This window comes from Narcine bancroftii, chromosome 4 (assembly GCF_036971445.1).
Source record: "Narcine bancroftii isolate sNarBan1 chromosome 4, sNarBan1.hap1, whole genome shotgun sequence".
Lineage (NCBI taxonomy): Eukaryota > Metazoa > Chordata > Chondrichthyes > Torpediniformes > Narcinidae > Narcine > Narcine bancroftii.
This window is the reverse complement of record NC_091472.1, coordinates 193,732,832-194,309,547: the sequence shown is the minus strand read 5'-3', so window position 1 is coordinate 194,309,547 and position 576,716 is coordinate 193,732,832. Positions and strand designations below refer to the sequence as shown.

The following is a 576,716-nucleotide window of genomic DNA, read 5'->3' as shown; positions in this document are numbered from 1 at the left end:
GATATGGAAAGGTTAGAGGGTTATGGGCCAACTGTGGGGAGGTGGGATTCATATGGTTGGGACATCTCAGTAAGTTGGGCCAAAGGGCCTGCCTCCCAGCTAGATGACTCGATGACACTGAGCTGCAGAACCCAATCATTTGAATTACAGAAGGGGGCCAGAGGAGAGTTAAATGAGTGGCCCGTCACTTACACCAAACCACCAACTGGCATTTTATTGGCGTTGTTTGATTAGCAGCTTTCTTCCTTCCATTATCCAGGCACTTAGGGATCAATAGACTCTTTGTAGTGTTAAAGATCCCAGCAGAAGGTGGAAATGTGTGTGAGATTGTCGCCTAATGAGTGCCTGGGGCCTATTTACTCTGAAATGTTTGAAAGCATTGCCCTTGCAAGTGCTTGAGACAGTTTAGTGTCCCAGAGGGTGGGTCTGCAGGCTTTAAATGATCAACAGCTGCTTCATCTAATGGACTCTGCAACCTGCCACTTCCTCAGCAGCTCCCCATGATCCTAGGCAGTTGTTTATCACAAGATATAGGAGCAGAAGTAGGCCCATTGAGTCTGCTCTGCCCTTCTAATCACAAGCTGACCCATCCTCCCACTCAGCCCCATTGCCCAGCCTTCTCCCTATAACCTTTGATGCCCTTACTGATCAAATACCTCCCAATCTGCCTTAAATACACCCGATGACCTCCCTTCCGCAGCTGCCTGTGGCAAAGTTCCACAAACTCACGACCCTCTGACTAAAGAAAGTTTTCCACATCTCTGTTTTAAATTGACGCCTTTTTATCCCAAAGTTATGCCCTCTTGTTGTCAAATCCCCTACCATGGGAAACATCCTTGACACATCTGCTCTGACCGGGCCTTGCAGCATTTGAAGTGCCTCTGTGAGGTGTGTGAACAGTCCTGAGCTCAGCTGCCCTGACGTCGAGTGGGTCCTTTGTCCCGATCTCTGAACGCCGTGGTCCCCCTGCCTCTGTGTGGAGCTCTTGGGGAGACAGAAACCCCACCTACCAGGGCCTGGGAGTTGAACCCTGTCCAGAACCCTTGGTGAGACCTCATGGAGCATTGTGAGCAGTTTTAGGCTCCTCATTTGAAGAAGGATGTGCTGATGTTGGAGATGGTTCAAAGGAGGTTCACTAGCACGATTCTGGGAATTAAAGGGTTATATGAGGAGCGTTTGACGGCTCTTGGCCTGTACTCATTGGAATTTAGGAGAATGGGTGGGGGGGGGGGGGAAATCTCATTGAAACATTTTGAATGTTGAAAGGCATGGACAGAGTAGATGTAGAAAGGTTGTTTCTACAACAACTTCAGGAATGAAGGGTGTCTACTTAGAACAGAGATGTGGAGGAATTTCTTTAGCCAGAGGGTAGTGAATTGGTGGAATTTGTTGCCACAGCCTGGCTGTGCAAGCCAAGTCATTGGGTGTATTTAAGACAGAGATTGACAGTTCTTGATTAGCCATGGGATTAAGGGTTATGTGGAGAAGCCCGGACAGTGGGGCTGTGAGAAAATGGATCAGCTTGTGATTGAATGGTGGGGCAGAATTGATGGGCTGAATAGCCTGTTTCTGCTCTTGTATCTTATGGTTATAGTCTTATGAAGTCACAAGAGGCGCGCCTTCCCAGAGAGCAGCCTGTTCACCCAAAATCAGCAAGGGGAAGAGCCAACATATATTACAAACTCCCACAACTACCTGGACTACCCTTCCTCATGCCCTGTCCCCTGCAAGGATTCCATTCCCTTCTCCGTCTCTGCCTTATCTGTTCTCGAGATGAGGTCTTCCAGTCCAGATCTTCCGAAATGTCTGCCTTCTTCCACAAACATGGCTTCCCCTCCACCACCAGCGACTCAGCCCTCACCTGCATCTCCTCCATCTCCCGCTCATCTGCCCTGGGCCCCTCTGCCCCCAGATGCAACAAACACAGAATCCCCCTTGTCCTCACCTATCACCCCACCAGCCTCCGCTTCCAATACATTATCCTCTGGAATTTCTGGCACTTACAACAGGATCCCACCACCAGATGCATATTCAGAGGCTCCAATAGCTCAGTGATTAGAGCACTGCCCGGGTAAACTAGGGGTTGTGAGTTTCCCCCCCACTGGGGCCTCATTTCAGTGAGGGGCACTGGACAAAGTGGCGACTCTCTGTCTTCCTTATGGTAGAAAAAGTTGAAGAATACATTCTAAATGTAGCGACAGTAACGGAACTTTACCTTTGCCCTCTTTGCCTTCTGTAGGGACCGCTCCCTCCGTGATTCCCTCACGCACTCATCCCTCCCCACCAATCGCCTTCCCCAGTGCCCACAGGAGGTGCAACACTTGCTCCCATACCCCCTCCTCGCCACCGTCCGGGGCCACAAACAGGCCTTTCAAGTGAAGCAGCACCACTTGTACATCCACAGGACTGATTTACTGCTCCCTTTGTGGCCTTCTCTACATTGGAGAGACTGGGAGATCGCTACGCGGAGCACCTTCACTGTCCGCACCAGTGTCAGAGACTTCCAAGTATCCAACCATTTTACGTTCTGTGTCCCACTCCCATACTCACACGTCTGTCCATGGCCTCATGCACTATCCTGCCAAGACCACCTGTGAATTGGAGGAACAACAGCTGATTTTACATCAGGGCACCCTCCAGCCGGATGGCATTAACATCAGGTTTCTGCTAACCTGCTCTCCTTCCCCTCCCACCCCCTTCCCTCCCCCTTCCCCCTCCCTTCACCGAGCCATTCCTCATCCCCTTGATCGCAGCTGTCCCCTCCATAGACGACACTTTCCAAGTTCTAATATTTCCCAATTTCAAAACGTCATCTTCACAGAAACATGAGCGACGATATTTCGAATTAATCCAATAAACCAAACTTTGTAGCTGCAGCTATAAGTAGCTTTAATTTGTTGATAAAACAAATAAAGCTTTTGCATAACTTCCCAATGAGGTTTTCGTAATGATGAGTAAACAAAGCATCCTGATAACGATATTCAACTTTAAACAGATATAAGAGAAATAAACAAATTAAGATGAATTCAAAGAAAAGTATCTCGAGCTTACATCTTTTGTCATGATTCTTCAAAGAATGAGATGCAAATTCACTCATATGATACCATTGTCACTATGGTAACACTACAAACAATACTTCCTTAAAGGGTTAGGCACAAAATTAACAAAAGAATCAAGGTTTTAACCTTTACACCCTCCCTCCCTTCTACATCTATCACCTCCGGCTTTTGCGACCACCCCTCCCCCCCTACTCTTTTGTTCGGATGCCTGCCGACATTTTTCCACACCTTTCAAGCCCGAAACTTTGGGTTACGTATTTGAACCTTTGCTATATATTTGTTATATGGCGAGCTCTCCACTGGCCACCGTGACAGAGGTGCACCAAAGAAAAGGTACAAGGACTGCCTAAAGAAATCTCTTGGTGCCTGCCACATTGACCACCGCCAGTGGGCTGATATCGCCTCAAACCGTGCATCTTGGCACCTCACAGTTTGGCGGGGAGCAACCTCCTTTGAAGAAGACCGCAGAGCCCACCTCACTGACAAAAGGCAAAGGAGAAAAAACCCAACACCCAACCCCAACCAACCAATTTTCCCCTGCAACCGCTGCAACCGTGTCTGCCTGTCCCGCATCGAACTTGTCAGCCACAAACGAGCCTGCAGCTGACGTGGACATTTACCCCCTCCATAAATCTTCGTCCGCGAAGCCAAGCCAAAGAAGATATAAAGGACATAGTTTGACCTGCTGAGTTCCTCCAGCTTTGTGTTTTTACATCAATGCAATCGGAAACCTTATCTAATCCCATTCTAAAGGCAGCTTGCATTCACCCAGCTCATCTTTTCTTTTACAATCTTTTTATGAAGTTTCAGATTAATAAACATAAGAATGATACAAAGAGACGGGGATTGCATTAATGACGGTTAACATCTACAACACAGAGATCGAGTAACACATGGAAACTGGGCCTCCCAATCTGAAAATGTGAAAAGGAATCAAATTTTATTACAAAAATATCCCCCTAACTAAGAAACAAAAAAGAAAACAAAAAGCTGGGCGACCATGTGTCAGCGGTTAAACAATTATTTTGTGGTTAATTCCGCTCCTCTACACTCACAAAAACATTGCTGAAAAGGATTTGGAAACCATCAACTTACATCAGATGAAAACGTTGAATAAATGGTCTCTATGTTTCTTCAAATTTAACCGAAGGGACAGCAGCACCACTTGTAATTTTTTCTAAATTGAAACACACTATAGTTTGCGAAAACTAGTTGGTGGTTTAGGGTCTTTCCATTTGAGTAGAAAGGATCTCCTAGCTTTTAAAGTAACAAATGCAATCACACGACAAGCTGAAGCAGATCAGTGGCCAGAGTCCAAAACGTGCAGTCATAGGATGAGGTTGTAGATCATGGAGTAAAACTGCTGAAATAACATCAATAATATCTTTCTAATATTTTTTCAGGGAAGGGCAGGGCCAAAACATGTGTCAGAGAAGCCACCTCAGAGTGACATCTGTCACAGATAGGGTTTATATCGGAGAAAAAAATGAGCTAGCTTGTCCTTGGACATATGGGCCTGATGAACCACCTTAAACTGTATCAGAGAGTGTCATGCACATATTGAAGAAGTGTTAACTAATTGGAGAATTTCTCCCATGGCTCTATCGATAAAGGCATCTGAAGTTCTCTTTCCCATTCATTCTTAATGTCGTCAGAAATCATTGGACGTACTTTCAGGATCAAATCACAAATTATTGCTGTTAAACTCTTCTGAAAAAGGTTCAAACATAACATTTTACCAGTAATTTCAGTCTCACGTGGTATTGGAAAAGTAGATAAAGTAACATTTTAAAAGTTCCTAATCTGTGGATATCTGAAAAAAAAAAGTGATCTGGGCAAATTCTATTTTATTAGACAACTGCTCAAAAGTCGTGAGACAGTTATCCATAAATAAATCGCAAAAACCTTAGTGTTCCGTAAAAGAAAAGCTTGATCAATTCCAGATGGTTGGAAGAAAAAAATTAGATAGAATAGGACTTGACGAGATAAATCTGTTCAATCCAAAACATTTAGGAAATTGAAACCATATTCGTATTGAATGTTCAATTATTGGATTCGTCATTGGTTTATTCAATACAGTGAGTGAGAAGGACATAGTTTGACCTACTGGGTTTCTCCAGCATTGAGTTTTTACATCAATGTCATCTGAGAGGTGAGCATTCTAAAGGCAGTGCATCTAACGAGATTTCACAGCAAGCCACTTAAGGAGCAGATGGGATTGTTATTTATTACTGGGGAACCGGATTGAAAAGTGAGAAGTTATGCTCATGAGATTGTGAGTATTGGTGAACACTCCCTGCATTATTGATCTCCTTGTTTAAGGAAGGGCCTTAATGCATTGGGAGAAGGTTTATGAGACTAACAGGGGAACAGGCAGACTGCCTGTTGAGTCAAGGTTGGACAGGCTGCAGGACCGAAGGGGGAGAGGGAACTTGATTGGAACATGGCCAGTCCTGAGGAGTCTTGGCAGGGTGGATGTGAAGAGGATGCCTGCTCGGTGGGATCATCTAAAACTCGGGGTGACCCGATCAGATCCTATACAGTTTATTGTCATATAATAAAACAGAAATGTAATATTACATGACATTGCCTTTATTCTCCCATAAAATAGACAAAGATTCACCATTAGCATAGCTGGGCGCTGCTTACAGTCCTTCAAAAGAGAGTCTCCCCAAAGTCACTGAGTGTCCATCGATTTACCTCCAGCGCTCCCGCAGCCTCTGCAGCCACACAGACTCCTGTTTGATCCACCGGTGACCCGAGCTCCAGATCCGAACCTCTGACATGATCAGGAAGCCTTCAGTGCCCGAGGCCCTTCAGGAGTCCTCCTTGCCCTCAGCACCCTCTGAAGCCCGGTTCCAATACATGGTTCCCACGAGCCAGTCTCCAGCAACCTGGTGCGAGTCCTATAGCCTCGAGTTGCCAGCAGCCCATGGCCTGTGTGTGTCCTTCGTTGGCCCGCCACTGTATTCACTGGGGGTGTCTCCTTTGCTTCTCCTTCTTAATGGTGGGGTGGGGGAGGGTGTTTTTCCCTGTTACTGGTGCCCTGTGCTAGTCCTCTGAATCCCCCAACATCTTGTTGCTGCTGCCAAACACAGGCATCACCATCATGGGCCCAGACCCTGCGGTCGCAGGATTTTAACAGGCGGTTTAAAACCTGAACAGAGTCGTCAGACTGGGTTGTAGGACCCTTCGGGGGAATGCTTTGTCTCCACTCCCCACTCTCCCCAGGTCCGGACCAGCAGCAGTGCCACCATTTTATTGTGACAATAGCAGTTACAGCGTCAATGGCCTGGGTTCCAATCCACCGCTCTCTGGAAGGGGTTTATACCTTCTCCCCGTGTCTGCATGGGTTTCCTCTGGGTGCTCTGGTTTTAGAACATAGAACACTACAGCACAGTATAGGCCCTTCAACCCTCGATATTGTGCCGACCCATATATTCCTTAAAAAGAGTACTAAACCCTCCTTACCCCATAACCCTCTATTTTTCTTCCATCCATGTGCCTGTCTAAGAGTCTCTTAAGTGCCCCCAATGTTTCAGCCTCCACCACCATCCCTGCCTAGCAAGGCATTCCAGCCACACACAGCTCTCTACATTAAAATGTATAAGGGGCTATGAGTTAATCGGGGTATTTAGGTGGCACAGGCTCTTAATCCAGAAAGGCCTGTTAACATTTAAATGTTACATTTATATTCTTAAATATAAAAAGGTGGCAGTATGAGATGGAAATTGGATGTCATTTCTTCCTTTGAAGGATTTGAGGTTGTATCTCTCCCTCAAAGGGTGAGCAAGGTCCTTGATTCTGGATTAGTGAGGAGGTGAAAGGTAGTGGAGAGGAAATATTGTAGAGAGGTATAGTGGAGGGAAGAGCCCTTTTAACCCATCAAGCATATGCTGACCATCACCTTCCATCCACACCAATCCTGCACTGATCCCATTTCATTCTCCTCCCAATCCTGTCATGACCTAATAGGTTATGATGGGCTCAGTCAGCGTGGGCAGCCAGCACCTTTTTCCAGAGGAGACAACTGGAGGACATCAGTTTAAAGTGAGTGGAGGAAAGTTGAGGGTAGATATCAGATGTTGGATGTTTTTTACACAGAGAACAGTGGCCAGGGACGGTGGTAGAGGCATTCAAAAGTGGAGTGGGTTTACATAGGTCAACACGACATTGTAGACTGAAGGGCCTGCATTGTTGCAATGTTCTCTTTCCCCGCCAGGTTCTAAATCTCACCCCACACATTCAGGCCAATTAACCCACCGATCCAGCATGACTTTAGGATGGGGGGGGGAAATCAGAGCACCCAGGTTGGGGGTGGGGGGGAGGGGAGGTTGGTTGAGTGGAACTCATGTGGTTATAGGGAGAAGGTACAAACCCTATACCAACTGCATTTGAGGTCAGAATTGAACCTGGGTCTCTGGAGTTGTGAGGCGGATCAGCCCTTGTTGGATGGGCCAGTGGCCGGGGTTGGGGGAATGGCGTGCCCTCCTGTTAGTGAAAGTCAGACCAAAAATATCGGATTCTCTGTGAATGTCAAAGTAGGGGTTGGTGGGGGGGGGGTAGGAGGGGTGGGAATGGGGGAAGTGTTGGAACAGAGGAGACTTTCAAGGAAGGTTTCCACCTGGGACCACAGAGAGTCGAGGATTGTCTCTCAGACTGGAGGCCTGTGACTCGGGGTCTCCATAGGGATCAGTGCAGGGTCCATTGTTGCTTGTCATCAACAATCTGGATGGTAATGTGGTAAATTGGATCAGGAGATTTGCAGATGACAAAAGGGGGTGTTTTGGACAGTGAGGAAGGCTTTCAAAGCTTGCACAGTAATCTGGGCCAGCTGGAAAAATGGCAGATGGAATTTAATGCAGACAAGTGTGAGGTATTGCATTTTGGAAGGACAAACCAAGGTGGGACATTCACGGTAAACTGTAGGATACTGAGCACTGAAGAGTGCGGTAGAACAGAGGGATCTGGGAATAGAGATATTTAATTCCCTAAAAGTGGAGTCGCAGGTGGATAGAGTCGTAAAGAGAGCTTTTGGCACACTGGTCTTTCTTTTTCAATTAAAGTGCTGAGTATAGGAGTTGGGATGTTGAATCAGACATGGGTGAGGCCAAATTTGGAGTTTTGTGTGCAGTTTTGGTCACCTAACTACAGGAAAGATATCAATAAGAAAGAAAGAGTGCAGAGAAGCTTTACAAGGATGTTACAGGACTTGAGAAACTGAGTTACAGGGAAAGGTTAAACAGGTTAGGAATTTATTCCCTGGATTGTCAGAGACTGAGGGGAGATTTGATAGAGGTTTACAAAATTATGACGGGTATAGATTGAGTAAATGCAAATAGGCTTTTTCCACTGAGGTTGGGTGAGACAAGAATGAGAGGACATGGGTTAAGGGTGAAAGGTGAAATCCTCTCACTCAGAGGATAGAGTGAGTGTGGAATGGGCTACCAGCAGAGGTGGTGATACATCCTCAACTTTGACATTGAAGGGAAGATTGAACAGGTAAATATATGGGAGGGGTATGGAAGGTTATGGTGCAGGTGCAGGTCAGTGGGACATGGTGAGGTAAGAGATCAGTATGGTGCCACAGGACCTGTTACTGAGCTGAAAAGTTCCATGGTTTTAAGGAGCTGAAGGCCTGGTTCAGGGATGAGCAGGAGGGTTGATCCTCAGAGGGTTTAGGAGCTGCTGGAGGACGAAGATTGGTTGGGAGGAAGCCACGGGGCAGCTTGGAAATGATGATGAGGAAATGGAAATGTCCTGGGGAGGGACATGGTGCAGAAGCTCGTGAATACAAAGGGTCTTAATCTTGGGGTGTGAAGTGGCTCAGAGTGGGGGAGGAGTATGGGGACAAACCACTGTCCAGGCTGTACCTACAGCTAGCATAGAGGGCGGCATGCTTAGCACAGCGGTTAAAGCAACGCTATTACAGCGCCAGCGACCCGGGTTTGAATCCCACGTTGTCTGTAAGGAGTTTGTACGTTCTGCCCTTGTCTGCATGAGTGTAGAAGAATGAGGGGAGATTTGATAAAGGCGCACAAAATTATGAGAGGTACAGACAGAGTAAATGCAAGTCGGCTTTTTCCACTATGGGTGGGCGAGGTACAAACCAGAGAACATGGGTTAAGAGTGAAAGGGGAGAAGTTTAGGGGGACATGAGGGGGAACGTCTTCAGACAGAGAGAGCGGTTGGGGTGTGGAACAAGCTGCCAGCTGAAACAGTGAATGCGGGCTCAATTTTAACATTTGAGAAGAATTTGAGAGAAGTTTAGGGGAACATGAGGGGGAACGTCTTCAGACAGAGAGAGCGGTTGAGGTGTGGAACAAGCTGTCAGCTGAAACAGTGAATGCGGGCTCAATTTTAACATTTGAGAAGAATTTGGACGGGTACATGGATGGATAGGAGAGGTATGGAGGGCTATGGACTGGGTGCAGGGCAGGGGTACTAAGCATAAAAATAGTTCACCACAGACTAGAAGGGCCGAAGGGGCTTGTTTCTGTGGTGTAGTGTTCTATGGGCAAAGGAATGGAGGGATATCAGGCAGACTCGAGCAAATGGGGCAGGCTTAGGTTAACAACTTGAGAAATTGGGCTGCTTTGGACCTGAGCCCTTCTTCAGGTTCGGGAGCCCTCATCTCCATCCTCCCCCTCCCCACCCACCCCCCCACCACCACTTTCTATTCAGGCCTCTATCTGTATTTCCAGATTCCTGACGAAGAGCTCCAACTGGGTGCTGCGTGGCCTGAGTTTCTCCAGCACTTTTTCTGCGCGGCACTGGATCCCAGGACCTGCGGACTTTCTCGATGCCCCCAGCGAGACTCTCAAGGCATTTTATACTTCCATTAAAATCAAGAAGACGACCAAGGGGAAGATAGGATCACTCAAGGACAAAGGAGGGAATTAGCGCCCGGTGTCAGTAGGTTAATGAGGTGTACGCAGAGGGAAGTAGGTGTGTGGAACAGGCTGCCAGAGGAGATGGCTGAGGCAGGAATTAGTGTAATGTCGAAGAAACATTTGAGTGGATAGGATGGGTTTAGAGGGATAGGGGCCAAATGCGGACATGTGGGACTAGCGTGGGTGGGATATTTTGGGGAAGTTGGGCTGAAGGGCCTACCTCCACATGGTGTGACAGTGACTCCAGGCACTGCATCAAAGAGAAGAATATGGAGAAAGCTCATGAACCAGGGCATTTTTAGATCAGGTGTTCGGCCTTTTCAGGAGGACGAGACCCCTGGGCCTAAAAGGCTATACCCCCAGCTAATGAAAGAGGCAAGCTGAGGCCTTGTTAAAGATCTCAGCATTCTTACTAGTGACCACAAGGCCATCCGGCAATGGCCAGCACAGAACATCCTGCAAGGATTGACAGACGAGGACTTGATGGACATGGTGGGATGGCTCCTGGAGCTGACTGTCCAGGTCGTTTGGCAGAATGCCTCATCGCCAGTGCTCATGAACAAGCACCAGGACTTGGCCCGGCTGGCGGCAAGAGGAGCTCTCCCACTCAGATCCTTCTTATACCATTGGAACATCGCCCACAAAGCACGTTGACCTTGAAGTGACTGCGGTGGAGTGGAGACAGTCACTCATCTCTTTGGGGAATGCAGATTCACTAAGACTCAAGGATGCAAGAGACCTTGTCACAGTTCATCCTCAGCAGCAGGCAGCAGGACAGAGAATTCTCATCTACAGGCTGTTCCCGGGGACGAACATGAAGTCAGACATCCAGAACTGCTGGAAGATCATTGGCTCAGTGAAAGATGCCCTTCGGTCTGCTTGAAACCTGTGGGTCTCACAGCACACGTAGATATCGGTGTGGGAATGGCACTTTCCAAGCTGCAGGAGTACGTGCTGAGGGATTCGCTGAGCCTTGGTACAGCCAATATGGGAGGGCTGTGGGGAAGGACCACATTCTCGAGTCCTCCCATTACTGGGTACTAGGGGCTGACACCAAGGGAAGGCCCCTCAAATAACAAGGTGGGGGGGGGGGATAAATGACAAGGTGACCATGGTGTAAATAGAGATGAATGTAACAATTTTCAGTGATGGAAATGTCTCGATACAACACGAAGGGGAGGAAGAGACTTTGACCGGTTTTCCTTTTGTAAATAATTTATTGTGAATGAAGAGATGTCCCCGAGTGGCATCAGTTGTACCATTGTTTGAGAAGGGAAAAGAAAATAATCCAGGATATTATAGGCCAGTAAATCTCACAAGAGTGATAGGAAAACTATCAGAAAAGATAGCTAGAAATAGGATTTAGGAAGTAATGGTCAGATTAGGGACAGTCAGCATAGTTCTGTGGGGGTGATATCTCTTCTTACCAATTTGCCGGAGTCTTTGTTTGAGGTGATGACGAAGGTGGTTGATGAGGGTAAGGCAGTGGATGTTGTAAACATAGACTTTGGTGACCTGTGTGACAAGGTCCCTCACGGTAGGCTGATTGACAAGGTATAGATATGTCCATAAGACCATAAGACACAGGAGAAGAAACAGGCTATTCAGCCCACCGAATCGGCCCGGCCATTCAATCATGAGCTGATCCATTTTCCCATTCAGCCCCACTGCCCGGCCTTTTCCCCATAACCTTTGATGCCCTGGCTAATCAAGAATCTATCAATGTCTGCCTTAAATGCACTCAATGATCTGGCCTCCACAAGCACCTGCAGCAACACATTGCACTGATTCACCAACCTCTGGCGAAAGAAATTCCTCTGCTTCTCTGTTCTAAGCAGACGCCCTTCAATCCCGAAGTTGTGCCCTCTTGTCCTTGACTCTCCCACCATTCAGCATTCAGAATGTTTCAATGTGATTCCCCCCACCCCCCTCCCATTCTCCTAAATTTCAGCCAGTTCAGGTCAAGAGCTGTTAAATGCTCCTCATATGATAACCCTTTCATTCCTGGAATCATCCCGTGAACCTCCTTTGAACGTCCCCAATGCTTTTACAGCACCAGCGATTGGAACCGAGGTTCAAATCCCGCGCTGTCTGTAAGTTCTCTCATGTCTGCGTGGGTTTTCCCTGGGGACTCCGGTTTCTTCTCAGTTTCAAATGTACCAGGGGTGTATGTTAATTGGGTGCAAATTGGGCGGCATGGGCTTATGGGGCAAAATGGCCTGTTACCATGATGTTTGTCTAAATTTAAAAAAGATCCTTGAGCCCAAAACCGCTCACAGCACTCCAAGTGAGGTCTCACCAGTGCCGTATAAAACCTCATCACCACATTCTTGCTCTTATATTTTATTTCTTTTGAAATGAATATATGAGACAGTTTGGATGCAGGCAGAGAGCTGTCATTCATTCTGGAGATCCGTGACCAGTAGAGTTCCGCACAGACTGGTGTCGGGAAACCTGTTGTTTCCAGTGTACTGTATATATAAATAGGTGAACATGTCAGTGGGTGGCTTAGTAAATAGGCAGATGATAGAAAAATTGGTGGAGTTGTAGACAGAGTTGAGGTCTAGCAAAGAATGCAACAGGCCACAGACATTATTCCATGCTGATGAAATCACGAAGACTCACCAGTGGCTAAATTCGTAAGGAGTTTGAGATTTGGTACGTCACCAAACACTTCTGCCAATGTCTACAGGTTGTAGTATGGAGAGCGTTCTGACAGGTTGCATCACTATCTGGTGAGGAGGGGCCAATGCACAGGACAGGAAAAGGCTACAGAGAGTTGTGAAATCGGCCAGCGCCATCAGTCTCCACTCCATAGAGAACATCTACAAAAGGCGGTGTCTCAAGAAAGCAGCCTCTATCCTCCCCACACAGGCTGTGGTGCGCTGTTAGACAAAATCAGACACACATAAGGTAAAGATTGAATAACAGGCTTTAATCCACAAAAACCTCCACAGAACCAGGCTGGCTGTGGCTGCAGCAACTCAGTGTGAGGCCTCAGGAGGCCAGCACAGGCTTATATCCCAGAGGGTGATTGACACCCGACCGGGTGGGGCTTGATCCATTTATGCTGACTGATTGGCAGCCGGCCAGGTGTTGTCCTGTCCCCTTACTCACCTGCAGGTACAGAGGTTGCCCCCTGCAGTAGGCCAGTGGTGTACCACCACAAAGGCCATGCCCTCTTCTCACTTGGAAGGAGGTGGAGGAGCCTGAAGACGAACTCCCAGCGGAACAACGACAGCTTCTTCCCCTCCGCCATCAGATTTCTGAATGGACACTTCCTCACTCTCTCTTCTTTTGCACTCATTTATTTATTTTTAAATTTAATTTAGAGCAATATTTGCACTGTAATGCTGTCACAAAACAACAAATTTCAGGTCATGTTCATGTCTACATTCTGATTCTGACAGTTGGGTTGTGTTGTCTGGTGAGTAGGCGGCTGAGGGGAGACCAGATCGAGGATTATCAAATCACAAGAGCCATCGATAGGGTGGACAGGTAAAATCCAGCAATTGTACAGGGTTCATCTCCAGAAGGTCCACACTGCATAGGATGAGTGAGGAGAGTGGGGGGAGGTTGGGACAGTGGTGGGTTCAGAGGAGGGTGGGGCAGTAACAGGGAGAGGGGAAGGAGGAGAGAGTGGGACAGGAGTGAGGAGAAAGAAGGGAAAATGGAGTAGGAGTAGGGAAGGAAAAGAGTGGGGTAGGAGTAGGGAGAGAGGGAGGTGGAGAGTGGGGTAGGAGTAGGGAGGGGGTGGAGAGAGTGGGGTAGGAGTAGGGAGAGAGGGAGGTGGAGAGAGTGGGGTAGGAGTAGGGAGAGAGGGAGGTAGAGAGAGTGGGACAGGGGTAAGGGAGAGAGGGAGGTGGTGGAGAGAGTGGGGTAGGTGGTAGAGAGAATGGGGTAGGAGTAGGGAGGGAAGAGTGGGGTAGGAGGGAAGAGTGGGGTAGGAGTAGGGAGAAAGGGAGGAGTGGAGAGAGTGGGTTAGGGGTAGGGGAGAGGGAGGGGAGAGTGGGAGGGGGTGGATAGAGTGTGGTAGGGGTAGGGAGAGAGGGAGGGAGTAGGGAGAGAGGGAGGGGATGGGGAGTGAGGTAGCAATAGGGAGAGAGGGAGGGGGTGGAGAGAGTGCAGTAGGAATAGGAAGAGGGGGAGGAGTGGGGAGGGGGAGGGGATGTAGAGAGGGGGGTAGGAGTAGGGAGAGAGGGAGGGGGTGGAAAGAGTAGGGCAAGAGTGGGGAGGTGAGGGAGTGGAGAGAGTGGGGCGGGGTGGGGAGAAATGAGGGGGTGGACAGAGCGAAGCAAGAGTGGGGAGAAGGGAGGGGTGGAGAGAATGGGACAGCAGTGGGGGGAGGGGAGAGAGTGGAGTCCCTTTGTACAGTTGCTCTCTGTGCGTGGGACATGGGTGTTAGCTATTTACCCACAGACTCGTAGGTCAGGAGTTCCATGCCGGTGTGGGGGGACAGACACTCAGATTAGCGGGTGGGTAGGACACGCTGCTGTGGCTGTGTTGCAGTGGTGGGCCTGACTGAGGTTATATGAGGAGGCTGTGGTCTGGCCATGATGCGTGATGGAGACACCACACAAAGACCAAGACGGAGGTTTAAATGTATTTTTTAAAAATTTAGACATACAGCACAGTAACAGGCCCTTCTGGCCTATGAGTCCGTGCCGCCCCAATACCCCAGTTTAACTCACAATCCCTGGTGTGTTTTGAAGGGTGGGAGGAAACTAGAGCACCCAGACTAAACCCACACAGACACAGGGAGGACGTACAAACTCCTTACAGACAGCGCCGGATTCGAACACGAGTCGCTGGCCCTGCAACAGTGTTGCACTAACTGTGCCGCCCCTGAATTTGAAGTTTAGATGGTTACACAGGCGAGTGGTCCCCACCCACTCACCCACCGTGCACACTGCATCCCCCTAGAGGAAGGGATTGCACTTGAAGTGAGCAAGGCCTGAAGGGGGAGTGACGGGAAGGAGGTTGGTCAGGGGATCTGACAGAGCACTTCCCTCGTGAAGATGGGAAACATCCCAACCAGCTCACAGGCGAGCTGAAGGGTTAATTTTAAATCATAAACTAGCCAGAGGCTATCCTGGGATGCTCAGCTGGGCCAGGTTGAGTTCACACCTCAGCTTTATTGCATCATTCCCTTAGCTTCCCGCTCTCCCCCACCCTCCCCCACCTCCACCCCACCTCACAGTTTCATGCGAATTGTAAATCCTGTCCACAAAACCCTTCTACTTCTACTTAAGACACAGAATCCCATTAAACACTCTGGCTTCAGTGCTTTTAGATTGAGATTTAAATTTAGACATACTGCACGGTAACAGGGCATTTCGTCCCCCGATTCTGTGTCACCCAATTTACAACCCCGGTACGTTTCAAACAGTGGGAGGAAACCGGAGCCCCCGAGGAAAACCCACGCAGACATGGGGAGAACGTACACACTCCTTACAGACAGCGCAGGATTTGAACCCCGGTCTGGTCCCGATCGCTGGCGCTGTAAATGCATTGCACTAACCGCTATGCCAACCGTGCCTCGATCAATGTCAGGAAGCAAGCAGCTGGCGTCCGTGAGTGAGTTACGGAGAGCTGCTGGAGGACCAGAGGTCTGGAGGACAGCAGAGATGAACCCCCTTACATAACTGAGAAGCTGTCCATCAGGGAGTGAGGGCTGGAGAATCCTGCTCTCTGATGACACTCAACCACCACTCAGCTGAGAGTTGGAGATGGCTGGTGGAGAGAATGCACAAGGTTAGGGTAAGGGGGGACAGAAGTTCAGCAGGTCGCGCAGCGTCACTAGGAAGCAAAAGACTGTCGATATTTCGGAAAAGAGCCTTTTGCCTTTTACTTTCATGGGTTTCTCCAGCACTTTGTCTGCTGAGCTTGACCCCAGTATCTGGAGACTTCTGGTTTACCTCCAAGATTTTTTTTATTGTCATGTTGTAATAAAACAGAAAATGTGATCATTATACGAAATTTCCTTTGGTCTACCGTAAGGCAGATAAAAATCTGCTATCAGCAGAAATTACCTGGCGCCCCTTTTAGCCAGAGAAAGAGAAGCCAAAGAGAGTCCCCCAGAGTTACTGAGTGTCCATGGATACGCCACCCGCAGCCTTCAATCCAAACCATCAGAGCTTCAGATGCACACCTCTGACATGGCCAGGAAGCCGCTGGTGCCCTCTCACACCACGGTTCCGATACTTGGTACCTCTTCAGCCAGTCTCGAGCCAGCCGCCAGCAGTCCGCAGCCTGGTGTAAGTCCCCTGACTGCAATTGTTAGTAGCTCACATTCTACGTGGGTACCTCGCCTCGAATCACCAATAGCCCATCGCCTATGTGTTCGACAGCCTTAAAGCCCATTTCTGGTCTGCCACTGTGATCACAGTCCCGTGAATCATCTCCTCCAATAGGGATTGGCCTCCTCATTTTCTGGTGCCCTGCGCCAGCCCACCACTACCCCACAGTCTGCAACTCCTCGAGGATGCTGCCGAACATCTTGGGACCAGACCCCGCAGTCGTGGGATTTTAAAATAAACCTGTCAGCTCCTTTAATGGGTTGTTTAAAGCCTGTACCGAACAGACGGGGGGTTGGACCCCGCAGGGGAAGCACTGCACTCCCCGATCTCCACCAGGAAAGATAGTGGCAAGGCAGCGGGACGTTGGGATAGTGGGGGAGTGGACAGCAGGGGACAGGCTGGCATCAGGGTGAGGGGGGGTCATGATCAATGTCGACTGAATAGATGGGGGGGTGGGGAAGATGCAGGGGTGGTCTCCTGGAAGGAGGCTCTGGAGCCAGGAGCCTTGGAATTTTCCTGCCATCCAGGATGGCGATAAGGAAGAATTTTCCCTCAAGGAAAAATTTTCCCTCGAGGAGGGTGGGGAACCTTGGAAAGTTGCAGAGTATATTCAACGGGAACTAAATGGATTCTGGATGTGAAGGAAATGGAGGTAATTCGGATAACGACAAGGTGCAAGACCTACTGAGAGCAGACGGCACGCCATAGCCACACTATCCTCTCCAGTGGTGATGGGGGAGGGCACTCCTCCCTGCTACATATCGTGAAGTACAATGGTCCCATCGATACGCTGATGTATGGAAGGTTTCTGGGCTTGCCATGGGGTGAGAGCCCAAGAAAAGTCAGAGAGTTGGGGGTGGTAAATCATTCTGTGGCTGGGATGGCAGAAGGCTAGAAGAGCTGGAGATGGGGTGAATGTCATGCTCACACTGCGAAAGGTTAGCGGAGGATAGCTGTATATGTTCTGGGAGGAACGTTTAGCCAAATGGGAAGTCAGCTCGGGAGATGGCAGAATGTTGAGCAACAAAAGATTGGCGGAGGAATTCAGCGAGTTGAGCAGTGTCTGTGGGGGGAGGAGTGGGGGGGGGAGGACAGTAGAAGTTTCAGGTCAAAGACCTCTCCCCAGCCCACTGGGCTCTTGCTGCTCCAGTTAAATTCTCTCTGCAGTCTGCATCATAAGAGAGATGACCATGGACATACAAAGAAATTTGTAGACCAGACACACTCCCAACAAGACACACATTCCCGACCAGACACACACTCAATGACCAGACACACTCCCAACCAGACACACATTCCCGACTGGACATACATTCCCTGACCAGACACACACTCAATGACCAGACACACTCCCGACCAGCCACACAATCCCTGACCAGACACACATTCCCTAACCAGACACATATTCCCTGACCAGAGACACATTCCCGACCAGACATACATTCCCTGACCAGACACACACTTCCTGACCAGACACACACTCCCTGACCAGACACACATTCTCGACCAGACACATTCCCTGACCAGACACACACTCAATGACCAGACACACATTCTCGACCAGACACATTCCCTGACCAGACACACACTCAATGACCAGACACATATTCCCTGACCAGACACACATTCCCAACCAGACACACATTCCCTGACCAGACACACTCCCAACCAGAAACACATTCCCTAACCAGACACACGCTCCCTGACCAGAACACACTCAATTACCAGACACACACTCCCTGACCAGACACATACTCCCGACCAGACACACACTCCCGACCAGACACACATTCCCGACCAGACACACACAGCCGACCAGACACACACACCCTGACCAGACACACACTCCCGTCCAGACACACACTGCCGACAAGAAACACAATCCCTGACCAGACATACACTCCCTTACCAGAAACACACTCCCGACCAGACACACATTCCCTGACCAGAACACACTCCCTGACCAGACTCACACACCCAACCAGACACACACTCCCTGACCAGACACACACTCCCTGACCAGACACACACTCCCTGACCAGACACACCCTCCCGACCAGACACACCCTCCCGACCAGACACACACTTCCTGTTCAGACACATACTCCCAACCAGAGAAACACTCCCTGACAAGACACACACTCTCTGACCAGACAAACACTCCCTGACCAGATAAACACTCCCTGACTAGACACACATTTCCAACTAGACACACACTCCCGACAAGACACACATTCCCAACCAGACACTTTGATGAATCTCTGTCATGCTGTCAATCTTTTGCTGTGCTTAGTCTGCTCTACTGACATTGGACATGTATTATCTCTACCACTAAAGACACTCCCCTTGGCCATAACTGTGTATGCACCAATATCATTCATTATTGTACTACTTAGTTTCTACTAATAAAAGTCATGATTCCTGGTTAACTACACTGCCTTCGATTTCTTTATTAACTGGCACTTCAGACACCCATTCCCAACCAGACACACACTCCCTGACCAGTTGCAGACTGACAGACACACTCCTAGACCAGACCCACACTCTCATACCATAACAGAGACCATGTTTGGGTGAAGACTGCATTAGGGAAAGGTTTAATTCTGTTCCAACAGTTGCATCACAGTGATGAGTGGAATGAATTGTATAACATCAGCTCCTGCCCCTGCCTGACACATGCTGATAAAGATTAAATAACATTCCGTGTGTGCAAGGGGCCTTGAACGTCAATCATCACCCCCCCACCCCCCCACCCACCTCTCCAGAAAGCCACAGCACTGACCGAGCTTATACTCAGTGGGTCAGTCACAGGGCCAGGGGCTGGAGGTCAGGACCAACATGCCTAGAGAGGGACTAAATTGCAGTACCCGAGGATGGGACAGGGTGGGAGCAGTCCGTGTGGGGATGGTGGGTGGGAAAGGATACGGGCAGTTTGTGGGGTGGTGGGTGGGGTAGGGGAGAATGGAGGAAGATAGGGGAAATCCATAAGGGAGGGGGGAGGGGAATGGCAATTCATGGGGTCTGAGGGAGAAAGGCATAGTCCTTGAGTAGGGTGGAGGAGGGTAGATGCAGACTGTGGTGGAGGGTGGGGGGATAGTCCAGTTGGAAAGAGTAGTCAGTGAGAGGGCCTAGCCAAGTCCCTGGTGGTGTGTGGGTGGGAATCTGCGTCTCCCTCTCACCGAGTTTGGGGTGAGGGGTCCTAGGGGAACTGGAGCCGCTGGAGCAGCCCCTCTGGGTGGGGCCGGGGATGTCAGCCAGGCCAGGCTGCAAGCCATCCGAGACATGGGGTCTGTTAACTCAGGACCTCCCGCACTCAGCATGGTGGGGGGGTGGGGGGAGCAAATGAGTCAGATGGCCAGCAGGCTGGGGAATTGGTGTGTCAGTCAGGGCAGGTGGGGGAAGGACCCCAGACCACCCTCCTCACCAACAGGGGTATGGGAACAAGGGGTAGGGGCTCCATTCCACCATGCCAGCACTAGTGGGATAGCTCTGAACCCTGTGGGAGCCCACGTCAGTGCCCAGGGCTGAGGAGTGGCCAGTGGGGGCCAGCTCATTGTACTGCTGCCTGGGAACATTCCAGGAAGTGGAAGAGGTCGCAGGGTGGCTGTAAATGCAGCCAACCGCCCCCACCTTGGTGGCAGAACTGACCGCCACGTTGAAGACCCCAGAATAGTCCTGGGCCAGGCGACAGGTGGGCAGCGAACTGCCGGGAGCCTCTATTGCCAGGCTGGCCTTGGGTTCCAGGCTGGGTGATGAACCCAAGAGTGGGTGAGGCTCTGTTCCAGGGCACCCTCTGTACTCCGCGCCTGCAGTGGACCAAGGGTCGTTGCTGTGGAGAGAAGGGAAACAGGAGATATGAGGCCGGGGCCAACGGACGATTCCCTCCTCACCAGACCTTGATACCAGTAGCTCACCAGCAGCACCACAAAGATCATCACAACCCACCCCCCCCCGATCCCAACAATATATATGCTTAGGTTCCACGAGTCAAAAGGTTGCTTTCATGGTGGGAGGGTCCAGGACATAAATTCTCTGTTGGGGCATGTGAATATTTTGGTGGGGCATGGGGCTTAAGAATATTTTAGTGGGACGTAGGAATATTTTGGGAAATAATTAAAAAGTTGGTTTGAAAAAATAAACTCATAATGTTGGTGTGAAAGATGTGACTTGGCAACATTGTCAGTACAACACAATCATGGTAACTTCCACGTAAAATCACTTTGTTCTTTTTATTTTCATAACAAGTTTTTGCTTCTTGGATGTTTCTCCATTGTTTCTCTTATTTTAACTTTTGTTATCCTTGGTTAACATTATAATTATATTTTTTTCTGAACGGTCTGAGTATTATTCATTCCAAATGATCTCAACTATCATGTCTCCGTCCACAACCCTTTACTTTCTCAGGTCAGTACTGAGTGAGACCTGTATCTGGATGTATCTTTGTGCACTAACGTATTGATGGGGGGGTGGGGGGGGTGGGAAAGGGGGACGCAACATTGGAAAAGAATAGGGAACCCAGAGAGTAAAGCACGAGGCTGGCGCAGTTTTGATGTACTCTCTGCAAGAAAAAAATGTCAGAAACCGCGCTAGTGTTTTTTTTCACGTTTTCTTATGGTCAGTATTCTTCCTTTGACCCAATCATTACTTTTATTACATTTTTCCAATTCTAAGACATAATAAAATATTGATTAATCGGTTTCAGGGAGTTCGCGCTGTTGTACTAATCTGTTTCAGAGAGTTCGAGCTGTTGTACTAATCTGTTTCAGGGAGCTTGCGCTGTTGTATTAATCTGTTTCAGGGAGCTCGCGCTGTTGTATTAATCTGTTTCAGTAGCTCGCGCTGTTGTATTAATCTGTTTCAGTAGCTCGCGCTGTTGTATTAATCTGTTTCAGTAGCTCGCGCTGTTGTATATTCAAAATGAGCAGACCAAGCAAGCAAAAGGTTCATTTCAGGTCATTTCTGAATGCCGCATTCAGTGGAGTTTTTGAAGTTTGGGTTTATTTCTGCTGTACATGATGAATGTGTACCTTTTTGCCTATTATGCCAACAGACTTTGACAAACGAATCAATGAAAGCAGGCCATCTTGAAGTTCATTTGAGGGTAAAACATCTTAACCATATTTAATTCAAAATTGGAATATTTTAAATTACTGAAAGAGAAGTTTGAAAATAGATCAAAAATTCCTTCATTATTCGCTGCCCAAACTACAGCCCTAAATCATACCCTTGAAGCTAGCTATGAAATTTCTCTGCTGACAGCAAAACATAGGAAGTATCATACGATTATGGAGGAACTGATTAAACTTGCAATATCATTGTTTCTCAAAACAGTTCTGCAAAAGGATGACAAACATGTCTGATCAATGCCATTGAGTAATAGGACTGTCTGCAACAGAATAGATCACATGGGTCAAGATGTTGAAAAACAGTTAATTGAGAAGTTGAAATCACAAAAGTTTTCAATACAACTGGATGAATCTACCGTATGGGACAGTGAAGCTCTGCTATCGGCATACGTGAGGTACGTTGATCAGGAAGGGTTTCAAGAAGAGATGTTTTGTGAATCATTGGAAACAACCACTACCGCAGTTGATATCTTCAAAATGCTCAAAAATTATTTGGATGAAAATGAAATACCAAAAGGAAACATTATATCTTGTGCTGCAGATGGTGCACCTGCTCTAATGGGTAAAAAAAAATAGGGTGTTTAAAATTAATGAAGGATGAAAATCCAAACATGTTGGTTGTGCATTGTGTTATCTACTGAGAAAACGTAGTTGCCAAGTAAGTTTTCCCCGTTCTACATGAGATGCCGCATTCTGTGATCGTGTATCAATGCCATCAAAGCTAATGCCAAATGTGAACGTCTGTTTAAGCAGTTTTGGGTCAATAAAAATGCATAACATATGAGATTATTGCTTCACACTGAAGTAAGGTGGTTGTCAAAGGGAAACTGCTTCAAAAGGTTTATGGAACTGTTTGATCTCCTCAGCGAGTTTTTGAAGGACAAACCTGAAATGAAGCTCTTGGCAAAGCTTATGTGAGTTACCTGATGGACATTTTTGAGAAATTTAAGTACATTGAACAAGCCACTCCAAGTAGCAAATATGATGCTTGTTGATGCAAAAACAAAGATATTTGGATTCCTAACTCTTCTAGAATTATGCCAAAGGAATATTTCTGCAAGAAATTTCAGTCAATTCTATTGGTTGAATAAGTTTGAGGTAACTGATTTGAAAATGTTGGTTACCGACTTCAATGATAGATTTTGTGATTTAAAGGCAATGGATTTTCCTTCTTGGTTAACTCAGCCATTGATGGTAGACTTAACTAAAGTTCCAGTGCAATACCAAGAGGAGTTATCTGAGTTGCAACATGATGAATCTGCAAAAATTCTGATCAAAGTGAAAGGAACTATGATGTGGCCGTTTAATGAGATCGAAAATAAACAATTGATACATTTTCCATTGTCTTATTTAGTAGAATTTAGCTTCAGTGCTGTTAGTGATTTGCTACAAGCTAAGAGAAACCAACTGGAAATTACAAAACGTGGAGATTTAAGGTTAAAACTAACAAAAAATGGTCCCTCGAATCAAAAATCTGCAGCCAGCATCAGGGGCAAAGGTTCCACTGAAGTGACAACAATTATTGAATGTGTGTTTTAGATGGTTGATATATTGGAGTAGTAGTTGAATATGAAATATGTGTTCCAGTAAATGATTTAATTAAAACTTCTTTTGAATATCTAAATTTTTTTCCGCTAATGGTGGGGTGTACGTTTTTTTGGGGAAAAAATGGTTGAGAACCACTGGTCTAGGACAAGTATTGAAATTGAGGAGAATGAGAGGGATCTCATTGAAATATTTTGAATATTCAAAGATATGGACAGAGTACTGGAAGAGTCTAGGACAAGAGGGGACAGGATTGAAGGGCATCCACTTAGAACAGGAATGTGTGGGTATTTCTTCAGCCAGGGGTTGTGAATCTGTGGTATGTGTGGCCGAAGGCAGTTGAGGAGAACAGATCATTTGGTTTATTTAAGGTAGAAATTAATAAGTTCTTGATTCGCCGGTCATCAAATGTTTTGGGGAGCAGGCCAGGAAGTGGGGCTGATGTGAGAACACAGTGGAATCCAGATGTGGGGACACTGGGGAATGCAGATGTGTGGATAAATGGAAGGCAGATTTGTGGACAAATGGAATGTAGATGTGGGGACAGGAGAATGAAGATGTACGGACACTGGGGAATGCAGATGTGGGGACACAGTGGAATCCAGATGTGGGGACACAGGAGAATGCAGATGTGTGGACACATGGAATGCAGATACGGGGACACAGGAGAATACAGATGTGGGGACACAGGGGAATGCGGATGTGGGGACTCAGGGGACTACATTCCTCCAGCAAATGATTTGTTGAGGCAAATGCAGTGTGTCCGATCCTACTGTCAAATGGGCTTGTTGAACATCCTGCTGCTGTAGTAGAATCCAACCCCAGCCCTGCATTCAGATGATTACATGAGACTCCCTGCTGATCTTGGTGCAGTCAGTGATGAACATGGTGAAAGGTTTCATCAGGACATTGCAACCATGGAAAAGTTGTATCAAGGCAACTGGAATCCATCATTACTGGCTATTTTTGGGCACTGACACACAGGCATCAGATGCAGAGTTCAAACGAAAATCAGTGGCAAAACATTTTTAGATCAGTTGAACTCATAACGTGTCAGCATCATTATGCAATTAAACATGCTAAATTCAATAAAAGTCAATTTAAAGATTCTCCAATTTCCTACTTGACACAGCAAATGCTAACTATAAATTTGCCAATGACACCATGGTTGACGGCAGAATCACAGACAGCAATGAGGAAGCGTACAGAAGGGAGATAGATCAGCTCGTTGAGTGGTGTTACAACAACGACCTTGCACTTAACTTTAGCAAATCCAAGAAGATGATTGTGGACTTCAGTTCTTTTAGCTTGTTCTGTTTTAAGTTGCCAGGCTAATATTTTGTGTGTTTTTTCTTCTAGCTTGTAATACTTCTGCTTTATTTTCATTATGTTCTTCTCCACCTTATACATTTGTAGTGTTTCGTATTTTATATTTTTGTCCGCCAATTTTCTTCTTTTTGTTGTATCTTCCCTTGTTGCTAGTTCTTTTTCTGTACTTACTATTTCCCTTTCCAAGCTGTTCTATTTCCTGACTGTAGTCCTTTTTCATCTTAGTTACATAACTTATTATCTGCCCTCTGATGAAGGCTTTCATTGCATCCCATAATTTAAATTTGTCTTTCACTGATTCCGTATTTATTTCAAAGTACATTTTAATTTGGCGTTCAATAAATTCTCTAAATTCCTGTCTTTTAAGTAGCATGGAGTTTAATCTCCATCTATATGTTCTTGGTGGGATGTCCTCCAGTTCTATTGCTAATAACAGAGGTGAGTGATCTGATAACAATCTAGCTTTATATTCCGTTTTCCTAACTCTCCCTTGGATATGGGGTGACAACAGGAACAGGCCAATCCTTGAGTATGTTTTATGCCTACTCGAATAATATGAGTATTCCTCCTCCATATATCCAAAAGTTTCATTTCCTTCATTGATTTAACCATAAATTTGGCTACTTTGTTCTTTTTGCTAGTCTTTTGTCCAGTTTTATCCACCTTTGGGTCCAAATTAAGGTTAAAGTTCCCTCCTATCAATATATTCCCCTACAATCTTCAAAAAGATATCTTGCATAAACTTTTGATCCTCTTCATTAGGTGCATATATATTGAGCAAATTCCAAAATTCTGAATATATCTGACACTTTATCATTACATACCTCCCTGCTGGAGGTATTATTTCCTCCTCTATTTTGACTGGTACATTTTTATTCATTAATATAGCTAAACCTCTAGCTTTTGAATTATGTGATGCTGCTGCTACGTGCCCTACCCAGTATCTCTTTAATTTATTATGTTCCACTTCAGATTGTGGGCTTCAGGAGGAAATCGGGGGAACACGACGCAGTTCTCATCAAAGGGTCAACAGTGGAGAGGATCAAGAACTTCAAATTCCTGGGTGCCAATATTGTGAGGATCTGTCCTGGAGCCTCCATGTTGATGCAATGCCAGCAGCTATACTTTGTGAGGTGTTTGAGGAGGTTCAGTATGTCACTGAAGACTCTCAAAATCCTCTACAGATGAACCGTGGAGAGCATTCTGACTGGTTGCATCACTGCCTGGTATGGAGGTGCCAACTCTTAGGACAAGAATAAACCCTAGAGGGTTGTGAACTCGGCCTGCGACATCACAGGCACCAGACTTCACTCCATCGAGGACATCGACACGAGGCAGGGTCTTAAAAAAGCAGCCTCTCTCCTCAAAGACCCCCACCCCCCAGGCTATGCCTTCTTCACTCTGCTCCCATCGGGGAAAATGTACAGGAGTCTAAAGACGAGCACCCAGCGGCACAAGGACAGCTTCTTCCCCGCTGCCATCAGATTCCCAAATAATCAATGAACCAAAGACACGGCCTCACTTTGACTTTTTCTTTTCCTTGCACTATTTTTATTTATTTTGTAAGGTGATTATATAAATGTTTACATTGTGATTCTGCCACAAAATAACGAATTTCATGACTGGTTCATAACAATAAATTCCGATTCTGAAATCTGAAATTATCTTTGTGTTCATCTTAAAGTTATCTATCATAATCTCCAATTTTTTCTAAACAGGAAGCAAACCTTTTGAAAAAAAAATTGTTGTCCAGTGTCAGTGGCTGGCAGACGCCCCACCTGAACACCAGGTCCATGGGCCACAAGGTTGGAGTGACAGCTTCCCCTCTTAACCCTCCAGGGCTGATCTTTGACCCCCAACACTGCAGCACCCCAGCATGAGCAGTGCCTGCCAGAGTTTCTCCTTACCCGTGGAGCAGGAACGGGAGAGTGGTGGCTGCATGAGGCTGCCCAGCGGCACCGCTGCCTTCCTCTCTGGGGCGAGGGGCATTGGGGGGTACCGGGCACTCCTGCTTTTCCTCTTCCCGCTGGAAGTACCAGCGCACCGGGTTCTCCGTGTGAATGACGTTCTCCTTCTGTCTGCACACTCCCACTTTGCTTGCTTCTCCGAGAGGCTTTCCAGTATCTGTAGGGAGGATTGGTGACACGAAGGCACCGTGAGATGGAAGGAATAGCAGGTTGGTGATCCCACAGTAAACCACCATCAGGCAGGGTATCAGCCAATGGTAGAGGACTGGACCCAAAATCCCAACAGCTGGCTTCCTCCAGTTCCCTTCCTATCCTCAAATTACACCCTCACCTGCTATCTCAGCAGCACATCACCCCCTCCCCTGAGTCTTCCCGGTCTGTCTTTACCCTTGCTCTACCTCCCACCTCTCATGTCCTCCCTGCAGCCGGCCCTCTGTCACATGGTCACACATCTCACCTCATCCCATCCCGAGGCACTAATTGGAACTTGTCCGGTTGCCCTGTCTGAATCTGTCAAAAACTCACCCAAATTTCCCCTCTTTGCCTTAGCCCAGCACACACTAATGCTCCCTACAATGTCACTCTCCCAGTATTACCTCCCCAACCCCGACAACCCCTTCATCCTCCCAGCATTCCCCGTGGTCCCAGTTACCCACATTTCAACACATCCCTCCCTGTGCAGTCTTGCTAGCAGAATTGTGCTGTGCTTATGAAGGCCATTCTATCCATCGAGCCTCTGCCGGATCTCATAGCTCCTATATCCATTTGTGGACCCTTACCCTCTGCACCCCAATTTACCACTCCCCCACACATGAGAGGCAACTTACAGCAGCCAATTCACCTGGTTCTGCATGAGAACATGCAAACTTCACACAGATAGCATTGAACTGGCATCCTTGTGAGCAAGCACCTCCTCATTCCCCCATGCGCTGGGCCTGCTTAACCCCCGGCCCTCTGATATTGCCCCCTCGTAGACTTCCCACGAGGGAAACCTCCCTGCACCCACCCTCTGGCCAAGCCCCCGGATTAGGCAGAAACCCTCATGCTCCCCTCCCTGTCGTCCATCCTCCCCTCCCCCCACCCCTTCAGGCCCAATTCTGAACTTAGGCCCCTTTACTCACCGGCCTGGCCCTGCTCCAGAGCCACCGCCATGTCGGTGTTGCCCGTCTCCATCCTTGGCCGCTTCTCAATGGGGGTCTGACACAACTGGTTCCTCACTGTCCGCTGCCTGATGAAGGAGTGGTTGCAGTCAGCAGGGGGGTCAGGCCCGTTCGTCACCATCTCCCAACCAATGTTCCCTCTAATTGTCAGTAGTCAGTGTGTTCAAAAATCTTATGTTGTGCAAATTTTTCCCTGTGACAAAAGTATGTGGGCACTGAATGGTTGTGCAAATGTTAACTTGAAATTGTTTCAAGGAAATTTTGGCACAGTCCATCTCTTGTGGCTAATAAAACTTTATTGGCATGTTTTAATGTAATACAACTACTTGTTTAACTCGTTCTTAGCTAAGAGGTTATTTTCAGTAAGTATAATTATTAATTGCTAAATTATTTTAGGTAACTAACCTTTTGTGCACACATTAATTTCCTTTGTGCACTGGCCACAAAACATATATGCGTGTGCACACGTGTACAGATTAGAGGGAACAGTGCTCCCAACTGTGACCCACTGCCTGCACAGAATCCCCTGGCAACAGGTCCCACTGCCCACCTCCAACCCCAGCCCAATCACTGGCACCCATGCCAGAACACAGCTGGGGAAACTCTCCTACGATCATCCCCTTTTTTGGAGGAATCTGCACAGTCCCCAAGCTCCTCCCCGGGGTCCCTTTGCACTTGCCAGGTCCTCAAACCTGATCAATTGCCCTTCTCTCAGGGTATGCCTTCCTCAGCCCTCTGCCTCTTCCTCCCATCTCCTCCTAGCTTCTGTTTCTCACTCCCCACCATGTCCCCCTCCCATGTTCATTGAGTTGGAGAGGGTGCAAAGACAACTTACAACAGTGTGAACAGGACTAGGGGACCTGAGCTTTAGGAAGAGGTGAGAAGGCTAGGGCTTTCTTCCTTGGAAGAAGAGGGGTGATCTCAGAGAAGGGGTACACTATCTCAGGGGGGAATAGATTGGGTGAACGCAGGGCATCTTTTGCCCAGAGTAAGGGGATCGGTAACTAGAGGACAGAGGTTTAAGTGAGGGGGAGAGACTTAACAGGAACCTGAGGGGTAATGTTTTCACACAGTGAGTGGTGGGCATAGGGAGAGAGTGCAGAGACGACTTATGACAGTGTGCCCAGGACTCGGGGAAGAGGTTGAGAAGGCTAGCGGAGGAGATGGTTGAGGCAGGGACTATTGCAATGTTTCTAGAAAAAGATTGGATGGATTAATGGGCAGGATATGTTTAGAGGGATATGGGCCACACGCAAGCAGGTGGGACTAGTATGGGTGGGACATTTTGGTCAGTGTGGGCAAGTTGGGCCGATTCTGACCACATTACATGGTATCAGGCACCTATGTGATTATTTTTCTCTCTATAATGCACAGGCAGTTTGTTTGCCTTTATTTGTTTACATCTATACGTCAATTACATTTTTTCTTGCACTACCAACAAGTGGAATTCTGCCTGGCCCACAGGAAACAGGATCTCAGGGTTGTATGCAATCTGACTTGCACTAACACGGCCTATGCAGTCCAAGGACATCCAACACCTGATGTATGAACCTCAGTGCACACATAACGAGTCAGATTGTACCTTCTATTATTGTAGCCAACCTCCCGAAACCCTTTGGCGAATGGATTGTGATCAATCTTCAGTTTGGTGATCTGCAATGAATTTGAGATTTAAAATTAATTTTAATTTCAAGATACAACTTGGTAACAAGCCCTACCGGCCCACGAACCCATGTCACCCAAATACACCATAATCTATTCTCCTCATACGTCTTTGGAACGTCATAGGGAACATGGGTGCCCGGTGGAAACCCTCGCAGGTCACGGGGAGAATGTACAAAGTCCTTGCAGACAGCAGTGGATTTGAACGTGGGTGGCTGGTGTTGAAATAGTGTCACGCTAACCGATATGCTGACCGTACAGCCCTATCGACGATCGCAGGTCAACAGTGCCTGTGCCCCCACGTCCAGCATCTCTACTTCTCATACATCCAGGGAACCCATTCTGCCCATCAAATCTATGCTGTCCATCAGGGAAATCCCATCAAATAGGACCATAAGACATAGGCGCAGAATTAGGCTGTTCAGGCCATTGTGTTGGCTCTGCCATTTAATCAGGAGCTGACCCACTTCCCCACTCAGCCCCACTGCCCGGTCTTCACCCCATAACTTTTGATGCCCTGGCTAATCAAGAACCTATCAATCTCTGTCTTAAATACATCTAATAGTCCATCTACCTTTACGATGTGGGAGAACAGACGGGCTGCACTTGAACTGGAGGAGGACCAATGTCCTGGCAGGCTGGTTTGCTAGATCTGATGGGGAGGGTTTAAACTAGTTTGGCAGGGGGGGTGGGAATCTGAATGAGAATGAGGGGATTAGGGTAGAAGAACACCTACATTTGAAGTGAGAGACAAACAAGAATGTTAAAGTTAATAGTGGTGGGGGGGGGGTTGCTGGCTGGTAATAGTAGATGGTAATCAAAGGAGTTTATATGGGGGACATTCTCTCAAGTCTATCTATTTCACAGCAAGAAACATTGTAAGAAAGGTGGATTAGTTTAGAGCATGGATTAACAAATGGAAACATGATATTGTAGCCATCAGTGAAACTTGGTTGCAGGAGGGGGATGATTGGCAGCTAAATATTCCAGAGTTTCGTCGCTTGAGGCGTGATAGAACAGGGGGCATAAAAAGTGGAGGAGTCACACTGCTTGTTAGAGAAAACATTATAGCGGTTCTATGGCAGGGTAGATCGGAGGGCTCATCTAGTGAGGCTATTTGGGTGGAATTGAGGAATGGGAAAGGCATGAAAACACTAATGGACAGAGGGAATTAGAGGAGAACATTTCTAAGGAGATAGCATATATGTGTTATAAACATAAGGTGATGATTGGAGGAGATTTTTAACTTTCCACCCATACTGTAAAAGGGCTGGATGGGTTGGAGTTTGTCATATGTGTTCAGGAAAGTTTTCTAAATCAATACACGAAGAACAAACTCAGAGGGGCCAGTATTGGATCTCCTATTCGGGAACGAGATAGGTCGGGTGACAAAGGTTTGTGTTGGGGAACACTGAGTCTAATGATCATAATACTATTAGTTTTAGGTTAATTCTGGAGAAGGATAGGGCTGGGCTGAGATTCTTGATTGGAACAAGGCTAATTTCAATAAGATGTTAAAGGATTTAGAGGGTGTGGATTGGGATCATTTATTTTCTGGGAAGGATGTAACAGATAAATGGAGGATATTCAAAGGGGAAAGTTTGAGAGTACAGGGTCGGTATGTCCCTGTGAGGATTAAAGGAAAGGTTAGGAATTATAGGGAGCCTTGGCTTTGAAAAGATATTGGGAATGAGGTTTGGAGGAAGCGGGACATGTACAACAGGTCTAGACAACAGAGAATAGATGAGGTGCTTGAGGAGTACAAGGAGTATAAGATTTGTTAAACATGATCTACCTTGCACAAAACCATGTTGACCTCTCCTAATCAGTCCCTGTCTATCCAAATAATTGCATCTCCAAGAACACTCTCCATTCATTTACCCACCACCGACGTCAGAGTCACAGACCTAGCTTTATTTTTTTTAAACAGTGGAACAACATGAGCTAACCCTCCAATCCTCTGGCACCACCCCCATGGCCAGCGGCATTTTAAATACTTCTGTCAGAGCCCCCACTATTTGTACACTAACCTCCTTCAGGATCCTGAGTAATATCTTGTCAGGACCCAGAGATTTGTCCACCTTTATTCTCTTTAAAATAGCCAGTACTTCCTCCTCATTAATCTGTATATCTTCCATGGCCTCATTACTAATTTTCCTTACTTCACCCAACTCAGTATTCTTTTCCTTCGTGAATATGGAAGAAAAAAATAATTTAAAATTTCCCCCATCTCTTCTGACTTTCCCCCTCCATCCTCAAGGGGCCCAATTTTATCCCTCACTTTTTTTTGCATTTAAGAATTTATTGGATTTATTTTTACTTCGCCTGCCAAAGCAGCCTCATATCTCCTTTTAGCCTTTCTAATGTCTTTGACACTCCTTGTAACCTCTTATGTGGTTATGAAGTAAGGAAAACTAGTAATGAGGCCATGGAAGATATACAGATTAATGAGGAGGAAGTACTGGCTATTTTAAAGAGAATAAAGGTGGACAAATCTCTGGGTCCTGACAAGATATTACTTAGGAACCTGAGGGAGGTTAGTGTACAAATAGTGGGGGATCTGACAGAAATATTTAAAATGCCGCTGGCCATAGGGGTGGTGCCGGAGGATTGGAGGGTTAGCTTATGTTGTTCCACTATTTAAAAAAAGTAAACCTAGGTCTGTGAGTCTGGCGTCAGTGATGGGTAAATGAATGGAGAGTGTTCTCAGAGGTGCAATTATTTGGATAGACAGGGACTGATTAGGAGAGGTCAACATGGTTTTGTGCGTGGTAGATCATGTTTAACAAAGCTTATACAATTTTTTGAGGAGGTTACTAAGAAGAGGAAGGGTGTGGATGTTGTCTATATGGACTTTAGTAAGGCCTTTGACAAGGTTCCACATAAGAGGTTAGTTAGGAAAATTCAAGCATTAGATATTAATGATGATGCAGTGAAATGGATTCAACAATGGTTGGATAGGCGATGCCAGAGAGTAGTGGTGGAAAATTGTTTGTCAAATTGGAGGCCAGTGACTAGTGGAGTGTCTCAAGGATCAGTACTGGGTCCATTGTCGTCTGTCCTATATATTAATGATCTGGATGATTGGATGTTAAATTGGATTAGCTAGTATGCAGATGATATGAAGTTTGGTGGTGTTGTGGGCAGCAAAGAAAGTTATCAAAGTTTGCAGTGGGATATAGGACAGCTAGAAGAGTGGGCTGAAAGATGGCAGATGGAGTTTAATACTGAGAAGTGTTAGGTGGTACATTCTGGTAGGACTAATCAGCAAAGGTCATACATGGTAAATGGTAGACAATTGAGGAGTGCAGTAGAACAAAGGGATTTAGGAATTCTGGTACACAATTCCCTGAAAGTGGAGTCACATGAAGATTGGGTGGTGAAAACAGTTGGTATGTTGTTGGCCTTCATAAATCAGAGTATTGAGTACAGGAGTTGGGATGTCATGTTGAGGCCAAATTTGGAATATTGTGTGCAGTTTTGGTCGCTCAATTATAGGAAGGATATAAACAGAATAGAGAGAGTGCAGAGGAGATGTACAAGAATGTTGTCTGGATTTTAGGGTTTGAGTTACAGGGAAAGGTTAAACAGGTTGGACTTTATTCCCTGGAAAATAGAAGATAGAGGGGTTATTTGATAGGTTTTTAAAATTATGAGGGGGACACATAGAGTAAATGTGGACAGGCTTTTTCCATTGAGACTGGGGGAGATTCAAATAAGGGGACATGAATTGAGATTGAAGGGGGAAAAGTTTAGGGGAAACATGAGGGGGACTTTCTTCACTCAGAGGGTGTTGGCTTCCGGCCAAAGTAGTAGATGTGGGGTTGATTTTAATATTGAAGGAAAAGTTGGAAAGGTATATGGACAAGAGAGGTGTGGAAGGTTATGGGGTGGGTATGGGTCAATGGGACTAGGTGGGTGAAGATGCTTGGCATGGACTAGAAGGGCCAAACTGGCCTGTTTCTGTGCTGTATATGGGTTATATGGTTATATGGTTAATGGGGGGGGGGGGGGGGGGGGTAAACCACACAGTATACCTGCAAATTCTGCAGACAGCAGCCGAGGGTGGGATTGAAGCCAGATCTCTAGAGCAGTGAGGTGTGCCGAGCGGTCGGTGTGGGAGACGCTCCAGGGTGGTCCAGAGTAAGAGCATCCAGGAGCGTCACACCCACCAGAGCACTCACCTTGCCTCACACTGAACCTTGCAAACCCTTCCCTGTCGCTGTAACCTGAGACAAGCCCCAGTCAACTCACACGCACACGTGACTTGTTACTACTGACTCCCCATTCTCCCTCCCTTCCCCATCCCTAATATTACGTCTGGGCACTCTCCAACCAGATGGCATAAAGCGATTTCTCCAGTTTCTGCTGGCCCATTCCCTGTTCTGCCTCCCTTCCCCATCCCTTGTCTCCTTTCCATTGACTTGCTGAGTTTCTCCAGCATTGTGGTTTAACTCAAAACCTGTCTGGTTGTACAGTCATTACCTGCTGTCCCCACCGGTCTGTCTGTGACCCTGACTAAACCCAGCTGGTTGTAAATGCACTCCCTCCTGTCCCCACTGGTCAGTGACCCTGGACTAGCTGGTCCACCAGGTACAGTGGGATGAGCTGGGTGGGATGCGGAGCTTCACCTTCTCGTTCTGGTACGCCGTGACTGCCATAAAGACGGTCTCTGGGAAGGCAAAGGTCTGGGAGATGCTCCATCGTACGCCGAAGGGATTCTCCTCCTGCACAATGTGGAAACGTGGTTGGTAACGGTGCATGGAGTGCAGCATAATCTGAAACACAGCACCGTATAGGGTCAGGGTCTGTCTATGGAGGGCAGCATAATCTGACACACAGCACCGTATAGGGTAAGGGTCTATGTATAGAATGCAGGGTGATTTGAAAGACAGGGTCAGGTACAAGGAGAACTGAGGAACGAGGAGGACTGGGGAATGAGAGACTAGGAATGAGGAACTGTGGAACATGAGGGATTGGGGAACAAGGGGGACTTGGGAATGGGGGAATGGGGATGATAGGGACTGGGAAATGGGGGACTTGGCAAATGGGAGGACTGGGGAATGGGGGGACTGGGGAATGAGGGGAACTGGGGGAAAGAGGGGGACCAGGGAAAGAGGGGGACTGGGGAACAAGGGGAACTGGGGAATGAGGGGAACTGGGGGAAAGAGGGGGACCAGGGAAAGAGGGGGACTGGGGAACAAGGGGAACTGGGGAAAGAGGGGGACTGGGGAAAGAGGTGGACGGGGAAAGAGGGGGATTGGAGAACAAAGGGGATTGGGGAAATAAGGGGATTGGGGAACGAGGGAGATTAGGGAACGAGGACTTGGGAATGAGGGACTGGAGAACAAAGGTCTGGGTTATGAAGGGGACTGGGGAACGAGGGACTGGGGAACAAAGGATGGGAATGAAGGACTGGGGAATGAGGGGGACTGAGAATGGGGGAATGGGGAATGGTGAGGCTGGGGACTGGGGAATGATGTGGACTTGGGTACGAGGGATTGGGGAATGAGGGGGATGGGAATGAGGGACTGGGGAACAGGGGCAGTGGGGAATGAGGGGCTGTAAATGAGGAACTGGGGAATGAGGGGGAGTGGGGAATGAGGGACTGGGGAACAGGGGCAGTGGGGAATGAGGGGCTGTAAATGAGGAACTGGGGAATGAGGGGGAGTGGGGAATGAGGATCTGGGGAATGAGGGAACGAGGGACTGGGGAATCAAGGACTGGCGAATGAGGAACTGGGGAATGAGGGGGATTGGGGAATGGCATGGGAAATGGGGACTGGTGAACAAGGGGGACTGGAGAATGAGGGGGATTAGGGAAATGAGGGGACTGACCTACAGGAGGGACAGAATGGCCTGGGTAATTTAGGGTCTGGGCACTGAAAGGAAGGATTGTTCCAAAATGTCTGGACAGGATGAGACCAGGGTGGGTTGCAGGGTTTGGCAATCGGCACATTCAGAGTGCCCACATCCAGTGACTGGGGGTTTAGGTCCGCACGGAGAGCCCTCGGGGAGCAGGCAAAGGCCACGTACATGTCCGGACTGATCCAGTGTGTTGTTGGTGAGCTTCAGCTTGCGGAAATGAACCGGCTGCTTCATCCAATGACTGCCCAAGGCTGGGGAGTCTGGGTGGATGTAGGTGACACATGGAGGCTGGGGCTCTGCCTTGCCCGCCACTCCCCACTGATCCTTGTACCACTGCAGTGGGGGGGAGGGGAAGAGAGGGTGAGAGAAAGACAGAGAGTGAGATACACAGAGCCCAGGCACACGGCTCGATGGCGGTGCGGCAGAGGTCTCTGTGTGTGTGGGCATCCTCCTCCCAGGTTCCCTCACGGAGATGTTCACCAGCAGTGACACAGATCCGTATTCCCGGTGGCCGGCCCTCTGGTCTCACCTTGTACCGCATGCCATCAGCAGGAACCAGGTCCACCATGATCATGTACCGGGAGAAAGGCGCCAGGCCCGAAACACTGACCTTGCACTGGGGGAACATCCTCCTGTGGGAAAGAGTGCGGGCCGCTGATGAGCAAGTCCTGTCCGCCCCTCCCAATGTTCTCTCCACCCCCACCACCCCCCCCCCCACTCTCCCTGAAACCCAAGCGACTGGCCTGTAGTGTGGTGGTGGGATCCTGTTGTAGGTGGTGGAAATCCCAGAGGATAATGTGTTGGATGCAGAGGCTGGTGGGGTGGTGGGTGAGGATAAGGAGGATTCTATGCTTCTCGAGTCTGGGGGGAGAGGGGACCAGGGCAGATGAGCGGGAAATGGAAGGGATGCGGGTGAGCGCAGAGTTGATTGTGGTGGAGGGGGCTGCCTGGTTTAGAGGCTGTGAACTATTAGAAGAGGTTGGACAAAGTGTTGTTTTCTCTGTGGGAGGAGGAATAGAGGTGACTACCCTAGAACTTGAGGTAATGTCCCCTAGTTCAAGTCTCCCTTGCCAATGGAAACAACTTCCCTACCTCTATCTTACCTATGCCTGTCATAGGCCTGTGAGGCATTGATAGGGCGGATAGTCGGTTTCTTTTCCCCAGGGCAAAAGTGTCACCCACTGGAGGTGGTGGGTTTAAGGTGAGGGAGAGGAAGTTTAAGGTAGACGTGCTATTTTACATAAGGGGCAGTGGGTGACTGGAATGAGCTGTGTGAAGTAGTTGTGCAGGCTGCTACAATAGAAGTGTTAAAGAGGCTTCTAGATAAGCACATGTATGAAGGGGGTGGAGGGATATCTATCAGGGAAAAGCAGCAGCGTTTTAATTTGATTTGGACATCATGTCCAGCATAGACACGTGGGCTTAAGGGCCTGTTCCTACTATTTAAATTTTAAATGTTTTATTTGAAATTTTTTAAAATGTAAGTTTAGACATACAGCACAGTAACAGGCCCTTTCGGCCCACAAGCTCGTGCTGCCAAATTTACACCCAATTGACCTACAACCCCCCGGTACATTTTGAACGGCGGGAGGAAACTGGAGCCCCTGGGGAGAACGTACAAACTTCTTAAAGACAGTGCTGGATTTGAACCGTGGTCCCGATCACTAGCGCTGTAAAGGCGTTGTGCTGTCCGCTACGCCAACCATGCCACCCTGTTCTGTTCTAGGTTGTAAGCCCACTGGAGTAATTTGTGGTGCCTACGCCCCCAGTTATGAGAAGGGAGGGTGTTGGGTCCGGATCTTGTTCCTCTGAGGTGACTGTGGGGAGATTTACCTGAAGCAGCACAAGGCACAGGGAGATGAGGCAGAGAAGGACCGGAGAGGGTTGGCAGATGCAGGAAGAATGCTCCCGGGTGGCACAGCTGGTGCAGCAGTTAACGCAACGCCTTTACAGTGCTAGCGATCGGGACTGGGGTTCGAATCCTGTGCTGTCTGTAAGGAGTTTGCACATTCTCCCCATGACTGCGTGCGTTTTCCCGGGGGTTCCGGTTTCCTCCCACCACTGGAAACATACCCGGGAGTGTATGTTAATCAGGTCTAAATTAGGTGGCACAATCTTGTGGGCCAAAATGGCCTGTTACTGTCTAAATTTAAAAATAAAAATTTTAAATTTAAATTAAAAAAAAAGTTGGGCATTACTTGAAGAAGGGGTCACAGTCTAAGGACCAGGGGGAAGCCATTTATGACTGAGATGGGGAAAGCTCTTCACTCAGAGTGTTGTGAACTTGTGGAACTCCCTGCCGTACAGAGTTGTTGAGGCTGGTTTATTGGATTTATTCAGAAGGGAGTTAGATGTGGCCCTTATGGCTGACAGGTGATTGAAGTCACATGATCAGCAATGATGTTATTGGCAGGCTCAAAGTGCTGAATGGCCTTCTGCTATTGACTCTGATCCACGGCAAGGGCTTGGAGCAGAGCATGCAGTCACTACTCCCCAGACAGCTGTCCCAGGGAGGCAGAGAACTTTGCTCTGTGCAGGGGACAGCTCGAGGCCCTCTGGCAGGCTGCATTTCACTGTCCATCAGGTCCTGGCCTGAGGAGGGACACCAGGCTGCATCTTCCCACGACAGAGGATCACAAAGGCCACCAGCATCCCTCTCCTCCTTGTGATTCCCTCCCTCTTCCATTCCGCCCTTCTCCCTCTCCCCTCGCCGCCCCACCCAGGTGGCCGCCGGTCGTCGAGGGAGACGTGCCTGCCAGCCTTGGTGATGATCATCTCGGTGCCGATCTGGTGAAACTTCTGCCAAAGTGGCTGGTCCTCCAGGGTCACCCTGATGTTACTCCAAGGGTCGGTCTGAGCACTGACCCCCCTTGAGGCCAGTGCTGGCTCGTGCTCCAGCTGCGTCTTGGCCACTGGAGAGAGAGAGAGAGAGAGAGAGAGAGAGAGAGATAGGGGTAGATAGAAATAGATAGAGAGAGAGGGAGAGAGAGAAAGAGAGTGAGATAGAGAAAGAGAGTGAGATAAAGAGACAGATAGAGATAGAGAGAGAGTTATGCCTCGAGTAAACCTCACCATGTGTAGAACCACTGAGCTCACTGTGGTGGGAGAACCTGTGATGAGAAATGGGGGGCTCAGCGCCTTGGTTAAAATGGGTTCCCACTTTGGACCTTTCCAACAACTCCCTTCAGAGCCCTACTCAGCCCCTGACCCAAAAGAGTCTTGTTAATGCCCACAAGACAGGGGCCGTCCCACCAGGGTGTTTCTTTAATAACACCACACCCATGACAATGTGAGTCTCAAAGTCGAAAAAATGTAGAAAAGCAAGTTAAAGCTGGAGAACAACAACAACTCCATATTTGGCAAAGATGGTAGAAAACTGTGCACTTATGTGGAAAAGTCTGTTTGAATACTCTGGAAAACTGGAAATTTGTCTGTATAGGTACATGATCCTTTATCCGGAACCCTTGGGGGACAGTGTGTTCCGAATTTCGGATTTTTCTGGATTTTGGAAAGCCCACCCGAATTGTGCTGCTGTATCCAACCCCACTCCCTTCCGGTCGCCTGGCCACATCCCACAAGCGCCGGCCGCCCAGCCCCCTCTCTCCCCTTTTACGGGATTTTGGAGCTTTCTGGATTTTAGATGTCAGGATAAAGGATCATGTACCTGTATAAATATGCATTTTATGAGCCAGGCTCCCTTGGGGTGAGATTAGCTGCAGGTGGCAATGCCTCTTGCTAGAGTTCTCAAGCTTTGCAAAGAAAGCAACAATAATGCACTTGGCAGCTAGATTTGTGTTCATTTTTCAGGAATTCACAGGTCCACTTTAACATTTGGAATAGTCGGCAGGATTCGAACCTGCGCTGAGAAACCCCAATGCCCATAGCCACAACTTATGGCTTCTCCCTAGTAGGGAGAAGAAGGCGCATCCTGAAGTCAACTGGAATCGGTGCCACTGCGGGAACGGGGGCTGAGAAAAGCCAAGCCGCCAAGTTTCAACAGACAATGGATCCTACTGGATCAGATGGGCTTGGGAGGGGTGATCAGCCTGTGCATTGGTTCAGAGCATATAAGGCTGTGTCCAAAGCACGGAGAAGGGGAAGGGGGGGTTGGTGTTCAGTAACAGAGACAACTGCCATAGCATTTGGTTCAAAGAGCTGGTTGAAGCTCATCTCCAAATGAAAGCAGCTCAGCCTCTGTTCGTTTGCAAAGGAATCCTATACAAGGGGAATCCATGCGCCCTGTCTGGCTGCATCAGTGTGTGGTACAGTAGCTGCACAGCATCGGACCAGGAGTTGATCGAAAGGATCACCAAAACAGCCAAGATGATCACTGCCCCTTTCTCTGTCAAATAATTAGTGAGGACCATTTCCATCCAGCACACTTTGACCCACTACCATCAAGGAGGAGGTCCAGACGCATCAAAGTCAGGACTGCCAGGCTTCTTCCCACAGGCTATGAGATGGATGAAGAGTGTTCTGTAACCGAGTACATTTCCCCCAAATATTTACAGCCATGTATTTTATTACACTATGCCTTTGTGTATTTGTAATAATTCTCTGCTGTGTTACGTATGTATACTGAGGTTCAGAGAAACACTCCTTCTGGTTGTATATGTACAGATGATAATGAACTTCAAGGTCACAACAAGGAACTGGAGGAACGTAGCCCCCCCAGACGCCATCTGTGGGTACAAATGGACAGTCCCCGTCACCCAACCCGACCTGAAACACCGACTGACCACTTCTCTACATGGATGGTGCCCGACGCGCCGTGCCCCTCCCAGCTAGTAATGTTATTTACAATCTGGTAGACGGCCCTTGAAACGCATATCAACCAATCACACCCGATTAATCTCCAAACCCATCCACTTTTGGAAGGTGGGAGGAAACCCGTGCAGACAGACACAGGGCGCATGTTCAAACTCCTTACAGTCACCAGCCGATTTGAACCATAAAACCAAAAGAAGGATGGCATGGTTGGCGTAGCGGTTGGCACAACGCTTTTGCAGCACCATCGATCAGGATGGGGGTTCGAATCCCACGCCGCCTGTAAGGAGTTTGCACGTTCTCCCCGTGCCTGCGTGGTTTTTCTCTGGGAGCTCCAGTTTCCTCCCACTGTTGGAAACTTACAGGGGCGGGGGGGAGTAGGTTAATTGAGCGGCACAGATTCATGGCCGAAAAGGCCTGTTACCATGCTGAATGTCGAAATCTAAGTGTAATTAATTTAATATAGGAGCAGAGGTAGGGCATTCAACCCACTGAATCCGCTCCGCCATTCCACCATGAGCTCCCATTCCCCTTCCCTCTCCCCGTAACCTTTGATACCCTGAATATTCAGATATCTATCAATCTCTACCTTGAATACACCCAACGACCTGGCCTCTACAGCCGCCCACGGTAGCAAATTCCAGAGGTTCACAACTCTCTGGCGCAAGAAATTTCTCTGGAACACTGTTTTAAAAGGGTGTCCTTCAATCCTGAAAGTTGTGCCCTCTTGTCCTAGACCCTCTACCATGGGAAACAACTTTGTCTCTGTCCAGGACCTTCAAACATTCAAAAAGATTTTATGCAGTCCCCCATCATTCTTCTTTACTCCCAGGAGTACAGTCCAGGAGACCGAGGTTACTGGCGCTGTAATAGCGTGGTGCTCTCTGCTACGCTAACCATTCCAGCTTTTGAACTGTGTGCTCAAGATTCCAGCCTCTGCAAATTTTGCTCAGCTTTCTTTAAGCCCCAATGCATTCAAGTCTTTTTAAGAAACTCAGCATCTCCAGGATGTATTAATTTGGCAGCAATAGTTCTCGGGAACAGCCTGGCTTCCTGCCATTCAACTGGGTTTTGAAAGCGGTCTCCCTCTCTCCAACAAGCCCCTCCTTTCTCACACACCCCGGTGTCAGTCCCCACAGAGAGAGATCAAAGGGAGATGATGAACTGGGCAAAGTGTGCCAACTGTTCTCACTCACTCTGCAACTATGTGAACGTTTGGTGTCTCTGAAGTTTCAGAGGAACCGGAACGGATGTGGGCTTTCTGCTTTTGAGGGGCTGGAGCGGGGAGTGTTGCACAGATTCAAAAGACTGCAGGGTAAACAAGAAATCTGCAGACGGTTGAAAAGTGGAGCAATGCGCACCACCCGATAGACCACCATGGCATCATTATCAACGGCTCTAATTTCTGGTAATCCCAGCCCCCCACATCTCTCTGATCCCATTCCTCCTCTTCTTTGCCCTCACCCGCCTTCCCACCTCTCTTCTCCCAGCTCCTAATCCTTTATCTTCCTTCCTCCCATCAGAAAGAAGCCTTCTCTGCACCCAGCCACCTCCCTGGTCACCTCTGAGCTCCTTAAACCCCCTCCCCCTCCCACCTGTATCCACCTCTCTTTCCCCACCCCCTCTCTCCCCCACCCTTTTCTGCCCGCTTTGGCAATTCTTGATGAAGGGGTCTTTGCCCCACACTTTGTCTGTCTACTCCCCTCCATGGATTCTGTCTGTCCCGCTGAGCTCCCCCAGCACTGTGTGGGGCTGCGAAAGACTGAACAGAATTGACCGCATTGAACTTACACACCTTCAAATACTCTCAAGATGTTTTATAAAATTACACAACAAAGCCACCACATCTTGTGAAGCCTTGGAACTATCGAACACCAATGTCATAGAAACAGGGCCTTCAGCCCTTGTCCCATTGACCTGCATCCAGTCCATATCCCTCCCATCCACGTGCTTATCTACATTTTTCATATATGTTTAAATCAAGCCCTTATTCACCACTTCAGCTGACAGCTCGTTCTATACTCCCACCACTCTCTGGGTGAAGAAGTTCCCCCTAAACATTCTGCCTTTCACCCTTAACGCACATTCTCTAGTTCTTGTCCCACCTAACTGCAGGGGAAAAAGCTCGATTGCCTTTATCTCTACCCCTCACAATTCTATGTACTTCCAACATATCTCCCTTCATTGACACTCCATGGAATAAAGTCCCAACCAGTTTAACCTTTCCCTGCAACTCAGCTCAAGTTCCGGCAACATCCTTCAAACCATTGAATATTACAGGCCTTTTGGCCCTTCTAGTCTGTGGCAAACTATTATTCTGCCTCGTCCCACTGACCTGCACCCAGTCCACAGCCCTCCATACCCCTCCCATCCATGTACCTGTCCAACTTCTTCTTAAATGTTAAAATTGAGCCTGTTTTCACCACTTCAGCTGGCAGCTCGTTTCACAGGCTCACCACTCTCTGTGTGAAGAAGTTCCCCCTAAGCTATTCCCCTTTCACCCGTAACCCATGTCCTCTGGTTTGAGTCTCACCCTCCCTCAGTGGAAAGAAACCTACTTGCATTTAGTCTACTATACCCATCATAGTTTTGTATATCACAATCAAATCTCCCCTCGTTCTACACACCAGGGAATAAAGTCATAAACTGTTTAACCTTTTCCTTCATCTAATCCCACCACACCCTGGTAAACCTTCTCTGCACTCTTTCTATCTTATTGAGATCTTTCTTATAGTTAGGGAATGAAAACTGCACACAATTCCCCAAAGGTGGTCTCACCAACATCTTATCTCTGCGCACCTTTACACAGCAGCTGAAGAGGCCAACATTTCAGGACATTTTCTGCTCCGGTGGCAGTGTAAAAATGTCCAGACAGAATTTATTATGTAAATTCCATCCTGTAATTTTTCCACTGGGACCCCTACACATTTTTTTAAGGAGCGGCCACAGGGTAAAATGACGGCAGCCTCTCCTTAAGAAACAGGTATAATGAATGCGACGTTTCCCCCCCCCCCCCCCCCGACAAACTCCCCAACACAGGAAGGCTGCGTAAAAGTGCCCCTGTGTAAGTGATCACTTTCGGGACACTCTGGAGGTAGGTATGGTAATTTTTTTTCAGAATAATTCCAAAGTTTCTGTGTAAAAATGCCACTTGTTACCTTCATGAAGGGCTCAAGCTTGAAACGTTGGTTATGCATCGTTAACTTTGCTATATAAAGTACAATGTTTGGCCTGCTGAGTTTCTCCAGTGTTGTGTTTTTATTGTGAAACCAGCTGGGTTCCTCCAGCATTTATTGAGTGTGTTTTAACCCTCTCTGCACTCCTACAATCAGATACTGGTTCACATTCCCCAGACTTTACTGATAAAGCCCAGCACTGACACACCAAGAACCTCACAGTGGGTGCCTAAAGTCTATGTTATTGGGAGAGGTTTCACAGGAGCATTTTTAGCAAAGGAGCGAGATGTTTAGGGAGAGAATTACTGAGCTCGTGGAGTTTTACCTGCTGCAAACCCAGTAAACATGGAAGCTGGGGAGGGGCTAGTGTCAGAATTAGCAAGGGTTACAGTGCATGAACACTTGGCCAGGAGTATCAGCCAGACAGTGAGAGCAGAAATACTTCCATACCAGTGCCAGCAAACCACACTAGCTGTCAGACTGACTGGGCTCAGTGAGAGAGAATCAGAATGTAGTCATGAACACGTCACAAAATTCACCATTTTGTGGCAGCATTTCAGTGCAAATATTGCTGTAAAATTACAAGAGAAAGTGAGATAGTGCCTGTGGTTCATTGTCCATTTGGAAATCTGATGGCAGAGGGGAAGAAGCTATCCTTGTGTCGCTGGGAGTTTATGGGGTCTGAGAGACAGACTGGGCCCTGTGAGACAGACTGGGGTCTGTGAGACACACTAGGGCCTGTGAATTACTTGGGGCCTGTGAATCACCTGGGACCTGTGAATCACCTGGGACCTGTGAGACAGTCAGGGATCTGTGAGACAGATTGGGGCCTGTGAGACAGGTTGGGCCCCGTGAAACAGGTTGGGCCCTGTGAAACAGGCTGGGGCCTGTGAGTCAGGTTGGGGCCTGTGAGTCAGGCTGGGGTCCGTGAGACAGGCTGGTGTCCGTGAGTCAGGCTAGGGCCTGTGAGTCAGGCTGGGGTTTGTGAGACAGTTTGGGATTGGTGAGTCAGACTGGGACCAGAAGACCAGCACTTTGAAACCCTCTGCTCTGCATTCGAGGGGAATGATCCAGGTTTTGTTTAGATAAGCATGCAAGCCTTGGCTGTAAGTACCCTAGGCAGAGCCCTAACTGCAGGCGTTCTCAGTACAACCAAACCCCTGGACGGAATGAGGAAACCTTCAGTCCCATTGATGACACCCCAATCCTAACCCTGCTACCAGAAAGACTCAGCTCATGAACGTGGTTTCTTCACTTTATAAATATTCCTCCAATTTGTATCGAAAGAACCTAGTCCTTTCACTCCATGCTACTGAATTACACATTATCCTGAATACCCTCTCCTCTCCCTGCTCCTCTCACGGATGGATTTAGTCCAGGTTAGTCTCTCCTTTCCCTGCTTCTCTCACAGATGGATTTAGCCCAGGTTAGTCTCTCCTCTCACCAATGGATTTAGACTGGGTTAGCCTCTCCTCTCCCTGACCCTCTCATAGATGGATTTAGACTGGGTTAGTCTCTCCTCTCCCTGCTTCTCTCACAGATGGATTTAGCCCAGGTTAGTCTCTCCTCTCACCAATGGATTTAGACTGGGTTAGTCTCTCCTCTCCCAGCCCCTCTCACAGATGGATTTAGACCGGGTTAGTCCCTCCTCTCCCAGCTCCTCTCACAGATGGATTTAGACTGGGTTAGTCTCTCATCTCCCTGACCCTCTCACAGATGGATTTAGACTGGGTTAGTCTCTCATCTCCCTGACCCTCTCACAGATGGATTTAGACTGGGTTAGTTTCTCCTCTCTCTGCCCCTCTCACAGATGGATTTAGACTGGGTTAGTTTCTCCTCTCTCTGCCCCTCTCACAGATGGATTTAGACTGGGTTAGTCTCTCCTCTCCCTCCCCCTCTCACAGATGGATTTAGACTGGGTTAGTCTCTCTACTCCTTCCTCTCACAGATGGATTTAGACTGGGTTAGTCTCTCCTCTCCCTGACCCTCTCACAGATGGATTTAGACCGGGTTAGTCTCTCCTCTCCCTGCCCCTCTCACAGATGGATTTAGACTGGGTTAGTCTCTCCTCTCCTTGCCCCTCTCACAGATGGATTTAGACTGGGTTAGTCTCTCTTCTCCTTCCTCTCACAGATGGATTTAGACCAGGTTAGTTTCTCCTCTCCTTGTCCCTTCACAGATGGATTTAGACCGGGTTAGTCTCTCCTCTCACCAATGGATTTAGACTGGGTTAGTCTCTCCTCTCCCTGACCCTCTCACAGATGGATTTAGACTGGGTTAGTCTCTCCTCTCCCTCCCCCTCTCACAGATGGATTTAGACTGGGTTAGTCTCTCTTCTCCTTCCTCTCACAGATGGATTTAGACCGGTTTAGTCTCTCCTCTCCCTCCCCCTCTTACAGATGGATTTAGACTGCGTTAGTCTCTCTTCTCCTTCCTCTCACAGATGGATTTAGACCGGTTTAGTCTCTCCTCTCCCTGCCCCTCTCACAGATGGATTTAGACTGGGTTAGTCTCTCCTCTCTCTGCCCCTCTCACAGATGGATTTAGACCAGATTGTCTCTCCTTTCTCTGCTCCTCTCACAGATGGATTTAGACTGGGTTAATCTCTCCTCTCCCTGCTCCTCTCACGGATAGATTTAGACCATATTAGTCTCTCCTTTCCCTGCCCCTCTCATGGATGAGCTGCCCAAGACACTGTGTATGATTTATCCCCTCAGTGTCCAGTTAAGCTGCTCGTGGGTGGGCAACGGGGACGGGGGTGGACGGACAAAATATCGATGACCCGGAGGATGTCCCTGGCTCTGCATGGGACTAGGTGCAGGGAACAGGAGTGGCTCGAACACACAGTGCAGGCTGACAAAACATGGACTCACCCTGAGACACCTGCGCCATCCTTCCCGATGAAGTCAATCCGGGAGAAGAAACCTGCAGGATTAGTAGGAGCAGGGAAAGGAACTGACTGCCGTGTACCCTCAGCACAGGAACTTGGTCCCACTAAGAGTGAGGGGCTGGTGGTGTGGCAGAGGGACGGAGCCAGCAGCTGTGTCGCACAGTGACTATATCCTGGAGCACAGGGAGAACGAGGTGTCTGCTGTTCCCTTTGAAGTGACCCTCCTGCCCAGACGGTGGGAGGGCACATCCTCTGAGGAGCTTGGGGGATATCAAAGAAAATTAGCATGACCAAACCAGCGCTCTGCAGGAAGTGGGAGAGCACCACTGAAGGAGGATGTCCCTGAGATGTATATTGGGCAGCAGTGTCGGACTGAATAGACAGAGGTGAAGCTGGGAGTGCGACTCTGGGTAACCAGGAGAGGGAGGCGATTCCCCCTGCCCACTCATCGGGCGAGAGATAAGGTCCCCCACTCCCCAGGGGAGAAAGAGAAAGAAAGTCCCCACTCCCTCAGATAGAGAGAGAGAGAGAGAGAGAGAGAGAGAGAGAGAGAGAGAGAGGGAGAGAGAGAGAGAGGGAGAGAGAGGACCCCCTCATTCCCTGGGAGAGAGATGTACTACCACTCCCTGAGAAAATCCCCCTCCTTCCTCCTCCCCTCCCCACTCTGAACTCCACCCTCTCCAGAAAACTCCCCCCTGCCCCCTGCTTGGAAAAATATGCACTCCTCAAAATCATAATCAGAATTTATTGTCATGAATAAGTCATGAAATTCAGTGCTTTGCAGTAATATGGTGCTCTCTCCATCTTCCCTCAACCTAGGACCAATCTCTCCCCAACTTCCCTCAACCTGGGACCCATCTCTCCCTGTCTCCCCTCTTCCTGGGTCCCACCTCCCCATTTTCCCTCTCCCTGGGTTCCATCTCTCCCCATCTATCTTGCTCTGACTGGGTCCCATTTCTCCCCGTCTCCCCTCTGCCTGGGTTCCATCTCTCCCCATCTCCCTCTGCCTGAGTCCCATCTCTCCCCGTCTCTCCTCTACCCGGGTTCCATCTCTCCCCATCTCCCTCTGCCTGAGTCCCATCTCTCCCCGTCTCTCCTCTACCCGGGTTCCATCTCTCCCCATCTCCCTCTGCCTGAGTCCCATCTCTCCCCGTCTCTCCTCTACCCGGGTTCCATCTCTCCCCATCTCCCTCTGCCTGAGTCCCATCTCTCCCCGTCTCTCCTCTACCCGGGTTCCATCTCTCCCCATCTCCCCTCTTCCTGGAACCCACCACTCCCCGTCTCCTCTCAGAATCAGAATTTATTTTCATGAACAAGTGATAAAATTTGGTGTTTGCAGCAGCGTCAAAGTGTAAACGTTCATATTATAAACAATCTTAAGACATTACTATAAATAAAAAATAAAAATGAAAGTGGTTCATTGATTATTCAGGAATTTGATGGCAGCGGTGAAGAAGCTGTCCTTGTGCCGCTGAGTGCTCCTCTTTAGGCTCCTGTAACTTTTCCCCAATGGTAGCAGAGTGAAGAGGGCATGGGCTGGGTGGTGAGGATCTTTGAGGATAGAGGCTGCTTTTTTAAGACACCACCTCATGTAGATGTCCTCGATTAAGTGAAGTCTGGTGCCTGTGATGTCGCAGGTTGAGTTAACAACCCTCTGGAGTTTATTATTCTCCTGAGAGTTGGCACCTCCATACTGGACTGTGATGCAACCAACCAGAATGTTCTCCATGGTGCACCTGTAGAGGTTTATGAGAGTTTTCAGTGACGTACCAAATCTCCTCAGGCACCTCACCAAGTATAGCCGCTGGCGAGCTTTCTTTATGATTGCATCAACATGGAGGCTCCAGGACAGGTCCTCGGAGATGTTGACATCCAGCAATTTGATGTTCTTCACCCTCTCCACTACTGAGCTCTCAATGAGGACTGGGACGTGTTCCCCTGACTTCTTCCTGAAGTCAACAATTATTTCCACGTCTCCTCTCCACTTCTCCTCCATACTTCCCTGGAAAACTCCCCCCTTCCCCTTCCTGAGTCCCCACAACACTGGTTCCTTCCTGGAAAACTCCCCCTCCCTCTCCCTCGGAAACTCTCCCTTCCCCAGGGAATCTCCTCCTCCCCCCCTTGTCAGGAAACTCTTCTTCCTCCTTCCCCTCCCCCAAACACTTACCCTTCCCCTGTCCCTGGAAAAGCCCTCCCTCCCCCCCCTCACCCTGTAACTCTCCTGTCCCCCCTCATAGTCCTCAGGACACTCCCCCCATCCCAATCCCCCAACCCAGAAAACTCCCCCCTCCCTCCTCACCCCTCAGCTGTAGGTGATTAGGATACAGGGGCCTAGGGAAGTGGGTGATCAGGGTACATGGACCCAGGGCAGTGAGTGATCAGTGACCCATAAATCTGTACCCTGATCACCTACCATTCTGGGACCCTGTATCTCTGTTCTAAGCAGACACCCTTCAAACCTGAAGTTGTGCCCTCTTGTCCTAGACTCTCCCACCTTGGGAAACAAAATATTGACCTAATATGACGGGCTGGTTACGCCAAGTAACCTTAAAAGGTATATAGACTTAAAGGTTTTAGTGTTGTGTTGGCCTTGGTGCAGGTCTGCATTCTACCCTTTCATTCAAAATGAGGTGTGTGCCAAAATATTTTTTTTTGAATTTGAGAAAGATAATCAAAGATTGATGTGTTACCTATTCTTGCAATTTAATATAAATGTAGCAGTTTCAAGTTTTGTGCCTTTCATTTTTTTCTGCACAACATCTCTTTTTGAAAATTGAAGTTGGCAATTTTTTTTGGGGGCGGGGGCGAGGGGATGCAAGAACAGTAAAATTTCGTTAGAATGCAGTAGTTGGGGTCCAAGATTTCATACCACTTTACAGCCAAGTTGTGGAACAGATGCATATGCATTCAGGAAGCAGGAAAACAGAAAACTGTGACTCAAACCCTATAATAAGACCTTTAAGACCTTAAACTCCACATATTAACATACACATCTTGTAAATGAGTTATAAGAATCCATTTTTGAGTTTGTGACTGTTCGCGACTGTTAGCCTGACATCCTAAAATCAATGTTTGGGGTCCACATACACCCGCGCTATAAGCGATTCCGCTGATTAACGAATCGCGTTCTAACCAAGTTTCACTCTAGTTGGCCTTGCCTGGGGAGCAAAGTAGCCTGGCACCGGGTCTGAAGATGATTAGGAAGCCTTCAATGCCCGAGGCCCCTTGGAAGCCCATCCCACACCCTCTCCCATCCTGGTTTGGATGCCTCCATTCCCCTTCAGCCATTGTCGAGCAGCCCGCAGCCTTGATATGATCCTTTGGCCGCACCAGCCCTATAATGCAGTATACTGAATTGTACAGAGATATGGGATAAATACTGAACCGGCAGGTCACGACACATTACCATGCTCCAGTTCCACGTTGTATCCACAAAAAATAAAAGTTCAAAGAAAAGAATAATAACATTTAATCAAGACAATGGTCCTTTAAGATAATGGTATTCATAAGAGCAAATTGTTACTAATATTCATTTTATTCTATTAAAAGTTTTAAAGGTACTGACATAAAATACAAGCAGAAAATGCTGAACGCAGTAGGTGACTAGCATCTGGGGAACAATAAATGATTGAGAGGAGTGCAACACAGAAGTCTGTAAATGCTGTGATTGTAGAGAAACAGAGAAAACCGGGAGGAACTCAAGTTAGTCTCATAGCGTCCACAGGAGGGAAAGATACAGTTCTGGGCTCTTGCTTAGGAAAGGATGTGCTGTTATTGGAGAGAGTTCAGGGGAGGTTCACAAGGATGATTCCGGGAATGAAAGGGTGATCACATGAGGAGCGTTTGACTGCTCTTGGCCTGTACTCGTTAGAATTTAGGAGAATGGGATCTCACTTTAAACATTTTGAATGTTGAAAGGCATAGACAGAGTAATGTAGAAAAGTTGTTTCTCGCAGTGGGAGAGTCAAGGACAAGAGGCTCAACTTGTAGGATGCCCGCTTAGAACTGAGATGAAGAAAAATTTCTTTGGACAGGAGTGTGGTGAATCTGGGGAATTTGTTCCCACAGGCAGTTGGAGGCCGAGTCATTGGGTGTATTTAAGGCAGGGATTGAGAGGTTCTTGATCAGCCAGGGCATCAAAGGTTATGGGGAGAAGGCCGGGCAGGGCACTGGGGCTGAGGGGGGATAATGGATCAGCTCATGATTGAATGGCAGGGCAGTCTCGGTGGGCTGAATGGGGCCTATGGTATAACTGAGCCCTTCTTCATGTTTGAAATCTTCAATTCAGGCACTTGCCTGCTGCTTACTTACACCTTGAAGGAGGTCTGAGGCCCGAAATATCACATATTTGTAGCTCTACCTCCATTGGATGCTGCAAAACCTGCTGGATTCCACCAGAACTTCTGTGCTTTAACAATAAACTATTAATGTTTTAAAGTTGAACGGCCTCGGTCACAACTGGCACCGTCACATGAAGCAGATAAAAGGTTTTTTAAAAATTAAGTTGAATTTCTTTTTGATGATACAATCTCATCATCAAAGCAGCTCCAATGGAGTTACAAAATGTGGATGAAACTGCCTGCCACCAGGGGGGTTGGTGGAACAAGTTCAGCAGAGATTATCGTGCACAGTTAAGGCCGCCATCTGACCTGAGGCAAACAATGCCACCTGCATGTCAAGGTTTCCAAAGGTTTAACATCTGTATGTTGTTGATGAAACCTCCCACTGCTGCTCTTGTTAATCTGCCCCTGAAGTTCCGAGCTCGAAATTCCCTCTCAATCTCCACGAAGGACTTGTTTTTAGTTTCAGGCATGACGATGTAGATGAACAGCGCGATGAGGAGGCAATTGGAGAGGAAGATGAGGAAAAAAAAGTGGTGCAGGTTCTCCTAGTGAAAAGGGGGGCAAGGTGGCACAGAGCCAAGGTTAAACACCACAAGGATGGGCACAAACCAGTCCTCGTCGAGGGGATGGCAGTGGAGAGGGTAAAGAACTTAAAATTCCTAGGTGCCAACATCCCTAGTCCCAGGGCCTCTGTGTCGATGCAATGACATAGAAGGCTCACCAGCGGCTATACTTAGTGTTGAGTTTGCGGAGATTTAGTACGTCACCAAAGACTCTTCCAAATGTCTCCAGGTCATACCATGGAGAGCATTCTAACTGGTTGCATCACTGTCAGGTGTGGAGGGGCCAACACACAGGACAGGAAAAGGCTACAATTGTGAACACCATGAGCACCATCATGGGCATCAGCCTTCATTCCATCGAGGACATCTAGAAGAGGTGGTGTCTCAAGAAAGCAGCTTCTATCCTCAAGGATCCCCACCACCCAGACCATGCCCTCTTTACTCTGCTACCATCAGGAAGGAGGGACAGGAGTCTGAAAACAAACACCCAACGATGCAGAAACAGCTTCCGCCCCTCCGCCATCTGATTTCTGAATGGACAATGAACCAGACTCACTACCTCACTTTTTTCTTCTTTTTACACTGATTTATTTATTTTAAAAAAATGTAATTTATAGAAAAAATTGCACCTGTAATGCTTATGCAAAACAATGAATCTCGTGAGACATGCTCATGACAATAAATTCTGATTCTTACCTCAACCCCAGCATGAGGTGTATGTGTTTAAATGGAAGGTGCTTCACTGATACAGGTACACAATCCTTTATCCGGACATCTAAAATCCGGAAAGCACCAAAAACCTGCATTTATTTCCTGGTGCTGGTACAATGGAGGGGGGGAGAGAGAGAGAAAAAGAGAGACAGCAGCGCGACTCGGGTGGGCGGGGGTGGGGGAGAAAGACGGCAGAGCGACTTGGGCGGGTGGGGGGAGAGAGACTGCAGCGCGACTTGGGTGGGCCGGGGAGAGGGACAGCAGCGCGACTTGGGCAGGCGAGGGGGAGAGAGAAGGCAAAGCGATTAGAGCTTGGGGGGATGGAGAGACGGCAGCACGACTCAGGTAGGTGAGGGGGAGAGAGACGGCAGTGGGATTGGAAGGCGGTGGATACAGGTCCAAAAGAGAGGAATGTAAAGAAGAAGGAACTGTGCAAATACAGAAAATAAATATTCAATAATAAATAAGGTGCAAACTCAGAGTCCTGAAATGAGTCCCTGATTGAGTTTGTCGTTGAGGAGTCTGATGGTGGAGGGGGTAGCAACTGTTCCTGAACCTGTCTTGTGGCATCTGTACCTTTTTCCTGACGCCAGCACTGAGAACAGAGTGTATGCTTTGTGGTGCAAGCCTTGAAGATTGCTGTTGCTCTCCGATGGCAGCATTCCCTGTAGATGTTCTCGATGGTGGGTGGTGGTGGTGGGGGGGGGGGGTGGGGTAGTTTTGTCTGTGATGTCCTGGGCTGTGTCCACTACCAGTTGCAGGGGTTTCTGCTCAATGGTAATGGTGCCCACTTACCAGGCCATGATGCAGCCGGCCAGCACACTTTCCACCACATATCGGTAAACGTTTGCCAAGGTTTTCGAAGCCAATAACAAACCTCCGCAAACTCGCGAGAAAGTAGCCTCATTAAAAGTATTCAAGATAATTTTCTGGTCGTGTACATGAAACTATCTAAATTAGCTTCCCTGTAAAGACATACCCACAGAGGCACATTTTTGCACAGTAGAGGAAGTCTGAAAGTTATGGGGAACAGACAGGAAAGTGGGGATGTGTCCACGGCCAGATGAGCCAAGATGTTGCATGGCAGAACAGGCTCGACGGGCCTGATGGCGGACCCCTGCTCCTGTTCAAATCTTTCCTTTTTTGACTCTGCCTCTAGACAGGTCTTGAGTGATGAGGGAGGAAGCGGTTGGAGTGGAGTGGAATATGGGTGGGGCATGGGACGATCTCACCGAAGAAAAATCTGGCACTTACCACAATAAAAGGGAATGTGAGACTGATAATAAAGAAGCTAAGCCAGTTCACAGAGCCACAAACCATGTAGGCAGGCAGGCGTGCAGTCTGCGTGAACATCTCCCCTGTCACCGTGCTGGTTACACCTCCTGGCCAAAGACAAGCAAACTCATTGGACGAACATAGCCTCGTATCCCATCTCCTGCCCTGCACCCCCCCCCCCCCGCAACCACTCCCATTTTTTTGATTCTGACGCACACCGGCACTTTCTCGTACTTTGATGAGGGGCTCAAGCCCAAAACGTCAGCTCTGCATCTCTGCCTTTGCTACATAAAGGATGCTGTTTGACCCGCTGAGTCTCTCCAGCGTTTTGTGTTTTTACTGTGAATCTAGGAGATGATCGTGGACCTCAGGAGGACCAAGGGCGACCACCCTGCACTACACGTTAACAGCTGAGAGTGGAGAGTGCCAAGTTCCTTGGAGCCCACTTAACTAGGGACCTGTCGTAAACACACATCTCCTCACTTGTCAGGAAGGTGCAACTGCACTTCCTGAGAAGACTTGAGGCGGGCAACTTAATACTTAATTCTACACTTAACAGTGTGGAGGAGCAGGGGACCTTGGGGTGCAAATCCACAGATCTCTCAAGGTTGCTGTACAGATAGATAGCATAGTTAAGAAGGCTTATGGCGTGTTTGCCTTCTTTAGTTGAGGACTTAAATTCAAGACTTGAGAAGTCATCTGTATAAGGTGACAGTAGCAAAGTTCAGGGGAGATGTCAGGGGAAGATTTTGACACCGAGAGGAGTGGGGGTCTGGAATGCAAAACATTGCGGGCCAAAGGCTGTAATGTTCTATGTATATTAGTTCATATTTAATCTGAATTAGCATCTCTACATTGGAGAGACTGGAAGGTCATTTCATCGAGCACCGTTGCGGCAATGGTGGGGACCTCCCAGGGGCCACACATTTCAATTCTGTGCCCCACTCCCATGCCGACATGTCTGTCCATGGCCTTGTGCGCTGCCAAACCAAGACCACACACAAATTGGAGGAACCACACCTCATATTCTGTCTGGGCCGTCTCCAACCGGACGGCATCAACATCAACTTCTCTGGTTTCTGCTGGCCCGCTCCCCATTCTCTCTCTTCCCCATCCCTCTGTCTCCTCTCCTCCAGCTCTCCACCCCTTCCCTCTCCATTCACAGAGCCAGCCTCCTCCCCCTATCACCTCAACTTTTTTCTACTCTACCCGCCCACCCATTGCAGTGAACTGGGATTTACTGCAAGAGTGCTGTATTGATGACTGGCCCCACCTCCCGCCTCCACCCCCGTTTACCCATATATAACCCTGGTTTCCCGCCTAAACTCAGAACCCCTCTGAAACCTACTTTTGAACCCTACCCATTGTTAAAGCTAATAAAAGCGTTTGTTCTCCCTCCAGTCGAGTGTGAACTTTTATCTGCGCTATAATTTTATTAACTTACAAACAAGGATGGAGGTGTTGCTCAAGCCTGGTATACTGTTAATAGAGCCCCCAGTCCCCTGACATGGCTGAGGAGTTCGCATATTGGCTAGACTGCTTCCAGGCCTACCTGAACGCGACCACGGACGTCTTCCATACAGATGAACTCCGGAGGTCGGCACTCATCTTCAGGGTAGGAACGAAGGGGTATACAGTCGTCAGAGACTGCCCAACATACGAGGCCGCCATTGAGGCGCTGAAGACTCGCTGCATGAAGGGCCCGAACAAGGTCCTAGTGAGGCACTGGCTCACTCTACGTCACCAATGGCCCAGAGAGTCAATCGACGACTACCTGCTGGATTTGTGGACGCTTGCTAAGAAGTGCAGATATGAAGCAGCTTCGGGCCGTGTCCAAGAAGACGAGCAGATCTGGGACACTCTGGTCGCAGGAGTCCGCTCGAGGTACATGAGGCAATGACTACTCAAGTCAGAAAAGAAGGACCTTGCTAGTCATGTCGAGCTGGCCAAATCACTGTAAAAGGCCAGGCTTGAAAATGACGATCTTGAAGCCAGTGAACTCGTGCTCTCAGGTGAGCACCTCCAAGGACTGGCTACTCCTGCTACGGCTGCCCCTGCTCTAACTGCTGCCACTTCTCACGCTAGGGAGTGCTTTTTTTGCGGAAAAGATCTGCACCCCCGAGCCCATTGCCCCACTAAAGACTTGGGGTGCTCCAGCTGTGGAAAGAAGGGACATTGGTCGAGGGTCTTCCGCACGAAGGGAGGTCCAGGGAAGTCCTCAGCCTGCACCGCTCCTGGATCTGATTCCAGCCCCAAGCCGTCTGTCCTGGACTCGCCTGAGATCGCCTGCTGCGCAACCCGCCGCCTTTGGAAACAGCGCAAAAAAGGCTCAGTGGCCATCTTGCCGCAGCCAGAATTCAAATTCAGCGCCATCATAATCAAAGGAGGAAGGAGGGTGGCCATGAGGTCGGCGCCATCTTATCTGCACAGGTTGACTCAGGACAGAGGGGGGCACTCAAATGAGGAACACGGCATCTCTGGCGAACTGGCATCATTGGTCCTCAACCAGAACAGACCTCACCAGCTCAGTAACTCTATGGTAACGATGAAGGTAAACGGACATTCTACCAACTGCATAATTGATACGGGTCCATGGAAAGTTTTATAGACTCATGGAGTGTATGAAAGTATAACTTAAAATTGTATCCTTCCAATTATTGAATCTTCCTTGCTTCTCGGTTTCATTCGGTGCGTGTACAAAAACATTGTATAATTCAATTATCGTTCAAGGGGGGGGAATTTTGTAAATTTCATCTGTATATTTTGGATGAATTGTGTGCTCTAGTACTGTTGGGTCTGGACTTTCTGTGTCACCTTAAAAGCATGACCTTGGAGTTTTCTAGTCCCCTTCCCTCGGTAACAGTTCAGAACGGAGGGACCTCAAAACCAGGACCCACTTGCAACCTCTCCATGCTGAACATTGGCCCCCCCCCATTTCCCAAACTTGTCTGCCGACTGTAAGCCCATCACCACCAAGAGCAGGAGGTACAGCGTGGCAGACAGGGAATTCATAAAGACGGAGACCCAGCACCTGCTGGAGGAGGGGATCATCAAGCCCAGCACCAGCCCATGGAGAATGCAAATGGTGGTTGTAAAGGGGGAAAACAAGTACAGGCTAGTAATTGACTAAAGCCAAACCATTAATTGATACATGCTCCTGGACACCTATCCCCTCCCTCGCATTTCGGTCATGGTGAATGATATCTATTTGACCATTGACCTGAAAGCTGCCTATCACCAGCTGCCAATCCGTTCCAAGGACCACCTGTACATGGTATTTGAGGCTAATGGTCGACCCTTATCAGTTCCAGTGGGTCCCTTTCGGCATTAACAATGACGTGTCTATCTTCCAGCGGCAGATGGACCGAATGGTGGATGAGTATGGGTTGAAGGCTATCTTCTCCTACTTCGACAATGTCACCATCTGTGGCCACACCGTGGAAGACGATGATGCCAATCTCCAGAGTTTTCTCCATGCGGCGAGAGCCCGGAATCTCAATTATAATTCTGACAAGTGTGTGTTCAGGACTACACGAGTGCCTATCCTTGGCTACGTGGCGGAGAATGACATCATTGGCCCCGACCCCGATAGGATCCGCCCCCTATTAGATCTCCCCATCCCCAGGAGCACAAAGGCTTTGAGGAGATGCCTGGGGTTTTTCTCATATTACGCCCAGTGGGTCCCTCAATACACTGACAAGGTTCGTCCCCTCTTAAAGGCCACCACTTTTCCCCTCTCGGCTGAAGCCCAGACGGCTTTCAATTACCTCCAAAGCCACATTGCGAAAGCTGCCTTGCACGCGGTGGATGAGAATGTACTTTTCCAAGTGGAAAGCGACACTTTGAATGTAGCCCTGGCTACTACCCTCAATCAGGAGGGCAGGCTGATTGCATTTTTTTCATGGACATTACAAGGTCGCGAGCTCCCATCTGTGAAAAAGGAGGCTCAAGACATTGTAGAAGCCATGAGGCACTGGAGACACTACGTGGCTGGTAGGAATTTTATGCCCCTCACTGACCAGCGCTCGTTCGCATTCATGATTCAAGAGGGGCAAAATCAAGAATGACAAGATTGCTTGGTGGAGGATTGAACTCTCCACCTACAGCTTTGACCACCTACCGGCCAGGGGCCCTTAATGACCCTCCAGATGCCTTGTCCAGGGGATGCTGTGCCTCCGCACACAGTGGCCAACTTTGGACCATACACAATGAGCTCTGCCAACCAGGGGTAACCCGTATGGCTCATTTTGTCAAGTCCCGCAATTTTCCCTATTCCAAGGAAGATGTCAGGGAAATGACCTGGTCATGCCAGGTCTGTGCAGAATGCAAGCCGCATTTTTATCACCCCATAAAGGCGCACCTGATTAAACCATCCAAGTCCTTCAGGCAGTTCAGTGTCGGTTTTAAGGGACCTCTCCCCTCCACAAACGGGAACATCCTCGTTCTATCAATCATCGATAAGTACTACTGCTTCCCGTTCACCATTCCGTGCTCAGACACGTCCGCCTCGTCAGTTATGAAGGCCCTAGTCTCCATTTTCACCCTGTTTGGGTATCCCGGCTATATTCATAGCAACCGGGGCTCAGCCTTCATGAGTGATGATCTACATCAGTTCCTGCTGGTGAGGGGCATCGCATCCAGCAGAACTACCAGCTACAACCCCTGGGGAACGGGCAGGTTGAAAAAGAAAATGCCACGATCTGGAAGGCTGTCAAACTTGCCCTGAAGCAAAAAGACTCGTGCTGGCAGGATGTCTTCCCCATCGCGCTCCACTCCATTCGGTTGCTACTCTGCACTGCGACCAATGTTACTCCTCATGAGCTACTGTTCATGTTCGACAGAAGGTCGGAATCAGGGATTACACTCCCAACCTGGCTCACCAGTCCTGGTCCAGTCCTCCTTAAGAAGGACGTGAGGAGAAGCAAGACTGATCCCCTGGTGGAAAGGGTGAAACTGCTTCATGCCAATCCCACGTACGCTTAGGTGGAGTACCTGGATGGCAGGGAGGCCCCAAACAAGGTCCTAGCGAGACACTGGCTCACTCTACATCACCAACGGTCTGGAGAACCGTTGCCTCAGGTTCCCCACGAGCTACCGAGCTCTTTCTCTCCACCCCCATCCAGGGCCTCAGGGGATCCGGTTCAGTAGGAGAGTGAACCCCACCCCTCTATCGTCAAGCTGGAGCCCCAGCCCACTACTACTCCATCACAGGGGGACCAGGAGACTCAAGGAGCCCAAGGCCCCCCGGTGTTAAGGCGCTCCACCAGGATCTCCAGACCCCCGGACTGCCTAAATTTGTAAATAGTATATGCAGTGTATATATATTTTTTCTGTCTTCTGCTGGCTTTTGATCCCATCTTCTCTTCATCCACGGACCCTTAATTCTCCAGGATGGGGTGAATGCAGTGAACCGGGATTCACCAGGAGAATGCTGTATTGATGACTGGCCCCGCCTCCTGACTCTACCCCCGTTTACCCATATATAACCCTAGTTTCCAGCCTAAACCCAGAATCCCTCTGAAACCTGTTCATGAACTCCACCCGTGGTTGTAAGCAAATAAAAGCATTTGTTCCTCCTCCAGTCGAATGTGAGCTTTTATCTACGCTACACACATATTACCTCTTGCCTGTGCCCCTCTCCCTGCCTCTTCTCCCACCATTTTATTCAGTCGCAGGCCTGGTTTTTGCACACACCTTGAAGAAGGGCTCAAGCCCGAAATGTTAGTGATGTACCTTTATCTCCGCTATATAAAGGACACTGTTTGACCTGCTGAGTTTCTCTAGTGTTGTGTTTTTACTTCAAAGACTGTGTCTGCAGAGTTTTGTGTTTTACTCTTTGGGAGGTGAATCATTTCCAGTGTTATTTAACATATAGGAAAATGTAGAAGTGAGAACTGTAATTTCCAAAATGCAAAGTAGATCTGGAAGCAAGTGTGTGATATTTTGGGATGTGGAAAGCCCAACTTTTATAGTCCGTCCAGAAATGCCTCTGAGCTGAATGGCATCTTGTGTCACATGGGGGTGGAGTTTACATGTAAACTCGGCCTTGTGAAGAGCTTTTAAATTGAATCATTTACGATGAGGTGTTTTCAATGCCAGATTATTTAGTCAAATAATCATCAAAATATTTAACTGAGCACTTGAAGCACCAAGGCATAGATATGATATTGAGGCTTTAGAAGACATTGGTCGGATTGCACTTGGAATTTTGTGAGCAGTTTTGGGCTCCTTAACTAAGGAAGGGTGTGTTGGCATTGAAGAGGGTCCAGAGAAGGTTCACAAGGATGATTCATTGGAATACCTTGATGAAGGGCTCAAGTCTGAAACATTGGTGATGTAACTTTATCTTTGCTATATAAAGAACACAGTTTGACCTGCTGAGTTTCTCCAGTGTTGTGTTTTAACTTTTCACTGGAATGAAAAGGTTTTTATATGAGGACGGTTTGAAGGCTTTGGGATTGTACTCACTGGTGTTTAGAATAATGGGGGTGGGGGGGGGGGAAATCTCATTGAAACCTATTGAATACTGAAAGGCCTGGATAGTGTGGACGTGGAGAGAATGTTTCCTATGGTGGGGATGTCTGGGACCAGAGGGCACAGCCTCGGAATACAAAAACATCCCTTTAGAACAGAGATGAGGAGGAATTTCTTTACCCAATAGGGTGGTGCCTCTGTGGAATTTGTTGCCAGGGACAGCTGTGGAGGCCAAGCCATTGATGATAATTAAGATAGAGGAAAATTGGGAAGTGTTACCCAGAGAAGACAGGAGAATGGGATTAAAAAGGTCAGTAAATTAACCATGGCTTGCCTGACTTGATGGGCCAAATGGCCTGATTCCGCTCCAATGTCTTATGGTCTGGCAGAAGCTGCAGACAAATTGCTGGTCATGGGATTCGAATGGATGGGTCAGCATAGACATGATGAGCAGAATGGCCCATTGCTGTACTGTATGACTTAGTCATTGCCACAGTTAAACTGAAGTCTCTGTATTGCTGTACAGTAATGTGACCATTATAACACCGTCATACTCCAATGGGGGCAGCTGAAACTTTTAGGGGTTTATATGGGAAGCAGTTCCATAACATGGAGGCCTGTGGCTTGGCATTCCTCTAGCATGTTGGTGCCCTCCAAGAAGGAAGGGGAAGGGGAAGGGAACAAGGTGGATGAATTGGCACTCAAGGAGTTGTTCATCGGTGGAATGCAATAGTGCTGCAGAAGGCACAATAGAGAGGTGTGTGAGAAAGAGGGGGGAGGGCTGAGCAAAAGAGTTGAAAGAGAGGGTAAGAAAGAGAGGGGGTAAAAGAGAGGATGAGTGAGATAAATAGAGAGAGAGAGAGAGAGAGAGAGAGAGAGAGAGAGGTGTAATAGCACATTATTACAGCGCCAGCAACCTGGATTTGAATCTGGCACTGCCTGAAAGGAGTCTGCACGTTCCCTCAGTGTCTGTGTGGTTTCCTCTGGGTGCCCAGTTTCCTCCCACCCTTCAAAGCGTACGAGGCCTGTAAGTTATACATTTAAATTTAGACATGCCGCACAGTAACAGGTCCTTCTGGCCCATGACTTGGGCTCCCCTAATACCCCAATTAACCTACAATTGGTACGTTTTGGCAGCATGGGCTCGTGGGCCAGTATGGCCTGTTACTGAGCGGCATGTCTAAATTTAAAATGAAATTAATTTTAAACAGCGCATACTGAAAGAATAAAAGCATGCTGACCCCAAGTTCTCAAAAAGGAATGCAGCTGTTTCTGGTCACTGCAGGGTTAATGTAAACATACTTACCTGGTCCCAGGGCAAAGCTCAGAATGAAGGCAAACAACAAGGCCATGGTCATATAGGGCATCCAGAAATAGGAAGCCTGCAAACACAAGAGTGAAACCGCAGCAGGTGTTGACTGGACATTCGGGGCGAGCATTTTGATCTGTAATGGCGATTGAGTTTCTGTTGGCTGGTTGTGAGAAGAGCAGAAGGGATGGCATGGGTGGGTGGGTGGAGGTGCAGTGACTTGATATTTACCTTTGGAGATACAGAGGTAAAGGGGGAAGATAGTGAGTGGAGCAGGATGCACAGACTGTGCGGAGTGACCTTTACATTTCCTGTCATCTATCCGAACGCAATGATGGCATTAGTTTCTCCAGGAACAATGTATAAGAGTGGGGATGTGATGCTGAGGCTTTATAAGGCCCTGGTGTGGCCTCTCTTGGAGTATGGGGTACAGGTTTGGGCTCCTCATTTTGAGAAAGGATGTGCTGGTGTTGGAGAGGGTTCAGAAGAGATTCACAAGAAGGATTCTTGGAATGAAGGGATCAGCATATTTGACAATTCTTGGACTGTACTCCTTGGAGTTCAGAAGAAGGGGGGAGGGAACATTTATTTTGAATGGTGAAAGGCCTGGACAGGGTAGATGTGACAAATTTGTTTCCCATGGTGGGGGAGTGAAGGACAAGAGGGCACAACTTCAGGATTGAAGGGTGCCTGTTTAAAACAGAGGAATTTCTTTAGCCAGAGGGTGGTGAACCTCTAGAGTTTGTTACCACGGGCGTCTGAAGAAGCAGAGTTTGACAGGTATCTGAATAGTCAGGGTATCAGAGGTTAGGAGGAGAAGGCAGGGGAGTGGGGCTGAGTAGGAGAATGAATCAGCTCATGATGGAATGGACTCAATGGGCTGAATGGCCTACACCTACTCTATACCATAGTCTTATAGTTCACTTTGGCCTTATGATACAACACTGAATATGTTCAAAGGTAAAGAAGTAATTTCCCTGAAATCAAACCCTGAACTCTATGTCAAGTTCAAGTTTAATGCCATCTGATTGCACTGTTACAGGTTATATTAAGTTTTATATATAAATATGTCTTTAAAAGAGATAGATTTTGGAGGGGGGGTGGGGTGGGTTCAGTGCAGGTCACTTCACAAACAGATGCTCACACTTAACAACTCATTTAAAATGCAAGAGCTTTGCTGAAGCCAGATATTTGGATGGACCCTGTGAGTTTACAGAGACAATGGAACTCCTTTGGAAAGAATTTCAAAGTCAGGTGCAAATGGAGAAGTCGGGACTCAAGTCCTGATAAAGACCTTTCAAGATTTGGGTTTGGAGCCTTGATTTTTACAAGCAGTGGGCCATTTCATGTCGGGTCCCTGCCTTGAGACCAGCTACGGAGCGGATAGAAAAATGGGAATTCACCTTTCAGACGGCAGCCCTAAAAGGCTGCCCCAGCGTCCAATTCATATTGAGAGACGCCTCGAGGTGGGGGTGACTGGTGCCACAGCGCCACCTGTCATCAATACGCGGCAGAGCAATGGCCATCTTCCCTACCCATAATCCCCCACGCAGCTGAAACTGGGTAGGGAAGAGGGCCATTTTGAGCTGCAGAGAGCCGCCCCGAAGGCTGAAGCAGCCTGGTGTGGCTGTCCCAGCCCACACTGGCCGCCCCCTGATGGCCCCACTGGTCCCCACTACCCCGCTGGTCCCTGCTGCCCCGATGGTCCTCGCTAATAGCTCCCACTGACTCGATGGCTCCCCACCACCTCTGACTTGGAGGGAGAGGAGTGAATGGGGAGATGGGTCATGGGCTGACCATATTATCAGCCCACCCCCAAACAGCCGCCTAGCGCAGTTGCCAATTCAGATTGATTGGCGGAGGGCTGCACTGCGGAGATCAACCCTCTCAGAGAGGGGTTGGAATATGTGGCTCGGAGACCACCTCTGCACATTCAGAGCGGTAGGTAATTATGCATTTTTGCCGAGTTTCTCCACCTTTACATCTCAACTTTTGGGCTCGCTGAAATGGCCTAGAGAGAGAGGAAAGAAAAAAAAACAGGATTTCTCAGAAAGAGAGAGGTCAGATCTGCAGATGTTTTTGGAGGCTGCAATATGGCAAGCTGGCAGGCTTGTTGAAAACCCCATTTTGAAGACAGAACTCACAACCCTTTTGGTCCTTACAAGAGGAAGTGACTGGCTAGAATGTTTCTCCTGAACTAAGGGAAACAAGAGGAACTCTGTGGTGACCTGGAAGAAGAAGTTATCATCTGGAAAACCCTGATGGGGCAAGTTTCCTCGGCAAGACACTAAAATGGCTGATCAGAGGGGATCAGTTTGTGTCCAACAAGCAACATATCTCTCTCTGAAAACTGACAAGAACCTTCCTGAGCGGTAACGATTTACCTTTCAAGCACCAAAGGCTGGTGAAAATTCATAAATGTTAAATTTTGTGCACAATGTAAGAATTGCCTACAACCAGTGAACTTGGAGGAATGAGAAGAGAGATTGGACTGTGAATCAAAGAACTTTTCTGAACTTACACTCACATTACATACATGTGCACTTAGAATTAGAAGTGGATAAAGTTAGATTAAGTAAGTTAATATTATAAGTTAAAGTTTGATCCTGTTTCATGTTTAAATATAATTAAAAGCAACTTTTGTTTAAATAACCATTTGTCTTGGTGAATTTCTATTGCTGCTGGGTTTTGGGGTAATCTGGGCCTGTAACTGTACATAAACATGTCTTTTTAGCTTGGCTTTGCGGACGAAGATTTATGGAGGGGGTAAAAGTCCACGTCAGCTGCAGGCTCGATTGTGGCTGACAAGTCCGATGCGGGACAGGCAGACACGGTTGCAGCGGCTGCAGGGGAAAATTGGTTGGTTGGGGTTGGGTGTTGGGTTTTTCCTCCTTTGTCTTTTGTCAGTGAGGTGGGCTCTGCGGTCTTCTTCAAAGGAGGTTGCTGCCCGCCGAACTGTGAGGCGCCAAGATGCACGGTTTGAGGCGATATCAGCCCACTGGCGGTGGTCAATGTGGCAGGCACGAAGAGATTTCTTTAGGCAGTCCTTGTACCTCTTCTTTGGTGCACCTCTGTCACGGTGGCAAGTGGAGATCTCGCCAAATAACACAATCTTGGGAAGGCGATGGTCCTCCATTCTGGAGACGTGACCAACCCAGCGCAGCTGGATCTTCAGCAGCGTGGACTCGATGCTGTCGGCCTCTGCCATCTCGAGTACTTCGATGTTGGAGATGAAGTCGCTCCAATGAATTTTGAGGATGGAGCGGAGACAACGCTGGTGGAAGCGTTCTAGGAGCCATAGGTGATGCCGGTAGAGGACCCATGATTCGGAGCCGAACATGAGTGTGGGTATGACAACGGCTCTGTATACGCTAATCTTTGTGAGGTTTTTCAGTTGGTTGTTTTTCCAGATTCTTTTGTGTAGTCTTCCAAAGGCGCTATTTGCCTTGGAGAGTCTGTTGTCTATCTCGTTGTCGATCCTAGCATCTGATGAAATGGTGCAGCCGAGATAGGTAAACTGGTAAATGTTTGGCCTGGAAGTCAGCCTGAAGAAAACGGAGGTCCTCCATCAGCCAGCTCCCCACCATGACTACCAGCCCCCCCACATCTCCATCGGGCACACAAAACTCAAAACGGTCAACCAGTTTACCCATCTCGGCTGCACCACATAAACATGTACAACCCAACAAAAGCATGTCTCCAGACTATAGTGCAAACACACAGACACACAGTGCACTTACATACAAACCACATATATACATATGATCCAAATAAATTAATAAACACACATACATATATACATAATATGATTTAAGAAGCTTGTAGGGTTGGTCAACAGTCCGCTGCCTGCAGGAAGAAGCTGTTTCCCAGCCTGGCAGCCTGCTGTTTATGCTCCTGCACCTCTTTCTTGAAGGTGGTGTCTCTGAGGTACTACGGCTGGATCCTCAGCCGTAGACCCTCATTGAGGGTCCTCAATGATTCTCTGAACCTTCTTTAAGCACTACTCCCAGTAGATATCGTCGATAGAGGGAAGGGAAGGGAAGGGAAACCCCAGTGATCTTCTCAGCAGTTTGAATCACCCTCTGTACTGACCTCCAATCTGATGCTTTGAGCTTCCAGATCACATTATGATGCAGCCAGTCAGAATCCTCTCTGTTAGGATGGTGGCCAGTAGCCAGTAGCCTTACCCTCCTCATCCTCCTGATTAATGAGGAGGTGTTGTGGGTCCAGGATAGGTTGTCCTTTAAATGGACACCAAGGAACTTTGTGCTCCCCACTTTCTCCCTCTCTCTACAATGGAATATGACATGAATATGAATATTTCATTATTCATGACAAATCGTGCATTAGTCATTGAACACAATGTTTATTTTCCCCACAAAATGTTTGAGAGCATGTTATGCCCATGCTATTCATTCAAACCCTTTCAGAATGTTGGTAAGACTGAAGTATTGCTGAATTACTCTTGTTAGAGCAATTTATTCACTTTATATAAGGTTTAAAATCAATTCTTACAGGATGGTCTCCACTCTCATTGACTAAGATCCAGTTAAATGAATATTCTACCAAAATGTTCACACCTCTTTCAATCACTGCCAATATTTATTCCTGTCCTTCTTTGACAATTTTGAATCAATTATTATGTCCTATATATAGCAAAACAAGAAACCTAGATTAAATAAGAGTATCTTCAGAACACTAGAAATAATGGGGGAATTAGCCCTACCTAATTTCCGTTTTTACTACTGGCCGATAAACACAAGAAATACCGTAAATATTTGTGTATAATGCAAAATTCTTTCCCCCCTTTTTCCCCTCAAAATGTGGGGGGGGGGGGGGAGGGGTTGCATTATACTCAGGTTGCATTATATATGAATATTTACAGTAAGTTACTATTGCTGCAATGTGAAAAAAAACAGATGACTATCCTAATTGGATTGGATGGAGTTGAAGTCCCTCAAAAATACCTCCCTATGGGCAGTATTGGGGACTTCTTTACCTCACTCTATTCAAAAAGTGACAAAGAACTTAATAATGACACATAGATTGAAGATCTGGAATCAAGTCAGAAAATCTTTTGGATTTACAGGGATTTATAGTTCCAAGTCCTACAAAATATCTCATTATTTATTTCAACCAGCTATTTTGGATGCCGGTTTTCAAGAATGGAATTTTTTTTAGGTATTAATAGTTTTAAAGATTTTTTATACAACAATATTTTATATCTGTTCAACAACTGGGGATAATATTCAACTGATCAAATAGATATTATTTCAGATACTATCAAATTCAACATTTTGTTTGCTCTAGGCTTTTAACATTTTCTACTCTTCCTGACCCAAATTTTATCGACAAACTCTTCGTGTTACAATTTACTCATAAAGGCATGGTATCTGCTTTATATTGTGAAGTATTGAATATGAAAGCCATTTCTTTAAGTGGAATAAAACTGAATGGGAGAATGATCTGAACATCTCTTCCTCAGAAGAAGGGACTTCAATCTTAGGCCTGATTTACGATTCATCATTGTGTGCTGGACAGTCTTATTCAATTCAAAGTGCTACATCGTGTACATCTCTCCAAAGTCAAACGTGCTCAAATTTATTATGGTATTACTTCACTTTGTGACAAATCTAAAATATTCGACGCCTCTTTGTTACACACGTTTTGGACTTACCCCAATTTGCAAAAATATTGGACCAACATTTGCAATTATTGCAGTATTATTTTACCTTCTAATCAAAGGCAGGTTGGAGTATTCTTCACTTTATTAGCAAGATGAGCAATTCTGTTGAAATGGAAAGATGAGCTCCCACCTACACATCATCACTGGCTGGTAGATATTATCTCCTTCTTAAATCTGGAGAAAATTAGGCATAATGTCACGAAAATCAAGATTTCCTTTGATGAGACTTGGGGCCATTTCTAGCTCACTTCCATCATTTGACTAATTAGGGGCGACGATGAACGTCCCTGGGCGAACCTGCTTGGATCCCCTGAGGCCGCTTGTTCTGATTTAACACTACACACAGTATGAATTTTAACCTTGATTGTTGTGGGTTTGAATTTTTTTTCTTTTTTCTTACTTACCTCTTACAATACTGTATGTATTACCATTTATTTGATTTAGAATAGAGTCGTATTGTTACTGCACCCTCTGTTATTATTTGTAAATCTGCAAAGGTTTCATTGCAATTGATTTATTGCTTTTTTTTGTTTGTTTTTCTGCTAAAACTCAATAAAAATAAAATTAAAATTAAAATGTGAATGATGCTTTCTTTATGAGATAAAAGGAAGTATTTGTTTTTATGGAGAAAACCATTTGCTACTTCTAGTCAGTGTTTTACTCAATGCTCTTCCCGACTCCGTGTTCTCCCCACTTACATGAACCCAGTTCACTCATAAAATAGGAACATAAGTTACGCAGATGACACTAAGATTGGAGGCGTTGTGGACGGTGAGGAAGGTTTTCAAAGTTTGCAGAGGGATCTGGACCAGCTGGAAAAAAGGGCTGCAAAATGACAGATGGCATTTAATGCAGACAAGGGTGAGGTGTTGCACTTTGGAAGGACGAACCAAGGTAGGACATGCACGGCAAATGAGGAGTGCAGTCGAACAGAGGGATCTGGGAACATAGATATATAATACCCTGAAAGTGGTGTCACAGGTTGAGAGGGTTGTAAAGAGAGCTTTTGGAACATTGGCCTTCATAAATCAAAGTATTGAGTACAGGAGTTGGAATGTTATATTAAAGTTGTACAAGAAATTGATGAGGGCAAATTTGGAGGATTGTGTGCTGTTTTGGTCACCAAACTACAGGGAGGATTATCAATAAGATGGAAAGATCTCTGTAATAGCTTTTCAAATTTATATGTTTGTCACAAATTATAGTGTAATTTCAAATTTACTAATCGTATTTTTTTTTAATTTTCAGTAGAATTACATTGTAAGTCTTTTTCCAAAATCTCTATCTCCTTTTCCAATGTATTAAGTTCAGACATTTGTTGTTTCTTAACTTTAAGAGTATAGATAATAATTTGTCCTTGCAAATAAGCCTGCAAAGCTTCCCACAAAACAAATTTACTATCAAATGATCCTATATTTGTTTTAAAAAAAAAATTGAATTTGGTCTCTTATAAATTTACAAAATTCAGGAATCTTTCAACAAATAAATAATTAAATCATCAATGATGGACATTCTATCCTCTTTCTGAAGCAGTACAGGTGATTAATAACAAGGAATGATCAGACAAAGTCCTAGACTTAAAAACTCAGCCTTGTAATTGTGCTGATACTAAAAGCAAATCTATTCTAGAATAAGAATCGTGGCAAAATGAATAAAATGAATACCTTTTTCCTTATGATTTAATTTCCTCCATATATCTACTAAATTCATATCTTTAATTACCACCATTAACTGCATAGCCATTTTAGTTCTAATTACCGATTTTGGAGATTTGTCCAGTAGTGGATCTAAACAACAATTAAAATAATCTCCTACCATAATTTTGTCATAAGCTTGACTTAAATTAAGAAAAGAATCCACCATAAATTGTTCATCGTCAATGTTCAGAGCATAAACATTCATTAGAGTCCAACATTCAGAAAAAAATTGTCCAATTTACAATTAAAAGTCTACCAGCCACTTCAAAGACTCCATTTTAAAAGCTAACTTCTTATTAATCAAAATAACAACCCCCCCTTGCTTTAGAATTAAAAGAAAATACTATAACTTGTCCAACCCAATCTCTTTTTAACTTTTGATGCTCTTTGTCGGTCAAATGGGTCTCCTGCAAAAAAGGCCACATCAACCTTCAATTTTTAAATATAAGCCAATACTTTCTCTTAATCGAGTTATTCAGCCCATTAACATTAAAAGTAGCAAAATTTAAATTAGCCATAAAATATCTCCATAACCATCCCACCATAAATGGAGAAGCACCTCCTCCTGGCATCAATTCACAAAAAACCTTAAAGATCTCCTCCAGAAGGAAAAAAGAAAAAGTCCCATTAATATAAAACCCAACACAAAAAAATACTCAATAGTATTACCTCCCTCAATTATGCAGGAGTTTAAAATGCCACAAGGTGGCTGATGACTTCGGAAAGGTCAGCAGTTGGAACCCCCCACCCCCCAAACAATTATGACAAGATTTGATAGAGGTATTTACAATTATGAGAGGTATGGATTGAATAAATTTAAGTCGGCTTTTCCCACAAACCAGAGGACATGGGTTAAGGGTAAAACAGGAGAAGTTTAGGGGAACATGAGGGGGATCCACACAGAAAGCGGTGGGGGTGTGCCAGCTGAAACGGTGAATGAAGCTCACTTTTAACACTAGAAGAATTTGTACTGGTAGATGGATGAGAGGGGTATGGAGGGCTATGGATTGGGTGCAGGTCAGTGGGACTAGGCAGAATAATAGTTTGACACAGACTAGAAGGGCTGAAGGGCCTGATTTCTGTGGTGTAATATTTTATGGTTAAATGAGTATTCATCGACAACTCTATACAGCAGATGTAAAAGAGTTAGAGGAACCTTATTATCGAACAAATGGATACTGTTCAACAACAGGGACAATTTTATTGTAACAGCAGCTTCCAGATCCCAATTCTACGAGAATTGCTTTCATGGTTTCATGCGTGAGTCATTGACTGAAATTGTACACATCTCCTGCATTAGTATCAATAACAAAGGTTTCTTCCAAGTATGAGTGAGCACGTGGACAGCAGACGTATAGTGGTGTTCCACATTATTGAAGAGGGAATAAAACAGAATGTTGGCTCAGGGTTCAGACGAACCAAAATGTACCGTCAGCATCGTTCCCCCATCCCTGTCCCACCCATCCCCCATCTGCAACCCCCCCACCGTCTGCAGTCCCCCGCATCCCCTCACCTCCCCTCCGCAGTCCACACACATCCCACCACCTCCCCTCACCACCACAGCCCCCCACCTCCCCCACTGTCCACAGCTCCCCCAACCATCCGCAGCACCCCCACATCCTGTCCACATCCTCTCCACCGTCCAAGTCCCCCCACATCCCCCCACTGTCCGTGTCCCCCCATCGTCCACAGCCCCCTCGACATCCCCCCACAGTACACGTCCCCCACCACTGTTCGCATCCCCCACACCAGCGAATTCTTAAAAGTTCAGCAGAAACAAGTCTGTGAATCTTGGATCAAGATGCTTTCATCTCTGTGTAATTATATTGCTGAATAAATACAGTGGAAAATTTAACTCTGAATTAAGCTCATCCACATCTGTTTATGAGTAAAATATTAAACAATTTTCACTGCATTATTTTTGTGCGTTTTCTCTGGACAGGAGCAAGATGGTTTCAACACATAGTTATGCTGCTCCTTGATGCACCATCTGGCATTTGTAACTCAGATATTTAACATGCTTTAAATGCCTATCAAACCTTCTAGCACAATGTCTGCTTCAAGCCTACAACCCTGCCTTCCCTTGCTCCATTTTATTCGCATGTGTATGGACTGACTTACAAAAGGCAGTTTCAAATGTATTGATTTCACCTCCCTTTGCCATGAGAAACTGTCGCTGCCTGAATCCTATTTCTGGCCTTATGTTGCAGTGCTCCCTCCTGGCCACATGACATCATTCAACACACAACTGTACTGGAAAAACTCAGCAGGTCACACAGCATACATAGGGTATCCAACGTTTTGGGCCTGGTCCCTTCCTCCGCTAACACCTTAACCTGAAATATTGATTACCATAAGGCATCAGACCAGAAACAGGCCATTCAGCCCATCAAGTCTGCCCCACCATTTAATCCTGAGCTTGTAGCGGCTACTACGGTAGATGTTACTAAATAAAGGCAAACACACACAAAGGTAGTAAACTCAAGACTGGTTTATTGCAGACATACACAGACCTTAACCAAATTAATTTTTGAAAATATGCGGCAATGATGCAGATGGGTGGGTGAAATCCTGTATGTGTGGAATTGGGTATCTGTCAGGTGTAGTGACATCATTAAACCTACGGTAGTCACCGCAGGGTCTCCATCTACCTGTCTTCTTGGGTACCATATGCAAAGGTGAGTCCCAAGGGTTGTTTGAGCGTCGGATGATACCCAATTCTTCCATTTCTTTAAATTCTGCCTTTGCTTGCCGCAATTTATCAGGCGCCAGACAACGAGTGCTGGCATGGACCGGTGGGCCTGATATGTCTATGTAATGAGACACACCATGGGCTGTTCTTGAGGCAATGAAGTTAGGGGAGAGAATATGGGGAAATACATTGAGTAGAGCAGTATATGCATCTTTGTGTAACGTATGTACACTGAGCTGTGAAACTCTCCCCTTGATGCACGCCAGTGGATATGTCTGAAAGGTGCTGGCATAAACTAATTTTCTGCATTTTACATATACCAATAAGTTGTGGGAACCTAAAAAATCTGCACTCAAAATGGGTTGAGCGACAGAAGTGAGGACACAATTCCAATGGAACCTATTCTGGTTGTGACTTGTCTAGTGCCGAAACTTGGAATGGCAGTTCTATTTGCCACTCGCAGGGTCAACTGGTGTTTTATATGCATCCTTTCAAAATTGGTTGGCGGGAGCAAACTAAGTTCAGCACCTGTGTCTACAAGGAATTAGAGCTTTCCCGCATCATCCTGAAGATACAATAGGCCTATATGTCCACCAACTTCCGAGGCCACTACTGGGAGCTGGCTCTCTCGTTACCCGACTTCTTTTTGTAGTAGGTACATGGCTGAATGCACTTATGGGCATTTTTTTCCCCAGCGGCGATGGTAAAAACACCACTCTCGATGTACATCAGCACGTTCCTCTTTCTTGGATTGAACTGCAGATACAGGAGGCTGGTAGGATGCGGGAGATGCTTCTGCTGTAAAAACGGGATGTATTCGGGCAGACTCTTGTGTAGGATACGATAGAGCCTGTCAGCCTCACGAGCCATGTCATGGGGATGGCAGAAATCCATGTTACCAATGGGTATGGCAACGTGAGCTGCAAGTTTTGTGAGAAATAAGGTTTCAAAAAGCAGACAATGGGAATGACCATCTGTCAATGCCAGCGTCTCATTCACCAGGTCTGATGGATTCTTGTCATCTAGGCCTTCCATGTTCAAAAGACGCATGCCAAGCTCATGCCTAGTAAGTTCCAATGTGTCAAGAAGAAACTGGCGGAACCAGGTGTACTGGTCTTCTGCCGGAGGATGAGCAATAAATTTGCTTACTTGCGATGCAGTGGCCACGTCCAATGAATTCACGACATGCCAAAATTTTGTGTCTTCCGCTGTTATACCCTAAAGACGAAACTGGGATTCAGCTTGAAGAAACCAAATTCGAGGGTGATGTGTCCAGAAAGGAGGCAAATGAAGCCCAACTGTATTAACTGTCATGGCGGCGCCTGCAGATTTTGCTGTTGTTGAAATGTCCTCCTTTTCCATAATGATTCAAATTCATTGAATCTTAACTTTGGGGTCACCAATCTTTAGCGGCAACTATGGTAGATGCTACTAAATAAAGGCAAACACACACAAAGGTCGTCAACTCAAGACTGGTTTATTGCAGACATATACAGACCTTTTATTCCCTGCCTGTCAATGAGCTCGTTAGTGAACAGTGGACCAGCAGGTTAAAGCTATGAGCCATTAGCACCCAGCCCCTTCAGGCAGGGGCTTCATCTGATCCACTCGCTGTACTTTGGCACCCAGCACTGCTAGCCCGCGATGTGAACTGACGGTGGCGGTTCGCAATACCGCATGATGCGCCCGCTACATCACCCCCCAGAATCGTCACCTTAACACCCCTTTCACAACCAAACTTTCTCAGCTGAACTTGTGGTTCAAGTTTGGTTTCACAGGACGTTCCTGTGGTGCCCCTCTGGGTGCGACAGCAGGTCACTCTCCAGGAACCTGAAGCAGAGGAACCTGAAGCAGGGGACACCAACGTTGGGATGGGGGACCCTTGAACAATGCCTTTTTTCCCCAAAAGGTTTGCTTCCTGACAACTTCAAGCCAAACTGAAAGATAACTTCAGACATGCTGCATCATGTAGAAAGTTGGAGAAACATTAAATTAACTTTTGTTGAATTTAGCCTTAAGCGTATACTTGCCATAACTGTAACAGGATGTATCGCACCTGTTGTGACATTGAGGAGACATTTCCGCTGTATTGAATCTTCCTGAAGACAATAAATGCTATTGTTAAGTACACTCACTCTGCTATTGCCTGAAGAACATCAGCATCAACATGCGTTCAATCTATAATCAATGTAATGCTCAGCATCTGTACATAGGAGCTGCTTTTATAGCCTGTCTGCATCTATCCTGTCTCAGCATATCCAGGCTTAAGACAACAAATTTGCATAGCACTTGCACTGAGTGTATGTCCAGGCATGCTTGGACTGACCAAAACAGTTTGTTGGTGGGCCATATACTAGTAGACTTAAAATATGACAAGAAATCACAAAAATAGATTATATCTAAAGTATGGTCCACGATAGGAAATGTTTTGGTGATTTTCATGATCAACAACCCAAAATCCATAAAATATGCCCCAAAATGTTTAGGAAGCAAAATCTTCACTGTCCAGTGTAACCCTTTCATTCCCTTCCTTTGAATCCTCTCCATGTTATCCTTTACGTCATACGCGATGAAGGACACAGGCCCAAAATGTTGGTTCCCCTTCATATCCTCTGGACGCTGCATGACCTGCTGAGTTTCTCCAGCACTTTGGTGCATTGCACCAGACCCCAAAATCTGCAGATTTTTTGTTTAACAACACTGCATCATGAACGTCATTGGTAAGAAGCAGTGATCTGCCCTGAAGGCAGGGTGAGTCCTCCTCTACATCTCAACGTCACAACTCAGAAATGGAGTTGACACTACCAATGGAATTTCATCTGGATTGGAGCATTGCAGTTCTAATAGGTTGGGTCTATTGATGGAATAATGTGTTGGAGCTCTGTATGACCAAGAGAGCACTGGTTCACGTGAAAGGTGTGAGGGAATCTGAGGGGAAAGTTTTTTTTAAAACACTTCGGGAGGTCAGAGACTGGAACAAGCTGCCTGAGAAGGTAGTGGAGGCAGACACTATCACAACAGTTGAGAGGCATCTCGACCAGTACTTGAATCACTCAGGAGCAAAAGGCTTCCGAGTCTAACGCATGGACGTGCTGGGCCAAAGGAACTCTTTCGGAGGGCATGCGGCTCCAGGAGGTGAATATCAGCCATGTTGCTATGTGGGAGCTGCCCATCTTTTATTGGGTGCTGCTGCAGGTCTGGGGCGTGGTGTATTCCGGAGGGGCTGGTTCCCGTCCTGTAGCGATGGGTGTTAGGGGGGCTTTGAGTGGGGGGGGGGGGGGGGGGGTTGGTGGGGGTGTGGAGCAATCCTGGCTGTGCAGACCCTCGATCAGCCGGGATTGTATGTTGGATTCAAGATCTAAAGTCTCTTTCAGGAGCCGGTCCAACACAATGCGAGCCGACTCACGGTGATTTGTGCTGAAGCGGTTCCTGTACAGGCTGCTCCTGCACACTTTCCACTTCCTGGCCCTTGTCAGCCGTCTGGTCACACTGTGGCAGTCCATTTTACCACCCAATGGTGAGAGGGGCCCCAGTGGTGGTCTCTATATGAGGGAGTTCTCCCCCTTTACATCGGGGAACTGTGGCCGGGAGCAGCCGGTGTACCATGTGTATGCGGAGTGTGAGAGGTTGCATCCCTCTTCGCCTTCCTGAAGGGGCTGTTCCTCAAGTTCTGCCTGCACCTTTCCCCGAGCTTCTAATCTATGGCCGCCCAGTGCAGAGGGGAGTTCGGGAGCTCAGAGGATCTCCTTGTGGGGTTGTTGTTGGGCTTGGCCGAGCTGGTTATTCACAGGTCAGGGTGGAGGGTGGTCAAGGGTTCAGAGCGAGTTGACGGCCTACCCTTTTTCAGGGTTATGTCTGGGCCCGTGCAGCATTGGGTGGGAGTTTGCGGTATCCAAGGGCACGGTAGGAGAGTTCTTGGAACAGTGAGCCCCCAAGGGAATCGAGTGTGCTGTCAGTAGTGCTAACCGGATTTTAATAAAATGTATGTAACAGAGGGGTGGTATTAATTTACTGCTTATCACAAATGTTCTACAATGTAAGTAGCACATTTAGATGTCGTTCTGTGTATAGTTTGTGTTGTTTTGTCATGTTGATGTTCATTTGAATAAACATTTATGATAAAAGGGCCTGTTTCTATTGCTGTCTGACATGATGAATCTCTGACAATTCTGCATTCACAAATATGACCCAAGTCTGCAGAGTGGGAAAAGGTCTGGGTATATCCAAAAGGATCGTATCCTTCAAAGGGTATGTGGCGAAGGTCAGGCAAGTGGGAAAATGGATCATCTCGTGATGGAATGGTGAGGCAGACTCGATGGGCTGAATGGCCTATTTCTGCTCCTATGCCTCATGGCCTTGTGGAATCCTTGTGAGTGACTATCCCCCGTGGTCTACAAGTTCCTTCCCCCGTCAGCTAAACAGCAGGGTTCAAGTGTTCATCTGAATATCCATCTTCGATCTTCCTGCCATTTCTTGTTGTTCACAAAATTGCCAGAGTTGCTTATCGTACAGTGCCAATTCGACAGAATATTCAGTAACTACTGGATCTGGCTCCTTGCCATGCAGCCTGGAGGATCCATGGGATCCCACCACCTCGAACAAGCAAATTCTCACGATGGAATGGACAGAGAGTACTGTACATCACTTATCAGTCTGCTAGAAATGGCGGAAATGTTTAGACTTTTCTCATCCAAAGAGGCAACTTGAATTCATTTTCAGTAACAAACAAATGATCTTTTGTATCTCAAGATATTGAAAGGCTGTACAAAGTTTAAATGATATTTAGTGGCTTGGAAACCTCAAAAGGTCATATCATAACACCATAAGACATTGGAGTCCAAATTCAGCCCATGAGTCTGCTCTGCTATTCATTTATAAGCTGTCCTCAAAAAGGCGTGAACACTGGAAAGGGTGAACGACTTCAAATTCCTGGGTGCCAATCATAAGGCTCGCTGGCAGGTTTATTCGGTGAAAAGTTTGAGGAGATTTGGTACGTCACCAAAGACTCTTGCAAGTGTCTACAAGTGTACTGTGGAGAGCATTCTGACCCATTGCATCACTGGTGATGGTGTCAGGGTCTCAATGCACAGGACAGGAAAAGGCTACAGAGAGTTGTGAACTCAGCCAGCGCCATCATGGGCATCAGATTTCACTCAAATAAGGTCATCTACAAGACGCGGTGTCTCAAGAAAGCAGCCTCTATCATTAAGGACCCTCCCCACCCAGGCCATGCCCTCTTCACACTGCTACCATCGGGAAGGAGATACAGGAGCCTGAAGATGAACTCCCAGCGGTACAAAAACAGCTTCTTCCCCTCTGCCATCAGACAATGAACCACAGACACTACCTCACTTTTTCTTATTTGCACTAATTTATTTGTTTAAAAATGTAATTAATAGCAATTTTCATCTGTAATGCTGTGGCATGTTCAGGACAATAAATCTGATTCTGATTCTGACCTGTTTCCCCACTCAGCCCCACTGCCTGGCCTTCTCCCTTCGATGCCCTGCCTAATCAGGAACATACCAATCCCTTCCTTAAATACACCCAATGACCTCGTCTTCATGACTGCTTGTGGCAACAAATTCCACAGATTAATCACCGTCTGGCTGAAGAAATTCCTCCGCATCTCTGTTCTAAGCAGGCGCCCTTCAATCCTGAAGTTGTGCCCTCCTGCCCTCGACTATCCCACTGTGGGAAACAGCCTTTCTACATCTACCCTGTCCGTGCCTTGCAACATTCAAAATGTTTCAGTGAGATCCCCCCTCATTTTCCTAAATTCCAATGAGTACAGGCCAAACACTCCTCATAATGATAACCCTTTCATTCCAGAATCATCCAAGTGAACTCCCCCCCCACCACCCCGTTGAACCCTGCCCAACATCAACACATCCTTTCTTAAGCAAGGAGCCCAAAACTGCTCCAAGTGAGGTCTCACCAGTGCCTTATAAACCCCCAACATCACATCCTTGCTCTGATATTCTATTCCCCTTGAAATTAATGCCAGCATTGTACTTGCATATATGATTTGCTGACCGAATATTGCATTGTTAAACAGACAATACTTAAGGCAGAGATAAACTAAAATCAGTTCCAAAGCATAAGGGTTATCCCTAATGCTCAAATAGAATTTCGAGTATAGAACTCTACAACCACAGTACAGGCCCTTCGGCCCTTGATGTTGTGCAGATTCATATATTCCTAAAAACAAACCATTAACAATGGTTAACAACCCTAACCCTACCCTGAAACCCTCTATTTTTCCTCCTTCCACGTGCCTGTCTCTTCTTTGGCTTGGCTTCGCGGACGAAGATTAATGGAGGGGTAATGTCCACGTCAGCTGCAGGCTCGTTTGTGGCTGACAAGTCCGATGCGGGACAGGCAGACATGGTTGCTGCGGTTGCAAGGGAAAATTGATTGGTTGGGGTTGGGTGTTGGGTTTTTCCTCCTTTGTCTTTTGTCAGTGAGGTGGGCTCTGCGGTCTTCTTCAAAGGAGGTTGCTGCCCGCCGAACTGTGAGGCGCCAAGATGCACGGTTTGAGGCGATATCAGCCCACTGGCGGTGGTCAATGTGGCAGGCACCAAGAGATTTCTTTAGGCAGTCCTTGTACCTCTTCTTTGGTGCACCTCTGTCTCGGTGGCCAGTGGAGAGCTCGCCATATAACACGATCTTGGGAAGGCGATGGTCCTCCATTCTGGAGACGTGACCTACCCAGCGCAGTTTGATCTTCATCAGCGTGGATTCGATGCTGTTGGCCTCTGCCATCTCGAGAACTTCGATGTTGGTGATGAAGTCGCTCCAGTGAATATTGAGGATGGAGCGGAGACAACGCTGGTGGAAACGTTCTAGGAGCCGTAGGTGATGCCGGTAGAGGACCCATGATTCGGAGCCGAACAGGAGTGTGGGTATGACAACGGCTCTGTATACGCTAATCTTTGTGAGGTTGTTCAGTTGGTTGTTTTTCCAGACTCTTTTGTGTAGTCTTCCAAAGGCGCTATTTGCCTTGGCGAGTCTGTTGTCTATCTCGTTGTCGATCCTAGCATCCGATGAAATGGTGCAGCCGAGATAGGTAAACTGGTTGACCGTTTTGAATTTTGTGTGCCCGATGGAGATGTGGGGGGGCTGGTAGTCATGGTGGGGAGCTGGCTGATGGAGGACCTCAGTTTTCTTCAGGCTGACTTCCAGGCCAAACATTTTGGCAGTTTCCGCAAAACAGAACGTCAAGCGCTGAAGAGCTTGCTCTGAATGGGCAACTAAAGCAGCATCGTCTGCAAAGAGTAGTTCACGGACAAGTTGCTCTTGTGTCTTGGTGTGAGCTTGCAGGCGTCTCAGACTGAAGAGACTGCCATCCGTGCGGTACCGGATGTAAACAGCGTCTTCATTGTTGAGGTCATTCATGGCTTGTTTCAACATCATGCTGAAGAAGATTGAAAAGAGGGTTGGTGCGAGAACGCAGCCTTGCTTCATGCCATTGTTAATGGAGAAGGGTTCAGACAGCTCATTGCTGTATCTGTCCCGACCTTGTTGGTTTTCATGCAGTTGGATAACCATGTTGAGGAACTTTGGGGGGCATCCGAAGCGGTCTAGTATTTGCCAAAGCCCTTTCCTACTCACGGTGTCGAAGGCTTTGGTGAGGTCAACAAAGGTGATGTAGAGTCCTTTGTTTTGTTCTCTGCACTTTTCTTGGAGCTGTCTGAGGGCAAAGACCATGTCAGTAGTTCCTCTGTTTGCGCGAAAGCCGCACTGAGATTCTGGGAGAACATTTTCGGCGACACTAGGTATTATTCTATTTAGGAGAATCCTAGCGAAGATTTTGCCTGCAATGGAGGGCAGTGTGATCCCCCTGTAGTTTGAGCAGTCTGATTTCTCGCCTTTGTTTTTGTACAGGGTGATGATGATGGCATCACGAAGGTCCTGAGGCAGCTTTCCTTGGTCCCAGCAGAGCTTGAAAAACTCATGCAGTTTGGCATGCAGAGTTTTGCTGCCAGCCTTCCAGACCTCTGGGGGGATTCCATCCATACCTGCTGCTCTGCCACTTTTCAGTTGTTCAATTGCCTTATATGTCTCTTCCCGGGTGAGGACCTCATCCAGCTGTAGCCTTAAGGGCTGTTGAGGGAGCTGGAGCAGGGCGGATTCTTGGACTGAGCGGTTGGCACTGAAAAGAGATTGGAAGTGTTCTGACCGGTTGAGGATGAAGATCTTGTCGCTGAGGAGGACTTTTCCGTCTGAGCTGCGCAGCGGGCTTTGGACTTGGGGTGAGGGGCCGTAGACAGCCTTTAGAGCCTCGTAAAAACCCGTGAAGTCGCCAATGTCCGCGCTGAGCTGGGTTCGTTTGGCGAGGCTAGTTCACCACTCATTTTGGATCTCCCGGAGTTTGCGCTGAAGATGGCTGCATGCACGACGGAAGCCTCGTTTCTTCTCTGGCCAGGACGGCTTTGCAAGGTGAGCCTGGTGGGCAGCTTGCTTCTTTGCCAGCAGCTCCTGGATTTCCTGGTTGTTTTCGTAGAACCAGTCCTTGTTTTTCCTGGAGGAGAAGCCCAGTACCGCTTCAGTGGATTGCAGTATGGCAGTCTTCAGCTGATCCCAGAGGGTTTCAGGGGACGAGTCTGTGAGGCGGATTGCATCCTCGTGCTTTGCTTTGAGGTTTGCCTGGAAGTTTCCTCTCACTTCGTCTGACTGCAAGTTTCCAACATTGAACCTCTTTCTGGGGGCTTTACTGTTCTTGGACTTTGGCTTGAAGTGAAGGTTGAGCTTGCAGCGAACCAGCCGGTGGTCAGTGTGGCATTCCGCGCTGGGCATGACCCTGGTGTGGAGCACATCTCATTTGTCTCTTTCTCGCACCAGGACGTAATTCAGGAGGTGCCAGTGTTTGGATCGGGGATGCATCCAGGTAGTCTTCAGGCTGTCCCTCTGCTGAAAAAGGGTGTTTGTAATGACAAGCCACTGTTCTGCGCAGAGCTCCAACAGGAGGTGCCTGTTGTCATTGCACTTGCCGACACCATGCTTGCCCAGGATTCCTAGCCAGGTTTCTGAGTCTTTGCCGACGCGAGCGTTGAAGTCGCCAAAGAGTCTAAGAGTCTCTTAAATGCCCCCAATGTTTCAGCCTCCACCACCATCCCTGGCAATTCAAAAAAAACCTCATTCTTTTTGCTAACCAATCTGATGCATGGTTAGAACCACTGTCTCGGGTTTAAAATACTGATACTTGGCACAGGTACCTTTGTGACATTTCCAGTATTGGGCACCTTTGAAAAGACACTGCTAAGTGTGGGATAAAAGCGGATATCAGAACAAATCTGCACTCCTGGAGCTGACGTTCTACCCACTGGGGTGACTGATGCACAGACTGCACCAGTTGAAGGGTGGGGAGGGTTTACTCCCCAAGTTCTTGCTGCATTTCAGACCCATGCTCCTGATCTTTGGGTGCCCAGTACGAAGGAGTGAGGGCCGGTCGAGAGTTTTCATCGTCAGTCTGCTACTGAGCCTGGCCAAGACGGCCATCCATTCATCCAGGCAGTCGAGGGCTCAGCTTGGGCTGATTGCTTGCCCCTCCTCTGAGGATACCTGTATGCCTGGGTATTCCTCGACGAGGGGCACAATGCACACGGGCAGTTTGGAAGGTCTCTTGGAATGGTTCCAACGAGAATAGGCCAAGAGCCATCAAACACTCTTCAGATGATCACCCTTTCATTCCCAGAATCATTTTTGTGAACCTCCTAACTTTAGCACATCTTTTCTTAAATGAGGAGCCCAAAACTGCTCACAATACTCCAAGTGGGGTCTCAGCAGTGCCCCATAAAGCCTCAACATCTCTCCCCTTGTATTTCACTCCTCTTGAAATGAATGCCAGCATTGCATTTGCCTCTTCACCACTGACTCAGCATTCAGGCTCTCCTGCACGAAGACTCCCAGGCCCATTAGAACTTAAATAGGTAAATAGAGTCACTGAAATACCGTAATCTTGTATTAAAGTGATTTTTTTTCTAATCAGATAAACCACCTCTGAAAAAGAAAAAAAGATTGCACCTGTACAATCGAGTGTATAGATGTCTCAGAGTGGCCGAGTAGGATTTGCATCATCATGTTTGAAACCGTATGTATTTAAGAGAATTATGTCTGCTGATGACAAGACATGAGCCTTCTTCTTTGGCTTGGCTTCGCGGACAAAGATTTATGGAGGGGGTAAATGTCCACGTCAGGTGAAGGCTCGTTTGTGGCTGACAAGTCCGATGCGGGACAGGCAGACACGGTTGCAGTGGTTGCAGGGGAAAATTGGTTGGTTGGGGTTGGGTTTTTCCTCCTTTGCCTTTTGTCAGTGAGGTGGGCTCTGCGGTCTTCTTCAAAGGAGGTTGCTGCCCGCCAAACTGTGAGGCGCCAAGATGCACGGTTTGAGGTGATATCAGCCCACTGGCGGTGGTCAATGTGGCAGGCACCAAGAGATTTCTTTAGGTATCAGCAGAAAACAAAATGTTTCAATTTGTAATTTAGGTTTGTGTGAATAGTCCGAATTCTAGACTGATGTAGTGTTTGTAGCTTTTAGATTAAGGATAATAAAGTGGGGGGGGGAGTGTTTATTTGCCTCCAAATCCTGGTTGATTTGGTCCTGGGTCTAAACCTGCTGGCCCAGGCAGCGGGCAGTCGAGGGTTTGGCCCCTGGGCCTAACTGCCTGCCCCTTCTCCCGGGGTTACATCAGATGGGAGATTTCTGGGACCAGTGGGCGCCACGGAGGCTTAAGTGCATTCTGGGCGGCGATAAGACCCTAGGAGCAGAAACAGACCATTCAGCCCATCTGCCATCAGATTTCCGAATGAACAATAAACCACAGACATTACCTTCCTGTATCTTGTGCTTTCTCTTGCACTATTTTAATTTATTTTTAAATGCGGGTTCATTGAAATGCTTGCACTGTGATGTTGCTGCAAAACAACAATTTTGTGACATGTTTGCGACAATAAATTCTGATTCTGAAGTCTGCCCCACCATTCAAACGTGAACTGATTCATCTTCCCCGCTCAGCCCGGTCTTTCCTCCATAACCTTTGGAGCCCTGACTAATCAAGAGCCTATCAATCACTGCCTTAAATCCATCCAATAAATTGGCCTTCACAACTGCCTGTTCCACAGATTCACCACCCTCTGGAAAAGAGATTCCTCCATATCGCTGTTCTAAGCGGTCACCCCTTCATTTCCCACCATGGGAAACAACCTTTTAAAAATATTTTTATTGAGTTTAACATAAAAATCCTACATACAGAATCATGTAATATAGCAAACAACAGGTCATATCGTATACATATCACACATTAAACATATAATGTAAATCAAAAACCTATCCATCACTGTTTATTTGACTTGTTTCTTTAAGAAATCAAATTCTATCAATATGGTAATTCACAGTTTATCCCTTTCTCGTAATAATATCCCAGTATAGTTCCGGATAGAAAATAGATAGGACTAAATTAAATAATCCCTTTATATAGACAAGACATTCTATCTTAATATGATCCACGATAAACCACATTTAAACCCATATTTAACTAATTAATCTATATAAAAAAATAGAAAAAAAGAGAACCAAAATCTTCAGACTAATCTAACCCCCTCCCTCAAACCAAGGTTAACTTGTAGAATTGTGAAAATATGGCTCGAATAGCGACCTTCAGACACCAAACAGAGAGTCTCTGGCACATCCAGACCGTCTTAAATCTTTCAAACATGATAACAATCTATGTCAGATCTTGTCAAATTGAAACTTTCTATCTTTAATGATGAATCTAATTTTATCCAAGCTTAAACAGGACATTATATCATGTTACCACTGGGAATGTGTAGGTGGAGAGTCATCCTTCCATTTCATTAAAATTGCTCATCTAACTATCAACGAGGTAAAAGCTAAAACTTCCTCATGGGTTGAAATCAAAAGTATATCCTCTTCTCAAGAAAAACCAAACCAAGCAATGAGAGGGTTTGGTTCTAATTTGATCTTTAGAATCAAATTTGATCTTTAGAATCAAGTCTGAAAATTATCTTTCCAAATTTTTTTCTAAATTAGGGCACTCCCAGAACATACAAATCAACGAAGCTTCAAAGATTTTACAGTTATGGCAGAGTGGATCGACCTCCGAGTAGAAATGAGATAATTTGACTTTGGACATGTGAATCCCATGCACCACCTTAAATTGTAACAAACAGTGTCATGCACAAAATGAGGATCCATTAATCAAATTAAGAACAGAAAACCAATCTTGGTCTGAAAGAGATATGTTCAGATCATGTTCCCAAACATTCTTAATCCCAGTCATCGAGTCTGCTCTTAAATCTAATGTCATTATAAATAATTGATATTAATCCTCACTGGAAGAACTGCAAATCAAAGAGTATATCAACCTTTCTACATCTACTCTGTCCATGCCTCTCAATATTCAAAATATTTCAATGAGATTCCCCTTCATGCTCCTAAATTCCAACAAAGACAGGCCAAGAGCTGTCAAACACTCCTCATATGATCACCCTTTCATTCCTGGAATCATCCTTGTGAACCCCCTCTGTACCCTCTCCAACATCAGCTCATCCTTTCTTAAATGAGGAGCCCCAAACTGCTCACAATGCTCCAAGTGAGGACTCACCAGGGCCTTATAAAGCCTCAACAACACATCCCTGCTCTAATATCCCATTCCTCTTGAAATTAATGCCAGCCTTGCATTTGCCTTCTTCACTACAGGCTTAACATGTAAGTTTACCTTCTGGCTATCCTGCACGACGACTCCCTGGTCCATTATAGCTTAAATATGTAAATAGTGTGTCACTAAAACATTGTAATGTCGTATTAATGTGATTTTTTTCTAATTACTGGATTGTTGTGAGTGAGGAAACAGGTTTGGTAGGTCTCAAAGGCAAGGACTCTGAACACAGTTTTGGTAGGGAAGGATCTTATTTACAGAAGGCAAGTGTGGGAAATGATAACTGATGTGCACACACATGCGCGCACGCGCGCATTTTACAGCAGCCATGAGAAAGAAATAGCAAACAATTAATAACAAACATGGGGAAAATAGCATGGGAAGAAAATACACACACACACACACACACACACACACACACACACACACACACACACACACACAAGGAACTGCTACATACAATGATCATGGAAAAATCATTATGATGCCCCACCCCCCCTTGACTCAGTGCAGGCACGACTCTATGCTACAAGGGACACTAATTAAATGCTCCCAAACCTTATAACAGTGCGCACCTTACCAACAGTTTCTCCAGCAGCCTCCCACATTTCTAGGCCTGGAGTGAAGCAGGGTGGTCCAAAGCTGGCAAAGAGGGAGAACAAAGAACACATAGCACCTTTATAGCGCTGGAGGGTCCAGCCCAGGTTGTTAGCAGGGATATAAAAAGATGGCTCGGTGCCAGGAGGGTTAATCCAATTACAACAGCCAATGGCCAAAGGCCAAGTACAGGCAGGCTGGAGAGTCCAGTCCAGGTCATTTACATGAAAGCAACAGTGAGATGTGCACTAATGGGTAGGGTGAAACCAAACCTTGATTGATGTGTCCTCTGACTAGGAAGGGGGGCAGTGCTGTCACGTGACAGCCACAACCCTTCCCAATACATGGTCTTTGTAGAAGGAAAAAAAAATTGCACCTGTGAATGTGCAATCCAGTGTAAAGATGTCTCAGAGGGGTTGAGTAGAATTTGCATTGTCATGTTTTGAAACTTAGGTATTTAAGAGAATGACAATACATGAGCCTTCTTACCTGATAGGTTAGTGAGATGGTGATTGCAGCACACGAAAAAGCCATGAGTAAGTATCCGGCAAGCATTAGTGTCCGTCTGCCCAGGCATTCAATCAAAAGGCTCTGGGAAGGAATGACACCATTAGTATCTTGCAGATAGAAAAAGAAAAAGACGAAGAGTCAACACTTAATGTCTACATTGCATTGTGAGCAGTTTTGGGCTCCTCATTTAGGAAAGGATGTGCTGACATTGGAGAGGGTTCAGAAAGATGATTCTGGGAATGAAAGCATTTGACAGCTCTTGGCCTGTACTCGTTGGAATTCAGGAGAATGGAAGGAATCTTATTGAAACATTTCAGATGCTGTAAGGAGTGGTCAGAGCAGATGTAGAAAGGTTGCCTCCCATGTTGGCAGTGTCTGGGACAAGAATTCGCATTGTGTCAAATTTATGTCACATCTCATCAAATTCACATCATGTCAAATTCATGTCATGTCGTGTCAAATTTCCGTTGCATTAAATTCGCCTTGCACCAACTTCAGGATTGAAGGGTGTTCACTTAGAACTGAGATGCAGAGGAATCTCTTTAGTCAGAGGGTGATGAATCTGTGGAACGTTGCCATAGGCGGCTGCGCATCGGGGTCACCAATGTAAGTTGTGGACAACTGCCATCAAGTTGAAATAAGATGAATAACGATACCACACCTCAGGTTTCAGCCAGAGAAGAGTAAAAGAATAATTTATTTTCAATCAGCCAACCATGATGATCTTGCATTGCCTAGAATACACCTCTATTCAGTAGCAATAAATGCAGTATAGGCATACTCTGGCTCGGTTTAATGTCTCTGTAATGGACACATCTTTATTTAATGCAATCCTGGGATATGTGTGCAGTTGGCAATGTGAGAATTTAATGCCCCATCCAACTGCCTGTGAAAAGCTGGGAGTTATTCTGAATTGGTGTTGTCTGTCTGACTCTGTCCAACAGACTCATCAAGTTTACAGATGACACGACAGGAGTCGGCCTCATCAGCAACAGCGACGAGTCACACGACAGGGACGAGGTGGAAAATCTCGTGAAATGGTGTGAGAGGAACAATCCGAGTCTCAACGTGGACAAGATAAAGGAGACAGATGATTGTGGACTTCAGGAGAACCAGGAACGGCCACCCTCCTTTGCACATTCATTGCTGGGCAGTGAAGAGATTGGGAGGCATCAAGTTCCTCGGAGTCCACTTAACAAGTGACCAATCCCGGATACATCACAAATCCTCCCTTGTCAGGAAGGCACAACAGCGACTGTACTTCCTGAAAAGACTGAAGTGGGCAGGTTTACTGGCCACCATCCTCTCAACTTTCTACAGGAGCTCTATTGAGCCCTTCCTGACCGGCTGCATCAAAGACATCTGCGTACTCTTCTATGAGTATTGTGTGATCATCTTCAGTCTGTGAAGCCACTATGAAAACTCTTTTCACCAGGATGAGCTCTTCACATGCACACAGACCTAATATTAGCTGTAGCTGTGACTTTAGATGCTGTCTTTTGTGTTTGAAGATCCCCTTTTACTGGAACGTTCTCTCCAGTGTAGCCTGTCACTTTTAATTTCACTGGATAAATCTTGCTCTTTATGGTGAGAGTCTTGTAATCGTCCATAGATAACAGATTCACCTGGGCTCTGGTGTTCAGCTTAAATGGAATTACTGTCTCATTCACAGTCACTGGAACGATTCATTCTGTTTTACCAGCAGCCGTCTGTAGTGAATCCACGAAGAATTCTTCAATTTCTTCATTCACTGTGTTCACCTTCCTCTTGGTAGCCCCTGCTTTGCAGTACTTTTCAAAATGATCCTTCTTCCCACATTTATTGCAGGACTTTCCACATCTTTGGAATATGTATACCTCAGTACCTGCTGCATTTGCTGCTTGAGCCGACTGCTTTGCTTTGGGCCACTCCTGGTTCTCTATTTTCACCACATGCACTGTTGTATCTTTCCTGTGCAGCTCCTTTGCTTGTGTTCGTGTGGTCTCTGCAGCCTGGCACATCTTCACAGCCTTTTCCAGTGTCAAATCGTTTTCACGACTCGGATTCCAGAAACTACTCTGTCACTAATGAGTGAGTTTTTCAAATCTCCAAATTCATAGGACTCACTCAGTGTGTGAAGCTTGGCGAGGTATTGTTCGAAGCTCATACCTTGTTTCTGGTCACAGGATAAAAACTTCAATCTCTCAAAGGTGACGTTTTTACTTGGAGCAAAATTCTCGTCAAATTTTGTCATCGGAGTGTCCAATGTGAAAGCTGTCTCATCAATTTGAAAACTGTTATAGACGTCCAAGGCGTCTTCACCCATCACATGTAGAAATATAGACGCTTTCGGTTTTCCATCAGTCTCTCCCGCTCCACCAGCCTCTAAATAAATGTTGAATCACTCTTTGTAGTGTTTCCAATTATCAGTTAGATTGCCAATAAACTGTATTGGTGTGGGAGGACTTATCCATGCTTACGAATTATTGTTTTCTCTAACTCAAGGTACTTCTGATGCATGTTAAGCCTATTCTTTCAAGAAGAACGACTTTACATGTGTTTAACACTTAACTAACTTTACTTCCCTTAAGCTGCTTCAATGACATCCCCCATTAAACGTCACCTCTGGGTTCTGCCACCATGCAGACTGCATGCTGGGAAATGTAGTTCTTATTTGCACGCATAATAGCACACCCTGCACCAGACAGGCCGTACTTCATAGTTGGAGTAGATTTGTGTGACTGTAATGGGAAGAGTCATGTAGTAGTAACAGACTATTTTGCCAATTATCCAGAGGTAGTAACATTGCAATCAACATCCAGCAAAGCAGTTATCACTTTCATGAAAAATGTGTTTGCGAGACATGGAGTTCCTTGTGAAGCCGTGTCAGACATTTTGGACTTGTGGGCCTAAATGGCCTGTTACCATGCTGTAAATTAAGTTGGTTATGTTTGTGTTTTACTCCTGACTGTGAACATACTCTTAGTGGTTGCCGCTCAATTTCTTAGTGTTGATGGGTTTGAAATGATCTCGTACTTACACAACACAAGGCTGAGATACACTCGCAGAATCCTGTACCAATGGTAGCATATGGGATCAAGGCCTGTGCAATTCCAGCTTTAGTGAATATGTACGTGGCATAGAAGTAGATCTGAAACATAGAAATCAATGCAGATGTTAAAACAGTCAACTATCTGGGAACAAAAGGCACCTAGTTCTTGCCAAATCAGGTTCCATTCACCTGAATGGAAGCTCTCTCTTCACACCAGACACAACCACTCGCTTATGGTTAGATACAAATAGAGGCTTTGCCACCGTCGCCATTGATCACATCATTCACAGATCTAGTCACACACGAAAATGTAAAAACACAAATTCTGGAGCAACTCAGCCGGTCTCGCAGCGCTCAAAGGAGGTAAATCTATATTACCAACGTATCGGGCCTGAGTCCTTCCTCAATACCTTGTGAGACCAGCTGAGATCCTCCAGCATTTCTGTATTTTTGACTACAATGGCAGCATCTGCAGACTTTTGTGTTTCACTCAGCACAGAAATGTAGCTGTCCGGGATATCCAGAGATGCACTGAAGAGCTCTGGCCTTCTTTGACCTGATTTCTCTCCCCACCCTGCACCGCAACTCCCACCCCCACACCCCCAACCTCTACCTTATCCTTTTTCTGATAATTGATAAGGAAACCTCCGCCACTTCATGGTTACAGGGGCGAGAGGAATATCCTGGGATTTATATCCATTGAGAGAGGGGCGATGCCAGGAAGCTCAGGCTGTTTTGTAGATGGACTGCAGCCACCCTCCCATACCGCTTAGTCCTTGGCACTCTGTGTTGCTTTAAAGTCAGCTATCCCAGTGAATCGGCTGGCAGTGTGACTTGGCAGCGCTACCCTCAGATCCTTGCTGAAATGAGTATTGACAAAGCGCCCAGCTCAAACCATGTGCTTCTGACGAATGTGGCACTGGGCACGCCAATCTGGGCAGCACAGTGGCACCGCTGGTAGAGCTTTCACCTCCCTGCTCCAGTAACCCAGGTTCAAATCTGTAGAGAGCACATAGAGACTTATGGCACAGGCCCTTCGACCCTCATTTCCTGGCATTGCCCCTCTCAATGGATATAAATCCTGGGAATATTCCTACCAAAAATAAAACTAAACCCTCCCTACCCCATAACCCTCTATTTTTCTTCCATCCATGTGCCTGTCTAAGAGTCTCTTAAATGCCCCCAATGTTTCAGCCTCCACCACTACATCCCTGGCAAGGTATTCCAGGCACCCACATCTCTTTGTGTGAAAACGTACCCCTGATGTCCCCTAAACTTCCCTTTCTTCACTTTGTAGAGATGTCTGCTAGTGTTTGCAATTCCTGCTCTGGATTAAAGGCACTGGCTGTCCACTTTATCCATGCCTCTCAGAAACATGTAGACCGCTATTAAGAATTCTCTCATCATTCTACACTCCAGAGAGAAAAGTCCCAGCTCTGCTAGCCTTGTCTCTTAAGACTTGTTTTCCAATCCAGACCACATCCTGGTAAATCTCCTCTGCACCCTCTCCATAGCTTCCACATCCTTCCTGTAATGAGGTGACCAGAACTGAACACAATCCTCTAAGTGTGGTCTGACTAGAGATTTGTAGAGTTGCAACATGACCTCTCAATTCTTGAACTCGATCCCCTATTTATGAAGGCCAGTATCCCATAAGCCTTCTTAACTATCCTATCAATCTTGAGGGATGCACGGATTTGGACCCAAAGGTCCCTCTGTTCCTCCACACTATTAAAACCATTAACCCTGTACTCAACCTTCTGGTTTGTCCTTCCAAAATGCATCACCTCACACTTAACTGAATTCAACTCTATCTGCTACTTTCCCGCCCAACTCTGTATCCTGTCTACATTCTTTTGTAACTGACGACAACCTTCAGCACCAAACACAACTCTCTCCAACCTTCGTGTCATCTACAAACTTACTGACCCATCCTTCCGCCTCTTCATCCAGGTCATTTATAAAATTCACGAAGAGCAGGGGTCCCAGAACAGATTCCTGCGGAAGTCCACTAGTCACTCTGGGCAAAATACTTTCCTTCCACTTTTGAATCCATACTGCCAAGTTCCATGGATCCAATACGTCCTGATTTTCTGCACAAGTCTCTCATGGTGTCCTTGTCAAATGCCTTACTAAAATCCACTCATCAATATCTTTTGTTACCTCCTCAATTAGACTCGTGAGGCACAATCCCTTCACAAAACCATGCTGACTATCCTTGAGTAGACTGTACTTACCCAAATGCTCATGGATCCTATCTTTAAGAATCCTCTCTAATAGTCTGCACACCACTGACATAAAGGTTCCATTATTGTCATGTAATATATGATTTAGAATGTAACATACATGAAATTTTTCAACTTTTGTCTACCGTAAGGCAGACAAGAGAGTTGCCACTTTGTCCAATGCCCCTTACAGAAACCTACAGCACCTGGTGTTCCTGGGCGGTCTCCCCGCCAAGAACTGACCAGGCCGGAGCCTGCTTAGCCTTCAAGATCAGACAATTTTAGGCATATTCAGACTATTAGGTATTACCAATTTATGATTCCCAGGATTCTCCTATTACCTTTCATTAAAAAGGATTTATAGAACATAGAATCTACAGCATAGTACAGGCCCTTCAGCCCACATTGTGTCAACCTAATAACCTACTCTCACATAAACGGCCTAGAATTTCCTGACTACGTAAGCCTCCATTTTTCTCAGCTCCATGTACCTCGTTTACTGTCTCTTAAAAGATCCTTCCGTACCTGCCTCCACCACTGTTGCTGGCAGCGCATTACCCGCCAATTCCCGTGTGCAAAAACCTTCAGTGCCAACAACCCGGTTTTGAATATGGCGCTGTCTGTGAGGAGTTTGTACAACCTCCCCGTATCTGCATCAGTTTCCTCTGGATATTCTGGTTTCTGCCTACAGTTCAAAAGGTATTTGGGTGGCACGGGCTTGTGGGCCAGAAGGGGCTGTTACCGTGCTGTATGTCTAGATTAAATTAATCTCCCTCTGTACTTACTCCCAAGGACCTTAAAACTATGTCCCCTCGTGTTAGCCATTTCTGTGCTGGGAAAAGGCCTTTGGCCATCCACACAATCAATGCCTCTCGGGATCTTTTTTTTTCAAAACTTTATTTATTCGTTCAACAAAGTTATTACATACAATAAGAAAAAAACATATTATGAATGATAAAAATTTTTCTTTATATATAAAAAAAGAAAAAAAAGAAAAAAGAACACATATCCCTTTCCCATTTAATCTTAGATCTATCCCATCCCCTTTTTTCCATAGTTTCCTGTAATATTTGATACATCAATGAAACATATCCCTTCTTTGGTGCAATCACAAGAAAAGATTCAAATTTAGTCAATTTAGGTAAAATCATATCTCTACCAAATATTTGTTTTACTAAAGATCGAAGTTGATAATAAACAAATAAAGAATTCTCATTAATACCAAAATCTTCCTTCATTTGATTAAATTATAAAAATTGACCTTCTTTAAAACAATCTCCCAAGTTTTTTATACCTTTAGATTTCCAATATAATAAACATTGATTATACATTGAAAAAGGAATAAGTTGGTTATTATATAACGGTGTTAAAGTCAATAATTTACCCTTAGAACCAATCATTCTATTTTTCCCCATCCATAACTTCATTAAATGTTATAGTATAGGCACATTCCACCGAAACAAAAATTGATGTATTTCAAATTCAGAAATATTCACCACCTCAATTTTAGCCCAACTAGGGGACTGTTCCAAATCCATTAATAAACTAATAAATTTAAATTGAGCTGCCTCATAATAATTTTTAAAATGTGGTAAACGTAATCCCCCTAATGCATATTTCCAGGTTAATTTATTCAAAGCTACTCTCGGAAATTTACCCTTCCATAAAAATTCCCTAACCATTTTATTTAAATCTCGAAAAAAAATCTTATTAAGTAAACACGGACTGAAACAAATATTGTATACATGGAAAGATATTCATTTTGATTGTATTTATTCTTCCAATTAAATTTATAGGAAGATCCTTCCACTTAATAAAATCAGCTTTAATCTTTTTTCATTAATGGTACACAATTTAACTTATATAAAGATTGATAATCAACATCCACATTTATACCCAAATATTTAATTCGATCAGTCCACTTCAAATTAATAATATTCTTATAAACTGAATAATCTCTTTCACCTATCGGTAAAATTTCACTTTTTTCCCAGTTAACTTTATATCCAGATAAAGATCCATTTTGTGTTAAACATTCCTTCAAGTGTAAAAGTAACTGAGCTGGGTTTGTTAAATACACCAATACATCATCAGCAAATAAATTAATTTTATACTCTTCGTCTAAAACTCTCATACCTTGTATCTGTGTATTTTGTTGTATCAACTGTGCTAAAGGTTCAATTACTAACGCAAACAAAGCTGGAGACAAAGGACAACCTTGTCGAGTTGAATGAGTAAATTTAAAAGGTTCCGAGACCTGACCATTTGTCAATACCCTGGCTATTGGTTTATTATATAAAGCTTTAATCCAACCAATAAAAGACTTTAAATAAAAAGTTCCATTCAACTCTGTCAAAAGCCTTTCCTGCATCAAGAGATACCACCATCGGATGGTCAGGGCACTGTCGATGTTTATTAATCAAACTAATCACTCTAAGAATATTATCTGAAGCATACCTCTTCTTTATGAAACCTGTTTGATCAACATGTATCAACTTAGGTAAAAATTTAGCCAATCGATTCGTTAATACTTTAGCTATTATTTTATTGTCTACATTCAACAAAGAAATTGGTCTATATGAAGACACCTTTAATGGATCTCTATCCTTCTTAGGAATTACAGTAATTAAGGCACTAGAGCATGATTCAGGTAGATCATAATGTTCATTAATCTGTCGTAACACATCTCCAAACACAGTAGATAAATCATCATAAAATACCTTATAAAATTCAACCGAAAACCTGTCATCACCAGGTGATTTTCCATTCAGCATTTCCAACATAGCCGATTTAATTTCTAAATCAGTAAAAGGATTCTCCAGCTTCAAGATATCTTCCTCTCCTAATACCGGTAATTTCAACACTGATAAAAAGGAGTCAATCAAACCGCTCTCCTGTTTTTCCTCAGAAGTATATAATTTCTTATAAAATGAGTAAAACTCATCATTAATCTCATGAGGTTTGTAAGTAATAGTTGAATTCTGTCTAACTGCATTAATATCCCTTGATACCTGTTCTTTCTTTAACTGCCATGCAAGTACCTTATGCGCTTTCTCACCCCATTCATAATACCGTTGTTTAGATCTATTAATCAAACATTCAAATTGATAAGATTGCAATATATTATATTTCAATTTCAATCTAGACAACTCTATCTTCTGATTTTCTGTCGCATCTCTCTGTAATTCCTTTTCTAATTCATCAATCTGTTTCTCTAATTCAAGACTCTTGATCAAATAATTCTTTTTAACCTTAGAGGTATAACTAATTATTTGACCTCTCAAGTAAGCTTTCATAGCATCCCACAATATAAATTTATTCTGAACAGAGTTAACATTTTCTTCCAGAAAAAGATTGATTTGTTTTTCACAAAATTCAATAAATTCCACTTTTTTAACAACATCGTATTGAATCTCCAACGAGAAGCTGCATGAACTTTTTCAGAACTCTCGTAAGTAAAATACAACAAAGAATGATCTGAAATTACCCTACTTTTATAATCTGCTTGTAGTATTTTCCCCTGTAAATGTGCCAATACTAAAAAAACATCTATTCTGGAAAAAGATTCATGTCTAAATGAATAAAAAGAGAAATCCTTCTCTGTGGGTTAAGATGTCGCCAAATGTCCTCTAAATTAAAATTTTTCATCAAAGCTCGAATTTGAATTGCCATTTTACATTTTTTAACATTTTTTGAGATTTATCTAATAAAGGTTCCAAAACAGTTAAAATCTCCTCCAACCAGAACATTTTCATTAGCTTGTCCCAGAAGCAAAAATGCATCCGAAATAAATGCTTCATCATCCACATTCGGTGCATAAATGTTAAGTAAAGTCCAAAATTCATTAAAAATCTTACAATTCATTTTAAGAATACATCCTGCATTAATTTCCATTGATTGTAATTCAAAAGATAAAATTTTATGTATCAAAATTGCCTCTCCCTTAGCTTTGGAATTAAATGAAGAAGAAAAAACATGTCCAACCCAGTCCCTTTTCAATTTCATACTTTCTTTTTCATTCAAGTGTGTCTCCTGTAAAAAAGCAATATCAATCTTCATCTTTTTAAATGTAAGCCAAAACTCCTTATGCTTGATCGTACTATTTAATCCCTGAACATTAAAGGTAGCAAATTTCAAATTCGACATATTTAATACAATTACTAAATACCAAAAATAATCACAAATTTTTTTTATATATATAGAACCCTCAAATTAAAATATATAGGCCCTCCAAATAAAAATAATATTCATTAATAAGAGAGAAAAAAACAAAAAACTACCAAAAGGTAGTAACTCCCTAAAAAAACTGGGTGTGGATTACCCACTAATGACTGATGACTAACAAAGAAGTTAGTGCAATGCCCTCCTCCCCAGCCAGCCAGTCAGTCAGAAATATTAACATATTAAAAAACAAATTCAGCCTTGAGATTCCAGTCCAGATGGTGAACTCATTTCAAGAGTAGATGAACTCTTTCCATTCCCGTTCTTTCCATTTCTGCCATTTTGTCCATTTCCAAGTCTATCTTTCATGAGGACTCTTTCTTTGTCCTCTGACATCCGGTACCGAATTAGCAAAAACCACTGCCTCATGCTCACTCTCAAATAATTGAAACTGATAATTTCCATAAAACACTTTCAACACAGCAGGATAATGTAAAGCAAATTTGTAACCTTTACGCCATAAAACATCTTTAACTGGATTAAATTCACGTCGGCGTCTGATGATATCTTGACTCAAATCAGGGTAGAAGAAAACTCTACTATTCTGAACCATCATTGGAGCTTGCCTTTGTCTTGCATTTTGAACTGCAAGTCGAAGAATTGTCTCTCTATCCAAACAATTCAAACAATGAACTATCACAGCTCTTGGCAGCTGACCAGATAAAGGTGGTCTTCTTAAAGCTCTATGTGCTCTTTCCAATACCAGTCCGTCAAGTAAAGACTCTTCCCCCAACATCTGGGGAATCTAATTAAAAAAAAAATTGACAGGATCTTGACCTTCTGGCAAACCCACAATTTTCCCATTATTTCTTCTATTTGATTTTCCAAATAGTCCATTTTTTAATTAACTAAATCTTTAACTGAATTTTCCACCTTTACTATTGTTTCTGTATTGGATTGTACCTGTTATTTACATTCAGAAAGAGAAGCTTCAAATTTTTTGAAGTTTTCCTGGTTTTCTTTAACTTCTGCCTTAGCCACATTTAAGTCTGAAATTATATCAGTATTCATTTGAACTACCTGGTTCAATTGACCAGTAATAACATCCAAATAGGAAACAATACCTTCAAACATCATGTAAACAGGCTGAAGTGCAGTTTGAATTACAGGATCCAGTTCCATAATTAGTAACTCACTTTCTTCCAGCTCTTCTTCCATTTCCTGTACAGCAGTAGAGTAAGGTAAGTCTTCTTCTTGTTGCTCTTCAAAAGGTAGCATTCTAGTTGTTTTACTGTGAGTTTGGACACCCAATGACGACCCCCCGACTTCCTCAGGGGGTCGTCGCTGCTGTCCCCCCGCAGACCATTTTTTAATAAAATTATGGAATTCTCTGTAATTAACAGCGCCACCCAAGCACACAGTCACTGCAGACTGCATGTCTGCCATCAGAATCTTCTTCCTCCGCGCTCCCGTCTCTTCCAAAGGGAGAGTTCTTTGTAGCAAGCCTCCAGGCTCGTGCTGACATCTCAAGAGTGCGCTTCTTCCTCTGCAGAACGGGTCGATCCAGTGCCATCTTGCGACTGGTGAGTAACTGTTACCTTTGCTTTTGTCCCCACTGGCAATCGTTGAAGCTTGGGGATAGCTGAAAACGGATCTGAGGCTGTTCCAAGTTGTTTTGGCCCAAATTCTTCTGCACTTCGAAACTGTATTTTCTTTTGTAACTGAGAGTCTTTTTTTACATTAGTAGCCATGATGGCTCACCAAAATATCAAACTAAAAATTTAAGTTTTAAAATTAAAAATAAAGGGTTAAAAAACGGGCCTCTCAGCATCTTGTGCATCTCCATCAGCTCACCCCTCAACCTCCATCACTCCAAGGGAAAAGACCAAGTTCACACCACCTATCCTCTCCAATCCAGGCAGCTTCCTTGTAATTCTCCTCTTCTCCCCCTCAATAAAATCTACATTCTTCCTCCCATCAGGTGACCAGAAGTGAGGTAACTAAGGACTTCGTAGGGTCTAACCAACTTGTATAGCTGCAGCATTACCTCGTGGCTCTTGGCCAGGATCTGTGTGGAGTTTGCATGTACTCCCACAGATGTACCCTATTCCTCCCTAAAATGTAGGTGAGTGGGTGAGGATGGGAGTTGATGGGAATGCGGGGAAAATAAAATAAGGACATAAGAAGCCTTTCCCACCATTCAATGAGATCATGACTGATCTTGCTCATATCCACCTAACTGCCTTTTCCCCATCTCTCCAAATTCTCCTACTATGGAAAAATCTATATTTACTGAGGTCACTGCCACTGCTTCAATGGGCAGTGAATTCCACAGATTCACTACCCTCTGGGAAAGCAGTTCCTCCTCATCTCCGTCCTAAATCCACTATCCTGAATCTTGATGCTATGCCCTCTGGTTCTAGTCTCCCCCCACAAATGGAAACAACTTATCTACCTCCCAGAATTTTATACATTTCTATAAGATCCCCTCTCATTCTTGCCCACTCACTTAACCTATCCATATCTCTCTGCAGACTCTCCGTAGCCTCTGCACAATTTGCTTTTCCACTCAGCTTGGTATCATCAGAAAACTTAGATACACCACACTGCTTCCTCTTCCAGATCATTAATGCACATCATGAACAGTTGGGGGCCCAGCACTGCCCCCTTCAGTATCCCACTCACCACTGATTGATCGTGAACAGTTGGGGGTCCAGGACTGCTCCCTTCAGTACCCGGCTCACAACTGATTGATTGTGAACAGTTGGGGTCCAGAACTGACTCCTTCAGTGCCCCACTCACAACTGATTGATCGTGAACAGTTGGGGGTCCAGGACTGCTCCCTTCAGTACCCGGCTCACAACTGATTGATTGTGAACAGTTGGGGCCCAGAACTGCCTCCTTCAGTGCCCCACTCACAACTGATTGATCGTGAACAGTTGGGGGCCCGGAACTGCCACCTCCAGAACCAAGCTCACCACTGATTGTCAACCAGAAAAACACCCCAACTCTCTGCTTTCCATTGGTTAACTAGTCCTCTATCCATGCTAATGCATCACCCCAACTCTATGCGTCCTTATCTTACGTATGCCTTTTATACAGCATCTTATCGAACACCTTCTTGAAATCCAAGTTAATAAGGTCCAACTGCTCCCCTCTATCTGCCGTACTCATTATATCCTCAAAAAACTCCAGTAAGTTTGTCAAACAGGACCTTTACATATGTATGAAAATGGCGGTACTGTTGCTGGTGCAGACCTGGGAGAGTGGAGACACCACACTCTCCATCAAGGTCCTACCGCCCAGTGCAACTGCCGACCGTTCTGTGCAGGCTATACATGGTCTATTAAAGGAGCCAATGGGGCTTTAAAGCTAAAATCCTGCAATCACGGGTCTCCACCATTATGGGGTCATCAGTGCTGGGCTGGGTACCAGATTCCAGGGCGGGGCACCAGAAACAGGGAGAATACCCCCGTTGAGAAGGAGAAGCAGAGGAGATGACCCTACAGGATGGTGAGCATGGCGGTGGACCACCGAGGGGCTCAGTGGCTGAAGGACCGACACAGGCTGGCGGCCTCTTCAGAGTCCCAGATTATCCGTGGATTTGGCTCCAGCGCTCCTGCCACCTCTGCAGCTACACAGACTCCCCCCACTATTTGATCTATCGGGGACCCGAGTTCCAGATCCAAACCTCCGATATGATCAGGAGGCTTTCAGCCCCCAAGGCCCCACAGGAGCCCTTCTTGTCCTCAACCTCCTCTCGCATCTCATTTCCGATACCAGGTTGCCATGGGCCAGTCTCTAGCAGCCCACAGCCTCTGTGGGTCCCGCTGACTGCAAGACACCAGCAGCCTGCAGCACTTCAGTAACTGACCCCCTCGCTGGTCTGCTGCCCCGTTCATCTTTCCTGTTGTGTCTCCTTCTCAACAGGGGGCAGCCTCCCCGATCTTGGTGCCCAGCCTGCTGCTCTCCCAGAATTTGCAACCCCTCGTGGTATGCTGCCCAGAGTGGGCACCACCATCTTGGGCACAGACCTCCGCGGTTGAAGGATGACAATTAGATGTCGACATCAGGACTGGGCAGTAGGACCCTGCAGAGTCGTGTTTCCCGCTCAGCCGGGTCCATATCTGTGGCAGCACTGCCATAACAGCTGTACCAGCAGTGCCACCATTTTTGTTCTGGGGAATGGAGTTAAAATTGGGGCAGATGTAAAACTAGCCGCCCACTTCCCATCTCTCATTCTGTACAACAACGTGAAGCCAAAACTAAAGGTTTCACTTCTGAATCTGCCGACACCCCTTAAGGTCAAGTGTAAGCTGCCTCTCTCTTCTATTAAGAGACCCTGACTGAACTCTTAAAAAAAAAAATTAAAGGGCTTGTTTATTTGTTTCATTGCATCACAATCCAAGAGATTGACATCATACTGAGCACTGAGACAACCCAGAAATTCATGGAGTACAGAAAAAGCCTCCTGAGTCACGACTGCTACAGCCAAGTGCAAGCACAAGCTTCTGCAGTGCCTGAGAAGCGTACAGTCTCCAGCACATGCTTCAAAACCGCGAGTACGTGCTGCTTGCTCAGTGACAAATGGCTGGCATCACTGTACTCAAATGCACTGGACCGCCGCAGGGCACCAGCAAAGGGGAGAACACATCTCCCCCCACCCAACCCCATCCACACCCAACCCGTATGGGTTGCAAGCTGCCAGAGACTGGCTCACGGGAAACCAGGAATCGGAGCCGGGATTGAAGAGGGTGCCGAGGCCAAGAAGGGGCCTTGGGCACTGAAGGCTTCCTGACTGAGTCGGAGGTTTGGATCTTGAGCTCGGTTCGCCGATGGATCGAGCAGGGGTCTGTGTGGCTGCAGAGGCTGCGGGAGCGCTGGAGGTAAATCGACAACCGCTCAGTGCCTCTGAAGGGACTATTTTGCTTCTCTTGCTCTCTTACAGTAAGGGTGTCGGGCGACACTGATGGCGACTCTTTGTCTGCCTTAAGGCAGCAGAAGGCAATTTTGTGTAATATTACATGTTCTGTTCTGTTACATGACAATAAAGGAATCCTGAAAAATGAATGTAAAGTTATCCACTGCTAAAATGCCATGTGCCTTCAGCCTATACAATAACACTCTGCATGTGATCCATTTGGCACACTTCTGGAGTCCAACTTCATCATTTGCCACAGGAACAATCGATGACTTTTGTTAAGTAGAATGCACCTATAAAAACCTTAAACATTTAGTACCTTCAGGGTGAACAGCAGCATTTGTAGGATTACGGACAGCATGGTCAACACACACTATTACAGCACCAGAGACCTGGGTTTGCACGCTCTCCCCATGTCTGCGTGGGCTTCCCCCAGGTGCTCCGGTTTCCTCCCACCCTTCAAAACATACAGGGGACATTGGTTAATTGGGATATTTGGGCAGCATGGGCTCTTGGGCCAGAAGGGCCTGTTACTAGGTCTAAGTTACAATGAAGGTGTTGCCAGTTACTCTGAACTAGCCCAGCCTTCTCACTTACAGCATTGATGCCACTAAGTTGCTGACCAATATTGATCATGGCCACAGTGATTATCTGCCATCGGGTCGAGTGGTCTGTGAGAAGCTGCCAGGGTCCCTTTGCGTGTTGCAACTGAATGGTCACCCGCTCCTCTTCCATATCCTCCAATTCACTCCTGTAAGAATTAGCTCTGTGCAACTGTCTGAGGCCTGAGAGAAGGAAAGAGTTGTCATATTTCCAATAGACCTGACACAATAGGTTAAAGATTCCAGGGGCCAAGAACTCTGCTCTCCCAGTATATGGCAGGCCAGAGATCCGACTGAGGGGACGCAGAGGTGAAATTAAACCATTATCAAACCAAGTTTACAGATGACACAAAGATTGGAGGTGTAGTGGACAGCGAATAAAATTTTCAAAGCTTGCAGAGGGATCTGGACTAGCTGGGAAAATGGGCTGCAAAATGGCAGATGGAATTTAGTGCAGACAAGTGTGAGGTGAAGGACCAACCAAGATAGGACATACACAGTAAATGGTAAGGCACTGAGGAGAGTGGTAGAACAGAGGGTTCTGGAATACAGATACATAATTCCCTGAAAGTGGCATCACACGTGAATAGGGTTGTAAAGAGAGCTTTTGGCATATTGGCCTTCATACATCAAAGTATTGAGTATAAGAGTTGGGATGTTATGGTAAAGTTGTATAAAACATTGGTGAGACTGATTTTGGAGTATTGTGTGCAGTTTTGGTCACCTAACTACAGGAAGGATATCAGTAAGATTGAAAGAGTACAGAGAAAATTTACTAGGCTGTTTGTTGGACTTCAGGAACTGAGTTACAGGGAAAGGTTAAACAGATTAGGACACAAGGGGGAACTTCTTCACACCAAGAGTGGTGGGAGTGTGGAATGTGGATGGGGACACAGAAAAGAGGAAAGGTGAGAATTGACTGAGGGAGGGGGTTGGTTGTGTGGTGGAACACGGTAATGCAGGCGGGAACCTCTCTGGACTGCTCTGGCTGGCTTGCCTCCGACCTGGTAACTCCTCCCCATATTTTCCCAATAAAGGCTGAGAGCCCTAGTCTCCTCCCTCAGTACCAGCCTTGGATCCGGGACAGAAGCACATCGTTGTGAGCTGGAGGTTTCAGGACATTAAAGCCTTTGGCCACACGCTTCGTGTCTGTGGTCATTGATCAAGCTACAATTTAATGTCCTGATTATTTTGCCATGGACAAGGCAATACGAGTGGAGAAGGTGGAAACTGATCCCAAGGAACCAGAGGCCTCAGTGAAATTCAATATGTTACTACACAAACTAAAGGCCTTCATGAGGCGCCATAAGATCTCAGCCGACTGTGATAAGGATAATCTGTTTTTTGAATCAATGGGCCACTGAGCCAACCAGATGATACGGGGCTGTGAGAACTACAGCGACGCGATGGCCCTCCTGCGACAGCAATATGGGGCCCCCATGAACTTGATGTATGCCCGGTATTTCGATGATTTTGTGAGGGCCATGAGAGAGCTGGGATGATCCTGTGGCTGCAAGGATGTAATGGCCGCTACCTACCAAGAAGATCTTGACCATGATGGGTTAGTGACCGGTTTCTGTTCCAACCACATCCACAAGTGACTCCTGGAGAAGGGCGATGGGACCCTCTAGGAAGTCATACGGCCGGCTCGATCGTTAAAAACAGCCCAAAAGAATGCTGAAACGTACTCAGCAAACCACGCGGTTGTCAGATGGGGTGCACAGGTGCTGTCAACTTGGGACTTGGGGACCCTGACCATCGTTGCAGCTGCTGAGCACATGTGTTTGGCCGCAGTAATTGCACTCCAACACCTGAGCAAATATTGCCTGGCCTGTAGTGCAACCTGCTTGAAGAGCTGGAGTATGCTGCTCTAAAATCCTTTCCAGCAGCGCCATGTGCAGGCCATAACCCATGTCGCCATCTTGGCTTGACCCTCTTCTGGTAGCCAAGAACTGAATGGTGGGAACGGGAAACCGACGACACAGGATGTCACATCCGGCTTCCTTTCCGGACCCCTCCACACGCGATCTATGGGGGTGGCCATCTTCGAATCCCCTGTGTGGCCATCTTGGAGGCAGCCGTCCCAACGTTGCAGCAACTCTGACAACAAGTTGACACTAGCCTCCATCGTGCTGGATCAGAACTGGCGAGATCAATGATGGACATCAAGGTAAATGACCACACCACGGGATCCTTGTTCGACACAGAAAGTACTGAGAGCTTTCTTTATACAGCCGGCCACAGTCCACGGCTGAGCCCTGCCAAGTACAAGGCAGCATTGGTGGCCAAGTCCCTCTCCAGGGAAATCCACGGGTGCTGCACCGTGCCCCTAACAGTTAGGGGCACGAAGTATAAAAACTTCAAATTGCTAGTAATGCCCTATCTCTGTGCACCAGTCATACTGGGGCTGGATTTCCAGTGTCAGCTTGAGAGCAGCTCATGCAGGTTGATGGGTCCCAGCCCCAATCACGTTCAGAAATAATCGATTCCCGGAGACCCCACCCCCCCCCCCTTTCTGAGTATGGCCAATCACACACTGGAAAACCATCGAGGGCAACTGACCTGTCGGCAGGCCACCCTTTGGGTCCCTCCACTCCCCCTTTTCCAGAAACTCACCCCCAACTGCAAACCTGTCGCCACGAAAAGCAGGTGATGCAGCCTCAGGGACAGGGAATTCGTAAAAGCAGAAGTGGGGCGGCTATTAGCGGAGGGTATCATAGAACCCGGTAACAGCCCCTGGAGGGCATGGGTGGTGGTGGTTAAGAATGGGGAGCAGCACCAGATGGTTATCGATTAGAGCCAGACCATCAAGAGGTTCACCTTATTGGATGCCTACCCCTTCCACCGCGTAGCCGACATGGTGAATGAGATCGCCCAGTTCTGGGTCATCACCACCATAGATCTCAAGTTGGCATTCTACCAGATCCCGATCTGCCCAGAAGACCGTCCCTACACGGCGTTGAGGCCAAGGGCCACTCTATCACTTTCTGCAGCCTCATGAATGGAGTGGCAGTGTTCCAAAGGGAAATGAACCACATGGTGGATGACAATAAACTAAAAGTCACATATCCTATCTGGATAACGTCACCATCTGTGGCTGTAGCCAAGAGGAATACGATGAGAACCTGCAAAAGTTTCTGGGCTCTGCAAGAACCCTGAACTTAACATCAAATCAGAAAAAGTGCGTGTTCAGTACCACGCGGTTGGCCATATTGAGGTACGTGGTGGAGCATGGTGTCATTGCCCCTGACTCTATGCACCCCCTGGAACCTCTACTGCCCCAGAACCCCCAAGGCATTAAAAAGGTGGGTGCCTGGGGTTATTCTCAAACTGTGCCCAGTGGATTCCCAACTACACAGACAAAGCCTACCCTCTGGTAAAAACAACTGCCTTTCCTCCATCAGCGGAGGCCCATGGACATTAAAAGGGGACTGCCAAGATGGCCATGCACACCATTGGTGAATCCATCCCTTTTCAAATAGAGAGCGGTGCCTCTGACTTCGTCCTGGCTGTCACATTGAAACAAGCAGGCCGGCCCGTAGCATTCTCTCGGACCTTGATCTCTGGCACTCGGACATTGAGAAGGAGGCACAAGCTGTAGTGGAGGTGGTACGCCACTGGAGGCACTATGCGGTGGGCAGACCCTTCACCCTGATGACGGACTAGAGAGCCATTCCTTTTATGTTTAACAGTAAACAATAAATCAAAAATGACAAGATCATGAGGTGGAGAATTGAGCCATCCACCTAAAATTACAAGATTTTGCTTCATCCGGGGAAGCGCAGTGAGCCACCTGATGGTCTGTCCAGGGTAACCTGTGCCAGGTCCAAGTAGATCACCTCCAAGCCCTCCACGATAGCCTCTGCCACCTCAGGGTCACCAGGCTCTACCACTTCATGAGGGTCATCAACCTCCCCTATTCGGTGGAGGAGATCGGGGAGCTGACCCATAACTGCTCGGTCTGAGATCAAGGTCACTCGCCCCTTTGAACGTCTCAGTATGGACTTCAAAGACCCCCTTCCGTCCATGAATAGGAACGTGTACTTCCTGAATATTGTGAACGAGTACTCACGCTTCTGATATGAACTGGGATTCCCTAGGAGTTCGGCTTTGGGATCCACGCTGCTGGTCTGGCTGATGACCCCTAGGCCGGTGCTTCTCTGCAGACACGCTGGGACTCAAGGCAGACCCGCTGATTGTGGAGGTGCATCTCTTTCATGCTAACCCCCAGTACGCCCATGTTCAATATCCAGACGGGTGAGAGGACACTGTGTTTGTCTGGGACCTGGCTCAAGCAGGGACCCCGGCATGAGAGGTGCACCCAGAAGCCCTCATCAGTGACCAGCCGGTCCCAGTATCATCCAGGTAAATGATCTCTTACAACTACCACCAAGACCCCTAAGGCCCCCATCCCCAACACCCCTGCAACTCCTAGCGGAACAACCGACGTTCCTACCCCACTCAGAACCGGTTCACAATGCCACAGCTCAGCCTGTTAGACAGGTCACCACACCACAGAAGCCAATGACCACACTGCAGTGATCACAGCGGCAGATAAAGCTATGGGACCGGCTATGAACTGGTATAGCCTGCATGGCCAGAGACAATGACAATGGACATTGTGCCACCTCACCCCACAGTTTATCGAAAAGGGAGGGGTGTATGTGGTGGAACACTAATGCAGGTGGGGACCTCTCTGGACTGCTCTGGCTGGCCCACCTCCGACCTGGTAACTCCTCCCTGTAATGCCCCAATAAAAGCTGAGAATCCTAGTCTCCTCCCTCAATCCCAGCCTTGGATTCGGGCCAAAAGTACATCATTGTGAGCTGGAGGTTTCAGGACATTAAACCCTTTGGCCATGCGCTTCGTGTCTGTGTGTGGTCATTGATCGAGCTACAGGTTATTTGGGGAGCCCTGTTTGAGGAAAGGAGGCAGGGAAAGGGCACAAGGTTCGCAGACCCTGTCACCTGCCTACTTTTTACTCATTCATTGAAGAAGGGCTCGGGCCTGCAACGTTGGTGAGATATCTTTACCTCCTATGGATGTTGCAAGACCTGCTGAGTTCCTCAGCTTTTCAGTATTTGCAGACCAATAAAATTCTTTAACGACTCTTGCTCCTGATGAAACTTGTGTCACACAGCGACTTCATTAAGAACGAGCATATTTGCAGTGAACCAATCACTCTGACAATTACAGGCCATGCTAAAAATCACTGAGGTACATTTGAACAATGGTTGGTTGTTATGTGGGAAATGCTGTAGCCAGTTTGCATGCTACAAGACTCTCCAACAACCATTGACTAAGACAAATATTAATTGAGGAACACATCGGACCGCTGGTAAAGTCTCTTCCCTTGATCCAAATTAAATTTGGGTTTGAATCCGGCGCTCTCTGTAAGGAGTTCTCCCCGTGTCTGTGTGGGTTTCCTCAGAGGGCTCTGGTTTCCACCCACCCTTCAAAAATGTACCGGGGGTTGTTGGTCAATTGGGTGTCATTGGGCAGCACAGGCTCGTGGGCCGAAAGGACCGGTGACTGAGCTGTGCATCTAAATGTAAACTATCTTGAGCTTAGGCTGCATCAATGGAGATTGGTCCCATTGTTTGGACTTTAAAAAAGAGACTGGATTTTAATAGAGTTCAAGTTTACTTGAACTAGGGGGAAAAGAATGGCAGTGCTGCCGGAAACTGTTGCCACGGCAGCGCTGCTACTGATGCGGACCAGGGGAGAGCGGGGACACAGCACTTCCCCATGGGATCCAACTGCCCAGTCCTCCTACCGACAGCTCCGTACAAACTTTAGATTGGCCTGTTAAGGAGCCAATGGCGTTTTATTTAAAATTCTCCAACTTCGGGGTCTGGGCCCAAGAGGCGGCGCCTGTGTTCGGTAATGGCCTCGAGGGGTTGCAGACTTCAAGGGAGCAGTGGACTGGTGCAGGGCACCATTAATGGGGAGAAGGAGCCTGGGAGATGAGCCCAAGGACAGTGACTGTACTGACAATAACCACACCAGCAGTGCGAGTATAAGAAGACAGCTTTAATAAACTAATATGTACACTGAGAGGTCTTATCTCTCTGCAAGAGAAACCTGGAAGGCTAGACTGTAGCTTTGGACTGCTTTATAGACAAGGTCACCGGGGTGACCCCTGGTGACCTAGTGGTGTAATTACATATTACCACAGTGACCACGATGGCGGGCCAGTGAGAGGCTCTATGGCTGAAGGACACACACAGGCGGTGGGCTGTTGGCAGCTTGCGGGTGAGTAACCCACACGGGCTGCTGGCGGCTTGAGGTGAAAGGACTCCCACCAGGCTGCGGGCAGCTGGAGACTGGCTCATGAGAACCAGGTGTCGGAACTGGGATTTGATAGGGTGCTGAGGGCAAGGAGGGCTCCCGAAGGTCCCTGGGCACTGAAGGCTTCCTCACTGTGTTGGAGGTTTGGAGCTGGGCTCAGGTTACCGATGGTTTAAACTGAACAGGAGTTTGTGCAGCCGCAGAGGCAACAGGGTCCATGGACAGATAGTGTGTCTGCAGGGGACTCCCTTTTGCTTCTCTTTCGCTGACTGTAAGGGGCACTGAGCAATGCTAATGGCGAATCTTTGTCAGGCTAAAGGCAATTTCTGTTTTATTACAAGACCAGAAATAGTATGAGATCGGATTTATCATGTTATTGTGTGGTGATATGACCACCAGCCTACTGCAGGGAGTGATCTCTCTACCTGCAGGAAGACCCCCTAAAGGGCGGACTCCACCTGGCCAGCTGTCAATCAGCCGACCTGAATAGAAACCTGAGCTGGCCCCTCCCGAGCCAATCACACGGGGAACCAACAAGGCATGAACTTTTACTGGAATAAAGCCTGTTGTACTGTCTTTCGAGTTTTGTGCTTGCTGGCTGCTACCTCAGCTCACCACAAATTGTACCAGTGCAACCTGGCGAAACAGTATTTTCTGATCCTCGGTGCAAAACAATGCAAGCACTCATACAGACATAACCTGCATCTGGACAGACATGCACAGTACTGTGGTGATATAACCACCACTATAGCCCTACTCCTACCAGCCTACTGCAGGGGGCAACCACTGTACCTGCAGGTAGGTAACCTGGGAGGCTGGCCCCACCTTGCCAACTGCCAATCACCGGCCCGTGGAAAGACGAGCGGTTGCTTTCCTAAACCAGTCGGGCACATGGAACACATATATTTGGTGCTTTCTGCTTTAAGCTGATTAAAGCCTGTTGCGCAGTCTTTCGAGTTTTGTCTGATTTGATGCACAAGTACATATGTACATATATTAAAATAAATGTGACTAATAAATAGTCAATTCTCAGAGAGTTGTTTCAGCGATTCAAGTCATTCAGCAATCTCACTATTGAAGGTAAACAGGAAAATCGACAGAGGTCAAGTGCGATACACGAAAGTTCTGTACAAACTCAGCAGCTCACTCAGCATCCACGGGGAGTAAAAGTCAGTCGATGTTTAATGGCTGAGGCCTTCATCAGAAATACTGAAAATTGGGCATACACTTGATTAAAAAAGGTTGTGGGAGGGGAGAAGCTAGCAGGTACAGTGTCAGGTGGATACGGGTAGGAGGGGAGAAGAGAAAGAGGCAGAGGTGTGATGGGGGGAGAGGGCAGAGGGCCATGAAGGGGGAAGAAAGGGAGGTAGAGAGGTGAGGGAAAGAGAGAGATGATTCTATGGTAGAAAACTGGGCTGAGCTGATTGAGGTTGGGATGCTGTGTGGTGCTAGGAATTTTGTGTTGCCTGTCTGTATTTTTTATTTGCACAGAAGCAGGATCAGAATTTATTGTCCTGATCATGTGTCGCAACTTTGTTGTTTTGCGGCAGAATTCTGGTTCAAATATTGCTACAAATTACAATAAAAAAAAAATCCTGGGGCTATCATTCCAATGCAACCATGAAGAAGGCTTGCCAGCAGTTATATTTTGTAAGGAGTTTGAGGAGATTTGGTCGGTCACCAAAGACTCTTCCAAATGTCTACAGGTTGTACCGTGGAGAGCATTCTGTCTGGTTGCATCACTGTCTGGTGTGGAGGTTCCAACGCACAGGACAGGAAAAGGCTACAGAGGATGGTAAACTGAGCCAGCGCCATCATGGGCACCAGTCTCCACTCCATCATGGAAATTCACAAGAGGTGGTGACTCAAGAAAGCAGCCTCTATCTTCAAGGACCCTCCCCACCCAGGCCAGGCCCTCTTCTCACTGCTACCCTCGGGATGGAGGTACAGGAGCCTGAAGACAAGCACCCAACATTACAGATACAGCTTCTTCCCCTCTGCCATCAGATTTCTGTATGGACAATGAACCCCAGGCACGACCTCACTTTCTCTTCTTTGGTGCTAGTTATTTATATTTAAGTAATATATTTACAGAAATGTAATTTATAGCAATTTCTCTCCCTGAAATGAACATTAAATGCTGTCGCAAAACAAAGAACTTCGTGACATATGTTCATGACAATGAGCCTGATTTGGATTCTGAGTCGATTTATACTATGCTAGTGGAAACCACACCAAACTTTCAAAGAATTCTACAAGCAAACAAAAGACGTACTCTGGAGGGCTTTTGCTTCCAGCCCTTTGTCAAGGAAGAGATACCTTGGGCTCTCGGGAAACCATGGCAACAGGAGAATCTGCAGCAGGGCTGGAATGCTGACGGTGGAAAGCAGGATGTGCCAATATTGCTTACTGCCCAGCAGCTCCCTGCATTTAAAAATAAAATCATATCACAGGAGTGTTATTCATGAAGTCAAATGACTTTAAAAGTTCCATCTTCAAAGATTGGGAACCCAGAAGAGAAGCGAGTGGAGACACAGCGCTGCTCCACGGTCTTGATGCCAACAGCTCTGTTCAGGCTTTAAACAACCTTTTTTTTTAAAAAGCAACAATGCCGTTCTGTTTTAAAATTCTCCAACCACTGAAATCTGTACCCAAGATGACGGCGCCTGTGCTCAGCAGCATGCCTCGAGGGGTTGCAGACTCCAGGCTCAGGGCACCAGAAATGGGGAGAACACCCCCCCCTCCCATTGAGAAGAAGGGAGGCAACTCTACAGGAAAGTGACCTCGGCAGCGGACCAGCGAGGGGCTCAGCAGCTGAAGGAGCTGTGGGCGCCTTATGGTTGAAGGAGCCACACAGGCTGTGGGCTGTTGGAGATAGGCTCATGGGAACAAGGTATCAGAGAAGGTGCTGAGAACAAGAAAGGGCCCCCGACAGACAGCCTCAGATGCTGAGGGTTTTGTAGGTTTGGATCTGGAGCTTGGGTAGTCAATGGTTTGAACAGGAGTCTGTGCAGCTGACGAAGTGCTGGTGGCGAATCCACGGACACTTGGTGATCCGGAAGGGTCTCACTTTTGCTTCCGTTTCTCCTATTGTTAGGAGACAAAAAGTTGAAGTGTATCATGTATATTGACATTTTTATGTATTATTACATGACTATAAAAGGAAACTTGAGCCTTGAAAGAGTCTCATTCAGGCTCAACATCATTCACGATAATTTGGGGTCTTTACACCAGATAGATTTTACTTGTATTCTGCATCAGAGTTAATCTCATTTCTCCTACAAATCATACTCCTTTGCAAGCCATATCTGGAACCTTATGATAGAGTTAGTCTCATTTCTCCTACAAATCATTCTCCTTTGCAAGCCATATCTGGAACCTTACGATAGAGTTAGTCTCATTTCTCCTACAAATCATACTCCTTTGCAAGCCATATCTGGAACCTTACGATAGAGTTAATCTCATTTCTCCTACAAATCATATTCCTTTGCAAGCCATATCTGGAACCTTACGATAGAGTTAATCTCATTTCTCCTACAAATCATACTCCTTTGCAAGCCATATCTGGAATCTTACGAAAGAGTTAATCTCATTTCTACTACAAATCATACTCCTTTGCAAGCCATATCTGGAACCTTACGATAGAGTTAATCTCTTTCTCTTACAAATCATACTCCTTTGCAAGCCATATCTGGAACCTTACGATAGAGTTAATCTCATTTCTCTTACAAATCATACTCCTTTGCAAGCCATATCTGGAACCTTATGATACCTTTCCACTCCAGCACCAACACGTTTATCCATGGCCTCGTGCACGGCCAGACCAAATTGGAGGAGCAACACCTAATTTTCTGACTGGGCCCTCTCCAACTGGATACCATTAACATCGACTTCTCTGGTTTCTGCCGGCCCACTCCCCTTTCTCTCTCTCTCTTCCCCATCCCTCTGTCTTCTTTCCTCCAGCTTTCCACCCCTTCCCTCTCCATTCAGAGTCAACCCCCCTCCCCCTGTTTGCTGGTGTGCCTTCCCTCATCCATTACCTCCTGCCTGTGGGCCTGTGCTCCTCCCCCTCCCCATCCTTCCCCCACCATTTTGTTCAGGCACCTGTCTACATTTTTTCATACCTTGATAAAATGCTCAAGAAAGAAGCGTTGGTTATGTGTCTTTACCTCTGCGATACAAAGAACGCTGTGTGACCTGCTGAGTTTCTCCAGCATTCTGTTTTTACTATACGCGTGCAATTGTTGAATTTTGTGGACGTATTTTTAGGGTATAATTTAGGGTTTCAACTATTACACTTTTGATGCCGGTAAGTACCTCTGTCGTTCAGGGCATTGGGAACTCAGATGGGCAGGCAGTTGGGGCCTAGGTGATAGTCCGTGGTTGGGGCAATGAGATCTCAGATGGGCAGGCAGCTGGGGCTTCAGGAGCTTTGACGGCCGGCAGTCTGTGTCTAGGCAAGTCTGCGGTTGGGGCATCGGGAGCTCAGATGGGCAGGAGGCCGGGCCATTGGGAGCTTGGATGGGCGGGTGGCCTGGGCAAGAGTCCATAGACGGCGGTCAGGGTGTCGGGAGCTCATTTGGGTGGGTGGCTGGGGCTTTGGGAGCTTGGATGGGCGGGTGGACGGCCTAGGCGAGAGGATGGATAGACCCCCAGGGCCTGGCAAGGTATTTCCTCGGACCGTGAGGGATGCTTGTGCAGAAATTACAGGGGCCCTAGCAGAGGTATTTAAAATGTCCTTAACTACAGGTGTGGTGGTGGAGGTTTGGAGGATAGCTAATGTAGTTCCATTGTTTAAGAAAGGCTCTAAGAATAATACAGGAAATTAGAGGACAGTGAGGCTGACGTCAGTAATGGGTAAATTGTTGGAAGATGTTCTAAGAGACCAGATATAGAAATACTTGGATAGACAGAGACTGATTAGGGATAGACAACATGGATTAGCAGAGTAAGTCATATCTAACCAATCTTTTAAATTTTTTTAAGGAGTTTATCAGGAAAATTGTTGAAGGAAAAGTAAAGCCTTTGCCAAGGTCCCACATGGGAGGTTAGTCAGGACGGTTCAGTCATTCAGTGTTCATGGTGAGTATCTAGTAAACATTGGCTTTATCGGAGAAGCCAGAGAGTGGTGGTGGATGATTGCCTATCTGACTGGAGCCCTGTGACTAGTGGTGTGCCTCAGGGATCAGGGCTGGGGCCATTGTTGTTTGTCATCTTTATCAATGATCTGGACGATATTGTGATGAATTGGATCAGCTGGTTTGCAGATGAGACTAAGGTTGGGAGTGCAGTGAACCATGAAGAAGGATTTCAAAGCTCACAATGGGAATACGGACCAGCTGGAAAAATGGGCTGCAAAATAGCAGATGGGGCTTAATGCAGATAAGTAGGAGGGGCTGCACTTTGGGAGGACCAATCAAGGTATGACATGCACAGTAAATGGTCAGGCACCGAGGAGTGTGGTAGAACAGAGGGATCTGGGAATTCAGCTACATAATTCCCTGAAAGGTGGAGAGGGTAGTAAAGAGAGCTTTTGGCCTTCATTAATCAATGTAATAAGGAACAGGAGTTGGGATGTTATGGTGAAGTTGTACATGAAGACAATAATGAAGCCAAATTTGGTGTATTGTGTGCAGTTTTGGTCATTACCAACCTACAGGAAAGATATCAATAAGATTTGAAAGTTCGCTGGTTATTGTTGGGAATTGAGGAGCTGAATTACAGGGAAAGGTTGAAGATCATAAGACTTTATTCCCTAGAGCGTTGAGGAATGAGGGGAGATTTGGCATATAATTATGATGGGTGTAAATACAGTAAAAGCAAGCAGGCATTTTCCACTGAGATTGGGTGAGTCAAAAACCAGAGGACATGGGTTATGGGTGAGAGATGAAATGTGAGTAGTCCCCTAAAACATTTGTGTGGAATAAGCTGATGTGGTGGATACATTTTTGATTTCAAAATTTTAGAAAAGCTTGGACAGATACATGGAGGAGAAGGTTCTAGAAGCCTATGATGCAGGTACAGGTCGGTGGGACTCGGCAACAAAATAGTTCTGCACAGACGCAAATGGCCGAGGGGCCCATTTCTGTGCTGTAGTGCACTATGGTTCTTTGGACAGAAGCCTTTGGGCAGCACGGTCAGTGCAATGCTATTACAGCACCAGGGACCTGGGTTCAAATCCGGCGCTGTCTGTAAGGAGTTTGTACGGTCTCACCGTGTCTGCGTGGGTTTCCTTCATATTCTCCAGTTTCCTCCCATCCTCTAAAACGTATGGGGGTTGTAGGTCAATTTGGGAGTAATTGGGTTTAAATGGGCAGATTCAGCTTCTACCTTGCTGTAAATAAAATTCTTAAAATGTAAGATTATGAAAGGTTTCACTAAATTGAAATTAGAAGGGTATTTAAAGTTACAGCAAAGCTGAAGGCCCATTAATTTAAGAATGTGACCATGGAATCACACAGAGAATTCAAGCATAGACATATCGTCGAACTGATGTCCACCTGATTATCTGCAGGACATCAACAGCAGTGGGCCAGAATAAAAGCAATAAGAGATTCAGAAATAATAACAGAAATACCTGTCAGGTCTGGCAGAATCTGTCTGGAGAAAAACGGAGGGAATATTTCAGGTCCAGGAACCTCCATCAGAGTTTAGTTTAATGTTATTTTTAATAATACAGCATGGTAGAAGAGAATTCTGGACCATGATCATGTGTGCCCAATTACACCCCTACAATCCCCCATATGTTTTGGAGGGTGGGAGGAAACCAGAGCACCCGGAGGAAACCCACACAGTGAGAAGAGGGTATGGCCTGGGTGGGGAGGGCCCTTGAGAATAGAGGCTGTTTTCTGGAAATACCACCTCATGTAGAGATTCTTAATGGAGTGAAGTCTGATGCCCATGAGGGCAATGGCCGAGTTTACAACTCTCTGTAGCCTTTTCCTGGCCTGTGCATTGGCCCCTCCTCACCAGACAGCGATGCCACCAGTCAGAATGCTCTCCATTGTACAACCTGTAGACATTTACAAGAGTCATTTGGTGATGTACCAGAATGTACAAACTCCTCATAGACAGCACGGGATTTGAATCCTGGTCTCAATTGCTGGTGCTGTAAGGGCTTTGCGCTAACAAATTATTTAAGGGGAATTATTTAAGGGTAAGCCAAATACAAAGAGACTCATGGGGATCGTATAATAAGATTTAGATGGGGAAAATGGAAGGACATTCAAGGGGTATGTAAACATTGTATATGCTATGAAAAATGGAGCGTAATACAACAGGCACATTATCTGGAAAATAAATTACTACAGAACATAGCGAGAAGAGATTCTAGTGAAGAAACAGCAAATGAATATATAGCACAGTTAGAAACCTCACTTGAGATTTGCTGGTTCATGGCCCAAAAATGACTATCCCATAATAATTAATGATGAGGGGGTCAAAAAAATGTACGGGGGCTGTAGGTTTTTGGGGTACTTTGGTGGCATGGGCTCATGGGCCAGAAGGGCCTGTCACCCTGTTACCATGCAGTATGTCTCAATTTAAATTATATCTAAGATTTACTGGTGAGCTAATAAAACCCTCTGTTCTTACAGTTGCATAAAGTCCTGAGTTTGAACCTGATTCCACGACAGGGCGGTGCGGTCAGCCTAATGCTGTAAAAGCGTCAGCAACCTAGGCTTGAATCTGGTGCTGTCTGTAGGAGTTTGTACGTTCTCCCCGTGCCTGTGTGGGTTTCCTTTGGGCGCTCCGGTTTCCTCCCACCCTTCAAAACGTATGGGGGCTAATTGCGGTATTTGGGCTTGTAGGATGGAAGGGCCGGTCTAAATTTGAATTTGAAATGTTTTCCGCCTTACCTCTGTCCCGCGATCTGGCCGATCAGAATCCCTAACGTAAGGAAGATCGAGTTTCCCATCGAAACAGCTCCTCGCCAAGCCTTGGGTGCGATTTCTGCCAGATACATGGGCTGTACACACAGGCTAACTCCTGCAAAGAGTTGATGAGAAAGTAATTCTTCATTTTTCACCAATCGGCCTTCCTCAGTTTGGGCAGTGCGCATTTCTCCCAGTGCTCGCTGGGACGTCCACCACCTGGGCAGTTTGCATTTCATCTTTCTAAGACTACTTGCTGCCTCATGTACCCACGATGAGCTTGCTGACTTCATCCACTTTGCTGACAACTTCCACCCGACCTCAAATTCACTTTGTCCATCTCTAGCAACACTCTCCCATTCTCCTTCAAACATGGCTTTCCCTCTACCACCATCAACTTAGCACTCACACGCATGTCCTCCATTACCTTGCCCTGGCCTCCTCTGCCACCACAGGTAACAAGGACAGGATTCCTCTTGTCCTCACCTACCACCCCACCAGCCTCCGCATCCAACACATCCTCCTCTACCATTCCCGCCACTTACTACATGATCCCACCATTAGACACACATTCCCCTCTCCCCTTTCTGCAGAGACTGCTCTTTCCATGACTTCTTTGTCCACTTCTCCCTCCCTACCAATCGTCCCCTTGGGACCTACCTGTGACCTCAGGAGATGTTCCATTTGCACCCACACCTCCTCCCTCAGTGCCATTCGGGGCCCCAAAAAGTCCTTCCAAGTGAAGCAACATTCAACTTGTAAATCTGCAAGGATCAACTACTGCATCCAGTGCTCCCCGCTGTGGTCTCCTCTACATTAGAGAGGCTGGACGCAGACTGTGAGATCACTTTGTGGAGCACCTTGGCTCCATCAGCCCCAATAATGTGGATCTCCCAGTGGTCACCTATTTCAATTCTCCATCCCATTCCCTTGCTGACAGGTCTGACCTTGCTCTTGCGTACGGCCAGACTGAGACCACCCGTAAATTGGAGGAATGACACCTCATCTTGCGACTGGGCACCCTCCAACTGGATGGCATTAATATCGACTTCTCTGGCTTTCATTAAACCTCCACCCCAACCCCCTCATTTCCCTTGTCGTCTTTCCATTCCTAGTCTCCTCTCGCACAGAACGTGATAAATTCTACCTTGTCCAATAACACCTTTTGTTGCTCTGGATTCCTCCCCCATTGTTTGAATTCTGAGACTTTCTGATATTTCCTCCTGCCTTTTCTGAATTTTCCTTGAAGAAGGGCTCAGGCCCGAAATGTTGACAATATATCTTTGTCTCACATGGATGTTAAATAGACCAGCTGAATTCCTGCAGCGTTTCAGTGACACCTCAGCACAGTCATCTGATCTGTTGAGTTCAATGGGTGGAGTTCTTGTTCAAGAAAGAATGTTACACTCACCAAGGTTTTGATAGCCATCTAATTGTCAGGAGTGGAATCCACAAAGAGATAGGTCACATAAGTACAAGAAGGGAGCTTGGGGACCTGAACTTACCTGGGCCTTGTGTTGACATTGGTTGCTAATGTACAGATCATCTGTGTGAACACCTTGGCATTGAGGGTGATTTTCCTTCCACTGGGGTCCTGTGAACTTTGATGTGGGAGCCACCAATTCGTGCACTGATGAGGTAGGACATGCCTGGTAGGGCAGGGAGTGGCCTTTTCTCTAGCTTACACAGAGCCTCTGTCTGCCCCCAGTGAAAAGCACTAAGATTTTCAAGACTATTCCAAAAGCTCCTTTGTGTAGACGACCAGCCAGAGGGTCCCAGGAGAGAGTGGGCATGTTACACTTCAAGCAGATCCTTCAATCCTCCTGGCAATCTCTTCCCATGAAGAGATCCAAGGTTGGGACTTTATTCCCTGGAGCGTAGAAGAATGAGGGGAGATTTGATAGAGGTTTACAAAATTATGAGGGGGGTAGATCACCCTCTTTTTCCCCACTCACATACCACCTTAAGTAATCCCTTACTAACCATTCTATGCCATAGGTGCTCTGTGGTTAGTAAGAGATTACTTAAGGTGGTATGTGAGAGGGAAAAAAAAGGTTGAGAAGCACTGGTATAGAGAGAGGAAATGTAGGTGGGCGTTTTCCACTGAGGGTGGGTGAGTTGCAACTCAAAGGTGAAAGGGGAAAAGTTTAGGGGGAACTTCTTCATACAGAGAACATGGGAGTTGGAATGAGCTGCCAGCTGAAGTGGTGAATGTGGGCTCAATTTTGACACTTCAAATGTTTTTAGACATACAGCACTGTATCAGGCCAATTCGGCTCTATGAATCCGTATGTATCAGGCCAATTTACACCCATTAACCTACAACCTGGAATGTTTTTGAATGGTGGGAGGAAATCAGAGAAAACCCACACAGACACAGGGAGAACGAACAAACTCCTGAAAGATAGCACGGGATTCGAACCCAGGCCCAGACTGATTGCTGGCACTGTAAAGGCGTTGCACTAATTGCTACGCCAACTGTGCGGACAGGTACATCAGTAGGAGAGGTATGGAGAGATATGGAATGGGTGTAGGTCAGTGAGACTGGGCAAAATAATAGTTCAGCACAAATTATTTTAATTTAATTTAATTAATTTAGATTTAGACATACAGCACGATAACAGGCCATTTTGGTCCACGAGTCCATGCCGCCCAATTTATACCAAATTAACCTACACCCCCGGTACGTTTCGAACAGTGGGAAAAAAATCGGAGCCCCCAAGGAAGAGTCACGCAGACACGGGGAGAACAGTGCAAAGATTCGAACCCCGGTCCCAATCACTGGGGCTGTAAAGGCATTGTAAACTGTGCTGCCGCAAACTAGAAGGGCTGAAGGGTCTGTTTACTGTGCTGAGCTGTTATGGTCTAAGGAGAACTGAACATCCCAAGTGGGACGAATGTAGGTGGGACTCTGTGTTCAAGTTGAGCTGAAGGGCCTGTTTCCATGCTGTGGGGGGGGGGGGGGGTGGGGGAGGTGGAGAGTGGTCTGGTGCCAGATGAGTGGAACAGACTGCGTGAGTAGGTCCTCAATGTAAGGGGTGCTGGTCTGACAGAGGACACGGATCACTGCTTCCTGGCCAGACCATCTTCAACTCAGCCCAGGGACTTCCAATAAAGTCCCATCCCAACCACCCTCACACTTAGCAACAGTTACACAGGAAGGCACCCCAAAAAGGAAGTGGACAAGGCAGAGACAGTAAAAGAACCATGGCTCATCCATCTGCCCAGAGAAACGACAGGGAAACCTTTCTTCTGTAGACACTCAAAACAAATCTGATGGAGAACAAAGTCTGCACATGGGAGTGGATAATATTGCAAAGCCTTGGACTGGATCATTAAAAAGGGCCGAGAAGATCACTGGGGTCTTCCTTCCCTCTATTGACGATATTTACTGGGAGCTTTGCTTAATTAGGGCTCAAAGAATTATCGAGGACCCTTTCCATTCAGCCCACATGATCACTGACCCACTACCATCAGGAAGGAGGTACAGGAGCATCAAAATCAGGGCTGCCAGGCTGGGGAAGAGCTTCTACTCGCAGGGGTGTGAGATCGATGAACAGTACCTTATAACCGAGTAAATCATCCCAAAATTTATATATATATATTTGTGCTGTGTATTCTATGTGTAGGAGGGTTCGAAGAAACACTTTTCATCTGGTTGTCTGTGTGTAGCGTAGATAAAAGCTCACACTCAACTGGAGAGAGAACCAATGTTTTTATTAGCTTACAACACAGGTGGAGTTCATGAACAGCCTTCAGAGGGGTTCTGGAGTTTAGGCGGGAAACCAGAGATATATATGGGCTCCTGGGGGAGGAGCCGGGAGGCGGGACCAGTTGTCAGTACAGCACACTTCTAGTGAATCCACTGTGTATAGTCAGATGACAATATACATGAATTGGTTTCACCCATAATGCATTAAATAAGTGAAAAATCTTAAAATCGCTAAGCCGGTGAATTTGCCAACAGCAGAGAATTTTATATTTTGCAAAGCGATAACTACTTTCAAACGGCTTTCCATTACCTGAGTGCAGTCCCACAAGAAACCTGCCGACTATGATCAGTTCAAAAATCCCAGCACATTTACTTGCTCCCATTAGAGCCGCTCCAGTCAATGAAAGAATGTTGACAAGCAAGAGGGTCCCTTTCCTGAAAGGTAGAAACAAATAGCACCAAGGTGAACAAGAAAATCTGCGGCTGCCAGTGTCAAGTGCAGTACCCAGAGGTGCTGGAGAAGTCAGGGGATTTGAGCCCTGAGGTCACGTTGCAGCTCTATAAAACTCTGGTGAGACCACACTTAAGAGTAATTGTGTTTGGTTCTGGTCTCATGGCAGGAGAGATGTAGAAACGATGGAGAGGGTATAGATGAGATTTACCAGGAAGCTGTCTGGATTGGAAAACATGTCTTAGGAGGGTGAGGTTAGCAGAGCAAGAGCTTTTCTCCTTTGAGCAGGGGTGTCAAACTCAAATTCACGGAGGGCCAAAATTAAAAACTTGGACTAAGTCGAGGGCCGAACTAAATATTTATTGAAAATTTTCAACAACATCTGCATGTTTTCTCTTCTTTCAACATATGTAATGTTAAACTTTAGAATATAACTTTAGGAGGATAATGTTACAGGTCAGGAGTAGGTAGCTCAAGTTCACCCTTTGCTTGACCTGAGGGAAACCTATTTGGTCCCTGTGAAGATGTAGTCAGCATTCACAGGCTGTGTCCATTTTGGCCTGCATCAGGACTCAGCATTTCCTGCTCACTCCTCAGGCTCTAGGCCTCTATTCACCCTCGACCCACCATCCCTCTACCTAACCAGTCCTTTACCCAACCTCTACTCACCCCTCACTCCACTCGCTCTGCCTCTACTCACCCCATCCTATACACACCCCTCTACTGCCTCTCCCCTCAACCTGTTCCTCCATCTACCCGACTCTCACCCTCTAATCACCCCTCCCCTACTCACCCTGCCCCTCCCCTTTTACCTCTTCCCTATCCACCCCTCCTTCTACTCATCCCTCCCTCTAACTCCCCCTTGCACCACCATAACTTCCCCTGCCCATTACTCCTCACCTACACCCTCTGCCCACCCCTGCTTGCCCACCCCTGCTTACCCACCCACTCAGGCCCAGCGCGCTGCCGATCAGCCTTTGCGGACAGCCACCATCTCTCTCTTCACGTGCAGGGCCGAACCAGCCATCCCTGGGGTCCACGCGGGTGCAAACGCTGAAGGCCGTGGCGACCAGGAGAAGTGCGCTCGCGCTGTGGAAGGGCCGTCCGGTGCCAGTCGCGCGGGGCTCACACTGCCCGGGGGCCGTGCTCAGCCTGCCATGCCCGTTGCGCCGACAGGAAATCACAGGCGCTCGCCAATCCGCCGCACCGCTCGACAGATGGGAGAAGTGACTGGATGTGCGGGGAGCCTTCCAACTGGCTTGCCGGCTGATGACATCGACAGACTTCTCGTGTTACAATTTCTCGTGTTACAATGGGGAAGGATGTGCAATGAAGGAGGAGGATGGTGGGGGTGACATTACCAAAAAACAGCATCAGCTCTCGCTGCAGGGCGGGCCACCTCTAATACATTTTTTAAATGATCTTGTGGGTCAAATATAATTATATCGCGGGCCAGAGTTTGACATGTGTGCCTTAGAGCAATGAAAGATGAGAGGTCACGAAGGGTTCAGACAGGATGGAGAGAAGGAACGTTTTACCTGGGGAAACTAACCATTCACCTAAAGTAAAAGGGGATGTCTTTTACTCAGAGAGTAGTGGGCGCATGGAATGCACTGCAGGGGGTGGTGGTAAAGGCTGGTACTCGGAGACAGGCACATGGATGTAAGAAAAATAGAGGGTGAGGGGTGTGAGGCAGGGAAAACTTTGATTGTTGTGGAGTAGGTTTACAACATTGTGGGTTGAAATGTCCTATGGTCTATGAAGCTCAGCAGGTCACGAGGGATCCATAAGAAGTGAAAGGCATCAAAAACCTTGATTGCCTTTTACTCACTATGGATACTGCACGACCTGTTGAGTTTCTCTAGCACTGCTTTTGTGCAACGAATTACATGGGACGGAACACATACTATAGGCTAGTCTTTCATCAGCGACCAGTCAACTTATTCCATCCCACAACGAGCCCCAGGCAACAAAAAATGCACAGATGGAATTTAATTGGTGGTGGCAAATGATAGAAAAATAACGGGAATGGCAGCGCTGCTGCTAATGCAGACCTGGGAGTGGACACACTGCACTGCTCCGAAAGGTCCAACCATCCAGTTCTACTGCCAAAGGTGCCATATGTGCTTTAAACAGCTTGTAAGTAAAATCCTGCAACCGTGGGGCCTGTGCCCAAGATGGCAGCACCTGTGCTTGGCAGCATCCTTGAGGCATTGCAGACCCCCCCCCCCCCCCCCAGGGGAGCAGCAAACTGGCGCAGGACACCAGAAATGACAAGAACACCCCATGTTGAGAAGGGGAAGCAGAGGAGATGACCCAACAGGATGGCGACCACGGTAGCGGACCAGCGAGGGGCTCTGCAGCTGAGGGACCCACGCAGGCTCCAGGCAACTTGCGGTTGGGGCACCAGCACGGGCTGTTGGAGACAGGATCGTGGGAACCAGGTATTGGAGATTTGAAAAAGGGCCGGGGACAAGCAGTGCTCCAGAAGGGCCTTAGGCGCTGAAGGCTTCATCATCATGTTGGAGGTTTGGATCTGGAGCTCAGATTGGCAATGAATCAAACAGGGGTCTGTGTGGACTCATAGGCTGAAGGCAAAACCATGGACACTCGGTGACTCAGAGGGACTCTTTTGCTTCTCTTTCTCTCATACTGTAAGGGGCACCAGGTGACACTAATGGCAACTCTTTTGCCCGTATTACGGATGTCAGAAGGTAATTTCATGTAATATTACATATTCTGTATGTTTATATGACAATAAAGGAATCCTGAATCTTGAATCTGCTGCTTCCACTGTGTTGGATGTCCCTGTTCCTATTTGTAATGATAGAGAGTTAGCGACACTCCAGACTACTTGAGGGAGTCGGAGACTAGTTCATTGCAGCTCAGGAATTCAAGATGGATGCCTCCACATGGTCACGAGCGAGTTCTATAGCTCAAAAATTATAGTTGTTTTAAAAGAACCCAAGTTTCTTTATTACAATAAAATATCACATGGCACCAGGAGTGGAAGAAGCACCAGGGGTGAGCAGAGTGAGATTCAGTTGATAGCAGCAGAAAACTGAGAAAGGGTAAAGACTCCTGATGCTGTAAATTGGACTGGAAATGTTGACAATGAGTGAAGGTTGTTCAAATAATGATTTATGCTGTCCTTGCAAATCTATTGGACTCGATAGCAAACTTGATGCATGGAAGATTGCACTGCTACTTACCATAGTGGGGCTTCAAGCACTAGAAGTTTTCCACACATTTGTTTTTGCCAAGTCAGCTGCCCAGGGAAAGTTCGACAAGTTTATCGAAATGTTTAATGAACACTGTTCACTAAAGAAAAGTGAAACATTCGAAAGGTATGTTTCGCTCATGCACGCAGCTGAAGGAAGAGAACTTTGATACTTTAAAAAAAAAAGCAGACGAAATTAAAAGAACATGCAATTTTGGATCGCTGCAAGATTCAATGATCCGCAATCAAATTGCGTTAGGAATTGATAAGAAGAAGAAGTGAGAGAGAGATTGCTGTGAGAGACAGAACTTACCTTAGCAGGAGCTATGAAGTTATGCCACGCCAGTGAATTAGCCCTGCAGCATGTGAAAAAATTCAGAGAGCGTGCAAAGGGCAGTGAAAACGTAGCCACAGTGTGTGTGTCCACATGCAAAAACTAAAAATGAGATATAGGAAACCACAAGAAAATTGGAGGCCAGTAGCATATGCATCAAGGACGACAACATCTGAATGTCAATTATGCACAGATTGAGAAAGAGTGTCTAGGTTTGGTCTATGGACTGGAGAAATTCCACAGTTTTGTGTATGGACTACCAACGTTCATGGCAGAGCCAGACCACAAGCCATTAATAGCAATAATTAAGATAAATCTCAGTGAAATGTCGCTGCGAATCCAAAGACTGATGATGAAGCTACAACATTATGACTTTGAATTGGTGCATACACCAGGGAAATTTATTGCGTTAGCTGATGTGTTGTCCAGGGCAATGATGCAGAGTGAAGCATGCAATGAGAGTTCCACAGAGACAGATGTGAATCTCCACATGAATCTGGTCACTGAATCTCTTCCCATATCTGACATGAAATCCGAACAGATCACAACTGAAATGGAAAAGGACACAGTTTTACAGAAGGTCATCAAGAATCTGAATGAAGGATGGCCTACAGGTGAATGTCGGCCATATTACAACATCAGAGCAGAGCCAAGCATTGTCAATGGGCTTCTACTCACACAGAGCAGAATTGTCATTCCTCAATCACTGCAAAAAGAGATGGTGTAAAGGGTGCACGAGGAACATCTTGGAATGGAAGGCAGAAAATTTGCAAAAAGGCAGAACTAGATGGCACAAAGGGAGAAATGGACAGCAGACAAGCACAGTAGCTGATCTGGGTGAAAGGTATTGGAGAGAGAGGCGCAACAGAAGTACAAAGCAAGATGGTAGAGACACCACCACAAAGTCCTGAACCAGACCCTAAACCATGGTCATCCAGGTTAGATGAATGCATAGGTCCATGAGACTATAATTATATTGAGTAACTGTTTAGTAACTTGTAGGGAGATTGAGAAAAGTGTGGTTCTTTGATTGTTAGGATTGGCAAGATGACAGTAACTGAACGGTTTCTTCCAAGGTTTTGTGTCTTAAAGGTACACTCTGTAGCAGCAGCTACACTGCTCCTAAAGAACACTCACAACCAGATGGGTTGAGCTCAGTGAGCAGGCTAGTTTAATGCAGGCTGCTGGGCTGTACTTATACTCCCAGCTCGGACCTGGCTGAGAACCGCACTGGAGGGCACTGACGTCACCCGGGTGTCACATGGTCCCCCAGTGCGGGCTTCTGAGCCTCGTGCTGGGAAGAAGGGAACACCCCTGACGGCGCCGTTTTGGCCAGCTGACCCGCCACGTGGCTTACAAGCGGGGCCAGTTCGCCTGCCTAGTGGTGAGCTGCCAGAATTCCATAATTCATGCATGTTTTGTTTACACATCTTAATTAAAGGTGCACCATGTAACTTTTTTTAGTAACAATTTTGGTTAATATCCTATATTCAGACAAAGGAGATCAGGACAAAGACAAATAAAACGGGAGAACTCCAAATTATACAGAGAAATTAAAGATTTTGCTGAAAAAGAAATTGATTGCTGTCTGAAAATATATTCATTGGACAGTGGTGTGTCATTAAATATGATGATGAAATTTGTCCTGGGACCATTGTTGAGGTTCAAACAGTTTAACGATAACAGAGTTGACAATGCGTAACAGAGTCACATGTTCCCAATCGCATTAAAACATTTTGCATCATTTTACATTTATTATGGATTCTGCAGGGTCATTTTACCATAAAGGGTATATTTATGCCATTCCAGATTAAGGAATTTGAATCATTTCAGTTCTAGGTCGAATTTGTCATCAGCGGAAAGGCAACAGCGAGATGCAATCAGGATATCATCCAAGTAGATGAAGACGAAATCCAAGCCATGCCCCACTGAGTCCATGAGCTGCTGGAACATTTGTGCTGAGTCTGAAAGGCATCCATGGAAACTCAAATAGGCCAAACGGAGTAACGAGGACCGTTATGGGGACATCTCTTGGTTGGACAGGAACCTGGTGACCAGGTCAACCTTGGAGAAGATGCATGCCCCAAGCAGATTGGCTGCAAAGTCCTGAATGTGGGACACGGGGTAGCTGTGGTGGCGTTGTTGAGCCTTCTGTAGTTGTTGCATGCCCTCCATCCTCCAGCCGACTTGGGGACCATGTGCAGTAGGGAGGCTCACAGGCTGTCTGAGTGCCAGACATCTCCTCCATTTTCCTGAACTCCTCCTTGCTGAGCTGGAGTTTGTTGGGCGGGAGCCTGCGTGCCTTGGCTTGCAGCAGTGGACCTTGAGTGAGAACATGGTGCTGTACACCATGCTTAGGGGTGATAGTGAAGAACTGCGGCATAATAATGGTCGGGAAGTCCACTAGTACTGTGGAAAATTCGTTGCCTGACGAAGTCACAGAATCCAGGTGTGGGGCCAGTAACTTGGCTTCGCCGAGCGAGAAGGTCTGGATGCTATCCCTTGAGGTCCACTAGGAGGCAGTGCACCCAGAGGAAATCTGCACCCAATAAAGGCTGCGACTCTGCTGTCAGTGTAAACAACCAGATGAAACAGCTGGACCCAAACTGTAGTGGGATGGTTCGTGTGCCATATGTGGAAATACTGCTATTGTTGGCAGTGGTGACCACCAGTCCTGACTTGTGTTGCAGGTGTCATGGCTCAAGGGGGGGGGGGGGAAAGATGCTAAACTTCACCCAGAGTGTCGGTGCCATAAGTAAAGGAGGCTATCACAGTGGCCAGTTGTCATAGCCATTAGCAATGGCCAGCTCCAGTGTTTCCTGGAAAAGAACAGTATGGGCGCCAATGGTGAGCTCCTGAACCCCACTTTCGGTGGTAAAAACACCAACGGTCTGAACTGGGTCATTCCCTGCTGCAGGCCTCACCAGCTTCGTTGGTGGTGTGGGGAAGGCCCAGGCCTTGGGACATGACGCAGCAACTTAGTCGATGGAGACCTCGCCATTCTGCTTGGTGTGCCACAGGATATCTGCGCGGCCCTCTACTTTGCACGGGTCACTGAAATCATCATCATCGATGAGGAGGCGGATATCTTCTGGCATCTGCTCAAGAAAGATTCGCTCAAACAGTAAACATGGCTTATGGCTATCTGCTAGTACCAGCATCTCGTTCATTAAGGCTGCTGGTGCGAGGTTGTCTAGGTTGTCCTTGTTGAGCAACCATGGTGTGCACCTACGGCGGGAGAGGCCAAAAGTATGCATCAAGAGTGCCTTGATTGTTTCATACCTGTCCTCAACCGCTGGCTGGTGTAGGAAGTCGATGATGCGGCCTGCTGTTTCCTGGTCAAGTGAACCGACCACATAGTAGTACTTTGTAGTGTCTGAGACAATTTGCCTGACCTGGAATTTGGCTTTGGCCTGCGGCTGCAAGGTCCAGAAAGTCAGCATTTTCAGTGAAACTACATTCTGCAAGCTTGGCTCTGTCATCGTTGGGTCCAGATGCCAGTTGGATTGTCGGGGTCACCAATGTAGTCACACTTGGCATGCAGCGAGTGAAAGAACCATGCAGAGTTGAAAATAAGTTTAACCAACTGATTTTAATAGAACTTTCACGTGCACTTAAATCCCTCAGAACCTGATGACGCTGCAATTCCGGGGACCTTTATGACAGGCTGTAGTCTTGCCCTGCACCCGGAGCTCTCACAGTCAGTCTGCCACGGACTTGCCCGCGACTCCATGAGCCGGTCCATCAGCTGCACGGAGGAGCTGCCACACTATACAGTAGATATTTGACCCAATTTGTCTTTAACAGAATTGACCAATTTTTCTGTTAGTTCAGAATAAATATCTCAAATCTTACAGGTTTAAGGTCAGGAAATACTGAAAATGTTAAATTTAAAGTGTGTTCTATGAGAATAAAAAATGTTTAATGGAAAAAAATCATTCCTATTTTAGGCTTTCTTTTTACACTTGAAATGTATCCAGAATTCTGGAATGGGCTATAAGTTGGGGCACTATTTACAGGTAAAGACATCAAGTTCTTGCTACCTATAGAACATCAGTGAAATGTTGTGACCAGTCTACTTGGTTGAGAAGGAAGTGATGAAAAGCCTCACACAGATGCAGAGAGCAGAATGCCTAAAGGTACATTATACACTCTTCCCCTTTTACAGAGCCATTGCCCAATACAAACAACTCTTGATCTTCTCACAAATGTTCAAGATTCTTTTATTGTCACGTCATAAAACAGGTGCAACATTGCCCAAAATTCCCTTTAGTCTGCCATAAGGAAAAGATTGGCCATCAGCAGAAATTGCTCGGGGCCCCTGACAGTCAGAGAAAGAGAACCAAAGGGACTCCCTTCAGAGTGTCCGTGGATTCGCCTCCAGTGTCTGAGGCTGCACAGACTCTATTGTTTTCTTACTGAATCTTCACTTTAACCACATGGAGCTACACAAATACACGTAGACTGTATGTATGATATTGTAATCCCAAGGTGTAATTTTAATTTTGCTAGTTGTTTATCTCACTACTATTGCCATTACTTTCAGTGATATACAGGAATTAGCATTTACAAGTAACATTGGTACAAAAAGCATTACTAAGGATTTAGTTTAATGGATTTGTGTTTTAGATGTGGAGAAAAGACAGGTACTTTTATGCATTGTGTATGGTCATGTAAGAAAGTTAAATCCTTTTGGGAAAAAGTTATTACATTTTTGAGAGATTTATTTATAATCGATTTGCAAATGGATCCAATGATGTGTTCATTGGGTTACATGAATGCTGTTATTTTGGGATTAGCTGATAAGTCACAATTGGCATTTTTGCGGTTAGGGTTAACGGTTGCAAGAAAATGTATAGCGATAACTTGGAAAGATGATGTGGAATTGAATATACAAAGATGGCATCATGAACTGCAATCGTGTTCATATTTGGAAAAAATAACATAATTTGTGAAATAATTATTCTTTTTTTGTTAAAATGTGGAGTTTATATTTGGATTGTATGGCTACTGATCTTAAGTAAAAGTTACGTAAATTAATTAATTTTAAATGTATAATTTTTTGTAAGGCTCTGAGGGCTGGGGGAGAGTTAAGATAGTGTAGCTAGTAGAGGAAGGGAGGGGGATATTTCCATTATTTTTCATATTTTGTATTTTTTCTTTTCTTTTTTATATATCTGTATTTTTGTTTCTTTGTATTTTCTTTTTTTGTAATATTTTATAAAATTCTTAAATAAAATTTTCAAAAAAAAAAGCATTACTAAGGATTCTGTCTGGTCTGGTACGGGATGAGGTCCATGGGTGACACCATGAGTTACCGCACTGGGTGGCACCAATCCTAGTGACCCAACAGATGAGGATGCTTTAGAGAGGGTGTAGAGGAGATGTACAAGGATGTTGCCTGGATTGGAGACCACACCTTAGGAGACAAAGTGGAGGGAACTTGGTCTTGTAGCCACAGAGGATGAGGGATGACCTGATGGAGGTATAGAATATGAGAGACATTGATTGCATAGATGATCCGAGGCTTTTTCCCAGGGCTGAAACGGCTCACGTGAGAGGCAGAGATTTAAGGTGCTTGAGAGTAAGTTTAGGGGGATGTAAGAGGTCGGTTTTTCCACACAGAGTGGAGCGTGCACAGCCACCAACCATGGTGGAGACAGATAGAATGGGGTCTTTTAAGAAACAAACAGGTACATGGAACTGAGAAAAATGAGGGTTTTACAGCAGAGAAATTCTAGGCAGTTGGATGGCATGGTTAGCATAGTGGTTAACACAATGCTTTTGCAGCGCCAGTGAGCCAGATTCAAATCCAGTGCTGTCTGTAAGGAGTTTGTATATTCTCCCCATTTCTGTATGGGTTTTCTCCCTTCAAAACGTATGGGGGTTGTAGGTTAATTGGGGTATTTGGGCGGCACAGCCTCATGGACTAGAAAGGCCCGTTACCGTGCTGTGTGTCTAATGTAAATTTGAAATTTGTCAGAGAAGGTTATTGGTTTTGTCACAACACCGTGGGGCGAAGGGCCTGCACTGAGCTGTAGATTTCTATGCTCTAATTTTAATGTGTCTTAAATCTGTGGAATTTATTGCCTTAGGCAGTTGTGGAGGACAAGTCATTTGGTGTATTTAAGACAGAGACTGATGTAGGTTCTTGATTAGCCAGGGCATTAAAGGTTATAAGGAGTGGGGCTGAGTGGGAAAATGGATCAGCTTGTAATTAAATGGTGGGGCAGAATTGATGGACTCAATGGCCTGTTTCTGCCCCTATGTCTTGTGGTCCTGTGGATTGTGAGATGGGTGGTTTTAAATTTTGGCTCTCATCTGTGTTGTTCTGACTCTTAACTGCATCACCAGATCATTCGACAACAGACACCAAGTTTAGACCAAGGGCTCCCCAGCACAGGAGGTGTTGCTGCACCAAGAATGACAGACTTACCGACCAAATTTGATGGCCAGGTGTCCTCCCAACAATGTGCCGACAAATCCACCAAGGGTAAAAATTGAAATGATTATATACCAGAGAAGTTGCAGAAGATCAGGATCCAGTTGAGTGCCGACCCGAATGAACCAGGTTTCATTGATGAACGCTTGCACGTCCTGCAGAAAGGGTATGAAGCAACCAATGAGAACAAGATTGCACTGGCATCCAACATTCTCAACCCATTGATGGCATCCTTAGATTACGCGGAAGGTTTATTGTGAGGAGTGAAACATGAAAGTCTGCAGATGCTGTAATCAAGGTAAAAATACAGAAGTACTGGAGGAACTCAGCCGGTCTCGCAGCATACACAGGAGGTAAAGACAAATCACCCATGTTTCGGGCCTGAGCCCTTCCTCAAGGTGTGAGCAAAAAGGAGGCAGGCGCCTGAAGCAAAAGGCTGGAGAGGAAAGAGCAGGTAGGGAGAGGTGTGCAGACCGGCAGACAAAAAGGTGTTAATTGGATATGAGTGAGGCACAGGAGAGAGGGAAGGTGAGCCTTGACTGGGGGACGGTGGTGTTGTTTGGGGCTCTGTGGAAGCAGAGCTGGGGGAAAGGAGACAGAGAGGAATGGGAAGAGAGAGAGGGAGAGAGAGAGAGCGAGAGTAAAGAAGGCATAAAGAAAGATGGGGCTAATGGGTGGGTGGGGCTAATGGAAACCGGAGAAATCGACATTAATGCTCACAGGTGCTGTTCCTCTAACTGTGGGTGGTCTCAGTCTGGACAGACATGTCGGCAAGGGAAAGGGGTGGGGAATTGAAATGAGTGGCCACTGGGAGATCCACGCTACTGCAGCAGACAGAACGAATGTGATGAACATTGTTGGATACCAGCAGAATGCACCAGGTGAGGGAATTGGATAAGATGGTAATCATAATTATAGAAGATTCTTTTATTGTCATATAATAAAACAGATGTAATATTATATGAAATTCTATTTAGTCTGCTGTAAGACAGACAGAGATTTACTGTCATAAATTGCCCATCACCCCTTACAGTCAGAGAAATCCCCCCCAGAGTCACCTCCATCTCTCGTGCAGTCACACAAAACTCCAGTTCAGCTCAGACCATTGGCAACCTGAGCTCTGAGTTTGGTCAGGTCTGCCTTCATTGGGAGACCCTCCTGCCCCCAGCATCCTCTCGTATCCCAGTTCCGGTACCTGGTTCCTATGACTGTGGCTCGACATGACAATAGTACCTACTATAAATTGGCTGACATTACCACGGTAGTGGGCTGTATAAAAAGGGGGTGGTAGTCAGCGTACAGGAGAGAGACTGACAACTTGGCCGAATGGTGCACCAACAACAACCTCGAACTCAATGTCACCGAAACCAAGGGGCTGATTGCGGACTTCAGGAAGGGAAAACCAGGAATGTACAATCCAGTGGTCATTGAGGGATCAGAGATGGAGAGGATGAGCAACGTCAAATTCCTGGGGGGGGGGGTCACTACCTCGGAGGATCTTTCCTGGAGCCAACACACTAATGTCATCATGAGGAAAGCACTTTCTCAGAAGTTTGCAAAGGTTTCATATAACATCAAAAAATGGCAAACTTCAGAGGTGTGGTGGAAAGTGCGCTGATCAGCTGCATCACGGTCCGGGATGGGATGGGGAGCAGAAAGCCCTCCAAAAGGTAGTGGACACAGCCCAGGACATCACAGGCAAAACCTTCCCCACCTTCGAGGACATTTACAGGGAACGACGCAGTCGGAGAGCAGCACCAATCATCAGAGACCCTCACCACCCAGCACTTGCTCTGTTCTTGCTGCTGCCATCAGGAAAGAAGTGCAGGTGCCACAAGACTCTCACCACCAGGTTCAGGAACAGCTGCTACCCCTCCACCATCAGACTCCTCAACAACAAACTCAATCATGGACTCATTTGAGAACTCTGACTTTGCCCATTATTTATTGCTGAATATTTATTTTCTGAATAGCACAGTCAGTTTGTTTGCATTTCCCTCTTGTTTACATTTCTCTCTTTTCTTTTCTGAAGTACAGATTTTTGCACAACTGATAAGCAGAAATTCTGACATGCCCGCAGGAAAAAAGGAAGCTCAGGGTTGTACGTGATGCCAAGAACGTACCCTGACAATAAATCTGAACTTTGAATAATCTTTGGCAATTTAATAATCAAAATATGAATTTAAGCCACCCTGCCTGACAGTGGTATCAATGAAGGCAGACCTGACCAAACTCAAACACCCAGGGAACAGCTACTGGGCTTCTCCTGCTGCCTGTGATCTGGTCTTTCAGAACAAGGAGGTGTCGCTCAGAGAATGCTGCCAACTGGTAGATTCCAGGCTGACGGATGCATTATGGCTTGGTGCAGGCCACACGAGGGCACAGTGGGGAGGACCATAGTCTCCTTCTTCCACAAACGTGGCTTCCCCTCCACCACCATCAACTCACCCCTCACCCACATCTCGTCCATTTCTGCCCTGGCCCCCTCTACCCCCAAATGCAACAAACACAGGAACCCCCTTGTCCTCACCTACCACCCACCAGGCTCCACATCCAACACATTATCCTCCTTAATTTCTGTCTCCTACAGCAATGATCCCACCACCAGATACACCATCCCCTCCCCTCTCCTTCCATCGGGACCATTCCCTCCATGACTCCCTCATCCCTTCTCTTTAATTGCCCACCTCCAGAGCCTTCCTCTGCAGCCACAGGAGGTCCCACACCTTCTCCCTCACCACCCTTCAGGGCCCCGGACAATCCTTTCAAGCGAAGCAACACTTCTCTTGTGTATCTGCAGGAGGCATCTACTGCATCCAGTCCCCCGGCGTGGTGTCCTCTACATCGGAGTGAATGGACGCAGACTGGGAGAGGGGTTCGCTTTGCTCTGTCCTCATCAGTGACGGGGGATCTCCCAGTCATCAATCGTTTCAGTTCTGTGGCCCACTCCCACGTCTGTCCATGGCCTAGTGCACAGCCAAACCAGGGCCACTTGTAAATTGGAGGAGTAACACCTAATTGTTTGACTGGGCCCTCTCCAACTGGATGGCATTAACTTCGACTTCTCCGGTTTCTGCTGGACCACTCCCTTCATCCACCCTCTCTCTTCCCCAAACCTCTGTCTTCTTTCCTCCAGATCTCCACCCCCTTCTCTCTCCTTACACAGAGCCATTGTCCCTCCCTCCCTTATCCAACTATTACCTCCTGCCTGTGGGACCATGCTTCTCCCCCCCCCCACCATTTTGTTTGGGTGCCCATCTACACTTTGCTCACACCCTGATGAAGGACTCAAGCCGAAACGTTGGTTATGCACCTTTACCTCTGCTCTATAAAGGACACTGTTTGACCTGCTAAGTTTCTCCAGCGCTGTTTTTACTTCAATTATGGCATCTGCAGACTTTCGTGTTTTACTACAGGCTGGAGTCCTTCCATTACTGGGTATTGAGGGGCTGAGATTGAGGGGAAGTCCCTCAAACTATAGAGGGGAGAGTAACAACAAGGTGCCACAGGGGTAACCATGGTGTGAAATGAATGTAACAAAGTACAGTGATGGAAATGACACTAAGTGGGGAGGGGGGAAGAGACTTTGAACACGTTTCCTTTTGTAAATATTTTATTGTGAATAGTCTATTTTTGCTTAAAATAAAATCTTGATCCAGTATTTATTGCTGACAATAACTTGAGCAACAGTGACTTCACACTGATTTTAACTATATTTAAAATTTAATTTAGATCCTGTACAGGCCCTTCTGACCCATGAGCCCGTGCCGCACAATTACACCCAACTAACCTACAACCCCTGTATGTTTTGGAGGGTGGGAGGAAACTGGAGCACCTGGCAGAAACCCACACAGACACGGGAGAACATACAAACTCTTTGCAGACAGCGCTGGATTCGAACCCAGTTGCTGGGGCTTTAATAGTAGCGCGCTGACCGCTACCCTAACCGTACCATCTGGGGACAGCTTTAACACCTCGAGATAAAGAGAAATAGGAGGAGGACTCACCATAGTGGGGGCATTAATGATGGAAAGGTTGTATCCATACTGAAAAGTCCCTCCAATGCCCGCGGAAAACATGACCAAAGCAACGGTCGGGGTCGGAAGCTGCGAACAAACAACACACAGATGAGGGGGGGGTTAACCAATCACTTCTGAGAACCTTTCCAGGTCACTGTGTCACAGTGAATCACTGGCCCAGATTCTGGGCACCTTTACGGATTGCGACCCACAAGTTTGACAGTCGCGTTTATATTTAAATTCTGCAGGATTCTTGGTCAAATCCTTAATCAAAATTGAAGGAGATTAAAATAAAATGATTCTCATTCAAATTCAGTCAGTTTCCCTGCTTTATACTTTGCCACGGTGCAACATATGGTTATCGAAACCCATGCCTATTTAAAGTCATATTTAAAAACTCTTCAACATCCATCTTTCACATGGATGTGTGGGAAAAAAAAAGGGTCATGGGTGTGAGGAAGGAAAGGCAGATTGTTGGGTAGGTTGGCATTCATTTCAAGAGGAATAGAATATAAGAGCAGGGATGTGATGTTGAGGCTTTATAGGGCACTGATGAGATCTCAGTGTGAGCAGTTTTGGGCTCCTCATTTAAGAAAGGATGTGCTGAGGAGGTTCACAAGGATGATTCCGGAATGAAAGGGTGATCATGCGAGGAGTATTTGACAGCTCTTGAGCTGTATTCATTGGAATTTAGGAGAATGAGAGGGGATCTCATTGAAACATTTTGAATGTTGAAAGGCATGAACAGAATAGATCAGAAAGGTTGTTTCTCATGGTAGGAAAGTCTCAGACAAGAGGGAATAACTTCAGGATTGAAGGGCGTCCGCTTACAACAGAGGAACTTCTTCAGCTAGAGGGTGGTGAATCTGTGGAATTTCTTTGCTCCAGTCAGTTGTCACTGGGTGTATTTAAGGGAGGTTCTTTATTAGCCAGGTTATCATGAGTTATGGGAAGAAGGCTGGGCAGTGGACTGAGTGGGAAAATAGATCAGCTCAGGATTGAATGGTGGGGCAGACTCAATGAGCTGAATGGCCTGTTTCTGCTCCTATGTATTTTGATCTTGTATCAGTCGGCACAGCATTGTTGGCTGAAAGGCCTATACAGGTGCTGTAATGCTCGATGTTCTATGTTTAATTTTAAACTACCAGCTCCAGGAAAATGTCACCAATGATTTGAAAGAGAAGGTATGTTCAATCACAGCAATGATCCTCAACTCCAAACATTGCCATAAATCTGTCGTAATAAATAAAACCACAATCAATATGGCCCTTCTTGTCTGTTTTTGTGCATTAAATTGAACAGTCCTTTCACATTCTGAAGAGCATTCAGTATAGTCACCATGTGAGAGGCCGTTCGAACCTCACAAACCTAAGAGCTTTTTGAGGTGATAAAGGAAATTGACGAAGGCAAAGCAGTGGATGTGGTGCATGTGGATCTAAGGCATTTGATAAGGTCTTCCATGAGACACCGGAGCAGAAATGGGCCATTCAGCCCATCAGCTCTTCCCCATCAGGAGCTGATCCATCTCCCCACTCAGCCCCACTGTCCGGCCTTCTCCCCATAACCTTTAATGCCCTAGCTAATCAAGAACCTATCAAGCTCTGCCTTAAATACACCCAATGACTTGGCCTCCACAACCACCCATGGCAACAAATTCCACAGATTCACCATCCTATGGCAAAAGAAACTCTTCCGTTCCAAGTGTCTGACCTTCAATCCTGAATCTTGTCCTAGACCATCCCACCATGGGAAACAACCTTTCAATATCTCCTCTGTCCATGCCTTTCAACAATCCACAAGTACAGGCCAAGAGTTGTTAAATGCTCCTCATCTGATAACCCTTTCATTCCCAGAATCATCCTTGTGAAGCCTGTGGTAAACACTGTTAATTATAATTATCTGGTCAAGCATTGCCTAGTGGCACCTGTGGCCCCTCCCCACAGGCTCCTGTATAAAAATGGCTGTTCCACAGCCCCCTGCAACCAAGTGCAGGACGGCCAAACAGTCGGGATATGCTATGTTCTCAAGTGAATTAAAGCCTTTTGGTTTCTCCACAATAGTCTCCTGAGTGATGGATGGTGCATCACCCTCTCCAACGTCAAAACATCCTTTCTTAAACAAGGAGCCCAAAACTGCTCAAATGCTCCAAGTGAGGCCTCACCATTGCTTTTTAAAACCTCAACCTCACACGATATGCTCATTCAGAAAGTCATGAAGTATGGGATGTATGGAGAGGAGTTACGTGATGGAGTAGTGGCCGATCGAGTGAAACAGCCCTCTCCAGAGAAAAGAGAAAAAAAGATTGAAAAAAAAAACAGATCCAGACAAACACAAAACACAGGAAAAAGATAAAGTAACAAGGAAGAGTCAGGAGATGGTGCCGAAAAGAGAAAAAGTTAGAATGACAGAGAAAAGAGAAGAAAGAAAATCCCCGGAAAAGAAAGAAGATGGCCTTACCCGCACATGGGAGCAGGAAGCCACCATGAAGAGGATCGACTGACCCCCGAAGCTGGTTGGCGCCCAGAGGAGCAGCGACCTCCTGACCGGCAGACTACAAAAATGGCTCATGGAGCCAGACAAAGGTGCACAGTGCGCAAACAAAAGAAAAAGAAGATGCCGGTGGGAGGGGGCCCAACTGAGGGACAGACAGCAGTGGGGCGCTCAGCTGAGGGACGCCCAGAATTGGGAAGAAGAGGAGAGGGGTGAACAAAGATACGAGGAGCAGGAAGGGGGTGATCGGCGGCAGACGTCCAGCAGCGGGATGACCTGCAGCAGGGGGCCCAACAAAGAGACAGAAGTGGCTCACCAGAAAGGGCTGAAGAGACCCAGACACAAAGAGAGGAAGAAGACCCAGACACAGAGAGGAGAGGAAGAAGACCCAGACACAGAAAAAGAGAAGGAAGAAGACCCAGACACAGAAAAAGAGAAGGAAGAAGACCCAGACACAGAAAAAGAGAAGGAAGAAGACCCAGACACAGAAAAAGAGAAGGAAGAAGACCCAGACACAGAAAAAGAGAAGGAAGAAGACCCAGACACAGAAAAAGAGAAGGAAGAAGACCCAGACACAGAAAAAGAGATGGAAGAAGACCCAGGCACAGAGAGGAGAGGAAGAAGACCCAGGCACAGAGAGGAGAGGAAGAAGACCCAGACACAGAAAAAGAGAAGGAAGAAGACCCAGACACAGAAAAAGAGAAGGAAGACCCAGACACAGAAAAAGAGAAGGAAGACCCAGACACAGAAAAAGAGAAGGAAGACCCAGACACAGAAAAAGAGAAGGAAGACCCAGACACAGAAAAAGAGAAGGAAGAAGACCCAGACACAGAAAAATAGAAGGAAGAAGACCCAGACACAGAAAAAGAGAAGGAAGAAGACCCAGACACAGAGAGGAGAGGAAGAAGACCCAGACACAGAGAGGAGAGGAAGAAGACCCAGACACAGAAAAAGAGAAGGAAGAAGACCCAGACACAGAGAGAAGTGGAAGAAGACCCAGACACAGAGAGGAGAGGAAGAAGACCCAGACACAGAGAGGAGAGGAAGAAGACCCAGACACAGAAAAAGAGATAGAAGACCCAGACACAGAAAAAGAGATGGAAGAAGATCCAGACACAGAAAAAGAGATGGAAGAAGACCCAGACACAGAAAAAGAGATGGAAGAAGACCCAGACACAGAAAAAGAGATGGAAGAAGACCCAGACACAGAAAAAGAGATGGAAGAAGACCCAGACACAGAAAAAGAGAGGGAAGAAGACCCAGACACAGAAAAAGAGAAGGAAGAAGACCCAGACACAGAAAAAGAGAAGAAAGAAGACCCAGACACAGAAAAAGAGAAGAAAGAAGACCCAGACACAGAAAAAGAGAAGAAAGACCCAGACAGAGAAAAAGAGAAGGAAGAAGACCCAGACACAGAAAAAGAGAAGGAAGAAGACCCAGACACAGAAAACGAGAAGAAAGAAGACCCAGACACAGAAAAAGAGAAGGAAGAAGACCCAGACACAGAAAAAGAGAAGGAAGAAGACCCAGACACAGAAAAAGAGAAGGAAGAAGACCCAGACACAGAAAAAGAGAAGGAAGAAGACCCAGACACAGAAAAAGAGAAGGCGCAATAACATAAAAATAGTGGGCCTAAAAGAGGGCAAAGAAGGGACAGACATGAAGGAATTTATAAAAAGGTGGATCCCAAAGGTGTTGGGAGCAACAGACCTACAAGAAGAAATACAAAAGGCACACAGAGCACTTGTACCGAAGCCGCAACCACACCAAAAGCCGAGATCCATTTTAATAAAACTTCTAAGATACACAACAAGAGAGAACATACTGGAGCGGGCAAGGAATAAAGTAAGAGAAAACAAACAGCTGTTGGAATATAAGGGACAAAAAATAATTTTTTACCCAGACATAAGTGTTGAACTTTTAAAGAGGAAAGAGTTTAATAAGGTGAAAACTATTTTATAGAAGAAACCATCTTTTTTTCTGTGCTGCGATACCCAGCAGTACTTAAAGTATTTATCCCTGGGGAACAGAATAGAATGTTCTCGGATCCAAAGGAAGCCCAAGGATTCGCAGAACGTTTGCAGGACAAGAGACGAGATGAAGAGGAGTAACACAAAAAAAGACTGGCAAGAAAATGTATAAAAATATGTAGCAATATAAAAGAGAGGTTTAAAGTTGAAAAAGAGAAGGGAAAGGAAGGAAAAAAGAAAAAAAAAGCTTTGTTATATGTACAGAAAATGAATAGTGTTTCTCTGGGGGGAGGGGGGCGGCTGGGTAGGGGGGGAACCATCACTGCGAAATTAGTTGACGCTTGCGAGTATCATCGCAAACCAAATGGAAAGGGGAGTTGTGGTTGCCCGGCAAGGGATTAGGGGCAACTCAAATTGGGGGTGTTTAATGTCATTTGGGGTAAAAGTGTTATTGGTTGTGGGGATTGTTGGGGTATTTTATGTTTTAAGTGCATTGTCATATATTGAGATAAATAAGGAAAACTTAAAAAAGCAATAATGGAAGAAAGGGGATAGGGGTCCGAGGAGGCAAAAAAAGTGAAAACAAAGATATAAGATGGCTACATTGAATTATATCACCATAAACATTAATGGAATACATAACCAAATTAAAAGGAAGAGGTTACTAACACAATTCAAAAAGGGAAAAAATAGATATTGCATTTGTACAGGAAATGCATCTAACCGAGGTGGAACAAATTGAAGAGAGACTGGGTAGGACACCTAATGGCAGCATCATATAATTCAAAAGCCAGGGGTGTAGCCATACTAGTTAACAAAAATGTACCAATCAAGATAAAGGAGGAAATAGCAGACCCAGCGGGAAGGTATGTAATGATAAAGTGCCAGATATAATCAGAATTTTGGAATTTGCTCAATATCTACTCACCTAATGAAGAAGATCAAGAGTTTATGCAAGATATCTTTTTGAAGATAGCAGACACGTAGGGAAACATTCTGATGGGGGGGGGGAGGAAGATTTAACCTTAATTTAGATCCAGTGTTGGATAAAACTGGGGAGATAACAAACAAAAAGAATAAAGTAGTCAAATTCATGCTTAAATCGATGCAAGAAATGAAACTAATGGATATATGGAGGAGGCAACATCCAAAAGAGAGGGAATATTCATACTACTCGAGTAGGCACAAGACATACTCAAGAATTGATATGTTTTTGTTGTCGGCCCAAATTCAAGGGAGAGTCAGGAAAACTGAGAATAAAGCTAGACTACTTTCTGATCATTCACTCCTGCTATTACGAATAAAACTGGAGGACAACCCACCAAGAACATATAGATGGAAGTTAAACTCCATGCTACTTAAAAGACAGGAATTTAGAGAGTTTATTGAACACCAAATTAAAACTTTGAGATAAACACAGAGTCCATAAAAGATGTTTATACTATGGAATGCAAAGAAAGCCTTCATTAGAGGACAGACGATAAGCTATGTAACGAAGATGAAAAAGGAATACAATCGGGAAATAGAACAGTTGGAAAGGGAGATAGCAATTACAGAAATGGAATTAGTGAAAAGGGAGGATATAAAGAAAAAGAGAGAGTTGGCAGACAAAAAAATAAAATATGAAATATTACAAACATTCAAGGTGGAGAAGAACATAATGAAAACAAAACAAAAGGTATTACGAATTGGGAGAAAAAACACATAAAATATTGGCCTGGCAACTTAAAACAGAGCAAGCTAATTGTATTGGCGACAAGGAAAAATGATAAACAAATCACACACAACCCAATAGAGATCAATGAAAACTTTAAAGAATTTTATAAGCAACTACACCAAAGTGAGAATGAGGGTAAAAACGATAAAATAGACAAGGTTTTAGCTAAATAAAATTGAATTGCCGCAACTGCAAGTAGAGGATCAAAGTAAAATGATAAAACCGTTTGAAATAGAGGAAGTACAGGACATATTAAGAAAGCTGCCAAACAATAAAACACCAGGGGAGGATGGATTTCCAATAGAATTTTATAAAACATTTAAAGAGTTATTAATCCCGCCGCTCCTGTAAGTAATGAAGCAGGTGGAAGAAACACAAAACTTACCAGAATCATGTAAAGCAGCAATAATCACAGTAATACCAAAAACGGGGAAGGACCCATTAACACCAGCATCATACAGACCAATATCCTTACTAAACGCAGATTATAAGAGAATTAGCAAACAGAATAACCGACTGTGTACCAAAATTAGTAAAACAAGACCAAACTGGATTTGTCAAGAAAAGACGAACAGCAGACAATGTTTGTAAATTTATTAATTTAATTCATGCAGCTCAAGGGAATAAAAGACCAATGGTGGCAGTTACGTTAAATGCAGAAAAAGCCTTTGACTGGGTAGAGTGGAACCACTTATTTAAAGTGTTACAGAAATGTAATCTTCTGGAAAAATATATTAATTGGATTAGGGGATTATATAATGGACCGTTGGCAAAGGTAGTGGTAAATGGATATGTATCGAGACAGTTCAAACTGAGCAGATCAATTAGGCAGGGATGCCCATTGTCCCCCTCATTGTTTGCCTTGGCAATAGAACCATTGATGGAGCTGATAAAGGAAAATAAAATAAAAGGGATAAAAATAAAGGAGAATGAGTATAAAATTAGTCTATTCACAGACAACATCATAGTATACCTAACAGAACCAGAGAGATCAATAAAAGAGCTATACAAGAAATTGAAGGAGTATGGAGAAATATCTGGGTATAAGGTCATCACAAACAAAATCGAAGTGATGCCAATGAGTATTGTGGACTATACAGAACTCAAAAAAGAATCTCCATTTAAATGGCAATCACAAGCGATACGATATCTTGGTATCAGGATAGACAATAACCTAAGCCACTTGTACAAACTAAATTAACATAACATAACAATTACAGCACGGAAACAGGCCATTAGGCCCTTCTAGTCCGCACCGAACCAAACACCCCTTTCTAATCCCACCTCCCTGCACAATGCCCAAAACCCTCCATCTTCTTCTCATCCATATACCTGTCCAACCTTTTCTTAAATAATACAATTGACTCCGCCGCCACTATTTCTCCCGGAAGATCATTCCACACAGCTACCACTCTCTGAGTAAAGAAGTTCCCCCTCATGTTACCTCTAAACCTCTGCCCCTTAATTCTTAACTCATGTCCTCTTGTTTTAAACTTTCCTCCTCTTAACGGAAATAGTCTATCCACATCCATTCTGTCTATCCCTTTCATAATCTTAAATACTTCTATCAAATCCCCTCTCAACCTTCTACGCTCCAAAGATTAAAGACCCAATCTGTCCAATCTCTCCCCATACTCCAGATGCTTAAACCCAGGCAACATTCTGGTAAACCTTCTCTGCACTCTCTCCACTCTGTTTATATCCTTCCTATAATTAGGCGACCAGAACTGCACACAGAACTCCAAATTAGGCCGCACCAACGTCTTATACAATCTCAACATCACCTCCCAACTCCTATATTCCATGCAATGATTGATAAAGGCCAGCATACTAAAAGCCTTCTTCACCACCCTATTCACGTGAGTTTCTACCTTCAGGGAACGATGTACCGTCACTTCTAAATCTTTCTGCTCTTCTGTATTCCTCAATGCTCTCCCATTTACCACATATGTCCTATTCTGATTCTTCTTACCAAAATGAAGCACCTCACACTTATCAGCATTAAATTCCATCTGCCATTTTTCAGCCCACTTTTCTAAGCAGCCCAAATCCCTCTGCAATCCTTGAAAACCTTCTTCATTATCCACTATTCCACCTATCTTAGTATCGTCTGCATATTTACTAATCCAATTCACCACCCCATCATCTAGATCATTAATGTATATAACGAACAACAATGGGCCCAATACAGATCCTTGAGGCACACCACTGGTCACCGGCCTCCAACCTGACAGACAATTATCCACTACCACTCTCTGGCCTCTCCCTTTCAGCCAATGTTCAATCCATTTGACTATCTCAAAATTTATACCTAAAGACTGCACCTTCCTAACTAACCTTCCATGTGTTACCTTATCGAAGGCCTTACTGAAGTCCATATAGACAACATCCACTGCGCTACCCTCATCCACATTCCTAGTCACCTCTTCAAAAAATTCAATCAGATTGGTCAAACATGACCTTCCTCCCACAAATCCATGTTGAGTGCTCCTGATCAGACCCTGTCTATCCAGATGTTTATAAGTACTATCTCTAAGAATTTTCTCCATTAATTTACCTACCACAGACGTCAAACTTACAGGCCGATAGTTGCCAGGCTTCCTCCTTGAACCCTTTTTAAATAACGGAACCACATGCGCAATGCGCCAATCCTCCGGCACTATCCCCATATCTAATGACATTTGAAAAATTACCGCCAGAGCCTCTGCTATTTCCTCCTTCACTTCTCTCAATGTCCTGGGGAAGATCCCGTCTGGTCCCGGAGACTTATCCACCTTTATATTCTTCAAAAGCCTTAAAACTACACCTTTTGTAATCTCTATATTCCCCATATTTACCCAATTTGCTTTTTTTATCCCACACCTCCCAATATCCTTCTCCTTAGTGAATACCGAAGAAAAGAAACTGTTCAATATCTCCCCCATTTCTCTAGGTTCCACACACAGTTTTCCACTCTGATTTTCTAAGGGACCAATTTTGTCTCTAGATTTCCTCTTACCATTAACATATTTGTAGAACTCTTTTGGATTAATTTTCACCCTGCTTGCCATAGTTTTCTCGTACCTTCTTTTAGCTTTCCTAATTCCTCTCTTAAGATTCCTCTTACATTCAATGTATCTTTCAAACATCTCCTTAACTCCATGCTTCTTATATCTAATGTACGCCTCCCTTTTTCTTCGAACCAAGTTTCCAATATTCCTTGAAAACCACGGCTCTCTCAAACCTTTTGCCCCTCCTTTTAACCTAACAGGAACATAAAGCTTTTGCACTCTCAAAATCTGATCTTTAAAAGACTTCCATCTCTCTACTACATCCTGCCCATAAAACAAATTGTCCCAATGCACACCCTGCAAGTCCTTTCGCATCTCCTCAAATCTAGCTTTTCCCCAATCAAAAACCTCAATCCTTGGCCCTGATTTCTCTCTTTCCATAATGACATTGAAGCTGATGGCATTATGATCACTGGACCCGAAGTGCTCGCCAACACTAACCTCCGTCACTTGACCCATCCCATTTGCCAACAGTAGATCTAACACTGCTCCTTCTCTGGTCGGCACCTCTACATATTGTTGTAAAAAACTATCTTGCACACATTTCACAAACTCTAACCCATCCAGTCCTTTCACAGAATGTGTTTCCCAATCTATATGTGGAAAATTAAAATCTCCCATAATTACAACCCTGTGCTTATCACAAATATCTACTATCTCCCTACAGATTTGCTCCTCTAGGTCTCGGTCCCCTCCGGGTGGTCTATAATACACCCCTACAAGTGTAACCTCTCCTTTCCTACTCCTCAGTTCCACCCAAATAGCCTCCGTGGATGTGCCCTCTAATCTATCCTTCCTAGGCACCGCTGTAATATTTTCCCTGACAAGCAATGCAACCCCACCTCCTCTTGCCCCTCCGACTCTATCACACCTAAAACAGCCATTAATAAGGAAAATACAGGAAGACTTGGAAAGTTGGAAAGAATTACCACTAACGTTGATAGGGAGGATGAACTGATTTAAAATGAACATATTCCCACAGGTACAATACTTATTTCAAATGTTACCAATTCCCTTAACAGAGAAATTCTTTGTAGAACTAAGGAGAGTAACAAGGAAGTTCTTATGGAGGGGGGGGGGGAAGAGGGTAGCACTGGACAAATTAACAGAGAGATATAAACAAGGTGGATTGCAGTTACCAAACTTCAAAAGCTATTACAAAGCTGCGCAATTAAGGTACTTGTCATATTTTTACCAGACGGGAGAAAAACTGGATTGGACTAGGATAGAACTAGATAAAATAGAAGAAAAGGTACCAGAGCCTATACTTTATAAATGGGATGAAAAACTGGTGCAATATAACAACTCACCAGGACTGCATCATGTACTTAAAATATGGAAAAAGATACACGTAGAAAGAAAAAAGATAAATTACCAAATATCAAAAATGCTATTGACGCAAAATCCACTAATCCCTTTTACAATAGATAACCTTTCCTTTAGAGAATGGGAGAGAAAAGGAATCAAGAGAATAGAAAATTGTTTTTTGGGAAATAATTTTTTAACATTTGAATAGTTGAAGGACAAATATGGAATAACTCATGGTACAATGTTTGCATATCATCAATTGAAAGCTTATTTAAAGGAAAAATCGGGAAGCAGACTGAGATTACCAAAAGGAAGCAATTGTAATTGTAATTACAGACACAATGATAATTAAAAGATTTATAACAAACATGTACATTAAGCTGCAATGCAAGGAAAAAGAGAAATAAGGTACCAACCTAAACAAAGCTGGGAACAAGACTTAAACATAGAGATAAAGAATGAAGCATGGGAAGAGCTATGTACTGGAATAAACACAAGGCTACGTATGATACAATATAATTGGTTACACAGGCTATATATATATCACCCCTCAGAAATTAAAAGAATGGGACCCAACAATATCAGACAGATGCTTTCGCTGTAAACAAGAAATTGGAACAACAATACATGCAATTTGGGCATGTACGAAAGTGAATAAATTTTGGGAAGAGCTAAATCAGATATTAAGCAAAATCACAGAAAAAATCCAGAAATTTTTCTTTTAAATAAGAGGTAAAGAATTGGTCTTAAATTGGATAGAGGCCAAAAAATATTCATTATGATAGCCCTAGCAGTAGCAAAAAAATGTATAATGTCAACCTGGAAAATGGAGGAGAGCCTGAGAATACAGCAATGGTACATGGAAATGAATAAGTGGAAAAAATTGGAAAAAATTACATATAATTTAAAAGACAAATATACATTGTTTGAACAAATTTGGGAACCATACATGAAATATGACAGATGGCCGATGGATGGTCATGTCAGCAAGGGAATGGGCCGGGGAATTGAAATGAGTGGTCTTTGGGACATCCTGCTATTGCGGCCGACAGAGCTGAGCTGCTGAACAAAGCAATCCCACAGTCTTTGTAGAGTCTCCACTAGAGGCCATTTTCATTTATATTTCAGCAGTCGTTCATTATTCCAGCCAGAGCAGGAGAGAAGAGAGCCTGTATTTATATAGATAGACCATTACAGCACAGTCCCTTCAGCCCACCATGTTATGCTGGCCACTGTATGCAAATACCTATAATCCTCTATTTTTCTTACATCCATGTGTCTTTCGAATGTCTGTTTGAATATCTCCTTTTATAACCTCTGGACCTCCCAGCACACATTTGAGAAACAATATAGTTTTGCCATTCAGTCATTAATGCATCATATGTGAAAGTCAGACCGCGTTGTAATGAAACAAACAGCAAAACCAATGAGGCATACAAGTTTCTCTATTCAGCCTTGATAATGCTAGCAGGAGCGAGGGGGACAAAGAAAGAGTTCAGTAACTCGTTCTCTACACTGAGCCCCACTCAGGGCATACGGAGTGTTTACCCCATTTTTATACACCTTTGGGCAGGGGTCTGCACGAGACCCTACAAGTTTTACACAGTTGGTGCTTTCTTGTGTTTTTTTTTTAAAAACACATGTTACAAGACAATTATTTTCTCACCCAACTCATTAACCCTTGGTTAAGCATATTCATTAAACTTATTCTTTCACACATGGGCTACTTGACAGTCGCCTTGAGTCCTGCAGCCTGCAGTACGATGATAACAAGGTCAGATTTGAGCTGTGCTATCTCTTTCTGCAGCAGCTTTGGCAATGATGCCACTGGTGTGTACCTGCTGGGAGTGAGGAGAGGAGACACAGCACTCCTCCGCAGGGTCCTACAACTCACTCCAACTACTGAAAGGTCCGTACAGGCTTTAAACAGCCTGCTTCAGAAGCTAATGGTGGTCTATTTAAAAACTTTGTGACCATGGGGCCTGAGCCCAAGACGGCAGCGTCTATGATCAGCAACCGTCACATGGGTTTGCTGACTCCAGGGAAGCCTGTAAGAGGGCCAGAAAACTGGGACACACCCATTTGAGAAAGAGAATCTAAGATGACCCATGGGATGTGACCACAGCAGCAGACCAGTGATGGACTGTGCGCTTGAAGAACACACAGGCAGTGGGTGGGCTGTCGGTGATTTGAGATGAGGAAATCATGCGGGTTACAGGCAGCTGCAGTCAAAGGACTTGCACCAGGTCGCAGATGATCGAGACTGGCTGAAGGGGCACCAGGTATCGGACCTGGGATGCAAAAGGGTGACGAGGCCACTGAAGGCTTCCTGATCGTGACGGAGGTTTGGATCCGGAGCTTGGGTTGCCAATGGATCGAATAGGAGTCTGTGCGACTGGAGGGGCTGCGGTGGGGGAGGGGGGAGGAATCCAAGGACACTCTGTGACTCAGGAGGGTCTTTCTTTTGCTTCTCTTTCTCTGACTGTAAGAGGTGCCTGACCATTTCTGCTGTTGGCGAAATTGCCTAACTAAAGCAAACTTTGTGCAATATTCCACCTGTTTTATTACAGGTCAGTCAAGGTATCTTTAATAGATGACACTCATCCTGTTCTCTAGAGCAACTAGCATCAGTGATCCTGAGGTAGAACAAGCTGGAGTGTTGAGGAGTGATGATCCAGGTGCATAACAGACCTAGATGGGCTGTTTCTGTGCTGTGGTCAATAGTTGGAATATGGCTGAACATCAGCAGTTTCCAATCACTATTCACTCTCAACATGAACCTCTTCTGCTCTTCAGTACAACCACACTGCTCTCCACAAGAGCAAATCTTTGTTCCATTAGCAATAGTATCTCATCCTCAGTTGTGGAAAAATGTCAAATGTAGACACACCGTAAACTTTAAACAGGCACAGGATTGAAAGAAGCAATTGTACCATCGCGGGATTTGCCTAAGGGAGACCTTATGATCGTGGCATGACCACTTGATGGAATTTTTCCAGCTCCAATAATATGTCAATCACTCTGCCTTCAACACAAGATTTGAAGCAAAGCACAATCCTTCCATTCTGAATGACATGGTTAGAGGCAACTGTGAGCATTGGGAAGACCATCTGACAGATAAAGAGTTAATTGCACATCTACAAGAACAACACACAACATGAATGAAACGTGTCACAGATTTACAGCTTAAAAAGATATTGAATATTCTCCCGGATGTACTGAATTGAATAATCAAAGCAGCCAGTTCAATTATTTGAACTTGTGATGTGGTGATATGATTTAGAACTTCATAAAAGAACTGGGCAGATACATATACAATGGGTACAGTGTTCCTCTCTCCCCAGCTTCCCTCAGGGCTCCCACTTTCTTCCCTTTCATCTCCCCCTCTCACCCAGTTCCCCTCCTGGCCCCTGCCCTCCATCTTCCCCTCTCTGACGTCCCTTGCCTGCCACCTCTGATCTCCCCTACCTGCGACCTCCACCCTATGACTTCCCCAACCCTCCATTCCACCTCCCCCACCCCCGGCAACTCCCCTCCCACCCTCTCCAATCAGAGAACTATCCCTCCTCCATCACTTCAGCTTTTCTCTCCTGCCCTCCCTCCCTCCCTTGTCCACCTTTTGTCTGTGGACCTGTGCTCCACCCCCTGCCCCATCCCCACCATTTATTCAGGCACCTGGCTGCTTTTCATCTCATATCTTGAGGAAGGGCTCAAGCCTGAAAAGTTGGTTATGCATCTTCATCTGCTTGTTATAGAAACCTTACAGCATAATACAGGCCCTTCAGCCCACAAAGTTGTGCCAAACATGTCCATTCCTTAGGCTTTCCCATAGCCTTCCATTTTTCCAAGCTCCATGTACCTATCCAAAAGTCTGTTAAAAGATCGTATCCTCCTCCATCATTGTTACCTGCGGCCCATTCCACACACCCACCACTCTCTGCACAAAAAACTTACCCCTGACATCTCCTCTGTACCTACTCCCCAGCACCTTAAACCCATGTCCTCTTGTGGCCACCATTTCAACCCTGGGAAAAAGCCTCTTACTATTTACAATCTATGCCTCTCATCATCTTAATCAGGTCACCTCTCATCCTCCGCTGCTCCAAGGAGAAAAGGCCAAGTTCATTCAACCTGCTTTCATAAGGCATGCTCCCTAAACCAGGCAACATCCTTGTAAATCTCCTCTGGATCTTTTCTACGGCTTCTACATCCTTCTGATAGTGAGGGGACCAGAAAAGAGCACATTACTCCAAGTGGGGTCTGACCAGGGTCCTATATAGTTGCAACATGATCTCTTGGCTCCTAAATTCAAATCCATGATTAATGAAGGCCAATACACCATATGCCTTCTTAACCACGGAATCAACCTGCACAGCTGCTTTGAGCATCCTATGGACTCGGACCCCAAGATCCCTCTGATCCTCCACATTGCCTGTAGTCTTACCATTAATACTATATTCTTCCATCATATTTGACCTACCAAAATGAACCACTTCACATTTACCCGGCTTGAACTCCATCTGCTACTTCTCAGCCCAGTTTTGCATTCTATCAATGTCCACTGTAACCTCTGACAGCCCTCCACACTATCCACAACACCCCCAACCTTTGTGTCATCTGCAAAATTACTAACCTATCCCTCCACTTCCTCATTCAGGTCATTTATAAAAATCACAAAGAATAAGAGTCCCTGAACAGATCCCTGAGATCACCACTAGTCACCGACCTCCATACAGAATATGACCCATCTACAACCACTCTTAGCCTTCTGTGGGCAAGACAGTTCTGGATCCACAAAGCAATGTCCCCTTGGATCCCATGCCTCCTTACTTTTTCAATAAGCCTTGCATGGGGAACCTTATCAAATGTCTTGCTGAAATCCATATACACTACATCTACTGCTCTTCCTTCATCAACGTGTTTAGTCACATCCCCAAAAACTTCAATCAGGTTTAAAAGGCACAACCTGCCCTTGACAAAGCCATGTTAACTATTCCTAATCATATTACACCTTTCCAAATGTTCATAAACCCTGCCTCTCAGAATCTGCTCCATCAACTTATCAACCACTGAAGTAAGACTCATTGGGTAATCTCTACCCCCTTTATTGAATAAAGGAACATCCACAACCCTCCAGAACCGCTCCTGTCCCCACTGATGATTCAAAGATCATCGCTGGAGGTTCAGCAACCTCCTCTCTCACCTCCCACATTAGCCTGGGGTACATCTCATCTGGTCCCGGCAACTTATCCAACTTGATGTGTTCCATAAGCTCCAGCACAACATCTACAGGCTCAAGCTTTTAATTCTGCTGCGAGTCATTACTACCATCACCAAGATCCTTTTCCATAGAGAATACTGAAGTATTCATTAAGTAGCTCTGTGATTTCCTCCGGTTCCATACACACTTTCCACGACCACACTTGATAGCTCCTATTCTTTCACAAATTATCCTCTGGCTCTTCATATACTTGTAGAATGCCTTGGGGTTTTCCTTAATCCTGCCCACCGAGGCCTTCTCATGGCCCTTCCGGCTCTCCTAATTTCCTTTTGAAGCTGCTTCCTGTTGGTCTTATAATCTTCTCGATCTCTAACATTACCCAGCTCTCTGCACCTTTTGTAAGCTTTTCTTTTTTTTAAATTTTTTTTTATTTTTCACACTATGAACCATATTGACCAAAATACACATAAACCTTTCCCTCTTGAATATACACAGTGTCATTTTTCTCCCCTTTTCCCCCCCTCCCTTCCCTCCCTCCTTCCCACCCCTCTCCCCACCCATTCAACGTTCAACATATATGATACATTAAACAATGTCATCACACAATGAAAATAAACAAGAAAATTGTGTCATCTACTTTTACACACTGGGTCAGTTCATTTCATCTTCTTCTCATTCTGTCATTTCAGGTGGTGGAGGTCCATGGTAGGACTTCTCTGTTGTGTTCCATGTATGGTTCCCAAATTTGTTTGAATACTGTGATGTTATTTCTTAAATTATATGTTATTTTTTCCAATGGAATACATTTATTCATTTCTATGTACCATTGCTGTATTGTCAGGCTATCTTCTGATTTCCAGGTTGACATTATACATTTTTTTGCTACAGCTAAGGCTATCATAATAAATCTTTTTTGCTCCATCCAAATCAAGTCCAAGTTCTTTACTTCTTATATTACTTAGAAGAAAGATCTCTGGATTTTTTGGTATGTTGCTTTTTGTGATTTTATTTAATACCTGGTTTAGATCTTCCCAAAACTTTTCCACTTTCTCAATAAAAGAATTACATAAGAAATTGAAGGAATATGGAGAAGTGTCAGGGTACAAGATCAACGCAAATAAAAGTGAAGCGATGCCAATGAATAATGCGGATTTCACAAAATTTAAGAAAGAATCACCATTTAAATGGCAAACACAAGCAATCCGATACCGAGGTATTCAACTAGATAATAATCTAGGCCATCTATACAAATTAAATTATCAGGCATTAATGAGGAAATTACAAGATGACTTAGAACATTGGAAAGATTTACCACTAACACTGATAGGAAGGGTAAACTGCATTAAAATGAATATCTTCCCAAGGATACAATACCTATTTCAATCATTACCAATTCACCTAACAGAGAAATTCTTCAAGGAGCTAAAGAAAATAATAAGGAAATTCTTATGGAAAGGGGGGGAACCGAGGATAGTGCAAGATAAATTAACAGAATGGTACAAACAAGGGGGCTTACAGCTACCAAACTTTAAGAATTATTATAGAGCAGCACAATTAAGATACCTATCAGATTTTTATCAAAAAAGGGAAAAAAACAGATTGGACCAGATTAGAGCTAGATAAAATAGGGGAGAAGGTACCTGAACATATACTATTTAAGTGGGATGAAAAGCTGGTGCAACAGGGGAATTCCCTGTACCATGATGACTGTACCATCTGCTCAACATTTGGAAGAAGATTCACGTAGAAAGGAAAAAAACAAATTATCAACTACCAAAATTAATATTGATGCAAAATCAACTAATCCCTTTCACAATAGATAACTTTTCCTTTACAGAATGGGAGAGAAAAGGGATCAAAAGAATAGAAAATTGTTTTTCAGGAAATAATCTATTATCTTTTCTTCTTGACTAGATTTTTTACAGCCCTTGTACACCACGGTTCTGTCCCCTACCATAACTTCCCTGTCTCAATGGATCGTACCTCTGAAGACTTCCACACAAATATCCCCTCAACATTCGCTTCATTTCTTCTGTACTTTTCCCTGAGAACATCTGTTCCCAATTTAAGCATCCAGTTTCCTGCCTGATTACCTCCTAATGCCCCTTACTCTAATTAAACGCTTTTCTAACTCGTCTGTTCCTATCTCTCTCCAAAGGTGTGACAGAATATAGATAGGTTTTTGGATGATAAATTGGGGCAGGTTTTTTAGTGAAGGTCACATACAAACACTTTAAAACAAATCTTATTTAAAATACTGGAGCTCTGCTCATGCTAGACATGTCGGGGCCAACAGCCTTTGGAGAAGCTTTGGAGAGTGCCCAAGAGACTTCTCTAATGGATTGTTGTTTACAAAAAGGCAACAGATGAAAGAATTCATCAGAGCCACATTCTGTCTGGAGGGGAACTTGCTGTTCTAAGAGGGTCATGTGGTTTTGCAAGCAGAGAGAGTAAAACAGGAGTTGGCCCCGACATGTCTCGCATGAGCAGAGCTCCAGTAAAGTTATTGATCCCCTTCTTATTCCTAACCTCCACCCACAGAGACACCGTAGACAATCCCTCCATGACGTCCTGCTGAGTTTACCCATCATTTTTGAGTGAACTGATATAGGTATCAACTACTTGCCCACCCTTTCCTGAGAGGAGGCTGAATGCAGGCCTTTGTCTGGACACAGCTCAAACGGAGCCAAAAGGTTACAAGCATTAGGCCCTTTCATGCTAAGGTCTCCACCTGGAGACCGGCTACAAGCGCAGAGGGAAAATATAAACTTTTCATGGATCAGCCCTGAAAGGCTGCTCTTGCATCACATTCATGTTGAGTGGCACCTCCAGAGTTGATGAAGGCGGGGTAACTGTTGCTGTGGCACCGCCTCCCCCACACAGCTGGATCGGCTGTGTTTCCCAAAACAGTTCCAGTTGTGTGAGGGATTATAGGTAGGGAAGATGGCCTTTGCTTTGCTGCACTTTGAGCCGTTGATGAGGGGCCCTGAAGCTCAAAGCAGCCTGGTGAGGTCACAGCCCGCATTGGCCACCCCCAATGGCTCCCGCCGCCCCCTCCTCCCCGTCCTGACAGATCCTTCTGGCCACTCCTGCCCTGCTGGCTCCCCTGCCCTGAGGGTGTCATGGAGGGAGAGGGTTGAGTGGGTGGGAGAGAGAAGGGAGATGGGTGGCGGGCTGACAGGGTCATTGCGACATCATCAGCCCACCCACATTTGCTTTCTGCAAATGTATTTGTGTATGCTTTCTTAAAGAGGACCCCCTATTAGGTGCGTGCCAAGGGTTGAGATCAGTGAAGTGTTTCTCTCAAGGTACAGAAGTGAGTTTCCTAAATATGCTCACAGGACATAGACAGTCCACAGGACCCATGTTCGCTTGGATGCGGCTCTCCTTCAGCCAGCACGTTCAGGTGACAGAAAGGTGTCTTCTCCATGGCCACCTGAATGTCCCAGCTGCACTCCCCCAGCCACGTCTCCCGGCACATTATCTGCATCCGAGCACCTGAAAGTGGCTAGAGATGGCCATGGCAGAGGAAGAGTGGGGCCCAGTGGCTGAGGGACCCACACGGGCCGCGGGCAACTTGCCATCAAAGGACCCACACGGGCTGCACAAGACTGGCTCATGGGAACCAGGCATCGGAGCTGGGATTTGAGAGGGTGCGGAGGGCCTCGGGCGATGAAAGCTTGCATATGGTTTGGATCTGGAGCTCGGCTGACTGATGGATTGAGTCTGTGCTGTGGGAGGGCTGGAGGCAAATCCACGGACACTCAGTGACTTTGAAGGGACACTCTCTCTCTCTTTCCTATTGTGAGATGTGTCAGCTCATGGCGACGACTGTAGGCAGAAGTTAACGTTACATTTTTAGTGTATTATTATGTGACATATATAAAGGGAATCATCCACCTTTAGAAGCTGGAAATGGTGGGAGATTAGTCACTCGCCACAGAATAATGACCTTCAGATTTGTTGCTGCAGCTACAGCTAAAATCTGCACCTGGTTCTGCTGAGGTTTTGACATCCAAGATGACGGGGACCTGGTTAGACCCTGTCTTGTTGCAAATAATCATTCATGGAACTTGGTGCTGCACCCCTTTCTGCGCACTGACAGATGATACAAGTGAGGCAGCAAGGATACCCACACCACCCATTCCACAGTGTAGTTATTCTTAGATGGTTCGTTTACCCTGTTACATCCGTCAAACTGGTTCCAGAAACACTGGTGCAAGAATAGTACTTCTCAGCGGGAACCCCATCCCCCACCCCGGTTACAACTACTCTGGAATCACACCAGGACCCCCACCCCCCCCCCCCCCGGTTACAATTACTCCAGAATCTCATCTGGACCCTGGTTACAATTACTCCGGAATCACATTGGACCCCACCCCCTGGTTTCAACTACTCCGGAATCACACTGGACCCCCCCCCCCGGGTTACAATTACTCCGGAATCACACCAGGACACCGGTTACAACTACTCCGGAATCTCACCAGGATCCCGGTTACAACTATTCCGGAATCTCACCGAGACCCTGGTTACAACTACTCCGGAATCACACCAGGATCCCGCCCCCCAGTTACAACTACTCCGGAATCACACTGGATCCCCCCGGTTACAACTACTCCGGAATCTCACCAGGATCCCGGTTACAACTACTCCGGAATCTCACCGAGACCCTGGTTACAACTACTCCGGAATCACACCAGGATCCCGCCCCCCAGTTACAACTACTCTGGAATCACACTGGATCCCCCCAGTTACAACTACTCTGGAATCACACTGGACCCTCCCTCCGGTTACAATTACTCCGGAATCACACCAGGACCCCGATTACAACTACTCCGGAATCTCACCGGGACCCTGGTTACAACTATTGTGGAATCTCACCGGGACCCTGGTTACAATTACTCCGGAATCACACCGGGACTCCGGTTACAACTACTCCGGAATCTCACCAGGATCCTAGTTACAACTACTCCGGAATCTCACTGAGACCCTGGTTACAACTACTCCGGAATCACACCAGGACCCCCCCCGGTTACAACTACTCCGGAATCACACTGGATCCCCCCCGGTTACAACTACTCTAGAATCACACTGGAGCCCCCCCCCGGTTTCAACTACTCTGGAATCACACTGGACCCTCCCTCCGGTTACAATTACTCCGGAATCACACCAGGACCCCGATTACAACTACTCCGGAATCTCACCGGGACCCTGGTTACAACTATTGCGGAATCTCACCGGGACCCTGGTTACAACTATTGCGGAATCTCACCGGGACCCTGGTTACAACTATTGCGGAATCTCACCGGGACCCTGGTTACAATTACTCCGGAATCACACCGGGACTCCGGTTACAACTACTCCGGAATCTCACCAGGATCCTGGTTACAACTACTCCGGAATCTCACTGAGACCCTGGTTACAACTACTCCGGAATCACACCAGGACCCCCCCCCCCCGGTTACAACTACTCTGGAATCACACTGGACCCTCCCTCCGGTTACAATTACTCCGGAATCACACCAGGACCCCGATTACAACTACTCCGGAATCTCACTGGGACCCTGGTTACAATTACTCCGGAATCACACCGGGACTCCGGTTACAACTACTCTGGAATCTCACCAGGATCCTAGTTACAACTACTCCGGAATCTCACTGAGACCCTGGTTACAACTACTCCGGAATCACACTGGATCCCGCCCCCCGGTTACAACTACTCCGGAATCACACTGGAACCCCCCCCCCCCCAATTTAAACTACTCCGGAATCACACTGGAACCGCCCCCCTCCCCCGGTTACAACTACTCCGGAATCACACCAGGACCCTGGTTACTCCCACCCCCCACCACCCAGAGTCTGTCTGTGGAGTACACCACTCTCCTCTGAAACTTCCTGGTAGCGTGGGGGCTCAGGAAAATTTATTCTAAATTAATATAACAGCTTTGTAAAAAATGATTTAGACGTGTATTATTAGGAATAGCACGAGAAGTCCAGAACAGGACTAAAGCCTGCAACAGCTGGATTTTCGGTGTTTCCTGTACATGACCTTCTTTAACCCATTGATTCCAAATTTAGTTGCCCGCAATAAAATCGTCTTTGTGTTATCACAAATATACAGTGTCCTCCATAATGTTTGGGACAAAGACATTTTTTCCGTATTTGCCCCTGTGCTACCCAGTGTTAAATTTGTAATCAACCAATTTATGTGATTAAAGTGCACATTCCAGATTTTATTCAAAGTTATTTGTATACAATTTGGTTTGACCATGTAAAAATGACAGCACTTTTTACACATAGTCCTGTAGCCACTGAGGTCGCAGTGGGTAATTCCAGAGGAGAGACTAATGAGTCCCAGTTGAGAGGAAATTCCAACAAAACGGTTTACAGATGTGCGCACCCTTTTTAAAAACCCCACGGCTTGCGCCTCGATGACATCACCGCGTCATGACGTTCGGCAGCCAGTTTGCTGGAACTTGTGGTGCCGCTACCTGCCTCCCTCCTCCGCCCAGAAAGGTCCAGTTCACTTGTCCTTGGCGTCCCAGGAATTCGACGGTCGATTGTCCGAACTGGCACTTTGCTGGAGTAACCGTGAGCCCGAACTCTCGCAAGTGGCTACAGAGTAAACGCAGGTGTTTTGAATGTTCTGGGTGTGGCTGATGATGAGAATGTAATCTAAATAGATGAACACGAACCCCATCCCACGCCCCACTGTGTCGATCAGACACTGAAAAGTGTGCGCAGCATTTTTGAGCCAAAGGGTTTCGACAAAAATTCAAATAAGCCAATAAATTTGCTGTCTTAGCCATGTCTTCTGGGTGAACAGGTATTTGGTGGCTCACACCACGTTTTGTAATCGCAGTGGAGATGATGTCAGCAAAGTCTTTGAGGATTCTGACAAATTCGTTCTTCAAGGGGGTGGAAGTGCGGGGTGGTCCCCTTGAACCTCTGAGGCAGAAGGTTTGGGAAATTGTGCTGTCCACCGAGCGTCGTCCATTGATATCCACCATTAGGGATTCAGCGCAGAGGAAGTCTGCTCCCGGCAACAGGCGGGACACGGCAGGAAGAGTGAACCTCCCACGTAAACTTGCTGCTGTCCAATTTCACAGCCCATACATAGAGAGGGCTGTTATTTACAGCTCCTCTGGAACGAGTGTCAAACGCTGAAGGAAGAAGGACACTAACCTCCGAACCAGTGTCCACGAGGAATTTTCGCCCCGAGAGCTCGTCCCGGACATAAAGCAGGCTGTTTCAGTGGCCAGCTGACATAGCCATTATCAACAGCTGGCCTGAGCGTTTTCACAAGGAGCACAGCACTTACGGGCACCAGCACCCCAGCGTTGGGTGATAGAAACACCAGTTGCTAGTCTCTGAGTCACATCTGTCCAGTGGAGAGTGTTCTCATTGTTAGAAAACTTAGGGCGTGACGCAGCGTTTATTTCAATGGGCGCACCACAGGATGTCCGCCAGTGCAGCCACTGCTCGAGGGTCACTGAAACCCTCGTTGGATAACGCGAGGCAGATGTGTACTGGAAATTGCTCTAGAAATAGCTGTTCAAAGAGCAAACACTGCTTGTGGTCATCCGCCAGTGCCAATACGTCACCCACGAACTCAGAAGGGGCACGTCAATGTGGAGGAGCCGCGCAGCTCACTCACATCGGGAGAGCCTGTACATATGCAGGAGGAGGTGCTTTCAGCACCTCATACTGTGTGGTGGTAGTTCCCAAAGGAAACCCACAACGCGGCCGGCTGTGTCCTGGTCCAAGGAGCTCACCACGTGGCGAGACTTGTTGGTGTCCACCTTTATTTTTTTTGATGTGGATTTGTGCCTCTGCCTGTCTGAATCAGACTTCAGGCTACAACATCCAGAAGACGGGCAGTTGTAGGGGTACTGCTGCACTGTCCATCGTTGGTCCAAAATTTTGTTTTGGCCCCATTGGGGTCACCAATTGTAGCCACCGCGGTGGAGAGGAAGTTCAAACAAAACTGTTTACTGACGGGCACATCCTTTTCAAAAATCTTGTGTCACGCCCCGATGCGTGGTGACATTCGGCATCTGGTTTGCTGGAACTTGTAGGGCCGCGACAGTCCCCTCATTTCAGGGAACCATAATCTTTGGGACATTTGGCTTCCCAAGTGTTTGTGAGAACTCAGGTATGTTTCATTGATTAATTGGTGCAGGTATAAGAGAGCTAGGCTTGGTTCTAAGCTTTGATCACCTTTGGAGCCTGTGCCATTTTTCAACAGGAGGACCAGAGTCGTGCCACTGAAAGTCAAAGAAGCCACTATGAGGCTGAAAAACAAGAATAAAACAGGAAGAGACAGCACCCAAAGAGGGAAGAGGTGGAAAATCTTGTGAAATGGTACGAGAGTTACAAATTGTGACTCAACATGGACAAGACAAAGGAGATGATCGTGGACTACAGGAGGGCCAGGAATGACCACCCTCCTCTACACATCAATAACTCTGTAGTGGAGAGTACCAAGTGCCTTGGAGTTCACTTAACTACTGATCTATCGTGGGCACTCAACATCTCCTCACTTTTCAGAACAGCAACTGCACTTCCTGAGAAGACTGAAGTGGGTAAGGCTACCGGCCACTGTTAGGTCAACCTTCTACAGGAGCTCTGTCGAGATCGTCTTGTCCAGCGGCATCACAGTGCGGTACGGCTGTTGCAGAGGTCAATCCACAGGACCATAAGTGTGACAGGGAGGGTCACTAGCATCTCCCTCCTCCCCATCAACGTGATCTACGTTGTCTGAAGAAGGCATGCAAAATCATTGAGGACCCCTTCTAGCTGCTCCCGTTGGTGAAGAGATACAAGAGTATCAGAGCCAGCACCACCAGGCTGAGGAGCAGCTTCCTCCCCGGGCAGTGAGAATGCTGAATGACCAAAGGAACTGACTGTCCTATTTATGTTGCAATATTTATTTATAGGAATATTTGTCCTGCATATGCATTGCCTGTCTGTACACGTGTTAAGTCTGGCTGTGTTTTACACCGAGGACCCGCGAACACTGTTGCGTTTGGGTGTACTTGTACAATCGGATGACAATAAACTTAACAAATGACATCACTCCAGAACCAAGGTATTCCCATGTCCTCTGCACATGTGCACATTATTATTCCAAGCTCTAGGTTTCTGTCTTCTCATTCACGGAAGCATTTAAAGTAATGGGGTAACAAGATCACCACAGTGTCTGCACCTCTCCCCTCCCTCAGACTCCACCAGCTGTGACCAGGGCATGCTTTACTGGGTGTTCAGCGACGTTTAGCTCCTGTCTATATAAATAGACCCATAGATATGCCCTGGAGGACATGGCAAAGGGGGCAAGCAGACTTTCAATATTTGTGGAAATACTCCTGTGTGTCAGGTTTCCAGGGACTGATCCACACCAGCCTACAACCCATGCCAGTGAAAATGTACAGGTATACTCCATTTTACAAATATCTGAAAAATTTGCTTTTACAAAATGATTTGAATGAGGTTTCACTTTTACAAAAATAACCTCCAATAGTAGTGAATGGGTCTTGGCTTTATGCCATTTCAACTTACAAAATGTTTTATAGGAACTCTCTAATTTCGTAAAGTGGGATTATACCTGTGTCTCCTTTTGAACTGAGAGCCTCCCGACGGAAATATGGCAAGGATGCTGGAATTGGGAGGACTCTGATGGCTCCACTAACTTTCCCATTTGAATATTTGGACATCTTCACCATCTCTGCCACCCTAATCTACAGCGGCGGTGGGGGGGGTGGAAATCTCATTGAAACATTTTAAAATGTTGAAAGGCATGGACAGAGTAGATGTCAAAAGGTTGTTACCCACAGTGGGAGAGTCTAGGACAAGAGGGCAAAATTTCGGGATTGAAGGGCACCCGCTCAGAAAAGAAATGTGGAGGAATTTCTTCAGCCAGAGGGTGGTGAATCTGTAGAAATTGTTGCCACAGCTGCTTGTGGAGGTCAGGTCATTAGGTGTATTTGAGGCCCTTGATTAGCCAGGGCATCAAAGGTTATGGGGGTGAAGGCCGCGGAGTGGGTCTGAGTGGATCAGCTCATGATTAAATGGTGGGCCAGACTCGATGGGCTGAATAGCCTATTTCTGCTCCAATGTCTTATGCTTTTTACCAGTGGGTTACCCCACACGTGACTGTGTTCTATGGCTCCTTGAATTTCCTCGGCAGACATCCCAGCCACCCTTGTGCAACCCCACACACCAGTTCTCTGCACTGGTCTTGACTCTGCACCACATCCACAGAGCAAGCGGGTGCACCTGGTGACGTGCCTCCAAGGCCACAGGACCAGACTCTTCCCAACCCCGATCTGACTGTCCTACCGATTTAAGTGTCCAAGCAGGTCTGTTCAGTAGAATTTGAGCTCTCGTCAGGAAAGGGCCAGGCCATTCATTCTGCTACCATTCTATCAGGATTTGGACTTCCAACAAAGTCAGCTTCCACTGCCCACCATCCCGCCGAGAATGCAATAACCACAGCATTTAGCCACCCCCCCCACACTCCTCACTCCCCCCCCACACTCCTCACTCCCCCCCCACACTCCTCACTCCCCCCCCACACTCCTCACTCCCCCCCCACACTCCTCACTCCCCCCCCACACTCCTCACTCCCCCCCCACACTCCTCACTCCCCCCCCACACTCCTCACTCCCCCCCCACACTCCTCACTCCCCCCCCACACTCCTCACTCCCCCCCCCACACTCCTCACTCCCCCCCCACACTCCTCACTCCACCCCCACACTCCTCACTCCCCCCCCACACTCCTCACTCCCCCCCCACACTCCTCACTCCCCCCCCACACTCCTCACTCCCCCCCCACACTCCTCACTCCCCCCCCACACTCCTCACTCCCCCCCCACACTCCTCACTCCCCCCCCACACTCCTCACTCCCCCCCCACACTCCTCACTCCCCCCCCACACTCCTCACTCCCCCCCCACACTCCTCACTCCCCCCCCACACTCCTCACTCCCCCCCACACTCCTCACTCCCCCCCCACACTCCTCACTCCCCCCCCACACTCCTCACTCCCCCCCCCACACTCCTCACTCCCCCCCCACACTCCTCACTCCCCCCCCACACTCCTCACTCCCCCCCCACACTCCTCACTCCCCCCCCACACTCCTCACTCCCCCCCCACACTCCTCACTCCCCCCCCACACTCCTCACTCCCCCCCCACACTCCTCACTCCCCCCCCACACTCCTCACTCCCCCCCCACACTCCTCACTCCCCCCCCACACTCCTCACTCCCCCCCACACTCCTCACTCCCCCCCCACACTCCTCACTCCCCCCCCACACTCCTCACTCCCCCCCCACACTCCTCACTCCCCCCCCACACTCCTCACTCCCCCCCCACACTCCTCACTCCCCCCCACACTCCTCACTCCCCCCCCACACTCCTCACTCCCCCCCCACACTCCTCACTCCCCCCCACACTCCTCACTCCCCCCCACACTCCTCACTCCCCCCACACTCCTCACTCCCCCCCCACACTCCTCACTCCCCCCCCACACTCCTCACTCCTCCCCACACTCCTCTCTCCCACACACAGCCCTCTCCCACACACAGCCCTCTCCCACACACAGCCCTCTCCCACACACAGCCCTCTCCACACACAGCCCTCTCCCACACACAGCCCTCTCCCACACACAGCCCTCTCCCACACACAGCCCTCTCCCACACACAGCCCTCTCCCACACACAGCCCTCTCCCACACACAGCCCTCTCCCACACACAGCCCTCTCCCACACACACCCCCCCCTCTCCCACACACACACCCCCCTCTCCCACACACACCCCCCTCTCCCACACACACACCCCCCTCTCCCACACACACACCCCCCTCTCCCACACACACACCCCCCTCTCACACACACACCCCCCTCTCCCACACACACCTCTCTCTCCCACACACACCTCTCTCTCCCACACACACCTCTCTCTCCCACACACACCTCTCTCTCCCACACACATACCCCCCTCTCCCACACACATACCCCCCTCTCCCACACACCCCCGCCCAGTCCTTCATACCCACGTTCACTCCCCCCCACACTCCTCACTCCCCCCCACACTCCTCACTCCCCCCCCCACACTCCTCACTCCCCCCCACACTCCTCACTCCCCCCCACACTCCTCACTCCCCCCCACACTCCTCACTCCCCCCCCCCCACACTCCTCACTTCCCCCACACTGCGATATCCGGACCGCTACCTTCCTCTTGCTGCTATCCTCGACCCCTGGTGCAGAATCCATGGCCGAAGGGATGGCTTTGTACATGAAGCCGGTTCATGCAATGACGTCCGCGAACATCTCTTCACCAACTTTTCAATGGTTGGCATCTGGGGGCGGGGGGTTTGAAATGTCCACTGATTGGCCTTTGCCCAAACTGCCTTCGGTGACATGGGTGAGCGCCTGACTGACCGGGTTGAAGAGTTGTCTCTGCTCACTTCGCAGGATGAAGCCCTCCCATCCCAGCTTCAACCCCCGCCCCTCCCCTCCCAGCCTCAACCCCCACCCCTCCCGTCCCAACTCTCAACCCCCCTCCTCTCCCAGCTTCAACCCGCCTCCCCTCCCCTCCCAACTTCAAACACCCTCCACTCCCCCTCCCAGCTTCAACACCCGCCCCTCCCCACCCCTCCCCTCCCAGCCTCAACCCCCACCCCTCCCGTCCCAACTTCAACCCCCCCTCCCCTCCCAACTTCAAACACCCTCCACTCCCCTCCCAGCTTCAACACCACCCGCCTTTCCCTTCCCAGCTTCGACTCCCCCTCCCTCCGCGGCAGGGTCGGTACCTCTACATTGAAATTAATGCAAGTAAACGTCCAACCATGGTGACTGCCACCAACCATCCGGGAGTGCTTGAGGGACTGTGGGTGGCCAGGACGGAGGAGAACACTTCAAGCGCTGCCCAGGGTCTTCCTTCCACCCTCCACTGAGCCTTTTGTTCACTGAGCAGGAGAGAGGGGAAGGCTCTCTTTGCCCTGGTGTAAGAGGGGATATTTGAAATTCCTTATTGTCATGTAATAATACAGGACATGTAATATTACATGAAATTGCCTTCTGCCTGCTGTAATGTCGGCAAAGAGTTGCCCAGCGCAGACCCAGAAGCGAAGCAAAAGGGAGTCCTTTGGGTGCCTCTGAATGTCTCTGCACCTGGCTGCCGGTGACCATGAAAAATAAATCTAACATTAATTTGCACATCTTTACATAGGAACTGTTGTTTTATATTTTATTCTCAGTGATAAAACCCTAGCAAACCCAATCTGTTTCTGCGCTCCAAATGTATGGGCCCCCTTCCTGTGAAGCAGTCAAGTTCACTTGGTTTCTTCCATACTTTAGTGACTGTATAAACTGTTATGATTTCAGTCCACAGCCCTACCCCACCACCCCCCCACAAAAAAAAAAGTGCTGCAGCCAGGGTCACCATTTGTGAAAGTTGACCTGAGATTACTTGACAAATGAATGCAAATGTGGTTTTTAATTTTACCGCACTTTATTGATCACTTTGCAAAGCATGAGAACTCCATTACAGCAAGAGGCGCTGTCACCTGCTGCTAATCTCACCACAAATAAGTCTGCCATGTGGGCTCACAAGTTGCCTTCTTTGTTCAGGGCGCTCTTTCCAGAACATTTGAACAAACTTTTCCATTTTAGTACGTTTCATAGGATGTTTCTGAGGATTCATTGTACCAGATTGTGTCCCTTACTCAATGGTTAATAGTCTTTTACTTTTCTTTGGCAAAGAAAGTTAAAAGACTATAACCATTGGGTAAGGGTTGTTCTTCACAATCAGCTTTAGCCTTGCTGAATCATCAACATATGGATGGAATGCTCTTGACCTCTCTACTTTTGTCACTACTTAAGACTCACGTTGCATGTTGAGAATGGCTGGGCTAGAATGATCTCCATAGAAATGAGCACTGGTGGATATTAGTATTATTTATGTGAAGTGAGGTGAAAAAAAACACGGCTTTTATTTAAATGTGCTGCTCGACCACCATTTAATTATAATAAAAAGGTGACTTTGCCCTTTTTTTGCTCAAACCTTGGGTCCAGATCCAACTCAAACCAGTGGCCCATTATGATGAATCTTTCTCTGAAATAAAAGCATGATGTTACCACATAATTAACATCATCTGACTGCATGGATCGATGTGTGCCAAATACCGCAGGAAATATTAACTGAGGGTGGATTTTGAACAACTACTAGACTGACCGTTACAATGTTACTGATAATCACAAAATTCTGTGTGGTTGAAGTAAAAACACAAAATGCCGGAGAAGCTCAGCAGGTCAAACAGTATCATTTAGTAGCAAAGGGAAAGATACAGAACCGACCTTTCTGGCTTGAGCCCTTCATCAAAGTATGAGAAAGTACTGGCAAGTCTCTGAACAAAAGAGTGGGGTGGGGAGGTGGCAAAGGCAGGAGTTAGAGAATGAAGGGAGGGGTCCGCAGAAATGAGGGGGAGGGATGGTAGGCTGTGTGGGTAAAAGAACTGGAAGGACAGGAAAGGGGGGGGGGGGGGGGAGAGGGAAAGAAAATGTTACGAGCCCAGAGGATCTCAAACCCAGCAGCAATAGATATTCACCAAGACAAATGGTTACTTAAACAAAAGTTGCTTTTAAATATCTTTAAACATGAAAACAGGATCAAACTTTAACTTATTACTATTAACTTAACATTACCTAACTTAACCCCCTTCTAATTCTAAGTGCACCGTGTATGTAATGTGTGTGTGTGTGTGTGTGTGTGTGTGTGTGCGTGTGTGTGTGTGTAAGTTCAGAAAAGTTCTTTGATTCACAGTCCAATCTCACTTCTCACTCCTCCAAGTTCACTGGTTGCAAGCAATTCTTATACTGTGCACAGAATTTAACATTTATGAATCTTCACCAGGCTTTGTGCTTGAAAGGTAAATGGTTACCATTCAGGAAGGTTCTTGTCAATTTTCAGAGAGATTTGTTGTTCCTGGACACAAACTGATCCTTTTTAATCAGCCACTTCAGTGTCTTGCCGAAGGAAACTTGCTCCATCAGGGTTTTCCAGATGATAACCTCTTTCTTTCAGGTCACCACAGAGTTCCTTTTTGTTTTACTTATTTCAAGTGAAACATTAGGCAGCCAGTCCTCTTCCTCTTGCATGAACCACAAGGGCTTTGACCAGGCTGAACTAATCATTCACAACCTGTCTTCAAAATGGGGTTTTTTTCCACAAGTTTGCCAGATTGTCCTGTTCCAGTCCCAGCTGCTGCTGTTGAACGTCTAGCACACCACAGAACTGAATTCTCTCTTTCCTCAGAGAAAAGCCTGTTTGACTCTCTCTGCTTGCAAAAACACATGACCCACTTAGAACAGCAAACCGCCGTCAGACAGACCTTTGGCTCAGAACCAAAATCCTCTGAGTTCTTTCATCTGTTGCATTTTTGTAAACAAACACATCCATTAGTGAAGTCTCATCAAAGTTTCTGCAAAGGCTCTCAGAGCCGGACTGTTTGGCTTGAGCAGAGCTCCAGTATTTTAATTGAGATCTGTTTTGAAGTGTTTGCATGCGACCTACATTAAAAAATCTGCCACAATTTATCTCCCAAAAATCTATCTTCCAAACACAACATATTCTTTCACAAAAGGCAAGCAGGTTTAATTGAAAGCAGTGAAGTCAATGTTCATATCATGTAGCTGGAGGGTGCCCAAATGGAAAATAAGGTGTTATTCCTCTAATCTGTGGGTGGTCAGGGTGGGATAGTACATAAGGCCATGGACAGATGTGTGAGCGGGAGTGTGACCTGGAGTTGAAATGGTTGGCCATTGGGAGGTTGCTGAGGTTGAGAACAGTGGAGGTGCTGAGCGAAGTGATCTCCCAGTCTGCGACCGGTCTCTCTGATGTAGAAAAGGTGCACCGGACGTAGTAAATCAGTCCTCTGGATGTATAGGTGAAGTGTTACTTCACGTGAATGGTCTGTTTGGGGATCTGGACCATGATGAGGGAGGTGTGGGTGCAAGTGCTGCACCGTCTGCAGACACAGGGGCAGGTGTCAAGGTGATTGGTGGGGAGAGAATGAGTGCACGAGGGAATCGCGGAGGGAGCGGTCCCTGCGAAAGGCAGAGAGGGTAGGAGAAAGAAAATTTTGTCTGGTAGTGGGATTGTGTAGTAAGTTCTGGAAATTCTGAAGGATTATGTTTTGGTTTCAGAGGCCAGTGGGGTGGTAGTGAGAACAAGGGGGTTCCTGTGTTTGTTGCATCTGGGGGCAGAGGGGGCCAGGGCAAATGAGCAGGAAATGGAGGAGATGCAGGTGAGGGCTGAGTTGATAGTGGTGGAGGGGAAGCCATGTTTGTGGAAGAAAGCAGACATTTCAGAAGATCTGGACTGTAAAACCTCATCTTGGGAACAGATGCAGCAGAGATGGAGACATGAGAGAACAGGATGGAATCCTTGCAGGAGCAGGATGGGAGGAAGTGTAGACCAGGTAGTTGTGGGAGTTGGAGGATTTGTAATGTATGTTGCTGGAAAGCTTGTCTCCTGAGACGGAGACAGATCCAGGAAGGGGAGAGTGTTGTCAGAGATGGACCAGCTGAGTTTGGGAAGTTGGATGCAAAGTGGATGAAGCTGACAAGCTCATTGCGGGTATATGAGGCAGCCCCGATGTGGTTGTCGATATACCGGAGGAAGAGTTGGGGTTCTAGCCTGTGTAGGCTTGCAGCATGGATTGCTCCACAAAGCCCACAAACAGGCAGGCATAGCTGGGACCCATGCAGGTACCCATGGCTATTCCTTTAATTTGGAGGAAGTGGGATGAGTTGAAGGAGAAGTTGTTTAGAGTGAGGACAGGTTCTGCCAGGCTGAGGAGGATGGTGGTAGAGGGTGACTGGTTGGATCTCTGATCCAGGAAGAAGAGAAGTGCTTTAAGACCTTCTGTGTGGGGAATGAAGGTATAAAGGGATTGGACATCCATCATGAAGATGAGGCGGTCCGGTTCTGGAAATCTGAAGTCATTGAGGAGATGAGGGGCATGTGAGGTATCGTGGATGTAGGTGGGGAGGGATTGGACTGGGGAGAAAGGATAGAGCCAAGGTAGGATGAAATGAGTTTGGTGGGGCAAGAGCAGGCAGAAATAATGGTTGGTGATGAAGTTGGTGGTGGTGGCCTCCTGTGGGAGGGGTCAATAGGAGGTATCTGAGAGCTGTTGACTGGCCTCGGCAAGAGGTCAGTGCGCCAGACCACAACTGCACCCTCCTTGTCTGCGGTTTGATGGTGAGTTGGGATTGTTGTGGAGTGGAGGGCAGAGTGTTCTGAGGAGGTGAGGTTGGAATACAAGATGGTGGTACAGTTGAGACGGTTGATGTCTTGGCAGCAGTTGGAAATCAAAAGGTCCAGGAAGATGCAGAAGTGTCCAAGAAGAGGAAGAAGGCTTGAAGTGGGAGAAAGGGTCTAGGGTGGGGATGGAGAGTCATGGAAGTAAGCCCAGAGGTGGAGGTGGAGTTTGGTATCATGGTGTGCACAGAACTCATTGAGGGGGACGAAGGTGAGACCTTTACTGAGGGCTGTCAGAGGGGATAGTGAAAACCAAGCTGGGGCCAGAGTGGGGAGGGTGTTGAGGAGAGGGGAGGAGGAGGATTGGGCAGGTCCGAGGGTGGAGATGGAAGAGGTTGGGGGAGGGGGGTGTTGGTGGGAGAGGGTTGAGAAAGGCAGAGGAGGGGGGCTGGGAGAGGTCAAAGAGGGGAGGTGGGAGAGGTCAGGAGGGGAGTTGGGAGTGGTCAGGGGAGGTCAACAAGGGGAGAGGAAATTACAGTTACTCATTGATGGAAATATTAACCTAATTTTTAAAAAAATGACTGCAATTGATTAAACATGGTGGAACAGAAAAGACGGAAACTAACAAGGGAGTGCTGGAAATGTCAGACACAGTGGGAAGATGAATACTATTTTACAGAAGGGGAAGTGAGTTGGTTTGATTTGCAATGAATCTGTTAACTTTAATAGCCTATCTACAGATTCACACATTGCATCAACATCATTAAGGTGGACACTTAGGCCTTGAACTGTATTCACTGAAGGTTGTGGAGGAATGCTGGAGACGGCCTTGTCTGTTCCTTGATCTTTTCTCCTGTTCTTATTTTCCACCCGGCTCTTTATATTGCGCTGCTTTTTGAATGAGAGTTTTATTGCATTCATTCAAATTAAAGAGCAGCAGATACAGAATTGCCTTCTGTAATATGCGAGCACATCAGTAAACTACTGTGATGCGCTATCGAACAAAAGCAAACACACAAAACAAAGTCTGTTCTACAGGCTTTATTCAACATAAACTTCCACAGAGCTGTCCGTGAGGAATGCTGTTGCAAGCTCTGAGACTGTCTTTGAAGGGCCGGATCTGGCTTATATCTCACTGGGTGATTGACAGCTGACCCGGTGGGGCTTGGTCCATTCAGGTCAGCTGATTGACAGCCTGCCAGGTGTTGCCTTGTCCACCATGCTCTTCTGCAGGTTCAGAGGTCGCCCCCTGCGGTAGGCCGGTGGTGTACCACCACAACTACTGTAACGTCAACAGTTAGACTGTTCAGTAGTCGTTCAGTAGTTTTGATAGAAAATGAATTTTTGACGGCACAGGGGTTTTCTGGTCTAAAAGCACCATTTTCCTTGAGGTGGAATTGGTTGAAAACTGCCAGCCTTAATGTTGTTTGGCCTGCGGCTCATATTTTTCTGTAGGCAGCCCATGACCAAAAGGTTTGGCCATCCCTACTATAGGATAAATTTAGATTAATCTTGCTGCGTGGCCAGCAGTCAACATAGAATGGTGATTTATTTGCACATTGTATAACTTTAGAGAGATCGTCTAACCTTGAGTTACAGGGATAGATTAAACAGGTTAGGATTTTATTCCTTAGAACGTAGAGGGGATATTTGATAGAGGTTTACAAAATTATGAGGGGAATAGACAGAGTAAATGTGAGTAGGCTCTTTCCACTTAGATTGGGAGAGATAAATATGAGAGGGCATGGCTTTAGGGTGAAAGGGGAAATTAGGGGGAACTTCTTCACTCACAGAGTGGTGGGTGTGGAACAAGCTGCCAAGTGGGACCAGCAGAATGTTTCAGCACAGACTAGAAGGGCCAAACGGCCTGTTTTCTGTACTATAGTTTTCTATGGTTTGAAATCAAACGAATTACAGTTTATGCCTCAAACACAGGATTTCAATTCCCCACCCCATCCCCTTGCTGACATGTCTGTCCATGATTTCATGCACTGCCAGACTGAGACTACCTGCAAATTGGAAGAACGACACGCCATCTTCCATTCGGGCACCCTCCAACCAGATGGCATTAACATCGACATTAAACCCCTCCCCCATCCTTCTTCCCTCTGTTGTCTTTCCCCCAGCTCTCTCTTTCTTGCCCTTTCCTTCTGTCTCCTTTCACAGGGCCAAAATCAATTCTCATCTTTCCTCATCATATGCAATTAACAGCTGTTCCTGGTCTGGACTCCTCTCCCTGCTACTCTTTAGTCTTTATTCTGATGCCTTCCTGTTCGTTGCTTACACCTTGAAGAGCTCAGGCTCAAAAGGTCAGTAATATATCTTAATCTCCTATGAACGCTGTGAGACCGGCTGAGTTCCTCTTGCATTTCTGTGTGTTTTTAAACACAGAATTTTATCAGGCTGGGAATTCTATTACTTTTATATTTGATGTTTAAAAATCTCAGACTTGGAAGTGATGCAGACATTCCACTTGAGCAATAAAGCCAATCTTTCTTCGTAAGTTGGGCAAATCGTGAATGTGCCGTGACCATACTTATGTGATATCAAGTAGATTACCAGAGTGCATCAAACCAGCAAGCAGCTGAGGCTTTGCTGAACTTTCTTCTGCAATAGGCACCCACTTTTGTCTCAAGAAAGGAGCCTCTATCCTCAAGGACCCTTCCCACCCAGGCCGGGCCCTCTTCTCACTGCTACCATCAGGAAGGAGGTACAGGAGCCTGAAGACGAACACGCAATGATACAGAAACAGCTTCTTCCCCTCCGCCATCGGATTTCTGAATGGACAATGAGCCACAGACACAAACTCACTTTTAAAAAAATTTGCACTAATTTGTTTTAAATAGTGCATTTATAGAAATGTAATTTATAGGAATGTTTGCACCTGTAATTCACAATATTGCTGCTTCAAAACCACACATTTTGTGACACGTGTTTATGACAATGAATCTGATTTTGATTCTTTTGCTCATTGTTAATTCAATAAGGAATTAGAATCCGTATCTATTATCATGAACAAGTCACAAATTCATTGTTCTGCAGCAGCGTCACAGAGCAAACATTCATATCAACCATCGAACAAAAATAAATTAAAAAATGCACGAAAAATCAGTCAGGCAGTGTCTGTGGTTCATTGGTTATTCAGGAATCTGATGGCAGCGGGGAAGGTGTCCTTGTGCCCCTGATGGTAGTAGAGTGAAGAGGGAATGGCCTGGGTGGTGGGGTCTTTGAGGATAGAGGCTGCTTTCTTAAGACTTTGTCTCTTGTAGATGTCCTCGATGGAGTGGTCTGGTTCCTATGATGTCACAGGCCAAGTTAAGACAGTTATGCAACCAGCCAGAATTCTCTTGGCGGTACACCTGTAGAATCTTCAGTGACATATCAAATCTTCTCAAACACCTCACAAAGTATAGCCACTGGTGAGCCTTCTTCATGATTACATCAACATGGAGGCTCCCAGGACAGATCCTCAAAGATATTGACACCCAGGAATTTGAAGTTCTCCACTACTGAGCCCCCAATGAGGACTGGGTCATGTTCCCCTGACTTCCTCCTAAAGTCCACAATCATCTCCTTGGTTTTGCTGATGTTGATCGTAAGGTTGTTGGTGTGACACCACTCAAAGAGCTGATCTCTCTCCCTCCTGTACACTTCCTCATTGCCATTTGTGATTCTGCCAACAACTGTGGTGTCATCAACAAATTTATAGATAGCATTGGAATTGTGCCTGGCCACACAGTCATGGGTGTTTAATGAGTAGAGCAGTGGGCTAAGTATGCATCCTTGGGGTGCGCTTGTGTTGATCGTTAGTGAGGAAATGTTGTTTCCAATTCATACCGACTGCGGTCTTCCGATGATGAAGTCAAGGATTCAGTTACAGAGGACCAAGGTTTGGAGCTTCTTGACCAGCACTGAGGGGATGATATTGAAGACTGTGGAGATCAAGCTTATGTACGAGTTGCTGTTTTCAAGGTGATCATGGTTCTATAAATAAAAGTGCAGGCAGTGAAGACATTTTCAAGTTTGTTGCTGAAGAATGTGAGATGGATTTTAAGAGATTCCCACACATGTGCAGTAGATGAAAATCCATTGATGACCACTGAAGTCACAACTATATTAGAAGAACTACCCAAGAATGAATTCCAAGGGCTTCAGATCTGAACTGGCTGCATGTGCAGAGGGTCTCTCTCTGTCACTTCCTGTGGCTAACTTTTCCTTCTAACACCTGGTCTACCTCTTCTTCCTCCTCCCCCCTCAACCTCCTCACCTATGCCTTGCTGTTTTTGCATAAGGTCCTCCTGATCAAGAGCTGGAAGATGACAAAAGGTCCCTCTACTTGTCTGCCTTGATGTTGCAGTCCACTGATAATTGGAATGATCAGGAAATGAGAAGCTTCAGGCCCCACTGAGACAATTCCACTCTCCCAATCTGTAAAACCCCTGGTATCTGGAATTCAAGCAACTGGCAAAAAAAAGAGGAAACTAAATTAAAAAAAATTAAAATAAATGAGGTAAAAAAAATACACAAGTTTAAAATGGTACAAGTAAATGTTCTCTGAAGTAATACATCAACGTTTGTTGAAGACGGGAGTAGCTATCCAGCCAGCGGAGGGCTTTGGTTGTAGCAGCTGTTTGAATAAAGTTGTGTGAAACAGCAATGGCGTCGCCCAGGATAGAGATCTGGTTTATGTCGCTCGCTGTTGGGGTGACTCTCTTAAAGTGTCTCCTTATGCCTGCTTAGTAAGAGTCACCCCAGTCAGAGGCTTTATCTGTAAAGTTGGAGGAGGGAGACTAATTATCTATATTGTTACTGTTCGTCTTTCAGTCAGCTCCATGGAGGGGAGGAACCTTCAGGTGCAGTGACGGTTAAATGTTTTCAAAAGATATACTGAAAATAAAGTAAAACACTTTGAGGCTTATATATTCATGTTAGTGAAAGTTTCTTGAGTTTAAGTACAGTACAGTATTTTTGTCCTTTAACCTGTTTATTCTTAATGTAGGCGTAAAAGTTAGGCATTGTAAGAGAAAGTCTGAAGCAATCCCCAAGATTCACTTTATTGAAAACAGTATATTACATGAAATCACCTTTTGCCTGCTGTAAGGCAGACAGATTTGCCATTGGCAGAAATTGCCCGAAGTGCCTCTTCCAGTCAGAGAAAGAGAGGCAAAAGAGAGTTCCCCCAGAGTCACCCATTGTCCATGGATTTGCTTCCAGTGCTCCCACAGCCACACGTTTTAGTCCCAACAATCGGCAACCCGAGCTCACGATCCCAACCCCTGACACGATTAGGAACCCTTCTGTGTCCTCAGCACTCTCTTGCAACCCGGTTTTTATACCTGGTACCCTTCAGCCAGTCTTGAGCTAGTCTCCAGCAGTCCACTGCCTGGTGCGAGCCTATTGACTGCAGTCGCCAGCATCCGGCAGGGAGTGGGTTCCTCTCTCCGAGACACCAACAGCCTGCCGCCTGTGTGTTCTTCAGCTGCAGAAGAACTCCTCACTGGTTACCATCCCGTGGGTGGTTTCCTCTGCTTCTGAGACAGGGAGGGGATGATCCCAATCACTGGCGCTGCCATCTTTGGCATGGACCATGTGGTCTTCATTAACAGACAATTTAAAGCCTGTACAAGGGTGACGGCAGTAGGACCCTGCGGGAGCACAGTGTCTCTGCTCCCCGCTATCTGCGGGTCTGCACCAGCAGCAGCTTTGCTGTTACAGCAGTTGTGTTTTTAAACGATACCCATAGGTGCCGGATACTGGGGACTTTACTGTAGTAGGCATGGCTGCAGTAAATTAAAACGTGATTCTTTTGAGTGGCCAAGGATTTGGCTAAAACAGAGAATTGTGACCTTCTTTTGTACACTTTTTCATTTCAGCTGCTGAAATCTGAATGAATGCTTTTCAATGGACACAAGATCTGATACATTCCACCACTGATTGACAGAAAGATCTTGCTTTCAAGATTAATCACATCAACGTTCAATTGCATGGCACTGTAAAACACAGTGCTAAAATGGTGGTGCTGCCACAGACCCGGGAAAGTGGTGAGCAGGAACACAGCTCTGTAGACTTCAACCACCCAGTCCGAATGTGTGTGGCTCCATACAGGTTTTAAACAGCCTGTTAAAGGAACCAACAGTATTTTTATTTAAAGTCCTGCAACTGTGGAGGTCTGTGACCAAGATGGCAGCAGCCTCAAGAAGTTGTAGGCTCTGGGCGAAGCAGCGTACCAGAGCGGAGAAATTTCCCCCTTTGAGAAGGAGAAGCAGAGGAGTCAAACCTTCAGGATGGTGACCTCCACGACAGACCAGTGAGGGGCTTAGCACCTGAGGGACTCTCACAGGCTGCGGGCAACTTGCGGTCGGGGGGCCCACCCAAGCTGTGAGCTGTTGGAGACTGGCTCATGGGAACTAGGTATCGTAATAGTTATTTGAGAGGGTGCTGAGGGCAAGGAAGTAGAGTCTCAGGCACTGAAGGCTTCCTGATCATGTGGGAGCTTTGTATATGGAGCTCGGATTGCTGATGGATCGAACAGGAGGCTGTGTGGCTGCAGGAGCACTGGAGGAAAATCCTTGAACACTCAGTGCCTCTCCCTCTCGGTTCTCTTTCTCTCATTGTAAGGGGTGCTGGGCATCTCTTTGCCTGCTTTACAGAAGCCAATTTCATGTAATATTACATAGTAATAAAGAAACCTTGAATAAAAGCCAGGTTCTTGAGCAGCAGTCTTCCAGCATTCACTGGGCAGGAGCTTAGCATTGTGAATGTATTAATACTGGGAAAAGCACCTCAGTTAATATTTCCTGCGGTATTTGGCACACATCGATCCATGCAGTCAGATGATGCTAATTATGTGGTAACATCATGCTTTTATTTCAGAGAAAGATTCGTCATAATGGGCCACTTGGTTTGAGTTGGATCTGGACCCAAGGTTTTGAGCAAAAAAGTCACCTTTTTATTATAATTAAATGGTGGTCGAGCAGCACATTTAAATAAAAGCCGTGTTTTTTTTGACCTCGTCACATAAATATTACTAATATCCACCAGAGCTCATTCTATGGAGATCATTCTAGCCCAGCCATTCTCAACGTGCAACGTGAGTCTTAAAGTAGTGACAAAAGTAGAGAGGTCAAGAGCATTTCATCCATATGTTGATGATTCAGCAAGGTTAAAGCTGATTGTGAAGAACAACAACCCTTACCCAATGGTTAATAGATTTTTATTTTTCTTTGGCAAAGAAAGTAAAAGACTATTAACCACTGAGTAAGGGACACAACCTGGTACAATGAATCCTCAGAAACATCCTATGAAACTTACTAAAATGGAAAAGTTTGTTCGAATGTTCTGGAAAGAGCGCCTGAACAAAGAAGCAACTTGTGAGCCCACATGGCAGACTCCTTTGTGGTGAGATTAGCAGCAGGTGACAGTGTCTCTTGCTGTAATGGAGTTCTCACACTGCAAAACGATCAATAAAGTGCGGTAAAATTTGAAACCACATTTGCGTTCATTTGTCAAGTAATCTCAGGTCAACTTTCACAAATGATGGCCCTGGCTGCAGCACGTTTTTTTGGGGGGAGGGGGTGGGGTAGGGCTGTGGACTGAAATCATAACATGTTTTATACAGTCAGTAAAGTATGGAAAAACCCAACACCCAACCCCAACCAACCAATTTTCCCCTGCAACCGTGTCTGCCTGTCCCGCATCGGACTTGTCAGCCACAAACGATCCTGCAGTTGACGTGGACTTTTTACCCCCTCCATAAATCTTCGTCCGCAAAGCCAAGCCAAAGAAGAAGAAGAAAGTATGGAAGAAACCAAGTGAACTTCACTGCTTCACAGGGAAGGGGGCCCATAAATTTGGAGCGCAGAAACAGATTGAGAATGGGTTTGTTAGGGTTTTATCACTGATGCAATTTGAAGGCTAGCTCTGAGAATAAAATATAAAATGACAGTTCCTATGTAAAGATGTGCAAATTAACGTTAGATTTATTTTCATGGAAAATGAGTCACCAGAAACCCGACTCAAATTTTATTCTCGCGAGTCACATATTAAGAGAAAGCAGGTACAAAGAGAAAAATACGGTAATATCACAAAAGTAGGAACACTTCAGAACTGGCAAGTTTTGACACAAATCTGTGAAACAAAATACAAAAATCTGCAGTAAATTGTATCTGTCACCCAGGACAAAGCGGCAGTGCAAGACAGCAGAGAATAAAGATTAAATAGCCGAGGGCTGTGGATTATCACAAAATATATATTGTTCTACTGCAGTTCCTTGATCAGGTTTCTCTTCATGGCCTTTGTATAAAATTCAAGAATTCAAGTAATGAACTGTGTACAGTTTATGACTGCTTCAACCCTGCAGGCTATTTCTATCGGCACAATCTTCCCTGGAAGAGGTTAAAAGGACTGGTTACCAAAATCTTGCAAAATATAGTGAATTTTCTCTAGTTTTGTCCATTTAATTTTGCATCTCCTTTCCCCACAATTGAACAAAGCCCGCATACTTCCAGTGGCCAATCTTAAATTGGGGAGCGAGCAGAGCGTAGATTGAAATAATACCCCACACCCCCGTTTGCCTGGCGATCAAAGCAAATGAATGAACACAGTTTTAATTTGTTCCGTGCATTGCCTTAGCCTGAGGGCTAGTCTATCTCTGTTGGAAAAGTGGAATGCATGTGATCAGCATGTGCCTCTTCATCTGTTAGACAGTAGTGGACTCAAACAGAAGACTGATCCCACGGCTGTAAACACAAATAGATTGGTGTTAATTCCAATTGCTATTTAGATCTGTGCGACTGAAAAGAGTTAATGTATGCAGATAAAGCACAGAAATGCTGGAGGAACTCAGGAGGTCTCATAGTGACCACAGCAGGTAAAAATATATAACTAACGTTTTGGGCCTGAGCCCTCTTCAAGCTATGAGCAAAAAGCAGGCAGGTATCTGAATTAAAAGGAGAAGGGGCTATGGGGAAGAGCACAAACCCACAGACAAAGGGTGTTAATTGAATGTGGATGACGCATTGGAGAGAGGAAAGGTGAGAAGTGACTGGGAAGGGGGATTGTTAGGGGCTCTGTGGAAGCAGAGTGAGGGGAAAGGAGACAGGGAAAAAGGAAGAGGAAAGGAGACAGGGTATGATGGAGGGGGAGTCTAATAGAAAGCAGAGAAGTCGATGTTAATACCATCCAGTTGGTGAGTTCCTGCACGGAATATGAAGTGTTGTTCCTCCACTTTGCAGGTGGTCTCAGTTTGGCAGTGCATGATATCATGGACAGATATGTCGGCATGGAAATAGGGCAGGGAAATGGAATGGTTGGTAAGCGGATGATTACAATCAATTATCTACCTTTGCAATTGGACCTCTGGTCGATCCAGCAGGCAACCGCATGCCACCTCCTCTGTTTTCATCCAACATCCTTCCTGGTGATCTCTCCCTGCTGGTGTCCAAAGGCCTGCCGGGCGATTTCTCCCTGTCCAAGCCTCGCCGTGGTGATTTGTCCCTTCTTGCCTCTTGTCTCCCTTCTCTGTACCTCACTGATCTGTTCAAATCCTGAGGGGAATTTTCTCTTGGGCAAGGCGCCAATTTCTTTGACATGTGCTCATTATACGAGGGAAGTCCTCGCTTGTTTGGACTGCTGTGGGTCATATGAAAAGACAAAGTGATTTGCTCAGGTGTTTAAACTGGTTAGATTGAAACACACGAAATCTATTAAATTAAGACTCTGCATCATTGGATAATTTTTCAGCTGAATGCTACACAGCACTTGGAAGGAAAGATGATCAAATCCCAAATCAATATTAGTAGAGCTGTCACTTATGTTCTCTTTCGTGTTCCGTTATCAATGGGAGAGACATCAGGTTCCACATGTAAAAAACTCTTGGCTACATCTCTCTTCACCATACTGTCTTAGAGCTGTCAAACCGCTGAACCAATACCCAAATGGAACGAACAGAAATTTTCATAGATGAGTTTGGAGGAGTCTGCACCTTTGTGTCTGATCCCTGCCACAACCTGTGGGTGCTTTGCCACCATTTGAGGTGGTGACATGTTTAAGTTTATTTATTTATCCATCTGATTGTACCAGTACAAGATGAAGCAGAGTTCTCTGGTCCACAGTACAAAAACAGTGCAAACACATACAGACATGCCGTGGTATAGGACAACCCCTGGAATTTCCACCTAAAATGTTAATGTTGAGCAACACCCTTTGTATAAGACAGGCAGCACCCCCCCCCCCACCCCAAATCTGGCACTTACCGCTGGCTAGTCGATGCTGTTAAAAGCAAAATCACAATATTTTAATAACAAATGATAATTTAAAGGTTTAAGTTTTATTCGGATATATCCTGTAAAAGGCCATTTAAAGCTTGTTCAGAGCCAATAGCAGTCGGATCGGGCGTATGGACCCAGCGGAGGAGAACTGAGGCTTTGCAAATAATTGATGGGGGCAAGTGCGAGATTGTGTCAGAGCTGGGAAGAAGAAAGTAACGACGTTGAGACTTCGTCTTCAAAAAGAATTTTATACTCTTTGTATAGGACAACCCCGATTTTAAGGTGAAATTTTTAAGTTTTGAGGATCGTCTTATACAATGTCATATACAGTAATGCACATACAGACAAATGGTATATATACTCAGAAACTATTAAAAATAAATATTAATAATAAGTAGTAGAGTAATGGAGAGTTGTTTTAACAGATTAGCAGCCATTCAGCAGTCTCACTGCCCTTGGGAAGAAGCTGTTCTTCTGTGTCTCTTTACCATTGGGAGTAGCTGAAAGATACTTTTTGCAGGATGATAGAGGTCCTACTTTATCTTACATGTCCTCTTCAGTCAACGATCCCAGTAGATCCCATTGATTGGCAGGGGGTGGGGGGGTGATCCTCTCTGCCACATTTATGGCCCTGTGGATTGACCTCCAATTTGATGTTTTACTACAACCGTACAAGGTGATGCTCTCGATAAAGTTCCTGTTGAAAGGTGGCAGGATGGTGGCTGGTAGCCTTGCCCGCCTCAGCCTTCTAAGGTTAGTGCAGTCTCTGTTGTGTCTTCCTGATAAGTGAGGGGGTGTTGTGTGTCCAGGATAGATCACTTCTTAAGTGGTCTTTGAGGAATTTGATGTTCTTTACTCTCTTCACGACCAAACTATTAATGTGCAGTGGAGGTTTAATATTTGGCTATTAATATGTGCCACAGAGCTGGGTCAGACATGATCAGACTGTCAATTCCCACTCCTCTGACATCGCTTGGTCCTCCACTGTCACATATCACCTGTTGCTGCAACCCTCAGTCATGTCTCTGTTTCCTCAAGGGTCAACTGCTCCCAGGTTTCCCTGGCTGCATACATGCCCTCTCCAAACTGCTGGCTGCAACTTAAATTGGTCTAATTCAATTCAGTAAATCAGGAATGGCATGGTTAGTGTAGCGGTTAGCACCACGTTATTATAGCACAGTGTCCTGGGCTCAAATCCCTTGCTGTCTGTCCCAGCCTCCAAAACATACAGGGTTGTAGATTAATTTGTGTGTAATTGGGTGGCTTGGGTTTAAATGGATGGAATCTACTGTGCTGTAAATAAAATTTTAATTAAAACATTTTTAGAACAAGAGATAGCCATGCAAAGGAAAGGCCAACAATCAATAGTGACCTTAGCCTAGAATTTGATGGTGGAGCAGACTTCAGGGGGCTGAGTACCCTGCTTCTGCTTCATATGTTTGCCTGTTGATTGAGGGATTGCAGAGATGTAAATATCTATCTTCAGTCATCAACAAAGCCATTTCAACTCAATCATAATAAAATGACAAGCACAGCAACAACCGTGACCATCATCAGGAAAAAGTCAGCACACTGGAATCGCACTTGATTTTACACCAAATTAACAGCTCTTTTTTTGTTCCTCATCGGAAACACAAGAGCGAAACTTGGAATGAGAAGAGGAGGGTTTAAAAAGCACTGGGAAAGATAGGTGCTTATTTAAATTTTTCCATTTCTTATTAGCTGTAGCCAATAAAGGGAAAGGGAGCTAAAGAGGAGTAACCAGTGTGGGAGGGGCTAGTATAAGAGTGAGGAGTTGAGGCTTTGGCTCCAGATGTGAGGTGGTGAATGAGTTGACACAAGGACAGAACAACCCTGTCGAGGAATAGAAAGATTCAGCAAGAATCTTTTTTTAACCTTTTTTCTATTTCATAGACAGTAGGAATAGTATCCCTGATGAGTTCATCTGTCTGAAGTTCATCCAACTTCAGTTCCTTACAAACCGTGTTAGGCAATTGGAGCTGGAGTTGGATGATCTCCTGATTTTTCGGGAGGCAAAAGAGGTGATAGACAGGAGGTACAGGGACACAATCACACTGATAGGAAGGTAGCTGGGTAACAGTCAAGAGAGGGAGAAGAGAACAGGCAGAGAATGGTACTCCTGTGACTGTTCCCCCCAATAACTGCAACCCTCAGTCATGACTCTGTTTCCTCATGGGTCAACTGCTCTCAGGTTTCCATGGCTGCATACATGCCCTCTCCAAACTGCTGGCTGCAACTTAAATTGGTCTAATTCAATTCAGTAAATCAGGAATGGCATGGTTAGTGTAGCGGTTAGCACCACGTTATTACAGCACAGCGTCCTGGGCTCAAATCCCTTGCTGTCTGTCCCAGCCTCCAAAACATACAGTCACGGTGGTCAGATTTCTGGCACAGAGTCTGGCCCTGTGGCTCAGAAAGGGAGGGAGGAGATAAGGCAAGCTGTAGTTATGCGGGATTCAACAGTGAGGCAAAAAGATGAGAGGTTCTGTGGAAGAGACTGAGAATCTTGAATGGTACGTTGCCTCCCAGGTACCAGGATATCTCAGATTGAGTTCAAGGGGAGAGAGAGCAGTCAGATGTCGTGGTCCATGTAGGGACCTAAGACATGGGTAAAAAAGGTGACAAGGTCCTGCAAAGAGAGTTTAGAGAGTTAGGGGTAAAGATGAAGGACAGGACCTCCCGGGTTGTGATCTCAGGATTGCTATCGGGCCACATGCTCTCAAGGTCAGAAAAGGAGGATAATGCAGCTTAACATGTAGCTAAAGAGATGGTGCAGGAGGGAAGGCTTCAGATTTCTGGATCATTGGACTTGCTTTCAGGGAAGGAGGGACTTGTTCTGATGGGACAGTTTGCGTCTGAACTGGAGGGGGACTAATATCCTTGCTGGTAGGTTTGCTAATGCTGCTCTGGGGGTGCGGGGGGTGAGGGTTTAAACTAGATTTGTAGGGGTATGGGAACCAGAGTGCCAAGAGCAGATAGGAAAAATATGTTAGGACTGCATATAGAGACAGGAATGTAAGGGTTATGTTCTCAGGTGCATTTGTAGGAAAGACACATGAGCTTAGAGCGTGGATTAGCACGTGGAATTATGACATTGTGGACATTAGTGAAACATGATCGCAGGAGGGGCAGGACTGGCAGCTCAATGTTCCAGGCTTCCGTTGATTTGAGACATGATAAAGTGGGAGAGATGAAGGAGTGGCATTGGACAAATGAGAGGGCTCATCTACTGAGGCTATATCGGTGGACCTGAGGAATGGGAAAGGTATGACCACATTCATGGGGTTGTATGACAGACCATCCAATTGTCAGCGAAGATTGGAGGAGCAAATTTGCAGAGAGATAGCAGACAGCTGCAGGAAACAAACTTATGATAGTAGGAGATTTTAACTTTCCACATATTGACTGGGTCTCCCATACTGTAAAAGGTCTGGATGGCTTGGAGTTTGTAAAATGTGTTCAGGAAAGGTTTCCAAACCAGTATATAGAGGTACCAACGAGAGAGCATGCAATACTAGATCTTCTATTAGAGAATGAGACTGGACAGGTGACAGAAGTATGTGTAGAGGAACACTTTGAGTCCAGTGATCATAATACCATTAGTTTCAAGATAATTATAGATACGGATAAGTCTGGACCTTGGGTTGAGATTCTAAATCAGGGAAAGGCCAATTTTGAGGAGGAAATGAGAAAAGATCTAAAAAGTGTGGATTGGGCTGGGTTGTTTTCTGGCAAGGATGTGCCGCGAGGCAAGTGGAAGGCCATTAAAGGTGACTGTTTGTATGTTCAAGATCTGGTTAAGGGAGAGGTGTACAGCAGATATAGACAACAAGGAGCAAACCAGGTACTTGAGTTTAAAAATGTGAAAAAAAAAAGAGTAAGAAATCAGGAGAGCAAAAAGAAGACACGAGGTTGCTTTGGCAGACAAGGTGAAGGAAAATACTCAGGACTTCTCCAGGTATATTAAGAGCAAAAGGATAGTAAGGGACAAATTTGGCCCTCTTGAAGATCAGAGTGGTCAGCTATTTATGGAGCCAGACAAGATGGGGAGATCTTAAATGGTTTTTTTTATATCTATATTTACTGAGGAAACTGGCACAGAGACTAAGGAAGTGAGGTGAACAAAAGGTGAAGGACATGAAACCTGCACAGATTAAAGAGGAGGAGCTGCTTGCTATCTTAAAACAAGTAAAGACGGATAAATTCCCAGGGCTTGACAAGGTATTCCCTTGGACTTTGAGGGAGGCTTGTGCAGAAATTTCAGGGCCCTGGCAGATATATTTAAGCTTCTTGGCCACAAGTGAGGTAGTGAGGTGCTGGAGTTTGTGCAGGGGGGGTGGGGTGGTGTGGTGCAGCTCATGTAGTTTGATTAATTAAAAAATGCTCTAAAAATAACCCAGGAAATAGACTGGTGAGCTTGACATCAGTAGTAGGTAAGTTATTGGAAGGTGCTCTGAGAGATCGATGTACAAATATTCGGATCGTCAGGGACTGATTAGTTATGGCAAACATGGCTTTGTGCATGGTAGGTTGTGTTTAACCAATCTCTTGAAGATTTTCAAGGAGGTTATCAGCAAAGTTGAAGGAAAGGCCATGGATGTTGTATACATGGACTTTAGTACAGCCTTTGACAAGGTTCCATGTGGGAGGCTAGACAGGAAGGTTCAGTTGCTCGGTATTCATGGTGAGGTTATAAACTGGATTTGACATTAGCTTTATGGGAGAAGCTAGAAAGTGGTAGTGGAGGATTGCTTCTCTGACTGGACAGTTGGAAAGGCTGGACTGGATTAATCAAACTCCTGGCTCAGTGATAGGGTAAATTGCTGGGCCTTATCTTTGCTTCTGGTAGAAGAATGGCTGCTTGCCAATTACCAGGATGATAAGTACAGCCTCCTGTCAGGTTGCTGGGGTAATGCAGTCACTCAACTTTATATGTTGGTGGATGGCATCCCTCATTTTGCAACCCAGCTCTGCTGATATTTGGTGAAATTAAACAGATGAATGGTGGGAGGTCTCTGGGGGTGTGAGAGCAGGTAGGTCCCAAAGTCCTGGGCTCAGTCTGAGATTCCTGAGGTAGGCATGCAACAGGAAATGAATTTTCTTCACATTCCACAAACAATCCCTTACCCACAACATCAGCAAAGGAGACAAAAGTATTTCGGACAAATAGTTAAATGAAGGTAGGGGCTGAAAAATATGGTAATTTTTCTGACTTCTGCTTCCTCCCAAGTGATTGGTGTGGATCCCCTGATGACATTGCTCGGCCTGGGATGGTGGGATGAGGGTTTAGGGAAGAAACCACTCAATACTAGGAAAGGAATAGTTGAGAAACGTCACCAATGATTTCCATATCAAGCCAGTCAGAACCGAAGTCATATACTTGGTGCATGCAAGATTTGCTCATGTCACTTCACTCAAGCACCCGCCAACATCGTGTACCTTAGTGTGCCAAGGGGTCAGCCTACCCTGCTGTCAGGAGTTTGGCAGGCTTAAAAGAAAATACAATGGAGTGCATTGCATTCATAACTCGCTGGTAAACAGTAGTGAGGCTTTGTTTGTTATTCTTCCTGCCAATATATCTAACCTTGTACCTTGCCACCCTGTACCTTTTGCCACTTTCTTCAGCTCTCGCCTCACCTACTGTCTTTCTTTGGCTTGGCTTCGCGGACGAAGATTTATGGAGGGGGTAAAAAGTCCACGTCAGCTGCAGACTCGTTTGTGGCTGACAAGTCCGATGCGGGACAGGCAGACACGATTGCAGCGGTTGCAGGGGAAAATTGGTTGGTTGGGGATGGGTGTTGGGTTTTTCCTCCTTTGCCTTTTGTCAGTGAGGTAGGCTCTGCGGTCTTCTTCAAAGGAGGTTGCTGCCCGCCAAACTGTGAGGCGCCAAGATGCACGGTTTGAGGCGATATCAGCCCACTGGCGGTGGTCAATGTGGCAGGCACCAAGAGATTCTTTAGGCAGTCCTTGTACCTTTTCTTTGGTGCACCTCTGTCACGGTGGCCAGTGGAGAGCTCGCCATATAACACGATCTTGGGAAGGCGATGGTCCTCCATTCTGGAGACGTGACCCATCCAGCGCAGCTGGATCTTCAGCAGCGTGGACTCGATGCTGTCGACCTCTGCCATCTCGAGTACTTCGACGTTAGGGATGTAAGCGCTCCAATGGATGTTGAGCATGGAGCGGAGACAACGCTGGTGGAAGCGTTCTAGGAGCCGTAGGTGGTGCCGGTAGAGGACCCATGATTCAGAGCCGAACAGGAGTGTGGGTATGACAACGGCTCTGTATACGCTTATCTTTGTGAGGTTTTTCAGTTGGTTGTTTTTCCAGACTCTTTTGTGTAGTCTTCCAAAGGCGCTATTTGCCTTGGCGAGTCTGTTGTCTATCTCATTGTCGATCCTTGCATCTGATGAAATGGTGCAGCCGAGATAGGTAAACTGGTTGACCGTTTTGAGTTTTGTGTGCCCGATGGAGATGTGGGGGGGCTGGTAATCATGGAGGGGAGCTGGCTGATGGAGGACCTCAGTTTTCTTCAGGCTGACTTCCAGGCCAAACATTTTGGCAGTTTCCGCAAAGCAGGACGTCAAGCGCTGAAGAGCTGGCTCTGAATGGGCAACTAAAGCGGCATCGTCTGCAAAGAGTAGTTCACGGACAAGTTTCTCTTGTGTCTTGGTGTGAACTTGCAGGCACCTCAGATTGAAGAGACTGCCATCTGTGCGGTACCGGATGTAAACAGCGTCTTCATTGTTGGGGTCTTTCATGGCTTGGTTCAGCATCATGCTGAAGAAGATTGAAAAGAGGGTTGGTGCCAGAACACAGCCTTGCTTCACGCCATTGTTAATGGAGAAGGGTTCAGAGAGCTCATTGCTGTATCTGACCCGACCTTGTTGGTTTTCGTGCAATTGGATAATCATGTTGAGGAACTTTGGGGGACATCCGATGCGCTCTAGTATTTGCCAAAGCCCTTTCCTGCTCACGGTGTCGAAGGCTTTGGTGAGGTCAACAAAGGTGATGTAGAGTCCTTTGTTTTGTTCTCTGCATTTTTCTTGGAGCTGTCTGAGGGCAAAGACCATGTCAATAGTTCCTCTGTTTGCGCGAAAGCCGCACTGTGATTCTGGGAGAATATTCTCGGCGACACTAGGTATTATTCTATTTAGTAGAATCCTAGCGAAGATTTTGCCTGCAATGGAGAGCAACGTGATTCCCCTGTAGTTTGAGCAGTCTCCCTCATCAGTGTCTATGCTCCAACCCTCCAGGCGGAACCAGCAGAAAAGGACAAGTTCTACACCGACCTGCGCAACCTCATCCAACGCACCCCTACAGCCGACAAGGTTGTCATCCTGGGCGACTTCAACGCTCGTGTCGGCAAAGACTCAGAAACCTGGCCAGGAATCCTGGGCAAGCATGGCGTCGGCAAGTGCAACGACAATGGGCGCCTCCTGTTGGAGCTCTGCGCAGAACAGCGGCTTGTCATTACAAACACCCTTTTTCAGCAGAGGGACAGCCTTAAGACCACCTGGATGCATCCCCGATCCAAGCACTGGCACCTCCTGGACTACATCCTGGTGCGAGAAAGTGACAAACGAGATGTGCTCCACACCAGGGTCATGCCTAGCGCGGAATGCCACACTGACCACCGGCTGGTTCGCTGCAAGCTCAACCTTCACTTCAAACCAAAGCCCAGGAACAATAAAGCCCCCAGAAAGAGGTTCAATGTTGGAAACCTGCAGTCAGACGAAGCGAGAGGAAACTTCCAGGCAAACCTCAAAGCAAAGCTCGACGATGCAACCCGCCTCACGGACCCGTCCCCTGAAACCCTCTGGGATCAGTTGAAGACTACCATACTGCAATCCACTGAAGAGGTACTGGGCTTCTCCTCCAGGAAAAACAAGGACTGGTTTGACGAAAACAGCCAGGAAATCCAGGAGCTGCTGGCAAAGAAGCGAGCTGCCCACCAGGCTCACCTTACAAAGCCGTCCTGTCCAGAGAAGAAACAAGCCTTCCGTCGCGCATGCAGCCATCTTCAGCGCAAACTCCGGGAGATCCAAAATGAGTGGTGGACTAGCCTCGCCAAACGAACCCAGCTCAGCGCGGACATTGGCGACTTCAGGGGTTTCTACGAGGCTCTAAAGGCTGTGTACGGCCCCTCACCCCAAGTCCAAAGCCCGCTGCGCAGCTCAGACGGCAAAGTCCTCCTCAGCGACAAGATCTCCATCCTCAACCGATGGTCAGAACACTTCCAATCTCTTTTCAGTGCCAACCGCTCAGTCCAAGATTCCGCCCTGCTCCAGCTCCCTCAACAGCCCCTAAGGCTAGAGCTGGATGAGGTTCCCACCCTGGATGAGACATATAAGGCAATCGAACAACTGAAAAGTGGCAAAGCAGCAGGTATGGATGGAATCCCCCCAGAAGTCTGGAAGGCTGGCGGCAAAACTCTGCATGCCAAACTGCATGAGTTTTTCAAGCTTTGTTGGGACCAAGGTAAACTGCCTCAGGATCTTCGTGATGCCACCATCATCACCCTCACCTACTGTATATAGAAGTATAATGATAGAATTTTGTGGACAATTGTTAGGGTAAAATTTAGTGGGTTGACTAATACACGATATTACCTGTGTTGTTTGGGTCTTTGGGAGCTCAGATAGCCAGGTGCTTGGGACTGGGTAGCAAGTCCAAGTTCGGGGTGTCAGGAACTCAAAGGGAACAAGCGGTTGGGGCGTCTGGAGTTTTGATGGGAGGGCAGTCAGGGCATCGAGAGCTCTGGTGGACAGCCGGTAGGGGTGAGGGGGTTATTGACTTTTACACACGATATATGGAAAATAACAGATTTTTGGGCCAAAAATAAGGGGGAGGACATGCATATATATATATGGAATCTAGATTTGTTCACAGGAATATCTGCAGTTGCTGAGGTCCACCAGAGAATGCTGTTTTGTCGAGGTGTACTGGTACAACCAGATGATAAATAAACTTTAAAATAAACCACAGCATTACATTTGTCAGACTTAATTTTCCCATTTGTGTTTAATCATTTTATATATTCTAATATTATATTTTAAATATATAATTTAAAAATTAGTGATGGATTTCAAGATTTTGACAACAATCAATGCCAAGTCAACAAGTTTCTTACTATCTTTTTTTCCCACCCCCTTTCGTAAATAGTTATGTTTTATTTGTTATGGTTAAAGCTATTGGGACTATTCCAGAACATAGAAATCTACCCTCTGCCCCACAGTGTTGGACTGACCTAATAATCTACTCTAACAATTGCCTGGAATTTCCTGACTGCATAAACCTTCATTGTTTTCAGTTCCATGTACCTGTCTAATCATAAAAGATCACGTGGTGCTTGCTTCTGCCACCATTGCCGGCAGCGCTTTTCATACACCAACCACTCACAGTGTGAAGATTGACTCTTACATCCCCCCTCCCTGTACTTACTCCAAAGGACCTTAAAACTATACCCCCTTGTGCTAGCCATTTGAGCCCTGGGAAAAGCCTCATCCACATGTTGAATGCCTCTCTTCAGCTTGTACACCTCTATCAGGTCACCTCGCATCCTCCGTCACTTCAAGGAGAGAAGACCAAGTTCATTCAACCTATCCTCACGAGGCAAGCTTTCCAATCTGGGCAGCATCCTTGTAAATCTCCTCTACACCCATGATACATTTTAAAGATAATCTTGAATGCATCTTTGGATTTAGAATGCTGGGATTCAGATTATTTAGTCAATGAGATTCATTTGATTTTGTTTCTTTTAATTCCTGCATTACTTCTCAAAGCTGATAGGGGTAACCAAGTTTCTGACTGCCTTTAGTTCCCTCCATTTCTGCTATATTTATTGAGTAAACCCAGCGAGGACACGTACAAAGTCGTTGTACTACTTGAATTATTCTTCAAAACACCTTCACAACAAAATTAGAATGAATTTGATCTTTTATATTGCTCCATTTCATTGTCTTTTATCATGTTGGTTGGAGCAATAAAGTGTGAGTCATAGTTGATGATTTTCTGTTGACCACAAGATTTCAAGTTCATTATCATCTGATTGTAAAGTACAACCTGACGAAACAGCTAAACTATGCAGACACATGTACAGAGAAATGATACGCATGAGTATATAAAAATAAATATTGTTAATTAAATAGTCGCGTCTCGGAGGGTTTGTATGAGCAGCTCATCAGTCGTTCAGCTGGGACTGCTACTGAATCTGCCATGAAAAAACATGAAGATTTGATCCTAAATTTCAGGATGTGCTCCATTTCAGGTATAGAGTATCCCTCTGGTGGTGTACAGAATGGATTTGTTACAGAGCCAGGTTCCCTCAGCATTAGCCCATCATGCATTCCAGGCTCAGACAGTACAGATTGGAGACATAACATAGCTCTTTCTAGTTAGTGTTCTGAACTGCACCGTCAGGGAATCTAGCATACAAGTTAATATCAAGTGCCTAAACTTTTAACTGCAATCACCTCACTAAGACTCAGTACCCCTCTCTGCAACTGGATTGAGACTTCTTGACTGAAAGACCACAGTCTATCTGGGTTGGCAGAAAAGCCCCATCACACTGAGCTCTGGCATGCTCAGCTTGCTACTAACTCATGATTGTACTGCTGGGTTCAGCTCCAACAGAATCATCAAGTTTGTGTACAAGTTGGCCTCATCGACAACAGTGATGAGTTTGTCCTACAGTGCAGAGGTTGAAAGGTTTGAACAGTGGTGCGAGAGTAACAACCTGAGTCTCAATGTGGACAAGACGAAGGAGATGACTGTGGACTTCAGGAGGATGAAGGACCACTCCCCATTACATATCAATGGCTCCATCGTAGAGAGAGTAGGGAGCGCAAAGTTCCTTGATGTCCGTTTAAAGGACCACCTATCTTGGACCCACAACATCATGTCATTAGTCAAGAAGGAGCAACATTTACACTTCCTAAGGAGGCCGAGGAGGGTAAGGCTACTGGCCACCATCCTAACAATGTTCTACAGGAGCACTGCAGAGAGGATTCTGACTGGCTGCATCATAATGTGATATGGAAGCTCAAAGCATCAGATTGGAGGTCAGTACAGAGGGTGATTAAAACTGCTGAGAAGATCACTGGGGCTTCCCTTCCCTCTATCGACGATATCTACTGGGAGTAGTGCTTAAAGAAGGTTCAGAGAATCATTGAGGACCCTTACCATCCAGCCGTAGTACCTCAGAGACACCACCTTCAAGAAAGAGGTGCAGGAGCATAAACAGCAGGCTGCCAGGCTGGGAAACAGCTTCTTCCTGCAGGCAGTGGACTGTTGAACAACCCTACAAACCTCTTAAATCATATATCTAGATATTTATCTTGGATCTCTATGTATATACAGCATGTCATTTGTGTGCAGGGTGTTCTACGTGTATGCACTATGGTCCAGAAATAGGTTGTTTCATCATGGATACATACAATTAGATGTCAATAAACTTGAACTTATTGTGCAATCATTGTATCTGACTAACTCAAAAGCTGATTTTATGAACAGAAATAGGCTCAACATCATCTGATTTATGTAAAAACGCATTATTGGAGAAACTCAGCAGGTCAAACAGTGTCCTTTATATAGCAACTGTAGAAATGCATGACTGACGTTTCGGGCTTGAGCCCTTTATCAAGTATGGAAAAATGTCAGCAGATGTCTGAATAAAAGAGTGGGGCTGGGGTGTGGCTAGCCCAAAACATCAGTCGTGTATTTGTATCTTTGCTATATAAAGGACTCTGTTTGACCTGCTGAGTTTCTCCAGCTTCGTGCTTTTACTTCAACCACGGTGTCCACAGACTTCCGTATTTTACTTCTCATCTGATTTATGTTTGCTGTTACAGTACCTTCTTTCTAGCTGTACAATTTATTTTATATATTTCTTCCTAAATTATTTTCACAGTCCATCTTCATCTCCTTGCATTTTGTGGTACCCTATATCTTCCCTAACCTCTTCCTCTTCTTACTCACTTTGCCAGCCAGAACCTCCATGTTATCCACATTTCTTCAACAAAATGTGCAGTGAAAATATTCTTTCATGTCAGCTGTTACTCATCTATCATCAAATCTTTAAACTATTCTTCCAATATACTTAGCTAATTAGCTTCATTTTAAGTATCTTACCCGAAATGCATACAATGTTCTAAATACAGTGACAGTTGTTCTCCAGAGGAACTCTTGTCATGCATTTGAAAAGGATCCATCTCAATGTTTTACTCAAAAAATAAGACTTTATATTAAAATAAACTTGCCTTTACTGTGGATGTAAGAACACTCTGAAACAAGAAACGCTTTGGTTTATTGGTGAGAGATGCAAGACCAGTAGACCTCACTTGGAGTATTGTGAGCAGTTTTGGGCTCCTTATTTAAGAAAGGATGTGCTGTCATTGGAGAGGGTTCACAGGGGGTTTCTGGGAATGAAAGGGTTATCATGTGAAGAACGTTTGATGGATCTTGGCCTGTACTCATTGGAATTTAGAAGAATGGGGTGGGGGGGGGTCCTCATTGAAACATTTTGAATGTTGAAAGGCGCGGACAGAGTAGATGTCAAAAGGTTGGGAGAGTCTAGGACAAAAGGGCACAACTTCAGGATTGACAGACATTCACTTAGATCAGGAGAAATTTCTTAAGCCAGAGGGTGGAATTTGTTGCCACAGATGGTTGTGGAGGCCAAGTCATTGGGCAGAGAATTAAACATTCTTGGTCAGCCAGGACATCAAAGGTTATGGGGAGAAGGCTGATCAGTGGAGCTGAGAGGGAAAATGCATCAGCTCATGATTAAATGGCAGGACAGACTCCTTTGTCTTTTGGTCTTATGGTGCCAGCATTCCTGCCATACAATTAAAGGTGCAGTTTAAACCCCATTCCAGAGAGACTTAGCAAATGAAGCTTCATTTCTGCATTCATCATTGACATTATGCAGTTAACTAAAATCTGGTACGCGTGGGTGACAACTGACCTATATCAGATGGATTGTGGGAGTACAGAAAACCCATGCATGCAATGACCTCTGGTGATATTAGATTAACACATTTAAAGAAATTCACTCTCTGCTTGCTAGACTATTAATCAGCCTTAATTCTTCCACAATCCATTAAAGGAAGAGCATGGTGTCACAAAACAATCAACAAAAAATACACTTTGTTGCTGCCAGCACTGAAGAGATATTATCTATATAATATATAGATACGATATGTATTATGTATCTCTCACACCCTCAGAGTTTCCCAAAGAACTTCACAGTGAATTAATTACTCGAACCATTTTTAATCAATATTTACAGCCAATTCATTTGTAGCATGCCACAAATAACTGATCTTTTGTGGCTACCAGAAAACTAACACAACAGTGCAGCACCCCCTAAATGACAGAATTTAGTGGACATTTGACTGAATTTAGTTCTCCACAGTATGGCTTGCATTTTTCACACATTTTGACTCAGGATATCTTATCTTGAATGTGGCCTATGGTGTGAACAAATTAAAGTGAGCAATGAAAAGTTTTACTGAGAAATCACCTTTCAGAACTTGTACTTTGCGAACAAATATACTAACTAGAGTACAATGAAGAAAACAGTGCCAAAACAGGAGAATCAGTACTAATGTACACAATATGATGATAGATGGTGCGAGACAACTGCAGGCACATACATGGCAAGTACAGCACGTTTTTACATAAAGAAGCAGTTACTGTCTGCACACTCACGTTGCCTTTGCTGTTGGTTGAACAGGATCCATGTTGTGAGAAGGAGATCTAAAATAGAAAGAGAAGATGCACTGCACATATCTCACCTACTCCTGTGGTCATTGGAGATGGAGAACATAGTCTGTGTATATTTGCAGAAATTTGCTCACCCCATCAAAATGAAGTCTAACAGAGAAACTGATCACACAGCCCAGGTCAGAATGATTACATAAAAAAAGCAGAAGTGGACCATAAATCATGGGTTAAATGGCAGGGCAGACTTGATGGGCTGAAGAGCCTATTTCTGCTCCAATGTTTTCTGGTCTTTTTATTCCAGAGGCAGCGGGTTTCCTTTCCTTCCCTTCAATAAAGTGGCATTTCCTTCTCTAATTTAGGTTCTGAAGCAAATTATAAAATGGCCAATTATGGCTGGCAATCCAGGTTCACATTGATCTAGTGGGAATACAATTGAGAGATTTTCCTAGAGAAACAAAAAAAGCTATGGCACTGTTAGTGCACCTGCCTGTGCCACGCTATTATAACGCAGCGACCTGGGTTCGAATCTGGCGCTGTCTGTAAGGAGTTTGCACATGGGTTTCTCCCAGGCGCTCTGGTTTCCTCCCACCTTCAAAATTTATGGGGGTTGTAGGTTAATAGGTGTATTTGGGGCTATGCAGAATTGTGGGTTGGAAGATCCTGTTACTGGACTGTACACCTTCATTTAAAAAAAAATAAAGTAGATGCTGTAACGTTGCACAGACAGAGTATTGTGTGGGTTATTTAGCAGGTCAGATGGCATCCTTATGTAGAAATGGTTGTGATAGGACAGATTCTATCACCAATGTGTATATGTACAGATGGGAGTGTAGGATGACTGTGATTGGCTGAGAGTGTAGCCACACCTACTGGCAGGTCTTAAAGGATTGCTCCTATCCAGACCAGGTCATTCTGGACTGGTCGACCTATTTGTGATATTCTCCAGTCTTTTAGTTAATAAAAGCCTTGGTTTGGATCAACAAGTCTTTGGTTCTTTCGACACGCTCTACAATGGTCAGTTGCCATTTTGAGTCTGAACCCTTTATCAAGACTAAAAGGAAAGAGCGATTACTTTGACTATTTCTACACAGAGCTGTAACCCAGACCTGCTGTGGTCCTTTGCCTGGGTGAGAGATTTTCCTGTTTACTCGCTTTTTGAATCAATTCTGATACAGTATGTTTCTGAATATCCAAAACGCTCTGGACTGGTCTGCATTTTCTGGATATCTGATCTGCAGCCCAGTTTAAGCAGTAGAATACTTGTATAGGCCATTGCTAATCCTGACACCCCCCCAGCGCCATCACGGAACCTGCCCAGGGGCCCAAGGTCCCTGCTCGCATCCCCAACACCTCTCCACTGCTATTGCGGAACCTGCCCACGAGCCCGAGGTCCCCGCTCCTATCCCAGCCCAATAGTATCAGCATAATAATTGAACGGTATCAGCAGATAACACAGTTGTCTGCAACAATACACAACAGTGTTGGAGGAACTCAGCAGATCAGGCATCAGCCATGGAAAGCAATAGGTAGTCGACATTTCAGGCCTGAGCCTTTCAGCAGGGATGTAAAACCTGAAAAAGGTTTGGGGCATGGGGAGGGGTGGGAAGAGGCATGGGCTTATAGGTGAATGCTGGTGGGCGGGAGAAATAAAAGAAAGGAGCTAAGAGATAAAAGTAGAGAGCTGAGGGTGGTTCTCTGTGAGAGGAGGAATCAAGGGAAGATGTTGGGGTGGGGAAGGGGATAAAAAGGAAAGGAATGGAGTCAGAGGGATGAGGGAAGACAGATCTACTGTCTGCTTGCCTCAGGATTATATAGTGTTAACATTCTGGAGGTTTCGACAGAACACATTATCTGTGCTGTGGAGCCCTCTCCCATCTCCCCCCCCAACCACTAGACTAGCCATTCTCCTCCTTTATTTGGCTATGCCCCCTTAGGACTCCACTCAAAGTTTATGGGCCCCATTCTATGTGATGCAGCAAGTTTTGTTGCTTTCTTCGGTACTTCTCCTCTCTGACTGACTACATAAAACATAAAAATGTGCTGTGCTCCAGAGGGGGCGGGGGGGGGGGGGGTCCGTATGTCCTTGTTAATGTTCCTTTATGAGTTGGATACAGGGATCATACCTGCAAGATTAAATGCCAGCAGTTACTTGTAATAGATCAATAGTGCATGTTGAACTGACGTTGCCAATTTCAGCACAGCATTATATGAGATCAAACATTGCCTGACTGGTTTAATGTAACCTAGATTGTATACCTAAAATGGATGGGAGGGGGGGGGGGGGTGGGGGGGTGGCTTGGGAGGAGGGAGGGGGGGGGAGAAAAAGTCACTGTATATGTGTGAAAAAGAAAAAGTGTGTATCATGGCTAATGTGATTTATGGTGTGAAAAATAAAAAATTTTAAAAAAATTAAAAAAAAGATAAAACTCTAGCAATTCTTTGTTTGCTCAAGATACCAGCACCTGCAACTTTGCTCTTTCTGACAAAAAAAATTTGCTTCACGACATTGCATTGATAATTTAGATCTACATGCATGTTTCACAAACAATGTTACATTGACCTATGTTGGTGTTTTGATATTTTTTAAAAACAGTGAAGCAATCTCTTGGTCAGAGAGCTGTGGAGCACTACAGATTGTGCAAGATGCTGAGTGAAATGTTGCTGGAGTCAGTGCCATATTGGAGGTGCACCTGCATCAGACTGAGATGGAATTGGAGCAGAGTAGTTCAGACTAAAGGCAGAAGTGAAGTTGGGGTGAGTTAAGAATTCTAAGTAGAATAATGATTGGTTGCATTACTCTATGGTATGGAGGTGCCAATGCACAGGACAAGTCAAAACTACAGAGAATTGTGACCTTGGCCAGCGCTATCACAGGCATCAGTTTCCATTCCATCAATGACATGTACAAGAAGTGGTGTCTTAAGAAATCAGCCTCCATCCTCATGGACCCTCACCACCCAGGCCATGCCCTCTTCACACTGCTACCATCAGGAAGGAGGTGCAGGAGCCTGAAAATGAACACCCATCGGCACAAGAGCTTCTTAACCTCTGCCATCAGATTTCTGAATGGACAATGAACCCCAGATACAACCTCACTTTCTTTTATTTTTGCACTAATTTATTTATTTTTAAATGTAATTTATAACAATTTTTGCACTGTAATGCTGCCACAAAACAACAAATTTTGTGACATGTTCATAATGATAAATTCTGATCAGTCTGGGTAAATGATGAATGGAGTAGTGGACATTTCTTATTTACAAAATTGACCTAGAGGAAGAGACCAAATCTACATAATTTGGTATTAGGACAGAACATGGAAGTCAAGTTGTTCTGCATGGATTTAGATCTGTAATCCAATATGTAAGTACATTGGAATACTGGAAACAGCTGGGTGCAATGCTAAGAATGTATTTTTTCATGAGAACCTGCCAATTCCCCCCCCCACCCCCCGCCAAATTGTGTCAAACATCACAATTTTTTCCATGTAAAAAGAACCTAGCAAACAATTGGATGAAAAAGTATTCAATTAGAAAAGTGACATACACTTTTGTAGGCTAAATTAAGGGCCATTTATGCTATGTGAGTTGTGGAGAGAAGAAAATTTGTTTCCAATTATTTTGTCAGATATCAATTGGTATCTTAGGTTTGAAGATACATTTCCAGTAAAAAAAAGTAAATGTTTAACAGATAATGAACCAAACATCAAGAACAATCTTACAAGATCAAATATCTGATACAAGGATGTCAACAATTGACGACAATTGGCGACTTTCTGTGGTTGCAGAAACCACTGGAGAATGTGAACAAGTACAATGAGGCTGTCACACACTTTATCAAAACAGTTGTGGATGAGTGTGTCCCCACCAAATCATTCAGGGTTTACCCCATCAACATGCCCTGGATGAACAATTAAATCCGGAAGCTGATGAGAGCCAGATCGCAGGCATTTAAGTCTGGAGATCCAGATCAGTACTGCAGGAGCAGGTATGACCTGTGGAAGGCTATCTCCTGGACAAAGTGAAGATTCTGATGTAAACTTGTGACAGATTAGATGTTTTTGGGACATAAATTGGGGCAGGTTTTTTAGTGTAGGACACATACAAACACTTTAAAACAGATCTCATTTAAAATACTGGAGCTCTGCTCATGCTGGACAGGCAGGCTCCAAGAACCTTTGCAAAAGCTTTGGAGAGTGCCCAAGGGACTTCATTAATGGATTGTTGTTTACAAAAAGGCAACAGATAAATAAATTCGTCAGAGTCACAGGCTATTTGGAGTGGAATTTGCTGTTCTAAGAGGGATGTGGTTTTGCAAGCAGAGAGAGAAAAGCAGGCTTTCTCAGAGAGAGAGAGAGAGAGAGAGAGGGAGAGGGAGAGAGAGGGAGAGGGAGAGGGAGAGAGAGACAGACAGAGAGAGAGAGAGAGATGAGTTCTGCGGTCTTACAGTCAGCAGCAACAGCTGGGACTGGAACAGGTCAAGCTGGCAAGCTTGTGGAAAAATCCTATTTGGAAGACGAGTTGGAAGTGCTTAGTTCAGCCTGGTCAAAGCCCTTGTGGTTCATACCAGAGGAGAGGACTGGCTGTCTGATGTTTCACTTGAAATAAGGGAAACAAAAAGGAACTCTGTGGTGACCTGAAAGAAAGAGGTTATCATCTGGAAAACCCTGATGGGGCAAGTTTCTTCGGCAAGACACTAAAGTGGCTGGTTACAAGGAATCAGTTGTGGGTGTCCAACGAGCAACAAATCTCTCTCTGAAAACTGACAAGAACCTTCCTGAGCGGTAACCAGTTACCTTTTAAGCACTAAATGTTAAATTCTGTGCACAGAATAAGAATTGCCTGCAACCAGAAAACTTGGAGGAATGAGAAGTGAGATTAAACTATGAACTTACATACACATTACATACAGATGCACTTAAAATTAGAAGGGGATTAGGTTAAGTTAAATAGTAATAAGTTAAAGTTTGATTCTGTTTTCATATTTAAAGATAATTAAAAGCAACTTTTGTTTAAGTAACCATTTGTCTTGGTGAATATCTATTGCTGCTGGGTTTTGGGGTCCTCTGGGCTCGTAATAAACTTTACTCTCGTTAACTTCTACAGGTGTACTGTGGAGAGCATTCTGACTGGTTGCATCACTGCCTGGTAAGGAGGTGCCAACTCTCAGGAAAACAAAAACTCAAGCGGGTTGTTAACTCGGCTTGCGACATCACAAGCAGGTACCAGACTTCACTCCATCGAGATCAACTACATGAGGCAGTGTCTTAAAAAAGCAGCCTCTATCCTCAAAGACCCCCACCACCCAGGCCGTGCCCTCTTCACTCTGCTACCATCGGGGAAAGAGTACAGGAGTCTAAAGGTGAGTACTCAGTGGCACAAAGACAGCTTCTTCCCCGCTGCCATCAGATTCCTGAATAATCAATAAACCAAAGACACGGCCTGACTTTTCATCCACTGTTAATACTATTAATATAATTTTTTTAATATAGTAAAGTCGCAAGATGGTTATAATTTGTATGTCTGCACTATGACGCTGCCACAAATTACCAAATTTCATGACTTGTTCATGACAATAAATTCTGATTCTGAATGCCATAAACTATTACAAACCCAAATCCAGTAAAGTAGCGATGGCAAAGCTTCTCTCCCAGAAGAACTCAACGTCTTCTATGCTAGATTTGACGACAGCAAAGAGTCACCCCTCCGCACCCTGACGATCCCACGTCCCCTTTCTGCATTTGGAAATGATGTAGAGGACGTAGAGAGGGTGCAGAGGAGATTAACTAGAATGCTGCATTTCAGAAAGTTGCATTTCAGTTATGAGGAATGACTTGAGAAACTGGGATTGTTTTCCTTAGAGTGGAAAAGGCTGAAGGGAGACCTGACTGAAAGACAAAAGTCATGAGGGTATTGAATTTATAGAGTATAAATTTTTTTATAGGGCATAAATCTAAGGTAAGGGTTAGGAGGTTGAGAAGATATTTTCATTTGGGTTACATTTTCACTTGAGGGGGCTGATATCTGTAAAGTACTGCCTGAAAAGAAGGCAGGGGCAGAAAATCTAAAGGAGCATTTGAATTGATTTTTTTATTATCTGTATCAAAATTAATTGAAAAGTTTGTTTTGGAAGCTATCCAGGCAAGCCAACTCATACTTGTACAGTAGGGAGTTCAGTCATAAGACAAAGTGCAGGGTAAAGTGTTTCTAGGATAAAGGGCAAGATATCGAAAAATATGTAGTTAAAACAGCAGAGACGCATCATTGCCAAGGAATAGGTTACAGGCAAGGTACTGGAAGAGTCAAATAGGGTGGACAGCCAGCATCTTTACTCCCGGGGTGGGGGTGGGGGGACATAGAGGGTGGACAGCCAGCACCTTTATTCCTGGGGTGGGGGTGGGGGACATAGAGGGTGGACAGCCAGCACCTTTATTCCCGGGGTGGGGGGTTGGGGAAATATAGGGTGGACAGCCAGCACCTTTATTCCCGGGGTGTGTGGGGGTGGGGGGGGGTGACAGTAGCAAATACCCAAAGACATCTGTAACTGGTGATGGGAAGAAAGTTCAGAGGAGACATCTCAGGAAAGTTGTTTTTAAACAGAGGGTTGTGGGTGTCTGAATGCATTGCCAGGGGTAGTGGTTGAGGCTGGTGCAACAGTAATATTTAAAAGATTCTAAGACAGGCACATGGAAGGAAGAAAAATAGAGGTGTGAGGTAGAGAAAGATTAGATTGTTAAGCAGGTTTACTGTGTTGCATTGTTCCATAATGGTTAACATGACATGGAAGGCTAAAGGACCTGTTTCTACATTTTATAACACTAAGACTTTAACCTAATTAAAAATTACTCAAGGTTTCCATTTTAATGCACAATTCAATTTTCCATATAAACATGGACCAATGTACTTGAAACAAAGGTCATGTTTTCCTGGAAGCAAAAATGCTGGAAATATTTAACATGTCAGATTTTGTCTGTGTGGAAAGAAAGTTAATTAACATTTATTCAATCAGAGATGAAAAGTATGCCATCTAACACAAGATATGCGTTTTAAAATGAATCGTGAGGGATCAGAGTTTTTTTAAAGTGAAGATTGAACAAGGGGATGATCTGTATTTGGGTTCAAAAAGCAAGAGATTAAATGATAAAAGGTGAAACCTCAATAATGAGACAAACAAGGAAAGAGACATATCTAGAGGGATAAACAATTGGGATTAGTGAATTGTTTGAAAAAGATGACATCAGGACTGAGCGCTGTACCACCAATGTGCCTGGCTGAAAGAATAGGTTCCTGAATGGTAAGGGTGTCAAAAGTTATTGGTAGAAGGCAGGAGGATGGAGTTGAACGAAAACAAAACATTGGCCATGAATCAAATGAGGGAGCAGACTCGATGGGCCAAATGACCTCATCCTTTTAAAAATGTTAAATTTAGACATGTTAACAGGCCCTTTCGGCCCACAAACCCATGCCGCCCAATTACACCCAATTGACCTATAACCCCAGTACGTTTTGAATGGTGGGAGGAAACTCACGCAGACATGAGGAGAATGTACAAAATCTTTACAGACAGCGTCGAATTCGAACCCTGGTTGTTAGTACTGTAATAGTGTTGTGCTAACCGTACCATCAGAACACTTTGGATGCAAGAGCTTATCTCCTTGAGTAGACCTGGAACTTTGCTGCTACGAGTAAGGGACTGAGTACACCAAGTCAAACTGCTATCGAAGTGGAGGAGTAAAATGCAAATTGAGAGCAGACCTTACCAAATCTCTGTGCAAGTATACCGGATCATGTCACTAAATTTACTGTCTCAGACCACTCTAACCTCACTGTCCTTTGCTTTCTGTGCCATTTCAATGTTAGTTCAAAGAAAAACATGGGGGGCATGGCAAGATGGCGTAAGGATCAGACGTGCCTTCCAGTCCTCTCCTGACTCCACTGCAAACTGCACCTTTTGAGATAAAAGAACCTATACAACTTGATGTACTGGGAGAAATTAACACATTATGGACTGGGGTTGGTGCGAGAACACAGCCTTGCTTCACGCCATTGTTAATGGAGAAGGGTTCAGAGAGCTCATTGCTGTATCTGACCCGACCTTGTTGGTTTTCGTGCAGTTGGATAATCATGTTGAGGAACTTTGGGGGACATCCGATGCGCTCTAGTATTTGCCAAAGCCCTTTCCTGCTCACGGTGTCGAAGGCTTTGGTGAGGTCAACAAAGGTGATGTAGAGTCCTCTTTTCAATCTTCTTCAGCATGATGCTGAACCAAGCCATGAAAGACCCCAACAATGAAGACGCTGTTTACATCCGGTACCGCACGGATGGCAGTCTCTTCAATCTGAGGCGCCTGCAAGCTCACACCAAGACACAAGAGAAACTTGTCCGTGAACTACTCTTTGCAGATGATGCCGCTTTAGTTGCCCATTCAGAGCCAGCTCTTCAGCGCTTGACGTCCTGCTTTGCGGAAACTGCCAAAATGTTTGGCCTGGAAGTCAGCCTGAAGAAAACTGAGGTCCTCCATCAGCCAGCTCCCCACCATGACTACCAGCCCCCCCACATCTCCATCGGGCACACAAAACTCAAAACGGTCAACCAGTTTACCTATCTCGGCTGCACCATTTCATCAGATGCAAGGATCGACAATGAGATAGACAACAGACTCGCCAAGGCAAATAGCGCCTTTGGAAGACTACACAAAAGAGTCTGGAAAAACAACCAACTGAAAAACCTCACAAAGATAAGCGTATACAGAGCCGTTGTCATACCCACACTCCTGTTCGGCTCCGAATCATGGGTCCTCTACCGGCACCACCTACGGCTCCTAGAACGCTTCCACCAGCGTTGTCTCCGCTCCATCCTCAACATCCATTGGAGCGCTCACACCCCTAACGTCGAGGTACTCGAGATGGCAGAGGTCGACAGCATCGAGTCCACGCTGCTGAAGATCCAGCTGCGCTGGATGGGTCACGTCTCCAGAATGGAGGACCATCGCCTTCCCAAGATCGTATTATATGGCGAGCTCTCCACTGGCCACCGTGACAGAGGTGCACCAAAGAAAAGGTACAAGGACTGCCTAAAGAAATCTCTTGGTGCCTGCCACATTGACCACCGCCAGTGGGCTGATAACGCCTCAAACCGTGCATCTTGGCGCCTCACAGTTTGGCGGGCAGCAGCCTCCTTTGAAGAAGACCGCAGAGCCCACCTCACTGACAAAAGGCAAAGGAGGAAAAACCCAACACCCAACCCCAACCAACCAATTTTCCCTTGCAACCGCTGCAATCGTGTCTGCCTGTCCCGCATCGGACTGGTCAGCCACAAACGAGCCTGCAGCTGACGTGGACTTTTTTACCCCCTCCATAAATCTTCGTCCGCGAAGCCAAGCCAAAGAAGATGGACTGGGGAAAATCCCGGCCAGCGTCCTCCAGTCATTGCTGGAGAGGCTGTGGCTGGGGTTTCCACACGCAGCTATACTACAAGGAGGGCAACCAGAATGAAGGAAGCAACAGAAAACCCTTTGGTTATGCAGAAGAAGCAAGAATCTGTTGAGCCAGAATCTCTTCCAATTGAAAAGATTCTTGTGAATCTTGAATCTAAATTATCTTATACAATGCAGGGATTATCTAATATTATGACTGAACTTGGTACTAGGTTCAATAGTCTGATGGAAATAAATTCTCAACAGATGGCTGAGTTTGGAGCTTTTAAGCTTGAAGTGAGAGATAAATTTAATTCGTGTGAAGAAGATATAGACGAAATACGAGATCAAGTTTCAGATGTGACCAAAATGGTCGAAGACTTACAAACTCAAAATAAAAATTTGGTGAAAAAGATTGATTATTTGGAAAACCAATCCAGACGGAACAATATAAAGATTATTGGTTTGCCGGAAGGAATGGAGGGACCAGACCCAAGAAAATTTTTTACTGAATGGATTCCGCAGGTGCTGGGTCAAGAACATTTCCCGGAAGGTATAATACTGGAACGTGCTCACAGAGCCTTGCGTAGAAGACCTATTTCAGGTCAAAGTCCAAGACCTTTTTTGGTTCGTTGCTTGAATTATTACGACAGAGAAATAATTTTACGAGTGGCTATTAGAAATGCACAATAGAGAAAATCACCCTTGATGATTCAAAATAATCGAGTTTTCTTCTATGCGGATTTGAGTCAAGAAGTTATGTTCCAACGACAGGAATTCAACTCTGCTAAAGAGTTGTTGTGGAAGAAAGGTTATAAGGCAACCGTTAGATATCCAGCTGTTTTGAAGGTTTTTCAAGATGGTTACCAACCAAAGTTCTTGCTATAGCATTTGCTCAAGAGCTGCCAATTACTCAGTTTCAACAGAGACGTAGTCCGCCGCGATCTCTAAGGAGACAAGAGATGGAAGAAAAGAGCCGTGCTCCAAGAAGGAATGGTTGTAATGGTGACTCGGGAGTTGGAGCTGATTAAAAGAAGAGTTGTTCTTTTTTTTTTCTAATGTTTTTTTTAAAAAAAAGGAATATTAAATAATGATGATGTTAGTTTAAGATGAAGTGAGAGTTGGGGGAGAGAACTGGATGGGCACTATTTCCTGAAAGTCATCTGCTACGTGTGAGTTATCTCACACCCATATTTTTTTGGGAGTTACCGCATTGCGCAGTTTAGACGGGAGGGTGTATTTTTAACCTCCTACCCGTTTTTTTCCCCTTTTTTTGTATTATTAGATTAAAGAGTGAAGGGTTTTTTTTTGTGTTTATAAAAAAAAGCATAAGAAAGTATTTGATTGTTTTAAAAACTAAAAATTGATGTGGTTTTTTTGTAAAATTTATTCAGTAGATAAGGAATATTTGAAATTTAAATGTGAATGAGATGGATAAGTTTTTTAATATTTTTTCTTTAACTTTAAGGTGAAAGGAGTGGTAATTCTGGTGTATATTATTTTGCTATTTTAGTTATAGAACGAAGGGAATAATGGTGAAAGTTATAAATTGAATTGTACAATTCTTAATGAGGCTTGAATTTTGTTTGTGGTTTATGCTCCATTTGTTGAAGATATAGATTTCGTTGTAGATGTGTTTTTATTATTTGGATATCTGAATTTTAACGTAATGATTGGGGATATTTAAATGTGGTATTGGAGCTTTTATTGGATAATTATTCAAGAGTAAAAGGGAAAAATGGTGGGAGTACCAAAATTGAATTGTACAATGTTTAATGAGGTTTGAATTTTGTTTTAAGATGGTGGTTTATGTGACTAATATGATGATAGATGTGAAGTTAGTTGATATTTGGTGAAGGTTTATCTCTATAGAGAAAGTATTTTTTTTTCATCTTTTTTTTCTCATGTTACAATTTTTTTTAAAGAATTGATTATTGTTTAAGAATTTTTGATAGACAATGTTACTAACTTTACTAATTTTTTATATTAAGTTTGAGTTAAATATATGTTTCATCTTAACTCTGTTAAATATATGCATTTAAGTTTGATTTAAATATGTTTTTTAAGTCTGATATCTTAGTATTAATTACTTTTCTTTTTGTTAGTATTTTAATCGGTTATGTTTTTGTTTGTTTTTGTAAGTGGGTTTTTTTTCTCACATATATTATTAACTTTATTAATTCTTCACTCTTTATTTTGGGGGGGAAGGGGGGGTTGGACTAATTTGAGTTGGGTTATTAATGTGTAATAATTATTGGGGAGGGTATAGTTTATTTAGATTACTGATACTGTATTGTAATTTTATTATTTTGTTCTTAATTTTTTTAAAATGTAATTCTATGTTATTCATGTTATAAAATCTTAAATAAAGTTTAAAAAAAAAGAAAAGAAAAACACCAATGGTCACAGCATTCTTGTTATGAACCTTGGTGTAGGATACCATAATGCCTGCCTGACTGGTAGCTTTGTCCTCTCAGTGACATGAACACTTGCACTACCAGATCTGATGAATACTTTTTACTTTATTGCCAATACTCTCATACACTGGAGATTAATATTTGTGCCCTCCCCTGCAGTTTCCCCTCACAGCCACACAAATATTTTCTGCAGCTAGGCTGTGCTTCCTCAAACAACTTTAAGTTCTTTAATGCCCAATCTTCATTTCAGTGGACAGCAAGACAATAATTCACTAGTTAGAAATTCTGCACACAACTCCTCATGGCAATGGCACAAATCCTACCTCAGTGCCTTAAATGGTGTGCAAAAGGCCATTAGTGCCATCTATGCATTTTACCCAGTTTCTCAGATTACTGTAAGACAGGGGTGGCCAAACTTCGGCCTGTGGGCCAACTGTAGCCATTGCCCATTTATATGTAGTCCGTTAGAACACAGTCTCTACCAATAAATTGCACTCTATGTACATTGCACTTCTTAGTTCAGAGTTTTATTGTATTCAATTTAATTCAATTTAAAAGCAGCAGGTACAGAAATGCCTCCTGTCATATGCGAGCACATCAATAAACTACTGTGAATCCAACAGTTAAACTGTTCAGTAGTGTTGTATGATTATTTTGATAGAAAATGAATTTTCGAGGGCACAAGAGTTTTCCGGTCTAACTGGTTGAAAATTGTCAGGCTTAATATTGTTTAGCCCATGAATCCTTCTATTTTTCTGTATGCAGCCTACATCAAAAAGGGTTGGCCACCCCTGCTGTAAGAGATTCAGAAGGGTGTCAGAGCTATATACACCATAGTTTAGCACCTCGAAAGAGGACAAACTCTAACATATGGTAATTATATGGCATAACAGTTTGTCTACCTGCGACTGCTGATTGCACCTTGCACATCGCTGCTTGCCTCCTTCACCAAGTTGCCTTTACAGCAGATGATTCGTTGTTTATTCTGATAGGATGAGGCCAAGTAAATGGCTCCGGATGACATTGCAGGGCCGAGATATCTAGGATTCGGGATGTCCAGGTGAGCGTGACTCAAAACACTATAAGTAAAGAGTGAGTATAATATTAACTTGTTCAACTTTGGTTTCCTGTGTTAAACAATTGGAGATCCTGCCAAAACAATGTGTTATTATTGCAATAAATAATTGCACTAAGTCATGCAAAACTCAGTATAGGGATTGTACTTTGTTCCCCAACCCACATGATATTTTTTTCATTTCTTCATATGTAGATTGCAGACGGTTTGCCCTCGTGATTGTCTTTACAACAGAATTGTTTAACAACCCAAGAGACAACCAAGTACATTAGGAATGTCTCCTCAAACCTAGACCAGTCAATAATCCCTGGGGCTTTGTTTATTCTCATTTCACTCCCCCACAACGGTATCAGTACAATTTTTCCCTCAACAATGCCAGTATAATTTCCATAACCCCTATCAATCTTCCCTCACCCCATTAAAGTGTTGGCAAAGTTAGTCATGTCTCTATAACAAGATGGCCAACCCTCACCCTATCTCCAAACAAGACCAGTATGATCCTAAGTTTACACAAAAATGCTGGAGAAACACAGTAAGTCATGTAGCATTCTTTATGTAGCAAAGACAAAGATACATAACCAACATTTTGGGCTTCATCAGGGTATTTACATAACCAATGTTTTGGGCTTGAGTACTTCTTTACTGTTGCTACACAAAGACCTTTCTCCAGCAATTTTGTGTGAACTACAATCAATGTCTGCTGTTTCACTCCAGTGGGACCTTACCCCACCTGATAACAATATTTACTTCGCACACACAGCAAGAACAAGGCAATACCTCTCTCGTCCTCACATCAGTGCTGTTGTGACCCCTGTTGGTCCTTGCACAGGACTGCTGGTGCAATGCTCCACCCCTCCCCAAACTGAATATAATCTCAGTGTGATCTCACACTCACAGTTTTGGTGTCATCCTTCGTTCAACACCCACAACATAGCAATCCATCTCCCTGCCTCACAGAAATGCTGGTGACCTTGATAAAAGATAACTGTTGCTCCTCCTTCACCCAGTGACAGTATCTTAAATTACTGATGACCTCCCCTACAGTTTGACCTGTGGCTGATATCCAAGTGAAGGAGGACTACTGAAACACAAAAGTCTGCAGACACCGTGTTTGAAGTAAAAACACAACATTGGAGAAACTCAGCAGGTTAAACAGCATATTTTATATAGCAAAGCTAAAAGTACATAACCAACATTTCAGACTTGAGCTCTTCATCAAGGTATGAGAAAAATGTAGCCAGGCACCTGAATAAAATGGTAGGGTAGAGAGGCAAGGAGAGGAGCACAGTCCCACAAGAAAGAGGTAAAAAGGTGGATAAGGGAGAGACATGAAAAAATAGGGGGGGGTGGGGAGAAGATAGCTCTGTGAATGGAGGGGGTGGCGAACTGGAGTGATAGAGACAGAGGGGTAGAGATAAACAGGGTGTGGTCTAACAGAAACTGGTTGGAAAGTGCCCAGAAGTACTGAAAAAGGATTACAGAGAGCTAGGACAGAAACTAAGAAATAGGACAGCCAGGGTGGTGATCTCTGGTTTGCTACCTGTGCCAAGTACAACTGAGGACAAAAATGGAAGGTTAAAAATGAATGTGTGGCTGAGGGGCTGGTGTAAAGGACAAGGTTTTGGCTTCTTGGATCATTGGGATCTCTTTTGGGGAAGGCATGACCTCTACAAGAAGGATGGGTTACACCTAAACCCAAAAGGGGTCAATATATTGGCAGCTAGGTTTGGTATAGCCGTCGGATGCGGTTTAAACTAATTTGGCAGGGGGGTGGGAACCTGTATGATAGGGCAAAGGACAGAAAAGATAAAACAGGAAAAGTTAGGTTAGGCAGCGAAAGTAAAAAATCAGAAAGAGCAAGGAGGGTGAAAAAAGCAAAGCTGAAGGCTTTATATCTTAATGCAAGAAGCATTCGGAACAAGGTAGATGAATTAGCTGTGGAAATTGAGATAAACAAATATGATTTGATTGGGATTACAGAAACATGGCTGCAAGGTGGGCAAGCCTGGGAACTTAACATCCCGGGGTATACGATATTTAGGAGGGATCGGCAAGAAAGAAAAGGGGGTGGGGTAGTATTGGTGGTGAGAGAAGGGACCGACACGATTAACAGAAAGGATATCAACTCGGAAGATGCGGAATCTATATGGGTAGAACTGAGGAATAGCAAGGGGCAGAAAACGTTAGTGGGGGTGGTATATAGGCCTCCAAATAGTATTGTAGAGGTGAGGGAAGGCATTGAAAGAGAAATTAGAAAAGCGTGCAATAAGGGAACAGCTGTCATCATGGGAGACTTTAATTTACATATAGATTGGACTAGCCAAATTAGTAAAAATACTGAGGAGGAGGAATTCCTAGACCAATATGTCGAGGAACCAACTCGGGAGCAGGCCATTTTAGATTGGGTATTATGCAATGATAAGGGGCTAATCAACAATATTGTTGTACAAGGCCTTTTGGGTAGGAGCGATCACAATATGATCGAATTCTCACTCGACATGGAGAGTGATGAAATTAAAACCGAGACCAAGGTCCTGAATTTAAATAAAGGGAATTACGATGGTATGAGACGGGAGTTGAGTAAGATTGATTGGGTGGTGTTTATGGGGGAGTTGACTGTGGATAGACAATAGAAAACATTCACAGATCTAATGGAGAAATTACAAAAATCGTTTATACCGGTTTGGCATAAAAATAAACCAAAAAAGGTGACTCAACCTTGGATAACAAGGGAAATTAGAGACAGCATTAGGTCCAAAGAGAGAGCATATCAATTGGCCAAAAAAAGTACCACAACCGAAGGCTGGGAGCAGTTCAAGATGCACCAAAGGAGGACAAAGGGATTAATCAAGAGAGCAAAAATAAATTACGAAAGTAAGCTTGTGGCAAATATAAAAACCGACTGCAAAAGCTTTTATAAATATGTCAAGAGGAAAAGATTGGTGAAATCCAGAGTAGGTCCTTTGCAGTCGGAATCAGGGGAATATATAATGGGGAATAAGGAAATGGCAGACCAATTAAATTCTTACTTTAGTTCTGTTTTACAAGAGAGGATACAAATAATCTCCCAAGGTCTTGGGGAAATTGATGGGATTGAAGGCAGATAAATCCCAAGGGCCTGATAATCTACATCCTAGGGTACTTAAGGAAGTGGCCATTCAGATAGTAGATGCTTTAAGAATTATTTTCCAGAACTCGATAGACTCAGGATCAGTACCCATGGACTGGAGGGTAGCTAATGTTACCCCACTATTTAAAAAGGGGGGGGTAGAAAAAAAGCGGGGAATTATAGGCTGGTGAGCCTTACATCAGTAGTGGGCAAAATGATGGAATCCATTATGAAGGATGTAATAGCGGAGCATATGACTAGCAGAGAAGGGATCGGACAGAGTCAACATGGATTTACAAAAGGTAAATCGTGCTTGACAAATCTATTGGAATTCTTTGAGATGGTGACAGGTAAAATAGATGGGGGAGAGCCAGTGGATGTGGTGTACCTGAACTTCCAAAAGGCCTTCGATAAGGTCCCGCATAAATGATTGGCTTACAAAATCAAGGCTCATGGGATTGGGGGCAAAGTATTGATGTGGATTGAGAACTGGCTGGCAGGTAGAACACAGAGAGTTGGGATAAATGGCTCGTTTTCTGAGTGGCAGGCGGTGACCAGTGGGGTACCACAGGGATCTGTACTGGGACCCCAGCTGTTCACAATTTACATTAATGATCTGGATGAGGGGATTGGATGTAATATCTCCAAATTTGCAGATGACACTAAGCTAGGAGGGGTTGTGTGCACGGAAGAGGGGGTCAGGAAGCTCCAGTGTGATTTGGATAAATTGAGGGACTGGGCAGATACATGGCAAATGCACTACAATGTGGATAAATGTGAGATTATCTACTTTGGTAATACAAACCGGAGGGCAGATTACTATTTGAATGGCAATAGATTAAGAGGTGGGGAAGTGGAGAGAGACTTAGGGATACTTGTACACCAGTCTCTGAAGGCGAGCATGCAGGTACAGCAGGCGGTTAAAAAGGCAAATGGTATGTTGGCCTTCATATCAAGAGGGTTTGAGTATAGGAACAAGGATACCTTACTGCAGCTGTACAGGGCCTTGGTGAGTTCACACCTGGAGTATTGTGTGCAGTTTTGGTCAACTTATCTAAGGAAGGATGTTCTTGCAATGGAGGGAGTGCAGAGGCGATTCATCAGGCTGATACCTGGAATGGCAGGAATGACTTATGAGGAAAGATTGCACAAATTGGGATTGTACTCCCTGGAGTTTAGAAGATTGAGAGGGGATCTCATAGAGACATATAAAATTCTGGCAGGACTGGACAGAGTGGATGCAGATGGGATGTTTCCAATGATAGGAAAATCCAGAACCCGGCCATGGTTTGAGGATAATAGGCAAAGCATTTAGGACCGAGATAAGGAGGAATTTCTTTACCCAGAGGGTGGTGAATCTGTGGAATTCATTGCCACAGAGGGCAGTAGAGGCAGGTTCATTAAATCTATTTAAGAGGGAATTAGATATATTTCTTCAGTATAAGGGTATTAAAGGTTACGGAGAGAAGGCGGGGACTGGGTACTGAACTTTAAGATTAGCCATGATCTCGTTGAATGGTGGAGCAGGCTCGAAGGGTCGAATGACCTACTCCTGCTCCTATCTTCTATGTTTCTATTAGGTGTTCCTCCTCCAATTTATGGGTGGCCCTGCTATGGCAGCGCACAAGCCATGGACAGACATGTCGGCGTGGGAGTGGGGCACAAAATTGAAATGGTTGGCCACTGGGAGATCCTGCTATTGTGGTCAAAGTGAAGGCACTCAGCGAAGCAATCTCCCAGTCTATGTCCAATCTCTCTGATGTAGAAAAGGCATAACAGGAGAACTAGTTGCAGTAGATGATCCCTGCAGATTCACATGAAGTGTTGCTTCACTTGGAAGGACTGTTTGGGGCTCTTAATACATGTGAGGGAGGAGATGTGGGCACAAATGTACCATTGGTCACAGCCGAAGGTGTCAAAGGGTCAGTTAGTGGAAGGGATGAGTGGGTGAGGGATTCACTGAGGGAGCAATCCCTACTGGAGGCGGGGGGGGGGGGGAAAGATGTGTCTGGAGGTGGGATCTGGTGGTGAAAGAAACTGGAGGGATGGTAGATGAGGACAAGGCAAATCCTGCTCTTGTTTCAATTAAGGGCAGAGAGGAGGCCAGGGCAGATGTGCGGGAAATGGAGGAAATGCAGGTAAGGGCTGAGTTGATGGTGGTAGAGATGAAGTCATGTTTTTTTTTTGAAGAAAAAGGACAACCAGATGATCTGTAATGGAAGACCTCATCTTGGGATCAGATGGGGTGGAGACGGAGGAATTGAGAGGAAGGAATAGAATCTTTGCAGGGGACTGGGTGTGAAGAAATGTAATAATTGTGGGAGTTGATAGATTTGTAGAAAATCTCAGTAGAAAATTTGTCTCCTGAGGTGGAAATGGAGATCAAGAAAGGGGAGAGTGTTGCCAGAGATTGTTCAAGTGAATTTGAGGTCAGGTGAAAGTTAGCAGCAAAGTTGATAAATTTGATGAGCTCATCATGGGTACATGAGGCAGCAAGTAGCGTAAATGTAGTGGAGGAAGAGTTGAGGATGCTTGACTGTGCAGGCTTGCAGCATGGATTACTCCACATAGTCAACAAAAAGGCAGACATAGCTGGGACCCGTGCAGCTATCTGTGGTTATCCCTTTGTTTTGGAGGGAGTGGGATGAGTCAAAGAAGTTATTGAAGGTGAGAACAAGTTCTGCCAGGCAGAGGAGGGGGACTGGCTGGGTCTGTTGTCGAGGAAGAAATGAAGGGTTTTGAAACCTTCAGGATGGGGAATGGATGTGTATAGAGATTTGATGTCTATAATGAAAATGAGTTGGTCGAGTCCAGGAAATTGGAAGTTGTTGGTGAAGTATTGTGGATGTAAGAAGGGAGGGACTGGACCAAGGGGGAAATAATGGAGTCGAAGTAAGATGATACCAGGAGCAGAAGTTTGCGGAAACAATGCATCTAATTGGGCTTGGGTAGGAGATAGAACCAGGCAGTGCGGGGATGGGAAACAAAGAGATTGGAGGCTATGAGAGGGAGATGACCAGAAGTAATGAGGTTAGAGAGTGTATGTGAGACAGTGACTTGATGTTCTTTGGTGGGGTCCTGTTGAAGGGGTAAGCAAGAGAAGGTCATCTGAGGGCTGTCATCTGGCCTCAGCAAGGTAGAGGTCAGTGCACCAGACCATAATAACTCCACCCTTGTCTGCGAGTTTGATAGCCAAGTTGGGATTTTGCAGAGAAAGTGGATTGCAAAGCATGCTGAGGGTGGTTGATGTCTCAGTGGCAATTGGAAATATAAAGATCTAGAGCAGGCACCTGGCCAGGACAAGGTGCCCACAAGGAGGAAGAATATTTAAGGTAGGAGAAGAGGTCTTTCAGCGGGGAAGGGGGGTCGGAAAGAATCATGGTGGAAGAAATAGACATGGAGATGGAGTTGACAGAAGAAGAGTTCGGCATTGTGGCATGCATGGAACTCATTAAGGTGTGGGCAAAGGGGGATGAAGGTGAGTCTACTACTGAAACAGAGCATTCTGCCTCTGAGATGGGAAGGTCAAAGGGGATAACAAAGACCAAGAAGACTGGTCGGCACATTTACAGCCCAGGTTGGAGCCAAACTAGTATCGCCCCAATGACCAATATGGGTGTTGGACCATCACATCGACACCATTCTTGTGCACTCTGCAATAGAATTTCTAGCTGTGAATCTCCTTTGAAAATTTATCCCTTAATTATCTGAAACTTGAATATTTCAATGCACTCCTTCACCTGCATCATCTGTAAACATAATATTGTCAAAAATCTTGCTGACACCTTTACCTTTTCACCCTCAGTTAAGTAATAGCTTAATTTAAAAAAAATTGTGTTCTTGTTTTAAGATTCCTACAGAGCCTCACTTTCTCTAACCCATAAGTTTGAGATAATGAAAAACAATGAATTTCATGACATGTTCATGACAATAAATTCTGATTCTGAAATATCTCCTGTGCTCACTCAAATCTGGGCCATGGTTATCTCCAACTTTAAAGACTCCACAAATGCCAATTCCTTCAGTCTAATTCTGTCACTCAAATTCCCTTCATATATCTAATGAAAACAAGAAATGCAGTAGGCACTCAGCCGGTCTCACAGCTTCCATAGGAGGTATTACCGATGTTTTAGGCCTGAACCCTTCTTTAAGGTACAAGGAAAAAGCAGGAAGGCATCTGAATAAAAACTGGATAAAGAAAGGGGGATAAGAGGAAAGATGAGCATTGATTTTGGCTCTGTGAAAGGAGACAGGAAAAGGGGAAAAGAGAGAGAGAGACAGACAGAGCTGGGGGAAAAGAGATTGAGGAAGTAGAAGGGTGGAGATGGAGGGTGGTTACGGAAATCGGAGCAGTTGATGTTAATACCTTCACCTTGGATGTCTGCCACAATAGTGTAGATCTCCCAGTGGCCACCCATTTTAATTCTCTTGCTGACATGTCTGTCCCTGGTATCATGAACTGCCAAGCTGACACCTTCCACAAATTGGAGGAACAACACATCCCCTTCCAACCAAATGGCATTAACATTGAATTATGTTTTCCATGAACCCCTTTTCTTCCCTATGACATCTTTTCCCCAGTTCTCTCTCTCTTCCCCCTTGCCCTCTGTCTCCTTTCAGAGTCAACTCCAATTCTCATCTTTCCTCTTATCATATTCAATTAACACCTTTTGGCTTTTGGACTAGACTCCTCCTCCTTTCTCTATCCAGTCTTTATTCAGACACCTTCCTGTTTTTTGCTTATACCTTGAAGGAGGACTCAGGCCTGAAATGTCGGTAATATATCTTTACCTCCTGTGGACCCCGTGAGACCTGCTGAGTCCCTCCAGCATTTACTGCGTTTTTCTAACAATTTCTGTGTTTCACTCCCTTCGTAAATCTCTCTACTTCACTTTTCTAATTCTCATTCCCCCCTGGTTTTTTAAAAATTAAAAATTATGGTTATCTGCCACAATAACATTAATCAGGAAACAACTGGATCAAAGACTTACCTGGTTGTATTACGACCCTGGATCTCAATAACCTCCAGAGAGTTGAAATGAGTTACAAACAGGTAAGGTTCTCTATACACTGAAATGATTACAAATAAAATGCAAATAAATTAAAAATTGAAAATTAAGTTCAAAGTGGAAGGCTTGCAGATGAGGTTTCAGTTCATAAAGCATGTATTATGTTGTGAAATTTTGGATTAATTAATTTTGTAAACCATCAATCTACATATAAATTCACAACTAATATAACTGAATACTGCAATGCTAATTCAATAGCCCATGATATCACTATCAATCCTGGCAAAACTAATATCATTTCACAATTATTTGATTTTACAAACACAGTACATATTTACATAGGATAACGTTTAACTCTCTGCAGTGGGTGAAGAGAGATATTCCAAAAACTGCAACAGGTTTGCTTCTATTTTAATTGAAGAATATTTGGAGTCAATCAGGAAATCTGTTTCAGAGAGATGGGTGTGATTTCAATATGAGAATCAGGTTATAGTTGGAAGTGTTTATGTCCTTTCAGTTGGTGTGGACCAAATTTTGGTCAGATGAAGGGAAGCAGGACTGTGGATCAGGAAGAGGAAGGTTTCATCCCTTTCCCACAAGCAAACTAACCACCATCTCTTTCCCCAACCACACCTAATAGCACAAGATCTTCTTTCCTTCACTTTCATTTTATCTGCTATGTGCCAATCCTACCCATCTACCAGAACTTCCATCAGGACCAACTGTCCCCAGTTTATTTCTAGACATGCAGGCTTTTCTGCCTGATAACCAGTTAGCCTTCATTTAATTATTTTAGTTTTATCTGTGTCAGAATCTTGTGGATTAAATTTGAATATATTCAGTGCAGTACTGAGAGAGTGCTACAGTCCTGGATCTTTTAATTTGCCATGTATTTCTGGGGTATTGTATGTAAAAGAAAACATTCTCATGATAGTATTTCAGAGAACATGGGAGTTATTTCCAATGCCCTGGCAAAATTTATCCCTCAACCAACATAAACTTGCCAACATTACATTCCTGATTGTAGGAGCATACTTTGCAGAATTAGGTTGTTAGTTTTGCTATATTAGAACAATGACAAACTTTCAAGAGGACTTGACTAAGTGTAATGTATTTTGGGATGCCTTGCAGCCTTGAAAGGGGAATTACGAAAAGGCAACTCTTTCTTTAATCTGGCAAACACACGTAGGAAATAAGGTAAAACATTAAATTGTGCAAGACCTCTGCATTCCTGGCCATCCTTACAAACATCTGGATCAGACAGCTTAAAGCACAGCCAACTTTTCTGCTCTAATCCAGCCATTCTCCACTATTTTTCTTCTCAAAGTTTATGGGCCCCCTTCCTGTGGTTTCTTCTGTACTTCTCTCCTCACAAAAAACTTGAAATATATTTCTGTTGTGTGAGGTGAAAAAGAAAAAAAAAGGCTTTTACTTGAATGTGCTGAGAGGACATAGGGCTCTTGTTGAGAATGGGTGCATCCCATATAACCATATACAGCACAGAACAGGCCAGTTTGGCCCTACTAGTCCATGCTGGAACAAATCCCCACCCTCCTAGTCCCACTGACCAGCACCTGGTCCATACCTCTCCAATCCTCTCCCCTCCATGTAATTATCCAGTCTTTCCTTAAATGTAAATAACGTCCTTGCTTCAACCACCTCTGCCAGAAGCTTATTCCACATCCCAACCACCCTTTGCATGAAGAAATTTCCCCTCATGTTCTCCTTATAATTTTCCCCCTGCAATCTCAAAGCATGGCCTCTGGTTTGAATATCCCCCACTCTTAATTGAAAAAGTCTATCCACATTGACTCTCTCTGTCCCTTTTAAAATCTTGAACACCTCCATCAAATCCCCCCTCAATCTTCTACGCTCCAGAGAAAAAAGCCCCAGGCTGCTCAACCTTTCTCTGTAACTCAAACTCTGACATCCCTCTGTATTCCATCCTCTCAGCAAATCCTTCAAGCGTATAAGGAAGCCAAATAAATGTCTGTACTATTCCCATGTAGTAAATTCCATGACTTGTCCACTATTGGTAAATAAATTTCTCCTGGATTCCTGTTGCATTATTGACAACAGTCCTCACCTCATGGACCTTAATTTTAGTCTCTTTGACAAGTGAAGGCTTCGCCCCTATGCTTATTTTATCAAATACTTTCATTATCCAACAGATCACTACATAGCCTTCACTTTTCTAAAATTAATATGGAGATCAGAAATAGGCACAGTACTCCAAGTGTGGTTTGGCCTCAAGTTCAATATATATTAATTATAAGCCCATTCTGCAATTTTATTAACCTGAAACATGGTGCAATCTTCCTAATAATCAACAAGTCCCTCAGAAATACTTCCAATTTCTGAGTCACTTAAAGGAAGGTCTGGCTAATCTTCAAACACCAATTTATAGAACTCTTTTTGAATAAATTTGAATGCCTAAATCCAGAAAGATGCTTGCTCTGAGATGCTTGCTTTCACTGTATTCTGTTTCATTCTGCTATGCTTACCTATGGATAGACTTGTAGGATAACACACAAAAAGATACTTTTTCACTGTACCTCAGTACACATGATAATAAATGTAAACTTGAACTGAAGATGTGCTTACCAAATGCCAAGGGCAATCGTTTCCACTTTAGGTCATCAGTGCGACTACGTCTTCCGTATGCATCAACAATGACTCCGAATTCTAATGCAAGCAAAAGATTACAAATATAATTACAAATATAATGAGGTATAAATATTGAAACTGCTCATTATGCAGAAACACCAGATGACAAATAAAGCAGAATGTAAAGTACATTTGCATGTATCTACACCTTGAGAAAATTCTAAGTATTGAGATGGATTTCTCAATAAACTGACTCCTTCACTCACATCAGTGTCACTGGTATGCAGAGTGTAAGATATGCTAAAAACTATTGCAGTACAAAAAGCATTTTTTAAAATTTTCTGACGAGCAATAACTATGATTTTGCTTCAGAATTTCCCAGAATATTTTTTCTTATCCATTTGTTTGGAAGCTGATTGGGCTAGCCACAAAGCAAAAAGAAAACAACAATTGCAGGTATAATAGACAAAATGCTGATGGAACTCAGTGAGCTGAGCAGCATCTGTGGGTGGGAAAGGCATTGTTGTGTTGAGATCCTGCATGGAGCTGTGAGTGGAGAGTGAAGGAAGCCAGTATAAAGGGGAGAGAGGGAAGATGGGTGGGATTTAGTCAGAAATTACACAAACTCATTACTTACCGTGGAAACATAGCAGAAATTCATCCTTCTGTCCACTGCTATTCACCTGAGCAATGGCAATTGGGAAACTGTACGATGAAGCAGCAAAAATAGCAGAGGCCAGTGTCATATCATTCTTATCCAAAAATTCTGAAGAGGTGGAGACACATGGGATTTAGAAATCTCAACAGTGAGGATACATTGCCACATTCATTAGTCAAGAGCAAGTAGGTTCAACTAATCGATTCACCTTATCATTAGCCTTCTCTACATCAGTGAGACTGGATGTAGATTGGGAGATCACTTCACTGAGCACCTTTGCTGTCTACAACAGGGATCTCCCAGTGGACAACCATTTCAATTCTGTCCCTCAGCCCTGGGCTGACATGTCTGTCCATGGCCTCATGTACTCGTAAACCAAGACCACCCGTAAATTGGAGGAGCAACATCCAATATTCCATCTGGCACTCCCCAAACTGGATGGCATTAACATGGACTTCTCTGGTTTCTGCTAAACCTCTCCCCATTCACCCTCTCTTCCCCATTCCTCTTTCCTACAGCTCTCCACCCCCTTTCCTCTCCATTCACAGAGCCATCCCCCTCTTCCTCCTGTATGCTGCTATGCCCTCCCTCCTTTATCCACCCATTACCTCCTGCTTATGGGCCTGTGCTCCTCCCCCAATCATTTTGTTCAGGTTCCTGCCTACTTTTGTTCATATCTTGATGAAGGGCTCTAGACCAAACCATTGGTTATGTATATTTATCTTGGCTACATAAATGACACTGTTTGGCCTGCTGAGTTTCTCCAGCATTGTGTTTTATTTTAATCTTATCAATGGTATCAAGACAGAATATTGAGCTGGTTGCTAATTCAAATATCCACTCACTTACTTTGAAACGTTGCTCAAGTTTAAGGAACATAGGAACGTAGGAAGTTGGAACAGGAGTAGGCCAAAAATGGCCCATCGAGCCTGCTCCGCCATTCAATACGATCATGGCTGATCTAATTTATGACCTAACTCCACCTACCTGCCTTCTCCCCTTATCCCCTAATTCCTCTATCATGTAAAAATTTATCTAACTGAATTTTAAATATGTTTAATGAGGCAGCCTCAACCACTTCCCTGGTTAGAGAATTCCAAACATTCACTACTCTCTGGGAAAAACTATTTTTCCTCATCTCTTTCCTAAATCTACTCCCCTGAATCTTGAGACTGTGTCCTCTCATTTTAGTTTCCCCGGCCAGCTCAAAAAACCTTCCTACATCTATCCCATCCATACCCTTCATAATCCTATATGTTTCTATAAGATCTCCTCTCATTCTTCTGAACTCGAGTGAATACAATCCTAGATGATTTAATCTTTCATCATAAGTCAACCCTTTCATCCCAGGGATCAACCTAGTAAACCTCCTCTGGACCGTCTCCAAAGCCAGTATATCCTTCCTCAAATATGGAGACCAGAAATGGACACAGTACTCCAGGTGCGGTCTCACCAGTACCTTATACAGTTGCAACATTACCTCCCTACTCCTGAATTCAATTCCTCTAGCGATGAAGGCCAACATTCCATTTGCCTTCTTAATAACCTGCTGCACCTGCAACCGAACTTTTTGCGATTCATGCACAAGCACTCCCAAGTCCCCCTGCACAACAGCATGCTGTAGTTTTTCACGCTTTAAATAATATTCAGCTCTTTTATTTTTCTTGCCAAAGTGGATAACCTCACACTTACTAACATTGTACTCCATCTGCCAGACCTCTGCCCACTCATCCAGCTTAACTATATCCCTCTGCAGACTCTCCACATCCTCATTACAATTTGCACTTCCACTCAATTTGGTGTCATCCGCAAACTTGGCTACACCACATTTTGTCCCCTCCTCCAAGTCATCAATGTAAATGATGAACAGTTGTGGGCCTAACACTGACCCCTGCGGCACCCCACTTACCACTCTCTGCCAACTTGAAAAACTCCCATTTATCCCGACTCTCTGCCTCCTGTCAGACAACCAATTTTCAATCCAGGCCAATATACTTCCCAGGACTCCACTTTCCTGTAACTTACTGATAAGTCTCTTGTGCGGCACCTTATCAAATACTTTCTGGAAAACAGCATCAACCTGTTCCCCTCTATCCACCGCACCCATTATATCCTCAAAGAATCCTAACAAGTTTGTCAAACAAGATCTTCCCTTTCTAAAACCATGCTGCGTCTGCCTGATTGAACCCTTACGTTCCAAAAGTTTCACTATTTCATCTTTAATGACGGCTTCAAGCATTTTTCCAACTACAGACGTCAAGCTAATTGGCCGATAATTTCCAGTCTTCTGCCTACATCCCTTCTTAAAAAGTGGCGTGACATTTGCTGCCTTCCAGTCTGCCGGGACCTGCCCAGAATCCAAGGAATTTTGATATATGACCACCAATGCATCAACTTTAACTTCTGCCATTTCCTTCAGAACCCTTGGGTGCATATCATCAGGACCAGGTGATTTGTCTGGCTTTAGTCCCATTAGTTTCTCCATCACTACTTCCTTTGTAACAACTATTTTATCAAGGCCCTCCCCAACATTCACATCCTTAACTCCCCACTTGGGCATGCTGGACGTGTCTTCCACCATGAAGACTGACACAAAATATTTGTTTAATGCCTCGGCCATTTCCTCATTTTTTGCTACCAGTTTTCCTTTCTCATCCTCCAAGGGTCCGATGTTAACTCTGGCCACCCTCTTCCGTTTTATATATTTATAAAATTTTTTGCTTTCTGTTTTTATATTTTGTGCCAATTTATTTTCATAATCCTTTTTCCCATTTCTTATTACCCGCTTTGTAACCCCTTGTTGTCTCTTAAAGTTTTCCCAATCTTCCAGTTTCCCACTGCTCTTTGCAGCTTTGTACACCTGCGCCTTTAATTTTATACTCTCCTTCATTTCCTTTGTTAACCACGGTTGATTTTTCCCTCCCTTGCTGCCCTTTTTCCTGAGAGAGCTTTAAATTCAAAATATCCATCATGCTATTATTTTCATCCACGTGATTTAATCCCTCTTTTCTCACTTCACCTAATTCTTTTCTCAGGTAAGGGAGCTTCCAAATTATTGTAGTATTACACCACAGGAGCAGAAATAGGCTACTCAGCCCATTGAGCCTGGTCTGCCATTCAATCATGAGTTGATCCATTTTCCAACACAGCCCCACTGTCTGGCCTTCTCCCCATAACGTTTGATGCCCTGGCTGATCAAGAACCTTTCAATCTCTGCCTTAAATACATCAAATGACCTGGCCTCCACAACTGTCAGTGGTAACGAATTCCACTGATTCACCACCTTCTGGTTAAAGAAAATTCCTCTGTTCTAAGGGTATACCCTTTAATCCTGAAGTTGTGCCCTCCTGTCCGAGACTCTCCCACCATGGGAAACAACCTTTCTTGTCTGTAAATGTCTTTCAACATTCAAAATGTTTCAAAGAGATCGCCACTCATTCTCCTAAATTCCAATGAGTACAGGTCAAGAGCTGTCAAACGCTCCTCATGTGATCACCCTTTCATTCCCAGAATCATCCTTGTGAACCTCCTCTTAAAAGGGGAGCCCAAAACTGCTCACAATACTCCAAGTGAGGTCTCATCAGTGCCCTATAAACCTCAACATCACATCTCCGGATGGGAAAGGGAGATGAAAAAATTTAGGCAGGACTGTTCTTTATTGCAGTTATTTGATTTCCTGTGGAAATTAGACCTTAGCTTTAACCACAGTGTCCATTCACAGAAAACAGTCCAGTAGTACTGAACTTGATCGTGGCCACAAGTTATTGGTGGGTTTCTTTTGCTCAAAAACTACACTATAGAAGTGGTTTTCAGATGCTGCTGAGAAGGCAGAAAATGCAAGTCTAAAACATGATTCTTTGTCAATAAATCATGCACAAAGGATGGAAAGTTAACAATTTCAATAAAAATGGCACTACATTCAGTATTCATGTCGGTATCAATCACTTCCAAGTCATGCTCCACAGAGATAAGGTACAACCCAAAATTGCCACAGTTGCTGTTCTTACCTTCCAGTGTGTAGTTCTTCATTTCTATCTCATAAAACTTATTGGTACCGATGATGATACTGTAAGCAGTAAACTGGATACAGCTGCATGGCTCAGAAGTTTCAACCTCCTGTGGGGACAAAGGAGTGGATGATGTTCTTATCATAGAACCACAGACCATTACAGCATTACCCAGAAGACATGGGGCTAATGGTGAAAGGGGAAAAGTTTAGGGGGAAACTTCTTCACACAGAGAGTGGTGGGACTGTGGAATGAGCTGCCAACTGAACTGATGAATGCGGGCTCAGTGTTAACCTTTGAGAGGAATTTGGACATGTACATGGTATTGAGTGCTATGGACTGGGTGCAGGTCAGTGGAACTTGGCAAAAAAAATGGCTTGGCACAGACTAGAGGGGCCAAAGAGGCCCGTTTCTGTGCTGTTATGTTCTACGATTCTATTTTAAGACCCAATCCATCGTACTAGTTTAAATACATTAAAAAAATGTATTCTGTCAGATTTACCAGTGGGCCAATTTTGAGAACTCTATCACATACACAACGAGTTGCTAACCTTAGACATAGGAGAAGAAATAGGCTATTCAGCCCATCGACTCTGCTCCACCATTCAATCATGAGATGATCCATTTTTCCACTCAGTCCCACTACCCAACATTTTCCCCCTAACCTTTAATGCCCTGGCTAATCAAGAACCCATCAATCTCTGTCTTAAATACACCCAATGTCTAGACCTTCACAACTGCATGTGGCAACAAATTCCACAGATTCACCATCCTCTGGCTACAGAAATTCCTCCACATCTCTGCTCTAAGCGGACGCTCTTACGGGAGAAATTACATTTAAATTTTATTTACAGCATGTTAGAAGCTGATTTAAACCTGTGCTGCTCAATTACATCCAAATTAACCAACAACCCTATACTTTCTGAAGGGTGGCAGGAAACCAGAGCACTTGGAGGAAACCTACATAGACAGGGGGAGAACATGCAAACTCCTGACAGAGAGTGCAGATTAAAGACTAATAGGTAGCGATAAGGTGGAGTAGAGGAAGCAATCAATTCTATTCTGAAAAGGTCTCTTGACACAGACTACATCACACTCACCTTGCGTATTGCAAAGCTGTCAAGCCCATCATTATAACGGAGGATACATACTTTATTCGGTAATGCTGCAGAGATGCAAAGTCCAGCCTCAATCTGTGGGGGAAAAAGCACGATAAATCAGTTGATCTCCTGGATTTTGCAATTCATTGTCTACCACACAGAAACTTGGGAGAGTAAATAAGGAGTGGGTGTTATTGGGCAAGTTCACATCTGACACATTATCCATGTCACTGTCAAAAAGCCTTTTGCTCTGATTTCCTAAACCTTACCCATGCTTCCTTCCTCTTTTTGATGAAATGTATAACATCTCTCATCATCCAAGGTTGATGAACCCAGCCATATTGGTCTTCTTTCCCCATGGTAACGTGTTGGCTCTGAATTCTTTGCAGCTGGCCTTGAAACAACTCCAATGTATCATATGTGAACTTGCCCAATAACAGCCACTCCTTATTTACCCTCCCAAATTTCTGTGCTATATGTTTGTAATTAGCCTGCTGCCCCCACTCTGGAGTTCAAGTCTTGTCCTTATCCATACCAATCATGAACCTCACTATGCTCACTAGTCCCAAAATGCTCTCCCATTGAAACTCCAATCATCTGGCTACTTACTGATACTAAGTCAAGTATCCCTGTATGAATTATCAATATACAGATGCTTTCCTACTTAGTCTGACTTACAATTTGTCGAAGTTACGATTGTACAACAGCGTGACTGTCGTTATTTACTTTCACGTAATACATTAAAGTCATCGCAAGCATCGTTGATTTTACCAATGAACTTTGATAATTTCTCTATGGTAAATTCTTTGCAGCCTCCTTGGTTAACTACTTCATTTAGTTCAGTTGGAAAACTTGCAAGGACTTGGGAGAGGTCGAGGCAGTGAGATCAGTGTTGGGAATGATAAAAGGCTGTGGGGAGAGAGCGTGGCACTGGGATCAGTGTGGGAACTGATACAGCACTGTTGGGAGAGGGCGAGCAGCAGGATCAGTGTTGGGATTGATCAAGGGCTGTGGGGCGAGAGTGGGGCAGCGGGATCAGAGTGGGGACTGATACAGCACTGTTGGGAGAGGACAGACAGTGGGATCAGTGTTGGAAATGATACAGCACTGTTGGGAGAGGACGGACAGTGGGATCAGTGTTGGGAATGATAAAGGGCTGTGGGGAGAGAGTGGGGCAGCGGGATCAGAGTGGGGACTGATACAGCACTGTCAGTGTTATGCAAGGTGTACCTGTATTCTATATTGACAGACCTTTTTTCAACATGATGGGTTTGCTGGAACATAACCCTATCGTAAGTTGAGAAGCACCTGTATCGTCTCCAAAAATGCTTATGGATGTAATTAATAAATTCCACCCTACTCAAACCTCTGGTACCAAGAAAGTTCCAGTCATTAATGAAGAAATTAAAGTCACCCATTACAACTACCCTGTTGCTTTTACATCTTTCCATCATCTACCTACATATTTGTTCCTCTATTTCTTACTGGCTATTGGAAGATCTATAATGTAATCCAATCACAGTGATTACACCTTGCTTATTTCTCATCTTAATCCATATGTAAGAACCCTCCAGGATATCCTCTCTAAGTACAGCTATGGCATTCTTGCATTGCTTGTGCAACTGCTCCCGTCTCACCGCCTCTTTTCAACCCTGTCATTATGATTCTTTTTCTGTTCTCCACTTGAACGACTGATGGTTTGGGAAATTTCGAATCGAGAGACCATATCCAGGGATCCTTTGGAATGTTGGTGACAAAGAAGAGGAAGATATCGTGGGATTGGAAAATTAACTGGGAGAGTTTTTAAAAAATATTTTATTTTTTGTTTTCCGTCAATAAACAAAGAAACAACATCATAGACTGCTTCAAGATGTACAGATAACTCCCAATTATCTACATACATGGGATGTTCCTCCCCTCTCCCACCCCTCTTTAAAAAGAAAATAAAGCAAAAGAGAAAGAAAGAAAAAAAGAGAACTGGGAGGGTTTGTTGATCACAGAAGGGAGAAAGTGAGGTTGGCGTTACAGGTTAATGATTGCAGTGGGGTGGGAGTGGCCACAATTAGTGGAAGGGAGGGATGAAGAGGGCTTGGTCAGTTCCTTTTACCTCAAGAATATCTCAAAAAAACACTTACTTTTCTGAGCTAGAAGTTCCTCCCTCCCTTTTTCTGCTGAACTTTCCCCAGCCTTGAAAAGAATTAAATACAAATTTGCTCCTTGATTAACAGGGGAATTAAACACCTGCAGCATACCACCCTTGGCTTAAAAACTGTAAAAGGCATGTATGTATTGGTCAGCAAGCTTGAAACCCTGGGCCTCTGCACTTGGTCAGCAAGCTTGAAACCCTGGGCCTCTGCACCTCCTTCTGCAACTGGTTCCTTGACTTCCTTATTGGAAGACCACCGAGAGTGTGGATTGGTAACATCTGTTCCTCACTGACAGTCAACACAGACTCACCTCAAGGATGCGTGCTGAGCCCACTGCTCTACTTTCTCTACACCCATGACTGTGTGACCAGGCACAATTCAAATGCCATCTATAAATTTATCAATGCAGAATCTCGGAAAACAATGAGGAAGCAGACAAGAGTGAGATATATCGTCTACTTGAGTGGTGTCACAACGACAACCTCGCACACGACATTTAAAAACAAATAATTAGTGCAAAAAGAGAAAAAAAGTGAGGTACAGTCATTGACCGTTCAGAAACCTGATGGCAAAGGGGAGAAGCAGATTTTGTAATTTTGCGTCTGTGTCTTCAGGTTCCTATACTTCTTTCCTGATGGTAGCAGGGATGGCCTGGATAGTTCATGTTTTTTTTTTAACTTTTATTTCTCACCCTGTGAACCATATCAACCAAAATATGTACAAACATTTCTCACTATATATACACAGTGACATTTTCCCCCCTTCCCACCCCCTCCAAAACCAATAAATATTCAACATATACAATACAATAAAACCATTAAACAATGTCTTCACACAAGGGAAAAACAAACCAGAAAAATGTGTCATATACTTTTACACACTAAATCAAATCGTTTTGTCTTCTTATCATTTTAGGGGATGGAGGTCCGAGGCAAGCCCTCTCTGTTATGTTCCATGTATGGTTCCCAAATTTATTCAAACAATGTAACTTTATTTTTTAAATTATATGTTATTTTTTCCAATGGAATACATTTATTCATTTCCATGTACCATTGCTGTATTCTCAGCTCTCTTCCATTTTCCAAGTTGACATTATACATTTTTTTGCTACTGCTAAGGGTATCATAATGAATCTTTTTTCCACTTTATCCAATTTAAGGCCTAATTCTTTACTTCTTATTTTACTTAAAAGAAAGATCTCTGGATTTTTTGGTATGTTGTTTTTTGTGATTTTATTTAATATCTGATTTAGTTCTTCCCAAAATGTATTCACTTTTGTACATGCCCAAATTGCATGTACTGTTGTTCCCATTTCCTTCTTACAGCAAAAATATCTATCTGATAATGTTGGATCCCATTTTTTTTAATTTTTGAGGAGTGATACATAACCTGTGTAACCAATTATACTGTATCATGTGTAACCTTGTGTTTATTGTATTCTTCATAGTTCCAGAACATAACTTTTCCCATGCTTCATTCTTTATGTTTAAGTCCTTTTCCCACTTTTGTTTGGGTTTATAGCTTATTTCATTATTTTCCTTACCTTGCAGCTTAATGTACATATTTGTTATAAATCTTTTAATTATCATTGTATCTGTAATCACATATTCGAAGCTGCTTCCTTCTGGTAATCTCAATCTGTTTCCAAATTTATCCTTTAAATAAGCTTTCAGTTGATGGTATGCAAACATTGTACCGTGAGTTATTCCATATTTGTCCTTCAATTGTTCAAATGTTAATAAATTATTTCCCAAAAAACAATTTTCTATTCTTTTATTCCTTTTCTCTCCCATTCTCTAAAGGAAAGGTTATCTATTGTAAAAGGGATTAGTGGATTTTGCGTCAATAACAATTTTGGTATTTGGTAATTTATTTTTTTCCTTTCTACGTGAATCTTCCATATATTAAGTAAATGATGCAAAACAGGTGAGCTTTTATATTGCACCAGCTTTTCATCCCACTTATAAAGTATATGTTCCGGTACCTTCTCCCCTTTTTTATCTAGTTCTATCTTAGTCCAGTCTGGTTTTTCTCTCGTCTGGTAAAAATCTGATAAATACCTTAATTGTGCGGCTCTATAATAATTTCTGAAGTTTGGTAACTGTAAACCACCTTGGTTATACCACTCTGTTAATTTATCTAGCGCTACCTTCAGTTTTCCCCCTTTCCATAAAAATTTCCTTATTATTCTCTTTAGTTCAACAAAGAATTTCTCTGTTAAGGGAATTGGTAATGTTTGAAATAAGTATTGTATCCTTGGGAACATATTAATTTTATTGCAGTTCACCCTCCCTATCAACGTTAGCTGTAGTTCTTTCCAATGTTCTAAGTCTTCCTGCAATTTCTTTATTAATGACTGATAATTTGGTTTGTACAAGTGGCTTAAGTTATTGTCTAACCTGAGACCTAGGTATCGAATTGCTTGTGATTCTTTTTTAAGTTCTGTATAATCCACATTACTCATTGGCATCACTTCACTTTTATTTGTGTTGACCTTGTATTCCTTCAATTTCTTTCTAGTGCTTTTATTGATATCTCTGGTTCTGTTAGGTATACTATGATGTAATATGCAAATTAACTCATTTTATACTTCTTTATTTTTATCCTTTTATTTTATTTTCTTATCAGCTCTGGTTCTATTGCTAAGGAAAAAAATGAGGGGGATAATGGACATCCCTGCCTAGTTGATCTACTTAATTTGAATTGGTTCGATACATATTCATTTACTACTACCTTTGCCAATGGTCCATTATATAATGCTTTAATCCAATTAATATATTTTTTCTGGCAGATTGAACTTCTGTAATACTTTAAATAAGTAGTTCCACTCTACCCTGTCAAAGGCTTTTTCTACATCTAAGGCAACAGTCACTTTTGTTTTTTTATTTCCTTGAAGTGCATGAATTAGATTTAATAAGTTTACTTACATTATCCGCTGTTCATCTTTTCTTAATAAATCCAGTTTGGTCTTGTTTTACTATTTTTGGTACACAATCTGCCAATCTGTTTGCTAATAATTTTGTTATTATAATCTAAGTTAAGTAGAGATATTGGTCTATATGATGCTGGTGTTAATGGATCCTTCCCCATTTTTGGTATTACTGTAATTATTGCTGTCTTACATGAGTCTGGGAAGTTTTCAGTTTCTTCTACCTGATTCATTACTTCCAGGAGAGGAGGAATTAATAACTCTTTAAATGTTTTATAAAATTCTATTGGAAATCCATCCTCTCCTGGTGCTTTATTGTTCGGCAGCTTTTTTAATATATCCTGTACTTCCTCTACTTCAAATGGTTTTATCAGTTTGTTTTGTTCCTCTTCTTGCAATTTTGGCAGTTCAATTTTATCATCTTTCCCTTCATTCTCAGTTTGGTATAATTGTTCATAAAAATCTTTAAAGTTTTCATTAATCTCTGTTGGGTTATATGTGATTTGTTTGTCTGTTTTCCTTGATGCCAATACAGTTCTTTTAGCTTGTTCTGTTTTAGGTAACAGGCCAATATTTTATGTGTTTTTTCTCCCAATTCGTAATACTTTTGCTTTGTTTTCATTATGTTCTTCTCTACCTTGTACGTTTGTAATGCTTCATATTTTATTGTTTTGTCCGCCAATTCTCTCTTTTTCTTTATATCGTCCCTTTTCACTAGTTCCTTTTCTGTACTTGCTATCTCCCTTTCCAGCTGCTCTATTTCCTAATTGTAATCCTTTTTCACCTTAGTTACATAACTTATTATCTGCCCTCTAATGAAAGCTTTCATTGTGTCCCATAGTATAAATTTATCTTTCACCAATTCTGTGTTTATTTCAAAATATGTTTTAATTTGGCATTCAATAAACTCTCTAAATTCCTGCCTTTTAAGTAGTATGGGGTTTAATCTCCATCTATATGTTCTTGGTGGGATCTTCTCCAGTTATATTGCTAATAGCAGGGGTGAATGATCTGAAAGTAGTCTAGCTTTTTCTCAGTTTTCCTGACTCTCCCTTGAATAGGGGCCAACAACAAAAACATATCAATCCTTGAGTATGTTTTATGCCTACTTGAGTAATACGAATATTCCTTCTCTTTTGGGTGCTGTCTCCTCCATATATCCATAAGTTTCATTTCCTGCATTGATTTAACCATAAATTTATGGATCCAAATTAAGGTTAAAATCCCCTCCTATCAATATATTTCCATGCGTGTCTGCAATCTTCAAAAAAATATCCTGCATAAACTTTTGATCCTCCTCGTTAGGTGCATATATATTGAGCAAATTCCAAAATTCTGAGTATTTCTGACACTTTATTGTTACATACCTCCCTGCTAGATCTGTTATTTCCTCTCTATCTTAATTGGTACATTTTTATATGATGCTGCCGCTATGTGTCCTACCCACTTTCTCTTTAATTTGTTATGTTCCACTTCAGTTAGATGAGTTTCCTGCACAAATGCTATGCATATTTTTTCTTTTTTCAGTAAATTTAGTAGCCTCTTCCTTTTAATTTGGTTATGTATTCCATTAATGTTTATAGTCATAAAGTTCAACATGGCCATCTTATATCTTGTTTACACCTCTTTTCCACCTCCTCGCCACCTCCATCCCCCTTTTTCCCCTTTTTATCTTTTAGTTTTCCCTTTTTAAACTCAATGTATGACAACACATTTTAAAACATGAAATACTCCGACAATCCCCAAACCCAATAACACCTTATCCCCAAGTAAACCCCCCCCTCTCTGAGTTCCCCCTTATCCCTTGCTGGGCAAACACAACTCCCCTTTCCATTTGGTTTGCGATCTTGCTCGCAAGCGTCAACTGATTTCGCACTGACGGTTATTCTCTCCCCCCCCCCAGCAAAGACTTTTTTTATACATATAACAAAACTCTCTTTCCTCCCCCCCTTCTTCCTTCCTTCCCTTCTCTTTTCCATCTTTAGTTCTTTACATATACATTATTTTTACATCTTCATATATAATTTATCGCCGGTCTTCTTTCTTGTTACATCTCTTCATCTGTCCTGCAAACGTTCTGCGAATTCTTGCACTTTCTCCAGATCTGAGAACAGTCTGTTTTGCTCCCCAGGTATAAATACTTTAAGTACGGCTGGATGTCTTTACATGAATTTATAACCTTTTTTCCATAAAATCGTTTTCGCTGTATTAAATTCCTTCCACTTCTTTAAGAATTCAAAACTTATGTCTGGGTAAAAAAAATATTTTTTGTCCCTTATATTCCAATGGCTTATTATCTTCTCTAACCTTATTCCTTGCCTGCTCCAGTATATTTTCTCTTGTTGTATATCTTAAAAATTTTACTAAAATGGATCTTGGTTTTTGATGTGTCTGTGGTTTCAGAGCTCGTGCTCTATCTTATTTCCATTTCTTCAATAATTCTGTCGTTCCTTTTATAAATCCCTTCATGTCTGTGCCTTCTTCACCCTCCTTCAGGCCCACTATTTTTATGTTGTTTTGCCTACTATAGTTTTCCAAAATATCAATTTTCTGAGATAACAACTCTTGTGTCTCTTTAATATTTTTTGTCACCTTCTTCCAATTTTTCTCTTAAATCATTTACTTCCAATTCTACAGCCACGTTTTCTACTCTTTACCCTATTTCTGTCATGACCAGTTCTAAACTTTGCATTTTATCTTCTGCTCTTTTCATTTTTCTTTTAATTGCACTAAATTCTAATGATAACCATTCTTTTAATGATCTCATTTGTTCTTCAAAAGAGGCTTTATCTATATTTTGTCCATCTGTTTTACTTTCTATTTCCCTTCTTCTTCCTCTTCTTCTGTATCTGTACCTGTGTTTATGTCTTCTTCTTCTCTTCTTTGTATCTGTGTCTCTTCTATGTCTTTGTCGGGCCTCTTGCTGTTGGGCCTCTAGTTGCGGGCTGTCTGTCTGTCGGCCCTCCTGCTGTTGATCCTCTTGTTGTCGGTCACCCAGCTGTCGTTCTCCATCTTCCAGCTCCTCAATTCTTTCCTCGCCGTTATTTTGATCCACCAGCTCAGCGCCCTGATGCCGGGCATCCCTGAGCTGGTGGCGTTGTAGCTGCCTGCTCCTTGGCTGAGACCCCCTCCCACCAGTGTTCACTTTATCCTTTGATTGCGCACTGCGCTCTTTTGTCTGGCTCCGAGAGCCATTTTTGGAGTCCACCGGTCGAGAGGTCGCGACTTCGCAGGGCACTCACCAACCTCAGAGATCGACTGCTCTTCACCACCATAGCTCCCTGCTCCTGTGTGCGAGTAAGGCCTTCTTTCTTCTCTGGTGATTTTTCTTCTTTTTTCCCGTTGTTCTTACTTTCTCTTTCTTGGGTGCCATCTTCTTGTTCTTCTCTGTAACTTTTTCTTCTATTTCTTGAGTTTTATATTCGTTGAACTCTGTCTTTTCCAAACTTTTTTTCTGTAGAGGACTGATTCAACTCCATCACGTGACCCCTCCCCCTGGATAGTTCATGTTGATGCAATCACGAAGAGAGCTTGCCAGTGGCCATATTTTGTTAGGAGTTTGAGGAGATCTGGTATGACACCAAAGACTTGTAAATGTCTACAGGTTGTACCGTGGAGAGCATTCTGACTGGTTGCACTACTGTCTGGTGTGGAGTAAATGCACAGGAGAGGAAGAGGTTTTAGATGGTTGTAAATTCGCCAGTGCCATCAAGGACATTAGTCATCACTCTGTTTATGACATCTTTAATAAGCAGTATTTCAAGAAAGCAGCCTCTAACATTAAGGACCCTTTCCATCCAGACTCTGCCCTCTTCTCATTACTACCATCAGGAAGGAGGTAGAGGAGCCTGAAGGCGAACACACAACAGCACAGAACCAGCTTCCTCCCTCTGTCAGCAGATTTCTGAATGGACACCACCTCACTTTTTTCTCTTCTTTTGCATTAATTACATAATTTTAAAAATTGTGTCTTTACAGAAATGTAATTTATAGCAATTTGGCACCTGTAATGCACAATACTGCTGCTGCAAAGCAACAAGTTTTGTGAAATGTGTTCATGACAATATACCCGATTCTGATATGTGAAATAAAAACAATGTTGGAGAAACTCAGCAGGTAATACAGGATATATTTTAAAGCAAAGGTAGATACATAATTAAGGTTTCAGGGCTGAGCCTTTTATCAAGGTGTACCAACATTTTGGGCCTGAGCCCTTCATCAAGATATTATATAAAGTTCACTGTTTGACCTGATGTGTTTCTCCAGCATTGTGTTTTTATTTCAGTCACGGTGCCTGCAGACTTTTGTGTTTTACAATTGTGGAGATTGGGCTGACACATTGAGCAGCAGCAGACACGGAATGAATCGGCAGGGGTAGAAGCTGGGGCAGCATCAGACCAACAACCCTAAAATGGCATTGGTCAAGTTGCCCAGCTAACTCAGCAGAAACAGGCTGGGGAAGAAGGTCATTCATATGCATGGACGTTCCCGGCCAGTATTGTTATTTATAATGGTTGACTCAGTCGATCAGCAAAAAAGGCAGGAACTTAAACAGTATAAAAGCAGCCTTTCCAGCCCTAATAAAGGAGTGAGCTTAACCTGCCACACTGTGTGTGTGCGTTTCTTTGTAGCGGTCGGCTACAATTGGTGACCCCGACGGTTTAAAAGGAATCTAAACCTTGAGATGGAGAACGAAGCAGCAGTCAACCTGAAGCTCCCAACCTTCTGGACAGTTCGACCCGGTGTGTGGTTCGACCAGGCGGAAGCTCACATCCAGATCCAGGGCATCATAGCAGAGATCACCCGGTACTACCATGTGGTCAGCACCCTGGATCTGCAGGCTGCAGACAGAGTGGCCAACTTTATCCACAGGCCACAATTGGAAGGCACTTACACTGCCTTCAAAGAGCTATTAACCGAGACCTACCAGACCATCGCACTAAGGGGTACTAGGTTTCCGGCAATGCACCTGAACTCCGTCCACAACTCGAGTATGAGTTCTCCAAGGTGCTAGCGGGATTCCCAGCAAACCTTTCCCCTCAGTTCACAGTGGAGATGCCTCGAGATGGTGCCAGACATCACTTCTGACCGAGGCGCACAGTTCACCCCCAGTTTATGGACTGACATTGCCAACCTGTGGTGCGCTCAGCTACACCATACGACGGCAATGCCGACAGCATGGTGGAGCATTTCCACAGGCACCTCAAGACTGCCCTCTCGACCAGACTCAAGGGCCCCAACTGGGTGGACCAGCTACCATGGGCACTACTGGGCATCTGAACGGCACTGAAAGAAGACCTCCACACATCCTCTGCTGAACTCGTCTACGGAGCTCCACTCACTGTTTCTGGGAATTTCGTTCCACAGGCCAGAGGACAGCAGGAGGAGACAACTACCTTTCTGGACAGGCTGTGCAAAAAGGTCAGTAACCTGGCTCCAATCCCACCCTCCAGACACGGACAAGCCAAGTCCAATATCCCCAAAGAACTCGGACTGTGAGTACATGTTTGTACGCAGAGGGATCCACCGTTCACCACTGCAGAAGCCATACAAAGGCCCATTTCAAGTCATCCGGAACAATGGAGCCACCTTCGAGCTCGACATCGGTGGTAAACCAAAGGTCTTCACTACAGATAGACTCAAGCCTGTCCACACAGACCCAGCAGAACCCGTTAAGACACCAACACCTCGATGCAGAGGCAGACCACAAAAGACTTTGGGGACTATACCTACGAACATTATAGACTGTAACGCCGGTTCTGGGGGGGTCATGTGGTGGCCCACAATTGCGGAGATCGGGTCGGCACATTGTGCGGCAACAGTCACGGACAGAGATCGCTAAAGCAACTCCCAGGACAATGAATCGACAGGGGTAGAAGCTGGGGCAGTATCAGACCAATAGCCCTAAAATGATGTTGGTCAAGCTGCCCAGGTAACTCAGCAGAAACAGGCTGGGGAAGAAGGGCGTTCACATGCATGGATGTTCCCGCCCGCTATTGTTATTCATATGATGACTCAGTCAATGGGCAAAAACGGCAGGAACTTGAACAGTATAAAAGCAGCCTTTCCAGCCCTCTTAACCTGCCACAGTGTATGTGTGTGTTTCTTTGTAGCGGTCAGCTACATTACCCTGATATGTGAAAGGCTGATACTATATCTTCCATTTAACTTTTTTCCCCCACTCTTTCTTAATTCCAAGAAAAGGGAAAGGTAAATATCAAAGGTTTTTCATCTGGAAGAAGGTAATTTGGTAAACAACAAAATACTTTTTTTCCTCTTATGGTTCTGGGTTTTGAACTAAGTGGAATACAAGAAGATTCTTTTGAAACTGTAGTAAATTCCTAACATTGAAATAAACTCACACCTCAGAGTTAGCATCTTCAAACAAAGTGAATATTTAATTCAATCACTTTAAATATTCAAATATAGTCACTGCATAAGTTACTGAGACCCACATCCTTGATTTGTTCATTTCTTAAATCTTATGCTCATCCATGTGCTGTCTTATGAATTAACATGACTTGAAACTCATTAAGATCACATATAAAATGGCGGCACTGCCACTGTTATGGACCAGGGGATAGTGGGGAGCAGAGACACAGTGCTCCCCTGCGGGGTCCTACTGTTCAATCCAACTGCTGACGATTCCATACAGGTTTTAAACTGCCTGTTAAGGGAGTTTTATTTTGTGAAGGCAGGGTCTGGCCTCAACATGGCGGAGCCCTGTATTTGGCAGCAGAATGAGGGGCACCAGTAATGGAGAGAACACATTCCATTGAGAAGGAGAAGTATAGAAGATGACTCTAAGGACAGTGACCATGGTGGTGGACCAGTGAGGGGCTCTGCGGCTGAAGGACACACCCAGGTGATGAACTGTTGGCGACTTGCGGGCTGGAAACCCACAACTGCAGTCAAAGGACACACACCAGGCTGTGGGCTGCTGGAGACTGGCTCATGAGCACCAGGTACTGGAACCAGGAATCAAGAGTGTGCTGAAGGCAAAAGGGGTTCCCAAAGGTCCCTGGGTGCTGAAGACTTCTTAATTAGTTTTGGATCTGGAGTCAGGTTGAACAGGGGGTCTTGGAACACTGAAGGCAAATCCATGGAACACAGTGACTCTTTTGTTTCTCTTTCTTGGTCTGTAATTGGCGCCAGGCAATGCTAATGGTGCATCTTTGTCTGTCTTCTGGCAGACTAAAGGCAATTTTGCATAATATTACATTGACATTTTATTACATGATGATAAATAGTATCTGATCTGAAAAAAAAACTGCTTTTCAAATTGAACTGGAGGTTAAGCACCTGGGAAATAACACTGATGTAAGACTGCTGTGGTGCTCACCTTTCCGGCAGCAAACAGGTGGCATCCTTTCAAGCTGTCAAAAACTGTAGGTACAAGTTCTGGCTGCGATGGCAGATGGGATTGAGCTAATGACAGCTTCACCTTCTTAATATCTACAAAACAGAGGGTTCGCTCCTCTCCTGTCAAACAGATAATGAAACAAACCATTCACAATGATTCTGACATGGGTGAAGAGTTAAACAATGCATAACAATGTGCAAATCTGTTAAAAAATCTATTTCAATCACAACCAAAGCAAGAAAACTATACCCTTCAATTAAATCATTTCTATATTCTGAAGTTGTCATTGACCTGCTTAAAAAAAATTCAAACAGATGGAGGTGCAGTGGACAGTGAGGAAGGCTTTCAAAGCTTGCAGAGGGATCTGGACCAGCTGGAAAAATGGGTGGAAAAATGGCAGATGGTAGGACATACATGATAAATGGTAGGGCACCGAAGTATGTGGTAGAACAGATGGATCTGGAAATACATATGCAAATGGTCCCTGACTTACAACCATAATGAGGACCAAAGAATTGGTCACATCTCAGAATGGACCCAAGTCAGAATTGTGCCCATGCGCGCGTGGAGTATCGAAGTCTTAAAGCAAACTTTTTAATTAAATCTTTTTTTTTCATGGTACATTTGATGATAACAACTTAAAGCTTCCTGAATTTGTCAATCAACCTTGGTGAATCTTTCCACATTCTAGTCCATGCTTTCCTTGTTAGTCAGCATTCCTGGGTCCCGGGGCTGGGCGCAGCCATCTTGGTTCCTGTGTGCATGCACGAGTCTTTGGTTGGCACATGCGTGAGTCTTTGGACGACACATATGTGAGCCTTTGGTGGGTTCGTGTATTGGAGTTTGGTTGACGCATGTGCGAGAGTTAAGTGCCCTGACGACATTGAAATTGCAACCTTAACTCTCATGCATGTGACAACTGAACGCCAATGCGCGAACCTACCACACATGTGCCTACCAAAGACTCGCGCATTTGCACAGGGATCAAGATGGCCATGCCAGACCTGGGACGCCGACTAACAAGTATGCACATTTTGGCTCAAACATGTCCTGTATCCCTGTTATATTTTGTGAAATACAACATAAACTGTGTAAATTTTATATATTTTTTATATTTATATCTAAGAAAAATTCCTATGTGCGGATGGTCGTAAGCTGGGGACTACCTGTACACAATTCCCTGAAAGAGGCATCACAGCTACATAGGGTTTTTTTAAAGAGAGCTTTTGGCATAATGGCCTTTAATCAAAGTATTGAGTACAAAAGTTGGGATGTTATGGTAAAATTGTATAAGACATTGGTGAAGTCATATTTGGAGTGTTGTATGCAAGTTTGGTCACTGAACTACAGGAACAATATCAATAAGATTGAAAGAATGCAGATTATTTACTAGGATGGAGCTGGACATCATGAACTGAAACAGAAGGAAAAGAAAGGTAAACAGCTTAGGTCTTTATTCCCTGAAGCACAGAAGAATGAGGGGAGATTTGATAGCAGTATACAAAATTATGAGGGGTATAGAGAGAGTAAATACAAGTAGGCTTTTCCACTGAGGTTAGGTGAGATGCAAATCAGAGGACATAAGTTAAGGGTGAAAGGGGAAAAATACAGGGGGAACATTAGGGGGAATTTCTTCACACAGAGAGTGGTGGGAGTGTGGAATGAGCTGCCAGCTGAAGTGGTGAATGGGGGCTCAGTTTAACATTTAACAAAAATATGGACAGATACATGGATGGGAGGGATATAGAGGGCTAGGTTCGGGCACAGATCAGTGGGACTAGTCATGAATAATAGTTCAGCACAGAGTAGAAGGGCTTGTTTTTGGTGTTGTAATGTTCAATGGTTCTAAACAAGTTGATAATAACCTGCAATCATGACGAGTCGATCAAGCTCCTTTAGGATATGCAGCTGGAACACTGACCCCATACCAGGGATGTGCACAAGAGAGTTCTTCACAAGATTTAATGCATATAAACCTTCCTCTGTCCCAACCAGCACAATCTGTAGATACACAAAAATCAGCTCTCCTCAGATAGAAAAATATTGTAAATATATATTCTCAGGTAACTTAATGAATGGGCTCCAGCTATAATCATGTCCTTAATAGGGACAAACACCAAAACTTTGCTTTCTTTTGCTAATCACTTCCCTCACAAGGAAACCAATTGTATAGATACAAGCTGCATACACAAGAGAAAGGACAAAAATCACCCCCCACCCATCCAACCAGCCTGTTTCAGCATTGCATATGGCTGATTAGTGATTTAATGCAATATACAATAAAAAAGCAGTATTTGGCACCACTAAGACCAGGATGGAAAGATTTCTACATAATAAGGGAATTAAGGGATATGGGGAAAAGGTGGTTATGAGCCTCTCATCAGATCAGCCATGATCACATTGAATGGTGGAGCGGGCTTGGCAAGCCGGATAGCCGACTCCTGCTCCTATTTCTTATGTTCCATGGGGTCTGGTAGATGCCAGACAAGTGAATGTTCCAGTTGCTTGTGGTTGTCTGATTGATGAACGAACCACTAGGGGGCGTCAATTTTAAACGTACACATTTTTTACCTATTTATTTTCTGCATTTTTTTTCCTCTTGTTGCTTGAGGCTGTTGGTTGCTTGAATTCTAGATAATGGGGATTTTACTGTATCTGCCTTTGTTCTACATCTCTTCATATTTTTGATTAACAATAACCAATCGATGTGAGAATCAAAATTATGGCAGCTCTCATCTTTCAAATATAAATAATAATTCAACTGAGACAGACAACAGATGATTGCAATTATTTTAAATTATCTTTCTTCAGTCACCAATGAGAACCAACCACACACAGACTACCTGCCCCATCAGCTTGCTGCTGCCCCATCTTGTGGTTCCCAGATTGGCCTCATTAGTCACCGTGGAATCCACAAAACTAGAGCTGAAACAAGACATCCCGAATATTGAGGTTCTGCTTGCAAAGAAGTTTACTGACTTGCTTTTATATTATTTATATAATATATTTTCAACACCCTCGTTATGAAATGTGCTTTGAGAAAAGAAATCCAATCCTCTGAGGATTTTTTATTTTATTACCAGCAATAAGGCTGCCTGTGGACCTTGGATTCAAAGAGTACAGGCAAATTCTACAAGATCTGAGCAACACAATGATTAATGTTGCAAATTAGTGCTCAACTGGTGAATCAAATCTCACAAAACATCCAACTGCAATAACACGGATCAAACAGTGTTTGATCCCTTTAAACAGTGCCCTTTAAACAATTTCCTTTAGATAAAACTTCTTCAAAAAGATTATATAATGGCCTTGGAACCTCAAATTCAATTTATTGAGTTTAGGACACATTTAGCATAATGGTTAGAGCAACACAATCACAGCGCTAGTGACCCAGGTTCAAATCTGGCGCTGTCAGTAAGGAGTTTGTACATTCGGCCCGTGATCACATGGGTTTCCTCCAAGTTCTTGGACTTCCTCTCATATTCCAAGGACATACAGAGTTAGACGGTTATTTGGTCATGTGGGTGTAATTGGGTTACATGGGCTCATGGGGTGGAAGGGTTTGTTACCATTCTGTATTTCTAAATTAGAACATTAATACATGTTGCTTTGTGAAATCTTGGTCTGCTTATCTGAGGAAGAAGGTTCTTGTTATGAATGGAGTGAAGATTCACAAGACTGATTCCTGGAGTGGCAGGACCAATGTATGATAGGACTTGTTTAAAAGGTTTGAGAGGGGATCTCACTTCAAAAAGGATGTTCCCAATGGCAGGGATGCCCAAGGAAATGGAGCAGGTCATTTAGTGGTGAGATAAAAGGAAATTCCTACATCCAAGGAATGGTCGGCTTGTGAAACTGTCAACCAGAGAAAGCAGTGTCGATGAATCATTAAATGTATTTATAACACTATTGTACTTCTGGCTAAAGAAATCAAGGGATATGTGGAGAAGTCAGTAAGGGTACTAAATTTTGATGGTTGATCATGATCACACTGAATGTAAGAGCAGGCTCAAAAAACAGAAGGGCCCTTTCCTCCTCCCAATGCTTGCAATTTATATTTACAGCTTCTCAGTAATTGAAGCTGTGTGTTTTCAAGCACCACAACCAATGGAACTTTCACGCATTGACTGATAATTTCCATGCCACAAAAATTCCAGGCTATGACCATCTCCATCAAGAAATAGTGTAACCATTTTTGCTTGACATTTTAATTTTAAAAATGGCGGTGCCGCTGGAGCTGCTGTAATGGCAATGCTGCCGCTGGTGCTCTATCGGGGCCAACTGCCTGGTCCTAAAGTTGACGGCTCCATATAGGCTTTAAACAGCCTGTTATTAATTAAAATCCTGCAATTGCGGGTTTATTCCTAAAATGGCAGCACCTGAGTTCAGCAGCAGCCAGAAGCAGCTGGTCAGTCGGTGCAGGACACCAGAAATGGGGAGAACACCCACCCCATCCCACTCCACTCATTGAGAAGAAGCAGCAATGACTATGGCGGTGGACCAATGAGGGGCTTAGCGGCTGAGAGACCCACAATGGCTGTAGACAACTTGCGGTTGAAGGACCCACACAGGCTGTGGGCTGCTGGAGACTGGCTCATGGGAACTGGATATCAGAACCGGGATTCGATAGTGTGTTGAGGGCAAGATGGGCTCCTGAAGGGCCTGGGGCACTAAAGGCTTCTTGATCATGTTGGTTTAGATCTGGAGCTTGGGTTGCCAATGGATTGAACAAGTCCGTGTGGCTGCAGAGGTTGTAGGACCGCTGGAGTCCCTTCAGAGATACTAACTGTAAGTGGCTCCAGGCAAAGCTAATGATAACTCTTTGCTGCCTTACAGCAGGGAAAAGAACATTTTGTGTAATGCTACATGTTCTGTAAAGGTGACGGTGCTGGTCTGGACCTGGGGGGAGCGGAGATGCAGTGCTCCCATGGGGTCCTGACACCCAGTCAACTGCTGTTGGCTCCGCACAGACTTGGAACAGCCCATTGAGGGAGCAGACAGTGGTTTTATTGGAGATGGCGACCCCTATTAATTGGCAGCAACCACGAGAGGCTGCAGACTCCAGGGAAGCAGAAGATTGGATCAGGGCACTACAGTTTGGGAAAATTACTGTCTGAGAAGGAGAAGCAGAAGAGACAACCCACGGGTCTGTGACCACGGAGGTGGGCCAGTGAGGGGACTCTGTGGCTAAGGGACCAGTGGAAGTGGCAGGCTGCTGGCGACTCAAGTCGAGGAACCAATGAAAGCTGCAGAGTGCTGGAGACTGCTGTTAGGAGACTTGCTCTGGGCTGTGGACTGCTGGAGACTGGCTCGAAGGAGTACCAGTTATCAGAACCGGGATGTGAGGCGGTGCCGAAGGGTCCCTGACCGTGTGGGAGTTTCGGATCTGGAGCTGGGGCCGCCAATGGTTTGGACTGGACTCTGTGTGGCTGCGGAGACTGCAGAAGTGCTCGAGGCGAATCTACGGACACTCGGTGTTTCTGGGGGGGACTCTTTTTTGCTTCTCTTTTTCTGACTGTAAGAAATGTAAGAGGCGCTTCAGGCAATTTCTTCCGATGGCGAATCTGTCTGCCTTGCAGCAGGGGTAAAAAGGAATTTCATGTAATAGGACACTGTTTTATTACTATGACAATAAATTGAATCTTGAATCTTGACGGTGTATTCATCACAGAGTTCAATGCTGCCAAATTCTGATCATCAATAATTTTTTGCTTCTTTGGCTTGGCTTCGCGGACGAAGATTTATGGAGGGGGTAAATGTCCACGTCAGCTGCAGGCTCGTTTGTGGCTGACAAGTCCGATGCGGGACAGGCAGACACGGTTGCAGCGGTTGCAGGGGAAAATTGGGTGGTTGGGGTTGGGTTTTACCTCCTTGGCCTTTTGTCAGTGAGGTGGGCTCTGCGGTCTTCTTCAAAGGAGGTTGCTGCCCGCCAAACTGTGAGGCGCCAAGATGCACGGTTTGAGGTGATATCAGCCCACTGGCGGTGGTCAATGTGGCAGGCACCAAGAGATTTCTTTAGGCAGTCCTTGTACCTTTTCTTTGGTGAACCTCTGTCACGGTGGCCAGTGGAGAGCTCATAATATAACACGATCTTGGGAAGGCGATGGTTCTCCATTCTGGAGACGTGACCCACCCAGCACAGCTGGATCTTCAGCAGCGTGGACTCGATGTTGTCGACCTCTGCCATCTCGAGTACTTCGACGTTAGGGACGAAAGCGCTCCAATGAATGTTGAGGATGGAGCGGAGACAACGCTGGTGGAAGCGTTCTAGGAGCCGTAGGTGATGCCGGTAGAGGACCCATGATTCGGAGCCGAACAGGAGTGTGGGTATGACAACGGCTCTGTATACGCTTATCTTTGTGAGGTTTTTCAGTTGGTTGTTTTTCCAGACTCTTTTGTGTAGTCTTCCAAAGGCGCTATTTGCCTTGGCGAGTCTGTTGTCTATCTCGTTGTCGATTCTTGCATCTGATGAAATGGTGCAGCCGAGATAGTTAAACTGGTTGACCGTTTTGAGTTTTGTGTGCCCGATGGAGATGTGGGGGGGCTGGTAGTCATGCTGGGGAGCTGGCTGATGGAGGACCTCAGTTTTCTTCAGGCTGACCTCCAGGCCAAACATTTTGGCAGTTTCCGCAAAACAGGACGTCAAGCGCTGAAGAGCTGGCTCTGAATGGGCAACTAAAGCGGCATCGTCTGCAAAGAGTAGTTCACGGACAAGTTTCTCTTGTGTCTTGGTGTGAGCTTGCAGGCGCCTCAGATTGAAGAGACTGCCATCCGTGCGGTACCGGATGTAAACAGCGTCTTCATTGTTGAGGTCTTTAATTAATTAAATGCTCAATAAACAGCAACACAAGTAACTGTTACTGCAAGAGCAGGTGGAAGGTTGAACATCCTGCAGGAAATGATTCAAATCTGACATCCATAGCCTATCAACCACAAGGCACAATTCGGGAATGCCTTGGAATACTCTCTGCTTCAAAGACTGAGTAAAGTTCGACCAAAGCTCAGGAAGTTCAGGACAAAGTCAGCTGCCTCACTGATACCTCATTCACCCTCCTAAGTGGTCATTCCCTTCGTCACTGCCAGGAGTTGATGGAGGTTCAGTTTGGCATCAGAAATTCTGGCAAACTTCTATCTATGTGTAGTGGAAAGTGTGCTGACTGGGTGAATCATGGCCTGGTATGGGAGCACCGATATCTCTGAGCAGAAAGCCCTGCAAAAGGTACTGGACACAGCCCAGGACATAACAGGCAAAATCCTCCCCACTATCAAGAACATCTACAGGGTACGCTGTCATCGGGGAGAGCAACAGTAATCATCAAGGATCCATGCACCCATGACATGATCTGTTCTTGCTGCTGCTATCAGGAAAGAGGTATAGGTGCCACAAGATTCATACCACCAGGTTCAGATTCCTAAACAATAAACTCAATCAGAGACTCATTTAAGGACTCTCACTTCGCACATTATTTATTAATGAATATTTTTTGCTGTATTACTGTTTGTTGACATTTCCTACTTGTATCTTTTTTCTTGGGCATAGCGTTCAATTACCAATCAGTAGAAATTCTGCCGGGCCCACAGGAAGGAGAATCTCATATTTGTAGATGTCATGTTTGTACTCTGACATAAATACAGCAACAATTTGTATCAGACACTTGGCTCTCCATCACCTACATGCACAGCAACAGACAGGTGTCAGATGCATCCCAGTTTCTCACCAATACATGCAGCTGGGCTTATGACCCACTTTTTGAGCCTTGTCTCAGAAGCAGTGAACCAGATGACATGTTTGACAAAAACAAAAAATGGGCAATGCCCTGACTGTTGACTTTGTCACAAATATTATGCCATTAACCAGTGATCAAAACAATAACAGGCTACTCACCTTCACCAGTTAAGTATACCTTAACGTGTCATTAAAATAATTACATATATACTCGTGTATGAGTCGATCTTGTGTAAAAGTTGACTCCTTATTTTTGGTAAAAAAAATCTGGAATTTTCCATCTCTCTCATGTTAAAGTTGACCCTAGTCTCTCACCTTGGCCTTGGTCCCCACAGACTGGAGCTCCCGACACCGCAAATGTGGACTCATGCCTCGGCCCCAGATGCCCGCCCATCAGAGCTCCCAACGCCTCGAATGCGGACTCTCACCTTGGCCTTGACTGCCTGACGATTGGAACTCCCAATGCCTCTGACGATGCATATACATACTTATTGCGATCCCAACCTCTCCTGTGGTAAGGCAAGTGTTTTGATCTGCAGACTCTGTATTATTACTTCAAATCATTATGTTTTTGTTCTTTATTTATTTAAAGATCATTTGGACCAGCAACTGATATGGTATTTTGGATTCTAGTGTGAATTTCAAACCCTCAAAAGTAGTATCCATGTAAGTTGACCCCATAAATTAAACTAGAAAGTGGACGAGAAAATCCAACTTTAACAAGAGTATATACGGTATGTGTATTCTTTTGAGGAATCACCTTTCATTCTTCTAAAAACAAGTGAGCCTTGGTCAATGTATTCAATGCCTCCTCAGAGAAAAATCTCTCTTCCTAGGAATTAATCTATCGATTCTGGGCTCTACCATCTCCAAGACAAGTATATTACTCCACCTGCGACTTCACCCAAGGCCTGGCTTCATTTTAACTCTGTATTCTGAAAATGTGGTATGCATGTATTTCTTCTTAATGCACGCCCATAGTTAGCAAGTGCACTGTTTGTCAGTGACAGGGAGAATAAATTTATTCTATTTCCTGACATACCTGCTCGGTGAGTGGCAGCGTGCAGTTTATATCCAAACGATCATCTCCCTCCAGCTTCAGCAATGAATTCCCCAATAACTTCTGCAGAATTAAACAGTCACATTAGCAATAAACCTGTTACTGAAAATTTTAGTCAAGGATTTACTACTTAATCACTCATTCCAGAATCGATAAGACTGTGCAGATACATTATTATGGGAATCACTAAATTTAAAAGATGACTTTAAGTTAGAAGGCATCAAGCAATTGTGAGCAAAGCCTTCAGGTGCATGTCAGTGCAAACATAAACATCAAATTAGAAACATTGAAGCCTTTTGAAATAGAGAACTTGGGACCATTCTATTCTGAGATGTAAAGGTTAGAGAGGAATCTAATTGAATAGTTCAAAATCATGAAGAATTTTGATAGAAAGGTCAGAATAGAGTTTGTTTTACAGACAGTAAAGTCATTAACCAGAAGGTGGAAATTAGATAATTAGAAACAAATGTTATCATTCAGGTCCATTCCATTGTTGGAGGAGATGACGATTTAGATTCAAATATTAATCAATCACAGATTTAAAATTAAAAATGGACCAACCATTGTTTTTTTAAATAGAAAGAGTTTCAAACCATTATTATTCACTAATTGTAGAAAACAAAAATGGCAGCGCTACCCGCTGGTGTAGACCCAGTAGAGCGGGGAGTGGAGACACAGCTCTAATCCGCAGGATCCTACTGCCCGGTCATAATGCCAATGGTTCCATACAGGCTTTAAACAGCCTGTTAGAGGAGCCGACAATGTTTCAAAACTAGGATTGAACAACAAATCGTGAACAATGAATCAGAACAAGGATTTGAGAGGATGCTGAGGGCAAGAAGGGCTCTCATGGGGCCTTGGGTGCTGAAGGCTTCCTGACTTTGTTGGAGGTTTGGATCTGGAGCTAGGGTTGCCAAAAAATTGAATAGGTGTCTGTGCGACTGCAGAGACTGCTGAAGTACTGGAGGGAAATCTATGAACATTCATGGACTCTGAAAGGACACTCTTCTGCTTCCGTTTCTCTTATTATTGGAGGCGCCAGGCTCATGGCGGCTCTTTGTTTGCTTTTATGGTTGGCAAAATATGAATATCATGCATATTAAATTTTTTGTATTTTAACGTGACAATAAGGGGAACTGTTGAAAAATAAATGTTTCTTATTGGGAGTAAAAAATTCAGATGACCTGGACCAACTACGTTAATGTGACAGTCAAGAAAGCACACCAAAGCTTCTGCTTCCCTCGAAGTTTGGCATGTCCTCATGCCCCTTAACAACATCTACAGGTGCCCTATTGAACGTATCCTAGCTAGATGCTTCACATCATAATATTGGAGCTACTCGGTCAAGATCAGAAGAAGCTGCAGGAGGTGGTGAAGGCATCTCAGAACATCATGCAAATCCCTCTCGCCTTCTCAGAAGGCATCCATGATAATGAAGGACACATTCCACCTTGGATGCCCTCTCTCCCTCCAACAATAAGGATCTGGAGTGTGAAATTGGATACCAACAGATTGAAAGACAGTCTCTTCCCTTTAGCCATCAGGATCCTGGATGAACTTCACAACATTGCTCTCATGCTGACCTTGCTGTACCAGGTGTAATGTGGCAATAATCATGAAATTGAATTATTTTCATTCCTGAAAGACATGGTTCTAATTTGTTACATACAACCATCTAATTTGAGACATCCCAAGTAATGGAAATGGTCAACCTCTATCAGTTCCTCTTAATATCTTGTATAACGTTAATCAAGTAAACTCTTAAATGTAAGGGCGGCCTGGTTAACACAATGATATTACTGAACCAGTGACCCAGGTTTGAAATTGGCACTGTCGGTATGGAGTTTGTATGTACTTCCAGTGTCTGCATAAGTTTCCTCCGTGAGCTCCAGTTTCCTCACACCATTCAAAACGTACGGGGATTGTAGGTTAATTTGGGTGTTTGGGTGGCACGGGCTCGTGGGCTGGAAGGACCTGTTATCTTGTTGCATGTCTAACTTTAAAAAAAATCTAAATTCCACAGAATTGAACCACATTTTGAGCAATTACCATTTCCAAGAAAAGCAAGATAAATCTCTACCCTTGACATTCAATAGCAGCACCATGACTGAGTCACCCTAACTCAACATCCTGTAAGTCACTATCACCTGAGAAACAACTGGACCAGTCACGCGAGTCTTGTGAGTGCAAGAGCACAATAAGAATAGATCACTGGTTGAATATCCTGCAAGAGTGCTACCTGACACCGCAAAATCTTTCCTCCATCTGTGAAGCAGAAATTAAGAGTGCGATAGAATTTTTTCCATTTGCCTCTGAGTGTGGACACAACACAGAAAAAAAAAACAGCACAATCCACGGGAATGGATTAAAGCATAAAGGATGAAGTTAGGATGAAACCGTTTGCACTTCTAGCCGAAGAGGTGGGGACAACTTGCTATGGAACGGCAGGAATTCAGTTTTTTTTCGTGATTCTGCATAGGCAACCTTTGTCTTTAGGGGTTTAATGTAATGTTACTTCATTCAGATGGCGTTTATGTTATCATCCCACAAACGAACGATAACATGGTGGAACCATGGAGGCAAGTGAGCCGTGCATGACATTCCCTCAATTCATCCACAGCAGGAACTAAAGAGAAAGAAAACCCCAGCTTGAAGAATTGCTTCCTTTAGAAGAAACCTGGATGCTTATTGTCCAGGCAAATAGTATAAACTTATGGTTTCTTAGAAAAGTGAAGCTTTCTTCAGATGTGTGAAAAACATACATATGCTTGAGGACAGCCTAAAGATATGTACTTTATTCGATTTATTTTGATAGATACAGAACCTATACATTTGAAGCTACAATAATTCATGTTAAATGTGCCACAAATGAAACAATTTACAGTAAAAGCCCAAAGATCTGGATGTCAAAAATCTGGACCACCCAAGAATGCAGACTCTCTAACTTTTTAAGACTTTGGGGTGTGTGCGTGCGTGTATGTATGCACACGTAAGGGCCACAGGTGCACAGTGGCAACAAGAGACCACACTTAAATACAGGTAATCTTATCACTAAGAAATTAATTTGTATATTGTATTTTTCTATTACAATGTTCATTTTTAAACATACTGGTAATTTCAACCATCACATGCAGTTTTTGTAGAGAAAAAAAAATGTTTACATTTATGTCAAGTGTTGACTTTATTTTTCTTTAAAACTGCTCATTTTGATAAATGACACATGCAGTATTTGCTAATGAATAAACTACCAAAATACACCTGTTCATTTCTTCTTTATTCCTCTTAAATTTGAATTTTAAAAGTGCTGCCCAAGAATCCGGAAAATCTGGACCAACCCAATTTTAGGACTTTTACTGTAAACAAGCAATTTGTTTCAAAACATTTTGCAAGGCAGGATTTTTTTAAAAACAATGAAAGCTGATTATGCTAATAAGCCCCATAGAAGATGCAATGCAGCTCTGTAAAAGCCGCTCTACAGCAGCGTGCAGACGAACAGTACAAGCACATTTAATTGTGTAAATGTTTTACCTTCACCAACAGTGCAAGTTTATCAGCCTGGGCCACTTCAGCCTATCACATATTGACAAGAGGGGTCATTTCACGTTTCAGCACATGCTTAGTTAGAAAATATGAATTACCAAATGCAAACAAGACAAATGCCAGATCATGATTCCAGAGATGAAAGATCTGAGGAGAAATTGAGTCACCTGAGGCTGTACCACTTGAATTTAGAAGAATGAGAGGGGATCTTAAAGAAAGGTATAAAATTGTGAAAGGCATGGATAAGATAGAGGTAGGGAAGTTGTTCCCATTGGTGGGGGAGACTAGAACCAGGGGACATAGCCCCAAGATTCAGGGTAGTAGATTTAGGACTGAGATGAGGAGGAACTGCTTTTCCCAGAGGGTGGTGAATCTATGGAATTCGCTGTCCATTGAAAAAGTGGAGGGTACCGACATAAAATGGTGGCGCTGCTGCCGCTGGTGTGGACCAATGGAGCAGCACTTCTGCTGGGTCTAACAGCCAAGTCCGCCTGCCTTCAGCTTCCTACAGGCTTTTGATGGCTTGTAAATGGAGGCAACGGTGGTTTTATTTAAAAACACTAAAAACTGTAGAATCTGCATCCAAGTTGGGGGCACCAAGAGGGATTGCAGAGTCTGGGGAAGCAGAAAACAGGGAGACCACCACCAGTTTGAGAAGGAGAAGCAGAGGAGATGACCCATACGATGGTTACCACAGCGGAGGACCACTGAGGGGCTCTGAGGCTGAAGACTACACAGGCGGCGTGCTGCTGGTGACTGCAGTCAAGGGATTCACACTGGGCTGCGGACTAAGCATTGGAACTGGGATGCGAGAGGGTACCGAGGGCACTGAAGGATTCCTGATCGTGATGGTTTGGACTGGACTCTGTGTGGCTGCAGGGGCTGTGGGAGAGCATGGACCCTCAGGGACTCTCTTTTGCTTCTCTTTCTCTGACTAGAAGAGGCACTTCAGGCAATTTCTGCCAATGGCAAATCTGTCTGCCGCAAAAACAAATTTAATGTAATATCACACTGTCCTTGTTACTTGACAATAATTTGTATCTTGAATGTATTTAAGATAAGGTTGGATAGATTTTTACAAAGTAGGGGAATTAAGGGATATGGGGAAAGGTAGATAGGTGGAGATGAGCCGATCATCAGATCAGCCATGATCTTATTGAATGGTGATCAGGCTTGACAGGCCAGGTGACCGACCCCTGAATCTATTTCTTATGTTCTTTTGATAAATATAAAGAAAATACCTCATGGTGTTTTGGATGAAACAAAAATGTACACGGAATCATCTAAATACTGGCACTTACAGCAGTTGTCTCTGCTTTTTCACATGACTTTCGTCCACAGGCTGCAATAGACTCCAACACGGTGACCCAGCGCTGTTTGTCTGGGAAGCTCGGAGCGAGCATGTAGAGTGTCTGACCAGGCCAGCAGGTTGTGTGCGGCTGGGATTCCAATTTCAGTACATAAGGCACATCTGTGAGGAGAGGAAAGAGCTGAACATGCAGAATCTGAAGGAAAACACTGTTGGCTGCTGTAAGATCCAAATTATTGTCTCAAGCTCTAGAATGAGCCAATTCTGGAAAAGTAATAAAAACACTGTTGTGGCTTTTTGTCATTTATAAATACACATTTATATCATGAGGTCATGGGCTTACTTTAAACCATTCACGTGAAAGAAGTAGGAGATTTATATTATCCAGCTTACAGAGTCATCTACTTCATTTAAATGGAAGGTTCTTCTACATGTCAGCATAGCAAAAGCATTGCAAAGGTTGGCCATGCTTGCTCACAGATTCTTTGTACACAACTTTTAAATACAGTATCTCCATTTATGTCCCAAAAGGTGCAATTTTCTTTCTTTTTCAATCTTTTTATAAATCATATTATAGGTAAACAATACATGAGAATAGGAGTGCATAATCAAGAAGTGTCACTATATGACATCATATGATATAACATATTGGATTCTTTCTTTTTCTTTGGCTTGGCTTCGCGGACGAAGATTTATGGAGGGGGTAAAAAGTCCACGTCAGCTGCAGGCTCGTTTGTGGCTGACCAGTCCGATGCGGGACAGGCAGACACGATTGCAGCGGTTGCAAGGGAAAATTGGTGGGTTGGGGTTGGGTGTTGGGTTTTTCCTCCTTTGCCTTTTGTCAGTGAGGTGGGCTCTGCAGTCTTCTTCAAAAGAGGTTGCTGCCCGCCGAACTGTGAGGCGCCAAGATGTACGGTTTGAGGCGATATCAGCCCACTGGCGGTGGTCAATGTGGCAGGCACCAAGAGATTTCTTTAGGCAGTCCTTGTACCTTTTCTTTGGTGCACCTCTGTCACGGTGGCCAGTGGAGAGCTCGCCATATAATACATATTGGATTACACCACAATTAATGAATGTGTTCTCATCTCTTCAAATGGAAATCTTCAAAAAGATAGGAATTTTTTAATTATATAAAACCCCACCTAGCCTAAGAAAAAAAAAAGACTGGGCAGCCTATCCTGAGAATTTATTAATAAAAATTAATCATGTGTTCTTCACCAACAAAGAGAAAAGAAATAAAATTAAATTTAGTCCAGAAGGGAAAATAATTTATAAAATGTCACCAAGTCTCTTTAAATTTAATAGAAGTATCAAATGTTCGACACCCAACTTTCTCTAAACTTAAACATGACATAATTTGAGAGAACCATTGAGTCTAAGTTGGGGGATTAGAAACTTTCTATTTAAATAAAATAGCTCTTCTAGCCAACAATGTAGAAAAGGCTACACACCTGATGTGTGAAAGTGGGATCTAATCTCACTTCTGGAACTATAATTCCAAAAATAGCAGTTAATGGGTTAGGTTGCAAACTAATATCTAGAATAGCTGATAAAGTCTTAAAAATATCGATTCAATACCTCTGCAACATAGGGCATGACTAAAACATACGAGTTAGAGAAGCCACTTCTGATTTATGTATATCAAAAACAGGACTAACGTTTAAAAAAAAATACAGGCCAATTTGTCTTTCGACATATGAGCCCGATGTATCACCTTATATTGAATCAAATAATGATGAGCACATATTGAAGAAGTATTAACCAATCCAAAAATCTTCTCCCACGATTCCTCTGGAAGATGTAACTGAAGTTCCTCTTCCCAGGCCCTTTTAATTTTGTCATTAGAATTTGATTGTAATCTTAATAACTTACTATAAATGTTACCTATTAAATCCTTATGAGAAGGGCTCAAATGAAAAAAAAAGTATCAATCAAATCAGTTTGGTACAATATTGGAAAGTTAGGCAGCAAAGTATCCAGAAAATTTCTAATTTGGAAGTATCTAAAAATGTGACTTAGGTATATTATATTTATTGGATAATTGTTCAAAAGATATTAAGCTACCAGCTATAAACAAATCTGAAAAGAAATGATTCCTTTAACTTTCCAAAAAGAGGTGTGATCAATTATAGACAGTTGAAACAAATAGTTCAATATTTACAAATATTTGAGGGTATCTTAATAAAATTATGTCAAAGAAGGAGGGTATTGAATCCATTGCTGTTGTGTAGTCAGAGAGTAAAACAACTCAGTCTATCCCCACTTCCAAGTACATGGCCCTGTACCTTCCAACCCGATAAGTGCTTTCCCTCCTACATTTTAATTGCAAAGAGGATCTTGCCAAGAACATTGCATATTAATTTGCAATTTTGTGATAAATCTATACATTTTCTTTTATGGAAATTAATCTTTCCATTTACTCTGCTCAGGTCTGTCACAATTTTATACACCAATCAAATCTTCAATTGGCCTCATCTATCCCAAAGGAATCAATCCCAGCTCACCAAATGAAGCTAAAATTATGGCAATATCATCATAAATTTTCTGTGTCCTCTCCAGAACTATCACATCCAACATATCACTACTTTACCTGTGGCCTAATCTATTTTGTACAGCTCAAGCATTGAAATCTTTCAAGATTAGATCTTTGGAATCAATTTTTCAAGCTCATTATCATCTAATTGTACAAGAACAACCCAATGAAACAGCGTTCTCCAGTCATCAGTGTTAAAAAAAATGCAAACTCACAACTAGACATAACACACATGCAGACAAAGATACATGTGCAGTACAAATATTCATAACAAAAATAAATAAATATTGTTTAATAAATGGTAGGGGTCTTGAGGGTTAGTACGAGCAGTTCATTTAGCAGTCACTGCCTGTGGGAGGAAGCTGTTTCTCAGCCTGGTGATTCTGGGTCTGATACTCCTATATCTCTTTTTCGACGGGAGCAGCTGGAAGATACTGTGTGCGGGGTGGTTGGTTCCTCTATGATTTTGCGTGCCCTTTTCAAACAACGATCCTGGAAGATCACGTCGATGGTGATGGGGGGGGGGGGGGGGCTGGGGGAAGAGAGACCCCAGTAATCCTCCCTGCTGCTCTTATAGTCCTGTGATTCACTTCCGATCTATCTGCAGAATCCATACCACACTGTGATGCAGCCAGCCAGGATGCTCTCAATAAAATTCCTGCAGAAGTGGCTGGTAGTCACGCCTTCCTCAACTTCTCAGAAAGTGCAGTCACTGTTATGCCTTCCTGACAAGTCAGATGTTGTATGTCCACCATAGGCCATTTCTTAAGTGGACACCCAAGAACTTGGTGCTCTCTACTCTTTCCTCTATTGAGCTATTAATGTATATCAGAGGATGGTCGTCCCTGGTTCACCTGAAGCTGATGATCATTTCATTCACCTTGAGACTCAGGTTGTTACTCTTGCACCATATCATGAGAATTTCCACCTCTTCTCTGCAGTGTGACTCATTGTTGTTGCTGATGAGGCTGACGACTGTTGTGTCATCTGCAAACCTTTAGGTTATTTTCAGAGTGAACACTTGCTGATCATTACCCTTGGTTTTCTCTTACTGAGCCAATTTTGTATCCTGCTTGTCACGTTGTTTTTGGACTTCACAGCTTGTACTATCTAAACAATCTGCCACATAGCACCTGCTCAAACAAAACTGGGGCCATGCACTACTTTATGAATAGAAAAAGATGATTTCCTTGCAGGCCTCTTTAACTGGCAGGCTTGTGGCATTATTGTCATGAACAGGGGTTTTGCAGCAGTATTACAGGTTCTAAATTGCTGGAAATTATATACAAAATATATTAGTGCAAGAGAAGAGAAAGTGAGGGAATGTCCGTGGTTCACTGTCCATTCAGAAACCTCTTCGTCTGGTAACAGGAGAAGAGGGCATGGCCTGGGTGGTGAGGGTCCATGAGGCTCAGTTCCTTAGTTTTGCTAACATTGAGTGCAACGTTGTTGATATAATGCCACTCAATTAGCTGATCTTTCTCACTCCTGTATGCTTCCACATTGCCTCACTTGTAAGCAGTCAGGAATCTCCTATAATATTCTTGTTCAAGAAAATACAAATACATTTACTGCTGGTAAAATATAGCCAAGGCAATATACGTATCTATTTGTTAGATTTTCTTTCCAAACATTGAAAATGACATTGAATCAGCTTGTATTATGAATATATAGTTGGTATAACACTGAACTTGATTTCTTTCTTAAATATCAGAATTTACCCGTCTTTGCAGTGTTTACAAGTTCAGTGGCCCCAACAGCTCCATGCACTGTCACATCACCATCAGGCAGGCATAGTTCAAACTCATCAATTGGCCTTTGCCCTGTTAAAAGGAAAGAAAAATCCATGATGCCAAAGAATTTAATGGCCAACTGTACACCTGTCGAGTAAATAATTATTTTAATTAATTCTGTTTCCAACATTTAAAAAACATGAAACTCCTTAAAATGGAAGAGAGCTACTACTGAACTTCAACCCTATTAGGTCAACTTTCTAGCAAGACTGCAATTTTCCCAACAGAAAATCAAATTCAGGAAGCCAGTAGCATTTAGCTTGGTGGTACAAGTTAACCAATATTAATTCCTTATCAATATTATATTCTTCACCCACAATGAATTATTCAATGCCTCATTTTGCACATGGTTAAAAACAGCAATTTTTCTGAGAGAACTTCCTTTCATCATATATGAATTGAATTGAGTTTATTGACAACTGTACTAGGATACAGTGAAAAACTTGGCATGTTAGCCAGACAAGTTAATCCCTATCTAAGAAACCCAGGTAGCGCAACATTATTTCAGTGCCAGCGACCCTGGTTCAACTCCGGCACTATCTGTAGGAGTTTGTACATTCTCCCTGTAACTGTGGGTTTCCCCTGCGTTCTCCAGTTTCCTCCCACCTTGCAAAATGTACAGGGTTGAAGGTTAATTTGTTTGTAATTGGGCAGCACAGATTTAAATGGTCTTAATCGGCTTCTATTGTGTTGCAAATAAATATAAAAAAAATTAATTAAAACCAAACAAAATTGCAAGTGGTAATGAAAAGTACTGCTAAAACTATGCAAGGGCTGGGATGAGGTAATGTTTGTGATATCAAAAGATGATCTTTTACTAACGAGAAGTCTGTCTAAGAATCATCCCACCCTGCTCACACTCTCTCTCTCACTAAAGGAAAACAAACTGTCCTTGAATATGGTAGTGTTTTTAAACTTGTATATATTTTCAGAATCAGATTGTCATGAACAATGGTCACAAAATTTGCAGTTTATGTAGAACAAGGTGCAAAATTGCAATAAATAGAAAAAATTTTTAAAGAGTGTCCAATGGTTTATTGTCCATTTAGAGATCTGACGGCAGAGAGGAAGAAGCTGCTTGTGTAAAGTTGTGCCTGTGTCTTAAGGCTCCTGTACCTCCTTCCTGATGTTAATAGTGACAAAAAGGGTGGGGAGGGTCCTTGATGACAGAGGTTGCTTTCTTGAGACACCGCCTCTTAAAGACGTCCTTTATGGAGTGAAGACTAATGGCTGAGTTTAAAACTCTCTCTAGCCTTTTCCTGTCCTGTGCATTGGCCCCTCCATGCCAGACTATACCAGTCAGAATGTTCTCCAGCACCTGTAGAAATTTCCAAGAGTTTTTGGTGACAAATCAAATCTCCTCAAATGCCGAATGAGGTATAGCAGCTGGCAAGCATTCTTCATGATTGCATCGATATATTGGCTTCAAGAGAGGTCTTCAGAGATGTCGATGACCCGAAATTTGAAGTTCCTTACCCTCTCCAATGCTGACCCCTCGATGAGAACTGAATTGTGTTCTCATGATTTTCCCCTCCTGAAGTCTACAATCAGATCCTTAGCTTTGCTAACGTTGAGTGCAAACTTTTTGTTGTGACACCACTCAACTAGCTGATCTATCACACTCCTGTATGCTTCTGTCTGTGATTTTGCCAATAACTGTGATGTAATTGGCAAATTTGTAGGTAGATTCTGCTCAATAGGAGGAGTGAGAAGAGAATGTGACCAAATTGGGATGCATCCTTCAATATATTGGCTGCTTTCCCGAGGCAGTGGGAAATATGAATGGAGTAGATCAAGGGGAGATTGGTTTCGTGGCGGCCTGAGTTGCATCCACATCCCTTTAGCTTCTTACATTAATGGGCAGAACAGTTCCAATACTGAGCTCTGTTGAAATCAGACAGGATACTTTATGGAGCAGTGAAAAAAAATCTGCTAAGATTCATTGGGGATATGCTGAATTACTTAGAGTTCTGAAGAAGTTTTGTGCGTCTAAATGGGTGTTAAGGAGAAAAAATATTTTCATTATATTCTGTATCTTAAATGATCTCTGTACTAGTAAATACCTAAATTCTACTTTGTTATTCTCCCAGAATCACAGTGCGGCTTTCGCGCAAACAGAGGAACCACTGACATGGTCTTTGCCCTCAGACAGCTCCAAGAAAAGTGCAGAGAACAAAACAAAGGACTCTACATCACCTTTGTTGACCTCATCAAAGCCTTCGACACCGTGAGCAGGAAAGGGCTTTGGCAAATACTAGAGCGCATCGGATGTCCCCCAAAGTTCCTCAACATGATTATCCAACTGCACGAAAACCAACAAGGTCGGGTCAGATACAGCAATGAGCTCTCTGAACCCTTCTCCATTAACAATGGCGTGAAGCAAGGCTGTGTTCTCGCACCAACCCTCTTTTCAATCTTCTTCAGCATGATGCTGAACCAAGCCATGAAAGACCCCAACAATGAAGACGCTGTTTACATCCGGTACCGCACGGATGGCAGTCTCTTCAATCTGAGGCGCCTGCAAGCTCACACCAAGACACAAAAGAAACTTGTCCGTGAACTACTCTTTGCAGATGATGCCGCTTTAGTTGCCCATTCAGAGCCAGCTCTTCAGCGCTTGACGTCCTGCTTTGCGGAAACTGCCAAAATGTTTGGCCTGGAAGTCAGCCTGAAGAAAACTGAGGTCCTCCATCAGCCAGCTCCCCACCATGACTACCAGCCCCCCCACATCTCCATCGGGCACACAAAACTCAAAACGGTCAACCAGTTTACCTATCTCGGCTGCACCATTTCATCAGATGCAAGGATCGACAATGAGATAGACAACAGACTCGCCAAGGCAAATAGCGCCTTTGGAAGACTACACAAAAGAGTCTGGAAAAACAACCAACTGAAAAACCTCACAAAGATAAGCGTATACAGAGCCGTTGTCATACCCACACTCCTGTTCGGCTCCGAATCATGGGTCCTCTACCGGCACCACCTACGGCTCCTAGAACGCTTCCACCAGCGTTGTCTCCGCTCCATCCTCAACATCCATTGGAGCGCTTACACCCCTAACGTCGAAGTACTCGAGATGGCAGAGGTCGACAGCATCGAGTCCACGCTGCTGAAGATCCAGCTGCGCTGGATGGGTCACGTCTCCAGAATGGAGGACCATCGCCTTCCCAAGATCGTGTTATATGGCGAGCTCTCCACTGGCCACTGTGACAGAGGTGCACCAAAGAAAAGGTACAAGGACTGCCTAAAGAAATCTTTTGGTGCCTGCCACATTGACCACCGCCAGTGGGCTGATAACGCCTCAAACCGTGCATCTTGGCACCTCACAGTTTGGCGGGCAGCAACCTCCTTTGAAGAAGACCGCAGAGCCCACCTCACTGACAAAAGGCAAAGGAGGAAAAACCCAACACCCAACCCCAACCAACCAATTTTCCCTTGCAACCGCTGCAATCGTGTCTGCCTGTCCCGCATCGGACTTGTCAGCCACAAACGAGCCTGCAGCTGACGTGGACTTTTTACCCCCTCCATAAATCTTCGTCCGCGAAGCCAAGCCAAAGAAGAAGAAGACTTTGTTAAAAATAATCAATAGATTTTATGTTCTTCCAAAAGTCTCTGAATTCTTGTCACAGCTGCCCTGTAAATCTAAATCTCTATGATGCAATTACCAGATTCTCTGAAAGTGAAAGATTATTTTTTCTCTGTTAAACAAGAAAAATAACAAACGATGTGATTGCAGTTTACACAAAAATGCTGGAGAAACCTAGCAAGTCTTTATGTAATAAAGATATAGTACATAATCAATGTTTTGGGCTCAAGTCCTTCCTTGAGGTATGACCAAAAAGCAGGCAGGCACCTGAATAAAATGGTGGTGTGGGTGGAGAGGGGTGGGCATGGTGGAAGAGGGGCAGGAGCATAGGGCCACAGGCAAGATGTCTTGGGTGGATAGTTCAAAGATCAAAGTTCAGATTTATTGTCAGAGGACACACATGACATCACATAGAACCCTGAGATTCTTTTCCCTGCAGGCTAGGCAAAATTTCTACTTATAGGTAGTGTAAAAAAATATACTCAAGAAAAGAGAAATGTAAACTGACTGAAAATAAATTTTCAATAATAAATAATCTGCAAAGTAAGTCGTTAATGAGTCACTGATTGAGTTTGTGGTTGAGGAGGGGGAGCAGCTGTTCCTGAACCTGGTAGGGCGAGTCTTGTGGCACCGATACCTCTTTCCTGATGGCAGCAGTGAGAACAGAGGGTGTGCTGGGTGGTGTGGATCCTTCATGATCCTGCTGCTCTCCCTGTAGATGTTGTCGATGGTGGGGGGGGGGGGGAGGGGAGATTTGCTGTGATATCCTGGGCAGTGTCCACTACCTTTTGCAGGGCTTTCTGCTCAGAGTTATTGGTGCCCCCATATCAGGTCATGATGCAGCCGGTCAGCACACTTTCTACTACACACCTGAAGTTTGCCAAGGCCTTTGATATCATAACATACCTCCTCAAACTCCTGAGAAAATACAGTGCTGGCGTGCTTTCTTTGTGATGACATTGATGTGTTTGGTGCAGAAAAGGTCCTCCAAGAGAGTGACCCTTAGGAACTTAACTTTATTTACCCTTCCTAAAGTCCACAATCAGCAACTTGGTTTTGGGGACATTGAGTACCAAGAAGTGCAGAGTCATCTAACCTAAACGATTATCGGCCAGTAACACACATCAACAGCCATGAAGTGCTATGAAAGGCTGGTGTTGAAACACATCAGCTCCTGTTTTTTTAAGTTTTTTTTTAAATTTTTTAATTTTTCACACCATAAACCACATTAACCATGATACACACTTTTTCCTTTTAGCTCCTGTTCAGCAACGACATGCATCAGTTCCAATTCACCTATTGTAGCGACAGGTCAAGGTTGGATCCCATCTCACTGGCTCTACACAAAGCTCTGGAACACCTGGACAGCAAAGATCTATTCATCAGGATGCTCTTTATCGACTACAGTTCGGCATTTGACACTATCATCTCATTAAGACTGATCAGCAAACTCCAAGACCTGGGACTCAACACCCCACTGTGTAATTGGATCCTGGATTTCCTTACCTTAGACCACAATCTGTGTGGATTGATAAGAACATCTCCTCCACAAACTCCATTAGCATTGGAGCACCACAGGATTGTGTTCTTAGCCCCCTGCTCTACTCACTTTACACCTACAGCTGTGTGGTTTGGTACGACAATAACACCATCTATAAATGTGCTGATGATGCCACATTAGTGGGTTGTATAAAAAAGGACATGTCAGCATACAGGAGGGAGACTAAAAACTTGGCTGAATGGTGCATCAACAACAACCTTGCACTCAAATCAGCAAAACTAAGGAGCTGTTTGTTGACTTCAGGAAGGGAAAACCAGAGGTATACAATCCAGTAATCACTGGGGAATCAGAGGTGGAGAGGATGACCAAACTTAAGTTCTTGGGAGTTACTACCTTGGAGGATTTTTCCTGGACCCATCACACTAATGGCATCGTGAAGAAAGCACGTCAGCGCCTCTTCTTCCTCAGGAGTTTGAAGAGATTTGATAGGACATTGGAAACCCTGGCAAATTTCTACAGATGTATGCCAGAAAATGTGCTGACCAGCTGCGTCACACTTTGATATGGGGATAACAATATCCCTGAATGTAAAGCCCTGCAAAAAGTAGTGGACTCAGCCCAGGACATCACAGGTAAAATTTTCCACAAGATCGAGAACATGTACAGGGAATGTTGCAGTCGGCGAGCAGCAGCAATCATCAAGGATCCACACCACCCAGCACAAGCTCTGTTCTCGCTGCTGCCATCAGGAAAGAGGTACAGGTGGGCCAAGACTTGCCCCACCAGGTTCAGGAACAGCTGCTACCCTTCCACCATCAGTCTCCTCAACAACAAACTCAGTGCAGAGGCTCATTTAAGGACACTTACTTTGCACTTTATTGATTTAAAAAAAAATCTCTCTGTAATGCACGGTTTGTTTACATTTATTGATCTGCTTGCATTTCTTTATTTGTTTATATTTGTACATTGTCTACAGTTTTTTGTTGCCTTACCAGTAAGTGGTAATTCTGCCTGGCTTGCAGTAAAATGATCTCAGGGTTGGATGTGATGTCAGGTATGTACTCTGACAATAAATCTGATATCTGAAATCTTGTTAGCAAGGTATGTTGTTGGTACAGTAAGTTATATCAACCCATTTGATAAGTCAGGTTAAAATAGCATATCTTTTTTTGTATCTAAATGGTACAGAGATTGACATTATAGCACTAATATTGACATTAGACTGATCTTCATCAAAGTCCCATCAAGAATTAGTGATAACTACAGGATTATGTAGACACTTGGCTGCACATTAACATCTCTGGAATAGAACTCAAAAATATCAATTACTTACCATCAATTGAATCATTCTCATAAAGGAGAACTTTAGATCCTTCCAAGACAATGTACTTCCGTTCCCATCCCTGTTGCCCTCGTTTCCCATTTCTGCCAAATGAAAAACTGTAAGAAGGCTGAATATGCTTAACAGTCACAGACAATACTCAGAGCTAGCAAATTAATAAATGTTTTAAGAGCCAGAAACGGCGCTATTACAGCGACCTGGTTCGAATATGGCACTGCCTGTAAGGAGTTTGTATGTTCTCCCCATGTCTATACGGGTTTTCTCCAGGTGCTCCAGTTTCCTTCCATCCTCCAAAAACACTTGGGGTTTGTAGGTAACTCGGTCTATTTAAGGCAGCATGGGCTTGTGGAGCAGAAGAGCCTGTTACCATGCTGTATGTCTAAATTAATTTAAACCTCAAGGACAGCAGTGTCAAACTCAAATTCACAGAGGGCCAAAATTAAAAACTTGGACTAAGTCGTGGGCCAAACTAAATATTTATTGAAAATTTTTAACAACATCTGCATGTTTTCTCTTCTTTCAACATATCTAATGTTAAACTTTTTCTTATTAAAATAAATGTTTAATAATAGTTTTGGTTAAACTCTTTCCAGAAGAAGCATTAACAAATGAGAAATAAAATATTCAATAAATAGTATTTCTCTATAGCCTTTAAGCTCCTTTTAAATGTATTTTTTTTCACAAGCCAACAAGTCAAAAAAATAACAACTTGCTTCAATGACAAACAGGTTTGTCTTTTAAAATGATGAACATATAATCTGCCTCCCACCTGTCTTGAAAGGTCCTGTTTTCTGTCTTTCGTTTGGCCATTTTTCGTAAGGGGTTTATTACATGTGAGTTGGGCGACAGGTCACAGATGCTAATGAAAGTAAAGAGAGGAGATGGGGGCGATTAGCGGGCTGGCGCCAATGCATTTGCAAAGCATTCTGGGATTTGTAGTATTAGCTGTGCATGCGCTATACTTGCGCGGCGGCCAGCGGGCCAGCTCTAATACATATTTGATATGATCTTGCGGGCCAAATATAATTATATCACGGGCCAAATTTGGCCCGCGGGCCTGAGTTTGACATGTGTGCTCTAGGAGATCATTCAGCCGTCAACAGGAACAGATGATTGTATTAAGGAAATATTGGGGATTTGGGGAGGATGGGAGTATATAAGGCTATTGAGCTCTGGTGTAGAAACATTAGAATCATAATGGCAAAAGAGTTGTCTGCTCAGCACCATGAGACTACACAAGCTCCAGGTTTTAGTTCAGTTTCCTCTTTCTCCGTAACCTTGTTAAATGTTTCCTCCCACATCCCACCAAAAGTGCTTTTTTGAAAGCCATCTTCACCTCAGGCAGCAAGTTCCAGATCATAATTATTCTATGCCTAAAAACTGTTTTTCACACCCCCCAATGTCTTAATGTGTTCACTAACCACTGTGATCCACAATAGTTAACCCAGGGTTGGCCAAACTAAGGCCCCTGTGCTAACTGGGGCCTGTTGCCCATTTTTAAGTGGTCCAGGGTGAATTTTAAAAAAAAATGGAATATGGGCTGCTTGAACACAGTCTTGATCAATAAATTTAACTGTATGTCCATTGCACTTCTTAGATTCAACACTAGATGTTCCTGCTGATTTGAACAACGACTACATCGACCATTGAGATATTTCTCATTGATGAAAAGATTTACTTCGTTTAAAGAAAAACCCTTTTACTGCAGTTGATTAAACATGGCAGAACTGAAAAGATGGAAAATAGCAAGAAGTGCCAAAAGTTTCAGACACGATGAGAGATTGAATACAATTTCACAGAAGCCAAGGGGAAGTGAGTTTGTTTGATACACAAGGAATCTGTGAACTTTAAACAGATTCACACATTGCATCAACATCATTAAGTTGGACACTTAGGCCATGGACTGTATTCACTGAGGGTTGTGGAGGAATGTTGGAGACGGCCTTCTCTGTTCCTTGATCTTTTCTCCTGTTCTTATTTTGCAACCAGCTTTTTGAATGAGAGTTTTAAAGTTTCATTGTATTCATGTCAATTAAAGAGCGGCAGACACAGAACACAGTCTCTAACAATAAATTGCACTTAGTTAACTAGATGTCACTCCCATTCTGTACATTAGTAGACTCCCATTCTGTACATTAGTAGGCTACCATTGAACTTCTTAGGTTTAAAAAGTTTGATTGTATTCATTTCAATTTAAAAGCAGCAGGTACAGAAATGCCTTCTGTAATATGCGAGCGCCACAGAAAACTACTGTCATGTCAACAGTTAGATTCTTCAGTAGTGTTGTATAGTTATTTTGATAGAAAATTAATTTTTGTGGCTCACGGGTATTTTGGTCTAAAAACACAATTTTTCTTGCAGTGTAACTGGTTGAAACTGCTGGGTGTAATACTGTCTAGCCCATGACTCTTATATTTTTCTATATGCAACCCACAACCAAAAATGTTTGGCCACCCCTAATTTAACCCAAAACCTATCACAATCTTGTACATCACAATCAAACCACATCAGATTTCTTACTCTAAGAGGTGCAAGCCTGACAAGGCAACAGAGAAAATTATTTGTAATCTCCCACTCTGAAAATTGACTTTTAGCCTGAGTCAAAATGTATCCATGCTGTCACCCACCTGCAGTCTTTGAGCCCCCAATTTGTTAATGAGCCTTTGAGGGCAAAAAATAAATTGAAGGAGGAACTTGGCAGGTCTGGCAGCACCTGTGGGGGGAAAGGAATTGCCCATGTTTCAGGTTGAGACCTAGCATTAAGACAGAGAGCAGAGAGGGAAGGTAGCCGGTATAAAGAGGGATCTGCTTTGACATGAGATTTTCCCAAATAACATCTGAAAGTCCTACTGCATGCTCTTCAGCAACATTCATCAGAATTAAGATTTAATTAACTGTTAGCGTCGTAGGCGGTATGGTTAGAGTAGTGGTTAATGAAATGCTGTGATAGTGGCAGCAACCCGGGTTGGAATCTGGCACAGTCTGTAAGGAGTTTGTATATTCTCCCTGTGTCTGCGTAGGTTTTCTCTGAATGCTCTGGTTTCCTCCCACCCTTTAAAAAAATGTAAGAAATTCATTGTCAAGTCTCCCTTATTCCTTTGAATTTCTTTAATGGTTTGTTAAGTTGTTTCTAGGTTATTATTGATTAAGGGGTCAAGCTTGAAACATTGGTTCTGTATTTTTACCATTGCTAAATAAAGGACACTGTTTGACCTGCTGAGTTTCTCCAGCACTGTGTTTTACAGAATACAATCATACACCAGAGGCTGGTGGCGAAGCTGTCCTTGCTGGGACTCAACACCCCTTTCTAGAGCTGGATTCTAGACTTCCCATCAGAAAGACCATACTCTGTCTGGGTTGGCAACAGAATGACAAGCAATGTCACACTGTGCATTTGCATACATTAGGGATGTGTGCTCAGTCTGCTCCTGTTCACGCATCTGAGCACGACTGCAATGCCAGATCTAGCTCCCACAGAATCATCAAGTTTACAGATGACACAATAGTAGTTGGCCTCAAAAGCGACAATGAGTTGATATACAAAGAGATGGAAAATCTTGTGAAATGGTGCGAGAATAACAACATGGAAAAGACAAAATTCACGATTATGGACTTCAGGAGGATCAGGGATGACCACCCACCACTGGACATTAATAGCTTGTTAGTGGAGTGAGTGGAGAGCACCAAGTTCTTTGGAGTCCACTTAAGAATTGACCTATATTGGACACATCACATCTCCTCACTTGTCAGGAAAGTGCAATAGCATCTGCACTTCCTTAGAAGGCTGAGGCGGGCAAGGCTACCAGCCAGCATTCTGTCAACTTTCCAGAGGAGTTCTAACCAGCTACATCGCACTGCGGTACGATTGCTGTAGATCGTTGGATTGGAGTCAATCACAGGACCACAAGAGTGACAAAGCAGTTCACTCCTCACCCGTTGATGTGATCTACCAGGATCGTTGGTTTAAAGAGGGTGTGCAAAATCTTTGAGGACCCCTACCACCCTGCACCTTTTAGCTATTCCATTTGGGAAGAGATACAGGAGCCATAACCACTTCCCATGAGTAGTGAGAATGCTGAATAAATTTCTCTGAATAAAGTTCAGAGACTCTACAAATTCTTAAACAATATATATTTTTAAATATATGTACAGTTCATATGTACTGCATATGTGTCAGTGTCTGTATATATGCTATGTCTGGTTGTGAGTTTGCATGTCCAGGTTGTACTTGTATGATTAGATGATAATCAGACAGACATCTCCGGACCGTTACTGAAAGAGGAGGGCGTTGGACTCAAGAAAGCTGGGAGTGTCAGGAGCCAGTTTGAGGTGAGTGCCTTTAAAAAACGAGTGGAGCATAAGTTAAGGGTTAAATAAAACGGTGATTACTGGGAGGAGTAATCTGGAAGTGACAAATAAAAAGAGGGGTAGCTCAAGAGGAGTGGCCAGTGGACTGTGTGAGTGGCTCAGGGTAGGAGTGGGATTTGGAAGCTTTGATAAGCAGAAGTTGAGGATGAGCTTGATTCCAGTAAGGTAAGATCTTTGAATTTAAATTAGGAAGACAGCAGCTGGGGCAGTAAAATGCTCTGATTGCAGGATATTGCAGGATATAGGAAATCTGGGACAGCACAACTGTCTCTGGTGACTACACCTGCATTCAGGTGCAGCTCTAGGAGACCAAGTTAGGGAATTAGAGCAGGATTAATTCTGCATCATTTGGGAGGCAGAGAAAATGATAGAGGAGCTTCAGGGAGACAGTCACCCCTAAAAGGCAGGAGATGGGTAACTGGGTGACTGTTAGGAGAGGGAAGGGGAATAGGCCGACAGTGCAGAGCACCCTGTGGTCATTCCCCTCAATAATAAGTATACTGTTCTGGATACTTTTTTGAGGGATGATCTACTAGGAACAAGCCGTGTTTGTCATGACTCGGGCTCAAAAAGGGGGAGAAGAGGAGAGCTAAGGTAATTGGGGACTCATTGGTTAGGAGAGCAGATAGGTTTTGTGAATGAGATCAAGGCTCCCAAATGGTATGTTGCCTCCCAGATGCAAGGGTCAGGGATGTCTCTGATCAAGTTCACAGCATTCTTGAGGGGGAGGGTAAGCAGCCAGATGTCATGATCCACATGGGGACTAATGACATACATATGAGGTCTTGAAGAGGTCAAGGAAATAGGAAAGAAGTTAAAAAGCAGGACCTCAAGGGTGGTAATTTCAGGATTGCTGCCTGTGCCATGCTTTAGAGAAGGTAGGAATAGGAAGTTGTAGAAGATGAATGTGTGGCTAAAGAATTGGCGCAGGGGGCAGTGTTTCAGATTTGTGGATCTTTGAGATCTCTTTACGGGAAGGTCTGTCCTGTACAAAAAGGATAGGCTGCACCTGAACTGAAAAGGGACCAATATCCTGCGGGCAGGTTTGCTAGAGCTTTTGGGGAGGGTTTAAACTAGTTTGGCAGAAGGGGGAAGGAAATCAGAATGTGAGTGCAGAGACCAGGACAGAAGGTCAAAGTTCTGACTTTGTTTAGAAGGACAGGCAGGGGACAAAACATAAATGTAGCCAGTTAGAGGGAATGAAATGTGTCTATTTTAATGCTAGGAGTATTAGGAATAAAAGGGATGAACTTAGAGTATGGATCTATACGTGGACTACGATGTTGTGGCCGTTACAGAAACTTGGTTGGCTGATGCAGGTACCAGGGTTTAGATGTTTAAAATGAATAGGATGGGAGGTAGGAGAGGGGGCTGGGGGTGTAGCATTACTGGTCAGGGATAGTATCATGGTTATAGAAAAGGAGGACACTGCAGAGGGAGTGCCCACTGAGTTAGATTGTGTGGAAGTCAGAAATAGGAAGGGAGCAATCACTCTGCTGGGAGTAATCTATAGGCTCCCAAATAGCCCTCAGGAAACCAAGGAGCATATAAACAGGAAGATTTTAGAATGGTGCAGGAATACAGGCTGTAATTATGGGTGATTTCAACTTTCCTAATATTGACTGGCAACTACTGTCTGCAAGAGGGATGGATGGGGCTGAATTTGTCAGATGTGTTCAAGGATTCCTGCCAACGAGAGGAGAGGCCGGAGAGGATCTGGTGCTGGGGAATGAACCTGATCAGGGGGCCTCTCGGTGAGGGAGCATTTTGGTGAGAATGACCACAACTCCCTGAGCTTCAGCATAGCTATGGAAAAGGATAAAAAAAGACAAAATGGGCAAGTGCTTAACTGGGGAAAGGATAATTATGAAGGGATGAGGCAAGAACTAGTGAGAGTAAAGTAGAAACAGTTGTTCTAAAGTAATGTGGAGGAAGTTTAGGGACCACTTGTGCTGGGTTCAGGATAGGTTTATCTCATTGGGACAAGGAGAAGTAGGAAAAGGGAACTGCAGCTGATGAATCAGGTGAGGTAGCTAGTCAAAAGGAAGAAGGAAGCATAATATTAGATACAGGAAGCAGGAAACAGAAGAATAACATGTTACCCAGGGAGGAGATTAAGAAAGGACTTAGGAGAGCTCGAAGGGGCCATGTAGGAGTAAGGCATGCTATGTGTATGTGAAGAACAGAGGATAACGAGAATGAAGGTGGGGCTGCTAAAAGATGAAAGAGGCAACATATGCCTGGAGGTGGAGGAGGTTGGGGAGGTCCTACATGTATACCTTGCTTCAGTATTCACAAGAGAAAAGGACCTTGATCAGGTTGAGGTCAAAATAGAAAAGGCTTGTGTGTTGGAATATGTGGAGATTAAGGAAGAGGAGGTGTTGGATCTTCTTAAAAACATCCAGATTGATATGTCCCTGGGGCCAGACGCGATATACCCCATGCTGCTGTGGGAAATGAAAGAAGAGATAACTGGGGCAGTAGCTATATCATCTTTGAATCCCCTTTGGCTGTAGTGGAGGTGCCAGAGGATTGGAAAATGGCAAATGTATTTCCCTTGTTTAATAAAAGGTAATAGGGAGAATCCTGGGAATTATAGAAAAGTGAGTCTTATGTCAGTTGTATGCAAACTATTGGAGAGGATTCTTAAGGATAGGATATATGAGCATTTGGATAAGTACAGTCTACTCAAGGATAGCATAGCTTTATGAGGAGGTAACAAAATAAATTGATGAGAGTAGGGTGGTAAATGTGGTCTACATGGATTGTAGTAAGGCATTTGACAAGGTCCCCGATGAGAGACTCATCCAGAAAGTCACGAGGCATGGGATCAGAGGAACGTTGGCTGTGTGGACAATTGGCTTGTAGGAAGAAAGCAGAGAGCAGAGAGTAGTAGTGGAAGGGAAGTACTCCACCTGGAGATCAGAGACTAGTGGACTGCCGCAAGGATCTGTTCTGGGACCCCTGCTCTTTGTGATTTTTATAAATGACCTGAATGAAGAGGCGAACGGATGGGTCAGTAAGTTTGCAGATGACATGAAGGTTGGGAGAATTGTGGATGAAGCTGAAGGTTGTCGAAGGTCACAAGAGAATATAGACAGGATGCAGAGTTGGGCGGAAAAGTAGCAGATGGAGTTCAATCCAGATAAATGTGAGGTGATGCATTTTCGAAGGACAAACCAGAAGGCTGAGTACAGGATTACTTATCAGTTACTTAACAATGTGGATGAACGTGGGGACCTTGGGGTTTAAATCTATTCATCCCTCAAGATCACCGCACAGGTTGATAGGCCTATAGGATGTTGGGCTTCATTAATAGGGAGATTGAGTTTAGGAGTAGAGAGGTCATGTTGCAACTCTACAAATCTCTGGTGAGAGCACACTTGAAATATTGTGTTCAGTTCTGGTCACCTCATTACAGGAAGACTGTGGAAACTATGGAGAGGGTGCAGAGAAGATTTATCAGGATGTTGCCTGGATTGGAAAATATGTCTTATGAGGCGAGGTTAGTGGAGCTGGGACTTTTCTCTTTGGAGTGTAGAAGGATGAGAGAAGACTTACTAGGGGTCTACAAGATTATGAGAGGCATAGATAGGGTGGATAGCCACTGCCTGTTTCCCAGAGCAGGAATAGCAAACACCAGAGGACATATGCACAAAGTGAAAGGAGGGAAGTTTAGGGGAAACATAGGGGTAGATTGAGTTGTGGTGGAAGCTGAAACATTAGGGGGATTTAAGAGACTCTTAGAGAGGTACATGGATGGAGCAAAAGTGGAGAGTTACGGGGTTGGAATGGTTTAGTACTTTTTTTGGGGAATATATAGGTTGGCCCAAGATCGAGGGCCCAAGGGCCTGTACTGAGCTGTAGTGTTCTATGAAAGTGGAGCACTTGGGGAAAACCATGCAGACACGTGGAGAATGTAGAAACTGCTTCCAGTCAGCGCTGCATTTGAAACTTGAAAAATTGCTTCCAGACCTAATCTGGAAAGATTTCAATGCTTGAGCTGTACAAAATAGATGAGGCCACAGGTAAAGTAACGATATGTAGGATGTGATAATTCTGGAGAGAAAATTTATGAAGATAATTTTAGCTACATTTGATAAATTGGGATTGATTCCTTTGGGACAGAGGAAAAAGATAAAGAAGTATCAGAGCTAGATACACCAGGCTGAGAAATAATTTCCTCCCACGGGCAGTGAGACTATTGAATCATTGATGGACTGTTAAAACAACTCCCCATGAATCTACTAATTATTGAGATTATTGATTTAAATATACAGTATGTACATAGGTATTGTGTATATGTATTGTTAGTCTATATATGTGTTATGTCTACAAGCTTTTGATTTGCACTATTCTGCACCATGGACCAAAGGTCCACAAGATTATGAGAGGCATAGATAGGATGGACAGCCAGCAAGAATGGAATCGGTTCATGCTGGGGCTCCCTAATAACTTCAACTATCAAAATTTTCACAAAAAAAAACACGCAAAGAAATACAGTGAGAGATGTCTGCAGTCTTTTTAATTTAGTTCATTTTCTCAAAAAATGCATCTTGAATATTTAGATGCAATTCATTAGATACAAAACCAATTGAGAGATTGTGATAAAGATCTACAAACTAATAGACACAGGAGGAGAAATAGGCTATTCACCCATTCAAGTCTGCCCTGCCATTCAATCATGAACTGATGCATTTTCCCACTCAGCTCCACTGCCTGGCCTTTTCTCCATAACCTTTGATACCCTAGCTAATCAAGAACCTATCAATCTCTGCCTTAAATACTCCCAATGATTTGGCCTCCACAACTGGCTGTGACAACAAATTCCACAGATTCTTCCGTATCTCTTTTCTAAGTCGACGCCCTTCAATCTTGAAGTTCTGCCCTCTTGTCCTACATTCTCCCACTATAGGAAACATCCTTTCCACATCTACTCTGTCCATGACTTTCAAAATTTAGAATGTTTCAATGAGATCCTCCCCCCCCACCCCCCCATTCTCCTAAATTCCATAAAGTACAGGCCAAGTACTGTCAAACGTTCCGCACATGATAATCCTTTCATTCCTAGAATTATCCTTGTGACTCTCCTCTGAACCCTCTCCAATGTCAGCACATCCTTTCCTAAATGACGACCCCAAAACTGCACAGTACTCCAAGTGAGGTCTCACCAATATCTTATAAAAGCCTGATCTTATATTCTATTCCTCTTGAAATAAGTGCCAACATTGTATTTGCCTTCTTCACCACCATCTTACCCTGAAAGTTTACCTGAACAAGGACTCCCAGGTCCCTTTGCATCTGGGAATTTTCAATTTTCTCCCCATTTAGAAAATAGTCTGCCCATTTATTTCTTCTACCAAAGTGCACAAATGGACACTTTCTGACATTGTATTTCATTTGTCACTTCCCTGCCCAGTCTCCTAATCTACGTCCTTCTGCAGCCTCCATGTTTCCTCAACACAGCCTGCTCCTCCACCTTCCTTCGTATCATCTACAAACTTGGCCACAAAGCCATTCTTTGTATAACCTAAATCACTGATATGCCACATAAAAAGAAACAGCCCCAACACTGACTCCTGTGCAACATCATTTAGCAATTGGCAGCCACGCAGAATATGATCCCTGTATTCTGACACTCTCCTTCCTGCCAATCAGATGACTGTCAAGACAAAAATCCAACTGGATGTTTGTGAATCCAAGGCCATCAGTCCCCATTTAGGCTATGCATATTCTGGATAGGGTTGTAGGCTTCAAGATTCAAGGCAGGAGGAATGGAGAGAAAAATGAGGAAGACAGAGATGAAAGCAGATGGAGAAAGGAAAAGAGATAAATTATGAAGGACAGATAAAAACAAATGAAAGCCCATGAGCAAATTGTGCAAGAACGAGGAAAAGTACAGAGAAAGTAGGAAAACAGAGGATTATGGAGAATTGCTAAGCTGCAACAATATAAGGAGAAATTAAGGTATTTCTATTTTATTGTCCTGGAATTCCATTGAGAAATACTCTGTTGAAGAACATTCACCTGGGAACTTTCATCCAGCCCTCCAGCCGCACATTTGATGCTGGATCCTTTAGTTGCAAGCCAGGTGAGTTCATTTTGTCACGACAAAATGCTTTTGTGAAATGTGTAGCGTATTCTGCAGGGAGCCCACACGTTGCTGGTAGACAAGAGGAGCATTTAGGATGGCACATCACTTGGCATTCTAGGTGTACAAAATAGAAAAACAAGAAAACAACATCAGATTGAAAAGGAGCACCACAAATGCAAAACCACTCACACTTCAATTAACATTAGGAATCCATTTGATGGGAGAGATGCATTTGGTCCTGGAAAACCCTGTCTTGAACTGTACAGATTGGGTAATGACATGGTTTTCTGCTCAATTCCTTGAAAGTTTTTCCTTCTCAGTCCTCAAATTAACTAGTATTATACTCGTCACAAAGCAATTGCTGCTGGGAATGGATATCCGACAAACACCACAGCCAAATAATGCACAAGGCTGACCATGAGGGGTTATTTGTAGAATAGGCTGCAAAAAATTTTCAATTATTATGGCAAACTCCTGGAAGACCCTTGACTTGTCTTAGCTGGTCAAGAATAAAATATTGCTCAAGAAGGATTATGGTATTTATCAGATTTTTATCAGACAAGGGAAAAACCAAATTGGACTAAGATAGAGCTAGATAAAATAGGGGAGAAGATACTGGAACATATACTTTATAAGTGGGATGAAAAGCTGGTACTATATAAAAGCTCACCAGTACTGCATCATTTACTCAATATTATGGAAGAAGATTCACTTAGAAAAGAAAAAAACGAATGACCAAATACCAAAATTATTATTGATGCAAAATTAGCTAATCCCTTTTACAATAGATAACTTTTCCTTTAGAGAATGGGAGAGAAAAAGAATCAAAAGAATAGAACATTGATTTTTTGGAAATAATTTATTAACATTTGAACAATTGAATTCAAATATGGAATAACTCATGGTACAATGTTTGCATATCATCAACTGAAAGCTTATTTAAAGGATAAATTGGGAAACAGACTGAGATTACCAGAAGGAAGCAGCTTTGAATATGTGATTACAGACACAATGATAATTAAAAGATTTATAACGAACATGTACATCAAGCTGCAAGATAAGGAAAATGATGAAATAAGATATAAACCTAAAAAAAAGTGGAAAAAAAGATTTAAACATAAAGATAAAAAATGAAACATGAGAAAAGTTATGTTCTGCAACTATGAAGAATATAATAAACACAAGGTTACGTGTGATACAGTATAATTGGTTACGCAGGTTATATATCATGCCCCAAAAGTTAAATAAATGGGATCCAACATTATCAGATAGATGTTTTCGCTGTAAGAAGGAAACAGGAACAACAGTACATGCAATTTGGGCATGTGAGAAAGTGAAAAAGTTTTGGGAAGATCTAAATCAGGTATTAAATAAAGTCACAAAAAACAACATACCAAAAAATCCAGAGATCTTTCTTCTAAGTAATATAAGGGTTAAGGAATTAGGCCTCAAATTGGATAATGCGCAAAAAAGATTTATTATGATAGCCTTAGCAGTAGCAAAAAAATGTATAATGTCAACTTGGAAAATGGAAGAGAGCATGAGAAAACAGCAATGGTACATGGAAATGAATAAATGTATTCCAGCAGAAAAAATAACATATAATTTAAAAAATAAAGTCACATTATTTGAACAAATTTGGGAACCATACATGGAACATAACAGAGAGGGCCTACCGCGGACCTCCACCCCCCTAAAAAGATAGAATGAGAAGAAGATGAAATGAACTGATCCAGTGTGTAAAAGTAGATGACACATTTTTCTTGTTTATTTTCATTGTGTGATGACATTTTTATATATGTTGAATGTTTATTGGTTTTGGAGGGGGGTGGGAAGGGGGGAGGGAAGGTAGAGGGGAAAAAAAGGGGAGAAAATGCCACTGTATATATTTAAGAGGGAAATGTTTGTGTATATCTTGGTTGATATGGTTCACAGTGTGAAAAATAAAAATTTTTCAAAAAAATGATTATGGTGTTATAAAAAGAATAGGATGGGAGGTAGAAAAGGGGGTGGGGGGGAGTAGCATTACTGGACAGGGATAGTAGCAGAGCTAGAGAAAGGGAGGATGTTTCAGAGGGAGTGTCCACTGAGTCGGTGTGGGTAGAAGTCAGAAATAGGAAGGGAACTATCACTGTACTGGGAGTAGTCTATCGGCCCCCAAAGATCCCTTGGGATTCCGAGGAGCAGAGAAGCAGACAGATTTTGGAATAGTATGGGAAATACAGGGTGGTAGTAATGGGTGATTTCAACTTCCTTAATATAGACTGGCAACTACTGACTGCAAGAGGGATGGATGAGGCTAAATTTGTCAGTGACACAGTATGTGGACCAGCCAACTAGAGGAGAGGCCGTACTATATCTGGTTCTGGGGAAAAAACCTGGTCAGGTGGCGGATCTCTCGGTGGGGGAGCATTCTGGTGAGAGTGACCACAATTCCCTGAGCTTCAACAGAGCTATGGAAAAGGATAAAAACAGTCAAAATGGTAAAGTGCTTAACTGGGGAAGGGCGAATTATGAAGGGATGAGGCAGAAGCAAGCGAGAATAAATTGGAAACAGATGTTTAAAGGTGAAAGCACAGAAGTAAAGTGAGGACATTTAGGGACCACGTGTTGAATTCAGGATAGATTTGTCCCACTGGGATTAGGAAAATGGATCCATGGCCGACGAACTAGGACAGGCAACTAGTCAAGAAAAAGAAGGAAGTATACATTGGATATAGGAAGCAGAAGAGAGGAAGGGCTCATGAGAAGTATATGGTAGCCAGGAAGGAGCTTAAGAAAGGACTTAGGAGATCTCGCAGGGGGGAACCCCAAGGCGTTCCATGATAGGGGAAGAACAGTAGGATGATGAGAAAGAGGGAGGGGCCGCTAAAGCAAAAAGGAGGCAACATGTGCCTGGAGGCAGAGGTCCTAAATAAATACTTGGCGTCAGTATTCACAAGAGAAAAGGACCTTAATCATGATGAGTTGAAATTGTACAGTCCTGTGTGCTGGACAATGGGGTGATTAAGGAAGTGGAAGTGTTGAAACTTCTTAAAAACATCAAGTTTGAGAAGTTCCTGGGGACGGACGCAATATACCCCAGGCTGCTGTGGGAAGTGAGAGAAGAGAATAGCTGGGGCAGTAGTGATGATCTTTGAATCCTCTTTGGCCGCAGGGGAGGTGCTGGACAATTGGAGTAAGACAAATGAAGACTCCTTGTTTAAAAAAAAAGGTAATAGGAAGAATCCTGGGAATTATAGACCAGGGAGTCTAACATCAGCAGTGTGTAAACTAATGAAGAGGATTCTTAAGAATAGGATCTATGAGAATTTGGATAAGAACACCCTAACAAAGATAGTTAGCATGGTTTTGTGAAGGGAAGTTCGTGCCTCACAAGTCTAATTGAGTTTTTTTGACTAAATAACAAAAGAAATTGATGAGGGTAGGGTGGTAGATATGATCTACATGGATTATAGTAAGGCATTTGACAAGGCCCCCCACGAGATATACATCCAGAAAGTCACGAGGCATGGGATCAGTGGAACCTTGGCTGTGCGGACAAAAAAATTGGCTTGTAGGAAGAAAGTAGTAGCGGAAGGAAAGTACTCCACCTGGAGATCGGTAACTAGAGGAATGCCGCAAGGATCTGTTCTGGGATCCCTGCTCTTTGTGATTTTTATAAATGACCTGGATAAAGAGGCGGACGGTTGGGTCAGTAAGTTTGCAGATGGCACAAAGGTTGAAGAGAGTTGTGGATAGAATTGAAGGTTGTTGAAGGTTACAAGAGGATATAAACAGGATGCAGAGTTGGGCAGAAAAGTGGCAGATGGAGTTCAATCAGATAAGTATGAGGTGATGCATTTTGGAAGGACAAAGCAGAAGGCTGAGTACAGGGTGGATGAACAGAAGGACCTTGGAAATTAAATCCATACATCCCTCAAGGTTACTGCACCAGTTGATAGGATAGTTAAGAAGATCTATGGGTTGCTGGGTCCATTAAGTTTAAGTTTAGGAGGAGAGGTCATGTTGCAATTCTACAAATATCTGGTAAGACTACATTTAAGAGAATTGTGTTTATTTCTGGCCACCTCATTATAGGAACGATGTGGAAACTATGGAGAGGGTGCAGAGGACATTTACCAGGATGTTGCCTGGAATGGAAAACAAGTCTTATGAGGCAAGGTTAGCAGAGCTCGAACTTTTCTCTCTGGAATATAGAAGGATAAGAGGAGACAATAGAAATCTACAAGATTATGAAGGGCATAGATAGGGTGGACAACCAGCACCTGTTTCCCAAGACAGGATTGGCAAACACCAGAAGACAACTGTACAAAGTGAAGGGAGGAAAGTTTAGGGGAGACATCAGGGGTAAGTTTTTGTGAGTGCCTGGAATGTCTTCCTGGGGATGGTGGAGGAGGCTGAAACATTGGGGGCATTTAAGAGACTCTTTGGCACATAGATGAAAGAAAAAGTATTAGGGGTAGGGAGGGTTTAGTACTTTTTTTAGGAAGGAATATATGGGTGGCATAACATTGAGGGCTGAAGGGCCTGTACTGTGCTGTATTCTTCTATGTTCTGTGTCCTTGTTCTCCATGGGCCCAGGAATATTCTTGAGAAGCGAGCATGGGAAAATTACAAAGGAATAAGGAATAATTGATCAAAGGGATAAGTTTCAAGGAATATTTAAAAAAAAAAGAATTAATTGAATGGAAAGAAAGTAAAGGTTTTGAGCTCTAAAATGGATCTGTGACCACAAGAGCTTGATGCAAACTAGAAATACAGGCAACAGAGTTTTAGCCTAGTTCAAGTTTTTGAAGATGAGATGTGATCCATTAAATCATGTGACTAGACAGATCTACACAAGCAGGAATTTTCTATTCTTGCAATACATTACCATCTCAAATAGGCAAAGTAAGAAAATGGAAGCAATGCCACAATATTTCTCCTGTAAAATGATCTTTTGCCCATCCTAAACGAAACCATGCCAAAACAAAACACAGAGGGTAAACTAAATTAGCCTGCACTCTATGAAAAGAAATACTTTAGAAGGAGAAGAATCTGTTGATGAAAATGGCTCTGACCATACTGGGAACTTAAGATGGTAAATTCATTATGAGGTTACATTACAGCTGAGTAATTTAGTTTTATAGTTCTAATTTAAAGCAAAGCTGTCAATATTTGGGCACTTGTTCAAAAAACTTCAATTAAACTATGTTATAAAAAAAATTCAGTCATCACCTGGTAAACGCATCGACCGTCACTACTCACCTGCACACTTTGCGGCTTGGCGGCCAAAATGTACAGTATCTAGGCAAACGGCACATTTTGTAGCCCTCATGTTTAGGCCAACTGTGAATCGGTGCGGAATATTATGATGCATACGTTCCTTCAACTGCCTTCCAAATTCTGGGGAAGCAAATGGAAAAGAAATGTGACCGTAGCTTTTCATTGGCAGTTATTTACTGGTATCTTCTTTCTAATATGACACATAGACACTTCCCCAAGATACTGTAATCTTACCTCATAATTTACCACCCATATCAGCTCCACATAACTGTACTTTCGATGCTGAGAATGTGAAATAAATCCTGTTCCCGATTACCTTTCCAACTAAGACTGAAGTCTGTGTGACTGCAGAGGCTGCAGTAGTGCTGGAGGCAAAGCCACAGACACTCAAGAGACTCTGAAGGGATTCTCTTTTACTTCTCTTTCTCTGTCTGTAAGGGGCACCGAGCAATTTCTGGTGACAGTGAATCTTTGTCTAAAGGCGTTTTCATGCAATATTACACCTATTTTATTACATGAGAGTATGAAACATCCAAGATGTTTCTCATACTTCAGAGTTTGAAAAATTGCTTGCATTGAAAATTAATATTGAAAATATTCATTCGATCCACATGGTTATGTTTGAATTAGCAGTTTTCTGCAAAATTAAGCATGCAGTAGCAAGAATGCCACATTGCACTTACTGGTAGATTCCAACATCACATGTTCAATGAATATTTAATCCACTCTTTCTGGAAATACCACAAACTTTCTTAAAGCTTGTGTCTGAAACATTGCACAATTGCATTGGTCAACACTTCTTTACCGTCAGGAGTAGAAGATTCCTTCCTGTGGCTTGAAGGGGGAGCCAGCAGGCTGACAGGATTTGGTTGGTGCTCTGGGGAACGGACAATCGCAGACATGATAATCTGATGCCTGGCTGTAGCTGGTGTTGATTGTGGCTGGTGATCCACGGTCTTTAAATGAGCAGCTGCACAAAGAAATATAGGAAATATAGGAAAGACTTAATCGTTCCATCTCTCAGATGGACAGACAGAACAGACCAGTAACAGCAATAACTGGCAAAGACTGGATCACTAAAAAGACATTGCTTGAAACACAAAAATTGATTCCTTTTATCACCATCAACTTACCAGAATGAAGCCATTATCAGTAACTCATTGTGGAAGGAATTTTATCAAGAAAGGATTGATACTGTCACTAACATAATTGGCAGACAGCCCAATTTCACCGCATCTTTTCAGCGAGACACTATTTAGAAGCTGAGTTGCAGTCTTAACTATAGTCGAGGATACTAACATTCTTCTTCAAATTAGACAAAACTAAGATTTAAAAGAAAAAAATTATAATAAATAGATCTTGATGCAGATTTTAAAGGGTTTATTCCTCAATGAAATCCTATGTTCTGAAACAGCTTGTTACTTTCTCTGCATAAATATGTGTGCTTGTAGAAGTAAATTTCAGAGTCAGATAGCAGTGGAGACTGATTTATCATGTGAAATAAATTTTGTGAAACAATATTTGAGGTCTCTGATCAGTTAATTTTGTCAACACTCATGTTGTCCAATATGATAAAAATATTGAACAATGCAGGAAGTGTAAAGGTTAAAACCTTGTGTTTTTGAATCTTAGTTAATTTTGTGCCTGGCTCTTTAAGAGGACTATTGTTTGTAGTGTTACCATAGTGACTATGATGTAATATCTCATAATATCTGACCAGGCTAACTGCTTGCTCTCATTCTACAAAATGTGAAGAAAGTGGGAGCACGACGAATTTTTCTTTAAATTTGTATGTCTATCTATTTTTGTATCTCTATATATCTTTGTGTTTTGTAGCAATCTTTAGTTATTGCTTTTGTTATGACAAGTTTTAAGTAATTAGAGTCTAAAGGACTATCTTTATACAGTAAATGCTTTGTTATTCACCATTATGAAAGTCTTGTGGCGAAGCTGTGAAAGATGTTTGTCTGTTCTATCAACGAATTAAAACTACATAAAGTAATAGCCACAGAGTTTGACTTATTTGATTAGAGATCTAAATTTGAGAAATCACAGCTCATGCTTTGGAAGATGATACTTTGAAATTAGGATACATTAGAATAAGGAAAGTGTCGCCTATAGGAAGATCTGAACTATAATGTAAAGTGAGAATATTCAAAGCATCTAGCAAATAAAGTCAATGATAAGACATTAACATTGTCTTATGCATGACAGAGGAGTCCCAGACTCAAATGAATGTACCTGATAGCCTCACATTGGTTTTGTAGGGTTAGGGTTAGCAAACCAGTTGGCACCATGCTATTACAGAGCCAGTGACCCAAGTTTGAATCAGGCGCTGTCTGTAAGGAGTTTGTATGTCCTCGGCAAGTCTGTGCGAGTTCTCCCCAAGTTTCTTCCCACCTTCCAAAATGTAAAGGATTGTAGGTTAATTAGGGAATAATTAGGTGGCATGGGTTTAAATGGCCAGAATTTGCTTCTCCTGTGCTATAAATAAAATAAAACTGTAAAAAATTTAAAATAAAATAAAAAATTAAGATTGAAATTCCTCTTCCAATGAGATCACTGCTTCCTTTTACAGCTGGGGTGGCCAACCTTTTACATTCCTTGCATCAATATTTTCATGCACAAGTTCAGATGCGGCATACAACTCTTGTACCCCACATTCAATTCTTGTAAAAATGTTAATCGAGACATATTTAGCATTTTTACATGATATATTGATTTAATATTTAAAAAAGGATAAACATTACTTAACTTAATGAGACTTTTGAGACTATTTCAAAAAGGTACAAGATTGCAAATGTTCACAAAGGACGAACAAAGGACAGCACCGTGACGCACGAGTGTCAATTGTAAACTGACTGACAAAACTTGTGACTCACTGCTGGTGCAGATGCCTGGTGCCTCAGGATCAAACTAGTATCAAATGTGTATTGAACAGTTATGGAACGACTGCAGAACAAAAGCCCTTTCCTAGTTTGATTCATTGAACTTTTAAAAAAATTGAAAACAGATTAATATAAAAGAAGATAACATTCGCCAAAAGATGTGCACAAAATAATAAAATCACTAAAAATAATTGCTAAGTTTTAGATTTAATCTCGGTAAAACCCATTTCTAGCTCTAAGCTATTTGAATTCCTATTGTAGTTTTTTTTCCTACAAATTAGTTTTTGGTTAATACTTTTTGCATGAATAGGCTTATTTTTAAATTATTATTACTGGGGTGCAATGTGCCACTTCTAATCATCCAATGCGCCACATTTGGCCATCCCTGTTTTAGAGATTTACATCAAGAGGGTCTTACAGCAGCAAACCAATTGTACAATTTGAAAATCCTATCATTCAAAAACATGGCATCAGTTCCAAATGCATGCAGATTTATCTTTATCATTTATTCTTGATCCTTTTGCTGTTTTTGCAATTTGTCTATCTTTTAACATAAGATAAGCAAATTGAACTCCAGCACAAATTTCAATTCACCTCCATCCTTCCACTTGCATACCTAATATGACACAGGAAAGTGCTATTGTTAGTCTATTGGTTCCATACATCAATGCCATTAGTCCCATTTTCCACTTCTTATTTCTTTATGAGCCTGCTCGGTGTGGCATGGTTAGCGTTACTCTATCACAGCGTATCTGCTGCTGTTTGTAAGGAATTTGCATGTTCGCCCTCTTCTGCGTGGGTTTTCCCGGGTGCTCCAGTTCTCTCCCTCCCTCCAAAGCGCACAGGGGTTGTAGGTTAATTGGGGTATTTGGGTAGCACGGGCTCATGGGCCTGTTACTGTGCTGATCACCTAAATTTTAAATTTAACTCTCATAGCCCCATCAACTCCCCTTTCTTTTTCTATTTACTTAATCTAATGGCACATCTTTTGGACACGGGCAGAAACCGGGTTACCCAGCAAAAACCCACGTGGTCACCAAGCAACTTCTGAAATTTTGGTGTCATATTCGATCCCAACTTAAATTTCAGACATCATGTCACTGCCATCATTAAGACTGTCTATTTTCAATATGCCAATAACACCCAATTTCACTCTGCATGCCTCACTTTAGCTTCAATTGAAACCCTCATACATCAATCTTTTCCTGACTGTTGCAGCCAGATCTGGCCGTACTCATTTTTCAATAATTTTCTGATGTACATGGAGTAGCCCTTGAACATTTTAACACTCTTACCCTCCTCCCGGACACATTTCAGCTCTACACGAATTTTTTGTAATGCATCTTCCAGCTCCATATTTCGACATTTCTCCTTATCCAAGGCTACTTTCAAATCATTGTACTGCATGGGAATCTGTACAGGAAGAGTAGGGTCCTCACGCCGGCGCCCAAACAAACTCTGCATGCAAGCAATGGCATCATTATCAGAACAATCTGATCAGCAGCTGAACACCATGTTAATATGACTGCATCCAAGGAAGTAAAAAATGGATCAAATAGGAGGCTGGCATCTCTAATAAAGGTGTCACCCCCAACTGAATTACTGTACTGAAATCAACAATAGTATGAAACCAATTTTTCCAAGGTGCTACGGTTAGCATAGCAGTGAAGCACAACACTATTACAGAGCTTTTACGGGTTTACAGACACTATTACAGGTTTGAATCCTGCGCTCTCTGTAAGGAGTTTGTCGGTTCTCCCTGTGTCTGCATGGGTTTTCCCCAGGGGCTCCGGTTTCCTCCCACCTTTCAGAAAGTATGGGGGTTATAGGTTAATTGGGGCATTTGGTTGGCATGGGCTCATGGGCTGTGCTGAAATTCCAAAAAATTTTAATTTAAAAAGGATATACATTTTGAAGGAGTAAATAAGTTAAACAAAAATAATTTACATAAAGAATGCAAACAAAAACCTTTGTCGAGAAATACTAATCAGTAAATAATTGACGTTGACCTTCTAGTTTTTATGACTTTCATATCACAAAGCAGCCAAGACACAAGAGATTAACATTAGACATGTACATTGAAATAGATTGATCAGGTTATGGTTCAGTTAATGATTTGGGCAGGGATGGGTGGCTAACAGAGTTATAGGAACAGCTGAATAAATAAGTTGAAAAGTAACCATTGACAGTTTAAAAAATGTGAAAACAATTAAACAAAAACAAAACTTATCTTACAGTTTTCAAACTTCAATGAAGACCAGGTATGTTTCATAAAATTTCATGCCACAGTTGTGTCACAAACCCTTTGCAATTCAGAACTATCAAAGCATTACAAATGAGGCAACTCTAAAGAAATAGAATTTTCAATCAAAATACATATTGTTTAGTTTAATTCAATCGATTATATCCAGTGGTATACTTTGGATCTTGGGCTGTTCCTTTACACCTCCACGCTTTGCTAAGAAAAATTAAAACCGGTATTTCATTTGCATAATACCCACAGATTTGGGTGCAATTTGAATTGACAGTTAACTACCTTTTTCTTTTTACATGACTGGTCCATTTTTGATTGCAGGAAATCTATCAGTTTAGACTGTTGAGAGATAGTGCCTTCCAGCTTCACTCTGTCATGGGAGAACACCATCTGTGAATGGAAAGAATGATAGAATGAAGGGTTCTGCTTCAACTGCTTTGGAACTTTTATCCCAATCAAAGGATGCCAGAGCAGGGATGTGATATTGAGGCTTTATAAGGCACTGTGAGGCCTCACAAGGAGTTTTTGCCTCTTATTTAAGGATTTACTGCCATTGGAAAAGGTTCAGAGAAGATTCACAAGAATGATTCCTGGAATGTAGGGATTAGCATATGAGAAATATTTGATGGCTCTTGGACTGTACTCCTTGGAGTTCAGAGGAATGAGGGAGGACTTCATGGAATCATTTTGAATGTTGAAAGGTCTGGACAGAGTAGATGTGGCAAAGTTGCTTCCCATGGTAGGGGAGTAGAGGACAAGAGGGCACAACTTCAGGGTTGAAGAACGTCCATTTAAAACAGAGATGCAGAGGAATTTCTCTAGCCAGAGAGTGGTGAACCTCTGGAATTTGCTGCCACAGGCAGCAGTGGAGGCCTGGTAGTTGGGGGTATTCAAGGCAGAGATTGATAGGTATTTGAATAATCAGGGTATCAAAGGTTACAGGGAGAAGGCAGGGGAGTGGGGCTGAGTGGGAGAATTGATCAGCTCTTGATGGAACGGTGGAGCGGACTTGACAGGTCAGATGGGCTATTTCGGCTCCTATATCCCATGGTCTTATGATCATTTTATTGAGAAAAATACATTTCTGTTGCTTTGCCTCTTGAAAATACATCTTTCCTTTAATCTTCTATGAGAACATCTTCAGGATTTGTAAACATTTGTTCAGACAATTATACATTTATTTGCTTGTATTATTTGTGAATTTTTTTCCATTTCAAAATCACACTTAACAAGATATCACTGTAGAAATAAAAAACTTCAGTGATACCACACTGGCCAACTCATCGCTCCTTCCCAAAATGATTTTGCCATTAAAATTAAATGACCTAGAAACTACAATACTTTTATACTGTTTCTGCAAACCCAAGTAAGACTGGAGATCTAAGGTCTCGAATGCAATGGAATAGGCATCAGTGAATGTAAATGTGTTATTGAGAAATGAGGTTGGGTCTGGAGTTTTCGATGGAAACAAGGGCTAGTGGCTACTGGGCCATTTGATTCCTTTAGTGACAGATGGGGTGGGAAAGAAGGGGAATGCAACAATGTGATTGGGTCTGAGGTGATCTAGCTCTTCATATTCATGTTACAATATAAATCAGGAACTTAGAAGCACAAAGAACAATGAATGTACTTATGGCTGAAATCAATGCCCTGATTGGTAATAGATCTATTAAGAAATTTATATCAGCTATATTTAAATGTGGTTTCCTCAATTGTGTTCTATATATTTAAAAGATATACAAGCTCTGACAGTGTGCAGATTCATACGTATGGAAAGGGGGTGGGGAGGGACAGCTTTGTTTTTGTTTGTAAGAAAAAGTTTTGTATGTGTGATATTGAAAATTTTATTATGTATATTTTTGAAAAAATTCAAAAATTAAATTTAAAAAAAATTCTATCAACCGTGTATATATTATTGCAAAAGGGAACTCAAAAGCAGTAAATTCATAGATCTAGACAGATTAAAATATTATTTTTGGGGAGAAAAATTGGTCGGAACTATGTCTAGATCGTTTGACAAATACAATAAATGTTAGATATAGATTGGATCAGCATAATTTTTTTATATCAACTACATCTTATGATCGTTCAAAATTGAGACTATTTTGGACAGAATTAGGAACTTTTTTGAAGCAAGTCCCATGTGTTAAATTTCCACAGGATCTAATGTTATTTTTACTGGGTAATATTTTAGGGATAAGACCAAAACTAAAACTGAATTTATATCAAAAAGAATTTGTAAAAATTGTATTAGCAGTTGCAAAAAAATGTATAGCAGTGACATGGAAATCAGATTCTCATTTAGGTTTGGAAAGATGGCATGCAGAAATTCATAGCTGTATACCTCTTGAGAAGATTATGTATAACTTAAGAAATAACTATGATATATTTTTGAAAATTTGGTGCCCATGTTTACATATTACAGGTATAAATTTAAAAATGGGCTTTCCCTTAACCTCGTGTCACTCCTTGGAACAAATAAACAAATAAAATTGAAAAAGGTTAGAATCCAGTGAAAGGCAACCACGTCTGTTTCTTTTTTTTCCTTTCTTTATTAATTGCATTCTTTTTCCTTCTCTCTTTCTTACTTCTTTCTTTTCTATCCCTATTGGGGTCATTATTTGAGGGGAAGGGCTGGGGTGGTTATTTTTATTTTATCTTTATTTTCTTTTTGGGGGTTTTATAAAACCGTCATGTATAATAGATTTGATATGATTACATTATTATATTTTGTATTTTGACATGAATATATGTATGGAAAATTTAAATAAAATATTTAATAAAGTAATTATGGCAGTCTTTCATCTGCATGTTAAGTCCACAAGACATCAGAACAAAAATAGGCTATTCAGCCCATCAAATCACCCCCGCCATTCAATCACGAGCTGATCCATTTTCCACACTGCCCGGCCTTTTCCCCATAACGTTTGATGCCCTGTCTAATCAAGAACCTATCAATCTCTGTCTTAAATACAACCAATGACCTGGCCTCCACAACCACCTGTGGCAACAAATTCCACTGCTTCACCAACTTCTGGCTAAAGAAATTCCACTGCATCTCTGTTCTAAGCGGATGCCCTTCAATCCTGAAGTTGTGTTCTCTTGTCCTACATTCTCCCACAATAGGAAACAACATTTATACATCTACTCTGTCCTTTCAAAATGTTTCAATGGATCCCCCCTCATTCTCCTAAATTCTAATGAGTACAGGCCAAGAGCGATCAAGCGTTCCTCATATGATAACCCTTTCATTCCCGGAACCATCTTTGTGAACCTCTGCTGAACCCTCTCCAACGTCAGCACATCCTTTCTTAAAAGAGAAGTCCAAAAGTGCTCACAATACTCCAAGTTTAAATGGAAATTGGATTGTATTTTTTTTCTCACCTGCATGTTTGCGATCTGATACTCCAAATCACTCTGCTCTGTTTTTAATAAATCAGCCTGATCCAGGGCATCCTGTAGTCCTTGAGTTAGACGAAAGATGTGCGTCTTGTGCATGTCCAACTGCTGTTGGAGTTTTGTTTGCTGAGTTATGTACCGATAACATGCAGGTTTAAAGACAAACAGAAAGAATAAAAATTAACAATACAAGTTTAGTCAGTGATTAATTTTATTTGATATTCACTAAACTAGGGATTAACAACTGGGACTGGAACTATCAAAAGTGATCAATTTCTGTTCAACTAAGGAGTGTAATAAATTATCACCAAGTAGGTTCCCACTTTTTTTTTTACTTGACATAATCTCTCTCTTTTTTTTTTAATTTTTTTTATTTTTCACACCATAAATCACATTAGCCATGATATACACTATTTCTTTTTCACACATATACAGTGACTTTTTCTCCCCCCCCCTCCCTCCTCCCAGGCCACCCCCCCACCCCCCCCCTCTCATCCATTTTAGGTATACAATCTAGGTTGCATTAAACCAGTCAGACAATGTTGTCATTCAACAAAAATACACCGGAAATTCTACTGAGTCCATTCTTTTCTTTCCTTCTCCTTCCATCAACTTAGGTAATGTTTGTCCCCGGTAGGTTTTCGCTATTGTATTTAATGTAAGGCTCCCATATTTGTTCGAATATTTCAATATTATTTCTTAAACTATATGTTATTTTTTCTAATGGAATACATTTATTCATTTCTATATATCATTGTTGTATTTTCAAATTATCTTCCAATTTCCAAGTTGACCTAATACATTTTTTTGCTACGGCTAGGGCTATCTTAACAAATCTTTTTTGTGCATCCTCCAAATCAATTCCAAATTCTTTGTTTTTTATGTTACTTAGGAGAAAGATCTCTGGATTCTTTGGTATATTGTTTTCTGTTATTTTATTTAATATCTGATTGAGATCATCCCAAAATTTTTCTACTCTCTCACATGTCCAGATTGCATGAATTGTTGTTCCCATTTCTTTTTTACATCAAAAAGATCTATCAGATACTGTTGGGTCCCATTTATTTAACTTTTGCGGTACAATAAATACGAGGCTACGTATGATACAATATAATTGGTTACACAGACTATACATGACATAATCTCTTTTAATGTGGAATTGTTAATGCCGAGACATGCTCTGGGTTCCATTGGATCTATTTTCATTTTTGTAAAATAGCTTTTCACGGGACGTACATATCACTGAAAAGGCCAGTATTTATTGTCAATTGAGCAGAGTGGCTTGTTAGGCATTTTCAGAGGCAAGAATTAAGTACGTTGTATTAAAACTTTTGTTGGTCCATTCCATTTGCCTATCACAGCAACAGGTCAACAGCAAATGGCATCTCACCAGGTCTGCACAAAGCCCTGGATTATCTGGACTGCAAAGATAAATACATCAGGACAACAGTTCACCATTCAACACTATCATCCCCTCAAACCTGATCCACAAACTCCAAAACCTGGGACTCAACACCTCATTATGTAATTGGATCTTGGATTTTGTCACCTTCAGACTCCAATCAGTGAGGATTGGCAAGAGTATAGCAACCACAATCTCCATCAGCACCAGAATACCACAGGGCTATGTACTTAGTCCCCTGCTCAACTCGCTTTACACCTATGACAGTATAACTTGTTGTGATAACAACACCATTTCGCTGACGATGCCATAGTAGTGGGCTGTATAAAAAGGGGCGATGAATCAGCATACAGGAGATAGATTGAAAACTTGGCTGAATGATATACTCACAACAACCTTGCACTCAATATCACCAAAACTAAGGAGTTGATTGTGGAAAACCAGAGGTGTACGACCTAGTGCTCATTGGGAGATTAGAGGTGGAAAGGATTAGCAAATTGAAATTCCTGGGAGTCACTATCACGGACTACCTATCCTGGACCCAACATACTAATGTCATCGTGACGAAAGCATGTTAGGTCCTCTAATTAGTCAGGAGTTTGTGGAGGTTCGGTATCATATTGGTCACCTTGGCAACTTTTTATAGATGTATAGTGGAAAGTTTGCTGACCGGCTGCATCATGGCCTGGTATGTGGGGGTGGGGTTCTACCAATACCTCTGAGCAAGAAGCCCTGCAAAAGGTAGTATACACAACTTTTTTTGAACAGTTATTTTTGCACCACCGATAAGCAGAAATTTTGCCTGACCACAGCAAAAAGAATCTCAGGGTTCTATGTGACGTCCTATGTACTCAGACAATAAATTTGAACTTTGGTCACAAGTAGGCCAGACTGGGAGGATTGCCTTCCTGAATGACATTAACTAACTGGATTGATTTTTAACCTTAACGAACATAAATTTTCACAAAAGAACACAATCCATTTTAATCCATTGACGAGTATTTAATTTTTTAACCATCTATTTTACCAAAGAAAAATGTTTAGTATTTAGGGAAAAATTTCCAATACATATTTACCTCTTCAATTAATCTGTGTTTCAGTTCTCGCTCTGTCTCAAGTTTCTGCTGAAGGCCACGTGCATTCATCTCCAGCATGGTGTGCTTCTTTTCCAGGTCATTCAGCTATGAGTGAGAAAAGGCAAAAATATGGAGGCAAATCTTTTGCACTCTTACAATGAATCAAATTGAATACATAGACTTGCAAATCAAGCAAAACAACATTTTACAAAATATGTCAAATAAAACGCTCAGAAATATTAATGTTACACAGCCAATATAGCATTTTGAAGGGTAGCTATTGTTATTACAGTGGATCCCCGATTTAACGCGACCTGATTTAATGTGATGAGTCATTGGATTCGGGTTTTGGGCTGCTGCCAGGAGTGAGTACAAGTGGTTGGGGCTTGCAGGGACTTGGGGCTGCTGCGAACAACGAGGACCTGAGCACCGGGGACGTTGGGCTGCTGCAAGCAGCAAAGACCTGGGGCTGTTGAGAGCAAAAGATTACAAAAGACAACTAGAAATAGATAAGGTGTGTCAGAAGATCAGTGTTTCAATAATCATGGGGGATTTAACAAGAAAGACAATTGGGAAAGTCAGGTTGGTATGGAATCTCAGGAGAATTTGTGGAATGCCTATGCGATGGCTTTCTGCAGCAGCTTGTTGATGAGCCCACCAGGCGATCAGCTGTTCTGGAGAGCTTAAGGTAAAGGAAATTTAGGAGGCAGTGATCACAATATGATTGAGTTCACTTTGAAATTTGAAAAGAAGAGACTAAAGTCAGATGCTGGTATTTCAGTGGAGTAAAGGAAATTACAGTTGCAAGAGAGAGGAAATGGCCAAAGTCGATTGGAAAAACACAATAAGCCTGACATTAATGGCTGGAGTTTCTGAGAGAAATGAGGAATGTACAGGATAGGTACATACCAAAAAACAACTGTGAATGGACAAATGAGACAATTGTGGCTGACAAGGGAAATTAAAGCCAAAGTAAAAGCAAATGAGAGGGCAGACAAGAAAGCAAAAATTAGTGGGAAGATAGAGGACTGGGAAACGTTTAAAAACTTAGAGAAGGCAACTAAGAAGGTGATTAGAAAAAGAAGAATTATGAAAGGAAGTTAGTAAGTAATATTGAAGAGAATATTAAAATCTTTTTTTTAATATATAAAGAGTAAAAGAGTGACCAAAGTAGACATAGGACCAATAGAAAATGATGCTGGAGAAATTATAATGGGAGACAAGGAGATGGCAGAGGAACTGAATGAATATTTTGGATCAGTCTTCACTGTGGAAGATATCAGTGCATACTGAATTCTCATGGCTCTCTCGGAGGTGAAAATAGAGAGCGGTCAAGATCACAAGAGAGAAGGTACTTGGGGCGCTAAATGGTCTAAGGGTAGATAAGTCTCCATGATCAGATGGAACACACCCTCAGGGTCTGAAGGAGGTAGCTGTAGGGATTGTGGAGGTATTGGTAATGATCTTCCAGGAATCAATGGGTTCTGGCATGGTTCTGGTGGACAGGAGGATTGTGAATGTCACTCCACTGTTGAAGAAGAGAGTGAAGCAGCAGAAAGTAAACTGTGGACCAATAAGCCTGATGTCAATGGTTGGGAAGCTGTTGAAGTCGATTGTCAAGGAACACCTGGAGGTGCATGAAAAGCCAGGCCCAAGTCACTATAGTTTACTTAAAGGAAAAACATGCCTGACAAACCTATTGCAATTTTTTTTTTAAGAGATCACAAGTAGGAAAGACAGGGGAGGTGTAGTGGATGTTGTGAATTTGGGGCATTTCAAAAGGCCTTTGACAAGGTGCCACACTAAACAAGATGCGAGCCCATGGAATTATTGGAAGGATTCCAGCATGGGTAGAGCACTGGCTGATCGCCAGGAAGCAGAGTAGGAATAAAGGGATCCTATTTTGGTTGGATACCGGTTACCAGTGGTGTACCGCAGGGGTCAGTGTTGGGGCTGCTTCTTTTTACGTTGTATACAAATGATTTGGATTTTGGAATATATATGGCTTTAAGGCTAAATTTGCAGATGATACCAAAATAGATGGTAGGCCAGGTGGTGCTGAGGATACTGAAAGGCTGCAGAGAGACATGAATAGATTAGGAGTATGGGGAAAGAGGTGACAGATGAAATACAATGTTGAAAAGTGTACGATCATGTACTTTCTGAGAAGAAATAGACAGACAATTATTTAGATTGGGATAAAGTTCAAATTCTGAGATGCAAAGGGACATGGGAGTCCTCCTGCAGGATGCCTTAAAAGTTAACCTCCAGGTGAAGAAGGCAAGTGCAATGTTGGCATTCATTTCTAGGAGCAGGGATGTAATTTTATGACTCTATAAAGCACTGGTGAGACCTCATTGGAATACTGTGTTCAGTTTGGGAGCCTTATTTGAGAAAAGACGTGCTGGTGCTGGAGAGGGATCAGAAAAGATTTACTAGAATAATACCAGGAATGAAAGGGTTAGCATATGAGGAAAGATTGTTGGCTCTTGGACTGTACTCGTTGGAGTACTGAAGGATGAGGTGGGCCTCTTAGAGGCATTTTGAATGCTGAAAGGCCTGGACAGTCATGTGGCCAGGATGTTTCCAATGGTCAGGGATTCTAGGACAAGAGGGCATAACTTCAGGATAAAAGGGCGTCAATCAGAGATATGAAAAATGCCTTTAGTCAGTTGGTCTTATGTCTGTTGCCACAGGTAGCTGTCCAGCAGAGATTGACATGTATTTGATTAGTCAGGGCATCTAGGGTTATGGGGAGAAAGCCAGGGAGTGGGGCAGAGTGGGAGGATGGTTCAGCCAATGATTAGAATGACAAAGCAAACTCGAAGGGCCAATGGGCCTACTTCTGCTCCTATATTTTGTAATCTTGTGAATAAATTACACATCACATTTCTTGCATGATAAATACTTTAGGTTTTTGACGATGCAAACAAATGACACTAACAGGGAAATAACTTGGTGAGCATAGACAAGTTGGGCTGAAGGGCATGTTCCATACTGTACAACTCTAAGACTCTTGTGCTTAATAATTGAATACATGCAAGAGGTGAAGTGGCAGTTAACCAAAATACTATATGCAACTTCCTATTGCAATTTGCCGCGATACAATTTTCATAACTTACGGAAAAAGGAGTCTCGGATTACACCTTGTACTCACAGATGGAGTTCTATCCGGATGAATTTGAGGTAATGTATTTTAAAAGGTCAGACCTGAAGGCTGAGTACAAGGTTAATGGCTGGATGCTTAACAGTGTGGAAGAATATTTGGCCCTGGGGTCCAAATCTATACATCTCTCAAAGTTGCCACACAGATTAATAGGTTAGTTAAGAAGGTTTGTGTGGAGGAAACGTGGCCTCCTTACATGTCTGGAATGTGTGTATTGCGGGAGGTCACGTGTCCTCTCTGTCTGAAACTTAATTGGAAGTCACATCACCTATCAATCAAGGTTGGAGTCCGGCCACTCATTAGTGCACACCTTGCCATTGGCTAATTTAAATCAACAAAGACCATTATTGGTCAGAAGGACAGATTAGCACTGATATATAACACCAATGCACAGCATATTTCTTTCTCTCTGCCTCGTGGTCCAAGTCCAAGCCAGGTCGCTACTGTGCCATCACTGTGTGCACTACACTGAAGCTGAGCCATAGTACTGTGATAGATCAATACTTGCAAGGAGCTGCATCCCAGTTGGTCAGGGAACCTGATGTGTGTCAAAGTCCCTGTTTGTAGTGTGTGTATTCAAGTGTGTGAGCGTGTCGAGTATAGGTTCACTATTGGCGGAGTCAAAACTTGGTCCGAGGCGAATGCCTATATCGTTGCTTAAGTGAAATAGTAATTGAGTACCATTTAACCTTCTCCCCTGTGTGTTAATTAAAGTTACGTGTGATTGTAACACTTGTGTCCAGACTCGTATCTCTGTGAATCCATTGAACCTGATACTCTTTCCAACATGACAGAAGGCTTGTGGGGTGCTAGGGTTCATAAGTTGGAGGATTGAGCTCAGGAGTCGAGAGGTCATGTTGCAAATCTACAAATCTCTTGTGAGAATACTTGGAATATTGTGTTCTGTTCTGATCACCTCATTATCAGAAGGATGTGGAAACTATAGAAAGGGTGCAGAGGAGATTTAACAGGATGTTGCCTAGATTGGATTGCCTGGCTTATGAAGTAAGATTATTAAAGCTAGGACTTTTCTTTCTGGAGTGAAGAAGGTTGAGAGATGACTTAATAAACAAAAATTTGAAGAGTCAGAGATAAAGTAGACAGCCAGTGCCTATTACCCAGGTGGAGAATAGCAAGCACCAGAGGACATCTGTACAAAGTAAAAGAGAGAAAAGTTTAGGGGAGAGATCAGAGATAAGTTTTTGTGGGCACCTGGAATGCATTGCCAGGAGTGGTGTTGGAGGCTGAAACATTAGGGGCATTTAAGAGACACTAAGACAGGCATCTGGATGAGAGAAAAATAGAGTGTTATGAGGTAAGAAGAATATAGTATTTTTTTTGGTAGGAATATATAGGCCTACACAACATCGAGGGCCAAAGGGCTTTTTCTGTGCTGTAGTCTTCTTTGTTCTACTGTTCTCTGTTCACTTACTCAATGGAAATGGATAGCAGATAATAAGAGAAGACTGGCTTAATATCACACAATTGTTGTGCAAACTAGTCTGTAATTTTGCCACTGAGCTTAATATACTACTTCTGCACTAAACCTACTAACAGTAAAATTTTGTTTCTCTACCATCGATTAGGAAATCTTGATGATCTGGCCCACTCCCTTTTGCTCATTGGTGGCTCAGTTTCCTCATTCCCTTCTTACTGACTGAGGCCCAGTCCTCTCTTTGACCAGCAACCTAGATCCCCTGTTCCTTTGAAAAAACCAGGACCGTGATTCTTTTATTTCCTTTCACAATATGGCGTAACATCTAAAAAAAGTGAATTAGAAGTATTCGCTTGGTATTTATAGAGAGGTAGTAAACTAGATTCAACATCGGCTTTATGGGAGAAACTACAGTGGTATTGGACGATTGCCTCTCTGACTGGAGGCCTGTGACTAGTGCTGTACATCAAGAATCGGTACTGGGTCCATTGTTGTTTGTTATCTTTAACAATAATCCAGATGATAATGTAGTAAATTGGTTCATCAGGTTTGCACATGACACAAAGATTGCAGGCCTATTAGATAGTAAGGAAGGCTTTCAACACTTGAAGAGGGACCTGGACCAAGTGGAACAATGGGCTGCAAAATGGCAAATGGAATTTAATGCAGACAAGTGTGAGGGGTTGCACTTTAGAAGGACAAACCAAGGTTAGACATGCACAGTGAATGGTAGAGCATTGAGGAGTGTGGTAGAACCGAGGGATCTGGGAAATCAGATACAAAATTGCCTGAAAGTGGTGTCACAGGGTTCTAAAGAGAGCTTTTGGCACATTGGCTCTCATAAATCAAAGGAGTTGGGATCTTATGGAATAGTTGTAAAAGACATTGCTAAGGCTAAATTTGGAGTATTGTGTGCAGCTTTGGCCACCTAACTACAGGAAATAGATCAATAAAATTGAAAGAGTGCAAAGAAGATTTTAAGGATGTTGCTGGGACTTGAGTTACAGGGAAAGGTTAAACAAGTTAGGACCTATTTCCTGAAGCATCAAAGAACGAGGGATTTAATAGAGATATAGAAAATTATGATGGGTTTTGATAAGAGTAAATGGAAGTAGGCTTTTTCTACTGAGGTTAAGTGAGATACAAACCAGAGGGCATGGGTTAAGTGTAAAAGGGCAGAAGTGTAGGGGGAGCATTAGGGGGAATTTCTTCACACAGAGTGGTGGGAATATGGAATGAGCTGTCAATTGAAGTGGTGAATGAGGGCTCAGTTTTAACATTTAGGAAAAAAATTGGACAGGATGGGAGGGCTATGAAGTGGGTGCAAGTCAGTGGGACTAGGCATGATAATAGTTTGGCACAGACTAGAAGGGCCTGTTTCCTGTGCTGTAATGCTCTATGGAATGTTGGGGATGTTAATAGAAATACCATCCAATCTGCTTGTCTGGCACTAAAGTTTGTTTTATTGTAGCTTTGCAATGGTACTTAATGTTCCTTCCTGCTACATGCATATGTTCAATATAGAGATAGAATGAATGCTTGATATTAATTCTTAAAAATAATACTTTTATACATCAGGCATAATTCTGCTCCACATTATTTGCTAATGATTAATTTCATAAATCCATGAAGCTATTCTCTTTTTAAAATTTCTTGATTTTATACATCTATTTTTTTTCTTGATAATAACCATCATGTAATGATTAAAATCCTTTTAAATTTAAACTTTTATTGTTGTATATGATTGTTTATTAATTACGTATATGGATTTAAAAAATATATAAAAACTCAAGGAATCATTCTCTATTGCGATGGAATAAGATTCTCAAGTTTATAGTTTATTGTTGCAGAGAACTAATAGCCTAATATTTTCCACTAAATGCCCACTTGAGTGGAGTAATAAGGGCAATAATGATTGAGAGAGCAAAACACAAAAGTCTGCAGATGCAGTGATCGGAGTAAAAACAAAAAGGTGGAGTAATTCAGCAGGTCAAACAGTGTCCTTTATATAGCAAAGATAAAGATACATAAGCAACATTTTGGGCTTGAACCCTTCATCAAGATATGAGCAAGATGTAGGCAGGTGCCTGAATAAAATAATTGGGGAAGGGGAAAAGAACCAATCCCTGTTCTCCCTTTCTTCCTTATGCCTCTGTCTCCTTTCCTCCAGCAATCCACCCCTAAATCTGTTTTCTCTGATGCACTCCCTCCCTTATCCACCTATGACCTCTTGCCTGTGGGCCTGTGCTCCTCCCCAACTATTTTATTCAGGTGCCTGCCTACATTATGCTCATACCTTGATGAAGGGCTAAAGCCCAAAATATTGGTTATATATTTATCCTTGCGATATAAAGTACACTGTTTGACCTGCTGATTTTCTCCAACATTGTTTTTACAATAATAGACAATATTGGCAGAGGAAACAAGTTTTCCTCCTAACTGTTCTCAATATCTACATACAGCTGAGAATTCTCAGGTGGCAGTGGGCAGGGTGCATAGGAGGAATGAAAGCACAATAAGGTGCGATAAGACGTGAAGCAGACTTCAACAGGGATTTTATCTGAAGACTGCACATGGCTATTGGATTCAGGTGACTCAAGCAGTTGGATTTGTAAAGCTCAGATCAGCAGGAAGCAGATTGGGCAATAGCGATCAAGTGATCCAGGGAACTTGGTATTAATTCACTTCAACTCAGTAGTCTAGAAAGGTAGTACTATTGACTACTGACACAGTATATGCAGTTGTGAGTAGGAAATTTACAACTAATTAGTTTTTTTCAATAGGCATGTGGGATAAAAATAAATTCTTGATTTATTTTAGCTTACGTTTTCAAAAATCACCACTGTCCTTATGTTGTCCAAAGTAATGCAATAGCCCCCTTGGAATCAGAATGGACATTAATGTGGCCTAAATATTTATTTCTGGCAACTGATATCTGAAATGGTGATACTTTAGAAGCAAGTGAAACAGCTGCTGTTTCAATTCAGGTACAAAGAATATTTGGAGAGAAAATTAGTAAGAAGCTGTTCACATCATCTCCAAAATATTACAGCTTTTGACATGAAAAGCATTTTTATATTTATTGTGTGATAGCCACATTATGTTTTCACTATGAATCATAAACCACGGCCTTGGCCAGTCCCCAACTAAGAATTTTGACAAAGCACTTTCAAAATTCTGTTCTAATTTTCTACCAATTTTATGTTGTATTTAGCAATTTCTTCTCTAAAATTATCAATGCTTTTTTCCCCCCATTAAAAGAGAACTCCCTTGAGCTCAGCACTACAGACAAGTCAAGTTTATTATCAACTGATTGCACAAGAGAAACCCGATGAAACAGCTTTCTCCGGTCCTCGGTGAAAAACATGTAAACACACAACCAGACATAACACACATACAGACAAACAATACATATGCAGAGCAAGTATACATATAAATAAATAAATATTGTTTCATTAATATGAGAGTCTTGAACGGCTAATATGGGCAGTTCATTTGATTGTTCTGCATTCTCACTGCCCGTGGGAAGCTGTTTCCCAGATATTGGTTCTGACACTCCTGTATCTCTTTCCCGACAGGAGCAGGTGAAAGATGCTGTGTGATGGGTGGAAGTGGTCCTCAATGATTTTCTGCAACCTCTTCAGAGAACGATCCTGATAGATCACATTGATGCAGAGGAGGGAGACTCCAGTGATCCTCTCTGCCACACTTATGATCCTGTGGATTGATCTCTGATCCATTTCTCTGCAGCAACTGTACTTACTGTGATGAAGCTGGCCAGGACACCCTCAATGGAGCTCCTGTGGAAGGTTGACATAATGGACCCTTTCCCACTTCAGTCTTCTCAGGAAATCTAGTCACTGTTGACCCTTCCTGACAATGAGGAGATGCTGCTTTACACCAATAGACCACTAGTCAAGTGAACTCCAAGGAATATAGTGCTCTCCATTGCAGAGATTTTGATGTGTAGTGGAGGGTACTCGTTCCTGGTCCTCCTGAAGTCCACGATCAATCTCCTTCATCTTGTCCACTCTTTGCAGTGCAACTCATCATTGTTGAGGATGAGGCCAACTACTGTTGTGTCATCTGCAAACTTGATGACACTGCTGGAACTGGATCTGGCGATACAGTTGTGGATCAGTAACCTGCCACACTGTGTGTGTGTGTGTGTGTGTGTGTGTGTGTGTGTGTGTGTGTGTGTGTGTGTGTGTGTGTGTGTGTGTGTGTGTGTGTGTGTGTGTGTGTGTGTGTGTTTCTTTGTAGTGGTCAGCTACAATTGGTGACCCTGACGGTTTAGAAGGAATCTAAACCTAGCGATGGAGAATGAAGCAGCACTCAGCGCAGTCTGGCTGAAGCTCCCAACCTTCTGGACAATTCGACCCGGCATGTGGTTTGACCAGGCGGAGGCTCAGTTCCAGATTCAGGGCATCACAGCAGAGACCACCCGGTACTTCCATGTGGTCAGCACCCTAGATCCGCAGACTGCAGACAGAGTGGCCAACTTTTTTGACAGGCCACCATCGGAAGGCACTTACACTGCCTTCAGAAAGCTATTAACCGAGACGTTCGGACTCTCGCGGTGAGAGCGAGGAGCACATTTGCTCCACCTGGATGGGCTTGGAGGAAGATCCCCGTCGGCACTCATCAATGAGATACTAGCCCTCCTGGGAGATGAGCAGCCCGAAATCGTTTTCGAGCAGGCGTTCCTGGAACAGATGCCTGAAGACATCCAACTGCTCCTGGTGGATACAGATTTCTCTGCAGCACGGGCAGACATTCTGTGGAAACAGAAACAGAAGTTCTCGGCTACCGTGGGACTCGTAAAGAAGTCCCACAATCAGACCAGAGCAGTCCCAAGCAAGGAACAGCAGACGAGAGGCAGGAGCGAGTCCACCGACAGATGGTGCTTCTACCACCAGAGATGAGGCATCGAGGCCCGCCGATGCCAGTCCCCCTGCAAGTTCCAGGTAAATGACAAGGCCAGCCGTCACTGATGGCCACAATGGCTGGCCACCAAGAAAGCCTCCTTTAGGTTTGGGATCGCCTGTCCGGCAGGCATTTCCTGGTGGATGCAGGAGCAGAGGTCAGCGTGATACCCCCGACAGGGTTGGTCACTAGGCGCAGGCTAGCAGGACCCACATTGAGGGCTGCCAACAACAGCAGTATACAAACCTATGGCACTCGTAGGGCTGAGCTGCTGTTCAGGGGCAGTCACTTCCCGTGGGAGTTCACGTTGGCCACAGTGGAACAACCACTCCTCGGAGTGGATTTCCTGCAAGCCCACAGCCTTCTAGGGGACCCTAAAGGTAAGCGACTCGTCCACACAGAGACCTACCAAACCATCGCACTGAGGGGTGCTAGGTTTCCGGCAATGCACCTGGACTCCGTCCACAACTCAGAGGATGAGTTCTCCAAGGTGCTAGCAGGAATCCCGGCAATCCTTTCGCCTCAGTTCACATCGGAGATGCCTCAACATGGTGTCAGACATCACACCCTGACCAAGAGCCCACCTCTCCATGCAAGGGCGAGATGACTTCCCCCGGAGAAGCTCCGATTGGCGAAGGAGGAGTTCTGCAAGCTCGAGGAGTTGGGTGTTGTTCGACGGTCAGACTGCCCATGGGCCTCGCCCCTGCACATGGTGCCTAAAGCAACTGGGGGCTGGAGACCATGTGGCGACTATCGCCGGCTCAACGAAGCCACCACTCCAGACCGTTACCCTGTGCCACACATCCAGGATTATGCGGCAAATCTGCACGGGGCAACAATATTCTCAAAAGTGAACCCTGTGCGAGGATATCACCAGATTGCGGTGCACCCTGATGACATCCCTAAGACGGCCATGATCACTCCATTTGGGCTGTTCGAGCTCCTGAGGATGCCATTCAGGGTCAATAATGCAGCACAGACATTCCAGCGACTGATGGACGCAGTGGGCTGAGAAATGGACGGCACTTTTGTCTACCTCGACAATATCCTTGTGGAAAGTGGAACCCTACAGGAACACCTTCAGCACCTCAGAAATCTCTGTAGTCGTCTGCAGGAGTTTGGCCTCGCCATCAACCTGGCCATATGCTAGTTTGGCCTGAACACCATCAACTTTACAAAGAACAGGGCCACACCACTGCCCGACAAAGAGGCCATCTGCAGCCTCCCGAAGCCCAGTACAACCAGGTCTGTAGGAGTTCGTGGGGATGATAAACTTTTATCGCAGGTTTATCCCAGTAGCTGCCCGAGTGATGTGCCCTCTGTTCATCCTGATGTCTGGCAAGGAGAAGGGCCTGACCTGGGACGACGAATCCGCACGTGCGTTTGTGGAAACCAAAGAAGCCATGGCCAAAGCTGCACTCCTGTCCCACCCCAGACCAGATGAACCTACAGCCCTCACAGTCAATGCCTCAGGAACAGCGATTGCAAGAGTCCTGGAGCAGCAGATAGAAGGAAGTTGGTACGCACTAACTTTCTTCAGCAAACATCCGCGGCCCCCTGAACTAAAGAACAGTGCTTTCGATAGCTGGCGCTGTACTTAGCCATCTGCCACTTCTGGTACTTTCTTGAGGGAAGGGCTTTCACAGCTTCCACGGACCACAACTAACTTTCGCCTTGGCTAAAATCTCCAATCCCTGGTCAGCCCGCCAACAGACACTTGTTTTACATCTTGGAGTACACCACCGACGTCCAGCACATCTCAGGCAAAGACAACGTGGTTGTGGACGCCTTGTCAAGACACAGCATCACTCCCTGGTCAATGGTCTGGACTTCACAGCACTGGCAGAGGCCAGCAGCAGGATGACGAGATCCGCAGTACAGGACCGCTGTCACAGGCCTTCGGCTTCAGGACGCTCCAGTCGGCACAGGTACTACCACCCTCCTGTGCGACGTGGCCACTGGGCAGGTTCAACCTATTGTTCCAACGCATGGAGGCGACGAGTTTTTGACTCCATCCACGGGCTGGCACACCCATCCATCAGGACTACGGTCCGGCTGGTGGCCAGTAGGTACGTGTGGCATGGATTGCAGAAACAAGTCCGGGGTGGGCCAAGGTGTGTACACAGTGCCAAAAAGCCAAAGTGTAGTGACACACCAAGGTCCCCCCATGGCCTTTCGAGCCAACGCAACGCAGGTTTGACCACATTCATGTGGACATAGCGCAACCTTTGCCAGTCTCTCAGGGTTTCCGCTACCTGTTCACAGTGGTTGACCGCTTCACCCGGTGGCCAGAAGCAATCCTTATGGCCGACACATCACTAGGTCCTGTGCCAAAGCACTCCTCTCGTCCTGGATTGCAAGATTCAGACTGCCACAGCACATCACTTCTGACCGATGCACACAGTTCACCTCCAGTTTGTGGATCGACATTGCCAACCTGTGGGGCGCTTAGCTACACAGCACAACGGCATACCACCTGCAAGCCAACATCATGGTGGAGCATTTCCAGAGGCACCTCATACTGCCCTCATGACCAGACTCAAGGGCCCCAACTGGGTGGACCAGCTACTATGGACACTACTGGGCATCCGAGCAGCGCTGAAAGAAGACCACCATGCATCTTCCGCTGAACTCGTCTATGGAGCCCCACTCATGGATCCCGGGGATTTCGTTCCACAGACCAGAGGGCAGCAGGAGGAGACAACCACCTTCTTGGACAGGCTGCGTGAAAAGGTTGGTAACCTGGCTCTGATCCCACCCTCCAGACATAGACAAGCCAAGTCCAACATCCCCCAAAGAACTCAAGAACTGTGAGTACGCCATTCACCACTGCTGAAGCCATATGAAGTTCTCTTTCAAGTAATCCGGAACCACGGAGCCACCTTCGAGCTGAATATCGGTAGTAGACCAAAGATCTTCACTACAGATAGACTCAAGCCTGCCCACACAGACCCAGCAGAACCCGTGGAGACACCAGCATCTCAACGCAGAGGCAGACCACAAAAGTCTTTGGGGGACTATACCTACAGACACTATAGACTGTAATGCCAGTTCTCGGGAGGGGGGGGGGGGGGAGAGGTCATGTGGCGGCCCACAATTGCGGAGATCGGGTCGGCACACCGTGCGGCAGCAGACGTGGACAGAGATCGCTAAAGTGACTCCCAGGACAATGAATCGACAGGGGTAGAAGCTGGGGCAGCATCAGACCAACAGCCCTAAAATGGCATTGGTTTCTGCTGCCCAGCCATCTCAGCAAAAACAGGCTGGGAAAGAAGGGCATTCATATGCATGAACGTTCCTGCCCGCTAATGTTATTCATATGGGTGACTCAGTCAATAAGCAAAAATGGCAGGAAAGCAGCCTTTCCAGCCCTAATAAAGTGAGTGAGCTTAACCTGCCACCCTATGTGTGTGTTTCTTTGTAGCGGTCGGCTACAGCAACAGGATAATTAAAAAAACCATCAATTGGAAAATTAATAAATAAAAAATCAACTAATCACATAAAGAAGTGAGAAATATAAAAACTGACCTCAAGACCATCAATGTTCTCCTGGCAAACTTGGGATGCTTCATTCCACTACCCCCCCATATCCTAAAGATGCGCTGGTTGATGGGTCAATTGATCACTCTAAATAGTCATTAGTTTGTCAGCAGAATCTAAGAGGAGTTGAGAATGAGGGCAGAATAAAAGACAGCATTATTGCAGAATTAGAGGTTGATGGCCAGTGGGTCGACAGATGCACAAGAAGAGAGAGAGAGAAGCAACATTAAATGTCAGTCCCTAATAAGCTGAAGCAGCAAAATAATAAAACAAAATCGCAAATGGCAGAACCGATTATAAATAAATATTCTGTATTTGTAAGCAAAGTAGAAGAAACTAAAAGCATATAAAAATTATCAGGGACGTGTGGAGGCAAAAGAAAGAGAAGTTTCAACTAAAGGCTCATTGATTCTGTGAAGATTGCAGTGGAGGTAATGATTGTATTTGCTGTCATTTTTTAAAAAAATTCCTAAATTTTGCAATGTTCTGACAGATCAGAAAACAGTAAATGTAAAACCTCCATTAAAGAAATGAGGGAAGTAGAAAGCCGGGAATAGTTGGCCTAACATCTGTTAGGAAAATGTTGGAGCTCATTATCACAGAAATAGCAGCAGGACATTTGGAAAAATAAAATATAATCAGGTGAGGAAATCTTGTCTAATTTTTTTTATGTTCTGAGGAAGCAATTCACAAAATGGATATTTAGGAGTTGGATGAAGTACAATATTAAAGGTTATTTCATAAGATAAGGGTTTGAGGATGGATAGGAGAGCAATATAAATGAGTAATTTTCAGGTTTTCTAGCTATAACTAGCAGGGCATCATGAGTGTTGTGCCTGAGGTATTTACAATTCATACTAATGATTTAGGTGAATACATTGTATTATGTTAGGCTGACATGGTTAGCACAACATTATTACAACACCAGTGACGGGTTCAAATCCGGTGCTGTCTGTAAGGATTTCTTCAGAGTGCTCCAGTTTCCTCCCACTTTCTAAAGACGTACGGGTTAGTTATTTAATTGGTTACTTGGGTGTAACTGAGCAGCACAGGTTCACAGGTTGGTAGGGTCTGCTACCGTGATGAATTATCTAAATTGAATACGAATGTTTACATATTGTGCAAAGAAAGGTGGAAAAATAAGTGGTGAGGAAGACACAAAAAGTTCAGAAATGGCAAATATGACAGTTGGAATAAAGTATGGGGAGATGTGATGCTATTGACTTTGGTAGGATGAATAGAAAAGTAGAATAGTATTTAAGTGCAAGGCAAGTGAGTGCTAATGTTCAGCATTTTTGGCTACCCTCAAACATGAAACACAAACGTAGCATGTGTTTAGCAACTTAACACAGCAAACATCTAATCAGTGCGCCCTTAATGCATGAGGAATAGAGCAAAAGCTGGGGAAATCTTGGAACTAAATGGAGCTTTGGTGAAAGCCACCTGGGGCACACCACACAGTTATGGTCTCTTTATTTAAAGGCATGCTTCCCATGAAAGCAGTGCAGTTAAGGTTTGCTAAATTCCTTGAAAATGGGAAAATCTAGATCTAGAAGGCATTGTTTTAGAATAAGGGAAGGGGAAAAAGAGGGAGCTAGTAGAGAAGAGACATAGGAATGGACAGTTATAGGGGCTAATGGAAACCAGAGAAGTCAATGTTAATACCATCCAGTTGGAGGGTGCCCAAATGGAAGAGGAGGTGTTGTTCCTCCAATTTGCGAGTGGTTTCAACCTGGCAGTGCATGGGACCATGGGCAGACATGCCAGCAAGGGAATGGGGTGGGAAATGAAATGAGTTGCTTTATTGTTTATGATTCTCTTTGGCTAAAGTAAATTCAAAAAGGTATTTTGCTTTTCCATAAACTCTTCATTTCCTTTCAAACCTCCATCACATGAATAATGGTTACACAACCAAGTTCCATCTGCAACTTCCAAGCTGCATGGAAGTAAAAGCTACTACTCTGATGGTTGCCCACTTACTCACATCTTGGGTTAAATGTTAAAATACTTAATTTCTTCAAAACTTTGAAACCAAGAGTGATGCTTGTCCCTGCCTTCTCTTCCTACTTTCAATGCCACCATTATTTCTTGAACTAACTTAATTTTTTTTTGGACTGGTTTACTCTTCAAACAAGTTTTTTCCCCCCTTTTTTTGGTTGAAATCTTCTTCTGTGGTCTAAATCTGCTATAAGATGTAGGATATACCTTATTTCACATGATGGCATATGTGTGAAAGAGAAAAAAAAAGATGGTGACAAATAAACCACCCAACAGAGTGGAGATCACTAGCATTAATGCAACCAGAAAGAGGTTTATTTTTATATATTCAACAGTATCTAATTAATTTAAATTTGGACATATGTTAAAGGAGCTGACGGTGGTCTATTCTAAAATCCAGCGACCACGGGGTGTGGCCCAATATGGCAGCACCTGTGTTCAGCGGCAGCCTCAAGGGGTTACAGACTCCATGGAAGCAAGGATGGGCACAAGGCTCCAGTAAAGGGGAGACCACCCCTGTTTAAGAAGGAGACGCAGAGGAAATAACCCTATGGGTAAGTGACCATGGTGACATATCAGTGAAGGGCTCTGCGGCTAAAGAATACATGGGTGGTGGGCTGTTGGGGACTGGAGGCAAGGAATCTACGTAGACTGTGGGCTGCTGGCAACTCCGGTCAAGGGACTATTTCTAGGCTCTGGACTATTGGAGATTGGCTGAAGGAGGTACAGGTATCAGAAACGGAATGCTAGAGAGTGCCAAGGATGCTGATGGCTTCCTAATCATGTCAGAAGCCTGGAACTGGAGTTTGGGCTGCCAATAATTTGGACTGAAAATGTGTGGCTACAGAGGCTTAGCTTGCAGGAGCGCTAGAGGCAAATCCACAGACACGTAACGACTCTGAAGGGACTCTCTTTTGTTTCTCTTTCTCTAACAGTAAGGGGTGCCGGGCAATTTCATGTAATATTACGTTTTATTACATGACAATAAAAGAATGTTGAATCTTTTATCTCACCTACCTCAGAGCAAAAAGGTGACTTGCATTTTGCGTACATCTATAAATTTACCCCTCATTCTTTGGCACTCCAGGAAATAAAGTCCTAACATGCTTAACCTTCCCTTTTACTTAGCTCAAGACCTGGCAACAGCCTAGTCAATCTTCTTTGCACTCTTTCAAATTTATTGACATCTTTCCTGTCGTTAGGTGACTAAAACTGCACACAATACTCCAAATTTGGCCTCAGCAATGTCTTGTACAACTTTACCATAACATCTCAACTCCTTTGATTTTTGAAGGCCAATATGCCAGAAACTCTCTTTACAACCTTGTCTAGGTGTTTTGCCAGTTTCAGAGAATGATGCATCTGAATTCCCATGTTACTCTGTTCTACTGCACTGCTCTGTGCCCTACCGCTTCAGAAATAAATGTTCAGGCGCATACTAACCGTATTAGATAGGAATGTTCAGGCCATACTAACCGAATCAGATAGGAATGTTCAGGCACATACTAACCGTATCAGATAGGAATGTTCAGGCGCATACTAACCGTATCAGATAGGAATGTTCAGGTGCATACTAACCATATCAGATAGCAATGTTCAGGTGCATACTAACTGTATCAGATAGGAATGTTCAGGCGCATACTAACTGTATCAGATAGGAATGTTCAGTCGCATACTAACCGTATCAGATAGGCATGTCAGGCACATACTAACCTTATCAGATAGGAATGTTCAGGGGCATACTAAATGTATCAGATAGGAATGTTCAGGCGCATACTAACCGTATCAGATAGGAATGTTCAGGCGCATGCTAACCGTATCAGATGGGAATGTTCAGGCGCATACTAACCGTATCTGATAGGAATGTTCAGGTGCATACTAACCGTATCAGATAGGAATGTTCAGGTGCATACTAACCGTATCAGATAGGAATGTTCAGGCGCATACTAACCGTATCCGATAGCCATGTTCAGGCGCACACTAACCGTATCAGATAGGCATGTTCAGGCACATACTAACCGTATCAGAGAGTAATGTTCAGTGCATTCTAACCGTATCAGATAGGCATGTTCAGGCACATACTAACCTTATAAGATAGGAATGTTCAGGCGCATACTAACCGTATCAGATAGGAATGTTCAGGCGCATACTAACCGTATCAGACAGGCTTTCTGCCTTCAGTTTCTGTTCTTTTAAACAATGTTGTAATGATAGTATCTCAGACTTGTGCTCCTTCACAGCAAGCTCCACGGCCTGGCGGGACTCATTGCCACGTTGCTCTGCACGGATTCTGTGAAAAGAGGCAAGATAATTTAGCAAAATGATGTGGTCTAGATGTGAATGATGTGGATAGGGTGCAAAAATTTGCAGGAGATGGTAAACTTGGAAGTGTTATCAATAATTGGGAGGATGGTAAGACAGCAAGGGATATTAATATTCTTCATTCCTTAAGGAAGGCCTCAAGCCTGAAATGCTATACAGTAAAATCCCCGGTATCCAGTACCTACGGGGATGGGTGGATGCCAAATAAGTGAATTTGTCGGTGGCTCGAGATGTGCGTATTGTAGGATTGGCAAACAAACAACTAGGAGGCGCCAATTTTAAACATATAATGGCACTGATTTATTACAGCTGACAAACAAATGAAGAATACACTCACTCGTTTCTTTCAACACACCATGAAGTCGACTTTCTTCTATTATTCACTAGACACAACATTGCATTCTTCAACTCCCCAAACACCACCCAGCTAAACCCCTCTGATCCTCTCATCGGCTCTCCGTCACACAAGTAATCCCGACACTCACTCTCCTCCTCCTGCACCCAAGATTCATCACCTGCTTAACACTTCTGTGCATGCGCACTATTAACCCTGCACATCGCATCGCTTACGTCATCAGCACCGCTCACGTCCGTGACAAACTTCCGTATATTTTACCGACTCATTTTCTGCTTTTTTTTGCCGATTGCTTGAATTCCACCCAGATACTGGAGATTTTACTGTATATCTTTACCTCCGATGGATGCCACAAGACTTGCTGAGTTCCTCGAGAATTGCTGTTTTTACTATAATCACAGTGACTGCAGACATTCATGTTTCACTATATTAACATGTCTGCTGAATGGGTGTCAAATGACGATCGAAATTTAAGAGAGAGAAGTAATGATGACAAGTTTTGTCAGAAAAAGAAGATAAAGACAATTTTGTTTTTGCTGCATGTAGATCATGGGCCAAATCCCAATCACAGGGCAAGTCTGAGTGATCCGTGACCTCTTCCTGCCCCACAAGTCCTTCTTCAACCATCTTTGGCCATTCACCACACAGACTACCTTATGGTGTCGGCTTGTCAACAATTTCCTACATCTCTAATAATCTTAAAAAGAATAGCTTGTGACATCATCTGGGCAGAAACACCAGGCAAGGCTTCCCACTTCTTGCTGCCTGTCTGGGTTCTGAAACCCACTTGATGCTTGGTCTGGGAACCAGACAATAGGAAGAGATAAGTGGCATACAATTGAGTGGATAGGTGGTAGATAGATGGCCCTCTTTCAATTTTATTGACATCTTTCTTGTAGTTAGGTGACCATAATTGCACACAGAAATTTGGCCTCACCAATCTCTTTTACAACTTCACCATAACATCCCAACTCCTGTACTTAATACTTTGATTTATGAAGGGCGATGTGCTAAAAACTCTCTTTACAACCTTATCTACCTGTGATAACACTTTCAGGGAATTATTCCCATGTCCCTCTGTTCAAGACCTGGCAACAGTCCTCAGTGCCCTACCGCTTTGGAAATAAACAGAACTGGAATGTTCAAGAACACACTAACCGTATCAGAAAGGCTTTCTGCCTTCAGAAAGCCAGTCTCCTCTGTGTGTTACAATCCCAGAGGACACATAAACCCAACTGCAATAGATATTCACCAAGACAAATGGTTACTTAAACAAAAGTTGCTTTTAATTATCTTTAAACATGAAATTTATCACTATTGACTTAACTAACCTAACTTAACCCCCTTCTAATTCTAAGGGCATGTGTATGTAATGTGTGTGTATAAGTTCAGAAAAGTTCTTTGGTTCACAGTCCAATCTCACTTCTCATTCCTCCAAGTTCATTGGTTGCAGGCAATTCTTATACTGGGCACAGAATTTAACATTTATAAAGTTCACCAGGCTTTGGTGCTTGAAAGGTAAATGGATACCGCTCAGGAAGGTTCTTGTCAGTTTTCAGAGAGAGACTTGTTGTTCCTTTTACTTTCATCAGCCACTTCAGTGTCTTGCTGAAGAAACTTTTCCCTTCACGGTTCTCTTTCTTTCAGGTCACCAACAGAGTTCCTTTTTGTTTCTCTTATTCCAAGTGAAACATTAGACAGCAGTCCTCTCCTCTTTCATGAACCAAAAGGGCTTTGACCAGGCCGTCTTCCGAAAGGGGACTTTCCATAAGTTTGCTGGCTTATCCTGTTCCAGTCCCAGCTACTTCTGTTGGCTGTTACAGTGTACAAGTGATCTCAGTGTCTCCCTCTCTCTCTCTCTGAGAGAAAACCAGTTTGACTCTCTCTGCTACAAAACCACATGACCCGCTTAAAACAACAAGTTCTCTTTCAGACAATCTGTGGCTCCAACAAGATCTTTCATCTGCTGCCTTTGGTAAACAACAATCTATTAGTAAAGTCTCTTGAGCATTCTTTAAAGCACTTGGAAAAGCTCTGAGAAGCCGATATGTCTAGCATTAGCAGAGCTCCAGTATTTCAAATAAGATCTGTTTTACAGTGTTTGTATGTGACCTACTCTAACAAACCTTTCCCAATTTATCTCCTAAAACATATCTATATACTCTATTACGTGTCATAATTTTTTTTAATGATCCTCGAGGTAAGATGACAAGTCAGTTCAAGTCAAGTCACCTTTTTTTGTCATTCATACCATAAATAGTAATGCAATGCATATTAATGGTGAGATGGTGTTTCTCCAGGACCATGGAGCAGATTTACATAAATAGGACTTAAATATTAAGTCATAATACAATAAAAATCCATGGTATACTAGTACACACATGTTCTAGGAATTGAAGAGTCTAATGGCTTGGGGGAAAAACTGTTGCACAACTGGTCGTGTGGGCCCAGATGGCAGAAGGAAGAAAAAGTTTACAAGAGGTGTGTGAGAAGTCCTTCACAGTGTTATTTGTCTTTTGCATGCGAGTGTTCTAGATGTCCATCATGGTAGGAAGAGAGACCTCAATGATCTTCTCCGCTGACTCCACTATCCTCTGCAGGGTCTTACCATCTTAGGTGATACCAGCCGGTGATCCAATTACTCAGAATGTTCTCAATACATCTTCTGTAGAATGAAGTGAGGATGGAGGGTGGGAGATGGACTTTCCTCAGCCTTCGCAGGAAGTAGAGGTGCTACTAGGCTTTTTTGGCTATGGAGTTGGTGTTGAGGGACCAGCTGAGATTTTCTTCCAAGTGCACTCCAAGAAGTTAGGTACTCTTGATGACCTCAACAGTAGAGCTGTCAATGGTCAGCGGAGAATGTTCCCCCGGGCCCTCCTGAAGTCAACAACCATCTCTTTTGTTTTAATAATGTTCAGATGCAGGTTGTCGGCTCTGCATCAGCACTTTAGTGACTGCACCTCATCTCTGTTCGTTGACTCATCATTCTTGCTGATAAGGCCCACTCCAGTCCTATGGTCAACAAACTTAATGATGTGGTTTGAACTGTGTTTTGCTGCACAGTCTTGAGTCAGCAGAGTGAACAGCATTGGACTAAGCACAAAGCCCTGGGTGGGGGGGGGGCCCATGCTCAGTGAATGGCCTTAGAAGTGCTGTTTCTGATCTGGACTTCCCGAGGTCTCCCCGTCACGAAGTCAAGAATCCAATTGCAGAGGGAGGTGTTTAGACCCAGCAGGCTCAACTTCCCTAGCAGGTACTGAGGTATGATTGTGTCAAATGCCGAGCTGAAGTCAATAAACAGCATTCAAACATACATGTCTTTAATTTCCAAATGGGTGAGGGCTAGATGGAGGGTGGTGGCAATGGCATCGTCCGTAGAGTGGTTGGATCTATATGTGATCTGCAAGGGGTCCAGTGAGGGGGCAGCAGGAGCTTGATGTGCCCCATGACAAGTCTCTCGAAGCACTTCATGACAGTAGACGTGAGTGCGACAGGACAGTCAACATTGAGGCAGGATGCTAATGACTTCTTCGGCACAGGGACAATGGTGGCGGCTTTGAAGCCTGTTGGAACCACGGCGCTGCTCAGGGAGATGTTAAAGATGTCGGTGAGAACATCTGCCAGCTGAGCCACTCCTGAGCACTCTGCCGGGAATATTATCCGAACCAGCAGCTTTCTGTGGGTTGACCTTGCCTAACACTCTCCTCACATCGGCTACTGTAAGACTCAGCATCAGATCAATTAGAGGAGAGGTGGTCTTCTTCGCTGCCACATCACAGTAAAAAATGCATTCATGAATCACAACTAGCCACGATGTAATCTATTTCCAACAGTGCAAACACAATTTGGTTTGGAGAAAATGATAATAAATTTTTGGTTTTGTTTGAAAAAAAAATCAGTCGATTCATTTATGACATATTGATGTCAATGTCGGTCTCTAAATTCATTTTTCACAATCTAGGCATGGCTGATAAGACCAGCAATTATTATTCACCAATAATTGCTCTCAAGGTATTTCTGCAACATTGCAACAGTGAAGGTGCTTGCTGCTGGGGAGGGAGTTTCAAAATTTAGACCCAGTGAAGGAACTTCAATATATTTTCACATCATGGAGGTGTGCAATGTTTAGAATTGGAATTTATTGTCATGAACACGTGTCACGAAATTCGTTATTTTGTGACAGTAATATTTTACAGCTGCAAAATTGCTATAAATTACATTAAAAAAATAAAGTAAATAAATTAGTGCAAAAAAGGAGATAAGTGAGGTAGTGGGAAAGAAGCTGTTTTTGTACCATTGGGTGTTAGACTTCAGGTTCCTGGTAGCCATGAGAAGAGGACATAGCCTGGATGGTGAAGATCCTTGAGGATAGATATCCTTGATGGAGTGAAGACTGATGTCCATGATGACGCTGACTGTGTTCACAACTCAACTCTCTGTAATCTTGGAGGTACAGGGCTGGTGCTCCCATCACCTTTGTTACAGATGGTGGCAGATTTGCAGGGGTTTCTCTGAGGGCCCTGAGCAAATTACAATGGCTTTACTCCTGTGCGGGTAAGAATTTTAGAGCATCTGCATACTGTACTCATGAATATTATAATGAAGGCTCATATTGTATCTCTTGTATGTTTTTCCTTTAAAATGGTTTCAAATATGCAAACACCAGATTAAACTGCTTGGTTTGTGATCTTGTAGATATCCCTGCAGTAAAGCTATGTAACTTTTCCCTGATGCCAATGAGGGATAACTTCCAAGATGCAACAGCAGTCATTTTTGAAGAAAGAACTAGTGGTCATGTCCCGATGAGTCTGCAGTGCTTATTTTTCTAGCTGGTAGAAGTTTTGGGTTTGGGAGTTGCAGCTGAAGATTTGGAATGTTCCAACAATGCAATTGTAGGTGGTACAAACGAGCCTCATGTGCCGTGGCAAAGCGAAGTGAATGTAATAGATTCTGGTAATTTGTCATTCAAGTGGAACGTTTGGCCTCACAGGCATCATTGGAACTGAACCTCTTGGAAGTTAGAGGGAAACATTCCATGGAACTCCTGACTTGCTTCGCTGATGATGGAAAGGCTTTTGGGAAATTAGGTTACATGTCAGGTAAAGATCTCCTGATCTGGCATGGCCAAAGCTGTGGCTCATTTAATTCAGTTTGTGGGTCAATGGTATCCCCAGAATGATGGTGGATCTGAGAATGGGAATGATCCTGAATGGCAAGTGGAGCTGGTTAGACTCTCATTGGAAATGATGAATGCCTGGTACTTCTGCGACCTGATTATTACATCAATTTTCAGTTCAAAATTAATTGTATCCACTACATGAACAGATGTGTATGGATTGGAATACTGTAAACATTATACTTATGGCCTTGTGGTGGAAGGATGGTCATTAATGAAGCAGATGAAGATTGGCCTTAAGACATTGCCCTGAAAAAAAAATCCTTGGACTGGAGATGGTTTGCTTCCAATCGCTATAACTACCTTCATTTGCACATAATCAGTGAAGAATTCCCTTGCCAAACTTAGTCTTTCACTCTCTCCTCGAGACTGCACTTCTTTTTCATGTTTGGCCTCAGGCTACAATGCTTCCTGGAACCAAGAGGTGAGCAGACAGTGTGACTTGGTAGCACTGTAAATGATACCTTACAATTCACTTTGATCTTTTGTGACCAAAGCTAATTTTCCATTTGTCAGTCTACTCAAGATGGCAATCTGATACACTGTCACCTCCTGGATAATATTCTTTGACATCAATCCCATTTATCTACTGTTAATTAACCTAGTCCTGATGGTTGATCATTTTTGCAGCATCTCATGCAATAGAGTCCTGCTTCCTTGGCACAGTGCCAACACTTTCATGTACCACTTCAGCACTCAGTTAATACCCTGCACTGTTAACCAACATTTTGCCCTGCAGTACAATACCTGTTCTGCTTTTCTACGTCGAGCAACCGCTTCATTTCCTGGATCCGCCGCTCAAGTTGTGCTTTCTCTTCCTCAAATTCTGATCTCCAGTTTTCCCACTGGCGTTCCTTTTCTAGGAGTTCATCATTTAGTGTCTCCAGGTCCATCACCTGCTCCTCCAGCATCGAGCAAGTTGTCTTTAATGTCTCTATTGTCTGAAATGGGAATGATTTATTTTTTAAAAATGGTACAGATCTCTGCTTAAATGTGACCATGTAAGTAAAGGGATTGTGGGACATCCGGTTGGCTGTGGGATGAAGTAACAGCGCGTGTTACTTGCTCCTGCTTACTTTTCAGTTTCCTCCACTTTTAACTTCCTTTTCTTTAAACAACCAAAGTGTTCTGCACATTTCATTATCAGCCTCTCTCACCAAGAATTGCTTTACAATGTTTACGGAGACCATCACGGTTAATGGAGCAGATCAAACAATAGTTGGTGGAAAAATTTAAAATTGGCTTGGGCCAGATTCAAATTAAACTTTAACAGATTTGTTCAGCAGGTCAAGAACACAGTGAGTGGCTGTGATCTATTGAGCTCAATTTAAACAAATTGAGCGACTGTTTTAAAGAATTAGAAGATACATGCTCCAGTCTAACATTAATTCGAAGTTAATGATTAGGGTCATTGGTCTGGAAAGCAGGAGCGGAAGGCAAAATATACGTATTTTGGGCCTGTCGGAGTATAATGAAAGGGGGCTGCTTATGGATTTTTTTTTCGAGCTGCTCTGCAAGATGTATGGGAGAGATCTGCTTGCAAAACTACCTGAGATTGATAGAGCTCACCATTCCTTAGCAACCAGGCTGACCAAGGCTCAGAAACCACGATCTGTCATTCTCAAGATTACATCATTACCAAACTAAGGATTTTCTGATCTGTGAAGCCCAATGAAGAGGGAAGCTAGAGTATCATGATCAACTGTTACTCCATGACTGAGGCTGATAAATTACTGCTATTTTTAACGTTTCTATCACTTACTGTACAAGGTCGATTGGATGAAGATTGTTTGGTTGTTTCTAATTTGCTTTAATAATATTATATGGACTGATTAATCCATTTGGATTGCAATTTTGTAAAGATGTCTTTTGGAATTCAATTCAATGAGTTATCTGATTTTCATGATAAGAATATTAAGAAATATATTTGCTTTTTATTATTTCATATTATTGAGTAATAATCTGTAAAGATGGAAAGCTATTAATGTAGCTACTTGTTACACATTTTAAAACAATTGCATGAGAAACTTTGTAAATGACTTTTCTTATGCTTCGTTGAAGACTAAACATAATCTTGTTATAATTAGAAAGTGCAGAGAATATTTACATTTGAAGCCGAGGAGAGAGAGATAAAATGTTCTGGATCTGGGGAATAAGGACGGGTGGGGGAGGTAGAGAAATGTTTTTCTAATGTTGCCATGGCCTTGGTAACTTTTATAAACACTGGTTTTCCATAATTTACCTTCAATGTTGATTTAGTTTCATGTTCTTACTAAAAGGCTGACACCTGGGACTTGAATAATGTGTATTAATCAATCCACACTATTAGTTTTTAATAATGGCTAATCGATTAAATTTTGTTAGTTGGAACGTGAATGGGCTGAACTATCTGATCGAAAGAAAAAAAGTGTTCTTACATGTCAAGCAGCTTAAAACTGCAGGTGATTTCTTACAAGAAACACATTCGTGGATGTGATCATTCTCATCTTATATCCCGGTGGAGGGCCAAAATTTTAATTCTACTTTTCAAGCTAAAAGCAGGTGGGGGGTGGGGGAGGTTTTCAATACTTATTAATCAAATATTCCCTTTGTTCAGCATAGGATGTTTCAGATACAAATGGTCATTATGATATAGTCTCTGGGAAATTATACAATAAGATGGCTGTATTAGTTAATATCTATGCTCCCAATGTAGATGATGCAGGTTTTTAAAAAATGTTTTTTGTCCCTACCGGACCTGAGCTTGGTGGGGATTTTCTCTGGAACTTGGTGGGGATTTTAATTGCTGGTTAGATCCTGTTTTGGATCATTTCACTCTCAACTATGCTATAATGAATAAGTCTGCTTTAGCAATTCATTCTTTTTTTAAATCAAACTATGTTATTACTGATATCTGTTTTTTCCCCCCATCCTAATAGGAGAGAGAATTCTTTTTGTCTCTCCATATGTTCACCATACTTTTTCAAGGATTGACTGTTTTCTTATTGATAATCAACTGATTTCACAGACCCATTCTTTAGATTGGAGTACTGTGCACAGTTTTGGTCACCAAATTATAGGAAAGATATAAACAAAATAGAGAGAGTGCAGAGAAGGTTCACAAGAATGTTGACAGGATTTCAGGGTCTGAGTTACAGGGAAAGGTTGTGCAGACTGGGGCTTTTTTCTCTGGAGCGTAGAAGATTGAGAGGGGACTTGATAGAGGTGTTTAAGATTTTAAAAGGGACAGAGTAAATATGGATAGGCTTTTTCAATTAAAGGGGAAGATTCAAACTAGAGATCATGGTTTAAGATTGAAGGGGGAAAATTATAAGGGGAACATGAGGGGAAATTTCTTTACGCAGAGGGTGGTGGGGATGTGGAATGAGCTTCCGGGAGACGTAGTCGAGGCAGGATCATTGGTTACATTTAAGGAAAGACTGGATCGTTACATGGATAGGAGGGGACAAGAGGGATATGGACCGGGTGCTGGTCAGTGGGACTAGGAGGGTGGGGATTTGCTATGGCATGGACTAGTAGGGCCGAACTGGCCTGTTCTGTGCTGTAAGTGGTTATATGGTTTTGAGTATCAGAGCATTGTAATATCAGATCACACCCATCGTATTAGACAATCTCAGGCGTATTCAGGCTATTATTTGCTGTCTCAGAAGCTAAGCAGCCTCTGGACTGATCAGTACTTGGAGGGGAGACATCCTAGGAACACCAGGTGCTGTAGGTTTCTGTGAGGGGTGCTGGGCAAAGTGGCGACTCTGTCTTCCTTGCATTAGACAAAAGTTAAAGAATTTAATTATGCTACATTCTAAGTGTAGTGGTATGTAACAATAATGGAACCTTTCCATTTTACCTTTACCTTTATTATCTTTGTTCTTTCCTGACTTCCCTCACGTTAGTAGGCGTTGGCTTTTTAACTTAACATTGCTCTCAGATCTCGATTTTTAGAAATTTATTGAGGAACAGATAACTTTTTTCTTTGAAACTAATACTACACCAAAAACTTCTAGTTCCATTGTATGGGACACACTGAAAGCTTATCCTGGGGGAAAATGATTTCCTATACTGTAAATAAAAAAGGAAGGCTAATAAAGAAAAATTAAAATTAATTACAAATTAGATCAAGAATATGCTCAGGTTAAAAACCCTGAATTATATAAAAAAACAAATCGAATTTCAAACGAAGTTTGATCTCCTCTTAGCACATCCAATAGAATGCCAACTTCTGAAGAGTAAACCTCAGCTTTATATTCATGGAGAGAAATCAGGTAAACTTTTAGCTAATAAGTTGAAGGGATTTAAAGATAACGTCAAATTATAAAGATTTGAATGGAAAATGGTATAACTGCAGATCATTCTGATATAAATGATACTTTCAGGAAATTTTATTCGGGACTCTACACTTCTGAATTTATAAATGATAATAATACGATCGAGGATTTTCTGGATCGATTAAATATTCCCGCATTATCCTCATATGATAGAATAAGTTTGGATAAGCCTATAATTCCAGAAGAGACAGTTGCTGCTACCTCTTTATTACAAGCAGGAAAATCTCCAGGACCTGATGGGTTCCCTGTGGAGTTTTTAAAATCATTCTCTAAATTGCTTGCACCTCACTTAGGTTCTGTATTATTTGACTCATTTAAACATCATTTATTTGACTCATTTAAATTACAGGTATCATTCAGTGAGGCATGTATTTCACTCATACCAAAGAAAGGTAATGATCCAGTGGAGTGCACCTCCTGCAGGCCAATTTTATTAAACATGGATGTTAAAATTCTGGCCACAGTTCTGGCCCATAGATTGGAGAACATTTTGCCTTCAATTGTTTCCCGTTACTCTTAATTTAATATTTGTTGATTAATGGGATATTTTATATTTACCTAGCACAGTCCCCGAATATGTTCCTTCTTCAGATGTTGAGAAAGTGTTTGATCGGATGGAGTGGGGGTATCTATTTACAATCTTAGAAAAAATTTAATTTTGGATCATTTTTTCTTACATGGATTAAATTATATTTTCAGGAAATTCTCAATTCTTCAATTCTCACTAACTCTCAATTGTCTCAGCCTTTCAATTTGCAAAGGGGTACCTGCCAAGGATGCCCTTAAGTCTGCTACTTTTCGATCTGATTATAGAGCCATTAGCAATTGTGTTTTGGGGAGCGTCAAGATATTTCTGGGATTTAGAGGAAGGGGATTGAACATAAAGTCTCTCTTTATGCAGATGATCTTTTACTTTATATATCAGACCCTGATACCTCCTTTCCCCATATGTTGTCACTACTCTCTCAGTTTAGTCAGTTTTCAGGATACAACTTAAATTTGTCTGTGAACTTCTTCCTTTGAATGTGTCTGGTTCTGTGTATACTAGCTCTCCTTTTAAGATTGTGAACAATCAATTAATTTATCTTGGTATCATAGATACTAAAAATTAAACATTTTTCAAAGAAAATTTTCTTTTTGTGTGAAACAATCTTTCACGCATTGGTCTCCCCATCTATAACTTTGGTTGGCCGTATTAATTCTATTAAAATGAGTATTCTACCTAAATTTTTATACCTTTTTCAATCTATACCAATTTTTATTCCTAAATAATTTTTGACTCACTTGATTTGGCCATATCATTTTATATTTGGAAGGGTAAGTGCCCTCGCCAATATAAAGCTCATTTACAAAATTGAAAAGGAATGGAGTCATTGTGCTACATAACTTTAGTTTTTATTATTTGACAGTCAATATACGTAACCTCACATTATGGTTATATTTTAAAAACCAAGTTGATTGTCCAGCATGGGTTACAATGGAGCTCAACTTTGCTAAAATATTTACCATTCCAGCACTTCTTGGATCCTCACTCCCTTTTTCTTTAGATAGGTCAATTGACAATCCAGAGTAAGGGTTTAGTTCAGGAAGCATTTTGGATTTCATGACTTTTTTCTTTCAAGCCCGATTTTATTCAATCGCCTTTTCCAACCAGCTTTCCAAGATTCTGCTTTTCAAATTTGGCACAGAAAGGATACTGAGCATTTCAGGGATTTTTTTTTGATAATAGTTTTGCACCATTCCAATGATGCTCTGAGAAGTACAATTTACCAAATACTCTTTTTTTTAAAAAAGTTATTTGAAAATTTGGCATTTTCTTCAATCTCAAATGCCTCGTTTTCCTAGGATACCAGATGTGAATGTCATTAATACATTTTTTAGTTTACAATCTTTGCATAAAGGTTTAATATCCTTTATTTATAATGCAATGGCTGACCGAAGGCATGTCCCAATACTTAAAATTAAAAATGTTTAGGAACAGGATTTAAATGTGTCCATATCGGAAGAGATCTGGAATTCAATACAACACATTATGTGCCCGCCATTGTTTATTACAATTTAAAGTTGTACACTGGGTCCATATTTCCAAAGCCAAATTATCTCATATCTATCCAGAGGTAAACTTATGTTACAATAAATGCAAGAGAGATGAGATCTCTTTATTTCACATGTTTTTGTCCTGTCCTAGTCTTGAAAAGTACTGGAAGGAGGTTTTCTAAACTTTATCTTTAATCCTGGATATAAAGTTAGAACTGAATCCTTTGGTAGCTCTTTTCGGTACAACAGGAGTGTTTTCTTGACTCTAAATAAATGTTGCACTTTCTCTTTTACTTCTCTTTTGACTGATGTACCGTACTACTCAGATGAAAGGACACCACCCCGCCTACTCATGCTCAGTGGCCAAAAGATGTTATGTTTTGTATAAGTTTAGAAAATTTTTTATATTCAATCAATAATTCTAGTACAAGATTCATAACGTTGTGGGGTCCATTGTTAAATTATCATCACAATGTTTAGATATATTTTGTAATCTGAGTTTTGTCAGCTTTTTTCATTTCTCTTTTAGGATTGAAGTTTATTGTTGTTTCTTTCTGCCATGCAACGTTGTCAGGGGGATGGGGTTTTGATTACCGATTTTTTTTCTCTCTCTTTTTTTGACTTTGTATATTATATTTACTTTGGCTACATTATTATGGATGTGATGTAATATGTTCATTTGTATAATTTCTTATGTTTTGCATTCCATATGAATTATGTACTGGTTTGGTTTTTTTAATGTATAAAATCAATAAAATATTTTAAAAAGTAAAGGGAATGCAGAAAGCGATGTTTTTGCAAGATATCATTTACATAGACATAATTTAATTTTAAATTGGACATACAACATAATAACAAGCCCTTCCGGCCCACAATCCCGTGCTGCTGAAATACCCCAATTAACCACAACCCCGGTACATTTTTAAAGGGTGGGAGGAAACCGAAGGACCCAGAGGAAACCCACAGACATGGGGAGCATGGACAAACTCCTTACAGACAGTGCTAAATTCAAAACTGGGTAGCTGGCACTGTAATAGCATTGGGCTAACTGTTCTAGATATATCAAGTTATCATGTTTTCATACATCTAACTCTCATTTTTCAGTTGACTGCCCAATTAAATCACCAGTACAGAAAACTACTTTGATTGGCATGGAATTAATTGTTCAACATCAGAAACGTATCAAGTTCTCTGCATCATTGCCGAGAGCTCTGAAATTCTTGTGTGTAGAAGAGCTCTGGGTTTGTTGATTGAAAAATAGTACCACTCATTATTTAAGAAAATATATTTGTAAACTTTCAAAAGAATCTTCAGTGGACAATGTAAATCATGAGATGATTTAAGGTTGTGGCGGACAGTATAGCACCAACCTGCTTTTGGTTACTGAGCTGAAGCTCCTGATCAGATAGTTCCTGGCGCATCCTGCCCATTTCCTGACGAAGCTGGACACGCTCATCTCCAACGCACGACAACTCTTCCACCTGCTTGGTCAGGAAGTAGTTCTGACTGCTCAGCTCTGCATTTTCTTGACTCAGCTGATTTAACTGCTCCTCCAGGTCAGAAATAACCTGTCCAAAGACATCAGGAACACAAAGTCCTCATCTGTCGTTTGTTGCACACAACACATAAATGCATACTGTACGACCAGTCAACCAATGGTGAAAAAGGCACATGCAATGTTGGCATTCATTTCTAGACAAATAGCATACAAGAGCAGGGATGTGATGTTGAGACTCTATAGGGCACTATCAGACCTTACTTGGAGTACTGTGTACAGTTTTGGGCGTCTTATTTGAACAAAGATACGCTGGCATTGGAGAGGTTTCAGAGAAGATTTATTGGAATGATACCAAGAATGAAAGGGATAGCATATGAGAAACATTTGTCAGCTCTTGGTCTATACTCCTTAGAGAACAGAAGGGTGAGCGGGAACCTCATGGAGTCATTTCAAATACTGAAAGGCCTGGAAAGAGTAATGTGGCAAGTATGTATCCCATGTTAGAGAAGTCTAGGACGAGGGAACAACTTCAAGATAAAAGGGCATCAATTTAAAACAGAGATACAGAAAAATTTCTTTAGCCAGAGGGTCATGAGCCTGTGGAACATTGCCACTGCTGGCTGTGGAAGTGAGGTCATTGGGTGTATTTAAGGCAGAGATTGACGGGTATTTGTGTGACGGGGAGAAGGCCGGGGAGTGGGATTGAGTAGGAGGAGGGATCAGCTTATGATGGAATGGTGGGGCAGACTCAATGGGCCTACTTCTGCTTCTGTATCTTGTGAATAGACATACCTTCTGAAGCTGAACCAGGTAAAGCCTTCAACCTCTATTAACAATAGAGCAAAGGGGAAAATGATTAGATAAAATCAAGAAGAGAGGCACTGAACTGGGTGACAGTTGCACATGTGGTCACTTATGCCAGAAAATTAAGATACATGCGGCAAAGCCTGGTCTCCTGACTTCTTGGTTCCCTATTCTTGGCTCATAATCAAACAACAAATGAGAGGAAGAAGCCTCATGATTAGCCCAGTCCTCAATGATACACATGTAACTGCCAAAGCCAAGCCTGAAGCCTTTGCAAGAAGTACAGTAGAAGTCCTAAAATCCGGACTGCTCGCGAATTGGGTAGGTCTGTATTTTCAGATTTTATGGATTCTTGGGCAATACTTTTAAAATTCAAATTTAAAGAGGAATAAAGAAGAGATGAACAGGTACATTTTGATAGGTTATTCATTAGCAAATACAGTATGCTTCATTTACCAAAATGAGCAGCTCTAAGGAAAAACAAAGTGAACATGACAAAAAAACCAAAGTTTTTCACTGCAAAAAAGGCATGCAATGCTTGAAATTGTTTAAAAATGAACATTATAAAAGAAAACTACAGTATATAAATGAATTTCTTTGTGATCAAATTACCTGTCTTAAATGTGGTCGCTTTTTGCTGCTATGCATCTGTTGTGCTTACTCATGCACGCACCCACACAAAAGCCCACTAAATTTTAAAAGATTGAGAGATTTAGAAAAGTCTGATTCTCAGGTGGTCTGGGTTTCTGGCATTTGGACCTACTATGGATGATCACAAGATTTAGGAGCAGAAGTAGGCCAATCGCCCCATTGAATCTGCTCCGCCATTCAATCATGAGCTGATCCATCCCCCCCACTCAGCCCCACTCCCCAGCCTTATCCCTGTGACCCTTGACAGCCTGACGAAGGAAATGATTCATCTCAGCTTCATTTTAGGGCCCCTGCCATTGGTGTAGCCAGTCTACAGACAATTCAGTGTTGATTTCATGCAATGACAGAGCACACAGGATCAAAAAGATAATCGAGCTCAACATCAACCTGGTCATACAAGACGAAGCTGGTCCTGGAGTAATGTAATAACTGTGTAGGTCTGTCTTTTCCACAAAAGTTGGACTAATCCACCACAGTTAATTATTGTCCATGCAAAACAATGAAAGATTTTTACCCACAGCATCATAAATAACATTTATTTACTCATCAATAATCCGCTTGCCAATAGCTAACATTGGCAGCACTTCTGGGGGAGCTGGGAGTGGAGAAGCAGTGCTCTCCAGCAGGGTCTTACCACCCAGTCAAATGTCGACGGCTCTCGGAAGGCTTTAAATGGTCTGTTAAAGGAGGTGATGATGTTTTATTTCAAATCCTGTGACTACGGGGTTGCAGATTCTGGGGGAGAAGTGGATTGGTGCCGGGTACCAAAAGAACACTCCCATTGAGGAAAAGCAGAGGAGACCACGGTGGTGAACAGGGCTCTGCGGCTGAAGTACTCACGAGCAGCGAGTTGTTGGTGACTTGTGGGCGAGGGACCCACACAGGCTGTGAGCTGTTGGTGACTGGCTCATGTGAACCAGGCATTGGAACTGGGTTTCAAGAGGATGCTGAGGGCAAGGAGGGCTCCTGAAGGGCCTCAGACGCTGAAAGAGGTTGGATTTGGGTTCGAGTTGCTAATGGTTTGAACTGAAATGGAGTCTTATGCGGTTGGAGGTAAATCCACGGACACTCAGTGACTCTGGGATGACTTTCATTTGCTTCTCTTTCCCTGAATGTTAGGGGCAATGCTAATGGTGAATCTTTGTGTGACTTATGGCAGAATTTTTGTGTAATATTATATTTCTGTCTTATTACATGACAATAAATAGTATGTGATCAGGTCCAATCTGTTTCATTCCTCATTAGAGCTTTGGTAAAAACAGATAAAAGAACTGCGGCGAAAGGGAGCATTTGACCAAGTACCAAGTTTATACCACCTGATAAAGTTGAAGTCAATGGCAATTTGATGGGAACTACACCATAAGCTCAAGAAACGTCATGTATAAGAAAAAACAGTCTGTGAATTTTGGAGGTCAATCATTCAGAGTTTCCCTGTGAATGTGCAAATCACCTCTGGGCGTCCCAGTTTCCTATTCCTCCCCTTTTCAAAAGATGTTCTGGTCATTAGGTTAATTGCCCACTTTAAATTCTCACTTGTGTAAATGGGTAGCAAGAGAATAGGGGGAAGGTGGGGATTGTATGGGGATACAACAGGAATAAACAAAACAAGAATAACTTGATGCGGTTGGCAAGATGGCTTAGTTCCAATCTATGTTGTCTCTGCGAACTAAGGGTCACTGTTTAAAAGTAAGACGTCACCACTTAATGCGGACAGGATGTGAACAATTTTTAAAAAATCTCTGAGGATCAAAGTTTTTGGAACTCTTTATCTCAAAGGGCAGTAGTGTACAAATATTTTTATAGTAGAGGTAGGTACTTGATAAGTAGTGGGTGAAAGGCAAGCTGAGAATCCAGAGCTGAGGATACAATGGCAGAGTCGGGTTGGGAAGTTGAATGGTCTACTCCTACTCAGATTACAAACAGGCAACACAAAAGGAAACTGGAGTGACTGCAGTGTCAAGAAGAAAACAATTTCAATGACAAATTTATGGTAGCTGAAATGTAAAACAAAGACTGGCAAAGCCACAGGCTCAGATGACATCCAGACTGAAAAGTTAAAGACATGTGGACCATGAACTGCCACTAATATGATTTAACTTCTCAGAGAGGATATGCTGTATACCAAAGATAAACAGACAAACAAATCAAATTTAAAAGCCGGGTATGGACTCCAGAGGATTAAAAGGTTATTGATAAGGTTATTTAGGGTGGCACACTCAGTGTAGCAGTTAGCGCAATGCTATTACAGCGTCAGCGCCACAGGTTCAAATCTGCCGCTGTCTGTAAGAAGTTTGTACTTTTTCCTCATGACCTGCTCTGGTTTCCTCCCACCCTCCAATTGGGTCTATTGGGCTATTTGGATGGCACTGGTTCGTGGGCTGGAAGCACCTGATACACCACTGTATGTCTAAATTTAAAAATAAATTAAAATTTAATAATAAACATCTTCAATTCTGCCTCTATTTACTTTTCTCATTCTGAATTAATACACAACTATTTCAAAAGAAACCAATCGCATCTGGTAAACTGATAACCAGCTACAAAAGTTGAATCTCATCAAACACTAAAAAATGTAGTTGAATGGCATATTTTGCTGATTTGGAATATCCTTGATTATGAATATTTCATGGGATAGCTGAGCGCAGAGAGAAAACAGCAGCTTCAACATTGTGCAGAATGCATGCCTAATTTTGAGCTGCCAGATCTGTTCATCTTATTTAGCACATTCAGGATTTTTTGAGGTTAGAAGTAGGGGACCTGGGATAAGGGAAAAATGTTTAAGGGGAACATTTGGGTTGCTTCTTCACTCAGAGGGTGGTGAGAGTGTGAAATGAGAGGCCAGGTGCAGACATGAACACAAACTCAATTTTGAGATTTAAGAAAAAATTGGATTGATACATAGATGGAGGGGTAAGGAGGGCTATGGCCCATATGCAGGTCAATTGAACTAGGCAGAATAATAGTTCATCATGGACTAGATAGGCCAAAAGGCCTATTTCTGAGTTGTGGTGTCCTGTGGTTCTAAAAAAAAACTCTGGAGGTTCTCCTTGGTGGAAGAAGAGACTTTGTCCCCCCCACAAGAACTTTATTGTGGTGACTTCTGCCAGTACTTCTATAGAAAGATGCATCTACAATTGGCAGCTTGTGAAGATGGGATAAAGCAATTTGAATCCTTAAGCTTGTTTAGCCATGTCCTTCAGAAATTTGCTTACCCAATCAAAGGTGGTGTTACTTAATCACTTCTTAAAAAAAAACACACACTCAGAGCACAATCTCCAGTCTTGGTGAGCTGCCCCCAATACTGTTCCAAATGGATGAACACATATTAATTCACTAAGGTGGCCATGACCTGACGCCATGCAACTTTACAGGGCTGAATTTAATGTTGAAGATTCCTAGAGCTATAATCTAGGTGAGTCCATTCTGTCAGTGAAACAAGATGTTCCCAGGCATTGAGTTGAGGAATCTGAAAGTAACATTCTGTATTCTGAAAACAAGGGTACTCAAATTCTTCAGGATGCTTACATTTCCTAGCCTACCTTAAAAATAAACTTTTTATATTCTTTCTGCTGAAGTGAATAATTCTACACTTTACATGAACATTGAAACGTCCTTATCCTCATACATCACTCTTTAAAAGTTTTCTTGCATCTGCAATGACCAAGACCCAGTCCTGAATCTAGTCTGGACTGAATCCTGCCAGTAGGTATAAAGAGTTCTTTAATAAAATATTATTTCATTCTCTAGAATAGTTAGCCTTACAGATTAATCCAATAATTCAGAAAAATAACATGAATAGCTTGTAATTTAAATGTTTTCATCAAAGTTAATTGTTTTATGTCCTCAGTACATACTGTGCAACTTTCTCGAAGGGTTTCAAACTTGTTGTGAATTTCATCACGGTGTGCCTGAGGAAAGAGAAACAAAATATAGAGTATAACCAAGTAAATTCTGTGGGCAACATTTTCAGATAGATTTACCAAAATAACTGTGCTATGTTCTTTTTAATCTGCAAGCAACGGAGGCATGGATTTGACGTAGAAAACAAGAAAATGTGGATGCTACTAAGGTTGTTGACAATGGCATGAGGGTTATTATACGATAAAGAGTGGCACAATTAGCATGGCAGTTAGCGTGACATTATTGCAGCACTAGAGACCCAGGTTTGAATCCAACAGTCTGTTAGGAGTTTGTACGTTCACTCCACATCTGTGTGGGTTTTCCTCAGGCGCTCCAGCTTTCCCCCCACCCTTCAAAACATACAGGGCTGTAGGTTAATTTGGGTGCAATTAGGTGGCTCAAGTTTAAATGGTTGGAATCTGTGCTGTAAATAAAATTTAAATTTAACATATCCAGAGAGGGGTTGACAGCTTCTATGCAAGATGTTAAGACAAGCTGAAATATTCAACCACTTCAGCTGAACCCTCTGCAATTTTCCTTACCATTGATGTTCTGGCTCCAAACATCCAACATAGATGGTTGATCTCATGAGTATGTGGATCCATTCCATGGATAGGAAGTCCATGGATAATGAGGGCATAATGCACTCGTGTTCATGCAAAACATTTATGCATTGAAAAGGTCTGTCTTGGGTCACCATTATTACCTTCATTTATGCATTAAATACAGTAATAACCCTGGAAACCGGCACCTAGGCGGATTGGTAGATGCCAATGAACTTTTCAGTTGTTTGAGATTGTGTATTGTGTGATTGGTGAGCTAACAACGAGGCATGCCAATTTTAAATTTCCGTAATTTTTCCCTATTTATTTTCTGCAATCTTTTTGTCTGCTGCTTCAATTCCAGATAACTGGGGTTTTACTGTACAATGAATAGAGACAGACATTTTAGCTTTTCCTTGAATTTCACTGGACAATGAAGGTTTTGCTTCCTGAACACTTCTGGGTGTATTTTATAGATTTTGGGCTGCTGATTACAAAAATCATCTTAAAATTTTTCTATCACGTGCTGGTTTTTAAAAAAATGTAACCTATTTTCGTGATTTCCAGTCATATTTTAAGTCTACTAGTATATTTCCCACAAAGTAAGCTGTTTTGGTCAGTCCGAGCATGCCTAGATATGCACTCAGTGCAGGTGCTATGTAACTGTTGTCTTAGGCCTGGGCATGCTCAGTCAGGATAGATGCAAACAGACTATGAAAGCAGCACAGATGAACAGATGCTGAGCATTACATTGATATAGATTGAATGCATTTTGATGCACATGTCCTTCAGGCAATAGCAGAGTGAGTGCACTTAACAATAACATTTAACGTCTTCAGGAAGATTCAATACAGCAGAAATATCTTGTCAATGTTGCAACAGCTGGTATACATTCCATTATATTTGTGGCGAGCCTATACTTAAGGCTCAAAAATGCAGCTTGTCTGCTCTACTTTGGTTGTAAATTTGGTAATCAAGAGAAACCTGGGCCCTCACATTTGTTGTGCAACATGTGGAGTCAGCCTGAGAGCTGTGTCGGCATCATTATGCAATTAAACATGCTAAATTCAATAAAAGTTAATTTAATGTTCTCCAACTTTCTATGTGATACTGCAAATCTGAAATTATCTGTGTTCAGCTTGAAGGAAGAAAATCTTTTGAAAAAAATTGTTTTCCAGAGTTTTCTGACATGCTGCTATACTCCAGTTATGATATAATTGAGGTACTAGCCTGTGGGCTGTGTTCATATAATGATAAAGCATCAAACAAAAGTGAACGGTGATGAACTGATACATGCAAAAGAGCAAGGTTCTCAATTAATTTTTAAGACAAGGCAGCAATGAAGTCAAAATCTCCCTTAAAAACAGGTGGAAGTTTCAGACATTGTGTACTTCCAAAAGGATCTCTTGTTAAATATTCCCTTCATATTATATGGTGCCTGTAACAATCTGTAATGGTCAATGCAATGGTTAGTGCACCCCTATTACAGTGCCAGTGACCTGGGTTCGAATCTGGTGCTGTCTGTCAGGAGTTTGTATGTTCTCCCTGTGTCTGAGTGGGCTTCCTCCCACCTTTCAAAAGGTACAGGGGTTGTAGGTTAATTGGGGTATTTATGCAGCATGGGCTCATGGACCTGAAGAAATCTGTCTAAATTTGAACTTAAAAAATAATTTGATGAGAAATTAGATGGTTTCCTTGGTTATTTCACAAGTCCCACTATGCAGATTTATGAGAGCCCAGAAAAGCATTGTCCAAAGTTGTCTTTCAAGAGTTAAATGTGCTACACCAATCCTGTAATTTAGATTCGGCAAGATAGTATTACTGACCCTCAGGGATTGAATCTCTTCTTCTGCCTCAGTTGTTGTCTCCTCCAACTCTGCCTTGGCCACTTGCAGTTGGTTTTCCAGGGCAGCTTTTGTACTTTGCAGACTTCTAATCTGAGCCTCCTTCTCCTGCAGAGCCAGCTGCAACTCATTCCCCTGTTTCTTCAGCTCCAATTTCTGTTGCTCAAACTCCAGGCTGGCCTGCAGAATGCACAAAAATAGCTTTTACAAAGCAAAATATTGCTGCACTGATTTCCATTTTCCATATTTGCATTGCATGTCAAACAAGCTGAATGTGTATATTTCTATCAGTACCAGTCAGCATATAAAGTCTTATATGTTCTCTTTCATACAATTTCTCTTTAAACTGGTTAAGGCTTTTTTTTTAAACACACACACCTGGTGTCAGTGTTCATGCTGTACATTTATTACTGTAGAATACTCCAAAGACATCACAGGTGCCTTATCACACAAACTCTACACCAAGCCTCACAAGGAGTTGTTAATGCATTCTTCGACAAAAAAATGTTCTAAGGCCGCCAGTGTAAACGGGGGAGGGGCACAGACAGAAATGAGAAATATTTTTGTTGTTTACATAGTTGGTAGGAGAGACGTACGGAAGATACCAAGTAAACGACTGTTTCACAGGGAAGGGGCCCATAAACTTTGAGCAGAGTCCTAAGGGGTCATAGCCAAACATATGGTTGAGAATGGCTGAGTTTGAAACTGGAAAATCTGTTTCACAATTTTAAAGAAGTAGAGAGGGTGAAAGAGATGATGGCAAGGCAAATTGAGCTTCCTTGGTGTAATGCTACCACAGGTGACATCAACATGAGAATCAAAGCAGGGCAAAAACCAGATGAAAAACAAGGATAATCAGGCACATTTTTTTTTTCCTGCATATCAATATGTTAATATGCTCACCTCCCTAAGTTTCGTCTCGAGCTCCAGTAGCCTGTTTTTGCTGCTTTGTTCATCCTGGTTGATTTTATCCATTTGTTCTTCCAATTTTTGGTTGTGAGCATCCAGCTTCCCCGCCTGTGTCTCCAAGTAAAACTTCTGCTGCCTGAGCTCCACTATCATCTCTTCCTGAGCCTTCCTGCCATGAAATTTAGACAATACATGTATGGCTGTACTTAATGCTACACAAAGCATCTCTTCAGGTCAAGAGGCAGCGGTTGCCCAAGAGAGTACTATTCAAAAGACTTGCTTATAAATTAACCAACCCTCATTTTGTTTAATTATTTGTCAGACTTCAGCTTGACAGTCATTTAAAGTTTTGCTGCCTTAAAAGAAGGGCAATTGGAATGTTTTACTCTTTAATTTTTGGGGAAATTGCATGCTCATTCAATTGTAAGACTTAGGGACCAACAATCATCTCTTCCATCACCAAACTGAACTACCTCCAACAATGACTCAAAGGTCCATTATCATCAACCTGTCCAAAACTCTACTTCATGTATGCTGTAGCATATGAACTCAGTTCACCTGCCACACCAGACTCACTAGATTTTGGTGGCTGCCAATTGACTCATCCTATGGAAAACTCAAAATTCCTGCCCAAAATAATTTCTCTCATTACTTCACACAATAATATCAGGACAAACCAAGGAAGGACATACACGGTAAATGATCGGGCACTAAGGAGTGCGGAAGAACAGAGGGATATTGGAATAGATACAAAATTACACACAGGTAGATATAGTCGTAAAGAGAGCTTTTGGTACATTGGCCTTCAACAATTAAAGTATTGAATATAGAAGTCAGGATGTTATGGTAAAGTTGTATAAGATATTGGTGAGGCCAAATTTGGAGTATTATGTGCAGTTTTGGTCACCTAACAACAGGAAAGCTATCAATAAAATTGAAAGAATGCAAAGATTTATAAGGATGTTGCCAGGACTTGAGGAACTGAGTTACAGTGAAAAATTAAACAAGTTATTTCCTGGAGTGTAGAAGATTGAGGGGAGTTTGATGGAGTATTACAAAATTATGATGGGTATAGATAGAGTAAATGCAAGTAGGCTGTTTTTACTGAGGTCATGTGAGATACAAACCAGAAGACATGGATTAAGGGTGAAAGGGGAGAAGTTTAGGGGGAACATTAGGGGGAGGTTTCTTTACTCACAGAGTGGTGGGAGTATGGAATGAGATGTTGGCTGAAGTGGTGAATGCAGGCGCAATTTTAACATTTAAGAAAAAATTGAACAGCTACATGAATGGGAGGGATATGGAGGGCTATGGACTGGGTGGAGGTCATTGGGACTTGGCAGAATAGTTCAGCAAAGACTAGGGTCTAAAGGACCGGTTTTCCATGGTGTAATGTTCTATGATACTATCTCACTACACATTTCCTCCCAAATGCTGCATCCATTACATTCATCCACATATCAGCTCCTTATCCTGTCACAGTTGGAACAAAGTTAGCAGCTTCATTCATAATCTTTGAACTTTCTCCTTCAGTCACTTCTGCAACTGTGCCATTTTAATCCTTTGCAGCCCATCCTAATCCCTTCTTTTCAGTCATATCAACTTGTATCAGAAAATACTTTTCCAGAAAAATGCTGCAAATGGTCAACGAATCGGAGAGAGAAATCAATTTAATGTTTTACGTTGAAGGATTTAATCTGAACTGAAAAAGAGATGCCTCATCTTCTCAACTGAAAGGAAGAACCAAAGTACTGTCAGAGGCTGAAGGCAAAAGAAATAAGGTTGTGGCTATTGCAAGGCAAGAGACAAGAAAAGGAACAAAAACTGGATCTAAAGAAGTCACAAATAGAGATATCAGAGGTATTCTGAAGTTGTTGAACTCATTATCTATCAGCTTTGGAGGGTGCCTCGAAAAAATGCAAGATTCAGTTTCTTTCGCTTCAAGTTGAAACTTCAGAGATCGGATCAGACATGTGGGCAGGAGGAAAATTAAAGTAACAGGCAATCGGAAGATTAGGTTTCTCCCTTTTCATAGTGAATGAAGTCAACAGTGATCTGCCAATCTGTGTTTGGCTTTCCAGTATAAAGATCACTCAATGAGCTACAAATAGTCTATGTTTTAGATGGAAATTGAGTTTGGAAACCTGAATTACGAAGGGGAAAGGCTAAAAAGAAGTGGGCAAGTTCTGAAGTCCCATGGGAAAGTATCAAGGGAAGAGATGATTGTTGCTGGAGATTGAGCAATGTAGTAGAATGTTGCAGAGGAAATGGCCCTTTCAAAATGCTGAAAGAGGAGGGAGATAAACATAGACATAACCTTGTGAGTGTTAGAAATTGAAGAGCATGACATTAAATGTAGCGGTTGGTGGGGTAGAAGAGTACCATTGCAAAAAAAAAAACATTATTGTTGCTCGGAGGGAGAAAGGGAGTCAGCAAAAGGCTGGCAGGATTCTTAGCTGTGACCTCCACTGGGGAAAATTGCATCCTAAGTATTGATATAGAAGGTAGCTTTGTTAGACCAGATAAGACAGAGCAAAAGTAAATGGGAAAATTAAATGGAAATCTAACAGGAAGTAGTTTAGATGAAAATAAGTATTTAATGGACAGCAGGTGAAATGAAGATAGAGATATAGCGGAAATAAAGGGTCAGAGGTGAGCCCAATGTCTAAATGGGTCAGATTGTCATGAACTCGTATCATAAAATTTGTCATATTGCAGCAGCAGTATTGGACAGAACAAGATGCAAAAGTGACTAGAAATTACAATTCTGTAAATACAAAATTTAAAAAAATAAATAGCACAAGAAAGAAGAAAAAGTCAGGTAGTGTCCATGGGTTAATTGTCCATTCTGAAATTTGATGGCACAGATGAAGAACCTATTTTTGTAATATTCTCAAAGTCTTTGCCTCCTTCCTGATGGTAGCAGTGAGAAGAGGCATGGTCTGGATGGTGAGGATCCTTGAGGATAGAGGCTGCTTTCTTGAGACACCTCCTCTTCAAGATGTCCTTAATGGAGTGAAGACTAATGCCCATAATAACACTGGTCAAATTCACAGCCTATATAATCTTTTCCTGTCCTGTGCATTGGTGCCTTCATTACAGACAGTGATGCAACCAGTAAGAATGCTCTTCAAAATATCGTTGGAGGAAGGAGATGAGGAGTCGGGCTCTCAACAGACAGCAGCAAAGATGATGATGAAGAGGACATCCAGTTAATGGAAGTGGAGGTTTTAAAATAAACTAAAGCTCTTAAAAGAAAAAGTAAAGTAAAAGACATAACCCATATGGAATTATTAATGAAAGAATTCCATGAGAAGAGAAGTGAAAGGAGAAATAAATAGAGTTGTGGATGTTGCTAAGAAGTTGAAAAAGAAAACTGATGAAATGGATGGGAAAATGAAGGAAGTAGAGGGAGAAATGCAACATATGGATGAAAGAGTTACCAGAGTGGAAGGTTCCACCTCTGCCTTAGTTATGGAAAATCAGAAGTTGCAGCAAAAGATGGATAAATTGAAAAATGTTAGTAGAAGGTACAATATCAAAATAGTGGGTCTTAAAGAAGGAGTGGAGGAGAAAGATGCAAATGCTTCTTTTGCAAAATGGATTCCTGAAGCATTGGGTGAAGCACATTTTGAGCATCTATAGAGATCAAAAGAGCACACAGAACTCTCAGACCAGAACGGCTTCCAAATCAGAATCCTCATTCTGTGTTAAGTTTCATTGGTATCAAGACAGAGTAAAGATTTTGACATTAGCAGCAGAAGGAGGAAGAGCAAGAAAAGGTCCACTTGAGTATGCAGGAGGTAGAGTTCTATTTTACCCCGATATAAGTGCTGATTTATTAAAAAGAGGAGAACTTAATCCAGTTAAGAAGATTATTTGGGAAAAGGGATATAGATTTGTTCTGCAACATCCAGCAATTTTGAAAATTTTCTTGCCGAGAGGTAAAAATAACTTTTTTTTCAAGCTTTAAGCAAGCAGAAGACTGTGCAAAATCTCCCGATAATCCAGAGGGAATAAATAATTAGAAGTACAACAGTTACAGACAAGTTTAAAAGGACTAATATGACTTGGTTAAAACACTAACTACTTATTTTTCCTTTGTTAATCTTTGAAAATTATTGAACTCCCTTTATTGATTTTTTTAAAAAATTCCTTTATTTTCAATATATGTATAAAATCTTTTGAGATTAAAATACCAGGGAGGTTGGGGGAGGAGATGGGTTTCTAACTCTTACTGTATCATGTGGATAAATATGACCCTGGTCGCAACCCGTAAAATGGAGGGAGATAATGTTGGTTATCTAACCCACACATACCAGATGAGGGAAGGGGAAGGTATTCTATTGTTTACTTATAGTCATGAGAATAGTAATTTTAATGCTTTAAAAGTAAACTTTATTTTCTTTCTTTATCTGGATTGCCAGAGGGGATACGCACCAACACATTGGATATTGAATAAGAGAATTGAGGGAGGAGGGACCACAAGCAGACATGGAGGAAGGAGAGGATTATCAAGAAAAGTAAAATAGTGACATTTTAAAATTAATGGGTTAAACGGGTCAGTGAAAGGAAAAAGGTTTTTGAGCTCATATTAAGAAAATGGGAGTAGATTTGGCTTTTCTGCAATAAACACATTTAGTGAGAAAGAACACGAAGTTAAAAAAGATTGGGTTGGGTATGTGGCAGCTTCATCATTTAATTCTAAGGCAAGAGGAGTGGTAATCTTGGTGAGGAAAAATCTTTCAATTAAAATACAAAATGTAGTAATAGATTTAGTAGGGAGATATGTGATGATACATTGCCAAATATACTCTGAATTGTGGATTCTTCGAAATCTCTATGCACCAAATGTGGATGAAAAAATTATATAGGAAACCTTTTTTTGAATTTAGCAGAGGTGGATGAGAATATTTTAATAGGAGGAGACTTCAATTTTTGCCTTGATCCAATTCTAGACAGAACTGCTAGAGGAGTATCAAGAGCTAAGTCAGCAAAATCTTCATTGGTATTGATGAGAGATTTGAACTTACTAGATGTGTGGAGAAGAATTCATCCTAGAGAAAGAGATAATTCTTTTTATTCAAACAGATGTGACTCTTTCCAGAATTGATTTATTTCTAATCTCAGCACAGCGACAGGGAAGGCTATTAGATGCAGGATATAAAGTGAGAATTTTATCTGATCATTCACCTTTATTAATGATGATTAGAATGCCAAACAAAGAGAAATCAGTTTATAGATGGAGATTAAATTCATTATTATTAAAAAAATAATAATTTGTGATATAAATTTGAATTCTGAATGACAAACTTGTAATATGGGACAATTTGAATGAGAGGTCAAATTATATATTTTACGTCAAAAATCAATAAGGATTACATGAAAGAGGTAGATCGATTAGAACAAGAAATAATGATCTTCAAAAAATAAGTTCTGAGGTTAAAGGTAGACAATTAGTTAATAAAAAATTAGAATACAACACACTAAAACCTACAGAGCAGAAAAGGCAATGATGTATTATGAGTTAGGTGAAAAAAAAATCACATAAAGTACTTGCATGGCAATTGAAAGCAGAACAGGTAACAAGAACGATTAATGCAATTAAAAATAATTTAAATATCATTAGTTACAAGCCACATGAAAATTGTTTTATTCCAAACTATATAGTTCAGAGTGTTTACGAGATGAGAATAAAATAGATAGATATCTATCTCAGATAAATTTATCTAGACTGAACATGGTAGAACAAACAAAATTAAGTGCTAGTTTGATGCAATTAGAAGTGAAAAAAGCCATTACAAAATAATAAAGCATCGGGAGAAGATGGCATTACATCAGAATTTTATCAAGAATTTAAAGATTTATTGACTCCTATGTTTATGGAAGTGCTTGATCAAGCATCAAGAATGCATAAACTTCATATATACATACAAAGTTTGTGTAAGTATTGTTAGAGGTTGATTATAATGACATATTAAATTTAAAAAATGTAATTAAAAAAAGAATGCATACACATCCAGATTAATTTTCAACAGCAATAATTACATTGATACCAAAAAAAGGAGATCCTTTGAAACTTTAAACATATAGACCTTTCTCATTGCTGATTGCAAATTATAAGATACTTGCTAAAATACTGGGAAATAAAGTGAATAAATTATTACCTAATTAATATGGACCAAACAGGCTTTATTAAAAAGAGATAGTAATCAGATAATATGGCTAGATTACTAAGTATTATACATTTAGCACAAAAAAAGTCCCAAGTGTTTCTGTGGCTTTAGATGTAGAAAAAGTTTTTGATAGATTGGAGTGAGAGTTTTTGTTTAAAGTTCTGGTTAAATTTGGATTTGGACAAACTTTGATAAATTGGACTAAGGCATTATAAAACGACCCTAAAGCTAAAGAAATTGGAACAAGAGGAAGTATATCACCTAAACTGCCTTTGATTCAAAACCAATGGTCAGACATCTACTTTATTTTAACTGATGAGGTCAAGTAGAGAAGATTGCCCTTTATCTTCAGCTTGTTTATATTAGCTATAGAGCCATTAGCAGAAAAATTAGAAGTGATTTGGAAATGAAAGGATTTAAGGTTGGTCAAGAAGAGTACAAAATTAGTTTGTTGCAGATGATGTTTTAATATATTTGATGGAACCAGAGACATTTTTAAGGAAATTACAAGTGAATTTAGAAGAATATGGTAAGATTTCTGGTTATAAAATAAATTGGGATAAAAGTTAAATTATGCCTCTTACAAAAGGAAATTATACTCTCTGTCAGAGAATTACTCAATTTAAAAGAACAAAAGATGGGATTAAATATTTAGGGGTTTGTGTAGATAATAATTTTAAAAACATACAAATTGAACTACTTGCCATTACTTTAAAAAGTTGAAGACAATTTAAAAAATTGGATGATTCTACTGATAACATTAATAGGAAGAGTTAATTGTATAAAGATAAATATATTTCCAAGAATTCAATATCTTTTTCAAACTTTACCTATATTATTACTTCAAAAGTTTTGTCCAAGAATTAAATAAACATGTAAGGAAATTTCTTTGGAAAGGTAAAATGTCAAGAGTCTCTATAGAAAAACTAACATTGAAATATGAGCAGGGAGGTTGTTACGAGCTCAGAGGATCCATAAACCCAGCAGCATTAGATATTCACCAAGACAAATGGTTACTTAAACAAAAGTTGCTTTTAATTATCTTTAAACATGAAATCAGAATCACATTTTAACTTATCACTACTGACATAACTAACCTAACTTAACCCCCTTCAAATTCTAAGAGCACGTGTATGTAAGTTCAGAAAAGTTATTTAATTCACAGTCCAATCTCACTGCTCATTCCTCCAAGTTCACTGGTTGCAGGCAATTCTTATACTGTGCACAGAATTTAACATGTATAAAGTTCACCAGGCTTTGGTGCTTGAAAGGTAAATGATTACCGCTCAGGAAGGTTTTCAGAGAGAGATTTGTTGTTCGCTGGACACTCACAACTGATTCCTTTTTAATCAGCCACTTCAATGCCTTGCCGAAGAAACTTGCCCCCTCAGAGTTAACCTCTTTCTTTCAGGTCACCACAGAGTGCCTTCTTGTTTCTCTTATTCCAGGTGAAACATTAGATAGCTAGTCCTTTCCTCGTGCATGAACCACAAGGGCATTGACCAGGCTGAACTAAGGACTCACAACCCATCTTCCAAATGGGGTTTTCCACAAGCTTGCCAGCTTGTCCTGTTCCAGTCCCAGCTGCTGCTGTTGACTGTAAAACTGCAAAAATGATCTCTGTCTGTCTCTCTCTCTCTGAGAGAAAACCTGTTTTACTTTATCTGCTTGCAAAACCACATGATCCTCCTAGAACTGCAAGTTCCATTCCAGATAGTCTGTGGCTCCAACAAGTTCTTTCATTTGTTGCCTTTGTGAAAGAGTATTGAGAGATGGTTTGGGAGGAATTGTTAGAGCAAGTTGCACATAAACATTTTAAAACACAGAGCAGGCCAGAACAGTTGTTCTCAGAGAGGGAGGGTGTGAAACAGAGAGGAAAGACACAGAAATCAGTTCCAGAAGGACAAAGCTGGCCAACCTTTGGAAGGCTGATTGGTCAAAGGAGAAGACTGGCGATCTGAAAGGTGACCTGAAAGAAAGAGGATCATCTAGAGAACCCTGAAGGGAGCAAGTTTCATCAGCAAGACTGATTGAGAAGGAATCAGTTGAGGATGCCCTGGAAAAGGAATCTCTCTCTGAAAACCAGCAAAAACCCTCCTGAGTGGTAACCATTTGTCTGTTAAGCACCAAAGCCTGTTGAACTTTGTTAATGCTCATTTCTGTGCACAGTACAGGTACACAATCCTTATCTGGACATCTAAAATCCGGCGGGCGAGGGGGAAGAGTCCGGCAGCATGAGTCAGTCTGACGGGCGGTGGGGGAAAGACTTGTAGCGCGAGTCAGTCGGGCAGGCAAGGGTGAATATGGCAGCACAATTCGGGTGGGCTTAAATCTGACTTTCCGAAATCCAGAAAAATCTAAAATTCGGAACACACGGCCCCTCAAGGGTTCCTGTACAAGAATTGCCTGCAACCAGTGAGATTGGACTGTGATCCAAGGAACTTTTCTAATCTTAAATATTCATTACATACATCTGCGCTTAGTATTAGAGGGAGGATTAAGTAGGTTAGGTAGATTAAGTAAGTTGATGTTAAGAAGTTAAAGTTTAATTCTGTTTTCTTGCTCAAATATAATTAAAAACTACTTTTGTTTAAGTAATCCTGTGTTGTGGTGAATATCTATTGCTGCTGGTTTTTGGGGTCCTCTGGACTCTATATCACCTTTTTGTAAACAACAATCCATTAGTGAAGGCTCTTGGGCACGCTCCAAAGCTTTTGCAAAGGCTCTGAAGCCCCGACATGTCCAGCATGAGCAGAGCTCTAGTATTTTAAATAAGATCTGTTTTAAAGTGTTTGTATGTGACCTACACTAAAAATTCTGCCCCAATTTATCTCCCAAAAACATATCTACAAACACAACATAATCTGTCACAAGGTTTACAACTCCGTAACTTTAAGAATTATTATCAAGCGGCTCAAATGAGAATCCTTGCATCTTTCTTTGAAGAGGTAGAAAAGCCAGCACGGGTTAAAATAGAACTAGATAAAATAGGAGAGAGGTTAGCAGAGGAATTCATATAAAATATGAGATTCAAAATCATTAATTGGGGCTAAAGAGACAACATTGTTGAAACATTTGATTACTAGTGGGAATAAGATAAATGATGAAATTGGAAAAGAGGAAGTACATCGCCTAAATTGCCTTTGATTCAAAACCCATTTGTACCTTTTCCAAAGATCATTTATTTTAATCACTTGATCAAATAAGAGCATTAAAAATATTGAAGATTGTTGTGAACAAGGCCAAGTGATGTCATTTAAACAATTGAGAAACAAATATAGAATACCTAATAATACTTTATTTTGTTATTTCCAATTGAGAGCATTCTGAAGTGAAAAATTAGGTTCAGAGATATGGTTACCTATTTGTGGTGAGGTGGAGAGGAAACACGAAGAAATTTACATCAGCAATATATCTTTTACTGCAAAAAGGAACTATTGAGCAAGGACTGAATAAATCTAGTCAGAAATGAGAGCTGGACTTGAATATCACACTTGAGCAAAAATGGTCAAGACAGTATGACTAATACTATTAATGTCAGATATAGATTGGTTCAATATAATTTCTTACATTATTTAACACCACAGAAACCTAATAGAATGAAGTCATATTTATCAGATCAATGTTTTAGGTGTGGAGAAGAGATAGGAACTTTTATTTTTATACTTGATCATATTCAAAGGTAAAACCCTTTTGGGTGGACTTTGGTAAATTTTTAGAACAAGTTACAGGTATAGTATTCTATTAAACCCAGATTTATTCTTATTGGGAAATACAGAAGGAACAAGACCTCAGCTGAAATAATAAATTCATCAAATGAAATTTGTTAAAATAGCTTTAGCAGTAGTGAGGAAATGTATTGCAGTGACTTGGAACTCCGATGCACATTTAGGAATGGGAAGATGGAATGCAGAAATACAATGTTGAATTCCTTTAGAGAAAATGACATAAAATTTGAGAAATAAATATCTTTTGGCGAAACGTGCCATTCGATTGTCGAACCGGTGTCCGTGCGCAGGATCAGGTGTTCCCAGTAGCCGGGGGCACAAAGAATTCTGGGAGGCACGTGACTTCAGAAGTCAGATGATTGTGATAACGCACCAACTGTAATTTTTAAAACTCCTGTGAAGATTCCATAAAACAGTGCTGTTGGTTCAGTGTAAAGACAACTGTTGCACCACTTGCTACAATCTTATATTTTTTAGAATTTGGGGCCCGCATATGCAAATATTAGGTATAAATATGTAGAAATGTTATTCCAACCTTTTGAGTCCTGTGTTAGCCTTCTTCCTTAAAATGAAATGACCATATAATTCCAGTGTGTTGGAATGCGATGCTCCAGGCAATCCAAGGTACTATACTATTTCTTTCTTTTGGGATAGAAAAAGATGGGGAGGGGATATAACCATCATGTAATGAATAAAACTCTCCTCAATTAAAACACTCATTGTATTGTATAATGATTTATTAATTATATGAATGGAAAAATTTTTAGATAAAATATTCAAAAACAGAATGTTCTCCATGGTCTTTAATTCTTTGGAAGTGAAAGGAGTCAGAGTAAAAGTTGTTCATTCAGAATGTTTAGACATTTATCCAGCTCGAGGAAGATGGTGGTAGACAAGGTAAAAGTGAGGGTTCTTGTGTCATCATGGTGAGGAATGGAGTATTTATAATCGTATGGTTTGGTTGCCAGTGATGATATAGTAATGGCTAGGCAAGGAACTGAGATCTCAGTTCAAAAGTTCATTTTATTCTCATCCATAAAAATGATATTGTCTGCTGCAAGGCAAACAAAGTGGCACCATGAGCATTTCCTGGTGCCCCTACAATGAGAAAGAGAAGCAAAAGAGAGTCCTTTCAGAGACACTGAGTGTCCATGGACTGACCTCCACAGATTCTGTTCAATCCATTGACAACCTGAGCTCCAAACTTCCAATGCAATCAGGGAGCTTTCAGCGCCCAAGGCGCTACAGGAGCCCTTTTTGCCCTCAGCACCCTCTTGAATTCCAGTTCCTATACCTGGTTCCCATGTGCCTGTCTCCGGCAATCCACAGCCCTGGTGCGAGTCCTTTCACCACAAGTTTCCAGCAGCCCGCAGCCTGTGTAGGTCCTTGAACCGCAGGTCGCCAGCAGCACACAGCCTGTGTGGGTCCTTTGGCTGCTGAGCCCCTTGGTGGTCCGCTGCCATGGTCACCTTCCCTGTAGGCACTTATCCTGTTTCTGGTACCCTGCGCTAGACTTCTACTCTCCCAGAGTCTGCAACCCCTCAAGGCTGCTGCCAGCACAGCTGCCGCCATCTTGGACAGACCATCGCAGTTGCAGAATTTAACGAAAAACAACACTGTTGGCTCATCTATCAGGCCACTTAAAACATTTGTGGAGCCACTTGCATCACAACTGTGCAGTCGGACCCTGCAGAGCAGAGGTGTGAATCTCTGCTCCCCACTCTACTGGGCCCACATTAGCGGCAGCATTGCCAATACAGCACCGCTATTTTCTTAAAACTTATAGAAAGTATTGAATTGATGTGGAATTAGGTGGCAAGACCAGGGAGTAAAACAAAAAAAAAATTGAGTTAGGGTAACAACAATAACAGTCTGAAATGAAAGGTTTATTAGGGAAGTCCTGCCATAGATATTGGGAAAGAGGCAAAAGATGTGATGGGTTAGCAGACAATGTGACCAGATGCCCGAATATTTTTGGAAGAGATAAAGTCAGAGAAGAGGAAAGTATGAGGAAATCTCAGAAAGAGTGATATCTATTAATTCATGGTCTTGCACAGCTCCCCAGCATTCTGATTTGTTGCTAACATTTTCCAGTTCCAATGAAAGCTCATCAACTTCAAATGTTCATTCTGGTTCACTCAACATGCATATTGCCTCAATTGTAGGGTATTTCCATCATTTAAAAAAATTCTATTATAATTACACCTCAAACAACATGGTTGGCATTGTGCTCAGCGCAACATCTTGACAGTGCCAGCAATTGGTACCGGACCAGAGTTTGAATCCTGTGCCTTCTGTGAGGAGTTTGTTCGTTCTCCCCGTGTCTGCGTGGGCTTTCAACGGAGTCTACAGTTTCCTCCCACCATTCAAAAAATGTACCAGAGGTGTAGGTTAATGGGGTGTAAATTGGGTGGCATGGACTCGTAGTCCGAAATGGCCTGTTACTGTGCTGTATGTGCTGGGTAGGTCATGTCTCCAGAATGGAGGACCATCGCCTTCCCAAGATCGTGTTATATGGCGAGCTCTCCACTGGCCACCGTGACAGAGGTGCACCAAAGAAGAGGTACAAGGACTGCCTAAAGAAATCTCTTGGTGCCTGCCACATTGACCACCGCCAGTGGGCTGATATCACCTCCAACCGTGGATCTTGGTGCCTCACAGTTCGGCGGGCAGCAACCTCCTTTGAAGAAGACCGCAGAGCCCACCTCACTGACAAAAGACAAAGGAGGCAAAACCCAACACCCAACGCCAACCCACCAATTTTCCCTTGCAACCGCTGCAACCGTGTCTGCCTGTCCCGCATTGGACATGTCAGGCACAAACGAGCCTGCAGCTGACGAGGACATTACCCCTCCATAAATCTTCATCCGCGAAGTCAAGCCAAAGAAGAATGTCCAAATTGAAAATAAATAAAAATTAAATTAAAATTGACGTCAAGTCCCCATTATCTCCTTATCATGGGGAAGGCTATAAAGCAAATTGTGGTGGCAGTGGTAGCAAATCGTTGATACCAACAGCATCAAGTAATATTTTAACTAAAGAACTATTAGGCAAAAATGAACCAGCATTCTACCTTGGTTATAATTTCAGAAAAGTTGATCTAATGCACCAATCTGAAAAACTTAGGACAGGAAAAAAACTTGAGAGTTGTGAACTCAGCCAGCACCAGCCTTCACTCCATTAAGGACATCTTGAAAAGGAGGTTTCTCAAGAAACCAGACCTTCATCACCCAGGCCAAGCCCTCTTCTCACTGCTACCATCAGGAAGGAGGTACAGGAGCCTGAAGATAAACACCCAATGGTACAGTATCAGCTTCTTCCCTTCTGCCATCGGATTTCTGAATGGACAATGAACCACAGATAATACCTCACCTTCGCTTCTTTTGCACTCCGTCATTATTAAAAAAATCTAATTTATAACAATTCCACGCCTGTAATGATGCAAAACAACTAATTTCTTGACATTTCATAACAATAAATTCTGATTCACTTCTCACTTTCACTCTGGTCACATTATTAGTCAATGTAGTGGTTAACACAATGCTATTACGGCACCAGCATCCTGGGTTCGAATCTGGTGTCGCCTGGAAGGAATTTATATATTCTCCCATTGTCTGCATGGGTTTTCCTCAAGTGCTCCAGTTTCCTCCCACCTTCTCAAAACCATACGGGGTTGTAGGTTAATTTGGGTGTAATTGGACGGAACATGGTTAAATGGCCAGAATCGGCTCTTCCGTGCTGTAAATAAACTAAAAAAAATTAAATGACTATTCCTGCAAAAATAGGAATTTTAGTGGGCTGTTGTTGGTCAGAAGTCCATTTACTGCTTAAAAGCAACTAAATGTTAAATATGCATGTTGCAGAATAGGAACTTGCCAGTAGTTTTTGCAATGATATCCATTTTAATTAGGCCCATTTCAGACGTTAATTAAAGTCAGCATATCATTGCAATATTTCCTGCGATTTCAATAGGTTCTTACACAATCATACCCAATGGTTCGATCCATTTTTTTAAACTATTAAAGCTATGAACATTGGCCACTTCTATAATTACTAAAAAGTAGTTTGAGAACAACCCAAGCTCATTCCATGCAAGATTCATATAAAATCATGCTTTTTATTTTGATATGGACCAGACTTGAATTCGAGTGGTGAAAACTAAGGGGTACTAGTCTCTCCAATAAACACTTTTTAAAAAAAACCTTCCTTTGCCTTTTTGTTTACATTATTATTAACGTGTTTCATCATATGCTCATTCGGCAACTTTCCTGGCTGGCTTAACTATATACATGGATCCATATATAGTTTTAGGAAATAGTACAAGTATGCGCCTCTTAACATCTACGATACGTTCTGTGAAATTGGGCGTTATGCAATGTGGACATGTGAGAACACCATATTACGTACTTAGTAAAGCTACATGGGATATTGTAGTGTACATGTAAACATTTTATTTGTAAATAGGGATCGACACGGGGCTGTGGGCAGAAAGTGGGGCAGTGGGATCAGTGTGGGCACCGACACGGGGGTGTGGGTAGAGAGCAGGGCAGTGGGATCAGTGTGGTGACCAACATGGAGACGTGGGGAGTCAGAGTCAGTCTGGGGACTGACACGTAGCTGTGGGGCGAGAGCAGGGCAGTGGGATCAGTGTGGGGACTAACTTGGGGCAGTGGAAAGAGAGTGAGGCAGTCTGATCAGTTTGGGTATACAGTATACAATTTCCTATAGCTAGTGATTGCTTTCTCTAAATTGCTGTGGACTTGCTTGTGGTTACTGAATAATTATGGGACAACAGACATATATGCAGTTGGACATTGCCAAATGGACATTAAGTGGTGCATTACTACCAACTGAAAAACCTCACAAAGATAAGCGTATACAGAGCCGTTGTCATACCCACACTCCTGTTCGGCTCCGAATCATGGGTCCTCTACCGCCATCACCTACGGCTCCTAGAACGCTTCCACCAGCGTTGTCTCCGCTCCATCCTCAACATTTATTGGAGCGCTTTCATCCCTAACGTCGAAGTACTCGAGATGGCAGAGGTCGACAGCATCGAGTCCACGCTGCTGAAGATCCAGCTGCGCTGGGTGGATCACGTCTCCAGAATGGAGGACCATCGCCTTCCCAAGATCGTGTTATATGGCGAGCTCTCCACTGGCCACCGTGACAGAGGTGCACCAAAGAAAAGGTACAAGGACTGCCTAAAGAAATCTCTTGGTGCCTGCCCCATTGACCACCGCCAGTGGGCTGATCTTGCCTCAAACCGTGCATCTTGGCGCCTCACAGTTCGGCGGGCAGCAACCTCCTTTGAAGAAGACCGCAGAGCCCACCTCACTGACAAAAGGCAAAGGAGGAAAAACCCAACACCCAACCCCAACCAACCAATTTTCCGCTGCAACCGTGTCTGCCTGTCCCGCATCGGACTTGTCAGCCACAATCGAGCCTGCAGCTGACGTGGACATTTACCCCCTCCATAAATCTTCGTCTGCGAAGCCAAGCCAAAGAAGACTATATTTATAAAGAATAACGTATCAGGGAGTTAATAAATAAAGTTTGACAATTGCAAACCTAATTAACTCTATCCACGCATTTAATGGATAGATTTTGACATAAAAGTCCAGCACTCACATGCTTCTCTGAGTAAAGATGCTGCTGTTTGCTGCCAGTTTGTTTGCTTCAGAGAGCTCTGCTACCCTTTGCTCCAAAGACTTGATTTTGGAATCCATGGCATTTATGATCTGGAATGTGAAGATCATCAAGTCAAATTAAAAGGACAGGCAGGGGAAAAAAAAATCAAAGCACCAGAAATCAGACTAAAAACGCCAAAATGAGAGAAAGCAGACTGTCATTAGAGTCCAAACCTTACAGGAAGATTGAAAGAGAATCTTTATAAAAGTGCAAACAATTTAAATCCAAGTTCGCAATCACAGCTTATAATTATTGTTTTCAATCTGAGTTAAGTATTTCAGTCCCTTTTCTGCACTAATTTCTCACATACCGCTTTCTGATCGTCAATCAATTTGCACTTTTTACGCAAATCTTCCTCATGCCTGAGGCGACAATCTTCTAATGATTCCTTAGTTGCGATCCCCATCTTCACTTGCGCTTCCATAACCTGAGAAAGAACAAATCAAATAAGAATAGGTGGGTTGTTTTCTGACACGGTTAGCATAGCGGGTTAGTGCAACACTGTTACAGCGCCAGTGACTTGGGTTTGGATCCAGAGATGCAAAGGATAATCAGGAGAAATTATAGAATGATTACTGCTCATGCCCTCTATTGTTCTTATCAGATCTGATGACTACTGCAGCCTCACCCCTGTACAAGAGAACAATGCAATGCTACTTAGTTATTAATACAGAATCAAATCCCCTTTGCTTGTTTTCAACTTTTACCTTCATTTTGTCTTCATAGAGCTGTTCTTTCTGTCGAAGGTTGGTTTCCATACGTTGTGAAGTTGCTTGAGCCTCACACCAACTCTCCTCCAATTCCTGGATAAGAAGGGAAAGTAAACCACTTACAAATGGCAAAATAGATAAGAATTTGTACATATGTTGATAAGTTCACATTAGTTGTCAAGTATGTCAGTCTCAGGGTCTTTATTAACTAAAACTCAGTTATTATCAAATCCTGCCGGTGTGGAATCATCAATGTGTATAGTTGTATCATGAGATTTCAACTTTTGAACTCAGTACCTCACCCAGTGTAGGCACCTTTCTGGACACTGAATACTAAGTCTCTCTCTTCAACAACACTCTCCAGGGTCCTGCCAATTATTGTGCAAGTCCTAGCCAGGTTTGACTTACTAAAGTGCAAGACCTCACACTTCTTCTGTTTGCCTCTCCTTAGCCCAACTTCCCAACTGATGTAATGGCATAAACCTAGGTATCCTTCTTCACGGTCTAGTGCACCACTAATTTTGGTGTCATCTGCAAATTTACTAATGTTAATTTCATTGCCTTTCAAATCAATGCAGATAACAAACCATAGTGAATCCAGCACCAACTCCCTCCGCGCACTACTGGTCACAGACGTCAATTCAGAAAAGCAACCCTTCACTACTGACTGCTTCCATCAAGCTAGTTATGAATATAAATGCTAATGCGCCTTGGTACCTATGTGATTGAAACTTCCAGATGAACCTGCCATGTCAAAGACCTTGTAAAGTTCCTATAGACAATGTCCACTGCCCTGCCCTCATTGACCCTCTTAGTCACCTCTTCATTAAACTATCAGATTCAGGAGACATGACCTCCCACGCTGACAACCCCTAATCAGTCCCATCATATCCAAATGTTCTTTGGTCACATACTTCAGAATTTCCTCCAACAATTTTCCTACTACTGACATCAGACTCACTGGCTTGTCACTGCTGACCGTTTTTAAGTAACAGTATAAAATTAGCCACCCTCTAATCCTCTGGCATTTAGCCTGAGGCCAAACATGATGCAAATATATTTTCAAGGGCCTCCACAATTTATTTTCTCACTTCCCACAAGGTGTGAGGTTGCACTTGGTCTTGCCTAAAGGATTTGTTCACCTCAATGCGCTTCATGGTTGTCAACACCTCCTCCCTCACACAAGGTCTAGGACATCATAACCCATTTGCTTCATTTCTTTAGATTCCATGATCATCTCCACAGTGAAGATAGATGAGAAATGGACACCTCTGCATAAGATTAAAGAGCTGGATGCTGCTTTTCTCTATGGAAATACTGATATCATCGAGGAGAACTTGGTGTTTTTCATGTTACATGGTGATCACTTGTCAGGAGAGCAGAAGTAGGCCATTCGGCCCATCGAGTCCATAATGCTGATCCATTCTCCCACTCAGCCCTACTCACCTGCCTTCTCCCCATAACCCTTGATATCCTGACATTCAAATACCTTTCATTCTCTGCCACGCATGGTAGCAAATTCCAGAGGTTCACCATTCTCTAGCTCAATAAATTCCTCCATTCCTTTCACATATCCTTAACATTTCTTCATTTAGGAATGGGTCTTAGATTTCGAGTTCCAACTAACTCCACTATAAGGAAGATTGTGACTCAGGTTAATTCCAGAAACCAGGTTGAGCAAGTAGTTGAAAATATTAATAATTTTGTTCACATCAATACATTCTTATTTTATCATTTCCAAATTTAATTTTCCTAGATTCACACAGAAAACAAAGGCAGTAATCCAACACTTTACATGAGGCATATAACCACGATAGCATGAAGCAACACACCAGGTTCAAGCAGTATCAGTACCTATCTCTCAGTCTTTCACACCACTCTCAAAAACATGCTGCCAATGTACCACCCCAGCATCTGTAGTGTTGTTCTGGGACTATCTTCGAAACATTGTCAATGGTCAGTTGAATGTCTAAGAACCATTACCACGTAGGTGACGAAGAAGTTTAGTCACCAAGCTCTCTACCAGAGAAGGAAGGTAATGTGGCTGAAGGTGGAAAGAACCATTTTAATAACCCTCTTCCCATGACCCTCTCTCAGTAAACATCCCCCTACACTCTCACTCTGATTTGAACAATATTAACTAATCACACGTACCAGGATTTTCTGAGCCATTTGCTGTATCTGCTGAGACTTTGTCTGCAAATCCTCTTTCAGCTTGTTTTCTCTTCGCTCCACCATCTCAAGACGTTTCACTTGGTTTTCCAGGGACTTTCGACGTTCCTTCAATTAGCAACACAATCAGAATATTCTGCTGGCTCCACAGTGATTAGTATTAGCCCCCTACATTTAGAGTTAAGTGGACACACACCAGCCTTTTTAACTAATTCAAACTTGTTTCAAAATACTGTGAAACCCCGATTTTATCCGCTCTGATTTAAAGTGAATTTGGATAATGCGATCAGCCTGCACCGTCCACCAAGCCCCTAAAGCACCCCGTCTGGCCCTTGGAGCTGACATCCGCTGCGGCAAGTGCTCCCGGATCCGGGGCTTGCGTCAGGCTAGCGAGTGGTGGAGCACGGTGCCATGGAACTCTGGCAGTCGGTTGCCCCGCAGGTCAGCCAGAGACACACTCACCGATGGCCGCTGGTCAAAGCTGAGAGCTGAGTTGGTCTGCAGCAGCCAGCGCAGGTGGCAACTGCAGCACGGCAGGTTGTTGTCCAGGCTCAGCATGGTCAGGCTGCATGCTAGTGCCAGAGAGCTCTCTTCCAACGTGGCTAGCGTGTGGCCAGCTCCCTCAGCTTGTACAGCTGCTGAAGGTTCTGCTCCTGGAGGGAGCTGATGCCCAGGTGACACAGCCGGAGAGTGGCCAGGTCGTGCAGGTAGCAGGATTCAGCTGAAATGGAGGTGAGGCAGGTTGAACAAGTTGCCGAAAGCACCCAGCTCCACACTGCTGCTGATATTCTCGTTGTATATGTAAGTAACCCCAATTTAGTGTGAACCCGCTTTTTATGCGATGATATTTTATTGACTCAAACGATCAGGTTATAATGTGGTTTCACTGTACATATAATAGAGGACAATGATAACATGGGAATTTCAAAATACTAATACCTCCAAATCATAAAGGAAATGGCACACATCATGTTATATGTAAAGTGATTTGATTATATTACTATAACAAAAGCCATATCAAACCCTCTATGATTAAATAGAAAATAGGTGCAGGAGGAGGCGATTTAGCCCTTCAAGCTTACATCGCCATATGATCATTATAACCATATAACAATTACAGCATGGAAACACGCCAATTTTCCCCTTCTAGTCTGCACTGATCCAAGTACCCTCCTCTCATCCCACTTACCAGTACTCTGCCCATATCCCTCCATCCCCTCCCATCCATATACTTATCCAACTCTTTCTTAAATGACAAAATTGACTCCACCACCTTTCCCGGAAGCCCATTCCACACAGTAACCACTCTCTGAGTAAAGAAGCTCCCCCTCATGTTACTCCTAAACCTTTGCCCATCAACTCTCAACCCATGACCTCGTATCCATTTCTCCAACTCTCAATGGGAAAAGCCTTTCCGCATCAACTCTATCTATCCCTCTCATTATCTTAAACACCTCGATCAAATCTCCTCTCAGCCTTCTACGTTCCAAGGAATAAAGACCTAATTTGCTCAATCTTTCCTTGTATTCTAGATGCTGAAACCCAGGCATCATTTTTGTAAATCTTCTCTGCACTCTCTCTATCTTGTTAATATCCTTCCTATAAATCGGTGACCAGAACTACACACAGTACTCTAAATTTGGCCTCACCAATGCCTTGTACAGTTTCATCATTACTTCCCAACTCCTATATTCTATAGGCAAGCATACTAAAGGCCTTCTTCACCACCCTATCCACATGCGCTCCTACCTTCAGGGAACAATGCACCATTATTCTTAGATCTTTCTGCTCCACTGCATTCTTCAATGCCCTCCCATTTACCACATGTCGTGCTTTGATTATTCTTTCCAAAATGAAGAACCTCACACTTATCAGCATTAAACTCATGGGTGATCATAGATCTTCAGCATCCTATTGCCACTTGACTTCCTCATTGGAAAACCACAGTCAGTGCAGATCAGTAACAATGTCTCCTCAATCAATATAGTTACACCCCAAGGATGCGTGCTTAGCCCACTGCTCTACACCCATGACTGTGTGGCCAGGCACAATTTAAATTCCACCTACAAATTTGCAGACAACACCACTGTCGCTGGCAGAATCATAGACGGCAATGAGGAAGCTTACAAGAGTGAGATAGATCAGCTGATTGAGTGATGTCACAACATTAACCTTGCACTCAGCATAAGCAAAACTAAAAAACTGATTGTGGACTTAAGGATGGGAAAACCAGGAGAACACAGACCAGTCCTCATCGAGGGGTCAGCAGTGGAGCTGGTATCGAACTTCAAATTCCTTGGTGACAACATTCTGAAGATCTATCCTGAGGCCAATTATGTCAATGTAATTATGAAGAAGGCACACCTGAGGCTATACTTGGTGAGGAGTTTGGGGAGATTTGGAACATCACAAAAGACTCCAGCAAATTTCTTCAGGTTGTACTGTGAAGGGCCTTCTGACCAGTTGCATCACTAAAGGTTATGAAGGCGCCAATGCACAGGACAGGAAAAGGCTATATAGGGTTGGAAACTCGGCCAGTGCCATTGTGGTCATTAGTCTTTATTCCATTAAGGACATCTATAAAAAGCAGTGCCTCAAGAAAGCAGCCTCAATAATCAAGGACCCTCACCACCCAGGCCATGCCTTTTTCTCACTGCTATCATCAGGAAGGAGGTATAGGAACCTGGAGACGAACACTCGACATTACAAAAGCAGCTTCTTCATGATTGCATCGACATGAAAGCCTCAGGATAAATCTTCAGAGATGTTGTATTTGAAGTTCTCCACTGCTGACTCCTCAATAAGGACTATTTCCCCTTCTTGAAGTCCACAATCAGTCCCTTAGTTTTGCTGACGTTGAGTACAAGGTTGCTGTTGTGACACCCCTCAACTAGCGGATCTGTCTCACTCCTGTACGCTTCCTCATTGTCGTCTGTGATTCTGCCAACAACCGTGGTGTCTTTGGCAAATTTGTAGAATGGAATTTGAATTTTAAACAATCGTGGGTGTAGAGAGAGTGGAGCAATGGGATAAGCTTGCGTCCTTGAAGTGCACCTGTGTTGATCTTCAGTGAGGAGATGTTACCAATCCACACAGACCTTGGGCTACTAATGAGGAAGTCAAGGATCCAGTTGCAGAAGAGGGCACAGAGGCCCAGGTTTTTGAAGATTGCTGACCAGAACGAAGGGGATGATGGTGAGCTGAACTATAGTCGATGAAAAGATGCCTGATGTATGTGTCATTCTTAAAACAAAGATTTCCCATGTCTGTGTTTACAGGAAAATAATGAATTTTATGACTTTTGCATGAGTCACAAAAATTTAGTTTGCAGGTACAACAAGTAATCAAGAAGACGAATGGAATATTGGCCTTCATTGCTGGAGGGATTGAATTTAAGAGCAAGTTCTGCTCCATCTGCACAGGGTGCTGATGAAGCCACACCTGAAGGACTGTGTGCACTTTTGGTCTCCTTACTTGAGAAAGGAAATATTGGCTTTGGAGGTGGTGCAGGGGTGGCTCACCCGGTTAATTCCAAGATGAGAGAGTTAGCCTTTGTTGAGACCTGAGACTGTACCTGCTGGAATTCAGAAGCATGGTTAGGGGACGTTATGGAAACAGAACATTATGAAAGGGAGAGATAACAGAGGCAGGAAAGTTTCTTTCATTGGTAGGTGAGACTACAACTAGGGGGCATAGTCTTAATGTTCGTTGGAGTAGATTTAGAATGTAGATGAGGAAGAATTGCTTTTCCCAGAGAGTAGTAAATCTGTAGAATTCACTGCCCAGTGAAGTAGTAGAGACTGTCTCATAAATTTTCACATTGTAGGGGAATTATGGGTAGGAGTCTCCACTCCATCCGAATATCAGCAAAACCAATGATCAAACTCATGGATCAGGGACTCTGATTATCCCTCTCCAACTGGATCCTCAGTTACTCATGAGCAAATCTCAGTTGGTGCAGACGGCAGTATTGCCATTTTCGCACAGACCAACAACACAGAGGCATCTCAAGGCTGAATGTTTCTATTGTCCATTGCTCTACACTTACAATTGTCATCCAGTGTAGCTCAATACAACCGATAAATTCACTGATGACACCACTGTTGTCAGCTGACTAACAGGAAATGAGAGAATATAGATTCGGTTCCTTTAATGTCACGTAATAGTACAGAACAAGTAACATTAAACAAAATTGCCACCTCCCTGCCGTAAGATAGAGTCACTATTAGTGTTGCCCAGCACCCCCTACAGTACGAGAGAAAGAGAAGCAAGAGAGTCCCTTTAGAGTTACTGAATGTCCTTGGATTTACCTCCAGCGCTTCCGCAGCCTCTGAAGCGGCAAAGACTCCTGTTCAGTCCTAGCAACACCAACAGGAAGCCTTCAGCACCCGAAGCCCCGCAGGAACTCTTCTTGCCCTTAGCACTCTCCTGAATCCTGAATTTCACGAGCCAGTCTCCAGCAGCCCATAGACCAGGCGGGTCCGCCGGCTATACCAGAGCTTGTATGGGTCCCTCAGCCAATGAGTCCCTCGCTGGTCCGCTGCCGTGGTCACCTTCCTGTAGGGTCGTCTCCTCTGATTCACCTTCTTAACAGGGGGTATTTCCCCTTTTCTGGCGCCTTGTGTCAGTCTACTCCTCCCTAAAGTCTGCATATTGGATATGAAACCTGGTTGTGTGACCCCAGAACAACAAATTTGACCTCTGCAAAAACACAAAACTGAAGAAACTCAGCAGTCAAACAGCGTACTTTATATCCACAAAGATAAAGATACATAACCAATGTTTAAGGCTTGAGCCCTTCATCAAAATATGAGCAAATTCCAGGCAGGTGCCTGAATAAAATGGTGTGGGTGGAGGGGCAGGAGGAGGAGTACAGGCAAAAGGTAATAGGTGGATAAGAGAGGGAGGCACCACAGTAAACAGGGGGAAGGGAGTGGAGAACTGGAGGAAAGGAAACTGAGGGATAGGGAAGAGAGGGAGAACAGGAGTGGTCTAGCAGAAAACAGAAAAGTCAATGTTATTGCTATCCGGTTGGAGAGTGCCAAGACAGAATATTAGGTGTTGCTCCTCCAATTTACAGGTGGCCTTGGGAGGACAGTACATGAGACCATGGACAGACATAAATGTCATGGGAGTGAGGCACCGAATTGAAATGGCTGGCCACCGGGAGATCCCTTTGATTGATGCGGACAGAGCAAAGTTGCTCAACGAAGCAATCTCTGAGTCCGTGTCCAGTCTCTCCAATATAGAGAAAGTCACAACCAGAGTACCAGATGCAGTCATGACTTCTGCAGATTCACAAGTGAAGTGCTGCTTCACTTGGAAGTACTGTTTGGGGCCACAGATGGTGATGAGAGAAGAAGTGTGGGTGCAAGGGTGGCAAATCCTGAAGTCACGAGTGAAGGTGCCAAGGGGACAGTTAGTAGGAAGGGATGAAGGAGTCATGGGATAGATGTGTCCAGTGGTTCTATCATGTGTAGTGATAGAAATTGCAAATGTTGGATGTGAAGGCTGGTGGGATGGTTGATGAGGATAAGTGTCATCCAATTTTTGATGTGTCTATGGATAAAGGGGGAACAGGGTAGGTGTGCAGGAAATGGAGGAGATGCAGGTAAGGGCTGAGTTGATGGTGGTCGAAGGAAAGCAACATTTCACCAACCATCCCACCAGCCTCTGCATCCAATAAATCCTCGGCAATTTCTATCACAGAAAACATGACCCCCCACCAGACACATCTGTTCTATTAAATGAGTTTAAAATAATTGTGAATTTCTTTCCTGGATTCCTTGGCTTTTATGACCTTCTCCATGGTAAATATTTGCAGTTATATGCTGGGTAAACAAAACAGATTTGCTTTAAAAAAAATGTTTCCTCTCCATTCAGAGCCCCCCCCCTTCCTGTTTTCTGTTGTGCCCTCCCTCCCTTATCCAACTATTACCTCCTGCCTATGGACCTGTGCTCCTCCCCCTACCATTTTAATCAGGCGTCTGCCTGCATCTTGCTCATACCTTGTTGGAGAGCTCAAGCCCGAAACATTGGTTATGTAACTTTATCTTTGCTGTATAAAGTAGTGTTTGACCTGCTGACTTTCTCCAGCATTGCATCTGCAGACTTTGGTGTTTTACTATATTTTGCTCTCAATGCTTGCAAGACCAATTTAGGAAGGAAAGGCCAATGGAGCCCGCACAGGTTTTCATCAACAGGACAGTGGAGGTGAGGGCTAGTACCTTCAAGATATGGGAGTCCACATAATCAGACATCTTCTGGAGCCAGTATATTGAGATAACCATGAAGAAGACACACCAACACCTCTACTTTCTGAGATCTTTGAAAAGATTTGGTCATGTCATCAAATATTCTCAAACTTCTGCAAATTTACTGTGCTCAATTACACTGACTGATTGCATCAGGGCCTGGTTTCTGGCAGGGCGAGTTAAATTCAACCTTGCTCTGACACTTGGTGGGGGCAAGTATCAGAGCCCAGGGAGTTAATTCACTAATTGCCTTCTGGCGGTGTGAAAGCACAACCTGCCTTGCATTTTCACCACTGAAAGCAGGACCTCCCCAACCCCCCACCTTAAAATGCCAGGTTGCCAATTAACCAGGACAATCATGGTGCAATGGGAAAGGATCCCAAGAGCAGCAGGTCCAGTAAATTTACCCGCCTCCTAGGAGAGTTGGCAGTGTGAAAGGGGCTTGATGGGACGTTTCACATGTCCAGTAAGTTTACCCGCTTCCTAGGGGAGTTGGCAGTGTGAAAGGGGCTTGATGGGATGTTTCACATATCCAGTAAGTTTACCCGCTTCCTAGGAGAGTTGGCAGTGTGAAAGGGGCTTTATGGGACATTTCACACGGTATGATTACCAGGTATGGTCCCAGCAAATTACCCGGTTCAACCCATATATAATCAGTAGCGTGAAACTTGAGTGCCTTGGAACACAGGGAGCTAAAGAAATTAGCATATCTGGCCAGGACCTCCCATGCCAACATCATCACCCTGGTCACAACCTCTTCTTACTGTTGTGACAGAGGTTTGTGTGTGACCTGCTCTAACAAACCTCCCAATTTATCTCCCAAACACATCTATATACTCTGTCACACTGTTTCCCTGAGGCAGAAGGCACCAAAGCCAAAAGTTCAGCATTTCCAGGTTGAAGAAAACATCTTACCAACAGGCTCTGGAACCTCTGCATATTACTCTAATCAGAAGATCTGAGATGATACTTTATTTTTCCTTGCACTAACTACAACTGTAGATATTTATCTATGATATGTATTACCTTTTCCAGTCTTGCATTTTTGGTCATTTAATTTTTTTTGTAATTGGTGCATCTTATGTACCTGTTTCACTGCAGTAAGAAAGAATTTTGGTGCATCTGTACATTGTATTTACAGATGAATTGAGCCGCTGTACAGTCAGGAAATATTTTCATGGTGGAAATAGATGCTCTTAGTGATGGCACAGATATGTGGTTTGAAGTTTGTCTTGTGGTTAAATATTACATTACGTTGTAGATCATCAGATTCAGTTCCAGACAACTGTCAGAGTGATGGATGCAGTTTTTGGTGAAGGAAATAGGAATTGCGACTGAGAATGAAGATAGTGCAAAGGTCAAAAGAGGTGGTAGTAACTTAAAATTAGGTATTGTCAACACCATGTGGGGGAAAAGAATGGCGGTGCTGCCAGAGCTGCTGCCACTGTTGCAGAACAGGGGGGAACAAGAAGTGGAGACATGGTGCTGCCCTGTGGGGTTCTACCATCAAGCCCTCCTTCCAATGGCTCATATAGGCTTTAAACAGTCTGTTAAAAGAGCTGATGGTGTTTTATTCAAAGTCCTGCGACTGTGGTGTATGGGCCCAAGACTTGTGCTAGCAGTGGGCTTGAGGGGTTGCAGACTCTGGGGAAACAGCAGACTGGAGCAGGGCACCAGTAATGGGGAGAACACCCCCCCCCCCCCTCACCCCCGTTGAGAAGGAGAAGCAGAGGAGACAACCCTAAGGATGGTGACCACAGTGGCAGATCAGTGAGGTGCTCTGTGACTGAAGGAGGCGTAGAAGCGGTGAGCTGCTGGTGACTTGCAGTCGAGGAACCCACACAGGCTCTGTGCTGCTGGTGACTTGAGGCCGTGGGACTCGCACCAGGCTGAGGGCTGCTGAAGGCTGGATCATGAAAACCTTGAATCGGAACTGGGATTTGAGAGGATGCTGAGGGCAAGGAGAGCTCTGAAAGGGCCCTGGATGCTGAAGGCTTCCTCATGGTTGAAAATTTGGATCTGGAGCTGATGATTTGAACTGAACTGGAGTCTTTTGCAGCTGCAGAGGCTTTGGGAATGCTGGAGGCGAGTCCCTGGGTGACTCTCTTTCACTGACAGCAAAAGGCACCAGGAAAATGCTAATGGAGAATCTTTGTCTACCTTATGCAGACTAAAGGCAATTTTGTGTAATATTACATTTCTGTTTTATTACATGACAATAAATGATATCTAATCTTCAAATAATGAAAACTGTTAGTATATCGATGAGGACTAAAAAACAACCAAGGGAAGATCCTAACGGGAAGTGATAGGTATTTATTATGATTCTCTGGCTAAGTGTGAATTCAGATCAGTGCTACATTCCAGTATAATAAAATTAAGTTACATCAGTCAGTGTTTGGAGGTAGGAATGCTACTGGAAGGCTTTTGAGACTTCATGAAACTGGTTAATTGTCTTCAGCAACTTAATTTTTATCATACCTCTGATTCCACCAGTTTCTTCCTGAAGCTTTCACTGGAGTTCTCACGACCCTGTAGCTTCTCAAGATCTCGCTCTGCACGTTCTTTAGCTTGGCGAACATTTTGCAAGAGATCTGTGGCTTCAGAGCTGGCTTTCACTGCCTACAAAACCAATAGCAAAAAAGCCAGTTTACATTTTTTTAAGGCTTTAAAACAAGACAATTTCCTAAAATTTGCTGGAATAAGCTCCCATAATTAAGTGGATTTGACAAATGGGATTGCTCGTGAATTCAGTCTTGATAATCAATGAAAATGAAACAGCTTATTTGAACTTATTGATCTGAAAATGCTTTTGGCATGTTTGCTAAAAGACTGCTTTCTCCATTTCTTGCAGAATTAAATTTCCAGATTTGATTGACACTCATTCTCATCTTTAACCAAATAGTCGTTTCAAGTAAAGCGTCACTTGTCAATCTACTGCATCCAGTGGTCTCATTGTGGTCTTCTCTGCATTGGAGAGACTGGGCACAGACTGGGAGATCACTTCGTTGAGCATCTTAGATCTGACTGCCACAATAGTGTAGATCTACCAGTGGTCTACCCATTTCAATTCCCTGCCCCATTCCCTTGCTGACATGTCTGTCCATGGTCTCATGCACTGCCTGGCTGAGACCACTTGCAAATTGGAGGAACAACACGTCGTATTCTGTCTGGGCACCTTCCAAATAGGGGAGGCATTAACATCAACTTCTCTGTTTTTCATTAGCACCTCCCCCCTCATCTAACCCAATGTCTCCTTCCCTCTAGCTCTGTCTCTCTTGTTTTCCTTCTGACTCTTTCCCCCAAGCTCTGCTTCCACTGAGCCCCAAACAATCCCCCACCCTCAATTAATTCTCACCTTTCCTCTTTCCTGTGTCCAATCCATATCCAATTAACACCTTTTGTCTGTTGGTCTGTGCATCTCCCCTAGCTCATTTCCCCCCCACCCCCGACCCAGCCTTTTAATTCAGGTGCCTATCTGCTTTTAGCTCATACATCTTTTAAAACATTTTTTAAAATAATTTTAAAACCACATTCATATACATATTGAATATCAGTATAAAGAAAATACATGTGGTATATATACATAAAAATTTTTTAAAAACCCTCATCTATCCCACCCTCCCACTAATCCTAACTAATATAAAGAAAAAAAAGGAAAAAAGGAGAATGTCAATAAAAATTATTAATTCAATACATATAAAGGAGTTAAGGTTTATCAGTGGGATGGGCCCTCCAGAGTCTCTTGCACCTTCAAACCAAGATATTGAAAATATGAGCTCCATACTTACAAGAAAAAATTAATTTATTACATAGATTATGCTATTTTCTCAAGTAGAATACATGAAAGTAATTCAACATGCTACTTCTCCATCCTTAAATTCATATTGGATTTCCAAGAAATAACTATGCATTTCCTAGAAACAGTTAAAGCCAATCGTAAAAATTCAGTTTGATACATAGTTAATCATAATTTAATACTAACCATTTTAATATTACCCAACAAAAAGAACATAGGATCCTGTGGGAGTTTAACTTTTAGTATTTTCTCCAAAAGTTTCTTAACCTATGACCAGAAAGGCTTTACCCTAGAACACTACCAAGTAGAATGAAAAAAAGGAACCAACCTCCTGGCCATATCTAAAATATAAATCAGACAATGTTTAATTGAACTTATTTAATTTTTGAGGAGATAAATATGATTGATGTAAAAAATTATATTGAACTAATCTATATCTAACATTAATAATTTTCATCACCCATACAGTAAATATTCGAGTATAATGCAAATTTTTTTCCCCACTTTTTCCCCTCAAAAATGGAGGGGGGGGTCGCATTATACATGAGAGTAAAATTTTAATTTTTTTTTTCTGCAACTCGGGTGGCCGAGCGGTAGACGCCAGCGCAACTCAGGTGGCCAGCCAGGTGGGCAGTAGACAGCAGCGCGACTCGGGTGGCTGGCCGGGCAGGCGGTAGAAGGCAGCGCGACTTGAGTGGGCGGGCGGTAGTTGGCAACGCGACTCGGGCAGTCGAGGGGTGGGGGGGGGGTCGTGAGAGACGACATCGTGAATCGGGCGGCCAAGGGGAGGTCGTGAGAGGTGGCACCGTGACTCAGGCGGGCGAGGGGCCAAAGACGGCAGCGCGACTCAGGCAGGTGAGGGGAGGGGGGGTCGTATTATACATGGGGGTAAAATTTTCCCCTTAAAAATATGGGGTCACATTATAAACGGAACGCATTACATAGGAATATTTATGGTAATTGTTTCCAATCATTTTCATCTATTTAAATCAACCTTTCATCTTAATCTTGATTTATGAATTCCAAACTTGGAAGCAAATTTTTATACATCTTTGAAATAAACTTTTTTATACCCCATTTACTTATCAATATTCCTAATTCATTCTGCCTCGGTAATATTAAATCATGACCTAACTTATCAACCAAGAAAGCCCTAACTTGATAATAGTAAAAAAAAGTATTATTTACACTAAATTTCTCTTTCATTCATTGAAAAGTAATAAATTTATTAACTTGAAAACAATCCTATACTTTATTAATTCCCATTTGATTCCAAGTTTTCAAAAATTGATTATTCATAGAAAAAGGGAGAAGTCTATTTTAATACAAAAATATCAAATCTTTTTGACCTATCTCATAGTTTATTTTATTCCATAATTCAATCAAATGACTCAAATTAGGCACATCTCCAATTCATATTAACAATTTTGAATTTCATTTCTAAATAAAGTCCTGCATAGAATCTTCTCCTATTTTACTCGATTCTATTTTGACCCAACATGGTAATTTATCCAAATCAAACATCCCATTATTAAATTTAAGTTGAGCTGCTCTATAATAATTCTTAAAATGGGGAAGTTGCAAACCTCATAATTCAAATCTCCAAGTCAATTTTTCCAAACTCTCATCATTTCCCCTTTCCACAAAAACTTCCTTGTACTTGAATTTAAATCCTTGAAATTTTTTTTGAGGGATCGAACAAGTTCTATAAGTCTACACTGAATTTTTAATTAAATTTTCTTTTTTTCTCAGAAGAATTTTTCTGTAAATCTTTTTCCAAACTTTCCATTTCTTTCTCCAAATAATCTAATTCTTTAACATAATCCTTCTTAATTTTTGCTGATTAACATATTATCTGACCCCTTAAATAAGCTATCAAAGCATCACATAAAATAAATTTATTATCTACAGAATTTGAATTAATGTCTAAATATTCTTGAATTTGTTACCTTATAAAATCACAAAAATCTACTCTTCTCAACAATGTAGAATTAAATCTCCATCTATAAGATGATTTTCCCTCTTCAGAAATTATACATGACATCAAAAGTGCTGAATGATCAGATAGAATCCTAGCTTTATATTCTGCATGCAGAACTCTTGTAATTGTGCCGACATTAAAAACGTATCTATTCTCAACTAAGAGTCAAGCCTGTAAGAATAAAAAGAATCCCTTTCCTTTGGATTCAACCTTCGCCAAACATCTATCAAATTTAAATTCTTCATCAAAGTCAAAATCCTTTTCGCAGATTTCTGTCCTAGTTAGTGATTTCTGTGATTCATCCAAAATTGGATTAAGACAACAATTAAAATCTCCTCCAATTAAAATCTTTTCATGTGCCTCAGCAAGATGCATAAAAGAATCATGCTTTGAGCTCATACCTTGAGGAAAGGCTCAGGCCTAAAATGTCATTTATATATCTTATCCTCCTATGGATGTTGCGAGACTGACTGAGCTCCTCCAGCATTTCTGTGTTTTTACTACAATCACAGCATCTGCATTTTCATGTTTTACTCCATCCTAAATAACTGAAACAATGGTATTTCCCCCTCCAAAATAAAATTAACATTTCATGTAACATTAAGTCATTTTCACTCTTCCCTTGAGAATTATTACCATTAATTCAACTCCATTCCCCTCCACTGAGAGTTCCTAACATACAATCATTTATGACTTACCTTTGCAAGCTTTTCCTGCAACTCCTGTATTTTCTTCTGCTGCTCTGTGTTCATCTGAAAAACACATCAGTCTATGAATATAACAGGCTAATGTAATGAATATATCAACAAAAATATAAAACCATAGAAAGATTTCTTCTAACATCTCAATCCTCAACTTCCACATGCAGCCCAAATGAGGATTGCTTTGAAGCATCATCACTGAAGGACCTGGCTAATCCTTAAAGGCTGTAGCCATCAAATTAAGTTTGCAGCAGGTAAACCAACAGGAGGGACAAACATAATTGATCTAATCTTCATCAGTCCTCATCCTCAGCAGTGCACTTATTGAAGCAATAATGATACTCCCTGTTGCTTGTGTGGCATGACCACCATCTTAAATTGGATAGATTTTGGATAGGTAAAGGAGTTCTAAATAGGGAATTATAAGAAATTTCACACAGTTTGCAACCTCCTTTACAGGGTGGCCAAACTTGCTTAAGGTGTTATGGACCCAGAGGACACCAAAACCCAGCAGCAATAGAAATTCACCAAGACAAATGGTTACTTAAACAAAAGTTGCTTTTAATTATCTTTAAACATGAAAACAGGATCAAACTTATTACTATTAACTTAACCCCCTTCTAATTCTAGGTGCACATGTATGTAATGTGTGTATAAGTTCAGAAAAGTTCTTTAATTCACAGTCCAATCTCACTTCTCACTCCTCCAAGTTAACTGGTTGCAGGCAATTCTTGTACTGTGCACAGAATTTAATATTTATGAATCTTCACCAGGCTTTGGTGCTTGAAAGGTAAATGGTTACTGCTCAGGAAGGTTCTTGGTGGTTTTCAGAGAGAGATTTGTTGCTTGTTGGACACCCACAAATGATTCCTTCTGATCAGCCACATCAGTGTCTTGCCAAAGAAACTTGCCCCATCAGGGTTTTCCAGATGATAACCTCTTTCTTTCAGGTCACCACAGAGTTCCTTTTTGATTTCCTTATTTCAAGTGAAACATTATGCAGCCAGCCATCTCCTCTTGTATGAACCACAAGGGCTTTGGCCAGGCTGAACTAAGAACTCACAACCTGTCTTCAAAATGTGGTTTTCCACAAGCTTTCCAGCTTGTCCTGTTCCAGCTGCTGCTCCTGCTGATCTGTAGAACTGCAGAACTGAATTCACTCTCTCTCAGAGAAAACCACTTGTGAAGTCCTTATAGGTATTCTTCAAAGATTTTGCAAAGGAACTCGAAGCCTAGACTGTCTGGCTTGAGCAGAACTCTTGCATTTTAAATGAGATCTTTTTTGAAATGTTTGTATGTGATCTACACTAAAAAACCTGCCACAATTTATCTCCTTTAAAACATTCTATATACAAAGGTAAAAGCCACATTCAATAAATTTCAGATGTTTTGAGAGCCGCATGACAAAAAATTACATACATGTTTTTACTCTTACATGCTAATTTTGTTACAAATCCTTTATATAAATATTAAGAAATACATGCATGTAATCATATTTACTCATGTACATAGTTTTTAAACTGCTAATTTGTATTAGTTTCAATAATCAAAATGTACATATCAAATATTCATTTAATAGTTGAATTTGTGGACCAATTTTTAGGATATAATTTAGGGTGTAGATTATTACACACCTTCAACTTTTGACCACAGTAAGTACCTGAGTTGTTCAAGGTGTCAGGAGCTCGGATGGGCAACTGGCTTGTAAGTCTGCATTCTAGACGTTGGGTGGTCTGAAGGGTGAGCGAGTGGCCGGGGCCTTGGCAAGAGTCTGCGGCCAGAGCATCAGGAGCGTCGAGAGTTTTGTGGGTAGGCAGCCTGGGTGTCGGGATTTTAGGTGGGCGGGCAACCGAGGCTTGGGTGGCCTGGATCACACTGACATTCCACGCAACATTCACGCAATGGCAAGCAAAGCCCACTAACACTGCACAGCCAAAATACCTCTGTAAACCTCACGTTCATGTCAAAGAGCCACATGTGGTGCGCAAGCTGCTGTTTGGCCACCCCTGTCATTTATTTTCAATCTTTTTATTAAACATACAAGTTAACAATATACATGAGGAGAATCAAATAGTAAAAACAGAAATCTCAATATATTGCAATACATAATACACATATAACATTATAACATATTGAACAATATTATCCCTTTCTCCTCAATTTTGAATATTCAAAAAAAGAAAAAAATTATGAAAACCCCATCTAACTTACCAAAATCAGCAACAATTAAACAGGCTGGTGTAGTGTGCGTGCTACCATGAAGTGTGGAAGGAAGACACACAACAAGTCAAAATCAAAGACTGATTTATTGCACTGGCAGATCACCTATATTCACTTCTCGCTGCTGACGTTGGGAGAGACATCAAGGCAGCACCGATCTCCAATTGGGCAGTGTTCCCACCATTGCTTGCTGTTTTCCGCTGTGTGGGTGGTTACCTGGGATGTAAGTAATTGGTCACCGTGGCGTCCCGGATAGCGGGCCACTACACAACCCCTCCCCCCCAAGAATTTGTAATTGGAGCACTGTTCGCCGCTTTCAGTGGCCTACTTCTGTGATGCGGGGTTTACAGGGAGTCCAGTTGGGTACTGTCCAGGTTTGAGGCAGTTGATCATGAAAGTCTCTTCTTTATTGCGATATCCATCACACATGTCGACCTTTTGTGCCTAATATGGCCATTGCAGAGATATTGGGTGTTCCACTCCCCCCCCCCCCACCCACCGGTCGAAAACTTACTCACAGGTCTCGAAGGAGTGTGGGTATGACAACGGCTCTGTATACGCTAATCTTTGTGAGGTTTTTCAGTTGGTTGTTTTTCCAGCCTCTTTTGTGTAGTCTTCCAAAGGCGGTATTTGCCTTGGCGAGTCTGTTGTCTATCTCGTTGTCGATCCTTGCATCCGATGAAATTGTGCAGCCGAGATAGGTAAACTGGTTGACCGATTTGAGTTTTGTGTGCCCAATGGAGATGTGGGGGGGCTGGTAGTCATGGTGGGGAGCTGGTTGATGGAGGACATCAGTTTTCTTCAGGCTGACTTCCAGGCCAAACATTTTGGCAGTTTCCGCAAAACAGGATGTCAAGCGCTGAAGAGCTGGCTCTGAATGGGCAACTAAAGCGGCATCGTCTGCAAAGAGTAGTTCATGGACAAGTTGCTCTTGTGTCTTGGTGTGAGCTTGCATGAGCCTCAGATTGAAGAGACTGCCATCCGTGCAGTACTGGATGTAAACAGCGTCTTCATTGTTGAGGTCTTTCATGGCTTGTTTCAATATCATGCTGAAGAAGATTGAAAAGAGGGTTGGTGCGAGAACGCAGCCTTGCTTCACGCCAATGTTAATGGAGAAAGGTTCAGAGAGCTCATTGCTGTATCTGACCCGACCTTGTTGGTTTTGGCCTGGCCTTGCGGCAGAGGCTGAAGAGGTGCTAGAGTGCCCAGTTTATCCCTCAACTTAGTCAATGAGGCCATGGGGTCCTCCAGGTATTACCAACAGTGCGCCATATACCACTCAACTGCAGAGAAGTTGAAGGCCTCTTTCAACACAGTGCAGATCCCCAGGGAAATTCATCCGGTCAGTCAGCTCCTTGAGTTGAGCAATCAAGGCCGCCTTCAAGTGACTGTGGAACTGCTCCACCAACCCGTGGGCCTGAGGGTGGTAAGCCGTTGCACGGTGGAGTTTGGTTTCCAGTAACTTGGCCAGTGCCATTCAGAGCCCCTAAATGAACTGTGTACCTCTATCGGAGATCATATGCTCTGGGACTCCAAACCTCAACACCCAGGTGTTAATCAGTGCCCTGCACAGGTCTCAGTGGCTTATTGGCCAGTGGGACTGCCTCCGGCCACCTCACGGAGCGATCAATCATGGTGAAGAGATATCTCAAAGCAGCCCTACAATGTCAATATGGTGTTGGCTGAACCAACGCCACGCAGGCTCAAAAGTCTGCGGGGGTGGGGGGGTGTGTGCACCTTGATGTGCATCTGCACTTTGGATGTTTGGCAGAACGTGCAGGTCTTAGGCCACTGACTGACCTGTTTCCAGAGCCGTGCCAGATGAACCATTTTAACAGAAGTCCTGATGGCTGGGTGCACCAGGTTATGCACCGCATCGAAGGCCTGCCAAGTTGCCAACACAATGGGGCAGAGTTTGCCAGTGGAGATGTCGCAGAGGAGCGTATGGTTGCCAGGACTGATGGCAACATCCTCCAGCCTGAGGCCGGAAACTGCTGCTCTGTATACCGGGATCTCAGGGTCCTCCTTCTGTGCCTTGGCTAAGGCAGAATAGTCTATACCCTGGGACAGAGCCTGGAAGGACTCAATCATGTGGTGGGACAGGGTGTCGGCCACCACATTGGTCTTACCTGCAATTCAGGGAAGGATTCAAATGAAAAAGTGTATCAACCAAAAATGGTTAATATGATATAGGAAAGTTAGGAAATATCTTATTCAAAAAAACTTCTAACTTGAAATATCTAAAAAAAAATGTGACTTAGGCTATTATATTTGTCAGATGTTATATCAAAAGACATTCAATAAATCTAAAAAGTAGGCAATTCCTTTGCTTTTCTGAAAAGAAAATGCTTCATCCATTATAGATGATGAGAAAAAAAAGTTGAGATAAATAGTACTAGATAAACTAAAAAAATTTCAATCAACAAATGTATGAAATTGAAACCAAACCAGAAATATATGTTTAAGTATTGGGTTAAAGGTATGTCTACTAATCTTAGAAATTGTGACAGGAAGAGCAGCTCCCAATAAGGAAACTAATGACTAACTCTGTACAGATTTCAATTCCAAATCTGTCCAATGAGGGTGTTCAGGTTTGTCAGAATAATACATCCACAAAATAATATATTGAATATTAACTGCCCAATAATAAAATCTAAGATTAGGTAAAGCCATTTCATCATCTTTCTGCATTTTTATTATTCTATATACAAGAAGAAATTTTAGAGTCAATATTGTCAAAAAATGATTTAGGAATAAAAAATGGAACTGCTTGAAGTATATACAAAATTTTAGGTAAAATTATCATCTTGATAGCATTTATACAATCTATTAAAGTTATGGCCAATAGAGACCATCTAGAAAGTGTTTGTTTCACATAGTCAATAGGATATAATTTAGGGTGTAGATTATTAAACACATACAACTTTCGACCACGGTAAGTACCCAAGTTAATCAAGGCATCAGGATCTCAGATGGGTGATGACAGGGGCTGGGTGGTAAGTCCATATCCAAGATGTTGGGAGCTCCAAAAGGAGAGCGAGTGGCCGGGACCTAGGCGAGAGTCTGCAGCCAGGGTGTCAGGAGCTTCGGTGGGTGGGTGGCTGAGGGGTCAAGAGTTTTGGAGGGCAGGGGGTGGGACGTCGGGACGTTCAGTGGGCGGGCAGTCGGGGCATTGGGAACTTGGATGGACTGGCGGCCTGGATCAAACTTACACCCTGCGCCTCATTCACGCAATATCAAGCAACACTCACTAACACTGAACAGTCAAAATACCTCTGCAAGCCTCACATTCATGTCAAAGAGCCGCGAGCTGCTGTTTACCATCCCTGTCCTATATACTTCATTACATTATTACCCTGAAGCCAGCGGACCAACTTTGGCTCCGCTTAGGATGCTCAAGAGTATGGCAGGAGCAGCATCCACAATAGTTAACAATAAGATGCTTTCTCAAGAAGCTAAAATATGTGCCAAACAGCAGAAGCACCACACCACAAGTGGAAAAGCAATTCACGAAATGGGGAGAGGGTCGAGAGGGGAGGGGGGCTCTCTGACAGGAAGAGAAGGGGATGGGGAAGCTGGAGGAAAGGAAACAGCTTTTCTCTTTTCTACCCTCCCATCTGTATCCACCTATGACCTCCTACCTGTTAACCTGTGCTCCTCCCCCTGCCCCTTCTCACCTCTGTGTATATCTGATGAAGGGCCCAGGGTGAAACATTGGTTACACTTTACTTCCGATAGGTGCTGGATGACCTGCTGTGTTTCTCCAACATGTGTATTGAACTATCTTATACAGAAGTCCTCTAAATAAAATATATCAGTGAGCTGAAATATTTAAACATTACAACTGACTCAAGTGATGGTAATCCCAAATTCTATATTTAGATTAAAATTCAATTAGTGAAAGAAAGCAAATAAGAAGTTAAAAACCTTTTCCAGTTTGGCGTATATCTCTCCAACTTCAGCTTTTCCTTGGTCTCTGGTCTGTAAAAAGAAAATCAATTTACATCAGCAATATCAGTAAATCAAGATTTGGCCTCTTTGCTGTTTATACAGAAACAAAATGTGGTATGCCTAACATTTGTACAACCTGGTCCACATTATTTCAGGCAATGAGGATTGCCTGATGAACAAGGAAAAAAATACAGGTTGAGTGTCCTTTATCTGAAGTTCAGAAACCAAAAAGATCCAAAAACCGCAATTTTATTTTGCACCAACATGACATCACAAGTAGAAAGAAATTCACCACCTGACGTCCACATGGGGCTCTGATGCTCTGTTGGCACCAGTTTGGTTAACAACAGAGATCTGTGGTACAAAATGAAATCTTTGCTTTTGGTCAGGAAGATGCCAAACGGAGCTGGGTCCAAGTCTTCAGCATTGGCTGCAGCCGGAGTCGGCGACTCCATTCTCGATATTGGGTGCAGAGCCATCTGCCTCGAAGAAGTTGCCTTGGGCTCCCGGGCATGAGCGGGGACCACAGTCAGGGACCAGCAGTAAGGAGATGTCAGGGACTGGTGGCGGCTTTGGGGACTGGCAACAGCAAAAGACAAAAACCATTGTTAATGAGGCAAATAACACTGGAGGAAACATCGAGGAGAATTTTTAGTGTTTGGTGCTGCATTTATCTTCTCTTATAAGCAGAGTTTTTTTTTGTAGGTACAAAACATTATTTCATGTGAATTTTCCACTTATGGTGTAATGTTGGAGCTCAAAAAACCTGCCATTGTTTTGTGTTATTTATCCGCTGATACAGGTATTCTGCTGGTGCTACTGTTCTGCTTAGTTCCATTGTTCCAAACCCAAAAATCAAAAAACATCTGGTCCCAAGCATTTTGAATATGGAGTACTCAACCTGTACAGACAAAATCCAAGCCAAGTAGCCAAAATTCAAATCAAAATGCAATGTAATATAGGCATCCTTCACTATTTTTAAGGATTCATTTAGGAGAATTTTGAAAAAACCTCTTGGAACAAGGAAATCTGTGGCTCAACATAACCTTCGTGTTCCATCATCAGAACATTACTTTGACCCGAGTGTGGTTATCAGTGAAAATGTAAAACATGCAAATTAAAGTGTCTGACTTTCAGCTGGTACCTCACTTAAATTCTGCTTACTTGCTAGGTCAAAGATACATACTACAGTGGGGGAGAAGGAAATTTGGCTTGGGTAAGGTGGGTCCAGTGAAATGTTGGCTGCTTTCCTGAGGCAGCAATAATTGTAGACTGAGTTGACGGAGGGAGGAAGGATTTGTGTGATGGCTGGAGCTGGGTTTACTGCAGCTTCTGTGGTCTTGGCACGGCAGTTCCCATGCCAAGCTGTGATGCATCAAGACAGAATACTTTCTATGATGAGTCTATAAAAATTGGCAAGAGACATTTTGGAGATGCTGAACTTCCTCATCATCTCACTGCCTATTCTCCTTTCATTGAACATGACAAATTACACCACAGTACAGGGCCTTCGGCCTACGATGTTGTGCCAAATTATGTAAACCTCAAAAAAATTAAACCTTCCCTACCTCATAACCCTCTATTTTCTTTCATCCATATGCCTGTCTAAGTGTCTTTTAAATGTCCCTGTTGTACCAGCCTCCACCACCACTTTTGTCGATGCATTCCAGGCACCCACTACTCTCACTTTGTAAAAAAACTGATATCTCCCCTGTACTTTCCTTCTCATTTTATGCAAATGTCCTCCGATGTTTGCTACTCTCACCTTGGGGGGGGGGGGGGGAAAAGTGCTGGCTTTCCTTTATCTATGTGGCTCATAATCTTGTAGACCTATGTTAAGTCACCTCTCATCCTTCTTCACTCCAAAGAGTTTACATTTAGCTCTGCTAACCCTGCCTCAGTCAAATTGCCCAATCCAGACAATATTCTGGTCAATCTTCTCTGTACTCTCTCCATAGCTTGCACAACCTTCCTGTAATGAAGCAACCAAAACTGAACACAATATTCCAAGTGTGGTCTAACTAGAGTTTTAAAGAGCTGCAACATTATCTCTTGACTCTTGAACTCAATCCTCTGGCTAATGAAGGCCAGTATATGATAAACCTTCTTAACTACCCTAACTACCTGTGTGACAACCATGAGAGATCTATGGATTTGATCCCAAGGTCCCTCTGTTCTTCCACACTATTAAGAATCCTGGTATCAACTATGTTAATATGATAGTTGTTAATAGATGGTTGTCGACTTCAAGAGGACCTTGGGAGACCACACTCCACTGAACATTGACAGCTCCACCATTGAGATTGTCAAGAGTTTCAAGTTCCTTGGAGTGCACATGGTCCCTTAACACAAGCTCCATAGCTAAGAAAGCCCAGCAACACCTCTACTTCCTGTGAAGGCCGAGGAGAGTTCATCTCCCACACTCCATCCTCACTACATTCTACAGAGGATGTATCGACAGCACCCTGTGCAACTGCATCACTGCCTGGTTTGGAAGCTGTACCTCCTCAGACCACAGGACCCGACAGAGGGTAGTGAATTCAGCAGAAAAGATCACTGTAGGATCTCTTCCTACCATGAAGGACATCTACAACACTCGGTGCAGGCGAAAGGCAATAAACATTGTGAAGGACTTCACACACCTCTCACTAAACTATTCTCCCTTCTGCTATCTGGTAGAAGGTACTGCAGCACTCAGGTCCTTTCGCCCAGTTTGGCCAAGAACTTTTTCCCCCAAGCCATCAGGCTCCTGAACTCTCAGAACATTTGGGGATTGGGTATCTTAGACTGTTAATGTATAAGTCTTAATATTTTAAATGTGTCAAACTTCTATTCTAACCTATATTTATGTAAATATGCTCTGTGGTCCTGGCGAAGTGTTATCTCGCTTTTACCCTGCGAGTGTAGTATGAACAACAAATAAAGATGACTTGATTTGCACTCTGCATTCAAGTTCGACCTTCCAAAATGCAGTTCCCTCCCCACAGTTGTGATAGATATTCAAACCAACCTTTTGTAGTTTCTGCTGTGACTCGCTTGCTTTCCTTCTATATTCGTCAGCTGTAATTCGAGTATCCTTTAGTTCGGACTCGTAAAGATCAGCCCTTCGGCGTGCCGCAGCAAGATCCTCTTCCAATTGTCGCACGGTCACTTGCATCTCTTCCATCTGAGCGTGAAACTCCTGAAAAGAGTGAGGGGTGAAAAAAAAAGCATGATGGGCAACTACTGAAAGAGAATTGAGGGGTTGGATGTAGCAGGAGAAAGAAAACCAATAGGTATATCGATAATAAAATAAACAGAATCACCATCTATTTAAGATCTCGTCAAATATTTTATTTTCCCATTTTTATTTTGCAATTTACAGAAACTTCAATGACAAGATGTAGTATGTGAAATTAAGCAAACAAAACACAATGACAATCACTTCTTTATTAAAAGACATCAAAACACAAAATAGTTTGCTTTTAAATGAGAGGGGTGAGAAAAGGAATAGCGCGAGAGGGGGAGGGAGCGCGAGAGGGGGAGGGAGCGCGAGAGGGGGAGGGAGCGCGAGAGGGGGAGGGAGCGCGAGAGGGGGAGGGAGCGCGAGAGGGGGAGGGAGCGCGAGAGGGGGAGGGAGCGCGAGAGGGGGAGGGAGCGCGAGAGGGGGAGGGAGCGCGAGAGGGGGAGGGAGCGCGAGAGGGGGAGGGAGCGCGAGAGGGGGAGGGAGCGCGAGAGGGGGAGGGAGCGCGAGAGGGGGAGGGAGCGCGAGAGGGGGAGGGAGCGCGAGAGGGGGAGGGAGCGCGAGAGGGGGAGGGAGCGCGAGAGGGGGAGGGAGCGCGAGAGGGGGAGGGAGCGCAAGAGAGGGGGAGGGAGCGCGAGAGGGGGAGGGAGCGCGAGAGGGGGAGGGAGCGCGAGAGGGGGAGGGAGCGCGAGAGGGGGAGGGAGCGCAAGAGAGGGGGAGGGAGCGCAAGAGAGGGGGGGAGCGTGAGAGGGGGGAGCGCGAGAGAGAGGGAGGGAGCGTGAGAGAGGGGGAGGGAGTGGGAGAGAGCGCAAGAGAGGGAAGGGAGCGCAAGAGAGGGAAGGGAGTGCGAGAAAGGGGAGGGAACGCGAGAGAGGGGAGGGAGCACGAGAGAGGGAGTAGATAGGGGAGGAGCACGACAATGGGAAGGGAGCGCGACAGAGAGGGGCATGATGGGGGTGTGATAAAGGTGGGGTGCGAAAGGGGAGGCGATAGTAGGGGACACGATAAAGGTAGAGTGCAATGAAGTGGGGAGAAATAGAAGGGGGCACGAGCAATAGAGGGGAGAGAGCGAGAGGGGAAAGACAGAGAGAAAGTGAAAGAAAGGGTGAGAGAGAGAGAGAGAATGGAAAAAAGTGTAGTGAAAGTGAAAGAGAGAGGGAAAGACATCTTGTTCTGTCATTTGTTGCAACAAATGTATGCACTGTACTTTAGACAATTACATTATGGAACCTTGTTCATATGCATAGGTGTCAAATGTCGATATTTGTAACCCAGGCATACAGCTGTAATACTCTTCTTCCCAACTATGTCTCACCAATCTCTCCAAAATCGTTCAACCTGTTAGCCAAAGAACCATTAAAAAAATGGCTGCAGGTCTCAATAAAATTTAAATCATAAAAAAGGCTGCAGAAACGGAATAAATTTAAACAAGGACAATATGAATGTTGTTTTTTAATCTTGAAAGTTCAGCTAAATCCATGCTCCCTGCAAATCTCTCCCATACTCTACTAGTTATCCATTATCTTCTATTGAATTTTCAAATGTTCAGCCACTGGATTGAAATTCTTTGGAGCATCTGCCTTTCTTCATCTTGAAATGCTCTCCGTTCTAAAACTATCCCACTCATTTCTCCATCCCATGTCCGATCACACATCCAACCTCCAATTCATCACATCATTGCATCCCATAACTCCAGCTGTCCACATTGAATTAATTCCCTAAATTCCTGGATTTTTCTTCATTTCTCTTTGTACCAACACATTTAATTGCTGTTTTTTTTAAAACACCCACTTGAGATGTTCTAATGTTTTAAAAACATCATAAAAATGCAAGCAGCTGTTGTTGAATTGCAACCAGAAATCTCCAAAATTACTTGCAAGAAGCTTTCAACCTTAAAAGGTTAATTATTAAGCCAATGCAAAGCATTGGTGGTTCCTCAGGAGAATAAGTAGCCACTCCCAGGGAATACATCACATCCACCAACTATAATCATTTTCTTGTAAAACAGTTTAAACTGAAATGTAGTATAAACCTGTTGGAACTGGATGAGCTGGATATAGAGCACAATATTTTTAACTAATAAACCTACTTGAGATAAAGAAAGTTAGGGTGGATGTAGATTGAAGATGCACGGAAAGGTCATGCCCTCTTCTCACTGCCACCATCGGGAAGGAGGTACAGGAGCCTGATGACGTACACCCAAGTTACAAAAACAGCTTCTTCCCCTCTGCCATCAGATTTCTGAACAGACAATGAATGTTGTTTTTGCACTAATTATATATTTTTTATGAATTGTATCTAGGGAACTATAATTTACAGCAATATTTGCACCTTTAATGCACAATACTGGTGCCACAAAACAAATGTTGTGACACGTGTTCATGACAATAATCCTGATTCTGAGATGCAAGCAAAGCAGGTCTATGTATACATTACTAGGAAGTAAGTGTATTACACAAGAGCCTGAAGCTCTCAAACAAAAATGAAAATAAATATTGATGCACCCAGATATTCCTTGTAACCTAGCAACCATAGGATTTAATGCAGAGTTTGGGATAGAAAGTGGAAAGGAAGAGCATGTACTAATTTTAAACATGTGTGCTATATTTAAATTTTAAATAGTTTTTAAAGATACTATCACTGTCAGAATCCAAGTATAATTTTTATTAATTCTACAGTGGTATTTCACCTTTCTTCTAGCTGGACATTCAAAATGCGAGTTTCCAATTTTTATGTCAAGCACATTTCTTAGATAAGCTGCAAAGAAAATTATTCAAAAGCTCAGACTATTTTCCAAATGTTAAAAATAGTTATAGACAATGAAACACTGAATATATTTAAAACACTGTTTTATAACATATTTTTACAATGATTTATTTAAGAGATTCAAGTGCCAACTTTGATATTGCTATGGTGACTGGCTCATAAGTAGGTTACTATAGTAACTGGTACTTGAAAATATAATTATATCACTGCAGAACTACACAATTTTTCAGCTATGACTAATAAAATTATGTAACATTTTTCTTTTCAGTTCAACTTCGAGACAACAATACATCCCAGAAAACAAGCTCAATATTCCATTTCTGGCCAGATAGTTAGTCGATTTTGAGCATGTTAAGAAGGCTAATCACAGAGCTCAAAGAGTAAGAGTAGGTGCCCACCACAGAGTTCCCTCAAGCTTGTTTCATTATTTGGCTTGATATATTGATTTTCTATCCAAATCCATAACCCTAGATTCCTAAAATCCCCAAATCTCTCATCCCTCAAGATTTAAGATTTTTTGTGGTCATGTAATAAAACAGAGAATGTAATATGACATGAAATTTCCTTTGATCTGATGTAAGGCAGATGAAGAGTCATCATGAGCATTGCCTGGCACCCCTTACAGTACAAGAGAAAGAAGCAAAAGAGAGTTCCTTCAGAGTCACTGCGTGCTAGTGGATTCACCTCCAGTGCTCCCACAGCCTCTGCAGCCACTTAGACCCATTTTCTATACATTGGCAACCTGATCAAATAAAATTTAAAAAAAATATTCAGAGTAGTAAATTAGTAAATTTAGGCTGGAGATGTGGAGGAACTGCTTTTCCCAGAGAGGGATGAATCTATGGAATTCTCTGCCCATTGAAGCAATGGAGGGACCCTCAGTAAATATATTTGAGTCAAGGTTGGATAGATTTTTACTTAGTAGGGGAATTAAGAGATATGGGGTAAAGGCAGCTAGGTGGAGATGAGCCAATCAGCAACGATCTTATTGAATAGTGAAGTAAGCTCAACAGGCTAGATGGCCGACTCCTGCTCCTATTTCGTATGTTCTCAAAACAACGAAGACACTGAACTTGTGCAACACCTCAAATGTACAAATATCTTGAAACCCAAAACAGAAATATGGACAAATAAAAATTGACAGTGAGTGACTGAAGAAGTCATTAAAGTTGGTGAGATAAAGCCTAGTCAAAGAGATATGGTTAAAGAAAGAACTCAATAGATGGATAGATTTAGGGAAGGAATTTCAGAGCTCTGGCCTTGGCAAATCATGGCAAACACACCAATAATGAAGCAATTAAAAATCAGGAATTGGAATTTAACTCTGACAAGTGTGAGGTGTTGCACTCTGATAAATCCTGGAGTGTTGTAAGACCGAGAGACCAGGGCACAGAGGCATAGTTTCCAGAAAATGGCAATTCAGGTAGACAAGGTGGTGAAGACACCTGGCTTCATTGGGCAGGGAATTGAACAAAAAAGTTGGGACCTCATGATTGAGCTATTCAAGGCATTAGTGAGAGCATATTTAAAAGTAATATGTTCAGTTCTGCTCACCCACCTGTAGGAAGGGCATCAATAAATTGGAAGGGGTGCAGAGCAGATACACATGGATGTTACAAAAAGAGGTTAGATCGGCTGGGTCTTTATTCCCTAGTGTGTAGGAGGCTGAGGGGTGACCTTATCGAGGTCTATAAAATCATGAGGGATATGGATAAAATGAATGCTCACAATCCTTTTCCCAGGCTAGACAATTCTAGAACAAGAAGGCACAGTTTTAAGCTAAGAAGTGAGAGATTTGAGAGGCTTCACTCAGAGCTTGGTCCGCATCTGGAATAAGCTGCTAGAGTGAGCTATAGAAGCAGGTAAAATTTCAATGCTCAAAAGACATTTAGACAGATATGGATAGGAAGGGTATGGACCAAATAGAAGCAAATGGGACCAGCCTGAATGCAAACTTCTTCGGCTTGGATGAGCTAACTGAAGGGAGAAAAGAAGGAAGAAACTAAAGAAAATCCTCAACAGCCAGAATCTTGGTAAGGATGGTGTAACAGTGCTGTCTCCTTTTCAAGAGGATACATTTTAGAGAAAAAAGCTGTTATGATTTGTACACCACAAGCCAAATAGCAACAAAATTAAAACAAAAACTAGGTAGAATGTCAGCTACTGCACCAAATGGCATGTGTTACGGGGTATATTATATTTTATATTACATATTAATGTCTTTAAAAGAGATAAATCATGGGGGTTTTAGTGTAGGTCACTTCACAAACAGATATTTACAAAACACATCTCATTTAAAATGCAAGGGCTTTGCTGAAAGAGGCCATTTCAGATAGCCCAAAAGTTGAGATGTAAAGGCAGAGAAACTCTGCCAAAACGTATAATCATCTACCTTTCTAAATGTGCAGAGGCAGTCTCCAAGCTGCACATTCCAACTCCTCTCCAAGAGAGATAATCTCCACAGTGCAGCCCTCCACCGGTCGATTTGAATGGGCAGCTGCGCTAAGTGGCTGCTTGGGGGTGGGCTCATGACATTGCAGTGACTTTGTCAGCCTGAGACACAGGAGAGTGAATTTTATCAGAATTTTAATGGCCTTTCCAAGGATACACTGGATCTTATTCTGAACACCAAGACACACCAAGATCCAGTATACGGCTCTTCTTCTTCGGTGTGCTTCAATAATGTCACATCGGCGGGTGGAGCAAAGGCAGCAGTAGGCCCATCTCCATGGGGCTCCGGAGGGTGCTACCACACATCTATCCTTTGAATGGGACACTGAAGCAGCCTTTTAGGGCTGCAGTCTGAACGGTAAGTTCCCATTTTTCCATCCGCTCCATAGCAGTCTCAAGGTGGAGGCCTGACATGAAATGGCCACATTGACTTTGCAGAAACTTTGAAGAATGCCTATAGACACCGAAAACGCTTATTTGAATAATTAGGATTAAATCCATTTAACTTATGTGGAGATTAATACAATTGATGAAGAAAATTATATTGAACCATTTGATATCTAACATTTACTGTATTCGTAACACTTTCATAACATAATTTTGACCCAATCTCCTCCTGAGTTTGTATATTTAAATCTTTCTCCCAGCGGATTTTTGATTTTTATAAATCTTTTTTTCTTTACAGTCTCTTGTAATTTTATATACATATTAGTAATAAATTTCTTAACAACAAATGTATCTGTTATTATATCTTCAAATTGACTTTGTTTAAGGAGTCTCAAATCTGCTCCCAGTCTCTTTTTCAAATACATTTTTAATTGATAATATGCAAAAATTGTATTATTATGTATATTGTATTGATCAAAAGTTAAGAAAAAAGATAGTAAGAAACAATCTTTTATTCTTTGTATCCCTTCACTAAACCAATGATCAAATTAGAATTATTCAAAGTAAAAGGAAGAAGTTGATTTTGTATTCACAACATTTTTGGTAACTGATCATTTTTAATTCCTCTCTCAATATGAATTCTATTCCATATGTTTAAAATATGTTTCAATATAGAAATATCTTAAGTTCCTTTAAAAGACTCACTATTCCATTTATATAAAATTAACTCCAGAATAGTTTCACCAATTTTATTCATTTCTATTTGAATCCAAGCTGTCTTTTCATCCCTTTGATAACAGGAGGACAAAAACTTCAATTCTTAAAATTTAGTAGTCTCAATCTACCCTGATCAAATTTCCACATTAATTTTTTCTAATCCAATTCCTGACATCTTACCTTTCCAAAGAAATTCATGTACTATTTTATTCAAGTTTCAAAAGAAAAATTCTGGTACTTGAATGGGTAATGCTTGAAACACATATTGTATTCTTGGAAAAATATTCATTTTAATACAATTCACTTGTCCTATAACGTTATTGGTAAATCTTTCCATCTTTTCAAATCCTCTTCCAATTTTTTTAACAATGGCAAATTATTTAGTTAAAAAAATTACTTACATTTCTACTAATTTTAAATCCTAAGTATTTAATTGCCTCATTTTGCCATTTAAATTTTGTCAATTTTTTACATTGAGAGTAATCCATATCCACTATAGGCATTACTTCATTTTTATCAACATTCATTTTATAACCCGATATGAACCCATACTCTTTTAATCTCTCATTCAACTTATTTAAAGATAATTCTGGTCTTATTAAATATACTATAACATCATCAGCAAATAAACTAATTTTATATTCTTTATTACCAACTTCAAATCCTTTAATGTCATTATCAGTTCTATTTACTTCTGCCAATGGTTCAATCGCTAATGCAAGTAAAAAGGGTGATAATGGACCTGTCAAGCTAAAAGAGTTGTGAGATTTGTTTATTCATAATCACTTTTGCTTTTGGTTGATCATACAAAGCCAGTTTATAAAAGTATTTGGAATCCCAAAAGCATAAGTATCTCAAATAAAAAATCCCATTCCAATCGTTCAAATGCTTTCTCTGCATCTAATGCTATTGCTACTGTGGGAATCTTCCTATTTTGTGCTAAATTTAACTTTGTTATCTGCTGCTTTTCTATTTTTAATAAAATCAGTTTGATCTAAATTTATTAATTTTGGAAAAAATTCGACCTGTCTATTAGCTAACAATTTCAATACAATTTTAAAGTCTGTATTCAATAATGTTATGAAGGTGGCTGAAAACAATCTTTTTTTTTGGAATTACAGTTATTAATGCTGTTTTAAAAGATTCAGGTAGATCGCAAACCTCTTTCATTTGACCTAATACCTCCATCAATACAGGTATTAATAGCTCCTTAAACTCTTTATAAAATTCTGGTGGGAAACCGTCTTCACTTGGCACCTTATTATTCTGTAGAGACATTAGAGTCTCGTAAACTTCTTTTTCTGAAAAATTCTCTGACAGTCTTTTGGTAATTTAATTTGTCTCAAATAATCTCTTACTTTATTATCATCTCTCTTGGACACTAAAGTTTAGCGTAAAAGTCTTTAATATTATCATTTATTTCCTGCATTTTATGTTCTCTGTCCTGAAAATTTCTTTATAGTAATTATTGTTCTAGAAATCTGTTCTGTTTTTAATTGCCATGCTAAAACTTTATGGGCCCTTTTACCCAACTCGTAATATTTTTGTCGTGTTCTCATTATATCTCTCTCCACTCTACAAGTCTGTACAGCATTAAGTCTTAATTTCTTCAACTCTAATAATTTTCTCTTCTCATCTTTATGCACTTGAACTTCCTTCTCTAATTTCATTACTTCTTTATCTAATTGTTATTTCTTTCATATATTTTCTTCATTTTTGAAGTATAACTTATTTGGCCTCTCAAATATGCCTTAACTGAATCCCATAATACAAACTTACTCGCAACTGAATTCTTATTAGCATCTAGAAAATGCTTTATCTGTTGCTTCATAAAATCACAAAATTCCCTTTTCTTCAACAAAATAATTTTTAACTTCCATCTATAACCTACCTTTTGTTCTTCTTCCAATGAAATAGACAAAATTAAAGGTGAATGATCTGATAAAACCCGTGCTTGATATTCCACTCTTTGTACTTTATATTGAAGTTGTGCAGAAATTAAAAACATATCTATCCGCAAATATGTTTTAAATTGAAAAGAATAATCTCTTTCATTTGGGTGGATTTTTCTCCATATATCCACTAAATCCATATCTTTCATCAAATCTGTTATCATTTTTGCTACCTTATTTTTCATCATTCTATCTGCTGATTAATCTAATCTAGGGTCTAAATCAAAATTAAAATCCCCTCCCAATATAACTTTTCCCAAGGCATTTGATAAATTAATAAAGCATAAATTTGGCATCATCTACATTTGGTGCATATACATTCATTAAGGTCCATTGTTCCAAATAAATTTGACAATTCATCCTAATGTATCTCCCAGCTACATCTATGCTAATATCCAATATTTTAACTGATACATTTTTATTAATTAATATTGCTGTATCTCCAGCCTTAGAATTAAAGGATGATGCTATTACTGTTTCTACCCAATCTCTTTTTAATTTTTGAAGTTCTTTTTCCGTCAAATGTGTTTCCTGTAAAAAAGCTATATCTGTTTTAATATTTTTCATATATTTTCTGCTTTATTTGAATCTGAATCCCATGAATATTAATACTAATATAATTCAATTTATCAGCCATCTAAACTGTCATAAAATCCAATAACCATCCAACTTTCCATCTCCACTCCTCCTACATCCAAAATACTAATTACATATTTCATAATACAATTATTAAATTTAGGTGCATTAAAGAGAAAAAAAGAAAGGAAACAAAGAAAAGAACAGAAACCCTACCCTCCCCCCCAAAGCGTACATTATTAAGTGTGTCGTATGTTATTAACAGTGTGTCTTTATACCCCTGATCATTAGGAGTTGTGATCGAAAGCCACACTCACCCACTAGATTCCGCAGAGGCCAGGCTCATACTCTCACCTAACTCCCCTGAAATCAGATCTATCGGGTAAAAACTGTCCTCTCTAATATTCTCAACTGCAATCTTTCCACTTCCTCTCTCCCTTCAAATATCTCCCAGTTCTCGTCTCATTTTCTCAGGCAACAAATCTGCAAACACTTTTGCTTCATTGGGTTCTGTAAAATATCTATATTTACCCTCAGGAACAAAAACTTTTAACACTGCTGGGTACCTTAAAACAAAAGTGTAACCTTTTTTCTATAGCACATTTTTAAGAGCATTAAATTCTTTTCTTTTTTTCAACAAATCAAAACTTATATCAGGGTAAAAGAAAATCTTTTTACCATTATAAATCAAAGGCGATTGTCTCTCCTTCGCTTGCTTCACAGCCAGCTTTAAGATCTTCTCCTTCACTTCATAACGAAGCAACTTTACCAGAATCAAACGTGGCTTCTGATCTGGCTGTAGCTTAGGTCACAATGCTCTTTCAATCTCAATATCTCCTTGAAATTCAGTTACCCCAAAGTTTGCAGAATCCAACATTGTAAAAATCTCTTCATATCTTGCCCTTCGTCGCCTTCCTTAAGTCCAAGAATTTTTATATTATTTCTTCTACTAAAATTTTCTAACATATCAATTTTTGAGTTAATTGTTCTTTAGTTGCGGCCACCTCAGCTTGAACCTTCTTAATTTGCTCTTTAACATGCTGAATTTCAAATTCATTACCTTTAATTTTTGCTCCATCACTTAAAATTTTTGTTCCATTTGAGACAGCATCCTCTCCACCTTCTTCGTAGAACCTTATTTTCAATTATACCCTCATTACATTTTTTTTTAACTTCCATTGTTAATTGTAACAAAGTTTGCTGGAAAGAATCCACATACTTCTTCATTTCAGTTGTAGATATACAAGACTCCTTTATATTGTCGGGGGTGATCTTGTACAGCGATGTCCAAGGTCTTCTCAGCCCCAGGTCTATCACCACGGGTACTTGCCTTCCGGAGAGCTCCAGGATCCTTCTTCAAGGTTGGCCTTTCTTCTTTATCAGCTTCTTTTTTCTTGTTCAAGTTCTTGAAAAGCAACAGCTTATCTTAGGAGACATTGTTTATTGTTCCGAAGGCCTTCCGATAGCTTCCTCTTTTAGCAGTCAGTTTAGGCTTATACTGAAATGCTTGACTAAATATAAGACTGAAGATGATCAAAAAATTATTTGCACTCAAACATCTAATCTTGCCAAAGATAGTAGTTAGCACACGCCTTTACAGTGCCAGTGATCGGGAACAGGGTTCAAATCCTGAGCTGCCTGTAAGGAGTTTGTCAGTTCTCCCCATGTCTCTGTGGGTTTTCCCCAGGGGCTCTGGTTTCCTCCCACCATTCAAAACATACCAGGAATGTAGGCTAATTGGGTGTAAATTGAATGGCATGGACTTGTGGGCTAAAATGGCCTGTTACTGTGCTGTATGTCTAAAAGAAAGCTATTTCAATGCTTAATATTCAATCATATTTTAAAAGCCAAGAGAACACCTTACTGTATCAAAGTGCTCCAATGCAACTTTCATCAATTCCACCTATATGCAACCATTACCTGTTCTTTGATTTCCTGCATTCTGTGACTCTGTTCCTGAATGTCCTGCAGCAGTTGGAGTGCTTTGTCATCCTCCTGAGATACTTCGACACGTGCCTGCTCAAGGCTACGCTTCAGGCTCTAAGAAGAGGAAAATCATAACATCAGACAACCAGGAAACCCATCTGCATCACTGCTATTGATCGTCAGTGGTGATCCACAGGACCATAAAACCAGCAGAGAGGGTCATTGAGGTCTCCTACCCCCCCTCATCCCATCCACGTGATCTACTGGGATCATTGTTTGAAGAGCGTGTGTTAAATGGTTGAGGACCCCTGCCACCCTGCACACAGCATCTTCCAGCGCAAAAGAGATACAGGTGTATCAGAGCTAGAACCACTAGGCTGAGAAACAACTTCTTCCGATGGGCGGTGAGAATGCTGAACGACTGATGAACTGTTCACACTAACCATTTAACCTGGAACTCTACTATTTATTTCACAATATTTATTTATTTTTGTATTTGTATATATGTAACTGCATATGTATCCTTTGTATGTGTGTTATGTCTGGATATGTGTTTGCACATTTTAGCATAGAGGACAGGAGAATGCTGTTTCAACAGGTTGTACTTGTGCAGTTGGATATTAATGAACTTGAATAATATATTTGGATAATATATTTGGCAATGCTCTTTCAAAATTGAATTCTTATGCACATCAACTGCAGTTGATACACAGCCATTTTCAAGCAAACCTATCCACGGTACCTGCCCACACAAAAGTGAATCATTTCGACCTACTGCCTTTGACTGCGAGCAAAGCTTCAAGTGATGGAGAACATGCATCACCACCAAGCTCATGCTGCAACAGACACGTTAAACCATCGTGAGGAAAAGGAGGAGATTGATTTGTTTGGCCAGAAATACTGAATATCCCCATTTTTCAGCCTCATTTTAAGGGTTTTATGGTATATTCAGCGATAAGTTGACCCCCATTTTTCGAAGTGCCCGGGCCTCCCAGGAACAACTCCATTTAAAAAAAAACACCCCAATCGCAAGTAACAAAGCTGTAAATTAATTATGTAAAAAAAAACTCTGCCTACCGGGCAGGAGTAGCGATGGCCCATGGAGCTGGAATGGTGGCATCGTGCTCCCAGAGGAAGCAGAAACCTCAGCCTTCCAGGCACCAGCGCCAACATCATGCTCCCAGCAGGGGCAGGAACCTCAGCCTACTAGACAGGAGTGGCGACCTCAGGGTCCCAGGTAGAAGCAGTTATGGCGGCGCCCAGCGGTGGGGAGGTATCGTGGAGCGATATACAGCAAATTGACATCAATCTGTTTTTTTTCCCCAGTGAATTTAAGGTCTCACGACATGACTTATATGCTGAAATATATGGTATGTACAACTTCCGGCAATGTCTCATCAGGCAGCACATTCTTTTTCTTTGAGAAAATTCATGGATGATGCACAAGATCTCAATGGATATCTCAGGCTGGAATAAAACCTCATCGTATATAATTAATCAACTCACTTAAAACTAGTTTGGATAAATAGTTCAAGTTTATTTATCATCTGATTGCACAAGTATAACCTGACGAAAGTGTTCTCTAGTCCTTGGTGTAAAATCATGCAAACACACATACAGGCATAACACATATACAGACAAAAGATATGTATATATAAAAATACATCAATTTTGTTAAATAAAGAGTAGAGTCTCAGAGGGTATGTATGAGCAGTTCATCAGTTGTTCAGCATTCTTACTGCCCGTGGGAAGAGTGTTTCTCACTCTGGTGGTTCTGGGTCTGATACCCCTGTATCTGTAACCCAACTGGTGTAGCTGAAAGATGCTGGGCATGTGGTAGTAGGGGTCCTCAAAGATTTTGTGAGCCCTCTTCTAACAACAATCTAGGTAGATCATGTCGAAGTTGGGGGTGGGGGGAGGTGAGTGGAGTGAGAGTGCAGTTCCTCTCTGCTGCTTCCTTTTGTGCCTCAAGGTTTGGATCTTGACTGATGTTATATTTTCTTTTGTTTGTTTGTCAGGTTAAATGTTGGAGACGGGGAAGAGAAACAAACACACCAATGACCCAAGGCCTGCTGAGGGCCTAGAGTATGTAACTTGGAGAGTTTGATAAATGCCCTCTGAGGAGTTGTGGGTTGTAGATCATGGCTCTGATGAAACACTGGGGACCAAGGAGCTAAGGGTTGGGTTTACCCAAAGGGGAATGGTGGCCCAGATGTCAAAAGTTCGACGTAGGAGTAGTTTCTGAATCAGGGACCAATCTGAGGGAAGGTAGTGTTTGAAATCAGGGTCTCAAATGGCAAATTTGAGAGAAGATAAATAGATAGTTGTACAGGAACATAGAAAGGGACTGAACATGCAGCCTTGTTGAACACCATTGTTGAGGATGATCATGGAGGAGATGTTTGTCTCTAATCCCCACTGCTTGCAGTCTTGCTTTTGCCAGTCTATTGCCTCCGTCGGTTATATTTCACTGACGCATGGTTTACCAATACAGCATAGGGGTCTTATTCCACCCCTTCCACCTGTCTTCTTTATACTGGCTTCTGCTACATTTCTCCAGTCTCGATAAAGAGCTTATTATCCTCCTTGACCCACTGAGTTCCTCCAATCAAGCGTGCTTAGATTAGTTATCATAAAAATGTTTAGGCAAATTCATGCCATGTTTCAATACAAAGTAAACAGGAAGCCTCAAATCAGAAAGATTTCAGGCTATATTAGGACAAAATATGACAGCCAGCACTGCTGCGAGTACAATTTATCTGAAAACACACAGCCTCATGAGTCATTTATAAATGTGTTACACATTTTAAGCAAAGAGAAATGGAAAGGGAATTTTACATTTATAGTACTGTACTTGTATTTATAGAGCATCTTTATCAACTAAAATATTCAAAAGGCAATGAGAAACAGTGTACAAGACAAAAATTGGCTTATGCATATACATGCTTGTACATGTATACGTGTACAGGCAAACCCCACTTTACATGATTAATTAATTCCAACTTTTACTTGCATAAGAGAAATTTGCGTTAAGCGATTAATAGAATCAATTGGAATAATTACAATAAATCCCCATTATGACAGCTTATGTTATATTTTATATTGTATATAGATAGGTTTTAAACAAGATAAATTGTGGCAGGTTATTTTAGTGTTGGTCACAAACAAACACTTCAAAACAGATTTCATTTAAAATGTCAGAGCTGTGCTCAAGCCAGACAGTCCAGGCTCCGGGTGCCTTTGCAAAAACTTTGAAGAATATCTATAAGGACTTCAGAAGTAGGTGTTAATTGAGAGAGAGAGAGAGAGAGAGAGAGAGAGAGAGAGAGAGAGAGAGTGAGTGAGTGAGTGAGTGAGTGAGTGAGTGAGTGAGTGAATTCAGTTCTACAGTTCAGCAGGAGAAACTGGGACTGGATCATGACAAGCTGGTAAGCTTGTGGAAAAACCCCATTTTGAAGACGGGTTGTGAGTTCTTAGTTCAGCCTGTGGTCCATACAAGAGGAGAGGACGGGCTGCATAATATTTCAATTGAAATAAGGGAAACAAAAAGAAACTCGGTGGTGACCTGAAAGAAAGAGATTATCATCTGGAAAACCCTGATGGGGCAAGTTTCTTCGGCAAGACAATGAAGTGGCTGATCAGAAGGAATCAGTTGTGGGTGTCCAATTAGCAACAAATCTCTCTGAAAACAGACAAGAACCTTCCTGAGTGGTAACCATTTACCTTTCAAGCACCAGAGCCTGGTGAAGATTCATAATTGTTAAATTCTGTGCACAGTATAAAAATTGCCTGCAACCAGTGAACTTGAGGAGTGAGAAGAGAGTTTGGACTGTGAATCAAAGAACTTTTCTGAACTTACACACACACATTACATGCACGTGCACTTAGAATTAGAAGGGGGCTAAGTTAGGTTAAGTTAATAGTAATAAGTTAGAGTTTGATCCTGTTTTCATGTTTAAAGATAATTAAAAGCAACTTTTGGTTAAGTAACCATTTGTCTTGGTGAATTTCTATTGCTGTTGGGTCCTCTGGGCTCATAACACCATCCTTTCCAATCGTCCATCAAGACTTATAAAAATGTTTTTTAAAAACAACTTTTAGCTGCATATAATGCCAAAACTGTTACGGTTAATAAAGATAATTGATATTTTTCATTTATTTCATAATTACATCGTAATCTAAACTATTTCTTAGACAAATATTGTACAAGGTACATGAAAATATATTTGTTATTTTGTTGATTAATAAATCTTGGCCCATGAATCCATGGTGTTCGGATGGGTGCGAGATTAGGGTTAGGGGATAATTTAAAGTTTAACAACTTTAAACTCTTAGTGCTCAGCCCTACGTATGCTATAATAGGTGGAGGGGGAGGTCGGAATAATTCTGGGAACCAGAATGCGATTTGCAGTTTCCATGCGGACCTTCATTTGAGCATACCAGCGAGGCAGAGCAGAGGGTGACAGAGTGGCTGGAAATGTGGGAGAACAGATATAGCATCAGGCTGGCATTCCAGCATCTGTAACAGGGCAGGGGGAAGGGTTCAGTTCTGGGAAGGTGGCCCCGGAGGCCAGGGAGAGGGGATATGGAGGGGAGAAGGGCTACCTGGGGGAGAGGAGGTGTGAGGAGGTGAGGGAGTGTGGGGGAGTAGAGTGGGTGTGGAGGAATCTTGCAATAACTGAATAATTACATGCATAAAACAGCTTTCCAAATCACAGTAACTGAATTTTACATTGCTTGAAGTAACGTATAGCGAGGTTTGCCTGTACAGATACATATGCACCGGGTATGCACACATATACATACACATGCATGAACGTGCATCACGCACACAGACACACAGGTACATCACATGTCCACACATACTCTGGCACATACATACAGCACATTTTAAATTTATTTAAAAATTTAAATTTTAGACATACAACATGGTAACAGGCCATTTCAGCCCACGAGTCCATGCCCCCCAATTAACCTACACCCCCAGTATGTTTTTGAACGGTGGGAGGAAACCGGAGACCCTGGGGAAAACCCACACAGACACTGAGAGAATGTACAAATTCCTTACAGACACCACAACTAAAGACACATGTACAGCAATCCATGCACACACACACACAGACATGCACGTACACATGCATACGAGTACAGATGCACAGATATACATGTATATATTTGTGCCTATAGATGCATATCTACATATATATGTACATATACCTGTTTATTTATGTATTTATACATTATTTTATTGGCAAGTTTAGTTAAAATAAATATTTTTAAACCCTTAACTAAATAATTCCTGGAATAGTCATATGCTCGCTAGATATCATTTCATTTACAAGGACAGTTATAAAACCAAATGCATAGAAATAAATGCAAACATCATGATTGGTGGCATAATAGGCCAAGCATTGCTGGGTATAGCAGCTTGTTATTTCACAAAGGTGAATGGAAGAAACTCAGGAATGGTGGATTCGGTTACAATTAGCTGTTGAATTAATGAACACTGAAACTTTCAGATATTCAGAGGCATGTAGCAACAATTTATAAATAGATCATGCTCAGTGAACTAAATACATTTAGTTTGAAGAGATAACTAAAATCATGGAGAAGGGAAAGTCCACGTCAATTATTTACATGGATATCTCCATCCAAATACAATTCCTCACAGATATTGTTCAATGATTGGAAACTGAAAGCCTAACTGAAAGTGGATGAGCAACGGAAGGCTGAAAATAGAGATAAAAGCTGGGTACACACGTAGCAGGGCATGACTAGTGGGATCCTTAAGCATATACATTTTGGCAATGCAAATATCCACTGAGTTTGATATTCTTCACCACCCGTTCCCAGCTGTAACTGCAGGCGTGTCCATGAAATATACCGTAGTTCAAAGACACACCACCCAAAATTGTAGTACTGCAGAGATGCTGGTGGGTATCTAAACAACCCACTGAACCAGTGAGATTGGAATTCACATATGCCCATTGGGATCTGATCCCTGTTACAATATACATTTCAGTATTCAACACAAATTAATACAGTAAAAGCCCCTGCATTCAGCACCTATGGGAATCAGTAGATGCCGGCTAAGTGAATTTTCCAGTTGGTTTACCTCTTTATTTTCCGTGATTTTTTTTTCCTGCTGGCTTGAATTCCAGATAACAGGGAATTTACTGTACTCTGCCAGAAACATATTCCCCTCCCATCCCTTTTCAGTATTTCAAAAAGATTGCTTCATTCACAATTCCTGAGGTAACCCCAAGTGTCTGGTTGCCAACATTTTGAATTCTTCATCAACTCACACTTTGACACATCCGTCTGTGTCCCCCTATCCTTTTACAACAGTCCAATAGTCCTCATCTTGCAGCCTTTTATGTGGGAGATACCAGACAGAACTAAGGGACATAGTCTCAAGATTCAGGGCAGTAGATTTTGGCGGAGATGAGGAGGAACTGCTTCTCCCAGAGGGTGGTGAATCTGTGGAATTCACTGCCCATTGAAGCAGTGGAGGCGACCTCAGTAAATATATTTAAGAAAAGATTGCATAGATTAAAGGATATGGGGAAATGGCAGGTAGGTGGACATGAGCCTCTCATCAGATCAGCCATGACCTTATTGAATGGCGGAGCAGGATCGACGGTCCAGATGGCCGACTCCTGCTCCTATTTCTTATGTTCTTATTGAATTTCCAACTTTAAGTATCCCATGCATTCTTTCAGACTATATCAAAAGGCTGCCATTCTCCCAGTTTTAATTGGTTATTTAAGCTCAGTTTCTCTCTCTCCTTTGGTGCAGACTGGCCTGATAAGTATGTTGTAAAGCCCTGCTTGAGCAGCACCCAACACAGGCAATGAAGCATAATCTGCTTTTAACTGCTGCCTGAACGCATCCTAAACAGGGATGAGAGGGGAAAACGAGTGTGGTGGTAGAAGCTGTCAGAAATTGTTGAACTCCTTTGACAGATCAAAATTAACCACATAATTAGTCCCAAGATGTGGAATGGTGAAGTGCAATTAATGGTGATATCAAGTGCTAAATCAGTCAATAATTCTGGAAAGATTAAAAAAAACACAGACATTTGAGTTGGAATATCTGTCAACAATTATCTTAAAACAGTGGTTCTCAATTTTTTTCTTTCCACTCACATACCATCTGTGCCATAGGTGCTCTGTGATTAGTGAGGGATTGCTCAAGGTGGAACGTGAGTGGTAAGAAAAAGTTTGAAAACCACTGTTTTAATCGTACTTCATTGACTCGTTATGTGCATGGTTTCATAACTCCAAAGGAAATGGGCCAATGACAATTTTTCTCAAGCAAAATATTTCAGTAACAATTGGGTCAAGAGCAGTGATTCTCAACCTTCCCTTCCCACTCACATACCACCTTAAGGAATCCCTTACTAATCACAGAGCACTGATGGGATAGGAATTACTTAAAGTGGTATGCTAGTAGAAAGAAAAAAGTTGAAGTTTCCTATCTAATGTAAAAATCAAAAGATCTCTTGACCAGGCAATTAGAGAAGCATGAGCATAAAACATCTGTCACGCTTAACCCTCCTGCATCCATGCACAATCTAATAGAGCATCTGAGAAGACATGGTTGTTCAGGCAGTTGCAGGGTGGTTAGGGTCTTCTGGAATTCTGGTATTTTCTGGGGAACAGTGAGAGACTATCACAGAACCTTTCGTCTGTACTCTCCCCTCCTATTGTTCCCATTTCCCCAGCTGTGTAATAAAACTGCAGGCCTGTTTTTTACTCATACTTTGAAGAAGGCCTCAGGCCCGAAACATCAGTAATATATCTTTACCTCCTGTGGATATTGCGAGACCCTCCAGTATTTCTGGGTTTTTACTACAATCACAGCATCTGCAAACTTTCGTGTTTCACTTTTTTCTGGAAACCAGACATATAGTCCACCAAAAAATGCAAGTTAATTCTGTGAAAGGACTAGATGGGTTAGAGTTTGTGAAATGTATGCAAGATAGTTTTTTACAACAATATGTAGAGGTGCCGACCAGAGAAGGAGCAGTATTAGATCTACTGTTGGCAAATGGGATGGGTCAAGTGACGGAGGTTAGTGTTGGCGAGCACTTCGGGTCCAGTGATCATAATGCCATCAGCTTCAATGTCATTATGGAAAGAGAGAAATCAGGGCCAAGGATTGAGGTTTTTGATTGGGGAAAAGCTAGATTTGAGGAGATGCGAAAGGACTTGCAGGGTGTGCATTGGGACAATTTGTTTTATGGGCAGGATGTAGTAGAGAGATGGAAGTCTTTTAAAGATCAGATTTTGAGAGTGCAAAAGCTTTATGTTCCTGTTAGGTTAAAAGGAGGGGCAAAAGGTTTGAGAGAGCCGTGGTTTTCAAGGAATATTGGAAACTTGGTTCAAAAAAAAGGGAGGCGTACATTAGATATAAGAAGCATGGAGTTAAGGAGATGTTTGAAAGATACATTGAATGTAAGAGGAATCTTAAGAGAGGAATTAGGAAAGCTAAAAGAAGGTACGAGAAAACTATGGCAAGCAGGGTGAAAACTAATCCAAAAGAGTTCTACAAATATGTTAATGGTAAGAGGAAAGCTAGAGACAAAATTGGTCCCTTAGAAAATTAGAGTGGAAAACTGTGTGTGGAGCCTAGAGAAATGGGGGAGATATTGAACAGTTTCTTTTCTTCAGTATTCACTAAGGAGAAGGATATTGGGAGATGTGGGATAAAAAAAGCAAATTGGGTAAATATGGGGAATATAGAGATTACAAAAGGTGTAGTTTTAAGGCTTTTGAAGAATATAAAGGTGGATAAGTCTCCGGGACCAGACGGGATCTTCCCCAGGACATTGAGAGAAGTGAAGGAGGAAATAGCAGAGGCTCTGGTGGTAATTTTCCAAATGTCATTAGATATGGGGATAGTGCCGGAGGATTGGCGCATTGCGAATGTGGTTCCGTTATTTAAAAAGGGTTCAAGGAGGAAGCCTGGCAACTATCGGCCTGTAAGTTTGACATCTGTGGTAGGTAAATTAATGGAGAAAATTCTTAGAGATAGTACTTATAAACATCTGGATAGACAGGGTCTGATCAGGAGCACTCAACATGGATTTGTGGGAGGAAGGTCATGTTTGACCAATTTGATTGAATTTTTTGAAGAGGTGACTAGGAATGTGGATGAGGGTAGCGCAGTGGATGTTGTCTATATGGACTTCAGTAAGGCCTTCGATAAGGTACCACATGGAAGGTTAGTTAGGAAGGTGCAGTCTTTAGGTATAAATTTTAAGATAGTCAAATGGATTGAACATTGGCTGAAAGAGAGAGGCCAGAGAGTGGTAGTGGATAATTGTCTGTCAGGTTGGAGGCCGGTGACCAGTGGTGTGCCTCAAGGATCTGTATTGGGCCCATTGTTGTTCGTTATATACATTAATGATCTAGATGATGGGGTGGTGAATTGGATTAGTAAATATGCAGACGATACTAAGATAGGTGGAATAGTGGATAATGAAGAAGGTTTTCAAGGATTGCAGAGGGATTTGGGCTGCTTAGAAAAGTGGGCTGAAAAATGGCAGATGGAATTTAATGCTGATAAGTGTGAGGTGCTTCATTTTGGTAAGAAGAATCAGAATAGGACATACATAGTAAATGGGAGAGCATTGAGGAATACAGAAGAGCAGAAAGATTTAGGAGTAACGGTACATCGTTCCCTGAAGGTAGAAACTCACGTGAATAGGGTGGTGAAGAAGGCTTTTAGTATGCTGGCCTTTATCAATCATTGCATGGAATATAGGAGTTGGGAGGTGATGTTGAGATTGTATAAGACGTTGGTGCGGCCTAATTTGGAGTTCTGTGTGCAGTTCTGGTCGCCTAATTATAGGAAGGATATAAACAGAGTGGAGAGAGTGCAGAGAAGGTTTACCAGAATGTTGCCTGGGTTTAAGCATCTGGAGTATGGGGAGAGATTGGACAGATTGGGTCTTTATTCTTTGGAGCGTAGAAGGTTGAGAGGGGATTTGATAGAAGTATTTAAGATTATGAAAGGGATAGACAGAATGGATGTGGATAGACTATTTCCGTTAAGAGGAGGAAAGATTAAAACAAGAGGACATGAGTTAAGAATTAAGGGGCAGAGGTTTAGAGGTAACATGAGGGGGAACTTCTTTACTCAGAGAGTGGTAGCCGTGTGGAATGATCTTCCGGGAGAAATAGTGGCGGCGGAGTCAATTGTATTATTTAAGAAAAGGTTGGACAGGTATATGGATGAGAAGAAGATGGAGGGTTATGGGCATTGTGCAGGGAGGTGGGACTAGAAAGAGGTGTTTGGTTCGGTGCGGACTAGAAGGGCCTAATGGCCTGTTTCCGTGCTGTAATTGTTATGTTATGTTATGTTATTAACATGCTTGTATTTTCCATTGAGAAAATTTGCTGAGAAACAGAAATGTTTTCCGTTTGGGTATTAATCCGATGCTCAGTTGGTAATATTTTCAACGTTATACTAAACCTTCCTCCGTTAACTGAAAACCAATTTGTTTTCTATCTTTTCAGTTCTGACAAAAAGGGCATACACAGAACAAAGCATTAGCTCTTTCTACAGATGTTGCTCAATTTGGTGAGAATTACCAGTATTTTCAGTTTTATTTCAACAAAGAATAGAGGGAGAGATCAAGTTAAAACAATATATTTTGAGGTTCTGCTCAGGATTACCATATAACTTTATAACAATTGCAGCAAAGAAAAAGGCCAACTTGACCCTTCTCGTCCATGCTGAAAACTTTATTCCACCTAACCCCAGTGACCTACACTCAACCCGTACCCTCCATTCCTTTCCCATCAATATACATATCCAACTTCTCCTTAAATGCCAATATCAAGCCTGCCTCTTCGTCTGGAAGCACCTACAATTCTGAGTAAAGAATTCTCCCCTCATGTTTCCTCTAAATTTTGCTCCTTAACTCTGAACTCACATCCTCTCATTTGTATCTCCCCCTTTGTGATATAGAGAATTTAGGTTAAAAAGACTTAAGTTAAAATGTGATGATTAATCATAAACAGGGAAGCCAGAACGGACAGAGAGTTTACTAGCAGTCAAGGACAGAAGGAGCTGCTGAATATGTTTTTTTTAAACCTATCTTTTCATGGTCATAGTGAGAGACATGCAGGAGACAAAGGATTGATAAGAAGTGTGAGAAACAGAATTCAGTGAATGTAGAGTTCACAGCGTACGTAACGAACGTGATAATTAATAATGCAGTTATACTTAGAATGTTTTTGTAATACTAACCAATTAAAACAGTATTAATAAGAAGGGGAAGGGCAAATAATAAAGGTATAAAAATCAATGCACTGTATGTATCGGGGCTTAACTGGTGAGAAACCAGTTGAGTCCAACTCTGCAGACTTGTAAATAAAGCTTGTCGTGTCATCAGTTTTAAAGAGACTCATGTGTGAGAAGTTTTATTTCTGACAAATGGGGGCTCGTCCGGGATCTACACTCCGGCCGTGAGGGGAGGCGAGAAGAGGGACATCGGAGGCGGTGCACCCCGCTGAGTTCAGCGGCTCCTAGTCCCTTGCTCGTCGCTTCGGGCGGCTTGAGCGAGTGGTATCCGGACAGGGTGACACGACAAGACGGAGAGGAGAAGGGTGACGGTTCAATCCCCGGGAAGACACCGGTAAGTGACGACTTACGATTGTGGTGTGGGGATTGGGTAACAGGTGTAACGGGATACACCTGTTTGGATAAAAACCTAACGGAATAGATTAAGTATAGATCTTTTGTCGTTGTGTGAGAACCCTGTCGCGGGACTCTAGGATAGACCCCAGGGAAACCTCGGCGGTAACCGAAGGAGGGACAGCACCTCCGACGAAGTGCCGAGAAGAGAGGGGTCAACCCCAGGAAAACCTCAGCGGTAACCGAAGGAGGGACAGCACCTCCGACGAGGCGTCTGAGAGGAAGGGAGTAGGGTCCAGAGCGAGAGGGTCCTCAGCAACGATAAACAGATCTAGGTGGGAAAATGGGAGGATCAAAATCTAAGGGCTCGTCTGAAAATTCAGGACAATTCCTGGGAGTACCCCTTGACAGCCCTTTGGGGAGAATGTTTGAAAATTGGGATAGTAAAAGATATCGGGACAAAAACAAGAAAAAGATGGTCCAATATTGTCTCCTTTGGTCAAAACAACCTATTAAAGGTTCCTCGGTCTGGTGGCCGAAATTTGGATCTGATGAGGATTGGGTTAGACAAGCATTAAACATATATGTAAATTCGAGACCAAAGGTGAATCAAGAAGAGTCAGCATATGCATTTTGTTGGGTTCCCTGGCCAGGATCCTTAACAGAATGTTTTAAATTGAGAGTGGCAGGAGAAAAGAAATGGGAACCTCTGGACAACCTTCCCCCTCCTTATATTCCCCCGGTGCCTACTGCGCCCGAGGAAAGCTTATTACCGGAGGGGAAAGGTGATGAATCTGATTGCCCCGAAGGGGGCCGGGATAAAAAGGATGAATTAAGGGAGTCGGACCCTAAACTTCCACCGGTAAACCGACCCTGGACAAGATCCCAGACTGGTCCAGGACCATCAAAGTTTTCAATAAACCTAAATCCCCTGAGAGAAGTTCCTATGGGAGGACCGGGAGGGGGAACGGGATATGTGAATGTTCCCCTAACTAGTACAGAGGTGCGGGGATTTAAGAAAGAAATGAAAAAGTTATTGGAAGATCCTATAGGACTGGCTGAACAGCTTGACCAATTCTTGGGACCAAACACATATACGTGGGAAGAGATGCAGGCAATAATGGGAACATTATTTTCACCCCAGGAGAGGCAGATGATTCGACGGGCTGCCCTCCTCATGTGGGAATATGAACAACCTGGGGACCCTAGACCCCATGAACAAAAATATCCCTTAAATGAACCCAGGTGGGACAAACGAACACCCGAGGGATTGGCAAGTATGAGACAATATAGAGAGTGGACAATTAAAGGGATACGGGAGGCTGTGCCAAAGGGTCACAATTTTACCAAGGCATTTGGGAACCACCAGGGGAAAGACGAGTCCCCTACTGATTTTTTGGAGAGGGTGAGAAAGAATGTCCAACAGTATGCTGGTGTGGACCCTAGTACACCAATGGGTGAACAGCTTATTCGAATTGAATTTGTTTCCAAATCATGGCAAGACATTAGAAAGAAACTAGAAAAGGAGGAGGACTGGAGTGAAAAACCCCTAAGTGAACTGTTAAAAAAGGCACAAAAAGTATATGTGCAGAGAGAAGAAGAAGATCAAAAGAAGGCGACAAAGGTTATGGTACAGACTATCCGACAGATGAATGCTGAATCCAGAGGGGAAAGAAAACAAAACCTTCCTCTAAACAATCCAAAATATCCAAGAGAGGGAAGACCCCGGAGATTTGTTAAATGCTATTACTGTAATGAGGAAGGACACTTTAAGAGGGAATGCCCCCGATACAAGAGGGAATTGCGTGCCCTCGAACTTATGGAAGAAGATTAGGGGTGTCAGGGGTTCCAAATGTTAGGGACCAAATATAAGAGGGAACCCCTGGTAAAACTAAAAATTGGTCCCAAGGGAGAAGAGGTGGTGTTTATGGTGGACACAGGAGCGGAACGAAGTAGTGTAATAACTGTGCCAATCGGAACTGAGCCTATAAAAAGTAATTTGACAATTTCTGGGATAGAAGGAGCTCCCAGAATGGTATCAATAATTCCCCAAGTAACAGTGAAACTGGAAGAAAGAGAAGGGGTACAAGACCTCTTGTTATTACCTTCGGCTGGATTTAACCTCCTAGGAAGGGACTTACAGGCTCTCCTAGGTTTGGGTGCTCTCCCTGTGGACGGAGAAGTGCGAGTCCACCTCTGCGCTTTAAAGGAAGAGGATGAACGGCAGATTGACGAGAGAGTCTGGTATAAGGAGGGAAATCGAGGAGGTCTGGACATCCCACCTTTACATGTCACATTAATACCAGGTCATCAGCCGGTAAGGAAACGTCAGTATCCTATTTCTTTGGAAGGGAGAAAAGGGCTACAGCCGGTAATTGAGACTTTAATACGAGATGGACTATTAGAAGAATGCATGTCACCTTATAACACCCCTATACTCCCAGTAAAAAAGTCAGATGGATCCTATCGCCTAGTTCAGGATCTAAGAAGTTTGAATGCTATTGTTCAGACCCGCCACCCAGTGGTGCCTAATCCCTATACTATTATGAGTCGGATTCCCCCAGACCATGAGTGGTTTAGTGTTATCGACTTGAAGGATGCCTTCTGGACTTGTCCGTTAGAAGAGGAAAGTAGAGATATGTTTGCGTTTGAATGGGAAAATCCATGGACAGGTAGACGGAGACAGTTTCGGTGGACTGTATTGCCCCAAGGGTTCACTGAATCTCCAAACCTGTTTGGACAAATGCTAGAACAAATCCTGATGGACTATCCACAATCTGATGATTCCCAACTAATGCAGTATGTGGATGATTTACTATTATCAGGATCCAAGGAACAAGAAATGAGGAGAGAGACCATTAGACTCTTGAATTATCTGGGGAAAAAGGGTCTACGAGTGTCCAGAAACAAGTTACAGTTTGTTGAGAAAACTGTGATATATCTGGGACACCAGATAAGTAAAGGACAGAAACGAATTACCCCTGAACGAATTGCGGGAATCACTAGAATGCCTTTACCCCGTAATAAGAAGGAAATAAGACAATTCCTGGGACTCTTAGGATACTGTAGGTTATGGATAGAGGACTACTCAGCTTTGGTGAAGTTTATGTATGATAAACTGACAAATGAAAATGACTATCCATTGAAATGGACCCAGGAGGAGGAGGGATGGTTCGAGGACTTGAAACATCGCCTAACACGAGCCCCAGTGCTCACTCTGCCCTCTTTAAAACAGCCCTTCCAGCTATTTGTCACTCATAACCAAGGAACAGCTGTGGGAGTTTTAACACAGGAAAAAGGTGGTCAGCGACACCCAGTGGCTTTCCTTTCCAAAATGATGGACCCAGTGTCTCGCGGATGGCCGACGTGTATCCAGGGAGTAGCGGCTGCTGCTCTGTTGGTAGAGGAAGCACGTAAACTTACTTTTGGAGGAAAGATGACTGTGTACACCTCCCATTCTGTGAGTGTTTTATTAACACAAACTGCCCATCGATGGCTGACTGATTCTCGTATATTAAAGTATGAAACCATTTTAATGGTTGGAGAAGATTTACAGTTTGCAAAAATTAATAGCTGCAACCCAGCTCAGTTTTTATACGGCAGTGAAACAGAGAAAGAGGTGGAGCATGACTGTGTCGAGTTGACAGATCTTCAGACCAAGACCCGAGAAGACCTTTGCGATACTCCGCTGGGAGAAGGATATGAATTCTACATTGACGGCTCCGCCAGATGTGTTGACGGAATGAGAAGAAATGGGTATGCTATAATAGAAGGAAATACTTGGAAAGTAGTAGAATCCACGAGACTACCCGGAAGCTGGTCAGCACAATCCTGTGAACTATATGCCTTGCAGAGAGCCCTCAGAATACTGGCAAAGAAAATTGGAACGATTTACACAGATTCCAAATACGCATACGGGGTAGTGCATACCTTTGGTAAGATCTGGAAGGAGCGTGGTCTAATTACATCAAGAGGAAAGGAATTGGCACACGAACAGATGATTACTCTGACTTTAGAAGCCTTAACATTACCCCAAGAAATAGCAGTGGTCTACATACCAAGCCATCAAAGGGGAGATAACCCGACAGCAATTGGAAACAGACTGGCTGATGAAGAAGCCAAAAGAGCAGCCATGCAACAAGAAGTCCGTTTGCTGACTTTAATCCCAATAAGGCAAGGCATAAAGACAGCTCCCATTTTCACTGCTAAGGAAGAAAAGAACATGGATCAGCTGGGCGCAAGCCAATTACCTGATGGAACATGGAAAACACCAGATGGAAGAACTGTTCTAAATAAAGAAATAACTCGCAACATTTTAAAACACCTGCATCAACAGAGCCACTGGGGCACTCAAGCCTTATGTGACACAGTGCTTCGAGAATATGTGTGTAAGGGAATCTACACCTTGGCCCAACAAGAGGTGCAAAATTGTTACCTATGCACAAAAATTAATAAGAAGATAATGAGGACAGGGACCATGGGAGGTCAACCATTAGCCATACGCCCTTTTCAACGTATCCAGATCGACTTCACAGAGTTACCTCAAGTTCAAAGATGGAAATATCTGTTGGTGATAATAGATCACTTTACCCGATGGGTAGAAGCCTTCCCAACAATAAATACTACAGCCTCTACAGTAGCTCGCCTCCTCCTAGAGCAGATAATCCCCAGATATGGTATAATGGATTCTATAGACTCAGACAGGGGTCCACATTTTTCTTCAAAAATCCAGCAATTGATTTGTGATGCATTACAGGTCTCTTGGAAATTACATACCCCTTGGCATCCACAAAGCTCAGGGAAGGTCGAACGTATGAATGGAACACTAAAAATCCAATTGACAAAGTTAATGGTGGAAACTAAAATGCCTTGGATAAAGTGTCTGCCCCTAGCCTTATTGAGAATTCGTACTGCCCCACGAAAAGATGTAGGGCTGTCCCCTTATGAAATGATGTTTGGGCTTCCCTTCTGGAGTACAGTTGAGGGGTGTCCCACCTTGGGGGAAGGGGATATATTTGTTAGGAACTATTTACAGGCACTGTCACGCTCTCTTACAGATTTACGAAAGAGAGGACTATTGGCACAAACACCGCCTCTAGACTTTTCTTTACACAAAGTGGAACCAGGAGACTGGATTCTTATCAAGACCTGGAAGACTGAAAAACTCCAGCCCCAGTGGGAAGGTCCATACCAAGTTCTCTTAACTACAGAAGCTGCAGCACGAACAAGAGAGAAGGGGTGGACACACGCATCCAGATTTAAGGGACCTGTAGAGGCGCCACAGGACCCTGATACGAACTCAGATTGGACTTGTATTCCTGGAGAAAAACCTCTTACCTTACGATTTCGCAAAAAGACTTAATTCACAATGTTATTGTTATGTTCTTTGATTTTTCTTAGTTTGCCTATGTCTTTATCAGGTGTGAAATGTAAGAAATGCAGAGATACAGTGGTCCTGTTTCAGGACCACATTTGGGGAAGAAAGGAAGGTAATTTCATTTCCCATACCTCAGTTCCTGAGAAATGTTGGGCAGAAAATACCACCCAACATCCATATACCCCTTGTGTGGAAAAAGAAGGAAATAATATGGGTCATTATATACAGATTCCTAATACCACTCCTTTCCCTCTTAATGGTTGGAAAGGTGACTCAAGCCCACCATGCCCTGATGGACTCTGGTTTTGCATACACCAACGTACTGTTCCAATGAAAAGTTACACTCCACACTTGAAATTGCCTGTCCCTTTAAGACAGCCGGACTTAGTTCGAGTCCATCCAAATAACCATGTAAGTTTCGGTAATGCAATTGGGGGAGATAACCTTTTTGTAGATCTGGCAACTAAAATTGCAGGAACTTTTAATGTAACTAATTGTTGGGTCTGCGGGGGTCCACGGATGTCAGAACAATGGCCTTGGTGGGGAGAACCTCTCAATTCATTGACCATGATTTCCCGCATTTGGACAACTAACCGAACGAGATCAAGAGAAACCTGGTCTCTCTCTAACGTCCCCTCTGGTTTTTATTGTCTCTCACGAGCCGGCAAATACCCAGTAGGAGAAAGTCCCTGCAAGGCTGTATGGATTCGCATTTCACCTGGTGTTTTCACTTGGTTTCCTAAACCTCAGACTTGGTTCTTATCCACTGTTTTTAAAACTAATTGCCTACCCCTATCTAATAGCAGTATTCAGTTTTGGAATTGTACCACTTCCACCATCACAGGACCATACCAATCAAATCCTGTTCTTAAAAGAGTTTGGGAAAGGGGGTATGGAGTATCCCCAAATGGATTATTCTGGGTATGTGGTAATAAAGCTTATACTCGTCTTCCCTCACAGTGGAGTGGAACTTGTTTCCTAGGAATAATCCGCCCAGAATTTTTCCTTCTACCCCACGATCACGGTCATAAATTAGGCGTGAAGGTCTTTGATACATTACATCGTGAACCCCGCTCTACCACGGTACATTTGGGAGAATGGAGAGATGATTGGCCTCCAGAGCGCATAATTCAATATTATGGTCCCGCTACATGGGCTCAAGATGGATCTTGGGGTTATCGTACTCCTATATATATGTTAAATCGCATAATTCGCTTACAAGCAGTGCTTGAAATTGTTACAAATCAAACAGCTATAGCCCTGCAATTACTTGCATCTCAGCAAGGTCAAATGCGCTCTGCTATATATCAGAACCGTCTAGCCCTAGACTATCTCCTAGCCACGGAAGGAGGTGTATGTGGCAAACTTAATTTGACTAACTGCTGCTTACAAATTGATGATAATGGAAAAGCCATTCGTAAAATCGCTGATAATATTCGTACATTGTCCCATGTACCGGTTCAAACCTGGCATCCTTTCCCACAATTTAATTGGATGGACAAATGGTTTGGAGGAACCTGGTGGCGTACCTTCTTGTGGGTCATCGGAGGTATTTTATTCCTCCTACTTATTTTGCCCTGTATTATTCCCTGTCTACGCAGCCTGGTGATTTCCATGGTCGAACAAGCTATGCAACCAGGGGGGATGGGAGACCCTGTAAGACTTTTATTTCAGCGTGAGATTAATGTATCATAAAACATTTCTCTTCCCTAGCTTAGAATCCCCATTCATATCTATACATATATTCAACACATTTTAAAGAGAGAAAGGGGTGGATTGTGATATAGAGAATTTAGGTTAAAAAGACTTAAGTTAAAATGTGATGATTAATCATAAACAGGGAAGCCAGAACGGACAGAGAGTTTACTAGCAGTCAAGGACAGAAGGAGCTGCTGAATATGTTTTTTTTAAACCTATCTTTTCATGGTCATAGTGAGAGACATGCAGGAGACAAAGGATTGATAAGAAGTGTGAGAAACAGAATTCAGTGAATGTAGAGTTCACAGCGTACGTAACGAACGTGATAATTAATAATGCAGTTATACTTAGAATGTTTTTGTAATACTAACCAATTAAAACAGTATTAATAAGAAGGGGAAGGGCAAATAATAAAGGTATAAAAATCAATGCACTGTATGTATCGGGGCTTAACTGGTGAGAAACCAGTTGAGTCCAACTCTGCAGACTTGTAAATAAAGCTTGTCGTGTCATCAGTTTTAAAGAGACTCATGTGTGAGAAGTTTTATTTCTGACACCCTTTCTTAAAGGAAAAAGCCTCTCCACGTCAACTCTATCTCTTCCCCTAATAATTTTAAATACTTCAATCAAATCCTCTCTCAACCTTTCACACTCCAAGGAATAAAGACTCAACTGATTTAAACTATCCCCATAACTTAGACCCTGTAACCCCAGAAACATTCTAGTAAATCTTCTCTGCACTCTCTCCAATTTGTTGATACCTTTCCTATAGTACTTTAGTGACCAAAACTGTACACAGTACTCCAAGTTTGGCCTCACCAATGCATTGTACAATTTTAACATAACATCCCTGCTCCTATATTCAATGTTTTGATTTATAAAGGCCAACATACCATAAGCTTTCCTCACCACCCTATCCACGAGACTTCACCTTCAGGGAACTATGTACCATTATTCCTAGATCCCTTTGTTCTCAAGCTCTCTTCAATGGCCTACCGTTCACCATGCAAGTCCTTTTCTGATTTGCCCTACCAAAATGTAACACCTCACACATTTCTGCATTAAACTTCATCTACCATCTTTCAGCCCACTCTTCTAACTGGCCTAAATCCCTCTGCAAGCTTTGAAACCCTTCTTCACTATCCACAGCCCCACCTTTCTTAGTATCATCCGCATACTTACTAATCCAATTGATCATCCCATCATTCAAATCATTAATGATTACGACAAACAGTAATGGATCCAATACTGAACCCTGAAGCACACTACTATTCACCAGCTTCCAATCTGACAAACATTTATCTACCACTGCTCTCCGGGATCTCTCATTAAACAATTGTTGAATCCATTTTACTACTTCAAAGTTGATACCTAATGATTGAACCTTCCCAACTAACTTTCCCGGAGGATCCTTATCAAAAGCCTTACTAAAGTCTATATATACAACATCCACTGCCTTAGCCTCAACTTTCCTAGTAACCTCCTCAAAAAATTCAATAAGGTTTGTCAAACATGATCTTGCCCTCACAAATCCATGTTGACTCTTCCTCATCAAACCCTACCTATTCGAATATTTATATATACTCTCTAAGAAAACTTTCCATTAATTTACCTACCACTGACATCAAACGTACAGGCCTATAATTACTAGATTTACTCCTCGCACCTTTTTTAAACAATGGAACTGCATGAGCTACCCTCTAATCCTTCAGCACCATTCCCACTATGAATAACATTTTAAATATCTTTATCAAAGCCTCTATTTCTACACTAACCTTCCTCAAAGTCCTAGGGAATTGCAGTGACCTGGAATTCACTATCTATGTATTGTACAGATGGCTGGCTCTTCCCCTGGCTCCACCCTCACCTACTCCAATATAAACCCTGGTTTTCTCGCCTTACCTCAGATTCACCTGAGGACTATTGTATCTACCGGCAATTGATTGAAAGCTATTAAAAGCGTATTTGTGCTCCACACAAGTCTCTGAGTGTAATCAATCGCATTACAGGAATATCTTGTCAGGACCTAGAAACTTATCCACCTTTATTTTCCTTAAAAGTGCCAGTACTTCCTCTTCTTTAATCATCATCGTTTCAGTAACTTCTCTACTTGCCACTCCCTTGGCTTCCAGGCCACATCCTGAGCACCTCCCATACAATGACACTGCTGGGGTTGGGCTAGTGGCGGCACTGAGAAGGCAGTAGTGGCGGCACTGAGAGGGGGGTGGGGTTGGCGGTGGCGGCGCTGAGCAGGGCATTGTGGCCGTGCTGAGTGGGGGTGGGGGGGGGGGGGTAGTACAACATGACGGACATCAAGACCAGCTCTCGCAAGAACGCTTTGTTGGTATTTATTTTGCTCACTGCCACCCCAAGACTGGCCAGAAAATTACTGCACTGGCTTCTTCACTAAACTTCAGCAGACTGAATAATAAGACTGAATATTCGGAATGCTCTTCTTTTTCCTCACCCCCCCCACCCCTTGGATCTTTCCACTGCCCTGAAGGTGGGGGAGGGGGGGCAGTAGCACCCTCTTTGGGAATCACTACTTTACACAGATCAATATCCATCTCCTTAGAAAAAACTAAAAACAAAATTCAAAATCTTCCCCATCTCTTCTGGCTCCATGCACAGCCCGTCCACACTCATCCTCTAGGGGACCAATTTTATCCTTCACTATTCTTTTGTTCCTAACTTATTTTCATCTGACTTGACAAAGCAATCTCATATCTCCTTATTTCTAATTTCCTTCTTTAGATTCATTTTACATTCTTTATATTCCTCTAACACCTCATTTACTTTATGCTGCTATACCTTTTGTAACCTCCCTTTCTCTGAACCATATTTCCAATAATCTTTGAAAACCAAGATTCCCTAAAACTTTTAACCTTTTCCTTCATCCTAACAGGAACATACTGTCTTGTGCCCTTAAAATTTCACTTTTGAATGCCCTCCATTTTCCTTCTACATCCTTCACATAAAACAATTTATCCCAGTCCACACCTTCCAAATCCATTCTCAACTCCTCACAATTAGCCTTTCTCCAATCAAAAAGCACAACCCTGGGTCCAGACCTATCTTTCTCCATAATATTTTTGAAACCAATAGAATTGTGATCACTGGACCCAAAGTGCTCCCCATCACACACCTTCATCACCTGACCCATCTCATTTCCTAATAGCAGATCGAACACTGCCCCCTCTCTAGTTGGTGCCTCTATATATTGATGTAGAAAACGATCCTGCACACATTTAACAAGCTCAAAATCATCGATTCCATTTTACAGTATGGGCATCCCAGTCAATGTGTGGAAAGTTAAAAAGTACCACAATCACAACCCAGTGCTTACTGCAAATATCTGCTATTTCTTTACAGATTTGCTCCCCTAGTCCCCTCTCCAAATTAAGTGGTCTATAATACACCCCCATACGTGTTACCATTTCTTTCCCACTCCTCAATTCCACCCATAATGCTTCTCTAGACGAGCCCTCTAATCTATCTTTCCAAAGCACTGCTGTAATACTCTCTAACAACCAATGCAACACCTCCCCCTCTTGTTCCCCCTACTCTATCACACTTGAAGCAATGAAATCCTGGTATGTTTAGTTGCCAATCACACCCCTCCTGCAGCCATGTTTCACTGATGGCTACCACATCATAATTCCAAGTATCTATCCATACTCTAAACTCATCTACTTTTCTCACAATGCTCCTAGCATTGAAATGAATACATTTAAGAAAATCTCCTTCTCTTGCTCTCTGTTGATTACTAATGGTATATACAACTTCTCTTTTCAATTTCATCCTTCTCCCCTACATCTATTCTTTCACTCGGTTTCCATTCCCCCTTCATATCCAGTTTAAACCCACCGGAGCCACACAGCAAACCGTCCTATAAGAATATTTGTCCCTTTCCAGTTAAGGTGTAAACTGACCTGCCGGAACTGTTCCCACCTTCCCTGGAATGTTGCCCAATTATCTACAAATCTAAAGCCCTCCTTCTTGCACCATGTTTTCAGCCACATGCTTAACTGCACTATCTTTCTATTTCTTACCTCACCTGCACGTGGCACTGGTAGCAATCTTGAGATTCCTATCCTGGAGATCCTGTCCTTTAACCTAGTGCCTAGCTCCCTAAACTCACCCTGCCTAACCTCCGCACCCTTCCTTCCCACGTCATTAGTCCCTCTCCCCTCAGTATACCTTGGACTCGATCTGTAATATCCCATATCCTTGCACCAGGGAGGCAACATACCATCCAAGATATCCAAACCTCCTCAGAACCTTCCATCTGTACCCCTAAATATAGAATCCCCTATCAGAATCCCATATCTCCTCTTATCCCTTCCCTTCTTACTCATAGGACCAGACTCCATGCCAGAGACCTGATCACTATAACTCATCCCTGGTACCTCAATAGTAGCCAAAGCAGAATATTTGTTCTTCAGGGGAACGCCCACCAGAGAACCCTGCTCTGCCTGTCTGTTACCTTTCCTCCTAACTGTAATCCAACTGCCCTCCTCCTGACAATTTTAAGTATAACATTATCCCTATAGGTACTATCTATTACCCCCTTGGCCTCCCAAATGCTCCTAAGCCCATCCAGCTCAGCTCCAATTCCACCTGAGAACTTACTCACATCATAACACATTCTCTGTTTACCATAGCAACTGCTTCATTTGCTTTCAGATGTGATAATTTACTTTAATGAAAGACAAGAAAACAGAGGCAAAATGCTAATGATGTTGTCAGCAGCAGAAAACGAAACAGGTAACACAATGCAAGTTATCTTGCTTTCTGAAATCTACACAAGAGAACCTTAGAACATTACAGCACAGAAACAGACTCCTTCCAGTCTGTGCCAATCCTTTTTTTTTGCCTAGTGTCACTGACTTGCACCCAGTCCATAGGCCTCCATAAGTCTCCCATCCACGTACCTGTCCAAAATCTTCTCAAGTGATAAAATGGAGCCTGCGCGCCCCACGTTAGCTGGCACCTTATTTCACACTCCCACAATCTCTGTAGGAAGAAGTTCCCCCTAAACCTTTCCTCTTTCACCCTTAACCTATGCCCATGATTTGTATCTCATCTACCCTCAGTGGAAAAAGGCTATCTACATTTACTCTGTCCCCCTCATAATTTTAAATACTTCTATCAAATCTCCCCACATTCTTCTACATTCCAGGGAATAAAGTCTTAAGCTTTTTAACCTTTCCCTGTAATTCAGTTCCTGAAGTCCAGCAACATCCTAGTAAATTTCCAGCAGCCTCTCTCCTCAAAGACCCCCACCTCCCAGGCCATGCCCTCTTCACTCTGCTACCATCAGGAAAAAGGTTCAGGAGCCAAAAGATGAACACTCAGCGGCACAAGGACAGCTTCTTCCCCGCTGCCATCAGATTCCTGGATAATCAATGAACCAAAGACACGGCCTGACTTTTCATGCTTTATTGCTTTTTTAAAATATATTATTGTTGAAAGATGGCTCTAATATGAATATTTTCACTTTGACGCTGCTGCAACAAATTTCATCACTTGTTCATGACAATAAATTCTGTTTCTGAAATCTTCTCTGCACTCTTTCTACCTTATTGATATCTTTCCTATAGTTGGGTGACTAAAACTGCATGAAATACTCTAAATTTTGCCTCACCAATGTCTTATACAACTTTACCATAACATCCCAACTTCTATACTCAATACTTTGATTTATAAAGACAATATGCTAACATTTCTCTTTACGACCTTATCTACCTGTGACACCACTTTCAGGGAAATGTGTATTTTTATTCCCAGATATAGCCCGACCATTTACTGTGCACGCCCTTTCTAGGTTTGTCCTTCCAAAATAAAACACTTCACACTTGTCTGCATTAAATTCCACCTGCCATTTTTTTTGCCCATTTTTCTATCTGGTCCAGATTCCTCTGCACGTTTTGAAAACCTTCTTCACTGTCCACAGTGTCTCCAATCTTAGTGTCATCTACAAACTTGCTGATCCAATTTATCACGTTATCATCCAGATCATTGATATAGATAACAAATAACAATGGTCCCAGCACCAATCCCTGAGGCACTAGTCACAGGCCTCCAGTCTGAGAAGCAATCGTCCACCACTACTCTCTAGCTTCTCCCATCCAGTCAGTGTCGAATCCAGTTCACTACTTCACCATGAATACCTAACATCTGAATCTTCCCGACTAATCTCCCATGTGGGACCTTGTCAAAGGCTTTACTAAAGTCCATGTAAACAACATCCACAGCCTTTCCTTTTTCAACTTTCCTGATAGGCTTCTCAAAAAACTCTACAAGATTAGTTAATGGTCTGTACTTCTCCCCTGCTATTTTTGTTGGTCTGTATTTCTCCTCCTGTTATTTATTTTATTTAGGTGCTGCCTGCTTCTTCTCATATCTCGAAGAAGGGTTTAAGCCTGAAACATTGGTTATGTATCTATCTCCTATAGCTGCTGCAGGACTTGCTGAGTTCCTCGAACATTTCTGTGCTTTTACTACAATCACAGCACCTGCAGACTTCCATATTTCACATCCAAGTATACAAGCCTGCTGATGACACTGCATTATAGCAGCACATGTAGATATGAACTGTAGATAGAAGTAGAATGAGTGAACAATTATCCAAGTTTTCATGATAATGCAAGGAAATGATAAGAAGAATAGACAATAAAAATTTCTCCTAGTCATAAAATCAAGGATATTACCTCAAGATGATCAACAAAGTTCCAAAACATTTCTGCAGACTTTCAACCAAAACATGGATATTAGAAATTATTTCAAGTGAATCGTAAAATTCTGTAGACACGGTTGTTGAAATAAAAAAAAACACAAGATGCTGGAGAAGTTCAGCAGGTCAAAGCGTGTCCTTTATGTAGGAAAGGTAAGGGTACAGAACCAATGTTTTGGGCTTGAGCCCTTCATCTAATACATAAAGGACACGGTTTGACCTGCTGAGCTTCTCCAGTATTGTGCTTTTTTATTATTTCAAGTGAGATCAGAGTTACAGTAATATTTAATTCAAGGGAAGATCACAAGGAGCAACAGAGACCATCCCTGAGTCCTTGACTCAGGAAACCTGAAAACTCTCGGCACAATGTAAACAGTCTGAATATCATTCTCAGACATGATCCAATAAAGGAAGCTTCGACTTACACTACATTCTGTAATATATGTTGCCAAATCTTGCTCCAAGATTGATTTCTGGGCTTCAGATGCCTGAAGTTCCACATCTCTTTGCTCAAGTGCTGTTTCGAGCTCACAAAGTTTGCGCTGTAAATGGGTGACTTCTTGGTCCATCTGAAAAAAACTCTTAAATCAAATCTTATTGTAATTAGGGTAGATGCCTTACATTGCTGGTTAAATCAAGATGTTAGTAAAAATACAGAAATGCTAGAGGAACTTAGCAGGTTTTGCAGCGTCCACAGGAGGTAAAGACACATTACTGGCATTTCGGGTCTGAGCCCTTGCTCAAGGTAAGAGCAAAAAGCAGACAGGGGCCGATATTAAAAAGGCTGGTGAAAAGGGACGAATGAGAGAGAGAAGAGTACAGAACAACAGACAGAAGGTGTTAATTGGATATGATGAGGACAGGAGAGAGAAAAGGTGAGAATTGACTGGGGGGGGGTGGTTTTTGCCTCTGTGAAAGGAGACATGGGGAGTAGAGAAGGAGAGAGAAAGAGAGAGAGAGAGCGAGAGCGAGAGCGAGAGAGAGAGAGAGAGAGCGAGAAGGAAGAAAGAAACATAAGTAAAGGTGGGTGCTAACAGAAACTGGAGAAGTTGATGTTAATGCATCCAGTTGGAGGGTGCCCAGATGGAATATTCTTACATTTTGTGAGTGGTCTCAGTCTGGCAGTGCATGAGACTATGGATAGAGGGGATAGCAAGAGAATGGGGCAAGGAACTGAAATTAGTTGCCACTGGGAGATCCACACTATTGCGACGGACAGAGTCAAAGTGCTCAACAAAGCAATCTCCCTGTCTGGTCCAGTCTCTCCAAAATAGAGGAGATCACAACATGAGCACTGGATACAGAAGATGACCCCTGCGGATTCATATGAAGTCTTACTTCATTTGGAAGAAGTGTTTAGGGCCCTGAAAGGTGGTGAGGCAGGAGGTATGGTTGCAAGGGTTTTACTCACATTTTACTCCATAAATAAAGATATTGTAACATTTCAAACTCAATGGAAACTGGTTATTACAGAGGAGGAAAACTGACTGGAAAGATCTTAGAAAGTTGGGACTACAATGAGAGCTCAGTATTATTTCAAAATTTTAGCATCAACGATGCAAATTTTCACTACAACATTGTAATGCACTAATTTCCTTAATCCTGTGACTCTCACACAAATCATTTGCATCATTTTGCCCTCATACAAAGACCATGTGACACAGATTTCCTGCATGTACCCCAGTTTTTAACGTGTAACTGAAGTAATTGCTATATTTTCATATATAAAGCTTCACGATTTATTTCTAAGAAGCAAACTCTCATAATTATTGAGGTTTGAATGTTCAGGAATATTCTAATTTTATGCTGTTTTTGGCTCAGACAGACGTTTTCTCCCCCAAGTTTCCCCCTGCCAAGGGTACCAAGATATCATTCTTATTTTTGTATAACACAATTCAAAAGGTAGATATTCAATCCATTATGAATGACCTAATCTTTAGAAAAAGCCAAGATCTTTCACCATAACCATTTTAATCGAGTATTTATTTAATTCCCTTTTGAATGTGGTATTTGTCACTCTCTAAGCAGCAAATTCATCATAACAATTTGCCACAGAAAATCTCTGCATCCTTATATCAATGCTTTTCATAATCACCGTCTTCTGGTTACTGATCTGTCACCAAAAATATTCCTTCTACAAAATAAACACATTAACTTTGGTCACTTCTAGTAGACTTCCTCTACTGAGGAGGTGAACCAGAATTGTTCTACTCTCTCTACAAAAGTAGTATTTTTCTTACTGCCATTCTACTAGCTGACACAGTTAGTGCAGCACAATTACTGCACCATCGATCCGGGTCTGAATCCAGCGCTGTCTGTAAAGAGTTTGTACATTCTCCCCGTGTCCACTTGGTTCCTCCAGGTGCTCTGGTTTCCACGGTAAAGGGGTTGTAGGCTAATTGAATGGCATGGACTGGGAAGGCCAGTTAGCAGGCTGGATGTCTCTACATTTTTTAAAAAATTTAAAATTTACATTCCATTTATGTTCTCTTAATGGTCTTAATATTCTTTCTCAAAGTTTGACACAGTATTCTAGCCAAGGTCTAAAAATAAATAATTTACTCCTTTGGATTTGTATGCCCTGCCCCACAATTTATAGAACAAAGAAAGCCATACATCCTGTTAATTAATTTTCCAACTTGTTCTGATTCTTCACATAATGCCAATACAGGAACAATAATGAAACTGCCATTGTCCCTGTTTTACAATCTCTTTAAAGTTATACCAAAGTCAAGGTGTAGAGTTAGCTTGTGTGGAGATTAAACAAAATAGCAGGAACAGAAATTCACTGGCTGAAGTATCTACAAGCTCACAATGAGCATAAATCATGAAATGATGGGGGCTTACACATAGGGTGACAAAATAATAGTGAATAATTTAAAACTTCACATGGATGAGAGAAATCAAACTGACAGAGACAGTCTAGAGGAAGAATTCACAGTAACTATTTGGGATAATTTCTTAGGATAATATGTTGTGAAACCAACCAGGTAACAGGCTACATTACATCCAGTTTTGCAATGAAACAGGATAATTATTGATCTCATATTAAAGTATACTCTGGGGAAGAGTGACCATGTCTTGATTAATTTTATATTCATTTTGAGAGTATGACTGAAACAAATGTCTTAAACTATTTACTTTTTAAGCACAATTACAAAGGTGTTAGATAATTCAGAAATAGATTAAAAGACACAAGTGGATGATTAGTGTGTGGAATTTCAGAATTCTCAAAAAAGGAACTATTTTTATTGAGAAGTAAAGACTCCAAGAGAAGTTTGATCCAACCATAGCTAACAAAGGGATAGAAAGAATTTTATTAAAGAAAAGATGTACAATGTTGTGAAGATTAATGGCAAATTACAAGATTGGAAACCTTTAGAAACAAGCAAAGGTTAACAAAATAAAAATAAACATGGAGAAAATGGATGATAAGAACAGACTGATATAAAATTTAGAAGCCCAGATCTATAAGCACGTAGAATATAAGACCATAAATGTTGACACCAAGAGGCTAAGACAAAGGATACAAGAAATGAGGAAATAGAAGTGACTTCAAAAACAAATACAAAATATTTTTCTCAATGGAAGATACTCAAAACATTTGAGTGATAGAAATATAGGTATCAAGATAGGTGGATGCATTAATTTTTATTTCAAATAAATTCTCTAGATTCTAGAAAGGCCCCAGCAGAGTTGAAAGGAGGCACTAAAAAGCCAGAAAAATGTTGGAATCCATAATAACATCAGATTATGTAAAAAACATAATAAATTATACTGACTCTTTTAAATAATGAGAATAGAAAATTGTTTCTGACATACTTATTAATTTCTTTACAGATTTAATATACAGAATAGATAAAGAGGAAACAATTCTAAATGGGGAGAAAATTTAAAATACCCAGATGCAAAAGGACCTGGGAGTCCTCGTGCAGGAGAGCCTGAAGGTAAACTTGCATGTTGGGTCGCTGGTAAAGAAGGCAAATGCAATGCTGGCATTCATTTTCAAAAGGAACAGAATTCAAGAGTAGGGATGTGATGTTTTGAGGCTTTATAAGACACTGTTAAGATCTCAGTTTCTCGTTCAAGAAAGCAAGTGCTGACAATGGAGAGGGTTCAGAAGATGTTCACAAGGTTGATTCTGGGAATGAAATGGTTATCACATGAGGAACGTTTGACAGCTCTTGGCCTGCACAAGTTGGGCTTTAGAAGAATGAGGGAGGGAAATCTCTGAAACATTTTAAATGTTGAAAGGCATGGACAGAGTAAATGTAAAATGGTTGTTTTCCATGGTGGGAGAGTCCAAAACAAGAGGGCACAACTTCGGGATTGAATGCAGAAGAATTTATTTAGCCAGAGGGTGGTAAATCTGTGGAATTTGTTGCCACAGGCAATCATTGGGTGTATTTATGGCAGAGATTGATAAGTTTTGATTAGCCAGGGTATCAAACGTTATGGGGAGAAGACTGGGCAGTAGAGCGGGGTGGGAAAACGGATCAGCTCATGATTGAATGGCGGGCCAGGCTCGATGGGCTGAATAGTCTAGTTCTGCTCCTATGTCTTATGGTCTTAATTTATGCTTAGTATATGGGTTTCCATCAAGCATTTAGCAGATACTGCATAAAAGTTAAGAGCTCATGGCATTAGGAGTGTTATATTCGCATGGATAAAGAACTTGTTAACCTACAAAATATAGAGTTAGGATAAATGGTTTATGTTCAGGTTGACAAGCCTCAGGGATCAGAGCTGGGCCCCAACACTTTACAGTCCATATCAATGGCTTACATGAAATTGTCAAGTGCATGATGGTCAAAATTGCTAATCATATAAAGATGGCTAGTAAAGCAAGTTGTAAGAAGGTCACATTGTCTCTGGCAAGGAATAAACAGATTAAGTGGGCAAAAATATGCAAATAGCTACAAAGAAAATCTCTCTGTATTTTGTCCCTCATATACCTTATGACATGTATCCTGTGATTCCAGCAATTCTTTATTCTTTAACAGCAGCTTTTTTTCCAGAGAGTTAGTTTTAGCTGGTGATTCCATCAGTGAAGTTACAGACCTAAAAAAAATTAAGATTTGATTATTGATTGACACCCAAGAACAATTGTCAGATGCATTTATTTTATGATGCTGTTTTTAAACAAGTTACACATTAGTGCATTAAACAAGAATACAGGGGTCCTTCGAAGAGCTTGAACATTGAGCCATTTAGATATAATTCCTTGTCATAGATGAAATTTAGAGGATTTCATCAATAATAAAAATAAACCTAAACTTGAATACAACCAGGTTTTCAAGTTCATTTGAAAAAAATTGATCTTTAAATTTCCTTTTGATAACATTAGAGTATTAGTCCATCAAACTCATTCAAGTGAAACAAAGAAGTTTGCAGGCACTGTGATTGTAGTAAATTCATAAAAATACTGAAGAAATGCATCAAGTCCTACAGCGTCCACAGGAGGCAAAGATACACAACCAAGGTTTTGGGCCTGAGACCTTTAAAGTTCAGAATTACTGTCAGACCTGACATCACATACAACCCTGAGATTATTTTTTGTGCAGGCCAGGCAGAATTTCTACTTATTCCTTGTGCAAAAAAAACTGTACTGAAGATATATATATATATATATACAAAAGAGAGAAATGTAAACAAATTGACTGTGCAGTACCGAAAAATATATATATTCCGTAATAATGTGCAATGAGTCCTTAAATGAGACTGATTCAGTTTGTTGTCCAATGGTAGAGGAGTAGCAACCGTTTCTAAACCTGGTGGTATGAATCTTGTGGCACCTATAGCTCTTTCCTGGTGGCAGCAGAGAGAACAGAGCATGTCCTGGGTGTGGATCCTTGATGATTGCTGCTGCTCTCCAACAGCAGTGTTCCATTAGATTTTCTCAATGGTAGGGAGAATATTGCCTGTGATGTACGGGCTGTGCCCACAAACTCTTGCAGGGCTTTCCACTCAGAGGCATTTGTGCCCCAATATGCATATTTGTGCCCCATGATGCAACCGGTTAGCACACTTACAATTACCCATCTGTAGAAGTTGGCCATGTTTTTCGATGTCATACCAAACTGCAAACTCTTGAGGAAATAGAGGTCCTGACATGCTTTCTTCACAATGACATTAGCATGTTGGATCCAGGAAAGGTCCTCCGAAACTTTGACTCCCAGGAATTTAAATTTGCTCATCCTCTCCACCTCTGATCCCCCAATGATCACTGAATCGTACGCCTGTGGTTATCCCTTCTAAGGTCTACCATCGGCTCCTTGGATTTGGTGAAACTGAGTGAGAGGTTGTTGTTGGTGTACCATTCAGCCATGTTTTCAATTTCCCTCCTGTATGCTGACTCATTGCCCCTCTTTATACAACCCACTACTGTCAAATGGTCTGCAAATGGTGTTAATGTCACACCGAGCCACACAGTCATAACTTTAAAGTGAGTAAAGCAGGGGAATAAGAAAAAAACCATTGTTGTTTGTTGTCTACATCAATGATCTGGATGATAATGTGGTAAATTGGATCAGGAAGTTTGCTGATGACACAAAGATAGGAGAAGTTGTGGACAGCGAGGAAGATTTTCAAAGCTTGCAGAGGGATCTAGACCAATTGGGAGAATGGGCCAAAAAAGTGGCAGATGGAGTTTTATGCAGACAAATGTGCGGTGATGCATTTTGGAAGGGCAAACAAAGGTAAATGGTTGGGCACTGAGGTGTGCGGAGGAGCAAAGAACTCTGGGAATATAGATACATATAACTGTTTACAGCGTGGAAACAGGCCATGTCGGCCCTTCGAGTCCGCGCCAGTTCACTTGAACAACCTCACTAGCTTCCCCCTCCCACTCTCCACCCAAAACCCTTCAACCCCCTCACACCCAACCTTCTCTTAAATGACAGAAGGAACCCTGCTGCAACTATCTTTTTTGAAAGATCACTCCATTCTCCCATCACTTTGAGTGAAAAAGCATCCTCTAACATTTCCTTTTGTTCCAACCTCCCCTGTCCTCAGGGGAAAGAATCTATTTATGTCTAGTCTATCTATTCCCTTCATAATTTTAAATACCTCTATCAAATCCCCTCAGCCAACTACATTCCAATGAATAAAGTCCCAGTCTCCTTAATCTTTCTCCGTAATCAAGATGCTGTAAACCAGGTAACATCCTTGTAAATCTTTTCTGCACCCTCTCCACCTTATCTATATCCTTTCTATAATTTGGAGACCAGAACTGAACACAATACTCCAAATCTGGCCTCACCAATGCCTTAAACAGCTGCAGCATCACTTCCCAGCTCCTATACTCTATACTATGATTTATGAAGGCCAGCATACCATATGCCTTCTTAACCACCCTGTTCTCATGGGAATCCACCTTCAATGAACTCTGTACCATAACCCCCAGGTCCATCTGTTCCACTGGGTACCTCAATGCCCTCCCCTTAACTGCATATGTCCTATTTTAGTTAGTTTTTCAGAAATGCAGCACCTTGCACTTTTCTTCATTAAATTCCATCTGCCATCTTTCAGCCCACTCTTCCAAACAAACCAAATCCTTCTGTAATCCAAGAAAACTTTCCTCACTATCCACCACTCCTCTATTTTCATATCATCTGCATATTTGCTTACCCAGTTAACCACACCCTCCTCCAAATTCTTGCAATATTTTTCCACTGTTGGGCAAAAAATACAAAATTTTCATGAAGTTCTTTGGCTATCCCTGCTTTTTTCTTAGCACACCAAATAACTGTTGTTTCCTGAAGGTGGCAGGTGGCATCACAGATGGACAGGATTGTAAATAAAGCGTTTGGCATCTTAGCCTTTATAAATCAAAGTATTGAGTATAGGAGTTGGGATGTTATGGTTGAAGTTGTTTAAGACATTAATGAGGCCAAATTTGGAATGTTGTGTGCAGTTCTGGTCGCCAAACTACAGGAAGATTGAAAGAGTACAGAGAAGATTTACTAGCATGTTGCCGGGTCTTCAGGAGTTGTGTTACAGGAAAAGATTAAACAGGTTAGGACTTTATTCCTTGGAATGAAGAAGAATGATAGGAAATTTAATAGAGGTTAACAAGATTAAAGATTCCATTATTGTCATGTAATACTACATTTAGAATGTATTATGCATGAAATTCTTTAACTTTGTCTATCATAAGGAAGTCAGAGAGTCGCCACTTTGTCCAGCACCCCTCACATAAATAAGGAATGAACTGCGACCCCAGGATCACAAGACCGGTGCTCTAACTACTGAGCTATTGGAGCCTTATGAGAGGTATAGACAGAGTGGATGCAAGTAGGCTTTTTCCACTTAGATTGGGAGAGATAAATACAAGGGTCATAGTTTTAAGCTGAAAGGAGAAAAGTTTGAGGAAACGTTAGGGCAAAGTTCTTCACTCAGAGAGTGGTGGGAGTGTGGAATGGGCTGCCCATCTGATGTGATGAATGTGGACTCGACCTTGAGTTTTAAAAATAGATTGGATGGATACGGATGGGAGAGGTCTGGAGCTTTAGAGTGGGGGCAGGTCAGTGGGACTAGCGAAATAGTGGTCGGCATAGACTAGAAGGGTCGAATGGCTGACTGCTTTCAGTGCTGTAGTGTTTTATGGTTTCTATGGTTCTAAAAGATCATAGCCCAGTGGCACACAGGTACTGATGGAGATTGTGGAAATGTTCTTACCAATCATTACTGATTGATGTCTGGAGGTGAGAAAATCTAGGATCCAATGACACAGTGGGGTATTTAGACCCAGGTCTTGAGTTTGCTGATCAGTTTTGAGGGGATGACGGTGTTGAATGTCGAATTATAGTCGATAAAGAGCATCCTGATGTATGTGTCTTTGTTGCCCAGGTGTTCCAGGGCTAGGTTAGAAGCAGTGGGATGAAGGTATGAGCAAAAAACAGTCAGATACCTGAATAAAAAGATGTGGGAGTAGAGAACAAGGGGCAGGGAGAGGAGCATAGGCCAATAGCCAAGAGACCATAGGTGAACATGGATAGGAGGGCAGGAGAGAAAAGCTAATAATTGATTGGAGGAGATGGGATAGCTCTATGAATGCGGAGATAGAAGAAAGATGATGGAGTGATAGGGAAAGAGAGGCAAGGGGAGGAAAGCTGGAGGAAAATGAGACATAGGGATAAGGAATGAGAGATAAGGGGAAATGGGGGGGGGAGGGGCATTACAGAAACCAGAGAAATTTATGTTAATGCCGCCTGTTTGGGGGAACACCTGCTTGTTCTTTACTCATACCTTGACAAAGGGCTCAGGCCCAAAACATTGCCCAGCTCCACCATTTACCTACAGCTCTTTGTGATTTCCCTACACTTTCTCCTCAAACTCCTGCTGACTACTGGGGAGAAATAAGAGTATAATTTCCACATTATCCTCTTTAGGTACTGTTATGACATTTGCCCTAATCATCACTGTATTTCTTCCTCACCACCCCCCACCCACCTCTCTTAACTCCACTGTTATCAAGCCAAAAGCATCAGCACAATGTAATATAGAGCTGCCAGTCATGCTCATCCCTCAACCATGTTTTTGTACGGGCAAAAATGCCACATGCCAATCCTTGTTCTGAGTTAATCTGCCTTACCATTAAAATGAATGCAATTTACACCATCAAACCTATCCTGCCCTTGCCTGGCCTGCTTAATGCACTCTACCTTTTATATTTGCTTCATCTTTCACATGCAATATACACCTGTCATCCTGTCAGATGAGTTTAACCCTTCCTGAGTAACTCCAGCAAACTTTCCCACCATTATTGGTCCCACTCAAGTTCAGATAAAACCAGGCCTCTATGAAATGTCAAACCTGAACACATCACCCAAGTATTGTTGTTTTCATAAATGGAAACTTTAATTGCAAAAATACAATGCCAAAAACTCAGCAGGTCACAGAGCGTAGTGTGATTTGCCAAGTTTCTCTGGCATTGTGCTTTTACGACAATCACTGCATCTCCAGATTTTCATGTTTCACTCTAGCATTAATTGCAAGACTTGCATTAAAACTTGATAACAATAAAAACAAAAATGTAGAAGAAATGTCATAGAATAGTTACCATTTAGTCTGTTGAATTGATACTGTGAAAACTAGCTAGTTCTCCTACCTCCTCAAGAGAGCAATTCTTTCCATTTATCGGTAAATACTATTCTGATACAATTGAGTCTGCCTCTTTTACTATCCTTGGGAGTGCAGTCCATATCCCAACTAATTACATAAAAGTCTGCAGACACAGTGATTGAAGTAAAATCACAATGTTGGGAAACTCAGCAGATCAAACAATGAACTTTAGAGAACAAAATAAAGATACATAACCAATGTTTCGGGCTTGAGCTCTTCATCAAGGGGGAGAGGCAAGAGAGAACAGTACCACAGGCAGGAAGTAATTGGTGGATAAGAGAGGGAGTGCACACCAGTGTACAATGGGAGGTGGGGGGATGTCCTCCCTCACTTACCTACCTATTACCTCTTGCCTGGGGGACTGTGTTCCTCCTCCTGTCCATCTCTCCCCCCGCCCCCACAACCATTTAATTCAGGCACCTACCTACATTTTGTTCATACATTGATGAAGGGGCTCAAGTCTGAAATGTTGGTTATGCATCTTTATCTGTTTGACCTGCTGAGTTTCTCCAGCATTTAATTTTTACTTTAAGTACTGAGTAATTCTTTTTATATCCTCAACATTTCCAAAGTTTACTCCATCAGAGATTAAATAGACTGGCCTAGAGACACTAAATTTATACTTATACTTTAAAAAAAAGTTAACTTTCCAGTCCTCAGGTTATGTCTTGGTGCCTATGGGTGTGTGGAAAGGTTGTACGTAGGGTCCCTGTAATTTCATCATTTATTTCCCTCAGCCACACAGCTGTATTCCATCTGGATCATGTGACTTAGCTGCTTGAAAAACAGATAATCTTAGTATGAGAACAATTTAAATGCTGGAAATTATCAGATGAGGCAGCTTTTCTCGATCTTTCTCTTTATCACTGTTTTATCCCATACAGTTTCTCATCGACAAATTTGCTTGCTGAAATTCCAGTCTTCATTTGTAAAGGTCATTGTAAAAATCAGTGCAAGTTTTTCAGCCACAAACTGACTTTCCTTTGAGACCTTCTTGTTCGACAACTTTCTTATTGTTTTAATGCCTACAAAATAATTTTGGATTCCCTTTTATGATTGACAGCAATCTTTTCTCATACATTTATTCTCCCTCACTTATTTCCTCCTTTTTGAGAACATGGCTCATGGTAAAAGTATTAATCTTACATCCATAAATATTTCCCCTCCACACCCTCTTGTTTGATTTTCCATCTGTTTAGATATCCAAGTAGTTTGGGCTTTAATTACCGTACCTTCTTCAATGTAAAAGTTCCTTGGCAGTGACTAAATCATTCCCCCCTTCCTCTCACCCTACTTCGCGAATTATTCAATATGACATTTTCTTACTGAGGCTAGCTCTATTCTCATCCCATTGAGATGGGCCTTCTTCCAACAGACTACTTTACTTTGAAGTTGTCCATATCTTTGTCTGTACCCATCCCTTTGATATTTCCCAGCTAACACCCACTTCACTTGACCAGTTTCCTTCCAAGAACTAAATTCACCAACCCTGCTCTCCTTGTTGAACAAAACCAACACACTAATCATAAAACTTCCTGTTCTTTAAAAATGTCTCGTTGTTTAAGTTACATTATTACCTCTTCGCTCCAGCGTCTGTTAGGAGAGATGGTCTATTTTTACTATTCTGTGGCTTTTGCCATTTTCCTGAAAAATTACTCAGAACCTTTTCCACTAGATCCCACTGTTAATGTTCCACAGCTCCTGATATCCACTTTCTCTCCAGCAATGCAATATCAACACAGCCACTCTATTCCCTGTCTTTCCTTTCCCATGTTTTCAGATTTCCTTGTATCCAGGTATATCTTGAACTTTATTACTGCCATGATATAATTTATTGTGGTTAATTACACCTGATGCTTATCATAGAACCGTAGAACCATAGAACATTACTGCACAGAATCAGACTCCTCATCCCTTCTAGTTTGTGCCAAACTATTATTCTGCCTGATCCACAAACCTGCTCCAAGTCCATACACCTCCATACCCCTCCCATCCATGTTCCTGTACTAATTTTTCTTAAATGTCATTCCACAGTCCCACCACTCTGTGTGAAGAAGTTCCCCCTAATGTTTCCCTAAACCTTTCCCCTTTCACCCTGAACCCATGTTCCCTGGTTTGTATCTCACCTACCCTCAGTGATAAAAGCCTATTTGCATTTACTCTATCTATACCCATCATAATTTGTTAATATCAATCAAATCTCCCTTCATTCTTCTATGTTTCAGGGAATAAAGTCCTAACCTGTCCAGCTTTTCCCTGTAACTCAGTTCTTCAAGACCTGGTAACATCCTCATAAATCTCCTTTTCACTCTTTCAGTCTTTTTGATATCCTTCCTGTAGTTAGGTGACCAAAACTGCACCTAATACCTCAAATTTGGCCTCACCAATGTCATTTACAATTTCACCATAACATCCCAACTCCTAGACTCCATACTTTGACTTAAGAAGGCCATGTGCCAAAACCTCTCTTTACGACCCCATCTACCTGTGATGCCACTTTCAGGGAATTATGTATTGGTAGTCTTTAATCCTTCTTTTCTACTGCACTCCTCAGTGGTCCATCATTTACCATGCATGTCCTACCTTGGTTTGTCCTTCCAAAGTGCAATGTCACATTTATCTGCATTAAATTCAATCTGTCATTTTGCAACCCATTTTTATTGCTGTTCCAGATCCCTCTCAAGTCTTGAAAACCCTTTTCCCTGTCCACTACACCTCCAATCTTTGTCTCATCTGTGAACCTGCTGATGCAATTCACCACATTACCATCCAGATCATTGATATAGATGACAGATAACAGACCCAGGCCCAATCCTTGAGGTACATCACTAGTCATAGGCCTCCAGTCAGAGAGGCAATCATCCATTACCACTCTCTGGCTTCTCCCATAAAGCCAATGTCCAATTCAATTTATTACCTTACCATGAATACTGAGCTACTGAAACTTCCTGCCTAACCTCCCATGCAGAACCTTGAAAAAAAAGGCCTGACCAAAGTTCACATAAACAACATTCACAGCTTTACCTTCAACAACATTCCTGGAAACCTCTTCAAAAAAATTCCACAAGATTAATTAAACACTTATCAGACACAAAGCCACATTGACAATCCCTTATCAGTCCCTATCTATCCAAATACTCCCATCTCTTAGAACACTTTATTTTACTTATTGCATGTGTTTAATTATTTCAGGTATTATTGCATTTTCTCTTACTCTTGTCCTATACAAAAACTTCCTATTTCTTTTTCTATAGCTATTTATCTCTTGCTTTATCTTGGGAACCATTTTTGCTCCTTTTTAATACTGCTTGTTGCTTCCCTTCCCTCAGCTTCTCCTCTCCCTATAATATGAGCAAACCTCCTTGCAAGTACATTAGTTCCCAGCTCAAATGAAGTGCAATCCATCTGGCCTGCATAGGTCCCACCTCCCACAGAACTGGTCCCAGTTTTTCAGGAATCTAAAACCCACCCTCCTGCACCAATGCCGCAGCCATACATTTATCTACACTTTCCTCCTGTTACACTTACTAGCACTTGGCACTATGAGTAATCAACACCTTATTAGTTTTGATGATCCACTTTAAAAAAAAAAATTTTATTAAATTTTCCATGCATGTATCATGTCAAAATATAATAATGTAATCATATCACATCTATTATACATCTATTATAAAATCCCAAAAAGAAAATAAAAACCCCACTAAACACATCCCCCCCACCCCCCCAATAATAACCTCAATAGGGTTAGAAAAGAAAGAAGGAAGAAAAAGAAAAAAATTAGTAAAGAAACAGACCTTTCACTCGATTCTAACCTTTTTCAATTTTATTTGTTTATTTGTTCCAAGGAGTGACACGAGGTTTAGGGAAAGCCCATTTTCAAATTTATACTTGCAATATGTAAACATGGGCACCAAATTTTCAAAAATATATCATAGTTATTTCTTAAGTTATACATAATCTTAAGAGTTATACAGCTATGAATTTCTGCATGCCATTTTTCCAAACCTAAATGAGAATCCGATTTCCATTTCACTGCTATACATTTTCTTGCGACTACTAATGCAATTTTTACAAATTCTTTTTGATATAAATTCAGTTTCAATTTTGGTGTTATCCCTGAAATATTACCCAGTAAAAATAACATTGCATCCTGTGGATATTTAACTCCTGAGATTTACTCCAAAAAAGTTCCTAATTCTGTCCAAAATGGTCTCAATTTTGAACATGACTGTGTAGAATGTAAAAAAAGTACCAATCTCTTGGCTACATCTAAAACATTGATCTGAAAGATCTGATTTCAATCTATTTAATTTTTGCGGGGTAAGATATAGTTGACGTAAAAAATTATACTGAATCAATCTATATCTAACATTTATTGTATTTGTCATACGATCTAGACATCGTTCCAACCAATTTTTCTCCCCAAAAATAATATTTTAATCTGTCTCTCATCATTTTCTAGAACTATGAAATTCCCTGCTTTTGAGTTCCCTTTTGCCATAATAATACACACCTGAAATAAATTTCTTAATAAATCTACCACAAATCAAGGTTTCTATTTCACTACTTTTAGGTAATAATATTGTTGGACCCAATTTACTTCGTAAATATACTTTGATAACAAAATGTTGTATTATTTTATATCCTATATTTATTTTTAATTGTTCAAATGACATTAAATTTCCTCCTTCATAACAATCTTCTACATTTTTAATTCCCTTAGAGAACCAAATATTCAAAAGTCATAAAATATGTAAGGAAATGTCTTGGAAAGGTAAAGATGTTGAGGGTTTCCCTACAAAAATTAACATGGATATATGAACTTGGAGGTCTACAACGTCCAAATTAAAAAAAAATTATTATAAAGCAACACAAATGAGATTTCTCTTTTCAAAGAGGGGGAGAAATTAGCATGGATTAAGATAGAGATGGAAAAAAAATAGAAGATTTTATATATAAATGGGAACCGAGAATAATATTTGGTGTCAGGGAAACTCCACTATTGAAGTATTTGATTAATATGATATAAAGTAAATACTGTACTAAAATGGGAACAAGGAACCCTGGATTATCTAAAATCCCTTTGAATCAAAATAGACATCCCATTTACAATGAATAATTGATGATCCATTTCTGAACCACTTTCCAAACTTTAAATTCTACTTGCAGAATTGTTAACCCATTATCTACATATTTCACTTGAGTCAATGTGCATACTGATTTCTGCATGCTCATCTTTTCCCTAAAACATTAAACACTCCTGTCCCCTTGCTCGTTCTCATTAATCCTGCAAAATATATTCTTCATATATTTTCTTGTTTCTTTCTTAATGATACTACTAAATCTGAACAAGGGGACAGGAGTGTTCAATGTTTTAGTTCAAGAATGATGCATCATATTTCCTGCTTTAAGTTATAGTAGGGTGCGGAGGGTGGGAAAATGAAAATGTCACTGTGTATATATTAATACTGAATATTTGTATATATTGTTACTGATGTGGTTCATGGTGAAGTATTAAATCAAAGTTTATATAAAAAAAGAATGATGGATCAAAGTGCCTCTGGTTAATTGTTTTCTGCTTCTATTCACTGCATGGACATCTGCTACAAAATAATCCTGCAAAACAATTCTTGATAGTAGTTACTACAAATCACCTGAGAAGACAGATTGTATAAAGAGGAAAAACTCTTCTTCAGAAGAGCCAAAAGGAGTTGGCACTGTTTCTGCAGAAAGATAATATCCACAGATGAAAGTAATCTATATAATGCATTGTCAAATCATTCATTGTTCAACTTCTAAATCTGCTCATCACACTCTCACCCTAAATGGTAAACACGGCAGTAAAACCCAAGTCTCTGTGCTAAAAGTAGCCTGCGCACGATGCATGCAATTCAGGGAACTTCTGCGTGACCACGAGAGCATGAGATGTCACGTTCAAAGCACATTTCTGGGAAAAGAACAACTCTGTTGACATTAAGGTGACAATTATATAATGACTTCTTTCATTCTGATGCGTTTACAATGACAAAGGGTTTAAAAAAAAACCCAAATAACAGAGCTTTGTAGAATTATGAAAAACCAGAGGAGGCAGCGTTTGTGTCATCATCAAGTTGCACAAACATAATGGTTTTGTCCCAGTCCTCCTCCCCCAACCTGGAACATCTGATGATCAAGTGTTCTTCATTCTACCTACCAAGGGTGTTCACTGCCATTATCCTGTTGCAGTCTACATTCTGTCCCAGGTGAACATCAGACTAGCATTGGAGGGACAGAGCACTGTGATTGGCAGCCATGAGAAAGCACATTCTGATGCCTTTTCAATCATTGTATGGGACTTCAATCAGGCCAAACTGAAGAAGTTTTTAACAAACTGCCACCAACACGTCACATGCGAGACCAGAGGAACCAACACACTTGACCACTTCCACACTACCATAAAGAACGCCTACCAAACCATACCATGACTGCACTTTGGCAATTCTGATCACTTATTCTTCATCAGCTCAGCCTTCAACACTATTATTCCCCCAGCGCTGCTCAACAAGCTCCAAATCCTAGGCCCCTGCAACTAGATCATTAATTCCTCGTCGGAAGACCACAGTCAGCACACATTGGAAACAACATCTCCTCCTCACTGGTTATCAACACAGGCACACCCCAAAGATGCTTGTGTAGCCCATTGCTCTACTCATTATATACCCATGACTGTATGGCTAAGAATAACTCAAGTGTTATCTACCAATTTGCTGATAACACCATGGCTGTCTGCAGAATCATAAACGGCAATGAGGAAGTGTACAGGAGGGAGATAGATCAGCTCGTTGAGTGGTGTCACATCAACAACACACTCAACGTTAACAAAACCAAGGAGATGATTGTGGAGTTCAAGGGGAAGTCAAGAACATGAACCCATCCTCATTGAGGGCTTGGCAGAGAGAAGGTCAATATCTTCAAATTCCTGGGTGTCAACATCTCAGAGGATCTGTCCTGGAGCCTCCATGATGATGCAATCATGAGGAAGGTTCGCCAGTGGCTATACTTTGTGAGGAGACTCAGTATGTCATGAAAGACTCTTGAAAACTTCTACAGGTGTACTATGGAGAGCATTCTAGCTGGTTGCTTCACTGTCTGGTATGGATGTGCCAATCCTCAGGACAAGAAAAAATTCCAGAGGGTTGTTAACTCGGCCTGCAACATCATGGGCTCCAGTTTTCACTCCAGTGAGGGCATCTACAAGAAGCGGTGTCTTAAGAAAATAGCCTCTCTCCTCAAGGACCTCCACCACCCAGGCCACACCCTCTTCACTCTGCTCCCATCGGGGAAAAGGTACAGGAGCCTAAAGACCAGCACCAGTGGCATAAGGACAGCTTCTTCCCCACTGCCATTACATTTCTGAATGATCAATGAACCAAAAACATGGCCTTACTTTGACTTTTCTCTTGCACATTTTTTATTTATTTTGCAAGATGGCTGATATAAATGTAATGTTGCCGCAAACATCAAATTTTGTGACATGTTCTTGACAATAAATTCTGATTCTGATTAATAATTTTACAGCTCACAAATGACTTTGGATCTGTCTGCAAAATGATTAAAGGGAGAAAAGAAACATGGCAGCAAAATTTTTTGTAGCTTTCACCAAACAATAGGACAAAAATGAAAATGAGGAAGAAAGATTAAGACTTTAGCTAGTCTGTTTCAAAGGACCAATCAAACAGAAAAAAAAGTGACTACTGAAATTCAGTAAATATAGATGGTGCTTTTGAGGACCATCTGTAGGAACTTAATAGGCCCCAATATCGCACACCTCACTCCACCAAAAGCAATGTGCAATCAGACCAACTGTTCAGCCAAATCTCTCTCCAAGGAACTTACTCTCCCCTCTTTCAACTATAACTTTCTCCTCCCCCCCCCCCCCCCAACCTTGACCATCGAGCCTGAACCTCTTTGGATGATCTCTGCCTTCTCACCCCTCCCCCCACCATTTTCAGTTAGAAGCACATGTCACACCTCTTTCCTTAATATACCGCACCTAATTTCCTGTGGGCCTCCATATTTCACCTAATTCCTCTGATTCCATCTTTTCTTCAAACAGAAGCCCAACTGGTTAAACACTTCACTTGTTTTATCACTGAATGTGAAGCTCAGAGAGACAACTTGAGTTGGATGAGTTGGGTTTAAGGGCCTGTTTCTATGCTGTAAGACCTCAGCTGCAATCTTTCATTTTCCAAATACAGTAAAACCCCTGATATCCTGTACCAGTGGGGATTAGTCATGCTGGATAAGTGAATTTGCTGGATGCTTGCAGGATGATTGCCACATTGACCACTAGGGGGCGCAAATTTTAAACTTCCATATTTTTTACCCATCTATTTTCTACGATTTTTTGCCAGTTGCTTGGATATAAATGATTTGGAAGATGGAATAGACAGCTTTGTGGCTAAATTTGCAGATGATTCCAAAATAGGTGATTGGGTGGATGTTGCTGAGGATACTGAAAGGCTGCAGAGAGACTTGGATTCATTTGGGGAATGGGCAAAGAGGTGGCAAATAAAATACAATGTTAGAAAGTGTACGGTCATGCATTTTAGTAGAAGAAATTGACAGGCAGATTATTATTTAGATGGGGAGAAAATTCAAAATTCCAAGGTGCAAAGGAACTTGGGAGTCCTCATGCAGGATATCCCAAAGCAGGGGTGGTCAAATGTTTACATTCCATGAATCAAATTAATTGGCGACAAGGAGTTCTCATGAGAGCTGGACTTGGTGGTCATCATGTTGTATTTGGCTTTGGCCTTTTAAATAGCTGAGAGCGAATGGGAGGAGGAAGAAGGGTGGACAGAGGGACAGAGTGGAGAAGAGGGGTGTGTTTGTTTTAGTTGGGGGGTGGCGGTGCTGCCCGGCCGGGGAGGGGCGGGGTGCAGAATCAGACTCCATCTAGGAGTCTGCACTCATCATGTCACCCTCTATACTAACCTGTGCTTCAATGCACCACTTCTAATCATCAAATGTGCCACTTTTGACGCATTTACATTAGGTTAGCCACCTCTGTCCTAAAGGTTCACCTCCAGGCTGAGTCGGTGGTGAAGAAGGTGAGTGCAATGTTGGCTTTCATTTCAAAGAGGAATAGCATACAAGAACAGGGATGTAATGTTGAGAATATAAAGCAGTGGTGAGACCTCACTTGGAGTACGATGGGGATACGTTCCAATAAACCCACTGTAAGTGGAAAAATTCTAAGTCAAAAAAGAATACAGAACTGTTCTTACCCAACATCATAGCCTAGCCTACCTTAAACGTGCTCAGAACGCTTACAGTAGCCTACAGCTGGGGAAATTTATCTAAAACAAAGCCTATTTTATAATTAAATGTTGAATACCTTTTATTCCACACTGAAAAATTCTTAATAAAATATAGCGATAATGACAGTCACACCATCACCACGCGGCAAATTGTACCATGGTGACTTTGAAAAATCGTAAGTCGGACCATCGTAAGTAGAGGAGCATCTGGCACTATATTTGAGAAAAGATGCACTGGCATTGGACACGGTTCAGAAAAATGATACCAGAAATGAAAAGGTTAGTATATAAGGAACATTTGTTGGCTCTTGGAGTGGACTCGTTGATATATAGAAGGATAAGGTGGGGGGGACCTCAGAGGCATTTCAAATACTGCAAGGCCTGGACACAGTAGATGTGACAACGACGTTTCCCTTGGTAGGGGATTTGAGGACGAAAGCGCATAACTTCAGAATAAAAGGCAGTTTTAAAAAATATGTATATATTTATTTACTTTTGAGTTATGTTCATATTAATTTGTGATATATATAGTAGACTTTGTATGTAGGATTATGTTAAATTCAATGAAATATTTGAAAAAAGGGCTAAAATTTAAAACAGACACAGAAAAAAGTCTTTAGTCAGAGGGTCATGAGTCTGTGGAACTTGTTCCCACATGAGGCTGGGAAACTTGGAGTTTGGGTGTATTTAAGGCTGAAATTGACAGGTATCTGATTAGTCAGGACATCAAGGGTTATGGAGAGAAAGCCGGGAAGTGGGTCTGAGTGGATCAGCACATGATTAGAATGACAGGGAAGGCTCGATGGGGCAATGAGCCTACTGCTGCTCCTATATCTTGTGTGATTTTTGTGAGAATTCCAGATAACAGGTATTTTATATCTCCTGAAACCCCAATGATGGCAGAATTACAATGGACATACTTGCCACCCACGCAGCTTTCTGCAAAGGTTCTATTCCATTCCACAATTGATCCCATCTTCATTTGTTCTCCAGAAATAAATGTAACCGCAATACATGCAGCAAGTCCCATACAAGATTTGCGACACACAAATGCTTGGCAATAACATCTCCCATAAAACAAATCTACCAAGCATTTCTTTGGCTTGGCTTCGCGGACAAAAATTAATGGAGGGGTAATGTCCACGTCAGTTGCAGACTCGTTTGTGGCTGACAAGTCCGATGCGGGACAGGCAGACATGGTTGCAGCGGTTGCAAGGGAAAATTGGTTGGTTGGGGTTGGGTGTTGGGTTTTTCCTCCTTTGTCTTTTGTCAGTGAGGTGGGCTCTGCGGTCTTCTTCAAAGGAGGTTGCTGCCCGCCGAACTGTGAGGTGCCAAGATGCACGGTTTGAGGCGATATCAGCCCACTGGCGGTGGTCAATTTGGCAGGCACCAAGAGACCTCTGTCTCGGTGGCCAGTGGAGAGCTCACCATATAACACGATCTTCGGAAGGCGATGGTCCTCCATTCTGGAGACGTGACCTACCCAGCGCAGTTGGATCTTCAGCAGCGTGGATTCGATGCTTGCGGACTCTGCCATCTCGAGTACTTCGATGTTGGTGATGAAGTCGCTCCAATGAATGTTGAGGATGGAGCGGAGACAATGCTGGTGGAAGCGTTCTAAGAGACGTAGGTGATGCCGGTGGAGGACCCATGATTCGGAGCCGAACAGGAGTGTGGGTATGACAACAGCTCTGTATATGCTAATCTTTGTGATGTTTTTCAGTTGGTTGTTTTTCCAGGCTCTTTTGTGTAGTCTTCCAAAGGCGCTATTTGCCTTGGTGAGTCTGTTGTCTATCTCGTTGTCAATCCTTGCATCCGATGAAATGGTGCAGCCGAGATAAGTAAACTGGTTGACCGTTTTGAATTTTGTGTGCCCGATGGAGATGTGGGGGGGGTTGGTAGTCGTGGTGGGGAGCTGGCTGATGGAGGACCTCAGTTTTCTTCAGGCTGACTTACAGGCCAAACATTTTGGCAGTTTCCGCAAAACAGGACGTCAAGCACTGAAGAGCTGGCTCTGAATGGGAAACTAAAGCGGCATCGTCTGCAAAGAGTAGTTCACGGACAAGTTGCTCTCGTGTCTTGGTGTGAGTTTGCAGGCGCCTCAGATTGAAGAGACTGCCATCCGTGCGGTACTGAATGTAAACAGCGTCTTCATTGTTGAGGTCTTTCATGGCTTGTTTCAGCATCATGCTGAAGAAGATTGAAAAGAGGGTTGGTGCGAGAACGCAGCCTTGCTTCACGCCATTGTTAATGGAGAAGGGTTCAGACAACTCATTGCTGTATCTGACCCGACCTTGTTGGTTTTCGTGCAGTTGGATAACCATGTTGAGGAACTTTGGGGGGCATCCGAGGCGCTCTAGTATTTGCCAAAGCCCTTTCCTACTCACGGTGTCGAAGGATTTGGTGAGGTCAACAAAGGTGATGTAGAGTCCTTTGTTTTGTTCTCTGCACTTTTCTTGGAGCTGTCTGAGGGCAAAGACCATGTCAGTAGTTCCTCTGTTTGCGCGAAAGCCGCACTGTGATTCTGGGAGAACATTTTCGGCGATACTAGGTATTATTCTATTTAGGAGAATCCTAGCGAAGATTTTGCCTGCAATGGAGAGCAGCGTGATTCCCCTGTAGTTTTAGCAGTCTGATTTCTCGCCTTTGTTTTTGTACAGGGTGATGATGATGGCATCACGAAGGTCCTGAGGCAGCTTTCCTTTCTTGGTCCCAGCAGAGCTTGAAAAACTCATGCAGTTTGGCATGCAGAGTTTTGCCACCAGCCTTCCAGACCTCTGGTGGGGGGGGGAATTCCATCCATACCTGCTGCTTTGCCACTTTTCAGTTGTTCAATTGCCTTATATGTCTCTTCCCGGGTGAGGACCTCATCCAGCTCTAGCCTCAAGGGCTGTTGAGGGAGCTGGAGCAGGGCGGATTCTTGGACTGAGCGGTTGGCACTGAAAAGTGATTGGAAGTGTTCCGACCATCGGTTGAGGATGGAGATCTTGTCGCTGAGGAGGACTTTTCCGTCTGAGCTGCGCAGCGGGCTTTGGACTAGGGGTGAGGGGCTGTACACAGCCTTTTAGAGCCTTGTAAAAACCCCTAAAGTCGCCAATTCCACGCTGAGCTGGGTTCGTTTGCCGAGGCTAGTCCACCACTCATTTTGGATCTCCCGGAGTTTGCGCTGAAGATGGGTGCATGCGCGACGGAAGGCTCGTTTTTTCTCTGGCCAGGACGTCTTTGCAAGGAGAGACTGGTGGGCAGCTCGCTTCTTTGCCAGCAGCTCCTGGATTTCCTGGTTGTTTTCGTCGAACCAGTCCTTGTTTTTCCTGGAGGAGAAGCCCAGTACCGCTTCAGTGGATTGCAGTATGGCAGTCTTCAGCTGATCCCAGAGGGTTTCTGGGGACGAGTCCGTGAGGCGGATTGTATCCTCGAGCTTTGCTTTGAGGTTTGCCTGGAAGTTTCCTCTCACTTCGTCTGACTGCAAGTTTCCAATATTGAACCTCTTTCTGTGGGCTTTACTGTTCCTGGACTTTGCTTGAAGTGAAGATTGAACTTGCAGCAAACAAGCCGGTGGTCAGTGTGGCATTCCGCGCTGGGCATGACCCTGGTGTGGAGCACATCTCGTTTGTCTCTTTCTCGCACCAGGATGTAGTCCAGGAGGTGCCAGTGTTTGGATCGGGGATGCATCCAGGTAGTCTTCAGGCTGTCCCTCTGCTGAAAAAGGGTGTTTGTAATGACAAGCCGCTGTTCTGCGCAGAGCTCCAACAGGAGGCGCCCATTGTCGTTGCACTTGCCGACACCATTCTTGCCCAGGATTCTTGGCCAGGTTTCTGAGTCTTTGCCGACGCGAGCGTCGAAGTCGCCAAGGATGACAACCTTGTCGGCTGTAGGGGTGCGTTGAATGAGATTGCGCAGATCAGTGTAGAACTTGTCCTTTTCTGCTGGTTCCGCCTGGAGGGTTGGAGCATAGACACTGATGAGGATGATGCGACGCTTGTTTTGAAGGGGGAGTCGCATGGACATGATCTGGTCCAAGTGGCCTGTCGGGAGGTTTTCGAGTTTGGAGGGAATGGAGTTCTTGACCATGAAGCCTACACCAGATAGGCGTCGTTCATCCATAGGCTTGCCAGACCAGTAGAGTGTGTAGCCCACGCTGCGTTCTTGGAGGCTGCCTACATCTGCAAGGCGGACTTCACTGAGAGCGGCTATGTCGATGTCAAGTCTGAGGAGTTCATGTGCGATGAGGGCAGACCGACGTTCTGGTCGGTGGCTGTCAGCCTTGTCTAGCATGGTTCTGATGTTCCAGCATGCTAGCTTGAGTTTGTGAGCAACTTTTGAGGGGGAGGACATGGACATGTCCTCGGGCCTGCGCAAAGGAGCTTTTAGGTGGAGTGCAGTGTGCGCAGTACTGGCCCCACCCTTTACACCCATGGTTCATGTGCCAAAGAGTGTGGCCTCGGTAGAGTGTGGCAGGTGGAGCCCCTGGTCCGGGCAGAAGCAAGGGGGAGGCGGTTGCCCCGGCCTCGGCAGAGCGAAGTAGGCAGAGGCCCCGGTCCGGGCAGAAAGAGGGAGGCGGCGGCCCAGGTCCGGGCACAAGGAAGGCAACGACGGCTCTGGCCCCGGTCTGGGCAGAGGGTAGGCGGCGGCGGCCCCGATCCGGGCAAAAGCAAGGGGGTGGCGGCGGCTCCGGCCTCGGTAGAGTGAAGCAGGCGGAGACCCCGGTCCAGGCAGAAGCGAGGGGGAGGCGGTGGCCCCAGCCTCGGCAGAGTGAAGCAGGCGGAGGCCCCGACAAGCAGGCGGAGGCCAACAGGTTGGATTGCAACCAGATATGGTCCGACCTAGGAGGGGAGGCGGGCCCCTCCAGCCCGGGTAAGAAACCTGCATAGGAGAAGGCCACTCCGATATAAAACCTATGACCCAAGGACTTCGCTGCCACCATGCATTTAACAGGATTAAAAATCAACAACTCGAGGGGCATCATTTTCCAGAAACTTAACTGAACTAGCTATACAAACACTGTAAAATCCCTATTATCTGAGGATTGCACAAAATGAAAGTTCTTTTACATTACCCATGTTTGTCCGTTTAAGTAACCAGCAACTCTTCAGTAATGTACTACCAATCAACCACAATCAGACAGAGAAACGTGATTAATAGGCTTCAATCACCTTGAAGTGTCAGCACAGCAGACATGTTGCTGGCCCGGCTCCAAGGCAGGCAGTGAGGGAGGGGTTTGGGCGCATCAGTCTTTATGGGGATATCTGGGAGGGAGAAGTCACAGGTTCAGGGGGCTGGGCCAGCCCATACATACATCTATACACATACTGGTAGCACCACAAGTAGTTTAGTGGGTGACTGAGAGCAAGAACCCCCTCCTCTTTCCAAATTTCCCATTCTGTGAACCATCATCTGTTATTTACTCACAACAGTTTACCAACCTATCAGAAACATAACTGTTGTTATTACTTCCCCTGCTACCCCTGCACTTAAAAAAAATTCCTACATATAAAATTTTCCAGATGTAATGAACTGCCACCAGTCTGCCCCTTTCTTGATTAGCCAGAGTATCAAAGGTTATGGGGAGAAGGTCAGGCATTGGGGCTGAGTGGGAAAATAAATCAGCTCAAGATGAAGAGGTGGGGCAAACTCGATGGGTTGAACAGTCTATTTCTGCTTTGATGCCCTTACAGCCTTATCTCACTAGATTCTTTCCAATCCTGATGAATATTTCCAAAATGTTGTTTTTATTGTAAATTTTTAGAACTTCAATTCTACATTAAGGCAAAACCACATACAGGAAAACCCTAGTATCCAGCATATGGGAATTGGTAGATGTCAGATAAGTGAATTTACCGATTACTTGAGACTACGAGTTGTCTGGTTGGAGAGGCGCACCGATTTTAAGCCACTGAATTTTTTTACTTATACATTTCCTACAATTTTAAAAAAAAACTGATTGCTTGAGACTGCCAGTTGCTTGAAATCCGGATACCAGGGGTTTTACTGAATATACATTCATCATCTGAACAAAATGGCACTTGTCATTCTGCCATCAAATAAACCCCAAGAACAGAACCTTAATCAGAATCAGGTTGATGATCTTGGAGGAGGCCATGTTAACTTCAGCTGTATATTGTCACTTGTGTAGAATCAGGAGTCTGTTACTGCTCTAATTTAGCTCACCATAGTTTTTTTGTTTTAAAAAAGGAAAACACCAATTGTAACTTCAAAATGTGTAGGTTGGTGTTGAGGCACTTTGATCAAAGGAAAGCTATTTAGGGTTTTCTTCTGAAATATGTGTCTTATTGGAATGCAGAGCTAAATAACAAGGCCCGCAGGAAAATAACTCAGCACAGGATGCATCATCAGACTCATCAAGTGCCAATTATAGTTTTTATCTTAATCAACATATATCACAAAAGGAAAAACTGTTAACTCGTTAACCTCAAAGTTCAATGATCTTTCTGTGAAGAAAGATTAATACATGTTTCAACGTTTCTAACATCAATGCACAACTCTTCCTTGTATGGAGTGGGTGGCATGGTTAGCATAATGCTATTGCAGCGCCAGTGACCCAGGTTCGAATCCAGTGCTGCCTGTAAGGAGTTTGTATGTTCTCCTAGTGTCTGCGTGGGTTTCCTCTGAGTGCTCTGGTTTCCTCCCACCCTTCAAAAACGCACGGCGTTTGTCAATTAATTGAGCGGTACGGGCTCACGGGTGGAAAGGACGTGTTACCGTGCGGATGTGTACATTTAAACCTGTTAAAATACAGCTGATAGACTTCCTTTATCCATTGAAAGACACTGTTACTTTACTGCACTTACACTGAAAGTGAAAGAGTTAATTAACTGAGTGATTACACACTTACTCTGAGCAAGAGAGTGCAGCCAGCGTCTTAGTAAAGGACAATCCAACGAAAGGCAAGTCCTCTCCTGCAAAACCCGATCTGTTCAGCTGTTGTGCCTTGATGATTGGGTGCAATATTTTCTCCGGCTCATCGAAATTAGACACATCATCATCTGCTTCCAGGGTGGGCACAAAAGGGGGTGGAACTGGGAGGGAAACACAAAATATTTTGGAATTCAGCAATAGTGGGGAGACCACAGAGGTAACAGTCGGCACATAATTTCAATAAAAAATGGGAAATGAGTCACTACTGGAGCAATCTGTTCAATAGGCTGTCACAGCTCATTACATCAGTTTGAGGTAAAAGTGGATTTTACTCACAGATAACCTGACAGCCATAAAGGTTGATCTCTAATACAGTTCGATAGTTTCATTCCATAGCTCTATTGCAATATATTTTCACTTAATTTGTAGGAAGATACATCTAAAAGGTAGAAAATTACAAATCATAGTCTGGTCTCTCTGCATTCCTATGTGGAGAAAAACATTACCAACCTCATTCTATGTCAAAGGATTCCTGGATGTACAGAAGTTCACTATATACATACAAATACTTTCTTATCATTAATTACACAATAGATTCATTTATTTTCATTTAAATCTATATGATATCTATGCAGCAATGAAGGCACAGGCTCCAAAGATTACTACTTACATAGCATCCTGAAAACACAGCAGTCGTCAATATATTCTGATAAACCTTTTGTTCCTCAAGACTCCTCCCTGAAATTGACTCATCTGATAATGCTGCAAAGCCAATTGACAATGGCAGATTGCTGTCTGCAGAAAGTTTCTTTCTGCACCACAAGTAACAATTTTTCAATGCCATTCCATCAGCACTGCAGCACTTGTGCCAATCTACTTCTGATGGACTGCAGGTTTAATTATGGCAGTTCAGAGCTGGATAGACTTGCAGCAAGGCTGTCACACAGGATCCTGTTGCTAAAGCCTTCCCAACAACACGACTGATGGTTAGCTGATGGGAATTTTTCAACAGAAACAAAGGTAATCTATTTTGTGGTGAACATAAAGATAGGGTGGCACGGTTGGCACAACAGTTAGCATTACACCTTCACAGCCCCAGCAATCGGGACCGTGATTTGAATCCCGCACTGTCTATAAGGAATTTGTACCTTTTCCCCGTGTCTGTGTGAATTTCTCCCGGGGACTCTGGTTTCCTCCCACTGTTCGAAACGTACCAGGACTGTAGGTTAATTGGGGTAAATGAAGTAGCATGGCCTGTTACCATGCAGTGTCTAAATTAAATTAAATCAATGTATTGATTAAAACGGTATTCAGGCACATAATCAGAATTTATTGTCATGAGCAAGTCATAAAATTCATTGTTTTGTGGCAGTATCACAGTGCAAACATTCATATAAACCACCTTACAACAATAAATGAAAACAGTACACGAGAAACTAAAGTAAGGCAGTATCTTTGGTTCATTGATCATTCAGGAATCTGATGGCAGCGGGAAAGACACTGTTCTTGTGGTGCCGGGTGCTCATCTACAGTCTCCTGTACCATTTTCCCCGATGGTAGCAGAGTGAAGAGGGCATGGCCTGGGTGGTGGAGGTCATTGAGGATAGAAGCTGCTTTTTTAAGACACCACCTCTTGTAGATGTCCTCGATGGAGTGGTACCCGCATTGCCGTAGGCCGATTTAACAACCTTCTGGAGTTTTTTCTTGCCCTGAGCATTGGCACAGACAATGATGCAACCAGCCAGCATGTAGAAGTTTTCGAGAGTCTTTGATGACATACCACATCTCTTCAGACACCACACAAAATATAGCCGCTGGTGAGTCTTCTTCGTGATTGCATCGACATGGAGGCTCCAAGACAGATCCTCTGAGATGTTGACACCCAAGAATTTGATCCTCTCCACTACTGAACCAACGATGAGAACTGATTCATGTTCCCCTGACTTCCCCCTGAAGTCCACAATCATCTTATTGGTTTTGAGTGCAAGGATGTTAGTGTGACACCTATCTGATCTATCTTCTTCCAACATCTCCTATTTTCCTCATTGCTATTTGTGATTCTGCCGACAGCCATGGTGTCATTGGCAAATTTGTAGATTTCATTGGAATTGTGCCTAACCACACAGTCATGAGTCTATAGTGAGTAGAGCAGTGGGCTATACACACATTCTTGAGGGGTGTCTGTGTTGATAGTCAGAAAAGAGGAGACGTTTTTTTCCAATTCGTACCGACTGCAGACTTCCGATGAGGAAGTCAAGGATCCAGTGCTGAAGGGGGTGCAGAGGCCCAGGGTTTGGAGTTTGTTGACCAGCACAGAGGGAATAATAGTGTTGATGGTTGACCTGTTGAAGAGCAACTGTATATATGGGTTATTGTTTTTGAGGTGATCCAGAGCTGAGTGGAGATCTGCTGTGGAGCAATTGTGACAATAAGTGAATTGCACTGCTTCGATATGTGTCAATTCTGGCCATGACCAGCCTCTTCAAGCATTTCATCGCAGCAGATGTTAGTGGTACTGGGTATTAATCGTTAGTCCCTCTGCTCTTCTTTGGCATGGGGATGATTGATGCCCTTTTGAAGCAGGTGGGAACCTTTGACGGTAGTAATGAGAGATTGAAAATGTCCGTGAACACTCTGGCTAGTTGGTTGGCATAGATTTGCAGTACCCTGCCAGATACGCCGTCAGGGCCTGACGCCTCGCGGGGGTTCACCCTCTTGAATAATATTCTGCCATTGGCTTCTGAGACAGATATCACAGGGTCTTCAGCCTTTGCAGGGATTCTTGTAAGCACTGTTTGGGTTCTCATCGGTTAATGAAGCATCACAGCATCTATGGTGTTTTCCCTTGCTTCGTAAGCTATAATGTAATAATCAATCCGAACCACTCACTGCTGTGATTTGACTTACAAATTTGGATAGACTGCACCATTAGGCAGAGCAGTAATACTTGTGGCAAAAGTGTGGGGCAGTCATATTTTAGATAAACAAAATAGCTTTGTGATCTATAAAGTAATTAAAGAAGAGGTCAGGCCATTTGATCAGCAACTTCAAATTTATTGTCAGAGTAGATACATGACATCACATACATCCCTGAGAATTTTTTTTCTGCAGGCCAGGCAGAATTTCTAATTACTGGTAACCTGTAAACAGTATTCAAAGAATGAACTGCAAACTGACTGTGCAAATGCATATGTATACAGTAATAAATAATGATCAAATAAGAATCCTTAAATGAGTCTCTGAATGAGACGATTGTTCAGGAGTCTAATTGTTCAGGGGCAGCAACTATTTCTGCACCTGGTAATTATGAGACCTGCAGCACCTATACTTATTTCCTGATGGAAGTAGCAAGAACAGAGCACGCCCTTGATGATGTGGATCCTTGAAAATTGACATTATTCTCCTTTGACAACATTCCATGTAGATATTCTCGATGGTGGGGTGTTTTGCTTGTGATGTACTGGACTGAGTACATTATTTTTTTTGCAGAAATTTTCACTCAGAAGTATTGCCACCCCCATACCAGGCTGTGATTCAGCCAATCAGCACACTTTCCACGACATTTCTGCCAAGGTTTATGATGACATCCCAAACCGCCGCAAACTCCTGACGTGCTTTCTTCACAACAGCATTAGTGTGATGGGTCTAGAACAGGTCCTCTGAGATGGTGACCCCCCCTGGAATTTAAAGTTACTAACCCTTTTCACGTCTGATCCGCCAATGATTACTGGATCGTATTCCTCAGGTTTTCCTTTCATAACGTTTACAATCAGTTCCTTGGTCTTGGTGACATTGAGTGACAGCCAAGTTTTCAATTTCTCCACATATGTTGCCTATTCACCCCCTTTTATGCACCCCACTACAGCAGTATCATCACCAAATTTGTAAATGGTGTTACTGTACTTAGCCACACAGTCACAAATGTAAAGCGAGTTGAGCAGGGGGCTAAATACACATCTCTGTGGTGCTTCGTTGTTGATGGAGATTGTGGAGGAGATGTTTCAGCTTATCTGAACTGACTGGGGTCTAGAGGTGAGGAAATCAAGATCCATTTGCACAATGGGGAATTGACACCCAGGTCTTAAAGCTTGAGTGGTTTTGAGGAGATAATGGTGTTCAATGCTGAACTACAGTCAATAAAAGCAGCCTGATGCATGCGTCTTTGCTGCCCAGGTGTACCAGGATTTTGTGAAGAGCCAGTGAGATGGCATCTGCCGTTGATCTGCTGCTACAGGAGGCAAATTGGAACAGATCTATTATGCCGTTCAGTTATTTGTTGATACCAGCCTCTCAAAACACTTCATCAGTGTGGAGGTGAGAGCCACTGGTCAATAGTCATTTAGGCAGGATACCACACTCTTCTTGGGCCCTGGTACGATTGAAGATATCTGTGAATACATGAGCCAGTTAAGCAGCAAAGGCTTTCAGTACTCTATCAGGGCAGAGGCTTTCCTTAGATTCACACTCCTGAACGCAGCCCACATGTCATCTTCAGATACTGACAGTAGAGGATCATCAGGGGACATGGGGGTGTGCAATGGTTCTTCCTTATTCTGCTTGTCAAATCGGGCATAGAAGGCATTGAACTTACATTGGAGTGAAGATTTATTGCATAAGATATGGCTTTATAGTATGTCATTTAAAGCCTGCCACAGTTGTGGGTATCCTTTGTTGTTTCCATTCTAGTCCAGAATCTCTACTTCACCCAGGAAATGGTTTTCTAGATGTCGTACCTGCTCCTTCTGGACTTAAATGCCTCTGATCTGACTCTCAGCAGGTTCCGGATGTCATTTTTCATCCAGGGCTTCCAGTTGCTCTGAATACAGCCCAAATCACCAAACGAGGCAATCCTGTAACCACACCCAAACCTCCCGTAACCACTTCCTGCTCTATCCTTACTTTTTAGACTCCATCTGTATGCAGGTAACAGGAGCACCATCTAATGTGGTCTTGAGATAGAACAAAAGGAATTCTTTATCTTAGAATAGCAGTGACCAAGTGTGTTAGGACCTCTGGTTCAGCAGGTCAGAAACGAGTGATAACTAGGCAAGGCTTTCTTCAGACAGGCCTGATTAAAGTCACCAACTATAATTTGCATTGGGGTGCACCGTTTCTTGTTTGCAAACCATATCATGCAGCTCCATGAGTGCCCATTTGTAATCGCCATCAGGAGGAATGTAAACTCCAATGAGAATTACTGATGAGTACTCTCAAGGTAGATAGAAAGATCTGCATGTAATCAATATTTGTTCAAAATGAGTGTAATAGGAGAATGACATCCTCAACATCCATGCGCCAACTGGTATGAACTAAAATGGACACACCATCCCCTCTCTTTGCCAGAATCAGTATCAATCCAGTCTATGAATTTTCATAGTCTCCTTAACATTACTAAAACTATAATGTGGTTTGGGCAGTTTACTGAACAGAATTAAAACTTCAATTGGGAAGGCTAGAAATTATTGGAATATTAAAAGACCACAAAGTACAGTGTATTGCAAATCCTTTGGTTACATTAATCACAGAGAAGATTATAAACAATAAGATATAGAGCATCAAATACTTGTGGAAGGCATTATGAGCCTTCCTGGGATTTTTAATGTGTAGCTCCAGTTTGTTTGAAACTTGCAAATTTTGGAAATTTGAAATAAAAGGAGCGTTTAATGGGTAATCAACCTGAATTTGATTATTCACACTTGGGCAAGTCTTTTTTGTTTTTCTTTGATTTCTTTCACAGCAAATTGAAATTATTTTTGACTGAAGTGATTTTATTTCCTTATCTTCAATAGAAAACATTATTAATATCATTAAATGATAACTTAATGATACAGGCACAGAAACAAAATCAAAAGGTAGTGGCGGAGTCACCACAAGACCTTCTGTTTTTGTTGAAGCAAATAAAATAAACAAGAAATAAAAGCCAAGGAGCAGATTTGGCAAAGGCCAATGAACAACAATTTGGCTTTCACAAAAGTTCATTTTAATTTAGACCTACAACATGGTGACAAGGCCTTTCCAGTCCACAAGCCCATGCTACCCAAATGAACCTACAACCCTGTACATTTTTGGAGGGCGTTGGTGGGGGTAGTGGGGTGGCCAAGAAAATACAAACTTCTTACAGACAGTGCTGGATCCTAACTTGGGTCAATGGCACTGTAATGTTGTTGCCCTAAATATGCCAACTATCATAACTATAAACAGACAAGAAAGAGTTCACCTCAAATCAAACATGCATCTCTCCCTTAATTGTTAGTTTGTTCTCAATTCCATTCTCTTTTGATTAGAGCAGGGGCTGTGTTCTTAGCTCCCACTCTACTCACTTTATACCTGTGACTGTGTGGCTCAGTTCGACAGCACCATCTACAAATTCGCTGATGATACCACGGTAGTGGGTTGTATAAAAAGAGGCGATGAATCATACAGAAAGGAGATTGAAAACTTGGCTGAATGGTGCATCAACAACAACCTCACACTCAATGTCATCAAAATTAAGGAGCTGATTGTTGACTTCAAGAAGGGCAAACCAGAGGTATATAATCCAGTTATCACTGGCGGAATCAGAAGTGGAGAGGATAAGCAAATTTAAGTTCTTGGGAGTCACCATCTCAGAGGATCTTTTCTGAACCCAACCCATTAATGGCATTGTGAAGAAAGCACATCAACACCTCTACTTCCTCAAGAATTTGTGGAGGTTTTGTATGACATCAGAAACCCTGGAAAATTTCTACAGATGTGTGGTGGAAAGTGTGCTTGACTGGCTACATCATGGTCTGGTATGGGGACAACAATACCCCTGAATGTAAAGCCCCGCAAAAGGTAGTGGACACAGCCCAGGACATCACAGGAAAATCCTTTCCCACCACCAAGAACTGTCAGGGAGCAGCAGCAATTATCAAGGATCTACACTGCCCAGCACACGCTCTGTTCTCACTGCTATCATCAGAAAATACTTATAGGTACCACAAGACTCGTACCACCAGGTTCAAGAACACTGCACCATCAGACTCCTCAACAACAAACTCAATCAGAGACTCATTTAAGGAGTTGGACTTTTGCACTTAATTGTTTTTTTTTCCTCTCTGTATTGCACAGTTATTTACATTTGCCTACATGTGTACATTGTATGCAGGTTTTTGCAGTGGTGATTCTGCCTGGCCAGCAGGAAAAAGGATCTCAGGATTGTATGTGATGTCATGTCTGTATTCTGACAATACATCGGAAATCTGAATCTGAATCATTCTGAGTTAGTTGTTGTCGTTTTGCAATTGTATAAACTAAGCTGTGACAAACTTACTGTCAATTGTGGCCATATCTCCAATTTCATTTTCTTTTCTGCCTTTTTCCTTTGCTTCCTTCCTTCTTCACGCAATTTCCCAACTCGGAAACCAGTTTCAGTAAATGCTGCTTCCCAACAAACCACTAGATGGTGTGCAAGTGCAGTTCACTATGCATCTTTGGAAAAGTTGCACCCTCCCTGCAAACATTTCAGTCTACAGGGATTTGGAACCATGGTATTGCTATTATTCCAAACAAATAAATACCATTTAGTTTCAAAAACTCAGTCATTCCCCCAAAAAATCTATTTCACTCATAGTCCAAAATAACTTTGCAATGATTTGCATTTTCAAGTGCCATTGGTAGTATTTTGGATTCCATTTCTACATTTGCTTGCTCGTTATTAAGCGTCCAAGTCGCTTCAGTATTGAAATTATGAATTGCACCATAGCTATCTCATTCTACCTCAATGGAAAAAGCACAAGATGCAACACTGAGACAGTCAAGAAAGAACCCAAGAGAAACAGATAAAGGTACTTTGACCTCAAGTGCCTTTCATTAAGAACATGATTGATTTATTTTCCTCAAACCAACACTAGTTTCATATCCCTTAACTGGTCCAAAAGTTTACTTATGTTTGCTTGCATATATGTAACGAACAGGATTCAAATTACACCTGGATGCAAATTCCTAAGATTCACATTTCTTATCTTTATCCAGACCTTTTTTTAGGAACATAATCCTTGAAACTAGACATACTGTACTAAGCAGCAGGAACACCTACTATGCCTCTCCCTGTCAAAACCTTAAATACATAACACATTTCAATGTGATCAGATTTCCCTTATCCAAATTCAAAAATTTACAAGCCAACTATGCTTAATCTTTTCTTATATAGATAAAACCTCAATCCTGGGAAACAATGTGGTGAACCTTGACCACACTACCCTTTAATAACATCTATCCTCCCTTACCAAGGTTCGATTATTAGCTCCTTATTATTGTTGACAAACGTTGGGTCCAAAAGACTGAAAAAAATTAAGCTCAGAACGATTTGTCCAGAGAGAGCGAGCTTCTTTACTGTTAACAACATGCTGATGAATGCTGTAAAATTAGCAGATATTGCCAGGCGCATTTTCAGAAACCCCAAAATTAGTTAAGCACCTTTTCGATATTATGTTTTGAATAAAAATTATCTTGTAGGCTACACCCAGGAGAGCTGTAAACAATTGTCAATAAAGCAGAATGTAGAAGTCACAGCTTCCAAAGAAGAGGGAAAAGATAAATGGTGAGACAAATGGATCACACATGGACAACTCAGTACCCAGAAATGAACACTCATTCACCAAGTGGAATCGGTGTTAAAGTATTGTGATAGAAAATATCATTATCAGAAATATGTTAACTTATTCTGGAATATTTCAAGCTGTAAAAGACCAATTAAGCAACAAAAATTACTAAACTTCTCAGCTTCATCTGCAGCATTGAAAGGGTTAGCAAACAGCTTGGAGACTGTAATCAATGTGAGCCCATCCTTCAGAAGGATGGGAACACCTACACACTGTAAGCACTGCTTACACTGGCAATCCCGTTTCCATGGTATCCTACTCCAGTCAGACATTAGTGCTGCAATATATGGTACATAAGTGGATGCATGAAATAAACCAAATCCTGCATTGCCATAGAATCCCTCAAGAACAAGATCGACATCAGATGCAAATCAACTCACTGTGGGAAAGAAATTACTGGCATTCATAATCTAATTATTGCATTAAATCCAAATAAATCCATGTTCATTGGTAAGTTATTCTTTTGTCATTAAAGTTCATAACAGGTTAACACATCAGAACAATTTCTCCTATTTGAATAGCCTGTATTAGCTATAAATTATGACATTACAAAAGCATTAGTACACATTACCCGTTTCTGAAGGGAAGAGCTCACTGGTTCTACAGTGCAGTGAGATTTTTTTCCTTATTGCATAATCGTCTATTGACGAGTTATTATTAAGTCCCAGTTACAAGTGCATACAATATGTGATTGTAATGGTGAACAAGGAAAACTCACCAAATGCCAAATATCTTTAACACAAAAAGTCTGCATGTTATTTGCAATTACACACAATTATATTAGTTTTATGTATTACAAGTAAAATAGGTCACTTAATCCAAGGCTGTTGTGAGAAAAACCAAGATTCAAGTTTTACGGTTTTAATTTTCATTTGAAAGAAAATATCCTTGCACTGAACGATCAGTGTTTAAATAAAAATCATGAATTTTTTTGGTTGCTGATAAAACATCAGACAATTGCATCAACATCACTCATTTATTTGCAAATTATAACGAGAATAATACCTGCAGAATCAAAACTGTTCATTGCCATCCACGCTTTGATTAAATCTGGGTTTTCTTTACCAACACCAAGCACTACTCCCCCAGTCCCGAGTTGACTAGTCACATCACTGGCCAATGGATTCTATTAAGCATCCACCAACAAATGTGATTGGTCAGAAATCCATATACAATATCCGCATTTTCAAAACAAAAGTAGAATTACATTAAAAAATGTATTCCAATACAGTACAGATCTACAAAAGTGATAAAATGCTTTTTTTAAATAGGCCTGTGACAATATTTCCTCAATTATTATTGTGAAAAATGTGGAAGTAAAAAGAACAGTTCAATCATATTCAACTAATTTATTGATCAGTGAACCAGTGAAATAAAGAATACCAAGTTCTAAAAACTATTTCAATCTAGAGAAGTTTAGGACAGAATAGTAGTCCAAAATCATGGAATTAGGCCTATGCATGGAAACTCAGTTAGTATACGAGGGACTAAAAAGACATTTTGGATTATAGCCCAAGGATTCATTTCCTCTCCAATGTTCTGCTTTGTGACACTCCAGATTTGCGTTAGATAGGAGATGAGCGGCATTTTTCTGCACAAAACCACATCCTCGTTTACGTTTACCCATTCAGATTTGAACTACAATCTAGATATACTGAAAATATGCCAGATTCTAGTTAGTCTCCATTAAATTGTGGTTTACCAGACAAGAGCTCTACCTCCCAGTGAAAAGAATCTTTAATATTACATTTATTGAAAAAGATGCAAAAGTAGAGAGATACATTGCGATAATGAGATGAGTCACATGTCCACCAACCACCCATTTTAAACTAATCCTACAGTAATCAATTTTTTTCTTCCCACCTCATTCTCTCCCACTCTCCCCAAATTCTATCATTCACCTACACAGGAGGAGCAATTTACAATGGCCAATTCACCTACCAAACCAAAGGACTTTGGAATGTGGGGGAAAAAAATCATAAGGTCAGGATTGAACCTGGCTCTCTGCTGCTGTGAGGCAGTGACTCTGATAACTGCACCACTACGCCACCTCAGTTGTACATCAAAGCAAAGTTACCCCCTATATCTGAAGCAAGAGTCTCTTATAAAAGGGATCAGCATGCCAAATTATTATTGTATTAAAGAGTGGAATCTGACCTCTCTGACCAACCTTTGCTAAGGTGATCTTCCTAGTGTTTCTAAACTTGACCATGGAATTCAGGCTAAATTGCAGTGTAAATAAGTGGATTCATTTGACATAAGTGCTCAGGTAGGTTTCCCTATAAAAATTTGGAGTTATAGAGAATGGCTTGAAGTTTCAGTGAGGCCCAGGAAAAACTTTCTGCTACAGACGATGCTTACTATTTTGCTTCAGAACTATGCTGAACCCCAAGGTTTGGTTGACAAAATTATTCTTTGAAGAAAAAGAGAAAACTAATTCCTGAATATGAATTAGAGGTTCAAAAAATAAGAGATTTAAAAAATGAAAACAAAGGGAAAGTAAAAGTGGAGGAGGAAATGGTATGTCTTCAAACAAATCATCCATGATTAACAAATTGTGTTCAATTCTGAGAAATTACAAGATAAACATAACAACATTGCAGATACAAATGATAAATGCAGTAAGAAGCCAAATTAATTGGGACAACTGATTCAACTCCTAATGCTTTGAAAACTTCCAAAATCCCACAAGGTTCAACTCAAGAAACTAGGAAACGCAGTTTATTGCTCTGGATGGTTCTAACTGCAAACTGTTCCATATTATCTAGGACAAAACAGTTCTGTCATTGTATTTGTTATCCTCCACTCTATCATTTGCAGATTAGGTACTGGTTGTCATGGGTACCTGCAACTCACAAAGACAGTGAGAGAGAGAGCACATTTGAGGTTGGGGTGAAAGTTGGCAGTCAAGTAGATAAAGATGACGAGCTCATTGTGGTCACATGAAGCAGCACCAATGTAGTCATCAATATAGTTGAGGAGTTTTGCCTGTATAGGCTTGTAGCATGGATTGCTCCACATATCCAACAAAAAGACAGGTATGGCTGGGGCCCATGTGGGTATCTATGGCTACCCTTTTGACTTGGAAAAAGCAGAATGAGTCAAAGAAGTTATTGATAGTGAGAACAAGTTGTTAGATGGACATGGTGGTTGCGGGGGATTGGTTGGGTCTGTTGTCAAGGAAGAAAAAAAGGGCTTTGAGACCTTTTGCATGGTGTATGGATTTGTATTGAGATTGGACTCGAGAGTGACAATAAGGAGGTTGAGTTCAAGGAATTGGATATTGCTGAAGAAATGGAAGGCATGTGAAGTATTGTGGATGCAGGTAGGGAGGGACAGGACCAAGAGGGGTTTAAAAAAGAGTTGAGGTAAGATGATACCAGTTCAGTGGAGCAGGAGCATGTGGAAACAACGGGTCTACCGGGACAATTGGGTTCGTAGATCTTAGGTGGGAGGTGGAACCATGCAGTACAGGGTTGAGACACTGTGGGAGAGAGGATCAAAGGTGATGAGGTTAGAAATGGCACATGCGACGGTGGCTTAAGGTTCTTTGGTGTAGTCCTAATGGTTAGTAAAAGGTGTCTTTGTCACAGTAAAAATTGGAGGAGATGGCAGATGAATGAATGGCTAAGGAGTTGGTGCAGGTCAAGATTTTTGGATCATTAGGATCTCTTCTGGGGAAGATGGCTTACACTTGAACTCAAGGGGGAGCAATATCCTCTCAGACAGGTTCGGGAGGATTTAAACTAGTTTTGAAGGGGGATGGGACCCGGAGCGTTAGGTCAGTGGAAGAAGTGCATGGAGAAAAGCCAGATCTATCATATAAAGAGACTTTGATGAAGAAGCAAAATATAGGGTATAAAAGTAGTAAGGTAGATGGGCTAACTATTATGTAGTGGCTATTAGAGAGACCTGGCTGGCACCAGGGCAGAAATAGATTTTGAATATTCCTAGATTTCAGTGTTTTAAAAGGGATAGAGGTGGGGGTAGAAGGGGAGAGGCATCACTGGTCAGGGATATTATTACAGCTGCAGAAAGGGTGGGTTATGTAGCAGGATCCTCTTTTAAGTCCGCATGGATGGAAGTTGGAAACAGGAAGGGAGCAGTTACTCTATTGGGAATATTCTAAAGGCTCTGGTATCCAGGGATACCAAGGAGCAGATTGGGAGGCACATTTTGGAATGGTGCAAAAATAATAGGGTTATCATCATGGGTGGCTTCAACTTCTCTTAATATTAAATGGCACCTTAGTGCCAAAGGTCTAGTCAGGGCAGAGTTTGTTAAGTGTGCCCAGGACAAATTCCTGTCACAGTATGTTTTCAGGCTGACTATGAGGAATGCCATATTAGATCTAGTATTAGGTAATGAACTGGGTCAGGTCACAGATCTCTCAGTGGGTGAACATTTGGGAGATCGTGACCACTGCTCCCTGGCTTTTAACATCATCATGGACAAGGACAGACTCAGAGAGGACAGGAAAATATTTACCGTATAATTCGAGTCTTGAAACCCTCAAAAAAAAATGGAGGTCAACTTGTATGGCAGATATACTTTTGAGTCCTTAAATTCAACTCAAAATTCTGCTTTATGTCGATTTGACAAGCAAGTCAACCCTTGAAAACCGATTCGCATAGTCATCCCTTGAAAAACCAAAAAAAAACCCAACTTTAACAAATTTTCATGCTATCAGTATATTAGAACACAATTGTTATTGGAAAAAAAAACATTTAAAATCCTTCAAAACCACTTATCGTTGTTGGAGGCAAAGATGATGGCAAGCACTTCCATTCTCTCACTGTTTAAGCAGTCATCATACAGGTCCCAGTCTCTTTCTGATGAAGTAGCTTCAGCTTCATTATCAGTGTCCCACAATAAATCATCTTCCATATCATCAATTGCACCAGAGATACCGCATTTTTAAAAAATGATTTTATCATAGTCTCTACTTTCAATTTATCCCATGCTTTGAGCACAAAGTCACACAGTATAACAAGTGATGCAGCACGCATTGCTCCCACCTTTCGTGAACGACTTTTCTGCACTGATCATCCATGTACTTCATTCCTTGCACACATGGTCTTTGAATGGCTTGTCCGAGCAGACATCAAGAGGTTGCAATAGAGAAGTCAAACCACCTGGGATAACTGCCAAGTATTATTTAGAGCTAATCTACTTTTAGTCTTCTCAGTTCAGTGCCTACGAAACATATCCCAGACCAGCAAACTCTGGTCTTAACATAAACTGCCTGTTCAACACATCTATCCAAACTTTTAACCATTTTCATCCATCCATTCTTTTTCATGAAAAAGTACAAAAATACCTGCAAGGAATTTCATTTTAGGTTTAAGTTTGAAGATTACCATGGATCTTAGCTTTGCCCCGTCAGCCATGCACCACAGTAAACCTGGTCCATTCATGGTTTGTACTTTTGATTTGCACAGTTTTAACACCTTTCCATTCCCCTGTTCTATTGCCTATCATGTCAAAATTCATTGGGGTTTAGTCCATGTTTCCTATATTTGCCAATGCAGACATGCTTCATACAATAAACTGGTGAAAATTTACAACTTTATGATCAATATGTTTGGTAGTTTCTGAACAATTTTTGTTTTTGGTCATAATACCAATTTTTCCTGTTCATGAAACAATCACAAAATCATTACTGAGGTCTGAGTGCTACTTAGCCCACTTCAGTGTAAATGCTCTTGTAGTTATTTGCAGTAATGTGACTATGTAGCAATCTTGCCTCTTCTCTTCCTGGTAAGGAAGAGAAAGAATGGTAAGGTGAAGGAATCACAGCTGACAAGTGGAAAATCTAGTCAGGTAGAAGAAAGCTGCATACATGAGGTTTAGGTTGCAAGAAAAGAGCTTAATAGGGGGCGGATGAGAGCAAGAAGGGGACAATGAGAAGCCCTTGGTGAGTAGAGTTAAGGAAAACCCCCCAAGGCATTATTCACTTATGTGAAGAACAGAAGGATGATGGGAGTGAAGGTAGGACTGATTAGAGATAAAGGTGAGGAAATGTGCCTGAAGGCTGTGGAAGTGGGTGAGGTCAATACTTCTCTTCAGTATTCACCAAGGAGAAGGTCTTTGATGACAGTGAGGACAGTATGGGTGGGGTAAATGTTCTGGAGTATGTTGATATTAAAAGAGAATGTGTTGGAGCAGTAGGACAGACAAGTCCCAGGGGGCCTGACAGAATATTCCCCAGGCTGCTCCACGGAGCGAGTAAGGAGATTGCTGAGCCTCTGGCTAGGTTCTTTGTGTCAGGAATGGTACTGGACAGTGGCAAATGTTGTTCCCTTGTTCAAAAAAGGTAGTAGGGAAAGTCCAGCTAAGTATAAATCAGTGAGCCTTATGTCAGTGGTAGGCAAGCTGTTGGAAAGGATTCTTAGAGACAGGATCTCTGGGCATTTAGAGGATCAGGGACAGTCAGCATGGCTTTGTGAAAGGCAGATCATGTCTCACAAGCCTGATAGAGTTCCTTGAGGAGGAGACCAGACATAGTGATGAGGATAGGGCAGTGGATATGAGTAGGTTCATTTGATGAAGAGTTGCAAATTGAATTGAAAACTGCATGATCATCAGTAAGCATCCCACTAAAATGAGCTTCCAATGGAAAAAAAAAGAGTCATTAATGAAGCACCCAAGGACAACTGATTAGAATGCTGCAGTATCCAACAACCTTATTCAAGGTATAACTATAGGAATTGGAATGTTTTCTCTTTGATGCCCATTGATTTCAAATTCACCACGACTTCTTGATGCCACACTTGGTCAATCATTGCCTTGATGTCAAGGGCTGCTACTCTCACCTCATCCTTTTAGGTCAAATGGTCCAAGTGAATCTCAAGGGGCAGCACAGTTAGCAGAATGCTATTATAGTATCAGCCATACAGGTTCTAATGCGGTGCGACCTGTAAAGAGTTTATATGTTCTCCCCACGCCTGCTCACAGTTCCTCTTGCCACTCTGGTTTCTTCCCACCTTTCAAAATGTATGGAGCTGTAGGTAAATTGGGGTATTTGGGTGGCAAAGGCTCATGGGCCGGAAGGGCCTATCACCTTGCTACATGTCTAAACATGTATTTAAAAATTAAACATTTTAAAAAGAAATTAAAATTTAAGTGGGCATTAAGTTCAGGTATATTGTCAGAGTAAATATATGACATCACATACAACCTCGAGATTCTTTTTCCTGTGAACCAGGCAGAATTTCTACTTATTGGTAGGGTAAACTATAGTCAATAAAAAGATACATACATAAAAAAATGTAAATACAAACAACTGACTGAAAATACAGAAAACAAATAATATTAAGTAATAAATATAGGCAAACCCCACTTTTTGTGGTTAATTCATCCCAATTTTTACTTGCGCAAGACAAATTCGCATTAAGCGATTAATAGAATCGATGGGAATAATGACAATGTCCCTGTCCTTTCAGATCATCCATCAAGACTTATAGAAATATTTTTAATAACATTTTATTAAATTTTACAGGAATAAACAAAGCATATATAGAAAATTTGTAGCGTACACAACATAGATGTCAAAAATTAAAGAAAACAACAAAATTGTCAAACTTATGAAGCACATCTTGTAATTTTATCATAAAAAGCCCTCACCTCTTAAGCCCCATCTATAAACCAGAATTCTTTATTTAAAAGTGTGTTTCGTTCCTGGAGTAATACAGCAAGTTGCTGAAAGCTGGGTTTTATATTTAAAGAGAGAAACTAAGGTTCTGAAAATAATTCAGGAAAGATCTCTACACCATTTGAAACTTTTTGTTTATATTACTAACTGAACAGCGAATCTTTTCTAGATTTAAACAAGACAATATCCCTCAGCCACTGAGCATGGGTAGGTGGGGCAGCATCCCTCCATCGTATTAATACTGCACATATAGCCAAAAGAGAGGCGAAGGACAGGGTGCAACATTTGATTGGAGTTAAATAAATGTCCTTTTCTCCAGTGGTATCAAAAGGGGAACCAAAGAGTTGGATTCTAGATTTAAATTGACGATTTGTGAAAAGGTTTGGAAAAGATCCCTCCAATATTTTTCAAAGCAAGGACACATCAAGAGCATGTGAACAAGGGAAGCCTCAGCTCTCCTACATTTGTCACAACAGGAATCCACTGAGTAAATACAAGATTATTTGACTTTGGACATATGGATGACTTTAAATGGCAAAGAACAATGACGGGTACAGAAGAAGAATTAACCAACTTAAAAATTGAATCCCAAACCTCATCCGACAGTAAAAGGTTTAAGTCCTGTTCCCAAGCAGTTTTGATTTTGTCAAGAGGGGCACTTTTTACGCCTGCAAACTTATCATAGATAACAGATATTAAACCTTTGCATGAAGGTTGTAAACAAAGAAACACCAACGTATTCATACCAGGTATCCCAGGGAAGTTTGATAAATGAGAGTGGAGAAAGTGCCTGATTTGCAGATATCTGGAAAAAAAATGAATATTTGGCAGGTTTAATTTTTCAGAAAGGTGTTCTCATGATGCAAAACTGTTTGGGTATTGAACATTTTAAAGATATTTTTATCCATTTCTATAACATTCTTGAAATGCAGAATTATGTAAAGAAAGTTGGAAGAGATGATTAAATAGAATGGGACTTGAAAGAGAAAAATCAAGAAAAAAAAATGTTTTCTGAACTGAGCCTAGAATTCAACTCCATGGCTACCCATAATCGACAGCCAACTCGGTTATGAGAGCATAACCAAAACATAAGGTTGCATATATTGGCCACTCAGTAGTGAAATTGGAAATCAGGCAACGCCATGCCTCCATCCCTTTTAGATTTTTGAAGATGAATTTTATTTAGTCAAGGGTGCGTACCCTTCTACTTATAGGACAAAAAAAAGATTTAGGAATCAAAGTCACTATAAATTGAAAAAAATTAAAATTTAGGCAAAATATTCATTTTGATAGAGTTAATGTAGACCTGGGTGACCACTGACTGCATTAAGGACTGTTTCATGTGTTTTAACAAAGTGAGAAAATTTTCTTTAAGAAGACATGTTTTCTTGTGACTGTAATACCAAGATAAGTAAATTGCTTTTGCATGATCTTAAAAGGAAAGTTAGTATTCACTGATTCAAGTTTATTCAACTTCGGAACGCGATTGCTAATGGCTCTATAGCCAGATCAAAAGTAATGGGCTTAAAGGGCTCCTTTGATGGGTTCCCTGTTGGAGATTGAAAGGTTATGACTGTTGAAAGTTGGTGAGGTATGAAGCATTAGAGCACAAGTACAGTTATTTTATCCATGTAATAAAACTGGTCCAAAATTTAAATTTTCTAAAATCGCAAATAAATACTTCCATTCCACACAGTCAAATGCTTTCACTGCGTCTAGAGAAAGAACATATTCAGGAACTGCATCCAAGGGGAGTACAAAATATCAAATAGATGATGCACGTTTAAATAAAATAATAAAGCCAGTTTGATCTTCGGATATAATTGATGTAAAATGTTCTTCAATCTACGGGCCAAAGCTGTAGCCAAAATTTTGACATCAACATTTAATAAAGAGATTGGCCTATAGGAGGAGCATTCTGATAGATCCTTACCTTTCTTTACATGATACATGCCTCTTTGAATGATGCTGTAAATTTACCTTACTTAAATGAGTCAGATAGCACAGAACTTAAATGAGACGAAAGCAAAGAAAAAATTGATTTAAAAAATTCTACAGGAAACCCATCAAGACCCAGGCATTTTCCAGATTGCAATGAAAAGATAGCTGCAGTTATTTCCTCTTGTGATATAGGTTTATCTAATCTCGTTTTGTTATCAGGGAATAGCATAGGTATGTTTAAACAATTTAAGAACTTGTCCATCAAACTGTTATCATTTGGAAATTCAGAAGTATAAAGTCAAGAATAGAAATTCCTGTCATTAATCTTAGTAATCTAAAGTTATATTGCCATCATCCAAATGAATTTTTATGATTTGCCCTTTTGCGTAGAATTCTCTCAACCGATTAGCTAAAAACTTAACAGATGTGTCACCATAGATATAGAACAAACTCTTACTCTTCAAAAGTTGTCGTTCAATTGGTTGTGTCAAGAGGAGGTCAAATTTAGTTTGGAGTTCCACTTGCTTTTTATATGCTTTTGAGTATATTGTTGATCTATTTCTTTAATTTGATTGACTAATACGAATTGTTCTTTATCCATGGTATAAGAAATAATTTGCCCCCTAAGGTAGGCTTTCAACAAATCCCAAACAATCAGGCTGAAGGTTTCTACTAAGGTATTTCTATTAAAAAAAAAAGCAACCTACTCCTCCATAAATTTCACAAAGTCATTATCTGACAGTTGGGTCGAATCATAGATTGAACAACAACGGAGTGATTTGATATCACTATACTGTGGTGGCGCACTCTCATGGCGAACCGGCCCCATGTGTAACACCACATGGCAAGGCAGCCATGGGAAGATGGCACCATCAGGGGTTCTTCCTGACTCAAACCTCCCTCTCAGCGCGTGCCTCTGGCAGCAATTATGACATCACCATGCACGTGGTGACTGAGCCAGTGCTGCCCTTAAAGGGGCGCATGATAATTTTTTTTAAAAACAGTCGTTAACAACCCTCAACGTGGTGGCTGTGGTTTCTTCAGCTGCGCAGAGTGCCACAGTGGTGAACCTGACGAACCCAGACGCCTTTCTGGACTCAGAGACATGGATTCAGCTGAGATTAACAGTGTGGAAATCACGCTTCCCCCCACTTCTGTGCCCATCGCCCACGTACGTGGTTTGGGTAGGCAGAAGCACAATTCCACCTTAAACATCTCAGCGGATGCCACGATGTTCTATCACGTCGTGTGCGCGCTGGATCAAGACACAGCAGCCAGAGTGGACAACCTCATCCATCATCCTCCAGCTGAGGGTAAATATACCGCCTTCAAGAACTTGCCCCGGGGACATTTGCCTCACTCCCCAGCAACAGGCTTTCAGGCTCTTGCACCTAGATTGGGGACCACAGGCCGTCAGCATTAATGGATGAAATGGTGGTCTTGGCGGAGGATCATAAGCCTCGTTTCCTCTTCCGTCAGATTTTCCTTGAACAAATGCCAGAGGATATCCAGCTGCTCCTGGCAGATTTCGCAGACCCACGTAAGGTCGCAGCCTGAGCACATGCCCTCTGGCGCACGAAAAGGGAGAACGAGACAGCCCTCAACCAGGTTTCCAGGAACCAGTCGACCACAAGCCGTCCCCAAGCACAAGCTAGACGAGAGCCATTCAACATGGTGCTTTTATCACCAGCGCTGGGGAGTGCAAGCCTGTATGTGCCACCAACACTGCAGCTTCCATGGAAACGACCAGGCCAGCCGCTGCGATGGCTGACCACGTGAACAGCCTCCTTCAAGTCACTGATAAATCCACCAGGCGGCGTTTCCTGGTGGACACAGGGGCCGAGCTGAGCATCCTACCCCCTACAGCACTAGAGACTCGCACCCAACCTCCCGGTCCAACCCTGTGGGTCGCCAATGGTTCCACCATCAAGACCTACGGCAGCTGCAGGCTGCAGATCCAGATCGACAAAGATAGATTCCACTGAAGGTTCATGTTGGCCTTGGTGAGCACTGCGCTGTTGGGGGCTGACTTCCTGTGGGCTCAAGGCTTGCTGCTCGGTATGAAGGGCACTTTCCACTCCATGAGCGTGGACACTGCGGACACCTACATATCCGAGTTTGCTGCCGTGGGCGCTGCCAGAGATGAGTACGCCGATATACTCCACGAATTCCCTGCAATCTTGGAGCCACGCTTCAATACCACTTTCCCCGATATGGAGTTTTCCCACCACATCGCCACGCAAGGCCCCCCCCCCCCCCACCGTTGCACGCCAAGCCCAGACGGCTGCCGCCTGAAAAGCTACAGCAGGCAAAGGAAGAATTTTCAAGGCTCCAAAAGTTGGGAATCGTCTGGCATTCAGACAGTGCCTGGGCATCACTGCTCCACATGGTCCCCAAATCATCTGGGTGCTGGAGACCCTGCGGAGACTACCAACGGCTGAACAATGCCACAACCCCCGACAGGTACCCAGTCCCCCACATACAAGATTTCTCACCCAACCTCCACGGTGCACAGCTCTTTTCCAAAGTCGACCTAGTGCAGGGATATCACCAGATCCCAGTGCACCCCGACAACCTGGGAAAGACTGCTATCATCACCCCATTCAGCCTTTTTGAATTCCTCTGGATGTCTTTCGGGTTAAAGAATACGGCCCAGACGTTCCAGCGCCTCTTGGACTCAGTGGGTAGGGAATTGTATTTTGTGTTCATCTACTTAGATGACATCTTTATCGCCAGTCACAACTGCGAAGAATGCAAAGCCCATCTCCGCACCCCGTTTCCCTGGCTGGCAGAGCCCGGCCTCACGGTCAACGCAGCCAAATACCAGTTCGGCAAACAGTCATTGCAGTTCCTGAGGCACACCATCTCGGTGGCTGGGGCCACTCCGGCACTGAAGGCATCCGTCCTACGCTTCCCCAAAACTTCCACCCTCAAAGGCCTGCAAGTTTGTGGAGATGGCGAACTTTTACCATCAGTTCATCCCCAGTGCCGCCCATACCATGCATCCAGTTTGCACTGATCGCCATGAAGGAAAAGACTTTATCCTGGTCAGAAGAGGCGGACAAGGCTTTTACGGCAACAAAAGAAGCCCTCGCCAGTGTGACATTGCTAGTGCACCTACGCCTGGAGGCACACACAGCGCTCTCGGAGGACGCCTCATTTACAGCAGTCGGGGGAGATCTGGAGCAATGGCTTAGTGGGCAATGGCACCCACTGGCCTTTTTCAGTAAGCAGCTGCGCCCGCCGGAGCTCAAGTACAGCGCGTTCGATCGGGAGCTCCTGGCGCTGTACTTGGCCATCCGCCATTTCCACTATTTCCTGGAGGGCAGATCCTTCATGGTCTTCACAGATCACAAGCTCCTCACCCATGCACGCGCCATGGCCAAGGACCCGTGGTCAACCAGACAACAGCGCCACCTCTCTTACGTGTTGGAATTCACTACTGACATCGGGCACAGGGCAGGCAAGAACAACGTGGTAGCAGACACACTGTCGCGCCCGTCCATCAACACTCTAGCCCCTGGCCTTGACTATACGCAGCTAGGCCAGGCCGAATAGCATAATGCAGAGACACAAGTCCTCCAGACTGCCATCTCGGGCCTCGACCTCAAGGACATCCAGTTGCCCAAAAGCCCAGATGCGCTGTACTGCAACGTCTCCACAGGTCCATCGCGCCCGGTAAACCGCCGCAGTTGAGGGCAAGAGTCTTTAGCCTAATCCACGACCTCGCTCATCCCTCGGTGAAGACGACCGAGTGGATGGTTGCTGAGCGATTTGTGCGGCACGGGCTCAAGAATGAGGTGGTAGAGTTGGCAAGGAACTGCACCAGGTACCAGGCCTCCAAGATCCACAGACACACACAGGCCCCAATCCAACCCTTCGACTCGTCACCGCAGAGATTCCAGCACATCCATGTTGATGTCGTCGGCCCCTTGCCGGTGTCCAGGGAGGCATGCTACATCCTTACGGTGGTGGATGAGCCACGAGATGGCCCGAGGCCATCCCGGTCAGAGAAGCTTCAGTGGAGACGTGTGCTAGGACACTGGTCAGTCAGTGGATCGCCCATTTCGGCGTGCTGGCACACATCACCAGTGATGGGCGCCCAGTTTACCTCCGCGCTATAGGCCCAACTGGCGAGGCACTTGGGAGTTGAACTCCACCACACCACAGCCTACCATCCGCAATCCAATGGGTTGGTGGAGAGGTTTTGCCGGCACCTAAAGTCCACTCTCATGGCCCAACTCACCGGCCCGGACTGGGCAGACGAACTGACATGGGTCCTCCTCTGGATCAGGACTGCACCCAAGGAGGACCTGCAAGCCTCGTCGGCGGAACTGGTATACGGCGTGCCACTCTACCTGCCCGGCAAGTTCTTTGGAACAGCACCCGAGGACGCGAACCTGCTGGCGGATCTCCGCAGGAAATTGGCCTCTCTGGCCCCTCCACCCCATCGCGTCACGGCACCCGGCCATCCCACCACCCCAAAGAACTGGACTCAGCACAGTTTGTGTTTGTCTGGAGAGGACCACAGAGGGCACCATCACAGCTCCTGTACGAATGTCCATATAAGATCCTCAGGCAATCCAGTGGAACTTTCACTCTAGACATGGGGGGGTGGGGGGGGAGGAAGAACTTTTTACAGTGGACCACTTGAAGGCCGTCCACTTGGACTTGTCGCAGCCAGTACAGATGGCCGTGCCCAAGCGGCGGGACGCATAGCCGCTCCTGGGGGTGGGGGTGCGTTGCGGCACACTCTCTCAGGGCAAACCGGCCCCGCGTAATGCCACATGGCAAGGTAGCCATGGGAAGATGGTGCCGACAGGGGTTCTTCCTGATTCAAACCTCCCTCTCAGCGAACGCCTCAGGCAGCGATTATGACGTCACCACTCATGTGGTGACTGAGCCAGCGCTACCCTTAAAGGGGTGCGCACTAAATTCAAATAAACAGTCATCAACGGCCCTCAACGCGGTGGCTATGCTTTCTTCAGCTGCACATAGCGCCACAATACTAGGATCAGTTGACTGTTAATAAGAAAATAATCCATTCTAGATAAGGTATGATGGACATGTAAGAAGAAAGAATACTCTCTCCTATTTAGATGAAAAAAAAGCCACTCATCAGCGATACCATAATTTGATAGAAAGGATTGTTTAAGTAAGGCAGACTTGCTCATTATGTCAAGGTTGGGAGAAGATCAATCTAGCACAGGATCTAACCAGCAATTGAAATCCCTATCAAGCACAAAAAAGTATGAGCTCAGATCCGGTGAGAAAGAAAAAAGTTTAAAAAAAACCCACACCACTGGGTACCTCAATGCCCTCCCCTTAACTGCATATGTCCTATTTTGGTTAGTTTTTCCGAAATGCAGCACCTCGCACTTGTGTTCATTAAATTCTATCTGCCATCTTTCAGCCCACTCTTCCAAACAAACCAAATCCTTCTGTAATCCAAATTAGGGGCATAGACGTTAGCAAAAACTACAATTTTATTATAGTTTCCCTGAGACAATAATATAATGACCAATTGTATCTGATATTGTGATCCACAAAAGGAATATTTTAGTAAGAATCAAACCCCCCCCCCCCCTAGCTTTGGCCTGGAAAGTGGAGTGAAAATGCTGTCCCCTCCACAAGCCCATGAGGTGAGAATTATCAGAGGTACAAATGTGTGTTTCTTGTAATAAAGCATTTGCTGTTTTAAGTTGCTTGATGGGCGAGAACGCGTTCTTTCTTTTAACAGGGTGCTTTAAACCCTTGACATTTCAGCTAATGAACTTTAAAAAGCTTTCCATTATCCCTGGTTGAAAATGTAGGTTGGTAAGGACAAATTATATCAAAACTCCAGGTGTCGGCCTTAAGAAAAGAACATAAAACAAATACTAGAATAGAGATAAACCCTGGATAGCCATGGCTAGTATAGACTCCTAAAACAGTAATGACAAAAAAAAACACCCACCCCAAACCAAGGCAGCTGGCAAAAACCACAGTAGCAAGCTTTTAAAATAACCATTGGTTTTGATTCAAAACAGATGGTTTCCTTCAGCAGTTCTTGAATAATTAAGACCCGCTTTAAATCCATTAGCTGTCTGTCCAAGACAGGTCGACTCCAAGAATGAACACTCTTCTAAGAAAACAATGGTTCTCTATAAATGTGCTGTGGCCTGTGTGTGACCCTGTGCCAACCCACAACTAAGAATACAGATACAGTATTTGAACTATAATTTACTTTACTAAGACATTTTTATTAATGAGAAATATAGTTTAACATTAAATCAAATATGAATATAAATCTGTGACAGAAGTCATAAAAATGTTTTAAAAACAACTTTTAGCTGCATATGATGCCAAAACTGTTAATGTCAAAAAAATAATTGATATTTTTCATTTATTCCATAATTACATCATAACTAAACAATTTCTTAGAAAAATTTTTGTCCAAAATTGACTGCTTAGATTTTGATTTTTTTTCCTCATTATACAATTTCCTATAGTTAGTAATCACTTTTTCTAAATTGCTGTGGACTTCCAGGCTGCTTTTCATGTTAGGATCGACATTTAGATAAAAATCCTTGGCGGCTTCAACAAGTTCAAATCCTTCTTCAAGTTATTTTATAGTGATTTCTTTAGCCATATTTTCAGATGTTTCACCCTCTTTGTCTTCAGCTTCTTCAAATGCACATTGCTCATCGAGTTGAAGATAATTTTCGCTTAATTCTTCTACATGTGAATCAAGCAATTCTCACAGATTTTCTGTATCAACATCAAAACCCATGTTACTTCCAAAAGCAGTTATCTCTTCAATTATTTTCTCCGTGGGACTGAAGCCAAGAAAATAATTTGCACAATGGGGCAAAAGATATTTCCAAACGTCTTGCATATTGTTAGACGCAACCTCTTGCCACGAAAGTTTGTTTTCAATGGCCTGCTTTATATGGCATTTCTTCTAAAATTCTGTACATAAAATTACAGTTTTTCCTGATGCTGCTCGAAGTGCTTGTGCAAAAGTCCTTTGAAGATAATATGCTTTGAATGATGCAAGAGTTCCTTGGACCATCAGTTGCAATAATGTTGTATTCGGTGGGAGAAACACAACTTTTACATTTTCATTCAAATCTCCCAATGGAGTAGGATATCCTGCAGCATTGTCTAACAGCAAGAGCGCTTTAAAACTAAGGTTATTGTTAACCACATAACCATATAACTGTTTATAGCACGGAAACAGGCCATGTCGGCCCTTCGAGTGCGCGCCAGTTCACTTGAACAACCTCGCTAGCTTCCCCCTCCCACTCTCCACCCAAAACCCTTCAACCCCCTCACACCCAACCTTCTCTTATATGACAGAAGGAACCCTGTTGCAACTATCTTTTTTGGAAGATCATTCCATTCTGCCACCACTTTGAGTGAAAAAGCATCCTCTAACATTTCCTCTTGTTCCAACCTCCACTGTCCTCAGGGGAAGGAGTCGATTTATGTCTAGTCTATCTATTCCCTTCATAATTTTAAATACCTCTATCAAATCCCCTCAGCCGACTAAAGTCCCAGTCTCCTTAATCTTTCTCCGTAATCAAGATGCTGTAAACCAGGTAACATCCTTGTAAATCTTTTCTGCACCCTCTCCACCTTATCCATATTCTTTCTATAATTTGGAGACCAGAACTGAACACAATACTCCAAATCTGGCCTCACCAATGCCTTAAACAGCCGCAGCATCACTTCCCAGCTCCTATACTCTATACTTTGATTTATGAAGGACAGCATACCATATGCTTTCTTAACCACCCTGTCTACATGGGAATCCACCTTCAATGAACTCTGTACCATAACCCCCAGGTCCATCTGTTCCACTGGGTACCTCAATGCCCTCCCCTTAACTGCATATGTCCTATTTTAGTTAGTTTTTCTGAAATGCAGCACCTCGCACTTGTCTTCATTAAATTCCATCTGCCATCTTTCAGCCCACTCTTCCAAACAAACCAAATCCTTCTGTAATCCAAGAAAACTTTCCTCACTATCCACCACTCCTCTATTTTCATATCATCTGCATATTTGCTTACCCAGTTAACCACACCCTCCTCCAAATTCTTGCAATATTTTTCCACTGTTGGGCAAAAAATACAAAATCTTCATGAAGTTCTTTGGCTATCCCTGCTTTTTTATTAGCACACCAAATAACTGGTAGAATTTGATTGCTAGTCCCTTTTAAAGCACAGGGATTCAGCGTACGGCACACTAGCATAGGCTTTCTTCATTGCCTCCTAATAAAAGGAAGGGTAAGTCAATCTTTCAAAGCTTTGTATCCTGGTTGAGATGCCTCATCTTTAGCTAAAAAAAAATTTGTTGGCATTCTTTTCCAGAATAGGCCAATTTCATCAACCTTAAATACAGGTATACCCCCTTTTATGAAACTAGAGCATTCCTGGGGAACATTTAGTAAACAGAAATGGCGTAAAACGAAGAAACGATTACCATTGATTTCTATGGGAAAAATTTTTGAGCATTCCCAGACCTAAAAATCATACCCAAATAATACATAGTAAAAGCAAGAATGATATGATAAATAAACAGCCTATATAAAGTAAAAATAATGTATGTACAATGTAGTTTCACTTACCAGAATCAGGAAGACAGTGAGTTGTGACCACCCCACTAGCGGTGTGCCTACCGCCCCGCCAGCTGGTCTGTGACAACTACACCAGCTGCATTTTCGTAAAAGCAAAAAACTTTTCATAAAAGCAAAATTTCTTCATAAAAGCAAATTTTTGTAATTTATGTATTCATAAAGCAGGGCATACCTGTATTTGCCTATTATCGTAATTGCCTTCAACAATTTTTTGAAAATTTTCTAGAAATTTTGCAGCAACTTTCCTATCAGCGCTTGCAGCTTCCCCTGTAATTCGTACATTGTAATCCAGTTTGATGTTTAAAGAGGTCAAACCAATCAAAACTTGCACAAATGTTTCCATATCTCCTTAAGCATCGAAAAGATCTTTAAAGCTTTGGTTTGAATGTTTTTGGTACAAAGTGGTTACAATCTTCAATCCAAAGACAAAGTAGCCATTCCATTTCAATCAGTAATGGACTTCTGTTTTGAGTCATTTGCTTGCTTCGAGAAACTGATGCAACTTTACCTTGTTCTTTCTATTTGTGCATCTTAAAATTGTGCGTACCGCAGTCTCATTGGAGCCCAGATCGTGTCTGATCTTAACATTGCTGGCACAGTCTTCATATCATTTAATAACTTCATGTTTTTCTTCTAAAGTAATTTCTTTTCTTTTCCTTTTAATATCACTGTCAGACTTTTTTTCCACATTTTCTTTTATCCATATTTAATAGGGGGCATGCATTGATTCTGACTGTCATTTGCACATATTTTATTTAGGGCACCTCACACAATCGTCTTGTTTCTCGAATTTTCCAGTAAGATCTCATAGTAACTGAATAATTACAAGCGTAAAACAGGAAATGGTTGCAATTTTCCAAATCGCGGTAACTGAATTTTCCGTTGATTTGAGTAGCGTAAAACAGGGTTTGCCTGTATTGTGCAAAGTCAGAGTCCTTAAAGAGTATTTGGGTCTGTAGATGGCACATACATGACAGCTTCCATCACTTTGCTGAGTCAGCAGTAATTAGCAAGTTTGCATTCGTTCTGCTGTTGCTAATGGAACATACCTGGGCAATTTCAAGTTGAAGTACAAGTTTATTTTTCATCCAATTGTACAACTACAACCTGACGAAACACCATCATCATTATTGGTGCAAAAACATGCAAAGTCACGTCTAGACATAACATATACAAAAATAAACAAATTTTATTACCTAAATAGAAAAGCCTCGGAGGATTTGTATGAGCAGTTCACCAGTCATTCAGCATTCTCACTGCTCATAGAAACAAGCTGTTTCAGAGCCTGCTATTTCTGGTTCTGATACTCTTGCATCACTTTCCTCATGGGAGTAGCTGGATTTTGCGAGCCCTCTTCAAACAATGATCCCAGTAGATCTCGTCGATGGGAGGCAGGGGGACCTTAGTGATCCTCTCTACTGCTTTTATGGTCCTGTGTATTGACCTCCATTCTGATGTTCTACAGCAACTGTACCATTGGCCAGGATGCTCTCAATCGAGTTCTCATAGAAAGTTGACAGAATGGTGGCTGGAAGCCTTGCCCTCTTCAGTCTTCTCAGAAAGTGTGGTCACCTTTGCACCTTTCTGACAAATGAGGAGATATTATGGGTTTTGTAAAGTCACATCTTAATTGGACTCTAAAGAAACTTGGTGCTTTCCACTGCTCTACTACCGAGCTATTAATGTGCAGTGGAGGGTGGTCGTTCCTGGTCCTCCTGAAATCCACAATCATCTCCTTTGTCTTGCCCACATTAAGAATCAGGTTGTTATTCTTGTATCATTTCATTTCTGCATTGTTAGGTAGATGCCAGATTGTAACCATGCAGGGACAGCTTGCCTTGAGCACCAGCATGATCAAGAGCACAAGTCTTCAGTACTACAACTTGGATGTTGTTTGGTCTTGAAGATTTTGCTGTAGCTGTGCTCTCAGCAGTTTCTTGTATTCATTGAATTAGCCAGAGACCAGCTTCTGAGATGGTAGACATTTCAGGAGCACGACGACATGATGTGAAATTCAAGGTGCATGTGGCTGCAAATGCAGGTTTTCTTTCACAGTCACATGCTAGGCCTCACCATGGTTGAGGAGAGGGATGTGCTTGGAGCTCCTCTTCAATTTGGCTATTTAATTGTCCACAACCATTAATGATGAGAGTAAAAGGACAAGAGCTTTAATTGGATCTGTTCAAGGCGAGGGGTTCTTTCTATCAATACCATCTTGACCAGATACATCTGTTTCGGGAAGACTGATAAGCACAAATCAAATTAGTTTATCCCACATGTTGGTTCTAAGGACAAAAATTAGAAATCCCTTGAAGACAACTGTGAGCTTCCAGCTATAAAAGGGCTACTTTGAATAAAAACAGCTCATTTCCCATTTTGTCTGGGAATTATGACAAGCAGTAAATAGGAGCCCAAGAGACAGGGAGGCAAATAGGACTGTTTAATCAAAATTACAATCCAGATCAAATTGGTCTGCATGTAAGAAAATATGAGCATAGCATTGCTTCTCAGCCTTTCGTATAAGATCAAGTGTTTAAAAAAGCATAGCCATGATATTAGAAAAAAGACTGTGATGATGAGGCTGTTTTATACCACATCTTCTCAACACTTTATGAATAATGTATTTATCAATCATATCCACCGAGTAAATAAAATTCAAATATTCTTGGAACATTGTTGGAAGAATAGCAAGTATACTGTAGTTCCCTGGCCAGCACATTAGCTAAGCCACCACATGAATCAGAATTTATTGTCATATTTTAAATTTTAATTTAGACACAGAGCACAGAAAAAGGCTTTTGTGGTTCACAAGCCCATGCTGGTTAATTAACCTGAGCCAGGTACATTTTTTGAAGGGTGGGAGGAGACTGGAACATCTGGGAGGAAACCCATCCAGACAAGGGGAGAACATAGAAACTCCTTATGAACAATAGTTTTGAACCCTAATCGCTGCAATAGTGTTGCACTATCTGCTATCTGATATGCTATCTAGAAAAACAACCAACTGAAAAACATCACAAAGATTAGCGTATACAGAGCCGTTGTCATATCTACACTCCTGTTCGGCTCCGAATCATGGGTCCTCTACCGGCATCATCTACGGCTCCTAGAACGCTTCCACCAGTGTTGTCTCTGCTCCATCCTCAACATTCATTGGAGCGACTTCATCACTAACATCGAAGTACTCAAGATGGCAGAGGCCGACAGCATCGAATCCACGCTGCTGAAGATCCAACTGCACTGGGTAGGTCATGTCTCCAGAATGGAGGACCATCGCCTTCCCAAGATCGTGTTATATGGCGAGCTCTCCACTGGCCACTGAGACAGAGCTGCACCAAAGAAGAGGTACAAGGACTGCCTAAAGAAATCTCTTGGTGCCTGCCACATTGACCACCGCCAGTGGACTGATATCGCCTCAAACCGTGCATCTTGGCGCCTCACAGTTCGGCGGGCAGCAACCTCCTTTGAAGAAGACCGCAGAGCCCACCTCACTGACAAAAGACAAATGAGGAAAAACCCAACACCCAATCCCAACCAACCAATTTTCCCTTGCAACCGTGTCTGCCTGTCCCGCATCGGACTTGTCAGCCACAAATGAGCCTGCAGCTGACGTGGACATTACCCCTCCATAAATCTTCGTCCGTGAAGCCAAGCCAAAGAAAGATCTGCTATGCTAACTGTGTCATGAACACGTCACGAAATTAGTTATTTTGATGCAGCATTATATATGCAAAAATAGTTATAATTACATTTTTAAAAATAAATAAATTAGTACCAATGAATAAAAAAAAGTGAGGTCGTGTCTGTGATTCATTGTCCATTCAGAAATTTGATGGCAAAGAGGAAGAAGCTGTTTCTGTACTGTTTGTTCCAGGTCTTTGGACAAACAGTCCAGTGAGGGAGAATTTGGTCAATATGTAGAGCTGTACCATCAAAAATGTAACATACTTGTGCCATTCAACAAATACTTACTGTGTCTGATATTGTTCCAGTTGACGCTTGTAAAAAATTGGTGGCAGATGAGTCCCTCATAATTCAAACGCTGCTTTGCTTCACACAGCAAACTTTGAACCAAATCAAGAAACTCTTTACTTGTTTTTGGTTCTTCTGGGAATTTCAGAGATCTCTGCAATAAGAGCACACCATGTGTATATTTATATTAACATATAATTAAAAGCTCTGTGAACCAATGTCACCAGACCAAGGAAAAATACCACCCAAGAAATACGCACATTGAGTTTCCCTTCAGATTATGACGATCAGAAGAAAGATCTTACAAACCTAGTCTAAAATCTCTGGTAAAATATTTATGGCAACTTTTTCATTTTTTTTTCCTTAAAGGTCCTATTCACATTTATTCAAGACAAACATCTTTATTGACTACAGTTCAGCATTCAACACCACGATCTACACAAAACTAATCAGCAAACTCCAAGATTTGGGCCTCAATAACCCATTGTGCAATTGGATCCTGGATTTCCTCACCTCCAGACCACAATTAATGCGGATTGGCAAGAATATCTCCTCCATAAACTCCATCAGTACAGGTTTGCCTACTTATCCCCCTGCTCTACTCTCTTTACACAAAGTTTGTGTGGCTCAGTACGACAACAATAATATACAAATTTGATGACGACACAACCATAGTTGGCTGTATAAAAAGGTGTGATGAGTCAGCATACAGGAGGGAAATCGAAAAACTTGGTCAAATGGTGTACAAACAATAACCTCCTACTCAACGTCTCCGACCAAAGAGCTGATTGTAGACTTTAGGAGAGGAAAACCAGAAGCATATAATCCAGTGATTATTGGGGGAAATCAAAGGTGGAGAGGGTGAGCAATGATAAATTCCTGGGTGGACACTATCTCAGAGGACCTTTGCTGGGGCCATCATTTTAATGCCTTCATAAAGAAAGCACATCAGCACCTCTTCTTCCTCAGGAGTTTGTAGAGGTTCTTTATGTCATCAGAAACTTCCATAGACTTGTAGTGTCAAATATGCTGACTAGCTGGGAGTACCAATACCTCAGAGTGAAAAGCCCTGCAAAAGGTAGTGGACACAGCTCAGCACATCACAGATAAAACTCTCCCACTATCAAGTACATGTACATGGAATAATGGCGTAAGAGAGTATCAGCAATCAAAGATCAACACCATCCAGGCTCTGTTCTTGCTGCCACAGGAGGTTTAGGTGCCACAGGACTCGTACCACCAGATGCAGGAACAGGTACTACCACTCAACCATCAGACTCCACAACAACAGACTCAGACACTCTTAAGGACTCATACTTTGCTTATTATTTAATATTTATATTTCTGTATTTGCACCTCGAGCACAGTTTACGGTTACAGGTAATTAGTAATTCTGGCCAAACTGCGGGGAAAAGAATCTCAGGGCTATATGTGATGTCATGAATGTACTCTGACAATAACTTTGAACTTGAACAAGATCTTTTACACATTAAGAGACTTGAAGGATATGGGGTTACAGCAGAAAAAAATAGTGCTAAAGTGAAAAAAAGAGCCACAACCTTATTGAATAGATTATGGACCAAATGGCCTGCTCCTTCTTCGGTTTGTTATTTCCTTGTATTCATCTGTTCCTCCAGTTTTCCTTGGGTACATTGTTTAAATCATCCTTTTTAAAAAAAAATTTAGACATACAGTACAGCAACGGCCCTATGGGCAAATGAGATTGTGCTGTCCAAATACCCCAATTCACCTACAACCCCTGTTTGATCTGAATGGTGGGAGGAAACTGGAGAACCTGGAGGAAACCCACGTAGACATGGGGGAGAATGTACTGTTAAAAGATCAAACCAGCAACCACAAAGAAGCATATCACAGGGGTAAAGATGAACAATTACTATATTAACAAAAATTCACCTTTATACTTAAAGTCAAACCCCCCCCCCCCCTTTTATAACAATGCCCACTAGTGACTATGCAAATTTCTATAACAGTGTAAAACTGATAAATTTCCCAGCCTAAATATAACATATTTAAGTCTAAGTTATATTTCCAACCAGCCCACAGAAAAACTTAGACACAAAACAAACACAAAACACACAAGACTCACAAAACTTCAAACTCAACTGAAGCAAATATCATAAACAAAATTCAGTTTGTTTGGTAAACTGAAGCCAAAAGATCTTTGAGCGAGAGAGAGGGCACAAAATTCAAAGTTGTCTTCTTGTGTTGCTTGCAGAGAGAGAGGAATCACTGGCTTGGTCCAGATCCTTCTGGCTCCCTTCGGAATGTTCATCCCTTTTTGAAATCCCAACATTCTAAACTGTCTTCAAGACAATGACTCATGCTCTGGGCCTTCTTCCACTCCACAGCACCCCCAGTGGTGGTTTATTGTCCAGAAATTTTTAGATCATTTTTTGCACATGCTCAGTCCGTCTCCCACTCTATCAGCAGTCCACCTTCACCTTGGCTCTCTAAGGCAAAATGTCACTTTTCAACACAAAACCACACACATAGGCCAATACTCACAGAACTCTGTAACACCTCCCCTTTTGAAAAAAAATTTAGTCCACAAGAACAAATCTTTAACAATTAATGAAAGTATTACATAAATAAAATAAACACTCCTTTTTTTTTACAGTATGTGATTAGATTCATATCTACACAGATTAACATCTTGACAAACAATCTGCTATTATCTTATCCGTCCCCTTCATGTGTGTAATAATTAAATCATACTCTTGTAACATTAAGCTCCAGTTCAATAACCGTCTGATCTTATTTTTCATTTTAGACAGAAAAACTAATGGATTATGATCACTATATATTATTAACAGTTTTTGAGCAGTACAAATATACACATCAAAATCTTGCAACGCTAAAACCCCTTCTCAATGGTCGAGTAATTTCGTTGATGGTCATTAAAACTTTTTTGAGAAGTATGAAATAGGATGTTCTACTCCATCACCATCCTTCTTCTGTAACACGACAGCATCATCATCACTGCCATCAACGGCTAAAAAGAATGGATTTTCAAAGTTAGGGGATGCAAGTACAGGCTGATGGCATAAAATGGCCTTTAAATTCAGAAACACTTCCTGTATCACTTGTGGACTCCACTTTTTCATCAATATTCCATCTTAAACAAAGTACCCTACTGGCACAGTTTCAATTTCCTGGTTAGTCAGAATCTTATCTCTTATCTCAGCAAGATCAGGATCATGCTTTTGTCCAGCTATTAATTCTACTCTTGACAACAGCAAAGCTGGATTCTTAGGTTTGTCCTCAATGCTTGCCTCCACTACAGGATCATCACAGACTTTCTCTACCTCTACCTTTTTTCTAGACATGGCTCTAGTAATGGCACATGCAGGGTAGATTTCCAAATCCTTTTCGGACTCATAAACCAATGGCTTACTTGTGAGTTTCACCACAGATATGACTTTACCATCTGCTAAATCATTCCCCAACAAAAGAGAAACTCCATCCACCGGCAGACTTGATCTTATCCCTATCGTAAACAGGTCATTAACTAAATCTGATTTCATCACTATTCTATACAAAGGTATAGGCTCTGCTTCACCACCAATGCCTTTAAATTCACATCTCCAGTATCGGTCTCCTCACCAAAATTCAAAATGTTGTTTAACATAAGCGATTGGGCTGCTCCAGTATCTCGCAGGATTTTAACTGGCACTTGATTGGATCCTTCTTTAACCGAAATGAAACCTTCAGTCATGAATGGTTTAAAAATATCCCTAACTTTCTCACTCTGAACACAGGCAGTTGGTACCACTCCTTTCTTTTTCTTCCTTTTCAGTGCAAGACAATTTGCTATTATGTGTCCTGGCTTCTTACAATAGTGGCAAATAACACGAAAATTTTTCCTTCACCCATTTCTCTTCCTTTAACCTCACTTCTAGATTTTCTTTCTACTCTACTTGGATTATCAGCTGTATTCCTTTGAAAGGATTTCCCTGGTGTCCATTTAGGCTTGTGGGTTAAAGCATATTCCTCTGTGAATTTAGCCAATTCTTGCCAAGTTTTTATATTTTTCTCTGCCAAGTACACTTGAATATCGTCAGGAACACAATTTTTAATCTCCTCAATCGGAATGATTTCCCTCAATAAATCAAAGTTATTTTCTACTTTCATTGTGGTACACCACTGATCAAAACACATAACCTTCCTATAAGCAAAATCCAGGTAAAATTGAGTTGCTGCTTTTTTTAAACTTCTGAACCTTTGTCTATAAGCCTGTGGGACTAGTTCGTAATCAGCTGCTTGTTGTACCGTGAGACACGAATATACCTGTTGGGCTTTCCCTTTAAGAACACTTTGTAATAGGAGTGACCACTGGTCTGGTGGCCATTTTAAATTTACAGCTACTTTCTCAAAATGCTGAAAATACTGGTCGATTTCAGCTTCCTCAAATGGAGGAACTAACCTCACTTCTCGACTGACCAGAAACTTCTCCTCCTGACCAGCACATGGGTTTTGGGCTTTTCCCTCTCCTTGCATTCTGATCAGCTTTAATTTAGCTAGTTCTAGTTCATGCTTCCGTTCTTTCTCTCTCTCTCTCCTCCATTTCTGCCTGCCTTACTGCTTCCCATTCGGCCTCTATTTTTTCCTCTAACTTTAGTTTTCTCAAAGCCAACTTTATTTCCTCTGAAGTTTTCTCCTTTGGAAACTGTTCTAATGCAGCTTCTTCAAATACCCTCTTTCCTACATAGTTCTTAACAATCTTTCAGGCAATTTCCTTTTTTTATTCCCAGTTCTTACTGGAAGAAGTTTTAACTTGCCAACTATAACCATCAGTTGACTTTTTAGCCATTTTTAAATTAACCACTGAAGGGTTAGCTATGAACTGGTCAATATTCATAGTTGCTGGTTTTTCTGCTGGTGATTTATACATTCACCGTTTATTTTTAATTTCAAGCTGGAGATTGAGTCAGACGACTGATAACTAAGCACAAGTCAATCGCCCCTAAAGCTTCCAAATTGGTTTGATCCCGGACGAGCCCCCCCAAATTATGTTACAAGATCAAACCAGCAACCACAAAGAAGGCATATCACACAGGGGTAAAGATGAACAATTACTTTAACAAAAATTCACCTGAAACTTTAATTCAAATTCCCCCCCTTTTATAACAATGCCCACTGGTTACTATGCAAATTTCTATAACAGTGTAAAACTAATAAATTCCCCAGCCTAAATATAACACATGTAATTAAAGTCTAAGTTATATTTCCAACCAGCCACAAAAAAACTTAGACACAAAACAAACACAAAACTTCAATCTCTACCGAAGCAAATATCATAAACAAAATTCAGTTTGTTTGGTAAACTGAAGCCAAAAGATCTTTGAGAGAGAGAGAGCACAAAATTTGAAGTTGTCTTGTGTTGCTTGCAGAAAAAGGAACAGTGGCTTGGTGCGGATCCTTCTGGCTGTCTTCGGAATGTTCATCCCTTTTTGAAATCCCAACATTCTAAACTGTCCTCCAGACCATGACTCATGCTCTGGGCCTTCTTCCACTCCACAGCACAACCCAGTGGTGGTTTATCATCTAAGTCCAGAAATTTTTAGATCATTTTCTGAACATGCTCAGTCCGTCTCCCACTCTCTCAGCAGTGCACCTTCACCTTGGCTCTTGAAGGCAAACTGTCACTTTTTAAATATAAAACCACAACACAGAACTCTGTAACATAATGCATACATTTCTGATATAAAACTTTAATCTGAAAAATATGAAACCATAGATTCAAATTTAGTTAACTTAGAAATTTTCATTTCTCTTCTAAAATTATCTTTCACTAATGCCCTAATTTGATAATAAACAAGCAGAGAATTCTCTAAAATCCCAAATTTCTCTTTAAACTGATTAAATGATAACAGGCTAGGGAAGAAGAGTATTCACATGCAAGAATGTTCCTGCCCACTATTGTTATTCATGCAGCTGATGTCAGCCAATCAAACAAACCGCAGGAACTCCAACTATATAAAAGGAGCCTTTGCAGCCTCAATAAATCTCAGAGCTTAACCTCCCACACTGTGAGTGTGTGTGTGTTTCTTTGTAGCAGACGGCTACAAAACTATTATTTTGATTTTACTACTGTCTAGCGAATTTTCCATTGCTGTTCCTGTGTTACTACTAATTTGTGGGGCGGGGGGGGTGGGTGGGGGGTTCGGTTAGTTCGTAACAGATAGTTACAGATATGAACCCAGGTCACTGGTGCTGTAATAGAGTTGCACTAACCGTGCATCCAAATTGAATTTGAATTGTTTAAAAATTTGATTTGGATTGCTAAATATATGTTGCTTATGTAAATTCATGGACTGTTGTGTCCAACCCAATGAAGAAAATTACAACCAGTGATTGATATTTACCCTGTGAGAGATGGGAAAATTGATCTAAAATTATGAACATGGAAGAAACTAAAGTTCATCAGTAAAATGGCTGTAACCAGTTCAAACAGGATAAGCTTGGGGCTTAGGATGCAGGAAAGCAGAGTCAGCACGATTAACATAAGAATCTTCTAGTCTTTGTGACAAGACCATAGGACTAAGATAAGGAATGGTAAGGTACAATAGAATGTAGGAAGTTGAGGTAGTCTGGATCAGATAAGGGTCTCCTAGCCCTGGACAGAAGTACCAAGTCATACATTTCTAATTAGCTAACCATACACAGATTTATACATATGAAATTAGCCAACCCTAGACAGGATGAGTCAACTCTGCATATCAAGAGACTGTAGCCCAGAGAATCAGGAAGGTGTGAATAAGGACAATGACATGATGGGGCACCCACAGGATACCCCCTGGTCCTCCAAGTGTACTGAAACTGCACGTAGGCAGGAAGGATTACCTATGCCAAACCCATCCAGGGGGGCAGAAGAATGTAAGGGGGAGGGCATTCTGATACTGAAATTGACTGTATAAAAGTTGGGTGAGCCCCAGTATGTGTGTGTATTCCCAGGGTAAGGGGAAGCACCCAACTTTGCATTGTTGTAGTAATAAATGTTCTTTGTTCTCAATTTTTGTCTCGAGCAATTTCTTTAAAGGTACATTAATTCCTAACAAATGGGGGCTCGTCCGGGATCACACTCCCTCCACTGACAGAGTGCCCCGACGACGAGAGTAGGTGCACCCCGGCTGATTCAGCTGGACTCACGGGCGACGGGTGGCTGGTCAGTGGAAGAAGCGAGTGATATCCGAGAAGAGGCATTGAGAACAAACGGCAGAAGGACGCGCGCTAGAGCAGTACTGCCAGAACTCGGTAAGAGTATTTTACTTGTTCCTAAGCATGGGAATAGCGGGCAGTAGAGATGAGAGTCCTGACACAGGACGTGACCACCAGATAGCTACGTACAGCCCGCTTGGGTTGATGTTATCTGAGTGGGGCACAGGAAAGACCCGCAGTAAAGACAAACTGACGATGGTCAGGTATTGTTGTAATGAATGGGTTAAATACCCGGTTAAAGGGAGCTCCGTGTACTGGCCAAAATTCGGATCCGAGGATGAATGGATGTGTGAAGCTTTGAACTTATGGCTCTATCAAAACCAGCCAGACAATGTTGAGAGCAGGGAATATGCAGCCTGCTGGCTCAAGGGATCCATTGAACAGCTGGTTTTGAATGAGAAAGAATTCAGGAATAAGAGAGAGGAGGAACCTCTTGTCCCTGAACCACAGGGTTGGGATGTGTTACATTCCCTCCCTCCACCCTATGTTCCTCCTATGCCAACTCCTATCTTTCCTCCCCCTCCTATTACCTACCCTTCTGCACCTCCCCCTCCTCCTCCCCTACCACTAGAGAAGAGAGAGGAGAACCGGAGTGGTATGGTGACTCGCTCACAAAGCGCTCGATTACCACCTCCGTTAACCGTAGAGGTAGAGCATTGTTACTCAGAACTGCGTGAGACCCCTCAGGAAGAAGTGGCAGAACCCTGCGATGTATTCCTCAGGGAACAGGAACACAAATCAAAGAAACCAGAAATTAGCTGGATGCGACCCCTACGGGAGGTTCCCGTAGGAGAAGGTCTTGGGTTCGTAAATGTGCCCCTGACCAGCACTGAAGTACGTAATTTTAAGAAAGAATTAATCTCCCTGATAGAAGATCCCCAGGGATGTGCCGAACAGTTAGACCAATTTTTGGGACCAAATTTGTATACTTGGGAGGAATTAACAGCCATTTTTAAAACCTTGTTTACCTTAGATGAGCGGGGAATGATCCGACAGGCAGGCATTAAAGCATGGGATAAGGAACACCAAGGGGGACACGAGGCGATCCCTGGAGAAGCCAAATTCCCTCTCACAAAACCTAATTGGGACAAAAATACCAGTGCTGGCCGCACACTGATCGAGGAATATAGGATAAATTTGATCAGAGGAATCAAGGATTCTGTCCCCAAAGGACAGAACTTTAAAAAAGCCTTTGAGGTTCCCCAAGGTCCTGAGGAGACCCCCTCTGCATTTCTCAATAGATTGCGCACGGCAATTCAACAATACGGGGGTCTCGACATAGAATCCCCAGCAGGGGAGCAATTGGTTCTAACGGGTTTCGTTACCAACTCAGCCCCAGACATCCGAAGAAAGTTACAAAAGACAGAAAATTGGCATGAGCAAGGAATTACCCAGTTACTGCAGATTGCTCAGAGAGCATTTGTACAGAGAGCAGAGGATAAACAAAAAGGGAAAGCTAAAATTCTATTACAGACAGTTAAAGGAATAGTAGCTGACCACCACCAAAAAGAGGGGAGCCAAGGGTGGGGAGGTGGAGACCCCAGCAGGTGGAGGAGTAGAGGAGGATTCCGGGGACGACGTATGCCCCCTAGAAATTTTGGGAAAGATTGGGAAACGGGACCCCTCATTTGTTTTCATTGTAAAAAGGAAGGGCACTTTAAAAAGGAATGCCCACTGCGAGCAATGGACACACGTTCCTATGCCTTGATGGAAGCTGATCACGAATAGGGGGGTCACGGTTCTCAATTAATACATACCGTGGGGCTGCAAGGAGAACCGTTAGTTAATTTATGCCTAGGACCCCACAGGGATAAGATGACATTTCTGGTCGATTCTGGAGCTGCCCGATCTAGCGTTCTATATCAACCTAAGGGGGTGAAAATAGAAGGGACAGTTACAGTTTCTGGGGTAGGAGGTCGAGACTTTCCAGTCCCGGTATTGCGAGAAGTCAGTATTCAAATGGGAGATAAGATCATAATTGAGGATCTTCTATTACTTCCCCAAGCCGGAGTATGCTTGCTAGGAAGGGATCTACAGGACCAATTGGCTATCGGTACTCGACCTCTACAATCAGGCATTGGAGTACAATTCTATGTTTTAAACGAAGAAGATCGCAAACTAATAAATCCAAGAGTATGGGCAGGGAAGGGAAATAGAGGAATCCTTGATATTCCTCCGCTACAAGTCACGCTAAAAGATCCTCAACGAATTGTTAGACAGAAACAGTACCCAATTCCGATGGCTGGCCGGAAAGGCTTACAGCCCGTAATTGACCAGTTGATTCAAGACGGTATACTCGAACCCTGTATGTCTCCCTTTAATACCCCGATTTTACCTGTTCAAAAGCCAGACGGCACTTACCGCCTAGTACAGGACATGAGGGAGCTTAACAAATTCATTCTTGCCCGTCACCCGGTTGTACCCAACCCGTATACCATCATGAGTAAAATTGACCCCCATAATCAATGGTTTAGTGTCATTGATTTAAAGGATGCATTCTGGACTTGTCCATTGGCCACAGAAAGCAGAGACATGTTCGCCTTTGAATGGGAGAACCCCTTTACTGGCCGTAAAAACCAATACCGGTGGACAGTCCTTCCCCAAGGCTTTACCGAATCGCCCAATTTATTTGGTCAAGTCTTAGAGCGGGTATTAGATGAAGCTCCTAAGATAGAAAATTGCCAACTCATACAGTATGTGGATGACTTGCTAATTACTGCAAGAACACAGGAATTAGCTAAAGATTTTACAGTGGCACTTTTAAACTTTCTGGAGAAGAAAGGTCTGAGAGTCAGTGAGTCTAAATTACAATTTGTGCAAACCGAGGTCAAATACTTAGGTCATCTAGTTAGTCAAGGAACCAGGAAAATTAGCCCAGAAAGAATAACTGGTATTATACAGATCCCCCCTCCCAAAAAATGCTCAAGAACTCAGGAAATTCCTCGGGTTAGTGGGATTCTGTAGAATATGGATAGAGAATTATTCGATTCTGGTCAAATTTCTTTATGATAAGATTTCCAGTATAAGACCCGAAACCCTTGACTGGACGGATGAAGAGATTGAAAAATTCAACTTTGTTAAACGGTGCCTAACGAGTGCCCCAGTTTTAGCGCTGCCCGACCTAAACAAAACCTTTGATTTGTACACTAATACCAAAGCTGGAACAGCCACCGGCGTGCTCACACAGAGCAAGGCTGGCTATAGACAACCAGTGGCTTTCCTGTCAAAGCTTTTAGACCCCGTTTGTCGCGGCTGGCCAGAATGTATACAAGCCGTCGCAGCCACTGCAATTTTGGTGGAAGAAGGACGAAAGATTACTTTCGGTGCCCCTATGACAGTGCATACCCCTCATACAGTCCGCAATATTCTATTACAGCGGGCTGGAAGGTGGCTCACGGATTCGAGAATCCTAAAATATGAAACGATATTAATGGACAGCAATGATTTGACCTTAATTACAACCAAAACTCTCAACCCAGCAGCCTTCCTCATCTCCCCAGCTAATGACCAGCCTTTGGACAGTTTAGAACATTCGTGCTCAGAGGTTATCGACTTACAAACAAAAATTAGGGAAGACCTAACCGATGTCCCTTTAACTGAAGGGGAAAAACTGTTTATTGATGGTTCTTCACGTTGTATTGCAGGAACCCGCTATAGCGGGTATAGCGAAGTGGACGGTAAACAGGAACTGGTGATCGAAGCTGGTCGCCTCCCCGGCCATTGGTCAGCACAATCCTGTGAGTTATATGCCCTCTGTAGGGCACTCCACGAACTAGAGAACAAGGTAGGAACGATCTACACTGATTCTAAATATGCTTTTGGGGTAGTCCATACCTTCGGTAAGATATGGAAGGAAAGAGGGATGATAACTGGCAAAGGACAAAAGTTAGCTCATGAACAGTTAATTACCCAATCCTTGGAGGCTTTAGCACTCCCGTCCGATATTGCCATTGTACATGTGCGTGGACATCAGACTGGTAACAGTCCTGAAGCTAGAGGAAACAGGCAGGCTGATGCAGCTGCCAAACAGGCGGCATTAGCAGAAAAGATTCATTTATACCAGCTACTACCCACGCCAATAGAGATTAAAAAGAATCCCATCTTTACACGGGAAGAAGAGGTCGCAATGAGAGATCAGGGATTTTGCCAGACTGCCGACGGGTTGTGGTGGACAGTAGACGGACGGCAAGTTATTAACAAAGCCATAGCCCGCCAAATCATAGATCAGTTACATCAACAAACACATTGGGGAACCCAGTCCCTTATAGATGCTTTTACACGTTCCCTTCACTGCCTTGGCATATACAATATTACTAAATCTGCTACTCGATCTTGTCCCATTTGTCAAAGGGTTAATAAGAAATCGATGCGCCAAGTAATACCTGGCAGTCGCGACATTGCCGTTCGCCCGTTCCAGCGCATACAAATAGACTTTACTGAACTTCCTAAGATTGGCATTTACAAATTTCTCCTTGTCATGGTCGATCATTTCACAAGATGGGTTGAAGCTTTTCCTACCCCGAATGATCGTGCCAACACTGTCATCCGAATACTTATTGAATGTGTCATTCCACGATACGGTATGATGCAGACCATTGATTCAGATAGAGGTACGCATTTCACCTCTAAGATTCTACAGGGTGTCTGCAAGAACTTAGGAATAGAATGGCAACTACATACCCCATGGCATCCCCAAAGTTCGGGGCGAGTCGAACGTATGAATCAAACATTGAAACTCCAACTCACTCGACTTCATGAAGAGACTGGTCTGTCCTGGATTAAATCATTACCGTTAGCGCTGATTAGAATTCGGACAGCACCTCGTAAAGACCTTGCAGTCTCACCGTATGAGATGATGTTTGGACTCCCATTTATGGGGTACCACACTGATTCTCCCATTCCTGAAGCTAATGACCAATACATTTCTAAATTTTTACGAGGACTTTCTACTTCCATCCAAGATTTAAAGCAAAAAGGACTCTTAGCCCAAACACCACCCTTAGACTTTCCTATACATTCTATTAAACCTGGTGATTGGGTTTATGTAAAAGCATGGCAAGAAGAACAACTAAAACCTGCCTGGGATGGTCCCTTCTGTGTACTTTTAATTACAGACACCGCAGTAAGAACAAGAGAGAAAGGCTGGACCCACATTCAAAGAGTTAAACCAGCTTCTGAACCACAACACCACGACACACAGATTCAAACCCCAACCTGGCGTGCAGTTCCTCATCCATCAGACCTGAAACTTACACTGCGCCGTGACAAAGTGCCGTAATGTTACTTGTTTTTTTTTTGGTTTATTCAGTTATTGTTGTATTTTATTGCTGTTTTCAATGAGCTTTACATTTATTGTGGTTTATTCAGTTATTGTTGTATTTTATTGCTGTTTTCAATGAGCTTTACATTTATTGTGGTTTATTCAGTTATTGTTGTATTTTATTGCTGTTTTCAATGAGCTTTACATTTATTGTGGTTTATTCAGTTATTGTTGTATTTTATTGCTGTTTTCAATGAGCTTTACATTTATTGTGGTTTATTCAGTTATTCAGTTATTGTTGTATTTTATTGCTGTTTTCAATGAGCTTTACAGTTATGGTGGTTTATTCAGTTCTTGTTGTATTTTAATGCTGTTTTCAATGAGCTTTACAGTTATGGTGGTTTATTCAGTTATTGTTGTATTTTAATGCTGTTTTCAATGAGCTTTACAGTTATGGTGGTTTATTCAGTTATTGTTGTATTTTATTGCTGTTTTCAATGAGCTTTACAGTTATGGTGGTTTATTCAGTTATTGTTGTATTTTATTGCTGTTTTCAATGAGCTTTACATTTATTGTGGTTTATTCAGTTATTGTTGTATTTTATTGCTGTTTTCAATGAGCTTTACAGTTATGGTGGTTTATTCAGTTCTTGTTGTATTTTAATGCTGTTTTCAATGAGCTTTACAGTTATGGTGGTTTATTCAGTTATTGTTGTATTTTAATGCTGTTTTCAATGAGCTTTACAGTTATGGTGGTTTATTCAGTTATTGTTGTATTTTATTGCTGTTTTCAATGAGCTTTACAGTTATGGTGGTTTATTCAGTTATTGTTGTATTTTATTGCTGTTTTCAATGAGCTTTACAGTTATGGTGGTTTATTCAGTTATTGTTGTATTTTAATGCTGTTTTCAATGAGCTTTACAGTTATGGTGGTTTATTCAGTTCTTGTTGTATTTTAATGCTGTTTTCAATGAGCTTTACAGTTATGGTGGTTTATTCAGTTATTGTTGTATTTTAATGCTGTTTTCAATGAGCTTTACAGTTATGGTGGTTTATTCAGTTCTTGTTGTATTTTAATGCTGTTTTCAATGAGCTTTACAGTTATGGTGGTTTATTCAGTTCTTGTTGTATTTTATTGCTGTTTTTAATGAGCTTCACATTTATTGTTCATTGTTGTTTACTCATTTTTTTTGGAATATTGTTCGTTAATGTTTTAAGTCCCCCCCTGGAATAGGGGCAGCAGAGGTTACAATTGGGCTCCTTTAGAATTTAGCCAGGGCATAGATTTAATGTATAGTAATAGTGGGATATAAGGGATCCCAATACGGACCAGGGGAACTGAACAGCTTTAGTGGAGTACATCTAATTTGTATCGTAGCCTACACAGGTATTAGAGACAAGAGTTTTGAGGCGATAGCACAAAGGACATGGTGGGACAAAGACAGACAGAATGGTAGTCAGGATTGTACATGTAGCAGAGAGAGAGAGAGATGATACATATGCTAATGTTAGCAGACAAGCTGCAACACACAGTTAAATCACAAGAAACAATCCCCTCCCCAGCTTGGTCACTTTTCATCACCCCGTGAAGGGGAGCACCAGTTACCAACAACGTGAGCTGCTTGACACTTTAATATCAGGCTCCAAACAGCCTTCGGAGATCGGTGGCCCTAGGGTTCGGGGCTGAAGAGGACATCAGATACTAGCCACAATTCAACGGAACCGCCTGACTACTGCTACTCGTTCGCTGCTGAAGGCAGCGCTTCTCACAGACTGCTACTCGTTCGCTGCTGAAGGCAGCGCTTCTCACAGACTGCTACTCGTTCGCTGCTGAAGGCAGCGTCTCTCACAGACTTCGTCAGGACAACGCTTACAAAAGTCGGGTGGTTCAAAGACACTGCTTCAATATTTCAACGTGTGGGATGGACTAGACTCTTTACTGAGAACTGGAGCCTGATACTCGAAACCCTAATAAGCAGCTGGACTCGCTACTCTGACCTTCATGGTGCTCCCCTACCTAAAGACTTTACACAGACATTACAATTCGGTTATTGATCAGCTGGGTAAAACTACACCTTACACTTGAAAGATCAGTGTTACTGATCTAAAAGAAAAGTGAGGAAAGGGGGGACAGAAGTACCAAGTCATACATTTCTAATTAGCTAACCATACACAGATTTATACATATGAAATTAGCCAACCCTAGACAGGATGAGTCAACTCTGCATATCAAGAGACTGTAGCCCAGAGAATCAGGAAGGTGTGAATAAGGACAATGACATGATGGGGCACCCACAGGATACCCCCTGGTCCTCCAAGTGTACTGAAACTGCACGTAGGCAGGAAGGATTACCTATGCTAAACCCATCCAGGGGGGCAGAAGAATGTAAGGGGGAGGGCATTCTGATACTGAAATTGACTGTATAAAAGTTGGGTGAGCCCCAGTATGTGTGTGTATTCCCAGGGTAAGGGGAAGCACCCAACTTTGCATTGTTGTAGTAATAAATGTTCTTTGTTCTCAATTTTTGTCTCGAGCAATTTCTTTAAAGGTACATTAATTCCTATTTAGTATTTCTACTAAATAGAATAATACCTAGTGTCGCCGAGAATATTCTCCCAGAATCACAGTGCGGCTTTCGCGCAAACAGAGGAACCACTGACATGGTCTTTGCCCTCAGACAGCTCCAAGAAAAGTGCAGAGAACAAAACAAAGGACTCTACATCACCTTTGTTGACCTCACCAAAGCCTTCGACACCGTGAGCAGGAGAGGGCTTTGGCAAATACTAGAGCGCATCGGATGTCCCCCAAAGTTCCTCAACATGATTATCCAACTGCACGAAAACCAACAAGGTCGGGTCAGATACAGCAATGAGCTCTCTGAACCCTTCTCCATTAACAATGGCGTGAAGCAAGGCTGTGTTCTCGCACCAACCCTCTTTTCAATCTTCTTCAGCATGATGCTGAACCAAGCCATGAAAGACCCCAACAATGAAGACGCTATTTACATCCGGTACCGCACGGATGGCAGTCTCTTCAATCTGAGGCGCCTGCAAGCTCACACCAAGACACAAGAGAAACTTGTCCGTGAACTACTCTTTGCAGATGATGCTGCTTTAGTTGCCCATTCAGAGTCAGCTCTTCAGCGCTTGACGTCCTGCTTTGCGGAAACTGCCAAAATGTTTGGCCTGGAAGTCAGCCTGAAGAAAACTGAGGTCCTCCATCAGCCAGCTCCCCACCATGACTACCAGCCCCCCCACATCTCCATCGGGCACACAAAACTCAAAACGGTCAACCAGTCTACCTATCTCGGCTGCACCATTTCATCAGATGCAAGGATCGACAATGAGATAGACAACAGACTCGCCAAGGCAAATAGCGCCTTTGGAAGACTACACAAAAGAGTCTGGAAAAACAACCAACTGAAAAACCTCACAAAGATAAGCGTATACAGAGCCGTTGTCATACCCACACTCCTGTTCGGCTCCGAATCATGGGTCCTCTACCGGCACCACCTACGGCTCCTAGAACGCTTCCACCAGCGTTGTCTCCGCTCCATCCTCAACATCCATTGGAGCGCTCACACCCCTAACGTCGAGGTACTCGAGATGGCAGAGGTCGACAGCATCGAGTCCACGCTGCTGAAGATCCAGCTGCGCTGGATGGGTCACGTCTCCAGAATGGAGGACCATCGCCTTCCCAAGATCGTATTATATGGCGAGCTCTCCACTGGCCACCGTGACAGAGGTGCACCAAAGAAAAGGTACAAGGACTGCCTAAAGAAATCTCTTGGTGCCTGCCACATTGACCACCGCCAGTGGGCTGAAAACGCCTCACACCGTGCATCTTGGCACCTCACAGTTTGGCGGGCAGCAGCCTCCTTTGAAGAAGACCGCAGAGCCCACCTCATTGACAAAAGGCAAAGGAGGAAAAACCCAACACCCAACCCCAACCAACCAATTTTCCCTTGCAACCGCTGCAATCGTGTCTGCCTGTCCCGCATCGGACTGGTCAGCCACAAACGAGCCTGCAGCTGACGTGGACTTTTTACCCCCTCCATAAATCTTCGTCCGCGAAGCCAAGCCAAAGAAACATTAATTCCTAACAACCCTCTTAGTTAATCCTCTGTTCCATTCCTTTAAATTACATCAATTCTTTAAAGAGTTTAATAAGAGTCTTTTATATGGAACATTACCAATTTTAATTATTTTAAATCAGTGGTTCTCAACCTTTTTCTTTCCACACATACCATTTTAAGTAATCCCTATGCCATTGGTGCTCTGTGATTTGTAAGGAATTGCTTAAGGTAATAGGTGAGTGGGAAGGGAAGGTTGAGAATCACTGCTCGACACCCAATTGTTACTGAAATATTTTGCTTGAGAAAAATTGTTATTGGCCCATTTCCTTTATGAAACCTGTTGGAACCAAAGGGTTAATTAATCATAGAAAATATGTAGAATATATGCTTATGTACTATTCATTTTGTATACATGAATCCAGTACTATGTAACAATTTAATATTTATCTCATGGTGAAGGGAAAGAGTAATGTAAGTAAGGGGCAGCCACAGTATGTAGCAAAGTTGGCTGATTACAGTAGGTTTAAAATTGCCTGCTCCCAAAATACAAAAGGGAGAATATGTATGAAACAATTTAGTAGGAATGTTAAGGCAAAAGAAGGTGTTGATTAGCACAGGAGACGATGGCCAGACAAGAGCAAAGAGAATCCTGACAGAGACTGTCAGAAACAAAGAGAATGGAAACTAACGCAGTAAGAAGGCTAAGACAGAAGGAGGTGTTGAGTAGAACAGAAGAATATAGCTCTGATCAAAATAACAGGATATTCTGGCCTTGAGGATTAAGATGGGAGCTCTATATCCCAGATATCTGCAGAGCAGGAAATTACTTGTGATATATCTTATGCAAGAAATCTAGCAAAGAAAGCCAACTTTTGTTCTGTATGATAATGAGATCTAGCAAAGGAAGCCAACTTTTGTTCTGTATGATAAGGTTGAGCTATATAAACTGCAGAGACTGGACAGTAGAGGTCAGTCTTGGGGAATAGCTCACTGTGCAGGTGACCTATGAACTAATGACTGAACCAGAGCTCTGTTAAGCTTTATTCTTGTGCTGTGTAATAAACTGATTGTTGAACCGAATACCTTCTCCTATCACTTCATTCAACGAGCACGCTGGACTTAGACGACACATAGACTAAATTGAGGGTAGGGTAAAGCCGGAGTCCAACAAACCGAGCACATAACAAGTCAATGAGGTACAATTAAAACAGTGATTTTCAAACTTTTTCTTTCCACCCACATACTACAGAGCATCTATTTCATAGGGAATACTTAAAGTGATTTGTGAGTGGAAAAAGGTTGAGAACCACTGCTTTAAATTGACTCGTCAATTTTTCAGGGGCTTCGCAAGAAATAACAACAGGTAGGACATTTAGGCATAGGTGCTGAAGGACACCCCACCCCCGCCCCCCCAAAAAAAGGAATTCTCCTGAACTTCACCTTGAATTGGACATTGGTCAGTTAAGGTTTTATTTGAAAATATGGAAATCACAAATTTGATACGGATTTACTTTTGAGTGATTCCATCACAATTTATCATTGCCTTCTGAATGCTTGAATGAACCCTAAAAAGATTAATTTGTTAAAATCTGCATTATTTCTCAAAAATTAATTGACCTAACCAGAGTTAACTTGCCCTTGATATGACAACTAAACTTCAGTCACTACTGGACATACATCAACAACCACGCCGGATGTAGTTGTAGATATCTCTCCGAATGAAACAGACACGAGACATTGGATAGAATAAACTATTAAATATAACAAACCCATCTCAAAATTTAATGATACAGCACAGTAACCACCCTCCCAGACCACACTCCCCTAAACACACATGACCAATTAATCTACAAACCCCATATGTCTTGAAATGTGGAAGGAAACTGGAATTCCTAGAAGAAACCCTTGGAGAGAACTTGCAAACTCCTCACAGACAATATTGAATTCAAACCCGATCACTGGCACTGTACTAACGTTGCATTACTCGCTACACTAAGCACGCTGCCCTTCATATGAATGCAATCATAAAAAATACAGAATCATGAAAATAAAACAACCGCAGAAGTGAGAATGTTATGTTTCAATAAGCTCCAATGAGTAAAGAAAGATCTGACCTGCTCAACCATTTGTCATTCATCATTCCTAGGAAACTACCCATCGAACATTTTTTTAATTACTCCAGTACAAGGATGCCCTTCCTTAGAATGAGAAGCCAAAACCATAAGCAATCTTCCAGGTTCAATCTCCACAGTTGCCTATAAACCTGCATCAAAATTGCCCTTCTCCTTGCAATTCACTTCAACATTACATTAGTCTTCCTACATGCGAATATCACGTCACCTTGCAATCTCAACCAATTTGAATAATTTACTTTTTCATTCTTTCTTCATGGTGAGTTAGTGTGTTTATTCATATAGTTAACATAAAAGTTTCAGAAATTTCAGTGGCACACCACTGATTTTCCCTCTCTCCCTCCCTCCTGAAATTCATTGAATTTGATAGTTTCCCTGATGGTGACATCTGTGGGGAATGCAACCATCTCCAGCTCCTGAAAGACTAGATTAAGGAATCAGAGCTGGAATTGGATGCACTGAGGATTATCTGGGAGGCTGCGCAAATCAAAGGTAAGATTTTTGAGCAGGTGGTTACACCCACAGTGCAAGATTAGCAGCAGATAGGTGAACACCGGGAGAGGTAAAGAGAGAAGGAATTCAGTGCAGGATGACCCTGTGGCCATTCCTCTCAACAACAAGTAGACCCCTTTGCATAATGCTGAAGGTAAAGACCTATTTTGGTAAGGCAGCAGCCAGGCAAAGGTGGTTGGCTCGAAGCCTCAGAAGGGAAGGGTGGTTTAAGTAGATTGATAATCATAAGATGACTCGATAGAGGAATGGAAAAGAGATTCTGCGTCCACAAAAATGATTCCAGAATAGCGTGTTCTCTCTCGGGTGCTTGGGTCCAGGATGTCGTAGAGCAGCTGCAAAATATTCTTCTTTTTTTAAAAAATTTTTTATTTTTCACACTATGAACCATACTGACCAAAATACATAGACATTTTTCTCTTGAATATATATAGTGTCATTTTCTCCCCTTTTTCCCCCCTCCTCCCTCCCCATTTATTCAAAGTTCAATCTATAAGATACATTAAACCCATTAAACAACGACGTCACTTAATAAAAATAAACAAGAAATTTGTGTCTTTTACTTTTACATACTGGGTCAGTTCATTTTGTTGTCTTCTCCTTCTGTCATTTTAGATGGTGGAGGTCCATGGTAGAATTTCTCTATTGTATTTCATATACGGTTCCCATATTTGTTCGAATACTGTGATGTTATTTCTTAAATTATATGTTATTTTTTCTACTGGAATACATTTATTTATTTCTATGTACCATTGTTGTATTCTCAAGTTGTCTTCTGATTTCCAGGTTGACATAATACATTTTTTTGCTACAGCTAGGGCTATCATAACAAATCTTTTTTGTGCTCCATCCAAATCGAGTCCAAGTTCTTTACTTCTTATATTACTTAGAAGGAAGATCTCTGGGTTTTTTGGTATCTTGCTTTTTGTGATTTTATTTAATATCTGGTTCAGATCTTCCCAAAACTTTCTCACATGCCCAAATTGCATGTACTGTTGTTCCTGTTTCCTTTTTACAGCGAAAACATCTGTCTGATACTGTTGGGTCCCATTTATTTAACTTTTGGGGTGCGATATATAGCCTGTGTAACCAATTATATTGTATCATGCGTAACCATATAACCATATAACCACTTACAGCACAGAACAGGCCAGTTCAGCCCTACTAGTCCATGCCGTAGCAAATCCCCACCCTCCTAGTCCCACTGACCAGCACCCGGTCCATACCCCTCTAGTCCCCTCCTATCCATGTAACGATCTAGTCTTTCCTTAAATGTAATCAATGATCCCGCCTCGACCACGTCTGCCGGAAGCTCATTCCACATCCCCACCACCCTCTGCGTAAAGAAATTTCCCCTCATGTTCCCCTTATAATTTTCCCCCTTCAATCTTAAACCATGTCCTCTAGTTTGAATCTCCCCCTTTCTTAATTGAAAAAGCCTATCCACATTTACTCTGTCTGTCCCTTTTAAAATCTTAAACACCTCTATCAAGTCCCCTCTCAATCTTCTACGCTCCAGAGAAAAAAGCCCGTCTGCACAACCTTTCCCTGTAACTCAGACCCTGAAATCCTGTCAACATTCTCGTGAACCTTCTCTGCACTCTCTCTATTTTTTTTATATCTTTCCTATAATTTGGTGACCAAAACTGTACACAGTACTCCAAATTTGGCCTCAACAATGCCTTGTGCAATTTCATCATAACCTCCCTACTCTTGAATTCAATACTCCGATTTATGAAGGCCAACATTCCAAATGCCTTCTTCACCACACCATCTACCTGAGTATCAGCCTTGAGGGTACTATTTACCATAACTCCTAAATCCCTTTGTTGCTCTGCACTCCTCAATTGTCTACCATTCAATGTATATGACCTATTTAAATTTGCCTTTCCAAAATGCAGCACCTCACATTTCTCTGCATTAAATTCCATCAGCCATTTCTCAGCCCACACCTCCAGCCTTCCTAAATCACCTTTTAATCTACGGTAATCTACCTCACTGTCCACAACACCACCAATCTTTGTGTCATCCGCAAACTTGCTTATCCAATTCTCTACCCCTACATCCAGATCGTTAATATATATAACAAATAATAGTGGACCCAGGACCGAACCCTGAGGAACTCCACTAGTCACCGGCCTCCAATTGGACAAACAATTTTCTACCACTACTCTCTGACACCTTCCATCCAACCACTGCTGAATCCATTTCACTACCTCCTTATTTATACCTAATGCCTCCACCTTTTTTTCCTAACCTCCTGTGGGGAACTTTGTCAAAAGCTTTACTAAAGTCCAAATAGACAACATCCACAGCTTTCCCTTCATCAACCTTTTTTGTAACCCCCTCGAAGAACTCAATCAGGTTTGTCAAGCATGATCTACCCCTGACAAAACCATGCTGATTACTCCCTATCAATCCTTGTACCTCCAAAAATTTGTAAATAGCATCCCTCAGAACACTTTCCATCAACTTGCCCACCATAGATGTCAGACTTACAGGCCTATAATTCCCAGGTTTGCATTTGGACCCTTTCTTAAACAGAGGAACCACATGCGCCACCCTCCAATCCTTTGGTACCACCCCCGTGGCCAGTGACATCCTAAATATCTCTGTTAATGGCCCCACTAACTGTCCACTAGCCTCCCTGAGTGTCCTAGGGAATATTTTGTCCGGTCCGGGAGATTTATCCACCTTTATCTTTTTTAACACAGCCATCACTACCTCCTCGGTTATCCTTATATGCTTCATGACATCCCCACTATTTTTCTTTACTTCAACTGGTTCAAGATTTTTTCCCTAGTGAATACCGAGGCAAAGAAATCATTTAAAATTTCTCCCATTTCCGCAGACTTCTCACTCAGCCTACCCTCGCTATCTACAAGGGGTCCAATTTTATCTCTCACTAATCTTTTACTTTTAATGTACTTATAGAAACCCTTTGGATTTATTTCTACTCTGTCAGCCAAAGCCTCTTCATGCCTTTTTTTGGCCTTTCTAATTTCTTTCTTAAGATTCCTTCTACACTCCTTGTAGTCCTCCTTCAACTTCTCAGCTCCCTGCTCTTTATACCTCTTGTACACCTCCCTTTTTCTCCTAACCAAATTTCCAATATTCCTCGAAAACCAAGCCTCCCTATGACTTCCAGCCTTTCCTTTGATCCAGACTGGGACATAACTACTCTGTACCCTCAAAATTTCTTTTTTGAATATCCTCCATTTTTCATTAACATCCTTACCTGAAAATATCCTGTCCCACTCAATATTCCCCAAATCCCTTCTTATTCCTACGAAATTTGCTCTTTTCCAATCCAGATCCTCAACTTTAGGCCTCTCCTTGCTCTTCCTTAAAACTACCCTAAAACTAACAGAATTATGGTCACTAGACCCAATTGGTTCTCCAACATTAATGTCCGCTACCTGACCTAGCTCGTTCCCTAACAGGAGATCCAGTATTACACCATCCCGAGTCGGTTCTTCTACTAACTGATTTAGAAAACAATCCTGAACACATTTAACGAACTCCAGCCCATCCAGCCCTCTAACCGTATGGGTATCCCAATCAATGTGTGGAAAGTTAAAATCTCCCATGATCACTACCCTATGATTTTCACACATATACGTTATCTCCCTACAAATTTGTTCCTCTAATTTCCTTGGCCCATTTGGTGGTCTGTAATACACCCCTATTAGCACCCTCTTGCCTCCTCCACCCCTCAATTCCACCCAAACAGCCTCACTGGTCGATCCCTCCATACCATCCTGCCACCTCACGGCAGTAATGTCCTCCCTAACAAGCAGAGCAACTCCTCCTCCTTTTTTACCCCCTGATCTAAAATAACATCTAAAACAAATGTATCCCGAGGGTTTATTGTATTTCTCATAGATCCGGAGCATAGCTTTTCCCATGTTTCATTCTTTATCTTTATGTTTAGATCTTGTTCCCATTTTTGTTTAGGTTTACAGTTTGTTTCCTCGTTCTCCTTTTCTTGCAGTTTGATGTACATGTTTGTTATAATTTTTTAATTATCATTGTGTCTGTAATCACATATTCAAAATTGCTTCCTTCTGGTAACCTCACATTGTTTCCCAATTTGTCCTTCAAGTAGGTTTTCAGTTGGTGGTATGCAAACATTGTATCATGAGTGATATTATATTTGTCCTTCATTTGAATACTCTTAAAGGGAAGAGTGAGCAGCTAGAGGTCGTGGTACATATTGGTATAAAATGACAAAGGCAGAAGTGGGGCAAAGGTACTGCAAAGTCAGTTTAGGGAGTTAGGAAAGAGGCCAAAGAGCAGGACCTGCAAGGTGGTCGTCTCTGGATTACTCTCAGTGCCACAAGCTAGGAAAGATCAGAACAGAAAAAGAATGCAAACTAATGAGTGGCTGAGAAGATGGTACAGGGGGCAGGATTTCAAGTTCTTGCATCATTGGAACCTATTCTGGGGCAGGGGTGACCTGTGCAAATCGAACAGTTGCACCTCAACTAGAGGAAAACCAATATCTTGGCAGGGAAGTTTGCTAATGCTGTTGGGGTGGGGTTAAACTAGATTCACAGTGGGGTGGGAACAAAGGAAGGGAGTAAGTGTGAAAGTACTGGAAGATAGGCCAAAAAAAAGACAATAAATACATGGCTAAAGATTTAATATTTAAATGCACACTGCACAAAAAATTAAGTGGATAACCTAACAGGCAAGGAGATAGCAGAGGTGTTAAATGAGCATTATGCATGATCCTTCTCTGTGGAAGACATTAGCAGTGTGCTGTCCATCCAAGGGTATCAAGGAAGGGAAGAGTGTTCAGTTGCTATTTCAAGAGAGAACATGCTCCGAAAGCTGAATGGTCCAAGGGTATAGTTCTCCAGGGTCAGATGGATTGTACCCTCGGGTTCTGAAAGAAGTAGCTGTAGAGACTGTGGAGACACTGGTAAATACCTTTCAGGAATCAAGATTTTGGCACAGTTCCTGAGAACTGGAAAATCATAATTGTCACCCTACTATGCAAGAGTGGCGGGGGGGGGGGGCAGCAGAAATAAAATTATAGACCGGTTAGCCTGACATCAGTGTTTTGGAAGATGTTGGAGTTGATTATTAAGGAGGAGGTTATGGGCCTTTGACAAGGTGCCACGCATGGGAGTACTAAAAGGCCAACATACTAGCATGGGTAGAGCATTGACTGATTGGTAGGAAGCAGAGAATCCTAATAGAGGGATCATATTTTGGTTGGCTGCCAGTTGCTAGTGGTGTTCCACAGGTGTCAGTGTTGGGGCCACTTCCTTTTATGTTATTTATAAATGATTTGGATTATAGAATAAATGACCTTGTGGCCAAGCTTGCAGTTGATACAAAAGGTAGGTTGAGGAGTAGACAGTGTTGAGGAAACAGGGAGGCTGCAGATTATGAGATTATGAGACTGGGCAGAGAAGTGGAAAATGAAATACAATGTCATAAAGTGTCCATTTGTGCACTTTGGTAGGAGAAATAAATAGGCAGATTATTTTCTAAATGGGGAGAAAATTGAAAATACCTAGATGCAAAGGGACCTGGGAGTCCTCATGTAGGATACCCTGAAGGTAAACTTGCATGTTGAGTCAGTGAAGAAGGTAAATGCAATGCTGGCATCATTTCAAGAGGAATGGAATACAAGGGGAGGGATTTTGAGGTTTTATGGGGCATTGGTGAGACCCCACTTGGAGTCTTGTGAGCAGTTTTAGGCTCCTCATTTAAGAAAAGATGATCTGACATTAGAGAAGGTTCAGAGGTTTACAAGGATGATTCCGGGAATGAATAGGTCATCGTATGATTTGCATTTGCTGGCTCTTGGCCTGTACGCGTTGGAATTTCAGAGAATGGGGTGGATATCATCATAACATTTTGAACAATGAAAAGCACGGACAGACTAAATGTAAAGGTTGTTTCCCCATGGTGGGAGACTCGAAGACAAGAGGGCATAACTTCAGCATTGAAGGGCGTTTGCTGAGAACAGAGGAATTTCTTTAGCCAGACGGTGGTGAATCTATGGAATCTGTTGCCACAGGCAGTTGTGAAGGCCAAATCATTGGGTGTAAGGTGGAGAATGATAAGTTCTTGATTAGCCAGGATATCAAAGGATATGAGCCAGGCAATGGGGCTGAGTAAGAAAATAGATCAGCTCATAATTGAATTATGGGGCAGACTGGATGGGCTGAATAGCCTATTTCTGCTCCTATGTCTTATAAAGTAACCTTTGATCTGGCATCATATTGAATGCCTTCTGTACGCTGTATGTCACCTATTGCTTTTACTTTATTCAACCTGGTCATGACATCAATACCCCAGCTCATTTGTCCAACTTCATTTCCTTTAATAAAACCATACTGATTTTGCACAGTTAACATGATTTTCAAAAATGTCTTGCTATCCTCAATAACGTGTTTGGTTAAATGGCTTAATCTATCCCATTATCTATTTTTTTTTCTTAAATCGTGGTGTTCAGAGTTGCAGTTCTCCAATCTTTGGGAATCTCACTGGAACGGAAGGAATTTTGAAATATTCCAACCACTTTCCTCGAAACATTTGTTTCAAGACCTCCAGTAAAAAGACAATTAAGCATCATGTTTGAGGAGATTTGTTACATCACTAAAGCAAATTTCTCCAGGTGTACCATGGAGAGCGTTCTGACTGGACCCATCACTGTTTGGTATGGAGGCGCCAATGCACAAGACAGGAAAAGGCTACAGAAAGTTGTGAATTCAGCCAACACAATCTTGGGCATCAGTCTTCACTCCATCAAGGACATCTATAAAAGGTGGTGTCTTAAAAAAGCAGCCTCTATCCTCAAAGGACCCCCACCCAGGCTATGCTCTCTTCTCACTGCTACCATCAGACGAGCACCCAGTGGCACAAGGACGGTTTCTTCCCTTGTGCCAGAGTTCTGAGTGGTCAGTGAACCACAGATACTACCTGACTTCATCCCATTTTTGAAATGTAATTTATAGAAGTATTTTCAATGTGACGCTGCTGCAAAACAATGAATTTCATGACATGTTCATGACAATAAATTCTAATTCTGAGGTTCATCTCCCATTTGCAGCTTGATTATCTGATCATAACAAAGCGGATACAATGGGTTTATCCTGAGTCTTGTCATTGGGTGCTTTTTAGCTTATTTTATCACAAAGACTAACCCAAAATAATTACCCAAAATCTTTGTCATCAAGTCTTCACTCTCATCCTCAAAAGGGCCATTTACAATAACTCTTCCTTCTTTTGTTTATCTGTTGAAATTGTTACTATTTTTATATGTTAATGCTTGTACTCTGTCTTCTTGCTATCATTTTTGTGATCTGCTGATGGTTTTTAAAGCAGTTTAAAAGCATGGGGCAGCACTGTTGGGATAGCGGTTAGCGCAACACCTTTACAGCGCCAGCAATTGGGACCAGACGGGGTTCAAATCCCGCGCTGTTTGAAAGTCTTCCCCGTGTCTGTGTGGGTTTTCTCCAGGAGCTTCGGTTTCCTCTCACTGTTCAAAATGTACTAGGAGTGTAGGTTAATTGGGCAGCACAGACTCGTAGGCCAAAATGGCTTGTTACCATGCTGTATCTATAAAAAAATTTCCCAAACTACTTTGCCTTCCATCTGAGAAAGAAACACCGAGTCTGCTTTATCAACTGATATATAAATCTTGCAATTCCGACACAATCATTTGGTTTTCATTGCATTCTCTAGCTCCTCTATCTTTCATGTATACAAAAAAAAATCAAAACTCTATGCAATGTGGTCTAACCAAGTTTCAGTGGAGGTCTAATAGAACATTATTTTTTGTGGAGTCATTCAGCACAAAAACAGGCTCTTTGGCCACCACTTCAATGTTCAACGTCAAAGAGTCATCTATGGTAATATTACATTAGTCCCTTCCTTCCTTCCTCCCTCACTTGCATATCAATATCCCCTCCCAACCACCTACACAAGAGTGCTAATCTATAGTAGCCAATTCACCTACAACCAAAACATCTTTGGCATAGGTTAACAAACTGCATCACACAAGAGACACAAACAGGTTGGAGTACTGCCTCAAAGTGTTCAACTGCCCAGTCGTGATGTGTTAAGTGGCCTGTTAAAGGAGCTGACAAGTTTTTAAACTAAAATCTTGCAACTTTGTGTCTATGTCTATGATGGCAATGCCTGTGCTCTGCACCTGCCACAAGGGGTTGCAAACCCAGGGGAACAGCAGACCAGTGCAAGGCACCAGAAACAGTGAGAACACCGCACCATTCCCCCTCCCTGAGCTGAAAAGGAGAACCAGAGATGACCCTACAGAATGACCAGAAAGGGGCTCAGCGGCTGAGGGATCCACACAGGCTGTGGGCGACTTGTGATCAAGGGAGCAGCAGGAAACTGGCTCATTGGAACCATATATCGGTTCCTGGATTCAAGAGGGTGCTGAAGGAAAGAAGAGCTTGCAAGGGCCTGGGCACTGAAGGCTTCCTGTTCGTGTCGGAGGTTTGGATCTGGAGCTCGGGTTGCCGATGAATCAAACAAGAGTCTGTGCAGCTATAGAGACTGAAGGAGCACTGGAGGCAAAAGAAGTCTCTTCATTCACTTTCTCTCCTACTCTAAGGGACACAGGATGACACTAATGGTGACTCTTTGCCTTAAATGTTCTGCACTATTACATCTTGATTGTAATAGTAATCTTGATTGTTTTCTTGGAGAACATGTGAACTCCACAGACAGTACTGAAGGTAAGGATTGAAATCAGTCATGTTAACAGCTTTGCAGGTAATGCCCAACGTTTAATTTTGACCCTGTCAAACTAAGTCTTAGACCTTAGTTGGTTTTGTTATCACCTTTGGCATGGTGTTTAATGATGGGTATGTTTGTATGCCAAAGTTTCTTTGTTCTTCTGCTTAAGTAAAACTTACACCTTGTTCATATTGAAATACTCTAGCTTATAATTATCTATGTTGAGCTTCACCAGCCAAATATGTTCCCATTTTGCATCTTGTTTAATGAATTTCCCTTTACATTTTTGATTTCCCAAGTCTCAATTATTTAAATAAATTGTGTCCAGCAGTGGTCCCAGCACAATCTTATCGACCACTCTCCAGTTTGTTCTAATCCAAGCATCCATCCACTATTTGCTTCCTGTCCTGAAACCAGCTACCAATATAATTTGCTATTTGTTCCCTAATCTTGCATTCTCTGATCACATTTATTACTCTAGTACAGGTACTTTATTAAAAGGCTTTGAAAATCACAATCGATTACATCGACTAAACCATCAACTCACTTGGTAACCCCTCAGAAAAATTAATAAAGTTGGTCAAGCAAGGTTTTCATTTTTAAGATACAGACTGAATATTCATCATTATACTAAAGTTCTCTAGATGTTCTTCCATTTTATCCCTCAGTAAAGTGCCCAGAATATCAACTCATTGTGTCATCTGGACTTCCAGAAGGAACACTTTTTACAGTACACAAACATTGCAACCTATTTAAAAATAAAGCATTCAAACAAGGTGGTTTTAGTGGTCTGAAAATAAACCAAGCAATTAAAATTCCAATACAATAATATCAAAACAGTACAAACCTGGAAGTTCTTGATATTGCTGATGGTTTTGACTGATGTTCCATCAACAAATGGAGACCTCCCGTAAATCATTTCATAAGCAATTACTCCCAGGGACCACCAGTCACACTCCACACCGTATGAGGGACATCCATCTCCGTTCATCACAGTCAATACTTCAGGAGCCAGGAAATCTGGTGTGCCAACTGGTAGTTTTGAGCTCACCTGTTAAAGATGCAAAGAAAAATGTTCACATTCAAAAAAAATACACTGTACTTATAGTCTTGTAATGAGGCAAGCAATAATCTTACACTATTCATAATTGTAAATTTTGTCTATAGAGTTCCAGACTGAGAGTCGTATAGCATGAAAACAGATTAATCGGCCCATATTGTCCACACCAAAGGTAGTTGGTTTATAATGAAGTTTTTTTTTAAACTAAAATTGGGTAATGACAAGGACACTAAACAAGTTTGGCATGTGACACCAGAATGGTATTTTCCCTTTAAAAAAAGATAGAAATACCCAAATCACAAAATCTGGGTCAGTCACCAATAGCTTTAGTGTGCAGTGATGAAAAGGCAAATTTAATTTGGATAATACATGCAAGTTATTTTAACATTAAAACTACACCTCAACAATCAATTTCAGACCACCATCCTTGAAATTTCAGACCGAGTTTATTAACACTTCCCCAATGCCAAAGATTTAAATTGCAAGAATAGAATTACTGCAGATACCCCTCTGCTGCTCTTATGAACCTGTGCATTGACCTCTGACCCAATGCTCGACAGCAGCCACACCACACTGTGATGCAGTCGGCCATGAAACTCTCAGTAGAGCTCCTGTAGAAAGCTGACATGATGGTGGCCTTGTCCACTTCCATTTGCTCAGGAAGTGCAGTCTCTGATGCATCTTCCTGACAGGTGAGGAGATAGTATGTCCATGACAGGTCATTAGTTTAGTGAATCCAAGGAGCCTGGTGCCCTCTCTACTAAGGTGATATTGATGTGTAGTGGAGGGTCATTCCTGGTCCTTCTGAAGTCCATGATCATCTCCTTCGTCTTGTCCACGTGGAGACTTGGATTGTTCCTCTCGCACCATATCATGAGATTTTTCACCTCTTCTCTGTAGTGCGACACATCGTTGTTGCTGATGAGGCCGACGACTGTTTCATCTGCAAACTTGCTGGCCCTGTTGGAGCTGGATCTGGCAATACAGTCGTGGGTCAGTAGCATGACTAGGAGCCGGCTGAGCAAAGAGCACTGAAGTGCGCTAGTGTTCAGCGTGACGGTACTCAACGTTCTGCTACTGATCCAGACAGACTGTTGTCTTTACATTAGGAAGTTCAGAATGCAGTTTCAAGAGAGGGGTGTTGAGTCCCAGTGAGGACAGCTTCTCCACCAGCCTCTGGGGAATGATCGTATTAAATGCCAAACTGAAGTCAATGAATAGCAATCTTGTGTAGGAGGTGACTTTTTCTGGGTGAGTCAGGACAGAGTGAAGGAACAAGGCTACAGTACGGCATCATCTGTTGAACAGTTTCTTCCAAAGTGAAATAGGCCCAGTGTTTCTGAGCTTTGATCCGCTCCATCTCCAGATGCTCAAAGCATTTCATAATCATAGTGGTCAGTGCCACAGGGTGATAATCATTGAGGCTTGTTATTGTTGCCCTCTTGGGTACCAGGATAATGGTGGCCGTCTTGAACCCTGCGGAAACAACAGACTGTTGCAGTGAGGTGTTGGTGTCTGTGAAGACCTCTGTCAATTGGTCTGTGCAGTCTTTCAGTACCTGACCAGGAACGATGTTTGGTCCCGCTGCCTTGTGTGAGACCAGCTTGGATAGGGTTCTCCTCACCTTGGCTGCAGCTATTCAGGGGAGCTTCATCTGGGGGACACAGAGCCTTCTTAGGCTTCATCCTATTCTTATCAAACAATGCATAGAAGATATTCAGTCCGTCCAGAATGGAGGTGTCATTGTCTTTAACTTGCAAGGTTGACTTGTGATCTATGATAGTCTTGATCCCTTGCCACATGCACCTAGGGTCGCCAGTGGATCTTCGGTGTGTACGCATATTTTACCTCTGGATTGCACAGGAGAGTTCAGCCCTGACTCATCTTAGTGTCATCCTGTCCCCAGTCCTGAAGGCAACATGAGCTCTGAGAAGTGCCCAGACCTCTGCATCCAACCGTGGTTTCTGGTTAGCCCTGGTTGTGAAGCATTTGTCTCAGTGACATCCTCAATGCACTTACTGACGTTGCCAGTCACTGAGCTTGTGCACTCTTCAATGTTTATATGACCTTTGTATATAGCCACCTCCCTGAAACAGCTCCAACCCATGGTCTCAAAGCAGTCTTGTGGCACTGGTGTGCCTCCCACTGGCTATACCCCAGTCTCTCTGCAAACTGACCTAGTTTCCTTTGCCAGTGGTCTGTATGCTGGGGCTACCAAGACTGATATGTGATCAGAGTAATCAAGGTAGGGCCAATAGGCAGCTTGTACACACCAGGGATATTGGTGTACACCAGATCCAAGGTGTTCTCTCCTCTGGTGGCAAAGTTGACATGCTGTTGAAACCATGTAGTAGAACAATTTTTAAGATGATGTGATTGTCAGCTGCGATCATGGCACTGTCAGGGTGGGTCGTTTGGGCTTTGCATACGGCACTGTAAAGCTCCTTCATGGTTTCACCCTCATTCATCGATGGCGGAGCATAGATTGCAGCAATCAGCGTGGCCCTGGGCAGGTAGAAGGGTCTGCATTTCACCATCAGATACTCTTAACTCTGCTGAGCATAAGATCTTTACAACAGAGACATTTATGCACCAAATTATGTCCATGTGCAGTCCCACTCCTCGTGTCTTACCAGAACCAGCAGTGACTCTGTCTGGACTGAATAATACAAGGCCATCCAGCTGATTTGCTGATTCTAAAATGGAGTCCTGGAGCCACATTTCTGGTATAACCAGAACACAGTACCCCTGCATTTCTCTCTGGTTTAAGATGCAACCTCAGGTAGCATCTTTTCCAGCGATCTTACATTTGAAGGGCTTAACTCTCAGTCTAACCCTAATGCCAGCCAATTTTCCCATGCTTCTGCCTTCTCCAACAGTTCTTTTGATGGCCTCCCACTCATCTCCCGTGATCCACTCTGTAATTTGCTGCAGTCTGATTTCCCTGCTTTAGTAGGTTAAAACCGCTCAGAATCTTACCGATCCAATCTGCTCATTTGAAAGTCTGCTTCGAGTTTCTTATTTTGACAAGTGTTTCACGATCGTAGACAGTAGGCGGTGGATTGGGGTTTCCACCTTTGTGAGGAGTCAAAGACTTGCCTTTAGCAGAAATAGCCAGAAAGAGAGAAGCAAGAGAGTTTTCCCCCCCCCCCACCCCCAGAGTTACTGAGTGTCTGTGGATTCGCCTCCAATGCTCCCACAGCCTCCACAGCCTTCAGTCCAAACCATGAGCAACCCAAGCACCAGGTGCACATCGCTGACATGATCAGGAAACCTTCGGCACTCTCTCATGTCCCAGTTCCAATACTTCATACTCCTTCAGTCAGTTTCCAGCAGACCACAACCTTGTGCAAGTCCTTTGACCGTTGTCGCCAGCAGCCTGCATAGGTTCCTTGGCTCCTGTCACTAGCAGCCCACTGCCTATGTGTTCTTCAGCATAGTGCCCCTCACTGGTCCACTACCAAGGTCACCGTCCCATGGTCTTCTCTTCTGCTTTTCCTTGTCAAATGGGTGTAGGAGGGTGGTGAGATTAGTCTCCTCATTTATTGGTGTCCTGCATGAGTCCTCCATTTCCCCAGAGTCTGCAACCCCTCGTGGCCACTGCTAATCATAGATATTGCCATCTTAGGCCCAAACCTCACGGTCGTATGATTTTAAACCACCATCAGCTCCTTTAATAGGTCATTTAAAGCCTGTACAAAGCCTATGGCAATTGGACTGGGGAGTTGGCCCTGCGGAGGAGCACTGAGACTTCTCTTCCTGCAGGTGCACACCAGTGCTGCCGCTACAGCAGCACCGTCATTTTTTCCCTCCAGTACTTTTGTGTATTTACTACAATTACAACATCTGCAGACTTTCTTGTCTGACTTGAAGGAGGAAGCCAGCCATTCCAATGGCCAAACAATCATTCTATCGGATCTAAAAATCAAAAGGATAAGTTGAAAAATGAAAACCCTATCTTGCGTGCTGTCTTCCATTCTCCCTACTAACATTAGCAGAAAATTAGAATCTTTAAATTAAATATATTCCATCTCAGAATTATTCAAAGGATTTGCAGTTCTAATTTGCACTCCATAGGAACACAATATTTTTATGAATTTTGAAATGCAAAAATATGAATATAATCTAGAGCCAAATTAGAAATCACTTTGCAGAACCAACATTAAAAAAAATACGTTAAATTAGACAAAGTAGTGATTGTTGCTTTACCCAGGATTATTGTGTAGTTGAACGATGGGCATGAAAGAGGTAAGGGAACAGGCTACTGTGGTTTGGAAAAGTACCCTGAGCAGTGGAGTGAATGTTGGGGGAGATGCAAGAGTAAATAAGGAAATTAGGGGGTTAATAGTTGAAAATGAGTGCTGAAAGCTGCATTTGTACAGCTTTCAATGGTCACAATGTCCCCTCAAGGTAGATTAGAGGCATAACTATGCAGATCCCCTCCATTCAGTTTAGTGACTTTAATTGAGGTTAGGGCTAGCAGAGCTAGCAGAGTGCCAGTGACCTAGGTTCAAATCTGGGACGGTCTGCAAGAACTTGGCTTGGGTGCTTCAGTTTCATCCCACCCTCTAAAGACATTCAGGGTTGGAAGACTGATCGGGTGCAATTGGATGACGTGGGTTCAAGTGGCCAGAAATGGCTTCTGCTATATTATAAATATAATATCTTTGCTATTACACTGCCCCCACGCAGCCTAGCATTTGGTTGAGCAACAGAACCTCATTTTTCAGCTGGGCTTTTTGTAGCCTGTTTACGAGTCAATTTCAGTTTACGAGTCAGGTGGGTTTTGATGAAAAATCCATCAACTCTTGATTTCTTTTGTTCTGCACAACGCTGCAGAAGTTGCTAAGTATTTCCAACATTCTCATTCATTTTATATTTCTAGCTACTGCTGTTTTACCACTGCTCATCACCTCTCCCCTGTTTCCGTCTATTTCCTCCAAATCGATCAGCTGCAACCAACTTTCACCTGCTCTCATCTGGGCATCACCCTATTTTGGGTCATTCAATCTTTTGGTCTTCACTTTATTGGACATTCTCTTAGTTTCCTCATTCTACCCACTTTTTTGCAACTTAAAACCAGTTCAATTTTAAATTCTACTTGTTCCCAACTTGAGGTATCAATGCCGTTTCTCTTCACAAATTCTGCTTGAACTTCAAATTTTGTGTTTTCCTTCACCGAAGCTTTACTACTCCTGGTCCTTATCGTACCATTTTGTTTGCTGTCAGTTTGGCCGCCGATCCAAAATCTGCCAGTTTAATGTGTCCCGTTCGGTCAATAAGAATATTCTCAGGTTTGATATCTCTGGGAGACAAAAAATAATAATAATTCTTTTAAATAACAATACCATTACACTACAATGTAATTTAATTATTACTATTATTAATGAAAAATTTTAGAGTTACACACAAGTGTCAGGAAAAGTTATTGATAATATTCTCATGAGTCAACAGATTGTCATTCAAGACACAGTCTAGCATTTGACCATACAAGCACATTAAAACAAAACAGGAATAGGAATAGCCACATAACTTCGCTCCACTTTGGCAGCATAGTCCTTACATTTAACATTGATAATTGTAGGAAACAAATTTACATAGTAGACAGTGATGTGAAATGCAATATAAAATTAACATACTACCATTTTGAAGTGTAGAAATTCTAAGTAGTCTTATATTAGAGACAAAGAGGGAAATAATATTTGTAACTGATTTCTTTTTAAAATATTTTTATTGGTGTTTATATCATACATTATAAAATCTTAAATAGTACAATTATATTATATATTCAAAAGGAAAAAAGAAATTACTGTGTTTCAAAAAAGCTTTTCGTGATTAAAAAAATCCAGAGCACATTCTTTAGCCCCTTTTCAACTAGCACTCTCTCAGGAGTTAACTGGGACAGGTTCCAGTGAAAAAGGAACACTGTCCGAATGCCAGCGTCAAATGACAATATTTCGCTACCCCAGGAAATGTACAACAGTTACCTGGAAATCTGACTCCCAACTAAGCACAGTGCAATGGAACTTGGAGAGGTGTTCCCCTGGAGAAATTTACTTATAATTTAAGAGGGAGATATGACACGTTTGTTAAGGTGTGGCAGCCATACTTGCAATACATTGAAACGCAAGTGTGATCAATCTTCCCGAGACTTTTCTCAAAATAGGCTCACATGTCCTGAAATGCTGAGAAGGAGGAGATAATTTGGAGGGACAGTCAGCACCAGCTCCCCCCCCTTTTTTTTCGTGGATTTGTATTGTTACCCTTAGTGATTGATGTTAATGTTGGAGTGGGAGGGAAGGAGAGAAAGTACTCTATAAAGAATGGTCTGCAAAAGGGGAGAATTGATCCCAAAAATGTTTGTAAAGTACGAGTTTGCAAAATTGTAATTACATTTTTGTTTAAAAAGTGAGTCAAAAAAAGGATTCGGGAATGAAAATTGGTATAGATTGGAAAAGAAAAATTTAGGTAAAAATGTTCATTTCAATAGAAATGTTGCGACTAATCATGGAAATAGTTAAAGGTGACCATCTCGATAACAATAATTTGATCTGATTTAATAAATTAGAAAGATTTGCTTTAAAAAGACGTTTACAATTCATAGTAATTGTAATGTAATAGTAATCCAATAGTAATAGGTAAATTGATCCTTCACAATCTTAAAAGGAAAATTAGAATATCGTGGTATAAAACTATTTAAAAGGTAAAAGTTCACTTTTATGCAGATTCAAATTATACCTATAAAACTGTCTAATATGAGAAAGCAAAACTAATAGGCTTGGTGGAGAAACATCTGTATTAGATACAAAAAGTAAAAGATCATCTGCATAGAAGGAAACCTTGTGTTCAATGCCATTCCTATGGATCCCTATAAAATCTCTACTTTCATGAAGAGCAATTGCTAGAGATTATCAAACTAAAAAGTAATGGACTTAAAGGACAACCTTGATGAGTACACTACTGAAGATTAAAAGGTTTGATTGCTGTAAATGAGTAAGAACTGAGGCAGTGGGAAATAAATATAATAATTTAATAAAGCATGGTCCAAAATTAAATTTTTCAAAAATGGCAAATAAATAACACCATTCCATCTGATCAAAAGCCTTCTCTGCATCTAGAGAAAGAACACATTCAAGGGCAGGAGTGGGAGGTAAACATAAAGCATTCAATAAATAATGTATATTAAAATAAGAATAATGGTTTATAATAAAAACAGTTTGATCTTCAGAAATGATTAATGGTAAAATATTCTCCAATCTATCAGGCAATATTTTTATACAAAATCTTCATATCTACATTAAGATATAGTGCTACAAACTAAAAAAAATTGCTATGAACAGTAATGGAAATTTCACTAGACAATGGTAAATCCAAAACAATGTTTTTTATTGAACCATTAATATCATAGCATTTCTTACTTAACTCTGACCCAATTCCCACTATGTGCAAATGTAGATACGTGTATGTGTCAAAATCCAAACCATTAGTTTGAGCTCATCTGAGAAGTCAATTTTAAACTTCAGCATCAAACATCTTGTGTTGCTTGAGGATTTTTAAAATGACAGTTCAGAAGTAATTATGAAGCACTTTTAAATCATCAGATCTCTTTAAACTCACGAGTCTTTTAATGAGTTGTCTTTCAGAGAGATATTCTTCATGAGTGTTTTTACAAGTGACGCGGGTGGGGGTGGGTGGAGAGACACTATCGTGCATCAAGCTAGATGTTAGTGCTAGTGGCAGGGAAGGGGTTGAGTGTGATGGCGAGCGATGGCCACAAGCGTATGGGGGCACTGCCCACGGATGACCCCCCCTCCCGGTACTGACCCTGAGATAGACTACATGATGTAGGAGGCACATGTGCAGTACAAACATGTCTCCTTCCCATCATTAACCAAAATGGAAAACATATACAGAAGTGTTAACATTAAAAAATTTTAACCTTATACCTTCAGAATAATATCCACATTTAACTTTCCAAGCTCAGTAAAATGAACACTACGACTTGTATTTGATTATTATAAAATTTTGCAAACCTAAATTAGATTAAGCATGTATACGTTATTTCAATGCTGATCACATTTTCCAAGTCATATAATAAACTACCCACACAAACCTACTTTACCAGAGTCAAATAATAAACTACATACTTGTGGTATTAATAATCAAAATAGGTGAATACTGTCAACATTAATAAAGATTAATAGAATTTAATTAAATCTTTAACATCAAAGAAAACCAAAATAAACTCAAGTTAAAATATAAAAATACATAATTATTACATCAATTAACCTTTCAATTAACACCAGAAAAGAGCAGACTTCTCCCTATCCAAAAATAGCCCTTTCAAGATGAGAGCAACTTCAGACACAGACTATTAGTTCACAACAAACTTGAAGCTGAAACGGAGTCAGCCAAAACTTTGTGAGCTTGATCCATGAAATTCAAAAATTTTTATGACCATCTTCCAAGGTGATGTGCAGACAGGCTGGGTACAACAATGCAGGTCTAAATCCTTTCTTAATTCATTCATAATATTCTTTCCACATCTCCATAATTTCAAAGCAAAAAAACCTTCAACGGTTCTAATTTGTTGATCCGGATATTTCAAACTTCTATTCTGACAAACTTCATGAATAACATGATCCTTCTCTTGATAGCAATGAAGACGATGAACGTGAACAATTTTCCATGGTTGGCTCAGGTTTAGTAGCAAAAAAACTCTCTTCCAAATACTTCCACAAGTAAATATGAGAAGAAATCAGTTAACTTGCCTTTTTCAGTATCTTCCTTTAAGCTCAAGATCCAAACATTTTGCATCTTCTCTTGCTCTCCTTATCAACCCATTTTGAGGCTAACTTGGAGTTGCTGGCAGACAATGCTTCACAGAGTTTCTAGTTTATCTATACAGTCATTAACAGACATCAAACCAATCTCCGCAGTTTCCAAACAACCCTCAATAGATGGAATTGATTGTAGAACTTTTTCAAGTTTCTACTCTCTCGTTGACTCTATCCCTACTGCAGTTATTTCTCATGTTGAATAACCAGCACAGGAGATAATGTCTGAAACAAAATCTACAGTCAGAGGTATTGTATCCTTTTTACCATTTTTTTGCAGCTTTAGCTCCTCTGATTGTTATCATTTTCAAAAGCAATTATGTTAAATACTGAAAGGATTAAGTTTAACCCACTTTGGTTAAAGATTAAAAATTATTAAGTGGGAAATGTTTAAAATTGGTCAGAGCACCTAACTACTTCCTCCTACATCATGCAGTCAGCAGTCTGGAAGCCTATATTTATAAATGTTAAGGTCAGTTGTCTTTGGTTACAATCCTGCCATCTGACAATGATGAGGACTTCTATTCAGCATCATCACCCAACTTGATATGGTGTTCAATTAAATTCCACTGAAGAGAATCCGACGAGAACTGCATTCTACTTTATCCACCCTAATCAGAATTATTGTTGGCCTCAAACTGATTTAGGAAAGAGACGATCCTCGTATACTGAAGTTTCCATTAATGGACAGACCTTCCAGCCTCACGCTATTGTGACAGACAGAGTCGAGGTGCCCAGAGCTGAAGTGATCGCTTTGTTGAGCTCCTCAGCTCTGAATAGCATTGATCTACCAGTGGCCACTCATTTAAATTCCCGATCCCATTCCTTTGATGACATGCCTGCCTCATGCACTGCCAGATTGAGACAACCTGCAAATTGGAGAAACAACACATCTTCTGACTGGGCACCCTCCAACCAGATGCAATTAATATCTCATCCTCCCTCACTTCTACTCCCCGCTCTGTCACTCTCCTGTTTCCCTCCTCTCCTTTAGCACAATCAATTCTCACCTCTCACCTCATCATATCCAATTAATGCCTTTTGTTGATCTGGACTCCTTTCCCAGCCACCATTGTCTGTATTTTGATATTTCCTGTTTTTTGCTCATGCTACTTATTCCTTGAAGAATGGCTCAGGCCCGAAACATCAACAGAATATATTTGTCTTCCATTGACTTTAAAAGACAGGCTAAGTTCTTCCAGCTTTTCTGCGTGTTTTTATTGCATACTATTGGAGACTGGCTGAAGGGGTACCAGGAATTGGAACCACAATGCGAGAAGGTACCGAGAGCATTGAAGGCTTCCTGATCATGTCAGACATTGGATCTAGAGTTCAAGTTACCAATGGTTTGGTCTGAAGTCTGTGGAGACAAAGATTGCTGGGAGCAAATCCATGGGCACTCAGTGATTCAAGGGGGGTCTCTCTTTTGCTTCTCTTTCTCTGACTGTAAGGGGTACTTGTGACGGATTTGTGCTAATATTAATCTTTAGGTATATAATATATTTATATTTTAGTAAGGGACTTTCTGCGGCTGGATACAGGGCCACAGAGACGTACAATTACACACTCAGAATCTTTTGAAATGGCAGCTGGCAGATATCAGAGACAGTTTGTCTACAAATTCATTGTTCAGTAAAAGCTGAATAAACATGCCATGCAATCAAAAGAAGGGTTAATTGAAAACTAAAATCATTTGTGTACACAAAGGACTGCTGGTCAAACAACAGACCATGTGTTTGATGACTCATGTTTTTAGAATTGAAAAAGAGCCACTTGATTCTGGGTCTAAGTAGATGTGAAGTAACTTCAAAGAAATATTAATGAGGTCATTATGTGATGAGACAGTTTCAGAAACATATTATCTTAACAGAGATATTTTGAAACCAGAAGATGGTGCTTGACCATCCTGTAAGTCACAAAGGATTGAAATACAGTAACGATCCTTTGGAGAAGGAAGGCTGCTTGTGTTCTCCTTATGAAAAAGGAGGGACACTGAAAAATGGTTTTGAAGAAAATAGCCACTTCCAACTGTGAGAGAGAGAGAGAGAGAGAGAGAGAGAGAAAACAGTCCCATTGTGTCCATTGAAATGGTCACTTTTGATGAAGAAAGGGAAATTAATCTGTATTTGAAACAATCTTTTTTAAATGCTTTCATTGTTCTCCCCTTGCCTGGGTTTGTTGAAATCATAGTCCAGAGATCACAAGCACTGTAACATCCAAGCAAGAGAGGAAAAAAAGTATGAAGAAGCATTGCTCTGAAAACAACTACAAGAATTTTCAAAATACTTCTTTATTACTTTTGAGCAACAATTTAAAGAATCTGAGTTTCAAAACAAAACTGACTAAACTTTAAAATTGTCCCTTCAGAATTAGGCCTAAACTGTAATGTGGGGGTGTGTGTAGAGTTAAGTAAGAAGTGTTATGTTAGGAGTCACATGATGCTGAGAGGCTGAAAAGACATGCCCAGAGAGCTCCTGAAAAAAGCCACCAAAACAAGAAAATTATCATCTACAAAAACAATTTAAACTCACCCTCACAGAAGAAAGATGGGTAGGAAGAAGCATGTGGACTCTACCAACTCACGGACTCCCCTGCTGTTAGCGGGCCAAGGGCTAAAAGGCACAGGGACAAAGCCTACGGCGTCAGGCTCACCAGATCAAGATGTATTGGCAGTGGTGCGATTGCTGGCAACTCAGACTGGACGACAGACTGAAAAAGGTCTCCAAAGATCTGCTCAGCCTGCAAACTTAGATTGGGGCTGACAAATCATGTCACGGTCATGGAAAGCAAGATGGAGGACGTCCAAGATAGACAGAAAAAACTGGAAAATACAGCTGGCACGTGGGCCATTGAGAAAAAGCAGCTGATAGAGAAGTTGGAATATTTGGAAAACTACAATCAGCGCAATATTAGACTATTAGGCCTGAAAGAGAGTGAGGAAAGGAAGGACTGCACCTCTTTGAACACTGGATCCCCAAAGTGTAGGTAAGGGATCGATTTAGAGCTCCCATAGTCATAGGAAGGGCCCATCAGAGATTCGGCCCCAGTTCCGCCCCAAGTCAATGCCCAAGGCCAGTTCTGAATTGATTTGTTAATAGCTGGGACCGGGAAACAGTGCTGAGGGCAGTGATGGCTCAAACATCTCCTTTGGAGCAAATGGGATTGCATGCAATGGGTGAGAGAATGGTGAAGGATTTCATGTACAATAGGATGCCAAATTAATAGAAAAAAACTGATAACCCCATACTGAAACATCTGATTAAAATCTGGCACGAGATCAATTAATGCATTGGAGAGAAAGTGGGAATATCGCCTAAGGTGCCACTGACTCACAACAAATTGATGCACATGAATGTGGGCAATAAAACTCTGGAGATTTGGCATCAGCCGGGAATCCGATATACTGAGGACTGCCTCAAAGAGAGCCAGCTTATGCCCTTCAAGCAACTAAATGGCAAATACGATTTGTCTTATGGGACCTTTCATTGTTTCCTCCAGTTAAGATAGCTTCTAAGGGATAAGTGAGGCCCTAAGGGATGCTTCAACTGTGAAATGCACCCAAATTTATTTCAAGAATGTACTCAGTACCCCAAGGTGAAAGCCCCAAGCAAGGGCTGCACAGATCAAGAGAGAGATGGGAGTCAGACCTTGGCATCAGTTGAGGAGAAATGCTGGTCAGATTGGTGTAAAGACAGCGTAACAACAGTAGCCGCTTTCAGGTGTTCTGATAGAAGATTAGGCACCTGCAGGCACAGCTAGAGGAGTTCAGCTAGCACGTTTAGGTTGCCACAGAATGGATGGCTTTCTGGCACCTAAATGTGCCAGCTGACTGCTAGCCGCCTAGCAGCGAAAGCTGGCTACTCCGGACAGGTGCCTAGTCCTGCCCACGCTGACCTTGCGGCATAGCAGCGCGTCAAACAGCTCAGGCATGGCTTGACCCTCGCCGCCCCAACTCCCCCCCACCAACGCCCGCCCACTTTCAGCTGCCACAATCAATACTCCAGGCAGGTTATACCTCTCGGAGAAGGGTTAGGTAAGTAACCCTCCTGGCCGGTTTTTCCGGTTTCAGATGGCCACCCGACAGCCACATAGGAGTATTCTGTGGCCACGTGAAAGCAGCTAGTGATTAATTCTAGATACATACTTGTTCAATACAACTTTCTGCATCAGCTCTAACTCACACCACAAAGGATTCACAAGACAAAAATCAGAGATGCCAGAGTGTTTCGAGTGTGGAATGGATCTGGGAACATTCATTCACGCAACTTGGTCCTGTGCAAAGGTAGCCCCATTTTGGCAGGATATGGCCAATTATACTAACCAGGATAACAAAAGTAACCTTTCTGCCTGATCCAACCTTCTATCTGCTGGGGAACCTTATGGACATAAGCTACAAATTAACCAAATTCAATTTGTTTTTATCACTTGTCCATATCAAAAAAATGTATAGCTATGACCTGGAAATCTGAATCTTTGTACATAACTTTGTACATTACGTGGTATACAGCAGTCATTCTCAACAGGAGCCACAGCACATTTAAGTGGGGAGACAGGAAAAAACCAAAATCAATAGAAGTACGAACAAAACCAACTCAACAACTGCTTTACGAGGAATGAGGCTCAATAAAACTTTGAGCAGAATCCTTAGGTGGCCAAAGCTAAGGTGGCCTGGTATGTAGCATCCACTAATTCATGCAATGTGAAATGGCAAGGGCTGATGTTGGGTAGGCCAAAGCAGAGTGCAACCACCTAGTGCTGGGATGCAGGGAGCAAGGTTGCATACCAGTTGGCACAACGAGTGTTAACCCTGGCTGTGAACTTGCTCCATACATTAATGAACCACCTGGATTCTTCAGCACCTCTCCTGACAGGAGTTGATGAGTCACCATGCACTGCTCTCCTCAGCCCAATACTTCTTTGTGGTAGGAAACCTAAACACATTAAAAAATCTCCAGCCAACACGAGGTGATTAACAATCTGAATCCTAGTCCCTGCTATTCCCTAGAAATAGCCTGCAGGGAATTTTCTGGCTAGGTTGCAGCCCATAGACTGGCATCTCAATGCTCAGAGACAACACTATTTACCCCAACCTACCCAACACAAACCATCAAAGTAGCCATTGCATGTTGCCTTGGGAGTTCATTCCACAATAAACAATGGGATTATTTATTGTTGCAGAAGCACCACCATAGGACAAGCTCTCATTTTCCCAGTCCTACTCCATGTCGCACCAGATTTTGGCACAACAGTACCATCAGTAACAGATGTATATTGCTCTCATGGTCCCATCTAGTGCCAATTCCATTAATGTTCTTACTCCCAGGAATGAATCCTGAAAACTAATGATATGCTAGCATAATGCACAATGGTCACAGTTGAGAAATTGCCTTCAAATTATTAAAACAGCTTTCAGCAGTTATCTTAGCATTAAGAAACATGTTGCAAGTTAGTTGGGAAAGCATTCAATAATAATAGCTTTCTCAAGAGACAGTAGGGGGAAACTAGTGCAATGGATTGAAACTAAGAGTTGTAGAAAGATCATGAGTATCTAGATGATACAAAGACAACAGAAGACTCGTAGGAGTAACCATTGATAAATATGTATGACGACAATGCCCTCATTAATCAGTTTCCCAGATGGTTCTGCGAGCTACCATCACTCTATCCTCTCCCATCCCACTCTGTAGTTTAAAACTAATTTATTTTCTCATCCAGTTCTGATGAAGGGCCTTTAACACCAAACATGGAGTGTTTTTCTTTACACAAACAGCTCCAGCCTCCTCCCCCGACTCTATTTCTAGATCGCCTAGATATCACATTCTCGAGGAGAGGACATATCCTCTTTATTCATCCATACATTACAACTTGCAGCACAATGTGCTCCTCACTTAATTACGAGTTACTTACAAAAACTTCAAGTCAAGATCTTTCACTTGAATTTTGTGCTTAAATAATTAAAATGAACCATGCACATTGAAGAGCATGAAAAACAAATGGGAGATCGAACTATGCATGAGAATGAAATACTGATGGCCAGGACTTCAATAGGAAAAAGCACAAGCATGTCCAATTTCTTAACAATGTACAAATGAGAAGACAAAATGAGATGTGGAGTGACTGAGGAATATCAAATTTAGCATTATTTTGAGGCAACTTTTCCTGTCACTTTAAGTGTCACACTTAAAAAACTAATTTTTTTAAATTTTTTTATTTTTCACACTATAAACCACATTGATCAAGATACATATATTTTCCTTTTCAAATATATATAGTGTCGTTTTCTCCCCCCCCTCCCTCTTCCCCTCCCACCCTCCCTACCTCCCCTCCCATTCATTTAAAGTTCAAAATCTAAGATACATTAAACCCGTCAAACAATGTTGTCACTCAATAAAAATAAACAAGAAATTCCACTGAGTCAGTTCTTTTCATTCTCTTCTCCTTTTGTCATTTTAGGTGGTAGATGTCCCCGGTAGGTTTTCTCTATTATGTTTCATGTATGATACAATATAACTGGATACACAGGCTATATATTACACCTCAAAAGTTAAATAAATGGGACCCAACAGATTCTGACAGATGTTTTCGCTGTAAAAAGGAAATGGGAACAACAATTCATGCAATCTGGACATGTGAGAAAGTGAAAAAATTTTGGGAAGATCTAAACCAGATATTAAATAAAATCACAAAAAGCAATATACCAAAAAACCCAGAGATCTTCCTCCTAAGTAACATAAAAAACAAAGAATTTGGACTTGATTTGGATGGTGCACAAAAAAGATTTGTGAGGATAGCCCTAGCTGTAGCAAAAAAATGTATTATGTCAGCCTAGAAATTAGAAGATAACTTGAAAATACTACAATGGTATATAGAAATGAATAAATGTATTCCATTAGAAAACATAATATATAAGAAATAATATTACAATATTTGAACAAATATGGGAGCCATGCATGAAAAAACTAATTTTAAGGAAAATGGTGACAAAGAGAAGTTCTCTTATTGATGTTGAAATCCATCCAAATCCAATCATCTTCATATGCATCACAGGAGAGAACATAAGAAAATAGAACAAGAATCAGCACCAGGTCCTCAAGCTTGTTCTGCTGAAATATTAGACCTAGTCACGAGGCTAAATTCAAATGCACAATTGAATTGTGTGTTGACACCGAGAACACCTAAATTGGCCATAGAACAGTCATTCTCAACAGGGGCCCTATGGCTCCCTGGGGGCCACAGCACATTTAAGTAAAAGCCTCAACTTCTTTTTACCTCACGTTAAAAAAAAATAAATTGTGTTATGTTGTCAATGGGAGAGAAGAACAGAAGAGACCATTGGAGAGCAACACAACTATCAAGGATCCACACCACCCACTGCATACTCGGTTCTCACTGCAACATCAGGAAAGAGGTCTACAGTCGGTGCCACAAGGCTCAGGAACAGCTGATAACGAGGGATAATGGAATATGGGGAGTCAAGCAAGTGCTAATTAGGAATGAATTAGGATGGGGTGAAGGGATAATGGAATATGGGGAGTCAAGCAAGTGCTAATTGGGAATGAATTATGATGGGTTAAATAAGGGTGAAATAAGAATGGAATGTGAGGAAGGGTTAAGCAAGTATAATAGAATAGGGGTCTTATAGCAAGTAGATAGATTTAGCAAGTCCTGGGGGTTGAGATTAATGAATAAGAACAAAGACATGACATTTCCTGGTAAACAAGTTTACAGAAAGACACATAAACTGCACGTAGGCAGAATTACCTAATGCTAAACCAATCCAGGAGGCAGAAGAATGTTATGGGGGGAGGTACCTCTGTACTGAAATGGAATGTATAAAAAGTTGGGTAAGCCCCAGTATGTGTGTGTATTCCCAGGGTAAGGGGAAGCACCCAACTTTGCACTGTTGTAAAATAAATGTTCTTCGTTCTCAATTTTTGTCTCGAGTGAAATCTGTGTAGGCACCTTTGCTTCTCACATACCCCTCTACCATCAGACCCAACAACCAACCTAATCAGGGACTCACTTAAGGACTCTTACTTTTGGACTTTATTGATTTTTTTCCTTCTTTCTGTATTTCATGTTGTTTACATAGGTACATTGTGCCCTTTCCTTTTTGAACTGCCAATTAGTGGTAATTTTGCCTCACCTGCAGGAAAAAGAATCTCAGAGTTTTTATTTTCTCTGACAGGAAGATTTGAAATTCAATGTCACAAGTGTCAATATGGAAAGCAGCAAATCATTCTATATCATTCTTGTAAAAACATTGCTGGAGAAACTCAGCAGGTCACACAGTGCACTTTATATAGAAAAGATACACGTAATAGATCTGTGTTAATATTAATCCATAGTTTAATGTTCAAATATTTCATCCAGATATGGTTTAATAAGTTAGTTTTCGATGGTCAGGGAAATAAAGACAAAACATTAGCATTTCAGCAGACACACATGGTTCTTTGCAGCTGGTAGTTGACTTCAGCATCATTAAATGCATTTGCATTTTAAACACCATTGACCATAGAAGTCAGTTTGAAAGACAGAATGGCCGCTGATTGCAGTTGAAGCCAAGAGATGAAAGGATTTATGATGATTCTTGTGATAGTGAAAATAATAGGCGTTATTGCAGAAGCACCTGTATAAACGCATGGTCACTTTACTCTCATGTGAGCAGACATCATGGAGGCATGAGTGGACTTAGATGCTTTTAGCACGTCAGTGTGAAAAGACATTATGAACTTGAAAGACAGAAATGATGTCACATACCTTGTGACATGAGATTTGCCAGAAATATATTATTGAAATGAGACACTAAGAAGTCAGTAGAAGAAAACCTGGCATTCTGTTAAGATGCAGAACTGACCAGCAGCAATATTTCCTGCAGAGGGGGGGGGGGGGGGGGGAAATAAGCCATCCTGTTACTCCTGGAAAAGGAGAACACAGAATAAGTGGCTTTGAAATAAGTAAGCCCATTTTCCAATTGCTCTTAAGAAAATAAAGAGCGCAGCCTCATCATGAAAGAAAACTGAAGTCAGAAAACCTGAATATTGACATGCTGGAAAGACAGGACTTGTATTATCCTATTTACAGGAGATACAACATAAGTGGCTTTTAAATAAGTAAGACTACTTCTCATTGTGCCCAGAAGATAGTCGGTCCTGTATGAAGAATCTCTGAAAGACAGTTCATCAAGACTTGTAAGATGAAAGAGATCTGAAAATATAATGTTTAAAAGTGCTTCAGTTACTTCCAAACTGTGTGCCCACACACACAGTGAGGTTATATTTAGAATTAAGTTCAGAGATAATTAAGAAATATTTATGTTATTACTGTTTAACAAAAACTATTATTTTGAATTTGCCATTAGAAACATAGAAGATAGGAGCAGGAGTAGGTCATTCGACCCTTCGAGTCTGCTCCGCCATTCAACGAGATCATGGCTGATCTTAAAGTTCAGTACCCCGTCCCCGCCTTCTCTCCGTAACCTTTAATACCCTTATACTGAAGAAATATATCTAATTCCCTCTTAAATAGATTTAATGAACCTGCCTCTACTGCCCTCTGTGGCAATGAATTCCAAATTCACCACCCTCTGGGTAAAGAAATTCCTCCTCATCTCGGTCCTAAATGGCTTGCCTATTATCCTCAAACCATGGCCCCAGGTTCTGGATTTTCCTATCATTGGAAACATCCCATCTGCATCCACTCTGTCTAGTCCTGCCAGAATTTTATATGTCTCTATGAGATCCCCTCTCAATCTTCTAAACTCCAGGGAGTACAATCCCAAATTACGCTATCTTTCCTCATAAGTCATTCCTGCCATTCCAGGTATCAGCCTGGTGAATCGCCTCTGCACTCCCTCCATTGCAAGAACATACTTCCTCAGATAAGGTGACCAAAACTGCACACAATACTCCAGGTGGGGTCTCACCAAGGCCCTGTACAGCTGCAGTAAGGTATCCTTGTTCCTATACTCAAACCCTCTTGATATGAAGGCCAACATACCATTTGCCTTTTTAACCGCCTGCTGTACCTGCATGCTCGCCTTCAGAGACTGGTGTACAAGAACCCCTAGGTCTCTCTGCACTTCCCCATCTCCCAATCTGTTGCCATTCAAATAGTAATCTGCCCTCCAGTTTGTATTACCAAAGTGGATAACCTCACATTTATCCACATTGTAGTGCATTTGCCATGTATCTGCCCAGTCCCTCAATTTATCCAAATCACTCTGGAGCTTCTTGACCCCCTCTTCCATGCACACAACCCCTCCTAGCTTAGTGTCATCTGCAAATTTGGAGATATTACATCCAATCCCCTCATCCAGATCATTCATTGTCTGGTGAATTTTCCATTGCTGTTCCTTTATTAGTACTAATAAGGGTTTATTAGTTCGTTACATACATAACTAATGTTTCAGACCAGAGCCCTTCATCAAGGTCCGAGCAAAATGTTGGCAGGCACCTAAATAAAATGGTGGGGGGGTGGGGGTAGTAGAGGAACAGGGAGAGGAGCATAAATCCACAGGCAAGAGATCATAGGTGGATAGGGGTGACAAGAGAAAACAGGGGGAATGGTGATAGCTCTTTGAATGAAGAGGAAAGCAGGTGGAGAGCTCAAAGAAAGGAGACAGAGGGATGGGAAAGAGAGAACAGGGAATGGTCTTGCAGAAACCGGAGAATTCAACATTAATACCATCTGGTTAGAGAGTGTCCGTTTAGAATATTAGGTGATGTCCATCCAATTTTCAGACAATTTACTACAATCACTACATCTACAGGATTTTGTATTTCATTACTCTCTAGTGCACCCATTCTCCTTCACAATTCAAAAATTCTAAAAAGATTGGCTTCACAATTTCAATAAAACTCTGATACAAGAAGTTTATAAAGATAGTAACGAAGTTCTTCAAGGCAAAGAACACCACAAAAGGAGGTAGAGTATCTGCATTTCATCCTTGCATCTGTGGCTGATGTATTGTACTAATGACCAAAATTCCAATACATCATTCAGTTGCTCACCTGTGAACGTAACCCATCTGATGAACACTATGAATGGCCAAAACCAATTCAGCCAAATAAAATTGAGCCATGCTCTCATCAAACTGATCATCATAACGATTCAGGAGTGCCAGCAGATCACCCCCAGGTTGGTATTCCATTACCTAGGAAAAACAAAACCACATTAATAAATATTTTCTTCATTCAATCACAATTTAGCTCTAAGAGCATACAACTTTTGGAGTTATGCAATACATCACCAATTTTTTGGCCAGATAAATACAGATTACCTATCCAGAGGCTAGTGCTGGAGGGCATGGGGCAATTACCCTAGTTCGAAAGTTGTTGGATATGCAGACATAGCCCAAAGGATTAAATTGCACATCATAATTTGTCAAGGGGAGAATCTTAGAGCTCCCTAACCTGTTTATATGTGGAATTAAAGGATGATTATAGAAGAAAATTAGTGGGAATATTAGTTGACTATATTTTAAAGGTTTTTTTTTACTGCAGATTACACGCTTGTCATTGAAATGTTCATTTCAGATTTTTCTATCCTACTGTCGTAATTGGATATGGAGGATCTATTGCAAAGAGATTCCATGAAGATCCTTGTAGCCAATACTCTTCCTGAATTAGGTCCTGCTCTGGCTTGGGTGGAATTGGTGCTTCTTGCATCAATTGCTTCCTACAAGGTTTTTTTAATCTTAAAAATTCCTAACTTAAAGAACTGTGGCTGCTGTATTTCCCTTTTTTTGCCCCCCCACCCCCCCAAGGCCAACAATATTTTTTGAGTGTGTGTGTGTGTGTGTGTGTGTGTGTGTGTGTGTGCACGTGCTATATTAAAGATAATTCTCATTCATGTAAATGAAAAGGTTTCTTGTTCAAAAGTTCCAACTTGCATTCTAAATTTTATGAACCCTCTGCCTTTTTCCAATTGTATGGTTTCTGATCTCTGCAAACTGCATGAGCAAAACCTAATATTGCATCTGGGCACTCTCCAACTAGACGGCTTCAATTTCTGCTAGACCACTCCCCGTTCTATACTTCTTTACTTACAGCAGCCATAGTAATCTTCTTCACAATTCAAATATTCTAAAAAAGATTGGCTTCACAATTTCAATTCAATTATAAGACGTTTCCTCCCATCCTTCAAAAACATACGGGGATATACATTGGTGTATTTGGGGGTGGGGTCACAGGCTCATGGGCCAGAAGGGCCTGTTACTATGTTGTATGTTTAAATTTCTATCAGTGGAAACCTGTTCATTGTTAAATCTGACCAACAGATTATTACTTTGGAAGTTAAAAGAGTAATACTCTTACAAAACCTATATATACACTAAAATACTCAGGTCATGCATCAAGTAATGCTGTATAGAAATAAAAATCAATTTAAAGATCACTACTGACACCCAATGGACAAAGGGAAGCTACACTTGGGAAGATGAAAGCAAGGCTACAAAATATTTTTTGTTAAATACTTTTCACCAGATAACCTGAAACCTGAGGTTCTGAACAACATGGCTGCAGACTAAAATACATTAAGGTTAATATTCCAAAGTTTTCTAGATCTGGAATAGTCCTAGTTGATTGGAAGGAACCAGATGTAATACTGTTTCCAAAGAAAAGATGCAGATAGAAAATAGATCAGGTACCCTGACACCAGCTGTTAACATTAGAACATATGTGATAATAGGACAGCACAAAAATGTATTATTTCAGTGTCAACAGGATTCTATAAAGCGAAAATAGATGTTTAACAAACACAATATTTTTTAAACAATGTATTAGCAGGGAACATATGAATTACCATTAATTAGTCATTCCAGCTTGAGTGACAAAATAATCACATGTCATTTAAAAAAAATAAAGAGTATTCTGACAAGTCCTTGCCCCATCCAATCTTTTGAGAGGAAACCATCAATTTTGGACATTCCTCAAGCGATTGAAATGGGCTCCACCTTGTGCTCAATGAACAAATTTTAAAAAGTAAGCCAATAAGTGGAAGTAGGTGAGGTAATCTTGTATGGACCATTAAAATTGACTTTATTCACAGGATGGGTTTAGGGAAAAAGGCAATTTTGCACTCTATTTATTTTCTTCTTTCCTTTGTATTTTTCAATCTTTTCATTGGTTTTAACATATGCAAGATACATGATATTAATATTAATAAATTAATATCAAGTTACAAGTATCAAATAACAATGAACAAGGTACACATGAACCCATGTTATTACATGGGGAAAAAAGGAAAAGGGAAAAAACTCCTAAGCTAATAAATCTAACCCCACCCTATGAGGGTTGCTGGCCAAGTTAAGGAGTCCACTACTAATAATAACTATGGGGGTCATGAAAAAAAAAGATAATTAATCTACAAGTTTTGAAAGTAATTGAGAAAAGGACCACAAACAGAAAGAAAGTTAAGATCCATTGCAGTGGTAGAACACCTCATTTTTTCTAGAGAAAGATGTACCATCACAACCAACAATCATTGAGTATGAGTGGGAGGAACAGTATCTTTCCATCTCTGCAAAATGACCCTTCTAGCAATGAGGGAAGCAAAAGTCATTTCATGGGATTGTGAAAAAGTCAATATTAAATCCATTGGCCAACTCACTCCAAAAATAGCAATGAAAGGTCAAGGAGTTAAGATAATATTAAGAACTAATAAGGTGCGAAATATCAATTGCCAGAAATTAAAGGGAGGACATAGCCAAAACCTATGTACCTTCCTCAGTTATACATTTAGAGGAAATATTAGGATAAAATTTAGCTAACTGAACCTTAGTGTGCTCGATGGACTACAAATTGAATTAATGAATGCCTAATAAAAAGAGAAGATAAGTGAACAAGTTTCAAAGTAAAATCCCAAATGGTTGTTGAAAGTCTTATCCCAGGGAATTATCCCTAAATTTTTAAACAGTAATTCATAAAGGGCAGAAAGCACCTTTATGATTAGGCTTCAAATTATATACTTCCCAAGTAAGGTTAAGATCCAAATCCTGAGGAAGCTTCAACATTAAAGAATTTAAGAAGCTACTAATCTGTAAATAACAAGTGATCCATTAGTATTTTAAATTTCATAGATAATTGTTCAAAAGAAACAAAATTTTGGTCAATACATAGATCTAGAAAAGAATGGATACCCAAGTTTAGCCTCTAAGTATAACCAATATCTTGGGTTAAAAAAAAAGTTGCATAGAATAGGGCTAATCAATGAAAACCTATGGTAATCAAAATGTTTTCTAAATTGAAACCAAATTCTGAGTGCATCTGACTACCAAATTAACAGTTAAACTCTACACAAAGCCAATCCTGACCATTCGATTTCATATATTTTGCTACTTCTCAATCAATGTAGTTAGTTTTCAGGCGATAAATTAAACCTCCAAGAGTGAAACATTCATTTTTGAACTCTTCCTGCTCTTGAGATTCTTCTGTCCCTTTTAAAACTTTTAAAAATCTGTTTAACTATCTATGCATTACTATTACTGAAAAGTTTAATAATTTGTTTAAGGAAAATTCCTCATATTAAGTCTCTATTTCAGTCCTCTTCTTTTTCGAGGACTTTAATTAACATGTTAATATTACCAAATTGAATATTTTGCATAAATTCTTATATATATTTTCAAGCTGTACCAGTTTCTGTTCCTAAATCCTTTTTTGATTCATTATATTCTCTCATCTCTTTTGTTTGGAAAAACAAGCATCCAGCCTCAAAAAACAAAATTCCTTCAAAATAATAATAAAAAAATTGGAGGTTTGGCATTACCTCATTTTAGATTTTATTACTGGGCAGTGATTATTAGATAATATTACTACTTGGATTCATCATAATGAATACCAAGGTGGATTGACTTAGAGAAAGTCTACTATAAAGTATTCTCTCCTTTTGACATTTGGAGAACGCTTGCCTTTTTTGGCTTCCAAGTTAACTATTTATTTTCTAACAGTACATATCTGCACTCATCATACAAGGTGAACATTTTTTGATCCTGTCAACCTTAAAGTCCAGATTGGACCACAAAAGTTTAAGATTACTTGGGTACATCAACAGAGACTACCCAGGAAGATGTGTTCACCTTATGAAATTTGAGGTTGAACTTTAAGATAAAGCACAAAAAGCTATATGAAATTCAATGATTTTGGAAGTCTACAATCCCTCCTGCTTGGTCATTTTCATCAACACTTCTTCTACAATTTCCAGTTCCCCTCTTCACACACAGTACATTTCAAGGGTGTTTCATCCTTTCACCACTTTAGGTCTTGCTCGATTCTGCTTCATTTACTCACCAAATAGATACATGTCTTGTCCTGAAATACATATTGTAACGAAGGCAGCCAGGGGCTGGTGCTGCGTGACAGGATGCTACATTCTTCTGTAAAAAACACGACCTATACAGCAAGAAAAACATCCAAGGTGAAGATTTAAAACAGGAATAAAGCATGCAGGACAGTTCTAAACTACACAAAAACAGTACAGTATAATCACGATTCACTAATGAATTCACACGCAAAACAAATGAATCAGCCCTTCACATCTACCAACTGATTTCTATTCAGTGCATTATATTTTCTTAAACAAGAAAGTCTGCAGATGTTGGAGTCGAATGCAGTACACAAATGTGCTGGAGAAACTTAGCAGGTCACGCAGCATCATAGAAGTAAAGGGTAACTAATCTTTTGAACCTGGGTCCTTCATCAGATATGATACTGTGTATGCTGCACAACCTGCTGAGTTTCTCGACCACATTTGTGCATCACAGAAGTTTTCTTCACTTTTAAAAGCCTTTTTTTTTTTAAAAAGTGCAGCACGGTTACAGACCCTTCCAGCCCATGTCACTCAAATACACCAATTAACCTACAAACCCAATTTGTTTTTGGAAGGTGGGAGGAAACTGGAGCACCTGGGGAAATCTCAGGCAGGTCAGGGAAGTATGTACAAACTCCTTATAAAGAGCACCAGACTCAACACTGGGTCACTAGTACTGTAATAGCGTTGCACTAACTGCTATGCTAGCCTTGCCGCACCTTTAATTTATTTACAAGGCAGGAGCAGAAATATGCTTTACAGCCTACTGACTCTGCCTCACCATTCAATCGTGAGCTGATCCATTTTCCCACTCAGCCTCACTGCCCAGCCTTCTCCCTATAACCTTTGATGCCCTAGCTAATCAAGAATCCATCAATTTCTGCCTTAAATACCCCCAATGATTTGGCCTCCACACCCTCTGGCTAGAGAAATTCCTCCACATCTTAGCTGTAAGTGGACACCCTTCAATCCTGAAGTTGTTGTCTCTTGTCCTCGATTCATCCACCATGGGAAAAAACCTTTCTGCACCTACTCTATCCATGCCTTTCAACATTGAGGCCCCCCCCCCAATTCTCCCAAATTCCAATGAGTACAGGCCAAGAGCAATCAAATATTCTTCATATGATAACCCTTTTATTCATTACTTTATGCCTTTTACATTTTTACCTTTTTTGCATCATACAAACCTCCTTGAGACAATTGGGGTCTCAGAGTCTAATATTCTTTGAATCACTGTGACAGTCAGTCATCTCTGACTTGAATGGCCAGATATGTCAATTAAACTCAACAGTGAATTGTAATAAGCAAGTTTGTGGCTAGGTTCGTTTTATTGATCTTGTTTCCCTTGTCACTTCCCCATCCTCCACAATATTCAGTTTACTGTAAAATACTGGTGCTATTGAGTGAGGGGGAAATCATTGAAAAATAATTCTGCCACAGTAACAGATGGATGAGCAAAATTGTGTGAAACCTGAACAATAGGCTCGCTTTGAGCCATCAGATTCAGAATTTATTGACATGAATGTCAACATTACAGTGTAAATATTATATAAATTAGTGTAAAAGATGAGAAAAATGAGGTAGCGAGTGTGGTTTATTGTCCATTCGGAAATCTGATGGCGGAGAGAAAGAAGCTGTTTCTGTACCGTTGGGTGTTCATCTTCAGGCTCCTGAACCTCCTTCCTGATGGTGCAGTGAGAAGAGGGCATGGCCAGGGAGGAAGTTTTGGTACCGGAGGGAGAAGAAGAGGAATATGTCGAATATTTAGACGAAGATGATCAAGAACTGTTACTGATGGCAGCAGAAGCAATAGAAGGTAGGCCCAGAACTACAAAAATGACTTAACCTTTTAAATCAGTTACTTCACTTGCTATAACAAATCTTTCACCTGGACCTGATGTAGTTACAATGTTTGAAGAGTTAACAAAGCAAAATGAAAATATTATGGCTTATATGACTACTAGCTTTCATAATATAGATGAACAATTTACTGAGGTTAAAGGGAAAATGTCCGATGTATGTGGAGAAATTACAGCTATGAAAGTGGACCTTAATAAGTGTTTAATTGCAGTTGATGAAGTACAAGAGAGAAGTAAGAATGTTGAAGATAGAATGGATCAAATTGAAGAATCAGTAACAGGATGCGATGTTCAGAAGAACGTTTTTCTGCAAAAAATTGATTCACTGGAAAACCAAAGTCGACAAAATAATGTAAAATAGTTGGACTTCCAGAAGACATTGAAGGACAGGATCCTACAAATTTTTTTCATAAACGGATTCCAGAAATATTGGGGATGGAATCATTTCCAGAAGGATTAGAATTGGACAGAGCTCATTGAGCGTTAAGAAGGAAACCTTTTCTGGGGCAGCCTCCGTGAGCAGTTTTAATTAGATGTTTAAGATAACAGGAACAGGAGATGATTTTACGTCTTCCGGTACAGAAAGCCCGTGTCGATCAGGATCCAATAATGGTTCAGTTTAGAAGGGTTTTCTTTCATGCTGATTTAAGTCAGGAGGTTATACAGAAATGTAAGGAGTTTAATCAGGCTAAGATAGTGCTGTGGAAGAAAGGCTATAAATCAGCATTTAGATATCCAGCAGCGTTGAAAGTATTTTATGGGCAATACCAATATCAGTTTTTTGAGAAAGCTCGGGATGCATTAACCTTTGCTAATTCTTTGTCAGATAATAAACTGAGCCAAGATCTGTTAATGAAACCATTAGTCGACATTGTCAAGACTAAGAATGGAAATGGGAATGGGATGAACAAGCTGAAAATGGCACAACTGGTTGAAGTGGTGGAAGATACTCAAACTCAGTTTGGACAATAAGATAATGGACTGTATTTTTTGAAGGTCTGGTCGGGGAGAGGTAGATACCCTACTGAATTCAAAGTTATCTCCCGCTAGTGTTTTCTTAAGACACCACCTCTTATAGACGCCGTCGATGGAGTGAAGACTAATGCCTCTGATGGCGCTGGCCAAGTTCACAACTCCTGCAGTTTTTTTCCTGTTGTGTGCATTGGCACTTCCATACCAGACAGTGACGCAACCAATCACAGTGCTCTTCAAGGTACACCTGTAGAAATTTGCAGGAGTCTCCAGGACAATTTTCAGAAATGTTGACACCCAGGAATTTGAAGTTCTTAACCTTTTCCACTGCTGACCCCTCAACGAGGACTGGTTCATGTTCTCCTGATTTCTCCTAATCAGTCTACTATCAATCAGCAGCAAAATCATGGAAGGTCTTGTGGACAATGCTTTCAAGCAGTATTTATGCTTTATTGTTCAGCTTGGGTTCCACCGAGCACCTCCACACTTATTACATCTACTAATATGAGCTAGAGTTGAATCCCAGAAGCAAAACATGACAGCAAGACAGCATGAGTGCATAAGAAATCAAGCCCTGGTAAATGACTATAGAAATAGAGGAAAAATAGTGGCTTGAGTCACACAAGATAAAAAATAAAAGCTGTGATTATTCAAGGTGAATTATTTCAGGTCAAGAATTCTACAGAACTTCATTAAAAATACTGTCCTGGCCCAACCCTGGTCAGAAGCTTTATGAAAACCTTTACTTCATGAAATAGTAAGAAATGGGAATGTGGTTTTGATGACCCTCTTCAATTCCATTCACGCTCCTCAAAAAATAAAAAGCCTGCATCTCTAAGCAGCAATACCTCACCATTATTCAAACAAGAGCTAATCAATAGCAGGCCACATTTCAGCTACAAAGGTGCCTCGCAATAACCATATACAGATGCAATTTAAAAACACTGGCATTGACAAAATTTATTGCATCTGCCATAAAGATATGGGTTTCCTCCAAAGGCTTCCAAGGTCTTTTTCACTACCACTCTCAATTTGTTCCAGAAGAGCAGCTGCTTACCCGAGCTCAGTGTGTTGGACCACTGGTGTTCAGCAATAGCATCGACAACTCAGAAATTAAATGAGACACCAGGTAGATGGCTTTTGGGAATCCATCATTATCTCCAGCTTCCAATTCAGAATTCTACTGGAAATAATCCAGTGAAAATTCTCCTGCCAAGAATTTCTCATGAGAGATGCCACAAAGTATAAAGCACAACTATGTATTAAAAATCATATTTAAAACTATTCATTGACCTGACCACATCTATGGAAAACCATTCTAAATTCCTACAATCACTGAGAAATGAATTACCATTTTATCCTTGAAAATAAGAGTTAAACATGTGAAGACAGAGAACAAAATGGAAAAAGCAGAGAATTTTTTAAAAAGTCAAAACAATTCTGAGGTCAAGGTTAAAGCAGAATAAAGGACACAGGTAGTTAACCTCACATCTGAGTGCCACAGATGGAAAACATTCCATTACCAAACAAGTTTTATCAAGTTAACCATGCATGTATTCTGCCAATGCAGCAATAGATTAACCGTAAAAATGCTCATCCATGGATACGTAGCCATAGAATACGAACTAACCAGCTCCCCTGTGTATACATTGATTGGTCAGACTTAAATTATGATTTAAATAAAACTGGTAATAACTCCACATTGTATCAAACTTGAATCATTAAAAAAAGTAGAGTAATTTTTTTCTCCTCTCAAATGGATAAGTGTCAGTCATCCTGTGGGACCTGCAGTGACAGTTCTATAGGCAAAATGAATCTAAGATCAATTCCAAATTATTAGGTGTCATCTTACATTATTTTCTCCAATCAGTGCCTGCTTATTCATCACTTTCATTGCATAAACATCGTTGGTGGCTTTCTCACGGACGACCTGTACTTCCGCAAACACACCACGACCAATCACGTTTTTCACCTCAAAATCACCAGCACAGGGTTGCAAGTCCTGAATCTCGTTCAGGGCATCTTTATCTATAGATGGAAAAAAAAAACCAGTTTGAATACACTGAAAAAAAAAATTAAATTTAACAAATAGATATGCTTAAGGTTACCTGAGCTCATCACAAAATCTGTCGGTATTATACAGTCTGTATGATTCACTGAATTGGAGCACTCCATATGGGACAAACAAGGTCCTGGGAAATTAGTAATGGTTAGAATTGCTCTTCTCAAGAACAGCAAGGTGTGAAAGAGGAAGATCTCCTTTTCTCTCCCTCGAGCACAGACTGTCCTGTTGCTGTTGGATCACTTGCCTGTGTGAATGAGAGCGAGAGAGAGAGAGAGAGAGAGAGAGAGAGAGGGAGAGAGAGAGAGAGAGAGCGAGAGCGAGAAAGAACACCCACTCACTTAGGTTCCAGCACATTCCATTTGATCTCTCATTGGATGGGTTATGTCCTGCTTTTTTGCCCATAATTTATCAATTATTTATTGCCTTTATACCCAGCACTGACTGACATAAGTAACCTATAATTCATTTAAATAGCTTTTGTTAATTTGTTCTCATTTAATATCTTTCCAATTATCACATCTTATTCCAACAAACACACTGTTCATTAAAAATAGAAACAGAAAACCAAGTCTAACAGATATACTGATCTTGGGAAGCAGAGATCAATTATCTTTTCTGTAAATGATGGTCTGAGAGGTACTCTAACATATCTTTAAAATAAAGGGTTTCATTGATTAGAGACAGAGAAATATTTATTCTCATGTGGGAAGGGGAAAGTCCAAAACCAGATGTTGTAATGCAAAATAGTTATTAAAAATGCAGATGAGAAATTTGGGTATTATTTTTTAACCCAAAAGAGTAAATAAATGCAATATTTTGCTGGGCAAAGTGTCGTTGTAGAGAATGGCCTATGGTTGCTAGAGTCGTTTGCAACTTGATACAGCATTCATGGAATAAATTGACCAAAGTCAGTTTCATAAATTGAATGATGGAACCTGGGTGGTGACAAATTGTAGTTCTTAGTTATCAATGCGTGGATACTTCACATTCAGTATAGCCTACTGAATTTTCCAAATGGCATCTTCAATTGTTCTTTGAAATCACCTTTTCATAATTCAGAACACAAAATAAACAACCCACCCCATAAAATTTAAGGATTGGAAATAAAGCATCATCAATTGAATTCGCCCATCGTTATTGAATGAAGATCTACCGGGACCAATGTCTGAAGAGGGCGCACAAAATCAGTGAACCGGTGCGGACTCGAAAGGCCAACATGGCCTGTTTCCGCTCCGTAAATGGTTATATGGTTATAACATCTATCATTGGAATTCCTACAGATTATGCAACAATTTCTGAGCAGCATTGTATAATGCACCCCCATCTGAGCAGTACTGCATGATGGTTTTGAAGTAGACTTTCTCTCTCTCTCTAATAGAACTAATTAAAAATTGAATTATACTTTTCCTTCAACATTTCAATGCCCAATTTTCCATTTCCCACAAGTCTATGTAACCCAGCTATTGTCTATAGCATCCATTCTCAACATTTTTCAGCTATGAGCAAAGTCCTTGGGGGACCAACATTTATGAGCCCTCTTCCCTGTGAAACGGTCAAGTTTGTGTTTTTTCTGTACTTTTCTACCGACTACAATAAAAGGCAAAAATATTTGTATTGCGTGAGGTGAAAAGAAAACAAGGCTTTTACTTAAATGTAAAGTAAACCACAGTCTGCAGACACAGTGGTTGAAGGAAAAACACAATGCTGGAGAAACTCAGCAGGTCAAACAGCGAAGATAAAAGGTACATCACCAACGTACCTTGATGAAGGGCTCAAGCCCAAAACGTTAGTGATGCACCTTTTATCTTTGCTATATAAATGACACTGTTTGACCTGTTGAGTTTCTCCAGCATTGTGTTTATACTTTTACATAAATATGGTGTGTCCCCAGTTGAGAACAGCTAGTCTAAGTACTCAACTAACTAAAATTAGGAAATAAAATTTAGTTTGAATTATATAAAAAAAAGTAATGCTGTAAAAAGGAAACAAAAATTATAATCAGAACAACAGCAAAGTACTTACATTTTTTCATAAAATTGGCTACATGCTTAATTTTCATCAACTCAGGCCTCATGCATTCATGAAAGAGGACAAGAATTGCATCAATAAGTCCCTCTCTGGTCAACAAACAGGAAGACTGCTGTTGCATTCGACCCAGGCATGGAGTCTTTCCCTGTAAAGTAGCACAATTAATATTAGGGAAATTAGCACCTAATTTCCATTTTAATAAAAGGCATTTTTGTAGCTCTTTTAACTGCAAAATATATTAAAATAAGATGAGCAGGCCATCTAGGCTTTCAACCCAGCTTGGACATACAATAAGATTATACTAATCTTATTTCTCCCTCAACTTCACTTTTATCTCTTGAATCTATTACTCTTCATAGTTCTACATCAAGCTTGCTTCCACAGCCACGTTTGACATCAAGCTACAAAAGGAAATTTTAGATATGGATTGTAAAAGATGAGAATTGGAGAGAAAAAGACAACCAAGGGGTGGGGGTTAAATCCAGGGCTTAGGGCCTGTGTGGACAAAAGCTTGGCTACCAATAAGGAGCACTTAACTGTGAATGTTTATCCATCTTTTTATATTTATTACCTCTTTTTCTGTCTTAGAATATTATGGTAAATTTAATATGTGACTGTAGTTATTGTGTCTTGCATACCTGTTTGACTGCAGCAAGCAAAAACAATATATAGATGCTCCAAAAGTCTCTCCCTTTTTGCACTATTTTATTTTTTTTAGTTTTATAGCAATATTTGCACTTTGTGACAATAAATTCTGATTCTATATGGCAATAAACTCTCATTACTTATTAAAATAGAGGATATGAACTAGAATCAGAAGGGCCATGAAGATGTTGAAGACTGCAGAACTAGAATCAAAAGGGTGGGAAAGAGGCAGCAATCATGGAGGGAAGTTACAATAAGAATCAGCATTTGAAAACTTGTGCTGCCAGACAATGGAACATCATAGCACAGAAACAGACTCGTCATGTGTGCGCCAAACTATTATTCTGCTTAGTCTCACTGAATAGTTTATAATTGCTTCATACCCCTGTCAAATTTTTCTTAAAAATTTAAATTGAGCCTGCATACACTTGGCAGCTTATTCTTCACACCCATCGGTCCCAAAATGAAGAAATAACCTTTAATGTTTCCCTTAAATTTCTCCCCTTTCACCTTCACTCACCTAACCTCAGTAGAAAAAGCCCACTTACATTTATTTCATCTCTACCAGGGGTGGTCAAAGTACTTTGAGCATGTGCCACATACAGAAAAACATAAGGAGTCATGGGCCAAACAATATTAAGCTTGGCAGTTTTCAACTAGTTACACTGCAAGAAAAACTTTTTTTTAAGACCAAAAAATCCATGTGCCATCAAAAATGTATTTTCTATCAAAATAAATATACGACACTAATGAACAGTTTAATTGTTTATAATAGTTTATTGATATGCTCACACATTTAAAGGTGGCACAGTTAGCACCGAGGTTAGCGCAATGCTGTTACAGCGCCAGCTCTATCAGGACCAGGGTTAGAATCCCGTGCAGTAAGGAGTTGGTATGCTATCCCCGCGTCTGCATGGATTTCCTCCAGGGACTCTGGTTTCTTTCCACAATTTGAATGTACCAGGGGTTTAGGTTAATTGGGTGCAATTGGGCCATACAGGCTCATGGGCCAAAATGGCTGAATGTCTAAATTTATTAGAGCAGGCATTTTGTGTATCTGCCACTCTGAAATTTAATTTAAATTAATTCAATAAAACTAAAATTTTCATTCAAAAATCAGTGCAAAATAAAAAGATGTGTACAAAATAAGAACAGGAAAAAAGATCAAGAAAGGGACAAGGCAGTCTCCTTATACGAGTCCCTTGACTACAGTCTTCAGCAATCCATGGTCTGAGTGGGTTCCTTGCCTCGTCACCAACAGCCCACCACCTATGTGGGCCCTTCAGCCACAGAACACCTTGCTGGTCACTTCTCAGATGGGGATTGATCTCCCTGTTTTCTGTGCCATGCACCAGTCCTTTGCTTCTCTGGAGTCTGCAACCTCTCATTGGCATTGCCATCTTGGATGCAGATCCCACGGTCATGGAATTTTAAATAAAACTACCGTCGGCTCCTTTAACAGGCCGTTCAAAGCCTGTACAGAGCTGATGGTACTCAGCCTGGGCAGCTGGACCCATAGGAGTGCTGCACCTCTGCCTCCTGCTATCCACTGGTCCACACGAGCACTGCCATTTCAGCCTAGTGTTGAAACTAAAAAGTGCAATGTACATACAGTGAGATATATTCTAAATGGGTCATAATACATGTTATTTTTAAAATTCACCCTGGAGTAGTGAAAAATGGGCAACGGGCCGCAGTTAGCCAGGGGACCGTAGTTTAGCCACCCCTGATCTATGCAAATCAGTAAGCATTAAAGTAATGAGTGAATAAAACTACAAGATATTTGTAGTGGTCAGAAAATTTCAATGAGATTGAGTGCAATGAAAGCACAAGGAACAGAACAAAATCATCAAAACTATACGTAACTTATGATTGGATAGAGCCTTTAGCAGTATATGAGCAGAGGGTTAGAGGATAATGCTGAAGACAATGCAATACCACGCACCCAAGGCTAAAGTTGTGATGAATGGGCAAATTTCTTCAGCCTTCCCACTGTCAAGATCTAGTAGACAAGAGTGTCCATTATCTCCAGCTCTATTCCTACTACCAATGGAGCAATTGGCAGAGGCCATTCGTCAGGATCCAGACATCAAGTTATTTAGAGAAGGCCAGGAGGAACATAAAATCAACCTATTTGTTGATCTATCTGACAGACCCAGTAAACTCACTGGCCAGGCTGCACTCTACAAGACACTGAAGAGGTCTGTTGGTGTAAGATCAATTGGGATAAGAGCAAAGTCATGCCACTTACTAAGGGGATCAGAGTCAACATCAGGAGAATAGTCATTTGAAGAGGCCGCAAAACAGGATCAGATATCTAGGGGTTAAGGTGGATAATAACCCAAATAATTTATACAAGCTAAACTATACCTCCTTGCTCAAGAGAATGGAGGAGAACTTAAATAGGTGGGCGACCCTGCCTATCACACTGGTGAGCAGGATCAACTGTGTTAAAATTAATGTGTTGACGAGGCAGTTCCTCTTGCGGAAATGCAAAGCTGTGTTTCCCCAGGGATTCTTTCAGAATTTACATTCACATGTTGGAAGGTTTCTGTGCAATGGCAAGGTAGCCAGGAAATATTAACCTGGGACTTCAGTCTGGTGGTTTAAGGTTACCAGACTTTAAGAAATATTAATGGGCAGTCCAGTCGAAGTATATGACCTCATTATTTGAGGGCAGAGGTGTACCATCCTGGGCACAAATTGGTCTGCACACAGTGGGTGAAAAGGAGACTATTTATAAATGGGATACTAATTACTATCCGGCAAAAAGAACAGCCCCATATTAAAACGCATAATTTCTTTATGGAACAAATTTAATCAATGTGTAGAGTCTAAAGTGGGGCTGTCCCCAAAAACGCCTCAAATTAATTAGTCACATTAACAATAGACAACAAGATCCTGGACACCAGGTGCCAAAAGCAGGTCAGAGGTTCGAGGACTGTTATGAGCAAGGGCATTTAATGTCATTTGAGCAATTCAGAAGTAAATATTACTTGTCAAATAAGACATTCCTCTACTACCTTCAGATAAAAAAATTTTTAATTTTTTTTATTTTTCACACTGTGAACCATATTAATCAAAATACACAAACATTTCCCTCTTGAATATACAGTGTCAACTTCTCCCCTTTTTTTCCCCCTCCCTCCTTCCCACACTGCTCCAAACCCATTAAACGTTCAACATGTACAATAAACCCATTAAACAATGTCATCACACAATTAAAATAAACAAGAAAATTGTGTCATCTACACACTGGGTCAGTTCATTTCATCTTCTTCTCATTCTACCTTTTTAGGGGGTGGAGGTCCGCGGTAGGCCCTCTCTGTTGTGTTCCATGTACAGTTCCCAAATTTGTTTGAATACTGTGACGTTATTTTTTTAATTATATGTTATTTTTTTCCAATGGAATACATTTATTCATTTCCATGTACCATTGCTGTATTCTCAGGCACTCTTCTGATTTCCAAGTTGACATTATACATTTTTTTTGCTACAGCTAAGGCTATCATAATAAATCTTTTTTGCGATTCATTCCGTTTGAGGCCTAATTCTTTACTTCATATTTTACTTAGAAGAAAGATCTCTGGATTTTTTGGTATGTTGCATTTTGTGATTTTATTTAATACCTGATTTAGATCTTCCCAAAACTTTTCCACTTCCTCACATGCCCAACTTGCATTTACTGTTGTTCCCATTTCCTTCTTGCAGCAAAAACATCTATCTGATAATGTTGGATCCCACTTTTTTTAAACTTTTGGGGCATGTAACCAATTATATTGTATCATGCATAACCTTGTGTTTATTATATTCCTCATAGTTCCAGAGCATAACTTTTCCCATTTTTCATCTTTATGTTTAAATCCTTTTCCCACTTTTGTTTGGGTTTATAGCTTATTTCATCATTTTCCTTCTCTTGCAGCTTGATGTACGTGTTTGTTATAAATCTTTTTATTATCATTGTGTCTGTAATCACATTTTCAAATCTGCTTCCTTCTGGTAATCACAGTCTGCTTCCCAATTTGTCTTTTAAAGTAGGTTTTAAGTTGGTGGCATGCAAACATTGCACCAGGAGTTATTCCATATTTGTACTTCATTTGTTTTAAATGATAATAAATTATTTCACAAAAAACAATTTTCTATTCTTTTAATTCCTTTTCTCTCTCATTCTGTAAAGGAAAGGTTATCTGTTGTGAAAGGGATTAGTTGATTTTGCGTCAATAATAATTTTGGTAGATGGTAATTTGTTTTTTTCCTTTCTACGTGAATCTTCTTCCAAATGTTCAGTAAATGGTGCAGTACTGATGAACTTCTATATTGCACCAGTTTTTCATCCCACTTATATATGTTCATCCCACTAATATATGTTCTGGTACCTTCTCCCTATTTTATCTAGCTCTATCTTGGTCCAATCTGATTTTTCCCTTCTTTGATAGAAATCTGATAAAAATTATTATAGAGCAGCACAATTAAGATATCTAAGGTTTGGAAGCTGCAAACCACCCTGGTTGTACCTCTCTGTTAATTTATCTAGTGCTATCCTCAGTTTCCCCCCTTCCCATAAGAATTTCCCTATTATTCTCTTTAGTTAATTGAAAAATTTCTCTGTTAAGGGAATTGGTAACGATTGAAATAGGTATTGTATCCTTGGGAAGACATTCATTTTAATGCAATTTACTCTTCCTATCAGTGTTAGTGGTAATTCTTTCCAATGTTCTAAGACATCCTGTAATTTCTTCATTAATGGCTGATAATTGAATTTGTATAGGTGGCCTAAATTATTATCTAATCTAATACCGAAGTATCGGATTGCTTGTGTTTGCCATTTAAATGGTGATTATTTTCTAAAATCTGTGTAATCCGCATTATTCATTGGCATCACTTTACTTTTATTTGCGCTGATCCTTCAATTTCTTATGTAATTCTTTTACTGATATTTCTGGTTCTGTTAAGTATACTATGATGTCATCTGCAAATAAACTGATTTTATATTCCTTCTCTTTTATTTTTATCCCTTTTATTTTATGTTCTTATCAGTTCTGCCAAGGGTTCTATTACTAAAGTGAACAGTGAGGGAGATAGTGGACATCCCTGCCTAGTTGACCTGCTTAATTTAAATTGGTTCGATATATATTCATTTACTATCACCTTCGCCAATGGTCCTTTGTATCATGCTTTAATCTAATTAATATATTTCTCTGGTAGGTTGAACCTCTAATACTTTGAATAAATAATTCCATTCTACCCTGTCAAAGGCTTTCTCTGCATCTAAAGCAACAGCCACTATTGGTATCTTATTTCTTTGTACTCCATGGATGAAGTTAATGAACTTACAGACATTGTCCAAATAGTTTTGCTATTATCTTATAATTTGAATTAAGTAGAGATACTGGTCTATATGATGCTGGTGTTAGTGGATCTTTGTGTTTATTCTATCTGGTTTATTACTTCCAGGAGAGGAGGAATTAATAACTCGTTAAATGTTTTATAGAATTCTATTGGGAGTCCGTCCTCTCCAGGCGTTTTAATGTTCGGTAGCTTTTTTAATATAGCCTGTATTTAAATAGTATTCAAATAGTTTTATCAATTTGTTTTGCTCTTCTTCTTGCAATTTTGGTAGTTCAAATTTAGCTAAAAACTCATCTAATTTGTTTTCTTTCTCTTAGTGTTCAGTATAATTGTTCGTAGAATTCCTTGAAATTTTCATTGACCTCTGTTGGGTTATATGTAATTTGTTTGTCCTTTTCCTTTGATGCCAATACACTTCTTTTGGCTTGTTCTGTTTTAAGCTGCCAGGCTAGTATTTTGTGTGTTTTTTTTCTCCTAGCTCATAATACTTCTGCTTTATTTTCATTATGTTCTTCTCCACCTTATACATTTGCAATGTTTTGTATTTTATTTTTTTGTCCACCAATTCTCTTCTTTTTGTTGCATCTTCCCTTGTTGCTAGTTCTTTTTCTGTACTTACTATTTCCCTTTCCAGGTGTTCTATTTTCCGATTGTAGTCCTTTTTCATCTTAGTTTCATAACTTATTATCTGCCCTCTGATGAAGGCTTTCATTGCATCCCATAATATAAATTTGTCTTTCACTGATTCTGTATTTATTTCAAAGTACATTTTAATTTGCCACTCAATAAATTCTCTAAATTCCTGTCTTTTAAGTAGCATGGAGTTTAATCTCCATGTACATGTTCTTGGTGGGATGTCTTCCAGTTCTATTGCTAATATCAGGGGTGAGTGATCAGATAACAATCTAGCTTTATATTCTGTTTTCCTAACTCTCCCTTGGATATGGGCTGACAACAGGAACAGGTCAATCTTTGAGTATGTTTTATGGCTACTCGAATAATAGGAGTATTCCTTCTCCTTTGGGTGTTGCCTCCTCCATATATCCAAAAGTTGCATTTCCTGCATTAATTTAACCATAAATTTGGCTACTTTGTTCTTTTTGCTAGTCTTTTGTCCAGTTTTATCCACCTTAGGGTCCAAATTAAGGTTAAAGACCCCTCCTATCAATATATTCCCCTGCGTATCTACAATCTTCAAAAAAATATCTTGCATAAACTTTTGATCTACTTCATTAGGTGCATATATATTGACCAAATTCCAGAATTCTGAATATATCTGACACTTTATCATTACATACCTCCCTGCTGGATCTATTATTTCCTCCTCTGTTTTGATTGGTACATTTTTATTAATATAGCTACACCTCTGGCTTTTGAATTATATGATGCTGCCGTTACGTGCCCTACCCAGTCTCTCCTTAATTTATTATGTTCCACTTCAGTTAGATGCGTTTCCTGCACAAATGCTATATCTATTTTTTCTTTTTTCAGTAAATTTAATAGCCTCTTCCTTTTGATTTGGTTATGTATTCCATTAATATTTATCGTCATATAGTTCAACATGGCCATCTCATACTCTATTTACACCTCAGTTCCGCTTCCTCACCACCACCTTTCCCCTTTTCCCCATTTTCATCTGTTTTCCTTTTTTGAACTCAATGTATGACAACACTTCTAAAATAAAATACTTCAACCACTCCCACATCTAAAATTCCCTTAACCCCAAGTGTCCCCCCCCACCAAGTCGCCCCTTGTCCCTTGCCGGGCAACCACAACTCCCCTCTCCATTCGGATTGCCAACCCATTCGCAAGTGTCAACTGATTTCACAGTGACTGTTATTCTCTCCCAGCCAATCCCCTCCAGAAAAGACTTTTATCTTCACATTAAAACAAAGCTTCCCCCTCTTTTCTTCTCTTTTTTTAACCCCTTCTCCCTTACTTCCCTTTTCTTCCCTTCTTTAGTTCTTACTTATACATTATTTTTACATCTCTATATGTAGTTTGTCGTCGTTCTTCGTTCTTGTTACATCTCTTCATCTCTCTTTCTGTCCTGCACATGTTCTGCAAATTCTCGTGCTTTCTCCAGATCCGAGAACAGTCTGTTTTGCTCCCCCGCGATAACTATTTTAAGCACCGCTGGATATCTTAACATATATTTATAGCCTTTTTTCCATAGGATCGATTTTGCTGCCTTCAACTCCTTTCTCTTTTTTTGGAGTTCAAAACTTGTCTGGGTAGAAAAAATTTTTTTGACCTTTGTACTGCAATGGTTTTTTGTCTTCTCTCCTCTCATTTTATTCATCGCCTTCTCCAATATATTTTCTCTTGTCATGTATCTCAGAAATTTTACTAAAACTGATCTTGGTTTTTGTTGTGACTGTGGTTTCGGGGTTAGTGTTCTGTGTGCCCTTTCGATTTCCATTCGTTCCTGCATTTCTCACATTCCCAGGACTTTTGGGATCATTCTTTTATCAATTCTTTCATATCTTTGCCTTCTTCATCTTCCTTTAGGCCCACTATCTTTATATTGTTTCGCCTACTAGTTTTCCATTATACCCATTTTCTGAGCTAACAACTCTTGTGATTCTTTAACTTTTTTGTCACTTTCTTTCAATTTTCTTCTCAAGTCGATCACTTCCATATCTACTGCCATACACGTTCTTCCACATTTTCTAATCCTTTCCTTATATCTGTTATGACCAGCTCTATTCTACTCACTTTTTCTTCTGTACTTTTCATTTTTTTCATTTCATTAAATTCTAGTTGTCAACCATTCTTTTAATGCTTTCATTTGTTCTTGAAAAATAATTTTATCTATGTACTATCCATTCATTTTACCTTCTATTCCTATCTGCAGAGCTTGGTCTTCTTCTTCTGTGTCTGCTCTTGGGTTTGTGTCTTCTACTTCTCTTCCTTGTATCAGTGTCTCTTCTAACTTTCTTGTTGAGCTGCTTGCCTCAGTTTGTTGGGTGTTTTTTTTTCCATGACTTCTTAATGTTGGTCCTCTTCTGGGCTAGTTATTTATTGGGCCTCCTGTTGTTTTTCTTGCTCATCACTCCCTTTCCCATTGCTTTCCTCTTCTTCCATCTGAGAGCCCTGCTGTCGGGCATCTCTCAGCTGGTCGTGCTGTGTAGGTTCACTCCACAGCTGGGCCCCCCCTCCCGTTGGTGTTCTCCTTTTCCTTGTTGTGCGCAGTTAGCACCTCTGTTTGGCTCAGTGAGCCATTTTTGCAGTCCTGCGGTCGGCGGGGGGGGGGGGGGGGGGGGGGGGGGGGTCGCAACCCTCCGGGGTCTCCACTAACCTCGGGGAGCAGGCTCCTCTGTCACGGCGGGTTCCTGCTTCTTCATGCAGGTAAGGCCTTCTCCTTTCTCTTTCGGCATCTTTCCTTTTTTTCCCCCCGTTGTTTTTGGTTTTTCTTTCTAGGTGCTATTTTCTTTCTTTTCTCCACACCTTTAACTTTTATTTGTTGTGTTTTGTGTTTCTTGAGCTTTGCGTTTCCTTCACTTTTTTTCTTCTTTTCTGGAGAGGGCTGGTATTCACCTACTGGCCACTACTCCATCACGTGACTCCTCAGATAAAATCTTTCTTGAGGGACAAATTAGGTTCATCCATGACCTTACCAATGTGCAGTGACACATGTTCCCCTGATTCGAAAGGGGAAGTCCATTTCAGCAATGTATTTCTTACTCCAAGAAGAAGGCCCTAAACCAAGGCAAAGGTGGGAGTCAGACAATTGATGAGTGGTGCTGGTCAGACCTGTGTCAAAACAGCACGACTGTGATTATTAATGCACAGTATAGGTTGAGTGCAGTATAATTTTCTCCACCTGCTATATTTAACATCACAAAATTGAATAAAGCTAAACCAGGAAATTCTGACCAAGGCTTCAGATGGCATTGTGACAGGAACCTATGTGCACACAACCTAGACATGTTCCAAGGGTGAAACTAGGCCAAGCCCTAGAGAAAAAAATCATAATTCCCACAGAGCGGTTCCTGTTGGGAAACATGATGGACATAAAGCTAAAGATGAAGCTGTCCAAATTCCAAATCCCAAATCCAATTTGGAATGATCGCATTGGCAGTGGCCAGGATATGCATAGCGGTTACCTGGAAATGTGACTCCCACTTGGGCAATGCAGGCTGGAATGCGGATATGCAAAGCTGTGTCCCCTTAGAGGAAATTAACTACAACTTAAGGGAAAAAAAATAACACCTTGCTAAAAATTTGGCAGTTAAATTTCATAACTATATAATTACAGCATAGACACAGGCCAACTTGGCTCTTCTAGTCCATGCTGAGAACTTTCTCCCACCTAACCCAACTGACCTACACTCAACCCATACTCTCCATTCCTTTCTCGACCATGTACATATCCAACTTCTCCTCAAATGCCAACATCGAGCCTGCCTCTGCCACTTCATCTGGAAGCTCATTCCACACACCCACCACTCTGAGTAAAAGAAGTCCCCCCTCATGTTTCCTCTAAATTTTGCCCCTCAACTCTTAACTCATGTCCTCTTATTTGTGTCTCCCCCTTTCTTAAAGGAAAAAGCTTCTCCACGACAACTCTATCTATACTCCTAATAATTTTAAATACCTCAATCAAATCCTCTCTCAACCTTTCACACTTCAAGGAATAAAGACCTAACTGATTTAAACCATCTCCATAACTTAGACCCTGTAACCCCAGAAATATTCTAGTAAATCTTCTCTGCACTCTCTCCAATTTGTTGATACCTTTCCTATAGTACTTTAATGACCAAAACTGTACACAGTACTCCAAGTTTGGCCTCACCAATGCATTGTACAATTTTAACATAACATTCCAACTCCTATACTCAATGTTCTGATTTATAAAGGCCAACATACCATAAGCTTTCTTCACCACCCTATCCACATGAGACTTCACCTTCAGGGAACTATGTCCCATTATTCCTAGATCCCTCTGTTCTGCTGCTCTCTTCAATGGCCTACCATTCACCATGCATGTCCTTTTCTGATTTGCCCTACCAAAATGTAACACCTCACACTTTTCTGCATTAAACTTCATCTGCCATCTTTCAGCCCACTCTTCTAACTGGCCTAAATCCCTCTGCAAGCTTTGAAACCATTCTTCACTATCCACAGCCCCACCTTCCTTAGCATCATCCGCATACTCACTAATCCAATTTACCACCCCATCATTCAAATCAATCAAAATCAAATCAAATAGCTTTTTATTGTCATTGTACAAGTTATACAACGAGATTTATGACAGCAGTACAAGGTTACCAATGCAGCGACGCAACCACAGGCAGCACCACAGAAGTTAAATAAAAAATTTAATTTACACTGCCGTATATGTCCTTTATGTGAATGGAGGGGGGTGTCGGCTGTATGTATAATAGATGTGGAGGACAGAGAGGGGAATTTGTGGATATGTGTGTTCAGTGTAGTGACAGCCTGGGGAAAAAAGCTGTTTCTGAATCGGTTTGTTCTTGTCTTGATTGACCTGTATCTTCTGCCAGAGGGTAGTAGGTCAAACAGATGCAGGGCAGGGTGGGTGGGATCCTTTATTATTGCTTGTGCTCTACTGAGGCAACGAGAGGTGTTGAGATCCTTCAGGGAGGGTAGGGGACATCCAATTATCTTTTCTGCTGCCCTCACCACCCGTTGAAGTCTTTGCCGCTCTTCAGTGCAATGGGAAAACCATACTGTGCTGCAGAACAGCAGGATGCTCTGTATGGTGGAACTGTAGAAGGTAATCAGCAGCTTCTGACCCACCTTGCTCTTTTTGAGCATTCTCAGGAAGTACAGGCACCTCTGGGCCTTTTTGATGACTGCTGAAGTGTTTACAGTCCAGGAGAGGTCGTCTGAGATATTGATGCCCAGGAGGGTGAAGCTGTGGACCCTCGTCACACAGTCACCATCTATGTAGAGGTGGAGTGGGTCAGACCTGTGCTTCCTGAAGTCCAGAATGATTTCCTTTGTTTTTGTGGTGTTTAGGATCAGGTTATGAGCCCGGCACCACTCGGTCAGATTCAGGATTTCACTCCTGTAGGCAGACTCATCTGTTGGTAGATTCAGATCATTAATGATCACAACAAACAGTAATGAATCCAATACTGAACCCTGAGGCACACCACGAGTCACTGGCTTCCATTGTTGAATCCATTTTACTACTTCAATGTAGATACCCAATGATTGAACCTTCCCAACCAACTTTCCCTGAAGAACCTTATCAAAGGCCTTACTAAAGTCCATATATACAACATCCATTGCCTTACCCACAACTTTCCTAGTAACCTTCTCAAAAAATTCAATAAGGTTTGTCAAACATGATCTCGCCCTCACAAATCCGTTGATTGTACCTAATCAAACCCTCCCTATCCAAATATTTAAATATAGACTCTCTAAGAATATTTTCCATTAACTTACCCAACACTGATGTCAAATTTACTAGGTTTACTCCTCACACCTTTTTTTTTTTTTAAAAACAATGGAACTACATGAGCTACCCTCTAATCCTGCAGCATCATTCCCATTACTAATGACATTTTAAATATTTCTGTCAAACCCCCTAATATTTCTACATTAACCTGGACCTGGAGACTTATCCACCTTTATTTTCCTTAAAAGCATCAGACTTCCTCTTCCTGCATCATCATCATTTCCATAACTTCCCTACTTATTTCTCTGACACAGATCAATATTCTTTTCCTCAGTAAATACTGAAGAAAAAAAAGTCCCCCCCACAAATGCATCCAGAAGCAACAGAGAACTACAACTTAGTCAGCAACATTAAAAGTTTCAAACAGGTTAAGAAGGACCAGGATTAATAGCTTAATATTTACCACTGATATACAGGATGCCTTTTGTGATTTAGATAAAAGAGCATTTCAACACAGAAACTCAATTGTAAAGATTCAACCCGAGAAACAAGGAGGTGGCTTTGGGAATAAGATACCACCTTGAAACACAGAAATAGGATTTATTGGACAATATCAACATATATAGTCTCCCAAAAAAAAACCTTATCCATCAAAAGCTGAGGGCAAGAAAGCCTCCCAAAGGGCCTTTTGCACCAAAGACCTCCTGATTGAGTGGGAGGTTTGAATCTAGAACTTGGGTGCCTGATGAATCGAACAGGATTCTGTGCTGCTAGAGGCTGTGGGAGTGGTGGAGGCAAATCCACGGACCCCGACTTTGAAGAGACCTTTAACTTTCTTACTGTTAGGGGCAGCGAGTGACACTAAGAGCAACTCTGTCTGCCATGTAATATTACATGTTCTGTACTATTAAATGACAATAAAGAATTATGAATCATCACAGACTCGTGATTTAGATAAAGAGCATTTCGGCACAAAAACCCAAATGTCAAGATTCAAACCAAGAAAGAGGCGGATTTGGAAACAAGTTACCACTTATTTATGACATAAAATCAACTTCCATAGTCTCAAAAGATTATGACAACTGGAGTAATCTATGCTTTTCATAGTGCATGGAAAAAAATTCATGATCATACAACAGGCCAGATCAAGTATGACCGAGCCTGCTTTACCTGAAGCCTCTTGTACCTTTAGTGGCACCATTGTTCAAATGGTCCTCCAGGCCTGGTTGCCTCAACCACTGTCCAAGGTAAAGAAATCAACAAGCAATGACTATGTCCGTCGTGGTGCCTTCAGACTACCCATTGATATCTCGCTGGCTTTGAATTCCTTTGAACAATTTTTAAATATTACATTGCTCACACTTTATTAAAAAGTCTAAATTGATTTAAATAATTTAAAAATGTCACACTAAACTAAGTACTAGATATGATTTAAACATTTAAACTCAAGTAATTGAAAATCAAATTATTCACAACCTTCCAGTCAGGATGCATCCTTGGTTAAAAAAAAAAATGAGGGGCACATGCAAAGCTTAAACATCCCTCAGAATGCTTGTTATTCCCAACCACCCCAGCCCCACCTCCCCAACCCCTTTGGAGCTGGAAGCAAAATGTACTGAGAGTACAACACAGAATTCAGGGTTGGTGCCAGTGCAACTGTCATTCCATTCACCAACTTCCATGTGGCAATGCACAGGTAGGGCAATCGGCAACAAAGTGACCAACACAATGCAGTTAGCAAGCAGCTCAGTTCACAACTACTTCCTCAATTTTGACAAGGCCAGAATTTAATCCCATCCTAAATTCCCTTTTATTGAATACCTTACTTGTCTGTTTCAGAGGGCATTGAAGAGTCCACCACATTTCAGTCACACAGGCCAAATTAGGTTAAAATGGCAGATCTTCTTCCCCAAGACATCAGTGCACCAATTTTTTTTTTTAATTTGAATAATCCAAGTTTTATAGTCATCCATTAACTACTGTTTTAAAAATTCCAATTAGTAACTGAATTTAAATGTTACAACCAGTTTCAGCCTGTACTAGCTCAAATTCAATACATTCATACCCTAGGCCAGCCATTCTTTTTTTTTAAGCCCTTCAAATTCTCTGCTCAAAGTTTATGGGCCCCCTTCCCTGTACACTTTCTTCGATATTCCTCTCCTATGGACTACATTTTAAAAAAATATTTATGTTAAGCAAGGTGAAACAAAAACAATGAAGTTAAATGTGCTGTTCCCCCCCCAAGAGGAGGCCATCACCACGCCGCCACCGCACCCCACCCCCCCCCCCAACCAAGTGAGAATGGCTGCCCTGGGCCACAGTTCATTATTTTCTGTATCAACTTTGCTTTCCACATTCATCTATCTGATTCCAGCATATTTAATCATCTCACTTTGTTTTGATAGCCCCACTGTTCAAGCATCAAACCCACAGACCTACTAACCTGGAAAAACAGGTTCATTCTGGAACACCGATTGGTGATCGATTCACCAGCTCCACTGTCCACAAGACCACGGCCACCATACTTAAACTTCAACATTTTTTTAGTGAAACCTAAAGCAAAGATAAATATTACTGGAAGTTTTTACATTGTTTTTTTTCTTCTGGTCTTTTCAAGCCCAAATGACATTACCAGGAGTAAAAATGTTCCATTTCCCAGCAATTTTAAAATAAAGCAGGTTAAAGAATGAGGATTAAAAAAAATGTCCTCCATTCTGCTTCACAAATAACTCCAAATTAACACTACACAGAGAATTAAAAAAATTACATTTTGATCCTTTGTTATATTTAAATTTCCAGTCAGAAAAACAAATTAGACACATCTTTTTCATTTCCCATGCTAGCTGCCTGAATAAATATCAGACTGGTCCTGTTGTATGTTAAGCACGGTTTAGGAAATTTCCTGGCAGGGTTGGCATTTCACGTCCATCTCCAAGTACCCTTGAGGGAGCAGCTATGATCCAGCTGATTGAATTGCTACATTTCTTATCCTGGAAATAAAAAAACTATTTTGCTCAATTGCCATCAATCTAATCTAGGCTATTACCTATAGAATAGTATTACAACCCAGTGGCAAAAAACTGAAGATGCTGGAAATCTCAAATAAAAGTAGGAAGTGCTAGATAATTCCTGATGTCAAACAATATTTGAATATATCCTGAGTTGATGTTTCAGATCAATCCCTTTCATCAGAACTAGGAAAAAGAGTTGAAACAAGTTTTACATGCAGGGGAAGAAAGAGAGAACCAAAATGAAGGTATACAAAGGACTGGCATGTAGATTAGATGAAGAATAAGGCGATAGTACAAGGTTAAAGAAAGTCATACCGGGAACAAAATGTTTGTTGCTGGCTTAAATACATGTAGATCTCAAATTACAAGGACAATGTGCAGTGACTGCTTGAAATCTGAAATATAAATTCTGGAAACTCATTAAACTCAATTCTGAGACATGAAGGCATTAATGCAAGTCAGAAGACATGATGCTATTTGCCAATTTACTTGAAGGTTCTTTAGAACCTTGTAGGAGATCCAGGACAAACTGTTCCGCACAAGATTGAGTCAGAAACAGTTAGATGTATTGAAACTCAGGAACACACTTGCAAAACAAACATGGATGCTTTATATAAATCAGTTACCCAATCTGCATTTGGTATCCTAATATTATGACCAGAGTATAAATTATATAAACTGAAAAATGTACAATTTTACAGGAGTACAATTGAGAATGTCCTATCTGGCTACGTCATTGTATAGTATGGTGGCTGCAAAGCATGAGATCGGAAGTCATAAGATCATTTATTTGGCTGAGAAGATGAATGGGCTCTCCCTTTCCTCCATTGACAACATTAATCAGCAGTGTTGCTTAAAATGGGCTCAAAAAATTATTGAAGATCCCCACCATCCATCAAACAGGATCCATGATATTAGGACTGCCAGGCAGGGGATAGCTTCTTTGCTCAGGCTGAAACTGATAAACAGTATCTTATAACCTTGAGTAAATTATTCCAGAATATTTGCACATATTTATTTTATATTGTATTTTTATGTGATTATTATTTGTGGTGTGAGGAATGTGTAGGTATGTGCAGAGGAATGTGTAGGTATGTGCACTGTGGTCCCTAGAAATGCAATATCATCCAATTGTATAGTCAGATATCAGATTTATCGTCAGAGTACATAAATGGCATCACATACAACCCCAAGATTCTTTTTTCAGCAGGCAAAGGAGAATTACCATTTATTGATAGTGAAAAAAACTGTACACAGCGTGTACATGTAAACCAATAAAGAACTGTAAACAGATAACGAATGTAAACAATTGCGCAATACAAAGATTTTTTTTTAAATCAATAAAGTGCACAAGAGTCCTTAAACGAGTCCCTGATTGAATTTTTTGTTGAGGAGTCTGATGGTGGAGGGGTAGCAGCTGTTCCTGAACCTGGTGGTGTGAGTCTTGTGTCACTGACACCTCTTTCTTGATGGTAGCAGTGAGAACAGAGCAGGTGCGGGTGGGGTGGATCCTTGATGATCGCTGCTGCTCTCTGACGGCAGCCTTCCCTATAGATGTTCTCGATAGTGGGCCATGATATAGCCAGTCAACACACTATCCACCACACATCGGTAGAAATTTGCCAGGGTTTTTTTTTTTTTAAATGTCATACCAAACCTCCGCAAACTCCTGAGGAAGTAGAGGCACTGACATGCTTTCTTCACGATGACATTAGTGTGAGATCCATGATAGTGAATCCCAAGAACTTACTCACCCTCTCCACCTCGGATTCCCCAATGATCTCTGGCTTTCCCTTCCTGATGTCAACAATCAGCTCCTTACTTTTGGAGGCATTGAGTGCAAGGTTGTTGTTGGTGTACCATTCAAACAAGTTTTCAGTCTCTCTCCTGTATGCTGACTCAACACCTTTCTTTATACAACCCACTATCATGGTAACATCAGCAAATTTGTAGATGGTGTTGTTGTCGTACCGAGCCACACAGTCATAGGTGTAAAGTGAGTAGACTATCAAATGAACTCGTTGAGTAGATAATCAACTGAATTGTTGCAGCAAACCTGTGCTTCAAGTGAAATAAGTGCCTGTAGACGTGGAGAACAAGGTAAAAGGACAAGCATTGTCATTGGAGATCGTAAAGGAAACAGTCTTTGATATTGATGGAGTTGGAAGAGTAAACCATTGAATCCAGAGGGAATGATCATTTGAAAGAGAAGGGAAACTGCATCTGGTGATAAAATCATGTTGGTTATGTCAGAAATTGCAGTGGATATTCTGTTGAATATAAAGGCTGGGCAGACAGAGAAGAAAGCAAGAGCAGACATACAACCAAACAAAAGTGACATAGCAGAGGTTGCCATCAATTGTAATGAAGAAAAAGCAAGCTAAATTGCATACAAGTAATTTTCTGGAATGTAGCTTCAACAGATCAGATGTAGTTGAAATTGAAAGAATGGTATGAAGTAAAATGGAAAAATGTATAATCACAATAGCTGTAGAAACTGATTGCTAGGCTAACCCTCTAAATAAAAACAAAAGATAAGGAAGGAAGAGAAGAAGATAGACAAAGTGAAGGGGAGTGCAGCAAAGGACCTCATGTTGAGAGAAGGAAGTATAAGGGAGTTAATCCATGGTTAGGGCTTGGAAACTGAGGAAAAGCATTAAAACTATCACACATGTACATTGTAAGACACTGATCGGGGCAGGAAGGAGTGGAAAGCAGAATTCTTTGGGTCTACTTTAGCCAATTGTGGCTGTGAAGGGGCAAATAGATCATTCGTGGAGGCTGAGGGGAAAAAATAACTCAGCAACCATCTCGAAAAAAACAATGGGCTGAGAACGCACACGAACATTGGTATTAGGCCCTTTTTCAAGATTAGAGTTGTTGTTGTTTGGTTTGCAAACAACTAACTTGCAGAGGTAGACTGTTGGTTCCTCAGATTTCCCTCTGGAAAATAATCCTGGTATCAAACATCAGGCCATGATCTCTCCAGGCCTCATCCTAGCGATGAACCCCCCACCAACCAACATTCACACAAAGGTCACAGCTCATGTAACCCTTCAGGTACTCTCCACCACTTTACAATTTTTGTTTTATTTCTCTGGCTCTAACCATCCCATTTTCACCATAACCTCGAATCCATCGACATCTCCATCTCTCACCAAGGCTGCTTACAAGTCGTTCACTTCTTCCTTAAAGAGGTCAAAGCCACCCCCTCTTTCCTCTTCACCCACATTCAACCAGCTTGCCTTTTGGCTACACATACTTCATCCAATTAAAATGAGTTGCTATAGGAACCAGAATGAGTTGAAATTATGCACATCTATCTGTGGGATGTTATGAGACATTCTCTATTTCAGACAGCTCAGATTCCCCTCCCTTTCCTATTTTTCCAATACATTAATAGCAATCAGTGCTTTCTGTTGGAAAATTTCATCACATTTTCACACAAATTTTCAGTGCTCTCACTTTCACACACCCCCTTTATACTCGTCCCTTCCTCATCTTCTCCATCTCAACATCAGGGAAGAAACTAGCACCCATTTTAACGCGACTGATTTATGGTTACTTTGATTATTCTTCCACCCATCCTTTTTTCAAGAACTCCATTCCATTTTCCCAATGTCTTTCTCCATCATGTACATTTTGACACCACTTAAGCTTGTAGTGGATTTGCTTGTTCTTCAACCACAAATTTGCTTCTAGCAGTATCCAAATGTGATCCTCCCACATCTTGCATTTAGACTCCCATTCTAACAACCAGAGGATTGTGTTTGCCCTCACGTTCCACCTCACCAATCTTTACAGTCATCAAATCATCCAGCAAATATCTGGCATCACCAGCAATGTCCCAAAGACATCTTTTCCTCTGCTCCCTTTCATGATTCAATAAGGATCATCTCCAGGTGTTCTTCCTGGACAAATGCAGGTGATGCAACACCTATTGTTTTAAACAACTCCATTCCTACTGTCCAGGAATGCTGGGTCTAATTCCATTTGCAAAAGTGCCATCATCCAGGACTCCTCAGATACCAGTGTTTTGATAAATCCTGAAAGTTTATACTGTAACAATATTAATATTTGGGGAAAATTTATAAGATTTAGAGTAGGTCACATACATACACACATTGTAAAATAGATCTTATTTGAAAGAGTGAAGAATTCACATTGCAGGATCTCTGGAGAATGTAAGCAACTTTCACAAGTAGGTGTTAATTGAACTGACATCATAAAATGCTTGACCATTGTCATGCTGTCTATCAGTACCCTTTCTGCAAAGGGCTCACGGAAAGGTCAATTCTGGATTGTTTACCCAAGATAACAACTTGAGAAGAAGAAAGAACTCCTGTTGTTTGCTGGAGAAGGTGGGAGTTTTGCAAGACATGAGTCACATGCTCTCTTTGAAGTTTCAGTTGGAAAAGAGAGAGAGTTGAGTTAACAGCTCAGTCAGTCAGTGTGTGGGACACTGGCAAGTAACTGAAAAGTGCAATCCAGGAAAAACTGTTTGAAACTGATGAAAGCAGGTTCCAGAGCAGTAGATGGCTGGAAGTGCTATCTGTCTGATGTTTCTCTTGAAATAGAGGAAGGAATGGAACTCTGTGTTAGCTTGAAGAAAGAGGTTACCATCTAGAAGACCCTGATGGGGTAAGTTTTATCAGCAAGACCCTGAGGTGACTAGTGGCGGTACCTCAGTTGTGGAAATCCTGGAGCAACAAATCTCTCTCTCTGCAAACCCTTCAAGAACCTTCCTGAGCAGTAAACATTTACCTTTCAAGCACCAAGCCTGGTGAACTTCATACATGTTAAATTCTGTACACAGTATAGTGATTGCCTCCAACCAGAGAACTTGGAAGGAGAAGTAAGATTGAACTGTGAACCAAAGAACTTTTCTTGAATTTACACACATATTACATACACGTGTGCTTAGAATTAGAAGGGGGTAATTTGGGTTAGTATAGAGTATAATACAAGAATAGAGTTAAGTTAAAGTTTGATTCTATTTTCATGTTTGAAGTTGATTAAAAATAACTTTTGTTTTGAAAGCCACTTGTCTTGGTGAATGTCTATTGCTGCTGGGTTTTGAGGTCCTTTGGACTCGTAACAATAAATTGGATGACCTCCTCCAAATGTTAACTGTTGTAAATCTGCTCTTCTTTGAAGCTGAAATTGTACAAAATGTAGCCTATTGTGTTCCTTTTGCCTGGATCTTGTGCTGCCATGTACCTTACTCATTACTGGAGTATCAAGAAGCACATGCAGCACCCATGCTAATCCAATTGATCTGCAAATCCAAGTCCTGAACCAGCTTAAAGTTCCACCTCCCCACACATATTGTCAAAAAGTATGGTTGATTTCTCTACTTAGTAATTCTTCCCTACTGTGTATTTCACCTCCTTAATTGCCTTTGTGCTATAGCCCTCGATTTCATTGGTGAGTTTCAAGAATCAAGGAATCCACAGGTGAACAAGAAAAACTATGTTAACATAATGCTAACTGCACCATCAACACTGCCTTTCCCAAGGGGTAGATGTAGCCTGAAGCAAATAAATTAAATTTAGAAATGGAGTTGAGTCAACTTGTTAATACTGTACATTGTTAGATTTCCGATATTTAGCCACTGGCCATTCCCAAATCTTGGCATATATGGATGCTAAAATCCAAAGTCTTCGGATTTTGGATTGCAACTGAACTAGCAGATTTTCTACTTAAGATCCCCAAATAGTTATCTTTTTAAAAACATTATCACACATTTTTTTCCATTGAACCTGGGTGAGCTTAAAGGATGCAGGAAACTGATTTTTTTTCCTGAACATGAAGATAGGCTTTTCCTGGAAACTTATGCATGCATCAACCATGATACCAAATTAAACTAATCCCATCTACCTGCAAATGGTTTGTAACCTTTTGCTCCCTGTTTGTTCATGTGTCAATTTGAATGCCTCTGAAACATTGCTCCTATCACTTACCCTGGAAACAAGTTCCGGACACCTACTATTTTCTGTGTAAAAACATTCCCCTCTCAAATCAAATCTATGCCCCCTAGTATTTGCCAATTCAACCTTGGGGTAAAAAAAATACTATCCATTTCATCTCTGCTTCTCATGATTTTAGATACTTCGATCAGGTCTCCCCTCAACCACTGACATTCCAGAGAAAATAATACAAACTTTGATCACCTGGCCAAGATCATACCCCAATATCAGGTCGAGGGCAGCCCCATCTCTCATCTACCGGTTGTTTCAAGAGACCCTCCTGGATGCATCTAACAAATTCTGACCCATCCAAGCCCGTGGCACTACGGAAGTCTCAATCAATTTTGGGAAAGTTAACATAATCCACAACAATAACCCATTCTATGATTTTCCTGCTTAACTGTTCCTCTGACTACCTATAGTACATCAGAGTGATTGTAGTTTTCTTCTTTCTGAATTCTACCCATATGGCCTCACTTGAAAAGCCTTCCAAGGTGTCTTCTCGTAGTGCAGGAATGGCCTTTTTCCCTAATCACTGATGCAACTTCACCATCTTCATCTTATGCATTTTCTCTTTCAGGTACAAAATGTATGTACCCTGACATGTTGTTTTGCCAATCCTGCCCTTCTTCCTACGAAGTTTCTGTAATAGCTCCAATATTTTAATTCAGTGCACTAATCCAGACTCTCTGTTCATCTGCTTTACTTATTACATTCATTGCACAAATAAACTTCAGGGCAAATTTCCTGCCATGTTCGTCATTCTGTTTTTATACATTTTTGCTATGAGATGCTCAACTTAAACCTCTACCTTATCCTCAGTCTCTCTACTACTGACCTACTGTTCCATCTTCCACCACCATGTCACACACACTTAACTCTCCCAAGTAGAACCAGCAAACCTCCCTACAACTATATCGGTGCTCCTTCAGGTTATGTGTAACCCATCCTACTTGTACAGATCCCATGTACCCTGGAAGAGATTGCAATAATTCTAAAGCCCTCTCCACTGTACCAGTTCTTTTGCCATGCATCCAATTGTATGATCTTCTGATTTCTGGCCTCATTAGCACATGGCAAAGTGACCAATCCCAAGATTGCCACCTTGGGGACCCTGTTTTTTTTTTTTTTAATTTTTTTAAAATCGAATTCAACACAAGAGTTGAAACAAACCCCAGTGAGCATCAGTTTGTTAACACAGTTGAGATATACAAGCACCAGACCCCAGCTTGAGATGTATACAGAACTTGGTTCACACTCCAGATCCCTGGCACACACCCTAGACTAATTAACAAATGATCCAAACCTTGAAGACCAAGATTTAGGAACAATAGGATCCTGGATTAAATGAGTCACTGATGAATAGGAGAATGAGGTGATATTACTTAACCATAATATCCAGGATGGATGCAAGGAATGTGCTTTCCCTAAATAAGGAGCCACCCATTTTGGATAGGGTTGAGGTGGAATTTCTTCTTTCACTGGATTATGGATCTTTGGAATGCTCTATCCCAGGCATTGCATTTATTTAATATATTCAAGGTGGAGAGTGAAAGACATTTAGATTACAGGGACTCAAGAATTACAGGAATAAACCAGGAAAATTGCACCAAGGATTGGATTAGTCATAATATTACTGATGGAACAAATGGTTCCAGGGGCCTGCTGCTTCATATCTTACTTTCTTCCCCTCAACCATGCACAAACTTCACGAGAGAGTTTCCACTGCTCTTCGCTTCTATGTTATCTGCTCCTGGGCAGGTGATGTGCAACTTATAGGTAACCTCATATACCTATTTTCATGTATCAAAGGAAGACAGACATTGAGGTGCAAGACATACTGCAATGGATCTACTTGCAGAGTTAGTTGGCATGAGGACCAATATGCAGGAGTAAGCTTGAGAAGACAAAATGTCAAAACTATCTGCAAATATTTAATGAATTAAAATTGCTTTTGATAAATGAAACCCCACAGTGGTGGCACCATGGTCTTGCAATTAACCTCTGTCAGTACCCAACTATGGCTGCACTCATTAAATTCTTCTCAAAGAAAATGCAACTGCAGGCAAGCTATTATCCCATCCTCTTACCAAGGAGAAACCAAAACAGCATTTGAATACCTTAACATTGTCATCAGTGTTTTATCCCTCCATGGCAACAACTTCAAGTTACATATTTAAAATAAATCTTTAAAGACTGCAGTTATAATACTGTAAGCATCTGATAAAATAATGTGATAATGCAGAGCCTCAAATTTTTAAAAAAGGCCATTCCAATAGTATTTTCTGCCTTCAGTTCAGTTCCGCTCTATAAACACACTGTACCCTTAAGGCTTCCATCACATCTTCAGCTTTGGGACCCTCCAAACAGATGGAATTAACAACTTCTACCGTTTCTGTCCGCCCTCTCCCCTCAAAGCCATATGCATTGCCGAATCAATTCTCGCCTTTCCTATCCTGCCACCCATGTCCAATTATGGCGTGTGCTTTCTTTCCCCTTGCCCTTTCTTCCTTCTTCCCCCAGCCTTTTTATTCAGACACCTGTCTGGGTTTTTTTTTCGCTCAGACCTAGAAAGGCTCACGCCCGAAACGTCAGTTATACATCTTCACCTCCCCTGGTCGCTGCAGGACCTGCTGAGTTCCTATATAACATCTTTGGGGGGGTCGTCTCCCACCCCCCCCCCCACCCCACCCCACTTTATTGTCCCATTGGACTATATACAATTTGCAGAGCAAAATAAGCAGCAGATCCGAATGGAAAATTGTTGCACGAATATTTTTTTCTGAACTTCAAGAATAACTGCGGGTGTTGCTGTCAGCCTCGATAAGAGAGGCTGCAAGGTGGGGACATCCACCTGCCGAGAGGGATGGAGCTGCCGCCCGGGCCTCTTCAACCTCTTGTTCCCTCTGCTCGCCTGATGGCCCCAGACTGCAATTGTGGGGACCTCCTGACGGCGGAATGGGAGAGAGCTGGCGAGCGCCCTCCCGCCTCCCTGCTCACCTGGCTGCCACTGCTCAGGTCGCCGCCTCTGAACAAGCACGGTGGGCTGCGGCCGCCGCGTTCCGATCACACCGTCCTCTCTTTTCCTTCCCGCCGCCGCTTCTCTTCGCCTTCAAATTTCGCTCGGAGGAACCATGCCGCGCCTCCGATTGGACAGCGGCAAAGCCGTGCACCCGTCCCCCCGCCCCCCGGCCAGCCGATTGGCGGAGCCGCCGGACGCTGATGATTGGCGTGCGCGAGGGCGTGGCGGACGGGAAGACGGTTGATGGTCTGGCGAAGGCGGCGCGCTGGGGAAAAGGGGAAGGGCTGGCGGCGTCTCGCTCTATGCATCCTGCAGAGGAGAGAGGGAGAGGGGGAGGGGGGACGGGGGACGGAGACGGAGTCTGAAGGCATCGTGTCAGGAAAACACTCTTGGTGCAAGCAATGACAGGAGGAGCAGCTGCCGACCGAAACCCACTTGGCTGCCAAGCCTCCAGGAGGGATGCCTGCCCTGAAGAGCAAAATGGATCAGCTGGGCATTGACTTCAGCCCTGCTGAGGGGAAGAGCTTCAAGTCCTGAGGAATAGCTCTCATGGTAGAGAATGACTCCAACTGAAACGATATCTTCTTATGAACTAAAATAGCAACACCTCTAGCTTTAGAATTAAATGAGGCTGCAAAAACATGATCTCTTTTCAATTTCATATGTTCTTTCTCAGACAAGTGCAGAAGAGCAAGATCAACCTTCATTTGATTTCTATATGCCAATCTTCTCTTTCTTTTAACCACATTATTAAGCCCTTTAACATTGAAAATCACAAAATTTAAACGAGCCATAACTTTATTCCCTCCTAAGATTGGCATTTCACACAGCAGTTACAATTATATATTAGAAAAATCCCTTACCCCGCCCACAACAAAAAAACCCTAAAAATGTTTTAAACCTACAAGAGTAGTAACGCCCCCCCCCCCCCCCGCCAGAAGAATTTGGTTCGAAACTTGTTTGAATTTGGGTCAAGCTAATGAAAATATTTTTGGTTGGTGGGGATTTTAATTGTGTTTTGGATCCAATCTTGGATAAATCCCCAAAGATTGTAAAAAGAACTAAGATGGCTAAACGGCTGTTAGACTTGATGAAAGATTTAAATTTGGAGGAAATTAAATCCGACAGAAAAAGACTTTTCTTTTTATTCACCCAGACATGATTCTTTCTCTAGAATTGATTTTTTTTTAGCATCAGCGCAATTACAAGGTAGATTTATACATGCAGAGTACAAGAGTAGGATTTTGTATGATCATTCTTCATTGTTTTTTTTAATAATTTATTATTTTTCACACTATTAACCATATCAACCAAAATATGTACAAACATTTCTCATTAAATTTACACAGTGGTCTTTTCTCCCCTTTTTTCCCCTTTCTCTCCCTCCCCTCTACCCACCCCCCTCCAAAACCCATAAATATCCAACTTTTACAATACAATAAAACCATAAAACAATATCTTCACACAAGGGAAAAACAAACAAGAAAAATGTGTCATCTACTGTTACACACTAAATCAAATTGTTTTGTCTTCTTATCATTTTAGGGGATGGAGATATGAGGCAAGCTCTCTCTGTTATGTTCCATGTATGGTTCCCAAATTTGTTCAAACAATGTAACTTCATTTTTTAAATTTTATGTTATTTTTTTCCAATGGAATACATTTATTCATTTCCATGTACCATTGCTGTATTCTCAGGCTCTCTTCCATTTTCCAAGTTGACATGATACATTTTTTGCTATTGCTAAAGCTATCATAATGATTTTTTTTGGCAATTTATCCAATTTGAGGCCTAATTCTCTACTTCTTATGTTACATAAAAGAAGTATCTCTGGTTTTTTTGATATGTTATTTTTTGTAATTTTATTTAGCAGCTGTTTTAGTTCTTCCCAAAACATATTCACTTTTGTACATGCCCAAGTTGCATGTATGTTGTTCCCATTTCCTTCTTCCAGCGAAAACATCTATCTGATAATGTTGAATTCTATTTTTTTAATTTTTGTGGAGTGATATATACCCTGTGTAACCAATTATACTGTATCATGCGTAACCTTATTTTTATTGTATTCTTCATAGCTCCAGAACATAACTTTTCCCATACTTCATTTTTTATCTTTATGTTTAGATCCTTTTACCACTTCTGCTTAGGCTTATACTTTATTTCATTTTCCTTACCTTGCAGCTTAATTATAAATCTTTTAATTATCACATATTCAAAGCTGCTTCCTTCAGGTAACCTCAATCTGTTTCCCAATTTATCCTTTAAATAAGCTTTCAATTGATGATATGCAAACAATGTACCATGAGTTATTTCATATTTGTACTTCAAATGTTCAAATGTTAATAAATTATTTACCAAAAAACAATTTTCTATTCTTTTGATTCCTTTTCTCTCCCATTGTCTAAAGGAAATTATGTCTATTGTAAAAGGGATTAGCAGATTTTGCGTCAATAATAATTTTGGGGAGGAGTCACGTGATGGAGTAGTGGTTGGTAGGAGAATACCAGCCCTCTCCAGAAAAGAAGGAAAAATGTGAAGAAAAAGCAAAGCCCCAGACACACAAATCACAACAAATAAAAAAATAAAGGTGTGGAGAAAATGTCACCTAAGAAAGAAAAGCCGGGAAAACAATGGGAAGAAAAGAAGAAAGAAAGATGCCGGAAGAGAAAGGTGAAGTCCTTACCTGCACGAAAAAGCAGAGACCCACAGTGGAAAGAGGAACTCACTCCCCGAGGTTAGTGAAAACCCCACAGGGTCGGGACCCACTAACCGCAGGACTGCAAAAATGGCTCATGGAGCCAAACGGGTGCGCAGATGCGCACGACAAGGACAACACCGAGGGGAGGGGGACTAGCTGTGGGGTGAAACTCCATAGCATGAACAGTTGAGAGAGACCCGACAGTAGGGCTCCCAGCTGGAAGATAAAGAAAACAACGGGAGGGTTGAGAATGAAAAAAGGAAACTAGAGATACAACAGATAACCAACCCAGAAGAGGAGGACCAACATCAAGACACCACTGAAGAAAAAAATACCCAACAAACAGAGACAAGCAGCTCAACAAAAAAGTCAGAAGAGACACAGATACAAAGAAGAGAAATAGAAGACACAAACCCAAGAGCAGACACAGAAGAAGAAGAACAACACTAAGCTCTGCACAGAGGAATAGGAGGTAAAATGAATGGACAGCACATAGATTTTTAAAAATTTCAAGAACAAATGAAAGCATTAAAAGAATGGCTGACACTAGAATTTAGTGAAATGAAAAGTACAGAAGAAAAAGTAAGTAGAATAGAGCTGGTCATAGTAGATGTAGGGAAAGGAAAAGAAAAAGTGGAAGAATGTGTAATGGCGGTAGATATGGAAGTGAACGACTTAAAAAGAAAATTGGAAGAAAGTGACAAAAAAGTTAAAGAAACACAGGAGTTGTTAGCTCAGAGGATGGATATAATGGAAAACTATAGTAGGCGAAACAATATAAAGATAGTGGGCCTTAAGAAAGATGAAGAAGGCAAAGGTATGAAATAATTTATAAAAGAATGGATCCAAAAAGACCTGGGAATGCCACAAATGCAGGAAGGAATGGAAATAGAAAGGGCACACAGAACATTAGCCCTGAAACCACAGTCACAACAAAAACCAAGATCTGTTTTAGTAAAATTCCTGAGATACACGACAAGAGAAAACATATTGGAGAAGGCAATGAATAAAATGGAGAAGACAAAAAACTACTGGAATACAAAGTTCAAAAAAAAATTTTCTACCCAGACATAAATCCTGAAGAAGAGGAAGGAGTTTAATGCAGCAAAATCAATCCTATGGAAGAAAGTCTATAAATTTTTGTTGAGATATCCAGCGGTGCTGAAAATAGTTATCCCAACGCAGCAAAACAGACTGTTCTCGGATCCGGAGAAAGCACGAGAATTTACAGAATGCCTGCAAGACAGAAAGAGAGATGAAGAGATGTAACAAGAACAAAGAACGACGACAAACGACATATAAAGAAGAAAAATAATGTATAAGTAAGAACTAAAGGAGGGAAGAAAAGAGAAGTAAGGGAGAAGAGGGGAAAAAGAGGAGGGGTTAAAAAAATTAATAATAAATAAATAAAACAGAAAGAAAAAGAGAAGAAACGAGGGGGAGCTTTGTTGTAACGTGAAGATAGTCTTTTCTGGAGGGGGTTGGGTGGGAGAGAATAACAGTCACTGCGAAATCACTTGACACTTGCGAACGGGTTCGCAGTCTGAATGGAGAAGGGAGTTGTGGTTGCCCGGCAAGGGACAAGAGACGACTCAGAGAGGGGGGGAAGACACTTGGGGTTAAGGGAATTTTAAATGTGGGAATGGTTAAAATATTTTATGTTTTAAAAGTGTTGTCATACAGTGTGTTCAAAAAAAAGAAAACAGAGAAATGGAAATAAGGGAAAGGTGGTGGTGAGGAAGCAGAAATGACATGTAAACAAAGTATGAAATGGCCATGTTGAACTATATGAATATAAATATTAATGGAATACATAACCAAATCAAAAGGAAGAGGCTATTAAATTTACTGAAAAAAGAAAAAATTGAAATAGCATTCATGCAGGAAACGCATCTAACTGAAGTGGAACACTATAAATTAAGGAGAGACTGGGTAGGGCACGTAACGGCAGCATCATATAACTCAAAAGGCAGAGGTGTAGTTATATTAATCAATAAAAATGTACCAATCAAAATAGAGGAGGAAATAATAGATCCAGCAGGGAAGTATGTATTGATAAAGTGTCAGATATATTCAGAATTCTGGAATTTGGTCAATCTATATGCACCTAATGAAGAGGATCAAAAGTTTATGCAAGATATCTTTTTGAAGATTGTAGATATGCAGGGAATATATTGATAGGAGGGAACTTTAACCTTAATTTGGATTCATAGATGGATAAAACTGGACAAAAGACTAGCAGAAAGAACAAAATAGCCAAATTTATGCTTAAATCAATGTAGGAAATACAACATTTGGATGTATGGAGGAGACAACACCCAAAGGAGAAGGAATACTCATATTATTCGAGTAGCCATAAAACATACTCAAGGATTGACCTGTTCCTGTTGTCAGCCCACATCAAGGGAGAGTTAGGAGCACGGAATATAAAGCTAGATTGTTATCGAATCACTCACCCCTGTTATTAGCAATAGAGCTGGAGGACATCCCACCAAGAACATATAGATGGAGATTAAACTCCATGCTACTTGAAAGACAGTATTTTAGAGAATTCAGTGAGCGCCAAATTAAAATGTACTTTGAAATAAATACGGAATCAGTGAAAGATAAATTTATATTATGCGATGCAATGAAAGCCTTCATCAGAGGGCAGATAATAAGTTATGTAACTAAGATGAAGAAGGACTATAAATCGGGAAATAGAACAGCTGGAAAGGGAAATAGTAAGTACAGAAAAAGAACAAGCAACAAGGGAAGATACAACAAAAAGAAGAGAATAGGCAGACAAAAGAAAATACGAAACACTACAAAACTATAAGGTGGCGAAGAACATAATGAAGATAAAGCAGAAGTATTATGAGCTAGGAGAAAAAACGCACAAAATACTAGCTTGGCAGCTTAAAACAGAACAAGCTAAAAGAACGGTATTGGCATCAAGGAAAAAGGACAAACACATTACATATAACCCAACAGAGATCAATGAAAACTTCAAGGTATTCTACGAGCAATTATACTGAACTGAGAACGTAGGAAAAGAAGACAAAATAGATGAGTTTCTAACTAAAACTGAACTACCGAAATTGCAAGAAGAGGAGCAAAACAAATTGATAAAACCATTTGAAATAGAAGAAATACAGGATATATTAAAAAAGCTACCGAACAATAAAACACCTGGAGAGGATGAACTCCCAATAGAATTCTATAAAACGTTTAAAGACTTATTAATTCCTCCACTCCTGGAAGTAAAGAACCAGATAGAAGAAACACAAAACATGCCAGATTCATGTAAAACAGTAATAATTACAGTAATACAAAAGACAGGTAAAGATCCACTAACACCAGCATCGTATAGACCAATATCTCTACTTAACTCAGATTATAAGATAATAGCAAAACTATTAGAAATCAGATTGGCTAACTGTCTACGAAAAATAGTAAAACTAGATCAAACTGGATTTATTAAGAAAAGACGATCAACGGACAATATCTGTAAGTTCATTAACTTAATCCATGCAGTACAAGGAAATAAGACGCCAACAGTGGCGGTTGCTTTAAACGCAGAGAAAGCCTTTGACAGGGTAGAATGGAATTATTTATTCAAAGTATTACAGAGGTTCAACCTACCAGAGAAATATATTAATTGGATTAAAGCATTATATAATGGACCATTGGCGAAGGTGACAGTAAATGGCTAGATATTGAACCAATTTAAATTAAGCAGGTCAACTAGGCAGGGAGGTCCACTATCTCCCTCACTGGTCGCTTTAGCGATAGAACCCTTGGCAGAACTGATAAGAACAGAAAATAAAATAAAAAGGATAAAAATAAAAGAGAAGGAATACAAAATCAGTCTATTTGCAGATGACATCATAGTATACTTAACAAAACCAGAATTGTCAATAAAATAATTACATAAGAAATTGAAGGAATATGGAGAAATATTGGGGTACAACATCAATGCAAATAAAAGTGAAGCGATGCCAATGAATAATGCAGATTTCACAAAGTTTAAGAAAGAATCACCATTTAAATGGCAAACACAAGCAATCTGATACCAAGGTATTAGACTAGATAATAATTTAGGCCATCTATATAAATTAAATTATCAGCCATTAATGAAGAAATTACAACATGACTTAAAACATTGAAAAGATTTACCACTAACACTGATAGGAAGGGTAAATTTCATTAAAATGAATGTCTTCCCAAGGACACAATACCTATTTCAATCATTACCAATTCCCTTAACAGAGAAATTCTTCAATGAGCTGAAGAAAATAATAAGGAAATTCTTCTGGAAAGGGGGGGGGGGGGGAAACCAAGGATAGCGCTGGATAAATTAACAGAATGGTACAAACAAGGGGGCTTACAGCTACCAAACTTTAAGAATTATTATGGAGCAGCACAATTGAGATATCTATCAGATTTTTATCAAACAAGGGAAAGACCAGATTGGACCAGGTTAGAGCTAGATAAAATGGGGGAGAAGGTACCAGAGCATATACTTTATAAGTGGGATGAAAAACTGGTGCAATATAGAAGTTCACCAGTACTGCACTATCTGCTCAACATTTGGAAGAAGATTCACGTAGAAAAGAAAAAAACAAATTACCAACTACCAAAATTATTATTGACGCAAAATCAACTAATCCCTTTCACAATAGAAAACCTTTCCTTTAGAGAATGGGAGAGAAAAGGGATCAAAAGAAAAGAAAATTTTTTGGGGGAAATAATTTATTATCTTTTGAACAAATGAAGTACAAATATGGAATAACTCATGGTCTTTTTTTTTTTCTTTGGCTTGGCTTCGCGGACGAAGATTTATGGAGGGGGTAAAAAGTCCACGTCAGCTGCAGGCTCGTTTGTGGCTGACAAGTCCGATGCGGGACAGGCAGACACGATTGCAGCGGTTGCAAGGGAAAATTGGTTGGTTGGGGTTGGGTGTTGGGTTTTTCCTCCTTTGCCTTTTGTCAGTGAGGTGGGCTCTGCGGTCTTCTTCAAAGGAGGTTGCTGCCCGCCAAACTGTGAGGCGCCAAGATGCACGGTTTCAGGCGTTATCAGCCCACTGGCGGTGGTCAATGTGGCAGGCACCAAGAGATTTCTTTAGGCAGTCCTTGTACCTTTTCTTTGGTGCACCTCTGTCACGGTGGCCAGTGGAGAGCTCACCATATAACACGATCTTGGGAAGGCGATGGTCCTCCATTCTGGAGACGTGACCCATCCAGCGCAGCTGGATCTTCAGCAGCGTGGACTCGATGCTGTCGACCTCTGCCATCTCGAGTACTTCGACGTTAGGGGTGTAAGCGCTCCAATGGATGTTGAGGATGGAGCGGAGACAACGCTGGTGGAAGCGTTCTACTCATGGTACAATGTTTGCAAACCACCAACTGAAAACCTACTTAAAGGACAAATTGGGAAGCAGGGTGAGGTTACCAGAAGGAAGCAGCTTTGAATATGTGATTACAGACACAATGATAATTAAAAGATTTATAACAAACATGTACATCAAGCTGCAAGAGAAAGAGAATGATGAAATAAGCTATAAACCCAAACAAAAGTGGGAACAAGATCTAAACATAAAGATAAAAAATGGGAAAAGCTATCCTCCGGAACTATGAGAAACACAGTAAACACGAGATTATGCATGATACAATATAATTGGTTACACAGGCTATATACCACGCCCCAAAAGTTAAATAAATGGTACCCAACAGTATCAGATAGATGTTTTCGCTGGAAGAAGGAAATGGGAACAACAGTACATGCAATTTGGGCATGTGAGAAAGTGGAAAAGTTTTGGGAAGATCTAAATTAGGTATTAAATAAAAATCACAAAAAGCAACATACCAAAAAATCCAGAGATATTTCTTCTAAGTAATATAAGAAGGAAAGAATTCGGCCTCAAATTGGATGAAGCACAAAAAAGATTTATTATGATAGCCTTAGTTGTAGCAAAAAAATGTATAATGTCAACCTGGAAATCAGAAGAGAGCCTGAGAGTACAGCAATGGTATATAGAAATGAATTGGAAAAAAATAACATATAATTAAAAAAATAACGTCACAGTATTCGAACAAATTTGGGAACTGTACATGTAACACAACAGAGAGGGCCTACTGTGGACCTCCATCCCAAAAATAATAGAATGAGAAGACGATATGAACTGACCTAGTGTGTAAAAGTAGATGACACAATTTTCTTGTTTATTTTCATTGTGATGACATTGTTTAATGGATTTATTGTATTGTATATGTTAAACGTTTAGTGGGTAGGGAAGGAGGTAGGGAAGGGAGGGGGGAAAAGGGGAGAAAATAACGCTGTGTATATTCAAGAGGGAAATGTTTGTGTGTAATTTGGTTAATATGGTTCATAGTGTGAAAAATTTAAAAAATTTTTTAAAAAAATTTGTTATTTGATAGTTCATTTTTTTCCTTTCTAAGATCTTCTTCCATATATTAAGTAAATTATGCAGTACTGGTGAGTTTTTATATTGCACCAGCTTTTCATCCCACTTATAAAGTATATGTTCCGGTACCTTCTCCCCTATTTTTTTCCAGTTCTATCTTAGTCCAGTCTGGTTTTTCCCTTGTCTAGTAAAAATCTGATGAATACCTTAATTGTGCAACTCTATAATAATTTCTAAAATTTGGTAACTGCAAACCACCTTGATTATACCTCTCTGCTAATTTATCTAAAGCTACCCTTGGTTTCCTCCCTTTCCACAAGAATTTCCTTATTATTCTCTTTAGGTCATTAAAGAATTTTTCTGTTAAAGGAATTGGTCACGTTTGAAATAAGTATTGTATCCTTGGGAACACGTTCATTTTAATGCAGTTTACCCTCCCTATCAACATCAGCGGTAATTCTTTCCAATGTTCTAAGTCTTCCTGCAATTTCTTTATTAGTGGCTGATAATTTAGTTTGTACAAGTGACTTAAGTTATTATCTAACCTGATCCCATGTATTGGATTGCTTGTGCTTGCCATTTAAATGGTGATTCTTTTTTAAATTCTTTATAGTTTGTGTCACCTTATTGGCATCACTTCACTTGTATTTGCTTTGATCTTGTACCCCGATATTTCTCCATATTCCTTCAATTTCTTATGTAATTCCTTCACTGATACCTCTGGTTCTGTTATGTATACTATGATGTCATCTACAAATAAGCTGATTTTATACTCCTTCTCCTTTATTTTTATCCCTTTTATTTTATTTTCTATTCTTATCAGTTCTGCTAAAGGTTCTATTGCTAAGGTGAACAATGAGGGGGATAGTGGACATCCCTGTCTAGTTGACCTACTTAATTTAAAGTGACTTGTTACATATTCATTTACTGCTACCTTCGTCAACTGTCCATTATACAATGCTTAAAGCCAATTTATATATTTTTCTGGTAGATTGAACTTCAGTAATACTTTAAATAAGTAGTTCCACTCTACTCTGTCAAAGGCTTTTCCTGCTTCTAGAGCAACAGCCACTGTTGGTTTCTTATTTCCTTGAACTGCGTGGATTAGATTAATAAGTTTACTGACATTGTCCGCTGTTCGTCTTTTCTTAATAGATCCAATTAGATCTTGTTTTACTATTTTAGGTACACACTCGGCCAATCTGTTTGCTAATAATTTTGCTATTATCTTATAGTCTGAGTTAAGTAGAGATATTGGTCTATATGACGCTGGTTTTAATGGATCCTTCCCCGTCTTTGGTATGACTGTAGTTATTGCTGTCTTACATGAATCTGGCAACTTTTGTGTTTCTTCTATCTGGTTTATTACATCCAGGAGAGGAGGAATTTGGCGTTCAATAAATTCCTGCCTTTTAAGTAGCATGGAGTTTAACCTCCATCTATATGTTCTTGGTGGGATGTCCTCCAGTTCTTTTGCTAATAACAGGGGTGAATGATCTGAAAGTTGTCTAGCTTTATTCTCAGTTTTCCTGACTCTCCCTTGAATATGGGCCGACAACAAAAACATATCAATCCTTGAGTAAGTTTTGTGCCTACTCGAATAATATGAAAATTCCTTCTCTCTTGGGTGTTGCCTCCTCCACATATCCTTAAGTTTCATTTCCTGCATTGATTTAACCATAAATTTGGTTACTTTATTCTTTTTATGTCTTTTGTCCAGTTTTATCCAACATTGGGTCCGAATTAAGGTTAAAATCCCCTCCTATCAATATATTTCCTTGTGTGTCTGCAATCTTCTAAAAAATATCCTGCATAAACTTTTGATCCTCCTCGTTAGGCTCATATATATTGAGCAAATTCCTAAATTCTGAGTATATCTGACACTTTATCATTGCATACCTCCCTGCCCATTCTATTATTTCCTCCTCTATTTTGATTGGTATGTTTTTGATAACTAGTATGGCTACACCTCAAGCTTTTAAATTATAGGATGCTGCTGTTACGTGTCCAACCCAGTCTTTCTTTAGTTTGTTATGTTCCACTTCACTTAGATGCGTTTCCTGCACAAATGCTATATCTATTTTTTTCCTTCTTCAATAAATTTAGTAGACTCTTCCTTTTAATTTGGTTATGTATTGCCCAGTAGTGGGCAAAATTATGGAATCCATTATTAAGGATGTAATAGCGGAGCATATGACTAGCAGAGAAGGGATCGGACAGAGTCAACATGGATTTACAAAAGGTAAATCGTGCTTGACAAATCTATTGGAATTCTTTGAGATGGTGACAGGTAAATTAGATGGGGGAGAGCCAGTGGATGTGGTGTACCTGGACTTCCAAAAGGCCTTCGATAAGGTCCCGCATAAACAACTGGCTTACAAAATCAAGGCTCATGGGATTGGGGGCAAAGTATTGATGTGGATTGAGAACTGGCTGGCAGGTAGAAGACAGAGAGTTGGGATAAATGGCTCGTTTTCTGAGTGGCAGACGGTGACCAGTGAGATGCCACAGGGATCTGTACTGGGACCCCAGCTGTTCACAATTTACATTAATGATCTGGATGAGGGGATTGGATGTAATATCTCCAAATTTGCAGATGACACTAAGCTAGAAGGGGTTGTGTGCACAGAAGAGGGGGTCAGGAAGCTCCAGTGTGATTTGGATAAATTGAGGGACTGGGCAGATACATGGCAAATGCACTACAATGTGGATAAATGTGAGGTTATCCACTTTGGTAATACAAGCCGGAGGGCAGATTACTATTTGAATGGCAATAGATTAAGAGATGGGGAAGTGCAGAGAGACCTAGGGGTACTTGTACACCAGTCTCTGAAGGCGAGCATGCAGGTACAGCAGGCGGTTAAAAAGGCAAATGGTATGTTGGCCTTCATATCAAGAGGGTTTGAGTATAGGAACAAGGATACCTTACTGCAGCTGTACAGGGCCTTGGTGAGACCCCACCTGGAGTATTGTGTGCAGTTTTGGTCACCTTATCTAAGGAAGGATGTTCTTGCAATGGAGGGAGTGCAGAGGCAATTCACCAGGCTGATACCTGGAATGGCAAGAATGACTTATGAGGAAAGATTGCGCAAATTGGGATTGTACTCGCGGAGTTTAGAAGATTGAGAGGGGATCTCATAGAGATGTATAAAATTCTGGCAGGACTGGACAGAATGGATGCAGATGGGATGATTCCAATGATGGGAAAATCCAGAACCCGGGGCCATGGTTTGAGGATAATAGGCAAACCATTTAGGACCAAGATGAGGTGGAATTTCTTTACCCAGAGGGTGGTGAATCTGTGGAATTCATTGCCACAGAGGGCAGTAGAGGCAGGTTCATTAAATATATTTAAGAGGGAATTAGATATATTTCTTCAGTATAAGGGTATTAAAGGTTACGGAGAGAAGGCGGGGACAGGGTACTGAACTTTAAGATCAGCCATGATCTCGTTGAATGGTGGAGCAGGCTCGAAGGGTCGAATGACCTACACCTGCTCCTATCTTCTATGTTTCTATGCAATGTTTTTAGTCATATAGTTCAACATGGCCATCTTATGTCTTGAATACATCTCTTCGCCACCTCCATCCCCCTTTTCCACATTTTCATCTCTTCGTTTTCTCTTATTACACTTAATGTATGACAACACATTTAAGACATAAAGTACCCCCGCAGTTCCCACATACACTAATATCTTAACCCCAAAGGTTCCTCCCCTCTCTGAGTTTCCCAATATCCCTTGCCAGGCAACCACAACTCCCCTTTTCATTTGGATTGCGATCTTGTTCGCAGTGTCAACTGATTTTGCAGTAATGGTTATTCCCCCTCTACCCAGCCCTCTCCAGAAACACTTTTTTTAACACATATAACTAAGCTCTCTCTCTTCTTCCCCCCTATTCCCTTCCTTTTCTTCTTTTTTCCCTCTTTAGTTCTTTACATATACATTGTTTTTACATCTTTATATATACTTTATCGTCGTTCTTCATTCTTGTTACATCTCTTCATCTCTTCTTCTGTCCTGCAAACTTTCTGCGAATTCTTGCGCTTTCTCTGGATCCGAGAACAGTCTTTTTTGCTCCCCAGGAATAAATAAACCTTTTTTCCATAAAATCGATTTTGCTGTATTAAACTCCTTCCTCCTCTTTAAGAGTTCAAAACTTATGTCTGGGTTAAAAAATATTTTTTTACCCTTGTATTCCAATGGCTTATTATCTTCTCTAACTTTATTCCTTGCCCGCTCCAGTATATTTTCTCTTGACATGTATCTCAAAAATTTTACTAAGATGGATCTTGGTTTTTGATGTGTCTGTGGTTTTGGAGCTAGTGCTCTGTGTGCCCTTTCTATTTCCATTTCTTCCTGCATTTCTGTCATTCCCAGGACCTTCGGGATCATCCTTTTATAAATTCCTTCATGTCTGTGCCTTCTTCACCCTCCTTCAGGCCCACTAATTTTATGTTGTTTCGCCTACTATAATTTTCCAACATATCAATTTTCTGAAATAACAACTCTTGTGTCTCTTTAATTTTTTTGTCAGTTTCTTCCAATTTTTCTCTTAAATCATTTACTTCCATTTCTACAGCCGTTTCCTGCTCTTCCACATTCTCTACTCTTTTCCCTATTTCTGTCATTACTAGTTCTAACCTTTGCATTTTATCTTCTGTTCTTTCCATTTTCCTTTTAATTGCATTAAATTCTAATGACAACCATTCTTTTAGTGATCTCATTTGTTCTTCAAAAAAAATTTTATCTATATTCTGTTCATAGTTTTACCTTTTATTTCTCTTTGTCCATCAGTTTTATCTTCTATTTCTCTGTGAAGATCTTGGTCTTCTTCTTCCTCTTCTTCTGTGTCTGTACCTGTGTTTCTATCTTCTTTTTCTCTTCTTTGTGTCTGTGTCTCTTCTGTGTTTCCTGATGAGCTGCTTGTTACTCTTTGTCGGGCCTCTTGTTGCTGGTCCTCCCCTCCTGGGCTGCTCGTCTGTCGTGCTTTCTGACATTGATCTTCTTGTCGGTCATCCCTCCGTCTATCTCCCACGTCTGTTTCATCGTTCCCTCTTCTGCTGCCTTCCTCATCCTCCAGCTGAGCGCCCTGGTGTCGGACGTCCCTCAGCTGTTCGCTCTGTGGCAGCCCACTTCTCTGCTGAGACCCCCTCCTGCCAATGTCCTCTTTCTCCTTTGATTGCGCACTGCGCACTTTTGTTTGGCTCCGCGAGCCATTTTTGTAGTCCACTGGCTGGTGAGTCGCGACTCCGCAGGGCAGGCACTGACCTCGAGGGTTGGGCGCTCCTCATCACCACAGCACCCTGTTTCTTCTTGCAGGTAAGGCCTTCTTTCTTCTCCGGCGACTTTTCTACTTTTTTTCCAGTTGTTTTTACTTTCTCCTTCTTGGAAGCCATCTTCTTTCTCTTTTCTGTATCTTTATCTTCTATTTCTTATATTTTATTTTTGTTATGCTTTGCTTTTTCCTATTTTCCCAACTGGCCACTATTCCATCACATGACTCCTCTCATCATTCTTTATTGTTAAGTACATATTCAGGTCTGGATAATGTAGAGACCCCTAATAGGTGGAGATTTAATAGGATGTCATTGAAGCAACCAAAGTTTTTAAGTTATATTAATGACCATATTCAATTTTATTTGCAAATTAATATAAATTCAGTACAAATTAAGTTTGTTTTGTGAGATGCTTTAAAAGATTATTTAAGAGGTTTGATTATCAGTTATTCTGCACGACTTAAAAAGCAGCATTTGGCAGAGAGCCAGAATTTGGAGAAGGAAATAACTATGTTGGAAAAGGAATTACAACGAAATTCAACTGAGGATAAAAAAGCTTTATTGACTAATTGGAAATTACGCTATAATACAATGAAAACATATAAATATGAAAAATTAATACAACAGCATTATTATGAGTTAGGAAAAAAAGAACATAAGGTTTTAACTTGGCAATTAAAGACTGAACAGGCATCAAGAACAATAAATGCTATAAGAAATAATACAGGAGTTACTTTTAAACCTCAGGAAATTAATGATGAATTTCATTGATTTTACCAGAAATTGTATACCTCTGAAGTAAGTCAGGATGAAAAACATGTTGAGTCTTTTTTAGCTGGTTTGAACTTATCGGTTTTGGAGGATAAAGATAGGTTAGAATTGGAAGTTCCTTTTACTGATTTAGCAGTTAAAGAAGCTATACTGAATATGCCAAATGAAAAATTGCCTGGAGAAGACAGGTTTACGTAGAGTTTTATAAAGAATTTTATGAGGTTTTGTCTCCTGTTTAGATGGATGTTCTTAAACAAGCTACAGAAGAGCAAGCATTTCCGGATCTGTTTCTAGAGCTAGAATTACAGTTAGTCCAAAAAAAGAAAGGGACCCATTGAAAGTTGCATCATATTGACCAATATCTTTACTGAATGTAGACTATAAGATAGTGGCTAAGGTATTAGCAAATAGACTTGTGAAGTTTTTACCATGTTTAATAAATGTTGACCAAGCAGGTTTCATTAAGAATAAATTTGCTTCGGGAGGAGTCATGTGATGGAGTAGTGGCCGGTAGGGGAACTCCAGCCCTCTCCAGAAAAGTTTTTAAAAAATAGCGAAAAAACAAAGGCACAAACATAAAAACCATAACAAAGTGAAAGTAAAAGTGTGGAGAAAATGGCAGCGAAGAAAGAAAAACCAAAAACAACGGGAAGAAAAGAAGAAGGAAGGACGTCGGAGGAGGAAGGTGAAGGCCTTACCGGTACGAGGAGGCCTGCCGTGGAGAGAGAAGCCCGCTCCCTGAGGTTAGTCGATTTCTGAACTCGGGACTACAAAAATGGCTCACGGAGCCAAACAAAAGTGCGCAACCGCGCATGCGCGAATCCTCACGCATGCACGATGCGCAAGACAAAAATAACACTGACGGGAGGGGGGACCAGCTGAGGAGTAAATCTCCATAGCTGAAACAGACAACTACAACACAACAGCAAGAGGAAAACATAGAAAATAACGAGAACAAGAAGGAAGAGAATAAAAATAAGAAATCAAAGAAACAACAGATGACCAACCCAGAGGAAGAAGACCAACACCAAGACACTTTTAATAAAAATAAGAAGACCAAAAATACCCAACAAAATAAAATAAACAACCCAACAAGAAAACCAGAAGAGACAGAGGTAAAGGACACAGATCCTGGAGTGGACTCAGAAGAAGAGGAGGAAAAACACAGAGAAATGGGAGATGAAGGGAAGGGCAAGTACATGGATATATTTTTTTACAGTAAAAGAATGGCAATCACAAGAATTCAGTGAAATAAAAAGAAGAAAAAGTACAGAAGAAAAAGTGAATAGATTAGAGATGATCATGACAGATATATGAAAAAGAGTAGACAAGGTGGAAGAACAAGAAACAGCCATAGAAATGGATGTAGATGACTTAAAAAAGAAATTAGAAGAATCTGATAAAAAAGTTAAAGAGACACAGGAGCTGTTAGCTCAGACGATAGATATAATGAAAAATTATAATAGAAGAAACAAGATAAAGATAGTGGGCCTTAAGGAAGATGAAGGAGGCAAAAATATGAAAGAATTTATAAAAGAATGGATCCCCAGGGACCTAGGAAGACCAGAATTACAGGAAGAAATGGAAATAGAAAGGGCACACAGAACATTAGCCCCTAAACCACAACCGCAACAAAAACCAAGATCCATTCTAGTAAAATTCCTAAGATATACAACAAGAGAAAATATACTGGAGAAGGCAATGAAAAAAATAAGAGAAGACAAAAAACCACTGGAATACAAGGGTCAAAAATTTTTTTTCTATCCAGATATAAGTTTTGAACTCCTGAAGAAGAGGAAGGAGTTCAATGCAGCAAAAACAACCCCATGGAAAAAAGGTTATAAATTTATGTTAAAATACCCAGCGGTACTTAAAATAGTTATTCCGGGGCAGCAAAGCAAACTATTCTTGGATCCGGAAGAAGCACAAAAATTTGCAGAACAACTACAAAACAGACAGAGAGATGAAGAGAAGAGATATAACAAGAACAAAAATGACAACAAGCTATATGTATGTGTCTATATATGTATGTATGTATATATGTGTGTGTATGTATGTATATATATATATATATATATATATGTATAAAATAGAGTATAGGTAAGAACTAAGAAGGGAAAGAAAAGGAAGAAAGGAAGTAAGGAGGGAATTAAGAGAGTGACCTTTGTTATATATGAAGATTAAAATCTTTTCTGGGGGGGCTGGGTGGGGAAGAATATCAGTCACTGCGAAATCAGTTGACGCTTGCGAGCAGATTCGCAAATCCAAATGGAGAGGGGAGATGTGGTTGCCCGACAAGGGACAAAGGGCAACTCAGAAAGGGGTTAAAAGAATTTTAGATATGAGAATAGTGGAAATATTTTATGTTTTAGAAATGTTGTCTTATAATGTGTTCAAAAAAAGAAAGCAGAAATGGATAAGAAGGGAAGGTGGTGATGAGGAAACGGAAAGGAAAGATAAACAAAGTATGAAATGACTATGTTGAACTATATGACTTTAAATATTAATGGAATACATAACCAAATCAAAAGGAAGAAACTGTTAAATTTACTGAAAAAAGAAAAGATTGATATAGCATTTGTACAAGAAACACATCTAACTGAAGTGGAACACAAGAAATTAAAGAGAGATTGGATAGGACATGTAACAGCAGCATCATATAATTCAAAAGCCAGAGGAGTAGCTATATTAATCAATAAAAATGTACCAATCAAAATAGAAGAGGAAATAATAGATCCAGCAGGGAGATATGTAATGATAAAATGTCAGATATATTCAGAATTTTGGAATTTACTCAATGTATATTCACCTAATGAAGAAGATCAAAAATTTATGCAAGATATCTTTTTGAAGATAGCAGATACGCAAGGGAACATACTAATAGGAGGGGATTTTAACCTTAATTTGGACTCAAACATGGATAAAACTGGAAAAAAAACTAACAGAAAGAACAAAGTAACTACATTTATAATTAAATCGATGCAAGAAATGCAACTTTTGGATATATGGAGGAAACAACACCCAAAGGAAAAGGAATATTCATATTATTCGGGTAGACATAAAACATACTCAAGGATAGACCTATTCCTGTTATCAGCCCACATTCAAGGGAGAGTTAGGAAAACGGAATATAAAGCTAGACTATTATCGGACCACTCACCCCTGTTATTGGCAATAGAGCTAGAGGACATCCCACCAAGAATGTATAGATGAAGATTAAACTCCATGCTACTTAAAAGACAGGATTTTAGAGAATTCATTGAATGACAAAATTAAAATGTATTTTGAAATAAATACGGAATCAGTGAAATATAAGTTTATACTATGGGATGCAATGAAAGCGTTCATCAGAGGGCAAATAATAAGTTATGTAACTAAGATGAAGAAGGACTACAATCGGGAAACAGAACAGTTGGAAAGGGAAATAACAAATACAGAAAAAGAATTAGCAATAAAGGAAGATACAACTAAAAGAAGAGAATTGGCAGACAAAAAAATAAAATATGAAACACTACAAACATAAGGTGGAGAAGAACATAATGAAGACAAAACAGAAATATTATGAGCTAGGAGAAAAAACACACAAAATTCTAGCGTGGCAGCTTAAGACAGAACAAACTAAAAGAATGGTATTGGCATTAAGGAAAAAGGACAAACAAATTACATATAATGCAACGGAGATCAATGAAAACCAAGGAATTCTACGAGTAACTATATCAAACTGAAAACGAAGGGAAAGAAGACAAAATAGATGAATTTCTAACTAAAATTGAACTACTGAAATTACAAACAGAGGAACAAAATAAATTAATAAAACTATTTGAAATAGAAGAATTACAGGTGATATTAAAAAAAACTACTGAACAATAAAACACCAGGAGAGGATGGATTCCCAATAGAATTCTATAAAACATTTAAAGATTTATTAATTCCTTCCCTCCTGGAAGTAATCAACCAGATTGAAAAAACACAAAGCCTACCAGATTCATGAAAAACAGCAATAATTACAGTAATACCAAAGACGGAAAGATCCACTTGCACCAGCGTCATATAGACTAATATCTCTACTTAACACAGATTATAAGATAATAGCTAAACTATTAGCAAACAGATTGGCCGACTATGTCCCAAAAATAGTAAATCTAGACCAAACTGGATTTATTAAAAAAAGACGAACAATCAATATCTGTAAATTTATTAGCTTAATTCATGCAGTAGAAGGAAATAAAACTCCAACACTAGTGGTTGCTTTAGACGCAGAGAAGGCCTTTGACAGAGTAGAATGGAATTATTCATTCAAAGTAGTACAAAAATTCAGCCTACCAGAGAAATATATTAATTGGATTAAAGCATTATATAAGAGGCCATTGGCGAAAGTGACAGTAAATGGATATATATCAAAAGAATTTAACTTAAGGAGATCAACAAGGCAGGGATGTCCACGATCTCCCAGCTAGAGAACCGCTGGCGGAACTGATAAGAACAGAAAATAAAATAAGAGGGATAAAAATAAAAGAGAAGGAATATAAAATCAGTCTATTTGCAGATGACGTTATAATATACTTAACAGAACCAGAAATATCAATAAAAGAATTACATAGGAAATTGAAGGAATATGGAGAAGTATCGGGGTACAAGATCAACGCAAATAAAAGTGAAGCAATGCCTATGAATAATGCGGATTTCACAAAGTTTAAGAAAGAATCGCCATTTAGATGGCAAACACAAGCAACGCGATACCTAGGTATACAACTAAATAAAAACCTCGGCCATCTATATAAACTCAATTACCATCCATTAATGAAAAAATTACAAGACGACTTAGAGCATTGGAAAGACTTACCACTAACACTAATAGGAAGGATAAACTGTATTAAAATGAATATTTTCCCAAGGATACAATACCTATTTCAGTCATTACCAATACACCTAACAGAGAAATTCTTCAAGGAGTTAAAGAAAATAATAAGGAAATTCTTATGGAAAGGGGGGAAACCGAGGATAGCACTAGATAAATTAACAGAATGGTACAAACAAGGAAGCTTAAAACTACCAAACTTTAAGAATTATTATAGAGCCGCACAATTAAGATACATATCAGATTTTTATCAAACAAGGGAAAAACCAGTTTGGACCAGATTAGAACTAGATAAAATAGGGGAGAAGATACCTGAACATATACTATATAAATGGGATGAAAAATTGGTGCAACGTAGGAATTCACCAGTATTGCATCATCTGCTCAACATTTGGAAGAAGATTCATGTAGAAAGGAATAAAACAAATTACCAACTACCAAAACTAATATTGACGCAAAATCAGCTAATCCATTTCTCAATAGATAACCTTTCCTTTAGAGAATGGGAGAGAAAAGGGATCAAAAGAATACAAAATTGTTTTTCGGGAAAAAAATTATTATCCTTAGAACAAATGAAGGATAAATATAATATAACTCACAATACAATGTTTGCATACTACCAACTGAAATCCTACTTGAAGGACAAATTGGGAAACAGTCTGAGGTTACCAGAAGGAAACAATTTTGAATATGTGATTACAGACACAATGATAATTAAAAAATTTGTAACAAGCATGTACATCAAACTGCAAGAAAAGGAGAACGAGGAAACAAACGGTAAACCTAAACAAAAATGGAACAAGATTTAAACATAAAGATAAAGAATGAAACATGGGAGAAGCTATGCTCCGGAACTATGAGAAATACAATAAACACGAGGTTACACATGATACAATATAACTGGATACACAGGCTATACATCACACCTCAAAAGTTAAATAAATGGGACCCAACAGTATCAGACAGATGTTTTCGCTGTAGAAAGGAAACGGGAACAACAATTCATGCAATTTGGACATGTGAGAAAGTGGAAAAATTTTGGGAAGATCTAAACCAGATATTAAATAAAATCACAAAAAGCAATATACCAAAAAACCAAGAGATCTTCCTCCTAAGTCATATAAGAAACAAAGAATTTGGACTCGATTTGGATGGAGCACAAAAAAGATTTGTTATGCTAGCCCTAGCTGTAGCAAAAAAATGTATTATGTCAACCTGGAAATTAGAAGACAATTTGAGAATACAACAATGGGACATAGAAATGAATAAATGTATTCCATTAGAAAAAATAACATATAATTTAAGAAATAACATTACAATATTTGAACAAATATGGGAGCCATACATGAAACACAATAGAGAAATCCTACCATGGACTTCCACCACCTAAAATGACAGAAGGAGAAGATAACGAAAAGAACTGACTCAGTAAAATTTCTTGTTTATTTTTATTAAGTGACAACATTGTTTAATGGGTTTAATGTATCTTATAGATTGAACTTCAAATAAATGGGGAAGGGGGTGAGGGAGGGAGGGAAGGGAGGGGGGAAAAAGGGGGGAAAAAATGACACTATATATTTAAGAAGAAAAATGTCTGTATGTATCTTGGTCAATATGGTTTATAGTGTGAAAAATAAAAAAAATTTTTTTAAAAATTTGCTTCTGATAATATTGCTAGATTACTAATGCACTGATTAATGCATCAAAACATCATTTGAATCAATCAATGATAGTGGGATTAGTGGCAATCGAGTTGAACGGTACTTTTTATTTAAAGTACTTGAAAGGTTTAAGTTTGAACCTTTTTTTACTGGTTGGGTTAAAGCCTTATATTAAAAATCCTTCAGCAAGGGTGGTGATGAATGGACTGATGTCAGATACGTTTAATTTAACACATTCCACCAGGCAAGGTTGTCCTTTGTCACCAGCCTTGTTTGTATTGATGATAGAACTGTTGGCTCAATCAGTAAGACAAGATAATAGAATTAATGGGATTAAAATAAACAAATAGTAATATAAGATTAATTTATTTGCAGATGATGTATTAATATATTTAACAAATCCTCAACAAAAAAAAGGAATAACTCTCATCAAAAGAGGGCCCTGCCCCACCACGTCATTTCTACCATCAAGAATGCACACCAACAACTTGTTCTCGTAAAATTAGGCATGAACCCTGTGTTATTATGCATGTATGATAAAGAACTACTTTTTCCAGTTGGCATGGGAACAAAAAGCAGATCTCGACAGAAGTTGAGTGCGTTGTTGGTTCAAGCAGCTTGAAAAAAATAAAGCTGTTTAAGCATTAAAACCATGCAAGGATGTTTTCCTTCAAGGAACAAACATTAACGTGTCAGAAGTGTGTAAGTAAGAAAAGGCAAAAGTTCCCATCATGGATAAGTTAAGTCCTCCTGGAAATCTAACCGATAATTGGAAACACTTCAAAGAGTGTTTCAACATTTATTTAGAGGTTGGTGGAGCGGGAGAGACTGATGGAAAACCGAAAGCGTCTATATTTCTACATGTGATGGGTGAAGACACCTTGGACATCTATAACAGTTTTCAAATTGATGAGACAGCTTTCACATTGGACACTCCGATGACAAAATTTGACGAGTATTTTGCTCCAAGTAAAAATGTCATATTTGAGAGATTGAAGTTTTTATCCTGTGGCCAGAAACAAGGTATGAGCTTCGAACAATACCTCGGCAAGCTTCACACACTGAGTGAGTCCTAAGAATTTGGAGATTTGAAAAACTCACTCATTAGTGACAGAGTAGTTTCTGGAATCCGAGTCGTGAAAACGATTTGACACTGGAAAAGGCTGTGAAGATGTGCCGGGCTGCAGAGACCACACGAACACAAGCAAAGGAGCTGCACAGGAAAGATACAACAGTGCATGTGGTGAAAATAGAGAACCAGGAGTGGCCCAAAGCAAAGCAGTCGGCTCAAGCAGCAAATGCAGCAGGTACTGAGGTAGACATATTCCAAAGATGTGGAAAGTCCTGCAATAAATGTGGGAAGAAGGATCATTTTGAAAAGTACTGCAAAGCAGGGGCTACCAAGAGGAAGGTGAACACAGTGGATGAAGAAATTCTTCATGGATTCACTACAGACTACTGCTGCTGGTAAAATAGAATGAATCGTTCCAGTGACTGTGAATGAGACAGTAATTCCATTTCAGCTGAACACCAGAGCCCAGGTGAATCTGTTATCTATGGACGATTACAAGACCCTCACCATAAAGAGCAAGATTTATCAAGTGAAATTAAAAGTGACAAGCTACACTGGAGAGAATGTTCCAGTAAAAGGGGACAGTATGATGATCTTCAAACACAAAAGACAGCATCTAAAGTCACAGCTACAGCTAATATTAGGTCTGTGTGCATGTGAAGAGCACAACCTGGTGATAAGAGTTTTCATAGTGGCTTCACAGACCAAAGATGATCACACAATACTCATAGAAGAATACGCAGATGTCTTTGAGGGACTTGGATGTTTACCTGGTGTACACAAGATCCACGTAGATGAGACAGTGGCTCCTGTTGTCCATGCATGCAGGAAAGTTCCATTTCCACTTTGAGACAAACAATAATTAGCACACATGGAACGGATGAAATTCATGCAGAAAATTGAAAATCCTACAGATTGGTTCAGCTCACCAAAAGGAAAATGGAGCATTGCGTATATATCTGGCACAAGAGACCTCAATAAACCCATCAAGAGAGAGCATTTTAAATTGCCAACATGAGAGGAAATCATGTCCGTGTCAAGTGGTTTAGCAAGTTCAAAGCATCATCATGGTTTTGGCAGATGAAGCTTGATGAGGCAAATTTGAGACTATGAATTTTCAATTCTCCACAAGGAAGATACCACTTTCTTCAGTTACCATATGGGATCTTGTCCGCACCAGAAGTCAACCATAAAACCATCCACATGAGCTTTGAAGGTATACCTGGAGTTGAAACCATGATGGATGACATTGTATGGGGGTCCACCAAGAATGAACATGATAAGTGACTAAGGCAAGTGCTTGACATGACATGGAATGTCAATTTGAAATTAAATAAAGAGAAAGGTGAGTTTGGCCTTAAGACACTGACCTTCATAGGAGATGTCATATCTGAACAGGGAGTGAAGCCTAATCCAAGAAAAACATCAGCCATTGAGTATTTTGTGAAGCCCCAAAACAAAGAGGAGGTGAGTCGTTTCTTGTGGGATAGTGACTTACCTGGCTAAGTTCATCCCTCGTCTGTATAAGCACCCCTTAGATCATTCCTTGAGCAGAAAAATGAGTGGATCTGGTTGCACAAGTAAGAAGAGTGCTTCCAAGCACTCAAAAAAGTCCAAAGTGCTAGTACTAAATTTTTATGATCTGGATAGGGATGCTGATGCATCCCGACATGGCCTTGGAGGAGTACTATTGGAGCACCATGAGAACACATGGCAACTTGCGGCCTATGCATCAAGGGCTTTAACAAAAGCAAAAGCCAACTATGCACGGTTAGAGAAAAAGCTTTCTGCCAGCACTTATGCATGTAAAAGGTTCCATCAATACATTTATGGGTAAGCTCTTGAAGTGGAGACTGACCGTAAATCACTGGTCTCAATAATGTCCAAACCACTGAATGACTGTCCCATGAGACTACAGCACATGTTGATAAGGGTGCAGAAATATGAAGTGAAAATGATCTACATGCCAGGAAAATACATGTTTGCAGCTGATGCTCTGTCTTGGACAGTTGACAGAAAGAAAAGAGCGACCAAGAGCTTATTGCAGAGATACAGGCCGATGCTATCATCTCATTTCCAGTATCCCAGAAAAAAACAGCAGATCAGGAAAACAACAGAGACAGATGAAACAATGAAAGGGCTCAAAAATACAATACAGAAAGGATGGTCAGCAGCTAAGAATGACTGTCCAATGGGTATTCAGGATTATTGTGCATACGGAGATGAACTGTCAATAGTGAAAGATATGGTCTTCAAAGGGAACAGATTTGTGATTCCAGTGTTTACGCTCAAGGAAATGCTTCATGACAGATGTCTTGGTGAGGAAAAATGCAAACAATGGCAAAAAATGAACCAAGGCATAAGCCAAACCACTGCTCATGCAAAATATGCCTTAACTATTGACCAAAGCAGCAAGCAGAACCGCTTACACCATACCCTGTATCAGACAGGCCGTACTTCATAGTTGGAGTAGATTTGTTTGACTGTAATAGGAAGAGTCATGTAGTAGTAACAGATTATTTTTCCAATTACCCAGAGGTAGTAACATTGCAATCAACATCCAGTAAAGCAGTTATCACTTTGTGTGACATGGAGTTCCACGTGAAGTAGTATCAGACAATGGGACCACAATTTTCAAGCAGTGAATTTGAGTCCTTTGCCAATACCTGGGGGTTTTGGCATATAAGCCAACATCACCCAAAGTCTAATGGCCTAGCAGAGAATTCTATCAAGGTGTTGAAGAGCCTCATGAAGAAAGTGCATGATGGACAAGAGGATTTCCACAGAAGTCTAATGATTCACAGAAGTGCTCCACTACAGAATGGCCTTTCTCCTGCCCAAATGCTGATGGGGTGACACATATGACCCAACCTTGCAATGCATGAAAATCTGTTGACACCTAAAGGAGCACACAAGGTCAAACAGGCTAAAGTGGAAGAGAAAGTAAAACAGAAACAGTATCATGATAAGACTGCGAAAAGCTGACCAGTCCTGAAGCCAGGAGTCCAAGTGCGAATCTGAGATCACAATTATGGCACATGGTCCATGCAAGGATATGTGCAAGAGGAAATAGATCCACATTCCTACCAGATCCAGACAGAGGAAGGGACATGTCTGAGAAGGAACCACCTGGATCTACGGTCACAAGCTTCAACCCATGGTCTTGACCCATCATCTGTAAGTACACAAAAGGGGCCAGCACATGTAGAAAAATAATATGTTGTTCAGAGTTCACAGAAAGACACAAATACTAATGCAGCAAATGCAAGCAATACAATGGTAGAAACACATACTAGACCAAATAAGACTGTTAAACCACCTCAGAGACTGATTGAAAGCTGGTGAGTGGAAAGAGACTGGTCACGGAATGTAGATGTCCTTGTTATGTAGACATAATATTGTTCTTCTTTTTGAAAAAGGAGAAGATGTGTTATTATGCATGTATAATAAAGAAATACATTTCCCAGTTGGCACAGGAATAAAAAGTAGACCATGACAGAAGTCAAGTGTGCAGTTGTTTCAAGCAGCTCAAAAAATGAATTTGTTTAAGTGTTAAATCCATGCAAGGTTGTTCTTCTTCAAGGAACAAGCATAACAAACCACAGGTCTCTTACCAATTTTCTACAAATCACATCTTGGTACAAGAACTGGTCTGCCTAAGACTGCAAGAAACTGCGGAGATGTGAATTCAGCTCAGGCGATTATGCAAACTGACCTCCCCTCCATGTCTCTACCTCCTGATGTCTCAAGGAAAGCTGCCAACACAGTAAAGAACTCATCCCACCCCAACATATTCTTTTCTACTCCCACTACCCATCCCCTCTCCCCCCGCCAACTTGACGAAACAGTGTTCTCCGGTCCTTGGTGCAAAAAACACGCAGACATCCTTTTCATGGTTTGGCTTTGCAAACAAAGATCCAGGAAGAATCATAGGTATAGGCATGTCCTTCGAGCCTACACAATGGATTTTTTAGGTGCATTGTGTGCAGTACTGGCCCCATTCTTTACACCCAGGGTTTATCTGCCATGACCTAGCAAGCTGGGACAGAGACAGCCAGATCCTTGGGTCGTAGGTGTTACATCTGATTGTCCTAGATGGATGGCCTGACAAGGCTAACGAGCCTCATCTGGCCAGTTTTGAAATCAGTTTTCCTTCTCTTAGGCCAACTGCCAACCAAGGCTAATGAGCCCAGCCTACCCATCCAGTTACACTGCCAAACACTTGGTCCTGCCATGACGTAGCAAACTCAGTGAAAATGGGATACCACAAGAAGGTATTGCTATGGATGCAGTATTGTAGGAGAGGCTATTTTCAGTGACCTCTTGCCTGGTAAGCCAGACAGTGGCAACACGGAGATCGCTACACCGAGAAAGCAGTAGCGATGTATTACATGTGCACTTTCCCTGGGTGAGTGGGGCATCACCTCATCTGCCCCCAATAGAAGTAACACATACAGACAAACAATACATATGCAGGACAAGTCATTCATCTATACAAATAAATAAATATTGTTTCTTGAAAATTATAGTCTCAGATGGTTAGTATCAGCAGTTCCTTTGGTGATTCACCGTTCTCACTGCCGAAGGGAAGAAGTTGTTCCTCAGCCTGGTGGTGCTGGCTCTGATACTTCTTTATCTCTTCCCCTACAGAAGCAGCTGAAAGATGCTGTGTGCAGGGTTGAAGGGGTCCTCAATAATTTTGAGCACCCTCTTCAGACAACGATTCTAGCAGATCATGTCAATGGGGGGCAGGGAGACTCAGTGATCCTTTCTACCGCTCTGTCACTTGTATGTGGATTGACCTCTGATCCATTTCTCTGCAGCAACCATACCACACTATGATGCAGTCGGCCAGGGCGCTCTAGATAGAGCTTCTGCAGAAAGTTGACATATTGGTGGCCGGTAGACTTCCCCGCTTCAATCTATTCAGGAGCTGCAGTCTCTGTTGCATTTTCCTGACAAGTGAGGAGATGTTGAGTGTCCACAATCAGTCACTAATTAAGTGAACTCCAAGGAATTTGGTGCTCTCCACACTCTACTACAGATTTGTTGATGTGTAGTGGAGGGTGGTTGTTTCTGTTCCTCCTGAAGTCCTTGATCATCTCCTTTATCTTGTCCAGTTGAGACTAAGGTTGTTACTCTCAAACCATTTCACAAGATTTTCCATCTCATCTCTGTAGCTGAAGAACTTGAAAATACAAACTTCCTGTTGTTATCACATTTTTAAATCGACCACTCTTTGGTTTAAAAATATACCCTTATACTTTGTCTTTGTAACAATATACCCTGCACTCCTTGATCATTATTATTATTTTTGCACTACCTGCAGAATTTAAGTATGAGTTGACTTGCCTGGATAGCGTGCAAATTTTTCACTGTATCTCAATATATATGACAATAAACAATTCAATTTAATGATGAAATCTGATCTAACAAATGATGAATATTGTTATTTTTTCCATTTTCCCAGAATTTAATTAAGTTCCAAAGAGGAAGTGAAAGAAGTTCCAGAAACAATAAAGGTATAGAATAGGAGTGGCCAAACTTGTTTAACAAAAGAGCTGCATATCACAAACTTCAGATGTTTGAGAGCCGTAGCAATCACACGATCGCAAGCCATACCCACTAACACTATTGTTAGCCCCTTTTCAGGTGGCCATAATACCCGAATGTAAAGCTGCCTAAAATACCCGAATGCGGCTGTCCGGAGGCCACCTGAAAGTGGAGAACCCGTTCCCGAGGTGTACTTACTCAACCCACCTTGGGGAGGTATATTCTCTGCTTCCAAGCGTTCCCGCAAGGCACCTGAAAGCAGCAGCAAGGCAGGCTAGAAGCTTTCAGGTGCCTAGCAGCAGGTAGACTGTTAACAGTCAGCTGGTGACCTGGTGACAGCCACCCTCCCCGCTGGTGACAGCTACCCTCCCCGCTACGGACACCTCCCTTCCCCGCTGCGGACACCTATTCTCCCCACTAGCGACAGCTACCCTCCCCAATGGCGACAGCTACCCTCCCTGCGAGGCGCACATTACATGTTAAAGAGCCATGGTTTGACCACCCCCGGTATAGAATTAAACCATTGTGGATTGATTAGAAAACCCAACATGGATTTGTTAAGGTAAACTGATTCTAACTTACCTCATAGAATTTGGAGGGGTTATTAAGGATATAAGTTGCTTTGGAGTACATGGACTTTAATTAGTTAAAGTGCAAAGTCACAGGTACATAGAATTGTCAAAAAGGCTTTTGGCCTTCATCAGTCAAAATATTTAGCCTAGCAATTGGGAGGACCTGTGGCAGTTGTATAGGATATTGGTAAGGTCCCATGTGGAGTATTGTGTTCAGTTTTTGTCACTGTGCCATAGGAAAGAGATTTTTAAGGTGGAGAAGGTGCAGAGAAGATTTATTAGGATGTTGGCAGGACTCGGAGGGGGTAGGGGTGGTGCTGAGCTTTAGAGAGAATTTGAGCAGGCTAGGTCTTTATTTCTTGGAGCACAGAAGGATGAGGGTGATCTCGCAGAGATGTACAAAATCAGGAGAGCAGTAGATTGGGTGAACTGAGTCTTTTACCCAGAGATGGGGTGGGAGAGGGTTGTGATATTGTGCCTTTATAAGACACTGGGGAAACCTCCATTGGAGTATTGCGAGCAGTTTTGGACTCCTTATTTAAGAAAGGATGTGATGAAAATGAAAAGGTTTCAGAGGAGGTACACAAGAATTATTCCAGGAATGAAAAGGTTATTGTTTGAGGAGTGTTGACAACTCTTGGCTTGTACTCATTGTAATTTAGGAGGGGGATCTTATTGAAACATTTCAAATGTTGAAAGGCAAGGACAGAGCATATGCAGAAAGTTTGTTTCCCATGGTGGAAGAGTCTAGGACAAGAGGGCACAAATTCAGCTTTGAAGGGCATCCGCTTAGAACAGAGTTGCGGTAGAATTTCTTTGGCTAGAGGGGGGAAAATCTGTGGAATTTGTTGTCACTGGTGGTTGTAGAGGCCAAGTCATTGGTGTATTTAAGGGAGAGATTGATAGGTTCTTGATTAGCCAGGTTATTAAATGTTATGGGGGGAAGCCCAGGCAATGGAGCTAAGAGGAAAAATTGATCAGCTCATGATTAAATGGTGGGGCAGATTTGATGGGCTGAATAACCTGTTTCTGCTTCTCTGCCCTATAGTTTTCTGATCTTAACTAACAGGAGCCTGAGGGGTAACTTTTTTTTTAAACACACAGGTGGTTGGAACAGGTTGCCAGAGGAAGTGGTTGAGGCAGGCATTACTGAAATGTTTTTTTTAAACTGGACAGATCCATGGATAAGAAGGGTTTAGAGGGATAAGGGCCAAACACAGGCAGATGGAGGTAGAACATTTTGGTCAGAGTGGGCAAGTTGGGCCAAAGGACCTGTTTCCACATTGTTTGATGCTAAAGAAAGTATTATAAAGATTAAAGACCATAAAATAATTGAATAGAAAATTAGCATAACAGGAAAATAGATTAGTGGTGTAAAACTGTTCTTGACCAGAGGAAAATATACAGTGGGGTTCCTTAGGGATCAGTGTAAAGTCTACTGCTTTTCTCAATATTTAGATTGTGAAAAATGCCAGCACTGCTACTGGTGTGGGGAGCAGAAACGCTTCTTCCAATGCTCCTTCCTGGGGTCCCACACACCAAATGTTACATAGATGACGATGTACAGGTTTAAAGTGCCTGTAGAATAGAGCTTGTGGGTTTTTTTTAAAACATCTGTAAACCCATAGAGGTCTGTGCCCAAGAGGACAGTGCCCATGCTTGGCAGCACAGATCATGAGGAATGCGGACTCGGGGCACCAGTGGACCAGCGCAGGGAACCAGAGCAGGAAAACACCACCCCAATGAGAAGGCAAAGATCTTCAGGCTGAAGATCATAGCAATGGAGCAGTGAGGAGCATAGCAACCAAAGTTCACGGGCTGCCTGTGAACTACTGGAGTCTGGTTTGTGGTAATCAGGGATTGGGATTTTATGAGGGTCCCAGTAGCAAGCAGGACCCTGACAGGGAATGGACATTAACAGTCTTGGTTCAGAACCAGTGATTGAGGAGCTAGACCCTAGCCATGTCCTTTGAGCCTGTATACCATGACTTTTTAGCCAAATATCACTCTAAACCTATCAATAAATTCATCCTCGTAAGCTGGTTCCCAGGCAACGAAGAGTCAAAATATAGAAGGGAGATCAAGGTGGTTTGATGCCAGGATAACAACTTTTCCCTCAATGTCAACAAGATTAAGGAGCTATTCTTAATTTCTGAAAAAGGGTTGCAATTTACTCCCTTGTCCATATTATCCGTTCTGAGGTTGACATAATAGCTTTAAGTTCCCAGGAGTGAACATCTGCAAAGACCTATTCTTCCCCAACCAACCACATGGACGTGATGCTCAAGAAAGTATACTGTGTCTCGACTTCTTCGGATTATTTATTTTATTGTCAATTCCTTTCAATTGTATATTTAATTAAATAATTTATCTCAACTTATTGGCATCTCCAAAGCACCTGATTAGACAACTATTTGTTGAAACTTGCATGTGTTATGAATATGCCAAGCAATAATCCCCTGTCCTTTTCTGACTTTGGTACTAACCCATTCAAAATTTATCTTGTCATTGTAAGAAGGTAAAGTTGGCACTATTGGTGCTACTTGGGAACATTAAAGAAGAGCTTGTTCAAGGAGTTTGGTGGCTTGTGATTCCAGAAACAGTCTATGCATTTCAAAGGAGTTCTAAAGTTGCGATTAAACAGTGATATAGTTAAAATATAAACACAGCGCTGGAGAAACTCAGCAGGTCAAACAGTGTCCTTTATAGAGCACAGATAAAGATACATAACCAATGTTTCAAGCTTGAGCCCTTCATCAATGTATATGGTGACATCGTTAACTTCAATTTCCCTCCAATTGCATAAAAAATGTATTTTTAAAGAAAGGCTGAACTGGATGATGAGATATTTCATAATCTTAAAAAAATGTATCATATTTGAATTAAAGAATGAATCTACACAGGAAACAGCCATTCTGTCCATTGGACTTACTCCAGCTTCTTTAAAGAGCTACCAACCACTCAATCCAACGAAAAATAACTTTGCTGTAATCTGTCAATAATCTATGGAAACATAAATTGACCCAAATTGGACAAACAACTTGACTTCCAGCATTGTTTCAGAAAAATAATGATTCTTCCTTATTATCTTGTATTCTACTACTTTTAATTTGTTGTCCCAAATCATGGAAGTCCCAAAATTATCAGAGACTTTAATTCCTTCCAGAGACTTTGTTGAGCTGCTTGTTTAATATTCAATTGGACAGCAACAATGATCTCCATTTAACTTTTGGGAAACTAACTTATGAAGTCAGCCATAAATTCATTTTCTTAGACACTGACTCAGATTTCAGATTAAGTGTCAGAGTATATACGTGACATCACAAACAACCCTGAGATTCTTTTTCCTGCAGGCGGGGCACCATTACCACTTATTGGAAGAGCAAAACTGGACACAACGTCTGGATGCAAAGGAATAAAGAAAAGACAGAGAGAAAAACAAATCAATGAAGTGCAAAAGTAACAGTCCTTAAATGAGTCCCTGATTGAGTTTGTGGTTGAGGATTCAGATGGTGGAGGGAAAGCAGCTGTTCCTGAACCTGGTGGTGTGAGTCTTGTGGTAGTTATATCTCTTTCCTGATGGTAGCAGTAGGAATGGAGTGTGTACTGGGTGGCTTGGATCCTTGATGATAGCTGCTGCTCTCTGACGGCAGTGCACCCTATAGATGATCTCAATGGTGGGCAGAGTTTTGCCTGTGATATCCAGGGCTGCATCCATTACCTTTTGCATGCCTTAATGCAGAACATATTGGTAACCCCATGCCAGACCATTATGTAGCCATTGTCCATCACCTCATCCATAGTCTGCACATTTGTAGAAATTTGCCAGGGTTTCCGATGCCATACCAAACCTCCACAAACTCCTGAGGAAGTCAAGGTGCTCATGTACTTCCTTCACAATGCCATTAGTGTGTGGGTCCAGGAAGGATTCTCTGAGATAGTAATTCCCAAGAACTTAAATTTGCATACCCTCTCCACCTGTGATTCCCCCAATGGTTCATACCTTTCTGGTTCTCCCTTCCTGAAATCAACAGTCAGCTGTTTGGTTTTGGTGACATTGAGAGTACAGTTGTTGTGAGTCCACCATTCAGCTACTAATTGACCTTTTTTATATAACCCACAACCATGGTATCATCAGCACATTTGTAGATGGTGTTGTTGTACTGAGCCACACAGTCACAGGTGCGTAGGGAGTAGAGCAGGGGGCTAAGAACGCAGCCCTGTGGTGCTCCAGTCATGATGAAGATTGTGGAGATGTTCTTACCACTCCTAACTGAGTAACTGGAGGTGAGGAAATCCATGATCCAATTACACAGTGGGGTGTTGAATCCCACTGCTGATCAGTTTTTAGGGGATGATGGAGTTGAATTCCAAACTGTTGTCCATCACCTCATCCATAGTCCACGAACTCTATCCCTCATCTTGTGGGTGTCCAAGAAACCACATCTTATCAAATCAGGATCTGCACTCCTGAGCCCATTTGAATGCCAATGCCAAGACTACCTACTTCCATCTCTTTAACATCACCCATTTCCATTCCCCGATTTAGCCTTCCCCCATACAGAAACTACTCTCCATGCCTTTATTGCCCCATGGATTAGGTTATTCTATCACTATTCTACTTAGCCTTACATTTTTCACCCACCATATGATGAGCTCTTCTAAAATTTGCCATCACTATCCTAACTCAAACAATTTCATTCATCCAACACCTTAATCCTGGCTTGGCTCTATAACCCCTACAATCTTAACCATATAACCATTTACGGAGCGGAAACAGGCCATGTCAGCCTTTCGAGTCTGCACCAGTTCACTAGAACAATTCCACTAGCTCAAACCTCCCGCTCTCAGCCAATAACCCTCCGACCCCCTCATCTCCATGTACACATCCAACCTCCTCTTAAATGACAGAAGGGACCTTGACGCAACTATCTCATTCGGAAGTTCATTCCATTCTGCCACCACTCGCTGAATGAAAAGGCCACCTCTAATATTTCTCCTAAAGTGTTGCCCCCTTACCCTTAACTCATGGCCTCTTGTTCCAACCTCCCCTGCCCTCAGGGGAAAGAGTCTGTTTATGTCTTGTCTATCTATTCCTTTCTTAATTTTAAATACCTCTATCAAGTCCTCTCTCAGTTGCCCAAGTTCCAATGTGCTCTGACAACCCGAAATTTTATAGCAGAACCCAGAACAAATGCCCTGTAAGCCAGAATATAAATTTAGTTGTGAAAATATAATTAAGAAAACAGTGAAATTACACCAAGTTGATGTTTGCAGTAGGCACATCAGAATTTAATTCAGGTTCCTTTTTCAAGAAGACTTGGGTTCCAGAAAGGATATTAATTCACATGAACTTTATTTTTATGATCTCCCTGTCCATAACAACACTTCTATTTAAAATTCCTGTTTTGAATTCTCTCCCTATTCCCCGGCCCTGAAACCTTTAACAATCTCTGCAGTCCTTCATTTCTAAATTACCAAATCATTCGCAAATTACGCTGGTGTCCCCCACTATTGGCTTTGGCATCTGTTTGTCTGATACAGAATTTCCTCAACCTTTTTGTCTCTCTCCTCTCTATTAAGTCATTCTCTAAAAAATATTTGACCAAGAAATATCCCTTTGAGTCACAGTATGAACTTCTGATATTCATTCTGGGTATATTTGTTTACATTAACACAGTGATATTGGTTTTTACATCCCATGATACAAAACATCAAAGAGCAGCTGAGTTTTCAGTAGCCTAAGCGACAGTTATTCCTTCATCATAATAATGAAAGCAAACTACATGATAATTATTAGTTTGTTATACCTTGATGTTAACAATTGAGACTATATTATATTCCACATTACAATCGCAATTACTGTTTAGAACTAATTTATTGATGTGATGAAGTTCTATTTCGGGCGACCTTTGGTGCTTCAACATTTTTATTTGCTTCTTTCATTCAATAATTGCAAATATCACAACACTTAAGTGTTTAATTAGTTGTAAATCACTTTTGGACATCCTCAAGTAGTGGTTTTCAACCTTTTTCTTTCCACTCACATAAGGTGGTGTATGAGTGGAAAGAAAAAGGTTGAAAACCACTGTTTTAATCGTAACTCATTATGTGCAGTTTTCATAACTCCAAAGGAAATAGGCCAATGACAATTTTTCTCAAGCAAAATACTTCACTAACAATTGGGTCTAGAGCTGTGATTCACAACCTTTTTTCCCACCCACCTCCTACCTTAAGCAATCCCTTACTAATCAAAAATCACCGATGCCATGGGGATTACTTAAAGTGGTATGTGATAGAAAGAAAATGGTTGAAAACCAGTTTTAAAGGTATGCAATAAATCTTGTGTCTCTGCCAGTTTGTATCTTGTGACACTGTAAATGTATCTGTCTAATAACCTTGACATTTCTTATCATGACTCCTTCCCTTTCTCCTCTTTTTTAAATTTTTTTTTAATTTTTCACACTATGAACCGTATTAACCAAAATACACACAAACATTTCTCTCTTGAATATACACAGTGTCATTTTCTCCCCTTTTCCCCCCTCCCTACCCACTAAACATTCAACATATACAATACAATAAACCCATTAAACAATGTCATCACTCAATGAAGATAAACAAGAAAATTGTGTCATCTACTTTTACACACTGGGTCAGTTCATTTAGTCTTCTCATTCTGTCATTTTAGGGGGTGGAGGTCCACAGTAGCCCTCTCTGTTGTGTTCCATGTAAGGTTCCCAAATTTGTTTGAATACTGTGACGTTATTTTTTTAATTATATGTTATTTTTTTCCAATGGAATACATTTATTCATTTCTATGTACCATTGCTGTACTCTCAGGCTCTCTTCTGATTTCCAGGTTGACATTATACATTTTTTTGCTACAGCTAAGGCTATCATAATAAATCTTTTTTGTGCTTCATCCAATTTGAAGCCTAATTCTTTCCTTCTTATATTACTTAGAAGAAAGATCGCTGGATATTTTGGTATGTTGCTTTTTGTGATTTTATTTAATACCTGATTTAAATCTTCCCAAAACCTTTCCACTTTCTCACATGCCCAAATTGCATGTACTGTTGTTCCTGTTTCCTTCTTACAGCTCTCTGATACTGTTGGGTCCCATATATTTAACTTTTGGGCATGGTGTATAGCCTGTGTAACCAATTATATTGTATCATGCGTAACCTCTTGTTTATTGTGTTTCTCATAGTTCCGGAGCATAGCTTTTCCCATTTTTTTATCTTTATGTTTAGATCTTGTTCCCACTTTCGTTTGGGTTTATAGCTTATTTCATCATTCTCTTTCTCTTGCAGCTTGATGAAAAATTGGTACAACGTAGGAGTTCTCCAGTATTACATCATCTGCTCAATATTTGGAAGAAGATTCATGTAGAAAGGAATAAAACAAATTACCAATTACCAGAACTAATATTGACGCAAAATCAGTTACTCCCTTTTACAATAGATAACCTTTCCTTTAGAGAATGGGAGAAAAAAGGGATCAAAAGAATAGAAAATTGTTTTTCAGGAAATAGATTATTATCCTTTGAACAAATGAAAGATAAATACAATATAACTCAAGATACAGTGCTGGCATATTACCAATTGAGATCCTACTTGAAGGACAAATTAGGAAGCAGTCTGAGGTTATCAAAGGGAAGTAACTTTGAATATGTGATTATAGATACAATGATAATCAAAAGATTTATAACAAATATGTATATTAAACTGCAAGAAAAGGAGAATGAGGAAACAAATGGTAAAACTAAACAAAAATGGGAACAAGATTTAAATATAAAGATAAAAAAGGAAACATGGGAGAAGTTATGTTCTGGAACGATGAGAAATACAATAAATACGAGGTTACGTATGATACAATATAACTGGATACACAGGCTATACATTACACCTCAAAAGTTAAATAAATGGGACCCAACAGTATCTGACAGATGTTTTCGATGTAAAAAAGAAATGGGAACAACAATTCATGCAATCTGGACATGTGAGAAAGTAGAAAAACTTTGGGAAGGTCTAAACCAGATATTAAATAAAATTACAGAAAACAATATACCAAAAATCCAGAGATCTTCCTCTTAAGTAACATAAAAATCAAAGAATTTGGAATTGATTTGGATGGTGCACAAAAAAGATTTGTTAAGATAGGGCTAGCCGTAGCAAAAAAATGTATTATGTCAATCTGGAAATTGGAAGATAATTTGAAAATACAACAATGGTATATAGAAATGAATAAATGTATTCCATTAGAAAAAATAACATATAGTTTAAGAAATAATATTGAAATATTTGAACAAATATGGGAGCCTTACATGAAACACAATAGAGAAAACCTACCGGGGACATTCACTACCTAAATTAACGAAAGGAGAAGGAAATGAAAAGAATTGACTCAGTGGAATTTCTTGTTTATTTTTATTGAATGACAACATTGTTTGACTGGT

General features: G+C 42.4%; 3 protein-coding genes across 16 annotated transcripts; all 3 read right to left on the bottom strand.

Moving 5' to 3' along the window:
* Positions 1-18,843: 18,843 nt before the first annotated feature.
* Positions 18,844-38,054, bottom strand: LOC138760018 (T-box-containing protein TBX6L-like). Its single transcript, XM_069930453.1, has 8 exons — positions 37,660-38,054; positions 35,437-35,539; positions 35,076-35,240; positions 33,672-33,818; positions 28,961-29,031; positions 27,340-27,446; positions 26,159-26,375; positions 18,844-20,080 (listed from the first exon to the last, which is right to left on the bottom strand). The coding sequence occupies exons 1-8, from the start codon at positions 37,980-37,982 to the stop codon at positions 19,672-19,674; spliced, it is 1,542 nt and encodes a 513-aa protein (XP_069786554.1). The 5' UTR covers positions 37,983-38,054; the 3' UTR covers positions 18,844-19,671.
* Positions 38,055-50,322: 12,268 nt separating this feature from the next.
* On the bottom strand, positions 50,323-127,910 carry LOC138762409 (solute carrier family 2, facilitated glucose transporter member 11-like). The gene is made up of 11 exons (XM_069936169.1): positions 127,809-127,910; positions 127,533-127,693; positions 117,402-117,526; positions 113,365-113,494; positions 107,784-107,932; positions 99,213-99,400; positions 87,297-87,407; positions 84,257-84,358; positions 60,413-60,488; positions 52,612-52,739; positions 50,323-50,628 (listed from the first exon to the last, which is right to left on the bottom strand). Exons 1-11 carry the CDS (start codon positions 127,908-127,910, stop codon positions 50,416-50,418), a joined length of 1,485 nt encoding a protein of 494 aa, XP_069792270.1. The 3' UTR covers positions 50,323-50,415.
* A 44,622-nt stretch (positions 127,911-172,532) lies between these two features.
* On the bottom strand, positions 172,533-539,493 carry LOC138761402 (citron Rho-interacting kinase-like). Of its 14 annotated transcripts, none has more exons than XM_069933435.1 (50): positions 539,365-539,493; positions 529,828-529,937; positions 515,012-515,162; positions 512,777-512,952; positions 508,075-508,176; positions 503,800-503,942; positions 489,162-489,255; positions 483,738-483,941; positions 454,951-455,104; positions 424,117-424,300; positions 402,792-402,897; positions 398,262-398,405; positions 372,371-372,490; positions 361,389-361,559; positions 358,355-358,408; positions 352,205-352,258; positions 348,208-348,348; positions 339,455-339,580; positions 337,298-337,393; positions 336,901-337,017; positions 336,531-336,640; positions 320,990-321,164; positions 320,069-320,266; positions 317,655-317,708; positions 312,218-312,415; positions 305,236-305,429; positions 298,790-298,925; positions 281,571-281,675; positions 279,078-279,218; positions 275,976-276,083; positions 274,735-274,897; positions 271,357-271,521; positions 270,534-270,671; positions 265,217-265,397; positions 254,813-254,904; positions 248,321-248,422; positions 244,059-244,228; positions 242,746-242,787; positions 239,200-239,280; positions 232,297-232,432; positions 230,411-230,550; positions 217,993-218,085; positions 216,893-217,001; positions 212,865-212,993; positions 212,225-212,305; positions 209,603-209,681; positions 201,330-201,506; positions 188,582-188,629; positions 173,921-174,209; positions 172,533-173,317 (listed from the first exon to the last, which is right to left on the bottom strand). In XM_069933435.1, exons 2-50 carry the CDS (start codon positions 529,921-529,923, stop codon positions 173,294-173,296), a joined length of 6,291 nt encoding a protein of 2,096 aa, XP_069789536.1. In that variant the 5' UTR covers positions 529,924-529,937; positions 539,365-539,493; the 3' UTR covers positions 172,533-173,293. The 14 variants fall into 14 exon arrangements, with proteins under 14 accessions (XP_069789536.1, XP_069789537.1, XP_069789539.1 ...); XM_069933436.1 differs by having other exon boundaries at positions 173,921-174,206; XM_069933438.1 differs by lacking the exon at positions 188,582-188,629.
* Positions 539,494-576,716: the final 37,223 nt, after the last annotated feature.

Bases quoted from the DNA above. Each gene is read 5' to 3' on its own strand.
- LOC138761402 (XM_069933435.1), bottom strand. From the start codon at position 529,923: ATGTTGAAGTTTAAGTATGGTGGCCGTGGTCTTGTGGACAGTGGAGCT. The intron at 372,491-398,261 runs GTAAGTCGAAGC...TCCTCTTCTTAG, and splicing joins CATATATTACAGAATGTAGT to AGCCTGAAGCGTAGCCTTGA. The intron at 242,788-244,058 runs GTAAGTGCCAGT...AATATGTGATAG, and splicing joins AAAAAGCAGAGACAACTGCT to GCTGAAGTGGCCCAGGCTGA.
- LOC138760018 (XM_069930453.1), bottom strand. From the start codon at position 37,982: ATGGTGAGGTTTACTCGAGGCATAACTCTCTCTCTATCTCTATCTGTC. The intron at 33,819-35,075 runs GTACGTGGCCTT...GCTGTGTTTCAG, and splicing joins CACTGGATCAGTCCGGACAT to ATTATGCTGCACTCCATGCA. The intron at 27,447-28,960 runs GTACAATCTGAC...CTCCTTCATCAG, and splicing joins GTTGGCTACAATAATAGAAG to GCAGCGGACAGTGAGGAACC.
- LOC138762409 (XM_069936169.1), bottom strand. From the start codon at position 127,910: ATGGGTGATTTGTCTTTACCTCCTGTGTATGCTGCGAGACCGGCTGAG. The intron at 107,933-113,364 runs GTAAGGCGGAAA...TTTTAAATGCAG, and splicing joins GGCCAGATCGCGGGACAGAG to GGAGCTGCTGGGCAGTAAGC. The intron at 60,489-84,256 runs GTAAGAAGGCTC...TTGTGTTTGCAG, and splicing joins CCATCTCACTAACCTATCAG to GCTTCCTATTTCTGGATGCC.